Genomic DNA, 576,716 nt, shown 5'->3' on the forward strand with positions numbered 1-576,716 from the left:
TCTAAATGTGCTTTCTGTCCTCTGTTTTCCTTTTGACTTTAAATGGTAAAGTGGGAGAGAATGAGAGAGCCAGCTTCCTTCTCTACTTGCGACCCTCAAGTAGCTTTTTCTCTCTTCTTTTTTCCTCCCATATGCTTGTCTGCCTGTGAATACTCCTGTCCAGGGCAGTGTTAGGGGTATTAAATTATGGGGCAGTGGAGAGTGGTGAAGGAGCACTGACTTGACACTGAAGGCTTGGGTTCAAGTCTTAGAATTTCCACTCATTCGCTGGTAGTCAAGTACATCAATTGGCATCACTAAGCCTCAGAAAAATGTATGTAGAAGAACAGATGAAATATAACCCAGTGGTTAACAGTTTGGTTTCTAAAGACAGACAGACCTGAATTTGAATCATGGCTCACCCTTTAGTGACTTTGTGACCTTGGGCAAGTTTCTTTAATTTTCTAAGCATCAGTTTCATCTTCTATAAAATGAACAATACATATAGGTCTGGCTTGAAGACTGAGATAATACATATCAAGTGTTTAACACAGCGCTTTGGCACATTACTAAATGCCCAATAAATGTTAGCTAATAAAATAATACATGTGAAAGTGCTTTGTAAAAAGTTTCCCACAAAATTCCTGTTGGAGATGATGGGACAGAAGCCATCCACACATTCGTTCTGTGCTAAAAGCGTCCACTTTCCCTTTGCATCTGATATCACAAGGAGCAGGCCATACTGCTCTAACTCTTCAGGATAGGGTCATCAAGACCAAAATTAACATCACATTTTGATGTTTTTTTAAAAACTGTGTTCCAGGGCCTCAGACATTTTACAGAATAATCTATAAAACAAAGTAACAGTTGGATGTAGCAGCCTCTTTCATTTAATTTTAAGAGTAGCAACAGATTGACTCCAGAAATATCATGCGGAAATCAGCACAGATAAGGAGCTTTGCTAAAAGCTTGGCTGCAATATACGCTCATGAATACCTAATTAAGCCGTGCAGTGTAATCAACCAGGAAGACTACAAAAGAACAGCAAGTCACAGCAAATGATAAATCATTACTTAAGTAACACAGACAGCATTAAGTGCCTCAAGTCAACAACAACCTTAAGATCAATAGTATTGTGAGATAAATATCTATGTAGGGCAGATCCGCTATTTTAGAACACCTCTTGGTGCTTTCACTTCCCTCTGTTGGATAATGAGTATGACAATTCTTTGAGCCTATAGCACTGTCTTACTCTTTAGTGAAATATTTGTTGAGGGGGGTGTATATACATGCATGTATACACACATGTTTTTATGGGCACACATGTATAAGCATGTACACTGAGTAAATTTCCCCTTAACTGTCCCAACGAGTATCCCTCTGTCCGATTTTCCCCTTCCAGTCATCTTGCACAGTGCCACAAAAGAGCTCTTTCTGAAACATGAATATGATCATCTACTCTTCTGCTCTAATATTTTCCCATTTTTTCCAAAGTAAAATATAACTCCTTGGCTGAAATTGTCCCTTTTATGTCCTTTAAATGCACACACACACAGCCCACGTCTCCTTTTCTGCCCTAGTCACACTGTTTGCCATTCTTTAATGGGCCACCTTTCTCTCACCCTTTTACCTGTGTACAGTTGCATCCTTCGCCTGAGGCACTTTCGTTCATTTTTGAAGACCCAGTTCAAATGTTGCTTCTTGTTTGAAAACATCCCAGCACCCTCAGGTAGAACTCAACTGTTCTCACCTCTAGGCTCCTTAGCACGTCGCACCGGACCTTTGTTCTGTTTCCAACGTCTTTCTCCCACTAGGGCTGCAGGAGCCTGGAAGCAGAGAAGAGGACTTGGCTCCTTTCATGTCTCCGCACCTCGCTGGGTGCCTGTCAGAGAAAGTGCACAGGGATGTTAGTCAACTGTTACCCGTAGAACTGGGTTTAGGATGTGTGTTTATTACTGTGGGTAAAACTGATGATTAGCATGTCTCTTTCTTCTGAAGTAAAGAGAAATGGCAGATAATCTTTAAAAAATAAAGAGAAAGACTAATGTGTTTAGACATAATGTCTGTGGTTCTTTGTGTTCATTTTTTTTTTTTTTTTACCTAAAGGAGAACAAAAAGCTTATTATGGGTCTGTCAGGCTTCATTTTTCTTGTATTTTTTTAATATTAGACACATGGCTAATTTTTATATTTTCCCCAATTTTTTCGCTGTGTGCAAAATATTTGGATGTCTATGCCGTTCTCTGCAAAAAAGCTACCCACCTTCTTACATTTTATTTTGGAGTCATGCACATCCTCACATAACTTTATTCTCTTGATCTTTTTTGATCTCGAGCACCTTTCCTTGACTTTAAACCGTTTCTTTCCTCAGCAAGCGACTGGCCAGACAGTTACGCCTTTCCCAAGGTTGCACACTGTATCTGCAGGGCCATAGGCTAAACTTGGGTGTCTATCCAGTGAGTCCGGTGATCACAGCCTCAGGCACAGACACACAGAAGATGTTTCCTTTGTACCCCCCAGACCACCTCACTGCACCCCTCCCTCGTTCCCTCTGCCCCCAGGTCCCTGTGTCTTCATGATGTCTTCAGGCTTCCCAGAGTCTCTACCGTGGTATACATACCAGGATCCCTCAGCAATGTCCTGTAGTCCAAAATGATTGATTTTCCTCTTCTTCTCCACCTTATTACAACTCTTAAGTCTTTAGTGACATTGAACCTGTTTCCAAGAGAAAAGAAATTTTCTTTTTTTTAGGAAGATTAGCCCTGAGCTAACATCTGCTGCCAATCCTTCTCTTTTTGCTGAGGAAGACTGGCCCTGAGCTAACATCCATGCCCATCTTTCTGTACTTTATATGTGGGACGCATGCCACAGCATGGCTTGCCAAGCAGTGCCGTGTCCGCACCTGGGATCCGAACTGGCAAACCCCAGGGCCGCCGAAGCGGAACGTGCAAACTTAACCGCTATGCCACCAGGCTGGCCCCGAGAAAAAAATTTTGATAAACAAATGCTTACAGAGTTGTGCTAAGATCATATCATTATTATCCATTCTGGTATTTTCACATGTTAACAGTCTGCTTGATGAACTGGAAATCTCTGCTGATAGTATTTCAGGTGGTCTGGCTGACTTGTTTGGCCAAAAATGGGGCAGGGAGGTTGGAGATGGCTTTTGGGGAGGAAGAGGCGAGTCATGCCTTGGAGATTTATGTATCTATTAGAAAGTACTGACCCAGCACCTTTTATGTGCTAGGCATAGCCAGGATATGAGGTGGGAGGGTTCCAGCAACGTGTTGTACGGATGCAGATGGCATGCCTCCCCTCTAAAACTATAGACATAATGGATAAAATATTACCATCCCAACCCCAGCCCCATTGTTATTATACCTGTGCCTGAAGAAAATGGAAATCCTTTTGTGTTAGAAACAAATAGAAATCAAAGCCAGAACAGTAAGTTTGGGCTAATGCAGCCAGGCCCCCTGGGATCTCAGTCTGGATACAAGTCCTAGGAATTAGGTGCTGAATTTCCAAGATCTCAGGAAGAGATATGTGGTCTTACATGAACATAAAGCTTGGGACCTGGAATTGAACCCTTTCCCTAAAGCCTGGAGCTTCAAAGAGCTATCCTTCCATGAACAGGCAACTAGAAAATTCCAGCCATAAACAGGGAAGCAGCAAAAAACAAGTTGGGAGCTTGAGTGGAGGAAAATAAAGTCACCCATGAGAAATCAAAATCCCAGGCTCATGCTGTGTGTGGTGTGGGGGCCAGATTTATCCTACCCGAACGACTTGGGAATCCTCACACAACAGATAGACATGAAAACCAGAGGCATCGAAACCTCTGGGAATCCGGCAGAAAGACGCACGCTGGACACTTTCACAACTGCAAGCTCTTAAGACACATACAGCTTCTTTTCCTCTTCTCCACCTTAATACAGCTCTTAAGCCCTTAGTGACTGGCACTGAGCCTGTTTCCAAGAGACACATATAGCACATAAAACAAAACAACTCCAACAAGATGGGCTCATGTTCAGAAATTATAAGCCATGTATGAGGAAACTGTGATGAGGGAGAGTAAGGAAATATAAGCAGGAGACGTAGCACTGAAGTGTTAATCCAAAACAGTGATTAAGGAACTGTGTTTAAAATGGTGAGAGAAAGAAGGAACTAGAACTGTAAAAGAAAGATGGAATGAAGTGACAAATGCTTGCTTAGATTTGTGAAAGAACCGAAAAGAACCTGTAAAATTGAAAAATACAGTCATTGAAATTAAAGCTCAAGGGTAGGTGAAGAGCAGAGCAGATGAAGTACAGCTCGAGAGAATCAGAATTTGTGGAATAGAGGCTAGGTAGCTCTGAGACAAAAATACATGAAAAAATATGGAAAAGCAAGTAAGAGACAAGGTTAGAATGAGAAGATTTATAGCATATTCAGAAGGAGAGAATATGGTGGAAAACAATATTTGAAGAAAAAATGGCTGCGATTTTTCAGATTAAATAAGCACACTGACACCCATGTGGGGTGGATAGAAACAAATCCACACTTAGCTACAGGACATCAAAGACAAAGTCTCATAAGCACCTGTCCTCAAGCAGTTTGAAATTTAACAGGAAATACAAAGAAATAAGCGATAACAGTGCGGTAGAGTCTACTGCAGCGGGTGTGGAAGGACTTCCTGGAGGAAGCAACATCTGGCCTGGGAGTCAGTAGGGAGTGAAGATTCAGGGGACTGAAGATTCTTCTGGTTGATTGGGTTGATGAGCACCTTAACCTACAGGCAAGCTGGCTTTGCCACCACAGGAGGTTCCCTCTGTCCCTTCTCTTGGTAAAACTGCCGTCAGGAAAGTCTGGATGCTGAGCATTTAGTAAAAAACAGTATTCTGGATGATTTTATAGACTGAAGAAAGTGTTTAACAATGGTGAGTGATATACAGGTTTCTTTTCTCTGGATAGATGTGAGACTGAAGGGGGTTTTTTGTTTATTTTTTTTTTTAGAAACTGATCATCAGTCCACACATATCTGCAGTCCTTTGACGTGGCTCTCAGCCATCGAGAAGTGGGGTGGGTTGGCCAAGGACTATCTTAATGTTGCTTAAATCTTCAATTCCAAGGCAGTGGAGGATGTGGTTATGTAGGTGGGCCACCACCCCTAAGGAGGCGGAAGAATAAAAAAAGGGAATCTGAGGACGTTTAACCAAGAGCAAGTGCTGAGAAGGTGAACTTCACTGCATTAATCATCCCGTTTTCTTTGTCTGACTAATTAAGGCCTTACTTGAAGTTCTGTAAAGGCTAATATTATTAAGTCATGGTGCTGTACATAACAGTGAGAATCTTTTTGAAAGGTATTTTGTCACATAGCATCCTCTTATTCAAGTTCAGTTTAATAAAGTTAAAAAATTTACCAGAAGTATAGAATGATTAACAGATTTACATTCAAGTGATGCCCGAGAATCCTACGTTTTATCATCCAGAATATTTCAGAGAAAAATAAAAGATACAGGGAGATTCTTCCAGTTACCTGAATCATAAATCACCTCCCTTTGTATTTGAAACAGGGTGTCCCGTGGCTTGCCCCTAGTGGTTAAATCTGCACTATTGTAGCTAGTTGTGCAGATTTTAGAGCTGGTTATGAATACAGAAGTCTGTCTGTGCTCCTGCTGTCTATAATCCACATGCAGGCTGGACATCTTTGAGGATTAATAAGTATGGGTCAGTTTAGAGTATGTGTTGGGCATTGCCAGCAGCATAAAGATGGGGAAGTTTCTTAGCAAAGTCATAATAGAGGCAACTGTGTTTTCCCTTATTGACGTTACATTGAGACGGTCATTCACACTTCTTGCAATCTCATCTTCAGAGGGATTTCCACACTCACAAAGTTCTAGGGTTTCAAAGTAGAGGGCATAGCAAACTCATTGAGGTAAACGTTGGAAAAACTTGAATGAGTTCCTAATTCTGTTTCTAACATGCCAAGATGCTTAATAAACTCTTAAATTTTGTCCTCATTGTTCCTATCTGTAGAGCAGGACTGTGTTCCTGGCCACCCCATAAGAAAAATGGCATGATGAACTGATAAGTAGTTATAGGAAGCATATATATGAGATCGGTGTTTTCCTACTTTTAAAAATAGGTAATCACATGAAATGTTAATCATTTAAATGTGGTGCATGGAAAAGAAATATATTAACAATTGTGTGATGACTTAATAGGAACTGGGTTGAATCCCAAAATAAATCTGAATAGAGAATTTTTCAACAGAGCCAGCATGTATTAGATATTTAGCATATGCCTAGCATTCTATTATTCTCATTTCAGAGGCTACAGAAGAAAAATAAAATGTATTTTCTCTCCTTGAGTTACTTATGAGATCACTCAGTAGACAAATGGATGTGAAGTCAAGAATAGGTTAAGACAATGATGAAATGCCAAAATGTAGATAGTAAATGCTCTCAGAAGTCAAAGGAAGAATAGTAACGTAGGGAGTCTTGTTGTGAGGGTGAGGAGACAGGTAGGACATAAGCTGGGTCCTTGAAGGATTGGAAAATTTACAAGGTAGCAGGAAAGACATTCTGGGCACAGCCTAAGGTAAGAGGCAGGAGTCGTCGCTGCCTGGAGAAGGGGGCTCTTCTTACAGAGCCCTGGGAGGTAAGTATGTATAGGCGAAGGTGGGCCCAGACTGTGAAGACCTTATGGAAAAAGAAAACTTTGAACTTCAGTGTTTGGGTGATATGTGCTCGAGGGTTTTGAGTTGGTAAGGGAAATGACAATGTGGTATTTCAGGAAGTTTGAGGATTCAGTAGACATGATTAACACAGAGAGGGAGTGGTGTAAGAAAGTGAACTGAACGTACCTAATAAATGTCAGACACTGTGCTGCATGTTTCATACACATTTTTCTCACAGAAGACTTCTGTGAGTTAAACCTCACAGAAACTCTGTGAATTAAGTGCTATCACGTTTTTCAGATGTAGAAACTCAGGCCCAGATTGATGAGTTGCTAAGGTCCCACAGCTAGTAAGTGACAGAGGTAGTATTCAAGCCCAGTGCCGTCTGACTTCAGAGCCTTCGCTGTCATCTCATCATTGCCCTTTGTTGAAATAGCAGAACCACAGCTCTTCTGATTACCCAAACCATGCTGACGTATCTTGTTCCTGGAAGTTTGAGTTAAGCAGAAGTCATGTGTGTGTGAAGCAAGGCAGCATATTTTGTGTAGTCAGAGATCTGATCGAGAACCTTGAAACTGGAATGACCTAGGTATCCAACACTCCCAGGAGACAGACTCACAGATCCTTAGTGGCTATGGATTAACTAGACTTTCTCTGTTTTTGTTTTTTTTTTCCAAGATTGGCACCTGGGCTAACAACTGTTGCCAGTCTTTTTTTTTTTTCTGTTTTATCTCCCCAACACCCCCCCACCCCCCGCCCCTTACATAGTTGTATATCTTAGCTGCAGGTCCTTCTAGTTGTGGGATGTGGGATGCTGCCTCAACATGGCCTGACGAGCGGTGCCATGTCCGCGCCCAGGATCCGAACCCTGGGCCGCCGCAGCGGAGGGTGCGAACTTAACCACTCGGCCACGGAGCCAGCCCCTAGAATTACTCTGTTGATTCAACAAGATATAATAGCCAAAGAATATTCAAGAAGTCTTTAAACATCTGTAATACAAAGCATTTCATTTGTTAATTTATCTTGAGAAATCTTCACAAGAAAATCGTTTGGATGAATGAGATATTGACAAGGTAGAGCTAAATAAATGTTTGTAACTACCATGGAGTAGAGAAGGCAAAAATGATAATGGCATATTGCCCCCGCTTCCTTCCTCTGATGGAGGTTGGCCATCCACCCTAACAGTCGCCTACAGCCTTTATTGATTTCCAGTGTCCTTTCATCCTCCAGTCTCTGTCACAAGTTTCTGAGGTGCCCGATTAAGTTTCTGAGGGAGGCATGGATACTGCTGGCAGTGTCTGGAAGAGGTGGCAGGAAGGCTGTTGGGACTGTTGAGGCCAGTAGCTCTGCGGTGCCCCCTGAGTTGGAATGGGTGCTCCTGGGTGCCGGCATCCTAGAGGCCTGTGATAGGTTAGCACTTTTGGAAGTCTCAGATTATGGAGAAAGTAGAACACATGGCAGACTCATTCTGATAGAAGAATTGGACAAACTCTGTGGGCAAGAAACTTGCTTTGAAATGGATTCTCTTTAGCTTGAGAGAGAAAAGGACAATTGATGTTTTACAGTGTCCACAAGGTTTGTAAACTTTTCAACCAAACAAGCATTTTAAGTGGAAGTGACTGTTTTTAGTATTAATATTTCCTTCAGATTTTCATTGAAGACTCAAACATCAAAGGACATGTTTAATCTGAGACAATGATGTTGGGAGGAGAAGTTTTTAAAGGGTAAATATATAGTGTGACGTTTTTGTGCTGTTTTTCTAATGATATTTAGTCAAAATAACAAAGCCCCTTCTTTTTAAAAAAAGAGTTTTATCATTAGGAAGAGAAATCTTACCAAGGAATCCTACTTGCTAAACTACTAGTTATCCATATTGTCTCCCTTTTCTTGAGAACTATAGGAGGCCAAAGTCAGACTCCTTTCGTTCGTGTGTCAATGTCAGGTTGCAGCCAAGCCTCACCTGCCTATTTCTTTTTTTTTCTTGAGGAAGATTTGTCCTGAGCTAACATCTATTGCCAATCTTCTTTTTGTTTGAGGAAGATTCGCCCTGAGCTAACGTCTGTGCCCATCTTCCTCTGTTTTGTATGTGGGTCATCACCAGAGCATGGCTGATGAGTGGTATAGGTTCACACCCGGGATCCAAACCCAGGCCACCAAAGTGGAGCGCTCCAGACTTTAACCACTGTGTCACAGGCCCGGCCCCCTATTTCTTTTTTCTCTAGTCCCCATGACCAAACTGCAAGCCCTAAGAATAGCAGATGGATGGATCAGACTTTTAAATGGTGTTTGAATCATTCAATTCAGCCTTATATTTTTTAGCATTTCTTAAGTACTTAATTTCTCAAAACTGCTGCTCCATGTGTGTTATTGCTGATGATAAGTGTGTGTGTGTTTGTGTGTACCCTGGTGTGCGTGTGAACTTGAGAAAATTTGAACTTAAAAAATCTGCTTGAAGGGCTGGCCTCGTGGCTTAGTGGTTAAGTTGGGTGTGCGCCGCTTTGACAGCCTGGGTTCACGGGTTCGGATCCCGGGCATGGACCTATACCACTTGTCAGCCATGCGGTGGTGGCGTCTCACATACAAAATAGAGGAAGACTGGCACAGATGTTAGCTCAAGACACATCTTCCTCAGCAAAAAATAATAATAATAATAAATAAATATATATATACTTGACAGATTTCACTATTTAATTACTTCTACAATTAAGATATGGCTAATAAGAGAAAGTTAGTATTAAAAAAAAGCATACCTTTAGTTCAGTGTTTCCTCTGTTTATTGTGGTTCTATATATGTCTTGAAAATAGAGCCTTTCCTTAGAGGAATTTTAAATTGAATACCAGGACACAGAGTGTGTGTGGGTGTGTGTTTCTGTGATAAATCCGAACATGGTCTTCTCAATCTTAAAATTCTTCAAATTCTAAAAGCTTAGAAATTGACTGATAAACCAAATCATATTATATTTAAACTGCCCTCTCTTTAGTGGGGTTGTGTTTCCACTTGAAAGATATATATTAGAATTCTCCAGAATCTTTGGAACTTAAGCTTCAATTTCTCTGACCCTACAGAATCTTAGACCAGATCAGGAATGGGCAGCCAGTCACCCTGGTGCCCCTTACATTGTAACTATAGTAGCTGCTGCTGATACGTTATTCTCTCTCTGGCATTCGTTTCTTTTTCTTGACTCTGCATTTCCCTCTGTTTCCATTAAAAAGTGTTTATTCTTCAGTAAATAAGGGAGTAGCTACTAAACAGTGTAGTTAGATGGAGGCAGTTGGGTTGCCCTGTGGACATATTCAGGCAATTGCGTGTTAGGTATTTGGTAGCCCGAGAATGTGTAATTCTTTGACTGTGTTTTTAAAGTACTCTTCTGAAGATGTTCAGCATTTTCTGGTTCTTTACTGTTCCTGGAACCTGCGTACATAAGTCAGCAATATCATGCTGTGTTAAGGAATGCAGGATGCTCATCAACTCTGTCATTTGCTTTTGCTTAACCTGTTTCATTTTAATTTAATAACATTGTTCAAATGCTAGATCCTATGCAAGGACCTAAGAATACAGGGAGAAAAGATCTTGAAGTTGAAAAGATTGACTGCTTGGACCTAGTCGTCAGGTTTCTACCTCAGATTCTGCCTCTCTGCTCCAGCAATTTAAAAATGACTCCTGCTCATTTTTCACGTTTGATTTTTTTTGTTTTGTTTTTACATTTCTTGTGCCCTTTTAGTTCCTCCCTTTAAAATAATTGAGCCAATTTCTCAGTCCCTTTTTATTATCATATCTAGATCTATAGTCTTCTGAAGTAACTCATGCTTGGAGAATCTTCTCCCCATCACCACCCCAGTGAGTTTCATTGCCCTTATTCTAGCAGTTCACTTTTTACAATGAAGCTCTTTGTGTTCTTGGTGATGGTTCCATATAATTTATAGTCTATGTGCTTTCCTTGGATTGACATACCCTTCCTTTCCCTACACTGTGCTAGAGAGATCATTTAGGAAATTGAGTTGAATTGGGGTCTAGGGCCCAAATTATCTACTGCAAATGATAATTTTTAAAAAGCTAGATTTTACCGTGAAAGATGATTGACATTCATTCAACTCATTATATATAGGTTGGCATATGATTAGTAGTGATTATATATACTTTCAGAATGTAAGTCCCATAAAGTACAGTGTAAGTCCATAGTGTAGATCTATTCTCTGCACACTGAATTTCTGAGAGATGCAAACCATTGGAGGGACTTGAGTTCAAAATACAAATCTTGTAAATTTCCAAATTTCCATTTCCTTTGCTCATAAGAACCAGGTACATTGATGGCAAATCTTTGTCATCTTGCTGTGAATTTATGACACACTGATTGAGCAAGAACTTGCAGGAATTTGTAAAGGGAAGTCATTGAGGCCCTGTCTTTAGCAATTTTGGAGGATGTGTATATGTGTGTGTAAAAAGGGTAGGGGTGAGGGGGTCACAAAAACCTTTGGATGAGAGTGGGAATGTGTGTGAGAAAACCTTTCTACTGTTTGTTTAATAGGTCTACGAAATGAGAACCATCCTTGGGAAACTGGTCTTCATTAATTCAAGAATCTGCTTTGTCAAATTCTTTATTTCTCATGTTAAGATTATTTGAACTTCTGCTTAAATAAATGTTAGACCATTGGACTTTGCCTGATTTGCTATTCTTTTCAATGGGAAAAATATTCTAAACCCTGAAAGGTTCCCCCTTGGATAATGTGGCGAAAAAATGTTGGTACCAACAAAGTTTTCATTCAGGTCACCAGTCACTTCTTCCCCATCTGTGAGACAGAATATAAAGCTGGATAGGCTTCCCTTTTAATAAAAAGCCCAAGACTAGGGAGCCAAGTCACCTATTAAAATTACAGTATGACAGCATATATCTTAGATTTCTATTTGCAGCCTTCACACTACTTGTGTTGTCTTAAAAGTCACAGATAGCCCTTGTACAATGGAAAGATTGTATATGTTTGGATTCTTTATTATAAGCAGCAGAAACCAACTCCTCTTAAGAAGAAGGGTCTTTATTGGAAGGGTATTAGGTATTCATGGAATTGATGAGATCAAACAACTAGGCTTGGGATAGACAGGAAACAAGGCCACTCTGGAAGTCCAGGAAGCAAGAACTACCTGAAGGTGTTTGTAGGAGTTGCTGTCTGGGCAGGAAAATGGGGGCGCCAACCATTCTCAGCCGCCTATCCTCCGGCTCACAGGAAAATCACCAGAGGGAGTATCTAGTTGGCCTAGCTTGGGTCATCTTACTACACCTTCATGGAGGGTGGGTGGGGCCCTGCAGGTCTTCTCCAAGAAAGGTCGTTCTCCAAAGGGAAATTAGGGTGAACGTGTTGGGAGGATGTTATGCTAAGCCGCCAAAAGCGACAAATGACCACCACAGGGTAGTGGAGAGGATTAAATGACAGAAAGCCAGTACTAGTTTTCCTTTGTAAATGAGAGTTAGAAAAATGTGCTCAGGTATGTTGGCTACTAGGAATGGCTATCTGTCTCTGTATCTCTGTATACCTGCCACCCTTCCGTTCTCTCTTCTCTTTTAGTTTGGGCCTAGGAGGGCAGTGCTGTTCTGATGTTGATTTGAACACATGTGGGATCCTAAATATGTCCATCAAAGGGGCTGATGGTGAAGCTGTTGTACTTTGATCCATTTCGAGAAATTCCTTTTTTGTAAGGCCTTTTTTCCCTGACTGAATCAGTATTAGCCTATTTACCTTGTGGCACAATTTACTAGTTAGCCTGCCTTATCCGTAACTGCCCAGTTATGGACAATTTTGTATTTTAAGTATGTTTATCAGTAGCCATACTTTTTACCTTTTAGATTCATCTAGATAAATAAATTCATCCCCCAGTCTGATTTTAGTTGGTTGTTGGAGTTGATTTATATATGCAGCACAGAGTTACTAAGTAAATATTGCTTAATGATTGAAGCTATAACTTTAAGGGAATATTAAGATACCTTGCTAAACCTTGTTACTGGAGAAATGGCAATCGAATCCTACACCTTAGTCTGATATTCTCCATTTTAAAAGGAGAGTACAGTCTTTCAAAAGGAAATGAATTTTAATGTCCTGGAATGTAGCGAGGGCACGTATCTTTTCACTCATCTGTGAACATTTAACAATATTTATAGCATACCTCCTGGGTATAAGAAAAAAATGATCAAATGTAGTTTTTATCAAATGAATTTTTAAATGATGACTTAATGACACTTCTGTCTAGTCCCTGTAAAGCTCTAAATTTCTGTAGCTCCCACCATCAACTTCTGAACCATTAGTCTAATGCTAAACAGAAACCCTCTAGACATTTTGAGTGTCGCTTGGGGGTGTCCTGAAAAGTTGACCCACTGTGTTTCTCTTTCAGCATCCAGTGCTTGATGAGCCGATAGCTGAAGCTGTCTGTATTATCGCAGACACGGATAAGTGGAGCGTCCAGGTCGCCACCAGTCAGAGGAAAGTGACGGACAACGTGAAACTAGGCCAGGACGTCTTGGTCTCTAGTCAAGTGTCCAGTTTACTTCAATCCATTTTGCAGCTTTACAAGCTTCACCTCCCTGCTGATTTTGTAAGTATTTGTTCTCATTTTATCAAAGAAATATAGTTTAAAAAGCACTTTTAACAATATTTGGATTATAAAATCACAAATTCATATGTATTATTTTTAGTATAATTGGACATTAGCTTAAGTAAAAATAGAACATGCAACATAAAACCAGCAAACAGGATAGATTCCAGTAACAGTAGCACTTCCACGAAACAAATAACAGAGTGACACAAATCTTTTTGAACAAGGTATATGGGAAAGTAAATAAGATGGAGAGCAGGGATCAAGCACAAAAGTAAATTTAAAATCCTCCTTTGGAGAACTCATTAGTTCTCCTTTTGTTAGATGGATATCAAGCAAGCCAGCTTCTGAAGGGATTGTAGTTCCTTTTGTTCAGAGACCATCCTCACAAAGTTGTTATGGATAAAATCGAATATTGTTTGTGTAAACGCTTGAAATTTTGAAGTACCGTACCCATAGAAGAGGTATCAATTGTTCCTTTTCAAATGGGATTTTAAAATCACTTTCATAATATTGTATTAAATACAAGCGACAAACAGAGCCTGTAAACTTCTATCAACAGCTCCTCCTCAGTCACTGGCATTAGTATACAAAACAGATTCTTTTCAGTATGGATGTGTGTACAGAGAGATTGAGAGAAAATATATTTAGACAGGGGGGAGAGAGAAAGGCTTCAAAGGTAGAAGAGAGGCTTAGGGGCGGATGGAGCTAGGAAGAGCAGAGAGGGCAGCCCTCGGGCATTAGCGCGTGGATGGAAGAGCGCCTGCCTTCCCCCTGCTTCCCCCTTGTGTACACTGTTCTCTCTGTATGACGGCCCCAACCAAAACATCTGTTACCTCCCTTCTGGCCTCCACAAAAGATACAGAACTATTTATCAACAAAATAGGAAGCTGAATATAAATTACCTACGCTCATTGCTAATGGAGTGGTAAATTTCCTGAGTTCTTATGACCAAATCTTACCATTGCACCACATTCCTCAGAAATAGTCAAGACTCTTATGGCCTTGAAGGAGATGCTTTGAATACTGTCTGGTTGTCGTCCAAGTAGTGGCAGTGTGGCAGGATAGGGAGACCCCTGAATGTAACTGGGTTACAGGCTGAGTTCTGCTGTTGATGGCTTGTCTGATGGTGCACAATCCTGAGCGTCTCTGGACCTCAGCTTTCTCATTTGTGAAATGGAGATAGTACCTATTCAACGAGCATGTTGTGAGAATCCTCTGAAACTCAGGGCTAAGACGCTGCTTTTGAAACTGTCGAAGCACATGCCAATAAGAGCCACTCTAACAGCCAGTGCACAGTGGCCAGCACACAGGTTGTGGAGACCAATGGCCTGGAGTCCAGTCCAAGCTCTGCTGCATCCCAGCTGTGTGACTTCTCAAAGTCTCAATTCCTTATCTGTAAAGCTGGGGAAATAATAGAACCTATCTCATATGGTTATGAAAACGAAATTAGATAATTCATGTAGAGCGCTTGGAATACTGATAGATGTTATAAGCTCTCAGGAAACAGCTACTATTAATATGATTGTTAATAATAGTTTCATGAAAGAATCTTAATGGTTGTGAAGACTGACAACACCTTTTCACTAAAATCTTTATTTGGGCTTTAAACTGAAGCATACTCTAGCAGGACGTCCGTCCCAGGGACAGTACGAGAAGCACTTAGGGGTTGCCATGACCTTATTTTTGTTCTGCATTTGTAGGCAGTTTTTCTTTCTAGTAGCAAGTTGCGTGATGCTGATTTAGAGACCAAAGTCTCCTTTTCTGTAAGGGAAAAAAGAAATATTAGATTTTATAGTGTTTTACTGTTATATTAGTGTTTACCAAACTTTTATGTGTTATTCTATAACACATAGATGTTGTTACATTTGACTTCATAGTTATCCAAGCAATACGTTACTGTAGCTAATTCTTTTTGCTTCATTTGGATTGAAGTATATTTAGCCACGTAATACTACCAAGTGACTTATTTACCCCGACAAAACCAAGATCAGAGGAAATTCTATCTGCAGTTTAAAATTCTCCTTAAAAATCACTTGAATGAAACACTTGATTAAATGGCTCTTGGAGCCTTCAGTATGAAAGAACGTAGCTATTTAAAATTTCAGAAGTTAAAAATTGAAAAAATCCATCTCAGGAATAAAATCCCAAAAAGGGGAGGAGGGAACCCAAAACAATTCTGTTTGATAATCAAGGCTTTTAAAAAGTTTTCTAGACGCTTTGATTTCAAGTTTAGTAAACTTCCCATCTAGACCAATGTTCTCTTTATATCCACATTGCCACATGCAGTTTTCCCGAGGCCTGTGAAAATGCTGTAAATTAACTGTTTTAAAACATAAAGGATTCAATGTAATGTGAATGTTCTTTTGAATATTTTATAACACTCTTATTAAAAACTTTGTATTTACTCCATGAGGAACTGAAACTTAACAGGAGATCCTTTCACTACTTAACTCTGTTTACTTGGGGGAACATTTTTGTGAGAATTGGTGAAATCCTCACTTTGATGATTATTCTTAGTCACTTACCAGTTGTGTTTCATCCACCCAACACAATGCATTAAGGTTTTAAGCCAATGAAAAACTGAAAAAATTGCATCTCTAATAGATACTTTTTCCATGTCACTGATCAGTCCAGATGGTCAAGATCAACATTTTCAAATGCATCTGTTAATCTTTTTACCTTGAAAATAGCAGGTGTAATGGTCTAGAATAAAATTATGTATGATGGAATTAGCCTTGCCAAAGCCATCAGGTGTCTTACTGAAGATGCTTGCATAGCTCTGCCTGCCAAATGGGAAAGCATTTGCCTCTGGTGAAAGACACAGATGGTTGCTATTCTCTAAAAAATGAAGTTGGACACAATTCCAAGGGTAGAGATGTCCTGAAAATAATTGCCTTTTCTTTATTGTTATTAAAGACCTAGTTAAAATACACTCTTGAGAGAAAAAAAAAGTTCAAAATAACCTTATTTCAGTCATTTTACTTCTGGGAATGTATTGCACCAAAATAATCTGAGATATAGGAAAATAGTAATGACAGAGATATTCTTTACAAAATTATTTATAATCAAAACTGCAAATTGCTGTGTGTGATTAAGTAAATAATGGTAAATTCACATTCTCAAAAATTATTGAGCCATAAAAATTACATTGATAAAGAATTTTTAATAACATGGGGAAAGGATTATTAGAAAGTTTTTAAAAAGCAGGAAATACGTGCACTTATAGAATGATTTCAACTATGAAAAAATGCTTTTTAAAAAAGACTAGAAGATGTATATAAAAATCTTAATAGTCGTTAGGAAAAGTAAACTTTATTGTTTTACAGAAACCTATTCTCATACCTACTAGTGGTAGGATTTGAGATGGCTTGTTAAGTGTCTGTGAAAGGGGGCAGATTATAGCTGTGTACTTAGAAATGAATTAAGAGAATTTTCCAGGTCGTAGAATACTGGCAGAGATTTGAATCCCAGCCCTCATTGTGAATGTTATTGGCTTCACAGTGTATCATGCATCTTGAAGACAGACTACAAGAGATGTATCTGAAAAGTAAGATGCTGTCTGAATATCTTCGTGGACACACACGAGTCCATGTGAAAGAATTAGGTGTCGTACTGGGGTGAGTCCTCTGAAGTGCCACCATGTCTCCCTGGGATGGGCCGGTTTCTGGCACTTGTGTACCCACTGACCCTCTTAGCCTGCGCCGCCCTAAACCTGCAGGCCCTGGCGCCCCACTGAACTGTCTGGGGTCCATCAGATGTGTGCCTCTGCTCCTCCCCAGTGAACAGCACGTTCCTTGTGTTCGATGCTGGAGTTTCATACCTGGAAACAAACGCAGAACTTTAAGCTGGTGGTACTTTATGTTAGTCTTCTCCCTGGATTATTTTATGCTTGGAAGTGAAAATTTTAATCCCACTCTGCCCATTGCTACTCATTTCAGTACGATGTTGAAGTCGCAAGCAGTCAGACAAGTGGTGGCAGCTCGTGTTTATATTTCACTCCCTGGAGGAGACAGGAAAGGCCACCCTCCTGGGCTTTCAAGGGGCCTGTGTGCACGACTGCAGGGTGACTGTACTCTCCTTCCTCTCATTATCAGCCCACCAGAAGGGGAGGCGTGCTAATGTCACTCATAACGGATATCATCTTCCAGAGGTCCTTTGCTGTCACTTCTCCAGGAGAAGAAATTCTGACTTTTACTCTCTGCCTAATTTTTCAGCAGAGAGCTAACAAAAAGACATTGTGTATATGGGGAATTGTACCCCTTACTTATGATGATGATTTCCCTAATTTTGGGCAAGAAAATAATGTGTACATAACATCGACCTTGAAATTCTCTATTAAGCCTGCTAATCAGGGTTATTTCGAGACTCAGGCTTTGCATTCTTGTCAGCCTTTTCGTCTTTCACACCCAGGATATGACTTACTGTATTGTTTGGCTCTTAGCATTTCCTGTCATACATTTTTCTTACATACTTCATTTAAAAAATATTTTCCCCTTTTGAGGCATTTGCTTTTGCAGTTAACTTGCAATATATCTCTTTGTCATATTTTTTTCCCTAGTTTTTTTTTTCAACCTCTTTACCAGCCTTATACTTTAGTCCTGCCTCATTAGGTTTCCCATTGCCGGATGTGTGCCTTGTATTTCGGGGACTTCTCCCGGGTCCCTGACTCTGACAGGTGTCCATCATCAACACTGTTAGAAGGATCATAAGGACTTATTTACCCTCATCTCTAGGCCCTCCCACTTCAGTATTAGTGGGAATCATATCCAACCTCTCTTTAGCCCCTTCCTCCCATAATCAGGGCCAGCAGCACTAAAAGTACTGGAGAATGTCTTGTCTACCCTGAAATTAGATTTGTAGGGGGCATTACTGGAGAAAGCATAAAAAAACTCCATGAAGTAATGCCAGCTACCTTTTAAATATTTATTTTTAATTTTTTATTTTTGGAATTCAATAGAAAGAATCAGGACATATTCCACGGACTGAAGCAGTTCTAATTTTTTTCAGGACATTTGGCAGCATTGAGCCAGGGACCACGCTGTATCTGCCTCTGCTTTAAGAGAGGCAGCCAAAGCCACGTCCGTTGATGCCGTGATCTCTCTTGATTCAGTGTTTATTAGTGTCACTTTGCTCTCAGAATGTCGTGGCTCAAATGCCTAAAGAGGATCTAAGTTGTATAACCTGTTGAACAAATGGTTTTTGAAGAAATTCCCACCTTCCTCATTTTCCTAAGACTAACTTGAACCTAGATGCAGAGTCAGTCTGCATTCAGGAGTGTTGACGGGAGGAATGAGGAGATGCTGGAGAAGGTGTTAAAGTACAGCATAGTGATAAGAAGAGTTCCAGACTTAGAATCTGGTGGCCACCCCTGCTATGGGAAGAACAGCTCTGTGTCCACACGTGCGCAGCACCCCTCCTGCATGACCCTTGCTCCCTTGGGCAGTGTCCACTGGGAGATCGTATCAAAATAACAAGTTTATCATCTTTCCATCTATTAGTTTTAAGCAATGATCTGGTAAGCTTGGTACCTAGCAATAATACTTTCCTGTAAAATCCTGCTACTTTAAAGTAATATTCTTTTCCTTTCTCAATCTTCAGGATTGAATCGAACGACCTGCCTCTGTTGACTGCTATTGCCAGTACTCATTCTCCTTACGTCGCTCAAATACTCTTATAAGCTAAAGCTCAGGACAGTTCTTCCTTGGAAGAAAAAAATCAGATTCTCAACTGAAGAAGAATAAGCTCTCTGTGACGTCAAAAGCATAAGAAGAGCAAACAGAAACAGTCATTCCACCTCTTTGTTTTGTTTTGTTTTATTTCGTTGCTTTCAAGTGGATGCTTCATTGGAAGACTTAGGTTTACTTGACATAATGGCATGTGTGTTTTCATGGACACTTTAGGCCTTTTGTCACCGGTGAATCAACAAAGAGAGTGACCTTTTTGGTAGGAGGAAACACAAGCACTACACTGAACACTAAGCTGTTGGTACAGATTGGCTGTGTGTTTGGGCAGAATAGTGACAAGTGACTTTGGAGCAGGGGGTAAACAATGTATCTACCGTTCTAGTAGGAAAATGTGACAGAGTGTAAGCATGAGCTCTCCAAACTGGGGGAAGCATATTTTGCTGTTCTAAGAAGACAGTCAGAACAAGGACTCTGGAATCCAGGTCGGAGTTTGCTTTTTACAAAAGGTGAAATAAATAAAGCCACGTTGTGCCATCTTCAACTCTGGTGGCTATAGGAGTTACTGTCTGACGTGAAACATGAAAGAGGATTGACTATTGGGAAGAGAGTGCTTTAGGACCCACTGTTTTCGCGTCTTGGAGTTTACCTTGTTTCAGATGCAACCACAGGTCGTTTAGAGATGGATTGTTGGTGCAATAAACCCAGGGATCAATGTAGCATCTTAATCCCATCGAGATGTAGTTTGTAGCAGCAGAGTGCATAGTCTGATACCATATGTTTTATCCTGATACTTTAGAGCTTTCAGCAGCCTTTTTAAGAGAGGCCATTTACCAAAGTTATTTCTATAAGCTCGAGTGTTTCTGTTGCTAAATTCTTCCAGCCGAAGCCACTTTCTTCCTATAATAGTTAATACAAACGACTATTTACACTTTAAAAGGCACAGCTGTTGTGGTGGGAAATGAAACCTGCAACAGTTCAGGATGACTAATGAAAGTAATTAGTTTGAACATTTATAAACAATCCATGTGTGATCTAAATTTTTACATTATCATCTTTGTGCCTTCTAATCCCTACGTCCTTTTCAAAACACCTTTCCAGAAATTAAATTACCCTCTCTAAAACCTGCCAAAATGAAGAATTGTTTATTTAGTAGCATAGTTCAGCTTTTTAAAAACTTTAGTTTTCTGTTAGTTTATAAGAAACTTTACTTAATTTCCTGACCATGAACTATGACCATGTCAGACTATGTACTGACATCCAGGGCAAAGGAAAAGACTTTAAAAAATTGATCGTTAAAAGACATGAGCTAATGTGGTAAAGCAAACATTGTTAGAACCTTGCAGATCTCGACTACAGTTAATTATGACCAGGTTCTGATCTCCTTTCACTGTTTTATGAATTAATTCCAGTCCCTTCCATGTATTTGTACCTAGGAACATGAAGTAACTTCCATTTTAGGGGTTAGAATGACTCTAGATTTTCTATTTGATAAAATCCTGATCCCAAACACCAAGTTACATAAGATTGTCTCTTTATTCTTTTACAAATACAAGTTAACTATTTGTTTCAAAGAATATAGCAGCAGTACCAATGGAGAACAGGTATGTCATTTCTTAGGAACAATTCTTAGGAATAGGTCAGAACTGCTACCTTCCCTTCTCTCTCTCTCTTTTTTATGATGTGAAATGTAGATGGGTGCATTAAGGCTCTTAAGATCTTTAATTTTAATTTTATATCTTTCTTTCATAAAATTGAAGTTTTCCATTCTGTCTGTATTTTTCTCTTTCCTTTTGTCTAACATCTGAGTTCAGTGTTTTAAATTCTCTAGCTCCGTGACATCATTGCCTGTTATATTACACAAAGAGGATGAACCTCACCTGTGGCTCAGCTCACTCATCAATTGTTTTTCATTACGTGAGAATAAAGTGTAATAGCTGATGTTACATTGTTTCCATCTGCACCAGTTTAAAGCATTTCTCTCATCTCTAGTTCCCTTTTCTGTGTTTACACGTTTTGGGCACTTTCTCTCATTCACCACCTTCCAGGGTTTCATAGAAAATAACTAGATACAAAATCAGTTCCTTTCTAGTGTGTACATAGTGGCATGTTGAAAATTAGACCCATGTAGGGGGATATCGGGCTTTGAATGGCTGGTTCTAAACTCCATATGTAAAAGATTTAGCCCAGCCCCCTCAAAGCCTGAGAAGATTTGTCTCCTAATCTACTGGTCCAGAACTCTCTCTTGGAAAATGTCTGTTGGAAAACTGCAGGTGGGTCACATGTGGGGGTTGTCTCTGTGACGCTCAGGATTCCAGTCAGGACCTAATCCTCACGTCTGTTGCCTACAAAAACAGACCAAGAATGTTGCTGCTCTTTCATAATCCTCCTCTCAACAACATTCAAGTTTTGTTTGTCTTAAATTCAACCTCTTCCCAAAAGTGGAAAAGAAAAAAATCTCATGGAATTGTGTTCAGATACCCACTCACACACCAGATACCCCCGGTGGCTTCATTCTGTCTTAACCGAAGAGGCAAGAAAGGGATCCCGCCCTCTCCAATGCCCACCTCAAGAAAAACAGAAAAATTAAAAAAAAAAAAAAAGAAAACTACCTCAGTTGACAGGATTCCACCTTTAGGGTTTCTTCAACTTTTAAGTCTTACCTGTTGAGTGTAACTTTTGTAGCATCTTGCTTTTCTAAGCAAGCTAGTGAGGCATGACAGAGCAGAAGTGTGTAAATGTTACTGTGATGGACCTCTTTCTAGCATGTTGCCGTTTTATTTTTAATAGATTGACGAGTGATATGAATGTAAAGATAATTGTGTACGTTTAAACATGACAATGAAAATTTAAAATGTAGCTTCCATACTTGTGCATAATTCCAAAGTATTTTATTTTTATCAGTGTTAAATAGCTTTTTGTACAGGCTTCAATCCATTTTTCTGAAGTGTGCTGTTTTTTAATGAAAGTAACTATAACCTTTTCACATCCCATGGAACTGCCGTTTACACATCGCAACTTTTTAAACTTACCGTATTTTTCAAAATTAACTCTTTTGGAGGGAGGGAAATCCCCGCTTGCTAAACGATGCTGAACCGTTGTTCAGGCTCTTCTAATTAGGTCCTGAGATTTTATAAAGTTCAGTCTCTAGCTTTTTAGGTTCTTCACTAGAGTTGGTTGTACATAAAAATAAAGAATATAAAATGACCCCAAAAATCTTTTAAATGTCTAGATTTTCCACTAATATGTACTTTTGAAAGTATTTTGTTCATGCATACTTTCACCATGAAATTGAAAAAGTCTTTAGCTTCTTTTGGTAAATGTGAACCATTTGTTTTTTATTGTGCTTTGGGGGAGGGGATATTTTAATATAGTATTTGCCTAAATCAAGCAGCCCCTCTGAATGTTCATTTTAAATGTCAAATTTGGTGAACCATATATCTTGGAAGCAAGATTGCAACATGCTTAAGTTTAAGTGGTGTTTCAAAAAGGAGAAAATCCGGGATTTGTTATTATTGAAGCTCCATTAAGACAAATTAATAGGACTTTATATTTTTGATCAGTTTAAATAGGTATCAATGTCAATGTATGGAAAATTTTTCTTAAAACTTGTTCATGTATTATTTTGATCCATTTTTCTGTGGCATTTGGTGCAATAAACCTTTTGAATTTATCTTGAACATTTTCCTGGTACTGCATGTGATTGGTTTGTTTTATTTAATCTTGAACTTAAAAACTTGGAGGTCTCATTTTCATTAATTCATGCTGAAACAAATTCATTATATATGTCACTGGTTTTCAACAGGGGTGTTTTGGAAATGTAAGAACATTTTTGGTTAGCATAAGGATGGGTGAGAGCTAGTGGCATATCATGGCTGGGGGCTGAGGATGGTAGGAGAAATGTCTTGTACTGTGTGAGACACCCCACGGGATGAGGAATTGTCCCACTTCCTGCATGACTTTTTTTTTTTTTAAGATTTTATTTTTCTCCCCAAAGCCCTCCAGTACATGGTTGTATATTTTCAGTTGTGGGTCCTTCTAGCTGTGGCATGTGGGATGCCGCCTCAGCATGGCTTGATGAGCGGTGCCATGTCCGCGCCCAGGATCCGAACCGGGGAAACCCTGGGCCGCTAAAGCAGAGTGCGTGAACTTAACCACTTGGCCACCTAGCCGACCCCACTCTGCATGACTTTTAAATATCCTGCTGGACATTCATGTGGGTGAAAAAACTGTTTATAATTAAACTCGGAATTTAATTCTGCTTTCCGTAAAAGCACAATGTATTTTTCACATATTTTAATATATTCTGAATTTTCCAGGAATGCTACTGTTGTATAAATTGAGGAAAGATTTTACTTTGTAAGGTTCAGAGTTTTAACAAGAATTGACGTAAATCTGGAAAACAACATTACCAACAGCTATGGTACTCGTGGAATCTGAGGCATCAGTGCAGTGTGTGTGTCAGCCTTCATCAGTAGCTGTTGTGTTCATGAAGACTACATACAGATGCAAGCATCTGCCTACCTCATTCTATTTTCTGTTCTACTCTACTAGCGCCCCAATGTCTATATATTAATATATGTTAATATAAGTTACTTCTTAAATGGTACATCTAGGGATTATATTGGTCTGTTACAAATTATGTATATGAGTAGTTTATATTTATGAATTTTATTTTAGGAAGGTAAAGGGCATTATAAAATATTTGCTATGAAAGGGATGAGATCGTTGATATATATAGTCTCAGGAAAAAATATGCTGTTAAGTGTAACTTTTGTAGCAATATAATACCATACTGAATCATGTTGTTTTATATAACATTAGGCATTTCAAAGTCTTTTTTGGATTAAGTGAAAGTTTCAAGTGTTTCCATATTCCCTCAAGAAGCTTTAAAATCATGCCATTGAGAAAGAACTTAGAAACACACATACACATCGCATTGTTTTTTGGTTCCCTGGTGTCTGAACTGTTCTGTCAGATGCTTTACATGTATTACCTTATTTACTCCTCACTCCTGGATGAGATGGGTGCTGTGACAATTAATTTTATGTGTCAGCTTGGTTAGGCCATGGTACCCAGATATTTGGTCAAACACCAGTGTGGATGTTGCTGTGAAGGTATTTGGAGTAGACTATGAGTAAAGCAAATAACCCACCATAATGTGGGTGGGCCTCATCCAGTCAGTTGAAGGACTTAAGAGAAAACAGACTGAGGTCCCCAACGAAGAAGGAATGCTGCCTCCAAGCTGCTTTTGGACTTGAGCTATGACATCATTCCTGCCTGGGTCTCCAGCCTGCTGGCCTACCCTGCAGATTTGGGATTTGCCAGCCTCCACAATCACATGAGCCCATTTTTTAATTCCTTAAGATCCATCAGTCTCTCTCTCTCTCCATCCTATTGGTTCTGTTTCTGTGGAGAACCCTGACTAATACAAGTACTTAAGATATCAATCCAGTGATAATATATAATGACCCAAAAATGGAGTTAGGTAGTCAGGAAATCGTCATCCCAAATTATAGGAAGTAGACTTGGAAGCAAAGATCTTTTAAGATAAAAAATGGAGTTCACAGCTATCCCTTAAGGGTTGAGATACAAGTCACATAGTCACTGAGTATGTGCTGCTAAGGAGATGCTGGAGAACAAGGGAAGCGTAAGTTAGAAACAACCCTCTGAAATGGCAAGGAAGGAGAGGGCGCTTCATTCACAGAGGAAGAAAAAAGCCCCCTCCCTCTGAAGATTGATCCCTGCAGACGTGTGTGAGCTCCTACCGCTGTGCATCTCCATCTGCTTTCTTGGGGACCTCAGGTCTTCAGATATCATCCCTTTCCATCATCTTCAACTTCTCAATCTATTGACTTTTTCTACTCATAAAGTGTGAAAACAAAAGTCGTTTCACCTGTATTAAACTTTTCTCCCCGTCCCCCCTCTGTATCCTAAATTTCTCCTTCCTTTGACAACTAAGCATTTTCTAGAGCTCTCTACTTGGCGTTCACTTCTTTACTTCCTGTTCATTCTCTACTCACTGCCACCTGCGCCACCCACCCCCACACACAAGGTCTGCGGTTCAGCCTCCACTTCCTCCCTTCCAGGCGTCCAGTCAGCACTGAGAGTTGTTGAATCTGCTTTCTTTGTGTCTCAGATGCATCACCTTTTCTCCTTTTCCTTTGCCTTCTTTGAGTCCCTTCTCATTTCTCAATTGAGTTGCCAAAATACCTTCTGAACTCATCTCCCTTTCATATCAAACAGTTCTAATCAACCTTCTTCCAGGCTGATGCCTAATCTTTCCAAAATGAAAGTTTAATCTGGTCACTTCTGCTTAAAAGTCAGCCCAGTAAAATCCAAGTGCCTTAGCACCGTGAGCTCAAATGACGCAGCTGGTCCCTCTTTCCAGCCTCACCACCAGATACCCCTCTTTGCACGCTATTATCCAGCCATGTTGAACCACATGCACTTCCCCAAAGGTACTAGGTTATCATTTTCTCTGTCCTGTCAATCCATTCTTCCTAGTCTCCTTCTCCCCTTTGCACCATCAAGTCCTTTCTCTTCCTAGCTCAAAAAGCAATTTAGTCAAATCCTCTAGCACCTTGCTACTCAAGGTCCCTGGACTAGCAACAACTTCATTGCCTGGGACCTTGATAGAAATGCAGAATCTCATCCAGCCCCAGTGGCCTAGAGGTTAAGTTCGGCATGCTCTGCTTCAGCAGCCCAGGTTCAGTTCGCAGGCACAGACCTACACCACTCTATCTGTCAGTGGCCATGCTGGGGTGGTGGCTCATGTACAAAAAGAGGGAGATTGGCAACAGATGTTAGCTCATGGCAAATCTTCCTTAGCAAAAGAAAAAAAAAGAATCTCGAGCCCCATCCCAGACCAACTGGATCAGAATCTGTACCTTAATGCTGTCCCCAAGTAATTCATATGCACATTAAAATTTGAGAATTACTCTTCCTCACTCAGTGTGAATGAAGAGATGAGGGAAAGAACATATCAATCACTGCGATTATACCCATATATTGGTATGAAGGGGGACAATGAGAATGTTTGCAAGAAAAGAAATGAAATAGAAATCGATGATGTTAGAAGTGTCTGGCACATACACATAAATTTGACAACACTTACAGCTATTATTTATGTAAAGAAAAAAATTAAAGATCAAGAAAGGAAAATAACAAATGCACTAGAAGATAGGATGTGAGGGACATTTTGTGACTTTAAAAAAAGAGAAATTTGAGGAAATATAGTAGAAGAAACAGTTTAGAAATTTCCCAATTGATTTTAAAAAAATATTTGTGAGAGTATTTTGGGTAAATGTGTATATACGGGAATGATACATACTGTTAAGTATCATAAATTGTACTTTGGGAAACATTGTAATTACCATCCAAACCTAGGTTTATAAGTCAAAATCCAGACTGAAGAATGTGAGTGTAAAATATCCCCATTTTCAGCGATCTGTCGTAATGAGAAAGTGTGTGATAGTGTGTATAGGTTTATGCTTTCAAAATTTTCCCCAAATCCCTCAATACCATTGGCAAATTTTTACTTTTTCAAGGCTGCTTTCAGTGCATACTTCTGATTCTTGCAGCATAAGACTGGAAGATGTGCTGGCATCTCAGGTAAGTGCGGTAATGGTGGCCACTCATGGGTGGCAAGTGTGAGGCATTATGTTAGAAGCTTTACACATGTTGTGTTCATTATTTGCCTTTGAATTTATAAGAACACTTGATTCAAGTTATTTCCACTGAAGAGGATTTATATTCAAAGTGCGGGTGGGGGTTGAGTACTTATTGAAGGATCATCCACAAGAACCCTAGGGGATGGTCTGAAAAATGGGTGTGGAGAGCCCGTTTCTAATGTATCTCTGGATATTTAGAAGAAAGCCTAGTTGATGAAGAAAAAAGAGAGAGAGAGCTTATTTTGATTAATATAGGATTTTGTTTATTTCTGGAAGGGAAGTGTTGTGACCAAGAAATTGATTACCCTCACCAGTTATGAGTGAAACTGACCTCAGGTGCCTCTTTCATATGGTGCACTGACAATGACATAGAAGCACTTATCTGCAATTCCTGCCAAAAACACATAACCTGAATCTACTCGTGAGAAAACATCAGGGAAATCCAAATTGAGAGGTATTCTACAGAACTGGTCTGTACCCTTCAAAAATGTAAGCGTTATAAAAAAAGCAAGACTGAGGAACTGCTCCAAATTGAAGGAGACTAAAGAGAGATGAGGACTAAATGTAATACATGATCCTAGATTGCATCCTGGATCGGGGGGAAAAAAAGGACACCATTGGGTCAATTAATAAAATTCTATTATGAACTATAGATTAGATAATAATATATCAATGTTACATTTCCTGAATCTCACAATTGTACTGCGGTAATGTGAGAGAACATCCTTGTCCTTAGGAAATACACCTTGAAATATTTAGAGGTAAAGGAACATCATGTCCGTAACTTACCCTCAAATGGTTTGGGAGAAAACCAAACCATTGTGTGTGTGTGTGTGTGTGTGTGTATCTGTGCACACACACACATATAGAAAGTAAGCATTAAAGCAAATAAAATTAATAACTGACAATTCTGGGGGAAGAATGTATCAGGAGTTCACGTTGTACTGTTCTTGAAACTCTTCTGTAAGTTTGCAATCATTTCAAAATAAAATCTTTTAGCAGATTTTTTTCTAAATGCACAAAAATATCTCAACTGGATTTAGTGAATCATAGAAGGAGTCATTTGGGATCTTTTAATCCATAATCACTCTAATCCTACACAAAATTAGTTCAGTGATGGAAAGTAACTAATCTAAGCCTCCTCCACATACCACAATAAATCTTCTCATTTGGACCCAGGCCAAAATTCAGACCACATAGGAATGTTAGCAGCTGAACTGCTCCCTTTTTCAATGCAAAGCATCCCTGGGTCAGGACCCACCAAGAAGGACTTCTACAGCTCCCTCACAGAACGTTTCAAATAAATATAATTAATTGCCAAGGAATCAGATCTCTGGCGACAGAGGGTAAGCAATATTCTAGAGAGTTGGCAAGATTCTTCAAAGGAGTGTGGAGAGAGTTCATGTAAGGAACAGGAGTCTCAGAATGTATCTGAGCTCTTCAATTCCCTTTTCTATCATGGAAATTTATTGTCATAACCAACATTGAAATACTGGTCCAGGCATGCTGACACAGACCCCTGGGGGCGCCATTGAGGTTCATCCCTTGGCCTGTTAGCCCAGGGATCTGCCACGCCCACTAGAGCTCAGATTTAATCCAGTTCAGCCAGGGCAGGCAACCCTAGGGACTGGCCCCACCTAACAGCAAGCCCTCAGGCTACTTTTCAGCCTGCATTGACTGGATGTCTTGATCCTCTACGGGCAGGCAAGGGTGTCTGCCTCTGTGGGGCAGGGCCAGTGTGAGGACCAGGTGAATTGTAGGGGGCATTGGTGGAGAGGTGGGGGCCTCTGCAGTGCGGCGTCAGGGTACACTCCAGGGGGTTGAGAAGTTTGCATGGCCCAGGACTGTGTTGATGGTGTGTGTGGTCCTGTGGGGTGTGAGGCTTATCAGCAGCAGCAGGCCTGTGCTTCACAAATAGCCATAAAAAGGATCAGCCCCACCTTCCAAAGCCTGAAACAATTCAGTGCTCCATGCCTAGGGCCAGCCCCACTCAGCTGCACTCCTATGAGAACTGACAACAGCCTTGTAGGCCTGAGCCCATCACAACCATAAGCCCCTGAGCCTAGCAACCAGCTACACTGGGTACCAACCCAATTAAGAGGAAAACTGCAATAGGAGTGTGCTGATAGGCTTTGTAGCCAACGGTGCTGAGGCTCCCAAACCGGATTTACAAACAGCTGGCCAGGGAAGGAAAGACTAGACTCCCTGGGTACCTGCAGTGGGAGCAACCCTGCCACAGCAGAAGGACACAAGTAGCCCACAGAGGGGTCACTCCTGGTTCTTATGGTCTCCTGACGAGAGGGAAGCACACTGCTGGGCCTCATTAGGCATCTCATACATAAGGCCACTTCTCCAAGATCAGGAGACATAGCCGACTCACCTAATACATAGAAATAAGCACAGAGAAGGAGGCATAATGAGGAGACAAAGGAATGCTTTCCAAGCAAGGGAACAGGACAAAACCCCAGAAAAAGGACTAAATGAAACAGAAACAAGCGACCAACTCAACAAAGAGTTCAAACAAAATAGCATGAGGATGCTCACAGATATTGGGAGAAGACTGGATGAACACAGGGAGCTCATCAGCAAAGAACTGGAAGATATAAAAAAAAAAAAAACCCAATCAGAAATGAAGAATACAATACTGGAAGTGAAAAATTCACTAGAGGGACTCAATAGCAGGGTAGAGGATGCAGAAGAACGGATCAGCAAGCTAGACAAAAGACTAGGAAATCACCCAAGCAGAACAGAAAAAAGAATTACACAGAATGAGAACAGTCTAAGGGAATTCTGGGACAATATCAAGCGTGCTAACATTTGGATCATAGGTGTCCAAGAAGGAGAAGAGAGAGACAAAGGGGCAGAAAATTTATTTGAAGAAATAATAGATGAAAATTTTCCTAACCTGAGGAAGGAAACAGACATCCAAGTTCAGGAAACACAGAGAGCTCCAAACAAGATAAGCCCAAAGAGGCCCACACCAAGACATATTTTAATTAAAATCCAAAATTAAAGATAAAGAATCCTAAAAGCAGCAAGAGAAAGGCCACAAGTGACATACAAAGGGAAGCCCATCAGGCTATCAATGGACTTCTCAGCTGAGACTCTATAGGTGAGAAGAGAATGGCATGATGTATTTAAAGTGCTAAAAGGAAAAAACCCACAGCCAAGAATACTCTATCCATCAAGGTTGTCATTCAGAATAGAAGGAGAGATTAAGAGCTTCCCAGACAAGCAACAATTAAAGGAGTTTATCACCAAGAAACCAGTTCTACAAGAAATGCTGGAGGGACTTATTTAAGTGGGAAAGCAATGACCACAAATAAAGATAAATATATATACATATATATATATATATATATATATATATATGTATATATATCAAAAAAACAAAACAACAAAAAAAACAGGCAATAAAATCACTTGTAAAGGTAAAAATATAGTAAAGGCAGCAGATCAACTACCTGTGAAGATAATATGAAGGTTAAAAGACAAATGTACTAAAATCGCCTATTTCAATGATAAGAGCGTAATGGATAGACACACACTAAACAAGAGACTATACATGATTTGAAAAACATAAAATGTGGGAGGAAGAGAGTAAAAACATAGAGCTTTTAGAAAGAGGTCAAGCTAGAATCTATCAACTCAATAGAGACTGTTATATACATAGAATATTACATAGGATCCTCATGATAATCACAAATCAGAAACCTTTAATAAGCAAGAAAAAAAGTAAGAGAAAAGAAATCAAACATATTACTAAAGACAGCCATCAAACCATAAGGGAAGAGAGCAAGAGAAAAAGAAAGGAACAGAGAACTACTAAAACACCCAGAAAAAACAGTAACAAAATGGCAATAAATACATATTTATCAATAGCTACTTTAAATGTCAATGGACTAAATGCTTCAATCAAATGCCATAGAGTGGCTAACTGGGTAAAAAAACAAGACCCATGTATATACTGCATACAAGAGACACACTTCAGACCTAAAGACACTCACAAACTGAAAGTGAAAGGATGGAAAAAGATATTCCATGCAAATGGCAAAGAAAAGAAAGTGGGGGTAGCAATACTTATATCAGACAAAATAGACTTTAAAACAAAAACTGTAACAAGAGACAAAGATGGGCACTACATAATGATAAAGGGAACAATCCAACAAGAAAATATAACACTTGTAAATATCTATGCACCCAACATAGAAGCACCTAAATATATAAAGCAAGTATTAACAGACATAAAAGGAGAAATAGACAATAACACAGTTGTAGTAGGGGACTTTCACACTCGACTTACACCAATGGATAGATCATCCAAACAGAAGATCAATAAGGAAATACTGGCCTTAAAGGACACATTAGACCAGATGGACTTAGTAGATATACACACAGGACATTCCATCCAAAAACCACAGAATACACATTCTTTTCAAATGCACATGGAACATTCTCCAGGATTGATCACATATTAGGCCATAAAACAAGTCTCAATAAATTTAAGAAGATCGAAATAATACCATGCATCTTTTCTGACCACAAAGGTATGAAACTAGAAATCAACTACAGGAAGATAACCAGAAAAGCTACAAAGATGTGGAGACTAACCAAAATGCTACTGAACAACGATTGGGTCAATGAAGAAATCAAAGGAGAAATCAAAAAATTCCTGGAGACAAATGAAAATGAAAATACGACATGCCAAAATCTGGGATACAGCAAAAGTGGTTCTAAGACGGAAGTTTATAGCAATTCAGGCCTACCTCAACAAAGAAGAAAAATCCCAAATAGACAATCTAAAAGCGCATCTAAAGGTACTGGAAAAAGAACAACAAACAAAGCCCAAAATCAGCAGAAGGAAGGAAATAATAAAAATCAGAGCAGAAATAAATGAATAGAGACTAAAAAAACAATAGAAAAAATTAATGAAACCAAGAACTGGTTCTTTGAAAAGATAAACAAAATTGACAAACCCTTAGCTAGACTCACCAAGAGAAAAAGAGAGCAATCTATGGATTCAACACAATCCCTATCAAAGTTCCAACAACATTTTTCACAGAAATAGAACAAAGAATCCTAAAATTTATATGGAACAACACAAGACCCTGAGTAGCCAAAGGATTCCTGAGAAAAAAGAACAGCTGGAGGTATCACACTCCCTGATTTCAAAATATACTACAAAGCCATAGTAACCAAAACAACATGGTACTGGCACAAAAACAGACACACAGATAAATGCAACAGAATCGAGAGCCCAGAAGTAAACCCACACATTTACGGACACCTAATATTCGACGAGGGAGCCAAGAGCATACGATGGAGAAAAGAGAGTCTCTTCAATAAATGGTTTTGGGAAAACTGGACAGCCACATGCAAAAGAATGAAAGTAGACCATTCCCTTATATCATGCACAAAAATCAACTCAAAATGGACTAAAGACTTAAATGTAAGACCCGAAACCATGAAATTTCTAGAAGAAAACATAGGCAGTACACTCTTTGACATCGGTCTGAGCAACATATTTTCAAGTCCCATGTCTGACCGGGCAAGGGAAACAATAGAAAAAATGAACAAATGGGACTACATCAAACTAAAAAGCTTCCGCACAGCAAACGAAACCATCAACAAAACGAAAAGACAACCTAACAATTGGGAGAAGATATTTGCAAACCATATATCAGACAAGGGGTTAATATCCAAAATATACAAAGAACTCATACAGCTCAACAAAAAACCCCCCAACAACCCAATTAAAACATGGGCAAAGGATCTGAACAGAGATCTCTCCAAAGAAGATATACGGATGGCCAACAGGCCTAGATGCTCAACATCATTAGCTATCAGGGAAATGCAAATCAAAACTACAATGAGGTATCACCTCACTCCGGTCAAAATGGCTATAATTAACAAGACAGGAAACAACAAATGTTGGAGAGGTTGTGGAGAGAAGGGAACACTTGTACACTGGCTGGTGGGAGTGCAAACTGGTGCAGCCACTATGGAAAGCAGCATGGAGTATCCTCAGAAAATTAAGAATAGATCTGCCATATGATCCAGCTATCCCACTGCTGGGTATTTATCCAAAGAACTTGAAAAGGTAAAGGCATAAAGATACCTGCACCCCTATGTTCAATGCAGCATTGTAGACAATAGCCAAGACTTGGAAGCAACCTAGGTGCCCATGAAGGAACCAATGGATAAAGAAGATGTGGTATTTATACACGATGGACTACTACTCAGCCATAAGTAATGATGAAATCCGGCCATTTGTGACAACATGGATGGACCTTGAGGGTATTATGCTGAGTGAAATAAGTCAGAGGGAGAAAGGCAAATACTGTATGATCTCGCTCATAAGTGGAAGATAAAAACAACGACAAACAAACACATAGCATTGGAGACTGGATTGGTGGTTACCATAGGGGAGTGGGGGAGGGCAAAAGGGGTGATTAGGCTCACATGTGAGGGGATGGACTATAATTAGTTTTTGGGTGGTGAACATGATGTAATCTACACAGAATTCGAAATATATTATGATGTACATCCAAAAGCTTCCAAAACTGGACCAAGAAGAAGTAGAAAATTTGAATAGACCGATCACCAGTAAGGAGATCGAAACAGCAATCAAAAACCTCCCAAAAAATAAAAGTCCAGGACCAGATGGCTTCCCTGGTGAATTCTACCAAACATTCAAAGAAGATTAATATCTATCCTTCTCAAACTCTTCCAAAAAATTGAAGAGGAGGGGAGGCTTCCTAACTCATTCTATGAAGCCAACATTATCCTGATACTGAAACCAGACAAGGACAACACAAAAAAAGAAAATTACAGGCCAATATCACTGATAAACATCAATGCAAAAATCCTCAACAAAATACTAGCAAATCGAATACAACAATACATTAAAAAGATCATACATCATGATCAAGTGGGTTTCATTCCAGGGATGCAGGGATGGTTCAACATCCGCAAATCTGTCAACGTGATACATCACATTAACAAAATGAAGAATAAAAATCACATGATCATCTCAGTAGTTGCAGAGAAAGCTTTTGACAAGATACAGCATCCATTTATGACAAAAACTCTAAATAAAATGGGTATAGAAGGAAAATACCTAAACATAGTAAAGGCCATATACGACAAACCCAGTAAATATCATTCTCAATGGAGAAAAACTGAAAGCTATCCCTCTAAGAACAGGAACCAGACAAGGATGCCTACTGTCACTACTGTTATTTAACATAGTGTTGGAAGTCCTAGCCAGAGCAATCAGGCAAGAAAAAGAAATAAAAGGGATCCACATTGGAAAAGAAGAAGTGAAACTGTCACTCTTTGCAGATGACATGATTTTATATCTAGAAAACCCTAAAGATTCCACTAAAAAACTTTTAAAAATAATAAAGGAATACAGTCAAGTCGCGGGAGACAAAATCAATGTACAAAAATCGGTTGCATTTCTATACACTAACAACGAAGTAGCAGAAAGAGAAATTAAGAATACAATCCCATTTACAATTGCAACAAAAAGAATAAAATACATAGGAATAAACTTAACCAAAGAGGTGAAAGATCTGTACACCAAAAACTATAAAACATTATTGAAAGAAATCAAAGAAGACACAAAGAAATGGAAAGATATTCTGTGCTCTTGGATTGGAAGAATTAACACCGTTAAAATGTCCACATTTCCTAAAGCAAAAGCTATGTAATGTTATAATCCAACGTTACTACAATTAAAAAATAAAAAAAACATTAAAAAAAAAGAAACACTGGACTACTACAAAGTGCTTTTTGCTGTGCATTATACAGGAAAGAGTTGTTGACTTGAATACATACTTACACATTCTTTACTTGATCCTCGTGATATCTCTACAAAATATTCAGGACAGTTACTATTATTCCTATTTTAGTTATTAATAAAACCATTTAGGGAAATCACGCAACTTGCTCAAGATTTCATAGATAGTAATGGGAAAAACACCTTGAATTTGAACTGGTATATTCTTACTTTGCTCACCGGTCTATAAGGGTTTTAAGAGGGGTTGTAAATTTACCTCCATTTCACAAATTGAGAGCTTTCTCAGGTTTTGGAAATCAAGGAGAAGGCCATTCTCTCCAGGTTAAACCATATGATAAATAAGCAGTTGTAAGGACTGAACCCCACAACCTCTTGTTTTCTTTAGCTATAAGATGGCAATAACCTCCCCCTATCCACAGAATAGACATTACTGTGGAAATCCAATATAAATTACAAGATGTTTTGATTGGTTAAAAGGAGCTGTAAAGCTGATTATTAGTAGTATTACCATTAAACAGCATTCTCTAATTCATATGTTAAAACAGCTTGCTGTTTTCTATGATTATTTAGAAAAGCAAATGATCATACCTCCTTTATGGGTAGCTGTGGCAACTTAGGTGGTCTGGAAGCTCTTGGCAATGCTGCCTTACTTTGCCTAACGAGGATAGCCCATTTGGAATTTCTTTGATTAGTGTGCTCAAAATCACCCATATGCCAGGCAATAAAAGCACGACTGTATTTTCCTAGTGCGTCCATAATAGAAGGTTTTGGTTGCCTGAAAGAGAAAGAAATTAGTTGGTTTTCAAATTGGAAAGATCTAGAAACAAGGCCGCCATTTTTCCGATAGTTGAGATTTGTCTGTCTGTCTTGTATTTGAAGTGACTTCTAGCCAGGTGGCTTTGAAAGCTAAGGACCTGAGCCATGAGCCAGTGTTTGAAGTTTCTGGACATCCAGCTGCTGGAGATTCAGGGAACTCCTGATGAATTTGCCCCTGTAGCATGACTGCCCCTCATGTCCTTCAGAGCCAAGCATGCAAGATGCTGGGAAGTTGAAGATGGCATGTTCAGGCTGAGACCTCATGAGACCCACGAGTTCTGCAGGACATGGGTTGCCCATTTTGAGATCTCAGGGTAGTTCAGGAAAAGACCAGCTTCGTGTTTCCAGTCTCTGGCTTCAAAATGTGCTGGAGAAAAGATTGAGGCTTCACTCTCTTTTTCCAGTGAAATCCTTGCCTGGGTTCCAACACCCCTAAATTAGAATATTTTCTGAGTCCTGCCTTGTCATTACAAAGGGTCAGCTCTGGGGAAAAAGACAAAAAGGATCACAGGGTAAGGATTCACCATCTCATGTGGAAGGCTGTTGCTCTAGAGATCTTCTTGGGGCTTCTTACCCAACCATCCCTCTACCTGGAGGCTCAGAGTCTCTTGGCCACTGAGTTTCCCTTCCTAGAATCTGAGTTTTATGCGTTCCCAAATCTTTGGACCAAGATTTGTGGCAGGTCTGTATTGCTCTTCACTCATTCCAGAACATACACTCACTGTACGTTCAGCACAGTATGAGGCATGGAGAGACAGCAATAATAGGACAAAGTCCCTGTTAGCTAGAGCTTATCATACCAGTAAGGGAGACAGACAATAAACAGGGAAATAGGTCAAATATTTGGGAATATTTAGGAAGTACCATGGAGAAAAATAAAGCCAGATAAGAAATAGAAATGAAGGGCATGCTATTTTCGTCAGGGTAGGCAGGCGGAGAGGAGGTAATGTTAGTGCAGAGCTAAATGAAGGGAGAGAGCCGGCAATTCTCCCAGCAGTGGGCAGGGGTCAGACACTCCCTTCCCACACCCCAGAATCACAGAATCCTTGTGTTGGGAGGGAGAAGACCATGCCACTCTCCAGCAAAACCTCCACTGACACCCCATAGCTTCAGAATAAAGTCCAAATTCCTTAGCATAGAACACAGAGGTGTTTGTTATTGCTGTGTTGTTTTTTGTCGGTTTTCTTTTTTTAAATGGTCTGTCCACATGGGCCTTTCTGGTCTGCTCCGCAGCCTCTGCCTTCTCTCAGACACACACTGCGCTTCACTGTGTTCTCCCCCAACCCTCCAGGGGCTCCCAGAAGCCGTGCTTTCAGACCTTCAGCCTTCTGCTTCAACTTTTCCTTCTGCTTACAGCTCCCTTCCTCCTCCTTTCCTGACAAACTGCAGCCAAGGCTTTAAATGTCACCTCTTCTGTGAAGACTTTCCTTATTCTTGTCAGGCAGCAGTTTTTCTCCTTTGATAGCACACTGTATTTGACTTCTTTTGTAGAAACTATCAGAATACACTTAAATTTCTAGCCCAGCAGTCTGCCTCTGAACTCAGTGCTGCTTAAAGAGCCCAGAATGTGTCTCATTCATCATTGCGTCCCCAGTGCCTATTACCCTGCCTGACACATAGTTGAATCGGTGATGGATGGAGTGATGAGGACAGGAGGGAGAAGATCAGAGCTGAATTACTTTGGAGGTTATCTACTTTCCTTCCCACTCCTCTCCACTCCCCCTCTCCTGCAGCCTCCTTTTCCCCTCCCACCAGTGGCAGGTGTGCAGGAAGGGATCCCAACAGTCTGGTTTGTCTGAGTTTTGTTATTACAAGTACAGATTAATAGCAGGGAATAATCTCAAGAAAGTTTAAAGGGCAAGATAGCTAATGGTTAGAATCTATGGAACAAGTATTGTTTATAGTTCATATTAGCTTGATTAATGATTCACAGAAAACCATTTCATGCAAATGTGCCATATTTTCTTAAAAATAATGTATTATAGAAGTAATTATGCCGAATAGTTTAGAAAAGAAAAATCGTTGCATGTATTTAGTCTTCATTTAAGTGCTGAAATATTTTATAATCTTTTATTTTAAATTCAGAATATCCTATGTTGCTGAATCTTGAATCACCAGGAGCAACGGAAAGTTAAAAATTAGTTGTAATTCAAAGATTCTGAAGTTCTTATAAAAATACTAGCCACGTCAACTATGGAGATTTACACACAGCATATTGAACTTACAAATGAGCCACGAAAGTCAAAAAGGGTAAACCAAGGAGCAGAAGGTTTGGCTCCAAATGGAACACCAATGCCGGGCCATCAGTGATGGTTTAGTGTTAGTGACAAACACATATCAGTAAACACAAACCCCCAAATAAATAATGTAACCAAACATTACACTAAGAGTGTAATATTCTTACTATTAATTCTTATGTTAAGTAGGTCCCAAGGTCAGATTTGTTTCTCAATTTTTTCCCTTTTCCCCCTTTTTCTTCTCCCCAAAGCCCCGCAGTACATAGTTGTATATTCCAGCTGTGAGTGCCTCTGGTTGAGCTATGTGGGACATTGCCTCAGCATGGCATGATGAACTGTGCCATGTCCGCGCCCAGGACCCGAACTCGCAGAACTCTGAGCTGCCAAAGCAGAGTGCGCAAACATAACCACTCGGCCACAGGGCAGGCCCTCAGATTTGTTGCTTCTTGAAATGATTTTAAGCTTATAGAAAAGTGGAAGCACAGTACAAAAGCTTATTTTCCTGAATCATTTGAAAATATATTATTGACACGATACTCATGATCCCCAAATACTTGAGTGTGTAATTCCCACAAAGATATTCTACATAACCTCAATATAACCATCAAAATCAGAGGAAATCAGAAAATTAACATGTTTTTATTACCACCATCTAATCCTCAGACACCATTCAAATTTTCCAGTTGTCCCTGTAATGTCCATTTTGCAAAAGGATCCAGTTCAGAATCAGATATTGCATTCAGTTTTCTCATCTCTTTAGTTTCCTTCAATCTGGAACAGTTTCTCAATCTTCCTGTAAATTTCACACAGCCTTGATGATTTTGAAGAACACAGGCCAGTTATGTTTTAGATGTCCCTCAAATTGGCTTTGTCTTATGTTTCTTCTTGATTAGATTCAGGTTATGCATCTTTGAGTGGGAATAACACAGAAAGGCCATGGTGCGACTTGTCCCATTGCTGGTGAGGTTCACTTAGGTCACTTGATTAAGGTGATATCAGCCAGGCTTCTCCTTTGTAAAATTCCTTTGCCTTTTTATTGTTAGTATTTTGTGAGAAAATACTTTGAAATTATGTAAATATCTCATCCCATATCAAACTTTCCATTTATTCATTAATTTGTTTATATCAGTAGGGACTCATGATTTCCTACTTTATTCAATGGAATATAATCCATTAATAACACTCATTTTGATGCCCAAGTTGTCCCAGATTTGGCTAGTGGGAGCCTTTCAATCTGGCTTCTGTGTCCTTCTGAAATAGCCTTGTTATTCTTTGAACATTTCCTTGCTTTTTAACACAAAAAGATGTTCCAAATTCATCTTTCCCTTCCCCAGTTCTCGAATAATCATTTCTTGAGGGAACTCTAGTTCCTTTTAGTGGAAGGTGGTGTTAGAAGCCAAGATCTGGGTGCTAGGGATTTTTTTATCATCGGGGTGCCACTCTCACACAGCCATCTCAGACAAAATTACACAGGATTCATCAGAGGGTTCGTTTTGTTTTCTCTCTTTCCATATTTGTAACTCTTTTGTCCTATAGTGGCAAACCTGGCCCCCATTCTCTTTATTTACTTACTTGTTTGACCAGTCTTCCTGTCTGTAACCAATGTCCCATTGCTACCACCAACCCCTTCACCTTAGGCTTGCCCCTCTTACCCCATTTGGAATCCAACACCCCGCCCCAGGCTGCCCCCAGCAGATGCCTCTCACTTTGCTTTGAACCGCCACAGTTCCCCAACTCCTCATTCTGGAGCAGCAATTCCTTTGCTAGGCTGCCCCCGATAGCTCTAAGACTGAATTGTTGGGGAAAGGAAGAGGACGGCAGTCAGATATTTCTGAAACATCCCCAATTGTCAAGAAGAGTACCTGGTATATATCAGCTGCTTGAATAAATGGATTTCCTATCGCTAGATCTAGATTGTTAAACCTTCAATGCAGCAATTGTGCTTTATGTAATTTTTAACAGTGATATATAATTCACATACCATAAAATCCAATTTAAGTAAACAATTCAATGGTTTTTTATCATATTTACAAAGTTGTGCAACCATCAACACTAGTTCCAGATATTATCATCACCCTAAAGAGAAACCCTATGCCCATTAGCAGTCACCCCCCATTCCCCCCCTCTCCAGCCCCTGGCAATCACCAAGCTACTTTCTGACTCTATGCATCTGCCTATTATGGACATTTCATGTAAGTGCAGTCATACAGTATGTGGCTTTTGGTGAGTGGCTTCTTTCACTTAGCATAATGTTTTCAAGATTTATCCATGTTGTAGCTGTATCAATACCTCATTCCATTTTATCGCCAAATAATATTGCACTTTATTTATGCCATTTTGTTTCTATCTTCATCAGTTGATAGACATTTGGGTTGTTTCTCACTTTTGTCTATTATGAATGGTATTCCTATAAATATTCATGTACAAGTTTTTGTATGGACATACACTTTCAATTATCTTTGGTAGATACCTAGGAGTAGAATTGTGGGGTCATATGTTTAGTTTTTGAGAAACTACCAAAGTGTTTTCCAAAGTGGCTGTGCCATTTTACAATGCCGTTAGCAATGTATGAGAATTCCAATTTCTCCACATCCTCATCAGCACACTGTCTTTTTTATTTTTGCCATCCAAATGTGAAGTAGTATCTCATTCTCGGTGTGGTTTTCATTTGCATTTCCCTCATGACTAATTATGTTGAACATCTTTTCATGAGCTCTTTGGCCCTTTGTATGTCTTCTTTGGAAAGTGTCTGTTCATCCCCTTTGCACATATTTTAATTGGGCTATTTGTCTTTTTGTTGTTGAATTGTAAGCGTTCTTCATATATTCTGGATACAAGTCCCTTATGAGATATAAGATTTGGAAATATTTCCTCCCATTTTGTGGGCTGTCTTTTCACTTTCTTGATACTATCCTTTGAAACATAAAAAGGTTCTAATTTCAATTAAGTCTCATTTGTCAGCTTTTCTTTTGTCACTTGTTCTTTGGCGTCATATCTAACAAACAGTTGCCTATTCCAAGGTCATGAAGATTTACTTCTTTGTTTTCTTCTAAGAATTTTATAGTTTTAGCTCTTACATTTAGGTCTATAATCATGTTGAGTCTATGTTTGTTTATGGTGTGAGAAAGGGGTCGAACTTCAATCTTTTGCATGTGGATATCCCAACATCATTTTTTGAAAAATTTTTTTCCTTGTTGAATTGTCTCAGCACCCTTTTTAAAAGTCAGATGACCGTAAATGTAAGGTTTTATTTCTGCACTCTCAATTCTATTGCATTAATCTATACGTCTGTCCTTGTACCTGTATCACGCCATCTTGATTACTATAGCTTTGTAGTAAATTTTGAAATTGAAAAATGTGAGTCCTCCAACTTTGTTCTTTTTCAAGATTGTTTTGGCTATTCTTGGTCCCTTGCATTTTCATATAGATTTTAGAGTCATCCTATCAGTTCTGCAAAGAAGCCAACTGGAATTTGGAGAGAGACTTCATTGAACCTGCAGATCTATTTAGAAGGTATTGTCATCTTGACAGTATTAAGTCTTCCAATCCATGAACATAGGCTATCTTTCCATTTATTTGGGTTTCCTTTACTTTCTTTTAATGATGTTTTGTGGTTTTCAGTTTGCACTTCTTTTATTAAATTTATTCCTAGATATTTTATTCTTTTTGATTATATCGTAAATGTAATTTTTTTCTTAATTTCATTTCAGATTACTCATTGCTAGTGTATAGAAATACAATTGATTTTTGTATATTGATCTTTTATCTTGCAGCCTTACTGAACCCATTTATTGGTTCTGATAGGTTTTATGTAGATTCCTTAGAATTGTCTATATATAAGATCACGTCATCTGCAAATAAATGTAGTTTTACTTCTTCCTTTCCTGGAAGGATGCCTTTTATTCCTTTTCCTTACCTAACTGCCCTGGCTAGAACCTGTATTATAATGTTGAATAGACATGGTGAGAGAAGAGAGTCTTGTTCCTCATCATAGAGTAAAAGCATCCAGTCTCTCACCATTAGTCCATTTACATTTAATGTAATTATTGATAAGGTAGGATTTACATCTGTTATTTTGCTATTTGTTTTATATATGTCTTATGTCTATTTTGTTCCTTTATTTCTCCATTACTGTCTTCTTTTGTGGTAAATAAGTATTTTTAGCATTCTATTTTAATTCTCTTGTCAAGTCTTTTATTGTATGTTTTTGAGGGTTTTATTTTGTTTTGTTCTGTTTTTAGTGGTTGGCATGAGGATTACAAAATAATCTAGTTTGGATTGATACAACCTAATTTCAATCATATACAGAAACCTTGTTTCAAAGTAACTCCATTCTCTCCTTATTCATTTGTGTTATTCTTGTCATAACAATTATACCTCTCTAATTTATAAGCCCATCAACACAGTTTTATAAGTGTTGTTTTATGCAATTGTCTTTAAATAAATAGGCAAAAAGAGGAGTTACAAACCAAAATATGGCAATACTGACTTTTTAATTTATCTATGTAGTTACCTTTACAAGTGCTTGTTTATTTTTCATGTGGATTTGAATTACTGTTTATTGTCCTTTCATTTCAATCTGAAAGACTCCCTTTAGCATTTCATTTTGGGGCGATCTACTAGTGAGAAAAATATCTCAGTTTTTGCTTATTTGGGGACGTCTTAATTTCTGCTTCATCTTTGAAGGATAGTTTTGCTAGATATAGAATTATTGGCTAATAATCTTTTTCTTTCAGAACTTCGAAAAATATGTCATTCCACTGCCTTCTGGCTTCCATAATTTCTGCTGAGAATTTAACTTTTATCTTGAAGATCCCTTATATGCAATGATTCATATTTCTTTTACTGCTTTCAAGATTCTCTCTTTGTCTTTGCCTTTCAACAGTTTGACTATGATATGTCTAAATGTGAGTCTCTTTGAGTTTATCTTACTTAGAGTTTGTTGAGCTTCTTGAATGTGTCAATTACTTTTTCATCAAATTTGGGAAGTTCTTGACCATTATTTCTTTAAATAGTCTTTCTACCCCTTTCTCTTTCTCCTGTCCTTCTAGAATTCCCATTATGCTATATTAGTACACAACCTCAGAGGCTCTGTTCATTTTTTTCTTTGTGTTTCTTAGACTGGATAATTTCAGTTGACCCATATTCAAGTTCACTGATTCTTTTCTGACAGCTCAAATCTGCTATTAAGCTCCTGTCATGAATTTTTTACTTCAGTATTGTACTTTTCTTTTTTTAAAGATTGGCACCTGAGCTAACAACTGTTGCCAATCTTTTTTTTTTTCCTGCTTTTTCTCCTCAAATCCCCCCAGTATGTAGTTGTATATTTTAGTTGTGGGTCCTCCTAGTTGTGGCATGTGGGATGCTGCCTCAGCATGGCCTGACGAGTGGTGCCATGTCCTTGACCAAGATCCGAACCAGCAAAGACCTGGGCCACTGAAGGAGAGCATGTGAACTTAACCACTCAACCACATTGCCAGCCCCAGTATTGAACTTTTCAACTCCAGAATTTTTATTTATTTCTTTTTTGTAAGTTTTATCTCTTTATTGATATTCATTGCTTAGCAAGATATTATTGTCATAATTTCCTTTAATATTTTGACATGGTTTCTATGAGGGAAGGGTCTAAATGTAGCCCAACACCTCCCCTGTGTTCCCAATAAGAATCTTGCATTCAGTACAGGACACACTGGCATGCTCACAAATTGCATTGCATGCAAAGAACTCAGAGCACAGCCAGTATGTTCCTGTTGTCTCTGTATTGGGCACATGTAAGCTTTCTCAGATACTTTCAAATACTTGCAATATTTCAAATACTTCCTGTATTTCAGACTGTATGAGGCAGGGGTTGAGGTGCTTCTACTATGGCACAATGTGAGGTAAGTGCAGCCATGCTGAGCATGGCAGCTGCTGAATGGATCCATTAGCCATGGAGGACTAACACATTGCAAGGAGCCAGATCTTGGGTATAGTCTCTCCTCTTGCTATAAGTAACCACTGTACCACTTGAGCCTGGTGTGCTTGTTGTCTGTTCTCAGTGACCTTGAATCATGCCCTAGTCTCTTCCCTGGTAGTGCTTACCTGCCTTCTAACCTTGGTCACACTCATGTTATATTCTATCCTGTGGCACAGCATGACTAGCTAGTGAAACGGTTTTCTTTAGCATTTTGAACATATTTATAGTAGCTGACTGAAAGTCTTTGTTTGGTAAATACATCTGTTCTTTCTCAGAGACAGCACGTATTGACTGCTTTTCTTCACCTGTGTTTGGGCCATACTTTCCTGTTCCTTTGTTTGTCTCATATTTTTTGTTGAAAATGCAGCATTTCAATTAATATAAAGTGTCAATTCTGAAAATGAGATTTCCTCCTCCTTCTTAGGGCTCGTTCTTGTTCCTGCTTGTTGTTTTGGTGGTGGTGGGATGTTGCTGTTTTTTAATGACTTGCCTAGACTAATTGTTTAAAGGCTGTCTTGTGTGCCCCCTGAATTTTCTCCTTGGCTAGCTCAGTGGTCAGCTACTGATTGGACAGACATTTCCTTAAATGCCTCAAATCAATGTATCTTCTGGCCTTTGTGTGTGTCGAGGCATACTTTCAATGCTCTGGCAGGCAGCTTACAGCACCATATTAGCCTCCATCTCCTGCTTATATGGAGCTTCAAGATCAGACAAAAGTGAGAGAATAGGACATTCTCAAGTCTTTCCTGGGCATGTATGCAGTCCTGCATGTCTTCACAGCTTTCTAAATTTCTAGAAATATGTTGTAGAATTTCAAAATCCCCTATGGACATCTCATCTCCCAGTTTTTCTTTTTAAGTTTTTTGGTCAGCTCCTTGTTTGCCCCAACTAGTGATGCTCCCTCAGGCAGCTGTGATATTAAACAACTGTTGCTGATTGTTGTTGATGAATGCCCATGGGATAGAGCTGTTCCTACACAGAGTCGGGTCAAATAATGACAAGCACTGAGAATGGAGCTTTTCCAGGAATTTTCAAGGTGGATCAAATATAACACTTCTCTGAGTATGAGGCTTTTCAGGGAGCTTCAAATCTGTGTTTCTCCTCCAATGATCAGTAAACTGCTCGTTTTCACAGCTACCATGGTTGTGAGGCTACCATAGAGCTGGCAAGAGAGGACGTGAATAGGACAATTTTAATTTAAATTTGAAATGCCACAAAGATCATTGTTCTTTCCAAGATTCAGCCATTTTTCTTAAATAAATACTCCACGGATTGTGGAAGGATTTGGGTAATACCCAGTATTTTGAAAAAGGTGATTTTGACAACTTTTGCCAGGGTTCTTATTTCTTTTATGGAGGAGTGTACTTTTGGAGGTCCTTACTCCACCATTGCTAAAATGATTCCCAAATTTAATCATTTTAAAATGAAATGGAGACTCACTGTTTAAAGAAAAATTGTGCCTTATGTTTCCACTTCTTCTTTCACCCCTCCTCAGTAATGCATTCTACTTTGTTTTACCATTACTTCGTTGTGATGATTCTTAGCCCAGGCAACAGCAACCTCCTTTCTATCTGTCAGACCAGATCATCTCTTTTCAGACTTTCTAGTATGACTTCCCAGAAGTGTTTGTGATTGTTAACATTGTCCTCCTCCTGGAATTCCTTTCCACTTGGGCTTCCAAAGCTCTTCTCTTTATGTCTCTCCTCTGACTTCTCATGTTACTACAGCTACATTTCTTTTTGAAGAATCTGTCATTCTTTTTGCTCCTTTATCATTGATATTCCCCAGAATATCATCCTTGAGTCTCATCTCTTGATATACCACCACCCACCTCCAAACCATGGAATAGCATTTATATCCAAGGATTCAACCAACATCAACACACTGACAATGAAGTTTTTACTTTCAACTCTACAATCTAAATGCAAACTCTCAGCTTCTTACTGAACATATTACCAGGATAACTCATAGCTAATAATAACAATAATAATTTCTAGCATTTATTAAGATACATGAGATTCCAGACACTATGCTAGTTGCTTCATAAGAATTAACTCTAATATTCATAATAATCCCATATGAAAGGTACCATTTCCTGCTTTTTACATCTGAGGTTAGATTGATTAATTTATCCAAGATCAAACTATTGAAAAGCAGTAGTGGGGCTGGCCCTGTGGCCAAGTGGTTAAGGTTCCATGTGCTCCACTTTGGCAGCCTGGGTTCGTGGGTTCAGCTCCCAGTGTGGACCTGCTCCACTTGTCAGCCATGCTGTGGAGGCATCCCACATACAAAAGGCAGGAAGATTGACACAGATGTTAGCTCAGGGTGAATCTTCCTCACAAACAAAAAGGACTAGAGCTGGGATTTCAACTTGGAATTGTCTGATTCTAAACGTATGTAATTATCTTATCCATAAAATGGGGGTAATATTATAATACCTACTCTATATGAGAATTAAATGAGTTAATACTTATATAATACTTAAAAAAGTATCAACCCATAGTAAAAATTCAGTAAATGTTGGCTATATGTATTATTATTGTTATATAAGATGCTGCCTCTCAACTCATCTCCCCATCTCCCTATTTTCTTCCCTCACCAAATACCCTTTCTTTCCTCTCTCTTCCCTATTTTGGTCAATGATATAACCATATACTCAGCCACCCAAAAGAGACATATCAAAATTGCCTTTGACTTTCACATCTCCCGCATCCTTCGACATTTAGTTGGTTGCCAAGTCTCATTGAGTCTTTTTCTCAACTGTCTCACCATCCCCACCTCTCTAATTCAGGTTCTCATCATTGTGATTATTGCAAACTCACTTAACTTGTCTTTTTCTCTTCAGTCTCTGCTCCACCCATTCAGTAAACAGTTTTCTACAGCTATTACATACCAAGTATTCTTTCCAACACAAGTTTGATTACATGACTTCCTTACTTAAAATTTGAAAAACAACAATTCATTGCCTACAGAATTAAGCACAAAATCTTTAGTATGGAATTTAAGACACTACACAATCTGGCCCCTGTATTGCAATTCCCCTGGACCAATACCCTATGTTTTAGCCACATCAGACAACCAGCCATTTCATCAACACACCATGAAGGTTCACTCCTTCGTGGCTTTGCTTCTGTGATTCCTCACGGCTGGAATGCCTTTCCTGGCTCCACCTCCGAGCTCTCCTTTTGATTTCCCAAGCAGCCTTAAAAATGCAGCTCGTGTTATCTCTCCTCCAAAGCATTCCTGAATGGCCACCCCACCTTCAACACTGGGGCACAATCATGGGCTCCTGTGTTCCCCTGAGTACATTGTTCATCCCTCTTATACTTGGTATTGTCATGTTGACTCTCACCCCCAGTACATCTGTGAGTAAAGGGAAAGAACCATTTCTTCCTTTTTTGTATCTTCAGTGTCTAGCAGAGTTCATGAACATAGAACACATTTTCAGTCAATTTTGCTTGCCTCTATAAAGATACAAAAAAATGGTTTCATAGTAATCTGCAGCAAGATACCCTGTGACTGTACGTGACCGAGGGTTTGGGGTGAGGTGGAATTGATTTTAAATTCACAATCTCTTTTGCTATTTGAATTTTTAAAACTGTGAGCCAGTATTATTTTTATAATAAAACATGTCTAAATTTTCCTTAAAAACCATTGGTTATTTGGGAAATGACCAAAATTTTCCCAGCACCGTGAATGGCAGAGAAATGGAGTAAGAAGATAAAATAGACTTTAGCGCTAAGTTAGGAAATGACTGGCTTGTCCTTGCTTATGTAACTGTCTAAAACCGATGGGACAAACTTAACTTTTGTTTTGACACTTCTGCCACAGAAAATACTCTGGACTGCTGAAGAGGGGCCCCGCTAAGGGTGGTGATCTGCTTGGTCTTCTGGGTTCCCAACTTTTGATTACTCAAGCTGGGCCCACAGGAGACGCCAGGGCAGCCACTTCGATTCATGACCAGACAATTCAATGAACTCTCAGTATGTTGGTGAAATAACCAGCTTAAATTAATACGTTTACTTAAATTGATCAAAGTAGCCTGTTATTCTGGAGATTGACCACCCAGCATCGGTCTTGCCCAGAAGCGAAGATTTTTCTACTGTTTAGTGATCTTCTATGTTCCCTCTGGTTGACTAAAAATAGTTCTAATAAGTGGTAAAATTACCGTCTTTTAGATTCCAAAGTTAAAGAAACAAATCACTAACTGTGTAAGTTCCAGTGAGTCAATCTGGTTGCCTAATATATACCCCAGACACAGTTATTCACTTGATTTTCAAATAGAGAAATATGTGGAAAGTCCCCTTTAGGGCTGCAGCAGTTTACTTGCAGCATCACAAAGTGATGTAACCGTGTATTTCTAACCTGTGAAGAGTGGTGCTGTATCTAAATGATGACTTAAAAGCATGGCTATGTACCTGCTTTCTCAGCAAGCTCGTTCCCTTAAATGTTTGCTTTCTCAGGGTCATTGATTTCTGCTCTTTCCATTTCCAGAAGTACTCAAAAGCCATTGAGGGCACATGGAAATTTTTGAGAAACACATTTAGAAACCATTTGGCAGGATCTGCACTTTCTGGGAGAACAGGCCTTCTCTCTCTGTTATTTTCTCTTTGGAACATTTGCAGGAGAATAAGACCCCTGTTTTTTAAAGATCTTTCTGCATTTACGGTATGGTCTACATCTAAAGTCAGAATCTCCTAAGGCATTATAATTAGAGCTTTAAAGATGTTTTTAATTGTATTTTCCTTTTCTGAATTGGCCTTCTACATAGACAGAGTGGGTGTTACTGCAAACACAAACAGCCACATATGTCATATGATGTCAGAGACACCAGCTGCCGAGAAAACAGTCCTTTAAACCCTCCCTTGCTGCTTTCTTTTATTCCACAACCAGAGACCAGGCTTCCAGTGCACACAGTTGGGGGGAGGTACTATAAAGCATTGTCACCTGGTCCTTCTCAAGAGAACGTAAATTGAAGGAGTAGAACCATAAAGGAGGAAGTGAAGACATTTGGGATGCTGCAGATCAGTTTCAGCCATATCACCATTTAGTGAAGTCCAACCTTATTTCTTAAACATTGATCTTCCTTCCGTCCTTGTCCCTACAGAATCACACAGGATGATGTCATGTCTTGTTTTCAAAAGATTTAATCTTAATCTTCTGAGATAACACTTATTTGATCCTGGATCAATAACTGTCATGGAGATGATTAAAAACATGAAACTATTTTGGTATTACATATTTGAACAAACAAAATGAGTACACAACTGTATTTAGCAATTATTAATAGAGAAAAACTTTAATGTTAATGAAATTTATCCTAGGTTAGTTGTTGCCCTGGAGATTCTTGTTGAGTGGAAAGAGAAATAGGCTTATAAAAAAGGCTAATTTTTAGTAACCCCTATCCAAAGGAGCTTACAGAGATTTATTTAGAAGGCATGTGCAGTGCTTACCTAATGTTCAGTCTTCAAGATGCTCGGGAAACTGAGGTTCTACCTCTGAATTGTAACCTAACCTGCTTAAGATAAAGATCTAAAGTGATATTTGACTGAATGATTAGAACAATTTGAGGTAATTTATAGCCTCAAAGATCCAGAAGCTATCTGTATTGTGGATCCTGTCTTTAGACAGCAAGAGTCTCAGCCAGAGTTTATTGAGCAGGCACTTACTATGTGTTCAGCAGAGTACCAGGTCGCCTGGGAGACCACACAGAAGCTAATAGCTTATAGAAGTCTATATAAGACGGACACATGGCAAAAGAACCAAAACATTAGTATATGGAAAACAATTACTGATTTACTCCTCTACCTGCAAATGAGTAAAATGGCTACTAAGAGATTATTTGATTGCAATCAACCTCCAAGGTTAATTATTAATGATGAAATGGAGAGAGAAATTTTTGTGCCCGTTTGGATCTTTTATTCTTGCTCAGTGGTCTCCTCCTTTCCAAAATAGCGAAAATGTCCATGATCAGTTTCACAGCGTTAACAAATCAAAAACCAGTTTATTAAGTGGGTCTGCACATCTATGGGCACAAACTATTTTGCAAAGTTTAGGATTATTTAAATTTATAAACAAACCGTAATTCACATTAGTGTGAAATATACCGTCTCAAGGATAAAAAGGAAACCGCTTCTCAAAGAAGCGTTTGGGAAATCTCAAGAGCAATCTTCCCAAATTGCCAGTGTAGCTGTTTCAGGCATAAGAACATGGCTTGAATGCTATTTTTAAAAGACAGAAAGAGATAACCAAATGTAAGAATGTTTTCCCTGTAAGTAGAAAAAGCCTACTTTCTTGGGCTTTCTTCTAGAAGGAGAGCATTGAAGGCTTGTGCACTTCTGTAATCTTACACACACCATATGCTTCAAACCTCAGATTGCAATTATTTTGGTTTGATTTATTGCTTTTATTTCATAGGAAACACAACTACTTTATTTGAAAGGCTTGTTAAAGATTCTACCACTATGCTGAAGCAAAGAATTAATTGAAACAAAAGAGATCTCGCATTACCCTAAGTGAACACTTCATGACTTTGCCAGATTGTCTTCCCCGAGCTCCAGAATGTGAAAAATGCTGTCCTTGCCACGGTGATGTCACCAGCACGTTGCTGGTTGCCCTTATGGGCGCCAGCTGGGCTTCGTTACACAGGCTATGCAACCTAAATCAAATGTGTTGTCTTCCTGTGCAGAAGGACGTACTCCAAAAGGTTCCTGTTGCCAAGGGTTTGTCCACGATGTGGAACCACACAGAGGTGTTTATTGACTTTCATTCAGTATTTTAAAATGATTTATATGAAGTGACTATCACTCGTGCACATCGCCGCAGAGGCAGCTGTCCAAAATCTTAGCAGAAATGCAGCATATTAGAATGTCTAGAGTCACCTATTAGGAAGATTGAATATAATTCCTGATGTTGCTGGAGATATGGGAGGTTTTATATAAGACATCCAGGAAGATTGCCAATTTCCGCAGCTCAGGCAGGGCTTCTGAAATACCAAGTCCTGGGCTTCTCTTCATGCTGATGCTTCCTGGGCATCACTTGCTTACTTGTGTGAGTGTCAGAAAATAGCAAGAGAAAGAAAGGAAAGCAAATTTATTTCAGCTGCTTGGCACCAATCCAAGTAAAGGTTAGCTGGGAGACAATAACAGTATTGGCTCATTTGAGTTTTCGACAAGGTTGTTTATCCAAATAGTAATTCTTGGCCTTCATTAACTAAGGATAAAGCTGATACAATTTATTTTTAGTTACTTTGGGAATTTAAATATGCACAAAAATAGACAAAATAGTTTAAAGATCCCCAAGTACCTATTACCCAACTTCAAACATTATCAATTTATAGCCGATCTTATTTCATCTCTATCCTACTCCATAATCCTTTCCCTGTCATGACATCATATCTTTCCGGTATGACTCTCAAAAATACAAAAGCCTGGGGGCTGGCCCGGTGGTGTAGAGGTTAAGGCTCTTCTTCGGCAGTCCAGGATTTACTGGTTTGGATCCCAAGCGCAGACCTACACACAGCTCATCGAGCCATGCTGTGGCGACACCCCACATATAAAACAGAGAAAGATTGGCACAGATGTTAGCTCAGTGACAATCTTCCTCAAGCAAAAAGAAGATTGGCAACAGATGCTAGTTCAGGGCCAATCTTCCTCACCAAAAAACCCCACATATATATATATGTATATATACACACACATACACACAGGCACACACACACACACACGTATATATAAACTCTTTTTCTTAACATAATCACAATGCCACTTTTTTCTCCTAAAAATTTAATAATTTCACCATACATTCAGCCATCAAAATTCTAGTTGTGTCATAAATGTTATGATTTTTTTAGCAGTTTGTTAGAAACAGAATCCAAATAAGTTTCACAATTTGCAATTTGGTTGCTAAGTCTTTTAAGTTTCTTTTAATTCATAGGCTCTCTTTCATCTCTTTTCTCCTCCTCCTCCTCCTCCTCTTCTTCCTCCTCATCCTTCTCCTCACTATTTGTTGAAGAAACAAAGTTTGTTTCCATAAAAATTTTGTTTCCATTGTCCTATAAAATTTCCCAAAATACATTTTTTCTGGCAACAGCTCATTGTCATTTAACATTTTTTGCTGTCATCTTATTTCCTATACATTGTTAGTTGGATTTACAGGCTTAATCCAAGTCAGGTTGGGATTTTTGGCAAGACTACTGTATTATTCTGCTAGGGCTGTATCAGGCCTAATACAGACTGCGTGGCTTAAACAACAGAAATGTATTTTCTCCCAATTTTGGAGGCTAGAAGCCCAATATCAAAGTGTCAGCTGAGTTTGTTTCTTCTGAGGCCTCTCTCCGCAGCTCGTAGATGGCCATATTCTCCATGTGTCTTTACACGGTCATTTCTCCGTGCATGTCTGTGTTCAAATCTCTTAGTATAAGGACATCAGTTATATTAGAGTAGGATCTACCCTAAAGGTCCTCATTTTAATTTAATTTCCTCTTTGAAGACACTGTCTCTAAATACAGTCACATTCTCAGGCACTAGGGTTTAGATTTAAACGCTGAATTTCAGGAGGACGAAATTCAGCCCATAACAACTGCTTTCCACGTAGTGGTGTACTCTTTCATCAAGAGACGCATAACATCTGATCATTTCTTTTTTTGTGGTTTTGGCAGCCACTGATGATCAGTGCCTAGATTCATTAATTCATTAGAGTTTGTGAAGTGGTAATGTCTGATTCCATTCTTCCTTCTTTGTGTATTAGCTGGATTACTTTATTTTTTTTTAAAGTCACGTCATCTTCTATTTTGTGTGCAGTGGTAAAGTTAGTATTAGAAAGGGCAGAATTAATATTTGATTCTTTCCTTCTATTCACTCATTTTCAAAATAATAGCTTGGTTCATTGGAATCCTCCAATGTGACCAGGTCGTTGTGGTTTTTTAAGTGACATTATGGACTCATGAATGTTCATGTATATGTATATGTAGGTATCATGTATGTTAATCCATTGAAGTTATTACCCTTTTCTGCAAGTTCTCCTATTTTGGCCAGTGGGAATGTCTTCAAGTTTGGCTCCCAAGTCCTTCAGACAGGACTGTAGTCATCTTGGATGGCTTCCTTGTCTGGTAGGGCATACTATACTAGGCTTATGCTTTCCCTTTCCTTCTCCAGATCCAGAGTCAACCATTTCTCCAAGAAGCCCCAATTCCTTTGAACAGAAAAGGTGTTTGAAGAGCAGAGTCTGAGCACTAGGGGCGCGCAGCAGCTACTGAGTTGGTTCCTATGTCTAAGCCTTTATAGTGAATAGAGTCATGAAAAAAAATATGTAAACACACGCAGTCATTAAATCTATGTACATACCCATCTTCCAATCAAATTCAGTGTTTGCTTTTCAACTCTTTTTACCTTAACATCTGTATTTCCTTTCTCCCACTCCAAGAATCCTGGTACTCGACCAAATCAGGAATGATTGAATAAGAACATCACATTATTGCTCATTTGCTTTATCCCACAATACACCCACAACAGAGTCAGAGTAACACTACCAACGCCTCCACGAAGCTTTTTTCAGTTCTTTTGTTCTGATAGCATACCCCATATAGATTTATAGTCAAATTACTGTGCTTTAACTCTCTGTGGGTTAAATCACCAACTGGATACGCATTTAGTTGTTTTCTTCATTTTAAATAGAAGTTAATTTATGTTCTAAGTAAGAAGTAAGATACAAGGTATGTCTGACAGATAAGATATGTACGATTCCAAAATCAAACCAAGTGTGGAGTCAGTATTGCTTTCCTGTTTTTTTCCTTGTTGTTGCCACATGCATTTAACCCAGAGAAAGGGTTGGGTGTCCTGATAGATATGGAGGAGGCAGCGATGCCTGAATTATGTCTTACTGAACAGCTGCAAAGAGTGACTTAGATTCTAGGAGAAACTGTCTTGAAGGCCTTAGCTCTGCTCAGTGGAGAAAACATTTGTTCTGCCACCCACCATGTAATTTGTCATTGAATTTTAATGAGTTAGCCTTTAGGCTGCTAGACAGAAAATAAGCTGCAGCATTCAGTATTAACCCTGTCATCTTTATTGCTGTAGAGGCTAGGAATGAAAAGTTTTTGTCAAATATGTGGTAATTGTGCTCCAAGGTCATTCGTCTGAACGTGTGAAGTTCCATCTCTAAAATGATAGCATCTTGGAATCTAAATACAGCAATTCTAGGAACTAACTCCTACCCGTCCTGCAAGATCAAGAGACCTTGTAGAGCCTTCCTGATCCTTCCTCAAGGTTTAGATTCCCAGATATGTTTCTGCTGCATCCTCCAAGATACTCCCTATAGTAACAGGCCTTGCACTTAATTGTTACACTTTGTTAAGTTTCTAAACCCAGCTCCAGGCACAGGGCCAGATAGAAATAAGTAATCAACAAATATTGGCTGACTCAATATTTCTATCACTGCAGCCTAATATAGTTTATTAGGATGATCTGCTTATGTGTCTGTTCCCCCCACAATAGGGTAAGCTCTTTGAGGGTGGGAACTATGTCTTATTTCCTTGGTACTGCACTTGTCCATAGTTTGTATGGAATACAGAACAGAAGTGATGCTGTTGAAAACTGAATTAAAATTATAGAGGATAAACATAAGATGCTCTTGAGGATCATATTACAAACATGAGGCAACATTTAAAGATAAAGTGATGAATAACATACTCATAAACCCTCAACTGTGGCTTTAATGCTACAGTCTAACCTCTGTACCCTCAGACTATATAAACATAATATGAATGTTCCTGTAAATTTCATTCTATATTTTACTGTTTCACTTTTTAATAGTTAATTCTTTAGTCCATCAGCAATTGATTTTATTGCATGTTGTGAGGTATAGATATAATTTTATTTTTTCTAAAAGTTTAGCCAAGTTGCCCTATCTCCAATTTTTCTTGGGTCCTATATCATGGTGTATAACTCTTCTACAGAATAATTGAATAACCTTGCTGATATAAACACATGGCCTCCAACCTCAGGTGGGCCTTCTGTACGCTAACAAACAGCAATCTTGGGGCCGGCCCCATGGCTGAGTGGTTATGTTCGTGCGCTCTGCTGCAGGTGGCCCCAGTGTTTCGTCGGTTCGAATCCTGGGCGCGGACATGGCACCGCTCATTGAGCCACGCTGAGGTGGCATCCCACATGCCACAACTAGAAGGACCCACAACTAAAATATACAACTATGTACTGGGGGGCTTTGGGGAGAAAAAGGAAAAAAATAAAAAATCTAAAAAAACAAAAACCCAGAAATCTTTTTACTTCTCCTTGGTGCATATCTTTCTCAGTCCCTGCAGCAGCTGTTCCAAACCTTCCTTGTTTCCTCAAGACCCCTACTCCATCTCATTCCCATTACTTTCATCGGTCCTCTACAGTGCAGAGCCTTGTACAACACTTCATGGGCCACTGAATTGTACACTTAAAAATGGTTAAAATAGGAAATTTAATGTTGTATATGTTTTACCACCTTAAACACACACACACACACACACACACACACGCACACACAGAAGACTTCATGAGGACACTGAGGCCCTCAGGTCTAAGCTCCTTCAACACCCACTCCACACTTACATGTACAAGTACATCCCCACCTCCACAGACAAAGAAATCCTATCTCCTTCCTTTTAGTCTCTGGGAATGAAGGAGCCTTTCTTCCCATCCAGGGCCTCCACATTCACCTGTGCCCCTGAACCCACAACTCCATCACCACTTACCCTAGGATATTGCTCTGTAGCAGTCAGCCCTTCTCTAGAAAAAGTTTCTCACATCCTCAAAAAGCCTACACTTGGCCCTTCATCTTCCTCTAGTTACTGCTCATATTTTCTTCCCTTTCTCACTCACATTTTTCAAAACCATAGCTTGTACTTGTTGACTCCACTTCACCTCCCCTTCACACCTCAATCCACTGTTGAGCTTCCGTCCCTTTTTTCCTTCCCCTTCTCCCAAAGTGTCCTATTTGTTCTCTTCTCACCAAGGACTCTGATCACCAAGGTGGACATTGTTCAATTCACATCTTATTTAACTTTGAAGATCCGGTTCTCTTTTTCTGCCATGTCTTCTTTCACAGCTCTTCTCCTTTTTTCAAACAGAGTTTGAATTCCCTCCAATTCTGCTCTTATTTATCTGGCCATCTCTCTTCTCATCCACTCATATATTTTCAAGTACAACCTAAAGATGATGACAGAAAAGGCTCCTCAGCACAGTACTTCCATCTAGCTTCACATGTTTATCTATCTGAAGCCCCCCACGGGGACTTCAAATCCATCTGAACTCAGCATCTCATCACCTTCTTCCTTGATAAACAAGATGCTCCTTTTATGCTCAGTCTGAGCTGGTCCCCTATCAAATTATTCACTCAAACTAGAAATTAGAAGTTGTCACTGCCTCCATCATTGCTTTCATCCCCCATATCCAATACCTGAGTCCTGCCAGTTTTACTCCTTGATAATTCTAGAATCTGTTCCCTCCCGTCCATCTTGACTCCTATTCCCAGGAGAATGATAACCATCATTCTCATGGGCCTGGCTAACAGACTCCTGCCCGGTCTGTCTGTATGTAGTAATGCCTCCCTCATGTCTATCCTTTATCCAAAACGTAAATCTGACTTTATCACTTTGGGTACTGTGAAAAAGGGTGAGTAGATAACATTTAATTCCTTCCTGGGGTTCCCATCCTCTAAAGGTCAGAATTCAAGTGTGAACCCTTCATAGTCTAGCTTTTGATTTCACCTGTCTCTGTACCATTTGTTACACTTGGGGATCCAGCAGCATTGAAACACTTATTGCGTCAATCCATGCTATTGATCACTTCTAGACTTTCACAACTGACAGCCATTCTTCTTGAAACACTCCTTCCCCGCGTGCCTACCCATCCTTCCTTGGCTAACGTCACCTTTTCAGACTCCTCCACAGAGAGCCTCCCATGCCTCCTCTGCTCACCTCTGGGCTGGGTTACATGCATAACACCTGGGGCGTAGCTAAATCCCTGCTCTTGCCATACTGTTTCCATTTTCCCTGCTACACTATGAGCTGTTTGATGGAAAGGACAGTGCTCCAAAAGTATTTATTAACTTATTGACTCAGTAAGTGAGTAGTCTAATTAAGGACTATAAACCAAAGTAGTCAGAAAAGGGTATTTTTCTCTTCCTTGAATATTGAGGGGACTATTTAATTTGGAATTAGTTCCAAGAAAAATGCAAATGCTGAACAAAAATTTTCCTTTTGAATATTAGTAATTTCAAAGCACCCCTGCTACTGAGGCTCTTGGAATTGTTTCTCATAGGCTTCAAATAACACATCTGAGCAGTGCAGCTCTCTTCGTCACCGCTCTGCTCAGTGAACAGTTGGGGAAACACAGCAGTCATGGACCTAATGATGACATCAATGAGAAATTATGTGCCATAGATAATAAATTTTACCACTACTAAAAGCTGAAATTTTTCCAAGCTCAAATTCTTTGAAATGGTTTGAACTCTACCAGGGAGTAGGAAGGAAAAAACATGTTTAATGATCTTTTTTTTTAAAGCAGAAAGCAAATAATATACCTCAAAACAGTTCATTGTCCTTGGACAAAATTTGATGAAACCAAAAAAAATTAGAATTCACCTACTTTGAGGTGATAGTTTTCAAAAATGAATAGAAAGCCTCAAGAAAGTGGCTAACGCTATGGTCATTCTGAGACTTTCTTATAATGGAGAAGGGAGCTAACATTGTGTGTGTCAGGTCCATTCTGGGTACTTTACACATGTTGACTTTTCATTCTCAAGTGAACCCCATGATATTCATTCCCCTTTTTTCCCTTGCGACTGAGGTTCAGAGGGCATCTACATTTCATAAGAGAATGCAAGTAAGCCTAACTCTGTCCAACTTCAAAGTCTTGCTCTTCCAGTTATAGAAACCTGAAATTATGAGCAGGCTTAAAAGAAAAAGTAAAAAATAATGAAAAGCAGATGATGGTAAGTAATACATATTAAATGGAATGGATGATTATTATCTTGTCATTTCAACTAGTAATATAGATATAAGCTAAATGATATTGTTGATCTGTGTAAACCACTTATGTAGATGTTAGTAATACAAGAATGTTTGAAATTACAGGCATACCTCAGAGATATTGTAAGTTCAGTTCCAGACCACTGCAATAAAGGAAATCCCACAAATTTTTTGGTTTTCTAGTGCATTAAAAGTTATGTTTATACTATACTGTAGTCTATTTAGTGTGAATAGCATTGTGTCTTAAAAAATGTACATACTTTAATTAAAAAGTACTTTATTGCTAAAAAATGCTAACCATCATCTGAGGCTTCAGCAAGTCGTAACCTTTTTGCTGGTGGAGGGTCTTACCTCGATGTTGACGGCTGATGACTGATCAGAGTGGTGGCTGCTGAAGGATGGAATGGCTGTGGCAATTTTTTAAAATAAGACAACAAGGAAGTTTGCCTCAGCAGTCAGCTCTTCCTTTCACAAACGATTTCTCTGTAGCATGTGATGCTGTTTGATAGCATTTTACCTACAATTCTTTCAAAATTGGACTCAAACCTCTCAAAACCTGCTGCTGCTTGGCCAACTAAGTTTATGCAATGTTCTAAATCCTTTGCTGTCACTTCAACAATCTTCACAGCATCTTCACCAGGATAGATTCTATCTCAGGAAATTACTTTCTTTCCTCATCCATAAGAAGCAACTCCTCATCCATTAAAGTTTTATCATGAGGTTGCAGCAGTCTAGTCACATGTTAAAGCTCCCCTTCTAATTCCAGTTCCCTTGCTATTTCTACCACATCTGCAGTAACTTTTTCCACTAAAGTCTTGAATCCCTCAAAATCATCCATGAGGGTTGGAATTAACTTCTTCCAAACTCCTATTAATGTGATATTTTGGCCTTTTCCCATGAATCATGAATGTTCTTAATGGCATCTAGAATGGTGAATCCTTTCCAGAAGGTTTTCAATTTACCTTGCCCAGATCCATCAAAGGAATCACTATTTGTGGCAGCTATAGCCTTACAAAATGTATTTCTTAAATAACAAGAGTCGGAAGTCAAAATTACTCCTTGATCTACCGGCTGCAGCATGGATGTTGTGTCCACAGGCATAGAATCAACATTCATCTCATTGTACATCTCAATGTACACAGGCAGAGTAGATTTAGCATCATTCTTAAGGGTCCTAGGATTTTTTGGAATGGTAAATGAGCATTGGCTTCAAGTTAAAGTCACCAGCTGCAGTAGTCCCTAACAAGAGAGTCAGCCTGTCCTTTGAAGATTTGAAGCCAGACATTGACTTCTCCTCTCTAGCTATGAAAGTCTTAGATGGTGTCTTCTTCCAATAGAAGGCTGTTTCATCTACATTGAAAATCTGTTGTTTAGTGGAGCCACCTTCATGAATTATCTCAGCTAGATCTTCTGGATAACTTGCTGCAGCCTCTGCATCAGCACTTGCTGACCTTGCACTTTTATGTTATGGAGATGGCTTCTTTCCTTAAACCTCATGAACCAACCTCTGCAAGCTTCAAACTTTTCTTCTGCAGCTTCCTCACCTCTCTCAGCCTTCAGAGAATTGAAGAGAGTTAGGACCTTGCTCTGGATTAAGCTTTGACTTAAGGGGATCTTGTGGCTGGTTTGACCTTATATCTAGACCACTAAAACTTTCTTCATATCTCAGTAAGGCTGTTTTGCTTTCTTACCGTACACGTGTTCACTGGGGTAGCACTTTTAATTTCCTTCAAGAACTTTTCCTTTGCATTCACAACTTGGCTAACTGTTTGGTGCAAGAGGCCTAGCTTTCAGCCTATCTTGGCTTTCCACATGCCTTCCTCACTGAGCTTAATCATTTCTAGCTTTTGATTTAAAGTGAGAGATGTGCGACACTTCCTTTCACTTGAACATTTAGAGGCCATTGTAGGGTTATTAATTGGTCTAATTTTAATATTGCTGTGTCTCAGGGAATAGGGAGGCCTGAAGAGGGGGAGAGAAATGGGGAACAGCCGGTTGGTGGAGCAGTCAGAACACACACAACATTTATTGATTAAGTTTACCATCTTATATGGGTGCAGTTCTTGGCGCTCCAAAACAATTACAATAGTAACATCAAAGATCATGATCACAGATCACCATAACAAATATAATAATGAAAAAGTTTGCAATATTGTGAGAATTACCAAAATATGACATAGAGACACTAAATGAGCAAAAGTATGCTGTTGGAAAAATGGCACTGATAGACTTGCTCGACACAGGGTTGCCACAAACCTATGATTTGTAGAAAACACAATATCCATGGAGTGCAATAAAATGAGGTACGCCTGTACCATCATCAGGACGTGTTCATTGCTTTACAAAATTGAATAGATGATAGTGAAATAAAAACAATCCGAACAGCTGTAACACGCCTTGTCCTTGTTTTTCTGTGCTCTTGCTAGTATATAAACTCTATTTGCCTAGGCCTAAAATTTTAGCTCATCTGTTTACTGTTAGTTTGCAGTCCATGCTTGGATTTTGTTGCCATAAACCCTTTTGTTAGGTCCGGTAGCTGCTCTCTCGGTAACCCTGGTCCCCTGAAACAAGTTCTAAGAGCTACAGTTCTGACATCTGAAATGCTGAGAAATTATAGATGATAGGCCAGTGAACTGAAGGTGCCTCTTTCTTACACACTTCAGCCGTCAGTATCTTTCATAAATTACACAGAGAGTAATTCGCAGTTAAGGGCCACATTCTGAAATGAACTGAATTTTTCCCCACCTGGCCATCAAGTGATAGCCTCTTAAGTTTTCTTCTTAAGAATAACAGCGCTGTCTCCTTTAGCTAGCTTTTCTTTCAAAAGCAGTTGCATCTTATCCTTTTGCTTTAAGTGCTGCATCTTGAGATGAGGAATATTCATTCATTCAGCAAGAAACGTTTACATGCATCCTGCGTTTCTCCCTTATGGCACCCCCTACAATCAAATTATCAAGCATATGTTGGGCTGTTTCTGTCCTGTCTCTTCTGAAAGAATATAAGAAAGGCAGGAATTATGTCTTTCTTGTTCACTCCTGAATCCCCAGGCTAAGCTGTGGTGCCTGGCGTGTAGTTGGCAGTTGAATCATTACTTAATGGATAAATGAGCACCAACTATCTATGTGGCATTGCAACAGTGACAACTGCGGGAGCTCTGTACTGACCTGACTACACCTGCAGCTTCCAGAGAGCCTCCTCCCTCAACACTTAGCTGAAGAAGAGGCTGGGGGAGGAGGCTAAGGGGAAGAGAGTACAAAGACAGTTTCCAGGTAAGGCACCTAAAAGGCCAAAGTAGGAATGGATGCTGATAAGCTCAAAAATTGCAGAACTTTGCTACTTAATGCTCATGGAAATCCCTCCAATGTGCCAGACACTGACGGCCTTAAAAATAGAAAGCTGTCAAGATTTATGGATGTTTTGAAGAAAACAACTCCAAGAAAAAAAGCACGCGTTTATGTACCAATATATTTTTAAATAGTGGCTGTCATTAACTTGTGCTAGTTTAACAAATGGTTTTGGCAGCATTTCATTATGGAATAAAATAGGCAATTTTCTACACACCACCTAACTAATGCCAATTACAGGCACACCTTACACCTTTCTGAATAAACAGAAAGCCCTGTTTATTCAAGTCAGTGAATATTTCTTTGGTTCTGTAATCCTGGTTTTAGGCAGAAATTTTTTCAATTTAAGAGCCCTAACTACTAAAATTCTAGTTGACTATTGCCATTTCTGCCATTTTACAATTAATTTTGACTTTTATAAAAATAAAATGCTTGTTCATTGTACATAATTCCAGGGTTTTCTCAATTTAATGAAATGATTTAGGTACATGTACATAATCCATATACATAGTACTAAAATGCTTATAATAAATACACTCCTTCTTTCCTTCTCCCCTGCCCCAAAGTTCTGTTCTACAACAGCAATCACTTTTTAGCTCATTTGTTCCTTCTGGAACTTAACCCAATGTTTTACACAATAAACACTCTCTCTGGAGCCCCCATTTGTCCTGCTCCTATCTGAATCAAGAATTCTCTAGACCCCTGCATGGCCACATTCCCGATACTTTCCTTTAACATAGTCTTGGGAATCTCCTTTGCCTGTCACTTTTGTTGGGTTTCTTGTTTCTTGGATGGTATTCCTTTCTCTTTCCTTGATTTATCCCCTTGTCTTGCTAGATTATATTCTCCAGTTGCTTCCTAGGAAAAAGCGCTTTGAGGTTCATTTTTTATAGGACGTGCATGCCTGAAAAACATCTTTTTCCTACTTTCCAACTTGATTACTTGGCTAGGTACAGAATTCTGGGTTGAAAGTCACCTTCTGTCAGACATGGAAGTCATTGCCCCATTGTCTTCTAGAGTCTAGTACTGCTGTCGAGAAGTATGATGCCTTGTTGGTTCCTGATCCTTTGTATATAAACTAATTTTCCCCTGGAAGGCTTTGGAATTGTCTCTTCATTCCAGCCTAACGAAGTTTCACAGTGATATGCCTTGATGTAGGTTTCTTTTTAATTTGCTTTGATGGAGCCTTCAATCTGGAAATTCCCTTCTGAGAAATTTTCTTGTATAATTGATTTCCTTACTGATGTTTTCTCTGATCTCTTTTTAGATCTCTTATTAGTCAGATGTTAGTCTAATTTAATCTTGATTTCTTATTTTCAATTTTTTTTTCTTTCTTTTTTTCTATCTCTTGAACTTTTAGTTCTACTTATGGGAGATTAACTCAGCGATATCGTATGGGATTTATATCCTATAGTGAATCTCTATTATGATGATTTTTATCTAACAATATAATATGGATTTTAATAGATGTATTTTGCTACACTATTTCAATGTATTTCATTTATTTATCTAATAGATAACATTTATTAATAGAGTGATCTGATTTGCTCAAGACAGTTTTAGTTTAGTCTATTGTGCAGGTGACCCATTCAGTTAGCTTTCTGTTTCACTCTTAAAAGTGTCCTGTTTGGGGTGATCAATTATATGGTCACACTATTGACTGAGCACTTGTATTTACCAAGTGTTGTTTGAGACACTGTATATGCAATAACACATCTACACAACAACCCAGTAGAGTAGATTCTTTTACCAACGGCTTACAGATTGGGAAACTGAGGCATAGACAGTTTAAATAACTTGTCCAGGGTCACAGCTACCAGGTAGTGGGGCTGGGGCTTGAACTCAGCAAGTCTGTCTTCAGAGCCCTTGTGCTGAATCACTGTATAGATACCGCTTCATAACTGCCTATAATCCCCTATTTGAGCCATTATGTTATTTCTGACTGTATTACTGCAAACACTGTTAGACTTTCTTTTAGCTAAACCTTTGTATGTCTCCTTTATTATATCCTTGGGAAGGATACACTCCTAGAGAACCAGCTTTCTTGATTTTCAATTCAGCCCTCTTTCAAAATGCCATGCTGTCCACCTCTTGAGGATGGGTGCTGACTAACAAATCCTATGATTAGGAAAACAGAGACAACAAGAAAGCAGCTTGGGAGAGCCAACACTCGGAAAAGAGCTGTGTGTCTGTGACTCTGAAGTAAATGAAAAGTTAGGGGATGTTGGAGTTAATTCTGATCCTTTAAAACTCATGTTGCTCTTCTCTTCATGGCTGACATCCAGTTTCACTGTCCTTACCTTGGAATTTGTAGCCTCCTTGACACCAACCTTCCCTCCCCCCACCATCTGCTTACAATGGCTGTCCACAGGAACTTGAATATTCCTTAAGACATTGTTTCTAAGACAGATCTATAAATTGTCCAATAAGTGGCAAATATCAAGGGCCCTGGTTGACAGACAACTTTGTCATGACATTAGGTTAGAGGCATGTCAGTAGCTCCTTTCTTGAATGATGTTTGCCTGTAAGTAATTCTGTTGATTTCATCATCTCAGCAAGTCTCTCATTTGTATGGATAAAAAATTCACCCGAGTAGGCAGCCAGAGATTTTCCTAAAATGTTCCTTCTGAACTCAGCTTAAATTTCATCTCTCTCAGGAAGTGCTCATTTCTTGAACTCCTCCAGCTTCTCTGACCTGAACTCTACCAATTTGTGCCATTATGAGTACAAGAAGAAGTGGGATTTGTCTTTTATACCTGATTCAGCAAATATGTATCGAGTGCCCATGTATGCCAAGCACTGTGTTAAATGTGTGGAAGCAAAAAAGAAAACAAGATGCCTCCATGCCCCACAATCTTCAGTAAAGCCGTGTAGCTTCTCAGAATTCACTTGCTTAAAACAAAAATCCCTGCCAATTCACTGTTTGCAGTACATTCTCTTATGACCTCTTTTAATTTGACTGTAAACTGTTCCTCCCTTTCCTATCTCTGCTTTTTATTCTTCTTGTTGAAATTAGAAATACTGTATGTTTGTTTTGGAAAACATCCAATTGCAAACAGGAGAAACCGTATGAAAATGAGTTAGTCATTGGATCACATACCTAGAAAAGCTTATTTAAAACAAGAGAATGTTTCCTTTAATTCAGAAGAAAAAAAGAAAAGGGTTAACCCACACCCAGTTACTGCAATCATTCTCCATCCATGCCTATTGTATTGAAATCTTCTGTTTACATCTCTCTCCTGAGAGTCTGTGAGCTGCTTGAGAGTAAGGCCCCTGCTTAGTAATTTTTAAGTTCTAGCATCTGGCACAGGGCAGGTCTTCATTTCATGTTTGTTGAAGTATATCTTTATTGGTTTTAAGATGCAATAAATTGTACAACACACCATTGATTTAATATCAGCTTTTCATGGGAGGAAAAAAAGACACCACATTTGTAGACTACATTTGTAAACAACTATTATAAAACACATCCTGATTTCGAGAAAGTCAAAATTTAAAATGTATGCCTCAGAATGGAGGAAATCCTGTAATTGTCCTCTACTGGACTTCCGGTCTCAAAAACAGGGTAGACTCCTGCCTCCACTGTGTCAGCAGACAAAAATTCTTGAGCACTGGTTGTATTGATTCAAATCATTCTACTCTTCCTACAGTGCTTTTTCTGAGACCACAGACAGTTTACAAATATTTGTCTGTTATTGTTTTCTTTGATTTCCATTTCCTTATATTAAACCCTCCTCTTCAAAATTCTTCCCTGCCTTTTATAGCGGTCTGTTGTCTTAAAGGCTCTACCTCTAAGACTCCTTTGCTCCTTCAGTGGCTCTCATTCATCCTGTCCTCAGTGTGGGCATCCCCCCCAAGGCTCAGTCCCCTTCTTTTCCCAGTCTTCGTTAGTGCTTCTCCACCCTGGCTGCATGTCGGAATCACTTGGAGAGCCTTTAAAAATGTCCAAGCCCAGATCCCAACCCAGATCAATGGAATCAGTCAACTTGGACTGAAATGTTAGCTCTGTGACCCTTGGTCATGTAATTTAGCCTCTGAAATCAAATTTCTTCACCTGTAAAATTAAGATAATGTTAAAATCTCCTCCATAGATTGTTGAATACATTCATACTCCCCATCATTACAGCAAATCTCATCTTCTCTTCTCCCCATTTATTTAATGCCTATGTTTCTTTGAAAGCTCAACTCAAATCCTCCCTCCTTCTCACAGCCCTTTACAATCAAAATTTATTTTAGATTGTTTGCAAAGCACACTGAAAACTCAAGATAGACCTGCTGAAAGTGAAAGTCTCCTACCCAGCTTCCTCCAGCTGTTCTTGTCACCTTTCAATTCTTTCTCCACACAACACTGCAACATTCCAGAGTGATCATTAAAAAAAATATTCTAATCTTGTTGCTTCCTATTTTAAACCTTCCAATCAATTCTCCCTGTTCTTAAGTTAAAGTCCAAATTCTTTAACCCAGCCACAAGGTTCTACAAAATCTGACCCTCATCTTGCTTCCCTCTCATTGCTTTCTAGAGTGCAGCTGGCCTGGTCCTTACTGGATATGCTCTTCCCCTCCTCTGGGGCTTGCTCATGCCATTCCCTCTGCCAGAAAGGGTCTTATACTCGCCTTTTCAAAGTCAGCTTAATAATTACTTCTTTGGTGAACACTTCTCTGACCCTCACTCCAAGTAGATGCCCCTAGTAAAACCTTCTCTTTACATCCCATAAACACCCTTTGTAATGAAATGTTTTATCATGAACTGGATGGATTAGGGCAGGATATTAACTTTTTAATATACCTCTATGTTGTTTGATTTGTTGCTACAAGTATGAACTATATTTGTCATTTAAAAAGATTATTAACAAGCCTGAAAAACAGTATACTGTTTTTTAAAAGTTGTACAGTTGCCTAACGTCTCTCTCCTCTCCTAAAATACAAATTTCAGGAAGGGCATGTGCTTGGCCTGTCTTGTTCACCACTGTGACCCCAGAATCAACACTGCTTCGACCACAGGAGGGACTAGATTTATTGAGCCAATGCTGTTGACGGAGGAGGCCAGAACTTGAAAACAGATTGGGAGGCGAAGCACTAACCTTGCCCAAGAAGGACACGAGGCTCAGTACCACCTAGAAAAGGCAAGGGAGTGGAGCACACCTGGGCCTGTCTGAGTCAGCATCCTATTTAAGAACATCCTCTCAGCCCAAGAGTGGGGCAGGAAGGTTTTTAAGCAGTAGATGTGCTTAGAGTCTCAAGACTGAGGCAGCATTCAGGTTATTGGCATCAGATTAGTTAAAAATAGGACCTGGGCCAGAGGCTACAGGCAAATTTAGGGGGGCATCATTATACTGTAAAAAATTTTTAAACTTTTCTAGTTAAAATTTTCTAATTATAATTGTGTTCTTTATGAATTTGGCACTCAACACATGCAGATTGTTTTTGTAATTTATGTACGTATATCTCTCCAACTGAATCCACAATTCCCTAAATACAAGGTGTTTTTCATAAATGTTTGACCTCATGGCCTGGTATAATCCACATCATATTTCCTAGAAACGAATACAGCCAACATTCTTTCACCCAAGGAAAATGTTCAAAGCTTCAATATTTCTCAGATACTTTCTAACAAGTTTTTTATATTTAAATAAATGCAGCAAATTTTCACACATATCGCCAATGCTTGTTGAAGTTTCTTTGATTTTCAATGGCCTTTAATGGGTTTTTTTTTTTGCTTGGAAATATTTGATAGGGCATTTGTAAATAGATGCCTGCAATGTATCTGAACAAAGTAGAATATTTTAATGAGAACATGTGCTTTGCATGCAATATATTCTAACCATTTCTCCATGTTTTTAAACATAGGATATGCTTTATAAGTTAAAAGAACTGCCCAGTGAGAACTTTTGTTGTCCTGGCATTGTTGTAGTAACTAATAAGCTTTTAATATCGGATCTGAGGGCTTGTCTCTTTTTGGCGCAGCTTATGTTGTGGTGGTATATCAGAGAGAGACTAAAATTCGTTAATTTTGCACATGGTAATAGCTGTGTCCTTCAACAATTAAAAATGAGATGAAATAGGCTCCAGAAATCCTCACTTCCAAAAATTGAAGGATAACAAAGTCATTATTGAATCTGCAGTCTTGTAAGAGCAATGCTGATCAATCCTTTCCCTCTTAGGCATCTGAATTATGTGTTATATCTAGACGACAAGCCTAGGTTTTGCTCTTTTCCTATACTTTAACATACTTTGAGCTAGACGTATTTAATTTAGGTTAGAGGCTGCCTCATGATAGCGTGAATTCAGGTCATTGTGTGACTTCGGTAGGATTACGTTTATTAACCAAGATTGCCCATTATGATGGTTTCTAGGCCAACGGCATGAAATGAGTTTTTTTTGGACAAAAAAATTATATTGTTGTTTTTCCACAGAGAGAATTATTTACGTAGTTAAAGCTACTCTACACATCCAGTTGCTATTCTTAGTAGCTACAGGCGGTTTCTCTTTTTCTCCACTATATTCTGACAGTTGTTTACTCTATCTTTGCTTTGTCTCTTTCCTCCCTTTAATTAACACCTAAAACATAGAGAAAACTTTATGTTTTTATTAAGAATAAAAGTTCACAATTTTACAAAGAAATCTACATGAAATAAAAAGAAAGTGGTAATATACTTAAAAGTTACAAAAATTAACCGATATTAATTTAGGAAGGAAACACTAATTAATTAATTAAAAGTGTATTAGCAGGTGCTTACCATGGGTTTTGGTGTCTGTGGCTTATTTTATCAATAGCAGCTTCACTTACTTCTCCATACTGTAAAAGGAAGAAAATTAATGTACTCTAATTCCAGGGTAAATTGGCATCAAGATGTCTAACAGTCCACATTCGTAATCAAAAAGGAAGTCAGATTGGGAAATGAAACAGGAAATGCTAAATTCAGTTAAAAGAAGATAGTCTTCCAATTCTTGAACTGAGAGGAAAAAGTACAAGACTAAGATAAATGTGATCCTATGGGCTTTACTTTCCCTTTCTGTGGAAGGACGGGGATTAGGTAGCAAGAAAAGTATAGTCCGCGACCTCAGAACTCTTTTCTATCTTTATGATTCTGTGTCTAAATAAGAAGGCATTCTAAACTACCACTTATCATTTAGACTCAAACATTTTAGTTCTTCCCACTTCACCTAATCCCCACAGAATTAGAAATGTGGTGGCAATGACGTAGGAAAGAGCTGGATTGTAGACAGCCTGTGGTAAAGTGTAGCTCTGAATACTCCTTTCAGGAAGCATAATTTAGAATATTCATAAATATTTGGTAGCTTAGAACCAGTTCCCACATAAAAAAAGTAATCCCCACAGCTTCTCATGTACATTGACATAGTCTGTTATCACTGAATAAATGACCTCCATATACTGGCTCCTTTTCCCCAAGAAGTAGCCAATGGATGGTACATCTTATACATAAGCGTGGAAATAGAGGTGTCAAATTTATGTTGAATTTTTCCATACTAGGGTTGGGAAACAATGATATGGACTATCAAAAGTATTTCACTTCAGTTTTGAATGCATTTTTTACTTACATTGATGTGGGATGCTCTATATTCGTAACATCTCAAAAGGTAGCGGTCATACTACAATTTCAACATCACAGGAATTACCCACTATTTTTTTTTTCTCTTGCCTTTTTTCTTCCTTTTCCCTCAGGCTTTCATTTAGCATGACTTTCCTGATCACGTGCGTCAGAGTTACTTGTGTTGGGAAAGCAGATCTATTTACTTAAGTCATCGTCTCAGTGATGAAGACCTGAAACCTTGATCACTTCCAGCTTTTTAATGTCCATTTGTAAAATAAATAAAGGAAGGGACAGTATAAACAAGATTTAAATGCACGTATGACCCACTATTCCATAGAAAATTTGAAAAGTGAGCATCTGTATGCAGTCATGCATTGCAAACATTTCAGGCAACAATGGACTTATACCAGCATATAGCATGGTGGCCCCATAGATTAGACCATACAGCCTAGGCGTGTAGTACGCTAGACATCTAGGTTTGTGTCAGTACGCTTTATGATGTTTGCACAAGGATGAAATTGCCTAACGATGCATTTCTCACAATGCATCCCCATTGTTAAGCGACTCATGACTGTGTAATGGTAAGATTATGGTATAACTTTATTTCTCAGTTGATTTCTGACATGTGATTCCCTGAAAATTGACCTTATCAATTGACTTATAAATTATTTTATCAGCTTTTGTACAAATTTTCTAGGACTTGGGCAATCTTCTTTGATTTTCGTTCCCATTTTTAATAATCAAAAATTGCATCATCCTAACTGGAAAGATGTTTCTTTTTCTTTTCTTTTCTTTTCTTTTTTTTTTGTGAGGAAGATTGGCCCTGAGCTAACATCTGTTGCCAATCTTCCTCTATTTTATGTGGGATGCAGCCACAGTGTGGCTTGATGAGTGGTGACAGATCCATGCTTGGGATCCAAAGCCATGAACACTAGGCTGCCAAAGCAGAGCACATGAACTTAATCACTACTCCACTGGGCTGGCCCCTGAAAAGACTTTTCTTCGAAACAAAGAACAGATTCTTTTGTGCTCCTTGTTTCCCCTATAGCTGTCAGTGTATAATGCTATAAAAAATTTATCTAAAATAAGCTGGCCTTTCTCCATCTTAATCTGTTAATGAAATCCATCATGATTTATTTGGACAGATATGTTCACTGTGGTGTTAAATCTAATGAAATTCAGAATCAAAAAGATCATTTTTTTTTACTGATCAGTTGGTCAGTTTTGAATCAGATGAAAGACTGATTCAAAAACTAATTGAAGGGGCTAGCCCCATGGCCTAGTGGTTAAGTTCAGCATGCTCTGCTTTGGCTGCCTGGGTTCGGTTCTCTGATGCAGACCTACATCACTCGTTGGTGGCCATGCTGTGGTGGCGACTCGTGTGCAAAATAAAGGAAGATTGGCCCAGACATTAGCTCAGGGCCAATCTTCCTCAGCAAAAAAAACCCAAAAAACAAAAACAAATAATTCAACATCATCATGGAAACAGGTAACAACTGATTAGTATATTCTCTATTTTAAGGAAGTCAGTGAGACTCTTTTACAGTTAATTTGAATGTTTTAAACTAGCAAAAATAATCATAACCCAAAATTAGATATTTCCTGGGGCCAGCCCCGTGGCCAAGTGCTTAAGTTTGCACACTTCACTGCAGGCAGCCCAGTGTTTTGTTGGTTTGAATCCTGGGCGTGGACATGGTGCTGCTCATCAAACCACACTGAGGCAGCATCCCACATGCCACAACTAGAAGGACCCACAATGAAAAACATACAACTATGTACTGGGGGGATTTGGGGAGAAAAAGGAAAAAAATAAAATCTTTAAAAAAAAATTAGATATTTCCTATTAAGCAATCTTTAAATAAGTCTAGACATTAACAAAATGGAAATACCTGCCAACCACATTCAGATACTGTGAATTAGATACAATTTCTGAAATGAGTTAAAAACTGATGAATTTGAGTTAAATTAATCACAGATATTTGGGGTTCATTCTAGTAAACAATTAAAATGGTTGCTTAGGGGCCGACCCAGCGGCATAGCGGTTAAGTGCGCACATTCCCCTTTAGCAGCCCGGGGTTCGCGGGTTTGGATCCTGGGTGCAGACATGGCACCACTTGGCAGGCCATGTTGTGGTAGGTATCCTACATAGAAAGTAGAGGAAGACGAGCATGGATGTTAGCTCAGGGCCAGCCTTCCTCAGCAATAAAAAAGAGGAGGATTGGCAGCAGTTAGCTCAGGGCTAATCTTCCTCAAAAAAATAAAATAAAATAAAATCGTTGCTTAATATTTTCGCTTTTAATATGAAATCACTTCTGGTCTAGTCCTGACACACTTAGGAAATCTTCTTTTTGGGATTGATCACAGGAATCCTCTTTCTTTGTTGCTATACTTCACTCAAGATGCTTCTCTTACGATATCTATCCTTGAGTTTCCTTACTAGAAAGAAGCATTTTCCATCTCTATAGCTATGAGGTCTTTCTCACCAGGAGAATGCATACAATGGCAATGCATTTCAAGAATGCATGGACACCAGGGTTTCCCTTCTCTACCCTCCTCCTTGGTAATGGAGAGCTCTTAGTACCAAACATTTGAGTGGAAAATCCCCTAAGGCTACCTTTTCTTATGCTAATGAACTTTTCTTTCCATGCCTCAATTTGCAAAATATTACTGTTAACCCCTTAGGTGTCTTCCCACAGCCAGTGAGAAGCATTCCCACTGTTGTAGCTGGATCACTAAATTGCATAATGTTGCCTATTCTAGACTGGAACTATTGAAGGGAGAAAGGGGGCATAAAGGCCTTTGTGTGAATGCAGCATTTGAAGTATTCATTTTATATTCAGAGCATGAGTGGAAACAAAACAACTCTTTCTGAAAGATGTCAGTGTTTAAGGCATGGATTCTGTGATGAATTTTTCTTGTTAAAAAGCAAAAAACGAACAATGCAGAGGCACATACTTCATTTTATGCTACATTATATATGGGCTTGAATACCAACATAAATTGTATCCTGTCGTCTTTTTTTTTTAATTGCAGTGTTTTTAGATAATTTGAATTAGTACACCAACTTTCAGCAAATAGACTAAACATCGGTTTTTGTGAGTTTGTTGACTATGACCCCAGTACTTTTGTTTTCTGTGGAGTGTCCAAATAATGAGCAACGTATTCCATTATGTTTCTAATGTGCTGATAGTAATATAATTAAAAAATCCAGATAGGCAAGAAAATCTAGTATTTATAGACATTAGTAATAATAGATCCATTTATTGGGACTGAAACTAGATACTATACTAAGTTCTTTACAGGCATATCTCACTTAATCCATTTAATAACCCTCTAAGGTATTATCGTTATCTCTGTGGTAGCAGAATTCTAAGATGACCCCCAAGATTCTCACTGCTTGGTGTGCACACCTTCTCCCAGATATTTGCCCAAATACTAATCTAGGTACTGCTGTGAAGGGATTTTGCAGTTCTAATTAAGATCCCAAACCAATTGACTTTAGTAAAGGGAGATTATCCTCAGTGGACCTAACTTAACCAGGTGAGCTCTTAAAAAGATCTGGGCTCTTCCTGGCAAAGGGGATTTGAAGCATGAGAGGGATTTGACGTGAAGGAGATTCTCTGTTGCTGGCTTTAAACACGGAGAGGGCCATGTGGTGAGGAATGTGGGCACCTTCTAGATGCTGAGAATGGCCCCTGGCTAACAACCAGCAAAGAAATGGGACCTCAATCTTACAACCACAAGGAACTGAAATCTGTCACGACCACATGAACTTGGAAGAGACCCTAAGCCTGAGATGAGATCACAGCCACAGCTGACGCTTTGTTTTAAGCCTTGTGAGACCTGAACAGAGAACCCAGCCATGCCTTCCCAGGACTTCGGACCTACAGAATTGTGAGCAAATAAACGAGTGTTGCTTTAAGCTGCTAAATTTGTGGTAATTTGCTATGACCAACAGAACACTAATAGAGTCTCTTTTTATAGATGGGAAAACTGAGATGTTATAAAAAATAGTAGGCAGCCTAGCATACAAAGAGAGAAAAGGAGGAAAATGAAAATTCTTCAACTGGCTACTTTTGCTTGTAAGTCACTTTCAATTTTTCATTAAGGCCGCAAGCATAGATTTGCCCTGAAAAGCATCATGAGTACCAGTTGCCTCATTTATTCTCAGTGAGAAGGCAAATATCTGTTATTTTCTCCCTGTACTTCTCCAGGGAAATAAATGTTTTCCTTAGTCATTCTATAATTCAAGATACACTAGGATTTCTTTGAAAGCAAGACTAGAACTTATTCTGTCGGGAATTGTTAGGATGTGTGATGAGTAACCAATCATCCTGCTATCAGCCCTTTATCCAGAGTTGTTGACAATCCCTACCAGGGTCTGAAATCTGAGCAGATTCAACTATTCAAGCTACAGAAAAGCTACACAAGAGCTTCCCAAGTCTCCATTCACGCTCAGTGCACAGTTTCTGAAATATCGTCAAGCACCTGTTTTGCAACTGTTCTCACCCTTGGCGTTTTCTAATGTGTCAGCAGTGATGTTAATTCAAAGGTTAAAAAGTGTGCTGCTCTCAAGTTAATTGTCCAATTAGCTTTTCAACATAGAATTACACTAGGAGTGGTAGCTCAGGCATTGTGAACAGTAACAGTGTAACTACGTTTCAGTAAAAAAAATAAATGGTAAATAGTTTTCAAATGACTATTGAATCAGCTAGGAGTAGAATAAGTCTCCATCTAATGCACACTTAAAAATTTGTTTCTCCTCGGGGCTGGCCCCATGGCCGAGTGGTTAAGTTCGCACACTCCGCTGCAGGCGGCCCAGTGTTTCGTTGGTTCGAATCCTGGGCACGGACATGGCACTGCTCATCAAACCACGCTGAGGCAGCGTCCCACATGCCACAACTAGAAGGACCCACAAGGAAGAATATACAACTATGTACCAGGGGGCTTTGGGGAGAAAAATAAAATCTTAAAAAACAAACAAACAAACAAAAATTCGTTTCTCCTCGTCTGCAACTTGGTCTCTTAACAAAGACACTGCATGAGCAGAGAAACTATCTCTGTCCCCATCTCCCATCATTTATTGACAATCATCTAGGCAGCGCTAAGCACTAGGAGGAGTCGAGTTGATGTCAGTACAAAGTTCAATAGAACCGATCTCAGACTTCAAGTTGCTTAAAGCTCTTGGGAATGTGGCTGGGATTGTACAGTCCAACGGTTGACAATAGTCACATTAAAAACTTCAACAACAACGCAAAGAAACTTCTATGAATTCTTCCTCAGCTGAAGGAGCTTATGTGGACTCCTACAGCATTTATTTTTAGTGCCATATTTTTTTGTACCCAGAGACATGACTGGGACCATAGCACATGGGGCCCCTATATTTAATGAATTGTTTTAATTTGCTCTATTAAGATTTCTTGCTATCCTAGGTTCAATCTTGGGAAAAGAATGGATATCACCAGATTGCTACTCTCATTTGCCATGCATTCTCTACATGTTTGCTAATACACCTGAGGTACTCTAGGAGTATACGAACAGCAGGGAAAACTATAACCCTAAATTTATAATGATTTTAGAATTTCTCCCAAAGATCTTTAAAAGCCAGGATAAATGCTGGATTTAGAAAACAGATGTCCTGGTATTTTAGCCACCTGTGCTTGGGATATTAGCTCACACACAAGTTTCAGAATTCTTTGACCATAATTTAAAGGATCTGGCTATGGAGCCAAACCACAGCTTTACTAGACCTCATTCTAATTTATACAATCTTTTCTTAGCTTTGTATCTCCCTATCCTCATCAAATAACACTTGTTGATAATCTATGGCATATGCTTAATTACTAACTTTAAGAAGCATAATTAAAAAAAAACAAAAGTTGATGTTTACATTTAGACACATACTCAAGATGTCATGTCAAGTCCTACGGAATTTAGTACCCACCGTGGCATTTTTTCAGCCTTCCTTCATTAAGGAATAAAAGCACCCACCAAGCTACATTACACCGAGTTCCTTTTTCTATTTCATATTTCCGCATCCTAACAAAAATGGGAAAATTAGGATGTACTTTTTTCCAGTTTGTCAATAATGATCTATAAAGTCAGCACAACAAGAAACACAAAGCCCTGTGTTTAGCGGAGGAGCTGGGTCCCCGGGCTGGGAGGCCCAGTGACATGTGGAGTGGCAGTGCTCCTGGCTACCAGCAGAGACGCTTCCCATTCCAAACACGTTGTTCTTCACGGAACTACCTTGAGCACAGTACAGAGAGAGCAAATCAGTGAGCCACGCCTCCCTTGTTGTTTCCATGGTCTGTTAGAGGAAGGAAGCATCATACATAAAATGTATTTTCTGGAAGTTCAGATACAAGTAAGATTTTATAAGGAAATTAGTTCCTTGAATTTATTTGAGGAATCCTATGAAGATAACTTCTGTAAAATGGGGAAAATATAACATCTGTGTACAAGGAGGTGAATGGTATTAATATATTATTTTCAAGAAAAAGGAGGGTCATTTGGCCTCCTTGGCCAATGTTTCTCCTCCCTCCCAGATGGTCAGTGTGTGGCACTCCCTTCCTAAAAGCTTCCCGTGGGATCAGAAAATGCATTACTTTATACAGCACTGAAGGATGAAAGGTGCTAATGTAATTATTTTTATATTAAACCACAAACTGTTAGGATGCAAATAACTCTAAGAAGTATAAAGTGAGAACTAAACACACGCCTTTCTGGGGAAGAACAGCAATCCCAAGACGCGCCTAATTTTAGAAAAGCTATTTTCTGTTTTGCTTTTATAACTTGGTTGAAAAAGGAAGCTTTATTATCTTTAAGAAATCTTCTATATTGATGGTAACATCTGGAGAGCAGGAGCATGAGATCTCAGGAATTTTAATGCAACTGTTTGTGATTCGTCCAAATGAACCCAAAGGTAAATGAGAAATTTGGGGTGAAAAACACCCAGAAATACTGAAATACGTGACTGGTGGGCTACATGCTGATCAACTTCACGCTGGCAATACTTCTTTTTTTCAGGCGAATTTGAAAATTTTCCAGGACATTGTTGTGTAAAGGTGGACAGTTTGGAAGAACACACGGGGTCAGGTTGGGACAAGGAAAGAAGATATAGTCTGGTGGGACCCCACTGTCTTCTCTTTTTTCCCATAATGCCAAAGATTGTATTTGATGATATGTTTTGAAACACCTTAAAGTGCTTATTAAATAAAAATTCAAAGATAACTATTACTAAGCTATTTCTTATGATATCAAATATGTGGGTGTTTACTAATAATTCATTTTAATATTATAAATGAGGTGTATGGTGTGCAAATGATGTAGAATGGGAAGCTGGGAGAAAATTGAGAGAACCCTGAAGAAAGGATGCAGGCCTTATAAAAGAAGGCAATGGCAATCGACTCAGCCAGACCCTGCCTTACAGAAAAATGATAACACAGACGTGCGCTTTACACAGTGACTCCAGTCTAACGTTCTCACTTCATTTTCTATCATTTTGTCTCATATACACTGAACTCTCACTAAGTCCTTGAATTCACAGCCTGGGTTGAAATCCTGGCTCCACCGTTTACTAGCTGTGTGGCCTCAGGTAAAAAACCTCGTGTATCAAGACCTCAGTTTCTTCATCTGCAAAATGGATAGTAAAGTTTACTCACATAGTATAAAGTATAGTTTACTTATATACTAAATAGTCGATGATAGCTCTTTTTATGTTTACTTTCTCTAAATAAATTCACAGTGAGAAAAATGTCTAATGAAGCAACCAGCCGTGGATCAGTTTACTCGACAGACGTCAGAAAACTCAACGTCTCATCAGAAGTCTGTTCAAATGTCCATAAAACTGTCACAAAGAAGCCCCCTGTATTTTATAATGCTGGGATATGTGGCAAGTGAAAATGAGGAAGAAATTTCAAAGCATCAGAGATTTTACTTTTTATTATATTATGTTGTTTCACATATAAACATATTGATGGATTCCCATAGTTACCTTCTATAGATTTTTCAAGTTGTTATACCATATGATATATTGGTTCTACTATATGTTATGATTCATTGATTTAATATTGTCTTTGGGATCACACCCATGGAGAGTTAGTCATCAAGTCCAGTACAATATTGTTTCTGTGGGAAAACCAAATAACTTAAATCATTTGGTCGTGAGGTCAGAGTGTGGGAGCCCAAAATGGGCATCAGGAAGCCAGCTGACACTGTTGAAGTCTAGGTTAAAGAAAGGTCAGAGGAGAAGATGCCCAGCTAAGAAGCAGTTAGAAATGCTCCTGAGTTTAGCATGGGGTTGAAATCAAAGGAATTGTTTCAATGATCTCCATAGATTCTTGCAGAAACAACGCATATAGCTTGGTAGAGACTAGATCCATAAAGAGACAAAACAAAAAGCTGCTCTTAAATTGGAGATAATGGCAAAAGCAGTGGTCTTTACTGGTTTATATGCACAAGTATTATTATGGCATTGTAGCTCGCATAAGGACGAGGAGGAAATAACTAAACACAAAAAGATCCAGAAGAGAAACCCGATATTGTGATTTTTACTGACATCTGTGATGTGGGGAAAGTATTCAGGTGTCATTCAGCCTGGAAGCTATTATCTTTCTACCAAAATCTAGATGATCTAGAGAACCCCTCCTACTGCTCCAAATAGGAGAGACCCTTCCCAGGTAGGAAGCAACTGCCCTAGGCATTTTGCCAAGAATCTACTAGAGACGCCTGAGCTTCCTAAGCTGCCAGTCTTATGCAAACCTGGCGCAGTAAATTAGGAAGAGCAGACGTTCAGGCTATAAAAATCCACTAGATGAAGGTTTGTGCTTAAAATCAAAGTTCTGAACAATTGCAGTGAGAGACACTGAGGAGTCTCTGAAGTTAGACTGGAACAAAGTGCCGTCTTGTTTGGGACTATTCCGGGCGAGGGAGGGATGTAATGAAGATCCGCTAGAGACAGAGAGCCAGAGAAAGAACAGGACGTGGATGGAAGCATTTCCCTAAGTTATAGCACACCAAGGAAATTACCAGCTCCTCAGTGAGGAGGCACGTGAGCTAATGCCACAAACTGTCATGTATTATTTGTAATTAGGAGCTTGTTTATATGCATGGAATGTATGTGTATGTATCAGCTCAAATGTCAATTCCTGCCGAGTCTTATTGATCAGAAGAACTGCCTGAAGCACTGGGTTGATAAGGAATCCAAGTCTGAGGCTAGACTCAAAAACTAATATTGCCCTCTGCTTTGGAGATAGAGGGAGTCATGCTCTGGATGCGGAGGAGAAGATTAGCCGCCTCGATGACAACACTTAAGGCCTTAACTGGTGAGTAAATTATGTACGGTTTTTGCTAATATGTATAGTCATTCTCAGTGAACCTTTTTTTCTCATTATAAAGCTGTAAGTCCAAGGAACCCTTTAAGATATTGTTTAAGGTTGTTATCTGAGATAGGTAAATGCTTGAAAACAGTTACTGTCAAAATGCTAGGTCCAAGAAAGTGCACGGATGATAAGCAACAGCCCTTACAGCTTGTGCCAAACAAGACCAGCTTCTGAGTGTGCCACTAGTTGGGGGAGAAAATCATTGTCTGGCTCACACTGACTTCTGCAGGGGTTAAGAGGACAGTATTACCGAGCAGAGCAGCGAATTAAAGCCGTCTGTGAAATATGAACAAAAGAAATGGAATAAATACCTTCCTGGAAGGCTAAGTCGTGGCCGACATCTCTTTTGGATTCAGAGCTTGCTTCAAAAACCAAGGAATGCCTGAATGCACTTCATTTGAGCAGACAAATGAGTTCGTAAGTTAAAGATAAGAAGGAAGAGAAGTTATGCACAGCCAAGATGGGCAGACAGATTGAGGGCTGTGTACAAAAGGAGAGCATCACCCAAAGAGAAGCAACAAACCAACGAAAGCTCTGGACTCTATTCTAACCAGCTGCCTTGCTTTGGGGCTGTACCCTCCTTGCTGGGGGCCAGTTTGGAAATTTAACCAAATTTCTGATCTTCATCTTTATTTTCTAAGTGGAATAAGACACAGTTTAAGAACCTGAGCGTTCATTCTGTTTAACTGACACTGAGTAACATTAAATACACAACCACATTACTAATAGCAGAAATTGGATGTCACCAAGTGCCAGGTATCTCACTCAGGGTGTTCCCTGTGTTCTTACATAAAATACGCACAATATAAGAATAACAATATTAAACACGCAGAGTGCTTGATACATACCAGGCACTGTTTCCAGCCCTTTACATAAATTAATTTATTTAATGTTTACAGCAGCCCGATAAGGTAGATACTTAGATTCGTGATGAAGAAACTGAAGTCCAGGGGCTAGGGAACTTGCCCAAGGCCACCAACAACTAGTAGGTGGCAGAACTAGGATAGGAATCCAGATGATCTTATGAAGTGGGCACACTAAACACTGTCGTGTGGAAGAAGAGGGAGTGGAGACACAGAGAGGTGAGCTCGCCAGCTCAAGGTCACAGAGCTAGACCTGACTCAGAGTCAGGATTCGAACCAGGTCTGTCTGACTTCAAAGACTGAGCTCCCAGCTGCTTTCCTACACTGCCGTAGGTTGGGCCAGAAAAAGTGTTTTTCTTTTGTTAACATTTACTGTATGAGGCTGTACTACACTGCCTTAAGAATTTGAAGAAATCCGGTTATTACATAACTGACAAGTGTTCAACTTTCAGATAATGCCAAGGCCTGCCTGGGAAAAAAGTCTGAATTCTCAGATTTTACTTCTAAAATCAGTGGTGCTCTCTTCTGTTTCAGAAGAGATTGCATGGGCTTATGCCCATGTTCATATCACCGAGAGGAAATAAGACAGGTTTCTAAGAAACCTCTGACTACATGCCCTGGATTACCTGATTCAAAGGCATTATCAACACAGCGGATTTAAAGATCTGGGACTCGTGTCTTAGGCTTGTGGAAGCTGTCCAGCTCAGGCTTCCTCTTTCACACCACCCACTCGGAGAGCTGTGCTAAGCTGGGGGAGTGTGTGTGAATGTCGCAGCAGAAATGTGACTCTGAACGCATTCCAAAACCAAACACAAATGCTTTTGGATCACCCATGGCTTCATTTTCCTCACACCTCTCCGCTCATGCATAAAAGGGACTAAAAGGGAATGATGGTAGAAGTACATTTATTCACACGTTTATTTTTCTGAGAAACCCAAATTCCATGACATCTCAACAGCAGATCAAGAACATGACATTTCCTATGGCAGCAAACTCAGAAGAAATTCAAATCGGAAAACAGGATGCTATGAAGAACATAAATTTAAGAGCCATACCTTGAAGTGAAAGCCAGTCTCCAGCCTTGTTTTGTTGATAAAATCATATTCTGGTATTCTCCAACCAATTTCACCAACATACTCATGTTTATATCTCACTGAGAAGCTTTTGTCAGAGGCAGGCCTCCATAAATATCTGAGATCTCCAGTTTTTTCTAATGCCGGACGTTTTTCTCCTATATAGGAAGTGTCCCGGTGAACTTTAGGTAGATGATCCTTTTTATAATCTGGGCCTTAAAAAGACAGAAAAAAATACTTCAAAAAAGTCTCCACATTTTATTCTAAGATGCTTTTCTTATTTTAAACGGTGGAAATAATAATAACTAATGATTATATGGCATTTGCTATGTTCTAGGTGCTGTTATAAGCCTTTTAGATATGTTAATTCAATTAATCCTTATAATAACTAAATGAGATAGGTAGTAGTAGTCCCCCAGTTTATAAGTGGGGAAAATGAGGCAGAGAAAGATTGGTTACTTGTCTACAGTCACAGCTAACAAGCTCTTTATTCCCTGATGGGCTGCCTCACAAGGTGGGCTCTCAATTGCCCCACTACACCGCTCTCTTTATAACCAACTTAATACAGACATGTTTTATACATAAAAAATCCTCACTCATGACACATTTGCAGAATGTAGGCCTTCAGACATTGCGGTGTTTTATCTAGGTAGACAAAATCTGAAAAGAGAATTAGAAAATTCCCCAAATGTATCAGAAGCATTTGGAAAATGGAGAAGACTGTCAGAGGAAAAGGATAGCTTATAACAGATGATGACCCAAGGCAGGGGTATTTAATAAACATTGGTATTTTAAATGTAAGACAACGAACAAAAAGGGATCAGTGAATTGTGGAAGTGAGTAAAATGAGCAAAAAATAAGAGGTGGTCTGGGAAAAGATCACTTAAATAAAGGTATTGAAAGTTGCTGATGTGAAGGCATAAAGGGGAGCTAAGATTTGCAGGAATAATGGTACAGATCAAAAACAGACCATGAACTGCTGGCCCAGGAAGACTTTCAGAAATCCAAGAGCCCAAATGGGAAATGGGTGCAGGATTATACGGGCAGATTGGGGACATAAAGAAGGAGCTTCATTCCTATTACCAAAAGTTGACCAAAGACCCTGGAGGCAGAAGCTGTGCTGTGGTCATGATGTCACCTGGCCCCTCCTGGCTCTGTGGCTCCTTTCCTTTTGCTCTTGGATCAGGGAGCTCAGTATTTGCAGAGAACACAGATGACCAGGGCTTTGACCTGCTCCTCTGATGCAATGGTCAATGTGATAACAAGTCTGTGCTTAGAGGAGTAATCTAAGCTTCCCAAGGAAGTTTAAAAAGCAAGAAATCGCTCTTCAGACACATGATTTTGGCAGATGTTTTCACAGCTTCCTAATCGCCTTCGCTACCCACAATGTGTTGCGTATTCACTGCAGCTAATTTCCCTGGATGGATATATTGTAGCTTCAGTTTTATTTGCTTCAGGTTTTCACTCAGGTAGAACTACTTTGGTAAAGCCTAGAACAGCCAGAGCATGGAAAACTGTTTTTTTCTCAATATGACAGGTGTTGAGGTCTCACCTATAAAACTCCTGTCATAGAGAAATTTTTGCAATCTCCCCTAAACAGGATGAAATACAGAAGAACTGTGTTAGTCTTGCTGGAATTTCAGTATGTGTTCAGGCCAGTGTTTTCCCAAACGTTTCATCAAATGCTGCCGCCATGAGTGCACCCTGAGATGTATGTGTGTGAGGGTGGGGGTGCTCCAGAGTCAAGTACGTTTGGGAACACTGCTTGCTACATTCGTCTTCTAGATATTCATGGCGAACGAAAAGCATATTAAAAAGTGCTGAGAAATCCTATGGTAAATAAACCTGTTTACAATTATGTAACCCAGCCTTTCCCAAACTTATCTAAACATGGATCTATTTTTCCCACTGGGTCAGATAAACGCATCCTACAGACACCAACAGATGTGGGGAAATATTGATCGTCTGTGGAATGTTTCAATCGTCGTTAAAATTTTGTTGCCACTACATACTACCATAACCATCAGAGCAGATACATATCTGTAGTTAGTTTCTTAGTCGCTCTGTGGCCTGCAATAAATTTTTTAAAAAGCTATTACTTGACAGCTGAGTCAAAAGCACTTAGTTTTAGACAGTGTAGTGGAAAGTGCACGTGTTCTGCAAACCAAGAATGTGTGTTTGGTGGGGGCAGGGGGTGGTGGTGTGTGTGCTCTAACAGAGATTCTCTGTGGCTTAAGTCACTGGACTTTTCTTAACCCCCATCTCCTCATCTGCGCTTTAGAAATAGTGTGATGCAATGTGCATGGCACAGGAGATTCCTGGGGAGACCCTGCCCTGGCCACACAGCTGACGTAGGCACCTGTCTATGAAGCAGAGACAGCGGGATGTCATAGTCCAAGGTGGGCCCCACGTTCACAGCAGATCTCCTATAGCCAGCCCAGTGCTTACCTAACCAAAACGTCTCCATATCACTACCCAACCAGCAACACACAGAAATGTGGTTTCCCTAAGGAGACAGTACCATGGGTGTTTGATTTTATATAACTCATTTTTCCTCTCCCAAACCTCGTCCTCCAGAGTCCTAGACTCTATGCTGGATCTGATTCCCTGCTTAAAAGTAAAACTTCCAATCCGCATCCAATCTACAGTCTCTTTATTTTTCCTTTAACAATTAATATCTCTGTTCAACTGCTGCATCCCTCAGGGGTTTTATTTCATCCTACGAAAAGTTTTCTTTGATCATTCATCCTTCCCCAAAACTCCAGCCCTCATTTGCCGACAATGAAGTGGGCAGCTCCTGGGTTACCAAACCCTCACTTGCCCATCTCCTTTGGAGTTCTCTTTCATATCTGAAGACCAGCTCTAGTGGGACGACTCCCAGCTGTAATGCCTATTCAGAGATGCCCAGTGTTGGTCAATCAGCCCCAACTCTCCCTCTATTGTGATAGTCACCTTATGATGCAGGAAGAAGATGTACTTCCACTAAAACCTGCACAGGGGGCCGGCCCAGTGGCATAGTGGTTAAGTCCACGCATGTTGCTTCGGCAGCCCAGGGTTTGCAGGTTTGGATCCCGGGTGCAGACCTAGCACTGCTTGTGAAGCCACACTGTGGCAGCATCCCACACAAAATACAGGAAGATTGGCACAGATGTTAGCTCAGAGACAATATTCCTCAGAAAAAACAAAAACCTGTACTAGGATTCATGGTTCCACATTTTCTCCATCTTCCTGCCCTGGAGAAACTGTGATTTCAAGGATCCCACTTAGCCTCTCCCCTATATGCATGCCCAACGTTACTTGCTCATTTGTGTCTGTAATTCTAAAGTGACAGTTAAAGATGTGGTTTTGAAGCTAAACTACTATAGGTTCAAATCCTGGCTTTGTCTTGTGCTGGCTTTGTGATCCAGGGAAAGTTATTCAGCCTCTGAGTTTTAGGTGCCTCCTCTATAAAATGAGAATAGAGACGTCTGTTTTGCAACTTTGTTGGAAGGAGAGGAGATAATCAATTTTATTTAAAGAAGTGCTTAAGTGCATTATTCACAATAGCCAAGACTTGGAAAAAACCAAAGTGCCCATCAAGGGACGAATGGATAAAGAAGATGTGGTATATACACAATGGAATACCACTCAGTTATAAAAAAGATGAAATCTTGCCATTTGCGATAACGTGGGTGGAACTTGAGGGTATTATGCTAAGCAAAATAAGTCAGAGAAAGTCAAATACTGTATGATCTCACCCATGAAAAGAAGATAAATACGACGACGACGAGCGAACACACACATACAGATTGGATTGGTGGTTACCAGAGGGGAAGTGGGGAGGGAGCAGGGTGAAAGGGGTGACTGGCACATGTGTGGTGATGCATGGTGATTAGTCTTTGGGTGGTGAACATGGTGTAGTCTTCAGAGAAATCGAACTATAACGCTGTAAATCTGAAATTTATATAGTGTTATATACTAATGTTACTTCAATAAAATATTACGAAAAAGAATAAGAAACTTAGTTGAAAGAGAAAAAATAAAATTAAATAAAATTAAGTTCACCTATTTTTACATTAAAATATATATTTTTTTTTCTTTAAAAAAAGAAATGCTTAGCTGAGAATCTGGCACATAATATACAACTAATATTATTCTTAGAGTCTTTTCCTCCTTTCACTTTGTTTTTTGTTTTAATTTGATGCTTTGTCTTACCTATTATGTTTTTTAAAGTATATTTTAGAAACTTTCACTGATGAACTATTTATTCCTCGTTATGAATAAACTTCAAATCCTTTCCTGAGAGCTCTGCTATATCAGGGGTTGGTAAACTTTTCCCGTAAAGAGCCAGAGAGTAAATACTTTCGGCTTTTTGGGCCATATAATCTCTGTTTGAACTGCTCAACTCTGCCATGGTAGGGCAAAAGCAGCCATTGACAGTTTGGAAACAAACAGCCATGGCTGTGTTCCAGTGAAGCTTTATTTATGGACCTGGCCACTGAAACTATAATTTCATGTAATTTCCTTGTGTTACAAAATACTATTCTTTTGCTTTTCCCCCCAACCATTTGAAAATGTAAAAACTATTCTTTGCTCACAAGTCTGACAAAAACAGGTGGCAGGACCAAGGTGATGCAGGAGCCACAGTTTGCCAACCTCTCCTCTAAGTGGACACTGAGGAAGCAGATGCCACAGAAGCTGGAAAGGACACAGACAGGAGAGTCTGGGATGTTTCCCAACACATCTCATCTGTTGCCAACACTCAAAAAAGATCCAGCTATGGCATGTGTCCACAGAAAAAGAGAAAATTTCATCTCTGAGGCAACTGTCTGTTTCTGATCTCTTCTCTGCACTTCCATTGTTTCATTTCATTCATTCATTCATTCATTCTTTCACTGACTTATTTCTTCGTCTATTCAACAAACATTGATTGAACTATATGTCAGGCACTGTTCTGAGTGCTGGGCACGTAACAGGGAATAACGCAGAGAGCTTGCCTTCATGGAGCTTATGTTTTAGTTGAAGGGCGGGTGATACAAGTAAACGGCCCTTCATTATCCTTCATCTGGATTGTCCCCATAACCTCCTACCTAGTCTTGGCTCTAGTTTCTCTCCTTTCCAATCCATTCTCCACTGCTGCCAGGAGTGATCTAAAACTCAGATAAAATAAAATATCAGCTCTTCTAAAAACATGAGATGGTTTTCTCCAGCGCCAATAAATTTTTTCATCCAGATTTCTTAGGATTGCTGCCTAGTGTCTTCATAATCTGACTCTAGCCTCCTTATTGATTCTTAGCTCCCTTTACTTTTCCTCATTATTAAAATTCATCTTTCAAGGCTTACTGTGAGTGCTGCCTTTTCTGGAAAACATCCCCAATCCTCCCAAGTCAAAATTAGATACTCAGCATGCTGTCTTCACAGTAGTTTCTTTTAATTTTATTTTCTTTTTTATATTATACATATTGAATCTTCTCTATTTGTAAGCTCCTGGAGGGTAAATGCATATCTTATTTATTTCTGTAAACTTAAAAACATTTTTAATTGAAAAGTATTTGATATATAACTGTGTAAATTTAAGACGTACATGTTGATTTGATACATTTATATGTTGTGGTATGATTACTACTGTAGTGATAATTAGCACCTCCATCACGTCACACAATTACGATTTCCTTTTAATGGTTGGAATAATTAATATCTAGTCTCTTCGCAAGTTTGATGATTATAATACAATATTGTTGTCTATATTCACCATACTGTACATTAGATCTCCAGGACTTATTTGCTACTTATTGCAAGTTTGTGCCCTTAAACAACATCTCTCTTATCTCCCAGCCCCTGGTCACCACCATTTTGCTCTCTGTTTTTACAAGTTTGGCTTTTTGAGATTCCACTTATAAGTGATATCATACAGTATTTGTCTTTCTCTGTCTGACTCATCTCACTTAGCATAGTGCACTCAAGTTGCATCCATGTTGTCGCAAACAGCAGGATGTCCTTCTTTCTCATGGCTGAATAATATTCCATTGTATATATATTATCTCTATAAACTCTTAATTGTCAGCACAGTTCTTTGAACATAGTAGGTCCTCAAGAAATATGCGTTGAATGCTGAAGCGATGGAGTGAATTATTTGTTGAATAAGTGAATTAAGGAATTCCATCATCAGACTGAAAGTGCATAAAGTCATATTGAAAGAGAAGCAAGCACCTTATCTAATGAGCAATCTACCTTCCAGAACTGCCTTAAATCCTCCTATTCAGGACTTTATGATATGACACTTAAGCATAAGGTCAGAGGGAGAACTGCTTTTCATTACATTTATTTATTATTTTATTGGTTTATAACATTATATAAATTTCAAGTGTACTTCATTATATTTCTATTTCTGTTTCTATTTCTATTTCTGTGTAGACTACATCATGTTCACCACCCAAAGACTAATTACCATCTGTTACTGTACACATGTGCCCTATTACCCCTTTCTCGTTCCTCCCTCCCCACCTTCCCTTCTGGTAACCACCAATCTAATCTCTGTATCTACATGTTCAGAACATTTATTTATTTTTATTTTGTTTATTTATTTATTTATTTATTTATTTATTTTGAGGAAGATTAGCCCTGAGCTAACGGCTGCCCATCCTTCTCTTTTTGCTGAGGAAGACTGGCCCTGAGGTAACATCCATGCCCATCTTCCTCTACTTTCTATGTGGGACGCCTACCACAGCATGGCTTGCCAAGCAGTGCCATGTGCGCACCCGGGATCTGAACCGGTGAACCCCGGGCCGCCGAAGTGCAACATGTGCACTTAACCGCTGCGCCACCAGGCTGACCCACAACATTTACTTTTTGTAGTTAAGAGCAGAGAGAGGGATGAGAGTTCATAGTATACATTACTTCATTGTCTCGTGAGGCCAATTCTCCATTTCAGTGATCAAAATGAAACATACCAAGAAAATAAATCTACAGGAATCAAATGGAACATGAACATTTGTGTTTTAATAAATACATTTGAAAATCTGTTGACAATATGGGCATACATTGGCCATTGCAGATGCGCTGTGCATAACAGGTGGGCTCGTCAAGAGAATCAAGCCAAGACGAAGGTTACAAGGTGGTGGTGGGAGCATGACACTGTGAAATGAACTCTAATGGACACATCTCACATATGCATGTAGCGGGAAGAAGAGAGGAGACAATGTTAGAGACTGATTACTGCAACTGCTGAGGTGAATAGGATTCTCCAGTTCTGACAGTTACCACAGAACAGTCGCATGGACTGGAAAATTTTTAAACACTGCACTTCAATCTAGTGGGTGCATTTATGCAGTGGGTCTAACCACTGAAGGAACTGAAAGATTCAGTTTGTCAAATTTCTGAAAAAGCCAAATAAACATCAGGCAGAAACATCCTTGCCACATTTATTTGTTCTTCTCTCAAACAATAAGCATCCTGTGGACAATCAGAAAGCATTAGAGTAAGCCTCTAATAAACTCAAACTGCCTCCAATAAACTCATGGGGTCATTGTGTCAATAGGGTAATTTATACAATAATTACACATAGAATTATAAGTTGAAATTCGAGTTCTCAAGATTAGAGAACTCACTTGATACTTATGCGTATTCGACCAATGGTTCTACTAATACTGATGGCACCCTACTGTGTGCCTGGCACTGGGTCAGTGTGAACAAAGATTAGTATGACATGGCCTCTGTTTTTCTGGTTTCTCGAGTGCTATAGACTGAACATTTGTGTCCCTGCAAAACTCATGTGTTAACTCCTAAGGTCCAATATGATGGAATTTGGAGGTGGGGCTTTGGGAAGTGATTAAGCCATGAGAGTGGAGCCCTCATGAATGAGATTAGTGCCTTTATAAAAGCGACCCCTGTGAGCTCCCTCACCCCTTCTGTCACGTGAGGTTACAGCGAAAATACAACCATCTACAAATCAGGAAGCAGGCTCTCTCCAGACAGGGAATCTGCTCCTCACCAGATGCCTTGATTTTGAACTTCCCAGACTCCAGACGTGTCAGAAATAAATTTCTGTTGTCTAGAAGGCTCCCAGCCTATGTTATTCTATTCTAGCAGCCCCAAATGGACTAGCGCACCATACAAGCTACAAAAGACTGTGTTTTTCTCCTTTAGGAAGCATTGTCTGCAACCATGACAGACACTATTATTCATTGGAACTTTAAAGTCCAGTTTGACCTATGTCTCAAGTGCATGCTTAGACTTCCTAGGTGTCTCCTGAGTGTGTCTTTTCTCCCTGCATGTCAAGTCACCCTTTGTTAGTTCCCTTCGGAGACTTGAACTGCCTTCCATTTGCTTTGTAACTTTCATAGCATGCTGGAGCGGTGCAATACGGTAAGCAAATGCTTAGTAAGAATTGTTGAATAAATGACTACTTTATCATTAAAGTTGCTGAGGTAATTCAAAAATATAAAATTCCTTGTTTTCCCTGGTGAGTACAGAGAGAAGGCAGGATCAAAAGTTGTGTAAACATCTCTGGGCTTTTACCTGGAAAATAAACCTGACTGAGTCATTTTGACAAAACTTTGCACCCAGGTGATTCTCCACATATTCATCTCACCTGAAGGGGAAATCTAAGTAGATAATAATAAATAAGTCTCATTATTTTGGTTTTTGGCTTGGAATTTTCCTGGCGTAAATGTGCATAAAATAGTCAATTGTATTATAGAAACTCTACCATTCGTGGAGATAAGACTTTAGATGTTCCCATGAAAAAGGATATTAACAACATCTGTGTGTGTAAAACTAATAAAAACCCATCAGAGTACTGAAAGTAACAGGAAATTCATTGCAAAATGGATTAAATAATAAGAAAAATTATTGTGTCGTCTAGTAAGATCTTCTGAGTAGGAGGAATCTGGGGTTGCTTAATTCAGTAGCTCAACGATGTCTTCAGAAACACAAGTGCTTGCTGTCTACGTGCTCAGCATCCTCAGAGTACCAGGTTGCCTGCAGGCAAACTCCCCTTGAGATTCCAAAGAGGCTGTCAGTTTCCAGGTATCTGCAGAAACCATAATGACCAAGAGGAGGTATGTGTGTTTCATCAGTGGAGAAGCCTTTCCTAGAAAAATCCCAGGTGAATTCCTCTCATTTTATTGGCCAGGGCTGAGTCATTCATCTCTCCCTGAAACCAGGCCCTGACAGGAGGACTGAGATTTCAGTGACTGGCTTTGATGAATCAGAGTTTGATCTTGAGTCATGTGAGGCCAGGGTACACACCCAAACAAAATGCAGCCTCTCTAGAAAGGAAGAAGGCAGGGCCAGCCCAGTGGTGCAGTGGTTGGGTGCGCACGTTCTGCTTTGTCGGCCTGGGGTTCACCAGTTTGGATCCCAGGTGTGGACGTGGCATCACTTGGCATGCCATGCTGTGGTAGGCATCCCACATATAAAGTAGGGGAAGATGGGCACAGATGTTAGCTCAGGGCCAGTCTTCTTCAGCAAAAAGAGGAGGATTGGCAGCAGATGTTAGCTCAGGGCTAATCTTCCTCAAAGAAAAAAAAAAAAAAGGGAAGAAGGCTGTCCTGGCTTCTGGATTATCTGCTACAAACCATAGAGGGAAAAATTCCTCACAGAAAAAAAAAATCACACACACACACATAGAATCCCACTTCTCACTGCTTTACAATCTACTTTGAAGACCACATGAAATTATTTAAAAAGTCACTACTTTCCTCTCCTTTGGTTCTTGATCACGTGCTAAATTATAATTCTTTCGGCATTTATGCTATCAAACGTGAGGACACGGCTTTATACTGAAACAATACAAAGAATCAAGGCAAGCCAGGGCTCCAGCAGAACTCATCTTCACAAAATGCAACGGAGAGAGAGCAGCTGTCGGTGTTCCTCTCTAGTCAAACCCTTGGATCTGGAGCAGAGGTGAGCAAACTTTTCTGTAAAGGGCTGGAGAGCTAATGTTTTAGGCTTTCAGACTATACCATTTCTGTCACAGCTCCAGCCTTGCCATTTCAGTGCAACCGCAGCCATAGACAATATGTAAACTAGTGTGTGCCCTTATCCAATAAAACTTTATTTACGGACACTGAAATTAGAATTATACATAATTTTCACGTGTCACAAAATATAATTCTTCTTTTAATTTTTTCAGCCATTTACAAAATTAGGGACCATTTTTAACTGTACAAAACCAGATGTCAAGCCAGATCTGGCCCCCTGGGCTGTGGTTTACTAACCGCTGATCTAGAATCTCTCTCACATTTGCCTTTTATCTGCCGTCACCTCCACGCATATTTTACATAGAAACCTTTCTATCTGTTAGAGTCAAATAGTTGATTACATTACTGCAAAAATAAGTATTTCATTTAAATGCTCAATTTTGCACAAAAGGCTTTGAGTTTATTTGTACAACAGGTCCCAGTAGAGACCCTTGCTTTATTCTATTTTGCTGGTGTTAATTTGGCCCCGTCTCATTTCTGGCTTTGTGATCATTGGTTTGCTTATTATTAGAGTTTCATAAGTGACCTGTGAGGAGATGTAAATATAATTAGACTGCTAGTGCAAATAAAAAATAGAAAAGTGGAGTGGGATGCTAAATTATACAGATAGATTGGAAATAATAACATTAGGTAGGAATTATACCGGTTTTACCCACACTGGAAAGAGCTGAGAGGGTGTAATGATGGTAATTAGCTCCTAATTCATAGAGAAGAGCGTAGTTGACACTGGACTGGGTGGAAATCTCTACCCGAGTTATCGTGCTGTGGGTTGTAAAATGTACTATTGACTTAATACCAGCTTTGCTTCAAAAAGAGACAAGAAAAGAAATTTACCACTTTAAATGTAGACATTGATAGTAAGGCACATCACAATTACAGACAAGTTAAAATGTTACTTATTAAAATAACACTTGTTAGCCTAGCTGAAGGACGGCAATTTCCTACTCTATTCCCTGGATAAACAATCCATTGGGAAAGGGTTGTCTATTTCTAAATGGCAGTAAGTGACTTCAGTTTAGACCAGGGCATTTTAGACTAGTAAGTGGTATTTCTCAATCATGTAAATTATTTAATTCACAAGTAAAAATGGCTAAAAGTATGCTGCAAAAAAAAACCCCATGTGAACCTGCTATTTGGATTATTGAGAAATATTTAGTTGGAAAAAGCAATCACCAGATAGGTCCTCTTCACATTTTGTATCCTTTTCTTACACATTTTCCCTTCTCTACTTAGCCAGCCAAGGGACCGGTTGTGCTCCTAGATAGTTAAGAGGATTGAAATAAAATGACTATTTATTCCAAGAATGTATGTCACTATGCTGCAGCGCTTGGCTTTTAAAATGGATTTGTGGATGGTTGAAATATTAGACTCACAAAGCCACACAAGAGCAGAGATTTATAAATTATAAATTAATTTAAATTTCCTTGCCAGTCCTTATCTGAGTATCCTCACTCTGGGGATCTATTTTTCCAACCCTGCGAGCAAACATTTTCTTCTAGAATCGACGTGATAACAGAAGAAGCACTTAGAGGGGGAGAACAGCATTTGGGACTTTGGTCTTGGCCTTGTGGCCACCGGCTCGAAAGACTTGGGAAAATTACTTCATCTTCCTTGGTTAACCTCAATTTCTTCTTCTCTTTTTTTTTCCAACAACTTTACTGAGGTGTAACTGACATACAATAAACTGCACCTATTTAAAGTATAAAATTTGTTAAGTTTTACATACACATACACACACCAACAGGGTTACCTGATAAAATACAGGATGCTCAGTTAAATTTGAATGTCAGATAAACAAGGAATAAAATGAATAATTTTTTTTTAGTATAAGTATGTCCCAAACATTGCTTAGCACATATGTATACTGAAAAATATTCTTTATCTGAAATTCAAATTTAATTGGGCATCTTACGTTTGTACTTGCTAAATATGGCCACTCTATCCATGAAATATCACCACAATCAAGATAAAGAACGTAGCCATCCCTCCCAAAAGTTTCCTCATACCCCTTTGTAAGTCCTCCCTTTTCCCACTCTCTGCCCTTTTCCCACACCCAGGCAACAATTTGTCTGCTTTCTGTTAATATAGATTAGTTTGCACTTTCTAGAATTTTATATAAATACATCATACGGTATGCACTCTTTTGTCTGGCTTCTTACGCTAAGCATAACTATTTTGAGGTCATCTTTATTATAACATATACCAATAGTTCATTCCTTTTTATTGCTGAATAGTATTTTGTTATATGTATATACAGCAATTTGTTTATCCATTTACCTGTTGGTGGATTTTGGGTTGTTTTCAGGTTTTTCTGTTACAAATAAAGCTGCTATGAACATTTGTGTACAAATCTTTGTGTGGACGTATGCTTTCATTTCTCCTGGGTAAATACCTAGAAATGGAATGGCTGGATCACACAGCATCTTTTTAAGAAACTGTCAAATTGCTTTCCAAAGTGCTTGTATCATTTTGTAGTCCCTCCAGCAGCATATGAGGTTCCACTTTCTCCACATCCATGCCAATACTTGGTAGAGTTGGTCTTCTCAATTTTTGCTGTTCTAACAGGTGTGTAGCGGTATCTCATTGCAGTTTTATTTTGCACTTCTCTAATGACTAATAATGTTGAGCATCTTGTGCTTATTTGTTTGTATAACTTCTTTGGTGAAGTGTCCAAATCTTTTGCCCATTTTTCAATTGTGTTGTTTTCTTATTGAGACTTTTGTGTTATTTCTATATTCTGGATACAAGTCCTTCATCAATGTGTACTTTGCAAACATTGTCTTCTAGTCCGTCCTTGTATTTTCATCCTCTTAACAGTGTCTTATGGAGGGTAGAAGTTTGTAATTTTGATAAAGACCAATTTACAAATTTGTTCTTTTGTGGATCATACTTCAGGTGTTGAAAAAATCTTGGCCCGATGCAAGGTCACAAAGATTTTCTCCTATGTTTTCTTTCAGAAGTTTTATAATTTTATGTTTTTCATTTAGGTCTATGATCCATTTCAAGTCAATTTTTGTATATGATGAGAGATGTGGATTGAAGTTCAATGGTTTGTGTGTATGGATATGCAATTTTTCTAGCACCACTTGTTAAAAACACTGTCCTTTCTTTACTCAACTGCCTTTACACCTTTGCTTTAGTGATACGATATATATATCACTAACTATATATGTCACCATTTATCTATCTATCTATCCACATACATACATACATACATACACAGTGTTAGCTAACTGGGTCCCTGTGTAAAATGTAATGTATTTCTTACTGTGGGCTACAGTCAGGAAAGTTTGAAAGCCACTGGTACAATCAAGGGTCACCAGAATTACTTTTTTCTTTCTCCCTTGGTCTCTTAGTCATACTTATCACTTCTATACATTCAGTCCTTTCCACTTCTTCAACTTCCACTGCTCCTCTAAAACTTCATTTTCTGTGCAGCATATTTATGATCACCTGAGGAAACCACTGTTTTCACTGCTTCTTCAATTTTTCCCTCCTCTCTGCTGCACAGGTAAATGATGGAGAGCTTTGTTTCCTCCACCAAGTTCACATCATTCTCTCTGTGTAATTCACACTCTGCCTTGCATTCAATATTTCTTGTGGTTTGCAACTGGTTTACAGCAAACCATTTCCTTTTTCATTTGTTTTGTTTTATTGAGAGGAAAGAAAAGAGTGTGGTGTGGAGAAAAGAGAATGGACCATACTTCATCTGAATTCTATTTCATAATAGATTTGTAACCTTCTTGGAAAGATTTTCTCTTTCTCAGGCTCACATTCTTTACCTGAAAAATGAAATCACATCTAATAACCTCATACAATTGTTGTAAGAATTAAGAGAGAGATTGTATGTGGAACATGTATACCATGTCTAAACATGTACCTGGCACATAGTAGTTGCCTGATGCCTATTACCATATCATATAGCTTCTAGCCATTTCTGTTATTTCAATCACCTTCTGCCAGGCCCATAGCTTCTTCTGTGCTAATGCTATTGTGCCCTATACAAGATTAGGCCTGAGATGATTAAATGCAAAGCCCTGAACTACTGCAGTGAGAAATGCTTAATGATATTACACAAGAAATACCATGGTGCCAAACAGATGGAGAGCAGATTTAATTTGCTAAATTTTAATGCTAAAAGAGAAAGATTCCTTTTCCACCAAACAGACCTTACAATCTCCCTCCTAGTGTCAAGGTAGACAGAAAAATACTCCTCTCTAAAGAGAATGCAGCTACCATAAATACTAACCATCCAGCTAAGAGGGCTTAAACTACCATTCCTCAGAACCTAAAAGCCAAAAATAACAATGCTCTGCGATGACCTATGGGAGCAAGAATATTCCAATTTAACCAGATAAGAAAACGTTGGGCATCAAAAAGAGATTCAGACTGGATCACTAAGTTATCACCTTGTGAGTCCATTGGGAAGATGAACGGGAGACAGTCTGAACCTACTCTATATTTGTTATGTTTTCTTCATTAAATATTAAAAATAACTAAGAATCCATTCTGTGAATTCCTAGATTCCTGGCCTAGGCAGGCCCTATCTGATTATAAATAATTGAATTATAGCACTTAGCACGGTTGTGCTATTTTTGCACTATATCACAATTTTAATAAATTTACTCATTTTTATTTATACACAGTAAGTTTCTAGCTGTTCTTCACCATAAATAACTCATTATTATTCATCCTAATTATAAACGATGACCTGGCATGGAAGGTATAAGTCAAGAGTGTTTAATTGATACCTCATTCCAAAACTTAGTTAAAAACTCATCGACTGGGATGTTTGGATAGTTGGATGTTCCAAGAAAATATTAATCTGACCTGTAACAAGTCTAGAGCGGCGCTTTCCGATACAGTAGCTGGTAGCCACAGGCAGCTATCGAGGACGCGTTAAGCATCTACTCCAAATTGCAATGTACTGTAAGTTGAAAATATGTATCCAATTTCAAAGACTAGTACAAGAGAAAGAATGTAAAACATTTCATTCATTAATAACTTTCAATATTGATTTCATATTGAAATGATAACAATTTGGATATATTGGATTAAATAACGTATATTATTAAAGTTATTTCACCTGCCTTAATTTTTTAAATGTGGCTACTAGGAAATTTTGAATTATATATGTAGTTTGCATTATATTCCTATTGAACAGTGCTGGTCTACAGTTTGGAAACTTGTGAAATTCTATGATACTTAAGCTAGTGGTTAATGATAAATGTGGCTCATTAAGATTCGGAAAACTTGTTGCAATGTTTGTTAGAGAGGGTGTGGTTTTTAGTGCACATAACTTGCTGAAGAGTCAGGAAGAGGCAGTCTAGAAGGGTCTATTCAGAAGACGAAAATGAAACTAATTTGAGCAACTGTGTTTATGCAGGGGAAAAGCTAGTGGCTATAACGTGTGGCTAAGTGACCACGCCCTGTCAATGCAATGTTTAACTTGTTACTCAACCCTGAAACCTGCCCCCCAGGTTTCTATAGCTAATTGCTCACAGCTGGATCCCTTTTAAAGCGAGATTACACTCCCTACAGGATATGTTTCACACGCTGACATCTCGAGAGTTTCTAAGTTTTCACTCCACATAATACTCATTTTAGGTCATATTATGGCTTTCAACAAAGCACTGAGCGTGAAAGATGAATTGTAGGCAATACTGGGTGGTAACAAATAGAAATCCCCAGGGTCTACACTAGTTGTGATCAAAAAGAACCTTAAAGACAGAAGATTTTTAAGTCAGAGTGATCATAGACAGATAATAGCCAAATAATGATGTATAAATTTAAATATGTCAAGTATAGGTAGGTCAACCTCATGGAAGCATAGAAATTAGGGAGCCAGAATGGCAACCGATGATAGTGTCCACCCAACTTAAAAAGAGGGCCAAGGAATCTGCTTCTGAGAGGAGTAGCTCAAAAGAGGAGAGTTAGGGTGGTAGGCTATCATGGTTTGATACCATCAAGCCAATGTCTAACATGGTTTTCCCTGAAATGCCGGTGTTATTCTAGTATTGTTTTATGAAAGCATTGATGCTAGCAGTATTTTCTTCTAATATGTATTAAAAATATATTTAAGAATATAGTGATTATATAATAATAAGGTGGTTGTTGTCACTAAACTGTCTTTAACAAATGCTGTATTTGAGGTTTCCAGGACCTTACCTGTGAGATCACCTGATATATGGCTGCCTGATATACCATACACACTTTGATACCAAGTATCATATACCTGTTACTGTGACTCAGTTTTTTATCTGTAAAACGGGGATAACAATATCTTTGTGACACATTTTTATAAGAATTAAATGAGATAATCCATGTAAAGAATTTAGAACAGTGCCTGATATATTTTAAACAGTCAGTGAATGTTAGATGATGATGAACTGATATGTACATTTATTTAATGACCACTGGTCTAAGTGCATTTTCATGTTATAATTTTAATACACATTTATGAAATGGATCAAATGTTGACTTTTTCTTACAGTAAATAATTAATATATGAAACCATCTTTCATTGTCTGCTTTAATCCAAGAGTACATTTATTTCATGTACACCATTCTTATGAAATCTTTTCAACACATTTTAATTGAAGAACTATTGCTGTGGTTACTTGGCTAGGACTCAAGAAATATTCATTAAATCCATGAAGGAAGTGAATTTGAGCAATGTTGCATTAGACATTAGATCATCCAATACTTTCTTTCAGCTCTCAGTCTACCGCAGTGGTTTACTGGTAAACAGTCAACAACTGTCTCTCAGTTTTCAAAGCTGTGGTTTTCCCACTTACTAATTTCTGTGGTGTAAACATTTCCACCATGCCCAATTTCAAACTACCAATCTGCTTTCATTGAATGCAGAGGTGGAAAGAGCATAAGCATCACCTGAGAACTTATTAAAAATGCCAAATCTCAGCCCCCACCTCATATCGCCTGAAACAGAAACTCTGAAGGTGGGTCCTAGCATTCTGTGTCTTAACAATCCCTCCAAGTGATTGTGATGCATGCTAACGTTTGAGAACCACTGCCTTAGACCATTGCTGTTGTTTCAGAAGAAGCAGAAGTGCCAAGTAGCTTCTAACATATATTAGTGTACCAAGACTAATGACGGTGACGTTTTGATTCCTGAAAGCATCTGATTATGGCCTCTGAAATTGTAACTCATATATTCTTAGACTCCAGAAAGAATACTAAGCTGCCACTCTTATGGGAAGGTAGGAAGGTAATTTCATCTTCAAATATTTCCGTTTCAGCTGCTACTCAGAGGCTCTGAGAATGGGTCATTAAGTGCTACTGGTTGTGATTTCTGATGGCTTCTGCAGTAAGAGACCATGGGCAAAATTCCTGTGCTAAAATAAATCCATGCCCTGTTGCATTGGTGTATATATTAATCCACTTGTGTTGCCAGTTAGCTTTGGAAATCACATTAATACAGCCCTAAATCCAGTTATTGCATGCAGAGTATTGGCAGAGAGGTGCACGTTTCCAGTGTGTTCTGGGGGGCTTTAGATTGGCGCAGCCTCTAGAGGTCAGCAGGTACAACCTTGTATCCTAGGTAGAGTTCCCTCCCACAGCTGGTGTTCATCCAATGGCCAAAATAGTTCCAGCAACAGAAGGACATTCTATTTTTGGACATGTCTAATTATTCTTCCTTATATTGAACTGTAATCTGCCTTCCTGTGCCAGTCACACTTTGGTCTGAATTCTGAATCCTGGTTAATAATCCCTCTCTCATTGGGCAGCCTGTCAGGTACCGGGAAAGCCTCACATTAGGCTCTTCTGCAAATTCGGCTGCCCCGCTTTTTTAGGTGTTTTCATGTACCATGATTCTCAGACTCTTCACCATCTTGCCTCTGGATGCTCCTCAATTTATTAACATCTCCCTTAAAATGTGGCACTCATAACCAAAAATAGTGCTACAGTGTGGTCCAATTAGGGCAGCATCTGATTCTTTGCTGAACACAGAATCTGTGATTGTGTCAGCTTTGTGGGCAACCACACTAACCTCCAGGCTCATCTTGCGTTTACAGTCGGCTACAACCTCCACACCAACCAATCACACGATGTATTGTTGATTTTTAAATCCTAAGTACAAGGTTCGTATTTATTCCTGTTAAATTATAATCTTGTTAGTTTCAGCCCCTAATTCTAAAATATTACCTTTTACAACCCAAATTGTCATCTCATTTTTACTCTCTTTCTCCTAGATTTATGCCTTCTGATAACCTGACAGCCTGCTTTCTCTTGATTCAAATCACTGAGAAAACTGTTGAACAAAACGGAGCTAATTTTTACTCCTCTCCCTCAATCAATTATTAAACATCAAAGCTTGAAATTAGAATACAAAGTCCAAGTGAAGTATCAGTTAAATATTGACTTTAACTTGGAATTCTCCCTCAGTCTGCCTTTCGGCTGATGTAGCCTGAAAAAGGAAGATGCTGCGATCACTGTAAATGACTCCTAGTGAGCATTTAGAATACCTAACAGATACTAAATACTTGAAATATATATCCCTATCCTTTAATGTGTGCAGAAGGAGATACTTTAAGAATAGTACAGAATAGTTAAAAGCTGTAATCATGATCCTGGAGTAGTTGAAGTATGTGGAGGGTATTGCTACTATACTGAAAAGCGTACTACAAAATTTGGGGTTTTTGCAATTTTCTTTAATTTTTTTATGTTTATGAAAATTATTCCTCAAATGGCTCCTTAAATCTATAAAAATTGAAAATAATTGTAAAGAAAGATTTTTAAAAGATATCCTACTTAGCAGAGAGTATTAACAGAGTTTACAGGCTATGTGGAGAAACAAATTCCTAATCTCTATTTATGAGCTACGTGATTTTATAAAACTTGGAGCTGAAAGCAAATAACATCACGATCACAAACACCATAATTCAATTCAGGGCGTGGGCTCTGAGATGACGTCTAATCTGATAGCTTTAGACTACCCAGAGAGGAAAGATTTGAAAGGATGTTGTAGTTGAATGGGCGCAAGCACTGTGGGAGGAAGGGTGACTTTTTCATTTTTAACATGAATAACCATGGCTAGCCTAGCACCACAGAATTTTGAAATAACTTTTGATGAAGTAAGGCTGATACAAAATGGCACCAAATGCTCCCATTCATTTTGAATCCCCTGTCAAAAGCAGTATTGTGTACTGTTACCTTACTGCTTATGGGAAAGCAAATTAACTTGATACGTTTGAATGGGTAGTCAATAGTCCCAAGTCTACAGTTATTACTGAGTGGTCACAGGTTCCTCACGGGAACCAAAATATCATATTTAAGTGTTTTTATAATGAGAGATACAAAGAAATTGGAGCACCTGTGCGTTGCTGGTGGGAATGTAAAATGGTGCAGCTGCTGTAGAAAATACTGTGATGATTCCTCAAAAAAATGAAACATAGAATTACCATATGATCTAGCAATTCCACTTCTGGGTATATACCCAAAGGAAGTGAAATCAGGGACTGGAACAGATATTTGTACACCCAAGTTCATAGCAGCGTTATTCACAACAGCCCAAAGGTAAAGCAACACAAGCATCCATCAACGGATGAACGTGTAAACAAAATGTGGTGTGTACATATGTTAGTCCGCTGGGGCTGCAGTAACAAGATACCATAGACTGGGTGGCTTAAACAACAGATATTTGTTTTCTTACAGTTCTGGAGGCTTGGAAGTCCAGGATCAAGATGCCTTCAGGGTCAGTTTCTGGTGAGACCTCACTCCCTGATTTACAGATGGCCCTCCTGTCTGTGTCCTCACATGGCCTTTCCTCTGCACACACAGACAGAGAAAGAGCTCTGGTGCTCCTTCCTCTTCTTATAAGGACCTCAGTTTTATGGGATTAGGGTCCCACACTATGACCTTATTTAACCTTAATTCTCTCTTTAAAGGAACTGTGTCGAAATACAGCCACTTTGGGGGTTGGGGAACAAGTCAGTCCATAACAACATTCTAACACAAGCTACAACATGGATGAACCTTGAGAACATTATGCCAAGTGAAATAAGCCAATCACAAAAAGACAGATACTGTATGATTCCACTTATATGAGACTACTAAAGTAGTCAAATTCGTCAAGATAGAGAGTAGAATGGCGGTTGTCAGGGCCTGGGAGGGGGGAAATGGAGAGTTAGTGTTTAACTGGAACAGAGTTTCGATTTTGCAAGATGAAAAAGTTCTGAAGATAGATGGTGGTGATGGTTGCACAATGGGGTAAATGTACTTAATGCTACAGAATTGTATAGGTTTTTCTGTGGGTTTTTTTTTTTTGAGGAAGACTGGCCCTGAGCTAACATCTGTGCCCATCTTCCTCTACTTTATATGTGGGACGCCTCCCACAGCACGGCTTGATGAGCAACACCACGTCCACACCCGGGATCTGAACCGGTGAACCCCAGGGTGCTGAATCGGAATATGCTCACTTAACCACTGCGCCACTGGGCCGGCCCCCAGAACTGTATGTTTTTAAGTATTCACCATTTTATGTTTTTTAAATTTTAAATTTACAATTTTATGTTATGTTTATCTTACTATATTTTTAAAAGAAAAAATGAAAAAAGCAATCAGATTACGCCATTCATGCTTTAGTATGTGACCCCAAATGGCACTCACTCTCAGTGGATCTTTTTCTCCTGACATACATTTAAACACACATACTTACTACGTTGCCATGATGTGCCATCAGTCTGTCAACCAGTAGTCTCATTCTTTGTTTTATGCTTTTTTTTCTACATTGCCTTTACAAATTTATAAGATTTATATTTCATCATCTACAGCTACCTTTTCATAGAATCTCCTAAATTTTTAGTATGAACTGGAACTTAATTTTTCTCATTTGTTGCCATCACAGTGATGGTAATAAAATCACGTATTTACTGAATGATGGAAAAATCAGTCTGGGGACTTCCAAGCCCTACAGGAATGTAAATAATTTAACAATATTGTTAGATGTTAATTGATGCTAAACTAGCGGAATTGGAAAGTCCCAGGTTTTTTTTGCTTTTGGTCTCTTTCCCTTCCTCAACCAATATGCAAACACAGGGTATGCCTGTGCCCTGATGCACAATAAATATTTGTGGAATAAAGAACTAAATGTGTGGGGGCTGGCCCAGTGGCATAGCAGTTAAGTTTGCATGCTCTGCTTTGGTGGCTTGGAGTTCACTGGTCCGGATCCCAGGCTCAAACCTATGCACCGCTTATCAAGCCATGCTGTGGCAGGCGTCCCACATATAAAGTAGAGGAAGATGGACATCAATGTTAGCTCAGGGCCAATCTTCCTCAGCAAAAAGAGGAGAAATGTCAGCAGATGTTAGCTCAGGGCTAATCTTCCTCAAAAAAAAGAAGGGAAGAAAAAGCAAGAAAGAAAGAAAGAAGGGAGGGAAGGATAGAAGGAAGGAAGGAAAGAAGGGAGGAAGGAAGGAAGAAAAAGAGAGAGAGAGAAAGCAAGAAAGCAAGAAAGAAAGCGAAACGTGTGATGTGTATGCTACAGAAAGAATTCTCTTACTAAAAGAAGGGAGAAATCCAATGTCATGTGCAAACTAGTCAGGTGCAGACCTCTCAGCAACACATTCTGAAAGAGTATTATGCTATTGCAGAAGAATTCAGTTTTTAAAATACAGCTAATAATTTGCCATTTAGAAAGAATTATTTTTCAAGTGTGGCAAACCATTTAGAAATGAAATTTAATTCAATATTACTGAGACTGTTTTGTAAAGCAAAGGCCAGCAACACTGGTGTGACTTCTGGGTATCTATCTTCACGCCCTTACAAATACTGTAAAATACAGAAGTTTCAAGTTTTGCTGGACCAAGGAAAGAGAAGTAGTCTATCTTACTAGAAAGAAGAGAGTCAGAGCAAATAAAGAAATCAGCTTTATGTGTTGCTTTGCACTGTAATTTATATATAAATATAAATAAAATATATTAAAATACTAACAAAAAAACCCCTAGATTTTTGTGCAATTAGAATGATTAAGATTATGGCTGTTTAAAAATTATATTGCTTACTACATGTGCGATGTTATGTTGATGGACGAGGATGAGGCAGAGGATAAGGCTTGGCCCATCCCTCAGAGCTTCTACTCTAGCTAAGAAAGTCATCTTACACATGGAGCACTTGGAGCAAAGCTAGGGATGCTGCTTCTTTCATTGAAAAAGAAACGCAAGGAAGGGCATGATGAGTGAGAAGTAGTCATGGAAAATGTGGGTCTTGAGCAGGACTTGGACAGATCAATGAAGCCAACACACAAGTTTGAAAAATTAGAATTTGTAATTTCTAAAAATATAAGTATACAATCGAATAATTGTGAACTGTGAGGACGGGAATCTGTTAAATTTTCCTACCATCTGTGTAAGAGAAATGGACTGTAACGCAGATTTCCAAAATCACTGCCAGCGTCCATTAATCAGACCATTACGACATGTATAGGTTCATATAGAAAACCTCATGGTTTTCGCCCTCTTAAAGCGCTGACTCTTCCTTACAGCAGATGAAGGAGGGAGAACAATAAACGTGGATGGATAGCTGGACTCTCTTAACCCACTTACCATGGCAGTGTTCACAAATTACAAACTAACAGTACCTTTGCTCCCTCAGGTATTACTTTTTCATGTTAATTACTAGCGGGGAAAAGGCAACAACTGCAAAATAACAGATCTTTTTTTCTAGTTTCTCATCCTCTAGTTAACGAAAAAGGGAGAGGATTAATTCTATCTTTTTTCTTTTCTCTTAAAGGGGCTTTGTAGATTGTCATCTTTCCTGTTTTATCTTCCTACTTTTTCTTCGGTAACCCCTTGCGGTTGCAGCCTGGCGACTTTGAGCTTGTCTGCCAGTTCAAAAGTCTGAAGTAGGAGGTCTTACCGTGCTCTCAATTTCCTTTCTTACAGTAGCCTGCCCCCCACAAGGAGACACTGAGTGAGCAGCAGCTGAGCCCCTGAAAGAGGAGGGGGTTAAATGCATTCCCTTTGAAGCTACGTGATTCCCTCCCATTGCTTCCCACAATGCATCTGCAATACCTTTACTTTTCCATTTCTGCTAAAAAGCCAATTTCTATCTCCTCCAAAGGAGCATGAACAGAAGTATCCACTACCCCGGAAAGCTCTGTAGGGCATAATGAGAGAGGGAGGCCTGGGTGAATACAGCATAGATTGGTGGGAGTCTCAGCAGTCTGTATTAGTGAACAAATCCTGTAAGTCACTGAGAAAGTAGTGCTAGAGAAATTTTGGATGAGAGAGGAAGACGACGCTGTGGAGGACTCCTCTCCTTTCCACCAACACACATCTCTTCCAGGCAAAGAAGTAAGCAGAAAAAGTGAAAAATGTGTTTCTTCTGCAGTGGTCTTTTTTGCTGAGATAATTATTGACCCAGTTTAGGGATAAAAAGATATCCAGAAGGACTCTCTGGATAGAAGAACAATCAGTCAAATGTGTAAGTTAGTGCCTATGAACAGAATGATAAAGGAAAATGCCTACATTGTGCACTTCCCAAGGATTTGTAAATCAGTTCGTTCACCCCTTCTTTCTACAAACTTTTTTTAATTTATTTTTTTAATTGGGTTCATAATAGTTTACAGCAATGTGAAATTTCAGTTGTATATTATTTCTTGTCTGTCACCACATAAGTGCTCCTCTTCAACCCCTGTGCCCCACCCCCACCCCCTTCCCCTGGTAACCACTGAATGGTCTCTTTGTCCATGTTTGTTCATATTCCACATATGATTGAAATCATCTGGTGTTTGTCTTTCTTAGTCTGGCTTATTTCACTTAACATAATTCCCTCTAGGTCCATCTGTGTTATTGGAAATGGGATGATTTTGTCTTTTTTATGGCTGAGTAGTATTCCATTGTATATATATATATATATATATATATATATATATATATATATACACCACATCTTCTTTATCCAATCATCAGTTGATGGGACCTGGATTGTTTCCATGTCTTGGCTATTGGGAATAGTGGGACAATGAACATAGGGGTGTATATGTTACTTTAGATTGCTGATTTCAAGTTATGTTACTTTGGATTCAAGATATGTTACTTTGGATTGCTGATTTCAAGTTGTTTGGGTAGATACCCAGTAGCATACTCTGTGTTAGGCTGCCCTTGATGCTAAGACGATGTCCTGTCTCCTTATCCTTTGAAAGTGGAATCAGAAAGAAGGTGAGTCCCAGATGTCCTGGTCCCCTAGCTGGAGCTGCCCAAATAGGCAGCTTCACAAGAAAGACTCTGCCTGTGATATCACCACCATGCATCGTCAGTCCATCACCACTAGTTCAGGAAAGAGATTCAGATGCTGGGAAACAAGCATAGATCAGAGACAATGGGTCAAGCCAATGTGGGTCTGAAAATGGTAAAGAAGGAGTCTTGGGGCAATAAGACGTTCAGCAAGGCAAGACGGAGGAAGGTGTGGGGCTAGAATAAGAATAAATTATGAAAATCCAGGGTCCTGGCTACTGAGTTCCATGTGTAGCTTGGGAATGCTCTTGACAGACTGAAAGTGGGCTTTACAGTTGTAGGATAAACTGGAACCCACAAGGTTAGCTGGGCTCGAGTAAGTCTCTCATTGCCTCCAAGCCTCCAAATTTGATGATTCAGATGACTAGCATGCAGCAGGTGCTGAACATCACCTGGCCCAGAAGTCAATGCAGTTGAAGAAGGAGATATGGAAGACCCTGGAAGAGCTGCCCCACACCAACAAGGTGGGCCAACATGTCAGCAATGGCCGGCATGAACAGCAACAGCACCTGGTGGCCCGTACCAACATAAGTAATATGTCCGCTGCTTCACTTCCCCCTTCCAAATCTCAAAGGAAACGTCTCCTGTGGCCCAGGCTAACCCAAAACTATGCAGAGAAGGGAATTCTGGGAAATGTAGTTCCAGTTTAGCTAAGCTGACACAGTACAAACCCATCACATTTAGGTTGTGGCCAAGAGTTCTTTTATGTTGTTCCTCTTATTTGCACTTTACATGATTTATTTGACTCTAATGTTAGATAATACATATCAACTAATGATAGAAACTGGACAAATACATGGACAGCTGATCATTAAACAAGGAAAAAAGAAGTTCAAAACACAAAAGGGGAAAGAAGATTTTATATATTCTTTGCCCTCTGAGCCAGTATGATGGCACGAAATGCCGGTCTTGCTCCCCCTGCAAAATTTGAGGCCATCTTGAATTACTAGAAACAATTTGGGATAGATTTGGGGTCTTCTGCTTGGGTTTACAATGAACTCAATAGATGGTCTGATACAAGTCATCTTTAGTCAAGAGGAACAGCAGTCCCAAATTAGACAGAGATAAATAGGCCAGTGAATGTCACCTGTTTATAACTGTGCGAGATTTCCTTGAAGTAGAGGTGGACATCTATCTAATCATATCTGTGGAACAGCCTGAACCTTTTCATCTTACTCTGATTGCCTGCAAGGGAGGAAGTTAGTAATGGCCTTTATATGAGGGAACTCTTGCCTGGTGCCCTGATGTCATGAACACTTCCCCATCCTGCTTTGTGCAGAATTCAGATAATGAATTCTATCCGCAACTTGAAGTAGATGTGTTGGGGTTGAGGATGCTGGCCTGGCTACGGCAGCAACTAAGGGTCAGAGTTAGGGTGACCAACTCATCCCAATTTTAGCACTGAAAAGTCAGTGTCTCCGGGAAAGTCCTTATTCTGGGTAAACTGGGACAGTGGGTCATCCTAAGACAGAATGTGGGTGTGACTGAAACAAGACGGTCTCAATCTGGAGAACAAGAGAAACGAAAGCCAGAAAGAGGCAAAATAAATGTACAAGGATTGGGACACCAGTCATCTGGCCTGTTGGATTTACTTGTTGGGCGTTGGCAGTACCGCAAATCAGCTCTGTATTGGAGCTGAATTTCAAAGCTCTAATCAAGATTCCCTAATCTCCTTTGGTAGCAGTTTTAGAAAATGTAAACACAGAGCAACTAGGATTTGTGATTATGTATGTGCGGCTTTTTTGCTCCTCATTCTTCTTCAGTTTCTTTGTAGAAGAGAAGAAAATAGGGAGAGATTGGAGGTGGGGGGGTGGGGAGTAGACAGAGATTAAGAGTATATCAGTCATTTGGTGAAGGGAGGAGGTAGAAGACCCAAATGCTTGTGATCCCTTTTGATGAACAGACGGCAGGAATAACCATTATGGTAGAAGTTGTCTTTGAAGGTGACTTATGTTGGAGTCACTTGCTCAAAATTTTATCTACTCAATTGTGTCCAGTTGAGATGTGAGAAGGTGAGTGCAAGCAAATTGAAGTAGCCCTGACCTTGGATCTCTGCCTCCAGGCCAGGTGGGTCGGGTGTCATTTCCTTTCCACTTGTCTGTGGGGCTACCCTACCCCACCTTTTGTGAACTCTGTGCTTTAATAGGTGGCCCTAACTTTTGTACAATACATAATTTTCTTTTGGGCACAATCTCAATCCCAAATGTATCTTTCAACTTCAAAACATTTTAAGTCAAGGCACTCTGTCTTTATTTTCGGTGATTCACAGTGGTGAAGTGAACATGTACATGTATACCTTTTGTCTACCTTTGTTACATCATCACGCTAAAATGGCTGGACAAACTCCCACCCAACTTTGAAGATAAGGCTTGAGACAGTTTGACTTGAAATAAAAGCTGGATGTTGTGAATAAATATTGCAATCTTCCAAAGTCATCTGCCACGGCCATTAAAACTGTGATTGCCAATTGGAGGAAACCATAAAAAAATGCTATGCACCAGGATGACCATGGGCCTCAGACCCAAAATCGCAAAGGCAGAGGCTTTCGATCTCCCACATTGATTGTGAATGACCTGCCTCTCCATGCTGCCAATCGTGCCTCAGAGCGTTCCGGGTGAGTAGCAGCAGGGTGCCATTTATTTAGCAATGACTAATGGAGTTCTTGGCCAATACATAGACTGACGTAAATAGCTTCCTACTTTTAGCGCTCACATAAAACAATCCATACATATAGACAGTATTTCCACAGCATCTCTCCTCCCTGGAAAGCACAGGGAGAGTTATCACAGTATTGGGGATTTACTGAAAACTCTCATTTCAATCTTTATCTTCTGAGTAATTATATGCCAAGGTCAATGATAAGCTATCATTTATTTTTCTTTATTTTTTTTCTTTATTTTTTTTTTAAAGATTTTATTTTTTTCCTTTTTCTCCCCAAAGCCCCCCGGTACATAGTTGTATATTCTTCGTTGTGGGTCCTTCTAGTTGTGGCATGTGGGACGCTGCCTCAGCGTGGTTTGATGAGCAGTGCCATGTCCGCGCCCAGGATTCGAACCAACGAAACACCGGGCCACCTGCAGTGGAGCGCTCGAGCTTAACCACTCGGCCATGGGGCCAGCCCCTATTTTTCTTTATTTTTTAAAGATTGGCACCTGAGCTAACAACTGTTGCCAATCTTTTTTTTTCCCCTTTCTGCTTTTTCTCCCCAAACCCCCCTGTTACATAGTTGTATATTTTAGGTGTGGGTCCTTCTAGTTGTGGCACATGGGATACCACCTCAGCATGGCCTGATGGGTGGTGCCATGTCTGCACCCAGGATCTGAACCAGCGAAACCTTGGACTACCATAGTGGAGCATGGGATCTTAACCACTGGGGCAGGGGGCTGGCCTCCTATCTTTTATTTTTTTGGTCCATTTCTAGGGAGTCTAAGACGCTCGGTTTGAGGAAAAAAAAGAAATCCCTGATATCTAGAACTGATAGTCTTCTGGGTTTTGCATTGTGGGTTTCTTTTTTTATCCCTGCAGACAAGAGGAGGTGACACTCCTCAGGGCATTTCCACACGTCAAAGGGTGTGTGTGAAAGCTTGTGTGCACACAGGCACACGCACACCCTGTGTGGGTGGTGACGGGTAGCGAAGTGCAGTTCAGCACTGAATCCTGTGTTCTGAGTGGATACACAATTCTCAGAAAAGAGAATGTGATTTACCATGTCAGTTCCTAGGATTATAGAATCATCGGTTTTGTGGGTTTTTTTTTAAACTTCTTTATTTAGCCCACATGACTAGCATGTCTACTTTGTTCTGCTTCCATTTTGTGAAAATAGGGTGGTGATAGCTACTTAGTCTTTAAATTAAAGTTTAAAAGAGTCTGGAAATCCCTAAAAGAAAGAGATGTGGGAGGTATTATTTCTTTCCTGTGAACAAAGATTTTATCTCACCTGACCGCTACCAGCGTTTATCCACTAATCTCCCTTCACTTCAGATAGCTTTATTTGCATGAGTTTTGACTACTTAGATTCCTAATTATCCTGTCATCAGTGTCATAATTCATTGGGCTGAAAAACATATTTTGTTTTTATATAATCATTTACAGAATGATATAATGCACACTAATTTGAATCGTACAAATGTTCTCATCTTTTTTTCTAATTGTGACCTTTTAAATTACTTTTAAAAATCAATGGCTGTGGGGCCGGCACTGTGGCCGAGTGGTTAAGTTCACGCGCTCTGCTTCGGCAGCCCAGGGTTTCGCTGGTTTGGATCCTGGGTGCGGACCTAGCACTGCTCATCAAGCCATGCTGAGGCGGCGTCCCACATGCCACAACTAGATGGGCTCACAACTAAAAATATACAACTATGTACCAGGGGCTTTGGGGAGAAGAAGGAAAAGCAAAATCTTAAAAAAAAAAAAAAATCAATGGCTGTGAGGCAAGACTTGATCTTCTTCTGACTAGAGGTAAGTCAGACCTGACAGAGCAATAGAATTGGAGCATATGTGAGCTTCTAGGAACAGTATGTGAACAGTTTCTATTGCCCTAGGGTCTACTGTTCCTACCATGTGTCACATGGACTATCTGTATCACAGTCTCTTGGTGTGTTTGTTTAATAGCAGGTTCAAGGGCTCCAGAAAAACTAACTCAGAATTTGGGGCATCCTGCATTCTTAAAAGTCTCCATAAGTGGTTCTTACACATATTACATTTCAAGAATCAGTACCCTAGATTTGGGATTATGGCAAGCTCAGAATCCCTTTCAGGGAGATCTTACTATTACTAGCAGTAGAATGTCATTTCTGGGTATTTATCCAAAGAACATGAGAATAGTAATTTGAAAAGTTATGTGCACCTCTATGTTCATTGCGATATTTGTCATAATAACAAGGACTTGGAAGCAACCTAGGTTCCCATCAATGGGAGAATGAGTAACGAAGATATGGTATATATATACAATGGAATACTACTCTGCCATTAAAAAGGACAAAATCATGCCATTTGTGACAACGTGAATGGACCTTGAAGGTACTATGCTAAACGAAATAAGTCAGACAAAGCCAAATACCATATGATTGCACTTATATGTGGAAGATAAAAAAACGAACACATAAATACAGAGAACAGACTGGTGGTTATCAGAGGGGAAGGAGGTCGGGGATGGTGAAAGGGATAAAGGGGCACATATGTATGGTGATGGCTGGAAACTAGACTTTTGGTGGTGAATATGATGCCATCTATACAGAAAACGAAATATAATGATGTACACTTGAAATTGGCAATGTTATGGACCAATGAGACCTCAATTAAAAAAATATCTCACAAAGGACCCAGAAACTGAATTTGGCTATTTCATGGCACATCATGTCTCTTTTTTCCTCGGTAGCCACCTCCCTCCCCCAACTCTGCGGTGGTGAGTTTTCATCATTGTTTAGTAAACTTGGGAGCTGCTGCTACTCCAAGTGCTATTCCAGCCACTTAGGGCTCCCAGGTCTTCCCTCAGGTCCCTCCACTTCCATTCCTAGGGCAATTCACTTGATTGCCAGGAATGAGGCTTAGATATTTATCAAATCTCCCCCTTTCTTCCACCAGAAGATTTCCTAAGGCTGTCCTAGGTCCTTGTCAGAGAAACTCAGTCCTGCTTAAACTCTGCTTGGAAATGGGGTGGTAGGACTCCTTGTGATGTTTGTCTAGTTCAACCCTAAAACAGAACAGGAGCAATCAGTCTGCTCATTCTTTCTCCTCAAATGATGCCTCTCTGCAGTTCTGTAAAATTTCCAGAAATTATTACCTTTATTTAGAAAGTGCTGCCCCAGATAAATGATTTGATCAGGTAAATAATTTGAGGTCTCTTTCAGTGCTGTTATTCTTTTTTTTTTTAAGATTTTATTTTTTTCCTTTTTTCTCCCCAAAGCCCCCCGGTACATAGTTGCATATTCTTAGTTGTGGGTCCCTCCAGTTGTGGCATGTGGGACGCTGCCTCAGCGTGGTTTGATGAGCAGTGCCATGTCCGCGCTCAGGATTCGAACTGACGAAACACTGGGCCACCTGCAGCGGAACGCGCGAACTTAACCACTCGGCCACGGGGCCAACCCCAGTGCTGTTATTCTTAAAGGCACGGATAATCTTCTGTCTCGGACTTTTCCCTGGAGTGTATTTTTCTAAAAGATGATATTTGCCGTCAAAGGGGCCTTTTAATAGGGGCTGTGAAAAGTTTTCCCTTTTCTGAGATAATTGCTGGCAACCGGGGTTAGCAAGACAGTGAGGCACCTCATCCTTTATCACTTGCTGGGAATGAAATTGACTAGGGTCATACGCAGCAGGTGTCAAGAGTAAAGTGCTTCCTTGTGCTCTCTCTCCTCTTGCAGGAGAGTGAGGAAAGGCAAGGGAAAGAGACTCAGAGTGAACAGACAAAGATGGTGCCTGTGATGAAAGACTCCCCACCCAGAGCACCCTGAGGAGATCTTTCTCTTCAGCCTGACTAGAGAATGCCATATAGTTCTCATCAACCAAGATTATGTAAATTATGAGGTTTATAGGTAGTATTCCAAAATCTGCCATTCTTTTCAAATGGAAAGCTACATCTTTTCAATGGAACTTGTTTTCTTTAGCATTATTTAGATCAGGTTTATAGGAAAATCCAAAAGACCAATAGTTATCACGTTAAAAAAATATATTTTGTGTGGGCTCTATTTATTAGCATCACAAATAACTTCATCTTCTGGGCCCAGTAGCCGGCAGTTTACTTATATTGCTAGTGATCTATGTCGGATGACAATAGTTGACACATATGTGGAGCCTAGCACGTACCAGGTGCTGTTCTAAGTATTCTGCATGTATCAACTCACTTAAAACTCCCAGCAACCCTACGAAGTACCTACTATTATTGCCACTTTACAGATTGTATAACTGAGGCGCACAGAGGTAAATATCTTCTCTGAGGTCACGATAGTAAGTAAATGGTGGAGCTAGAAGAAATTAGATCCTTGCTACTGAAAGCATGGTCCCTGGTCCAGCAACATGGGCATCACCTGGGAGCTTCATAGAAAGGCAAACCCTCAAGCATCTCCCAACCAGCTTAACAAGACTCCCCAGGTGATTAACGTGCACATTAAAGTTTAAAAACCACTGGTTTCGGCAATCTTAGATTATTTCTCTCTGTACCCTTTAAAAAACCTGCTCATGGCTTCTGACTTTGTGAAATCAAGTGTACTTGGTTGTTTCTTAAGAAAAAATAGGATTTTAGGATGATTTTTGTGTCCTCTCCCAGCAACTGCCTCCTCCAGAAAGTCAGCTTCTCCAGAAAAAAAAAAAACAGTATAGCTCCTTAACGAAAAAAAAGTGCAAAAAAGTTATTGAATTCATATTATATGTAGGCACTTTCATTTCGTTAACTCATCATAGAAAACCTTATGAAATAGGAACTATTATCCCCAAATTACAGATGAGAAAACTGAGGTCGGAAGGGTTAAGAGGAAAAGCGAAGACTGATGTCTAAGTTTACAGTCCTTGTTTCTTGAAGCAGGATCTTCATGTTCATCTCTATTTTCTAGAAGGGTGCACAGTGCCCAGCCCACAGTAAACCATCAACTAATCTTTGACAAAAGGATTAATTTTTTCAAACCCTGTTTCAACAACAAAAAACTTTTTTTTGCTTAATCTTGAGCATTTCTGATTACATTAAGTGATATTAATGTAAGCTACAAGGTATCAAGTTTGGACAATTTAATCAAGACCCAGAAAGGCAAATAAACCCTTCTCCTTCCCATCTTAGTTCATGTAATAAAGGTGTTTATTGTTCTAAAAAAAGCAAAAACTGGAATATGAGGCAAGCCTTGCCCTTCGCAGTCCTCTTTAGATGCTCCTCAAAGTGATGGCAGGAACTAATTTTTTTTCCTGAAAATCATATTGTTGATGATTTAGATGGCCAGCAATGTAAGGTAGGATAGATTTGGAGCTGCCGTCACTTGTAGATAAGTTTTGATTCAGGCAAGTCATATTCTAGGACTACAGAATAAAATACACACTAGCCAACCACATGTGTCAGTACCATTAAAACATGTAAGCTTTTGTCATGACAGTTTTTAAAAATCTGAAATATTTGCTTTATGAATTATAGTTCTGAGACTTCAGCTGAATTTTCAGTAGGACTGTTTTATTTGTTCTTCGAATAGAAAACCACTGGCAGTTCAGTGTGAAGTCATTTTCTATTTTTAAAATAATTGAATTTGAGACATAACTATTAGCGTGACAGTTTCACAGGGAAAAAAACGAGATGAATAAATGGATCTGAAACCCAGGCTAATGGAGCAATGCTTTTCAAAATTACATACACATTTATGTACTTCTCCTACCACTTATGGTTTCATTCATCATGTTGGTTTTTGGCCATTTCCTAGAGAATATTTCCAATTCTAATATATTTCTAACAGAAATCTCATATTGTGATTACTCCTTTATAAGATGGAATTCTGCAATTTTCCTGGTTTACACAAGCAGATTTTCTAGTAGATATATGATGGCTAACTGAATACATTAATATTTTTATTTAGTCAGTAATCTGGATATAATGCACGTAAATACATCATAAAAACAAGGGGCAGGCAGAGACCGCCATCCTTCTAATCAAGGCTGTGTGACCTTGAGCAAGTTGCTTAGCTCTCTGAACCTCAGTATTCCCATCTGAAAAATGATAGGTATAAATTAGATTATCTATTATGCTGCCTTTTAAACTTAACATCCCATGTTATTTATTCCATAAATCTCTTTAATTTGGAGCAAGTGGGAATTCATGAAAAAATATCAATAAAAAAAGTGTCATTTAAATGTAATTTTGTAGTTTTAAAACAGAATCTGGAACTGGATAAACCAACTATATCATTTGTATGTAAACAGATATTTTAAAAATACATAGCTGTGCTTTGAATACTCAAACTCTCTTCATAATTTTGCTTATGGTATTAGTTTTCATAGTAAGATCTTTGTAATGCAAAAAAACCTATCTATAAAATCTCCTTAATATGTAATAAAACAGCAAATTAACAGTAAAATTTATGCGGAAGAATAAGTCAGCAAATAAGATGTTTTAAAAATACAGATGATAATTCACCTTTTCAGATTAGACTCAGAGTTATCAAAAACATGGATTACAGAAATCAAAACAGTGTTTGACTTTGGGGAGATTGACTGGGAAAGGGCATAAAGGAACTTTTTAGGGTAATGAAAATGTTCACTATCTTGATATAAAAAGTAGATGCGTAGATGTGTTCACTTTGTGAAATGTTATCAAGCTGAACACTAGATTAATGTACTTGATAGAGTATATGTTACATATCACTTTTTAAAACGTTTTAAAAGTTGGACTCACTGACAGTTTTTTCAAAAAGAATCTCTACCCCTTTATGAATTGCAAACTAAATAAATTCTAAGATCCATCTGTAATGTAGGAGGTAATTTATGCTTTAATTACGATATTCAAAAGAAAAATGAGTAGAAAAACAAAACAAAACAAAACATATGGCTGAGTTGTGTGGAGTCCCGTATAAAGTAATTTTCTTCCTTTTCCACTTCTTTTACATTATTTCTCAAGGTCTTTGGAATTGGATTTGTGTGTCTTTCAATGCCACAGTATGGTGTGATGGATATTTAAATAAAACAGATAGGATAACAGGATAACCTATAATGTTCTAACCAGAAGAATAAATCATAAGCTTGTAGAAAAAAGAGAACATCTTATGCATGTTCATTTTTGTATTGTTCAAAGCTTAGGGCCAAGTTTTTAGTATTCAATAGGGATTTGATCTGTATTTGTTAAACTGGATTTCAAATCTATAAGATAAAAGTTTAGTTTTAAAAATATATTTTAAAAGGAAAAATATTAAAATTTAATAGACAAATAAAACTTGATGAGTGGTCAAATTAGTTAAGTAGTCAAGATACACTAAGTAAATACACACTTTGAATCATCTCATAGAATAATGGAGTCCCACTAGGAATAAAAGAAATCAAAAAACAACCATAGCTATCAATGATAAGTATAAGACTAGTGTTACACTTACAGCAAAAGAAGAAAAAGTTGATTTTAAAACAAGATTAGACATCAATAAAAATCCTATGAAACTCTTAAAAGTGCTCCAAAATCATCCTCAGAATTGCCACAAAATTTCTCGGCTATTTTCTTATCCTTCTATAATCTGGTTAGTTTTTCCTTACATCTGAGCATTCAAGATAATTTTTAAAAATTCTTTTCATGACATTTTCTTGTTTTTGCATTAATTATTAATGGTGACAAGACATTTCCTATGTTTTTACTGCACCTATACAATATTTGACGTATGGTATGGATTAAATCAACTTTTTGTTTGCCTAACCAGGGTACATAACGACTTATGCCAACATTTTTATGAGAACATGAGCTTTCCATTAAAAACGCTTGCAAGTATAGAGGAAAGAGGTCTGAGTCCCAATAAGTTAGAAAGGTACTAAGTAACGGGCTTTATTGGAATTGAAATTGTTGTTTGAACTGCTTAAAAGTTTGAGTGTTGTGTGTGCACAGCTGCATCCAAGAGACGAGCTTTCCTAAAGAGTTGCATCTGACTGTAATCAAGCTTCTAGAGTCAAATTCAATTTACAGAAAATACACAGGATAGAGGAACAAGTTAAATGACGTGACAAGGAAGCAAGAGACAAACCCAAAACATTGGACCTTTCTGCTGGATAGCTGACCCAATTTCTGCAACAAGTAAATGGCAAGAAAAAAAGAAGGAAGGTTGCACCAGTTTAAAAGATACTATAAGAATCAATACAACCAAATGCAATGTGTGGACCTCATTTTGGTCTTTATTCTCATAATCAACCGTAAAAATACATTTTAGAGACAATCAGGGAAATTTTATTATGGACTAGTTATTACATGATGCCAAAGGATAATTGTTAATTTTATTAGGTGTGATAATGGTAATGTGGTTATATAAGAAAATGTTCATATTTTTTAGAGATGTACAATGAAATATACAGGGATGAGATAGTACAGTATCCGCGATTCACTTTAAAATATTTCAGCAAAAGAAAAAGAAAAAAGATACATGAATCAAATGTGGAAAATTTTGATGATTGTTGAATATGAGTGACAAGTAAGTGGGAGTTTATTGGTATACAGTTAAAAACATTCATATTAAAATTTTTAAAAGTTACGTTCAAAAAAAGATTTATATAGGGGCTGACCCAGTGGCGCAGCAGTTAAGTTTGCATGTTCTGCTTTGGTGGCCCTGGGTTTGCCAGTTCAGATCCTGGGTGCAGACCTATACATTGTTTGTTAGGCCATGCTGTGGCAGGTGTCCCACATATAAAGTAGAGGAAGATGGGCACGGATGTTAGCTCAGGACTAATCTTCCTCAAAAAAAAAAAAAACAAGATTGATATATACCTTTCCATTTTTTCTTTTTTTTTTTTTTGCTGAAGAAGCTTCACCCTAAGCTAACATCTGTGCCAATCTTCCTCTATTTTCTATGTGGGTTGCTGCTACAGCTTGGTCACCAATGAGTGGTGTAGGTCCATGCCTGGAAACTGAACCTGGATCACCAGGTGCAAGATGTACCACACTTAACCATTAGGCCACTGGGCTGGCCCTTATACCTCTCCAATTATTAAAGATAAATAAAAGTGGTCTTAAAAAGTATTTGCAAGCTTTAAAACAAATACATTGTTCATAGTATTTCACGCAATTCTCCAAAGTTCGTGGCTTGAACAATCTGTATCTTTCACCTGCTGATTCCACTCTTTGTAAATATATCTCAAGAAAATAACAGAAAGGGACAAATAATTTATGCAAAATTATTCATGTATCTTCATTATAACAGCAAAAATTTGGAAATTAAATATAAAGTATGGGAGAACGTGAAGTTAATTATTACGTATCAATATAATAAAAGACCATAAGTCTATCAAAGGTGACAAGAATTTGAATTATATGGATATATATACACTGACATAAAGTAGAAGAAATTTTAAGCATCAATGAAGAATCACAGTTGCAAGTGACAGAAAACCCAACCCAAACTGGCTTTAGGCAGAGAGAAAATTTATTGGATGATAGAAATAAAAAGTTTGACACAAAAATCACCTCAAAATGATCATAGATCTAAATGAAAACACAACAGTGTAAAACTTCTAGAAGAAAATATAGGAGAAAAATCTAGGTGACCCTAGATTTGGCGATGAATTTCTAGATACAACAAAAACACAATCCATGAAAGAAAAAATGGATTACTTGCACTTTTATTAAAACTAAAAACTTCTGCTCTATGAAAGATTACATTAGAATGAAAAGACAAGTACAGACTAGGATAAAATATTTGCAAAATACTTATCTGATAAAAGACTTGTATCCAAAATATACATAGAAACCTTAAAACTCAACAGTAAGAAAACAAAAAACCCAATTACGAAACAGGCAAACATTATGAACAGACATCTCATCAAAGAAGATATACAGATGACAAATAAGTATATGAACACTGGTGATTAGGGAATTGTGAATTTAAAAAAACAATGAGATGTAACAACATACCTGTTAGAATAGCTAAAAGTAATAAAACAGAGAATGCCAAATGCTAACAAGGGTGCAAAGCAACAGGAACTTTCACTCATTGCTGGGGGAAATACCAAATAGTACAACTGTTTCAAAGACAGTTTGGTGGTTTCTTACAAAATTGAACATAGTCTTACCATATGATCAAACAGTCACTTTCCTAAGTATTTACCAAATTGATTTGAAAACATATTCATGTAAAAGCCAGCATACAAATATTTATAGAAGCTTTTATCAGAACTGCAAAAATTGCAAGTAACCAAGATGTCCTTCAACAAGTGACCAGATAAATTATGGTACACCCATACAATGGAAAATTATTCAGTGATGGAAAAATATGAGCTATCAAGCTGTGAAAAGACACGGAGGAAACTTCATGCATATTGGCAATTGAAAAAAGCCAATCTGAAAAGGCTACATGCTGTATGATTCCAGCTGTATGACATTCAGGAAAAGGCAAAACTATAGAGACAGTGAAAAGATCAGTGGTTGCTATGAGCTTGGGGAGACAGAAGGAGGAATGAACAGCTGGAGCACGGCGGATTTTTGGAGTGGCGGAACTATTCCATATGATACTATAATAGTGGATACATGGACTTATGAATTTGTCAAAACTTATAGACTTTACAGCACAAAGAGCAAAGCTTGATGTCTGCAGCATTTCAAAAAATCATTTAGCAGGCTGGGGGATTCCAAGAAGGAACTTAGACGGGTGGGAGGAAAAGGTGCTGACCTAAGTAACTTTGGAAATGAGTAGAGTCTGTAAGTCTAGACGCAAAAGGAATTGCAAGGAAGCACCGTACTCTCATTGATAAAGTTTTTTCCATGGAGTACAGGTTAACAATTCTGATACTTGTATATGTATACACTGGAATTAAACAAATAAATGAATGGCAGATAGTCTAAGCCAGGTTTCTCAGGACTTAAGTGAAAATTTACAGGTAAGCAAGGGAGTATAGCTTATAAAATATGCTCATGATTTAAAAATATAAAGGAAATAAGATGAAGTTTAGTTTATTTCTTATAGACTTACTCAATTAGTCATATTCTATTTAATTACATTTTATTGTAATTCCACACACATATACCACCCAAATCATTTAAAGCAAGTTGAAGGAACAAAATGCAAGCTAACAGTCACACTAGTTTTAATGTACATCTTGCTCAAATTTTTATCAACCTAATCCAGCAAGTTTATAAAAATACAAGAAGCTTAAATCACTAATAATTAAAATTTGATCAAAAGTATACTTTTTATTAACTTCAGAGTAGTTCTTAAACAAACAGAAACTTTATGACATAAAAATGTCCCTTTGTGAAAGTTAGCTCAGATACAGTGAGAACTGTGATGCCAGTTTATGGCAGCATGGTGTTGATGCCCAGACTGAGTGTGCATGATTAGAGTAGCAGTGTTGTATAAGATAAACACATGTGACTATTTCATTTTCATACCCATTCTGTATCATATGTGAGCATCATACAAGTGAGGGATAAAGACAGTTTAGATCTCCTTGTGAAAACATACACAAAAACTCTTTACCTGTAACAATCATCCGTTTTCCCACTGTGGTAGATATTGGCTCTCGATAAGATACAGATGCCATGGCTAAGGTCTCAACTGTGTCACTGGACTATCTTCTTCGGCTTCCTCAAACCAGTTTGTCTGCACCAGAAAGAGTCAAAGACTGTACAGTCTCTACTTTCTCTGTCTGTGACCTGAACTAGGTAGATGGTTGCTAAGGACGGTTTATGACAGGGAGATGGAGTGTTCCTTCCTTCTAACAGAGTTCCGTATTCTAGTCTCCAAGGATGGACAGATACAGCTGTAGCCTTCCCAGGAAGTGCATCCAATAATACCTCTCCCTTATGTGTCAATAGGAAGACAGAACAGACCTGTTCAGGTACTGGGTCTGAAACAAGCTTATGTAACAGATGACCTGGCTGGCTCCATCAACACTGTCTTTCAACATTTCCCAAAGAATGTTCTGCAGAGGGGTGTTTGAAAAAACAAACAAAAAAGAAAAGAATTGCTAATTGCATTTGAGAAACATTGGCTAGATAAAGTACAATTAACAAATGAATAAGATAAATATATATATGTATATATTTTTTCCCCAGCCCCAAATATAACCACTTGCAATCTATGCGTCGGTCCTATCAATCAATCTATTCATAGTTCCCATGATGTGCAATGCTCTTTCATTCTTCTGAGACCTTACTCACATAATTTGCTCTTCCTATAATGTTCCCGTGCAAATGTTTCTTGTTTAGTCAGAGACAGAGCCCACATCTCCTCTTCCAGGAGGATGCCTGGAGACACAGCTAAGTATTTTCTCCTTCACGCCCCTTTAACTTCTATAGTATCTTGTTTATGCCTGTATTTTTTTAACTCTTACCACATTGCTTTGTTTGTCTATTTTGTCTGCCTCCCCACTAGAATCTAACTCCCAGGAGTCCACGGGAAAAGCATCTTTATTCATATTTCAATTCCCAGAGACTGTCATGCAATAGATATTTAATAAATGTTTGTGGGATGAATAAATGAATAAATAGCTAATTCCAGCCTGCTCAGAAATACAGTATCGACGACCTGATAATCCATGGAATATAAACTCTAAGAGTAATTTCGAATTCAACACTAAATATATGGGGTTCTTTATTGAAAATGTAATAGCTTTTGTTGGTTGAGAGAGATTAAAATAAAAACACTCTCTATTAACCATGGAGAGTTTTGCTAGTATGGTAGGCAGAGAAACCTGCCACCCAGGTCCCCCTTCAAGGAAGGGCTTGTATCTCAGCTGCGGGAAATGTCAGGAGGCAGCGCCCGGCTGCCGGCTCCTTCAGGGTCTGCTTTAGCTGCAGAGAGCTGCGTCTCCTGCCTGAGGTCAAGGCTTTCTGGGGCAGCCTGTGTCAGATGACTAAGCGTGGTGAGGGTGTAATGGCCAGTCATTTCTGCCTGCTACAGGACAATTTCTCAGCTGGTGGACTGCTTTGTTGAGCCCTCATCACAGTTCAGCTTCTTCCTCCGCCCAATCCTGCTTCTGCCACTTTCTGTTCACAGGTGTAGATCCCAAATAACCATCTTGCCCGCAACTTCCAGAGAACCCGACCTGCGACAGCCAGGCCGGATAGATGCATATGCACAAATGTATTGTACAGAAACACTTCTCATTTTAACTGCTCAACCCTTCTAACCAGAAATGGATTATTTCTCCCCAGGGTGTCCAACTACAGTCAGTCTTTAGGGTCATTTTCTTTGACCCTGACCTGCACTGCACTCTTCTTTACCTCTATATTGGCCCCTGCAGTCTGAGAAGCTTTTCTACTCTTTCTGAGATTACCTGGTTCTCGTTAGTATAGTCAAGTGTTCTCCATCCCTCGCTGAAATCTTTTCTCTGAAAATTCCCTATTTGTGTCCTTGGAACCACCATTTCCCAAGTCATCCCAGTTTGAAACCTCCTAGTGGAAGATGACAATATGCCCATTGGGTATGTCACTTGTGGTTTTCATGATGCTGAGAAGAGAAAGGAAGGAGGAACCTGAATGAGGAAAAGTAATTCTTTAGTAAAATAAGCAGAAAATAAAGGAGATCTTGGCTTTTGGCCCAGGACCTCCCATTAATCCATCATGGGAAATGAAAGCTTCTGCTTTGCTTTAGAGACTGTTATAAACTTTACAATCTGTTGTGGGCTCAGGGTCAGCAAGTCTGATGGCAAAAACTGGAGGGGAGGGAAAATAGAGGAGAAAAATCAGAGTTACTTCTTCTCTGGAAGATTATTCCACCAAACTCAATACTGATTTCATCTGTTTTGTTTTGTTTCATTTTTTTAGAGATTTTTAAAATTATTTTATAATTAAATAAAATAGTTACATAGTTCCAAAATAAAATCCTTAAAATAAGGGATATTTAGAGAAGTCTAGCTTTTATCCTTGTCATCTCCATCTTGTTACTTCCTTTTTATTACAGAAAAACTTGTTACAACTATAAGTAAACATATATTTATAATCATATTCTCCTCTTTCTCAGAAAAACAGTAGCAAACTGAACACATGTTTTTCTACCCCACTATTTTCACTTAACACATCTGGTAATCGTTCTATGGCATTGTATAAAGATATTTCTCTTTTTTTATACAGCTTCAATATAGCCTATTGTACAGACTAATGTATGGATTTACCATAAATTATTCAACCAGTCCTACTAATGGTTATATGGGCTGTTCCAATATTTTGCTTTTATAAAAAGTGCTACAAGGTAGAGCTTTCTTCACACATCCTCTCATGTATTTTGCAGCTTATTTTTGGGATAGATTCTTAGAAGGGCAATTCCCAGACCAAAGGATAAAAGCATATATAAATTTGCTTGATATTGCCAAATTTTCCCCCATAATGGTTGTACCATTTTGTATTCCAACCAGCCATGTCTGATAATGCCTATTTCCACACAGCCTCACCCACAGAGCATGTTGCCAAACTTCTGGATTTATGAGGGGTACGAAAAACGATAGCATAGTAATTTACATTTCTCTTATTAGCAGGACTGAACATCTTCTCGTACATTTAAGGGCCATTTGCCTTATTTTCTCTGACCCTTCTGGTCATATCTCTTGTGTGTTTTACTAACAGGCCATTGACCTTTTTTTATCCTACTTTTAAAAGAATGAACTGACATTCTAAAGAAGGACAACAGACACATCAACAGAAAATGACAATAAAATGTAGTAAGGGCAATGATGGTTACAGTAATACACTTAATAAATACCTAATTTGTTTCCAGAGACATGGGGACAGAGAGGAGGATCACCTGCCATGGTCTGGGACAGAGGGTGAGGGCTCACAACGTAGTGAGGCAGGGTTTCCTGGAGGAAGTGACATCTGGACCGTGTTTCAAAGAATAACGAGAATCTAGGCAAAGAATGGGGTGCTGAAGGATGGAGAGGGCAGAGAGGGCATTTTGGACAAATGAGACAGCTTGAGCAAAAGGCTCAGAGGGAGAAACAGCCAACAGAACTGTGCATAGCAAAAATACAAGAAGTTCAGCATTGCAGGAGGTCATGGCTAAGAGAGTGAGATGTGAGATGAGGCCGGGGAGGCTCTGCAAGCCACCCTAGGAGCTTGGACTTCATTTTTTGGGCAATGAGGACCCCTGGAGGGTTTTAAACAGGCAGAGACTGGTCAGTCTTGGGTTAAGTAGAAGATGCTTGGCTACGTGGAAAAGAGGCTTGAGGAGAAAAGTCCGGAGACAGGGGGCTCCAGCAGGCAGCTGTTGAAGTGGTCCAGGAAGTGAAGATGCAGGCATGAACTAAGCAGAGGTGATGGGAATGGAGAAGAGACACATTTGGGAAATGTGTTGAATAGAGGTTGTAAGGAGTGGGGATGGCCCCATTTCTCCAGCTTGGGTGACTAGTGATAGCAGTACCACAAAACAAAACAGAGAAAAAAAAAAGAAAGAAAAAAACCAAGGCCAATAGACAAAGTGATTGTACTAACAAGGTATGCATTTGTCTATGCTACACAACAGACTGATAGAGCAATTAAAATTAAGCCCAAATTGTCATAAAATGTTGTGACGGCTATTGAACTCATTATAGGGGATTAAAGATGTTCTCCTCTGGCCACCAGATGAATTTCTATTGGAGAAAAATCCCTATTGTTTGTGACTCAATAGCAGCCTCCTCTGATGAGGCAAAAATGATACAAACCAGAAACTCTTATAATACGGGAGTATGTATCTCCAGGTAAATATAGGTCAGAATTTGTTAAAATTACATAATAATGTTCAAACATCCCATTACCAAGCACACTTTGCAAACTGGGGAGTTTTTCCACCCCTGTACCAGTAGCTCTTTCCTTAAACCTTTAAGCACCAAATACTTTTATGTCTTTTCCCTACATTCCTGTTTTCAGGCGACAATCTAGAAAACGCATGGAATGGAGTCACAGACTTGGCTTTGAATCCCAACGACTCTTCTGTGTAACATTGGCAAGTTGGTTTTCTGTACAATGAGAATTATTGTGCTTACCTAAAGACAAAGCGGGTAACATATGTAAAATGCTTGTCATGCTACCTGACACATAGTATGTACTCAGTCAATGTTCGCTGTATGTTAGTCTCTGCACCCTTCGCCTTCATCCTGGCCACTCCGCATTCTTCCGTTAGAAAATACACAGAGGAATACAAATTTAAAGTATGACTATCATAATCTTACTTTTTATATTTGGGTTTGCAAGGACAGCTCCCAAGAGGGTCTGTAGTCTCCCTCCTGCTCATTTAGCTAGAATTCAGGTAAGTTGGGATCAGGAATAGAGAGTGCTTTTTCCCTGTGCATCCAGTCAAACCAATTTCCCACAGTTGTAGTTGATTTAATTGGGGATTATAGCACACTTATGCTTTTTCTGTAAAACCACAGTTTAAAAAATTAAAACCACAAAACATAATAATTGCTATCCCCTAACTGCTATCCTATACATTAAGAAACAATAAATAATTAAAGCAAGTGTTTTAGCGACACAAATGATCATATCTTACAAATGTGTGAATTGTTATTGTTAAAAGGGACCTTAGCTCTTACTGAGACTGAGCCCCTCATTTTTCCCTGGAGCAATCTGATACTGGGAGAGATTAGCTAAGTAGCTAACCAGAGACACAGGGGAGCTGGGAGCAGAGCCAGGATGAAAACCCTCCCTCATGGTCTTCAGTTCAGGGTGCTTTTCTCCCTACCCCACCTTGTGGAAGAATCTGTCCTCTCTTTTCCTCATGCATGGTGCTGTAGATTTTGCTCTAATGTTGTATGTTGTCTTTCTTTGCCACCAGTTTAATTTTCTGGTGAAACCTTCTTCATTGAGCAATGAATGCAAAGAATTGGATACTATGTGCCCGACAATGTGCTAGACACTTTCCCCAAAGTTTTCTCATTATCTGCACAATACTACTGTGACACAGAATTATTAGCCCCGATTTATTGACGAAGTCAGTGTGTTCCAGAGAGTTTGTGTCAAAGTTTTGTCTTATTGTACACCCATGACAGAGAATGTGGATTCTCAAACTTAGCTAATTATTTCTGAGTTGTTATAATTGAAATCTAAGTCTGATCTTCAACAATCATATTTGTCAAAATGGTACCTTTAATATGAGTGAAATTCTCCCGTATGAAAAAGTGATCATAGGTAGAAACTATTCTTTCTGCGTGTTATTATAATCTACCAGCTTGTGAATGCAAGTGGGGTGACAGTGACATTCAATCCTAAATCTTCCGAGCTTAATGCCCTTCCCACCTTTGTAATCACAGAAAATCAATCCACTTCCAAATTTCTCCCTTTCCCCCTCCAACAGCATGAATCTCTGGAGGTCTCCAAATGCCTGTACTTTCTTCTCTGCTCTCTTTTTGGCTGTTGCTCTTCAAGTTCGAATTCAGCTGTTACTCAAACATATTTTGCTTAAGCTGGTGGAGTGCCTATCCATGCTGGCCACCAGCAAAATGGAAATGCTGCTAATCTCTGTTCCCCAGCTGACTCAACTGTCACTGGGCTATGGACTACCATTCCATCCTCTGTAGCGCCATTCTGACTCAGACTCCTTGACGCAGTGGGAAGGGAAACAAGTCCCTTCATCTAGGAGATGATCTCTTAGGGAGCCACCAATAGATTTTCTTAGGCCCCATAGGGCATCCCAACTTTGGATGACAGCTCTTCCCATTATTTCACCAGCATACTCCTGACCGGTGGGGTCAGGGCAGGTACTTGTGATCTGGAAACTCCTCTGCTCCAACCCTCATGTCTTTAGTTGAATCCAATGCACTATGCTATCCTTAATCTTTGCTCCTGCTGAGTTCTTTCTCTTGCCTGGAAAAATCTACCTGTGGAAAATTTCTTCCATCAGCACCCTTCCTCCACCCAACTCCCTTTTTCCTATCCTTCATCCAGTTCACCAGACATGCTTCAAGTTATTTTCCCTAGAAACTCCCAGCTGCCTTTGAAAACACTACAGGCAGGTAGCTACCAGGAGGGGAAGCAGAGATGGAAGTTTTCCCCAGCGCACAGCCGGGAGCCAGTCTTCCTTACCTTTCTGAGGAAATGTATTTTCATAATGGAATATAAATATTTACACTTATTGGGGGAAAAAGCAATTAAGTGTCATCTAGAATGATATGTATTCTTCCATAATTCTTCTAAAGTTCCTTCTTAGAACCAAGGAAGCTCAGAACTTATTTTCATCTAGTTTCCTGAGACGAAGCATAATTTACAGCAGTTCTACGATCCAGGATTTGATTCAGTGTCAGACCTTTGGTACTGGAAAAGAAGACATAGCTTCTTAATATTTGCCAATCATTTGCCATGCCATAGAATAAGCATTCAAATATATAGAAATTGATCCTCAAAGAGGGTCTTATAATTACAAATAATCATAAAAAGAGCTGTTACCTTTTACTTGAAGTGGACTATACACTGCTTTATAGAATAGGTGTTCAGTCTAGTCTTAAGGAAAAAACTCCACTTCTTTAAAAAATTTTGTTAGTAAATTCAGGAGGATTTCAATGGGAAAATGATTTGTCTTCTTGAATATTTTATTAGGATTTTTAAACTTAATCTTTATATCTAAACCCTAATATGATGGCCCGGTGGTGTAGTGGTTAAGTTTGCACACTCCATTTCGGCAGCCCAAGGTTCGCAGGTTCGGATCCCCGGCACAGACTTAACATCCTTCATCAAGCCACACTGTGGCGGCATCCCATATGAAATAGAGGAAGATTGGCACAGATGTTCGTTCAGCAAAAATTTTCCTTAAGCAAAAAGAGGAAGATTGGCAACAGATGTTACCTCAGGGCCAGTCTTCCTCACACACACACACACACACACACACAAAATGTTATTTTAAGTGGCTAGGAACAATTTGAGCTGAGGAGGACGACAATATCTAGAAAAGAACACACAAATGAGTCTGGGACGTCCTTGGTGGTGGAAGTTAAGACTCCCTTCCCCTCAGTCCCCACTATCACACAACCTAGATGTGAGAAGTTTAAACAAAACCTAGTTAAAATGCCCTTATTAAGGTTGTGGTAGGGAATGGATCCAGGGGGCTCTTGGACTAGAGGAAAAATAGCAAGATTCAAGAGAAGGGTTTAGCAGTATGGGAGGCCGGTGAGGGAGGGGCACACAGGGCCCTGAGGAGGACAATCTGATGACCTGCGTATGCTGTGGTTATCCAAGAAACTGGAAGAGAAGTCTGGTTTCAGCAAATGTCTAATTTCAATTTTATAAGTTCTTTGTTATCTTGTGCTTTGCAGTAAGCAATGGAAATCCAGCAGTCTTGTGTGATTGGCATTTGGGGGAAGCTGAAGGTAGTGGAGAAATTCCAAAGAGAAAGATGACAAATGAGAATGTAGGTCTTCAGGGTATCCTCCAAAATCTTGGAAGAGAGCAATTTCTACAAGCTGATGGTAATAGGTGGCACAAGGCATTTTATTGGGGGTATTGAAGTAACAACTGAGCCCAGAAGAAGGCTGAAAAACTTGAGGATTTCAGGTATGGATGTCTCACATTAACGTATAGCAATAATCCAAATCAAATGTTACCAAAAATAACTAAAAGATTTGAAAATAATTTATGTTATTACTATAGGAAGTTTAAGTAATCAGGGAATTGATTATTTAATCATCAGGGGTTTTAATCTCAACTTTATGAAACATGCCAAAGCTAGAGTGTTTTTAAGTTGATGAAATCATAGATACATTATTTATTTTGGATGACTCACAGTTTCTTAATATAAAACTGGAAAAATTGTTCTTATGGTAGCTAGTACTAGAGTTTCTCTTAGGTTGAAAACCTGCTTTATTATTTTTAGGCCATTTAAGGTGAAGAAGGAGAAGCCCTGAGGGCATTGGCCTAAAGGAACCTGTGAAGCAGAGATAGTTTTAAACTGTCCCACAAAAGAAGTAAAAGGACGTGGGGTGGGGAATGACAATGGGAGAGAAAAGGCAGGAATTGGCAAATGAGAAGGTGGACTAAAAAAGATGGAAACTGGAACTGGACAAAAAAGTGTATTAGTTACCTATGGCTGCATAACAAATTACCTCAAAACTTAGTGGCTTAAAACAACAAATACTTAGTATCTCATGGTTTCTGTCATGAATCTGGGTGCTGCTTAGCTTGGTGCCTCTGGCTCAAGAGATTGAGTTCAGATGTCATGGGGCTGAGGTCTTATGTGAAGACTCAGTGGGGGAGGATCTGACTCCAAGCTCACTCATTGGTTGGCAGGTTGTTGGGCTGTGTTGTGTGCCTCTCCAGAGGACAGCTCACAACATGGCAGCTGGCTTCCCTCAGACAGAGTAAGAGAGAGAGAGAGCACCCCAGACAGAAGCCACAGCCATTTTGTAAGCTAATCTTGTAAGTGACATCCCTGCAACTCTGCCACATTCTATTTGCTAGAAATGAGTCACTAAATCCAGTGCACAATGAAGGCTACAGCATTACACAAGAGCATGAATGCCAGGAGGTAGGGATCATTGGGGGCCATTTAGAGACTGTCTGTCACAGGCAGCTAATGGGAAATCCTCAGGGAGAGTGTGGCTGGGGGTATTTTAAGAGAAGTGATATGATTAGGGAAGTTTCAATTGTTTGTGGAGCTCCTTCAGCCTCTTAAACATCAAAACTGACTCTTGTATGGCAAAAATAACCAAAACAAAAAGTGACAAATGTTGGAGAGGTTGTGGAGAAAAAGGAACCCTCATATACTGTTAGTGGGAATGCAAACTGGTGCAGCTACTATGGAAAACAGTTTGGAGATTTCCCAAAAAATTAAAAATAGAAATACCTTATGACCCAGCCATCCCACTACTGGGTATCTAGCCAAAGAACTTGAAATCAGCAATTCCAAAAGTCCCATGCACCCCTATGTTCATTGCAGCATTATTTACAATATGCTTAGACGTGGATATTTACAATAGCCAAGATGTGGAAGCAACCTAAACGCCCATCAACTGATGATTGGAAAAAGAAGATATGGTATATATATATACAATGGAATACTACTCAGCCATAAACAGAGACAAAATCATCCCATTCACAACAACGTGGATAGACCTTGAAGGTATTATGTTAAGTGAAATATGCCAGACAGAGAAAGAGGAACTCTGTATGACTCCACTCATAGGTGGAAGTTAAACATAGAGACAAAGAGAATTGATTGGTGGTTACCAGGGGAAAGGGGGGGTAGGGGGAGGGCACAAAGGGTGAAGTGGTGCACCTACAACATGACTAACAATAATGTATGGCTGAAATTTCACAAGGTTGTAAACTATCATAATCTTAAAAAAAAGTTAAAAAAAACAAAAACAAAAACAAAAAACTGACTCTTGTACCATCAGTCAAATGCTAGGAGACTGACTTATCCCTAAAGAGATGGGGTGGGGTGAGGTGGGCATTGGGGGGGTGGGTTGCTGGATAGAGAGTTGGAAGTTATCCAGAAGTTAATATTTGGTTGTCTCATTCTTTCAATCCTGTACTTTCTGAGGCTTTTTGGACCATTCCACTTTTAGTGACCATGACTCTTATCAGTTCTCTTAGACCACTAGTATTCTGGAACCTAGAATTTAGAAAAGTGAAAAATATTATTCCTGATTTTCTGAAACAGATCTATTTTTGTACATTTTTTAAGTTATTTTTTAAAGAGCTATAAAAAGTCGATTTTCATTATTGACAAACTAAATAATCAACTCCTAAATAAATTTATTTAAACAGTTACTTAATCCTAACAGGAAAGGAAAAACCCAAAACACACGTACGTACATATCAACATACAAACATACATTTATTTATGTCTGAAACCCTTCACTCATCTATTTAAGCAAAGTTTTTCTTCCTTTATTCTGTATTTTAACAATTCCCTCTGATTCTTTATATTTTCTCTGACTTTGTTAAGGACAAAATTTACACTAGATTTTAAATGGAAAAACATTCTCCCTATTCCTGCCTTGTTCCATTCTTGATTGATTACATTTTTTATCTGCTAATGCTTATCACTCCTTCTTAGAAAACACAGTCTCCATCAGCAATTTATCTTGATCTCTTTATCTGTTGTGTCATGAAGTCACTTTACAACAGATTCTTAGTAATCTGAAAAATACCGAGATGCTCCTAGATAACCAAAAAACCCAGTAAGTAGAATTTCCTACACTCCGCTAAACAAGCTCTGTGAGAAAATAACTAGGCTGGAAAGCGAGAAGTTTATAGAAAGGTTGCTCAAAGCACAGTACGACCTGCCTTGGTATCTGGTGTTCTGTGATTTTGTCCTCAATTTTCTGAGGTTCTGTATGATCTGAAATAAATTAAAAGGTATAAGAAAAGAGGCTTTCAAATGTGAGAACCATGATACGCTAGTGCATAACAAAATAACACTTAATAGAGAAAAGCACAGACAGGCAAACTAAAATGGCTCCAACTCAACATTCAGCGAAGATGATACTTACTGTGTTGGTGTGCTTACCTTCCCCCGGAGACGTTTGTTCTTTGTTAAAGTGATTTTTCTAGTCTGTAAAGGAACCATTTTGCCCTTCTCTAAGCCACCTGAACTAGCTCAAGTAACCATCGGATATTCCTATACCTCCTCCAGAGCGTGGTTTTTGAGAACAGACCTGGCCTCTGTTTCAGACGGAAGTAATTGACTGTTTTGTGTGACCACAAAGAGGGCGGGAGGAAAGCTTTCCCGAGCCTGTGACCATCTCCTGTTTAAGCGGTTTGTTAGCCTCGTATGCAGAGTGCCCTGGAATGCTTGGCAAGTGGAAGTACAGTGAAATGCGTCATTGTGCTGCTCTCCCAGCGCATGTTTTCCCACGTAGAACATTCAAAATGTTCAGTTCCCTGGAAAATGTTCTAAAGAAGTTTCACTGTATTAGGCTTTGTCTTCTCATCTTTCACAAAGGCAGCAGCCTTCAGTTCAGAACAGGCTTTCCTTTCCATAGGCATTTCTGTTGGCATAGAGCCATGTAGACGTGAGTTACAGCCACTGGGCCACAGTGGAGACAAGCCGGGGAGAGGACCCTGCACAGATTTTTCCCCACATTCAACCTAGGACTCTGATTGAAAATGCCTATCCGTTTGCTAATGAAGATATTGTCAAATAAATTTGCTAACAATGACAATTATTTTTAAAAACTGAGATAATTTGCCAAATGATGAAGAGTTCAAAAACTATTTAACATCTGAATAGAAAACATAAAATTTTAGGTTGAAATATGTAATTTCAATTACTTAAAATATAGATGTCAAAAGTTTAAGGTTATGTCAGATATGTTCACTATACTTATAAAAAAATTACCAATCATTGATTTTTCACAAAGAGAAAATAAGAGTTTTCCAACTATTGAAATTTATAAAAATGACAGGGATTTCTGAAAAATTGCTGTCAAGAAGGATAAAGTAACATCAATTTATCACAATTCAATGGATTCTGTGTTCAACACAGATTAGCTCATTTTTTTAATTTAAATAAACAAGAAGGCACAGCTGGAGCAATTAAGCTTTTTGTTTTTCTGTTCTTTCACTACGCATAATAGAGTAAGACGTTTTTATTAATTTCCTGAAAGCACCAAAATAAATAGCTTTGAAAACTGTTGAGAAGATTTAGGAAGAAGCTTGAAATGTACAGATGATATCAAGATTCATCGAGATTGATTAAAGGATGGAATGCAAACCAAGTGATTTGAAACACAGTCACTTGTGTCATCTCAACTTAGGATTTTCAGTCAACTTTTCTTGAAGATATTTATTCTTTAGAATGTTCCGAATTTTTACGATTCTTTGTGAATATTGGTCATCTGTTCTCAATTTTTTATATTAAGTCAGGATCTACTTAAAAATGAGTTAAAAGCCATGTGAATTTTGTGTCTGTCTGGAAAATAAGATTCGACTTCCACAGATGTCGTAGAGACCCCAAATATACACTGCATTACATCACTGATATTTCTGCTGTCACAGAAGAGACAAAAGTAAATTTGATATTAGAGAAATTTGGGTAGGAAATGGGCATTGAGGGAAAGGCTACTTTTAACTCCTATAATTAAAGCTTCTTGATAGATACAAGGTGATCTTTTGATAACACATCAAGTACCTTAGACATTATTTGAAAAATTGTGCCTTGCTAAGAGATGCCCCTCAGTGTCAGTATATCACTCGCCCTGAACTGCTTTTTTTTAACCCTGCTGGGGAAGCAGTGAAAATAAAGTTAATGGTGGCATTAATCAAATCTCTCTTAATTTTGACAGCATCTGGATTTCATTCTTCTTACTGGGTGGCACTACCACTGTTCTGCTTTGCTTTTTGACTGATTGTGCTTACTGATAACCCCGTCAGGCTTGAGAAGTGGGAAGACAGGTGTGACAACCTAACTTTGGTATTGGCCTGTTTTATTGAATGGGAGGGAGAAGTGATAGCATTTTTAATAAATATGTATGCAATTCATGATACTATGGGTATAACAATCAAAAGGCAGGGAGGTGGGAAAAAAGGGGGGAGAGTCAGGAGAAAGGATCACTGTATACACTGTAATTGAAGTCTCCAGCTTAGACTCAGGTAGCCTTAAGGTTAGATAAATGTAGACACTGTTTTATTGTTTAAAATCTTAAAGACGCTTCCAAGAAAATGGTAGTCTTCGTATTTTCTTTCAGAAAAGTAAAAACAAAGTGGCTGTATAACAGGGTCTCAGAGACTTTTAGTAAACGTGGTTTGAATTATGTTCAAATGAATGCAAAGAGATACGTTTTCTGGGAGAGGTATCTAGTACATAGATTTTTTTTTTTATTCTTTAGGATTTGATATGGGCGTTTCGTGGGGAGCTTCATCCTTCTTGCAAATTTAATACCACTAGACTGCAAGCTGTTCAGTAGAAAAGATTACATCCACTGTTTCCAGTGCCTCCCCTCACAGTGCCTGCTACTTTGTACACAATAGGAGCTGAGAAATATTGTTGCCTGAATTACTAAAGCGTCACATTCAAAAAAGCACTTTCATTACCAAATGCAGAGCGGAGACCACTCACAGTATGATTGTTTCCAAAATCTCTTGCTGCTAATTAATGAAAGCTTATCTGCCACAAGATGTAACATCTATTTCAAATGATGGAAATAGTTTCTTTCTTTTATTCTGTCATTCTCAGTCTACCATTTATTTGTCTCTGTAATAGCAAAAGCATTTGCCTTGTATTCATTACTCAGGTTTTTCTCCCAGCACAGTAAAACTGTCTGTAACATCAGAAGAGATGTGTTAAGCTCTAATACCAGCTGTGTGCCAAAATATAGTAAACTACTGGCATGCTTATCGCAGTTTCTTTGTGGCCTGTTACTCTCTATTTCATTACTATTTAATATTTACTAAGATTGCTGTCAGCTCCGTCCTTTCATTTCCTCTCCTTCACAGGCAGCGCCTGTGTGTGCCTTTTCCTCAGCCTTCCTTGCTCCTCCATCCCTGCCCCCACTCCCTCTAGCTGTCTATTATCTAGCTCACCCTAGTTTAGGATGCTAAAAAAAACAAACAAAGCAAGTTTCTCTTGACACCGCTTGATTTCCAAGGGTCCCAAAAGAAAAATGAAAACGACTCAGATGGGGAGAAATAGACAAGAGAGATGAGGAATCCAGGAGCAGATATTCAGATGAGGTGAGAGTCTGTTGGAGAGAAAGGAGCAGGAAGGGAGGGCAGACATTAGCAGCATCACCTTTATACTCCCTCTGGGAACAGCGCTGAGAGGGAGCCAAGCACACAGATTTAAGGCAGAAGTCTCACAGCGGCGGCCAGGATGCTTAGTTTGCACAATGTGTTTATTTCTTTTCATTTTCGAATGTGCCAACATTAAAATATCAGACTTCATATACAAATATAAATGTCCAGCTTCTTTTGAAGAATTGGAAGACTTGGGCCTACATTCCTGCATGTCAAGAACCAGCTAGGGCTGAGCAGAGTTTCCCATGTCCCATGATTTAAGGAGACCCTGAAGCACACACACGAACAACTCTTGCACACAGTAAAAGAGTTATCTACCCGGATGCTACAGATCGCAACTACCCAGGTATGTGGGGTAAAGCAGCCTGAAAATGGTGAAAGGTTTTGAGTTTAGAACGCCACTCTTCCACTGGCTAAATGCATAACCTTCTCCGTGTAAGCCTCAATCTCTTCTGGAGATGAGGTAGTGGTGCTTCTGTCTGTCCTCACAGGGTTATCATGAAAATCAAATTTTTTAAAAGACAATTTGAATGAAAGTACCCAGGACACACAAAATTGCATGCAGCTAGTTTTTTGTTGGTCACTCTTTTGAGTTTGAGTCTTATCTATTGTATGGGAAATCTTCTGAAATACAAATATACATGCATGGGTAAGGTATTGATTTCTGGATGCATAGTAACACCTGGGAGAACAGAAGGACGGTTGTGGGCCAGTTAGGGGCCCATAGGCATGGAACTGAGCACCTCCTGTTCTTGGGTTCCCCTAGCCCACCTCTACCTCTTTCAGGTCACCTCCAAGGATCTAGCATGGTTTCTGAAAGCTCAAAAGTGTATTTTGTTTCTGTGTTCCTCTCTCTTCCCCATCACTTAAAGCTGTCCCTGGAAGACACGGACCGCACTACCCATTCTAAGAAGATTGAAGCCATGAGTGGCCTGGGATAGGTCAGCAGAGATTTCCTTCGTTCCTTCCTTATTTTCTTTTCTTGAATTAGACATGACTTTATCCTGTAGCAGTCTTTATTCCAGTTTATCCTCATTCCAGCTCAATTGTTTCTTTCTTTTTTTTTTTTTTAAGGAAGATTAGCCATGAGCTGACATCTGACGCCAATTCTCTTTTTTATGCTGAGGAAGACTGGTCCTGAGCTAACATCTGTGCCCATCTTCCTCTACTTTACATGTGGGACGCCTACCACAGCATGGCTTGACAAGTGGTGCATAGGTCTGCACCCAGAATCCGAACCGGTGACCCCGGGCCACTGAAGCAGAACGTGTGAACTTAACTGCATCACTGGGCTGGCCCCTCAACTGTTACTTTAAAGGTCATGTAATAATGATCTTCCCTCCCATTCCCATCCCTCCCCCACATTACATGGGTGCAGGAAATACAGCCCAACTCCTAACAATTCTGAGAAGCTGAGGATCATGTGTCCATGTTCTACAAGCCCATTCTGGCCCACTGTCCCCCTTCTCTCCACACCACACTCAGCCTTTCCCTCACTCACCTCATGCTAACATTTCTTTCCAACTCACTTCCCTCCCCAAACAGAGACACATGCTTCCCACATATTCCTCAACGTGCCGCTAACAGAAAGCTCTTGTGTTTATAATTCTTCACTGATGGGTGGGCAGTTACAGAGGGATATTACACACATAATGAAAAACACTTGAGATTTAAGTTTTAAAAAACCTTGTTGTGGAGGACAGCAGCCATCCCCTTCTCAGCGCCCATCCTGCCTGCCTCTGTCCTCCAGCTGAGCTGCTGAATCACTGAGACCCTCTTACCTCCTCCCTGTAGGAGCTGACGCCTTTCATGGTCTCACTCCCTAGCCCCTCCCACCCTGCCCTCACCACTCATACAGAAAATGCTTCAAACCATAATAATCTCTATAGCATGAGCTCTGCTCCCACTGGAGTCAACATTTTTAATCATTAAAGAGAATATTGAACACCCCAGTCTGAGGCATCTCTATTTAGCTTATTCCCCTGGTCCCAGGCTTCAACAAGAAAATCTGCTTGAGTAAAAAAGCTTATCAAAGCTCCCCCCAACATAAAGTTTGAGTTTGCCTAAAGACCACATGTAAAGCCATCAGAAATGCTGGAGTCTGGTGTCAAAGCATTTGGATGCTTTTCTATTTTGGGAGAGACCCAGAGGCTTCCTTAGACCTCCTTAATAAAGGGCACATTATCAGGAAATACCTGAAGAATTCAGTTAGAAGAAAGCACTTATTGACCCCCTAATGTATGTGTATCTGTGGTGTTGCCTGCAGAACAAATGACAGAACCTGGGCTGCTCCACAGTGCTCTGATGACACCGCTTGACTCTCCTTTTCTTCTCCCTTTGAGAATTTTCAAATGCCATAGGAAACTGAACCAAATGAATAAAACTCAGCATCCAGCAGCTTTAGCAGTTGTAGTCTCTGCTGCCACAAGGAATAAAAAAAAATTATCTTGAAGGGTGAAGTTGATATGGTGAGCATCAGTATTAATTATGCTCCAATCAGGTTTTGAATTTCAGGGTGGATACCAGAGAAGGAAGGGGTCCTTTCCCCTCAGGATCATGAGATTTTTGAGCAAAGGATAAAGAAAGCCTTTTCTGCACAGGTTGGCTTCCAACTCCCAGTGGAAATTTATGCCACTGACATTGAACAATGTGTTATTCACACCTGTGTCAGACAGAGGAGGAGCTGCTTGTCTCAGCTTAGACCTCACCAAGCTCACAATGATAACCAATGTTCCAACACACCCCCCTTCCCCGTTCCTCATTTCCTTTTTCGCTCCCAGAGGTATGTTGTATTTCATTTTAAAGTGCTTAGAGACTACAGCAATATGCACTATATAAATAATAAATGGAATGCAATAGAATTGGAATAGTCTTGGACCCCTGACTTTGGCTTACATCCCAAAACAGACAGATTTAGACATGCAAAAGCTGCTTCTTTGGCAGGCTACTTCCCCCCCTCTCTTTCTTAAAACTGTCATTTCATTTGCTTATTGGGATTTTTGTGTGCCTGTTTGGAGGTTAGGGGAAGTTCACAGCCTTCTATTTCTATTTTTCGTGGCGGATGTGTTCAATGTGGAATGTCACTTCATATGAAAGACAAAGAATAAAGGCAGAAGAGAGAGCAGGAGAAAAAAGCATGGAGTGTAATATGATAGAATTAAATAAAAGCAACAATAGACAGGTGCTTATTTTGTGCTAAGCACTATGCTAGGGTGATGGAGGGATACAAAGAGAATTGAGACATGGGCTCCATTTCTGAAGGACATGTGACACCCCATATATGGCATCACATACAGCAAACTGTGATAAATGCTGATGGTGGCACAGGAGAAGGCCATTTCCATTGGGGAGATCAAGCTGGAAAGTCTTCCTACTTGAGTGTTAGATAGGATTTTGGAGATGTGAAGGACAAGCATTTGATGGAGACAATATAATAAGCAGAGGTATCGAAACAGAAAAGCAACAGGTGGGTGTGGGGACCCATGCTGTAAAGAAGGTTGAGCCCAGAAAGAAGAGGAATGAAAGAAAGCAATTCAGTTTAACGAGGCCCTTCATTCTGGGCCATTTCAAATGAATTCTCATCCAATCTTCTAAACAGCCTTGTAAAATATACACTATTATTCTTGCTGTGCAGATAAGCACATTGGAAGGTTAAGTATTAGCACAGGGATGAGACTTGAACCTGGGTCCTCTGAGTCTGTGAAATGTGCTCCTTCCAGGGTACTGCTGTCCATGTGTCCTTTCTATTGCCTCAGAGGCAGGACTTGGGATTTGGAATTTATCTATGGACAATTGCAGTCACTGAAGATTTTTTTCAGCAAGGGAGAAATACAATCAGATCAGAAAAGAGAGAACCATCTTTAGGATGTTCAGTTCTCACACTTCAGAAAGGGCTTCTAGAGCAAGTGGTCCAGATGGGGCAGTTAGCACGCAAGGGGCAGTAGTTCTCGTTTCCTGACTGTCCTTTTAATACATCTGAAAACTGATAATCTGATATAAGATTTTTAGATCAGTCTCTAATAATCTGAAATTAATCTGAGTATCTTTATGATCTGATATGTGCAGCTGCTAAGGTGACTTCTTTCCTTTTATTTTGTTCCCCAAAGATTAATTACATCAAAGACACCTATTCCAAACTTAGCAAATTACAATCACTGAAACATTGAGTGCTAGAGCACTCATGCCATGGCTGATGGTAGAAAAATTAGGAGAATCTTTTGGGAAAGTAATTTGAAATTATGGATCAAGTCCCGCAAATCTAAATTTTTGGAAATTTAGATTAAGACACTGCTTCAAGTGGAGAAAACTGTGTAACCAAACATACTTATTGTCTCATTATATAGTAATAGCAAATAAACAATGATAGTTCATTCACCTAATGAAATATTATGAATTTATTAAAATGAAAGATATCAGCATTGTGTCAGAACTTGGAAATATGATGTCATGTTACATAAAAAAACTGAGTATGTGATTATAATTTTAAAAAAATCAGTTATGTATTAATAACCATAGGAGAATAATATGGAAAGTGGTCTTTGTATTGGCTTGGGCTTTTTTTTTCTTTAAAATTCTTGTCTTGTTGTTGTGAACCTTTTCTAATGGTGTGATTTTCTAAATGTCCTGGTTGCAGACAATAGCAGTGAGGGTGAACGGAAAAAGAAAACCCATCACAAAGAACAGTAATATCAAAACACAATGGATGCTTTTTATGCTAAATACTAGCAAAAGAAATATAGTTTTTGTTTGTTTTGTTTTGCCCTTGATCACTGAGTATTTATATTGTTAAACCAGGAGTATTTGATATTGAATGAAGGAAAGATATAGAACTTCTTTTAAAAAATGTGTCTTGCATTTATAATCAGAAAAACATTCACTTTATATTTTTGTCAATGGTGTATGCCTTCACCTGTCTGAATAGGTTGAAGGGCAGCTCTGCCTAATGGCATAGGAATGGGGAACGGCTCTAACACCCCTTGTAAGTGTACAATTCTATGACTATCATTCTAGAAATTCATGGCTATTACAGCATAAAGAAAATAAATAGCTATAAAGGAAACAATGGAAGCATGTCTAAGAGTGGCTTATTTCTAGTTAAAGGCATAATTATAATATAGAGGACAATATACCTTTTCTATTTTAACTGGCACATTTATGAAAGTGCAATAATATAGGAATAATAAATTGAAGAGTATATTACAAAGCACTTTCATACTCATTATCTTTACAGCTTTACATAAAGCAACATGCTGATCCATAAATGGCTAATAATACCTTTCAATTGCCTTCCTGCTTTAATTTTAGGATAATCGTTACAACAAAGATACAGTAGTTAAAAAAAAAATCTAAGTGCAAATGTCATTGTGATAGGTGCTTTACAGAATAATACATCTTGAACATAGAGCTAATTTGTGAGCGTTTACGTTCTAAAATGGATAGCACGAATGTAGACATTTATCACAGGACAGCTCAATAAAATGAAGAAGAAAGAGAGAACCAGAAAAAACAGAAAAAAGCCGGGGGCTCTGAAGTTTGGCCTCTGCTGGGAGAATCTCACCACTCCACATGCCCTCAGAACCTGTGGGAGCTGGCCCCTGGCCTGTGTTTCTCTCCTCTGTCCCCTCATAACCCCCAGGCCTGATGCCCAGAGGCCTCAGCCTTCCTCTCCCAAAATACAGACACTTGCCTCACCCTGAGAGCAGGGACACTGCTGGCCCTTGGTGGTAACCTGGGATGCTTGTTCACAGTGGGCAGGGAGAGACGTGGTACAGGGTCCTCCGCTAATCCTTTGAACCAAAATGACAGGCTTGTAAGAGAACTAAGCACTTAAAAGATAGACCTGAAACAGCAGGAGCACCTTGGAAACTGAGGGCATCCCTCTGGGAAAATAGCAAATGTCTTATTGCTGCTGATGGGAGCCTGGCAGTATTGAGAGTGAGGGGTCAACATTAGCAACTAGAAATAGCGGTGGTGCAGAGGCTGGCAGTGACCCCAGGGACAGCGGGGAAGGTACAGCCCACATCTGCAGGAGCAACGGCAGAGGCCAGGTGTGTGTGGCGAGGGCTGGACCTCGGAGGAACTTCACTGGCTGCCAAGAGGAGACAGGACCATCCAGGGGCATGACAGGAGGAGAGAAAGAGGCTCAGTTATTCCACTTTGAGCACTAAAAACCAGAGGCTATTTTTATTATCTTTGAAGTTATCCCTTGATTGTCCCCTGCCAGGCTGCTATGGCCTAGAAAGCAAGTGTTACACAGTTTGCAACTAAGACAATTGACTTTAGTTGCAATATTAAAGCAGTTTAAGTTGTTTACTAGTTTTCCTTGTTAGCAATATGAGGCACTATTTTAAAACACTTATTACATGCTAGTCAACACGATAGGATAGGGTATTTATACATTTATGAAAGATTTAACTATCCCCTTTTTTCAGATAAGGAAATTGATGCTCAGAAAGATTAACTGAGACTCAGACTTGGGTTTGATGCCTAGTTCCCAAACCCAGGTTTTCCTCACCATTCTCTCCCTCTTTCCTTTTACTTTGAGCGTGTAAAGTTTGGTGTCTCACGTGACTGTCTCAACTCGTCTTGCAAACTGCTCCTGATTCACTGTCTAGATTGCTGAGCCGTGCGTCTTTAGTTCATTCAGGCTGATTGTATTTTTAAATGGTCTGTACCCCCAAAAAGTTGATAAAAATGTATCAAGGCATTACCGTTTGGTTTATCTATTTATGACTCAACCCCATAAAGATAATTGTAGCATATCATGTTAGGATGGCTTTGCAAAGCAAAGCTTCAATGCTTTCATTTTAAAGATCAACAAAAGGGAAGATACTGAGCAAAAATAGAAGGTTTACAACATGTACTGAGAGCTGGACTGACTCAGTAAGTTACTTAGCTTCATTGTGTCCTAAAAATAAATAAACTTGCCTTTAAGAAGGTGGTATTTTTCTTGTTTTTTTCCACTGAACTTTATTCCTTAACCTCTAGTTTTTATCTGTTTACTTAGGAACTTGCACGGATAATGTTAAAAGACAGTCATAAGAGTGTTAACTTTGATATTTGTAATTTATGACTATGTATTATTAATGAGCGTTGATGAATAAATGATGAATAGCGAGATGAACAATGAATATTTTTGAATCAACAAAATTGGATTGAGCAGTGGTTAGAATAGAGTGATTGATGCTTGGTGTGTCATGGGTTTGCATTCTTCAAATTTTACCAGGCAAAAAGGATCATGTGGAACCAGAAAAATGTATTAGGAAATTCTAAAACATTTCAAAATGAACTGTTATTCTCTCTCATTGCTCAATTTAGTGTTTAATAGAAATCTCTCCATTATGTCTTCTGTTTTAATTTGAAAAGTGACCAGTCAAGTAAACTAGAAAAGAATTACTAAGGAAAATCACATTTCTGATACCAATGATCTTCCTGGAATTCTTCATTGTTTCTTGTTTGAAAGAAATACAGATGAATAATATTTTTCCTCTTACCTTATTCCAAAATGGTGACTGGCAGAATTGTTTTAAAAAAGCATCATTGGATTTTTTTTTTAATTAATTATTTTTTTTATTGAGTTAATGATAGGTTACAATCTTGTGAAATTTCAGTTGTACATTAATGTTTGTCATTCGTGTTGTAGGTGCATCACTTCACCCTTTGTGCCCACCCCCCACCCCACCTTTCCCCTGGTATCCACTAAACTGTTCTTAGTCCATAATTTTAAATTCCTCATATGAGTGGAGTCATACACAGATTATCCTTCTCTCGCTGGCTTATTTCACTTAACATAATTCCCTCAAGGTCCATCCATGTTATTGCAAATGGGATGATTTTGTTCTGTTTTGCAGCTGAGTAGTATTCCATTGTATATATGTACCACATCTTCTTTATCCATTCGTCTGTTGATGGGCACTTAGGTTGCTTCCATGTCTTGGCTATTGTAAATAATGCTGCAATGAACATTGGGGCGCATAGGACTTTTGGGATTGCTGACTTCAAGCTCTTTGGATAGATACCCAGTAGTGGGATGGCTGGATCGTATGGTAGTTCTATTTTTAATTTTTTGAGGAATCTCCATACTGTTTTCCATAGTGGCGGCACCAGTTTGCATTCCCACCAGCAGTGTATGAGGGTTCCTTTTTCTCCACAACCTCTCCAACATTTGTTACTATTAGTTTTAGATATTTTTGTCATTCTAACAGGTGTAAGGTGATATCTTAGCGTAGTTTTGATTTGCATTTCCCTGATGATCAGTGATGATGAGCATCTTTTCATGTGCCTATTGGCCATCCATATATCTTCTTTGGAGAAATGTCTGTTCATGTCTCCAGCCCATTTTTTGATTGGGTTGTTTGATTTTTTGTTGTTGAGTTGTGAGAGTTCTTTATATATTATGGATATTAAGCCTTTGTCAGATATATGACTGGTAAATATTTTTTCCCAATTAGTGGGTTGTTTTTTTTTGCTTCAATCCTGTTTTCATTTGCCTTGAAGAAGCTCTTTAGTCTGATGAAGTCCCATTTGTTTATTCTTTCTATTGTTTCCTTTCTCTGAGAAGGCATGGTGTCTGAAAATATCCTTAAAAAAGCATCATTGGATTTTGCGTCAACTTTTTCTCTAACATTTATATGTTTAGGGATTCCTCCCTCAAATGCTGGGTTTTTAAAATCATATTGAAAAATACTAAATACTCTCAAATTTTTGAAAACTACATTAAATGCTAAATGTTAAAAGTTCTGAATATATGCATATATTCAGAATATATATACTTACATATAAAATGTTTTAAAGCCCTTTTCATTAAAATGTCTTAGTCTAATTCTGTTGAAACTACTGTCTCTCTCTCTGTTTTTTTCCTGAGGAAGATTGGCCCTGAGAGAACATCTGTTGCCAATCTTCCTCTTTTTTTTTCTCCCCAAAGCCCCAGTACATAGTTATGTATCCTAGGTGTAAGTCATTCTAGTTCTCCTATGTGGGATGCCGTTACAGCATGGCTTGATGAACGGTGAGTAGGTCTGTGCCCGGGATCCAAACCAGTGAACTATGGGCCGCTGAAGCAGAGGGCACAAACTTAACCACTCGGCCATGGGGCTGACCCCAAAACTACTCTCTTTAACCTGTGAAATCGTATAGAGTTTTCAAATCAAGTTCCACATATGGAAGGGATACACATGTGTACTGAGGGGATAAAAGGAAGCGTTGATTAGCTCTCAAATTATATTAATGTAACACAACATTGGGTTTTGTTTGGTTCTGTACCTTTGCATTAATAGCGCATGCAGTTATTTGCAAATAGAATTTCACCTTCCTGGGAAGGTGCACTAGATCAGGGGATCTTTTAGAGTGTTTCAAATCATACCTATTCCCATAAACTTAAGGCTACCCTGTACTGATATGCTAGAACATAGTGATGAGCAATTTACACTTTTGTTCTGGAAGGTCCCAAGCAAAGAGGTCTTGCTAGTTCCTCTGTAAGCAGATTTTCGTTTGGACCTGTCTTAGTCCTTTCAGACTACTATAACAAAATGCCATAGATTGCACGGCTTATAAACGACAGACGTTTATTTCTCACAGTTCTGGAGGCTGGGAATTCCAAGATGAAGGCACAGGTAGACTGGATGTCTGGTGAGAGCCCATCTCCTAGTTCACGGACGGCCATGTTCTCACTGCATCGGCTCTTAGTGGAAGGGGCCAGAGATGTCTCCAGGGCCTCTTTTATGAGAGCCCCATTCATGAGGGCTTCACCTCATGACCTAAATAATCCCAACGGCTCCACTTCCAAACACACTCACATTGGGCATTAGGTTTTAATACATGAATGGGGGAGGGGGGCCGCAAATATTCAGTCTGTAACAAACTGATAGCTGATTTTGAATACTTCACAAAGAATAGAGACCCAATAGCAGCACCTATTTTGAAGAAAGAGGGGTAGGGCAGAGTGGAATCTACTCTCCACCTTCTAAGTAAATACCCTGGATATCTCTAGACAAATTCATCATAATCTATGTTTCCTACTGTGAGGAAGAATGTCTTTTCATCAGCTTTTCATAGTAAATAAAATTACGATTTTTTGAAGTATTTATTAATCTAGTCAGTTTTTTACAAGCTATTTTTCTCTGTAGAACATAAGCTTCATAATGATTGAGGATATTTGTATTTTAGAGACTGAAAGTATTCAAGCACTATGTAACTTCCCTTTTTCTTTTGGCATGGCTAGAAGTGAAATTACATCATGTTCATTATGTGTTTAGAAATCATTTAAAATATATAAGCAAAGGGAATTTGCATCCCTATATTCACTATAATTGAACAGGTTCTGTTCTAATTGAAGACAAGTCTAAGATTTGAAGAAACAAAACTGTTGACTGATGAAAACACCATAAGATATAGAAAACTCACTCGGGAATTGATTTGTGTTGTCTTCTGTGAGTTTCTGAAAAGTCATATCAGGAAAGATTGCTTGAAAATACTGGATTTGGAAACAAACTTGGTCCAAAGAATTTCTTGGAGAAATGAGTTACTGCTTTCTTTAGTGGGGAAAAAAATGTTACGTCTGAATAAATAAGATGCAAACACAGCCTTCACACTGGTTGTGTACCACTCATACAATGGGAATAGCATTGAACTGCACTATGCCTATGACAGTAGTTTCCTCTCCACCTCTCCCCTCACTTCTGTTGTTACTGAGGCTGTGCACATCTCTTACCCCCACAATTAGAGACAATATCCTGCCTTCCTTTCCCAAACCTGAACATCGCCTTTTTCCTCACATCATATTTTCTGGCTAATTTTTCCCTTCTTAATGTCTACCTAATGAGTATACTCTGACAAATTACTTATACCAATCTGATAACCTTCTAGGACAGTTGTGTAGAAATGGTTAAAAAATGAGACCAGATTATTAAACAATTAAAAATTATTAAATAGTTTCCCAAGGGAAACAGTTGGTAACTGCTTTTTTAGGACCACATGTTTGGGATAACTCCTTCCCTCATAACTCCGAGAGTTATGAAGATCATCCCAAACAAGTGACTATAAATCTTTTTTAGCATCTTTATGTGTTTTGGCCCTCTTCTCAGAGTAAGGTAGTTGCCATGGAAACAATGACAATGGCTAAATTCAGCTAGAAATATTTGCTGTTATATATGCCACATGTTAAATATGGTTCTTTCCTTCCCTTGAAGCAGGAGAGAGGCAATTTGCAGAGTGAATAACATTCTAAAGACATTGCAATACATCCACATTAATTGCAAGGGTCATGTCTTGAGATTTTGCTATAGGTTGGACCTTATTACGCTCATTTTACAGATAAGGAAAATGAGGTTATGAGAAGTTAAATAACTTTTCCAAGTGTCACATAGGTAAGATTCAAATTGGGGCAAGTCTGATATCAGAGTCCTCTCTGCTACATGGCCTCCAATCATTGGTGGCCATGATGTGTCTTTACTTCCTTCATTGCCCACTTCTTTCTCAATTTTCCTAAATAGCTTCTACCTTTTTGATTCCACATAGATAGTTTTATTCAAAATCCTAAAATTGTTTCAGCAAAATTTAAAATTTTTCAGTCCTTCAAGATTTCGGTCACATTTTATACATCTTTCAAGTCCCAGAAATATGACATATTACATAACTTGAGAAATATTTTGCTATAAAACACCTATAATCGCTGAAAACAAACTAATACCTAGCTTATTTGTAAGTGATAACCGAGGAGACAAAAATGAGGAGTTAGTATAGGAGTTATGGGTGCACCCCTATGCAGCACTATGCGGGGGGCTGCTGGTGTGGCAAGAAAATGTGCTTTCCTAGATCGAGGAGTTTGAATTTAAATGCTCTCAGGAGATGAGGCCTTAGTCTCTGGGTTCATGCAAGTAGAGGGTTAGAATCAATAAATCTGCATGAATTCAAGACCCTCAAAAAGCTATGTCTTTAGTGAAAGCATGGACTACTAACAGAAAAAAAAGCAACTTACCCACTAGCACATGGAGTCAACAAGGAAATTCGTCAGCTTGGACTGTGAGTGGAAGGAAATAGTCTCTCCCCTGAGAATCTGGAACCTTATACCAGCTCTTACTCGGGTTTAGGGTTTGAATTTATACCAAGGTTTGGCAAACATTTTCTTTAAAGGGCCAGATAGCAAATATCATTAGCTTTATGGGCCATAAAGTCTCTGTTGCAGCTCTTCAGCTCTGCCACTGCAGAATGAAAACTGCTGTAGACAGTATATAAACAAATGAACATATTTTGTGCTTCAATAAAACTTTATTTACAAAAGAAGATGATGTTTTGCTAAATGCTGATTTATGGTATCTGCCTGGAGCGAGAATCTGTGAGTCAAAAAATTGATGTAAAAATTGATCCTGTCCAGTGATAAGGCTCCTGGAAGACGCAAAACTGTTCTGAAGGGACACATTGTTAGCTCAGGATCTGAGGGATTCCCTTGTTGAAGGTGAACACACGTTCCTAAATACAAAGCACACAAGGGAACAGTTCACCATGTGTGAGAATCAGCAGACACAACAGGTAGGGGGATTAGGTTTCCTCAGACGTTCAGATAATAGAACTCTTGGATAAGGACTATAAAATAATGTGTTTAAGAGCACATACAATTCTGAAATATGAGAAAATAATGTCTATGATAAATCAACACATAGATTTGAAAAAATAATTAAATAGAACTTCTATAAATAAAAAACAGGGCCAGACCTGTGGCCGAGTGGTAAAGTTCACACGCTCCCCTTTGGCAGCCTGGGGTTTCGCTGGTTTAGATTGTGGGAGCAGACCTAGCACCACTCATCAGGTCACGCTGAGGCGGGGTCCCACACAGCACAACTAGAAGGACCTGCAACTAGAACATACAACTGTGTACTGGGGGGCTTTGGAGAGAAGAAACAAAAAACAAAGAAAAACCATTGTTACACCTTGATGCAATATCACATTTTTCTCATACTCTTTAGAAGTTCTTTTTTATCAGTGTAAATGTGATGTGCATATTTTTTCTTCAATTGCTTCTTTTTTCCCCTATGAGGCAGACATCTGAGATGCTTAATACAAATTGGAAAATTCTTGACTAACAATTTAAATTTTGTCTCCATTTCGTTACTCTGACGTTAACAAGAGTGGCTTCCACCTGTCTGTCACAGTCTACCGGAAGGCTTCAAAGCCACAGTGACAGAGACGGTGTGTTTAGTGCCGCAGAGAACAAATCATGTAATATTTTAAGCACCGTTACTCTAAAAGAAGGCAATAACTGCTAACCTCTTGCAAAGCACCAGCAAACAGATGGTACACATTTCTTTTTTTTGTAACAGAAATTAATCATGACAGAAGGACTCAGATGGGGGGAAAGGACAGAGGGTTCCTGTTATGACCTGCCCCTAACCTGAATTACCATGCCCTACCATAAATAGAATGTTTGTACCAAAACTGTGAAAGAAAAAAAATCATCAGAGATAAAAATCTACAATAGTTTGTGCTATCAAATTATTTAAAACCACAATGTAACAATTGGGTACATATATAACAGTGAATACAGTGGAGTTAGAAAAACTTCTGGCATAATGAATATGAATAGTCAAGTATTTAATTAATAGAATGTAAATATACTTTGTTATTTTTTAAGGTACAATATTACTATCATATTGTCTGGTATAATCTTGACAATTCCACTTCAAGCTTATATTGCTTTAATAGTTCACTAAGCTTCAACCTACATGGAGAAAACTTTTCTGAATGGTGATTGTTTTAATGTCAGATGATCCCTGGACATTTTCAAATGTAAAGATACACATATGGTTTGGAAGAACCTTAAATTATTAATATCAACCAAATGATAGATATGCAAATATTTTGCTAACTCTGTAGATATTTCTTAGCTTCTTCATATAGAAGACCTATCAGATTGTCCTCAGTATGGAAATATGCAATGTAATACAGTGCATAAGGAAGGGTGTTCTAAAATGGAGACAGGCTTTTTACCATTTAAATGTGTACATACCCATATAGTCAGAATTTCCAGTATTCTGAAAGATAAGAGTGATAACTCGGGGGGCCAGTCTGGTGGCATAGTGATTAAGTTCGAGTGCTCCACTTTGGTGGCCCAAGGTTTGTGGGTTCCAATCCCGCGAGCAGACCTACATACCACTCATCAAGCCATGCTGTGGTGGCATCCCACATCCAAAATAGAGGAAGATTGGAAGAGATATTAGCTCAGGGACAATCTTTTCTCACTAAAAAAATAAACAAATAAATAAAAGTGAGAACTCTGTGCCACGTTTATATGGCAATTATTCGTTTTCATGAATCTTTTAGAAGGGAGAGTTGCGAAGTGAGGACTCATCTCTTAAGAACTCTTGATGGCGTGCTGTAACCATTCTTGATGGATTCATACCAAGCCTCAGTGGTCAGCAATGATGATGAGCACTACTGGCAATATGGTTTTCAGAAAGAACAATCCAAACCGACTCCGTTTGTTGTCCAATGGATTGGTTCCAAGAGACATTTCTGTCTCTGGATGATCAAAGCATAGTCTGATAGGCTAAGAATGCAATAATTGGTATAATTAGCCAATAATTTTGTGGCAAAAAAAATGATTTATGACTACTAGCTAACTCATTTGTATGCTAATGTTTTTTAAGGAAAAAAGAAAGGCTTTTAAGGCTTAATTTTTTTCTAATGTATGTCAGAGTTATTTCTGGCTTTAGCTGTTAAAACAATGTAAAGGAGATTGTGCTTCTGTTATGTCATCAGAGAATCCTGTGAGGTGGCTGGTAGAATCTGTGTGTGGTTTCTGACACCTCAGTTCAAGTTGCACCTCAGGTCAAGAGTGACCTTCCCTTTGAGGCTCTATGGAGGTCAAAGGGCAAAGGGAGGAGAGTAGCCTTGGATTTATAGGTTCCATTATTTGCCCACAAGGAAGAAGATTCAAAACACCTGCCACCTCTCATGATTGAAAAGTAACACAGCTATTTCTATTAAACTAAACCAAACATAGGGCATCAATGACAATCTCATTGTGAAAGAAAATGAAGCAAGTACCCGGACATGGGCCCTTCCCAAGCCTTGAAAACTAACTTATGAACATTCCTCAAATGAGAGTCACTGCCCCCTTCCTGTTAACATTGGCTACCTGAGAATTCTTTTTTCTTTAGTCGCCATGAGGGAAGGAATTCTTTTTCTCTCTTGGCCCAGAAGGAAAGGACACTGGAGGATTCCACTCCTACTTTCCAAACTGTGGGTTTGTGGTGGATGGCGGTTTGGGAAATAGGAAGATTTTTCAGCATCCTGGATTGCAGGTCGGAATATCGCTATTTTCTCTCAGGAACAACAGGGAGCTAGAGTTCTTCGGTTCAGCTAATGGGGGTTAGTAGGCTTGCAAGTCCTGCCAGAAACCTAACCACCATTCCTAACATTGTTTCTATAGGAATATTTTCTTCTAAGTTCCAAATGAATTCACAAATATCCATTCTGAGAGTAAAAACAGCAGTTGGTAGATGGGAAACAACTTGGATTTGGGGAATCCAAGTTGCTCTTCTTGGGGAATATTTTTTCAATGTTCTCCAACCCTCCTTTGTGGTTGTTTCTTGTTCTTTTCTGTTATAGTGTTTTAATGATGTTCATTGTTAATCTTATAAACTCTTATTTCAGTGTTCCAAGTCTTTGAGAGATCCAATACATCAGTCACTATATAAATGCTCTAAAACTAAACTTAGAATTTTAGTGAAAGCATGTGCTTTGATAAGTACAACAGAAAGTGGTGAGTTGTGTTGGCTTATTACTTTGGAATGCAGGAAAGTAAACTATTATTAATATTTATTAGGACCATTTCCTATTTTTCCAAGGGCTTTGTTAACCTCACAATGGTACTGTCAGAGAAGTGGGTGACAAGTATTGTTAGTACATAGCAAGCTATTGTAATGGAGTATACACCCCATTTGTCTTTTGTGCTGCATTTGTACATTTCTTGAATCCACACAATGTCACACTTACAGAGGAAAAGTGCTCTGTTTAGGAAAAATAAATTTTCTTCTGTTCTCCTACCTAATATTCATTTAGACACTCACTCTTTAACCAAAAAAATAAATAAGTAAAATTCCACAATGACTGGTCAAACAAAAACACCACTATTAATCATTGATACCTAACCACACTCGCTAATTTAAAATGAGAGAAATGAAAGCTCTCTCCTCTTTGCACACTCCATTGGTATCCTTCTTCTCCCAGTCAAGCCATTTTTCCCTCTGGGAAATAATCTGGAATAGGAATACGACCAAAATATGTCCTAAAGAAAACTGAATTTCAGTAGAGGCTTTCTGAAGTCTCCTGGTAATAAAAAGTCCCACAGATTTTGATGTCTATATGGATCAGGATTTTTCTAGTGCATTTCTTGCCAGTATCATTGAATTCTTCAAAACAATTGAATTCAAAATATTAGAAACATATCAGTCTGCAAAGTTTTTGCCACTGTTTTAATCAGTCCTTTTTTTTTAAAGTTGCATGTGACAGAAACTCCAAATAGTTCAAGCAAGAAGAAAATACAGTATATGTTCACACAGTGCCGAAGGCAATTGTAGAAGAGAGCTGCAGGGACTGGGGGCTCAGAGTTTGGAAGTTTGCATAATGACTCCAGGAACCTCTTCTTGGTGTCATCTGTCTGTCATTCATTTCTAGTTGTCTCTGCTGAGCTCTGTTGTAGAGAATGCCCTACTGGAAAATAGGGAAGATGGCCACATAAAGCCCCAAGGTTGCATTCAACAATTCTTAGCTCAAGAAGAAAAGGGCAACCTTTATCTCAATTTGGGAAGTTCTGGGTGAAGAATCCCTATCCCAGCTTGGATTGCAGCTTCACCACATGAACTAATCACTACTCCGGGAGGAGTAGTAATACAATTGGCCCACCGTGGTCCTGGCATGGTTGTTGCAGTGAGGCAGTGTGGAATGGGCACATATCTTACAATCCCAACAGAAGAAGAAAGTTGACTAGAAGAAGGAGGTTATTAAAGCTGGGAGGCAGACCAATCAGAGGGTCAGGACAGGTAACAGGGGATACTCATATTGAGTAATTTGAAGAGATCTTAAATAAAGGGACTGCTAACAAAGGTGTGAGGAGCATGCTGGGAAACCATAGAGATGCAATTCCCTGGGGCTAGTGAGAACAAGGGCCTTACCCATCTTAAGTCTGGTCACCGGATGCAGCACACTTCCTCTCAAGTGACCACTTTAGGGAAGGATATGGAGAATAAATATTCCCAAGTTTTGCTGTCCCCTCTCTTCCATCTTCTGCTGATGTACCTCATTGACTGAACCTATCTAGGACCCAGTGGACAAGGGAGTCCATTGATGTAGCTCTTACAGATCAGCCTACCAGTGCAAAGACCAGAGTGGAAAAGGGTGAAGATCTGGAGGGACAAACAGAAAATTTCCAGCACAGTCTTATATACAGACAGACACACACATACACATTTAATACGATAGAAACAACCATGCAATTGAATATCTAATCAACATTGTTATATATTTATAATATATAATAATAATTAAATATTATTATGTATTATACTCTCTCTATATATTGCCTGGAAGAAAATCAAAGAGATAGCACGGCATAACAAAAGTTTTTGGAGCAGAGCTAACTTGGATTTGAATCCTGTCCTCTAATCTTGGTCACTTTAACTTCGTATTGCCAACACTGGGTAGGCCAAAGCAATTATATCTGCAGACAGGATGGGTGACAGACCAATATTCTGCAACTTCCATCGTATATAAATCACCAACACTTAAATGATTAGATCCAATTAAAATAGCGAGATCAATAAGCAGCATATAATTTGACTTTTTTTTTAAGTTCTGAAAGCTCTTTGGTATTTTGTAATGAGTGCTTTGGGTTTGCAGTTATGAAAAAATTGACGAGCATTGGATAATGCTAAAAATTCTGCTTAACTATGGATAGCAGGAAAAAGCCCTGGTTAATGGGACTAATTTTTTTCATGTAGTCAAGAAATTTTTGCCACTAACTAGGCCTTTAAATCAATAGTTGGCTTCTAGTGTCTTGAATGGCAAGGATGATGATGACGGTGATGCCAGTAAGTATGGAAGACTACGTACTGTGTGCTTCACACATATTAATTCTTCCAACAACTATGACTCAGGTGCTACGATTTCCACTTTACAGATGAATAACGTGCAGCTCAGAGAGGGTTATTAAAACAAAGTCACATTTCTAATAAGTGTTAAAACTGATTTTCAAATTCTGGTCTGTCTGGTTCAATCCTCATCGTGAGGGCTATAGAATATTGACTCCCAAAGGATTGTTCCTCTGACCTATTGTTTTAATTCTGGGTGAATATGTTTATATTATTTGTATATAGCATCTAGCAAGCTATAATTGATTTCACAGTTATTTCTGATTATTTTTGTAATTATTCTTATTTCTATTAGTTGAAATATATATAATGTCTCATTACTAGAATATTAATGAAACAACCAGTATATCGAGAAAAAAGTTCCTTTTAAAATAAACATTACTTTCATCCACAAATTGAATACATCGTACTACTTAAAACATAAAAGAAGTATGGGTGAAATCTAGATGTCCACAAAAAAATTGTCATATAAACAGTAATAAATACTTCTTTTAAAAGTCTTTTTTTCTAAATTAATTTTTCTCTTAGGAGAATGTTTCTGGGGGAGTGGGGTGTTTGCTTCTTTGCTTTTTAACCCAAAGTTTGAGTTTTGTAAAAGTTTCTATAAATTATTTTCATTATTTAATAAGCATAAATGTTATTTAAATCCAGCTATATTAGGAATGTATAATCAAATTTTTCTTTTACAGTTTTAAGATTTCTCAAAAAACAATTTCCTCCATTATACTCAGAGGACCAAAGTTCACTGCATGACGGATTTAGGACTTTATATTCAAGCATGATATGAAGAGATCTTTAATTACCCAGACGAAACTCTTCAGTAGCCGAGTGACAGTGATTAACATTTGGGGGAAAAAAACCCAGAGGCTCCAATTTGATGGAACAAAGCATCATCCTCCCAGATAAACTACTGAAACTTAGATATGCAAGACAGTGCTATTGTGGTAGCAACCAGGTGGCAGTTTCATTTTCTTGTTCATTTACTAAAGAGGGGATGTAAGCAGGAGTCTCAAGTCCATATGTAAATGACAAAGAAAAATAGTCAAGGTATCTCTGCAAATAGTATTTGAAATGTGAAAGAAAACAGAGGCCTGGGGAGACAGCTCTTTCCAAGATAAATCTAACCTTTTTTATTTTTATTTTTGATTTTCTTCAAAACATTAAACAGAAAGTAGAGGGGGAAAAAACTAGAATGAACAGCACATGAATAATTTTTGTTAAAGTTTTCAGTGTGTTATATGATTTATTTCATGATTTCTGTGCAACCATGATCACCAAAGTTTGCTCTGAAATCCCAGAACAGTGCCTTGCCTGTAGCTGATCCCCAATAAATATCCATAAATACATGAATTCCAGAGCCATCAGCAGGAGTCCAGAATAGGACACAATGATACTGGTTCTACGTCAACTTTTTGATTTTCAGGGTGACGGGGGTGACGAGTTCCTGCTGGTGTTGGAATCGCCCTGCCCCAAATGCAAATAGCGTTCCAGTTGAGAAACACTGTGGGCTTCACGGCTTATTCCCTGCTAAAATTCAAATACCTGCGGTGGAAGTGCTTCATGATGCTGGCTTGCACTTTTTATCTTAGGCCGAATGAAATTTTGGAAGCTTTCCTAAGTCTGGTGTTATTTAGCAGAGAATGGATGAGGTTGAGGAGGTGAAGAAAGTTTGAGGAATATACGAGTTGGACACCAAAGGAAAGACTGGAAGTAAAAAGACAAACTTCTCATTTTCCCTGTGGGGATAGAGCTGGTCAAAACACAACTCAAACATGACCTACTTACTGCATCAGTGTTTCCAACTGATAAACCAATTTGCCACCTGAAAACCAACTGGACACATTAAAACATACCGATTGCCAGTCAAGAAGACTTGGTATTTTTGTGGTTGCTGTTTGGTTGGTAAATTGGTTGGTTTTACCAGCCAGAGCTCAACTACGTATTTAAAGTACAATATTTGGAAAACTGAATTTCATTTTAGGTTCTGCTTTAATCTGGTGTTCTGTATAAGTAAATGCATGAAAATTACTCCTATCTATTTCTATTTCTATTTCTATATCTATCAATACATACTTTTTTAAAAATAAAATTGGGATATCATTGTAAATTCAGATTTAGAGTCTACTTTTTTATTCTTACTCAATATAATGTGAGCATATACTCATGTTACTAAATAATCTTGAAAATGTGATCTTAATAGTTGCATAGTATTCTATTCTATTGGTTTGGAATAATTTAATAAGCCCTTTATTGTTGAATATTTAGATTGTTATCACTTTTTATTATTGTAAACAGTGCTGCAAATAACTCTTGATATTTATTTATAATCAGTTTCTGGAAATGAAATGGTGAGTTAAGAAGGACCTAGAGGGCTAGCCTTGATGGCCTAGTGGTCAAAGTTCTGTGGAGGACCTGGAATTCTAAGTATATGCAGTGTTACAATCTTGATTTTCCCTTCTTCTCTTGTCCAGTCCCTATTGAGACTCAACACTTAGTCATTTCATAGATCTGATTCACATTTAATGCACTTGGTTTAAAAATCATGTTCCTACTCTGAGAAAAAAACCATTAAGAAAAAAAATCAAGAAGAAGAAAGCATAATCTAAATCTAGCAATTCACCTTTCCTCTGTGTGTGCGTGTGCTTTGTTTTGCTTTCGGACCTGAGAGGTAGGAGGGTGGACCAAATATGAGCTTGAAAAAGAAGAAGGGACTCAAGATTGGGAAATTGAGAACAGTATTGGGTGACAAGCTGGGAGTCCTGAACCATCATCTTCAAATAAATAACATACAATTTTAGTAAAAAATTTTTCAATTACATTTTCATAAATGTAATTAATCTGATCATAATCAGAAAATGAGGTTGCAGGAACAATTCTGTCTGTAAATTGATAGGTAAATAATCGATTCAGTTCAACAGTATAAGTGCTTACTGTGTATGAAATTAAACTTGTGGGTCTCTCTGCCCCTCACCAGCTTCAGTTTGTCTTAGTACCTAACAGCATAATAAGAGCTGCATTTCTTGGCTCTTGGCATTTTAAGTTAGATTTATATTTCTATTTAAATGTAGTTTTTTTGGTGTTTACTAATCATCTGGGAGATAAATTCAAAATGGTGCAATTTTCTCCTTTAAATTGTGTGCTTAACTCTTGTCAATGTTAATACATACTATGTGTGCACATCAAAGTAAAACTATGAATAGGCCATGCCTTGGGAGATAAAATGGTACAGATTTCTCCGACACTGTCAGAAATTGCCTTATTTCTTTCATATTTCATTAATTCAGCTGAGTCCCTCATGTATCCCGAGTATAAATTACTGTGTAATTCTTGAGATAAAAATGTTATGTTCTACCGGAAATCATCTTTTCTGAAGATTCATTAGACTTTGTTTAAAACCATAGCTTTGAGGAGCAGTCATATTTTGGAAATATGTCAGTTTGCCATACTCATCATCCTTCTCCATTCTTGAAAAACTATGAAAACTAGGACAAGTTATTTTAATTAATATTCTCATAAATCTCTCCAGAGTGCATTGTAATTTCCATTACTTTTAAAGTGCTTCTGGAACCACACGGGACAACATTCCCCAGTTTAACTCTATAGTTACATACAAGTGAGTGTGGTAAATGTTAGTATGGTATTCTTGTTTTGCTCTTTTTTTTTGAGGAAGATTAGCCCTGAGCTAACATCCGTGCCCATCTTCCTCTACTTTATATGTGGGATACCTGCCACAGCATGGCTTGACAAGTGGTGCATAGGTCTGCACCCAGGATCTGAACCGGCAAACCTCGGTTCACTGAAGCGGAATGTGCAAACTTAACTGCTGCGCCACTGGGCTGGCCCCTTAATAAGGTATTTTGATTTAAGAAAATGGTCGAAGTTACTCAAAGCTGCTTGGGTGAAAAACTAGGACTAGGTCCTGTGTACGTGTTGTGTTTTATGAATTAGTCAGCTATCTATACATTTAAGAATACAAATGGGGATAAATTATCTTTTTTGTGTGGAATAAGGAGGTACATTAGAGGAGAGGTACAATTACAAAAGTTAATGGGCTATATACAGTGTAGAGCAATCACACAGTTTGGATATATGTAGGGCAAAGCTATCAAATGTATTTTGTGTTACACACTTTCTCATAGAAACCAGAACAATGCTTGACACCTGAGTTTTAAACAGGGTTGAGATCACCCTGCATATACTAGGAAACAAACCAGCACCCATTCTATTATATAAAAATTATATTTAGTTTTTTTTAAAAGTATTCATTTTAACTCGGATACCTTTTTGGCTGATATCACCCTCCTATTGTGGTCCTTGAAGAAGAAAAGATGACTCACATCATAGTCACAGGACATAGTTGTTTCTGGTTAGGTGAGGTGCCTCCAGATCATGCTGGACTGTCTTTCCATAGTTCCCTGTCACAGCCAATCAGGCCTGGATACAGACTCATAGAAATCCTAAACACTGAAAAAATCATGGTGCCCCACTCCCACATGCAGTTCTAAACAAAAACAATACCCATATGTAAGATAGAGTACAACAAATTCTGATTTTCTTTTTGACACTTTTTCTATTTTTCTTTCTTTCTTCTCTCCTTTCTCTCTCCCTTTCTGCCATTTTTCCTTTTTTTCCTCCTTTTTTTTTTGAATCCTTTCAAAATCTTAAAAAAAAAAAAAATACCCGTGCTATGCTGGTACCCTAAATACTTGTTTAGTCTGTCTATTTGGTTACTCAGCACTCCCTACTAATGGACACCTCTCTACGTGTCCCCAGTTTGCTGGATCCTCTACAAACCACCCCTAGTATGAATCTCAACGAGATAATATGTCTACATTTCTCTGCTCACTCACTTCATGAAGATGAGTTCACTGCTGCTCCTGTCTCCTTCCTTCAAAAGTGAAAAGAAATCATAATTCTGATTGAAATCACTGACAATAATAAAAAGGTATTTTAGGAAAAATTGAGTGACTTTGAACATTGACTGAATTTTAGACATTATTGAATTAAATTTCTTAGGAATTATACTGGTCTTGTGCTCACAGGAAATGTTCTCCTCAGTAGGAAGTGCATGCTGAAATATTTAGGGGTTTAGTGTCATGATGTTTATAACTTGTAAATTGTTCAGCAAAAAAAAAAAATGTATGTGTTACGTGTGTACATATAGAGAGAGACAGAGAAAGAGACAGAATGCAAAAGTGACCAAATGTGGCGAAATATGTGCATGTTTTTCAACTTTTCTGTAGAAGAAAAACCACATAATCACTAAAACTAGAATGCCAAGTATCAAAAGAAACAGTTGATACTACTTGGAGCTAATATTTGGGTTTTCTTCATGGTCTGTGAGGGATTTGGGGGACTACAGCTCTGATTCACTAGATTCATCAAAAAAAATCTAAATTTTTAAAGAGCATTTTTAGTCAGATATTTTAGATAAGCGAATTTAGGCAAAAACACAAAAACACACAAAGACCTGAGTTTAATCATCCCTAGAAGTCATTGGCCAAACGCAGATTGCTTTCTGAGGAAGTCCAGCCCTTTGAAAGCCAACTAACTGGCTTCTTTTGGTGAATTTCTTCTACAACATCAGCCTTCTAGCAGCTCAGAACCTGTTAGGAATCAATAAAGCAATATTTCTTATACTCTCCTAATCAATAAGATGTATTTTCTTACTTTATTCATCCAATTACCAAAAATTTAGTGACTCTACTCTGTGCCAGGGCCGGTGATAGGCTCGGAATGCACACACACACAAATAAATGGGCCCCGTCCTGAAGGAGTTCAGAGTCCATTGGAGAGGCAGACATTTGACACATGATTAGAGTATAATGTCAAATATTATAAAATGGGATGTATAAGCTGCTGTGGGGACATGAGGTAAGAAGCCCTAATTTACCTGGTAGGGGAAGAAGGAGGTGAAGAATCAGGGACTAATGATACAATAATCAATAATAATGGTAACAACAACAACAATAATAGTGGTCATATACCAGGCAAGTCCTAAATAGAACAGCTGTACTTAAGGAGGTGGCCTGTTGGCTGAAGCCAATCCAAATTACCAGCAGGGAAGGTGCGTGGACACATCTATACAAATCTTGGGTAATAAATTTTAACAATCTACCCAGTTAGAACATTTTTGCCATTGCCACAGACTCCCTTCCCAGGTGCTTCCCATATGTTATCTAGATAATGTAACCTCCATTTTAAATAGGCCTTGAGGCTCACAGGAGGCATGCGAGTTGCCTCCGGACAGGCAGCTGGTATGCAGCAAGACAGAATCTAGGTTAGAACTCAGGTGTCTCAGACTCTTGCCCCATCGAGTGTGTAACGCCACCTGCCCGCAGACCTTTGCTTAGGAAGGTCTTGAAGGAGGAGTAGGAATTTCACGGGTGAACATCAGACAGAAGAGAATTCTAGGCGGGAGGGGCATATGCAAGGCTTAAAGGAATCAGAGAGTTTGGCAAATCTCATAGTCTCGATTGTTAGGAATGATTGGAGTAGAAGTTATGTGGGAAAGTGGTGGGAGAGAAAACTAGATAGGTGTTCCTGGGCCAGAATACTTAGGGCTCTTGAACATTGTGCAAAGGGGCTTGTACTTTATGGAGTAAGTGTTGGAAAGCCACTGAAGGGCTTTAAGCTCTGGAATTACATGATAGATTTGCTTTTTCAAAAGATCATCTGTGCAAAGGCCCAGGCAATTTCTAATGGGAGGGGAGGCAGCCAGGGGCAAGGCCGGGGGCCTGGCCAAGTACCCCCAGGGAGTGGAACTGCACATTGGCTGGAGGGCCCTGGCAGCATAAAGAGGTTTCACGCTTCGCCGGCATTCTCTACACAACTTATGGTCCTCTTTCAATATGACTAAATGTAACATCTTTCCACTGTAATCCTAAAAACCATCATATCAATATGATCTTTTTAAAAATGTTGGAAATGTACCACTTGTTCAAATGGAGCTCAGGGAAGCAATGGTTCCCTCTGCTACTTCGAGCCATGCTTCTCCTTAGGAGGGCTTTTGGGGGAGTTGGAGACAGGAAATAAGGTTCACGGGAAAGAGGGCCTGAACTAGGTCAATGGCTGTAGATGGGGTGGGGAGGATTGGACATGCGATTCAACATAATTTAATGAGTCATTGAACTCAGGGACTGAAAGTGAGAAAATGAGTCAAAGATGACTCTTGTTTTTTTGCCTGGGCAATTGGGTGGATGGTGGTACCACTCTCCAAGATATGGAAATATTTGCAGAGAAGATTTTGGAAGAATGATATTGAGTTCAAATCAGAACACGTTGATTTTGCATTTGGATGTCAAATTGTTCCAACACCATTTATTGAAAGACTCCCTCCTCCACTGAATTACCTTTACCCCTTTGTCAAAAATCAGTTGGCCCTATTTTTGTGGGTCTAGTTCTAGTCTTTCCATTCGTCTATGTGTTTATCCTTTGCCAATACCACACTGTCTTGATGAATGTAGCTTGGTAGTAAGTCTTCAAATTGGGTAACATGTGTCCTTCAGCTTTGTTTGTTTGTTTGTTTGTTTGTTTGTTTGTTTTTTAATCAGAAGTGTTTTGCCTTTCCCTATGAAGTTTAGAATCATACTGTCAATATCTACAAAAAAGGCTGCTGGAGTTTTGATTGGGATTGCATTTATTCAATACATCAAACTGAGGAAAATTGACATCTTAATACTGAATTTCCCAATTTGTTAACATGGTATACTTCCCTATTTTACTTAAACACTTTCGATTTCTTGAATCAGTTTTGTCGTTTTCTGCATACAGCTCTTGTAAGTGGCTTGTTAGATTTATCCCTAAGTACTTCATTTGTTTTTTTTGGGACACGTTGATTTTGAGGTGTCTGTGTACATCTATGTGAAGATACCCTGTGGGGAAGCCTGGAGGTCTGGGATGTTGTCTAGGCTGAAATTCAGGTTTAGTGTAGTCACGTTTCTCAGGAAATGTCACATTTATCAGGGACAGAAGATAGAAAAGAAAATAGAGCTGAAGATCACTTTAATGACCAAAAATGGTTGATTCTGGCACTTGATGTTCTAAGTTTAAGAAATAAGTCAAGGAAGACCTGAGAACTCCCATGATGAGGGCTTAGCACATGTACTTTGGCACGAGAGGACATGCGTTTAGATTCTGGCTCTGGGACCTCATTAAGTCTCAGTTCCCCCTATTTGTAAAACACGTATAGGAATAGTTCCCACCTCACAGAGTTGTTGCAAGATTAATTAAGACAGTGCACCTGGAGGATTTAAAACAATACTTGGCACATAGTGAGCACTCCATACCGGCGAGCTACTATTATTAGTTACATGAATGAATTGCCAGGAGCCTCTTGTGGGAATGCCTTGGAAAAAACTATGGTGTTTAAGAGTCCTGGCATTGTTTGGTAATGATGATTGATTTTCATAAGAAAAGATGAGATCCCTGACTGTGCTAACTTTTCTTGCACATTACATGCCCAGGTCTTGATGTCCCCTTTCAAAGATAAACTGCGTATAAGAAAGAATATGTAACGTCTGAAATTCCCTGCTCGAAGGTCTTTGATAGAAACCACGTCTGCTTGCAGTTTTTGACGTGTTTCAAAGATTTCCCAAAGTAAGAGAGCTGTGACTAGATATCACCATGGACTCACAATTTCTTCCCAAAGGGAAGCAAGAAAAGTAGTCAGAACTCATATCCTTCCTTCCCATCCCTCTCTACCACCAATGGTTGCCTGACCTACCACCTTGGTTTAGTCTGTCTCTGGCTTTGCATGAGCTGGACCAACCCGGGACCCAGACCCCTTCAAAAGAATCCCATTTCAGGTCAAGGACAGAAATTGTGCAGTAACAACTGGATGGTCTGGACATTACTTGGTGCTTCATTTGATGAGGGGAAAGGGAGAATTAAAACTCTTTCAGAAAGTCTTTATTTCCCTTCAATTCTCATACCATTGTCTTTAAAAGAAGAGTCAAAGGAATGTCTTGGCCAAAAAGAGGACTACTCTCTAATATTGGCAGGTATCAGGAAAGAGATCCACAGCTAACTTTGCCTCTGACATAGTAGAGCACAGATGGCAGATGCTTCAACCAGGCAAAGGAACTATATAGGTGCTCCTTTGAGATCTCTTGTAGTATATTGTCAAGAGAGAGCCAATGGGTCTGGGACCCAATTGCCAATGCTGCCACAACTATTGGTTCTGGAAATTCTGTAGTGCTTTTGTGTTCACAAGTTTCCATAGCTCCTGATGGAAGTTGTGTTAGACTGCAGAAAGCATGTCCTGAAAGTGTGTTTTTTAATCACCATAAAGATAAATGGGTAGAAGAAATGCTTCAGGTAACTTTGCACAGATTCCGCTTGGTCACTTGTATTGTAGCACTGCAGCTAACCTTGGTGGAGGGCACTGAGAGGCTCTGGAGCATCATTCTTTGGCTTATGGCAGGCCGGGGTAGGCACACATTGATTAGGTTTTAAAATCTGTTAAAAATCTAGGAGTTGGAAATGTCACAAACATATCACTGTGAATATTATTTTTGTATGCAATTAAATTAGATCTCTCTGTTCACTGAATCTCATTTTATATTTTTTAGATTTAGTCTTTTGAGCGCTATGTGTAGATTTACACATATTGATACTTGGGAATCAATAATTCTGACACATAAAAAATTGGGACAATAACACACAAATTAGTAGATGGTAAGTATCCCTTGCTTTTTGAAATGGACATAAACCTGGCAATAGATTCAATATTCCTAAGAGTAAATTCTAGTTTTTCATTTATTTGATACAGGCGGAGATGCCGTCAGACCCAGGTTCGACACATCTCATAAGCAGCTTCTATTTTGCCCCGTGGAACACTAGAAGCTTTCTGGAGACTGCCAGCTCTGGCCAGCTGTTCTAGCACTCTCAGCACTGTGAAGATGCTGATCATCCATAGCTAGGAACCACTGGCCAGATGGAAAATTATTTACCTTTGAGGCTCTGGGCTATTTACAATAAAGTAATTACAGCTTACTCTGGTACTCTAAGTTCAAAAGTCTATATATTAATTAGATGGGTCAATATATTTTTAACCTAAAATTTTCCTTTCCTAGAAACGTGAAGGGCCACACAAATATTCTTTGACTAATGCTATTCTTTTTAGGGAGAAGAGAGAGATGAGAAAGAGTTTTTACTTTTATAAATCCTATTTTGAGTCATTGTCATGTTAATCTAGCAAGGAAGATATTACTAACTACATTTTACAAAGGTAGAAACTAGGGCTCAGAGAGGTTAAGTTCTTTCCTCAAGGTCACAAAGCTCATGTGTATCAGAATAGACTTTCAAATTCAGGACTGTCTGATATTAGATTCCAAGGTTTTCCCACTATATCACTTATATCATATATTCCACTATGCCATTTAAAGCTGTGCTTACTGACTCCACTGAAAATACAGATTACGTTTTTTTCCCTGCAGCAATGTGATGAAGTTCTGTTAATCCAATCACTTCTATGCTGTTTCTTTTGTGTCAATAGACCTGTCTGTGAGGCACCCGGCCAGGTCAGGGTGGAGTATGTGGGTTTATGTTGGTCTTTAACTTGATTTAATTGTCTCTGGATTCTTACAGCTATGATGCCACAGACTCATTCCTTGTAGGTGAGATAAGCAAAAGGTGAAACACCTCTGCTTTAAATGTCTTACCAGCACTTATCACTGGTCATATTTATGTTATGTGATAAGTAAAATGTTAGTAAAAGGAAAGCACTGAAGATGGCCAGGACCAGTTGTGATACGCCTCTCAAAGGCTTGGGCATTCTGTTTTCTTCTGAGCCATATCTCAAGTACTATCTTTATCCGGTCATACCCCCTCCAGGGTTCAGAGTTTCTCTCTTCTTACCATTTCCTTGTGCTTCCCTCCGTTAGGTCTCTAACTTGATACATTTTGCCATTTCATATTTAAGGATTCCTCCTTCAACTCCTGTAAAGCAATGTGCTTTTCTCCTTTGACTCCTCTCCTTTACATTTTTGTGTTGCAACATAATGAGCCTTCTGATAGTTACAACCAAAATAACAATACAATAAAACAGCCCCATTTTCTTAATAGGCCCTCAGTGCGCATTTCCCACCCCCTTGCTTGCCCTTCACTTCCTTTGCCTAATTTAGATTTGTAAGCTCAACACATAGGCACTTTGCCTTTGTTTATGTACATAGGGTGCTTAGCACTAGTCTTGGATTTAACAAATATTAAATAATCATGACTTCAGAAAGATTATTAGTACTGGAGCTTAAAAAAATCACAGCTGGTCAAGAATACTGCTTTTTTTTTTTTCCCTCAAATGACCTTGTCTGATTTTGACACTCCTAGAGTAGACAGCTGTATTACAGCACACTTGCATTTACCCTTGAATAACACTTGGAGACCAGAGGTGGCAATAATTGTGGCTGCTCTTCTTCAGAACTCATTTACAAATTCTGCACTGCATACCAGTTTGCTTGTGGATGTAATTTCAGTTGTGTGTAATCACCTTCATATAGCTGAAGAAACCCTGATACAGTTTTATACCAGGCTCGTTATGACAGACTGCTTTAACTTTGCATGTTTGAAATCGAAGGGTTTTTTTTTTTTCTCTTTGAATGATTAACTTGAGCATTCATGACATACAGTATGGGCTTTTAAAATCTATGCATTAAGTACTCATTGATTGTGTAGTGGCATTTACATTGTTAGGCTTTAAAGTGAAGTCCTTAATTTTACCTATTTTCAAGCTTAAAAAAAAAGGCTTAATCTGTATCTCTTACCTAAACTCCTTTAACTTGGTAGACTGATTCTGGACTACAGTTCCATAGAGCAATTCATAAAAATAAATGCCAAAGACTAGGCAACAGTAGAAGGAATGGATGGTGGATCAAAAGTTTAACAATGCATTTCCTTTTAGAAATGTCAGCATCGGTCTTCTCACAAGAAGAAAATAAAGAAGGTTGGTCTCTCCCACTAGCCCAATATTTCAAATGCAAACAAATCAGTGGAAGAAAGTCATTATGTCAGTGTGAGGGATACAATAGTATAACTGGATAGAACAGTTTTATTTGCTAGCTTGAATATTTTTTATTTATATATTTATTTAATTTTATGACCATGGCAGAATCAGGGAACAATATTGATAAATTAGGAAAAAATGAGTTTCTTTTCTTAGAATCAAATACCTAAACAGCTACATGATATCTACATTAGTGTCGTTCCTATGTGGCAGCATCCTCAAAACTGAATTTATTCCGATTCCTGTAAAATGAAACCTAAGAGTCTGATTCTAAGTGTGCTTTTGAGACACTTCATCTAACTTATTTCATGAGCTCTATCCCAAGAACACACTGTATCTTTCCCTGGATGTCTGTAACTGTACTCTCCACCAGGGACTCTCTGGAATGCTCTTTGCAGGTGAATACAATATTTCCTAGAGGAGTGTGCTCACTGAGAGTGATACAGCGTCTAAACCACAGCCTTCCACTCTCCTGAGATTGTTACTTACAGGGGTAGAAGTAACTGCAAAACAATGCAAAAAAAATTGGGGCGGTGGGGGGAGGGAGAAGTATGTGAGGAATGTCTTTAAGAGAATTCAACCTCTCTCTGCTCTAAACTTTGCCTTCAGAGGGCTGTGACAACCGGAGAAAATGGTAACCAGAGGAAGCTCTCGTCTTAGCAGAGCAGGGCAGCTTCCTGGATTCTTTCTATTACCCTGGCCATGCTCCTAGTGAGGTGTGTAAATTAAGGCAGGGCCTGGCACATGGAACAAGTTCCTGCAAGGCCAGAGAAGGGACCATGCTTGTCTTGTTTACTATTGGTATGCCAACCATCATGATCAGTACCTAGCACATAGCACATAATAAATACTTATTGACTGATTGAACAGTAGACATTCAAAGTGTTTCTTTGAACAAATGACTCTCTCTCTCTCTCTCTCGATAGACATAGATATAGATAAAGATATATCAACCCCTAATCTTGTGTCATAGCTAGACTTACAGGAATTTTTAAAAAAATTATTTTAACTCACTTTTAAAGACAACTCTAAACATCTAACCTTCATGATGTATTTAGGGATATATTAGACTTTACAGTTGGAAAGATCAAGGCTTGTTAAGTTATAAGTAAATGGTATTAAGGCCAGAACTTAAAATATATTTCTAGAGTTAAAATACAGGGCTCTATCTATCCTGTAATGATTTTCTAGATAATATGATGGTTGCAGGGACAGAACAAAGACACTCTCATTTTTAATCTTGCCTTTATGAGGCAGCATAATAGATGGCTTACTTTGATTATGGTTGGTTTGTTGATACAGTTTGGTTTAGACATTTCGGCAGATTGGAGATCTGTGTCTACCTCTGTTGCCCATGTTAGACCTAGAACACTGCTGGGGCTCAAATATTAATAAAACAGCAATGCATGCTAAGTATCAGATGTCCTAGATACTGAATGACGACAAGCATTATTGACATATGTAGATAAGCAGATTATAGTGGGAAAATTAGCTTTAACTAAAGTTAAATGATAGCTTAGAAGTTGACAGTGAGTTAGTCATTTTATTGGTGGATAAGACATACTATTATGCCTTACCTGAGGTCATGGGTGCAATTCAATATCACAGCAGAGCACACCGAAAAGAGAGAGTTGGGTTTGCATCCGGAATTCACAACATTCTGGCTGTGAGATCTGGGTGAGAGGGGTTCCTGCCTCCTGCTTTGAAGGGCCCTGCTCTACCTTCACCCTTCCCCGTGGGGCAGGGAGTTCCATACTCTCTGAGCATCTGGGATCCTGGTACTTACTGCCCTGCCACTTCCAAGGCTGGACCATGGCTGGAAGAATTGGCAAGGGGTGGCTTTTGTGATGGGTACATTGTAGTTTGGATGTGCACGCTGGGGTGTCCTCATGTGTGAGAGCCTTTTTGTGGTATGGGATAAGGCTGAGATGGGAAGAAAACGAGGTACGAGTTTCAGGCCTGAAGCCAGTACTCCCTGCAGCACCATGTTCTAGTTAATTTATAGCTTTAAGTATTTCTGATAGGGTATATAGGTCTCCATTTGCTAGCTTGCCCCAGACCCTTCCAAAGATAAAGGCAGGGCTGGAACTAGGGCAAGTCACATGGCCTATTTTAGTCTCAGTTTTCTCATCTGTAAACAGGATGATGATAACTGTTCCACTAACCTCAAAGGGTTAGGATGAAAAGAACAATCTTGAAAATAACTACCATTTGCTGGGTACGTACTATGGTTCAAGCACTATGCAAGGCACTTTGCACACATTGTATTGCAACCTTACAAATCTTCAGGGAATGCAATTATTTTTAAAGATTGGCACCTGAGCTAACAACAGTTGCCAATCATTTTTTTGTTATTATTATTGATTTTTCTCCCCAAATCCACCCACTACACAGTTGTATATTTCAGTTGTGGGTACTTCTAGTTGTGGCATGTGGGATGCCACCTCAACATAGCCTGATGAGCAGTGCCATGTCCACACCCAGGATATGAACCTGCGAAACCCTTGGCCACTGAAGTGGAGCGTGCGAACTTAAACCCTTGGCCACAGGGAAGCCCAGGGCACGCAATTTTTATCATCTTTTTATAGAACAGAAAACAGCCTCAAAGAGGTTGTTTCCCTCCTAGCCTCCCCTCCCCCATCTGTGACACAAGTGAGAGAGTGTATGTAACAATCTCATACACATACAAGGTAACACTAGTTAGTAAATCATTTACATTGTGTTAGTGGACATAGCAGCAAACAAAAGGAAGAGAAATCATTGACTTCAGAAGCTCATATTATAGTGGTGGGAGACAAAATTAGTATGTAAAATATATAGTATGTTAGATGGTGGGAAAGAAAGCAAGGAAGAGAACTAGGGCATGTGAAATTACAGAGGAAATGACATTTGAATAAAGATATGAAGGAGGTGAGGGAACAACATTCTAGGTTTCAGTTTTTGGCAGGCTGCAGGAGTAGGGATATAACACAGGAGGCAGAGGGAACAGCAAATGGAAAGGCCCTGAGACTAGAGCTTACTCACTGTGTTCCAGAAACAGCATAAAGGCCAATGTGGCTGGGAAAACCAGTAGGGGTTAGAGTAGTAGGAGGTGAGATCAGAGAGATAAAGCGGGGCGTGGTGGTGGTGGTGGGGAAGACCAGAACCAGATCCATAGGTTACTTAGGCCCTGGTTGGGACTTTAGCTTTTACTTTAAATGAGATAGGGAGCCAATGGACCTTTTTTTCTTTTGGTGAGGAAGATTGTCCCTGAGCTAACATCTGTGCCAATCTTCCTCTATTTTGTATGTGGGACACCACCACAGCATGGCTTGATGAGTGGTGTATATTGTTCACACCAGGGATCTGAGCCTGCAAACTTGGGCACTGAAGAGGAGCACAAACTTAACCACTACACCACCTGGCTGGCCCCCAATGGCCTTTTTTTTTTTTTTAGCAGAGGACTGACTTGAGCTGGAATGAAAAGACTCACCCTGGCTGCTGTGTTTAAAGTAGACTTCTGGAGTCATGAGCAGAAAGGAGACCAGGCAGGTGGTTACTGCGAAGTGTAGGCAAAAGATGATGCTGGCTTGGACCAGGGTCATGGCAGTAGAGGTGGTAGATAGAGGTTAGATTCCAGAAATGGTACTTTGAAGGTTGAGCTGACAAGTTTACTGATCCTTGTGGGTTCTAAGAGAAAGGAAGGAGTCGAGAAAAACTCCAAGGTTTTTCACCTGGGCAATGGGAACGGTGTAGATGGCACTAACAGGAATGGGGAAAGCTGTGGGTGGGGCACATTTGGGGCAGGAGACCTGGAGCCTGGTTTGCACATGTGAATTCTGAGATGTCTATCAGACACCAGATGGAGTTGTCAGGTATATTTTTTCACTTCATTGGATTTGATTTTTTCTTCTTCTCTCTTTATAGAACTATAATGGCACTTATTCATGTTCCTTTGCTTTCAAGGTGGTGGTCTACGTCATAGAAAATTTGCTGCTGGAGCTCAGCTATGGGGTGAAAGAGAAATATCAGGAAGCAGTTTCAGCAAGATTAATATAACAGGATCTAGAGATACAAATTATAACTCAGATCCAGTTTCACAAGGTTGTACAGTCCCTTCTCTAGAAAGCCACACCATCTGTTTAATGCCACAGGTGACTTAAGGACCCCACAATGTTTGCTCACAACCTATTCCCAGTATTTAAAATAAACTAGATGTTAACAAAGTATGTTTGAAAATTTGAAAAAAGTTCAATATAGGCCACAGTATTCAATATCACATTCAATATTCAATATCACAATATAGGTAACAACGCTCCTCTAAGTATAGCCTCCATACAGACATCAAAACATTATCTTGTTGAGGGTAGGGAGTGGGGTGGAGAGAAGAGACAGATGACAATAAAACCCTAGGACCAGAACACCAGAGCTGTCCCAGGTCCTTGGTTGACCTTACACAACTTGACCTGGCTCAGAACCGGAGCGGGAGGGGGAAATGAAGCAGGAGCAACGGTAACATATTAAAGGGCTATGTTATGGTGTTTCCTGCACCAAGTGAGTCCAGCTTGGAACTCTGGGATCTGGAGAAGGACGTTTGCTCTGCCTAATGGAAAGTCAGATTATGTCACAAAACTTGTCGTCGGAGTCTCTCGCTAACGACTGATCACCTTTTTTCTTTTTTTGAGGAAGATTAGCCCTGAGCTAACATCTGCTGCTAATCCTCCTCCTTTTGCTGAGGAAGACTGGCCCTGAGCTAACATCCGTGCCCATCTTCCTCTGTGACTGATCACCTTTAAATGTGGCGTGTTTGCAATGTCTCGACGGTATTGGGTCTAGTGTTGAAACTGGGACGCTTCCATCTCCTTAATTTCGTGGTCATTTCAGGCGCCAGGCAGGAGAGGAACGCTTTCCCTGCAGCAAGTCACAAACAGGCAAAATAAATCCTTAGAGGATTTCTCGCCTCTGAAGCAACTCCAAGTCCACTCCCGGGTTCAAAATCAATGCCCAGTACGGCCCGAGCACGCCGGCCGGACTTTTGCTCCGGGTCAACTTTCAGTCTCCTTGGCCGCTGCGTGGCGCCAGGGGGAGTCTGAGAGAGGCGACCCGACGCGGCTGGGTCTCCCAGGAACCGGCGGGGGGTGTGGGTACGGGCACGGCGAGAGACAGGGAAGGGCTGCAGGCAGTTGGGAGACAGAGCCCTGCGCTTCTCGCCCGGGCACCAGCCCTTGCGCAGCCCCCTCGGGAGCAGGTCTGGCGGGCTTCTGGCCCGCTCAGCCGAGGGCGCCGCGACCCGCTGCGGCCCGAGCCCCCGGCTCACCTGGGCGCGACCGAAGGTGCCGCGGCGGAGCGAGGGCGCGGCCGGCGGGCGGGGGCGGGCCGCGCGGGAAGGCGGGACCCAGCGCGCCGGGACGCCCCGCCCCCCGGTGATGCGGCGCCCGCCGACTGGCCCGCGCCTTGTCACTCACTCCTCACCATGGTTGCAGCACAAAGCAACAAGCCCCGGAGGCCGCTTCCTCCCTGAGGAGCGGCACGGGCGGCCGGAGAAGGCGCAGGAGGAGGAAGAGGCGGAGGAAGAGGAGGGGAATCGCCGCTTCCCAAACAGTCTCTCCGAGGGGGCTGTGCGCGGCTCGCGGCCCTCGGACGCCCGCCGTCGGGAGTCCGGACCTGGGCGGCCCGCGGCCCCCCTTCCCCCTCTCCCGCCCCGCGCAGACCAGGAACAAAGTTGCCGAGAGCGACTGGGCCGGAGGGTTGCAGCCCCGGCTGGGTGCTCTGGCCGCGGCGGCGCCGGCGCCGGGGCAGCTCCGCTCCGGGCGCGCTGATGGGGGGAGGCGGCGGCGGCGGAGCCCACGGCGGCGGCCGGAGCAGCAGAGGCGGCGGCGGTGGCGGCGGGGCGACCCGAGGGGATGCAGCAGCAGTCGGGAGGGACGGCCGAGCCCAGTAGACGGAGACCAGGAGCAGCAGGGACGTCAGCCGAGGCGATCAGGTTTTGCAGCGCCCGGACCTGAGCCAGTCGTCCCGACGGCGGCCGCGGCGCCCCAGTGCCCGAGGATTGGGGACGCGGGAGATCCGAGTGCTTCCCGGAGACCCCCAGGCGCGAGCCCCTGAGAGGAGGGGGCGACCCCGGCGCGGGAGGGGAGAGGAGGCCCCGCCTGCCCGCAGCCCTCCCCCTCCTCACTGTAGCTGTACCTTCCTAAAAATAACTCAGGCCCGCCGGGGCCAGGAGGAGCCGCCACTGTCCCCGGAGTGGAGCCGGGAGGAGGCGTGTCGAGCCAGGGCCCGGAGGGAGCCGGGCGCGCCAGGAAGCCTTCCCGGGCCGAGAGGCGAGGAAGCCGCGGAGGAGGAAGGGGAGTTGCCGGCCGCCCAGCGCGCCGCCGGGCTCCTCCGGGCCGCGGGGCTCGGGGCTGCGCGCCGCCGGCGCTCTCCGCGCGGCCGCGCTCTCCCGCCGGCTCTCCTGCGCGCCTGTCCCGCGCTCCGGGCCGCCGGGCCCAGCCGAGCCGCCCCCCGCGGGCCCCGCCGCCGCCGCCGCCGCGGTTTGGCTTGTTAGCCGCAGGCAGGCGGGCGGAGCGCGCAGGGCGGAGGCAGCGGCTGCGCTGGGCCGGGAGGAGGCTGACGAGGGCGCGGAGCGGCCCCGGCCCGGCCCGCGGGGGGAGATGGCGTCCTACGTGGATAACAGCTTCCGCCAGGCGGTGATGAAGAACCCGGCCGAGAGGACCCCCCAGGTGAGAGCCGCAGGCCGCCCTCGGCCAGATCTGTGCCTCTTAGGCTGCGCCCTCCCCGGCCCCCCCTCCCCTTCCTGACACAGTTTGCCCCGCGCACCCCTGTGCTCTCATCAGGACCCCTAACTTCCAATGGCACCTCATCTTCCAGTCTTTTTCCCTGGCCATCGCGGGTTTACTTTTCTCTCTTCTCGATAGTCTCCTTTTCGCTTTCCTCCGCATGCCTGACCTTTCCCCTCCGTTTGCCCGGCGGAGGAGGGAATTCTCCGATTAGCTTTCCTTGTCCCCAGCCGCACAGGGGGCCTCTGAATCTCGGGGTGGGGGTGAGGGGCTGACCTCCCTGGGCCACCAGCTCCTCCTGCCGCCCTGGCTGCAGGCTCCTTTCCTCCTCCTGCATGTGGCCCCTTCTACCTTTGGAGTTCTGTGATGTTTGAAAAGGTATGGGAGGAAACTTGTGTGGCTCTGAGAAAGACAAATCCGTGTTCGCCTTCTAAAGTCACACATTGAGATGTTTGTATCTCTCCTATTTTGCTTTTTTTGAAAAAGGGATGCTGCTTTCCCATGGAGGGGAAAAGAGTTGAATAGCTAGATTAGTGCTTTTAGTTTAAATTGCAGACATAACTGCAAAGCAGGCATATTCAAATACACCCTCGGAAAGGGCGCCCTGCGGATTCTTTTGGGGTTGCACAACCTTGTCAAAATTAGCTAAGTTTGTTAACCTTTATAGGTTCGTTTACCGTCAGGCGGCTTTTCTCCTTACTTTAAGTGGAGAGGAATCGCAGATGATGTTGGATTTGGTCGTCTCAAGTTGGACTAGAGAGGGGGAAATTTTATAAAAATGTGGCGGTTTGATTTTTTTGCTCTTAGTTGCTGACTGGATAATGACGCATATTCCTAAGCGTTGGAACGGTGACTACAGGGGATCCTGCTGCCAACCGTCTTAAGACAAATAAGCCCTCTTGATCCTTGGGACCGTCAGACATTTAGGATCTAATGCCTGAAAGAGTTGCTTCGCTTGTTAGGTGTTGGGTACCATCTGTTCAAATCCAAATGCTCTCCTTCTCTGACGTTGATTATTATTGTTTAATGTGGGGAGAACAGAATAAAATAGACTCTTCCACTGACTGCCTTTGGACAAGACCCAAGAATGGCACCTGGTACCGTTTTTGATTTTTCATTTTTCCTGATGGAGCCATCACATCTGGGGGATCATAGATAGATTGCACGCATTTACCAAACGTGTGGAAGATGGGTGATAATTTTACAAGAAATTCATTTCATTGTCCCCAGAAAGTTCCTATTCTAAAGGATTATTTTATCAAAAACAAGGAATATGCTGCTTTGATCTTGTCCCTGGGCCTTGCACTGTCTCATGTACCTGCCTTACCAACTGTTTGTTTTTAAATTATCAATTGAATCAGTCTTCTGCATCTGAAGATGCATGTTCTCAGTCACAGTGTGATGGAAAAGCAAATTTCAGTGAAATATTTCAGTTTCTTTCAGTGTTTGAAGTGCCAGTGAAATCACACATGCTGAGAATATTAGAACCTAGCAAGGGGAGTCAGAAAATGATGTCAGAGGCCTTTAGTGGAAAGTAGAGAGGGTGGGGAGTGGTGCCTTTGGCTGATTAATTAGAATAGGAATGACTGGAAAGCTATCAGGTGGGGGGGGGAGTGGGGGCTGTCACCAAACAGGACTGGCGGAGACAAAACCTTCACTGTGACAACGTGTGGATTGTGCCAAATAAATGAACTGTTAAACTTTCCAGTTCCCATGCCAGTTGTGTAGAATAAAAACTGACCCAACATAGAACTTGGCCTGAGTCAGAAGTGGGCCAGTTACTACTAACACCATGACGTGAAAGCTTCATTGACAGTCTGAAAGCAGCACGTTTACCCCCCATTAAACCTTCATAGAAAACGTAAATATAGAGGAAGCTACCAAACATTTTGAACCTTCTTTAAGTATCAGCCCTATTAAGTTTGACGTTCATTTGGTTATTACTAATACAAACCTCCATGTTTATTTATTGTTGTTTTAAAGAGAAAGTAGTTTGAAATGTGAATGTTCTCCATCTTTACCTGGCTTGTCAAAAGTAATTAATCTTCTAAAAGTTTGAAATTTACTCAAAGAAAACTAAAAAATGTTTTGATAGAAGGTGATTTTTTCTATGGAGTGCTTTGTTAACAAACAAGGGCTGGAAGTTTTTCTGTAGTATCTTTTCTCGTGGATGGTTAAAAGTTAGAATTTTGTGATATAAGAAAAACAGACAGTAAATAAACTTGATATTATGAACAGGAGTATATGAATTAGGAACGTTTTACTGTCCTGCTTCCTTCTGTTTCTCAGCATAGACTCAATAAAGGAGTTTGTAGGATTCACATTACAGGTGAAAAGGAAGGTCCTTTAAAAGAAAAGAAAGGAAAATATATAAATATTTTTTGTTAAATTAATTTTCTTTTTTTAAAAACCCCCCAGCCCAGTTTCTCTCCCAAATTCTGTGAAGATACAGTTTTATATTTAGGTCAATCAATTGCATGGAAGAAATCTCGATGTCACTAGTGTAACCTAAGAAGTTAGCTAGGCAAGAATTTGGGGGTGGGGAGAGCACCACTGTAAACAGAGGGACTTTGAAAATTGGGAATCCATTTTCCCATTCATTTAGGCATGTCATTAGAGAGGGGGAATGGTAAGGAGAAAAAAAAATTGTCACCTAAATCATGCAGATTTAAGGGGCTGTCAGTTTCACCTGATATTCTCTGGTCTTTAATCCAATGTGTGTCTGGAAACCTGGCTAAGTTCTATTCAATGAGGCACTGTATTCTAAATAAACCCGCTTGAAAATAACACTAAATGTTCTATTGATATTTTTCAGGGCACTTCTGTTGAAAAACAGGACTCTTAAGTAATTACTTTATTAAACTATTTGGGTTTATGCCTTTAATCACTTAAATGGGAAGCTTGGTCACCAAAGCAATTTAGTGAAGTAAAAGAGGTAAATAAATTACAAACAGCTTTATCCCCCAAGGCTTTAGACAATAAAGTGATTTTTCCAAATCATTTTATTAACTTGTTGAGTTCAGACCCTTTGAAATTGCTTCTGTAGAATGTTTTAATGCATAGAGTTTTTAGTTTTTCAGGTGAAACATCTATTGCAGAATTGTTTCCTTTACTTTAAAGACCTAATTTAATGTGTTTTTAGCTAGTTGTAAAAGTTACTTTTTAAAATCATTTGTGTAAAGCAGTCCCCACCTCATCCCCTCCTAGTTAATAATATTACTTTTTCCTTCACTATTGAAAATTTTTTTGGCTATTGCACCTTTTGATTTAGTTGCTAACTCATGAATTTGTCAGCTGGGAGTTCATAACAGTACAAGACTTGATTCTTTGCAAAGTCACTCAGTGGAATACATTTTGAGTCATAATGGGAGGGCTGAAAAAATACCTTTACCCCAGAGAACTTTAAATTACGAGAATCTGCACAAAAGAGTGTTTCTGGTAAATATTTAACTTTCAAATCTAGTGGAAGAGTTGTGTCTCTTATAGTTAAATTTTCCGTTTGAGTTTCTTTTTATCATTGTTTATGAGCAGTCTCATGTTTTCATTTGACAACTTATACTTTGATTATATTTTAGCTCATTTTTGGGATCTAGTAATAAATATTTGTTTCTTAAGTAGTTTTTGTTCATAAAACCCGACCAAATGATGTGTGTGCAGTTTTGAAAAGGATGTCTCGCAAAGTAATGCCTGTTTGGCCACAAGCACTTAGCTTTCACAACAGATATTTGAATTTGTAGTTTAAAAAATATACATTTATAACTGAAATACTAATTTCAAACTGTATTAGCATGTAACTTTGAACAAGTGAGAGCTTAAATTTATGGTAAGAATTGCTAACGTTCTTTTGTAATATTGGTGGAGACTTAGTCGCTTTCAAATAACCTTTTAAACATGTAGTAATTAACAGTTCCATAATTAGCTTTGCATATCTTGGCCGGGGTTCAAAATGAGTCTCTCCGACTGCAGTGCAATATGTAGAGACTGGTTTAACGCCATCCTTTCTGGACCCTGGGCGTTCACAGAACAGTTTAAAAAAAAACCCCAAAAAATAACAAAAAGGAAGAGGACTACCTGGTTGCCATTTTATTGCCTTTTTTTCCTCCTCAAGGAAAGATATAAAATAAAATCAAAGCCAGCTATAACCTCCTATCACTATCATTTTATTAATGGTCTTGCCATTTAACAAGAAAGGGAGGCTACCCTGTCACTCCGAAGCTTGGTTCTTGGAATCAAATGTTCTTTGCATCATAAGAAAACTACTATGTCTTTTTCTTTAAAAAAATTTTTTGCTGTGGGCCTGAAAAAAACTTCATCCAGGTGGATTTTGGGGGGAGTCAAATGATCACAATAAGGTCTACCTTTGGTGATATTTGAAATTCAAGTCACATTAAGTACTAGGGGGATATGCCTCAGATATAAATTAACTATCTGAAATAAAGATATAATAACCTTTTAAAAACACAGAAAGATTATGATGCTTCTTGACTCATTTGAAAACTTACCCCCCCTTTTATTTATTACTTATTTAGTAAGTTTCATAGGTAGTGAAAAAGAATTGTAGTTACCTGAAGTAACTTTGATCTGGACTAAAGAGATACGGACATGTGGACTCTGGTGATGGTCCCTTGATATCTGTCTTTTATGTGCTATCTCTGCTTCATTTTTGGTAACAGTCCATTTCCTTGTCTGTAAAATAAAGATAATAGCTTCCTGAGGTTGTTTTGTGGATTAAATGAAAGAAAGTACATTTACTATTTAGTGTAGTATCTAATGATAGTTCTTACTGCAGCACATTTTAATGAAATACCTATTATTTACTAGGCTTTGGGAATTGAAAGATGAAATGAGACGTCTGTCCGTCAACTAACCCACCAACCTATTGTATCTTATAAGTGGGATGTGACTCATTAGTGCCATAGCAGCTGTCCTATGCCAACACTGAAGAGGCTGTGGACTTCCTAGTTGAGTGTGTTTTGAGTCTTTGGGGAGTAGGAATTTGCATACCAGTGGACTAGGGGACTTGAAGGGTATTCCAGACTGACCCACTGTCAGAGAAGTGTTGACCTTTATTCGATGTGCTTGGAGCCAAGGGAGTGAGTAGGAGATGGGGAGTGACTCCACCCGAGTGTAGAAGCTTGTGATTTGGAGGAGAGTGAGAGGAGACCAAGCGTTCTGTTAAAGGCAGATGTCTGTTCTTCAGGCTTGAGTTGGTTGGGAGCCTGAGTTATGCAGTGGAGATGCTCTAGAAATTCCGTAGGAGTGGAATCTGCGGGACAGTCTGGCTAAATGTGTGAACATTCATATCAGCTACTCACGCTATGTGTGCCTTATGCCGGTTTAGCCTAATCATGGCAAATGACAATGGTAGCCATCTCCTAGTTCATAGGAAAAAAATCCAAGCTGAATATAATTTTATTGATTTTTAAGGTTTCTTTTACTTACAATATATTTCCTTAAACTTTGATATCTTCTACATGTACATTCTGGAATCTAATATGAAATATCTGATTTATCATATCATTATGCTAAATATATTAGTATTTCTTAATCTGAAATGATAATATGATTTCCAAGCATTCCATCCTTTGGAAGAGTTGAGGAATGACTGAATTTAAGCAGACAAGAATGGATTTATTAATATAAAAACTCACAATGACTTTTGATGGCACAGTGTAGTGATTGCAGTGAGTCTTTGAGAACAGTTCTCTATTCCCCTACACCAGTTTTTTGTTTAGATAAATTAATTTTGGTAAATTAGGAGGGGGATGCAATTTGTAGTACATATAATTGGTCTTTTGTAGCTGTGTCAGAGCTCGGACATATATATTTAGTAAAAATATGTTCAGTGGTTATAATGATGGCCTTTGTGGGGAGAAAAATAAGTTGATTGCCACATTATTTTGACTGTTAGGATTTTATCTTTTCAGGAAAAAAAACACCTGTAGTCTCACTTGCTAATTAAACTACTACTTATCGAACTGTATGAATGGAGCTGTATTCAGGTGTTTCCTTTTCTTCAGTCTGTGAAAAGATTTACCTTTGGTGTGGAAGTGGTGGGGTTAGTTTTTGTGAAGTGGCAAGTTTAGTTCTTGTATTTTAAATTCTCTTAGTTCCACCATTTCTGTGCTTTCACATCCATTAAGCATAAGAAGTATTTTGGAAGAGTTGGAAGAGTTGGTGTCAGTGACTTGAAGGGGGACTTGGTTTTGTCATTGGAACTAACACTCTCTTCCCTCTTGCTGTAGTTTCTCATTGCTTGCCTCCTACAAGTTGAAAATCATAGACTGTGGATGTTTAGAATTTCTCAGATATTTAATATGAGCTAAATGAATTGAAATAAAAATTTATGTTTTGATCCTGTTAACTGTTGGTGGTTTAGTTGACAAACCAACACTCACCATAATATTTGACCCTCGGCACCTTTCTGTTCTTTTCTAGCTTATGGTATTTGTTCCTACCCAACATAAAAACTAATAAGAAAGGAAGAGACCCTAAAGAAGAATTAGCTATTAGCTGGTTATTCCGGGGAGGCCTGATACTAACTTTCCTAGAAGCTAGATAGCAATCAGTGGATCTAAAGGGTTGGGGCATAGTTGTGATTATCTGATTTCTCCTGAGTATTAATTCTACAGTCAAAACTCATTATCCCTTTTTTTTAAATAAACTTTTTAGTTTGAGATAATTGTAGATTTACATGCAATTGTAAGAAATAATGCAGAGATCCTGTGTACGCTTTACCCAGTTTTCCCCATTACTAATATCATACAGAACTATAGTGTAATATCGCAACCAGTATATTGGCATTGATGCAGTCTAGATACAGAACAATTCTACCACCACAAGAATTCCTCTCATTGCCCTTTTATAGACACAGTCGTCCCCCCACCCTACCTCTGGCAAGGACTGATCTGTTCTCCATTGCTATACTTTTGTCATTTCAAGAATGTTATATAAATGGAATTATACAGTATTTGACCTTTTGGGATTGGCTTTTTTCACTCAGCATACTTAAGGCTCATTACCTTTTGGCTAAAATGAATTTCTGCTATTGACACTGAGTGGTTTGAGCTGTGTTCCTGAAATACCAATAATGTCTGGGAATTGGTGAGAGGTGCAAGGTGAGGTTGATTTGAATAATGACCATGATGAGAAAATTGTATAATAGTATGTGTAAAATAAAGACCAAAGATCATAAGGTCTTGGATGACCAAGAATTGTGATAGTACAACACATTTGGGGTTTTCGAAATATATGAGTTCCTTTCTATAAGAAATTCTTTTTGGTCATAATGGAAGTGATAATGCTAGCCTCAGCCATCAGTGATCTCTCATTCAAAGAAATTACTTGATTTTCCCCAACTGAAGTGGCATTTCTACAATTCAGAAGGAAATCTAATGAATGTATTTACAGAGGAGTCCCAGTGGCCAAATCAGGGACAATTTGCACAACAAAATAAATATGGATTATAACCTCCATGGGGGAAAACATATCCATGAGGTAATACCAATATAAAATAAATAATTGAATAAATAAATGGGAGAGAAGACAGCTCTTTGTTACAGAAGAATTCCAATAAAAAATGTAGACAGAATGTTGGAAATAGAAAATCACCAGTAGGCAAACATCAGAGTAATAATTGTTGCAAGCAGCAATCATCAGTGGATGCCAAAATTAGTAGAGGAAAATATGATGAGAAATGTCATATATCAGATATCGTCAGATGATGTGCATAGTCTCAAATTGTCTCCCCCACAAGGTGATTAATTAATTATGAAGGGGAAATCAGTACCTTTATAGTGAAGAAAATTGGCAGACACCAAATGAACCCGATGATCAAAGGTATATCACTAGTAATAAGACATATCAACATCTTGATGCACCAAGAAGGGCACATCTGCAATAGTATTCTTACTAAACAATTTTCAATCTAAGTGTCAGAAAACAGTAGACAAACTCAAATTTTAGGACGTTGTTCAAAATAAGTCTCCAGTACTTAAAAGTGTCCAGGTTATGAAAGGATGAAATGTTGAAGAACCATCATAGATTGGAGGAGACTAAGGAAACATGATAACCAAATGAGATGTGGGATTCTGGATTATATTCTGGACTAAAAAACATTATTAGGATAACTGGTGAAATTTGAATAGTTAGATAATTTTATTATGGTTATCTGAGATGTTAAATTATAGGAAGCAGAATGAAGAGTATATAGGATATCTGAACTATTTTTTTTAATAACTTTTTTTAGTCTAGAGTAATTTCAAAATTAAAAGTGAAGTGAAAAAAAGCATAGCTTTTGGAGTTTTATTGTGACTCTTTTTTTTTTTTGAGAAAGGTTAGCCCTGAGCTAACATCTTCCGCCAATCCTCCTCTTTTTGCTGAGGAAGACTGGCCATGAGCTAAGATCCGTGCCCATCTTCCTCTACTTTATATGTAGGGCGACTGCCACAGCATGGCTTGCCAAGTGGTGCCATGTCTGCACCCAGGATCTGAAGAGGCAAACCCCGGGCTGCTGAAGCAGAACATGTGAACTTTTACTGCCGCGCCACTGGGCCAGCCCTATTGTGACTGACAAGGGGCTACCAAATTAAGAAATTTTTAAAGATAATCTTTTTCTGACTAATGATTTAATCTTAAAGAAGAGCTCAGTACCTTTCAGCTGAATATTTTGTATGCATTTGGACTGTTAGTGATATGATTAAAGCAATTTATTAGTTGAAAAAAATTTAAAATACGAATACACACACTAGCCAATAAATAAATGGACAAGAAGAGCTAAAATAATAACTTTAACTATTTATTCACCTGCATTTTGTAGATATTCGCAAAATAGAGTGTATTTTTTCGGTTTTGAATGTTTCATGATCCTGAATTTAAGTAAATTAGAATACTTGGTATAAGAAAAAATTTGTAGAAAATAAAACATTCAATGTATATTAAGCACAATAGAAAAGAACTTATGATAGTAGCTCAAGGAAGTCAAGCAAGGTCAAATTAAGGTTGTAGGTTTCCACCTCCCCCTTTTCCCTTCCTGTGAACTTAAAAATTCTTTAAATTGTTACTTTTGGTAGGAGTGCATGAGTGGAAGAGAGGGAAGGGAATGGCAAGGGTGTGTTTAAGAAATCTGGTCAGAGCTACTATTGTAGCTATAGATGATAATACTATTTAAGCTGAGTGTGTTCAGTACTTTCATTTAGACTTTTTAGGACCTTTTTCTATTAGGATTCAAAAAGAAAAACAAAGGGAAATTTCTTTGAAAGTGAGTTCAAGGTAGAAATATCTCTACAAGTCTTTTTTTCCATAATGTATATGCCTTTGTGTTTCTTATAAAGTGCCCCCCCCCCCACCCCCGCATTAGGTACCTACCTTTCCTTTCTTTGTGGTAAATACTGGAGAATGCATGCTGTTTTTGTATGCTGTGTACTTTTTATTTATAACTGAAATTGGTATGGAAGATAGTATTAAAAAATATGAGACCTAACATTTGAGATAACTACAAATAAAATACAAGCTGGAAGGTATTTACGATTTTCAGGTGTAATACAGATATAAGCATTTCTTTTCTACATTTTAAGATAATTTTTTTCTGTTTGATGTTTTCAAGTATAATTGCGTTTGACGGTACAAGTGAAAAAGAAAAGAGATACCCAGGCTGTGAAGTAACTAAAATCTTATAACATAAAAAATGTGAAAATGTGTACATGTAGACTAAACCAATTTATTTTAACATTCATCCAGTTTTTCCATATATATAAGTAACTATTAGAATTCCTCAAGGCAATCAGTTTCTGATTTCTTCCCTAAGCTACATTATGCAGTTTTGCAAACTCCCTTTCTTTTAAGCACACTCAAATTTACTTGAAAATACTTGGTCCAATTGTCAGAAATATTTGGCTAAATTACTTTATTTAGTTATTGTATTAAGAAAGTGCTTGATCAAATTTATACATTTTCAAACAACTAGGGATGTTTTAAAAACTCATGAGTTTACAAAATTGAAATACAGTAGCATAAAATGCCAAGAATTGAGTTAAGGAGGACTTCGACTGCATTTCAGTTTTGTTTCTAATCTTCATTTATGCCTGATCCCCCTACTTTTGTAGAGCTGGAAGAAATTGAGGAGAAAGCTTTAGGGGCAAACGTTATCTGCTTGCCTGTGATTTGGGAAACCGCAAACTTCTTTTAGACGTAGATAATGTACGCAGAGACCCAAAAGTTCTTTATTCGTAACTGTGAATCTCCAAACCTAATCATCATCTGAGACTTAAGTTGGAATGGGTGGGAATTCCTATCTTGATTCCATTTTCTCTGGTATGGTTTAAATCTGCATCACAGCTAGAGAAAACTCTGTGGGAGACAACACGGTAAAACCATTTCACTTTAAAAGTCCTTGTTCCCACTTTATATCTTCTGGGATAGCTGTTTTCCTTTGTAGTTATACATTTACATCTTTAATTCTGTTCACAGAATAGTTGTTTTGAATTTAATCTATTTCCTTCATCTAGCCTGGTGGTTATGATCCTGGACTTTGGTGACAAACAGACTGCTTTGTGGTCGTGGGCAGGTTACTTAACTTCAGTGGGTCTCAGGCTTTTGGATTTCATGGACTTAAAATTTCGTAAAACACTGGGGCACTGATACTGATTTGTCACCTGCTTATTTTGCCAAGTAAGCATGTTAAAGTGAGTGTAAACTTGCTCTCCACTATTCTCATTTTGTAAAAGAAAGGACATTTTAATATCATAAAAATGGAAAGGTCATAAACTTTGAATAAATAAATTTAGCTTTGTTTTACCATATTATTCTGTTTTTGTCAAAGATTGGTGAAGATTTTACCATGGGTGGATACGGTAATATTACCAACCTCATATGGTTGTGAAGATTAAATACGTTCATGTATATTACAGTTCTTTAACAGTCTCTGGTATGGAGTGTTTAACAAATATTTGTTATTATTAATATTACTATTTTTCAATAGTTGGCATTTATTTACTCTCTGATCTTACTTTTTCCCCTAGATAATTTTTCATCATTAGTATATCTTATGACTAATTCACCAAAATGATTTATAATATAAGTTGCTTTGATAGACTTGATCATAACATAGATTATGATAGGATTGCATTAGTCTGCAGGATACCAAAAGCTGCACACATAGAGGCTTAATTATGGGCTTATTTTTCTCACAATAAGAAATCTGAAGGTAGGCACTGTAGGGTTGGTGCAGATGCTCAAGGATGTTGTGAAGGGAACTGGCCCAATCTTCTACTTAGCAAGTGATTTTAGTTTTCAAAGTCACAGATGGCACCTGCATCACCAAACAGGAGAGAAGAAGGGAGGATGTTGAAAATCCTTTTCTTGTAAGAGTTTGTCTTTTATCTGAAGGAAAGCCCTCTCCAGGTACTTGTCATTGGCCAAAGCTCTGTCACATGGCTACTCCTAGTTGCAAAGGAGGCTGGAAATTTGAGTATTTTGCTTTTAAACCTCTATATTACAAAAAAGCAGGAAAGAAAGAGATTAAGATGAATGAGTGCTGTGAACTGATAGTATTTGTCCAACATACTTTCCATAGGAAACAGATGATTGTACTAAGTTTATGCAGTGATTCTCAGGAGACCTCTGAAATTCTTACTGGATTATAGAGCTACATTACTGTAGCTACAGTTATGGAATCATATAGATATATTAAACTTTTTGGTTCACTTATTAGGTGTATGATTATTAATTTTCCAAACTGCATAGAGATAAAAATAACAATGGGCGAGCATTTTATATAAATATAATTAAAGCACTGCATGTAACCTTTACATATAATTATTTTAAATGTTAGCTATTGATTTAAATATTGATCAAAAAGAATATGTAGGCTGTTTTCTTTCTTTTTTTTTAAGATTGGCACCTGAGCTAACAACTGTTGCCAATCTTTTTTCTTTAAATTCTTCTCACCAAAGTCCCCTAGTTGTAGATTCTACTTGTGAGTGCCTCTGGTTGTGCTGTATGGGATGCTGCGTCAGCATAGCCTGATGAGGGATGCCATGTCTGTGCCCAGGATCCAAACTGGTGAAACCCTGGGCTGCCGAAGCAGAGCACATGAACTTAACTACTCAGCTACCGGCCCAGCCCACATTTTTTTTTTTTTTTTTTGAGAAGGATTAGTCCTGAGCTAACATCTGCCACCAATCCTCCTCTTTTTGCAGAGGAAGATTGGCCCTGAGCTAACATGGCTGCCTGTCTCCCTGTACTTCATATGTAGGACGCCTGCCACAGAATAGCTTGACAAGCAGTGCATAGGTCCGCAGTCAGGGTTCAAACCAGCGAACCCTGGGCCTCTGAAGCGGAACTTGAGAACTTAACCACTGTGCCACTGGGCCAGCTCCTTGTAGGCTATTTTCTAAATCAATTCCTTTTGCTTCAAATTTACTCTACTTTTAAATCCCAGAAATTTTATTTCATTTTTTTGTGCCCCATTTGTGTAATCTGATATTTCTACTTGTAATACTTTGTCATTTTTCTGGGACTTTAAGGTTTCAATTTGTCATTCCTCCCCAAAGCTGAATCATCACTTTTTGTAAAAAAAAATATATGTTTGTATATAAAATATTTGTAAAAGATAGCTGTTTAAATAGAATTTTCTGTAATTTGTTGAATTCATACTTACATCATAAACATGTCTTTAAGAAAAATGGTTTTATGTTGAATGTTATACAAGAGTAGCTCTGATACTAAAACTTTAAGTCCGCACTGTATGCTGCCTTGAGCAATTGTGTTTGGTTATGAGTTTTTATGATAGCATTCAAGATTTATATAGATAAACTGCTCTTAATGTGTAGTAAAGTCAGTTAAACAATTTGCTATCAGAAGCTATGGCTAGAAATGTTATTGGAAAGAGTTGAGGGTATTTGTCATTTTAAAATATTCTATGTCTTCGTAAGCAATTTGTTTTGGTGGTGTTGGGGTGTGTGTGTAATATTTGCCTGAATTTCTAGCCTTAGTTAGGACCCTGACTTCATTTAAAATGGATTAACTTGCACTGTGTGTATCAGCCTCACTAGAGAGCTTACTGGACTGGGACTTACTATTCGTCTTTAAAGCTCAGGACTTGGTACACCTCTTAGCACAGAATTGGAGTTAATATTGTTTAATGACTTGATCTTTCTTTCCCGAGAGTTTGAGATACAGAGGAAAAAGTAATTATATACTTCTTTATTAATGGCAAATTGAATAAAAGCTGAAAAGGAGCAGAAATTTTTGGTTCAGTTTCTGTAACACGTTGTCTTCCTTTATAGAAACATGTACCTGTGTGGGACAAATTTATTTTTATTGAGTGAGCAGTTGCCTCCCTGTAAGTTTAATCACTTTGGTACTGGTATTTTGAACTGTCATTTATGTGATATTTTCACTGGCATTTAACAGAGTGCATAAATTCTCCCTCTGGGCTCCTGTGACACTTTTGTTCTATTCAGATTTTTTATTACTTTGAGTTTTTGAATAGGAACAGTAATTTAAATTAATGACAGACCTAAATTATAAAATTATAAAATTCAATTCACTTATAGTATTTAGAACTAATTTGCTGATTAACTGTTACTAGGTAGAGATCCTGGCCTTGATCCATTTAAATAGATTAGATATGACTGTTTTTTAATTGTAGAATGATTTACATGCAGATATATTAACTTCTTAAGGGATGGTATCAGAAATAGATTAAATTTGATCCAATGAAATCTTACTTAACTTATTGATTATATACAAAACTGTAGAAAAACGTAAGCTGTAATAAAACTTATTCTAGATAAATTTTTTTTTTTTTACAGATTTTTAGCTCAAGACATCTTAATTAAATACACATATAGAGCAGCATTTAACTTTCACTTCATTATCTTCTACTTTTCACCTGTACTTTATTTTTTTTTTATTTTTCCTTTTTCTCCCCAAAGCCCCCCAGTACATAGTTGTATATTCTTCATTGTGGGTCCTTCTAGTTGTGGCATGTGGGATGCTGCCTCAATGTGGTTTGATGAGCAGTGCCATGTGCACGCCCAGGATTCGAACCAACGAAACACTGGGCCACCTGCAGCAGAGCACTCAAACTTAACCACTTGGCCACAGGGCCAGCCCCTCCTGTACTTTATTTTTAATTTTGACATGGAACTGCTGCTCTTCATGGAAGGAGATAGTGTGGTTTCTGGAGTATCTGAAAGGCCCCTAATCCAGAGAATGCTTCCTTCACCTTCTGGTGATGCTTGAAGTGACATTGAGGAAAACAGATGATAGGTCAGTATTGGTTCTTGGTATTGACTGGAGCCTTAGAGATCAGCTGGACAGTGGTTTTCTCATTATCTCACAGACCTGCCTAGCCTCCACACTTAATTTTTATTAGGAAAAGGAGATTTCCCACTAAAAAACTGTTGAAAACCCCTCATCTAGTTTTGACTCCTGAGTAGAAGATATAAATACCAAGAGTAGTTGAGTGTATTTTTCTCTATGTCACAGGGGCAGAGCCAGCAAACCTGAAAATTTAATCCCCTAGATCAGGGGTGAGCAAACTATAGCCCTTGGGCCACATTCAGCCCATAGCCTGTTTTTGTGCATAAAGTTTTATTGGAATACAGCCAAGCTCATTCATCACATATTGTCGGTGGCTGCTTTCATGCTGCAGAATTTGTCTTTGTTTTTAATTACATTCCTTAAATTTAAGCGTGCCTGTTCTCTCAGTCAAGTATTCGATAACTGTGGGGTTCCTTTGGAGTTGTTTATAATGTAGTTCTGAACAAATCTGATTAAATAGTTAACCTTGATTGGTATGCTGTACAATTTAGAAAACTTCAAAGACAGAAGGAGATAGGTTGGGAAATAGATATTGAATTCGTCAAAACATTAACACACCTGATTATTGTTTTTCTTTCTCATTCAGTATTATTCTAACTCAGATTTTATTTGGGTGTAAAATGATTTTTAGGAAATGTCAGAAAGTCACTTGACCTCGAGTGATGACCGTTAGGGATGTTACAGTTGCTATTCCCTAGTCTATTACTAGCCAATTTACAAATGAAAACCTTAGGAGTTTTTTGAGGAGTACATCCCCATATTGTAAGATTAATTTTCTTGGCACATGCCGCATATTTTCATTTCTTGCTTATTTCAAGGCAAGATAGCTTGATGGAAGTTTTGTTTAGTTTTTTTTGCTTCCACAGAAAACAAATTTGTTACCTTAGAAGGAAGCACTGTGCTCTTTGTGAATGAAATTGATGTACTTTATAATACAGGAAATGACAACGTTGATTTTCAACTCTATTAATCAATCCATGAGCTTTGTATTATATTTCTTAAATACTTTCTTAAGTAGATAAATTATGATAATCCTCCATTTTGCCAGTAATGACAGCAAAAGCTTAGGAAACATTCCAACTGAATATTTAGAAAGTTAGTTGCTTGGTAAGGTAAGTTTACTCTTTGAATCTTAGCAAGACTTTTCCACCTTTGTGATGGAATGTTTAATTACATATTTTTCTTTTGTTGTACTGAAAGTGTTAGTTCCCTCATATTTTGCATATATTCAATAAGTATCTTGCTGATTGTCCTAATGGTTACAAAAAATGGTTTCACTGCCTTCTGGTTGGCTTGCCAGCTTGAGAAATTTAACAATGCTGGGCTAAGACTTTCTAGTCTATCTGATGTACAGTGAGGAATCGTTGGAGGCTTTTGAATCCAAGTCATGAGTTGAGAAAGTGCTTGAAGACAAATAATTTAGTAGTGTTGGGATGAATGGGAAGTTGTGGAGGACAGCTCAGGCTTTTAGAATGCTTAAGGCATACCCTTCAACTTGACTGGGTACACTGGACTAGAAACTACGTAGAGATGGGTAGGAAACAGGTCTGCCTCAGTTTGAATTGAAACTGACAAACTTGGGAGGAAGGGGAACCAGCAATGGCTCAGGACTGTACTTTTTAATGACTTTGTAATACTGTTGTTTTTTGGTGACTATGCTGAATGATCAGTTATGGTGTGAGAGCCAGATACACGACTGTTTTTGTATTTTATATTAGGAGTGTGTTGAGAATAACATCTTCTAGTAGGTTTCCATTGGTGTAGACGGTGAGGATAAAGTGAATGAGGAAACCTGCTTTGAGGAAAACCAAAGGGCGTTTGAAGGGGGGAGGGGAGGTGACACATGGGCTCTTATTATTTTACCCCCTTTTTGGAAGTTATTAAACACATTAAGTTTTTCTTTCTTGGATTGTCTCTTGGGCTTTCAGTGAGAAATTTCAGCTGATTTCAGGATTCAAGGATCTAGTAAGTCTTCTATAATTGCAAGCCTGTAATCTTTTTGCTGGAGAGGTATCTTTAGGTGAAGAAGAATGAAGAGGAGGAGACTCACCCCAGCCTAGTTTCACTGTCATTTTAAAAGAGCAAAAACAAAGCTCTTTTGTCAATCTCAATTAGGTTTTTCTTTCTAGGTATAGCCATACAAGGACTAGGACTTTTAGTTATTCTAAAGTATCTCTTGATGATCTTTACAAGTACACTATGGAAGGAAAATTTTTTTTTTACCCACAATAGCATTATTAACATAACTGTTCATAAAATATTTTAAGGACACTGAGTATAATATGTATTATATATTATTGCTCTCTGTTAATGTTCATCCAATATAGTTTTTCTGAGTCATACAGTTTTGCTCCTAGGAAAGACATATTTTTGTCTAGGTTGTTGTCTTTAGTTTTCTAGCCTAACCTTGAAACTGCACCTGTGGTTTTTGACGAGGTTTTCAAGAAATCTAGTGTTAGACGAGCCAGCCAGCCTATCAGTTGTCATACTGTGATGGCTGTGTGTTGCTGTGATGCTGAAAACTATGCAACCAGTATTTCAGATACCTACCAGCAGGGTCACCCATGGTGGACAGGTTTCAGTGGAGCTTCCAGACCAAGACAGACTAGGAAGAAGTACCTGGCCACCCACTTCCGAAAAAAAAATTGGCTATAAAAACTCTATGAATAGCAGTGGAGCATTGTCTGATATAGCCCCAGAAGTGAAAGGATGGTGCAAAAAGACCAAGCAGGTGCTGTACACAGCATCGCTAGGAGTCAGAATCAACTCGGCACTAACTAAAGAATTAGATGATAAGTTTTAATAAAATTTTCTTTCCAAATTAGGCTTTCATTATTAAATTGGTTGGTTCTTTAAGCCCATGGGATGTGCCAGGCCCTAGTACCTCGCGCATGCTGGGTACTCTGCTCAATTAACATAGTGTTGGTCTGAAATATACCCTAATTTCCATTTAGTTTGCAATCAAGAATTATTTTTCTGCTTTGTCTTCTTTAATATGATTGTAGGCATATTATCTAAACCTCCAAATTGGGTTCAGAGATAAAACTGTTCACCTTTTATTAAGCTGTTAACCCTTAGCTGTCTTGCATCCACACAGAAACTTGCGTGACTTTATACTCTTTCCTCTTTGTAGTGTGCTATGGAGTTGTCTTCAGTAGCTGTTACTTCTTGGCAATCAGAAAAATAATTTTTAAATAATTAGTGAACATGTTATAACTTGTATGTCTGTGGTACTTAATAATATCAATATGTGTAAAGAAAAGAGACTATTCCAATAGGATTTTTGGGGTTAGAAGTGAAATAACTTAGATGAGAGCGTTTGCTCTCATCATGGTAGGAGAGAGACACTAACAACTCCAAATCTGCAACAATGTCTTGCCAGTGTTAAGTGAAACTTTGTAGAAAATGCTAATGAAACCTTATTACAATGTATATAGTGTCAGACCTACTCACCCCGAAATGAAATGCCTAGTGTTTACTCTCCTTTGGCCGCTTATCCTTAGAAGATAATCAGTTTTTATACTTTCAGACATCACCTCAGTTATTTATGAAAGCAGTTAATTAATGTAGTCTTCTGGAAAGGATAAAAAACTAATTTAAAACTTCAAGCATATCATACAGTATTTTGTGCATTTCTATTTGTGGATTTTTTTTTTTTAAAGGAAGGAGTAGATCCTAACAGTGAATCAATTTTCAGGAAAACAATACTTACCTTAAAATTGCTTGAAACAAAATACAAAGTAGCATGGAGGAAAGAGAAAAAAAACTAGTATCTCCTGTAAATCTTTGAAAGTCTGGTGTAAAGCCATCCATAATTTTCATCAAGCTTGGTGAAATTTTTCAGGAGAAATAAGAAAGAGCTCACCCATAACTTAAAATCTGGGCTTTTGTATATTTTACAATTTTCTTTATATATGAAATGGGTTAAATGACTTTTATTGTAAAATGTCATTTACTCTCTCTCTTGTCCAAAGCTTTAAAAAAAAAAAAACTAATTCCTCTCTATCAGAAGATTATAAGATTATAAGAATTTTCTTCTTATTGGATAAACACTCTGCTGATTGTGAAAATGACTACATTACAAATGTTTACAGGAACCCATGCTTATCCTTCCTCTCTGCTTTTAGGATAGGTCCTAATTTCAATTTCCCTTCATTTTACTTTTCTCAGTTGATTATAAGATCAAAGGTACAAGAAGAGAAATGCTGTTGTGGGCCTATTTATTTAGGATGGTATTTTAGAGGAAAAAAACCTAAGGCCTCATTTCTCATTGTCAAGTAGGACCCATTCATGTGGATGGTAATTGTCAGGAATGATACTTGTAACCACAAAGAACAATCATCCTGCATTATCTTCCGGGTAAACTGCTCCTATGATGAAGTGATTTTGTAAAAAGCCAACTGTGGAGTTTGGGAAAGAAAGCATTAGTTTATTTTCCTTTGGAGTTCTTCTTCCCATTCTAACTGCCATTGTTCTCAGGCTTCATCAGTGTCCCACAAATGAAGCTTTTGGCTTCCTCTGCTTTCACCCATGCTGCTAACTCTTCATTTGATGCAGCTCTCCCTCCCTCACACCTATCCTGGTCATTCTTAAAGGACTAACTTGAATGTGTCCTCCTTCAGGAAGCTTTTTCTGGTAACTTGGGCTAGAGGTTGAACTTTTCTTTATGGGATTTTTTTTTTTTTTTAACCGTTTTTGGCTTGTGCTTCTTTAAGGCATTTATCCTCTGGTAATTATCTCATAGTTTTTAGGTGGACATATCTTATCTCCTGTTTTAAACTGCAAAATTCCTTGAAGGTGACACTATCTTACTGATGTTTCTGTTCATGGTGTTTCATAATACCGTAGCATTCTATACATATTTTAATGTATGAAGTATGCGTCAGACATCCTCATAGTAATTCAACAAGCAATACTGATGGGGCACCACCCTATTTGGTACAAACTTAAAATTTAACTCTTAGAAAATTATTTTTATTATTTGAATGTAACATAATTAAGGCTTGTGATTATTTTAAGACTGAGCCAAGATTGATTCTTAGAATTGCCTGGTTAGGCGAGAAGGATTCAAATTTTACTTAGTCACCATGACTTGTGTAAGTCACAGAAGCAAGTCAGAAGTAAAAACCTGAATTCGAGGCATGGCATGAATTCCTCAGCCCTGGACTTTAATTTTGTTGCCTTAGATTATATTGGGATATGTATTTGCTTTCACTGGATTCTGAGCTTTTTGTTTTGTACATCTACCTTGTAACCTTTCTTAACTTAGATCAACAATATTTTAAATTGCATATTCAGTCTCTTGTAAGATCCAAGAAGGAAAAAAAAGGAGACTAATAATGCCTTAACTTCTTTTCCATCGATGACACTCTAATGGTGTCACTCATTTTGGGGTCTGTAATTCTAATGACGAAGAGTAGCTGGAAGGGAGGGACTGGTGGTGTACCCCTTACTCTCTGTGATCTTGGCTTCTTTCTTTGGCCTTGTTTTTCTGGTCTGTAAAATAGGGTGCACTGTCTGCCTTAACTATGGTGGTTGTAAAGCTGAAATGAGTGTAGTATGTGAGAAAGTACTTTGCAAATGGAAAAGTCTACACTAATGTAAGGCATTACTATCCCTGACACAACAAAAGTATTAGTGCCAGTAGAAATTGTGAACCATTTGTAAGGGTAATAGGCTAAGATCCTTTCAATAGTTGGCTGGTAGCATTTATAGAACTATGTCTCATTTTGGTGTGTGTAAGGCAGTAAAACCATGTTTTCAAATAATTGTTTTTATTTAGTTGTCCAGGTTAATACTTCATCGGGATCGTTTTAGAAGCATAGGCTTCATGTGGAGTTATATAAAGAGCTTTTCTTTGTTAAAGCATTTTCAGACTTCAAAGAACCATTGTGTAAAAACTCATCTGCACCAATGTATCTCAAATAGTTTTGATCATTTTGAGTAAAAAAGCTGAACCAAAAAATCACTTTCAAAAGTGCTCGGAAGGGGCAAAGTCATTCCACGTGTGTAACACGTATATATATTATATTCTAAATGTGTTTATCAGAATACATATTTTTAGAATAAAAGCTTTGTAATTCTGTGCTATGAATGGATAAAATTTTATTTTCCTTTTTCATTATTGAAATCTGTCATCATACTGTAATTAAATTTGAATGCAGTGTGAACTTAGATGTATAGCTAGAAACTTGCACAATAGTGTTAATAGAAATAAGAATCAAATAGAAATCTCATGACTTTTTGAAGAATTTGAAGAGAAATTTGAATTATTTTAATAATATAAATGTTCAACATTGAAAGGTGCAACAGTAAATGAATCTTTATATCATGCTTCTATCCATAAATAAGAGTTATTTTTATAATGCAGCCTTTCTGCAAGTACTACATTAGCTGTTTCAGGTTGCCTGTCAGTGTAATAACATATAATACTTTGAGTTGTGATATTTGTTCTTCATTTTGTATTTAGGGAAAACATAGAAAGAAGAGCTGAGGAAAGATATGGAGAAGCAGTTGACATTTGTTAAGTGTGTATTATGTGCCATAAAGTCAACTAGGTGTTTTCTCATTTTTTAGTTAGTTTTTACACCAACCCGATTAAGCAGGAGGTGCTGCCTTCAATTTACCAGTTAAGAAACTGAGATAACAAGAGGTTAAGTGTTTTGCTTGAGGACACATAACTGTCTGATTTCAAAGTCCATATTTTTTCCACTATGGTGTACTGTCTGTACAATAAGATTGGGTATAAATGTATTGTTGTTAATAAGAACTTTTACAAAATGAAGTTTTGATTTGCTTAGGATGTTTTTCTTTATTCAAAATGCTTCATTAAGTTACTTATATTTTAGAGATGAGCTTCAGCTCTAAAGTGTAATTCTATTAAAATTTTAACTTTTAAAATGATTAGAGTTAAAGTGGTGCTGGAAGGTCTACTTTTAAATTAGATACAGTACTTACAGCAAATAGCTCACTCTCAATAAGTGTTAGATATTGATATTTTAACTATACCTCTCAATAGCCTGTCTTAATCTTGAGGTTTATCTGAAAATAATACAGAGTCTCACGTGATTTTTTTTTTTTTTTAAAGATTTTATTTTTTCCCTTTTCTCCCCAAAGCCCCCCGGTACATAGTTGTGCACTCTTCGTTGTGGGTTCTTCTAGTTGTGGCACGTGGGACGCTGCCTCAGCGTGGTCCGATGAGCAGTGCCACGTCCGCTCCCGGGATCCGAACCAACGAAACACTGGGCCGCCTGCAGCGGAGCGTGCAAACAACCACTCAGCCACGGGGCCAGCCCCCACGTGATGTTTTTAATAACATCTAATATTTATTGATTGTTTATTTTGTGACCAGACATTGCTGTTAAGGATGTAAATGTATGATCTCGATATCTTCTTCTGGTTAGTTGAAATTGGTTTTTGGAATGGGCTAGCTTGATGTCTTTCAAATTGATCTATGTTGGGGAAATTAACCAGTTTTTCTCAGCGGTAGCACAGCCAGGCATCTGCTGGTTTGTCATAAACATAGAATTGGTATTCCTCTTATTTCCATTGCTTATGAAGTTTAAACATGGAATTACTTTAGTGCTTAGCCTTTCAGTATAGGAACATAGCTGAGAACCTTGGTTTTCCATGCTGACAGAAAAAGCCACGGGAAAGGTTTGGGAGATTGCTACCAGGGTCCAGATTTGAGTGGGTTATATAGACTTTGAAACTAGCAAGTTAGAGGGTAAAGCATTCCTGGCACTTCTGCTTTTCTAACTGTTGCAATGAGGATAATGGCTCAGCTTGTAAGTGAAATTTGTTGTCTGGCCACACTATTCAGAAAGGGCTAATCAGACTAGAGTTTGGCCAGAATTGAGAAACATTTATTCAGATATGCTAAGAATTAATTCATAAGGCTATATCTTGCACAGAGATACCATTTAAGTTATCTGAAGTTATCTAGCTCCAACACCATTTTATGATTGTACTTCACGGTCTCAACTACAGAATGAAAGGCAGATTGCTGGATTTTGGAATGTGAGACCTTAAGGAATCTTAAGTGCTTCTGAAATCCTAAAATAATCCATCCGGATGCTCTGGTTGTGCCAGTTGTGTAGCTGTGTTTAAATGATATCTTTGAGTCGTTCAGTTGCAGAGAACTTGTGTCACTTTGTGTCTGTGACAAGAAGTCCTATTTGTTTCTCTTTGGCCCTTACAAGACATAGAAAATATCATCCTTACTTTAGGGACAGAAGAGCACAGCACTCCAGGACAGAAAGATAGAGAGTTTGCAAAGGTGTAACAAGTTCTTGGCTTTTTTTTATCCAAGTTTTCTCATTTATGCCTCCTTTAAAAAAAATTATACCTTTTCCTTCCAAAACCTTCTTTGTTCTCTATTTCTTATACTCCATATTTTCTTCTATTTTTGTGGGGTACTGGGATCAGAAAGAAAGCTTAAGTACATAGTCTCCTATGTGGATTGCTCATTTTCTTCTGGTAATTGAAAGTTAACTTGCATTGTAAGTGGACATGATAATGTTTTCTGTCTCAGGAATGTTTTCAGTGTTCCAAAAATGTTTGTTAGTTGTACTTTATATATTTTTTAAATTAGTGCTTTAAATATTATTTAGTTTTTTCTTGATTGAGTCACACATTAAAAAGTATAAAAAGGTATACAGTGGCGAGTCTTACTTCATCCTCTGTTCCACATCTGCCTGATTCCCAATCCTCTAATGTCAGTCGGTGATTTTAGTTGCTTGTTTATTCTTCCAAAGATATTTTTGAAAATCTGTATATAGACCCATACAAAATATATTCCCCACACCCTCAAAATTATACTTACATAGCTGTCCTGAGTTTGTTTACTTAACTCAAAATATAATTTGGGGATCTCTCTAGAACAGTACGTAAAGAGCTCCCTTGTGGGTGGGGTGTGTATGTGTGTTTAACTATTACAGAGTATTCACAGTGACAATGAATATCCCTTACGTCTGTGATCTGTTATATTTCTGCTGGGCCAAAGAGTGCTTACATTTCTAGTTTTGGTGATTATTGTAGTAGCAGTTTACACTACTACTATCATTGTACATATTAGGAATTAAAAAAATCAAGTTGCAATTAAATTGGACGCAACTTTTTTAAAAAGTCATGTATAATTCATATATACTAAGATTTAACCTTTTTAAGTGTAAAATTCTATGAGTTTTAACATGTGTACAGTCACATAACCACAACCACTATCAAAATAAAGACATTTTCTTCACCCTCAAAAGTTCCCTTGTCCCTCTTTTGTAGTCAGTTTGCTCTGACTAGCCCTGCCTCTGGCAACCATTGATCTGATTTCTGTTCCTATAGTTTTGCGTTTTCCAGAGTGTCATATATGTGGCATCATATAGTGTGCAATCTTTTTTTTATGGCGTCTTTCATTAAGCATAACACTTTTGAGATTCAGCCATGCTGTGGCATGTATCTGTAGTTTTTTTTTCTTTTTTATTGCTGAGTACTATTTCATTGTGTGGATGTACTAAAATTTGTTTATCCATTCCCCAATTGATGGATATTTGAGTTGCTTCCAGTTTTGGCAGTTATGAATAAAGCTACTACAAACATTAGTATATAAGTATTTATGTTGATATATATTTTCATTTTTCTTGGCAAATACCTAAGTGTAGGATGGCTGGGATATATGGTAAGTGTATGTTTAACTTTGTGAGAAACTGACAAACTCTTTTCCAAAGTGGCTGTCTCATGTTGTATTTCTATTAGCAATGTATGAAAGTTCCAGTTGTTCTGCATTCTAGTCAGCACTTGCATGTGTCAGTTTTATTTTTTAAGCCATGTTAATAGGTATGTAATGGTATCGTTATGTTTTTTAAAAGAGCTTTATTGAGATATACATACCTTACAATTCATTACATTTAAAGTATATAGTTTTTCACACTGACTGTATGTTCACAGATATGTGCAATGGTCACCACAGTCAATTTTAGAACATTTTCATTACCTTAGAAAGAAAATCCCTGCACCCTTTAGCTATTACTACTTGTCCTCTATCTGTCCTAAGCAACCATGAATCTACTTTCTGTCTCTGTAGGTTTTCCTATTCTGGACATTTCACATGAATGGAATAATATGTTTAAAAAATTTTTTTTGTGACTGACTCCTTTCATTTAGCACAGTATTTTCAAAGTTCATCCATGTCATATTATGTATCGGCACTTCGTTCTTTTTTATGGTCAAATAATATTCATCATATGGATAATACTACAATTTGTTAACCCATTTTGGTCAATGGATGTTTGGGTTGTTTCTGCCTTTTGGCTATTATGAATAATGCTGCTGTAAACATTCATGTACAAGTTTACCTTTCTGTAATGATTAATGATGAGAATCTTTTCATATACTTATTTGCCATCCATGTCTCTTTGGTGAAGTTCTTTGCAAATATTTTTCTCCTCCCCTTAACTTTTTATTTTGAAATAGTTTTAGATTTACATAAAAGTTGCCAAAATAATAGAATTCCTGTAAACCTGTCACTCAGTTTCTTCTACTATTAACACCTTACAGAACCGTGGTATATTAATCAAAACTAAGAAATTAATGTTGGAACAATACTGTTTACTAAACTATAGGCTTTATTTGCATTTCACCAGTTTTTCCACTAATATCTTTCTGTTCAGGATCCATTTCAGGATACCACATTACTTTTAGCATTTTGAACAATTAGGGGTTTTCCCTTGGGTTGTGATAGTTCTTTATATATTCTGGATATAAGTCCTTTATCAGATTGAATGCCACTTTGTAACTTTGCAAAATTCTTCAAAATAATTTTTGTTTGTAGCAGAATCATTACTCATTCTGAAGTTTTGGCTAAATGCACATAATGTATTTTTTAATGCTGATTTAATTTACCTGACATCAGAGGTCTGTAGTTTCCCCTCATATAACAAATGAATATGTTTTAAAAATTGTGAAAAAATATTTTTCCCAGATTTTACCATAGTTTTATAGGCATGTTCTCAGAAAAATATTTTCCTATAGCTGAAATATTCCCTGTCTGAGGTGGGTAATTTTTCTGACAAACACAGAGAATGACTCTTTGCAAACATGAGGATGTCGGGGGTGGGCCTAGGAACATTTAAATTGGGTAGTTTTTTATTTTAATTTTTTCCTTTTACAGTGAATCTCACTGCAGAAATATTTGTACCTTAGCAGATATCAGTAAACATTCACTACTCCTGTGAGTCTTTGTAATACAAATTAAGTAATATAACAAATGTTTATTGAGGGTCTGCTGTGTCCCACTCATTGTTCTAGGCATTGAGGATACAGCTATGAACAACATAAAGCCCCTGCTTAGTACATGGGGCTTACATTCTAGTGAGGGGAGGCACACTAACAAGATAATATATAGCATGTCAGAAGGTGCCAAGAACACACAATGGAGAAAAGGCAGTCTCTTCAGTAAATGGTGCTGGGGAAACTGGACAGCCACATGCAAAAGAATGAAAGTAGACCATTATCTCACACCATATACAAAAGTAAACTCAAAATGGATCAAAGACTTGAAGATAAGTCCTGAAACCATAAAACTCCTGGAAGATAGTATAGGTAGTACACTCTTTGACATTGAACTTAAAAGGATCTTTTCCAATACTTCTCAGACAAGGGAAACAGTAAACAAGTGGGAGTTCATCAGACTAAAGAGCTTCTGAAAGGCAAAAGAAACTAGGATCAAAATCAAAAGACAACCCACCGATTGGGAGAAAATATTTGCAAATCATATATCCGATAAGAGGTTAATCTTCATAATATATAAGGAACTCACACAACTGAACAACAACAAAACAAAACAGCCCGATCAAAAAATGGGCAGAGGATATGAACAGACGTTTTCCAAAGAAGATATATGGATGGCCAGCGAACACATGAAAAGATGCTCAACGTCACTAATCATCAGGGAAATGCAAATCAAAACTACACTAAGATACTGTAACCTTATACGCCTGTTAAAATGGCTATAATCACTAAGACTAAAAGTCACGAATGTTGGAGAGGGTGTGGAGAGAAGGGAACCCTTGTACACTGCTGGTGGGAATGCAAACTGGTTCAGCCATTATGGAAAACTGTATGGAGATTCCTCAAAAAACTAAAAATAGAATTACCTTATGACTCAGCTATCCCACTACTGGGTATCTACCCAAACAACTTGAAATCAACAATCCAAAGTAACACACGTATCCTTATGTTCATCAGAGCACTATGCACAATAGTCAAGACATGGAAACTATCTGAGTGCCCATAGACTGATGATTGGATAAAGAAGATGTGGTGTATACACACACACACACACACACACACACACACACACACACACAATGGAATACTACTCAGCCAGAAAAAAAGACACATTCATCCCATTTGCAAAAACATGAAAAGACCTAGAGGGAATTATGCTTAGCAAAATAAGCCAGACTGAAAAAGACAAACACCAGATGATTTCACTCATATGTGGAATATAAACAAGCATATGGACAAAGAAAACAGTTCAGTGCTTACCAGGGGAAGAAGGGTGGGGGAGTGGGCACAGGGGGCGAGGGGGAGCACCTATGTGGTGACAGACAAGAAATAATGTACAACTGAAATTTCACAATGATGTAAACTATTATGAACTCAAATAAATTAATAATAATAAAAAAAGATGAACTTAGGCCCTGTCTCTAAAAGGCAAATTTACAGACAGAAAGTAGATGAGTTAGCTGCCCGGGGCTGGGGGTGGGGACTGCAAAAGGGCCCAGGGGATCTTAACTGGGATGATGGAAATGTTCTAAAACTGATTTATGGGGATGTTTGCACAACTTGGTAAATTTACTAAAAAATCATTGAGTTGTACACTTGATATAGCATGTCAGATGTTGATAAGTGTTATAGAAAACAATTAAGTTGATTATATAAGGCCACATTTAGAAGGCTTCACTGATGATGAAGTGGTATTTGAAGAAGGTCTGGAAGAAGCAATGGAGTCAGCTTTGTGGGGAACAGAGGAGGAAACATCAAAGGCTTTCTAGGTGAGATCTTGTCTTGGCATGGTGAAGAATGGAAGCTTCAGGGCTGGGGCAGTTAGGCAGTGGCAAATGGAAGGTGGTGATATCAGAGAGTTAGCAGAGGAGGCTTGATTATGCAGGGACTTTGGCATTTATTCTGCGTATGTTGGGGAATAGTCGGAGGGATTTGAGTAGCAGTGTGGTAAGGTCATTCTGAATGCTGGGTTGAGAATCATCAGTAGAGGAGAGAGGGCAGAAACAGGGAGACTAGTCAGGGAGCTAATGCAGTCAGCTTGCTGTGATAGCAGCTGGTGGATGGGAGAAATGGTCACATGTTGGATATATTGTGAAAATAGAACAGATAATATATTAGATTTGGGTGTGAAAGAAAGAAGACTCAAGGATGATCACTTAAGGCTTTCTGGAATGATAGGGATGACATTTATTAGAGAAGGGACCTTCAGTAAGATCAGGTTTAATTAAAAAGAGGGATGTGATGGTGATGTGGGTCGTGATAGCCATCAGGAATTCAGTTTTAGAACAAGTGGAATTTTGGATGCCTATTTGTGATCCAAAGAGTTGTTGTCAAGTAACTAGTTTGGAGTTCGCTGGGCTAGAGATTTGAGGCTATGACGCTTTTTAACTCACACCTGACATATCTTCAGCATTAGAAGTCTCTATCTTTTCTTAGTGAAATGAGTGCCTAGCACAGTGCTTGACTTGCAGGAGATGTTTAATAAATATTTGTTGAATAGACTTGAAGTGTAAATCTCAATATTGTTTTCTGTTATGCTATATTTTACTCCAATAGTTTCTGGTATTTGAAGTGTATATTATTTTCTTTCAAATGAACTTTAATAAAATGTAACTGTATTAAGTCGTGAGAAAGTTTGGTAACCCTTCTTAATCAATAATTTCTGGAAATATGTAGACATGAAAAAGTAGAGCATGCAGCTGAGCTGGATCTCTTCACACTACCCCCTTATGACCTCTATTCCTTACTACAATTGGAAGCGCTGTCCTTGGGGCTGGCCTTGTGGCCGAGTGGATAAGTTTGCGCGCTCCACTTTGGCGGCCCAGGGTTTCACCGGTTCGGATCCTGGGTGCGCACATGGCACCGCGTGTGAGGTCACGTTGAGGCGGCATCCCACATGCCACAACTAGAAGGACTCACAACTAGGATATGCAACTATGTACTGGGGGGATATGGGGAGAAAAAGCAGAGAAAAAAAAAAGATTAGCAACAGTGCTGTCCTTGATCCTAGGCTTCTTGTCCCTAATGGCCATTGATTTCTAATGTTTAGACTCTGTAAGAAGTTAAATTTATATGCATCATAGGTTGTTTGTAATCAAAGTGAGAGTTTTCATAGTAACTGTATTTTGCCTTTGTTCAGTGGGCTTAGAGATACATTTGAGTATGTTATTTAATGCGTTTTTTAAAACTGGCTTAACTCTTTAGTGGGTTTAAGAAACTTACTGTGTTAGTCTGCGCAGGCTGCTGTAACTGGATAATGTAGACTGAATGGCTTAAACAACAGGAATTTATTTTCTCACAGTTCTGCAGGCTAGAAGTTCAAAATCAGGGTTCTGACCAGTTCTGTTTCTGGTGAGGGATGTCTTCCTGGCTTGCCTGGGGCTGCCTTCTTGCTATGTTCTCACAGGGACTTTCGTCTGTGCAAATGCAGAGAAAGAAAGCTCTGATCTCTCTCCCTTATTTATGAGGATAACTATCCCATTAGACCAAGGCTCTTACCCTCATGACCCATCTGACCCTAATTACCTCCAAAAAAGCCCTTTCTTCACATATCATCACAATGAGGATTGGGGCTTCATCACATGAATTTTGGGGGGACACTATTCGATTCATAACACTTACCATGGTAACATCTTTAAATATTGGGGTTATTTTGCATTTCTCTTGTGTGTGGGGGAAAAAACACAAAGAACACATCTTTTTAGGTATTTATACCTGAGGCACCATTCTAGGAAATGAGAGTGAGGTTTTTTTTTGAGGAAGATTAGCCCTGAGCTAACATCTGCCGCCAATCCTCCTCTTTGTGCTGAGGAAGACTGGCCCTGAGCTAACATCCATGCCCATCTTCCTCTACTTTATATGTGGGATGCCTACCACGGCATGGCTTGCCAAGTGGTGCCATGTCTGTACCCGGGATCTGAACCAGTGAACCTGGGGCCGCCAAAGCGGAATGTGCGCAGTTAACCGCTGCGCCACTGGGCCGGCCCCGAGAGTGAGTTTTAAGTGCAAAAATAATGCAAGATTTAAGTTTACTGGGAAGGGTAGTTTAAATTTCTGAGATTGTAGAATGCTACATTGTGGAACATTTAAATACATGCAACTCATTACCTATAAGCATAAAGAGTAACAGTAATACTTTAAAAACTTTATCTTGATAGAATTGATTTAGTGAATTAAGAAATTGTTCATTTGTAATTAGCATTCAACTAATGTGTTAATGTGTTAGGATTTTTTTTTTTGGGGGGGGAAGCTTAGCCCTGAGCTAACGGCTGCTAATCCTCCTATTTTTGCTGAGGAAAGCTGGCCCTGAGCTAACATCTGTGCCCATCCTCCTCTACTTTATATGTGGGATGCCTACCACAGCATGGTGTGCCAAGCTGTGCCATGTCTGCACCCGGGATCCGAACCGGCGAACCCCGGGCCGCCAAGTGGAACGTGCACACTTAACTGCTGCACCACCGGGCCAGCCCCAGGATTCTTAAATTCTTTTCCTAAGTTGGGTAAATGTGCCCCTATACAGATTTAATTGCATTATTAATTTGCTTAGCATTTTCATGGTATAATCGGCTTTTGCACGGACTGAATTACTAATTAGTGGAAACTTAATGAATATGATTTAATTTTACCACATAATGTAACCTGATATATCAACCACAAGCTTTCTCTAGGGAGAGATTGGAATAACAGGTGTCTTCCTGGAGATTTTATGTTGGTATCTGTTTCATTCCACCCCTATGCAGCTGAAAGGACCTGTGATTTGGGGTAGATGGAGATACACACACACACACACACACACACACAAAATGGGTCTCTATACACAAAACATCTAAAAGCATTGATATAGAATACTCCCTTCTTTTTGATAAAAAGTAGAAAAGTATAGGGTTCATATTTTCATATCTCCATGTTATCTAGCTAATGTTATAAAGACTGTGATACAACTAGTTTGGTTATTAGTTTTCACTGCCACATTGAATAAAATTTTGTCTCTTTTCAGCTTTTGAAATTTAGGAAGTTGTGGGGAGAAGTAAGGATAGGTTCATACCTTAGTATATTGGCCAAGACTTGTCAAAATTCTGCTCTGTTCAAATCTCATTGAGTTGCATAAATAGACTTGAGTACACCAGTAAGAGTAAAGTGACACCTTGTGTGGTGAGTTAGTTAACTTAATATTTGGGAAATTATAAACTTTGTATGAAGGAATAGGATTTATGTGTTGGGGGGAAAAGCTATATTGTTTTTTTAAATGATGAAGGCAAGAGAATTTTGAATTTATATTTTGAATTTGGTTGATTGAAAAGATTTGGAAATACAGTGTAAATATCTTATACTGTATCTTTATCTTTTTGCTACTTCAGTGTTTGGAGCATAAAACTCATCTCTGAGACCATTTGAAGCAAAAATAAAAGGACCAGGATACCAATTATGTAGTCCTAGATTAGGGTCAGTCCATGTGAATTGAAAGGATACGCAGTATAACTGCAACCTGAAGGGGATTTCCACACAATAATGAACTGCAAAGGCAGAGCAGAAGAATTACGGTAAATTTTCCGTGAAATAGTCTCAAGCAGTTTTGTACACCTGGCTAAGTAACATTTTCAGTGAATGCAGTAGCATAAGTCATAACTGCAAAGTTCTAGGACGTGCACACTTACGTACCGGAGGCACTCTGACACATGCAAATATTTTTGAACACATCTGTTTGGTCTGTGGCACTGTACTGCCAGATATAGTGGGATACACCGTTGAGTAAGACATAATGCAGGGAACTCACAGTCCAAGGAGGGCAATTCCCATAGGAGAAGAAAGAGCAGTGATGAGGTGATGGAAGAGTGAAAGGAACTTTAATATGCAGTTGTCAAATGATAGACTCCATCACTGTTTCTATTGAAAGGATTGTTGGTTCCCCAGCAGCCTCTTCTATATACTTCCTTCAGTCTCATTTCCGATTACAATTCTGTAATACTTAGGGTTTTGAGAAGAGTGAAAAGCACACATTTAGAGCATAGAATGACAAAAGAAGATTCTAAGGCATTTTGAGCAATGTCTCCTCTACTGTCATATCTACTCCAAATATATACTCCATAAATACTTCACTAATACAAATAAATATACTTTTATTTTTTTCCTTAAAGGTTATTTTGTAGTTTTAAATCCTGAAACATAGTTATTGGAGAGATATTAAGCTCAATATTATTCTAAAGTTATATTTGTTAAATAAACTTTGTTAAAAGATTTTCCTTTGTTCAGTATTAGCAAGTGGACAGCGAACAAAGCAGGCAGATTTCTGTCAAGTGTAAACAACTTTGCATCCTGTTGATTAAATAGAAAATACCTAAGTAAATGTCTGTGCTAAAAATAGATTCCTCAGATTTTTGGTTTTGTCACACCAGGGGTGGAGGAGTCATTAAACAGGAAGAATGAAATCCGGTAAACAGGAATTGCATGCTGAGAGACACGTTTTTTGAAAGGGAAATGAAGGCTCATGCTCTGAGAATGTCAGTGGAATACTTCATTGTTCCGTGTACCTTTTTAAGAATGTTAGATTTAATGGACTGCCAAGTGGTCTTTTCTATCATCACTACTAGGGATTGTAAATTATCTTTGTTAAGGTTGCATATTGCAGATTGAAGGTCTGAAAGTTAATTCAGTTGTATTTTCACAGGTTAATCCATTGTGGTGTTTAGTCTCGGTTTTAGTCTGTCAACGTTTTACACTGTAAGGAGATAATTTTGCATTTTAGGTAGAGATGGATTTAGTGTGCTTCAGGATGGTTAGCATGGCTTCTTATAGTTTAGTCTAGCCACGTGATTTTACTTTTACATATATGTGTATTCAAGAAAGTTGGGAAAATTCCAGCTATAATGTTTAAAAAACACTCTCTTCTCCTGGAAATCCAGCAGGTAAACAGCAAACAAACCTGCAGTTACCTTTCTCTTTTAAAGCAGTTGCTTTGGGAGCTGTATATTCATTCCAGTGATATTACTATTTCTTAGAAAATATTTTTGGGTTGTTTCTTTTGTAACTGCCAAATGTTAGGTTGTGCGGTGGCAGCTTTCAGTGTTAAAAATATCAGAGAATTCAGGTGGCCCACCTGGTGGCATAAGTGGTTAAGTTCTTGTGCTCTGCTTCAGTGGCCCAGGGTGCAGTTTTGGATCCCGGATGTGGACCTACACACCGTTCATCAAGCCATGCTGTGGTGGCATCCCACATACAAAATAGAGGAAGATTGGCATGGATGTTCAGGGACAGTTTTCCTCAAGCAGTATTCCTCAAAAAGAGGAGGATTGGGGGGCCAGTCTGGTGGCACAGCAGTTTAGTTCGCACGTTCTGCTTCGGCAGCCCGGGGTTTGCTGGTTCACATTCCAGCTGTGGACATGGCACCACTTGGCAAGCCATGCTGTGGCAGGCGTCCCACATATAAAGTAGAAGAAGATGGGCATGGATGTTAGCTCAGGGCCAGGCTTCCTCAGCAAAAAAAAGGAGGATTGGCGGCAGATGTTAGCTCAGGGCTGATCTTCCTCAAAAAAAAAAAAGAGGAGGATTGACTACAGATGTTAGCTCGGGGCGAATCTTCCTCATTCAAAATAAAAAGAAAGAAAAAAATCAGAGAATTCAGAATTTGCCATAGGCTGGGAAAATGGGGAACTGGATAACCAAGGTAGTGTTGCGGAAGATTCTTCTAATTATGGGGGATCGATATGAAGAAAGAGTCTCAGTGATAGTTCTCTAGCACACAAATAAGTAGAAAATGAAATTAAGACGAGCATTTATTTAGCAGATGGGGGCTTGGAGGAGAATTTAACATTGATAATGCCAATTTAATGTCTTATGGAAGATCTTATAAGCAGTGATGTTGAATCTATTTTGTAGCTCATATTTTTTTCTAGAAATACATTTTTCATAAAAAATTGCAAACACTCTAGAACCTAATATAAAACAACATAAGTAAAAGTAAGTCTCCCTTCTGTATACCACCATCCGAAAGTCTCTAGTAAGTTTTTATATACTTGGAAAAAAGGTTTTATGATCCTACAGCACAGTTAGATTTTTTTTCCTAAGGAATATTGGCCCTGAGTTAGCATCTGTTGCCAATCTTCCTCTGTTTTATGTGGGATGCTGCTGCAGCGTGGCTTGACAAGCAGTGCTAGGTCCACACCTGGGATCGGAACCTGCAAACCCCGGGCTGCTGAAGCAGAGTGTCCAAACTTAACCAGTATGCCGTCAGGCTGTCCCCTAAGCATAGTTAGATTTTTAAAAATTAATTTAAGCAGGTGTAGTCATTCTGTATACACGCTTCTTACCTTTTCTTTTAAGTAACATTTTTGTGAGTTGATCCCAAGGTCAGCCTCATTCCGTTCAGAGGTGTACAGCATTCCCCTGGATGCATTGTTATTTATCTCAGTAGTCCCCCAACAGTGGTATTTAGAATGCTTCCAGATTCCATGACCCGTTACACATGGTGCAAGGTGTATATCATTATGTATGTGTGTATATGTGTTTGTGGGTGCTTTTTGTGAATAAATATGTAGATTAGATTCCTGGTAGTAAAATTACCAAGTCTAAGTATATATATAGTTAACATTTTGATAGACATTGCCAAATGGCTCATTGAAAAAGTTGTACCAATTTATATTTCCACCAACAGTGTATAAAAACCCATGCCAGGAATGAATTTTCATTAAACTTTTCAAATTTTGCCAATCTGAGAAGTGAAAAATTGTGTTGCAGTGTTTAGATAGCATTTCTTTGATTCTGAGTGAGGTTGAACATATTTTCGTATGTTGACTGGCTGGTATCGAAGGTAATTTTAACCAGTTTTTACCTATATGTCAATAAGAAATGCTTAATATTAAGTGGAGACAAGTTTAACAAACAGTGGGATCCTGAAAACCTAGCAACTCTGTAACGTAACAGAAATGCCCCTCTCAGGGTGTCAGTGTTGTCTGGGGCACTTGTGCAGCACGGAAGACAGAGAATTCCCTTTACCTTCCGAGTATGTGTGGCCAAACGCCTTTTCCATGTTTTTTGCATCTAAGATTATAGGAATAGCAATTTTATTCTTTATGGCAAAGAATGTTATCTAAAGCAATTTAAAAAATATTTTTCTGTTTTGACTTTGAAAGCAAAATGAGATACCTTAATGCCATTCAGAACATTAAAAATCATGGTAATATCTTGTTTTATTCCCTTTCCTTTTTCTTATAATCAGAAGTTAATGCATTTATAGCTTTGACAAAATGAAGAACATTTTTCTCATGTATAATGAGTTCAGATTGATTTCTGACAAAACCAATAAGCAATTTATTTGCAGTATTTGAAAATAAATTATAGGATGGAAAAATCCTACTGGTACATTGGCAAGTGGATGGGACCAGATGATCAAATATTTCATTTCTATGTCTACATTTCATGAGTCAGTTTCACACAACAGCTGCTGTGGAGGAAGGGTTGATTTACCAGAAGACTTCATGCTTTATAGAAAAAAACAGAAAAACCAGAAAAATAATATGAAATGCATTTGTGCATTAAAGGGTAGACTGAGCAAGTTTATTGCTAATAAATAAAAAAGATCTCTTAAAACATATAGTAGTTCTAAAAAGAGTCCCCCCCTCCCCCGCCCCCTCCCCCCAGGTTTTCGGTGTTTCAGTGTTTTAAATTACAAGAAAGCCGTGGTTAATTAAAAAAAGTCTTCTAGCTTTTAAGTAGTAATAACTAATAGCAAACATTTATTGAATACTCACTGCGTAAAACATTTCACGTACATTATGTAAAGGACGTATTTTCCTATTTTTCGGAGAAGGCTTTGGAAGTGCAGTGACTGGTCAGGGCTCATACAGGTGGTAAGTGGTTGAGCTGGTGTTGGAATTCAGGGACTCAGTTCTAGAACCCGTGCTCTTAAGCACTGTGTTAGTTTGGATCCAAGTAATCAAGAGGAGCAAATGTAATTCATGAATTGGGCTTTTAGTATTAAAATAAGTACTTGTTTATTTTAAAACATTAAAAAATTTTCCTTGAGTGCTTTTCAAGGATTAAGTAGAAATTCATTCTTTCTACGATAAATACCTATTTCCTCTAATTCTGTTAATGAAAAATGTTGGTATTGTGCCACTCTTGGTTCAGATCTTAATCTTCTCTTGCTTGGGTCCCAAAGAGTCTATGGGGACTCCCACACTAAGTGGAAACCCATAAAAAAGAGAGAGACATAAAAATATATGTTTGGAATGGCATTTTCTCTATCATATGGTACACTCATGGAGAATATATTTTCTGGCACAAAATATTCCACTGGGCCCATAACTAGTTGATTAATAAAAGAAGGATTTGTAGAAACCATATGATATAATAGTTTATCTTGACTGAGGGCTTGGATCAAATTTTATAAATTTTTTACAGCTGCAGGGATATACATAGAATGCTCTGAATAAGAGCTCAATCAGATGTTACATGGTTGCTTTAAAGTTGATATTTGTTGGGGAGTGAGTTGTATGGAGTAGGTGTTTCTAGTGGGTTTTTTTTTTTTTTTTGAGATAGGGCGCTTTTGGAAAAAGTGTTTTCTCTGACTCTGAACAAATGCTTCCCTTTTTGACAGACCATATTGTTGCCATGGAGACCTTTAGATTCTATAAATGTAGCCTCCAGTAATAGACAGGAATATGGCATTGGGTTGTGTGTGGGGCCTGTGAGAGCAGAGTGCAGTCCAGACATGTATAGTCACTTGGTTCAATGAAGTTATTTTACAGTAGCCAGAAGCCCATTGGTCTTTCATAATTTCTTTTTTTTCATATTCTTTTTTCCTCTGTGTGTGTGTGTCTGACATAGAAACAATGCAACATTATAGAGGAAGACCCTTTTTTCCCCTTCTCTAGTCTCATACTCCTTCCTCTCACCCAGAACTAACCACTGTTGAGAGTTTAGTGGATGTCCTTGCAAGCCATGTGTTTATTCTTTTGTTCCATGCATGTCTCCATAAACCATACCTTTGTGTTTTTAAAGTTCATCTAAAGACTTCATATATCATTCTGCAACTTGCCTTTTTCTCTATGTATTTTTTGAGGTTTCCTCATGTTGACATATACCTGGTTCATTTACTTTAGTTTGTGCATAGTATTCCATTGTATCACAGTTAATCTAGTCTCTTAGTAATGGATGTTTAGAATGTTCTCCTGTTGTATTTCTTACTCCTTAGTTCCATTTGTCCCTATCCTTACTCAATACTTGATTTAATTTTGATTTGGCTAAAGCTAGGTCATAAGCTATCATTAATCTGTTCTCCCATTCTTTCCAGTAGTCTCTGTTCATTTTATTATTTAAAAAAATGCTGTTTTGGGTATTCTCCATTTATTCCTTCTCTTCACATATTCAACCTAGTGAAATTGAACTGTGATACATATTACCTAGATACTTCTAGCCTGGCCTGGTTCTAGAATGTTCTTGATTATTTTCTGAAATTATGCATTTTTCAGAAGATTATAAGTAACAGCATTGCTATTGCAAAAAACTGTAACATCTTGGTGGGTCTAGGATATATAGAGAAAGAAAAGCTATAACCTTTTAAATTCTTTTGATCAAGTTCTGTTGATGGTTTGCTTATTAAACAACTTGCTTTCTTACTTTTTATTTCCTTGTTATCATAATACCATTCAGAAAGTACTGCAGAAGACTCAGTGTTTGCCTAATACAATTGTCAAAATACAGGCTATATATAGATCAGTGCTGTCTGGTAAAAATATAACACAAGCTACACATGTAATTTTAAACTTTTTAGTAGCCACATTAAAAATGTAAAGTGAAACAGGTGCAGTAAGTTTTATTTAACCAGAATATCCAAAAATATTGTCATTTAGACGTGTAAGCTGTGTAAAAACTTACTGATATTTCTCATTTTTTTTTTCATACCAAGTCTTTGAAATTCAGTGTCGGTTTTACACTTACAGCATATCTCCATAGAATCAGCTACATTTGAAGCATTCCATAGCCACATGTGACTAACGGTTACCATATTGGATAGCCCAGGTATAGAAAATACAAGTTTAAGAGGTATCTGTCACCAAAGAAGATACACAATTGGCAAATAAGCATACGAGAAGAACATGACGAATGTTATCAGGGTAATGCAAATTAAAACAACAATGAGATACCACTACATACCTATTAGAATACCCAAAATCCAGAACACTGATGATACCAAATGCTGGCAAGGATGTGGAGCAGCAGGAATGCTCATCCACTGCTGGTAGGAATGAAAATGGTACATCCACTTTGGAGACAATTTGATGGTTTCTTACAAAACTAAGTATGCTCGTACCATATGATCCAGCAATCGTGCTCCTTGGTATTTACCTAAAGGAGTGGAAAACGTCCACAAAAAAGCCTGCACACCAGTGTTTATAGCAGCATTTCCAAAAACTGCTAAAACTGTTCTAAAATAAGATTTTTTTTAAAAGACTCACCATTTACAACATCAATCCAATAATTCTTCTTTTTTATTTTCCACATTACTGTTCTATTAACCAGGCTTTTCTTTTTATCTGAAACTAAACATTAGTGACTAAATATCTTTGGGGAAAATTATTTGCAACATGAAGGATACTACCCTTTAAAAACCCAATAAGAAATGCAAACACGTCAATAGTAGACAAAAGAAAAGGAAAAATAGGAAAGGAAGAAATACAAATGGCCTAAAATATATGAAAAAATTTTTTTCACTAGAAATTAAAGATGCAGTTTGCACAAAATACTGGCTTTTTTGTTCTTGAAATTGGAAAAATGTTGGTAAAAGAAGGATAATACCCAATTTTTCTAGGCATATAAGGAATAGGTCCTTTCATCCAGGGATGGTGGGCATGTAAATTTTATACCATTTTTGGAGAGTTCTTTGGTAATATGCACTAAAAGCATTGAACATGTACATGCCCTTTGACTCAGCAAGTTTTTCTTCTGGAAATTTATTGTAAGAAAGCAATTAAAGATATTTGAACAAGCTACCATTTGGAGCTTAATTTATATGCCAGCAACTGCTTTTTAATTTACATAATTTTCAGAGCCCCCGTAAGAGGCTCAGAGAGGTCAGCTGACTTGCCCAAGGTCACACATTATCAAGTGGCAGATATATTTTGCAGCATTGCTTAAAGTTGTCAAAAAAAAAAAAAAATAGCAAGAACTTCAATATCTAAAATGAATGGCTTGATGGAGCAAGTGAAGAGTTTGGAGTGAAAGACAATCTTGTAGTCTTTTGCCTCCTAAAGATATTTATGATCTTTAGGATATTTATAAATGTCTAAAGATACTTATGATGAAAGCTGATTACAAAACAGAATGCATACTGTACTCACATACTCTCATAGTGCATATGAGTAGAAATCAACTCAACAGACTTGGGTTCAAATTTTTGCTTTGCTCCTTACCAGGTGTGTGACTTTAGTCAAGATACCTAACCTCTTATTGCCTTAGTTTTCTTTTCTTTTTTTCTCTTCCAGTTTTATTAAGAAATAATTGACATGTATCACTGTATAGGTTTAAGGCATACAGCATGATGGTTTCATATACGTATATTGTGAAATGATCATTGAATAGGTTCAGCTGATGTTCATCATCTCATATTGATACAATATAAAGAAAAGAGAGAAGAAAAAAATTTCTCTTTGTGATGAGAACTTTTAAAATTTACTCTCTTAACAACTTTCCTATGTATCGTATAGCAGTGTTAACTGTAGTCATCGTGTTGTACATTACATCGCTAGTACTTATTTACCTTATAACTGTAACTGGAAATTTGTACGTTTGACCACTTTCCTCCAATTTCCCCTTCCCCCACCCTCCATCTCTGGTAACCACATGTCTGATCTCTTCTATGAGTTTGGGTTGTTTTTTCTTTTAGATTCCACAGATAAGTGAGATCATACAGTATCTGCCTTTCTCTTTCTGACTTATTTCACTTAGCGTAATGTGTTCAAAGTACATCATTGTACAAAGTACAAAGTCATTGAAAATGGTAGGATTTCCTCATTTTTTTATGGCAGAATCATATTCCATTGTATATATATATATACCACAACTTCCTAATCCATTGATGGACGCTTAGATTGTTTCCATGTCTTGGCTATTGTAAATAATGCTGCTATGAACATGAGAGTGCAGATATCTTTTCAAGTTAGTATTTTTGTTTCCTTTTTTTTTTTTAAGATTTTATTTTTCCTTTTTTCTCCCCAAAGCCCCCCAGTGCAAAGTTGTGTATTTTTACTTGTGGGTCCTTCTAGTTGTGGCATGTGGGATGCCGCCTCAGCATGGCTTGATGAGTGGTGCCATGTCCATGCCCAGGATTTGAACAAGCAAAACCTTGGGCCGCCAAAGCATAGTGCACAAACTTAACCACTTGGCCATGGAGCCGGCTCATGTTTCCTTTGGCTCTATTCCCAGAAGTGGAATTGTTGGATCTTATGGTAGTTCTATTTTTAAGTTTTTGAGGATCTCTCATGCTATTTTCTTTCTTTCTTTCTTTTTTTCAGGAAGATTGGCCCTGAGCTAACACCTGTGTCCATCTTCCTCTATTTTATATGTGGGATGCCTGCTACAGCATGGCTTGATAAGTGGTAGGTAGGTCCATGCCTGGGATCTGAACTGACGAACCCTGGGCCACCGAAGTGGAGCATGCAAACTTAACCGCTATGCCACTGGGCCAGTCCCTCCATAATATTTTCAATAGTGGCTATAACAATTTACAGTCCCACCAGCAGTGCGCAAGGGTTCCCTTTTCTCCACATTGATACCAGCATTTGTTATCTCTTGCCTTTTTTGTGATGGCCATTCTAACAGGTATGAGGTGATATGTCATTGTGGTTTTAATTTGCATTTTCCTGGGGATTAGTGATGTTGAGCATCTTTTCATGTACCTGTTGGTCTTTCATATATCCTCTTTGGAAAAATGTCGATTCAGGTCCTTTGCCCATTTTTTAATTGGGTTATTTGTGTTTTTTGCTATTGAGTTTGCCTTAGTTTTCTTTGTAGATGTTGTTACCAATTTACAGGTAGTTGGAATGATTAAACTAAATGAAAAGCAAAAAGAGTTCTCTGCAGTGCCTGGCATAGTGTCTAATAAATGGCCCTCAAAAGTTTAAAAAAAAAAAAATCTTGTTTCTGGGTGAAGGGATTGCAGATAATTTAAAATTTCTTATTTTCTATCTTTATTTACATTTTTCTCCAATAGACATGGTTTGTGAATTTCAAAAAAGGTTAGAAAAAGCTTAATTTGCTTTTATGTTAAATAGAGAAAGCTAGATTAGATGTTAAATGAGATGTATATCAGAAATTGTTATATTGCTTACTGAATTGGAAAAGTTAGACAATCACTTATTTGATGTTGTAAAACCAGCCCTTCAACCACATTTCCATTTAATAGTATTTATAAAGATAGTAGAGTTTATTGACTCTTAGAGCTTATTCTTTAAAGTAGGTGTTTTGGTGAGATTCAATAAAGAATAGATCTCAAAATACCATGGCTGAGTGGTTGAGTTTGCATGCTCCGCTGTAGCAGCCCAGGGTTTTGCCAGTTTGGATCCTGGGCACCGACATGGCACTGCTCATCAAGCCATGCTGAGGTGGCATCCCACATACCACAACTAGAAGGACCCACAACTAAAAATATACAACTGTGTACCGGGGGGCTTTGGGGAGAAAAAGGAAAAATAAAATCTTTTTTAAAAAAAAGGAAATTGTAAATGCTAGTTCCTTATATTTTCAGCAAAGTTTTTATTTTTTTAATCCTTTTTTATATCTTGAATTGGGAAGTGTTGTGATTCTTAATAAAGAGAAAGTCGAACTGTCAGATGATTTACTAATATTTGAGGTTGCATATAATGCTGTTTCCAGTTATTTTTCCTGATTTTATTTCCATTTTGCCCCTAAATACTTTGAAGCATCTATATCACACATGGTGGTCCACGTTTAATAACTACCTATTGAATGCCTAGTCTTCCATTTAAAATGGAATTTCCCTGCTTGGATTTTTGATTTTTTCTATTTTCTTGTAAACCACTCTCAAGTTTGATCGTACTTAGGCACTGGAGACAGGAGTGAATCTGGATTTCATGTTACCTTCTCCCCACAGTAGAATGTATGTTTTTCTCTTTATTGGTTGTATTCTGGTGGGACTGTAAAGAACAAGTCCAGAAGAACCAAAAGTAAACCTAATTCTTGTGAACACATTGTTTCTATTTTATGCGGTTTCTCTCTCTCTCATCTATTTTGTCAAATGTTGACATTTTATAAAATGTTTGTTACTGTGTTTCTTGAAAAGAGGGTGCTGTGGTTAAATTATCTTTTGGATCCAAATTAAACTTGGATTAAGCAAATTTATTTACTGTAGCGTATTTTGGAGCCCTTGATTTTGAAATCTGCATCGTGCCTCTCTAATTCGGGAGAGAGTAGAGTATGTGTTCCCAAACTTATTTGACCAGGCACCCCTTTTGCAAAAGCATCATGAAACACACTCATAATACGGTTTTAAATAACAATATAGAGAACAGAATAAGAAAAAAAGAACTGAAATGTCTGCTTATTGAATAAGAAGTAAAATTGGTTCTTAAAACTGTATTGTGGACACTTTAAAAAATAGCAAATTTAAATTTCAAAAATAAAATTTTGGTTTTAGTTTTCCTTTTTCTTCTTCCTTCTCCTGCCCCCTCCTCCTTTTCTTCCCCCCAAATAAGAGACTATTTTATGTAAATGATGAAAAAGAACTAGAGAATTTTTCTGCATGTTTATTTCCCTAAATAGATCATTTCTATGTGTATTGGTAATACCTGAACGAAACTTGTCTAATGCATGTATTTTCTCCCTAAGCCACATCACAGCTTTCTTATGCTTAGAAACACTAGATGGTACTTCAGCATTGTGCTTGGGGGCCCTCGTACACAGGTGAAATCACCAGCAGAAAGTACAAAAATTCAAAAAACGTGACACAAAATACACTGTGAAAAGCACCGTTGTTTACAGTACGAGAGCTGAATCTAGAAGGCAGGGCATTCCCTTGTTCCCCCTTGTCTAGGACCATGCATGTGGGATGACTCAGAATCTTCATCCCTCTGTGCGTGTCCCTGAATGGCCGTGAAAGTGCCTCAAGTAATGAATTTTTGGGTTACAAAAAAATTTTAGCAAGTTAGCAAATTCACGAATGTGGGTTCCACAAATAATGTCGATCAACTGTTTATAGATTGTTTTGGAATCAGGTGTCGACCCAGAAGATCAGGTTTTAGGTAACTCAGGCTCTTGTTTAGTTGACTGACTGCCTTTTCTCCTTTGTACTGTTGTTCTCCTTTGTAGCTTCAGTGTGAGGGGTGTGTAGCTGGCTGCCAATCTAGTAAGCAAGAAAAATAGGATGTGATCAAGTAATGAAATCTGAGTAGTGAATAGAACTAGGGCTTGGCTATAGAAGTTTTGCTTCTGATTTTACCCCAAATTGTTCGATAAATCAGAGATCTATATTGTGCTTCCCAAGTCCCTGTACTTTGGGTGTTAGTGTACTTTATGGGGGAGATCATAAATACTGCTTTCAAAGGTAGACCATACCATAGCAACATGTCTATAACATACAGATTGTACTTCTTTAAAGTACTTTTAGTTCTACCATCCAGTTGTTTGGCTTCTTTTTTTTTCCCATGTGGGCTTACTGTCGTTCACAGCTGCAGTGAAAGATAATGGCTTATCTAAGGAGTCTAGTTCAGTTTGGTGCTGGTCATCTGACTTGGTATGAAATTGAAAAGATTTCAATGCAGTCAAATGACCAATTTTGAGCAAAGCTTGTTAACTGATTATTGAGGGTTTTTTTTTTTTGAGATTTTTAAATTGATTTTATGTGAAACTTTAATTCTATTAGTTTTTAAGAGGATTAAAAAACATATATTAAGCACCTTTTCTGTATAAACTCCTATGCTAGACTGTGGAGAATGAATCTGAGTAAATAAGGCCTGTTGTTCCCTGTCTTTAGGAGCTCACAATCTGATAGAGGATGAAAAATACTAAAAACAAGGAAACAAAAAGCAAAAGTACTGTGGGCTTTTGGAAGCAAATTATTTTGGTAGAGAATAGGATGCTTGAAGAAGATGTAGTAAGAGGTAGGTAAAGGCCAATATCAGTTATTACTTTGTGGCTTTTAATACATAATTTTGTGTGTGTGTGTCTGAAGTGTCTGTTTAAAGTATGGTGTCATGAAAGGTTTTTAAGCTTTGCATTTCAGAAATGTAACAGTTGTGTGGAACTGACAGGATGGGAAAAGACTGATATAGCAGGGAGACAAATTACTGCCTCTAAAGAGATGAAAGCCTTAAAGTAGATGCTTGACAGTGGCAGTGGAGAGGAGATGTTGAGGAGTGAGAATCAGTAGGTCTTGATCACTGGATGTGATTAAGAAGAAAGGAGAAAGTAAGTGGTTTAAGCTTTTAAGCCTTTGAAATGATGACTGTTTCTTCTCTCTAGTCTGTAAATCATTCCCAAACTTGAATCCAAAATTGAAGAATCAGTGGCAGAATGCCCATGGCCTGAGCCTATGAACTTATTTTGTGTTATATTTTTTAGCTGTGACACAAATTTTTTTAGATTCATCTCTCCATATGTATATAATTTTTTCAAAAATAAATTTCTTATTCTGAAATAATTTTAGATTACAGAAAAGTTGCAAAGATAGTATAGAGAGCCCTTGTCTATCCCTCTCTGGGTTTCTCCTGTTGTTAAACATCTTACATTACCATGATTCATTTGTAAACACTGAGAAATCAACATTGGTACATTAAACTCTTGACTCATTCATATCCTACTAGTTTTTCCATGAATGTGTCTTACTCTTCCAGGATCCCATCCAGGATACCACATTGCATCCAGTCATCATATCTCCTCAGTCTCTTCTGACCTACGTTTCTCAGTCTTTCCTTGTTTTCCATGACTTTGAAAGTTTTGAGGACTACTGGTCAGGTATTTGTAGAATGTGCCTCAATTGGGGTTTAGTCTGATGTTTTTCTCATGATTAGACTGTGGATATGGTTTTTTGGGAGGACGACCATGGAGGTAAAGTGCTATTTCATCACATAATATCAAGGGTGCATACAGTCAACATGACTTAATCACACTTGATGTTGACCTTGATCACCTGGCTGAGGTAGTGTTTGTCAGGTTTCTGTACTGTAAAGTTACTTTCCCCACTGTTCTATTCTTTGGAAGTAAGTCATTAAATTCAACCCACCTACAAGGGGTGGGATGGGGAGGATCTAAGCGCCACTTGTTGGTTGGAGGGAGGAACATCTATATAAATTATTTGGAATTCTTCTGTAAGGAAGATTACTCTTCCCCCTCATTTATTTATTCAATTAATTATACCAGTATGGACTCCAGTATATTTATTTTATACTTTGGCTTATAATTTAGTAATACATTATTTTACTGCTCAGATTTTTTCCATCTTTTGGCCTTGGAGCGCTTTCAAGTTTGTTCCTGTGTCCATTTGACTTGCTCCCATCCTTTTTGTTTTTTCTTGAGCATTTTTTTACTTTCTGGACTGCTAAATGCTCCAGGTTCATCTTGTGTTTTTCCCACCCTAGTCCTAGAATCAGTCATTTCTCTGAGGACTCTTAGTTTCTTTTCTTGGAAAATGGTATTAGAAACCAAGGTTTGGGTGCGGAATGTGCTTGTTGCTACTGGGAAATTACCCTTTTAGGCCCGCTTACTGGACAGAGCTAGGATAGAAGTATAAATGTACTGATTCACATAGGAATAATTTTGCTTATATCAAGGGATTTATATGTTCTTATATGTGAAGCTTAAAATTTTGATATTAAAATTAAACTCCTGAGGCAAATTGTCATATCTTTAGGCACAAGTATGAGTGTATAAATCTTGTAAGTAGATTAGACAATACTGTTAAGCAATTATCTCTTCCAAAGTCTTCCTTTTCTTTTCTAGTTGTAAAGTATTATATTTTTATTACTGTTAACTCTTTTGACATGAAAATTTGGGCCGACCTTTTTTGTTGCCTGAAAAGAAGAGTTATGTCTGTCTTAGATGAAGAGGTGTTTGAATATCTGTCATTTTTGGGTTTGATAAGTTAACAAGCTCAGGTAATTTTCTCTTGATCTTTAGTTTATTATGAAAAGAGGATTCACATGTGTGGATTTCCACATTGTCCTTTGCACTCACAATATTGATGATTTTTCAGATGATTAGATATTTAAACAGAACAGTTAATCAGTAAGATATCCTGTTAATGTTTTTCTAAGTAAGAATAGAGAATTTTAATTTCTAGAGTAAGGCAGTTTCCTAACAATGTGGTAGTATTTGATATAAACTTTCAAAAAACTAGTTTTAAAAGTTATTTATTGTGTTATTAGAATTACTTTTATCACCTTGTGACAATTGAGGGGAAACCACAAGCAAGTTTGGTGTAAACTGCTGTAAAGTACTTGGTAGGGTTTTTTTTTCCCCTTTTAAATAAAATTACTATTAGTGTAAGTAACAATATTTATATGATGTTTTTACATAGGGACATAATCCCAAGATTATTGCTGTCTTTCTGTTTCTGGTCTTAATTACCAATTGATCATAAACCCAAGCAGTAAAGCACCATTCCTGGTACCCGTAGATCTAATAGAAATATTTTCAGAGTTGTGATATGCAGTAGTAAAGGCAGAATGCAGTGGAAGAGTTAGAACAGTTTAGGTGCTAATTTACTTTATGTTGCCTCCCTTTAGCTTTTCTTCCTCATGGTGACCATTTAAGTAAAACCGGTTAGACTTTCTAACATAATGTATAAATTGCTTAAATTTTCTGCATTAAAAAGGAACTAAGAAGCTATATTATTCTATTTCCTTTCATTTTTCAGGTAAGAAAACTTAGCTCAATTATATATTATATTAAATCTGTTGTCCCTATTTCCCCTAACAGTTAACAGTAGAATTGGGACCACAATCCACATATCCTATCTGTTATTCCAGTTATTTTTTTCCATACTGTTACGGTGCAGTCACCTGATTTTGTTTAAATTTCACTGAACATTTGATTTGAACCTGATAACCCCTTTCTCATTTATTGTCAAACTAAAAGTTTGACATTTTATTGAACAACTTTTTAGGGACTATTTGATATGGGCTAGGCACTGTGCTACAAAATCTTACATAGACTCCTGAAGATTTGTCAGAATATTGTAAAGAATCAGGTTAGGAAGCAGAGTTTAAAAGCATTTTGTTTTTCTTGGGGAATTTGGAATCATATTGGCCTATCCAACTTCAGTTATCCATGGAATGGAGTGAAGTGATGGGCCCAGATAATCTTAAGGTGAGTTAATGTATCATTTGTGTTTATTGAGTGATCTAGGGTTCACATCGTGCTATGCAAAATGTGTATGTGCTTACTGTGCGTAAACACTGTCCATGTATATACATTTTGCAGTATGTTTATCTTACTAATTTTGTAGTTACTTAATATTAAAATACATTTTTATTTTCTGAGAGCCACTAGTTGGGAAGAAATTGTTTTTCAGGTGCCTGCTGGCTGAAAGTTTATGTGCATTGCCATTTTTAGATAATTTACTTACTGAGTGTAATGTGTCTCATTTTGCAAAAAAAGTATTAATGCTTATGATTACTATAAAATACATTTTATATTTTTTCTGACCTGGTGTTCAAGATAAAATCAGCCAGAATAAGACATATAAACCACACATCATGGTTTTAATTTTTTTGTTGCTGTTTTTATTATTTTTTTTGTGCAAGTGTAGCGGGCAAACTACAGAGTAGCATGAATTTACAATGAAAGCCCATAAAGAAGATAAGAAAAGTCAAGTCCAAAACTAGGGTGTTCTTGTATAGCTTTCATATTTGTAGAAAGGTAGAGAATTTCATCTTGACACCCTTTATTTTTAACATCAACTCTGGTAGGAGAGATTATTTAGATGAAGATTCTTTGGCGTGTGATTTTAAGATAGTAGTCTTATGAGAGTATTAATTGATAAGAAAAAAGGAAACTCAGAAATCACCATGTAGACTCATATATTTATAATTATTTTTATGTGTTATATATCTTAAATGTGTTCTTTGCTCAAATTGTCTATTTTTTTTAGCTTTCTAGTTTTAGGTTTTGCTATCTTATGTCTAGCTGGTCAGTGAATATTTGAATGCTTGCTATATGCCATTCACTTCGATTGTTCACACTTTCATATTAGTGTATATCCTTTCAATAATCTTTTATGTCTTTAGCAGACAATTTAATTACATTACTAGCCTTCATTACCATTAAAATTACCTGGTTCAGTGGACATGAGTTGACTTAGATGTAGAATTTTGGAATTAGATTGACCCTTGAGATTGTCTGGTTCAGTGGTTCTTTTGACTGTATGTTGGAAACATATGGGGAGATTTAAAAACAACTCATGCTGGAGTCCCACCCCTTATTGTTAGTGCTGTCGAGTCACTTCTGGCTTCTAGGGACCTTGTGTACAGACGGAAGCCTGCTGGGTCTTTTGGCACCATCCTCTCACCTTTCAGCACTATATCTGACAGTACTCCACTGCTATTGAGAGGGTTTTCATGGACAATTTTTTCAGAAGTGGGTGGCCAGGTCCTTCTTCCTAGTCTATCTTGACCAGGAAGCTCTGCTGAAATGCATCCTCCGTGGGTGACCCTGCTGGTATTTGAAATACCGGTGGCATAGCTTTCAGCAACATGCAGCTGCCACAGTGTGACAACCGACAGATGGGTGGTGTGGTTCCCTGACCGGGAAATGAACCAGGTTCAGGGTGCTGAGAGGACCAAATCGCAGCCACTAGGACAACCCCTGGTCCTCCCTGCCAGATTCTGATTTAATTGACTTGGGTGTGGCCTAGGCACTGGACCTATAAAAAGTTTCTTCAAGTGATTCTAATGTGCAGTCAAGTTTGGGAACCACCGTTATAGTTTCTCATTCTGTGGACGAGATAAGATAAGACCCAGACTTACCAAGTAGTTTCTACTTTGAAGATCCAAAATCATTAATAAAATTGGTATATTTAGCATGACTCTTAAAGTAGATGTCCATGTTGGTGGTTTTAATAATGTAGAAGTGTGACTAAAGATGGAGAGCCTCTTCTTTCAACTGGACTATCGATGGTTTTCTAAGGTGAGGACTTTGAAGAGCAGGTGTAGCTAGGTTTTCTGTGGCATCTGTAGCATTTTCTTTTCTACTCTTCCCCTTGTTTTCCCTAACAACTTTTCGAAATTGGGTCTTTGCTGTTTCTTTGAGAAAGTGTCCACTCCTTGGAAGTTACTTATATAATTCTTGTAGGCTGTTCAAGGAAAGGTACTATGCAAATTTGTGAGTAATGGATGTTTTAAATGAAACTGTGAATTAGCTAACCTTACACTAGAAGGAAGCCCACAAATCTCAGTGCTTGGCGTGGTATATGGTAGGTGCTCACTTAGTATTTGAATGCATAAGTGAAAAGACTGTGTTTTAATTTTTAAACATGTTTCTACCTCTTGCTCCATAAATACTGTAGCCAGCAAGGATCTTTGCTTTGATTAAGTGACTGGTTGGATAAGGAATCTGACCTTCTATAAGTTGATTAATTTCTTTAGGCTTTATAGTTATAAAATGGATGGATGCTTTCTAAGGACTTTTCTAGCTCTAGCATTCTATAACCATAAATATGTGGCAGTATAACTTTAAGTCAATGATGGTTTCTCTACTAGAAGTCCGTAGAAGAGCATGTTCTTAGCAGGCTTATTGTCGATCCAGAGTTAGAACTAGAGAAGCCAGTGAGATTCAGTACCTTGGTGAGATGGCAAGAAAACTTACCAGGTAGATAGGATTTGGAGAGGACAAAAATAGAGGTTCATTCTTTCCCAACACAACTCTTGAGTACTCCTAAGGAGTAAAGGAGGCACATTACATTATTGCTTATTGTTGTCTTATGTGTGTTTCCATCTTTTGAAATCCTTTCATTCATAAAGTTGTCTTTGGAGAATGCATACTTCTAGTATCATTAAACTCAGGTTGCAGTCACATTCTTATGTAATCTCTCATTCCATTCACATTATCTTTGTTTCTTGGTTTTTATTTGTTTTTAATTCCTATTGCCTGGGAAAGCATGACTGCATTTAGCATTTAAGAAAGATCAAGCGATTAGTGATTGATGTTTGTCTGTGTTAATGTACTTGATGATTTGTACTATAAACTGTTCCTTGAGATAGATAGGAGGCTGAGTTAGTGATTGACTAAAAAGGTTTTAGAATTTAGAGACCCTTGATTTAACCATTTTTAAAAAACACATTTGGAATCAAAGACGCAGAGGAAATCAGTGACTTGTTCAGGATCTCAGATAGGATTTGATTCCAGATCTCAGTCAGATTCCTTTCTGTGTTAGTGCACCGCTTTGTAAGAATTCTACATTAGACTGAGTGGGTGGAGACAGATGTTCTGTTTTGATCGTAATTGATGTGAAGATAATCCATGTGCCATAGGTACAGTTCTGTTGACCTGGGAAGCCAGTCATTTGTATAACCTATTATAAACATATAGTGCACACTGCTTTTTAGTAGCTTACATATTTATTTAAACCAATAACTTTAAGGGGTGAAATACTCAATATTATAAAAAAAAATGATACTTGGAATTCAGAAAATACTATAACTTCCATAACATAAACCACAGAAGTTAACACAGGGAAGCATTTAGCTGGCGTTGCCGCAGTGATTCTCAAATCAGGATTAGGAGGCAATGCGATTTGTAAGTTTTGCGGAAGTGTAGATAGAGGGGAAAAATTGGAAAACTTCACACTTGGAGCCAGTATGAAATTCCAGTTGAGCAGTTTTAATTTTCCATTTTGATTGACAGTCAACTTCTTGCACATTTTTTATTTCCTCTTCCTTGTTTTGACATGATCTAAGTGGATTAGAAAATTGAATGTTTAGGCATTTCTTCTTCCCTTTGGCCTTGAACAAGGGTGGGAATGTTCAATGATATAATTGTATCTTGAGAAGAAATGTATTTAATGGAAGGAGATAATGGGCTTCTTTGTGAGAAGTTTCCAGGTAGTGGAACATGTGTGATGTTATCTGTTTCTCTAGTAGGGCCATTACTGGGCATTATTTGATTGTTCTCCATCTGAATTGACTCTCTATTTAGAACAGGAGAAACTCCTGGAATTAGTTTGAGCGATATTGCAGAAGATATGATGATTCTCAAGTGTGTCTTTTGATTCCTTCTCAAGGAATAAAACAGCACTCTTTTGTCTCTTGGCAGATCTGTGCCATTTAATTAGTAAATGCATCCTTATGCTTCAAAGTAGATTCATTTTTAAAAGTAAGAGCAATATGATTGATCCTGAAAAACAGTGTATTTTACTTGTCGTGTATATTGTTACAAAGTGTAGATGAAGTAAATAATTACTTTGAAAATGGTCATTTGCTAACTTCCTTGCCCTGAAACCTTTGAGAGAAGTCTCCTTAATTAAAATAAAAAGATTCACATTTTTCAAGCAATCAAAAATTTATATTATCAAGTTGAATTATTTTTTGTTCATAATTTCTCCTTTCCAGCTCTACTCAACTCTTCCCAAGATTCTAACCCAAAATGAAGCCATCATCCAAATTCAATTATTGGATTAAATAGCATCAAACTCATCAAAAACCACCTGTTGGGAATTGCTGTCTTCTAAAGTGCTATAAAAATGCAAAAATATGGGGCTGGCCCCGTGGTGCAGCGGTTAAGTGCGCACATTCCCCTTCGGCGGCCTGGGGTTCGCAGGTTCGGATTCCGGGTGCGGACATGGCGCCGCTTGGCAAGCTATGCTGTCATAGGCATCCCACATGTAAAGTAGAGGAAGATGGGCATGGATGTTAGCTCAGGGCCAGTCTTCCTCAGCAAAAAGAGGAGGATTGGCAGTAGTTAGCTCAGGGCTAATCTTCCTCAAAAAAAAAAAAAAAGCAAAAGTAAGCAGAATAATTGTACTGCTTTCTTTGGATAAAGTTAGTGGAGCACTAGTCCAGCTGAAATGGTGATTGTATTTATTATAAATATAAATTATAATTATTAATAATAAAGGTAACACAGGCAAGCACTCTTAAGTTTGAAATTTAGGCTTACATTGAATTAAAAATAATGTACATTGGCAAGAATATCCATGACCAACCAGATGAGGTGGAGAAATGGTTTACAGAGACAATTCCATTTAATATTCTTGGGAAGGAATATGTGTGAGCCTAACTGGAAGCATGGGTCTGTTTTTACAGCCCAGGATCCTGAATTACAGAGGTTGGGAGGGAAGGACTACAATTTATTCTGAGTGTTTTTTGCTGGAGCGATTTAGTTTATCATAGTGGTTAAGAATGCTAGATTATCTCCTTCATTTACAAGCTGTGAGATGTTGGGCAAGTTACTTAACCTATCTGAACTTTCTCCTCTGTAAAATAGGAGATAATGAAAGAATCTACCTCATAGCACTCTTCTGAGGGTTGAAACTGATCCTTTTCAGTATGTCGTTACCAGATTGATCCTTGGATCCTTTGGATCCTTTTGGTGTTTTTTTTTTTTTTTACAATATTTTTCAGTAGCACTTTATATTCCAAAAACTCCACTGTTTTATCAAAATAGGTAATTTTTGTATGAAGGGAAGCTTGCATACCTGAAGCACTGTGAGACAGGCACACTCTTACACACTGTGTATATCCTTTGTTCTCAGGAACATAAACCAGAGTTAAGGGCGGTTTTAGTAAGATCAGCTAGCTGCAGAGCTATAATTTCACAGAGTTCTAAAATTTCTTATAACTTACTTTTATTTTTTTAACTTCTCGAAACAAAAGGGTTATTCAGTCCAATCATTCTAAGTATTTAATTTTATAAAGGCTGTTCCCGTTCATATTGAACAATGAAATAGAAAGGGTATATTAGCATGTACAAGTATATACTTTATCAGAGGAAAACATGTTTCACCTTACTGTTCTTATATTTGCCTTGATATGCTTTTATGTTTGTCTTTATGATGTCTCAGATAACAGAACTTAAAAGAAATAAATTATTTGGGCAATTGAAACAAGAAAAAGAAAATGATCCTTTTCAGACAAGTGGCTTTTATGAGTTTGATGCTACTGAATCCAGTAATCTAATTTGGACAATGGCAGCATTTTAGGTGAGAATCTTGGGAGGAGTTAGATGGGTTGGGAAGGAAAAATTATAGACAGAAAAATAATTCAAATTGATGATATAAATTTTTGATTGATAAAAAAGGTAGGGGGCCATCCCTGTAGCCTAGTGGTTAAGTTCAGCATGCTCCACTTCAGCGGCCTGGGTTTGGTTCCCACGTGTGGACCTACACCACTCGTCAGTGGCCATGCTGTGGCGGCAACCCACATAGAAAATAGGGAAAGATTGGCCCAGATGTTAGCTCAGGGCAAATCTTCTGCAGGGGGAAAAAAAAAAGTTAGACTAGCTTAGAATAGTGTCTAGTACACAGTAAGTGCTCGAATATGTTAGTTATTTTTATTAATGGCACACCTGTTGTAATGGTAAAACTATGAAATCATTATTACCTTTTTTATAAATGAGACTTGGAGAAATTTGGTAATTTGCTTCTTTTTTAGGAAAACTGAGAATGAAATCTAGGCGTTCAAATTCCTAAGTCAGGCTACTATTACCATACTCCAATATGTTATGTATCTGTTTTCCTAGAAGGACTAATAAATACTTATATATATTTATTCCAGAAATTTAAGTAGGAGCTTGCTGTAATCGTTAAGATGGCTTAAGGTGACATTTTCCATTTGACTGATTTATGGCTTCCTTGGTTAGTGTTAATGTTCCTATAGTATAGCTATAAAGCTGTACCATAAACAAAAACTATGATTTTTATACCCTATCTGGATAATTAAAATTCTGGCATCACAATGCCATCTAACACCATAAGATTAGCAAGTACAGTGGTAATTAGTTGCTTTTGACATGGAACCCAATTGCACATGACAGGAAGCCAATGATTCCTGCGAGTGTTTCCTTATTTCTATTTTTTACAAACTCATCTGATTATGAGAATTACTTGGGGGGGTCAGGTACAAATTCTACTTATGAAAAATATAGGTTCCTGGGTCTCCAGTGTTAATGATTTAGTACAGCTGGAGAAGGGCTCAGGAATACATATTATTGAAGAAACTCACCCTGTGACTCCGATGCTCAGTTAATTTAGGAACCATTTTCCCACTTGGCATGTAGCTTGGTTCATTGGCTCTTCCCTTTATTTGCTGGTCAAGATTCTTGCATTGCCCATTTAAGGTGAAGAAAAGGTATTACTCAATTGTACCTTCTTCACAAGGAATTTCATGATCTATATATGTCAATAAACATATGCAGACTCCATTAACCATGAGGTTAGACGGCAGCTTTGCCCTTTGGTGTAAGGATCTCAGATGGTGTAGTTGAGCGAATGAAACTGTGATGTAATAGCCATAAAAAAGCTGGCCTGGAGGGTGTAAAGTTCAGTGGCAGTTAAAAAAAGAAGTCAAAAGGGTTGTTACTAAGCATTTGGGAAAGATAGAGGTCTAAATGTTTTCATCCATTGTTGCTGATACTCCTAAATTATGCGTTTATCGTATTCATCTGTTATTGCTGATACTCCTAAATTTTATTGCTGAATTATGTGTTCATTGTGTTCTTTACTTTCCAGTTTGGGAATCATAAGCCTATGACCTTTTGAAGTGGTTTCTAGGGTTCCAGAATCATGCCTTTGCCTCAACTTGTCTATACCTGTTAGTCAAGATGAATGAATGGCTTTTAGAAGAACAGGTTTTACAAGACTACAAGTTTTGTTACACTTGCTATCTGTAATCTATTTGTGAAAAGGAATTCTTCATCTAGTCCGTTCTTTAGGGTGGAGGGAAACTTACAAGATAACAACTTTAATTTTTGTGTTGCAGTGGCTTTCCCTGTGTATTCAAATGTCAACTTTCTTACTGGGAATTTTAAAAAGACCGCCAACATTTATTTGCTGCTGAAGTTTCATTCCCTAAGAAAGGAATGACCTTTCTCCTCTGACAATCCCTTAAGCAATTGAAGCCATTCCACCTCCCTTTTCTTTTCCTCTTGTATCAATGACAATGGCAAGAAGGTTGGGGTGGGGAGCCTGGGGTTTGGAGGAATTGAGGTAGAGTGAGGCAGGTGGCAGTTAATGGCAAAACATAATGCCAAGTCTGTGGTAGTACCAACAAATGTCACCTGTGGTCGCATCATTTAAAAAGTTCATTCTCCCAATTGATTGCTTCCCTAATTTGTTTAATTCAGCATTTCAGAATTATGCTGAAAGTTGATAACATTTTCTTCTTAAAGGAGATAAATATAAACTAGAGGTTTTAATAATTTTTATTCTTAAGAGTGTCTGCATCGCATTTTTGCCAAAAACAATAAGAGGGAAAGTTACTGCTTATTCCCTGCCCCCTTCACTCCCCACACAACAACACATTCTAGGAACTGCAGTTCAGTGGTCTTTTGTCTTTTGTTGTTCTCCTTATTTGGGAAAGCATTATTACTTAGGTGTAAATATAGATACAGATAGAGGCTATATATGAACAAAAAGCAAAGAAAGGCATGTAACTGTCCTTTCATTCTCTTTCTTGTGTCCTGGGTCTGGCAGGACTTTAAGATTATCTGGTTAATCTCCATCCTTCCATGGGGCCAGTACCTAAACCATCTTTATTGAAAGCAGTTAAAAGGTTATCAGAGGTCATTCAACAATTTCCTACTTAAATCTCTCTACTTTTAAGTAATGAACACTTGTCGTTTACAGAGTTCCTTATTGAACATTCTGTGCAAATGTTCTCTTCTTTCTGGGGAGGGAAAAGTAGATAATTACCAATAGCAACCCTTGGTGATTGCAAAAAAAGAAAAAATGCAGAGATTACAAGTCACTCAGGAGAGCATCCAAAGTATCTTGAAAAGCACACAAAACTAATTCTTTTCAATTTGCTCCTTTTTTTTTTTTTTTTGTGATGAAGATTGGCCCTGAGCTAACATCTTTGCCAGTCTTCCTCTATTTTAGTATGTGGGACACCACCACAGCATAGCTTGATGAGCAGTGTGCAGGTCCATGCCCAGGATCCAAACCTGAGAACCCTGGGCCACTTAAGTGGAGTGCACGAACCCAGCCACCATGCCACTGCGGCAGCCCCTCAATTTGCTCATTTTGTGCAATTTTAATTCAATCTTATTGACAAGGATCAAATTTTACTTGGAGTATTTGCTAAATTGGACCTGAGAACTTGAAGGAACCAGAAATTGTCATTGACCACCTTGCTGGAATCCCTTACTCAAGTTTCCTTCCGTCTTATTTGGCATTGTGGAATCTGGCTAATCCTTTTTTTCCTTAATTTTGAAACATAGGAGATAGCTAAATAATAGCCAGTGTGTAAGTGCTTTATATATCTTACCTTATTTGATTTTCACAGCAGCATTATAAAGGGTATGTATTCTCCTCAATTTACGTATAGTGAAAGTTGTGCTTAGAGATGGTAAGTAACTCTCCCAGTGTCTCTCAGCAGTAAATAGCAAAGTCAGGGTTGCAACTAGGTTCTGGTGCCAGAATACTTCTCTTAATTGTTATCCTCTTCCATGTCTGTCATTTGCAGTGTCTATTGGCAGTATCTCCTTCAGACTTTTCCCTTCTGGGTCATGCAGCTGTTTATATTTTGCACCATCTTCTTTCCTTTTTACAAACAAGAATTCATAACTTCAGATTTCACTGTATGGCAAAAGTGACAGGGCATCATTATTATTCTCTTGGGAAAAATGTGTTGCCTGAATCTGTGTGGAGAAAATTCTTTCTTTTCTTTTGATTTTAGGACTTGTAATGGGGTCAACCTATTGTGTTACCAAGAAAACTGAGCATAGTGTTGTTCTTGTTCAAGAGGTCCATCAAAAAAATAGTTCAGAATCACTGAAAAATTATTCATGTATATATTGTAGCAAATTAAATTTGAGGCATTATATTTTCCAGTCTTCAAAATTCCAGTGATTTGTTATTTAAAAGGTATGTGTACATTGGCTAGGCCATAGTGGAACTGCACGTTGATTTATCAAACCATTCATTGCTTTCTGTGGTTTAATTTGCTCTCTTGTTAGGTACTTTCTCATGACTTAAATAATTTTACTCCTTTTTTTTTAATTAGCAGAATATGAAAGTTCTACAACTTGAGCTCTTCATTATAAATGTGGAAGTAATTTTAATTGACGGTGTGAAAAATAGTTTTCTCAACTTGTGTAGCAGCATCCTATTTATAGATGGAAACAGCTGCATCCTTTTTCTTAAGTTAGGAAGAATGAACACTATTGTTCTCAGATTATCAGGTGAATGCTCCTGTGGGAAAATTTGAGTCAATTATAACACAGGTATTAATCTCCCTCTAACCAAGCTTTTATTAATTTGTAAGAAAGGAGAATCCATTTTAACTTTAATACCAAAGTATGAAATATGGCACTGGATTCATGTTAATTTGACAGTTACGTAATTTTTTTTAGTTGAACAGGAATTTTTCATCAAGAAACTATCTTTGTTCAACATTACTTTAGTATTCTAGTTGTACAAAGACTTTTAAAAGTCTTGTTATGTTCAGTATACTTCAGGTGGACACATGTCTATCTATCCTCATTCTTTGTTCAACATTACTTTAGTATTCTAGTTGTACAAAGACTTTTAAAAGTCTTGTTACGTTCAGTATACTTCAGGTGGACACATGTATATCTATCCTCATTTTAAATTGTTATTTATTTTATGAAATGTATCTTTTAGCAGTTGATTCTTCCCTGTTATTCTCTGTCGGTAACTGATAGTCATGCTTCTATGTGAAATGTTAACAATAGCTGACATTCCATGAAGAACATACTTTTACCATCATTTTACACATGAGGAAAGTTGAGGAGCTTGCCCAGGGTCACATGGCTAGTAAATGGTAGAACCAAACCTCAAACCCATTTCTTTGTGATTTTAAAGCCCCACTTATAACACAGGAGTATCCTTGGTAGTGTTGGTGCTGTGGCTGGAAGGTGTTTATTTCATTTGTTTCACTAGCACACATATGAAGAAAGCCTACTTCAAATTGACTGCATTGCAGCCCACAGAACTCAGACTAGAGTCAGGTGTATGTCCTTAATATGGTATCTAATTTATCTTTGTCTGTATGTAACAAGGTGTATGGATGAACATATACTACTTTATGCTTTAGAGTAATGACTGCAAAAGGAAGTAGACTTGATTTGGGTGAATTTGTCATGCATGCTCTATCTATGTAATCCTGGAAATCATCTTTTTCTCTTTCATAATCAAACTTTTTGACTACAAGGCAGGAATTTATATTTAAGTGGAGTTTACATATCCATTTTGACGTTTAAAAGGAAAAAATACTACAACAATTTCTTCTATAGTTTGTCCTTATGCTACATTTTTAGTCTTCTAGTAATTCCTTCTGGTCATATATTTGAAACTAATTAGAAATTAAAGTTCTTTAAAACTATAGATTTTGTATACGTCAGTGCTTTTGATCAAAGATATATGAACTTACATTGGAAAAAAGACCATGAGGAGAGGAAAAAAGATAGCAACTTGAATGAAAACATTCTTTCATGTATATGATTAAAAAAATCTTGGATATAATCATAAAAAAATGGATTGCTGTGTAGCATTCTGAACATTTTGAGATAGATGTGTTAATTTGTTTTCAGGAATTGATTACTCAAAATGAATTAAAAATTCTGTTAGTAAAATGGGATTTTGTGGTGAATTTCTCTGTGATAATTGGGTTCAGAAAGCTGTGGTTAGAAGAGATCTTAACTAGTTTTTAGAGGTAGTTTTCTTTTAAAATAGTTAACATATTTTCAGAAGTTTGCATCATGTGTAACTTGTAGTTCCCTTGTAGTTTTTCTTTCTGTGAAAGTGTTCTTTGAATTAAGTAATTTAGATGGTGATGGCAATTGTGATAGTATGTTAATCATAGCCATTCATAATTGCTTATCTTCATACATATTAAATTTGATTCCTGGTTTGTTGGTCAGTTTAATGAATAAATCAAAATTGGTGATACCTTCTGGGAATCTAACGGTTGCTTAATAGAGGCAGTTAAGGCGTATTTTTTGAGAGCCATAGTAATTTAGATTATCCCCAGGTATGTTCTAAGCTTTCATAATCTTTTAAAGCCTGCACTACAAAATTCTGGAGAGAAGAGTCTTCAGAATGCAGCATGCAAACAACTGTAAACCTTCCATACTGCTCATTTATATGCTGTCTCTAACACATTTTTAAGTGTTTATTAAAAATCCAGGAATCATTATGTATATTGAAAAAATTCATCTTTGATAACTGTCACAATTGTTACTAGAAAACAATTTTCAACCGCTAGGGAAGCAAGCTCTTAAATCTTTACACTTAAAATTTGAGTTTGTTTTGTGTATATTAATGAACCTGGACTAGAGAACCTACATGAATCCCGCTCACATCTGCACATTACGCCTCCTAGCTATCAAAATAGCTCCTAAGGATTATGCGGTTATTATCTCATGTAATCCTCACAACTCTGTGGATTGAGCATTAGTTTTGTCATCATTTTTCAAATGAAACTGCTTCTCAGGTTAAGAAACTTTGTCCAGTCAAAAACATGCAGGTGGCAGAGCTGTGGATTGTAACTCAGCCTGGCACGTGAGCTCAGTGTCTTACCCACTGTGCTAGCCTGCAAGGTTTATTAAAAGACACACTTCAGTAGTCTCTTCTGTTTATCTTTGTAATATTTTTTTTCCTGTCATATTACTCAGGGACGGAAGAAATAGGTGAAGTGTCAGTGTAGGCAGTGGACTGTAACTAGTCTTCTTTTCTTTACCTGCTACCTTCTTACTCCCAAACACCTCTTCAAATAGGAAGCGTTTTGAGTGACTTGTGCACCACTTGCTGAGCTGTGTAAAGTGGTTAATTTTTGCTTTTGTTTTTCACTTTGTACCATATTTATTCCAGAAAAGATAGTTAATTACTACATGTTTATTTCTACTACAAGATAGGAGTACTTGAAGTAAATGGCACAGTTATTTATAGTGAAATTTTTTTTCTACTCAATTTGTGTGTTATCATTGTACCTATTTTACAGATTTATAAAATTGTGGTGGAATTTTTTTCTCCCCAAAAGCCCCAATAACATCCTGTTATCCTTTATATAGTGAGATTTAATCATGGGAACATTATTTTATTGTGAGCTGTAAACTTTGAGTGTTGAATAAGCACTTGGTCTTGAAGTGAATTAGCTGTGGTTGCTTGTGGATGCTTAACTTTAGTTTTGGGGGGTAAAATTGGTTATTTATGTTGATAGAATAGAGTGAATAAGAAATATTGTACAAGTTCATTGAAAATGCAAGAGAGCATTCAAAATATAAGTTCTTATTTTTTTTCAGTTTCTGGAACTCTTTTTCTACCTTAAAAATTTTTTTCAGCTTTGTTGAGGTATAATTGACTTACACAAGTATAAGATATTTAAAGTGTACATTTGATAGACGTACACATTGTGAAAGGCTTCCTCCCTGTCAAATTAATTAATACATCCATCATCTCATGTATTTCTCTTTTTTGTTGTTTAGAACATTTAAGTTCTACTCTCTTAACAAATTTCAGTTATACAGTACAGTGTTATCAACTGTGGTCACCATGTTATACATTACACCCTCAAACTTCAGTCATCTTATAACTTAAAGTTTGTACCTACCAGCCTCTTGCTATTTCTCCCATCCCCCAGCCCCTGGCAATCACTTGTCTATTCTGTGTTTCTATTGGCTCTATTTTTTTTTTTTAGATTCCACATATAAATGATACCATACCATACTGTATTTATCTTTCTCTGTCTGGCTTATTTCACTTAGTATTATGCCCTTCAGGTTCATCCATCTTGTTGCAAATGATGGGATTTCCTTCTTTTTAAAGGCTGGATAATATTCCATGGTGTATATATATATACCCCACATTTTCTCGATTCACTCATTTGTCCACAGACACTTAGGTTGTTTCCATATCTTGGCTATTGTAAATAAATGCTGCATAAGTCCATATTTTTACATTACATATTACCAAAAATAATTTGGTTTCACATGCAAAAATAAAAGATTTAGTTAAAAAATAATGTTTATCCTTCTTAAAAATCCATAAATTAAGTCAATCCAGTGGAACTAAGGTAGTTCAAGAAAACTTGGTGTTAATCTGTTTAAATAACTTGGTGGGCATAAAGATGAAAATTACCTTTTTCAATGCATTGGAAGAAAAATTTTATTCATTGACTCACATTTTAATTGAGGGTATACTAGATATGCTAGATGCTGTATAGTTTAAAAGACACCAAGATGGATATATTGACGGGTCAAAGAGGATCTGAAAAACAAGTGAACAAAGCACAACAGTGGAAACCACGTCAGATATCTAGATGAGCGTGAAGAAATAGCACACAGATAAGATGACCAAAGTTAGACTCTTAGGCTCCGAAGGTTGCCAATTGCTTTTAGTATAATTGGTATTATGTTTGTTTCTATGAAGGTATATTGTAGTTTAGAAATGACAAACTATTTTTTTTTAAAGTGATATGTTATGATTGGACTTCTGTATTTCTGAATTGCTGCTGAGCATACATTTAATTTTAGCTTTCTGGAAAGGTGATTGCTGAAAGTTGCATCATAAATCAAACACCAGGACTATTGTAAGGTTGTAGAGTGTATGACTTTAGTTTTAAGTTTGCTAGTTAGATAACCATAACATGTATCACTACTACTAATTTTTATTCTTTCTTTCTTAAAGGGAAGGGAAAGGGAGGGGGGAGGGAGAGAGAATATGAATGAATATGAGAATGAATTTGAATGAATGAGAGGAAAGAAAATGAGTATATCTATTTGGTTTTTATAAATTCTACTGTAGCAGATATATAATAATCTTGCTTATGATAGGGTCTGATTTTGTGCGTATATGTGTGGGTGGGTCTAGCAGTTTAAAAGCTATCTGATTTTTTTCCCCTTTGGTAATTATTAGATACAAAATATCTACATGTGGGATTGTTATTGAAATTAAAGATAATAGATGTAGAGTGTCCAGCATAAGGCCTGGAATATAATGGGTAGTTGTTATTGTTTATAAATGTTACCCTTCATATAACGTAGTGGTACAATACAGTAAAATGGTTAAATAATGTCTTCAAACCATACGTTTGAAACCAACATTCTTGTTTGATAGTTTGTTACTGAGCTGTTGCGGCATGACATCTCTATAAAAATAATAGAGTCCAATATCAAAACAGTAAACTGAATGCCAGATCATGAAAATACAGATGTCCATTGTGTTTTTTGACTTAGTCTAGTTTTCTATTTTTATATTGGTCTTAAGGAAAACAAAGCTCCCAGGCTCTGAAATATTACAAGCACACAGAATGGTACCAAAAACAACAATGTACTCTGCTGAAAATCTTTTAAGATTATGTGCTCCTGCTGAAAATCTTTAATATTGAAATATATTCTACAAACTTAAAAAAAGATTTAACAAAGAGCCTTCTATGTTTCTTAAAGGACTTTTTTTCCCGTTGCGGGGGAGGGGAAAAGGTCTGTGGGATAAGTTTATTTAATATGACATCAGTTGAGTGAAGCCAGCTGTGAGTAATTATATCTGATATTTGATTTCCAGCTGTTTTGTTGAACTATTATTGGCTCTCAAGGTATTTGGATATTAATTAAATGATGACTTACAATAAAGGAGTCTTGTTCAAAGTACTGTTGCTTCAAGTAGAACATTTAAAATGGACCACCTGGTACAAAGTTTTAATTCTGGTGCAACTGTTACTTAAAGTCAGTACATTTTTATCTTAGAAGAAAACATACAGTTTAGATATGTTTTGGCAATGATTTTCTATATATTATATATGTTTACCTGAACAGAATTAAATGTACCCTCTCATTGCCTAAAGATTTTCGAACTCAGGTTATCATTAGTGAAGAATTCCTATCAGATTGAGCATAGAAGCAGGCATTTTTATTTTAGTATGTTGATATTGAACAAATTGTATAAACAATGGATATTGTGGAAGTGAAAAAAAAATCATGGGATAAAAGAAAGAAATCAAAAACAAAAGAATTGAAGAAAGAGAAATAAGATATTAGAAAGGAGGAACTGGCTAGATGTAGATTAGTGCTCTAAGGATGTAAGGAAAAGAGCAGAGCTATAAATTAAAACCAGCCGCCAAACCCTTTGGAGCTCTGGCAGGGTGGAGTGAGGCAGGGTGGAGGAGGAGGGCTGCTGAGTGAGAGGGGCGAGTGCTTCTGCTAGAGGAAAGATGTGTTTAATGGCAGATAATAAATATTGACAAGACACGCATTCTCATTATCTTCTGTGTTGGGATCTTAGTGTGATCACTACTTTGTTAATCTCTCTGGGTCTCTGGACCAGTCAAACTACAGAAGTTAGCATAACTACTTGCTATAGAGCCCCCTGCCAACCAAATTCTGTAATTCAGCAATTCTAGATATTTCCTAGAGATTATGGGGAATAAAAAGAGGTATAAAATGTGGTCTCTCTTTGGGAGCGTATGGTCTTTATTGAGTATTGCCCATATTGACTTGTCGTCACAGATATTTCACATGTCTGTTAAAAAATACCAACAATGGGATTGCCTGGTGGCATAGTGGTTAAGTTTGCGTGCTCTGCTTTGGTGGCCAGGTTTCGCAGGTTCAGATCCAGGGCCGGGGACCTGTACACCACTCACCAAGCCATGCTGTGGCAGCATCCCATATACAAAGTAAGGAAGATTGGCGTGGGTGTTAGCTCAGGGACCATCTTCCTCAAGCGAAAAAGAGGAAGATTGGCAACAGATGTTAGCTCAGGGCAAATCTTCCTCACAAAAACAAAACAAAACAAAAAGCCAACAGTAAAAATGAACATATGATAAGTTCCTTCTGAATGATGTTTTAATAGATGTTTAGGAGATTAGAGGAGAGGAGAGCATGGTAGAGTGGCCTGAAAAGGCTTCTTGGAGGATGTGAGTTGAGATGCCCAGCAGGATGGATTGGGCAGGGGGTATCTGCAAGGCTAGAGGACGTGTGCTTCTTGCACGGCATGATGGGAGGCAGAAAAACCATCCGAGTAGAGACTGGAGCAGAGGCAGGGTGGGAGAAGGCTGGGAAAGGACCTTAGGTGCAGGGTGCAGAAAGTGCTGAGTGCTTGTGTGATGCAATTGAAATTTGATGACCAGTGAAAGTATTTCACTAGTGGAGGGGAAAGGTCTAGAAACTGTTTTGGGTCTCTGATTTTGTTTGTACTATGCAAGATAAAAGGGGAGAAGGCCCCGAAATGGTCCATGCCATTGAAAATAGAATTTAAAAAAGTGTGATAGGAGGCTCACAGGATTTTTAAAAACCTAATTAAATGCGTGAAAAAAGAAAAAAGAGGTGCTACAAGTAGCAACTACAAGTTGAAGGTAACTCTTAGGGTTTTCACTGGAATAGCTGGGGCACTTGTACCAGCAGCAGAAGAGAAATCTAAAGGCATAGCTAGTCTTTTGGGGGAAAGTTAGTGTGAATTTTAGCTGCTATTTGAAGATATGTACCAGCAACTTCATATAGTAACCAATCAGGTGGTGACTGTGGTTTGTAAGAAAAGTCCCTGACTTTTTGCAGCCTGTAGAGCCCCTTCAGGGGCCCTAGGAAGACCCAAGGGGAGGGAATGGGCAGCACTGGCCGCCTCTCCTGATATTTCATGCTTTCCTTGCCTTTGTTATTTTTTCTTCTTGTTGCTTATCACTAACTTTTTTATGCTTTGCTTATTCAGTCTCTTCTGTCCCACTAGACTATAATATCCACAGGGACAGTTTTGTATACAAGTGTATCCTTAGCATCTAGAATACTGCTTGTCACAGGGGGGAAAAAGGCAATATTAATTTGTTTTGAAGAGATCGTTAGTGATCTTGGAGAAAAGAGTTTCAGTAAATTTAAGGGCAAAGATCAGATTCCAAAAGGTTATACAATAACTGGATAGTTGAGAAAAATGGACAAAAGGGATGCACCTCGCATTCCAGAATCTCAGCCAAGAAATAGAGCTGTTGCTATAGAGGGTTTAGGAAGGGTCAGGTGAAGATTTTCCGAGGTGGGACGCTTGTTCATTTCTGAGAAGAGAATTGAAAATAATACAGAGAACACAATGTTAATAGTTTAAAAATCTGGGTGTGTGCTATTATTTCATGTGTAATTCTGTATGCTTGAATGACTTACTAATTTCAGAAAAGACACCAAAAAGGTGATAGAGAAGAAAAAGTACTCATTCTGGGTTTTTTCCTGTTCTTTTTTAACTTAGAAAAATTTAATTTGTGCTCAGGGTACTAATACTAGAGGCTGGGTCAACATGAGTGTTTTGAGGGGTTTGTGAGGAGAAGTCTACCAGACGTTTTTCTGCCTTTCAGACTTTTGCACTGAATCTTCTGCTCACAAGGTGATTGGTCTCCCCTGGCAGTACCTGTATCTTTGGTAGAATCCTCAGTGGCGTGACGAAGCAAGGGCTTCTAAAGGTTACATGTGGATCATTTCAATGGCACCTACTATTTACTTTCATGAATAAAACAATGCCTTGGTTCCAGAAGAATAAGAAATCTAACAGGTAGTATTTATCTGCCGTATATTTGAGGGTGAAGGAGGGTTAAATGACACATAAGGACAAGTAGTGTAATGTAGTAGATTTAGCCCCAGAATTATCTACTGTTTGATTTTGATTTACTAGCATTTTCTACTAAAAATGAGGAGCAGCTATCAGGAAGTGAAATTTAAAATAAGACAGGGCTTATATATCTTAAATAAGTATGATCCTTAAAATTTGTCACGCTTCCAAATAATACAGTTTTTATAAAAACTCTGGTGCTGTCGCTCAGAACATTTTGAGACTGTATCTTAGTGTTTTGTTAGAGCTGCTTAGTGAATCCCGCGAGGAAGTTACCTCTTTATTTCTTATTCTTGGATGTTATTTTTGAGCCTGTTTGAGCTTAAATAACCAACTCGTTCACTAGACTTTGTTCTGGGTGAGTGTTGGATGTTTTCAAAAGCCGGATCTCCCAGAATTACTACCAATGAGAATATTCAAAAGAACGTGCTTGCAAATATTCTTAGCGCACACGTAGCTTGTGCATACATTCAACAGAGGCCATTACTGTGAATAATGGTGAATGACCTGTGAATAGAGGGGAAGCGATTATGTCCTCTGCCTTCCTTTTTCTCCCCAGTTCGTTGCAGTGTTGGCGCTGGGCTTTGACCCTAGACTAGGTGCAAGGCAGTGGAAGGCCGGGCCCCACACGTCTTCAGTATCACCGGTGGTTCTGCTAAGTTGGATTTCATCCCCAGAGGCATGCAAATTTATTTGTAGTTTTGGTCAGAAGACATTGCTGTATATTTTATTATTGAGCTGTAATACATTTAAATAACCCAATAAAAATACACTTTGGAAATGATACCACTTCTTTAATGGTAAAAGGACTTGGTGCTAAATATAGGGTCTAATCACATTTTCTTATGCATGGTGGGTACTCAATAACAATTTGTCAAGTGAAAGAGTGAGGGTATCGGTATTTATGATTTCTGGTATAATTAATTTGCCTAATATGTAGTTTGAGGATCAAGAGCCTACAGGAGAACAATATATGTGATGTGATTTAGAAGTTCTGGTAACAGCTGGCAGCAATGGTGGAGTGGCAGAAAGCATTTGTTGAGTTTGGGAGTAAGAAAACTTCTGACATCCATGACTTACAATTGAATTTCTTTCTTGCATTGTAGTCATTTGTGAGGATGTTTTATCTATCCTAACAGACTGACTTTCTTTGAGGACCAGAATTGTGCTGTTCCAATGTCTTTATCTTTAAGACAACATCCTATCACTGTGCTTTGCACAGAGCAAGTATTCAGTACGTTGAATTTACCTGTGAACTGTGAGTGAAAGCAAGCGATAACATCTAAACAGATTTGGATTCTCTCTACCCCCAATCTCTATTGAAATTTGGGACTAAAAGAAGTCGTCATTTCTATTAGGAACACTGTGAGTTGTGTTTAAGATTCCTTATTACTTTTCAAATCCACCCATTCTCTACTTCTTAAACTATCTACTGTTAGAGCATTGCAGCATTGTATTTTACTTTAAAACCAGAAATTATCTAAGTAAGAAAACAAAACAAGAAAACTGAAATGCTATTCTGAGTACGTTGCCAAGAGGTTTTTGCAGCCTGACACACTTTGGCCGGAAAATTACTGATGTCTTTCACCCTGTGGCACCCCTCTCTCTGCCTTAGATTTCCATAATTGTCATTAAAAATTGAGTAATAGTAATGGTAGCTGATGCTCAAAAAAAGTGCCTACCACTATGTGCCAAGGCACTGTTCTAAGTACTCTGCAAATCTTAACTTAGAAACTGTTATTATCTCCATTTTACAGGTAAACACACAGCTGCAGAGAGGTTGAGTGACTTGTTCAAGGACACAGAGCCAGTAAATGGCAGAGTCAGGTTTTGAACTTGGGCAGTGTGGTTCAGATGACTCATACTCTTAGCCCAGCGGCCTGGCAAGCAGAAAGTACATAGGAGGGTTGCCTGGCAGGGCTCACTCTGATTACCTACTGTTCCCAAAACATCTTGCCACATTTCTGCAAATTTTCCATTTTGTTCTAACGCCCAGAATTCTACCAGAAATTTTTAACGTTAGAGATTTCTTTAATAAAAGTTTACTGAAAAATCTCTTTTGAGGAGGGTCAAAATACCTGGAATGTTTTTCTCTGGAAAGTTTCCAGCCTAAGAGCTGGAAGTAAGAGGTGAATAATTTTGGAAATTTGCAGTCACTTCCCACTCCTGCATTAGTAGGACTGCTTAAGTGGGTGTCCCAAGTTTTTGGATTTCATTGAGTAAGACCATTGACCTCCCTGACCACCATTCAAGAATTAGGATACCAACCCACTGTGGGCAATTAAGAAAATTTCTTCTACTAATGATATTAGACAAAACGATGAGCTACTATCATCTAGTATCAACATAATTTTAAAGAATGACATTATAAAAGCAAAAAGATAAAAATGGTTATGATCCCAAAATAAAGGAGAGCTCTTTAAATGGAATACATTTAGCTCATGAAGAATCTCACCAGACTGTCCTTGTTTTCTCATTTTGCTACATGCTGGTGAAAATTTTCCTGTGGACCTACGTTTGGGGAACCCCTTCACTAGTCGTCTTTGAAATTTGTCTTTTACCAGGAAAAGGAAATTTCACAGCTTCCTTTTCCTTCTTCCTATATGGATCTTCTAGTTCAAGGATGCAGTGGCTGAATCTCCCCTTTATAACACTGGCTCAGAAGTAACACACATTTTAAGTTATGAACATGTATTTTAGGAAATGTGGAGTTGGCAACCATCTTCCCACCTTTCCTTCTCATCTCTCTTTCTGGCTGTGGTGGCTTCTCTACAGTAACTGACTTCACAGAATGATCACTGTCGCCACACCAAAGGCTCTTTGCATCCTTCTGATTTCTGGAGAATCTTGGTAATGATGCTCTGAGGGCCTGAGGGGTGGGGGTGTGTGTGTGTTGGCATCAAAGTATTGATGTTATGAGGCCAAAGGTCTATTTATTTATGAACGTAATGGAATCCATCATATAAATCCAGTGTACACATGCACAAATGTAAGCTGTCAGGTATATATGGTACATCGTGCACAATTGGGGGAGGTAAAACGATTATAGTCGGGTCAGTAAACATGTTAGATTTTAGCTTCAAAGGAGAGTTCAAAACATGATTGAAAGGTGGGATGCCTCAGAAACTCTGACCCTGCTATCCTTTCTAGAGGAACACTTGATTAGAATTATATATATAATATATGTATATTTTAAAAGTCCCTGATTCTTCTCTACAATCTAATAATATGCTGCTTTTTCTATAACTACCCCCCACCCTCCGCCCCGCCCCAAGTGTTTATCTGGTTGGATGGTTAAACTTCCCCTCCTCTCTGTCACCTCACCTTTTATGGGCAGATCTGAAAGAGATCAATTTTGAATGTACCTAAAATTTCTGTAACGTTTAGTTCACTTCTGACTAACAAAGTTGGAAGCCTTTAATTACATATTTAGAATATTCTCATTTGCTTCTCCTGTCCTCTTGAGAAATAGAAAAGTTTGAGAATAAGTAATACCATTGGTGATTGACTCTTCTGTAAAACATTCAAGATGGGAAAAACAGATGTCAAATTATTTTTGTCTTTTGTCCTAGAAAAATGGCAGCAATGAAGTTTTCTATATTTAAAACCAGCTTCCATTCAGAAGCGCTTCCTTTTTGCTAAGAGGCAATAAAGAGCCTGTGTCCTCAGTGACCTGTTCTGCTTTGCTTTTATTATGTTAGGACTGTCTAAACTTTACCACTGTAGCAATATTGACATTTGCACAGTGAATGGTTCAAAGTGAGTACCGTTAATTGAGCCTCTGGAATTAGGTTGGTATTTGAAATTTGAGGCATCCTGAGGGTGATTTTTGTAGCTTCCAGGGCCCCTTGTTGCAGAGATTGAGTTCAGTGGAGTGTTGTATGGCAGTCCCCTTCTGCCCATCTCAACTCAGCAAGGTTTCTATAGGGTTTAACCGGAGCCAGACCATCTATGGGAAATGAGTTGAAGACCAAGCCAAAGGTTTTAGCTGTATTGTTAGAAGAGAAATGGGGGGAAGGGAGTTTGGTTGATTTTTTTTTTTTTTTAAATTGAAATGGAAGACCTCAAATCATTTTATTAAAGAAGTGTGTGTGTGTACAGCTGATTGACCTTTTGGTTGTTGTACTTAAATGTTTGAATGTTAACTTAAAATGTAGCCATTCACTGCCAGCTAGCTTAATCATAGAGAGCAAAAACCAGGCTAGAATTAAATTTACTGAAAATAATTTTCTAGTATGTTAATCTATACATGTGAAATTAAAACTTGACTACAGATTTTGCAATCTGAGAGATTAAAATAAGATAGTTACTTTAAAATGAAGATATATTTTGATAAGTGTTCTTCTTGCTGCCTAGGAGATGTGAATTCTGGGAAGCTGCAGGCTTGGTGGTCATGCATTGTTCTGAAGGGGAAATACTTAAACTGACTCTTGAAAACAGGAATTGTAGGCTGATTTAGACACTTGATATTTTTCTTATTTGTGCACAGATGAGTTTTTGGTCATAACTTAATTGTTGGTTTCTCTAATGAGAAATTTTAATCTTCAAAAATGGAACTTATTTGCTTAGATGGTTAGACAGTGAACACAGGGCATAAGATGTATTCTAAGTTGCTAAGCATAACACTGCTCATTTAGGAGTCATAAAAACTGCCTTGACATCTGTTGTTGCTCTATCATTTAATGCTTGCATTTTCTTCAATAAGAGATAAACTCTTTGAGAATGAGGATTATATGTGACACTTCATCTGAAGTATTTTTCTACCACCTTCCACTCATCTCGCCTGAAACATGACTGTTCTTGGGGCTCCCTGACACGAACTTGAATCAGAAGAAGCGTGGGAATGTTCTGTTTAACTCAGATGTCCATTCTGTCATTTTCATGGTTAATTCAAGAGGTTGAACCTTATAATTATTTTTGTCTCAAGTTTATAACTGTTCAAAAACTCACTTTTTTTGTTTTAATATATAAAGAATGCTTTTTTCAGTGGGAGACACTCAAGGACGTTTTAGACAAACAGAATGGCTTGAATTTGTACGTTTTACTTCTGGAATTCCTTATTCACATGTCTTGTAAAGATACAATGCTTAAGAACCTGAGGCTGAAGACGTGTCTCCAGGCTGTATCATAAATGACCAGTACTGTAATTATCAGGTTTTCCTGGGTTTTAACATGTGAATTTGAATGAAATCACAACTCTGGGGGATTGTTTTCCTTTTGGGTATAAATTAGCAAGCTCAGAAACAGCCTTCCTATGATTTAGGGTTGAAATTGCTGTTTAAGAATGTATTTAAGAATTTTACTGAAAATCACTCTACTGTGGATTTTTTTCTTAAGTATGCGGTGATGTAACTCTCTGCGGTATGAGGGACTGGGATGGCACCAGACACCTCAGCAGTGTAGTGATCTGACATTTCTGTTTTAATTGCTCTGGTGCTTTACAAAGACATGTGGGCGAGGAGGCTGGTTTAAAATCATATTTTTACCTGCTAGAGATGACAGAATTTAAGCAATTTTAATAGGAGTGTTGATGGACTTGTCTCCCCTTCCCTGCCCCCTTTCATTAGAGGCATGAGCAGAAAGGACTCGTCATATTCTGGGATGGTCTTGAGAAATGCTTCAAAGACTGAAATCTATGTTTGTGTAATGGAAGCGTGCTTGGGAGACCAGTGACCGAGTTTTCAAGTCCTAGGAAAGGATTGTCAGTCTGTTCTGCCACCTTGTGGCCATTTACAGAATTGTCTCAGCCCAGGCAAGTGTGTTTCCTCACAGCTCTGAATACAATTGAAAACACATTTCTTCCCTTTCCTTCTTTCAGGAAGGAAAGTTATTCTCAGGAGTATTCACTTTAAGGCTGTGCATACCACACCCCTGCAGGAATGTTGCCCTTTTCTTTCTTTGCTCCCAGAGCATCCACAGTCTGTTGCTAGATGCAGAAATCAGAAAGAGGTGTCAAAGAAAACGCAGTGACTTTGTTCCAGGTGTTTATTCTCTGATTGAAGAGATAAAATGTAAACTCCTGAAACTAATGGACCACACAGAGCACCTGTGAAGGGCCAAAAGTGAGTGGTAGAGACAGGAAGAACTGTCGTGGCTCAGAAAGGAAGAGTCACTGCCAGCCGTAAATGGGGACTTGGAGAAGTGCTTTTCACCAGGGTGATAGGAAGGGGAGAGTGTTTTAAGGGCCTTTGTGTTAGGCTGGGCCCAATGATTGCTGGACATTGTATGGAAAGGGTGCAATGCAAAAGATTGTTGTTTGGGCTCTATTGGGAAGGCAGCCTGGTGAGCTTTGGAAGGAGTGGGTTTCAATGGGATGTGCTTGAACCAGTGCTACCGGCTGTGTGCTCCGGAGGCCATAGGCAGCCTCTGCCCACCAGACCTGATACAAAAATCAGGATTCCTAAAGCAGACAGTTAGGGGCCCTTTATATATAAATCACTTGACTTGCTTTTTCTTGGATAGAAATGCATATGAAGAGGATGCATTAATTTCTAAAAATTCTGATGTATATAAATTTCAGGAATATTTTTAATTTTATATTCTTGGCATTACTGTGCTTGTATTCAGATCTCATAGGTAATAAAATCAGCTACCACGCTTTTTGAATGTCTGTATGTGCTATGTGTTATTACGAAAGTATATATAGTTTTAGCCACACAGCCTAGCCAAGTAGATATTATTCACCTTGTTTTGCAAATTTAGTCTCTGTAACAATACCCATGGTAATGCATCTTGGCCTGGATGGGGACTAGGATTTGAACTCTACTCCATTTGACTCCAAAGCCCATATGCTGTCCATTATCCTTCTTAGAGAGTTTTAGTGTAGAAAATTTTGGGCTCTCCCAAGTAATAAAACTTTTAAGCTTAACCACTGTGTCAACAGACACAGTGAAACTTGCAGACCTCCTACCCTTTCCACCCCCTCCTCCATTTGGCTGTACGCATGAGTTTGAGCCTTGGGTATTCTAGCTTTTTACCTCTTTATAAATAATGTTCAAGATATAATTCTCTAATTCATTGCTAGTGATCTTTGGCCAAGAAAGGTAAATTACCTTTTTGTCTCTGCAAGGGAGAATAAATTGACATCAGGACAATTCCTGATGTCACCTTGCCACTTAAGCAAGATACTCCTCTCTCTTCCTCCTTAAGTTTAAATCCACAGGCATTTGCCACTTAGGTCTCCTTAAGCCTACTGATTTTAGCATAAATGATTGGGATACAATCTTTTTAAAGGAATCAACCTTTTTAAAAAAAATTTATCTTGTAACTGGAAGTTTGTACCTTTTGACCACCTTCTGATTTTAGTTTAAATACGTAGATTCGTATATAAAACAAAACTCATTTTAAATGAAAAAGATATGTATTTTTTCTTTTAGTGCAGTGCAAAATATAGCCACCCGCATTGTTTATAAAAGTCCATAAAGGGAAGGAGGAGGGAGCGTGCCCCAGGCTGCGAGTGGGACAGGAGGTGGAGAAGTGGTTCTCTCAGTCTCCAGAGATCATATTAAAATATATTGCAAGTTGTTAGTGAATCCCCGATGCTGGTAAACAAGTGAAATTGAAAGCTAGTTTTAAGTGAATTGTAAGTTTGCTATGAGTCCTATTACGTTCTGAATGAGTCTTAAGGAAGAATTAGACAAAGAGCCCAAGATGTGGAGACTTTCCCTCTGTCTGCTTTCCTATTGGGCGTGTGTTGTGTCTACAGACTGAGCACGAGTGTCGGTTAGGTTGTGAAAAGTCATTCTCCTAAATAGAGGATGCTTTTGGGGTTTGATACGTGGTTTACATTTGGGACAAAAAAGTCTTTTTCATGGGAAACTGCATTCCAGTTGGCCTGTCAATATCTTGTCTACTGGGTTACAGTGGTTTTATAGCTTTAATCTGCTTTCAAATAGCATCTATTTTTGAAAAAAGGATATCCTTCCTAAGGTAGAAGGAAAGGCTTATTGTTCTTTCCTGCTTCCTGGTTAAAGCAAAGCGTTCCTGTTTGTGTTTGAGACTAGAGAAGTTTTTTTGGAAAAATAGCTCACACTTTTTAAGAGTCCTTCAAAATAGCAATAGTCATGTGAATTATTTGTCTTGCAAGGTGCAGTTGGGGAGGTTAGAAAGTTCTGTTTGCAAATCACAGTTTCTTGACAGAAATGAAAACTGGAACACTTTAGGTGATTTAACTTGCCAGCATTTTTTTTATAGTCAGGTTTGTTGCAATATAATTTCACGCTGTGAATATCTTCTGTTTGTGAAGAGAGAAAAAAAGAATCCAAGAATATAGCTCCCTGAAGGCCATGCATTTCCTTGTTCCTCTTAAGAGAAAGCTCTTGCTCTGTGATGTGGCATATCTGGTTTTCACCAAGTGTTGCAAGTTTCAAGTTGGTTTGAGGAGCAAGAATTCTTCAGCACCTCACCCTTTTGCCTGTTAGTTTCCTTGCTGGGTAAAGGCAATTCCATACTACTCATAGACTATTTTAACCAGGGCCAATCATTAAGGGAAAAAGAGGGTTGAAAGTTCTATGTCAAGAGTGAAGGAAGAGCAGCAGTTAGGGCGACTTGTAGGGAAACGATGGGGTGGAGGTAGTTCCTGGGCAGAGCTGGGTTGCTTTGAATGGCCTCTTACGCCCCAAATCTCCTTCCTTACACTGCTGATATATTTCATTTCTCTTGGCTGTGCTGCCTGAAATCTCTGACCACTTAGAGATTTGTTTGAACTATGATAATGCAAATGCTGACAGAAGATTCAAAGGCTCTCGACCACTAACATCCACATTTGTGTTCAGGTTGCTTTCCTTTAATTTTTAGATAAAAGCATAGTGCCCCCAAATGGGGTTTGGGGTAATGTGAGGTTGCTGGACACCTGGGGAGAGCATAGAAAAAATTGCTGGAAAAATTTGAAAGACCATGTTTGTTGTCTTCAAAATATTGCCCAGTCCACCTTGCTCCTATGAAAGGAGAAGAAAACTTTTCTTTCTTTTTACCTTTTAGTGTTATTTACCTTACTGATTATCCCTAGTCATTGGTAAACCTAATAGGTGGCTACTGAGCTCTTTATTGAAGAAAAGCTTAGCCACAGATTTCTCTTTCCTTTAGTTTGCATTTCTTTTGTTCATCTCTAGTCAATTTCCTTTCATTCCTCAGGGTCAGAGAGCAGAGATTTCCTAATGCCTTTTCCGTGGCTTCTCTGCTTTTCCTACTTGCCCAAATCTGGTTGGTCGTGTTCATATTACACAGTGAAGCATTGCATTTACTTGATACCTGCTGTCTAGACTTCAATTTTGTACCGTTTCTTCTGTTAGTTACAATTAAGAGATCTCAAGATTAGATAGAATCTATCTGTAAAGTCACCTGATTCAAGCTACATAATATTGCCTACCATTTAACAGTTTCATGTAGAATAATGTTGTCTGCTTCCCTGGTTTAAGTTCTTTGTGGCACAGAATGTTTAGAACAAGTTTCTTTTGAGAAGAGCAATAGGAGAAATTCTGGACATAATTGTTGAATTCATTTAAGAAGTTTATAATCTAGTTAAATATCTAAAATACTCACATGAAACAGTTGCACAGGATTCCTTGGTTGTGTATTGCTTCCGTGACATATGTTTAAACTTACTTCCTAAAAAAATCACGATTATGTGAGGTGTGAATGTTTCATTTATGCAGCTACATCCATACAGAAGGAAATACTATGTTTTTTATTTGGTCCTGCAGTAATGGTATAATGCAGTCCCTTTCCTTCACACTCTCAGTTTTATAATTCAGGCTCAGTAACAGCTTCTGATCCATTCTCTTATGTCAGTGACTTATAGGTGAGAATACATCATTGTTCTCCACATTTTGATTAAGCAATAAGCAATCTTATTTGATTTGCCAGTTATAATTATACATATTGTCTTAAGTTAAAAAAATAATGGTGGTAGTTAGTGTTAATAGATATATTCTGTATAATTGTGCAGGTTATACATTCGAATTCAAAGTTGTAAAGTTCACATTTATAGTACTGACACATGTAATGGGTGTGACTCACTTATTTAAGAAGGTGACCCTTTTACAACTGTGAAATTCCATAATGTTAAAAAGCAACAGATTAATAAAGTGCCATTTCATCAAGGAACATGCCGCTTTACTTTGATTTTGCTTGGTCTGTTTGAAGGAGAAGAGACTTAGTTATTTGAGGGCCTGTTGTCTTTTAAGGGTTAAGGCCCTTCTTTCCTCTGTTCTGTTCCTAAGCTTGCAAATCCTTGATTCTGTCATGTTTCTTTTAGACTTCTCCCTTCTCCAGTTTTTAAAAATTGTATTTCTTTCTACTCCTTTCTGAAATATGCTTTTTTGGTCACTGTAAATTTATTTGCTTGATGAGTGTTAAATGAATGTAAATAGTTGTGTCTATTTGCTTAGATAAAAGCATTGTAGGCCTTGGGCAGGTTATAATGGGTTGATAAGTACTTCAGTGGAAGAAAATGTAAGACTTTAGTATTAGATTCAAAATATAACCTTTTCAGAAATGGGAGGGCAGGCTTTCTATACTATTGAATGACTGCAAGTAGCACACGTATTTGTAATATCTAAAATAGAGTATGAACTTCAGGATTGTTTAGAAGGACTTTTATTATGAATATTAAAGAAAATTCATTAATTAGGACATTTTTATTGGCTTTCATATAGAATATAGAAGGGATTTATTAGCTTTAGGAATGTACACTTTGTTAACTAGATAGTGGGAAAGATTTTTGTCTCAGCTTTCTTATTCATATTGAATTTATAGGGTCTAGTTTTACATTTTAATCTTTAAATAGCTTTTAAAAAACTTCTGGGAAATAAAGACTATAGATGAATAAAATTAGACCATCAGTTTATTTGAATGTTAACCACCAGAGGGCTACACTCTAAATGTCCAACACTGGTAACTTTTAAATTGGGACAATTTAGAATTATAAAAGAGGTCTTTTTCACCCTTAACACATCAAAATATTGTTTTGAGGACTACAATAAAATATTTTAGGCTGAAAACCTTAGTCTCCTCTTAAAAAGTTTTCAAATTTCTTATCTAGTTATTCTATGAATCATTGTCCCTCATCTGTACTCTTAATATATGAAATTTAATTTCACATATAATTTGAATTGTTCTAAAAGGTATTCCTAAGGCTACACAAGTGTTTTTCTTAATTAAAAGAGGGGATTAAATTTAACAAAAGTAGTGCAAGACTGGTACATTGAAAAGAACAAAACAACAATGTTTTGTTGAAAGAAATTAAAGAAGACCTAAGTAAATGGAAAAAATCCCACATCCTGGACTGGGAGACATACTCTTGTTAAGATGGCAAGACTACCTGAACTAATCTGCTGATTCAGTGCAATCCTTATTAAAACCTCAGCTGGCTTTTTTGCAGAGATTGACAAGCTGTTTCTAAAATTCACAGGGAAATGCAAGGCACCCCAAAGAGCCAAAACAATCTTGAAAAAGTAAAACAAGGTTGGGACACTCACACTTCCTGATTTCAAAACTTACTACAAAGCTGCATAAACAGGACAGTGTGGTAGTGGCATAAGGATAGACACAAAGATCACAACAATAGAATTGAGAATCTAGAAATAAACACTTACATTTATGGTCAATTGATTTTCAACAAGGGTGCCAGTACAATTCAATGGGGAAAGAGTAGTCTTTTCAACCAAGGGTGCTGGGACAACAGGATATCCACATGCATAAGAATGAAGTTGAGCCTTACCTCACTATATACAAAAAACCCCCCTCAAAATGGATCATAGATGTAAATGTAACAGCTAAAAATATAGAACTCTTAGAAGAAAATATATTAATAAATCTTTGTGACATTGGATTAGGTAATTATTTCTTAAATATGACTCTAAAGGAACACACGACAAAAGAAAAAATAAATTGGACTTCATCAAAATTAAAAACTTTGTACTTCAAAGGGCACCATCCAAGAAAATGTAAAGACAGCCCACAGAATGGGAGAAATTATTTGTAAATTATATATCTGATAAGGGTCTTCTATCTAGAATACATAAAGAATTTTCAAGATTCAATAATAAAAAGACAACCCAATTAAAAAATGAACAAAGAAATTAGATAGATATTTATCCAGAGAAGTTTTATAAATGGCCAATAAGCACATGAAAAATGCTCAACAGCCTTAGTCATTAGGGAAATGCAAATCAACACTACAATTAGATACCACTACATACCCAATTAGGGTGGTTAACATAAAAAAGGCAGACAATAACAAGTGTTGACAAGGATGTTTGTAGAGAAATTGGAGTCCTCATATATTGCTGATGGGATTATAAATGATACAGCTGTTTAGGAAAACAATTTGGCAGTTTAAAAAGTTAAGTGGAGTTACCAGGTGAACCAGCAATTCCCCTCGTACGTAGATGCCCATGAGAACTGAAAACAAGTGTTCAAACAAAAACTTACACGTGACAGTCTTGCACAGCATTATTCATAATAGCTGTGAAGTAGAAAAAATGCAAATGTGCATCATTTGATGAACAGATAAACACAACGTGGTACAGCACTGCAATGGAATGTTGTTTGGCAGTACAAAGGAAAGTATCGACACATGCAACAATATATGTGAACCTTGAAAATATTATGTTAAGTGAAAGAAGCCAGTCATAAAATGTATATTCCATTGTGAGATTCTGTTTACACGAAATGTCCAGAATAGGCAAATCCATAGAAACAAAGTAGATTAGTGGTTGCCAGGATTTGCGAGATGAGGGGGAATGGGGAATGACTGCTAATGGGGGTGGAGTTGTTTTTTTAGGTGCTGAAAATGTTCTTAATTGAATTGATGATGATTGTACAAAAACAAACCACTGAATTATTCACTTTAAAATGATAAATTTTATAGTATGTGAATTATATCTTAATAGAACTGTTATTTTTCCAAAAAGAGGATTATTTTACAAATTTCTTAAAATACTTTTGTTTTAGATTTTGACTAAGATTTAGGGGACAAGTAAATATCCATTCTGATTCTTGATATCACAAACTGCGTAATCTTAGATAGTCATTGGAGTCCTAAAATACTGATTCCTTGCTGGCTTGTTGTGTACATGAATATAAACAGGATCTTGAATTTTTACCTGTTCTAAACTTGCATGACTAACTTTGAATCTTTTTTCAATATATTGCAATATGAAAAGGAAAAGCAAAGCAAGCCTCTTTTTTAAAGAGAAAATATTTAAACTTAAATATTTCTATATATAAGAAATGTGGTAAGAATTGAAAAAAATTGAGTTCGTGCTCATTTTTAAGTGTAATCGTGAAATAATATGAATTAATTTTATATTAGCTAAAAATAAAATGATTTAATCAGAGAATTGGCAAATATCTGTACTTTAAAACTTTACATTTGATATTTTGCTGTGAAAGGCAGAAAATAGGTGATGAATAAAGAACCACTTATGAGAAATTTATTTTCACAAGTTTTAGTCAATTTATTTTAATAGCTTTTGTGTGTATCCCAAAGGCAGTTGTAATGGATAGCATTTGTGCAATTCAACTTTTCTCTTAATAATGTTTATTTTAATATCTATGAAAATTTGCAATAAAAAACTGTCTTTAATTTGGTATGTAAATGTAATAACTTATTTCAGAAATCTCTTTTCCTGACAAGTCTAATAATTTCTATCCTTTTTTTCAAACAGGATCTGGAAATAGTGTATTCCTATTTACATGGTATGGAAGCCTTATCAAACTTGAGGGAGCATCAACTTAGGTAAGTCATTTTCTGATTGATAATAGGTTGCTAGAATTTTTTGTAATTGTTTATTACAGTTAAGAAATAAGATTAAAGATAACTTACTTATGAAAATTCTACCTCATCTAGCCCCTATACTTGGCTTTATAAATTTCACAAAATTGAATTCAGTTTTATCTATATAATCATTTTTTGACATTTCTGCTATAGTGATATCCTCTCTCCCTCTCTATCCCTCACCCCGACCGACCCTCTCACCTAAAGTGATAAATAGCACTTGGTGAATATACCAAAAGGAGTGTCAGTTGCCATCCTGGCAAATGAAAATCGACTTCTTAGCACTCAGATACATAAGAAACCAGAATGTTTTAAACTAGTTAAAGAATGATTAGGTTCATTATTTTAGTATGTTTTAGGTCTTTGTAATATATTTATTGCATAACGTGGACTGCTCCTTTCTGGGAAATGCAGTTTATACATAATTATTTTAATGTAGGCCACTCATATAAAAATCTTATCACTTCTGTTGTACAGTGATACAGTAACCTTCTTCATGGTTATCTGGGCTTCATATTAGTAGATCAAAACATCTTATATAATCTAGTGATTTTTTACCTTAACTGGAACAGAAAATAGAGGACCATGGGAAGATTGATTACGTATAAACACCAGCTAGAACGTAATGGGACAGTTTTGTTTCCTCTAGGTCTAGCTAGTTGTGAAACCAGCAGTGTTTAATTATGAAAGGAATACTTTTTCTGTATATTTCCCTTTACTCTTTAAACACTAATTAATTTGTGAGCATGTCAATTTCATATTTAGTTGTTAATTGAAAAAAGTGTCAAGAGGATTGAGTACTTCTAAAATTAAATTTTTAATGTAAATCATTTAAATGAAAGCAGATTGCAGATTAAGTGTTTAAAAATTCAGTCAAGTTTTATTAGAAAGGGCAAAACCATTGGGAATTTAGAAGATGGCTTAAATCATAGCAAGAATAATTTTTAAAAGTAACTTTCGTTTTATGTTTTGAATGACAACTGTACTAAGAAAAAATTGTACCACCAATTATCTATTTAATTGAATGCAGTTAATCCTCCAATGCAAATGAAATTAATTAATATGGAAATAGAAATGTCATCTTCCCATTGACATCTAAAACCACACATATGGATAATATTTAGATATATTGATTATATAATGTGTCCATAGTATATGTGGTTATAAAATTATTTAGATAGTAGGAATTCTGTGCAATAGAAAAAGGAAAATTTTAATAGTTTTTATAGAAATTTTCAAAATTACAAAAGTAGAGATAATAACATAATGAAGTACCATACACCCATCAACCAGCTTTAGAACTCTCAATTTTCTGCCATTTCAAAGGTAAATTTTGGTTAAAGATAACTGATTAATTCAAGGATATAGTTTAGTCTATTTCCACCTTAGAAAGTCTATTTTGGAGACTATATACAGCTTTGTTTGTTGGCATGAATTTACAGGGAACGGGTCTTTAAGATGTTTATCTTCTTCTGTTAAAAAGTGTTTTGTTTCTCATATTTATGGAAACCATAAGCTGAAATTAACTGAAGTCCTTTTTTGGAACAACATCAGAATACCCAAATGAATAACAACAAAAAAAAAGACGTCCAGATAGACTCGATGATTTGGATAAAATGCTTTATAATACTACCATTTCTGGGAAAAAATACATCTTATTTAGATGAGTTATTTTCTTTGAATTTTATAAATAAACTTCTACCCCTCGGATTAATAGAGAACAGTTAAGGCTTCCACATAAGACAGTTTTCCATTTTTAGGGGAAAAAAAAGCAGCTCTTAATCAGGATTTTCAAAGTCTGTTTATTCAGTGTTAGGCAGTAGGACATTAGTCTTCTACTCTGAGGGAGGGAAGAGGCTTTATTTGAAAGCTTCAGTTTTGTGCATTATTGTCGCCCATCCATATGTAGGCAATAAATTGATTCTGAGCAGTTAATAAACATACATGTAATTGTGTTGATATAAGATCATGTAGTCTATGCAACTTAAAGGTTTTTAGGTCTTCACTTAAAACTACACATTTTTTCAACACAACTTAGTTTTTCTAATGTTGACTCCCTTAATCCCTCTAGATTAAAAGCAGCATATTTGCCAAAGGGGAAGAAGATGATGTAGTTAGGAGAGGAGGCCAAAAATCTCTAAAAGGCAGAGTAGCTGCCTGGGGCCATTCAGTGATGGAAACAAGAGCCTGCTGAACTATATATATATCCTTCAGCATTATGGAAGAGTGTAATTATTATATAGGCACTTTTAGACAATTAAGAAACAACAAATTATGGTTAGTAGATTCTTTAGGAATTCAGGAAAGATCAATATGCTTTTGATAAAATATTTCCTACCAATTTGGCACGTTTTTCATTTATTTAGAATATTGTCATATAGAAGATTTTATCATGATCTTTTGATGGCACTGGTTAAATTTATTTATTCATTCAGCAGTTATTGATTGTGTGCCTACAATGTGCTGTACATTGATGTAGGCCATGGAGATACAGCATTGAGCAGACCACGCCCGTGCCATCATGGAGCTTATGTTCCTAGTCAGGCAGACAAGAGTTAGGTAAATAGATCAGTGTTGTTTTATTCAGATGTTAGTGTGTTGGGCATGGTAAGAATGGGTGCTGGCTGCTTTGACTTTGTAGTCAAAAGGAGGTAACATTTGAGTCAGGGCAGCTAGTGCAAAGATCTCTGCAGTGTGGAGGTGTCCCAGGTGTTCTGTCATGGGAACAGGCGTGGTGCGTGGGAAGACAGGGGCGGTGGTATAGAGAGGTAGAGTAAGTCAGTTATAGTAAGGTAAGTATAGTAAATAGTTTAGTGTATTCAAGGATAAGGTGTTTGGATTTTCTTCTAAAGATAATGGAGATTAAGAGCAGAGTATGAGATGATCTGACTTAACATTTGGAAAGATCTCTCTGGAAACTGTGTGGAGAATGGACAATAGGCATGCAAAAGTAGAAGCAGAAGTCTACATTTGTAGTCCTGATAAGAGATAATAGTGGGATACTGATGGCTCATACCAGGTTTTCACAGCGGAGATGATAAACTTGGTCAGTTTTCGATGATATATTTTGGAAACAGGTGCTAGCAGAACGATGGGATGTGAAGAAAAAAGGGGTGTCAAGGATGATGGCTCCAAGATTTTTGGCCTAAACAATTGGGAACCGATTGTGAGAAAGCAGCTTTTGGGGGAAGAAATTCAAGATCTGTTTTGGACATTTTGAATGTGAAATGCTTATTACACAGCTAGTGGCTATGTTGACTAGGCATGTAGATGAGTGGATATTATGGTGAGAGATTAGATCTGGGGCATTGCTGTGGAAGTCATCAGTTTATAGATTAAATTTAAAATCACAGACTGAATGAGATTATATGTGCAGAGGAGAAGAGGGCTGACGACCATCTAGAGTTGATAAATAACATTTAGAAGTCGGGTAGAGGAATGGATGGGGGAGAATCCAAAGGAGACAGAAAAATGACTAATAAGAGGAAAAAGTCTGGAGAGTGGGGACAGGAAGCCTAGAGAAGATAATGCTATAAGGAAAAGGGTGTCATCAAATGCCGCTAAGAAGTAGAATTAAGATGATGATGGAAAAGAGTTAGCTAGATAACACAGAGGATACAGATAGCTTTTAGAGCCTTTTCTTTGGAGTTTCAGGGACCAAATGACAGGGGAGTGGAAAGAGGCTGAGAAAATGGAGATGGAGTATATAGCCAACTCTAAAAGGAGAATTTCTATCATGGGGAAAGGAAAATGTGGATAATAGGTGGGGGAGGATGTGGGATCAAGACAGGTGTCCTCCTTCTCCACACGGTAGGTGGTACTAAGATGTGTTAAAGGAAGTGATTCAGGACAGAGGGAAAAGTAGATGGCCATGTAGGAGGTGGAGGTAAGCTTGCAGGAATGCAGGGTCTTATGTAGGAGAAGGAATGAAGTCCACTGAAGAGGTTGGGGCAAAGACCCTTCTTTCGTTCTAACAGGAAACAAGGCAGAGCCTATCACTATCATCCTTTTCTATGAAGAATTGGTATGATTCAATCCACTAAAGAAAACTGTATGTTTACTGATGTGTATTCAAGATTTAACGCTGCCTCCTGGAGTTGAATGGCTTTCAGTTGGAATGTTTCGAGTTAGGGATTGAGAGGATGAGGAGGACCTCTCAAGTAGGATAAGGAAAAAGAGTACCCAAGTGAAAAATCAAGAGTATGTAGTGTTTATTGGATTTAGCAAACTGAGGAAAGATGGATGTGGGTTGATTCCAGTGTTTCACAGATTGGAGACCACTAGCCCCATTCACCAAAATGGAGGTGCTGTTGACATAATTACTTTTATAACTAGCTTTTTCAATTTACTAGTTCCTTCGAGAAGAAGGAATAGTTATTCTCTTTTTTGCATTTCTGTATTTTTGGGAAATTTTACTTGGGCTTAATATAATAGGATGCTTCTTAAAGATGCTGATTTAGAGGTAATTTTGAATATTTAAACATTTATTCATGTTTTCCATAATTTCCATAATTTTTTCCTTGGGGATGAATCAGCTAAAATAAATCTTTAAGTTGTAAAGCCTCTATTTAGTCATTAGTCATAAAAATACTGAGTTAATAAAAGCCTGCTTTTGTCTGAAATTCCATACTTTTTTTTTTTTGGTTGGGGGAGATTAGCCCTGAGCTAACTGTTGCCAATCCTCCTCTTTTTGTTGAGGAAGCCTGGCCCTGAGCTAACATCCATGTCCATCTTCCTCTACTTTATACGTGGGATGCCTACCACAGCATGGCTTGCCAAGCAGTGCCATGTCTGCACCTGGGATCCGAACCAGCGAACCCCAGGCTGCCAAAGCGGAACATGTACACTTAACGGCTGGGCCACCGGGCCAGCCCCTTAAATTCCATACTTTTAAGTAATGTTGATGTTGAGCAGTGAAAGACGTTATCACTTTTTAAATTAATAGGTATTTCTAACTTTTAGGTTTCTTCTCCTTTTCTGTTTACCTTGGAGAACATTAATTTGTCCACATGTCATTTACCAAGTATAAAAGATACAATTTTGTTCCCTATAAAATAAAAATGATGAAGTTGACACCTAACAAAAGTTTTCTTTTCTAGCATTTCTTTACCAGATTTTATTTTATTTTGTTAATCTAGGGACCAAAAATATTCATCTTGAGGCTAATAAATGATTGTGACAAGCTATATAAAGTAATCTTAACTTTCTAGACTATTATGTTTCTAAGCTATTAGTGTGTTTGTTCATGACAAATGTTGAATTTGTCTTTGTTTCTTTTGCAGGCTAATGTGTGAAACTGTGAGATATGAAAGACATGAAGCAAACGAAGTTTTGTACTAGTAGGTGTTTCCTTTCTCTTCGTACAATGTGTGTAAATGCAGTGGCTAAATACTTTCTTTAGTATCGAAGAAGTATTGGTAACAGCTTGCTAAGTCAGCATTAACTTATTTTTGCGTTAACTTATTTTTCATAGTTTAGAAATGTGAAACATTTCAACTATTTCCTGTTATAAAGTAAAAGTTTACAGTCCTTTGCTGATAAGTTCACATCTGTATCTATATATTTCTCACATGTGGCTCAGAAATATTATTTCACATTATGGAGTATTTTGATTTTTTTTGTCATTATGAAATAAGAAATAGTGCATAATCTTTCCACTGGAGAGAAATATACCCACAGCCACACCAGAAGAGATACAAAGATAGCATATATGTCATATTTTAGCTTATAATTCTTTCAGAAACAGGAAAATAAGCTGTCCACATCTCTTTGGGCATAGTTCCGTCTTTAAATAATATTGATATAGTTTTCTAAGTATGTAACATTCCTTGAAAAAATGACAATTTTTTCAAGAATGTGATAAACATACAGTAGATAAATATTGGTATATTAAGGATATATAAACTATGATTTACTAGACATATTATTTTGTTAATAATGTTTGTCATGACTGACGTTCTGTTGACTTTCTTTCCTGGTTTTCAAAGCACTTATTAAATAATTACAACTTGCCATGAATATTATAGGGAATATTTATTGAAATAAATAAAATACAGCTTCTGCCCTTAATGAAGCTGTAATCTCTTGAGGGAGGTGGATGGATAATAAAGGAAAACAACAACAACAAAAACTAACCAACCAAAAGAACTGAGACTATGGATATATGCTAAGGGCTAAAGAACTGCCGGGGAAGGCTGGAGGGGAATGGGGAGAGTCTCGGAGAAGTGGCCCTTTGACCCAGGTCTCAGAAGTATGTCCAGTGATCTAGAGAGACTTTCTTGGGAGAAGGAACAGTATGTACAGGGACACAGAGAGGCAAAGGGGCCTGGCCTGATGTTTTGAACATCGTGGCAAGTTTAGTGCGACTGGCTTGCAGTGTGGATCAGGGTAATGAATAGAGAAGAGGCATGCTGCAGTCACACTTGTTTGTGAATGTGTTGTTAAAAAAAGTCGGTCTTGATTCTTTAGGCAACTGGAAATGAGTTTTTTTTGTAAATAACATTTTATTATGGAAAATTACAAACGCTCACAGTATTAGAGACAATAGTATAACAAACCCCCACGTATTCATTATCCAGCATTGTCAACTGATGGCCAATTATGTTTCATCTCCTACTCCCCTCTCCTACCTCTCAGTGGATTACTTTGGAGTAAATCCAGACATATCAGTTCATCCATAATTATTTTGATATGGATCTTTATCTTTAAGAGTAAAGACTAAAAAAACTTAACCATGTTATCATTAAAGTTAAAAAATAATTTTTTAATATCACTAAAATATTCAGATTTCTTTGTCCCAAACTTTTTTTTTTTTTTACAGTTTCTTTGAATTAAGATCTGAATAAGGTCCATCCATTTTGACTGGTTGATATCTTTTTTTTTTTAAAGATTGGCACTTGAACTAACATCTGTTGCCAATCTTTTTTTTCCTTATTCTTCTTTCCCAAAGCCGCCCAGTACATAGTTGTACATTTTCGTTGTACTTCCTTCTGGTTGTGCTATGTGGGACATGGCCTCAGCATGGCCTGATGAGTGGTGCCATGTTTGCGCCCAGGATCCAAACGGGCAAAACCCTGGGCTGCCAAAGTGGAGCATGTGAACTTAACCACTTGGCTCTGGGGCCAGCCCTGATATCCTTCTTAAGTCTCTTTTAATCTGTAGCTTGATGGCCACTTTTCAAGCAGCAAAATGACGTGACCAACCCCACTCATCCCCTCAAAATAATCTGTGCCTGTATGAAAATATGAAGGGTAGATTAGATTGAATGGATAGGCAAGTGGATAGCTAGGAGACAATTGCAGTAATCTGAGGTGCTAATACTTGAATAGAGGTGAAGACAGAAGGATTCGGGGAGTCAAGGATGGATTTTACAAGAAGATACAGGTGGATATGATCTAGGATGATTCCTAGGTTGTAGCTGTGAAACTATGACACCTAGGAGCGGTTTGGCAGGCAACTGTAAATATCCATCTAACCTTAAAAGAACATGTATGAAATACAGAATAACAGTAAATAACCAAGTCATAATTGATAATAAGAAAACTAACACCAGGGGCAAATGCCCTTAACATATTTATTCTTGAAGACATTAAGATGTAAATAACTTAGAATATTTGTTTCTTTTAGGAGCAATTAAAAGCTATCAGTGGAATGGCTGTACAAATATCAGAGTTGGAAATCTCTGATGAATATTACTGACATTTATTGAAGCAGTCTAGTGTCAGTAAGCGTCAACTTTCTATTATTTTGTCCTTCACCCTCAAAACAGGTTTTGGTAGTGTTGATGATGAAGTAATAGCAAACATTTGACAAGTGTTTCCTATGTCCCACATACTCTAATAAGTGCTTAAGATGCATTAATTACTCCTAATAGCTGTCTTGCAAGGTAGATACTATTATCACCCCAATTTTACACATGAGGGAACGGAGGCTTTGAGAGGAAAAAGAACTTGCCCAAGGTCTCACTGCTCAAAGTGGGATGTGGATTTGAGCCCAGACATTGTGATTCTGCAGCCTTAGCTCTTACCCTCCTCCCCAGCCTCGTTCATGCCACCATAACAAATGATAACGTGGGGCTGGCCCCAAAGCCAAGTTCACGTGCTCCGCTTCAGGGGCCCTGATCCTGGTTCAGATCCTGGGCGTGGACATTGCACCGCTTGTCAGGCCGTGCTGAGGCAGCGTCCCACATAGCACAACCAGAGGTGCTCACAACTAGTATATACAACTATGTACCCTGGGGCTTTGGGAAGGAGAAGAAGAGAGAGAGGCAAAAAAAAAAGAAGATTGGCAACAGATGTTAGCTCAGGTGCCAATCTTAAAAAAAAAAAAAGAAAAAAAAAGATAATGCTTGTGCACAGGTTGGGATCTGCTGCTGGCCTCCACCAGGGTGGCAACTGAAACCCATCAACAGTTCTGCCTACATTATCCTGACTCCCTAACTATTATTTATTGTTCATTTAAATTGAGGTAGAATACAATGTCTTTAAATTTGCTTTTTTTTTTTTTAAGTCAGTTTAGGCAGTGAATGTGAGCTATGCTGATAATGCAAAGCCATATCTTACGTAACCCTAAATTGAATGCATTTAGGCTAGAGTTTGTAGCTATAGTTGATTGTAGCAATTGCTCATTTTTGACCAGTTAGAATTAGGTGACAGTGCTAGTAAGCAATGAAAAATCTGTGGATATTCAGTAGATCATGATTTCATAAGACCCAAAATTCAGATACTAATTGTAGTTTCACTTAATCAGATTCTTAGTATTTGGTCAATCTTGCGGTGAAGGGTAATTAAAGCATTGTCTTCTGTGATCCTTGAACAGACATGCTTCTGCTCTTACCAATTTGTGTAAGCGCAATTTTGAAGAACACTTGTATTTGTGGTGTATATAAATCTGCGATAACTTAATAACACCACCCCTCTTTTTGGGTCCTGTTGTTATTACCTCATGAGGGAGATGACTTGTTTATTCTTGCTCTCCCTTGAGCTTAAAGAACATAGTATAGTCAGAATATCAAAGACTTTCACACTTTGGTTTTATGACTAAGAAATGAGTATTTTCCTTATTACGTTTGTGTGTTGGTGACTTCTGAGTCTATGGTTCTAATAATTTCACCAGGTAAATATAATACTCTTTTGATCCACATCTGTACCTCATTTTTCTCATCTATAAAATGAAAAGAATAATAATAGTACTTACTCTGTAGCGTTGGTATGAGGATAAGATGTACTATTATGTATAAAGTACTTAGTGCGGTGCATACATAATAAGTGCACAGAAATGTTAGCTGCTGCCGTCATGGTCATTGTCATTGTTGTTTTGGTAATTTGCATTGTGGTCTCCCCGTTTCTTCAGCTGCTTTAAACTTTTGTTAGGAAGGAATTAGATAGCGGTGCTCTAACTCCCACGGTGGTGTTGTCTCAACGTAAACCAACAGAATAATAAAATGCCATTTTAAATTGTATTGAGATTAGGGAGAAAGTTGTGGTCCTGATAAAATCGAATTTTAAAAAAATTTAGAATTGCTCATTTAGAATCTAAGTTGTATTTGCATTAGAAAGTTAGATAAAATGAGTTGAACTTTACACAGTTCACAAGAATGTCAGGTAATTTCTGCCTTCCTTTCATTTGTTATCTACTATAGGCTAGGTAGTTTGCTGGCTTGGGAATACTAAGGTGGATGATATAAATTTCTAACCCGAGGGACTTAATTTAGAGATAACTTTAAGAATTTAATCTGAAATGACATAAACAAGTATGTCTATGCAGTTTAGTATTTTTTTAATAGCCAGCCATATATAGTTGTATTTAAAGTGCTAAAAACCTTTGGATCAGAAATTCAACCATTAAAAGAATTTTTTAAGTGTGCATACACACACATACCCACACTGTAAATGCATGTAACTCTGTCCCCTCGATGCCTGTTTTCCACATATATGTTTGACTGAATGCTTTGGTTTCCAAGAGAGTTTTCATAGCAGTTTGTTAAGGGGTTTATCTCTCCTTGTTGCAGGAAAGGAAATTGTTCCTCCGTAAACAGAGCTGCATTGAGGCTTATTGAGTCTTTTAAAGCATTTTCATTTAAATCTGTAAATGTGCAATTTAGACCTTCAAGCCTCAGCTGTGCGCTCATTGCTTTTAGTAGTCTCTTCACTTGTTGATTTGGTTTCCTGTTTTCACTGCAGCTGTCCCAACCGTCACTTCTCTGCAAGGCGACCAGCCCACTGCTGTCCCTTTATGCTCTCCCCTTCCTCCTCTAACCAGCTTTGCCTCAAGCTTGACTTTTCTTCTCAGATTCCACAGTTTGTCTGTAGCTGTCTTTGCGTCTGGTCTCACTCTCCCCTCCAGGAGGAAGAGGTGTCCTTTGTCCTGCACAATGTGGTTATTCCTGTTCTCACCTGTGTTATGGACCGCTCCGCCTGCCTCCTGTCCTGCAGACTGTCTTCCATCCTTAAGAACGTTCTCCTTTCACACTTTGGCCCATATCCAGTTATTGTACTACCTTTTCCTTCCGATGTGGCCGAGCTCTTATTTTATTTTATGCTACAGTCTTGTTTTTAAATTATTACAAAAGAACTCATCTAATACCTGGGTTGCAATTTAGTTCTTTTTTTTTTTTTTACCCTGAAAAACAAAATACTTCAAATCTGCTTTCCTTTGTTCCCCAGCAAGATGTAACCACAGATGTATCCTCCTTGTCCATGTTTCCATAATTTTACTATACTTGTATGTGTGTGTAAAGAAAACAGTGAAACCGAGGGTTTTCACTTACTTGAAAGAATGATATCTTTAAGGAGTTAGCCTTTGCATAGAACTGTAGTACCAGAATGTTCAACCACCAAGCCTGGCATGTTATGATGTACTCATCTGCTGTGTGTAAGTATGAAAATTCCAATACACCCCCTCCCATACTTAAGAAGATTGTGCATATGGTGATACTTTAAAGCTGTTTTGCAATGTTGTTATTTTTATATTTACTATTAGTCTTTAAATGAAAATGTCTTATTTTTGTGGTGAATAGAAGTTAAATAAAAACATTAAAAAATTTATTTAGTCTGTAAACTCCATCAGGGCAGGGACTCCATGTTTCAAGTTTATATTTGCCATGCCTAGCACAGAAATTTGCATTTAGTCTCTTCTCTGTTGTTATTTTTTGAATTTATTTCAAAGGAAGAGGCTCCTTTGATAGATTGGCAGATAATGGTCTAATTTCATAATAAAACAGCTGACTGCACATTAGGTGTTAGATTCTTGGTATCAATTTTCTATAAAACTACTTAGTGAATAAAAACCTCTGAACTCCTCTTAGATATAGCTGTTTAAAGTAATGTGTAAGTCAATAAATAAGGCTTACTGCATCTGCTTTCTGCTAAGTGCAGGTTTGGGGTGCTGTCCACTGACAGTGTGGTTGCAGTCACTCGAGACCCCTGCTTAGTGAGGATGGGCACATGTGGCTTTGAATTGGACTCTGGACGTCTACAAGTTACTGTAACATTTCTGAGCACCAATTTTCTCTAGAAGAGGAACAGGTTTGTTGTGAAAATGAAATTGTAGTACGTAACTCTAAAAGACACAGATTTGTAAATTAATTTCATGACCCGTTGGTGGTTTTCAAAAGAGTCAATTTTTTGGATTTGGCCACTCTTTTTAAATTTGATGAATTGTTCCTTGAGCCCTTGGATAAATCCCTCCACCCTCAGTATAGCTGAATCATTGGCTGATGTAGTGTAACAAATACATAATCTGCATTGACATTTTTTCTTTCATTCAAAAAAAAATTTATTGAATAACTTCATAGCTCCCAAGGCATCCCTGTTTCATTTCATTTTTAAAATGAATTTTATAAATTTAAGAATGACTGCATGAATGAGGCTGCAGAATTTTTTACTTTACTGGTTCTTTAGCAGTTTATGTTGTTCACTCTGCTAGTTAAGTGAACTATCATGATTTAAAAAAATGAATGTCCACTATATCCTCTATATTTTCAAATAGTAATATTTGTCCAAAATAAAAATATTTTCAAAATAAATATTTCAATATATTTCAAAATAAAATATTTTTAAAATAAAGCCGAAATATCCTTAATGTTTTCATCAGTTTTCAGAGTTCTTATTGATGTTACTGACTTATCCTATTTGTTGGTTCCAGGCCCTTGTAATGGAGTTGCTGTTGATTGGAGAATAAGGATTTTCTGAAAAACATAATGTTAAAATGGTGCTTTTTTTTCTTCAGGATTTTTAACTATAGAAGTGAAGTAACTTCCTTATAATTTAGAGCTTTTAGGAAATAGAAAAACGTTATCCCCTACTTTTTAAATGTGTTGTTTTCATAAGTGTGAGAATTTATATATAATTTATATATTTATATGTAATTGAATATTATGAAGTATATTTTTATAATAAAATATTGCTGTTCTGTAAGTCAAAAGTATAAATACCAAAACCTTTAACTCTTGGTAGAGCTCTTTCTAAAATATGTTCTGTACTTTATGTCTTAGTAAAAATGGTGCGCACAGTGTACTTTTCTTTTGACTAGGTATTGTTAGGGTTGCTTACGAGGCTGTGTTGCATTAATTTATCTAGTGAGCTTACTTTGTGCCATTGGCCATACAAAACGAAATAATACATATTTTGTCTTTGAGCTTATAGCTTAGAGCCCCAGCAGAGGAGCAAACAAGTTCAAATAATTATTAAACTTTATGATAAAACCAGTAACAGAAGTAATGTATTTGTGAAAAAGATTAAAATCATTGTGTATCTGAAAAGCCATCTGCATATTGGAAGGTGGCCATTGTTAGAACTTTTTTAAAGCCGTGGAACAATTTCATAGGACATCCTACTCAGCTCAGTGGGAGTGGCTGTTATGGTTGAAACAGGGCTGGGTAGCGTGCAGTCCCAAGGGGCTCACCAGTATGTGTTGAAAACCTCTGGGGGCCGGCCCAGTGGCGTTGTGGTTACATTTGCGTGCTCCACTTTGGTGGCTCTGGGTTTGCGGGTTTGGATCCTGGTCGCAAACTTACATACCACTCATTAAGCCATGCCATGGGTGGCGTCCCACATACAAAATAGAGGAAGATTGGCACAGATGTTAGCTCAGGGACAATCTTCCTCACCAAAAAAAAAAGAAAAAGAAAAAAAGAAAACCTCTGATCTGAACTGCTGGACTCCAGTGAAAGGATAAAGCATAACTTGTTGTAAATAAGGTTATTTTCACTTTGGTTTTTGGCATAATCATATATTTGAGAGTACAAGTCTAAGCTGGTCAGAAGAGTGGAAGAACAGTAGAGGGGAGCAAAAACGAGGCCCTGAACTTCAGCAAAGGGCTTGGATTAAGAGAGTCTTCTGAGAGGAACCAACAGAGTGTGCTAGTAGGTTGTGGAGAGGGAGAAACGGGAAGACTTCTCTTTTCTGGTTTTAGCCTTTGGTTGGATGATGTTGCTGAGACAGTGGATACAGGAAAAGCTACAGGTGTTTTCTAGTTTTAATCGCTGGTGGCTGGCCCTCTGGGATTCCTTGCTAGTTGTCTCTGCTTTTGTTTTATTTACCTTTCTGGTTTTTTAGCTCAAGATGTGAAGCCATTAGCCCTAGGTTGTAAGAGTCCTGTTTCCATTTCTCCTCGATGCCAACAGCTTTGTTGTTTGAATATGGGATAATGTCCTGGGTAGTCTAATGCAATCTTTCTTTCTAAACTACCCTCAAAATTGTTGTTGGTGGTGCATGTGGTCTCAGTTGTACCTCACCCCTCTCTGATTGCTGTGTCACCACCTCTTCCTTGAATGGGTTTCCTAACCACTGTTTCTGGACGTTTCACCAGTGCTCCTATCACCCATTCTTATTTGCCATGCAATTGCCATCCATTTGCTTCTCTGTGTTCAATAGCCTTGTTAATGCTGCCCGTATAAAGCATTGTAGAGGTGCTTCTTTACTCCTCTGGGTCACTTCTGGCTTGTGCTAATGCCGTATTTCACTTGAGCTGCTCAGGTGGGAGGAATCCCTTCTTGTAGCCCTGATGCCCTCCTTGTGCCATATTTTATCAGGATCATCTTGGAAAGCACTAACTTCTTCTCCCAAATTGTTTGGATTTTGCATGGGTACCATTCTTTCAGTTCTGTTTGTCCTCCGCTCTCCCCCTAACACACATACACATGAAGACTTAGACGTCTGTGTTTACGGCTTGTGGCTGGCAGGAGGCCTGGTTTGAGCTGAATGTTATGCTAGCTCAGTACTCTGCCCACAGGCGTCTCCCCGACCCCTGCCACTCCTGGTTTGTTAACAAGTCTTTCCTCAGTCCTCCTTGCTTTCATTACCATAAGCAATCTTTTTGGCTGATTGCAATCCACATCGAATTAGCAGCTGAGTAAAGTAGCTTTTTCACGTTACTTTTTTGCCCCCTAATAATCGTGTTTGCTGATTTAATCAGTTTTCTTTTGATTTATTAGGTTATTATTCTTTCAGCACACTTTGTCAAGTGCAACTTGATCATTGTATTAGCTTCCTGCTTTATTAATAGGGACTGTGGAGCTGTGCACACAGCTCTTTCATGTGGGGACATCGCCACCTTGTGGATTTCTAGGATATTCCTATGGAAGTTCTTTAAGTCTCGCTTCATTTTTCCAGTTACTGGTAAATTGAAACTTATATCTTTGACTTTCAGACACTTTATTACCTTAATCTGAGTTAGTGTCTATTCAGTTATTAATTCATTCATTAAGAAAATATCTGAGTGCCAATCAAGCATTATGTAGTGTATATATTGGGGGTACTGATGAGTTAGAGGAGTTTAAAAGCTAATGGGGAAGACTCCTAAAATAAATAATTATGACCCTCCCACAGCTGCTTAATGGGAGCATGTACAAAGTGTTCTGGGAACCCAGGAGGAAAATGACTCACTTTGTTTGGAAGACACTAAAACACTTCTCAGAGGAACTGGTAGCTAACCTAGATTTCAAAGGATGAGTAGTAAATGTACTAGGTAAAAGGTACTATTCAGAACCTAGAATAGCAGGTTTGTTTGAAGGCCCTGAGGCATAGGTAGGAAAAAACTGTAGTATGGCTGAATAGGGTGAAGTTTGCAGTATAGGATATGTTGGGGTTAGGAAAGAAAGGAAAGTTGTAGGTTGACCCTTCCAGAGATGGTTATAATAGAAGGAAAGAGATGAAGAAAACTAGTGTTTTTAAATGTGGCTGTTATGCAAGGTACTGCATATATACTGTTTTATTAAATCAAAGTATTGCTGTGAAGAAGGTATTGATATCCTCATTTTACTGTTGAGGAACTAGAATCTCAGAATTTGATTCCACCAGGATCACATGGCTAGTATGAAAGAAAGTATGTTCCAAGACCTTTGCTCTTTGCATGGCAACATAGTGCTTCCTTCATGTGCTACGCCAAGGGGTTTGGGCTTTCTGCTGTTAAGGAACCATGGGTTCTAAGCAGAGCATGTCAAGATCTGATTTGCCTGAGCAAATGATAACTGAAATATTGCCCAGTTTCTACTAGGTGCAGCACACAGTTCCTGCCTAAAAGGAGGGTCAGTGTAGTTGGAGGAAGATAGCTAGATACTTTAGGAATAAGAAATCAAAAGAGAAAAACATAAGATAGAGTAAAATTAGATGAGATAAGTATTTTGGAGTTTGGAAAACAGTGAGTGAGAAGATTTATTAAAGAAGTAGGGTTTGAGCCATTCCTTTAAGGTCCCATGTGATTTAGAAGGTGGAGAGAGGGAGACATCTTGGACAGATGGGCAGAGTTGGGAAGGAACAGACAGGAGAAGCAGCCTGTCAGCAGTGGTGGGTTTGTGTTGAGGAGCAGAAGGAAATAAGATGGGAAAAGAGTGGGACCAGATTTTATTTTTGCCTCTTTCCCTTTATTCGAAGTCTAAACTTGCCATTCTGGCTTGGACTTGGAATAATGTGCAACAGGGACCATAATTTTGATGGCTTCAGAGGTCTCCTATCTGATTATACTGGAAGGTGAATTGATCGCTTTGTGATGGTCTATTTATATTTTCTTTGTTTGCTTTGTTTTGTGTGGCTTTATTCGTTTCCTCCCTGTTGATGAAAACCAAAAATGGGAGCCTTTCAGAGTACCTTGTCTTACACCTGGCTTTTGTGGCTTTCATTGTGTCGATTGTAGAATGGGATGTATTAGAATCAAATCAATTGTCCATTGCAGTTCTTAGCTCAGTATAAAAATTGTAGATCTTTTCTAAATGTCCGTTTTGGCTGATCAGAGAGACTTGCAAAGTACCACTTTGCTATATGTCCCTCTTTAATCTTTGGGTTTCTCTTTTGCACCCATTACTTGTGGTATAAGACTAAGGATGTTTGGAAATGCTCTGTCAGATTTATTCCAAGATTCAGCTTTTGCCATTAGCTCATAATTTTAACCCTTACTCATAAAATTAAAATAAAACTGGTGAATACACCACATGCAACTTAATTGCGTGGATGTTGATAGAATTGTAGGGTTTTTCTCTTGCCATTTCTTCCTGTTGGGGTTTGACATTGAGGCAGATTTTCTCAAAATTTTTCAAAGTTGACAAACCCCATGCATAAGAATTACCTGGGATATTTGTCTAAAAGGCCCTGTGATGGACCTCCCACCTAATGATCAGACTGGGGGATTGGGTGAAATAGATAGAGCCTGGAAACATGCATTTTTAATGAGTATCCCAGGTGATTCATATGCATATTCAAGCTTGGGAACCACTGGACAGAATAAAATCTCAGTATTATTAGTCCTAGGTAATAGTAGTAGTGGTAGTAATAATAATAATAATAGTCAAACTCCTGTTAGCCAGCTTCATTGCCAGTGTTGTCTGCAAGCAAGATCTTGGATTCAGTTTGCTAACCCCTTAAATGTAGAAGAGTTTGATGCTGCTACTGCCAAGTACTGTTCTTAGAATTTCTTCATCTTTTCTTCTGAGGTGACAGTCATCACTCGGTTCATGTAAAAGTGCTGTGAAGCCTCATGGGTAACGTCTGCACTGTGAGAAGGGAGTGTTTGCAGAACTTGAAGGGAAGCAGGTTGTACCCCACGCTGAAACACTGCCTTCGTGAGGCATAGCCATAAGTGAAAAAAGTAAGCACGGGTAGTCCAGTGATTTCTAATAAAGTCTGGAGAATTTTCTGGATGATTAAGACTAAGTAACAGATTTTGTGGTGGCATCTCACAGCAAGGAATTTTCAGAACAGAAACCAAACATGAGGTCCAGGGCCAGGGGGCGGGGGGCAGGGTTGGTGGGCAGAAGGAGGAGAGGAGGGTCTTTCTAGTTTATAGCTATTTCTAGAACGTCTTTAAGATTTACTGTTTTTGTATTCTTAGTTCTAATGTGCTTACTTTTATAAAACCTGAATCTTTAAAAGAGATAACTCAGTAATAAAGAAATTATGATGATCTTATTTGGTTTGGCAGGTAGTAAATGTTCACTAAATTCAATGTGATTGTTGATTGAATGATCATTCTCTGCAAATGCCAACTCAAGCAAATGTAGCTCTTGAGAGTTAACATTTGCATTTTTTGGAGAAGGTAGAGAAATAGCCCATCTGTCAGGTAAACGAAATTATAAGTGGGAGATATTGAGAGGACCAGTTTCTTATTGTCACCTCCTTCATCTTTTCCAAGCCTTGGCTGACATGTAGAGGTAAGCTAATTATGGGCTAATCAGTGGGTATTCAGGGTACCAGAATATTTGCTGTCACAGTATTTTATCATTGGTCGCCTACTACTTCATGTATGTTTTATGATCAGTGCCAGGAAAGCTGAGTTTACAAACTTTGTATTTATGTTTTCCAGAGTAATTTTGCTTTCAGAATGGACAGTTATGGAATAACTGAGAAGTCAATGAACATTACATTTCTTTTTTCTTCTTTTTTTTTTGAGGAAGATTATCCCTGAGCTAACTGCTGCCAATCCTCCTCTTTTTGCTGAGGAAGACTGGCCCTGAGCTAACATCCATGCCCATCTTCCTCTACTTTATATGTGGGATGCCTACCACAGCATGGCTTTGCCAAGCGGTGCCATGTCTGTACCCAGGATCCAAACCAGTGAACCCTGGGCCACCAAAGTGCAACATGCGAACTTAACTGCTGTGCCACTGGGCCAGCCCCTGAATATTACATTTCTTTATGTCACAGTTAAGCTAAACCATGGTGACATTGATTGCACATTTCTTTTCCCCCTGAGGAAGATTCACCTTGAGCTAACATCCATTGCCAATCTTCCTCCTTTTTTCTTTTTTTCATGTGGGTCACCACCACAGCATGGCTGCTAACAGACGAGTGGTGTGGGTCCATGCCCGAGAACTGAACCTGGGCTGCTGAAGCAGAGCGCTCTGAACTTAACCACTAGGCCACAGGGGCTGGCCCCTGATTGGACTTTTTAACATGATAAAAAACTATAGAATAATTATTATTTGCATTTAATGAGCATCATTCATTTAATTCTCGCAGCAGTTCTACTAACTTGCCCAAGGCCATGGCAATCTACCTTAATTTCCTATTTTTCTAGCTTTTATTTCCTTGACCAACCTTTTGGTGGTAAAGGGAACATTTTAAAAGCAGATTAAGTTTCCAAAATAATTTCTTTGTTTCATCTTTATTTTCAATGTTTTATTTCTTGTTATTACAAAAGCTTTAAACTATTCTTATCTCTGGCAGAACAAATTTTTGCTTGATATAAGTCAGAATTTAGTAATAATGCTGTCACCTTATGTTAAAAAAAAGACAAGTGAGCTTTCTTCCCTAAATGGTAAATGATTGTTGATTATAAAAGCTAATGATTAAAAACTGGGGAGAAAAGGGTAGAAATTATTTTTGGAGATATTTTGCATTTTCATTTGAGAAATCATTTTACTTTTATGGTTTCATTGGAACTAAACTCTTATTTGACAATATTTCCCTTTGTTTTCTTGAGGCATTGCTGTTGAGGACTACGTAGTTTTGAAATTGGTAAAGAATGGACTTGGGGAAAACAGTGATCAGCTGCTGATTTACTTTGGAAGCAAGTAGCAAAAGGAGAATGATTAGGTGATAGTGATTGGCATTTTAAGTAACTAAATTATTCAGAATTGCAAGTAGAATTTAGTGTCCTTTAAAAACGTTTGGAATCCATTTACCAAGGGGAAAAAAAATGACTTGGCAGAGATTCCCAAAGACTTCCTTGCAACACACTTGTGATTCATTGGGATATGAGGAAAAGGTAGCAGGCAGCTTCCATGCTGAACTGTTAAAAGAAATGGGTGTGCTCTGTACTTCCTCTCTGCCCCTCCCACTGGCTAGAATGTGGATATGGTGCTGAGATTTGGAGCTGCTGCCTCAGAACATGAGATGGAAGCTGCCAGTGGAGGATGACTGAGCCACACAATAGAAAGAGCCTGGGTGTGGATACCATTGAGCCACCATATCAGCCTTGGGGTCCTGGTGCTAAGACTGTTATTATGTGTGTGAGAAAGAAGTGAACTTCCTCCTTGGTTAAGCCGTTGCTGTGTTTTGCATTTTGTTTTAATAGTAACTGAGCCTGTATCCTCACTAATATATTTGGTAAACTTGGCTCTATAAAATAAAATTACTTACACGTGGCAAGAAGCACAGTAAACAAAGGCAAAGCATAAGCAACAAACTGAGGAAAAAGGTATTCGTAGCCCATGTTTTCAAAAGGCTAATTTTTAATAAAGTGCTTCTAGGTAAGAAAAAGTCCCAAGTAGAAAATTGGCTAAAAATTATGAACTGATTTCACAGAAAAAGAAATAGATATGGGTCATGAACATAAGAAAAAAGATGCTTTTATGATAATAACAAAAAGAAATGAAAAATAAAATTACACTAAATACCACTTTCATCAAAGCAGATTGGCGAAAACCCAAAGGATTGATAAAAAGCCTCAATGATAGATGCCTTGTGCTCACCTATGGCTTGCCCCTCACCCATGCTGCATCAGCCACTGGCCTGTTGCAAGACAGTGTCAGCCTGTGCTCTTTGCACTTGTGCTTGGATCCTCCCTGCCTTTTGCCTGGAATGCTGATCCCTTAGGGATCCCTTTCGCTAACTCATCTCCTTTAATCAAATGTGCTCTTCTCAGTGAGACTTGTCCTGATCACCCATTTAAAACTGTAACACACTACTCATTTTCTATCCTACAGTAATTTTTTCTCCAGAGCACTGACTTATAGTTTACCAATTTATTGTTTTTATTGTTTATTATCTGTATTGTCCAACTGGAATATAAGCTCCATGAAGGCAGGGAGCTGTTTTTGCCCCATTGAGTATGACGTTGGCTGGTCATATATGGCCTTTATTATGTTGTAATTTCCTTCTATCCCCATTTTGTTAAGAGTTTTTTTTTTTTTTTTAATCATAAATGGCTGTTGGATCTTGTCAAATGCTTGCTCTGCATCTATTGAGATGATCATGTAGTTTTTATTCCTCATTTTGTTACTGTGGTGTATTACATTGATTTGCAGATATTGAACCATCCCTGTGTCTCTGTTTTAAATTCCACTTGATCATGGTGTAAGATCTTTTTGATATATTGCTGTATTTGGGTTGCCAATATTTTGTGGAGGATTTTTGCATCTATGTTCATCAGCAATATTGGCCTGCAGTTTTCCTTTTTTATGCTGTCCTTGTCAGGCTTTGGTATCAGAGTGATGTTAGCCTCGTAGAATGTGTTAGGAAGTATTCTGTCTTCCCTAATTTTTTGGAATAGCTTAAGAATTGGTGTTAAATACTATTTGAACGTTTGGTAGAATTCACCAGGGAAGCCATTTGGTCCTGAACTTTTATTTTTTTGGATGTTTTTGATTAGTGTTTCAATCTCTTTACTTGTGATGGGTCTAATTGAGATGGTCTGTTTCTTCTTGATTCAGCTTTGGGAGGTTGTAAGAGTCTAAGAATTTATCCATTTCCTATAGATTGTCCAATTTGTTGACATATAGCTTTTCATAGTGTTCTGTTATAATCATTTGTGTTTCTGTGGCATCCATTGTAATTTCTCCTCTTTTATTTCTAACTTTATCTGAGCGTTCTCTCTTTTTTCCTTTGTAAGTCTGGCCAGGGGTTTGCCAATTTTGTTTATCTTCTCAAAGAGCCAGCTCTTTGTTTCATTGATCCTTCCTATTGCATTTTTGTTTCTACTGTCTTTTTTGCATTTATTTCTACTCTGATTTTTATTATTTCCCTCCTCTGCTGACTTTGGGCTTTGTTCTTCTTTTTCTAATTCAGTTAGGTGTAGTTTGAGTTAGCTTATTTGGGATTTTTCTTGTTTGTTATGGTGAGCCTGTATTGCATTGCAATGAATTTCCTTCTTAGTACTGCTTTTGCTGCATCCCATGTGAATTGGTATGGTACATTTTCATTTGTCTCCAGATATTTTTTTATTTCTCCTTTAATTTCTTCAGTGATCCTTTGTTTGTTCAGTAGCATGCTGTTTAGTGTCCACATCTTTGTCCCTTTCTCAGGTTTTTTTCTTGTAGTTAATTTCTAGTTCCATAGCAATGTGGTCAGAAAAGGTGCTTGTTATTATTTCAATCTTCTTAAAGTTATTGAGGCTTTCCTTATTTCTCAACATATGGTCTATCCTTGAGAGTGTTCCAGGCATGCTTGAGAAGAATGTGTATTTTGCTGTTTTGGGATGAAGTGTTCTCTATATGTCTCTTAAGTCCAACTGGTCTATCTTTTCATTTAATTCCACTGTTTGCTTGTTCACTTTCTGTCTGGATGATCTATCCATTGATGTGAGTGGAGTGTTTAGGTCCCCTTCTATTATTGTGTTGTTAATGTCTCCTTTCAGGTTTGTTAATGTTTACTTTGTGTACTTGGTGCTCCTGTGTTGGGTGCATAGATATTTATAAGTGTTATGTCTTTTTGGAGGAGTGTCCCTTTGATGATTATACACTGCCCCTCTTTGTCTCTCTTTACCTGTCTTATCTTGAAGTTTACTTTGTCTGCTCTAAGTATTGCAACACCTGCTTTCTTTTGTTTGCCATTAGCTTAGAGTATCGTTTTCTATCCTTACACTCTGAGCCTGTGTTTGTCATTGGAGTTGAGAATGTGTTTCCCGGAGCCAGCATGTTGTTGGGTCTTCTTCTTTAATCCATCTCACCACTCTGTGTCTTTTTCTTGGAGAATTCAATCCATTTACATTTAGAGTGATTATTGATGTAGGAGGGCTTATTGCTGCCATTTTATTGCTCGTTTTCCATTTCTCCTGCGTTTCCTTTGTCTCTCATCACGTGTATTTCAAACTACCAATTCGATTAGGTAGTTTTTTATGCTGTATTTCTTAGTTTTCTTATTTATTATTTGTGTCTCTGTTAGTGATTATGCTGAGGTTTCTATGCAAAATCTTGTAGATGAGATAGTCCATTTTCTGATGATGTCTTAGTTCCTTAGACTATGCTGATTCAATCTCTTTCCTCTTCTCCTCCTAAGTTGTTTCTGTCACATCTTATTCCATTTTGGATTGTGAGTTGGTGGTTAAAATGACAAGATTATCTTTGTTTTTGGTGTTTTCCTTCCCTTTATCTTTAATGTTATACTTGAGTATTTGCTAACCTGTTCTGATGGATAGCTATAATTTTCTGTTTTTGTCTACCTATTTATCCTCTTACTCAGGGCTTTGTAGCCTCTCTCTTCTGTTTTTTCTGGTACGAAGGCCTTCTTGAAGATTTCTTGTAGGGGGCTCTTGTGGCGATGAACTCCCTTAGCTTTTGTTTATATGGGAAAGTTTTTATTTCTCTGTCATATCTGAAGGATATTTTTGTAGGCTAGAGTATTCTTGGCTGAATGTTTTTGTCTTTCAAGCATTTGAATATATCATTACACTCTCTCCTAGCCTGTAAGGTTTCTGCTGAGAAATCTGCTGAAAGGCTAATAGGGGTTCCCTTGTAAGTTATTTTCTTCTGCCTTGCTGCCCTTAGTATGTTTTCTTTGTCATTGACTTTTGCCAGCTTCACTACTATATGTCTTGCAGTAGACCTTTTTACATTGACATCTTTAGGATATCTGGTGGCCTCTTTCACATGAATTTCCAGCTTCTTCCCCAAATTTGGAAGTTCTCTGCTATTATTTGTTTGAACAAGCTCTCTGCTCCATTCTCCTTCTCTTCTCCCTCTGGAATAGCTATAATCCTTATGTTGCATTTCCTAATTGAGTTGGATATTTCTTAGAGACTTCCTTCATTTCTTTTTAGTCTTAGTTCTTCCTCCTCCTCCATCTGAAGCATTTCTATATTTCTATCCTCAATGTTGCTGATTTGTTCCTCCATGCTATCAGCTCTGCTATTCAGGGAATCTATATTCTGCTTTATCTCTTCCATTGTGTTTTTCATATCCAATATTTCTTTTTTTCTGTCTTCTTTTTTAAAGATTGGCACCTGAGCTAACAACTGTGGCCAATCTTTTTTTTTTTTTTCCTGCTTTATCTCTCCAAATCCCCCCTAGTACATAGTTGTATATCTTAGTTGCAGGTCCTTCTAGTTGTGGCATATGGGATGCCGCCTCAGTGTGGCCTGATGAGCGGTGCCATGTCTGCGCCCAGGATCCGAACCAGCGAAACCCTGGGCTGCTGCAGCGGAGCATGTGAACTTAACCACTTGGCCCCTATCCAATACTTCTGATTGGTTCTTCTTTATGATTTCAATCTCTTTTGTGAAGTAGCTCCTGAAATCATTGAACTATCTATCTACATTCTCTTTTAACTCCTTGAGTTTTTTAATGATAGCTATTTTGAATTCTCTGTCATTTAGGTTATACATTTCTATTTTCATGATTGATTTCTGGATACTTGTCATTTTCCTTCTGGTCCAGAGATTTCATATATTTTTTCATACTGCTAGACGGTGTGGATTTGTGCTTCTGCATTGTGGTAGTATTTGATTGCTTCTTCCACCTGTTGCCACTGGGTGGGACTCAAGAGCTGCATGTTCTGAGCCTGCTGCAATCCACGGGACAGCTCCCAGGTGCTTGGCTGGCGTGCTGGGTGGGGAGGGGAGGGATGCTTTATTTTTCTTGCATGATCTCAGGGCATTCTCACTCTGCCTTTGCTGTCTGCTCTCCTGGGATGTTGGCTTGATGAAGACACCCCCATGATAGCTAGTCACCCCTGTGAGGGGCTTTTCCCTCAGCTGTGAGGAATCTCAGAGATCTATGGCGTTACTGTAGAGGACTGCCACTCTCTTCCTGCTTTCCCCCCTGTAGGACATTCACAATCCCTGGGTTGCTGTCCGTCAGGCAGAAAAGAATCATTCTCTTACCTCATTCCAGTTTCTTGTGAGTGTGGGGGGTGGCTTCAGCTCCTCCACTTTCCGACATATGGCTGCGTGGGTCTCTCAGACGTCTTTTGTGTTGTGCAGATGTCCTCTGTTGGAATATGAATGGCCTTTTGATTGTATCTTTGAGAGGAGAACCCACTCCACCATGATGCTGATGTCACTCCCTCACAGGACAGTTGAAGTGATAGAAAATGATTCGTAAACTGTAAAGCACTAAATTGATACCAGTTGTCCCCTTACTGTATCGGTTCTTGTTTAATTTAATTCTAGGGATTTTTTTTGTTATTGTTGTTTCCTGAAGTATCCTAAACACCTGGAAGGCCTTGTCATAAAATTGTTACACATTTGTTAAGTAGATATAACAAACTATCTTAGTAAGGCTGTGGGGAAGCAGGTAAGCAAAGAAGTTGCTAACCACCTGTGGAGAACAATTTTAGAATATTTATCAAAATTAGGTATATGTACCGTTTGACTCAACAGTTGCACTTCTAGTTACTAGTTACAGTTATTATTGTACATACAGATTACTCTGCCGTTTTTATTTTTTTTAAGTAATTGCATATTATTACAAACAATTGAAATGAGTGGCTGTAGGGAGTTGCTCAAGTCAAATATGGCACGTCTAGAAGATGTCTTCCAATGAAAAGATCTCTAAGAGTTGTTTCAAAGGAAAGAACACTGTAGAGTGTGCTGTCTTTTCTGTAAAAAGAAAAAAAGATGGTGGAGGGAATAAGAATATATGTCTATTTCTGTGTGCATGAAGAAATTTTGAAAGAATATCCAACAAGTGTGGTACAGAAATGTGAGAGCTTGGTAGACAGGGGAATAGGTTGGGAAGACTGAGTTTCACTATTTAGCTCTTTATGTTTTTTTGTTTTATGAAGCAAGGAAAAATGTTTTAGTTCAAAAAAATTAAACTAAAAAAGAAACTTGGAATGCTAAGTGCTATAGCTTTAAAGAACATTTAAAACAAATATACTGATAAATAGCTTTAGCTTATTTGAGGGGTAAAAAGTAATTTAAAAAAGAATTACAATAGTCAAATAATGGTATTTTATGTACATGTTTTGTGCTATTTCATTGTTCTTCATGATTCTAAAAATAACATGGGTATTGTACTTTGTGCTATATTATGTTTTGATTTCTTTTTGGTTGTAGATAATCATCTGGTTCTATTGTTTTTTCTTTTCAGTCCTGATGATATTGGGACCTGCTGGTATATCCTCCTCTCTGGTTCCGTGTTCATTAAGGAATCCATGTTTCTTCCAAGAAGCAGGTATTGTATAGACATTCTGTAGGAGATTAGCCATGAACCTTGAAATTCTTTTTCAGAATTCTTTTCTCTTCCTGTTTCCTCCTCCACTGACACAAAGCAAGGCAGTACCTTGGGATGTTGATACATAAATCTTTAAGGAAGGACTGTTTTATATTGTAAACATTGTTCAATCTTCTTAACAAACAGCAAGAACAAAAGATATGCCAGTGACATGTTTATTTGTTACATGAACATGTCAGCTTATTTAGGGCACTTTTGTCCCTAGGGAGTAGAATCTGCCTCTTTAACAGGCGATCTCATAAACATCTAAAGAGATGCAAAGAAAGTTCATTGAGACCACATGGAATTAGAAATGGAAAGCCAGGAACCACTGTTAACTTTTCTGCCTCTCAGGACCATATGGTCTCTCATCTTTGCATCTGTCTGTGGACTGGCTTCCCACTCTCTAATGCTATTAATTTCTTTCTCCCTGTGATTTTGGCTTGTATATGCCGACTGTTGAGTTATGACCTTATATCCCTCATGTTTACACAATTTGACTGCAGTGCCTGTGTCTTTTTTTTGGATTCTTCAGGCTACGGTCTGATTGTCTATGCTAGGGGCAGATGTGTACCTAGGTCCAATCAGCTGTGGCCAAAGAGGGTTAGGGCCCATCTGTTACATACATGGCTGCCTATGTTCGGGTTCCCGGAGGGTGTCAGCTACTAAGTTGCAGTAGTTATTTGTTCCCCGAATTGTGTATTTTTCACAATTAAGTATTTTTATTTTGACTAAAGATTTTTTAAAAATTTTAACTAATTCAATATCTTTATTTAAAATTACTAAATAAATATTTTATGTAAATGGACTAAGTTTATTAAAATGTAGTGATCTTCTCCCCCCCACCTTTTATAACCTGTCTCATAAAAATATTAAAATATATTCTTAATAAATAATTCTGAATGGGTCAGGGACATATGAAGAATCTATTTTAAAGATGTGAATACATTTTTATAAAAAGTCAGTCAGTGAGACAGGAGAGGTAATTTATACTGTAGAGACTGATTGACCTGGGTGTGGGAAAAAAGGTTTTGGGATGGGCCTTTGGCAGCCAGAATGGGTAGTGAAAGAGTGCCAGAGCACATTGCATCTAGTGAAAAACAATCTCTGGTGCCATTCTCATGCCTCTTTGCCCTTCTGCTTCCCTGAGATCAGACTGGCAGGCAGTATTTTCTTAGGCAAATGGCCCCATGAGGGAGGGAAGCTCTATTGTCTATTTGTTGTTCTTATAGTAGCAAGAGTCATAGTAATGGTAATAGTGTTGGTGGTGGTAGTAGTAGTAATAGAAGTGGTAATAGTTATAGTAGTAAATATAATGATAGAAAAATAGCGAAGGCTTTGACAGTGATTTCTATTTGCCAGGCACCATTCTAAAATCTTTATATATGTTGAATCATTTAGTTTCATAACCATCATTTGAGACAGGTGCAATTATTACCTGCATTTTGTGACTGAGAAAACTCTGGCAGTGTGAGATGGTGGATGGTTGTACTTCCTAGAATTCTGCCGAGGAAGTATGGAGTGACCCTGTGAACCAACTCCTATAATTCTAGAATTCTGTTTCCAGGAGGAATGGAGAATTGAATAGCAACACTTTCCTACTCCTTCAAACACAGGACCTACTATTTGGTCCCTTTTTGGAAACTCTAGCTCTTTTTGAACTTGGAAGAAAGTGTAGGCAAACAATATTTAAGCATTAGCATATTTTTAAAATTACATATAATTTTAATGTAAAAAGTGCTAATTACTATATAAATTATCAAAGATAAGGAGAAGGAAAAACATCAACTAAAATCTCTCCTCCAAGATAATTATTCTTTAATAGTATTCTAGTGTTTTTCTGTCTAGTCTCATGTGTGTGTTCCACATACTTAAGAGCATACTTTGTAAATAATTTAATATCTTGCTTATTTCAATTAAAGAACATATGTGTGCATTGCCTCATAACATTAAAAACTCTTTATAAAGGCTTACTCTTTATAAATTTTAATGTCTGTTTAATATTCAGTCATTTGAACTTTCCACAATTTAGTTAGTGATTGTAAAGGGTAAATTTTTGATACTTTTTATTATAAATAATGCTATAATGAATGTGATTTGAAATTTATGCATCTTAAAACAGAGGTTAGTGATTTGATCATCATCTTGATACAAGGTCTGTTGTACAAACTAAATCTATAGACCGAGGTCCTAGAACAGTGAAGGAGCCTGTGATGGTCTTTCTTGACTACCAGCCATCATCAACTCGTCAAGTAACAGCTTGTTCTAACTTCTGGAAAGGGAAACTAATGTTTAGAAGATTGCTGTTCTAAAGAAAGATGACTTGCAGTTCAGACCTATTTCACGAACACATTGAACTCTGCGTCTTTATTTTAAAAGATGACATAAGTTGCTCTTTCTCTGGCTGGATGTCAAATGCATGCAAGTCAGTACTTTAATAGGATGAAGGAAGGAATGGTGTTTCAGACTGAATGACAAGCTAGTACTATATATAGCTTATTCCTTCACGTTGCACCTGGTGACATTTGCTCTGTCCAAGTTGTTTGTTCCCTTTGGAGATGTTGCCTTAGGAATAGTACTGAGATTGTTTTAACAAGAGTCTTCACTGGTACTATGCTAAAGGCTGACATTTGTGATTCATATATATTTCTCTCTCTAGAAAATACTGAGGCTTGATTTCATGTGGATTAGGTGTTAGAAACAGTCTGGTTTTATAAAACAACTAGTTCACAGATGATTCTCTACATTTACCATGTTTTTATCATGTTAGCCTGGAAATCGGTTATCAGTATATATAATAAGTAACCTGATCATTCTCTTGAAAGTTTTAACTCATTTTGATAGGTAATTCATCCTTAAAAGTTAGTTTTGAATCAAAGTAGTTGGAGCAAAATTTTAATATTTTTAACTAATTCTCATGAAATTGCTTTGACATCTGATATTATCATGTAAGAAGGGTGTTATATACATTGCAGAAAATCTGTCATATGGCTTCCAGATTTCATTAGCTTTATTGAATTCCTCAAGTTCCTAAGTTGAATTCCTAAGTTGACACTTAGGCCAGCATTTTATGTTTTATTTTACTTTTAGACAGATAAGGGTTGTTTTGGTTGCATAGCTTTACTTTGGTTGTTCAAACGTGAATATTGTTCGTTGATAAGATTGATAACATTTATGGAATCTATGAATTCCTTCGTGACTGTCAGTGACGGCTTACTCACTTTTCCCCATTCCAAGCAATTTCAGTGATGTAAATGTTATTTTTGTGAGTTTTATTTTAGATTTATTAGAAATTTATCAAGTTTTGAAACATTGAGATTTGTACAATGGATGTAATGTCACTTATAATGTTGTTACATATAACGTTGCCCTAAGATAGGGCTAAACTCTTATTTGGAATACAATTTGTATTCTTGAAGCAATGTACAATTTATGGTTTTGTTTTTCTTAAAGTCTTATTTAAAATAAACTCAATTTTTTTGTATGATCAGAAAGATGGTGAGCAAAGGTAATCGTGAAATGCAGCAAAGGTTGTTCTCGTTCTCATTTAGGAAAATGTCAGCTAGGACATTTGTCATAGATGAATATAGAAGCAGTGTAAACTCCATGTGTGTCTCCAAACCTGTAAGCAAAGCATTGTGGTCACGGAGTAGTACAGGTCGTGTGCTGTATATCTCACTCCATGACGTACTGTTTACATCCATAGTCATGGTAGTTGATATGTTAAGACAATGACAGGCAGAGGCTAGTGAAATATCTTGAAGAAGGAGTTTTTTCACTCTAATTTTTCCAAAGGCTTCATTTACAACAGCAGTGGGGCTAGAAAGCAATAGATGAAAATTGTTTTATATAAAGTTGCAGGTTTAGGGGCCAGCCCTGTGGCCAAGTGGTTAAGTTTGTGTGCTCCACTCGGCAGCCCATGGTTTCGCCAGTTCGGATCCTGGGCGTAGACATGGTATCACTCATCAGGCCACGCTGAGGCGGCATCCCACATAGCACAACTAGATGAGCCCACAACTAAAAATATACAACTGTGTACCAGGGGGCTTTGAGGAGAAAAAGGAAAAATAAAAATCTTTAAAGTTGCAGGTTTAGAAATTTTTTTTGTTTTTATTGAGTTCATAATAGTTTATGTCATGGTGAAGTTTCAGTTCTTCATTATTTCTTGTCTGTCGCCATATAAATGCTCCCCTTCACTCCCCACCCACCTTCCCCTGGTAACCACTGAACTGTTCTCTTTGTCTGTGTGTTTATCTTCCACATATGAGTGAAGTCATACGGTCTTTGTCTTTCTCAGCCTGGCTTATTTCACTTAACATAATACCCTCCAGGTCCATCCATGTTGTTGCAAATGGGGTGATTTTATCTTTTTTTTATGGCTGAGTAGTATTCCATTGTGTATTTATACCAGATCTTCTTTATCCAATCATTGGTCGATGGGCCCTTGGATTACTTCCATGTCTTGGCTATTGTGAATAGTGCTGCAGTGATAGAGATGCACAGATCACTTTGGATTGTTGATTTCAAGTTGTTTGGGTAGATACTCAGTAGTGGGATAGCTGGGTCATATGGTGTTCCTACTTTTAGTTTTTTGAGGTATCTCCATACTGTTTTCCAGAGTGCCTGTACCAATTTGCATTCCCACCAGCAGTGTATAAGGGTTCCCTTTTCTCCACACCCTGTCCAATATTTGTTATTTTTAGTCTTAGTGATTATAGCCATTTTAACAAGTGTAAAATGGTATCTTAGTGTGGTTTTGATTTGTATTTCCCTGATGATTAGTGATGTTGAACATCTTTTCATGTGCTTATTGGCCATCTGTATCTCTTATTTGGAAAAATGTCTGTTCATAGCCTCTGCCCATTTTTTGATTGGTCTGTTTTTTTGTTGTTCAGTTGTGTGAGTTCTTTATATATTGTGGAGATTGGCTCCTTGTCAGTTGTATGATTTGCAAATATTTTCCCCCAGTTGGTGGGTTGTCTTTTTGTTTTGATCCTACTTTCTTTTGCCTTGCAGAAGCTCTTTAGTCTGATCAAGTCCCACTTGTTTATTTTTTCTTTTGTTTCCCTTGTCTGAGAAGACATGGTATTCGAAAAGATCATTTTAAGTTTGACAGCACAGAGTATATTACGTATATTTTCCTCCAGAAGTTTTATCGTTTCAGGACTTATCTTCAAGTCTTTTATCCATTTTGAGTTTACTTTTGCGTATGGCGTGAGATAATGGTCTACTTTCATTCTTTTGCAAGTGGTTGTCCAGATTTCCCAACACCATTTATTGAAGAGACTATCTTTTCTCCATTGTATGTTCTTGCCACCTTTGTGGAAGATAAGCTGTCTATAGATGTGCGGTTTTATTTCTGGGCTTTCAGTTCTGTTCCATTGATCTGTGTGCCTGTTTTTTTACCAGTACCATGCTGTTTTGATTACTATGGCTTTGTAGTACATTTTGAAGTCAGGGATTGTGATGCCTCCAGTTTTGTTCTTTTTTCTCAAGATTGCTTTAGCAATTCAGGGTCTTTGGTTGCCCTATATGAATTTTAGTATTCTTTATTCTATTTCTGTAAAGAATGCCATTGGGATTCTGGTTGGGATTGCATCGAGTCTATAGATTGCTTTGAATAGTATGGACATTTTAGCTATGTTTATTCTTCTGATCCATGTGCATGGAATCTCCTTTCATCTCTTTATGTCATCATCTATATCTTTCAATAATGTCTTTTAGTTTTCATTGTATAAGTCTTTTGCCTCCTTGGTTAAATTTATTCCTAGATATTTTATTCTTTTTGTTGGGATTGTAAATGGAATTGTATTCTTGAGTTCTCTTTCTGCAAGTTTGTGTAGAAATGCAACTGATTTTTGTCAGTTGATTTTGTACCTGGCAAATTTACTGTAGCTGTTGATTATTTCTAACAGTTTTCCAGTGGATTCTTTAGGATTTTCTATATGTAAGATCATTTGTCTGAGAACAGTGAGAGTTTCACTTCTTCGTTTCCTATTTGGATTCCTTTTCTTCCTTCCTTCCTTCCTTCCTTTCTCCCTCCCTCCCTCCCTCCCTCCCTCCCTCCCTCTCTCTCTCTCTCTCTCTCTCTCTCTCTCTCTCTCTCTCTCTCTCGCCTAATTGCTCCCGCCAAAACATCCAGTCCTATGTTGAATGACACTGCTGATAGTGAGCACCCTTGTCTTGCGCCTGTTCTCAGGGGGATGGCGTTCAGTTTTTCCCTATTGAGTATGATGTTGGCTGTGGGTTTGTCATATATGGCCTTTATTATGTAGAGGTAATTTCCTTCTATCCCCATGTTGTTAAAGTTTTTATCCTAAATGGCTCTCAGATCTTATCAAATGCTTTCTCTGCATCTATTGAGATGATCATGTGGGTTTTAGTCCTCATTTTGTTAATGTGGTGTATCACACTGATTGATTTGCAGATGTTGAACCATCCCCATTTCCCTGGTATAAATCCCACTGGATCGTGATGTATGATTTTTTTGGATGTATTGCTGTTTTTGGGTTGCCAATATTTTGTTGAGGATTTTTGCCTCTATATTTGTCAACAGTTTTGGCCTGGAGTTTTCCTTTTTTGTGTTGTCCTTTTCAGGCTTTGGTATCAGAGTGATGTTGGCCTCGTAAAATGTGTTAGGAAGTGTTCCATCTTCCCTAATTTTTTGGAATAGCTTGAGAAGGATAGGTATTAAATTCTCTCTGAAAGTTTGGTAGAATTCTCCAGAGAAGCTGTCTTGTCCTGGGCTTTTAATTCTTGGGATGCTTTTAATTACTGTTTCAATCACTTTACTTGTGATTGGTCTAATTCATATTAGATTTCTTCTTGATTCAGCTTTGGGAGGTTGTAAGAGTCTAAGAATTTATCCATTTCCTATAGATTGTTCAATTTGTTGACATATAGCTTTTCGTAGTATTTTCTTATAATCCATTGTATTTCTCTGGTATCTGTTGTAATTTCTCCCCTTTTATTTCTAATTTTATTTATCTGAGCTTTCTCTCTTTTTTTCTTTGTAAGTCTGGCCAGGGGTTTGTCAATTTTCTTTATCTTCTCAAAGACCCAGCTCTTTGTTTCATTGATCCTTTCTACTGTCTTTTTGTTTCTACTGTCTTTTTTGCATTTATTTCTGCTTTGATTTTTATTATTTCCCTCCTTCTGCTGACTTTGGGCTTTGTTCTTCTTTTTCTAATTCGGTTAGGTGTAGTTTGAGTTAGCTTATTTGGGATTTTTCTTGTTTGTTAAGGTGAGCCTGTATTGCAATGAATTTCTTTCTTAGTACTGCTTTTGCTGCATCCCATGTGAGTTGGTATGGTACATTTCATTTGTCTCCAGATATATTTTGATTTCTCCTTTAATTTCTTCAATGATCCCTTGGTTGTTCAGTAGCATGCTGTTTAGTGTCCACATCTTTGTCCCTTTCTCAGGTTTTTTCTTGTAGTTAATTTCTAGTTCCATAGCAGTGTGGTCAGAAAAGGTGCTTGTTGTTATTTCAATCTTCTTAAAGTTGTTGAGGCATGCCTTGTTTCTCACTGTATCATCTATCCTTGAGAGTGTTCCAGGCGCACTTGAGAAGAATGTGTATTCTGCTGTTTTTGGATGGAGTGTTCTCTATATATCTATTAAGTCCAGCTGGTCTATCTTTTCATTTAATTCCACTGTTTGCTTGTTCACTTTCTGTCTGGATGATCTATCCATTGATGTGAGTGGAGTGTTTAGGTCCCCTTCTGTTATTGTGTTGTTAATGTCTCCTTTCAGGTTTGTTAATGTTTACTTTGTGTACTTGGTGCTCCTGTGTTGGGTGCATAGATATTTATAAGTGTTATGTCTTCTTGGAGGAGTGTCCCTTTGATGATTATATACTGCCCCTCTTTGTCTCTCTTTACCTATCTTGTCTTGAAGTTTACTTTGTCTGCTCTAAGTATTGCAACACCTGCTTTCTTTTGTTTGCTATCAGCTTGGGAGTATTGTCTTCTATCCTTACACTCGGAGCCTGTGTTTGTTGGAGCTGAGATATGTTTCCTGGAGGCAGCATGTTGTTCTTTAATCCATCTCATCACTCTGTGTCTTTTTATTGGAGAATTCAATCCATTTATATTAGAGTGACTCTTGATAAATGAGGGCTTAATGCTGTCATTCCATTGCTTGTTTTCTGGTTCTCCTGCATTTCCTTTGTTTCTAGTCCCATTTATTTTGGTCTACCAGTGAGTTACATATATTTTTACCTGGGGTTTCTTAATGTTCTCCTTATTTATTATTTCTGTCTCTGTTCCACTTTTTTGTTTAGTGATTATGCTGAGGTTTGTATCCCAAATCTTGTAGATACGTTAATCCATTTTCTGATGGCCTCTTATTTCCTTAGACTAAACTGATGCTGTCCCCTTCCTCTTCCCTTCCTATTTTGTTTTTGTCACATCTTGTTCTGTCTTGTGTTGTGAGTTTGTGGTTAAAATGACAAGATTACAAGATTATGATTGGTTTTGGTGTTTTCCTCCCCTTTATCTTTAATGCTATACTGGAGTATTTGCTAACCTGTTCTGATGTATAGCTACAATTTTCTGAGTTTTTCTATGTATTTATCTCCGTACTTCAGGCCTTGTATTCTCTTTCTCCCTTTCTTTTTTTTTTTAATTATGATGGCCTTCTTGTGGTGGGGGGGGGGGGTCTTGTGGCTATGAACTCCCTTAGTTTTTGTTTATCTGGGAAAGTTTATATTTCTCCATTATATCTGAATAATATTTTCACAGGATAGCGTATTCTTGACTAAAAGTTTTTCTCCGTGAAAGATTTGAATATGTCATTCCAATCTCTCCTAGCCTGTAAGGTTTCTGCAGAGAAATTTGCTGAAAGCCTGATAGGAATTCCTTTGTAGGTTATTTTGTTCTACCTTGCTGCTGTTAGTATTTTTTGTTTGTCATTAACTTTTGCCAGTTTCACTACTATATACCTTGCAGTAAGCCTTTTTATATTGACATATTTAGAAGATCTCACTACTATATGCCTTGCAGTAGGCCTTTTTACATTGACATACTTAGGATTTCTGGTAGCCTCTTTCATATGGATTTCCATCTCCCTCTCCAGGTTTAGGAAGTTCTCTGCTGTTATTTCTTTGAACAAACTTTCTGCTCTGTTCTTCTCTTCTCCTTCTTGAATACGTATAATTCTTATGTTGCATTTCCTAATTGAGTTGGATATTTCTTGGAGACTTTCTTCATTTCTTTTTAGTCTTAGTTCTCTCTCCTTGTCTATCTGGAGCATTTCAGTATGTCTATCCTTGATTATGCCGATTTGCTCCTCTGTGATATCTGTTTGAGTGTTCAGGGAATCCATAGTTTGTTTTATCTCATCTATTATGTCTTTCATCTCCAATATTTCTGATTGCTTCTTTATAGTTTCCATCTCTTTTGTGAAGTAGCTCTTGAACTTGTTGAATTGTTTCTCTGCATTCTCTTTTAACTTGTTCAGTTTTTTGATGATAGATATTTTTAATTCTCTGTCTATTTAGATTACATATTTCTGTGTCCTCATGACTGATTTCTGGGCATTTGTCATTTTCTCTATGGTCTGGAGATTTAATATGATTTTTGATACTGCTAGAGACTGTGGCTCTGTTCTTTCACATTGTCATATTATTTGGTCACTGTTAACCACCTGTCAGCACTGGATTGGGGTTGAGTGCTGTGTATTCTGAGCCCTCTGTGATCCTCTGGGATCCCAGGTTTTGCAGCTGGTGTGAGCAGGTGGCGGCAAAGGGATTTCTTCTGCGTGTTCTTAGGGTTTTCTCGCTCTGCCCTCGCTCTCTGCTCTCCTGCAGTGTTGGCTTGATGAAGTCAGTCCCGTGATAGCTCATCACCTTGGTAGGAGGCTTGCCCCTAGGCTGCGAGGGACCTTGGGGATCTTTGACGTTCCTGCAAAGGGGTGCCCCATCCCCCATTCCTTCCCTCTCAGAGGCCATGCACAATCCTCGGTTTGCAGTCTTTTAGGGAGGGAGCAACGCTTTCTCTTACACTGTTCCACCTCCTTCCTGCATGGCTCCAGCCTCTACCAACCAACATATGGCTGGGTGGGTCTCTCAGATGTCTTTTGTGTTGTGTGGATGGTCTCTGTTGAAATATGAATGTCTTTTTCATTGTATTATGGAGAGGAGAGTTCACCGGGAGAGCTCACTCTGCCATGATGCTGATGTCACTTCCAAAATAGGTAGTGTCACCACTCTAGCTTCCATTGCACCCTGTAGGCAGAGATCCAGAGACTAACGTGGTAATAGAAATGGTTTTTTTAAATGTACTTTTGGTTTATTTTATGTAATGGGCAGGAAGATATTAATAACATTTATTGCCCTAATGTGCTCTGTGTCAGTGTATTTATGGAATTTTAATAAATTGTTATACACTTTATATTTTTTCACTTTTAAAATTGCCCCGTTCTATAAATGCTGAAGCCTATTTTATCATAAAGTCACAGTATAATAACTTGGATTAATATGTTATTTTTTGTCTACTAGCTTCTTTGAAAGGCTGAAAATTCTAATTTAGTTATTAAAGATAGGCTTAGACTGTGTTTCTAAACTTTCACCTTGCTATTTGGATTATTTGTTGGTGAAGGAGACAGTTTACCAAGACTGTACATTAACTCATAGAATTGAAATCTTTTTCTACTAATTTATCAATCATTTTTGCATTATTTGCACAAACAGTATTCTAGATATTTAAGACATGAAGCATTATTGTTATGCAGACTCTTCTTTGAATTTACATTGGTCTGAATCCTGGAGAAAGACCACTCCTGTTAAAATGTTGAACTTGATTTTCTCAACAGAATCAATTTTATCATAGAGGCCTCCAAGGAAGGGCCTTTTTTTTTTAAGATTTTATTTTTTCCTTTTTCTCCCCAAAGCCCCCTAGTACATAGTTGTATATTCTTCATTGTGGGTTCTTCTAGTTGTGGCATATGGGACGCTGCCTCAGCGTGGTTTGATGAGCAGTGCCATGTCTGCGCCCAGGATTCGAACTAACGAAACACTGGGCCTCCTGCAGCGGAGCGCGCGAACTTAACCACTTGGCCATGAAGCCAGCCCCAGGAAGGGCCTTTTAATAGAAATGATCATGCACACCATATTTAATCATAAAAAAAAATACTGTCTTTATTGCTTTGATAGTTAAGAACTTTCTATAGTTTTCATATACATAGCAATTGGTAAACAATCTCTTTACTTCATCTCAATGTGGTGGCAGGGTAGGGGCTGTAAACTTGAAGGAAAAGATAAGCCCAGGCTGGCTGTAAGCCTAGGAACTTGGAAGATGCCAAGAGAAGGGTTGTAATTAAAGCTGGAGCCAGGGGAATTGGGGACAAAGACCTATACAGAAGGGTGAAGGCTTCTAATGGACGGACGTTAAGGTCTAGCTTCCACATTATGTCAGACATCAGACCTAGTAGACAGGGTAATCTGTACACTACATGTCATAAAAAATTATGCCTGTAACTGGCAAAGCACTGCCAATGAGAACTGTTGAACATTGAAATGCCATCAAAATTTAGGATTGTTTCATGGGCCGTTTTCATATTTATGGGTTATTCTGTCTCATTCTTGAATAGGTTTGGTAGAGTTGAAATCTTGTGGCATGTTTCCATGTTATTTCAAACATTAGTTGAAACTTGCATTAGGTCCTATTGTATGGTTTCTACATTAAGTTCTGGACTCTACCAAGGAAGCAAGATGATCTGTTCCCTGCTGTCATGTAATTTAATATGTGGTTGAGGAGATGAGGCAGTCATATGTGAAACATGAAAAAAATTGCCAGGTCATTAAATAGTACAATGTAAATTGATATAGCAAAGACCACATGGAATGCAAAATTCCTTCAAAGACGGGGGATTTTAATGTATGTGGATGGTAACGAAGGGTGACTCTTAAGGAAGTGAATTTTGAGTTGGATTTATGATTTAGATTGTTGGACAATGGTTGGAAAGCAAATCTGGACAGAGTAGAGAGCATGAGTGATGGCACAGAAATAGGATTGAGGGAGGGCAGTCCAAACGTAAGCAGTGGCTTGAGTGAAGGCACAAGAATAGGATCATTTATCTAGAATAGAACTGCACTTCAGGGTGTGAAGTAGTTGCGAAAGCATTGGTGATGGTGCCATTAATGAGAGGTCTAGTTTACAAAGCATAACTTGGTTGGAAAAGCTAGCTTGTTGGTAAGTTAGGTCTCAAGTAACATTAGCAGGAGATTGAGAGAAATGCATGAATCATTTATTTGTACCACATTGCCTGTGTCCATTTACAATTAATGTTTCTCTTTCATTGATACCAAATATATCCACAGTTTAAAAATTAAAATTATACTATGGTACTCTCAATAATCACATTTTAAATTAGAGCTGGCAGCTATAATGAGGATAAGTGGGGAAACAAGACATTTAACTAATCAGTTCTGAGAGGCTGAAATACTATTCTCATTATGATTCACATGACAAACAATGAGCTACTTGAGTTTAAAAATCACAGGCCTACTTTCTGCTTGCCAGTGCTACATGATAAGTTAATTGATTGCTCTGAGAAGTTGCTAGTTTTTTTCAGTAATAAAAGAGGGTGAAACAAAGGAAGAATGATTCTGTATGTGGTAGGGACTTGAAGACACAATTAAATATTCCTTATTTCTTGTAAAGAGCTGTGTAGGATTAGAAAATCATATTCTTGAAAGAGTGCACATCTGTTACGTCATGTGATGCCTTATTGAAGATGGAGTATGGCATTGTAAAAACAACTCACTGTCATGTTATAGAAGGGTAACTTTATTGGACATTAAATGTAACCAAAAGGTATGAAGAAAAGTGAGGATCAGAATTCTGGAAATTGCACATTACAGGTAAGATTTACCTTCAGGTATTGGCAAAATCCTGACCACGGATAGCACAGATTAAGCATGGAATGAAAAGAGTGGTTATTGAAGAAGGAATGGGAAAAATAAAAGAAAAACTAGAAATCATCTTAAAACAGTCCTCACTGAGTTTTAAAAATAATGTATTGGTCTTACATTCCTTTCCACTCACCATGGGAAGATATCAGTAACTTATAACAGGATTAAATGAGGTGATACATAAGCTTTTCAGAAGTTTTCTTTATAGCCAGCAGTATTAGAAGTTGTTTATTTCTTTAAAAGAAAAAACTCTCTCCCTCCCTTCCTCCACCTGTCCCTTCCTCCCTCCCTTCCTTTCTTACATTCAAGAGAAACCATAAGACTTTGTTTAATTCATATTTGGAATGACCCTAAAGTTAGTGAATGATAGCAGAATTAGTAAGAGCTAATAAGTTATAAGAACTACTTATCTCAGCCATTGTCGTATACAACCATTATCACATTATTTTGCAGAAGCAGATGATTGGGGCCTCCAGTTGGCCCGTTAATGAAAACAGTGGGTTAGGCAGGGAATCATAGAAATGTACTTCTATTTTAACTTTAAAATATTCAATTTGACCTATGCATATAAACCTGTACGTATAAAGTGAATATATAGTTAGATTAGTATGTGCACATATATGCATGGATATGTATTGATGTGTATGTGTGTGTCAATCAGGCTTCTTGGACTTGACTGCTTTCCCCTCAGTTCTTCTATAGATATTTTCCCCACACCTAATCAGCAGCAGTTTAAAAAAATTGGCGTGTCTGTACCAAGATTGCCAAAGCATTCTACTTCATTGGTTAAGTAATGGTTACGTTAAACAGATAATTATGAAGAATGGATGGTAAATGTATTGTTATTTTAAAATATTAATCTTTTAAACCTAATCAGTGCAAGGGATAGTGTCTAACAACTTAATATCTTAGGAGGATTGTTTACCAAAAAGATTATCGAAAGTGATGAGTGGGCCACCCCTGATGGCCTAGTGATTAAAGTTCAGCATGTTCCACTCCAGGGGCCCAGGTTCAGTTCCTGGGTGCAGAACAATGCTGCTCGTCTGTCAGTAGCCATGCTGTGGCGATGGCTCACATAAAAAAGAAAAAGAGGAAGATTGGCAACAGATGTTAGCTCAGGGCAAATCTTTCCCAGCAATAAATAAATAAATAAATAGATACATACATAAAGTGATGAGCAAAATGACTGGAACTGATTTCTAGAATCAAACATTACCTTGGGCTATTAGTTATGTCTTCTTAAGAAAGTCCTCAACTGGATGATGCTCAATTAGTATTAATGAGCCCTTTTGACCTGTCTCCCAAATTGCTCCCCTGAAATTTTTATATGCATATGCTTCTGTCTTACTCATTTATCCTGCAAATATTATTGAGGACCTCTTCTGTGCCTGCCTAGAATATGGTGCTGAAACACAGAGATCCTGTTTGTGTGTCATCCAAGCCAAGAGATAAAACATATTTTGAGAAGGTAGAGGGGTCAGTTTGTCCCGTGCTGCAAAGAGGTTTAATAAGGTGAGATTAGGGACATGATCTTTGGATGTAGCAACATGGAGTTCATAGGTGACCTGAGCAAACCAGTCTCAGTGAAGCAGTGGAGCTGGTTGAGGAGACAATGGGAAGGGAAGAACTAACAGAAGAGAAATTTCATCATTTCAAGAAATTTTATTGAGAAGAGGAGTGGGGAAACAGGATGGTGGCTGGGAGTTGTGAAATCAAGAGAGATTTGCTTCTTTAAAATTAGAAGATGCTAGTGTGTGTTTGTATGTTGGTGGAATGATCAGTAGAGAGGGGTAAAAGGATAATGCAGGAAAGGGGATGGAATTGCAGAAGTGGACGAAACCCACGAAGGGGGAAGTGTTAGCTTTGGAAATAGTGAAAGAGCTTCACCCTTTTTACAGGCTTGTGGTAAGAGCTGTAGATCAGTGGGTAGATTGGGGAGTTCAATGGTGGGTATTTAGCAGTTTTGATGAGGGAGAAAAGTGGTGAAACAAAGGGGATGTTGAGTGCGCATTTGATATTTGTGGTCATAGATTTATGTTTGTTTTTTGTCCTAGCAACTTTCAGCTGTTTAGAGGCAACCATGGAGAAAGTGGGTAGTTGGGTGTTGCTCGGGTATGAGCTTTGCCATTGCATAAAGGAAACAAAAAGAAGGGTGCAGGAGTTGAGAATGTGTCTGGAACACTCATAACTTATGTGGATTTGCTCCAGGTCCCTTGAGCTCTAGATAGCATGTCTGAAATGCAACAAGCACCTACAAGTCTGCTTGGCCTTTTTCTACCGCTAATGGCTTTAATAAACAGCTAGTCACCTAATCTAGAAATTTCTATGAGTCTCAATTCTGACCTCTTTTCTCCCCTGACAATTGGCTTTTTAGAAAATAACACTTCAGAGTTAGGAATGACAGTATCTGTCAAATCAAATGCCTCTATCACTACTGCCGGTGCCCTTGTTCAGATGTCACCTGCTCTATTGAAGTAGGTTCCTGTATCGCCTTCAATACTTCTATAGTGTCACCATATCATTGTTTAAAAGCACAGATTTTTTTCCTGTTGATCCCTTGCATAATGAGCTTAAGTGACTTCCAACTGCCAAACAGATAAAATCCAGACTCCTTAGTGAGACTTATAGGGCAGCTTAAAATATTTCCAACCTACAATATTCCTTACACTCTCTCCAGACACCTGAGCTGATCCACTGTGGTCTGATCCTACCTGTGCCAGGTTGTTCTCTCAGCCTGGGACATCCACGTCATTGTTGCTGCCTTCACTCCCACCCTTCCTTACCCACCTGTGAAAACCACATGTTTTATTCTCTGGGAATCCTACCTTTGTATTCCTGTCAGGATTAACTATTTCATATCTGTTCTAAACTGTTAGATTTTTCAAGGGCATGGGCTGTATTATTCATCTTTGCTTCCCCATTGCCTAGCACATAGCAGACATTTGATAAATATTTGTTGAATTAAAGTGGCTCAGGACTATATTTTTAACTTTCCCTTTTTAAAAAAGTCACTTTTAAAAAGAGTTTAACAATATTATGCTAGAAATAACTTTTCAGTAACCTATGATTTTTTGAAAGTCAAGTTAATACAGAGGAGAAGAGTTGGGAAAAGAATGAGGCTGAGCCATAATGGAAGAAGGAGTCTGGGGAAGCTCCTGAGAAGGTGGTATTGGTCAGTCTGTGCAGGGGTCCAGAAGAGGGGGGAAAAGGCAAACGGTATCTTCTTGGATATTGTTTTGCTTACTGTATTAATTACAATTAGTTTTGGTTTCATAAACACAGCAGGAACTACTTTTTCTCTTGTGTAAAAGAACCCTGAAGGTAGATGGTCCAGGATGGTTTAGTGGCTCCAACAGTGTTGAAAAAGTTCTAGGCTTCCACCTTTTCCTCTACTCACGCTAGCACATAGCTTCCATTTTCAGCATCAGTTCACAGCACAGGGTGGCTGCCGAAATCCAGCTATCCTGTCTGCAATGGAAGCTGGAAGCAGGAGGAAAGGCAGAACAGCAAAAAAGTTAACTCCCATCCAAATCAGATTCCTTGAAACAACGTTTCTTTTTGTATCGCATTGTCCAGATGTAGTCAGATGGCCACTTAGGGTCACCCAGGAGGCTGAGACATGCAGTCTTTTATTCTGAGGTGCAAACGTGCTTGCTAAAAATAATAATGTAAAAATATCTTTCTAAGGAGAAAGAGGAAAAGAGATATTGGAGTAGACAACCAGCAGTCTTTGTTACACTTGCTCTTTGGTTTAGCCTCACATTCTCTTAGTTGTTAATTATCTTCCTTTGCTACTTCATTCTTCTCCTCAGACCTGTGTACATACTCTTCATCTACTTAGCCACACTCCTTCAGGTGTTACATCATCTATAATTTGTACTTGTCCTACCTAAAGTTGACTCAAGTCCAGGTATTCCCATGACACACAGGTATAAGGTAAAGGTATTTATTAAAGATTTTAAGGAAATCCTGGGAAAGAGTTCCAAATAAGGAAATAAAATAATGAAACAACTGTTAACTTGGTTTGACTAGAGTTGATGATATTGAAGGGAGAGGTTAGTTACACTTGATGTAAATACATTCCATGTTAAATTTGAAATAAGGTTGATCTCTAAATTAAAGGAATAGAATAAAATATGTAAAAGATACAATGGGATATACTAAAATTCCCCTTTCGGTTATTAAGTGTACTTTCTGCTTCAGTATGAAACGTCTTCATCCTGGAAAGCTAACATGATTTTTAGAATTATTTAGATCACCCCTGCCCCTTTTAAATCATATTCTGATGAGATGCCTGATGCACAGAGCAAAGTGGTTCTCTAGAGAGAGAGTTCAATTGCTGGATCAATTTGGGAATTTGGTTGCTATAACTACAACTTTGCAGGTGTGCTGTACATATAATGCAGGCTTTCGTAGTCCTTGGAAGAGTCGCATTGGTAGTGTCTGACAAAGTAAGTAGCCTTAAAGAGAAGGACTGATGTTTTTGTGTGTATGGTTGATGTGATAGCACAAGTCATCTGATACTTGAAGTCTTCAGTCAGGGAGTTTGTCATTTGTGATCCTTGGTATAAATGAGCGTGTGAGAGTTCACCCTGGAAGTCCTTATTTGCAGTGATGTTTGGATTTCTCTTGCAAAAGTAAACGTTATATTTCATAAAGGTTTTAAAGTCTGACATCGGCGTGTCAGTGAAATACAATTGTTTTTCCCTGTAAAATGTTGGAATTGTTTATCTGCTGCTAAGTGTAAAGGAACTCACAACCTTTATTTGTGCCACACTTATTTTGGAGGAGGGTTAGTTTGGAGGGATGTGTGAATTACTGTTTCACCTGTATGAATTCCAGGTGTCCTAAAATATATTGCAACTAATTTTGTTTTTGTTTAAAGAATCATTCTTTCAATATGGGAAACGCTAATAGAAAAATAAGAGTAAGAATATTAAGAGAGAGATTGATATATGAAGCAAATTATACTTGGTGATATTGGAATGTCTTTATTAAAGTAAAAATTTTCAAGAATTAAATAGTTGAAATAAAGTGAAGTAATATCTGACATGTGTATCACTGCCTTCTTTATGTTAGAATTTAAATAAATATAATGTGGATTTAAAAGCTATGTGCTTAGTATTTATCACTGATGAGAATATTGAACTGTGAGTTCGAAATACTAAAAAATATTTCCTTAGATGTTTCTTACTTCTGCCGCACATTTCTGGCTTTTTGGGCCCTGCATATTTTTGCAATTAAATATAAAATATAAATTCTGGTATTGGGTGTTCACGTGTTACAGATCTACATAAACATTAAATAACTATTTTCCTAGTTATACCTTTATCTAAGTAGTTTTTTGAGTCAGATATTTCAGGACAGTTTTTACTTTCTATTTTTTATTGACGGCTTACTTTATGTTTATTAGATATAAACTGCTTAGTGTATCAGTTTCATTTAGATAGTTATTTCTTAATTAAAAGTAATTTGAAAAATTAGAGCAATGGTCAAAATCTGTTGAGTTCTTTCTTGTGTTTTATTTTTATTATTGTTTTTGGTTCATTAAGGTGAATTTAGAAAGCCATCATTAAATATTCATACTTAATTCAGTTTTACAAATAGGAAAACTTAAATTTAGAGTATTCTATTCATCAGTCTAAATCATATGTATTTCAGGGTGTATATATCAGAGGTTTTCTGCTTCCATGATGGTTTAAGTTGTCCAAAATAATAATTAATTAATTGTTATTCAGAATCTCGAGACGATTTCAGTTTACCACTTTGTCACCTGATTTTGAATTTTAACTTATGATATAATCTTGGAAACGTAGAATGAAGAGTTGTCTGTGAATAGGGTCTTCCAGGTTTTATAATCATTATCCCATTTAAGTGAACTTTTTTTTTAGTTGTTGTATAATTGGCATATATTAGGTAAACTTTACAAACCTTTATATATAGTTTGTTTTGTGTATGGAAGCATCGTTGTGGTGAAAGCAGAGATTTTTTTCATTGATTATGCACGTCAGAGTATAAGTAATTGTAGTCCTTGAAATATGGTAGAAAAGAGCTGTCTGTTTGGTAACTTTAGTTAGTAGTAGTTTGGTAACTACTCAAGCCCAAGAAGTATGAGTTTTAATTTTTCTAAGAGTGTGCTTGTGGAATAATAAGTAGAAAAGACACTGGATTAGAGTCATTGTGTTTGGTAATAAAGATGGTTAGAAGATGAAGACTATGAAAGGTAATCGACCAAGGTAGAGGTTTCCAAACCTGGCTAGGTGTTAGATTCACCTGGCTTAGGGTGGGTGAAATACTGAGGCCCAGTCCCTAGAGATTTTCATTCACTACAATCTGGATTGGATCTTAGACTCTCATTTTCAAAGCTTACAAGCAGGTGGTCAATCAAATTTGAACTGAGAGGCTGGGCTATGGACTATGAAACCAGTGTGGAACTATTGAAGTGTTAAGATCAGTAGAATGAGAGGATCCTGGAAGATTCGGTAAAGCTGGGACCAGAGACAGGAACTCTGACTCAGTGGTCTTGGTGTGCCAAGGCTAAGGGCCTGAATAGTGTTTTCACAGAAATAGAAGTTGACGGGTCACAAGTAAGAGTAATTTAGAAGGACTAATTGATGAAATTTAGTGACTAAAGCTATATAGACAAGGGAAAAGATGGAGTAGAAGACAGTTTCAATGCTTTGAAGTTGCATGTCTGGCAGCATGATGACTTTGACAGCAATAACCAAATCTGGAGGGGATAAGGTGGGTGGATGTCAGAGTTGACATGAATATATTTGATTTTAGGCATGTTGTGGTACAAGGTTTGACAGACAAGTGGAGCTATGGGAGGTATGAAGAAATAACCAGCATTGAGTCACTTGAAAAGCTTTGGGGATGGCGCAGGGTAGGGTGAAGGGGTAGGTAAACAGGAAGAATACAGAAGCAAAACAGAGATGCTCATGAGTTCAGGAGGCTACAGAGACAGACTTTGACAAGTAAAATTTTGCTTTACTGTCCATCTCAGTGCAGAATTATCTCATGGCCTTTTTTTTTGTTGTTAGATTTTATGTTTTTTTCCTTTTTCTTCCCAAAGCCCCCCAGTACATAGTTGTATATTTTCCGTTGTGGGTCCTTCTAGTTGTGGCATGTGGGACGCTGCCTCAGCGTGGTTTGATGAGCAGTGCCATGTCCGCGCCAAGGATTTGAACCAACGAAACACTGGGCCACCTGCAGCGGAGTGTGCGAACTTAACCACTCGGCCATGGAGCCAGCCCCTCATAGCCTATTTTAAGCAAACTATGAAATATGTTGCCAATTCTTATATAAAGTGGATGCCAGGTTTCATAAATCCTATTGAATGTTGTAAATGAGGAAGTATTAATCTTTTACAAAACATAATTTGAAAATGATGGTTTGGATTGCTTCTAATTTTTGGCTTCTGTCAACATTTGCGAATATCTGTTTTTGTGGACATATGTTTTCATTACTTCTTGAATAAATATGCAGGAGTGGAATTGCTGGGTTATATGGTAAATGTATGTTTAACTTTATGAGGAACTGCCACAGTGTTTTCCAAAGTGGCTGTAACATTTTGCTTTCCCACTAGCAGTTTATGAGAGTTCTAGTTGTTCCATATGTTCTCCAACACTTGGTATTGCCAGTGTTTTGAATTTTAGCCATGCTAGTGGATATGTGGTGGTCATCTCACTTTGGTTTTATTATGCATTCCTCTGAAAACTAGTATTGTTGAGAATTTTTTCATGTGTTTAATTGGCCATTCATATGTCTTCACCTGTTGAAAACAGTTATTTTAAAAATTGGATTTTGTCAATTAAAAAAAATTGGATTGACTGTCTTTTTTTAAGTTGTAAGTGTTCTTTATGTATTCTGGATACAATTCCTTTGTTGGATATATTTTGCAAAAATTTTCTCCCAATGTGTGGCTTGCCTTTTTCTTGACTATGTCTTTTAAGAGCAAAACCTTTCCATCTTAGTGAAGTCCATTATGTCAATGTTTTCTTTTATAGTTTGTACTTTCAGTGTCCTGCTTAAGAAATCTTTTTTTAACTTATGTCGTAAAGGTTTTCTCATGTTTTTCTTCTAGAAATTTAATAGTTTTAGCTCTTCCATTTAGGTCGGAGATCCATTTTGATTTAATTTTTGTGTATAGTGTAAGGTAAGGGTTGAGGTTTATGTTTTTCCATACAGATACCAGGACCATTTATTGAAAAGAATGTTTTTTTATCCATTAAATTGCCTTGGCACATTTGTTAAAAATCAATAAGGTTTGGGTCTATTTGTGGAATCTCTTTTCTGTTCTATTGATCTACATGTCAATTCTTATACCAATACCACATTGTCTTCATTTGTATAGCTTTATAGTAACTTCTGAAATCACATACTATAAATTCCTATCTTTATTCCTTATCAAAATTGTTTTAGCTCTTCTTTGTCTTTGCCTTTCCTTATAAATTTTCAAATCATCTTGTCAGTGTCAAACACTTGTTAGGATTTGATTGGAATTGCACTGAATCTATAGATCGATTTGGGAAGGATTACTGTCTTAACAATATTGAGCCTTCTAACCATGAACATGATATATCTCATAATTTATTTAAGTCTTCCATTATTTCCCTTTGCAAGATTAAGTACCTTTTTGTAGTTTTCAGCATACAGATCATACGCATCCTTCATTAATTTATTTCTAAGTGTTTTATCTTTTGATGATAAGTAGTAGGTTTTTACCACCTCGATCTATAAGGGAATTTTCGATTTTCAGTGTTATTCAAGTGACCTAAATTATTGTTTAGGTCCTATCTTACAAAGAAATGTCTGCTATTTTAACTGCTTTTATGGTATATGACAGATTTTTGAGAGGCTGCTGGCTGGGTTTTGGTGCTTTTCATATCAGCCTTTAAAGAATATCAGATGTTTGGTTGCCATTATTTGAGATCTTGTTTGATTCTTGAGATTAAGTCAGGTTACTTGTTAAGTGCCAATCTGAACCATTCATTTGAATTCATCTACCATTTTTCTCATTAACAAGTTACATAGCTCTGTTTGGTTATTTCTTAATATAATTCTTTATTTTACTTCTTTAATGAATTTTATAAAATTTAGGTCATTTTTAGATAAGATAGAACTAATGTTCCCTGTCTCTTCAACTCATCCATGGCAAGATTTCTTCAATGAAATGGTGAACATTTAACAAAGGCATTTTGGATAAGGCATGTGTCTACATGCTGAAGGGAAAAGCTGTTATGGGCCATAACTTTTATACAAACTGATCAGCTGCCATCTGTGTACAAAGCACTGTGATCAGCAGAGACCTGTTTGTGCCACTGTGTAGACTGATAGCAGCAGATCAATTTAGCTGAGCTGTTCTCTAGCAGTTTGGTCACGAGGACATAGACACTACCAAAGTGTAGTCATCATCACACCACTGTCCTTCGCTGGTTTAGATTGTGGCAAGAGGGAAAAACTGCTTGTTCTCTTCACCCCAATACAGCTGAGGTAAGATCCACCTTTTTTGTCTTGAAGGGAAGAACAAGAGCAAATGCAGCCTCTTTCAACTTTTCCCATGTTGTTTTGATTTCAATTTTTGCTAGTCTTTTCCATGATAATCCCTCAAGCCAGGGATACAGTCAGCATCCCTTTGGTGGAGAGCAACGTGTGTAATACAGCTTGGGTAAATTTTAATAACAAATTGCATTGCTGAGCACATCTAAGCATTTGACCTTGAAGACTCATAGGAGAGCAGACATTGCAGATTTCCCTACTAGCCCTTGACTTGTAAGAGAGTAGATAATGAATTAATAGAAATTGATAAAGAGAGTCTGTCAGGCAGCCGCTGAGGTCATGAGGCTGGTATGCGGAAACAGTGCCCATGCAACATGCGTAACACATAACTGCAGCCAGGAGGGGTGGGTGGGTCATCGAAGCAGGAAATTAGCCTTCAGAAGGAATGTTGGCTCTCTGCACAAGCTATAGCCGCATGGACTCCCTGAGAGCAAACACAGGGAAATGGGGAGTGCTCATTGCTGCAGAGAAAAGAGCTAGAGAAGGTGGCAGTGCTATTGCTGTTACTGGTGCTTCAAAGATATTGAAGACAGTGCAGGTTAGATTTTTTTTAAAGGAATTAAAATGTAAATAGCATAAATATCAAATATTTAGTACTTCTGTGGTTAAATAGACAACAGGCTACTGAGGAATGAACAGAGACGGGAAAACACAGCTATCAGGCCTTTGCTTATAATTTTTTTCTTTTGCTCTATTTTTATAAGCAAAGGTTAAATATTGAGATTCACTGTGCAGAGGAGCAAACTTCTGTTAATTTGTGCAAAGTGATGATTGTTAAAATATTTCTAAATGTCTTGAAAGAAATTTAGAGACACTTAAGTGTATGTTTAGTTTTCAGAAATAGTTCCTTCTCAAATATGAGCCTGTTAAAGTCCATATGGTTTGTAATTTACACTCATGTAACTTATATATGTACTTGTTGTGTGTATATTTTTGTTTTAAATAGCTGTTATGGTTAAGCTAATGAGTGAGGATAAAATATTAAAAAAGATTAAATGCATTCTTATGTCTTTCAAACCACTTTCTTTTTCGCTTCTATTAAAATTTATTCTTTTATTTTTGAGAATGGAATTGATGGCATCAGCAGTTACTTGTTAGATTTTTTTTTTCCTTAAAGTTAATTGCTATTCTGCTATCTAAAGACAATGTCATCTGAATATTTTTTTAAGTCCTAAATAAGTAAATTGATTTTGGTTTAGGAGCATCAGTCCAGTCATTTACTTAGATTTTTAAAGGGGAAAGTAAAATTTCATAACTGCTTCCCATTTTCTAGTAATGAAGGTATGAAAAAAAATTGATATCTTGGAGTATTACGTGTTTCATCATTTTGTAAATTAGGATTGCCCACCAGTATAATCTCAGTTTGATTGCTGTGTATTTCCTCGCTGGGTATAGCCTGACATGAATAAGTTTACATTCCAACACTGAGGAATTGCATTCCACTGGACAGTTCTGACGTACAACAAGAATGTGGAGGCCCATACAAAGGGCAAGTTTAGGGACACTGATAGAAGAGGCTTCTGTGCTCAGCGACTGCCTTTCGTGGAAACTCACACTGGTAGACAGTGCTCTTGACTCAACTGGGTGGGGAAAATGTGGTCACAGAAACTTAGGACAGGATGGCCTTACCGGAGTAAGAGCCTGCAACACCCTGCCCGGTGTATCATTACCTGTGGATATTTATGAAAACTAGGTAAGACTTTATATTCTCAAACATTTTTACTTTCTTGTTGTGAGTCTTGAACTTGAAAGAAAGTTTATTAAGCTATTAAAATTTTTCTCTATTTTACCTTATGTAGAAGGCTAATTACTTTTAGTAATTTTTTTGTCTGCATGTTTTTGATTGTATAAAGTCATTCCCTTTTACACCTGTAAAAATGTTGAACATAGTTTATTTCAATTTTAGGAACAGTTTGTAATTCTTAATTTTTAATTTATTCCATACAAAAACTTACCGGGAATGAAAATCTGGATTGCTAAACTGTTTCTGGAACAACCATTCCTAAATTAGTTGTACTGAGAGAATACGAGTATTTAGGAATAATCTGCTTGTTATACTGCAAGTGGTCTTTTCATTAATCTTTTTCTGTGGGTTTAATTTTGTTTTTTTTTGATTGTAAATAGCACAGAGAACCAATAGATTGACCCAAAGTGAAACTGCATGATTTAAGTTGCCATCTTTGGTTGTTTAATGTAAGATTATAAGGACACTCTGAAATTACATTGAGGTTAATAGTTGAAAGCCAAGCTGTAAAGTGGGTTTACACAGAACAACTTAGAAGGATTTAAAATAGACTGTAGCAATTAAATTTTCATACTGTTTAGAACCAGAAGACTATCAGCATTCTTAAAACACATACACCGTGCTTCTCCGTCTCTCCTTGTCTCTTTCCCTCTGACTTTATGGCCTCTTGTGAAAGGCTGGTATCTAGTATGGAAAGGGCTAACAGGTTTTTAAATATTCAAGCCTAATCTCATTGATACTGTTACCTACATCTTTCTTGCTTTTGAAAGACAGTTATTATACATATGTATTAATATTTGTGTCTTATACACACACAAATATGTATATATAGAAAGACTGAAATTACCAGAAGACAGGGGTTAATTTTTAAAAATATTTTAATTTAAAGTTAAAAAATACACTATGTCACTTTAAAAATCAAGGAGTTTAAACTTTAAAAATATCTTTATCTTGGTGTGTGATATTATGAGTGCCATTTCAAAGAAGCAGATGTTCTAGTAGTTGAAGTTCTGGCAGCAGCTGCCTGAAGAGGCTTGATTTTTATGGATTTGACATTCACATCTTTGACTATTCCAGGGCAACCCTCAAGCTCTTGATGGTCATTTGTAATTTTGCTGAATTTGAATTGCCTTCTGAATTACAAAAGCTGATTTGTCTTTTTCACTCAACTAGCTAGTGAGTGAGCCTAGCCAACCTCTGAGAATCTACCTTTCAGCAAAGCTCTGTTTTCCACTTGCCATTGGGTGTGTGCTTTATGCGTGAATGTAATGCATTATGGCAATATTCCTGAGGAGGTCTGGGAATTATTCCTCATAAATGTCAAGCTTACCAAAGACTAGACTTTATGTTATTGAACGTGGAAAAGGGCTATAGAGGAAAGCAAGTGAAAGGGTAAGGTCAGTGTGATGTAACAGAATCCTGCATCACGGAGTCTGATTGTGATTTTGGGCATCTCATTTAACCTTACCCTTAGGGAGCTTAGCTTAGTTTCTCCAATTGTGAAATGAAAATTGAACTGGAGGGTCAGTTCTCATGGGGAGAGTGGGATGGCATGGGTCACACATATTATAATCACTCAGGACCTTTTTCTAAATCTAGATTAAAAAAATTTTTTTTTAAACATATGTTTTTTGGTGAGGAAGATTGGTCCTGAGCTAACATCTGTTGCCAATCTTCCTCTTTTTTTCTCCCTGAAACCCCTGTAAATAGTTGTATATCCTAGTTGTAAGTCATTCTAGTTCTTTTATGTGGGATGCCACCACAGCATGGTCTGATGAGTGGTGCTAGGTCCACACCCAGGATCTGAACTGGTGAACCCCCGGCCACTGAAGCAGAGCACGTGAACTTAACCACTTGGCCACAGGGCCAATCCCAAAATTTGAGGACCTTTCATGTATACATTGGATTATGGCATACTTTCAGAAGTGAAACTAAAGAAAAAAGTGCTGAGAGACTCTGTTCTATATGATTTCTAAGTTTTTTGCTCAACTCTGAAATTGTATAAATCCATTTTGGTTTTGAGGGGCAGCTGAAGGAAGCAAATAGGACATTCTTTTTATTAAACTCATGTTCAGTATTCTGCCTATTATCACAACTTCTTGCGTACTCATCTTCTAAAGGATACAGACTATTTAAGAATGGGGGTATATTTAGTGAGTTTCTTGTAAGCTCTGTATTGACTACAGAGTTTATATTGATTCTGTAGTATGTGTCCAATGAGTATTTGGAAGAGGAATAGGAAGCAAAATTGTGCGTGTGTGCCTCCCTCCCCCTGCCCCCTAGTTATCTGTGGAGATGAGGTGGGGCAGGGGTGAGGATCCTCTAATTTATGGCCAAGGGTAAAATAAAAATGGGATTAATCCTAGGTGAAAGAAAAATGTAGGTATAATTGACTCTTCCAAACTGATTTAAAATATTTTAGTAATATTTGTTTACCTTCTCCCATATCTTCTAATTTCTCCTTTTACTCACAACTTCTATCACTTCATTGCAAAATTAATGTAGAAAAGAGATTTTTCCAGATTTATTGGTGGTATAGTTCAGTCATCAAACTTAACTCTTCCTTTGTCCCTAAGATTTGTTGTTTTTTGGTCAAAGTGGAGTTCTTATTTTTTTCTTATCCGAGTCCTGAATTTTTGCCAAGAAACTCAAAGCCACTAAAACAAACAAAAATTATCTTGATAAGTTTCTCTTGTAAGATTTTTTAAAAAATTGTGGTTAAATATATATATATTTAAAACAATATGCCATTTTAACCATTTAAAGTGTATGATTCAGTGGAATTACAGTCACACTGTTGTGCATCACCATTATCTGTTTCCAAAACTTACATTCCATAGCTCCAAACAGAAACTCTGTAACCATTAAGCATTTTCCCAAACCCTGGTAACCTCTGATCTACTTTCTGTCTTTACGAATTTGTCTATTATAGATATTTCATCTAAGTGGAATCTTACAATATTTGCCATTTTGGACAGGCTTGTTGAAATTAGCATAATGCTTTCAAGGCTTGTCCATGTTGTAGTGTGTGTCAGAACTTCAGTCCTTTTTTATGGCTGAATAATATTCTATTGTATGTGTATGTCACATTTTGTTTATCCATTCATCTGTTGATGAGCACTTGTGTTGTTGCCACCTTTTGGCTGTTTTGAATAATGCTGCAGTGAACAATGGTATAAATATCTGTTTGAGTCCCTGTTTTCAATACTTTTGGGTATTTATGTAGAAGTGGAATTGCTGGGTCATATGGCAATTCTGTTTAGCTTTTTGAGGATGTGCCAAAATGTTTTCCACAGTGACTGCACCATTTTGCATTCCCACCAGCAAATACAAGGGTTCCAAGTTCTCTGTATCCTTTTCAATGCCTGTCGTTTTTTTTAATTATAGCTGTCCTAGTATCTCATTAACATCAAGTATCATGTGTAAAAAGGTATCTCATTGTGGTTTTAATTTGTTTATCCCTAATGACTAAGGATGTTGAGTGACTTTCCATGTGCTAATTGGCCATTTGTATATCTTCTTTGGAGAAAGGTCTATTCAAATCTTTTGCCCACTTTTAAATTTTTTTTTTTAATTGTTGTTAAGTTGTAGGAGTTTTTTTATATATTTCCGATATTAAACCTGTCTTAGCTATATGATTTGCAAATATATTCTCCCATTCTGTAGATTCTTTTCAGTTTCATGATAATGTCCTTTGATGCACAGAAGTTTTTAATTTTGATGAGGCATAATTTATCTCTTTTAAACTTTTCTTTTGCTGCTTATACTTTTGGTGTTATATCTAAAAATCCATTGCCAAATCCATGTTCATGAAAATTTATCCCTCTTTTTTTTTTTGTTTTCCCTAAGACTTTTCTGGTTTTGATTTTTAAATTTAGGTCAGTGATCCATTTTCAGTAATTTTTGTATGTGGTGAGAGGAAAGGTCCAACTTCGTTCTTTATCGTGTGGAAGTATGGTTGTTCCGGCGCATTGTTGAAAAGACTGTTCTTCCCCCATTGGGTGAACTCGGCACCCTTGTCAGAATTCAGTTAGCCACAGATATGTGGGTTTATTTCTGGACTCTCAGTTTTATTTCGTGGGTCTGGATGTCTGTCCTTATGCCAGTACCACACTGTTTTGGTTGCTGCAGCTTTGTAGTAAGTTTTGAGATCAGAAGTGTGAGCTCTTTGACTGTTCTTTTTCAAGATTGTTTTGGCTAATTAGGGCCCCTTGCAATTCTACATGAATTTGAAGATTCGCTTTTCCATTTCTGCAAAAGAAGCTGTTGGGATTTTGACAGAGATTGCTATGAACCTGTAGCTCACTTTGTGTAGTCTCTTATAAGACTTAGTAACAAAAAAGAGTGCATTTGATAGAACTAATTGTCCATGTCTTGACAGTGGCACCGAGGAACATTTGGAGCAGAATATAGTCACACGACCCTGGAGCAATCCTCACCTATTTCTGGCTTTTCCTAAAACTCTCAAGGATGTAGGTGTACTTTTTAAGTTACACATGTTTTTATTTACTTTGCATCATTTCTAAATTTTCTTAAATCATGATTTTAGAAACTTAAATGATACCAAGTTTCAACACTATTTATAAGACTGAAGTTTCTTTTGATTTGTGCCTCTGGTCTTATAGAAAGCCCTTTGGATTCCCCAATTTTTTTTGTTGGAAACTTTTTAGTTCTGTGTTTTTCCCCCTAGAAACTTTTCTAGGGCAATACTCTGTCATAGGTTTATGTGGTTTTCTATAAGGGTATGTATCATAATGTTCATTTTTTTATTCCTCCCTAGTGTGTCCATCATTTTAAGGTGTGTCTTTATTATTTGTTATTTATTATTTTAGCAACTTACTATTCTAATGCTTTTAAAGACTTCTAATTTTCATTTATGGCTTTTAACTAAAACATGAGAACCCTTCCTTTATTGTTTAATATCATATTAAATGCTGTGTGCATTTGATCACTTTCACACAGACTATTTCAGTGTACAAATTGGATCCTCTACTGCTTTCTTGTACTCACATAAAACTTTATACAGTGTCTGGTACTTTGTTCTTACTGGCTTTGTTTTTTGCTTTACTATCTAAATATCTATGTGTCGTTTGCAAACCAGAAGATTTCTTTCCATTTCTTTCTACTAAGTCATCTGAAATATTTAAAAGAATTGTTCTTAATATAGTCTTTTGAGGATCTTATCCCCTATACATCTCTATCTGGTTTCCTTTTTTATCTCTATAGGTATTTTCCAGATCTAAATTTTTAAAACAGCTTATTTGCATAGAACTTGGTCAAAGAGTTTAAAAAAAAAAACTTCATAGATAATGATATTACTTAGTTTTGTTTATATAGGTATTATTTCAAAGAATCAGATAGTAGAAGCAAAAGAATTTTGTGGACTTAGTGAATTTCTAGCTGACATTTTTCATTACTCTCTCTATTCATTCCTATCTTATAGCTTCTGTTTTGCAAGCTAAGAGTAAGTCATCTCTGGGAAAGAGCCAAAACGCAGTGTCATTAGGCCTAGCATGTGTATTCATGACCTACGCTTTGGCTCTTTTGAGGCTGTTCTTTCCTTCTGGGTTCTTGGCTATGTTTGAAATAATAGATTTTTGGATAGGTGACATAATTTATTCTCCCTTGCTAGAGTGTTTTCTTTGTGCATTTGCCTTTTCTGCTCAGCATATTCAAGGTATTAATTTGATAGGGAGTCCATTTCTCCTATGGTTCACATCAGTAGAACTTGAGTCTTTTGTGGCTGCAAAGAGAGTTTTGTCAGATTCTCATGCAGCTTACTTCCCAAAAGACTCTTATGGAGATATTTTTTATAATACATTTTAGAGGATGCAAACTTGTTATTCCCAAAGTAATAGTGTTAGTACAAGTAAATATGTGAATACCTTCCTACCCATAAAGTCTGTTTAATTAATGGCTGATTGGTAAGAGGATTTACAGCTTTAATTCTGAAGTAGGGAGGTGGTGCAAGAATTATGCATAAAATGAAAGACTACCATATATAGTTTACTTCTGTGGACGTTACTCTTTTTGTTGCTAAAATTTGTAAGCAACTCAATTCTAGCAGGTTTTTATTTTTTTATTGTGTTATATGAACATTGTATGCATTACAGATATTTGACTTTTTTACTAACATGAAATTTTTGAAAAGGAAAACCATTTGATCATTATGTTTATAAAACTTGTTTAGTTCCATAATTTAATAGAATAGGATAAAACTTAGAGTCACATACTTGAGATTTTCTTTAGATTTTAATGTTATTTAGTAATAAAGCTTAAACATGCAATATGTATTTTTACTTAGTCATAACAGAATTAAATGGGCGATGATGGCATGAAACTTGCTACATATTTTGCTAACACATTGAGATTACTTCCTAATTTGTAGTGTAGCATTAAGTTATAAGCTTCAGGGCCAGCTCCAGTAGCCTAGTGGTTAAGTTCGGTGCTCTCCACTTTGGTGGCCTGGGAAGATAGATTTATATTTTTCTTGGCAAACTTTGTCCACTGTAAAAAAGCACTCTAATATGTATGCTTGTGTGAGTATGTATCTATGAATGTATGTATGAATATTTTTGAAATATTTTAAAATTTAAAAAATTTTCAAATATGCTAAATATGGATTTCATAGAAATTGATTTTTGGAGTAGGAGAGGACTTAAGGAATGGCCTAGTCTAACGTGATAACCTACAAATGAGTAAAATTTAGACTATGAGAGTGGTCACGTTGGTTTGCTAGAGATCACAAATGATAGAGTGAGAGTGTTGACTTTCCTATATTCCTCTTACATAGATTTTTTTTTTTTAGTTTGGTTTCTAATATGTGAAACATTGTGTACTACCATGTCAAGAGGGTTATAAAAGGAACAAGAATTTCCATTTCACTCAAAATGTCTAACTTGGGAAAAAAATTGCTTGATAAAATAGTTATTTGGAAGAACTTTTTTCACATAGTTTTTCAAAGATAGTTTATTAAAACTGGTTACTAAAATTGTTGCCCGCAGAGAAGGGAGGATTTGGGGAGCAGTGGTTGGGCAGGGATGGGCGGTACATTACTAAAGCAAGTCAGGACTCACTAGCTTCGCCGGGATTTTTTCTTCATGGTGGTAGTTGGCACATAGCTATGTCAGAGAGAGTAAAGCTGCTCCAGTGTTAAGGTGGACGTTATCAAGATAGGGCAGTGGTGCTTTCGGAATTCACTAGTTCAAAGTTTTCAGGAGGAATGGACTTTTAGTGTGCATATCCAATTAAATCACTGCATAACTAAGGAAGAAGGCTTAAGTTGAATATCTTTTCCTTAAACTTATTCAGTATGAGTTGATTTGAAAATTTAGAAAAATAAATATACTTTTAGGTGAAAGAAATGTTTAACCTAAGCATGTTAAGTTATAGAAGAAAATTATATGCATTTTATACCTGCTTTGGATATTTTTAAAATTTACCATTGATTCAATTCCCATCCCTATTAGAATATTCTAAATCTTCACCTAACTGGGAATGATTTAAAACAGCCTAATGCAAAGAACATTCATACTGATTCTCTGTTACATTATTAATTTGAAAACATTTTATTGGAATTTTCCAGAAAAATATGTCTCTGAAATTTAAGAATTTGAATGATTCCTTGTCGTTTTGTGTAAATAATGATTAAAGATAGTTTCTCTTTCTCCAATGTGTATTTTCTGTAGTTGTTTTTGTTTTCATTTTTACTTATCTGGAGGGTTGGCTTAAATTCACAATTTATATATCTTAAATATTTTTTTCTTTCTAGTTTTGGCAAGCGTTCTGCAGGAAGCTTTAGGCGTGGCTGTGAATGCATTGTTTTAGAGCCTTCTGAAATGATCGTGGTAAGAATACTTCTGTGAAGACTTTTTCCTAAAAAAAGTTATGAAATAAAAGCACTTTCACAAACTACTTAAATAGTGTATTATATATTTTATAACTTTAGGTATATTTATTTCATAACTTTATTATTATGAATTTGAATTCATAACGTAGTATCACAATTATTTACAGGATTCAATTAAATGGAAAAGATAGAAAGTTTAAAAGGGGCAAGTACCTAAATGTTTGGTGCTTGATCTTTGTAAATCAATCTATGATAAAGCCATTTAGTTGAAATTTGGGGAGAATCTTTGAATTGCAGGCGTTTAGTTCTCCAAATATTGATTAGAACGAGTGAGATACTTCAAATGAGTCACAGTGATAAGTATTCAGGCCACAATTAATGTAAGGAGAACACTTCAATTCCTTTCTCTAACTGCAAGAACACTGGGGGACTAGTATGCTGGTTAAATACTCTGTGGAGATCTTTCTCTCTCGTTAATTGAATTTTGTTTAAAAGTATTTTGAGATAAGACATTCGAAAAACAGAATGTTAAAATAGATACTAACAACATAATTATTTTTATTGATGCTTTCAAAAAAGCCTGTCACATCCTTCTTTACTATATAAAGGTGATTTTAATATAGGACAATATATACCCTTTTTAAAAAATCAGCAACAAAAGTAAGATAAGATTGGAGGGTGATCCCAATATAGACATTTAGTTGACATTGATATGCATATTATTTCCCATCCATAATCCCATCTGGGAAGGAAAACCTTGTGACTAAGTGATGGCCTAATACAGATGATGATGGAAGCTTTTTACTCACATTTAATAAAGTATTTGGTAGGTGACTGTAAGTCTATTTTCAGAGAAGATTTAGGGTTTGTCTGTATGATGTAAGAGGAATTCTGTCAGAAATGAGAACTTCCTCCTCGAAGCTAGTGAAAACTTTTGGTAAAATTTCACAAAATTTACTCCTAAGTGAGTAAGTAAAAATTTAGGATTGGAAAAATGTGGGCATATACATGGGACTTTCTAGCAATTAGTCTTGAAAAGCCTTCTAGATATTTCCTAGAGATTTTGGCCTCTGTTAGTGCTATTTTGTGTTTGTCTGAAGGATTTTTGATCTTCCAAATTCCTTGAGGATTTTATACTTGCTGATATCATACAAACTCCTGGGTTTGCCAGTAGTCTTAAAATCTAAATATGCCTCTTTTGTGAGCAATCATATTTTCATTAGGTAAATATGATAAAGATTAACCTAATGTAACTTTTATTCTCTGTTAGTCCATTCATCAGAACTTCTCTCCTTAAAATGAGGAATTATTTTTTTAAAACAACTCTATTTTATAAAAAAAGAAACTGAATCTACAGAATGAAAGTCGGAAGAGAAACCCTTAGGTAATCTACTAAAGCCATTCTGCTAGCAGTCCTGTTTGAGTCATTTGGGAGTTAGGGGTTTTTACAGATTTACTTATATACATGAGAATTTTTGTGCTTTAGTTAAGACAATGGGGCAGTTGCTTTCATAATGCATGGTAATGTATCCTGTGAGATCTTTCACTAATAAATCAGTACAAAGACTACTGAAAATATCCTTCCCTTTGAAACTACAGGAAATTCAAGACTTACCCATATTGTCCTAAGTGGAACTGAAAATGCCTCTTCATAAAAGAAAAGTTACTCAAAACCAATTAGTTCCAGAGAAGTTCAAAAACACTTAAAGTCTGTCAAGATAGTTTGTCTACAAATGTCTTTGCAAAATGAATGAATATGGACTGTCTGTAAGTTTTATTCGGCATCTGATGTTAATATGGAATGTTGTATTGGAAGAAATGAAATTTTTTGACGTTTTATTTCAGGTGGACTATATGGATGAAAATGAGGAATATTTTCAGCGTCAAGCTTCTCATCGACAGTCTCGAAGGAGATTTAGAAAAATCAACCAGAAAGGTGAAAGACAAACAATTATTGACACTGTGGATCCTTATCCTGTGGGCAAACCACCTTTGCCTAGAGGCTATCATACGGTAAGTTATAAAAGTATAATATTTTTATTTATCTTTAGTTTTTTTTGGGGAGTTTTGTGAAAAAACACTTAAATTTTCTCTATTTGATGAATGATTCCTTTCTATGGTATACTTATGCAACATGCAGATTTTGCTGGAAACACACATAATATGAGTGGTTTTAAAGAGCACTGAAATAAGAAAGACATTGTTTAGCTTTTGTATTTCTTAAATTATTCTCTGAGGATCAGCTTTGTGATCATGTAAAAATCGTAACTGGGATATTTTAAGTTTTTACCTTAATCTAAAATGTTAGCCTCCCCTCAACCCCAGTGACTGGTATCACACATGTTTTTTATTCAAAAAGTAGATACATAAAAATTACATATTATTTTCATAGCTTTTCATACCATTGTGAGAATATTATCTGTGAATATTTTTGTTTTTAATACAATGAAGTGAGAGCACAATTTAAAATGATACTTTTTAAAATCCCAATGTAAAGATGATCTAAAGTATTTCTAACAGGTTCAAAGATCCTCTTAAATGCTATAGCCCACTTAATTGTAATTTATTTCATAAATATTCGATAAGCTACTTTTTATGTTTGGGGAAACCAAGGCACAGATAATGAGTGATTTGTACAAGACCTCACTATAGTCTGTGTTAGAGCCTTACTTTTCTTATTCCCTTCTTTCTTCTTAGCTGCACTATGTATATTTCCCCCAATGGCCAATCCAAAATAGTTGCAAATGTATTTGAGAATTTCTGTTTTTAAAAAGGAAGTAACTTGAATTCTTATGTATGTCATCTTAAGGTCAAAGATGGTTTATCTATACATATAATACCATTGAATGAGTAGTCATTATATGTGAAATTAATTTTAAAATAAAAATATGATAAAAAAATAGGTAATTGACAACTATTTTACGTTTCTCATTTGTTTTTCTTACCTATTCTTTTCTTTCTTTTTGCAAATAAGTATAAATGCAAAATGCATGGGAAAACTTATATAGACTTAAAACTATGTACTCAATTTTTAGTAACTTTAAGTGATATGATATATTTTATACCCACACTTCATATGTTCTATTTCTGAGAGCTCTTTGTATTTGAATATTTAAGCAGTTTTGACCACCAGTTACCCGCCTACTCCTTTCACTACCCATGCATTATTTTAATTTATCATGAATTTCATAGTTGAATCATTTCATTGAGCTCTTTTGGAAAGGGTTGCTTTTTGCTCATCATAAAGACAGCTTTGTTTGTCTGTTGGAGAGACTTGGTATTAAAAAAAAACCTATGAAAGGTTTTTTTGTTACCGTTGTCTACAAAAGAAGGTAGTATTTTTAGTGTAGATGTAGCATTTTGGAAGAAGGAAATATGGATTAAAAATAGTTGTACATATTAATAGTATAATATATTATAATATTTTAGTCTAGTACTAATGTTATTAATATTCTTTCTGCTTTGGAATCATTTTTCCAAATCAGATTCCATACAAGGACAGTTGGCAGGAGTGTGGGTCACTTAAAATTTAGTGTTAAAGCTGATTGGCTTAATTTTATAGTCATATTTGTCACACTTATGTTGGGGGGGGGGTGTCATTTTATAACTGTTTCTCTCTCCCATCTCCATGCTTTCCCCTTTTATGAAATATTTCATTTGCTTTTCTTACATGACTCCCCTTTTTTAAAAACATGTGTAGTTTTTATTATTACAAGATTGCTTTTTTTTTTAGTGGTTTTAAAAAATGTCTTACCTGGTCAACAGATACTTTTATTAGCAAAAATTCAGTACTAAGATGAAAAATTTAACTTTATTACTAGTGGATCATGTGCTAGTTTACTAAATTTGACACGTTGATATTAATTTTAGTAAGTTCAGATTGGCAACAACTTTGTCATAATTGGAAATATTGGATCCTGTTCTTTTTGCATATTGTGTTTTAATTATATTTATCTAATATTTATTATTTCACCTAAATACATGATTTTAACATTTGAAAACAATAAAATTTTGTTTTGTATATATGGTACCACAGAATAAAAAGAATTAAATGAAAATTATTATTCTTTGTTAGCCCAAGTCATATTTACTCATTCTTAAAAGAAATACTTTTCTTCGAAAGAACCCTAGTAAGGTGGGACAGAGGAAAGTTTATTTAAAAGATGCATGATCATACTTCACAGGTGATTTTAAATGATTACCGGTGCATTTCAAGTGCATGGCCAAGAACATAGAGAACATTATATGTATAGGCAATTCTATATGGTCATTCTTAACCTAATTTTAACATTATCTTCATTTTGGCAGATATACTATATAGCATGTCTGATAATGTTCATCTTTTCCTTTCCTCCTTTATGGCATTCATTTCATTTTGGCTCAAAGGAATGCACTAAATCTCAGGTATTGTAATTTGTGTGTGGTCTCCTAATACTAACCTAAGTTTATTTGTGAATTTGCCTTGTAACTAATGAGTTTATAATATTGATGTGTTTTGCTTGGTCCTATTCTTTTGTATTTTGCCCTGATTTAGTAAAATCTCTTAAAACTTTGAAACTATCAGTGGTTTAGGTGATGGTACTGGCTGCTTTATTTGTGCAAATGTAGGGATGAATTGCCCGCCTTCTTTGAAGAAAGAATAAAAGTGCAACCTACTCATTTTTAAAAACGAGTGGATGTTCTTAACTAAACTGCTTTGCAAGTCGAGAAACAAAGATAGACAGATAGATATAATGGAAGTTTAATTGCTTTTTGTGTGAAAGGTTATGGCAAATCCATTAGATATTTACATTTTAAATGCTATAGGCAAAAGCTTTAAATTTCAGGAATCTAGTATGAGAACATTTTGGGAGACCACTGGGAAAATTTTAGTCAGATAGAATAAATGCTTAGTCAAAAAGGAAATAAGAATTTAAAATTGCTTGTATTTTCTTATTTGTCCTTTATTTATAACTGGATTTCATACTTTTATTTCATTCTGTATTTTAATCAAGGCCTATCATAGTATCTGTGCTCATTTCTTTCATGCCAATACATGACTAATTTATGATTTTCAGTGTTACTCTTTTGAAATTATGGGTCAAATTTGGGGTTATCAGGGAATTGGGAGTCAAGGAAGAAAATCTGATTTATCTCTGGAAATTAATTGGTTAAGTAACTAGTAAAATTTTATAGTTGTGTTTTCTTATTGCAAGGAGAAAGATCATGAGTAATTTAATTCATATTAGAAGAAGTCTACCATCAATATAATACCTTTGACTATTACAGTAACTTTGCCTGAAAGCATAAAATATTTATATATTCTTTCAAATTAAAAAGAGGCAGTTACTTTATGCTCTATACAAGAGAATACGTATTAAAATGCCACAGGTGGCATGATTGCTATATTGTATTTTAGAGGCACTGCTAATTTTTAAATGATGTGATAAAGCTAAAAAATTTTGATACAATTTTTAAATTTGATAAAATTGTATCAGAATTTTTTAATTGCATCAATGTTTTGAGCTTTTATCTGGTAAAAGTATACTTTAAAAACATATAACTTTAATATTTTAAAAGATACATCAGTATGTAATTAATCATCTTCTTTTTTAGTATGAAAATTACCAGTTAGTCTAATTCCCACTTAGAGCTAGGAATTAAATTTCAAATGTGCACTGAGTTATGATGTATACCTTATGTACACTTTTTAAAATTAGATGTGTTGCAGTAGTTTAAAACAGATTATAATAATTTTCTTCAGAAACACGAATACTCATATAGTCCATGTAGAGTGTTTTTAGGACATTTTTTCAAGACAAGTGTGTGAGGTTTGCAGAGAGAAGAAGCATTTTAAAATGCAGTGAGAAGGGAAGATTGGAGATGACTTCATTAGCATTTTCTTATATTTTGATGAGTGGAGGTTGAGGCTGTATTTAAGACTGCCAGAAAATAGGATGTGGCATGAATTTTCAGTCTTATTGTTGGTAAAGGTTATAGAGGCAGGTAGTAGATAAGGTTCCTGGCAAAGGGTGGAAGATTTGGGGTCAGTCTCTAAGGGGACTGACTTGGGGCTTTTGAAAGGTTTACCTTGTCTCCAGGTTCAGAATAGGGTAGGGGAAAAAAGGCTTTGTTTATTTTACTCATAATTACAGGCCCTCTCTGCATTCATGGGTAATTTATTCTAGAAGTTTGTGTGGGCAGGGAAATCTGAGTTCCATAATAAAAATGGAGAGGAGAGGTAGTAGGACTTAAGGGGCAGAAAGAGGACCTTCTTAACTTGTGCCTAACTGGAGTGATGGCGAAACTGGTACTAATGAAAAAATGGCTCGACTCTCTTCTCAGTTTGAAAGAGCAAAAGTTGTACAGAGATACTAGATTGAAAACTGTCCACACTATGGAGGTTATGTGTACCAATGGACTTTTCAAAAGTTTCCAGCCTTTCTTGGCTGGTTGCATAATTAAAATCCTTTCCACACTTTGAAGTTCTGATTGACTTTCCATTCCCACTCCTACTCCCCCAAAAGAATGTGGCTCTGTTTTATACAAATTTGAACTAGGAGGATTTGAACACAGTATAACAGAAAACATATTCATCAAGTTTCAATCAATGCAAAATTTTTGAAATAATGAAAACTATTGATTGTATAAAAAGATTCTCCCACATTTTATCAGTAGTCCTTTTCTACAATGTGAATATACACTTCAGAGCACTGTTTAATGATTATGTATTGAATTTTTTCAGTAGATTAGGCTTAAAGTTCTTGGGGAAGATGTACAAAAGTAATGAAAAATATTGCGTAAAATTAAGTTAATATAATGTAAGTTGAATGCAGTGTATAATACAATATGGGAATAATTATTTTTCCTGTTTTTTTCCTCCCCAAATCCCCCCAGTATATAGTTGTATATTTTAGTTGTGGCTCCTTCAGTTGTGGCATGTAGGACGCCGCCTCAACATGGCCTAATGAGTGATGCTATGTCTGCCCCCAGGATCCGAACCCTGGGCCACTGAAATGGAGCACGCGAACTTAACCACTCAGCCATGGGGCCGGCCCAATATGGGAATAGTTTTTAATTATAGTCAGTGATAATACAATATCTATAAAATGTGGCACCAATAAAAGATTGGTTCATTTATGAGGCTTATGTAAATAAGTCCCATTTTTATCAGGTTATGCTTTATAATAATATAAATCCTATTTTTTATAATGGTTATCTAATTATTCTTAGGTTACATATTATATATCTCTGAAGTAGATTTTTTTTTAGAGATAGATCTGATTTAGATTGGTTTCATCTTCAGTTAAGGACTTCTTGGTAGGTTTGATTAGTTTCAAAAATTGTTTAGATATTGAAACATGAAAAAATTACATTGTTTCTGTCACTACACACATTTATTTGGCATTAGACTTTTTGACTTGAGCTATTGTACTTGAATTAGAAGTAGGCAATATTTTCACTTACGTTATAGCTTTTCTTTGTCACTTATTATTTCAGTTATTTATTTAATTTTTTTACTGAGTTCTCCTTCATTTAATCCAATATTTGCTACATAAAAGTAAGAGAATACGTTTTGAGTAATATATCAATGACTTGTGTATCTATTAAATTTCCTAAAATATTAAGATCTTAGAATTTTAACTTATAACAATCAGTTTATATCATATCCCACATGACTACAGGTTATTCATATGATATGTTAAAATCTCTTTGTATACTTATATAGAAATTATTCAAATATAGGGGAGATTTCTTAATTATTTCAGTATTTTCATTCTTCTTTAATTTAAATTCATCAAGCATATGTTTGCTCAATTGAACTTAAAGACTTTGTCTTCAATATTGCCATCCGTGCTTCTTTGTGAATTATAATAGGATAGAGTTTCAAAAATGTTCGTATTCTATTTCTTGTATCATAGAGAGGAAAAGCTCAGTATTTTCATTTACATACTTTTATTCTTTTAACAGACATGTACTGAGTGCCCACCTTGTTTCAGGTCTGTGCCAGACTCTAGGGCTATAAAGGTCTACAGGACAGACAGAATCTTGCCCTCAAGACCTTATATCTTGCCCTTATAGTCTCACAGGGAATATAGATAAATAAATGGGCAACTAAAATGTAGGGAATTCCAGGTACTATGGAGGCACATAGACAGGGCACCCTGAGTAATAAGGCATGGCTTCTTGAATGGTCTTAATGCCTTGGCTCAAAAGAAAATATTCTTTAATCCAGGAAAGCCCAATAGAAATGTGAAAACTGAATCAGGTAATAAAGAATGGAAAACAGAGTTGTGGCAAGAGTGTTAGAGAGGAGTGATATATATAAAAAAAAACCCCACAAATTTTGCTAGACATTATTTATTATTGCGTGCCTGATGTTTTATATTTGCATCAAAGAGTCTTTTAAAGAGAAGTGTCAAAAGTATCCTTTGCTTTTCACACTCATTATCAGGAGGTTAACTGGTTCCTCTTCACCCAGATCATGTTGCATTTAAACATCTTGCAGACAGATCCCTGTGGAAGGGTCTTTGAACAATAGGTGGACGTAACAATACTGTGCCATATGTGCTGCAATTTCTGGCAAAACGCAGCATGTTAAAACTGCTGCGGTGGTCTCAATCTCCTTGCCTTAGGGGGACTATTTCTCTTTGTTGCAGTTATAATCAGGTATTTATGTTGATTTAATTTATATAGATTGACAAATTACACTGTTGAGTATGTATAGAAATTGAAATGTAAATCAGGAAATAGTTTAAAACATGAAATGATTTCTCTCGTGCTATTAACAGTACGCATTGCAAATTCATGCAAGGCAGTTGAGAGTAGTATGCAGTGTGCTGTTTACACAAGTTTCAGCTTCTGTTAGAGGATGTCTATTTTTATATATTACATCATCTCTGCTGCAGAACTCCCGTGTCCACTGGGATTTACTGTTCTTTCATTCCCTCTTGAAAGAAAGCTTGTATTGATGTCATAATTGGACCCATCTTTTGGTTGCACTTGGAAATTGAAAGTAATAAGGGTGTTGTGTAGCAAGTCATGCAATATTTCAAGTAATTTATTTGTCAGAAAGATCACTGCTACTTTGTCCTGCCCCTAATTGTGAACACTGGTGGCTTTCTGTGCCTGTTCATGTTTTAAATATACTTGGCTAAAATTTAGCTTTTAGTCTCCACAGCAAAGATCCTTTTCATCTTTGACTGTTTCATTTCTTATCATGTGATCTTTTTTTATTTTTTATTTTCTGTCATGAGGTTTTGCAGTGCCACATGCTGATTTGAAAAATGTCTCTTTTCTTTGGAAGAATCTACTTTGATATTTAGACCTATTTCCTACCAGTGCTGAATTGATCTTTTTACAATTAAGTTATCAGTCGTAAGTTGTCTGTTTTCACTATTTGAAATATCGGGTGACTAGAAATGTTTTCTTTTGATTTTGAATCCAGTGTTAAAACATTATTAACCTGAACTGCCTTTTTATTAGCTAGAAGATATTATTGACTTCTGGAAGAAACTCTAGCATAGGTGTTAGGTTTAAATCACTCGTGAAAAGAAATATGTTAATTATTTATATTAAAATAATTTTTAAATGCCTACTATATTTTGTACATATTTATGTAAATTTTCTCTCTTATTTTGTCAAAAAATTAGTCTTTATATCTCAGCAGTAAACCTTTTTTTTCCTTTTAAAAATGAATTAGGAGCAAACTTATACTTTTTAAAAAATAACAGCTTTATTGAGTTATAATTCAGATACCATGCAATTCACCCATTCAAATTGCATCATTCAATGGTTTTTCTTTTTTCTTTTCTTTCTTTGGTAAAAAAACACATACGTAAAATTTACCATCTTAGCTATTTTTAAAGTGTACGGTTCAGTACTGCTAAGAATATCAGTAGTAAACGTTTGACTAACTTGAATATATCTAATTCACAGATGGACCTAGCATCCTTTCTGATTGTTTAAATTACAAATGGGCAAAAAAAATAACTTTAAAATGTTTTGGAAAACAATAATTATAGAATATATTGGGGGAAAAAAGCCTTACCGAGTAATTGTTTGTATTAGAGCAATTTCTAATGAACTTAGTATGGGATCAAGTAGCCTTATCTTTTTTTCTTGAGGCTTCCTTTCTCTAAGTGGAACGTAGGCGCTAGTTGGATGGAATTTGGAATTTGGAATTGCTACCCTAGGGGAGAAATGTGACAGCAGAGACAGCCAATTCTGAAATACTAATTGCTGATTGGGCTAAATGGTGGAGTGATTCAGAAGGGAAGGATTTGAGGATGATAAAAGAAAATATTCAGGTTGTCTTGATTTTTACTCAGATGTCTGTGAGGTTACAATGATAATTGCTCGCCTGTGGTTTTGGTACAATCCAGAAGGCATTTGGGAGTGTTAGAAAATAAAGTTAAAATCTCATTATAAGTTATAACATTTCTCTTTCACTGATTATTAGAACACTTCTACTTTCTGTCCATTTCTTTATACAACTTTTTAAAACTGAACCTTAAAAGAGCTATTTGAATCATCAGGAATTTTGGAATATCAGGCGAGTTTTTAGAAAAAAGATCATTTACCATTTGTTAATTGGTGGAATAAGCATATCCCCAACCAATTGGGGTGTAGAGAATCCTTTGGCATTGTTGATATTCTTGATGATATTGATGCGCTTCACAATGAGTGTCATTGATGAGCACATGATAGCTCTCATCTTTTCTTTCTTTTTTTTTTGGTGAGGAAGATTGGCCCTGAGCTAATGTCTGTTGCCAATCTCCCTCTATTTTGCTTGAGGAAGATTGTCACTGAGCTAACATCTGTGACAATCTTCCTCTATTTTGTATGTGGGACACCTCCTCAGCATGGCTTGATGAGTAGTGTGTAGGTCCACACCCAGGATCTGAACTCTCAAACCCTCGGCTGCCAATGCAGGGTGTGTGAACTTAACCACTATGCCACAGAGCCGGTCTCACCAGATGTTTCATTTCTCCTTGTTACAAATGTTTGCCTAAATTTTGGTACTAACTCTAGTTAGCCTGGAGGACTATGAGTAGCTAACTATCCTGCTTGTGGATTAAGTTGTTAGAGGGTTCAGCTGAAGTGGTATTTTATGGAAACACAGAGTTTTGATTAAAGGAATCTAAAGAGAGTTGATAACTGTGCATTCTTTAAAAGAGCTAAGAGGCTGATTATTTTCTAGTTCATTTCCTAGAGCAGCAGTTGTCAAATTTTTTTTAATCTCAGGACTCCTCTACACTCTTAAAACTTTTTGAGGGCTCCAACAACCTTTTGTTTATGTGAGTTATCTATATCATTATTTGCCATATTAGAAATTGAAACAGAAATTTAAAAATATTTATTCATTCATTAATTTAAAAATAGTAAACCCGTTATACATTAGCTAAGGGTTTTTTATTAGTGAAAAATAACTATATTTTACAAAACAAGAAAAATTATAAGAAGAGTAGTGTTGTTTTATACTTTTGCCAATATGTTTAATATTTGGCCTAATAGAAAACAGTTGGATTTTCATATCTACTCCTGGATTCAATCTGTTGTGATGCTCTTCTGGTTGAAGTGTATAAAATATAGGTAGAAAATCTGGCTTCACAGGTAGTTGGAAAAGGGAGGAGTATTTTAACAGCTTTTTCAAATAATCTTATTGATATACTACACCAAAATTTGACAGGTGGTAGTTTCTTAAAGGTTTAGTTGCAATGAGGAATGTGAAACTATGTCAGTCAACTTGTCTTACTCTCTTTTATTAAAACCCATTGGTCTTACTTACACAGCGAATGGATCCTTTTACTCATGCATGGTTTGTAATATCATGCGTGATTTTGTAATATGCATTGGTCACTGAGTTAAGCAGTCCTCCAAATTTTGGCACCTTATGCAATATCAAAAAAAATGACATTTGTTAATATCACTGCCAGTCTCATTCGAAAAGGCCTCAATTATTGGGAAGCTGTAAAACTAATGATGTTGGATATAAATTTTTCAAAAGTCCGATTTTTACTTAAAAGCTAAAGTTTTGTCATTGGCAAACAAAGTCCTATCAGCTGTTTTCCTTGAAGTGACAAGCTCAGTTTGTTCATTTTCAAGAAAATGTCTGCCAAATGCCCAAGTCTGAATAACCTTAGTTTGTCCATTATGTGTTTTTTTCAAATAAAAATAGTGTTCCTTGGAAAAACCAAGTGTAGGGGCCCTTTTGAGCACCGGGCCCTGTGTGACACACCTGTGAAGCTGGCCCGGACTTTGTTTGCTGTATGACTTTTCTCCTTACTTCCTTTTCCTTCTTGCTGCTTAATTCCCTGATGGGTACTAGGAGAAAATGGAAAGATCCTATGCTAAACTTGGGGTGGAACCAGAAGTATTTTTAAATGCTTTACATTAAATAATTGTGTTTTAAATATATTAATTGTATTGGATGGTTATCAACAATACATTTTGTTGTTACTGCAGTGATCTTTAAAGATAGATATTTTTACCTAATTTATTTAGCATTTCTCATTTAAAGTTTTTTTTTTTTCTTTAGGAATTTTATTTTAGCAGTCTCTTTTCTCCCAAAAAAGTTCTCTGACTCCCCTTCTGTATTAAGATAATTATGAGCTGTTATGTGGAATTATAAAATAATTTAAAATCTTTTATGCAAAAATTTGTGTGGTATGAAAGTATGGTATAATCATAAATGTAAAGTGTCTGTTAGATAACCTTTAAAATGGGTTTTTCGTCTGACACCAATACAATAAGACTAGTTTAAGGTGCTTCCCCCCAAAAACCCTCAAAAAAAGATTACCGTGGATAGTTTTAACAGCATAGTGTGGGTGATTAATAGTTAATGTTCAGGATAATCTGATCTAATTTATTACAAATTGTTTTTGTTTCATAGTACAAAATAAATACAAATAACCTAGCTATGTATTTAAAACTCTATCTTCGTTATCCTCTACTTTGAGTATCCATTTTCTTTTTTTTTTTAACTGGCTCCATTTTTTGTTTTGTGTCTAAATAAAGATGCTGCCTTCAATCTTTTCTATCCACTTGTTCTGCTTATGTTAAGACTACTACTCTTGATCGTGCTCTGAGGTTCAATGTGATTCAGTAATCAGCTACTAACGCAAAATATCTGAAAGATAGAGCTGCCTTTGGAAAGGGACTGGAACTACCCCCTCCTCAAATGTGAAATGGTGGGTTTCCCTTGGTGGAAGCTAAAATGTCCACGTGAATATTCTGTGGGGTTAATGGTCACTATACAGTCATGCATCATTTCTCACTTAGAGAAATTTCTCCTTTAAATAATTATCTCTTTTTCGTCCCTACTGTATCTTTACCTTTATTGTAAATACCATGCTTCCTAGTAATGTGAGTATAATATTAATATCTTATTAGTTTTGGTTTTTGTTTTTAATCTTAAAAACCCACTGGATTGTGTGATATATATTCTTAAATCTTGGTCTGATAAATTTTTATTTTGCTTTATGTCCTTGAAAATACATTTATTTATTTCCTATAAAATACCAGCCATCAAGAAAAATAGATTTTGTTATACATTTGCTCTAAGATGATCTTTTAGTAGGCATTTCCTGTGATGAACATTTCACTTATGTCTCCCAATGTGTAAACTGACCAAGATGTTTTCTGAAGTTCATCCCTGATTTCTTGTTTCTTCTCGTAGCCCAGTTAGTCTTGGGGTCAAATGTAGAATGGATGAGTGAATACCTTATTCTGTTTAGTATTTCATTATAGATTTATGGTTATGGTTAGTACTGTGAACTGTTACTTTATGGTACAACAAGGAGATATAATCTTCCATGAATATGATCCATCTGGCCAGTTGTGAGCAATTCTAACAATTTTAATTGTATGATATATTCAATTAAATATTCTTATATTATCCTCTTAAAATATCAGCATGGTAGTAATTGAAAATTTCAAAATACAACTAAAATATGAATAGGTAAAATACTCTGCCTTTTAAGAGCTTTTAAGGAGAGGGAGAAATTACATGTGTGGTTTGGGCTTTGTTTATTCATTTATTTATGAGAAGGAAGATTGAATGTTGTCATCTTAAGTTCATGTGGTCATATCAGTAGGCTAACTTCTTTTTCAAGAGAACATTTAAAATATTTCTGTGGCATCTAAAATATTTTCTATGTTGAGACAATCTTCTATATTTAATTATTTTCCAGGCAAATTTACTTGGAAGCATTTCCTGTCTGGAATATATTTAATTACAACAGAGAGGCAGTCACAATTTTATTCCTGGTAGTGAAGTCCATTGATTAATACTCCCATTTATAAATATTGTCATTTTCTTTTAGAATGAAGATTATTGAACCATTATGAGAACTTAGACATTTTGATGTTTATTTGAAGACATTAGATTTTAAAAATGAAAATATATTTGTTAAAAGTTAAATTCCTGAAGAGTCAATAGAGTCTTTGAAAGCAGATATCATCTTGTATGCCATTGTATACCTTTTGTGCTGCATGTAATCGGTGCTCAGCAGTATCTTGGTTATATGCTGATGTCTTTGTATCAAACTCCCAGAATTAGTATTAGTTAATATTTCTAGGAGTGGCGTTGTAGATCCACCTGCATTAACAATTCCACACAGGGTTATCTGCACAAGGATAATAATCCCAGCTATCTATACAACATTGATCAATGGGTTGCCCAAACCTTGAGTGCAACCGACTTTTTAGACTATCTTGGAAGGAATAAAATTGACCCTTATTGAATGCTTATGATATATACTAGTTGGCTAGGTGTTTTCTCATATATTTTGTCAATTAAACCTCTTGCAGTTCTAAATGCTGGGCAATGGTGTCTCCACTCTTAGGAGACAAACATGCTAAAGTCAAAGAGGTTAAGTAACATGTTCAATGTTCATGGTCACTGAGATAGAGTCAAACATAGACATGGGTCCTTTCCATTCCCAATACGTAAACTTATTTATTTTTAAAAAAGAATTTAACGTATATTGCTTTTATGTTACTTATACTTTAAATTTGATCCCAAAGAGATATATATCAAATAATTCAACCACTTTAGATGCCTACTATTTAAGTACCTTTAAAAGAAATAGGCTGGAGTATAGAATATCCAATGTGAAGAACAATTACTGAGTTATATTTGCAGTGATGATAGCCTTTGGTTGATTCATCAGTCTTTTTTTGTTGTAATTAAGTGCTTTCCCTTTTCAAACCATGTTATCGCTCATCAGTAAAGCATGGCATGTTTTCTTCCTCTTTAACCTTTCTAGTTTCATTCCAATATAGACATGGATTTTCACTGATAAGTAGTACCACATCGTAACAAAGGATGACCATGTAATTAATTAGTGTATTTTAAAAGTTAGGTCTGCTAATATGATAAGTAACAAAAGCCAAATCCTGCTGAAAGATCTTTTGTAAGTATTACTTTTTAATGAATCAAAACAACTTAAAGTTGTCTGAAAGTAGTCCTAGTTTTTAGAAGTGAAAAAACACTGTCTTAAAATTGCTTACTTCTGCACCAGAAAATATTGGACATATTTTGGTAATATTTAAGAATATTAAAGACATACAGTAGGTAATTTCAAGGGGTTTTAAAACTTTCTTTAAAACCAATTATCTAGGTATGTACAATTTTTAATAGTTCAAATTATTTCTAACATTAAGAAAATCACCTTTCACTTACCTATTTTTAAGTTTGGGAACTTTTAATTAGCAAAGTAATGATGTTAAAAGGAAAACCTATAAACTATTGTCTAATTATCAGTATAAGTATATCTTAAAACAAATTATTTTTTTCTATATAATCACTGGCATTCAGCCTCTGCTTTAGGATTTTTAATTACACTTAGAGCTGATATTTGCAAGATAGTCCTTACATAATATGTGTCAAAATTGTACCCTACTGCCTGATAACAAAGTAAAGTTTTAGTAAATCATAGCAGCTACTGTGTATTGTAGGAAGAGTGTAATTATTAAGAAACTTTTCCTTATGTTTAGCTAAAATCTCTCTCTCTATAATTTTAATTCATGGTTCTAAGTATCCTCTAAAGCAACATAAATGAATATTCATATTCCACTTTCATATAACTGTGTTTCAGATATTTAAAGAGATCCTACTCCACTAAGCCTCTTCTCTGGGTTAAACATTCCTAACTTCTTGTAGTTTTCCTAGACACCTTATCACCTAGGTTTCTGCTCTTGAACACTACAGTTACTCATTATCTCTCCTAAGTCATGATGTCTAGAACTGGTTGCTATAACTTAGATGATAAGGTCCTACATTACCCTACAAATACAGATTACAGCAGAACTTCCTGTCTTCCTTGCTTGGGACATTACATGTCTGATAATGTGACCTGAGATTGTATTAGGATTTTAAGGCATTGTACATTGGCTCATATGGAGCCTTTGGCCAGCTCAATTTTACAGATAACTCTTCCCATCTCCCACCCTCATATGCATTGTTCCTCCAGCCTAATCTCCCCTATCCTCTATTTGTACAAGTGACATTTTGATGGTACACATGTAGGTCTTTATATTTATTCCTGTTATATTTAAATTTGCTGGTTTTAGCCTACTCTTTTCACCTGGCGAGTTATTTAAAACACTTAATTTTGTCAGTAAACAAATTGGACATCTTTTGTGGCTACAGACTATCCTATGTCTGTTTTCTCATCTTAAAGCCAGTGTAACAGTACTTCACAGGTTAGTTTTGAAAAAGTTTAAGTGGAATCATTTATGCATTCATCCTTTGTCTGAGCAATTACTGTGTGTTAGGTATTAGAGATAAAGCATAATTTATCATTGACAATATCAAATAAATAAAATGTTGTATGGTCTCTGCCTTCAACTAATTTGTATTCCAGTTTATGATCAATATTTCTCTTTTTGTTAAATAAAAATAGAGGGATAATTAACAATTCATTGTGCTCATGCAAACATATTAATCATAAGAGAAAATGTTACATGCCAAATTAATAATAAAGATAATTGCTATTTACATTGGAGTGTAGCTTTGTGAAATACTATAGTAGAGAGCCCACTTTCAGGCCCTTTCCCCTAGAAAAAGCAGTGAAATGCTTTTCTTGTGACCTGTGTATAAGGACTCTACCTTTGAAACCTTGAGCATTTCAAGATGAAGTCTGGTCATTTCTTAAAATAGGTCCTAGGAAATGAAGTAAGCTTTGTTAAATCAGCTAATAAAGTTTGTTCACTTTTCAAATAAGTGCATTTTTAAAAGCACCACTCTTTATGTTGGAATTTCTCACTGACTTACAGGCTTCTTTATTTTACTTGTTTTACATGCCATCTTTTTTTTTTGGTGAGGAAGATTGGTCCTGAGCTAACATCTGTTGCCGATCTTCCTCTTTTTGCTTCAGGAATATTGTCCCTGAGCTAACAGGTGTGCCAATCCTCCTCTATTTTTGCATGTGGGATGCCACCACAGCATGGCCCGATGAGCAGTGTGTAGGTCTGTGCCTGAGATCTGAATCCATGAACCCCAGGCTGCGAAGCAGATTGTGTGAATCCAACCACTGCACCACCGGGCTGGCCCCTCATGCCATCTTTTAATCTTTCTCTTCTAACATGTTCCATGTAAATATTGAGCATCTTTATTATGGATAGGTTACTACATTAATTTTCCAATTATGATTCAGATGCAACGTAAACAGTTTGTTGTCAGAAACTTTTTATTAAAGAAATAGCCTAAAGATTTCTTTGGAACATGTCTTTGGAGTATATCTGGGTGATCTTTTTGGACTTTCAGTTAGATCTTTCTGATACTAAGTCCTAATTTAAGTAATAGGTTCCCAGTATTTCTAAAGCCTGTATTTAAATTTAACTCAGATATTTATTCTACAATTATTATGTCAGACATTGTATTGGTATCTTTCATTTTATTTCATAATTAAATTATTTTTAATAATGAACCTGGAGTATCATTTTATTTGGTCAAAATAAAAACATAAAATTCTAGCCCGTATTTCCTCTATGATTGCTTTGGGAGAGTCTGTGTGAAGGACCTGTCTGAGGTATACCCAAAGATGGAAGAGATTATGGGAAATGTAGGACTGAGTTATGGTATAAAGAATTTGTCAGATAATCAACTTTTCTTTTGGAAAGAAATCATAGTACTAATGGGGGAATGCGTATTGGGTTTAGGAAAAGAGAAGAAAAACTTCTGACCATACCTAGTACAATAGCTTTATTTTTCATTGACCTAGTACTTAATTGGTTTGTATATTTATATAGAAAATAGCATTTTTAAATATCATTTCTTTGGTGAACAATAAAACATTAGGAATCAAATTTATAAAATTTCTCGTTTCCAGATATCAAAGAATAAGTTCTTCCTGCTGCTCCCACAAATTTTCATCACCCTCTATAGTTTTTCTCTGGGGCAGGGGGAAGAGGGAAGAAATCAATAATATATAGTGGATAGTGAAGTAAATGATACTAGAAACCTGGAGTTCTATTTTGTATTCTTCTAAACTACTAACTCTATAATCTAATACACTTTATTTTTCTATGAAAGATGAATACATTGTTTTATTGCTTCCCTTGGGTTTTGACCAAGCTTAATTATGTTCATAAAGCACATGGAGATCTGTGGATAAACACCATAGATATTATAAATAAATAAACACATATTAATCCTAAATGTGATTAATAATTACTGAGAAGAGCAGATCATTTTTCTCAATTTCGTAGTAATTAGAAAGCAAATACTTTAAGTGGAAAAAATATAAATGAATACCGTGGTATTAAATTTAGCATGGAAGGGCTTTACATTAAGTAGTTTTCTGAACTATGTATGTAATCGCTATCTTTTGGATCATTGTTACTGATAATTTAGAAGTTAGTAGATGTTCTTGACACAGGGCAGAAAATTGTTACATGCTCCTTTTTCTAGCTGGAGCTATTTAATGCCACTTGCTAAATCTAGATGGTTAAGGAATGGGATGAATATAATCTAAGTTACAGTACTTCAAGGTTAGTGTGATTTACTCTTATTTGTGTCAAATCTGTAGTATGGGATTCTCTTAAATCTTCAGTTTGTATTTTATTTCTTAAGCAGTGTTTGGCATATTATAAACTGGCACAATTGTGTTTCAATGTACAAGATAGTATGAATAGTAAAATTTCAGTATTAACAATCATGAGTTTAGAGATATGTAGGTTGTGAGAAAGAAGCCAGGTTGTGAGAAAAATCACACCAAGTCTCAGCATAGAAAAGCATCAGTGCCTGAGGATGTGTGATTTTCTGACTTCATCTATCAGGTTCCCTGATTAAGTTAGTTTCCTTCTTGAGAGAAGTGACACGTTTTTCCAGAGAGAAGCAAGCAATGGGAAATCTTCACATATAAGGTCAGACACCATCAGCACAGGGGTAATTTGACTTAAAGTTGGAGAAGATTTTTGTCACATGGATGTGTGGGATATGGCTAGATGGATGAAAGTTGTAGACTTTGATTATTTAGTTCTTGAATTGCCATTTACTTTTAAAAAATCTGTTGTGGTAAACTATATATAACTTGTAAATTGACCATTTTAAGCATTTTTAAGTGTATATCTGGGTGAAGCACACTTACATTGTTAGGCAACCATTACCATCATCTATCTCCAGAATTTTTCGTATCTTCCCAAACTGAAACTCCATACCCATTAAACAATAACTCCTCATTACCCTTTTCCCTCAGCCCTTGACAACCACCATTCTCCTTTCTGTCTATGAATTTGACTATTCTAGGTGCTTCATGTAAGTGGAATCATACAGTGTTTTTCTTTTTGTGACTGGATTATTTCACTTAGAGTAGTGCCTTCAAGGTTTATCCTTGTTCTAGCTTGAAACAGAATTGTGTTCCTTTTTGAAACTGAATAATATCCCTTTGTATGTATATACCACATTTTGTTTATACATTCATTCACAGATGGACACTTGGGCTGCTTCTACCTGTTGATGCCATTTACTTAATTTTTTTTAAGACTTTAAGTTTTTAGAGCAGTTTTAGGTTTACAACAAAATTGAGAGAAAGGTATAGAGGTTTCTCATATACCCCTGCCCCCACGTATGCATAGCTGTCCCCATTATCAACATCACTCACCAGAATGGTACATTTTTTTTTTTTTAACCAAGGAGGAACCTATATTGACATATCATATTCATCCAAAGTCCATAGGATTCTTGGTGTTGTACATTCTATGGGTTTGGACAAATGTATAATGACATATATCTATCATTATAATATCATACAGAGTATTTTCTATGCCCTAAAAATTCTCTGTGCTCTGCCTGTTCATCTCCCTACAACCGCTGGCAACCACTGATCTTTTTATTGTGTCCACAGTTTTGCCTTATCCAGAATGTCATATAGTTGGAATCATACAGTGTGTAGTCTTTTCTGATTGACTTTACTTAGTATTATATGGTTAAGGTTCCTCCATGTCATTTATGGCTTGATAGCTCATTTCTTTTTAACACCAAATAATATTCCATTGTCTTGATGTACCACAGTTTGTTTATCCATTCACCTGCTGAAAGACATCTTTGTTGCTTCCAAGTTTTGGCAATTATGAATAAAGCTACTATAAACACATGTGTGCGGCTTTTTGTGTGGACATAAGTTTTTAACTCCTTTGGGTAAATACCAGGTAGCCCAATTGCTGGATTTTATGATGAGTATGTTTAGTTTTGTAAGAAACCACCACACTATCTACCAAAGTGGCCACACCATTTTGCATCTTCACCAGCAATGAATGAGAGTTCCTGTTGCTCTACCATCCTCACCAGCATTTGGTGTTGTCAGAGTTTTGGACTTTGACCATTCTAATAACTATGTAGTGGTATGTCATTGTTGTTTTAATTAGCATTTCCCTGATGACATATGTTGTGGAATGTCTTTTCATATGCTTAGTTACTATCTGTATATCTTCTTTGGTGAGGTACGTCTGTTAAGGTCTTTGGTCTGTTTTTCTTTTTTTTTTGGTGAGGAAGTTTGGCCCTGACCTAACATCTGTGCCAATCTTCCTCTATTTTGTATGTGGGTTGCCGCAACAGCATGGCTTGATGAGCAGCATGTAGGTCCACGCCTGGTATCCAAACTGGTGAACCCTGGTGGAGTGTGTGAACTTAACCACTACGCTTCTGGGCCGGCCCCTTGGTCTGTTTTTTGATCAAGTTCATCTTATTGTTGAGTTTTAAGAGTCCTTTGTATATCTTGGATGAGTCCTTTATCAGATGTGTCTTTTGCAAATATTTTCTCCCAGTCTGTGGATTGTCTTCTAAGTCTCTTAATATTGTCTTTCATAGAGCACAAGCTTTTTATTTTAATGAATTCCACCTTATCAATTATTTGTTTCGTGCATTGTGTCTTTAGTGCTGTATCTAAAAAGGCATCACCAGGGGCTGGCCTAGTGGTGCAACACAGTTAAGTTTGCATGTTCTGCTTCAGCAGCCCGGGGTTCGCTGGTTCAGATCCTGGGTGTTGACCTACGCACCACTTGTCAAGCCATGCTGTGGTAGGCATCCCACATATAAAGTAGAGGAAGATGGTCACAGATGTTAGCTCAGGGCCAGTCTTCCTCAGAAAAAAAAAAAAGAGCATTGGTGGCAGATGTTATCTCAGGGCTAGTCTCCCTCAAAAAAAAAAAAGGCATCACCATAACCAAGATCATCTAGGTTTTCTCCTGTTATCTTTAGATGTTTTATCCTTAGCTCCTAAAGTTTCACGTTTTACATTTAGGTCTGTGATCCATTTTGAGTTAATTTTTGTGAAGAGTGTAAGGTCTGTGTCTAGATTCATTTTTTTTTTGCATGTAATTATCCAGTTGTTTCAGCGTTATGAAGAGACTATCTTTGCTCTATGATATTGCCTTTGCTCCTTTTTCAAAGATCAGCGCCATTTACTGTTAAATCATTCGTCTATTATTGAAAGTATTTGGGATTCTGATAGGAACCAGTTTACAGGATCAAATATAGTCTTGCTAATGTCCATTCCCAGTTACTAGAGATTTCATTCATTCAAAAAATGTGAGTGCCTACGATGTGTACCATGCTAGGTGCTGCTGCAAGTACAGTGGCACACAGACAAACATGGTGCCGGCTGTCATGGAGATTAGAGTGTAGTGGGGGGAGCAGACACTAACTGCTTAAATAATTTCATGAGTAAATGTAAAGTCATAACTGTAATAAGCACTACAGGGAAGTGATACACAATATCATGATAACTTTGAGGGCATTTCTCCAATATTTTCAGGGAGGGGGTGGGGCTCAATCAGCAAAGGGAGGGTGAGGGAGAGTTCCAGGCAGAGTAAATAACGTGTGAAAAAGGCCTCTTGCCCTATTCAAGGAACCAAGAGCAGCCCAGGTGACCTGGAGGGCTTGGGCGTGAAAGGTCTTGAAAACGTATAAATCATGCAGACTATAATAAGAGTTTTAGTGTGTATGCCAGAGCAATGGGAAGCCATTGATGTGTTTTAATTTGAAAAAGGGGCTCAGTGGATTAGGTGAAAATGACCAGATTTTAGTTTTTAAAAGATCTCAGGAGGCAGTATGGTAAATGGATTGGCTGGATGGGGTTAGAATTGAATCCAGACAGGTTAATAAGGAGACTTTTACAATTTTCAAGGCAAAAAATAGTATTTGGAGTGGAAAGATAGCAGAAGAGATAAGAGAAATCTGAATTTAAGAAAAGGTGGAGAATTTAATCAATGGAGTATTGTGATGGATTGGACATGGAGAGAGGTGTATAAGTTATATAACAGGACCACGATGGTCCTTCATTTTAGAAGTGCAAGGGATGAAGAAATGGTGGAAGCCAAAGTAGGAAATTCTGGAGAGATTTGATTGTGAAGTGACTGTGGCCATAGGAGAATGTAGGATCTAGGGAAGGTTTCTGGTTTTTGTTTTGTTTTTGAAATGGGAGAGACCCGAACATATTTAAAAGCCAGTGTGGAGAACCTCTAGTTGTTGGGGAGAGGTTGAATAAATTGGGAGAAAAGGGATAATGGATAATATAAGAAGTCTATGGAAGAGGTATGTTGAGGATGGGTAGGAAATAGTGATGTGGTGGGAGTGGTTGCCTTTGGATATGAGAGGAAAAAAGGAAAGAGAATAGTATGGGTGCAGCATCAGGTAGGTAGACAAGACACACAATTAGCAAGCACTGACAATTTTAAAGTCAATTATTAAAGTTGCTAGGTTTTCTGTATCTATTTTCTATTATATTTAACATTTATAGATAGATTTCACTGTGAGAAACTGACCAGTGCTTCAGAGTTAAAATGTTCTTATTCCTTGTCAACTATAATGACATCTTTCAAATAACCTACTAACCTAGGTGAAATTAAGGGTTGATGGTAGAATAACATATCCTCATTAAATTTCAACTCACTACTCCTAAAAGAAGTTTGATTTGGTTTCTAAAAAAACCTGAGTGGATGTATTTTGACATTATTTGCAAGGTGCTGTGTGTGTGTATGGATGTGTGTGAAAATCACATCATCTTTATATAAAGCTTGTTAAATGTACATTTTGTAAATTTTTGATAGGTACTTGTTCCCTATAGCACAGTGATATTTGAGGGTGGGGAAGAGGTCACATCCATTCTTTTATCTTCACCGTGGTGAAAAATCGTATTTTAGTTCAAAGCTGTTCAAGTAAGTCCTTGCTCCGTTTTCCCACCCTGTCTTCAGTGATATTATTTGGAGTCAGCAATCAATGGATTCCATCCCTCTGAGACTTGCTTAACCTACAGCCGCTGATATAATACAGGCAAGAGCTTGTTACTTTATCTGAATTGTCCATCGCTACCTTAATGAGTGAAATGGTTAAGTAGAGGAGGGGGCGAGCCTTAAGGAATGTGTGTACCATTTGAGCTGAATATTTCAGTGTATAGAAGGAGAGGGAGGGTGAGAGAGAAATCCACTTACATCACTAGAACTGCATTGAGTGTGAGCCTTGCAGGTTAAGAGACAGACTACAGTGTCTTGCTTTCTGCGGGAAGCAGCAATGCCGTTTGTTTCCTAAGAGGAATTTTTTATTTAGAAAAGGAAGCTTTCTCTCTACCCAGGAAATGGCTTTCCTTGTGCGTTGCTATGCCAACTGCCTGCAGCCATGGTCCTCCAAAGTAAGCACAATAATGTAATTATATTGGTGTATTGCATTCAGACTCATGATTCTCGAGATTGTGTGTGTGCATGTGCTGTGTTTCTGTTAGTGACTCTCTTGCTAGCAGTCATGCTTGTGTTGAGTGTGAGGGACAGACATCATTAAATTAAATGTCCATCAGTGTCATGCTGCTAAGATTAATTGTGCAAACTTGGTGAGTGGAGTGGGACAGAGATCACTGGTCACCACTCTGTCAGCATCATTAGCAGCTAGGGAGGAGGTCCCGATTCACACGCTCTGCCCTGATTTTTTCTTTCTTTTTCTTTTTTCTTGGTTGGAGGGGTCCGTATATGTGATTGCAAATGAAACAAGAGTATTAACAATGCTTGGCTGAATGCTAGAGACTGGTTCTTATACCACCCTGACTAATATAATTCTGTATTAAGCCTTTTTGAGGGGAGTCTGTGTGCAGTCAGCCATTTTAGCTTTTTTTTTTTCCTCCTTTTCTTTTGCCTCTTGTTCTTCAATCTCAGAAATGATCTTGTTCTCTTGGAAGACTGAGAGCTGTAAAAGGTTTCCTCGGTCTTGTCATAGCCTAAGATGGTTAGAGTTTCAATGTTATAAAAATGGAGACGAACACCGTTGTTCGGATTCCTTTTCTGGTCTACAAGTGTGAGGGGTTTTTTAAGCTTACCAGTAGTGACACTTTAAGCTGCAGCTTGGTTTCCTCCTCCCTCTTTTTTTTTTCTTTTTCTTTTTTAATTTAATGCTGTAGAGGGTGACTTGCCATCCATGAGAGATTGGTACATGATGTGTAAATTCAGTTCAGCATATGTTTCTTCATTATGAAACCACTAGCAATCCCAGCTAACCATGGAGTTATGGGCCAGCAGGAGAAGCATTCAGTAAGTATTGCAAATGCTGCTTGTGCTTCAACAGCACGTCATAGAGAACTGCTTTAAAATGGGAATTATTGCTGTTTCTCTTCAGGAAAAACAGGTTTTTTAGAGGGTATAATGGTCTGCTTGGAGGAGGGAGGGTAAGTTAAAACTGGCTTGTTCTTCTAATTTTGTTGTGATTTTAAAAAAATTTTAAACAAGACCAACAATTCATTTAAAGCAAAATCACGAACATTGAGAAATATTGGACAGCTGATTTTTATCATCAGAAATTAAAGCTTGACAATTCAGCTTTAACTTAATACTCAAATAGTTTTTAAAAAATGTTTTTATAGTTGAATTTAATGAAAGCTCATGAAAAAGGTTACTGGGAACGGGCATCTGTAGTAAGGAATTCACACATAGGTTCGAGGGAGGCAGGGAGAGCTTTGGTTATTGATTTGGTAATAAAACAATCAGTGGGGCTCATCTGACTTCTTAACCTATATTAATAGGTGATGAAAACACAGAATATATTTTTTAATGCCACAAGTCTTACTTCTTTATAATTGATCCCATGAGTCAGCTATGCATTTGTCATGCTGAAATCCCACAGGCAGCTACTGCAGTTTGTGAGAAATACTTTTCTATGGTTAACACCAAATCTGAGCCTCCTGTTACAGGAATTCGAGTTCTCACAGTGCTACTTTTATAGCAACCACCACGTTAGAAGTTTTCTGTCATCACACTAATTCATGTTTTATATATATATATATATATACATATTTTACCACACTAATTCATGTTTTATATATATATATATATATATATATATATATATATACATATTTTACATCCCCAAAATGAAAACGCATAAATTTAGGCAGCTTATATAGTAGTCTAAGTATTTTTGAAATGTCTCTTTTTACATCCTAGCATCTAGCAGGTATTATATTAGGGTAGAGGAATTATCTTTTATGTATTCTAAAAGGATAAGATGTTAAACTTAAAAAATGGAGATAAATTGCCAAGGCTTTGAAAATTTATAGACAGAAGGCCATGAATTTAGAATATTAGATGCTTAGATTTATCGTTATAATTTGGTTTTGTTCTTCATTATGAACAAAATTATTAACTAAATCCAAGAGACTTTCTTAGATGAAGTGACTCTTAAGGCATTATCTCACTTTGCTAGTGAACCTTGGGATGTCCTTAAGGCAGGAAGTGTGTTGGAAGCGTGATATGGTGCTGTGCTTAGAGCCCAGCCTCCTCATAATGAGATCCTTGTGGTACCTCACTAATGAAATCTCTTCGGATCAGATCCAGAAAAAGACCAACCTTATACTTAATTTTACTAATAAGAAAGGTTGTTATAGAGAAGTTCCACTATAGTTTGATTTTGTTAACAGGACCTTTGAAGTGAAGCTCCTCTGTAGTCATGATTTTGTCAGGTAAAAGTGAGGGTGTTACTTAAACTGACTTGTGGAACCTTAGAAGCAAAGTTTAAACCACAGGCTTCTTGTTTACCTTTTTCATATATCCTTTCTCAAAATGAAGGGAGGAGGGTGTTTAAATTAATAATAATATAATTTTAATGAACAGAGAAAATTGCTAAAACTATTTACTGGTGGAGGGGGAAACAATATTACGAGAGTTGTGAAAACAAGAGCAGTTGGGACAGATAATACCAAATAGTACGTATAGAGTGCCCAGTATCCTATTCTGTAAGCTTGTTTCCTGACAAGTGCTTTATATTTTACTGAAATTTAGGGTAAAGCTATGACAAAAGTAACACTAGCTGTAAGATAGCTTTGAATCAAGCAATTTCTAGAAAACATGTGAGTGGCATTTCCTGATACTTTTGTTACAAATTGGAATACTAGAATTTGCCATCCCCGAGCATCATACGCAGTAGAGTTGGCAGCTTATGATATCAAGATCTTGCTATATACTTGTTGATGAGTCCTTTGGTTATCTAGACTTTGCTGTTTAATGAGCAAACCTTTAAAATTTTAATTATATGCAAGGAGTTGAATAGGAGAATAATTACTCTGGCTCTCACATAATAGATGACTCAGTAAACAGTTGTTGAGCAAAAATGAGTAAGAATGCCCCTCTTTTGACCTATGAGGCTTTTTGGAATAATGTCAGAGCTAATTTTAAAAGAGTAAAATTTAGGTAAATTCACAAGTACTTCCGTTTTTGCTTCTTCAAAAACTTTGTGACTTTTTAAATGGCTTTGCTTCTTTGACTGCAGAAGGGAGTGAGATACTAAAAAGCAAAAACTAAATTAGGGGCATTTGTTTAAGCTATGGTTGGGCACAAGCAGTAAACTCAGTTATTCTGCTTTGTCAGACTCTTTCAGATCTTACGGGTTTTTATTCTTTGTTCATTTTCTGTCTAGCTCAGTGCATATCTCAGTTGCTGTCACATAAGTGTACAATAAATACTGTTGAACTGCTCATTTAACTGAATTTTGGGTTAATGAAGTCTCATTTAAGCCTTTAAACTAGTAAATGTTCTATGTTTTATCACATTGCCTCCCCTCCCCATTATATATGGTCAGTTGATGACACTGAGATGAAAATCCATGTGTCAGCAAAAATGCACCCAGCGCTGGCCTGTGTTCTCATAGTCATCTAGTGGTTTCAGTTACCCTTCAGAGGAACCTTGTGATTTTGTAAATTTTGAAAATAAAAGGAGATTATTAACATGTTAAAAATGTATTATAAAACTGCATTATTCAAAAGACTACTGTGGAAAACTTGTTGTATGGATGGTTAATAGATGTTAACTGAAAACAATTCTATAGGCTCAGTAAGTTGGGGAAAACCTTGGGATAACATTAAAGGTTTCATTACTCTATTTACCACCTGTTTTGTTTTTCACCTGCCTCTCCCTTTTTTGCCTAGCTCAGATTGTCTCATGGGAATAGTATCCCTTAAGTGTGCTTTTGGAAGTTCTGCAATATAGGATGACTTTGAAACTTGGTAAATTCTTAAAATGAACCATTTAAAACAAATCAACTTGATACTATCAAACTGATAATCTATTTTCCAGTTGTACATTTTTATGGAAAGTATTGATATATGTAGGGTGCTGTACTTATAATAAATGAAACTTTAGTCAAGATTAAATAATTTTAAAAAGTGGTATATGTAAGAAGTGCCTTACTTAAATGTAGGGAATAAATAGCAATTGAGCACTTATTGTATGACAGGCACTATATTCCGTATTGTCTGACTTAATTATTACAACAACCCTCTAAAGGAAGCTGTATTATCACCTCTTAAGAGATGATTGATGAAACTAAGGCTTTAGCAAGGTTAAAAAATAGTTTCTTCTGGGGCTGGCCCCATGGCTGAGTGGTTAAGTTTGCATTTTCCGCTTCAGTGGCTCAGGGTGTTGCCGGTTCAGATCCTGGGCATGGACCTACACGCTGCTCATCAATCCATGCTGAGGTGGTGTCCCACATAGCAGAGCCAGAAGGACCTACAACTAGAATATATGACTATGTACTGAGGGCTTTGGGAAGAAGAATAAAAAAAGAGGAAGATTGGCAACAGATGTTAGCTCAGGTGCCAATCTTTAAAAAAAAAATCAGTTTTTTCCAAGGACTAGTAAGTGGTGGAGTCATCACTGGAACTCAGGTTCATCTGATTTCGTAGCCCTGCTTTAACCACAAACCTATACTACTACTCCTTACCCGGCCAAATTTAATCTAAATTACGTGTGTAGATTGTATAATTATGAGAGCTGGTATTAGCTAGTGGAATACATGACTTGAAAAAAAAGCTTGATTTTTCTCTTGCTACTCTGTTTTTCCTGGTATGGGTGACATTCCAAGCACTGTTAATGTAAAGGAATAACAATATCATGATCAGAACTATTTTATAAAAATAGTTTTTTTCTTTTGTAAGTAATTTTATTGAGATTATAATGGTTTATAACTGTAATTTCAGGCGTACATTATTATCAATTTCTGAATTATAAAAATAGTTGTATAAGGTTATTTAGTGAAAAATGCAATCAATAATGAGTCTATCTTTTTTGATGTAATCTTGAGACTTGGGTTGGGTTGATCAAGAACAGACGCCATTAGCCCAATCCCTTTCTCCTTCTGCTTTTCTGTGTTTGGCCCTACCAAGTACTTTCTCATTTTGAAGCTTAGCTTTTTAAACACAAACTTGATGCCTCAACTTCTTCTGTCTGTTCCCTTTGTAACTTCTGGTAGCCTGACCTTGGCCACTTGTGCTCCATTGGAAGCACTTAGTCTTGCTGTTTTGTCTCCCGTTTCTGCTTTGGTGAAGTCTGCATCTATCATAGAGCCCAACTTCAGTTAATGATCACCTCTCTGAAGTGCATGCTGGTCATCTCTCGTTTGTAGCCATAAATATCAATTTCATCATTTCATAAGCCTCTTAACCAAGAAGGATGTAATATATCTTAACTATATGTCTAAATTCCTACTGGTCACCAAGACCCTCTATAATCTGCATTATCTCCCTAAGGAACATATTTTTTCCTCAACTATGATTTTTAAAATTTAGGACAAGATGGTCTGATTACAGACACTTCAGGCTCATTTTCTTTTCTCATTTCTCAGCTTGCACTGCTCCTTGCTTGACTTTCATTTGCTCCTTGTCTCTTCGTATTCATCTCTGCTTTCTCTGATTAATGATTTAGTGCCACTTAATAGGTGATTGTTAATTTTATTAATTCTTCTAATTGGTGCTTGTAAATTGGTTTGGTCTTTACCCTTAGATGAGAGATCATATCTTGAGTGAATTCTCCTCCTTCTTCATACCATAAGGATATGGTTGCAATTCAAAACTATGTATGAACTATTGAGAGTGCCGTATAGAGAAGGCTTTTCTAGGACGTAAGAATAACATGTGAGGGTCCAAGGCAGGAAGATGTAGAAGGATATGAGGAATCAGAAGGTTATGAGGAAATTTAATGAGATCATCACTATTGGAATGGATTGTGTTAGGGAGAATAAATAGTTCAATACAGGTGACAGAGAAGAAGATGTTAGGATACCTGACAAATTAATGACTATAATTTGAAGATACAGCAAGGAAGTGTAACTACCTCCTCCTCCCCCACCCCCACCTCCACTTCCTGTCTTTAACTAGAACAGATTTAAGAAAACTCAGTTTTTTAAAAATTGCTTTTATCCTACCATGACAATTTGACCTTGTCTGTAAACATTGGGTAGAGTGTCTTTTTTAACATAATTTGATTGATAGATTTTCCTTGGCGATGTAGAAAATAAAACCAAGATTAATTATAGCTGTTAGGTGATGCCTCTTTTGGGATAAGACTCCACCTTTTCTTTATCTGATCTTTATTTTGTCTATTATGACAGCTATATCTCCTGAGATGAAATAAACTTACCTCTTGGGGAGGTTGGGGAGGTTTTCCACCATGCTAGCTAGCAGAGAGGCCTGAGAGGAAGCAATATCCTATTGTTTTACTCAAGGACAAGGTTGTCTTGCCTTGGATTTGGGCCAAGAAACTCTGACAACAAATAATAGATCTTTTTACCCTGTTAGAATTGAAAAAATGTATTTTAGAAACTTGCCAATGCATTACATACACTACTTATATGTATGAGATTGAAAAAAGCTTTATCTCATAGGACATTAAAGAAAAATCCTTACTTTTAGTCAAAAGAAGAAGCATACTTCACATCCGTGCTTTTAAATATTGTTTAGTAATGATCCATTTAAAAACAGACTACATAAAAATAAAATCAATTAAGATTAGTGAAAAAGAGAATGATCAACTTAAAAAAAAAAGAGAATGCTCGAAATGCATCATTAGAAGCTCAATTATTTCTTCTCCTTTAACTATTTAATCATGGAAAGATCACCAATCATAGTTTTTCATTTAAAACATATTTTATATGTTTGAAACACTGAAATATGCACCAAATAAGTGCTCTATCAGTTTGGTCATATAGGTATAATTATCCCTGAAATATAACTTGAAATTTCTTTAGTCCATTTCCTTGATTTTAGGCCTGACCACATTCTTAAATATTTTATTCAGGTAATCTGTTAAGAATCCTTCCAGAGTGATGTTTCAGTTTTCTTCATTTTCCTATGCTTAATAATAATCATGTAGAAATTATTTTTAAATCCTTAATGAACTACTTTTTTATTGCTTCCTTTATGTGCATAGTAAAAAGAAAAAAAGGGATAACATTACTGTCATGTCTATAGCAATCTTTTCTAAACTTTTGAAAACTTGTCCTGATTAGATCAAATAACCACTTTTGTCATTATCTATATATTTTACTTGGATTATGGTTTGGTTATGAGCTTTTTTTTTTTTAAAAAGAAAAAGGATTTTAAAAGCAAGAATTAATGTCAGGATCTACATAGATGTAGATTAGATATAGCCGTGCAAGTGTGTGTGTACATGTGTGTAATTTAAATGAAAGTTTGTAAATGTGTCCTCAAGATCTCTGTTAATTTCCTTGTCTAAGATCTTTGCTCTCTCTGACCTCTTTATTTTTCTTCATCATTAAGAAGTGCTTTTTATTTTTGGAGACCTGACACATGCTTGCGATTATGTCCATTTACAGTATTAAAATTCTAGTGCTGTTAGTCCTGTCTTAGGTATTACACAGAAGGGGTTAAATAGAATAGTACCTATTTTTTAGAACATAGATAAGATAAGAAGCTTGTACAAAGACATATAAGAGAACGTAAATACACATTTATACTCTAAAACACGCAAAGAGATGATATAACAAAGCACACTCACAGAAGCAACATGTCCCTCTACATATTATATCACACAGGTAGTCCCCTTAAGCTCTTGGTCTCTGCCCCACCTTTCCTGTTGGGATAGAAACACCTTTGCCACATAGAACTAGTCAATTGTGAACCTCTGCCATTTCTTCTTATTAATTGAACCTCTAGCTTAGGCCTTTTATATTAGTTATGTTGTATTCTCTCTCTCTCTCTCTATATATATAGTGTGTGTATGATATGTAATGATTAGTCTTATTTAATTCCATAGTCTATGATATGTGTTGTATCTGCATAACTTATCAATCTCTAACCTGTGTTGCCTTTGTACTTTGTCACTGTATAGATATTCCTCATATGATTCAAATCTCCTCATTCCATATCAACACACCAGATCCTCTTTTATAACTTATACTGCATGTTCATTATAAAGGCTGTTCTCAGAGACATCTTAGACATGGATTACCTTAGATTTGTTGATAGATAAAGTGACAGTCTGAAAAACTCCTTTCAATTAAGGTTCATATTCTTCTTTAGGGAGTTCTAGAGAAATACATTGGATGTTTATAATATTGACTTGGTTTGATTATTAAATGGAACATACCTGTCTCTTTCTCTGTCAACATAGATATACATGCACATATTTCATGCATATATGTGTGTTTGTATAAATATAATTAATCCATAATTGCATTTCTAATTTAGGCATATGGAAAAAGCTAGAACTTAAGATTCTGCCTAGTTTACTTTATCAGTAAAGGCTAATTTTCAGGAATATATGCCCTATCTCTTGTGATAAATGTTTTCTTACCACCCTATATAAGATCTCAAAAATAAAGATTACAATGCAGGCACCTTATTATGGATTATTTCCAATAGGTCAACATTTCACTAATTTTAAGTGCCAGTACACAACTTCACACCTTTCATAATAAAAGAAGACAATGAAACAGTAAAAAACCTATAGAATTTTAATCTTTTGATTGCTTCTGTTCTCCTAGAAAAAAAGAATGTATTCAACTAGATATTTTTTACTCTTTGAAGTATGTTTAGCAAGTGAAAGTACTCTTTCTAAAATTTTTCTCAGTAAATCAAGAAAGATTTGGAGTTAAGCGGGAGTATTGTGGCAGATAGTTTTTCTAGGTTTTATGAAACTGAGAAGTTTATAGTACCCTTAATATGAGTGAAAAATAAGATTGCTTAGAGTTGTCAATAAGGATTTAGAAGGATTCTATGGTCACTGGGCCTATAGTGGCTGGGTTGGTGGGGGTGGGGGAAGATTGGCAGAAGGTGAGTGATGAGTAGAGTTTGTACCCTGGGTTTCCAGTGATTGAAAATGTGAAAGATGAAATTAACTTTTTCTTTGCCCTGACTTGTTTCCTTAAAAATACACTTTTCAGGGCCAGCCCAGTGGCATAGTAGTTAAGTTTGCATGCTCTGCTTCAGTGGCCAGGGTTTGCAGGTTCAGATCCTGGGTGTGGACCTACACACAGCTCATCAAGCCATGCTGTGGTGGCATCCCACATACAAAATAGAGGAAGATTGGCACGGATGTTAGCTCAGGGTCAGTCTTCCTCACCAAAAACCCAAAAATACACTTTTCTTCATTTTAAATGGCAATTAAAAATATGAATGTGTTTTATAATACATTCATATTATATGAATGTATCAGGCTTCCTATGTCTTGTTGAAATTAATTCCATTTGTGGAAACAATTGAATGTGAAAATTACACTATTTGAGGGATAACATTTACCTAAACATAAAAATATTTTAAAACTGTTTTATTGAGAAGAGATACCCTTGCAATAGTTAATTTTCACTGTTTTGTGTTATAGTTATTCAGGTGGCTGTTTAGTCTGTGGCTTGTCTGTGTTGGTAATTTTTGTGCATCATAATTTATAACTAAAAAAATACATAGCTATATGTTCATTGAGGAAAAAATAGAAAATAGAGACAAGGACAGAAAGAGAATCACAATTTTACTACCCAGATAAAACCATTGGTAACATTTTGATACATATCCTCTTATGGAAATGTTTATAATATACCATAGTATAAAATCTAGTAATGTAATTTGTCCTAGATTCCCCCTCCCAAAAAATAATATGCAGGCTAAGGACATCTGATTTAAGAGACACACTCTAACTATTATGAAGCTTCTATCGTAAGCTGTTTTGTCTACTTTATAGTTTTAAAGTTTGTCGTGTATTATAATATATATTAATATATATGTATTATATATAATATTTTAAATTTTGAAGGAAAAGTTATTTACTTAAGAGCTTCTTCAGCTAGTGTTGGAATTCCATCTCAAATGTGGGAGAGAAAGAATGCAGCGTGATTTTAATAAAGCTTTCTATATTCATAACATTGTGCTTTTCTTGAAGTTTATACAAAATTTTTAGATAGGGGAAGTCAATATTAAAGTGTCAAAAGACAAAGAGTTAACTTTTAAATAGCTTAGCTAGAGAAAATATAAACACCTGTGACAACATTTCTTTCTTCTTCCCTTTCCACTGTATTTTCATGTCTTTTATCATTGAAATCTTTTCATTGCACTCCTTTTAGTTGGTCATATTCCCAGATTTCTTTACCCTTCCTTATCCTGTTTTCTTTTTGCCCCCCCCCCCGAAAAAAATCAACAACCTGATATAAATAAGACTTAAAGAATGTCTCTTGAAGAACAAATGTCACAGAAGTTGATTCTAGATGATATTAAATGAAAAGTTTGTTTTGCTCTAGAAAAAGAAATGTGGATAACTTAAATGTCTCAGTTTTTTCTTAGAGCAAGACTACTTAAGTGCTATCTTTGAATAGGAGAGGAGACTATAGATTGTAGTTCTCATTTAATAAAAGTGTCTTCAGTGTTCACTGAATTAAAATGTCAAATAAATTGAGTATTAAATTTGTGACTAAGCAGAAAAGAAGTAAATCTATATTGATATTAAAAGCATATAGATGAAAAGAAATATGTTTTTACATAAGAACAGCCACTGACTAGTGCAGCAGCAATCTCAAATCATTGTAAAAAATGAACCATACCTGGGAATAAAAAAATTACAAAACATTATTTGGATTACCATTGTGCTTTTTTCATCTGAGAAGTTTCATTTTGTTTTGAAGCTATATGTTCTGCTTATTTGCCTTTTGAGAAGAGAGAATTAATAATGAAACAATATATCTTGAATGTTTTCTTGTGGATCTTCTTCAGATTTCTGTAACAGAGATTTAAAAATATGGCTTGAAAATTTCACATCTGGTTGGAGTAGCATATATTTAAATGCTGGGTGAGCAGTATGGACAAAAAATACGCAACAGTGCACAGGCATGAGTGTCACGTGTAATTTGACTATTCTGAAAAGAAGGAAATAAGACTTGAGCTATGCCACAAGTAAGGGTAGGACATAAACAAGATGTGAAGAAAAAAGGAAATGGGAGGAATTTTTGCAAGGCAAACGGAATGAGCTAAAGCATTGAATCAAAAGCATTCATTTGCAATCAAGGGACAATGAGTAGATCAGTTTAGCTGAGATGGAGGGGCAACTGGAGGAACATAGGTTGATGAGAAGAGAGGGGTGAGGCTATAGAAGCCTTTGAATGTCAGGTCAAAGAGTTTTGACCTAATGCTGAGATTCATGTAATAATTAGAAAGCCATTAACGGTAGAATATAGTGAAATCAAAGTATGATGTGGCCAGGGTATCTCTGTGGGATTATAAAGTTCATGAGTTAAGTTTCTGAAGTACGGGCTTTATTTTCGGTCTTCATTTAGGGTAGCCAGGAGTCAGACCATCTCTATTGATCTAGACATAGCTGACTAAATCATTTCTCACTTCTAACTACACTGTGTTAGAAGGTGGGAAGGATCAAGAATTCCCTGGGGTTATTTTCCTTAAAAATTTGATTGTATATATTTTAATGAAAATATCATTTCTCATCGAATCTAAGACATCATTGATTGATTGACCTTACTTTAAATGACCCAGTTTTTTCTTTTCGTTTTTTGTAAGATGGATCCCGATTTCAAAGATGTTAAAATAAAACAGAAATTGTGCATCTTAGAATCAACACTATGTGGTATTAGCCACATTAGTATAATTGTGTGTTTAGTACAACATTTGTATATTACAGTAGTAGCAGTGTGCAAATAGTTGTGGAACTAGATATACTATTAGTCTTGCTAGTTTCCTTGTTTGAGGACAATATGCTCTGTGTTTGATCTTGGTTATTTGGTTGTGAATAAGACTTGGCCTCTGTCTTCGAGTTGCTCACAGAGTAGTAGCAGGAGAGACCTGCTGACAGCTGCACTAAGTGTTATGTATGGGGCTTAACAGAGGAATGTTCACGGGGCAGCTGTGGCCCACCAGGTGGATATGGGTAGACATAGGGAATAAGGTATATCAGGTAGATGGATTTTGGAGATTTTAAGCAGCATAGCAGAGTCGTCCAAAAGAGCTAGATTACAGGATTTGAGAAGCCCAGGGTAAAACAGGGTTGAAGATGCTCTGCTCTCATATTGGTTTCAATACCATACTCTTGTAATTTATGTGATGCTACTGTTCCTACCACCAAAGGAACCTGAATACTGAAATATATTGAAATAACTGCCTGGGGATCCTCAGGAACTCTCAGAACTCACCAGTGTATAGGAGGGGGGTGGATTTCACTTAGAAAGTGAAACTGCTTCCTGTAACCTATCTAGAAAAATAACCCAATTTAGGAAATAGTTTATACATGTGATAATGAAAACTGTAATCTGACCAGTTGTAAGCTTTGTGAAGAAAGTTACATGAAAAGAAGGGATCAGTAAGAGCTGTAGCCTGTTGGTCAGAGGAGGGCTCTGGAGCCAGGAACTTGGATTAATATTCTGGCTTCACTACTCACTCTTTGTGTCACCCTGGTTAAGTCATTTAGCTTCCCTATTACTTGGAATCCTCACTTGTAAAATGGAGATAATAGGGTTGTGTGAAGATTAAATGAGGTAAAACCTATAAAGTGCTTAGAGTAATGCATGGCTCATAATAAACACAATTCTTATGTTTTTTAAAGATATTGTTTACACTCCATTATCCAAGAGGTAAGGATAATTGAATCTGTCAAGCAAGAGGGTCAGAGACTGTCAGGTTTTCCCTTTGCCTGGATGACATGTCCTTAAGTTAATTCACTTTTTTCATCTATAGGTTCATCTCAGCAAGCAGCCATCTGTTAACTAATTTGTGTTAGAGTAAAAGAAAGCAACAGTAATAGTGTCATTAGCTAGAATTGAAGGCTTCCTATGTTCTAGGTAATGTTCTAAACTCTTTTCCTATAGTATCTCATTTAATCCTCACAATATAAGTATATTGTCCTTTTTATACACAAAGAAATCAGACATGAGAGGTAAAGTAACTTTCCCAAAGTCACACAGCTCATACAAGGTGGAGCCAGTGGCAGTCTTTTCTTGTCCTGCATGGGTGCGCGTACACACACGCGCGCGCCCTGACGTGCACATGCAGATTTATTTTTGGAAGGTGCATGAAATACTTTAACTTTGCTCCTAATACACTGTGGCAAGGATGGACCAATTCCTTGTTTTCTGTGTGTCCTGTGGATTGTAATTCTCATCAGAAAGTTTGAGAACAGATTATTCCTCCCCCTACATTCAGAGTTGATTTTCTTTAGTGTAAGTTTCAAAGGGATTTCGTATGTGTGATGTAGTAACTACCATCCCTACCTTGATCTTGACGGAAATAAAAGCATTATATTTTATTTCCCTTCAAGCTTGACCAGAATTGCAAGGATACAATTTTGTATTGAAGAATTACTCTTTAACTCTTTACATGAAAGTTTTATCTAGTTAATTTAACCTTTAACGAGAAGGTCGCCATGCTCATCTGAGATTTCTCATCTGTATGGTTCTCCAGAGGTCTTTCATGTTACTCTGTTTTTAGACTTGAATATAGAAAAGAATCCAGTTTTTGACTTATTGTTTGGGTGATCTGATTGATCTCTTAATTTGTTTCCAGTTAGATAAGTAATTTACAAGGAGCTAATTTTAGCATATAGCCAGATGAAACAGTTTTCTCAGCCAGACTTAGCAACATTGTCTTAGCCATTTAAAATACAGAAAAATGAATGATAATTAGGTCCATCTTAATTACAATTTTGGCATTTCGTTAACCTACATCACTATAACACATATTCTTGGGACTGTTGAATATAATTATACCTTTTAGAAAGCTGTATTAAAATATACTTTAACCTGGCCACAGTAGAGTGACCTGAAATCCATTTGATTATGGTCCTCCTTGCATTAAGAATGGCCTTTTCTTGGCGGTGCTAATGACCCTGGGTTCAGTCTTCATTCTCTGTAGTAAGACGATGGGCGGCGCATTGTAGTAGGCAGGATTAGAGAACATCCTTCAAGGTCGTGTGTCAAGTATTGGCTTTGTTAGCAATGGATGTATACATTACTTCTTTTTCTATTTTGTTCGCTCCCTTAAGGGTTATCCAAAGATGCTATGGGAAAAGATGTTGCCTTCAATTGGTTTATAATAAAGTTAATGAGTGGCTTTGAAATGTTACCCTGAGCCTCAGAGCAAAAGGGGTGCATATTGAAATGTCATAGTGTAGCAAAACTCACTTATTAACAGTACTCATTGCACATCATCTTCAAGCATGCTAATAGAGATATTTAAAAGCAAAATCCTTCTTATTCCAACTGTGAACTTGTCCCCATAGTAATAGGAACGAACTATTCCAACTAGGTTTTTTGTGTAGTAAAACAATAAAATGCTTTATGTACGAAGACCTTGCTTTGAGTCCTAGTTGTGATGTTGACTCGCTGTGCAACTGTTAGGCAAGTCATTTAACTTCTTAAAGTTTCTGTTTTCTCACTTCAAAACGGAGATCATGATTATAATACTGTTCTTCCTCACAACATTGTTTTGAAGATTATTAATGATTACAGAAATAGTTATAATTATTTTAACTAAGTACTTTACATATGTTGTTTTCTTTAATCATGAACAAAATACTAGGAGTGAAGAGAGATTCTCCCCATTTTACAGATGGAAAACTTGAGGTTCAAGTAAGGAAAATATAAAAAGTTAATATTTTCAGAATCTTTTTGCAAACTGTAGAGTCTATGTGAATGTCAGTTATTGATGATATGTCAGTTAGATTTTAATGCTCTAGAGTCATTACTATGTGGTTGGAATCCTACCTCTTCTTTGTAGCTGTGTGACATTGAGCAGATTACTTAAATGTTCTGAACCATGTTTCTAGTCTATGAAGTGCTGTTAATGGTGCATACTTTGTAGGTTATTTGTAGGGATTACATATCTGACACAGGGTTTGGCACACAGTGGCATCTATAAATTCGATTCCTGCTTTTCCAGCCAGAAAATTTCCCTTTTCTTGGTTTTTAAATAGAATAGTTTTTAAATAGAGTGATTCAGAGATTTATTTTTCTTTATTTAATTTTAGGTTCATAGAACATGATCCTCTATTGGATATCTTAGATCAGTTATGATTTGCTTTAAGATCCTTCATTAACTACTTCTTATAAATTGGTACTGGTTTTCAAAATAGCTTATAAAAGATCATAGTTGCTATGAAAAATTCCTGTTAAATTTTCCCTAAGTACTTTAAAATTTTTCCCCACTTATTAAGTGATTTTGTGCAAGTAGAGCTGCTTAGTAAGACCTGTCTTTGTAGTCATTTCGTGTGTGTGTGTGTTTGCAAGGAGGTATTTTTAGATAGTTTAGCTGAACAGCAATCTGACGTCTTTAGAGGAGACATCAGTTCATTATGTGGATACAAATTCTATGCTTTCAGCTGTTATACACCAAGTCTTAATCTAAATCTGTTCTTCTTGCCTTTTCTAACGAAAGAGACTATATCATGGTATGTATTCTATTTCTTCCTAAGGCTGGCCTTTTTAGTTAACCTTTGCTTAGAGAAATGATCAAGGTAGAAATGCTTTGATTTGCTCACAACTTAATATCGATTATAGAAGCATGGAATTTGGGTTCGTATTTAAATATGCTGTTATATATTATGCTACACAGTATTTTTCTATTGCGATGTGATTCCAGGGATTTAAAATAGTCATTATGGGGCTCATAAATGCTGCTTTCTTATAAGAAGAACAATTTAAGGCCAGGATGTGGGAGTTCTATGCCTCTTAACTGTACATATTGCTTTATCGGTCAGAAAAATGCCTTTTGCTTTGTGAAAGATAATTTAATGCTGAGCATGTAAGAGGGACATGGCTATTTGCTTTCTTGCTGCTCTGAACATAGTGTTATGTGTTAAGTTACGATAATATCTTCTGTTATCTGGTTCTTTTCATCTCTTTTGAAATTCTGAGGAAAGAAGCTCTTACAGCTTAAGCAAATTAGTGTTAGTTGTTTGTGACACTTGTTCTCACAAAAGGGTAACTTTCCTTAATAATAAACATAGAACATACATATTTGTTTTTCTAATTTTTGGAAACTATTCATATGGAAGTTCAAAAGATTTTTTAAATTAAGTAAACATATGTTCTTTATTCATTTTCCAAAATTTGAAATTTATATCTGTGTCTTGTCAAAATGTCGAAGCTTGAGTGAAAACTTTTGTTATTCATTCAAATGTGTTACCTGTGTGGTGTGAAGCATCCCGATTTCAAGCATGGTTTTTAATTTTTAGTTCAGTTATTTGATAATGTGTGAACCAACTGGGATTTTAGTGATATTTTAGTTATCTCAGTGGAATTCCTCATATTTTACCTTATTTTGTAAACATGAAGCATTGTCACAGAGTGATGAGTTACTTGACCTGAAGAAAGACGTGATCTTGGAGAGTCAGGTTAATAATGGGCATCTATCAGAAGATGTGAGGATCTTTCATTCTTCAAGAAAACAGCAATAAGGAATACATATATATATATGCAAGGGTCAGACAAGACATTTTTGTAGTATGAAAAACAGTAAGAGGAATCCTAAAGCCCTGACATTTAAAAAAAATACCCTTTCTTGTTCTTAAAAATTAGTGGTGTTATGTAACCATTTAAGAATTTAGCTGAAGCCTGATATTAAGTGACTCAGATTCCTAGCTTCTTAATGATGCTTCTTTACAGTGAAATTCAAGCAGTTGCCAGATTCTTAAGCCATGAGTTCATTCTCCCTTCCCCCCAAATTTGCATGCAATAAAAATTGAGAATCTGTGCCAAAAGAGGTGTTAGCACTGAAATTCTTATATGCTAAGTGTAACATATTTTATTTAGGCTGTTTCTCAGTGAAATCATCTATATTTCAGTCTTAAAAAAGTGACCAACTTCAGGCTAAAGTTTCTAAAGTGGCATAAAGGCTCCTAAATCTGGCTTTATTGTCTCCTCCTCTTACTTCCCATAGTACCTCCCCCCTTGTTCTTTCAGAATTGTTTTCCCCAAATCAAGTGAGGAAGGCACTTATCTTCTTCTAACACAGTAATATACTAACCGTATCAACTAAACATGCTGTGTTGTAGGCCAAGTGCTTTCTTGTCTTATCACTGACTTAGAGGGAGACACTGAGACAAACTTCTTGCACACAAAACCGTGAGGAGCCCTTTAGGAACTGTGTGATTGGAAACTTCAAGATTTTTTCCTAAGCTACCTGGTGACTCTAACCACCCTGGGGAGGATTTAGGTTGGTAATATTAAGAATGTAGTTGATCCTTGCTTTCCCCTCTTTCCCCCTCCCCCTCCACTGGCACACCTGTGCACACACTTACAAACACAGCCAGCCATTTGCACTCTGTCCTCAGGCCTGACTTTTCAGGTGTTTGTTCAAATTGACACCTGTCCCCCTTTTTCTGATTTAAAGGTGATTAAATCTTTTTTTTTTTTCTTTTCACTTCAAAATATCTCATAGATTTGAACCATCATTAACTGGAATATATAGAATTCTTGGCAATTGTGTAATTTATCCCCTTTCCCCTCCTTTCACCATGTAAAGCCCTTATTCACTTTGGAGTTAGAGATGCCTTCATTTACTCTCTCTGCATTGACTAGAGATTATTTTCCACCTCCATTACTTTTAATTTTTTATTCTCCAGTTTTTCATAATTGGAATATATTTCTCATTGTCCAATTTTCCATAGTTGGTAGAATACCTTGGAATAAGCCTTGTTCAGTCGTATATGAAGATATGTAGTTTATAAGTATCAGAGAATAATAGATGTCAGACCACGGCCTTCAAGGGAAGAGGACATGCAAGAAATCAGAGTTTATGTCTTATTTGCTTGATGTGTTTTCTTATTAGTGTCTTGGATACTATTTATTTTTTCTTGGTTTTAATCTTTGAGTTCTATGAGTTAAGATGTAAAAGGAGGACGATTTCAATCTCAGGAGATTCGTTAATCCTATTGATAAAATTGAAAGTATTAAAGAACAGACTTTATTTACAAAGGTGCATTAAGTCCAGTGACAAACATCTAGCAAAGTTCATAACACACCTGAACTCTTATTAGGTTTATACATTTGGAGGAGGCACTAGGTATTTCTCAAATTCCTTAAAAGATTCTATGAGGGAAATTCCAGATGTTTAAGCCAACTTTACTTTACAATGTCAATGAATTCATATTTTACATTCCTGTGGGGCTCCTTTTTTTTTTTTGCTATATATATCTAACACTTTTATATTAATAGTTTAGCTCAAAATGGACAGAAAACTTGAGACCTCTTATCTCTCAGTACTCCATCCGTTTACTGATTTCAGGAATCCTTACTCTATCACAGTATGGATCAAAATATCCTCTTCCTCATCATCATAATTATCTTGATCGCCATTTTTTATTTTTGTATGTATCAACATGTGAGTACTTAATGAAAAGGTGAAAAGTTTTACGAAGTTTGTCCCCCCAAATCAGACATCCCTTGGCTGATTATAATAAAATTCAAGGCCGTATATTCAGTTGCTCACTAGATATCTTTTTTTTTTTTTTAAAGATTTTTTATTATTTCCTTTTTCTCCCCAAAGCCCCCCGGTACATAGCTGTGTATTCTCCGTTGCGGGTTCCTCTAGTTGTGGCATGCGGGACGCCGCCTCATCGTGGTCTGACAAGCAGTGCCATGTCCGCGCCCAGGATTCGAACCGACGAAACACTGGGCCGCCTGCAGCGGAGCGCGCGAACTTAACCACTCGGCCACGGGGCCAGCCCCGCTCACTAGATATCTTGATGTGGATGTTGTCATCTCAGATTTGACATGGCCAAAACATAACTCCTGAGTGTTCTTCCAGCCACCACCAAGAAAATAAACCCAAACAACCAACTGACCAGTCAACCAAATAGGCAACAAACTCTTACGGTCCTCCAGGTTTCCTCATCTCACTATCATTGGCATTACCATCTATTAAGATTTTGAAGCCCCAGACCTGTGAATTATCTTTGGTTCTTCAGGTTGCCCAAAACTTCATATTCTTCAGCAAGTCTTGTTTATTCTGCCCTACTTGTCATGAATTCATGCTCTTGTCTCCATCTCCATTATTATCATCCTGGTTGAAGCTACCGTCATCTTCTTACTTGGACTGTTCCAGTTGACTCCTAGTGTTCCCCTTATTTTTAATCTTGCCCTTCTCCACACCATTCTTTACATAGCAGCCCAATTTATCTTATAAAATATAAATCAGACCATGTCATTTCTTTTAACACTCTTCAGTAGCTGCCTATTGCATTTGGAATAAAATCTACACTCCCTACAAAGCCACGCATGAACTAGCTCAGGCTTGCTCTTCTTACCTCATCTTGTACTACTCTCCTTCCTGTCCTCTCCAGAATTCAATCTCTTGTGATCTTGATCCAGCTGACTCCTTGACTCTCAGATCTCAGGTATAGGAAGGTCTCCTGGCAGGTCCAGCCAAAGTAGCCACTCAGGCATTTCTATTACATCATAGTATTTTAATTCTCTGCCAAGAATTTATTATTATGTTTTTCTTGTTCTTGTTGTTATGTTTTTACTTTTTGTTGTTGTTTATGTTATGTCTTTCCCCATTGAAATGTAAGCCTCATGAGAGTAGGGACCTCATCTGTTAGATTCAGCAGTTTATCTGGACTGCCTAGGATATCCTTAACATGAAAGAGCCATTTAATAAATACTTACTAAATGTGTGAGAGATAAATTAATAAAAAGTACAAAAATTCAGATATAGGCAAATGTCATTAAGTTTAGAATTAGTAGTTAATTATTTCACCTTGGGAAGATTTTTTTTCCTGTGGTTAGACAAACTTAGATGAAACTGAATAGGCTATAAAGACTGAAGGCAATAAGGAGCCAGCAAACATCAACCACTGAATATTTACATTAGCAATCCTAATGAAAAATTAAGATTAACATTGTTTAGATCAGAATTTTGTTATAATAAGTCATGTGATTTTTTAGCATTTGCATAGAATATGGAAATAAATATTATTCACCTAAGCAGCAAAAAGTTTCTGATATAAGCTGCTTAGGAATTTTGGATGATATGAAGTTTTGGACACTCATACATTTTACTTAGAAAGAATATTACTTTGGATTATATTGAAGATCAAGCTATCTTTGAAGGCTTTTAATATAATTCAGCGCCAAAAAGCAGGTAAAGGTACTTGCTTGTAGCTTTAACTGATGGACCCTTGATCATGTACCATTATGAAAGTTATATGCTTCTCTAAGAGCAGTCAATGTTTTAATATATATATATCATAGAATTGAGGTTAAAATTAATCCTATGTTAATTTTGGTTTATATAATATAATAAATCATTAATAATGAATTCCAAATTACTTTTCCCTTTTAGTATTTTTGTTTTCTTCAGAATACTTATTTAAAGTATTAGTGCTACAATAATGTTGTAGGAAACTTGTAAATTATTCAAATTAATTTTTTTCTGTTACATAAAAGTAAGATCTGGATTCTCGTTTTAGCAGTGCCATAGCTAGTTCACCTTTCTTGACATCAGATCCCACAATTGTGAAATAAGGATATTTTGCTAAATGAATCCCTAAAAATCCTTCCAGATCTATCATTGTACTTTTATACAAAAACTTGCATTTGCATAATGTTTTGTATTACTAGAATTCTTTCACATCTGTCCTCCATTCATTCTCACAACTCTCTTGTGAGGTGGGTAGGACAGACTTTGTTATATCTGTTCTACACTAGTGAGGAAATTGAACTGCAAGGAATTAAAATGATTTTCTTGAGTCATACAGACAGTTTGGAACTAGCCATATATTCTTTCTAGAATTTCATATTATCCTAATGCTAATCTCTGGTTAGGGACGTGGTCAAAATAAGTATATATTTTGATTAGGATATTTAATAAATTGTTATTCTATAATAATGTGAGTATTTTTATAATCTGACCCCTTGTTCCTTGGAAATTTGGTTAGGCACCCATATAACTTCTAAGAGGCCAGAACTAATTACTAAAGTATTATAGCAATCAGTGACACATAACTAATCACCTTTATGGTACTTTAAGTAGATAGAATTTTTATCTTTTGAATAAGTTGAACAGTTAATTATAGAAGCCCCTCTAAGTATCATCAGGTTAGGTTTTGAAATGACATTTTTAAGTTTGTTTGCTGTAGTCCAGATGGGACGCCTCACTCCATCCTAACTTCTCTTCCCACTTCCATTCTAATCCTTTAGAATCCATTCTCCCTCCCCAATGCCTCTGAAAGAATGATCTAACACATAACTGGATCTTGTTAATTGCCTGTTTAAAAAGGCCTGTGGCTTCCTATTGCACTTAAAAAGCCTACTTTTTAGTAGGATTAGTTTGTATTACTCTGACCTCATTTGTACCACTTTCTCCCTCAACCATTCTCACTCTCTACCCTCCAGTCACCTTGAGCTCCTTTCTGTTTCTTGAATATTCCTAGGTTCTTCCCACCTAGGGCCTTTGCCCTTGATATTCCTTCCGTCTGTAAAGCTCTCCCCCAGATCTTTGCTTTGCTGGATCCTTTGTATTTATTCCTCTCTCATCTCAAATGCTATTTTCTCAGAGCAGCCTTCCGAGGTTGCCCCATCTAAAATAGCCTCTCCATTCCCAACCATCACTGTCCATTACATTACCCTTGTTTTTTAGTATTGTCTTTATGGTACTTACTGATATCTATATTTATTTTATTTCTTGTTAGTTATCTCTTCTTTCCCCTTCCACTCTCAAGCCCCTCTTGCCTCCAGAAGTGTAAATTCCAGGGAGCAGGGACTTTGCCAATGCCAAGCATTGCCATATAACTAGCTCCTGTAACAATGCCTGGCTCATTGAAGTAGGTGAATAAATACTTGTTAAATAATTGAGTAGATGAATGAATCTTAGAATTCTGAGTAGCATTCAAAGACTCTTCATTTTCTAGGCTTCTCTGTTGGAATCTATAGATAGGAAGTCAAAAAATTTTGAATCTAGAAGTTTTGTCCTTAACTTTTTGTCCTGATTTCTAGGAAATCCAAACTAAATATATTGCTAAGTATAGTTACTGTTAGCCTAGGTTTAGTATAATTTCATCCTTCTCCTATGTCTTTTCATTTTATTCTGGCAATCCTACCTGTAAACGCTGGTGGAAAAGGGGTGAATATAGAATTGGAAAGGGAGAGAACATTGAGATCAGACAGCCTTTGTTCAATTTCTCTCAACCTCAGCATCCTCAACTCTAAACGAGGGTTTGTAGTTCAATGATTTGTGTTTGTATTAAGTACGGACTATATTTTAGGCACTTTGTTTGAAGCAAGGGAAAGAGTGATGAAAAAGGCTGATATTTCCTTTTGAACTCATCTAGACAAAGCTGTGGACTGTTAAATCAGCAACTACTGTAAAGTCTGGTTAAGTTCTGTGACAGGCAACATTCTAGGTGCCACAGGAACATCTTACGAGCACTTCTAACTCCAGGAGAAGAGTTCAGAGAATTACCTAGCCCTGGGGTGAAAGTGTTGTTCTAGGAGGAGGGCATAACAAAGATCCAGGAGAGAGATACAGAGTGTGACATTTTAAATAATCATGAATAGTTTGTGTATCTAGTACAGAGAATGAGAGGCAGAAAGGTTGTGAAAAGATCAAAAGGAGAAGATAATGGGTGCAGTGGTTAGGAGTGTAAACTTTTTCCTGAAGGTAAAGAGAGTCCACTAAAAGATTTTTGGCAGGGGATTGACATGATCAGGTGTGTACTTTTCTATTATCTTTTAAAAGTTTTACTCTGGCTGCAACATGGAGAAGAGATTGAAAGGGAAATAGATTGTTGCAAGAAGCAAGATAGGACAATGGCAGTGTATTGGAGTGAAGTGGGATGATGTTTATAAATCCCGTATCAGAGTGTTTCCAACACAGAGTGGGAGTTTGGTTAATTTTGTAAGTTCTTGTTTTTGCTGATCATGAATTAAGGCTATGTAACTTCTAGGTTATGGAAGTTAAACTGTTTATATCTAAAGATACTTTCAAGTTATTAGTATTTGCATGTGTGTGTGTGCACATGCACACACTAATGACACCACTGATTATATTAAACCTGTCATAAGGTTCCCTAAGTGTATTTTGATTAATGCTATTCTATTTCCCTGATTTAAACTTGGGATAATAAATTAATATGTATACACGTACACACATAACAGAAAAGTTCAGAGAAAGTAGTTGAAGTTTAAGGAAAGTAAAAGCTTAATAGAGTGATAGAATACTAAATGTTGGTATTAATTTAGGAAGGATGTCCTTTCTAAGAGAGTTGCTCAATTGATTATGTAAATAAATCTTTGCAGATGACTGAGAAGGTCATGAAAAATGCTGGAGCATTGGCAGAAGTGAGGGTATTAGGAAGGAGTCTTCTTATGAGGTAATGTGTGCTTGACTGTGTCTTAGTAATTCACACTATTCATTTGATGATATGGTGTCTAAAGTCTACCAGTCTAAACAAAAAAAAAAAAGGCAAGATGAAGGCAAAAGGAAAAGAAAAATCTATTAGACGTCTTGCAGTTTATGCAGTAAATATTTCTGCTGGCCCTGGGCAATGAGTAACGCACCCCAAATATTCAGTCAGTTCTCCCATAATGCCATTCAGACAGAGCTAAAGTGATAAAGTTATCTGGTGTGCCAGAGTTGACACATAAAGCCCTTGAAAATAAATGTTAAATGTCTTATCTTTGAAGTCCTTGGAAATAAATGCTAAAATGAGTATCTTTATCATTGAAGTAAAAGTAAAAACTGATGTACTAGACACATAAAATTAATACCTACTATTACTACTATTTTTGTTAGTAACTTAAGAGGGATAACATATAATTATTTTTTGATTTAAAGAGTATTGTTTAGCTAAGGTGTAATACTTAGAAAAAGCAGCAGTTGTAGTAGCATTTCAAGGAAATCTAGAAATGACCTATTAGAGGTAAGATCTGAGATGTCATTTAAAAATAAGGTAGTTTCCTTTATGTGTGTGTTTCACACATATATAAGAGGAATGGGATGGGATTTCTCAGTAAATAACATTATATAGCCAATATACTCATAAACAATAACAGACACGGCTTCACAGTTGAGTCGCTACCCATGGTACATCCATCAAAATAAGCTATGATGCCCTTTTTTGTTGATGATCTCTTAATACAAGTTGTAATAAACATCTTTTTCTATTTGAGTTATGTGGAATTACTATTAAATTTTTGTTATAACAAAAATAATACATATTCACATTAAAAACTTTAGAAAAAGTTTTAATTTCATGATGCAAACCATTGTGAGTGTTCAAAACCCCCACTGGCTTCCCAGCTCACTCAGAGTAAAATCCAAAATCATTACCACAGCTTTCCTTCATGATTTCACCATAGAATATCTCTGTCCTGATTCCCTCTGATCTTGTCAGAGCATGTACTCACCTGTCTATGCCTGAAACATGCCAAGGCCACCCCTGCCTTTTGCTTTTGTTCTTGATGTCCTTGTACCTGAAAAGCCTTTCCACAGTGTGTATCTGCAGGGTTCAGGCATTCACTCCATCAAGGTCTTTATTCAAATATTACCTTAGCAGTGAGACATTTCACCCTCTGTATCCTGTGTCCTACTTTATTAATTTTCAAATTACTTACCTCTATGTGACATATTCTTGTTTGTTTAATGGTCTTCTTCCCTCTTACCCCCACATACAAATGCTAGGATATAAAGTCTGTAGGATCAAGAATCCACGCTTCTTTCTAGGGAAATAAAGTTTCATTACTTCCTGTTTTTTAAAAGCCCATAGCATAAATTTCAATAGAAGTATTTTTTTCTCAAGCAGTCCATTCAGTGAATTTTTGAGTACTCAAAATCAATTGACTAATGGGGCTGGCCCCGTGGCCGAGTGGTTAAGTTCGCGCGCTCTACTACAGGCAGCCCAGTGTTTCGTTGGTTCGAATCCTGGGCACGGACATGGCACTGCTCATCAGACCACGCTGAGGCAGCGTCCCACATGCCACAACTAGAAGAACCCACAACGAAGAATATACAACTATGTACCGGGGGGCTTTGGGGAGAAAAAGGAAATAATAAAATCTTTAAAAAAAAAAAAAAAAAAAAAAATCAATTGACTAAGTAGGTAGCTTCTAGACTTAATTTTCCATTTAACCTATTAAACAGTACATTTTGAGGACAAATTATTAGTTGAAAGCCTTATATTCCCATCATATAATATTTGCGTCTTGAAATCTGACTGAGTAGAGATTAGTGCTCTCCAACTCCTAGGGCACCAAACAACTCTAAATATATTTTATACTGTCTTTGCTTCATAAGGAACTATGATACTTAGTTGATTTTGTTTTTAACTTGTATAAATAGCACAAGAATTTTTCATAAAATTTTTAGTAATTATATTCCTTTGGCTTAGTTATGTACTAAAGTGAATTTTACACAAAAACAAATATAAAGTTTACTTTATAACATATACTTTATACATATATGAAATGTGATATATGTTATATGTAAAAATATGTGTGTATATATACATATATGTATGTGTGTATATGTATGTGTGTGTGTTTATACATAATATATATATTTATCTACTAAAATAGTATGATTAGAATGATTTCTTTAGGCACTAAGTGAGAGATAATAAAAAATTTTCTCACCTCAGTATCACATCTTAGATCTTCCCTGGCTATCCAGTCAATATCACATCAGTCTCTCTTAATCTTTGCTGGATATAGTATTTGTCACTACTTGACAATTTTCTTCATTATCCTTTTATTATTTTTCTCCACTTACTAGTGTAAGATCCATGACAGCAGGGAGTTTATCTTAGTGCTATATTTAGAAAACCTGGAACAGTGCCTTGCATACTGGTAAAGTGGATTTTTAATAAATGTGTCTGAGTGAATAAGTAAAGGAAATCTAATATTTATTTTATCCAAATTGCACACAATATTCTGAGGTCAGAATGTCATCAGAGCCCAAACTACTTCACCTTAAGGAATTTAGAATTTCATTGTGGAGGATTTTTCACAAATAGGTCACAAAAATGATCATAGTGTTTGTATGAGTTAAGATAATGCTGGCCGTTGTACCAAACCAGACAAAACATAATGGTTGAAACACAGTTTATTTTTCCTTTGCGTAAAATCCAAAGCAAGTACTCTTGATGGGTGGACAGTTCTTCTCTAAGCAGTGATTCAGGGATCCAGGCCCCTCCATTTTGTGGCTTGGTTGGCTAAGCTTCAACACAAAGCTTCTATTGTCTTCTGACAGAGACTCTCTTGATGCAAGGGGAAAGATCATGGTGGGTTTGTGGAAGATTTTTACAAGTAGGGTGTAAAACTGGCATGTATCACTTCTGTTTGTTCATTCTCCAAAGGCTTGAACTCCATTATATTGTCACACATGTAACTGTAAGGGAGATTGGGAAATGTGATCCAGCTGTGTTCACTGGAAGAGGAGGACATTGGTCAATAACTAGCCAGTCTTGGCCATTTTATGGTATTTTATTGTAGAGACCTAAGTACATTTGTGTTTGGATGTAAGGTCTTTTACAGCTTTTAAAGACTTAAAAATTACTTGCAGGTTAATGTTTTTAATTCTGTGTGAGGCTTTCTCCCCAAACCAACTGTTTATTTTTGTTCAAAAAGAAGGCAGCTTAGGATCCTCCATGGATCCCATAGGAATATTTTTTTCCTTGACTTTAAACATGCTTTTCCCTAGCTCCATACTCCCTTGAGCATTTGTACAGTGGGGATAACGAAGGGCAGTCCCTTTAGAGCTCATCAGAGGTGTTGTCTAATTGGTCATAGAAACTGTCTTCTGATATTGCCAGCAGCTCCCACCCTCTCCAGGGACTGTTACTTCCATAGCACAAATCCCACTTGGTCCTGGAAAACAAGAGACTGACAACTCAAGTTTTAGTAACTGTAGAATATTATCAGTATTACCATATAGGTAGTCATAAATTTTGCTAAAAAATATATTTATTGAATTGTTTTTCCCATTAGAAAATGAAGCTATGGTTATTTTAGTGTAAGATTTCCTTAAGGCATTTACTGTTTAAATGAGACAGAAGACAGGTGCAAAGATTAGGTGAGAATATGGCCCCAAATAATAAATAAAGTCAGGGTCCAAAGTAAGAAGGGTATAAATTTTGGAGCTTGTAACTGGTGGACAAAGCACTGGAGCTGTTTGAGCTTCTCTTACTTCAGCAATTAAATGCCACATCTGGGCTCTTTGTAAGTATTAGAACAAACAGACATCGAATATTCAGCACATTGCTCATTACATAGTACATGTCCCTGGAATAACGGCGGTAATTATTACTAACATGAAGAGAAAACATACAAAGGAGTTCGGATTTAAATAGGTGAAATGCTACCTAGAAGATGATTTTTAAATTACTTGACTCAGTGCCAACAGTTACCATGTATTTTATTGAAAATTTCTTGGACTGAGTGATCTAAGAATTATTTTGGTATCCCTCATAGAAATGTGTGCTTTTCAGGTCAGTGGTTATTGACAGTTGCAAACAACAAATTGAAAAGGAAAAGGGATTATATGCTCTGTGTGTGTGTTTGAAGTGAGAATGGAGTGGCTGTCACTTGAAAACCATCATAAAATTGTGTTTCTTCATAGGCATGAGTACATTTCATTTGGCTATACATATATTAATCAACAACCTCAATATTTCTGTGGAAAATTATATAAATAGTTTGGATTGTTTTGTTTTAGGTCCCAGATAAACATTTTCATTTTGAAAAAATACAACCTTCTTTCAGACGACAAACTTTCAGTTGTTCTGATATTAATTATAGAACTGCTCTCAGTATGCTGGGTGTCTTTCTTTAAGGTGATGAAATTAGTTGACAGGCTTATATCATTAACTAACTGTGTATGTGTGTGCATAAATTTTTTTCTGATTGTCAAATGTTAGGGAAATGATAAATAAGGCAAGGTTTTATTTCTGCAAAATTTAACTACTAGAAAAGGAGTTGCTTTCATCTGTTATAAGATTCTCTCAATTTATTTTACCTTTTTTTTGTAATACAAAAAAGTTCTTTTCAATAAGGAACATAAAGCTGAAATGACCTGAAGCAGTGCTAACTTGGAATGCTTATAAGGTCACATGATAAAATTGATATAAAGGAGTAAATGAAGTTTTACATTTTACACAGATTTAATAATGATTCCTGGATACACATATCTCAAAATTATAAGTACTGGATATTACCATAAACATTTTAAAGATTAGTTTAAAGTGAGAGTGAAGAATTATTTTAGATGAATATTTTCTGTGTAATTTTGAAATTGGTATGAGAAACTACATTAGTAAATTGATATGAGCAGCCATTTGGCCATTTCATCAAAATCCATGAATGTTTCAAGTCAACTCATAAATTAAGAAATACACTGAAGTTTAATGCTTAAATGTGTGTGCTCCAGAGGTGGACCTCCAGGGCTGGGATCTCTGTCAGCCACCTTTTCGCTGTATGATCTTGGTGCAAATCACTTAACTTTTCAGTGTCTTAGTTTCCCTCTATCTAAAATGGTCGTAATGATACCTACTTCATAAGATTGTTGTCAGAATTAAATGAGCTAATATGTATGCAAGTGCTTAGAACAGGGCCTGGCACATAGTAATGGTATATACATAATCTTCTTATTGCCTTTTCTTTGAGAAAAATAGGGCATAGCCTTACATTTTGGAATATATGGTACTTAGATCATACTTTCTCACTTTGCTAGATTCCACTCTTATGTTTTGAAGTGAAGTTCATGTGGGTTTCCTTCTATTCAGTGCTTTATTTCAATATTCCAATAGTAAAACCTTTCTAAAAGTATTTGATTGAAAACATCAGTCATGTAACCGACAGCCTTTCAATCAATTTACTAGTTTTGATTGTTTATTTTCCTCATCAGGGCTCCTAAAGTGTTTTATTTGTGTTCAAGTTTGAACACAAATAAACCCTATTTACGAACCCCGGTTCATAAACGTAGGAATTAAATTTAGTTAGATTGTAATTTTCCCAGCTATAGCCAATGAAGTTTATGATTCATTTATGTGTTACTAACCCTAAAAAACATCTGGGTGGCCCTTCTGCCCTGGGCAGAGGGCTAGGTCACTACCACATTTCAGTAGCTATTTCTAACACATAAAAGTATATGTTTGACGGAAAGCCATGTGAAATATTCATGTATATAAGCTATATCTTAATCTCAAGTCCTCTCTGTTACAGCTCCCTCTAACACATTATTTTAATGTAGGAAAGTAGCTGGGAATTTTTTAAATAAAGCGTGAGCACACTTGCACTTTCCTTCCTGCACAGTGTTGCTTCTGTTCAGACTGTCATCTAGAGTCAGTGTGCTCAGGATGGCAAGAAAAATGTTTTATGGTTAAACCACACCTAGTTGACAGCATGTGTCTAGGCCAAATACACAACTGTTTGGAGGTTTTTGCAGTCAAACAGAGTAAGACTGTACACACAAAAGCACAAACTCCCAAGGTGTTATCATTTTGAGAGAATTCTTAGCTATGAAAATTTGAGTGATTATAAAAGAGAGTAATCAGACTATAAGCATATCATGACAATGAGGTTATTATTTACTTTGCAAAATTTAGTACAGTATTCTGAGCAGTATAAATATACTGCTGTATAAATATACTGAACAGTATAAATATAATTTATTTAAAATGTAATATATGGACTTTTTGGGCAATATATATAAGTAAACTACTATAATGGTAGTGTTAGGTATGACAATGTCAAAAATAAGTTAGTTTTTTTGTTTGTTTGTTTTTCATTGAATTTGAAAAATATCTGACCTAAGATGCTGGAGGACCTTGGCTGGAAAAATGACAGAGAGAATGAAAAGGAAGAGCGAGGCATCTGTAAGGTAGATTCTATAGGTCACAATGATTATTTCGTTTAGTCATTGTATTACATTGTACTTATTTTATGGAAGAAACTAAGGTGCACAGAAGTTAATTAACTTGCTCAATGTTACCTGACTTATGAGGAAGTTGAACAGAAGATAACTCCGTGTATGTCTCACTTGAAGCTTATGTCTTTTGAGCCTGGCAGGAAGCTGGGAGAATGTAAACAATTCTTACACATTGTTAATTTTTTGGCAATTTTCTCCAGTGGATGTAAAGCAAATTTATGTAGAACCGTTACTATAAAACATAGATCAGTGTTTTTAACATCTACTTTATTTTAATGAGCAATATTATTATATTTATCGGTTTATTAAACTATTGTCTCATGACACTTTTGAGAAAACTTTGTTTCTTGCCTTAATATATATATTTATGAACAAGAGAAATTGTATATTGTGCAAAAATCTTTCTCTTTGCTTTGTGGAATACTGATGGATGAAATATTCAAGGATGACTGTTGGATCTAGAGCATATCTTAAGAGGGTATGAGGGAAGCAAAAGTTACTTCTAATGAATAATATTTAAGAGTCCAAATGTTTACTTTTTCTGGTGTTCTTAAAGAAATATGATTTAGAGAAATAAAAGTTGATCATATTGTAAAGTGTTCTTTAAAATGAGCTGTTAAATAATATTCCTGCCCATTCAAGCTGTACATAGAAACGGGTCAGATAGTGTCAGGAAGAGTAGTATCTGAAAAGATCAGTAGTAAAAGAAAATCAATGTATGTGTTTGTGTACATGCAGAGAGAAAATATGAACTGTTTTTAAAACACAACTTGAGTTCTAAAGTGAGTAAGGGAATAGTGTCTGCAGATCGATGACTTTGGTCACTAAAGCCCTTTCTGGGAGTAGCTCACTAACCTGCTGGTATCTAATCTTAGATTCCAGCTACAGGAATTCTAGAGCTGGAAAGGACCTGTGTCTTACACAGAGTCCGGCAGGTGGTAATCTATAGCTAACACACTTCCGTAGTGATTTCTGTGTGCCAGGCCCCTCTTAAGTGCTTTATGCCCAGTCATTCCTTTAATCCTCACAACACAGTTTTTTCAATAAATGATGAATGAATAGAAAATATAGGAGACTGCATTTTCACTGACACCTCAGAGAAAAATAGGAAATGTGTTCAGTAATAAACCAACTCTTCCTTGCAGAGCTTGAAAACATGAGCATAAAGAACACTCACAAAACTCCAGTGATAATATAGGGAAAAGAATATTCATTTGGATAAATTGTTAGTGATACATCTTAATATGAAGTTAGTTTTTAGTCACTAAGTGTGATATTTCACTTACCTTAGGTAGTGTTACTCAAGATAAGTTGCCAGGGAAGATTCCGTAGATTTCAACAATCACCCCAAACCTTGTGTATTCTGTTGTAACTATTTCTTGAAATAAAGTGATTCTAAGGTTACTTGGGGAAATTTTCAGTTAAATAAATTTCAACTGACGGTGGCAGTATTTTTTTGTTTTTTATTTTGTTTTTTTAACTATTTCTCAGTGACCTTAAGTTCATAATAATACATTGTGGAACATGAATCTCTATTACATTTCCAGTAATATACCAACTCTTCCTTGTAGAGCTTGAAAACATGAACATAAAGCAGTCGTTTGGGGGGAGAGAAAGAAAGGGAAGAAGGGCAGCCACCCTAGTCTCTACTATGGTCATTATCACCACGTTGAAGAATTTTACCAATTCAACAAAGTATTTTCTTAGTGCTGTCAGAGACTTCAAGGCATTCCATACTCATTGCATTTATGGTCAAAATGAGTTCATTTATTAGCTAGTAATTTTATAAATGCCAGTCATTAGATTAATTAATAAATCAAAGACTATCAAATGCCTGTTCATATATGAGACTTCAGTATCTTTTGCACGACTTCTTGTTTAAAGCTAATTGGTGTAGCATCCCTGTTTCTCCCAGAAAAGGAAACAAAACAAGTTATTATACAATTTATACCCAGATTTTACAAAACTATGATTAATTTTAAATTTATGCTTACTTAATGCATTTAAGAATCCGATTTAAATATTACCCATGTTATTTCTTATGTAGTTAGTAGTGTTTATGGTTAAACTATGATTCAATCATTTGCCTAATAGTAGTTTATTACAATTGTGATTCACAAGTACTATCTTTTTAGGAAAATTGGTTGCTTGATCCAGGAAAAATTTGAGTAGTATTACGTTCATATAATCAAATATTAAAATAAAAATATTTAAATGATAAGAAAAATGTAAGAGGTTCCTTTGAATAGCGTTCTTAATGCACTGCTGTGAAATATATTACTAAGATCAAAAGGTATAAAGTGTGTTATTCTCCTTTAATTTATTTATTATTTAATTTCATTCATATAATTACTCTTATAGTCTCAGCTTCAAAAAATTTTCTTATTCTTTGAACAGAATTTCTGTTATAAATGGTGGCTAGAGTCACAAGATAATTCACAGCCCCATTTTAATCTGAAATTTAATTGAATAGCATACTGATAGTAATTTAGATAGACATTGGCTCAAGCCTAGAAAAGTTTAGAATAAGTGAATCCTGTTGTCTGTGGCATATGTGCTCCTTTTTTGTATATTTTACTGAGACCATGAATTACTGTCTCCCTAGGGATTCTGTGTTATCCTATTGCCCTCTGGTTTAAACATGAGTGCCTGTACCAGTGTTTGCCCCTTGAATTCCAATCCCTATATAGTTCATTTGCCTCTTAAAGACCCATTTTCCCTAAGTATGGGCTCAGGTCTCTATTCTCTTAGAGTGTTATGGCTGGGCCAAATGTATTTCAGACTCTTTTCCCTTATGGGAACAACTTCCACAACTTTTCCCATTCTATAACCTAGGCTGATGTGTACTGTCAATAAAGTTTAATCATGGTACTGTTATCCCAATCTATGGGGAAAAATTTCAAACTTTCTTAAACATGGCATCTATTCTAATATAAAGAAGTATTTAGTTAATACTAAATTGTGTGTGCATTTATTCTAAGTTTAATATAACATTATTTCATGTTGTTATGCAAAGAACATAGGTGGTGGTGGGGAGATAAAAACCATACTTAAAAAGCTATGTTTGATTTATTTTTCTATTATGCATAACACTTATTTCAGTGACTTTTTGGGTAGTAGATGTTACATTTGGAATTGGGAATGTCTTATTCATCTTGATATTCCATGCCCCTAACAGAGTGTCTGATATTGCAGATACTCAATAAGTATTTATAGAATAGAATTGAATTCTTAAGAGTGAAAGTATTTCTCCTTTTCTCTTTAGGCAGTCTTTATAATTCTTAGACTAATATAGCCATGTAATTCTGTATTTGTGGCTCTAAGTAGGAATAGATGAAGATTGTGGTATATAAAGGCTGAATCCATCTCTCTTCTGTTAGATATGGAGCTCTATGGCTCCTAGTACTTTCCACACAGGGAATTCTCTGGCTGATGAATACTGAAGTGGAGAGAGTCCTATGAGACTTGAATAAATAATTGTTTAGTGAGTAAAAATTCATTAGATAGTTATATCTTCATTTGACATATTTAAGTTAATTTTTTAAAAAAATCACACTGTGGCACATGTCAACATGAGTCATGTCTATGAAAGATAATCAATAGGAATCAGTTTATTTTTCTGTAATTACATGTATTGATTGATGCCTTTTAAAATCGCTGAGCCGTTGAGTAACATTTCCCCACTTGCTGTCTGTGGCGAATAACTGAATTAAATGGAAATGTGGCTAGGATGATGAAGGATGTTTAAGCTGGCTTTGAACATATTATTTAATATCTGATATCTGTCGCTTAACTACATGTAAAATCATTGTCATTAACACATCTCTGTAAACTTCTGTCTTCAAATTGTTTCTGAAGAAATCTCGCGAATATTCCACTATTCTACATTATGAATAAAATACATAAAAATTCTCAGTTTAGAGATATTTGCCTATATATTCCTTACAGGGAAACTGCTATTCTCCTAAATTTTATCTAATATTTCACATCTGCAATTATCAGTTTTTTAAAAACACTCTTAGTGAGATATGTCATATTTGCAATGATTTCACACATTTCAATAAACATCTCACTTCTCTGAGCTCCTCCCTCATATGTTTATCCATTTACTTGGCATCTGATAATATGCTCCCCCTAATGAATTTGTGTTTGAATCTTTTCATTGTATACTTTATCTCCCATGAAGTTAAAAAGTCTTATTTCTGTACAAATTGTATTAAATATTAAATATCATAATCTGTCAAATCAGGTCTGAATGACTGTGGGATATAAATACATTTTGCCTCTTTGTTTGGAACTTTGAGGTAGCAAAACCCATTGGTCATTGTCATAAACCTGAATCGGCTCCCTGTAAAGCTTATTCTAAACTATGGAATGGCATCTTCTTTTTCAAAGGGGAGAAGGGATGAGGGTCAAAGGAGAGAAGGGAATGTTGCTAAGGTAAACTCTTATTTAAGTTTTATTTTAACAGTTAGTCTTTATTATTATTCAACAGCTAAATAAGATCAATATGCAGGCAGGAAAGAAAGAATGTTATCAGTATTGCATGATGTCAGTTAGCATATGTTTTGAAATGTCCTGTATGTTATTGGCCAGTGTATAATGTGATATTATAGATAAATAGTGCCCTTTTCTTAATTCAAAAGAATTGGTAATAACATATGAGTGTAAGATTCTTAAGGGCAATTTTTCTTAGTGTCTCATTCACTGACTAGCACGTAGTAAGAGGAAAAGGGCTCAGTAAATATTTGTATGAATGTGTCCTTTTTCAATGCGTTTTCTCTGCTATATGGGGGAGTGGTAGAAGCACTTCAGGGATGTGTAGTGAGTGAATCTGATCAGTAGAGGCTATTTTTATTTAAGACTTTAAACACAAGTAAGTAGAAAATTGATATTTAGGTGTATGTGTATAGACAGGTAAATGTTGTCTATAACTTTCTCAATTCTAAGTTGCTTGAGGGCATTCTTTCCTCTGTTTTCTCCATAGAGCCTAGCACAGTTTCTTGAATAACAATACACTTCGTCAATTCTAAGATGCACCTTTTTTTTCCCCTTTAAACATCATTTAGGCATATAAGAACCTCAAATCTGTTTTCTTATTTAAGCTGTTTCTTGCTACAAAGTTGCATTTGTGATGGCTAACAAATAGTAGTAGACTAATTTGCTCATTGGTGTGTAATTTGAAAATTGTAGCTCATTGAGTTAAATGCTCACCCAAGTTCATCTTAACCACCCAACCCACCTATTTAAGCATTGAATTTAGTATTATTTAAGGTTCATTGAATGCCCATAAACTTAAAAAAAATTATTTTATGATTTGGGATAATAGGACAGTATTTAGTAATTTGTGAACTTGAAAAATAAGGATCTTTCCTAATAATATTTTTTGCTAAATGGTGTGGGGTAGAGCATAATATAATTTTTAAATGTCTTATTGGAGTTCTTGATTCAAATTGTAATCCTAGTTTTTCCTGCTCCTTCCATAGCTTCCTGCAGATTTCACAAAGCTACACCTTACTGATAGTCTCCACCCACAGGTGACCCACGTTTCTTCTAGCCATTCAGGATGTAGTATCACTAGTGATTCTGGAAGCAGCAGTCTTTCTGATATCTACCAGGTAAGAAGGTGTTTTCCTTGTCATTTGCTTCATTTTCCTGTATTCCAAGGAGTTTTATGATTCTTAATTGATAGCATCTATAAAGTAAATATATGTGTATATTATATGTGCATATACATGTACATAAAATGTTAATGTTTATGCTTCATACAGACGTATAGTACCTTATATGTTTGTTTTAGGAAGTAGAACTACTGTCTAATTGTATTTGCCTCTGCTATTACCGGTTGTCAGAAATTTAAATAGAGTCATTACAATGGAAATATTTCTCTTGACTTGAAATATTTTATTAATTTTACTAAAGATATATTAGGCTTATGACTCTTTCTTGACTAAAACTCTAGGGGAAACTGCAGCATTATCTGTTTATAGTAAGTTTTTCTTATTAAAGTCTTGAGTATGACAAAAGAGAAGAGATTATTAAGATTGGATCATTCAATTGTTTTTCTTGTATTTTTAAAATTACCTATAGATTAGTTATGTGTTTAAATTCTTATTATACTGATGAATAGAAAAAACTAAACTACTGGGGCTGGCCTCGTGGCCGAGTGGTTAAGTTTGCGCTCTGCTGCAGGCGGCCCAGTGTTTCGTTGGTTCGAATCCTGGGTGCGGACGTGGCACTGCTCATCAAACCATGCTGAGGCAGCATCCCACATGCCACAACTAGAAGGACCCACAACGAAGAATATACAACTATGTACCGGGGGGCTTTGGGGAGAAAAAGGAAAAAATAAAATCTTTAAAAAAAATTTTAAAAAAAGGAAAAGAAAAAGCTAAACTATGGAATTCCAGAAATGTTTTAAAAGCAAAGTAATTTTAATTAAGGAATAGTTCATTGGCTTAGAAATGCAAATTTAGGCAAATTGACTAAAATATGCAATAAAAGGTCCTTTTTTGGGATCTTTAAATATATAATACTTCTATGGGATTTTGGATGGTTTCAAACAAAAAGAACATAATACTCACTTTACAAAGTATAATTCTTGGCTTCTCAGGAATTGTGATATGAGGTGACCATAAAAGTACCTTTGTTTAGAAACATTACAGTGTTTCAGGATCATTGATGTATTCAGGCAGTGCTAAGTTTCTGTTTTTTAAAACAATTACTAAAAGTAACTAAACAGTTAGAATACCATCAGGGCAAAACATATTTGTTTAAGTCCTAAATTTAGTATATCTTAGAAAATTAATTTTATTTTAAGGAAATAATAGGTACATACTTTTCGATAATTCAGGGATGTTGTTGAGAGCTTATAGACTAATAATTGATAGCCACAAATGCAATTATTTGCAGATTCTTGGCTGATTAAAAATTTCTTTATTATTTTGGAATAAGAAATATAATTATCTGGCTCCTTAAAGTAACTTTTCAAATTTCTACTTTGATGCATTGTGTTAACTAAGTCTTTAGAAAGTAATCCTATTTTCAAATGTTAGAGGAGGAGAAGGTGGTGGATCAGAGGAAATTTACTCTCCTCTCCCATACCCCCTGCCTGTTTTCAGAAGTTGATTTTTTAATGTTTATTCGAGTACCCCTTATAATAGAACAATGAACAGTATAAATAAAAGCTGTACTTTATCTTAACTGAAACATCATGATAGAGCCCTCGTCTTCTAAACTTTGAGATGATTATACATTTTAAAGATCTGTATTGGGAACACAGCTTGAGGTTGTTGCAGTTATCACTGCTTTCTTCAAGTATCTACAACCTGAATGGAACTTCTAGAAGGCAAATTTATAAGAATGAAGTAAGTTGTTTATGTAATTTATTGAGACATATTCTGAGAATTCTAGCCTTATTTGTTATTACCTTGAGTAGGCTGGGGTAAGTTCATGAGGAAATCCTTGATGGTCCTTCTGCTGTCCCCAGCTACCATCAGAATGTCTGAGAATCCATAATGTGGGTGAGAACTCCAATTGCTCTGACTTGGCTGGAGCTTGCAGCCTGCAGCCTGACTTTATCTGGGGGTGTAGACTGAAAAGAAGATCCATCTTGTGTATTTTGATTCATTTTAGTTGAGTTTCAAGGCTATTCACTTCAAACTTGATGACAGGCATATAACCTGTTAAATTTCTATCCTTCATAAGGAAAAATCCATAGGTATATCTAAGGATTTAATTATTGTCTATACAAAACTTAACTTTTAATAGGGAGATCCCCAATAGATCATTTATATTATCTTTAAATCAGAAATTCTTGAGAAGAAATCTGACACATGCACCTGGTTCAGTACCCAATCTTGTATTTGAATCCTCTACTACTCTCCTATCAGTCGAGCATCCAGTTTATTCTTGAACAATTCCAAGTCTGGGCACCTATCTCCCCTGGCAGCCCATCTAATCTTTGTACAATTCTGACTTAGGAGAAAGATGTCACAGTGAAGCGAGTATAAATGCTCATTAGATGGTCACTGAAGTTGAAGCTGAATGCTGTGTACAAGAGAGAAAAGAGTAGAGTAATTTTCTTGAGAGAATAAGAGGAGAGGAATTCAAGAGCAAAGTGGAATAACCAGCTTTAAGAAAAGAAACCCTCCTCTGTTTTAACAGGGACAGGTCATGGCAGGTTTGGAGTAGGGAATTTGGGAGTTGAGGGTGTTTCTGTGTGTTAGCTTCAATTTTCCTCTCTGAAGAGTTCATTTGCTGAGAGTGAGAGAGTTGGTGGATAGAGAGCTTTAAGAAGAGAGAAGTTTTGAAATAGTTTCAGAGAGTAGGACTAGAGCAAATTGACCAGAGCAATGGAGGCTCAGTTGAGTTGGTGCTCTCACATACAGACTGATTTCCCTCTGCCCTGTTAAGCAATTTTCTCCACAGTAAGCACGAAGAAAGCAAAGATTTGGCATCACACAGGACTGACGTTTTGTTCAGTGAGTGTAACACAAAGACGAATGGAGCAACGTGCCAGGTTCTTTCTAACCGCAGAGCTTTGTTTTTGCATGCCTTCTGCCTGGAATGTTTTCTCCCAGCTTGATCCTTTTCTGCCTTCATTTTCAAATACTATCTTGTGTGAGAGTTCTTTCCTTATTATTCTCTGAAAAGTGGGTCCTACATTTTGGTTCCTTTCCTGACTAGTTCTTTTATTTAGACTTTAACTGAAACAATTATTACTTTCTTTGTTGTTCCATCTGCCTACTAGAATGACAGCTTCAGGAAGGCAGGGAACTTCTCTGTCTTGTCTCCATTTTCTCTCTAGAGCCTAATATAGAGCCTGGAAGTCGTAGGCATTCAGTAAAGATGTGTTGAATGAATGTGACTGAAATATTAGACTAGGGAATATAAGCTGGAGGTGTGAGAGCTAGACATAGAAGGTAGTAGAGTCTTGAAGACTGAAGATTATGCTTGAGTTGAAAAAGGCATACCTTTGAAGCAGAAGGAAGCAATCTGAAGAGTAGGTGGTTGTTGGTGATAGAAAGCGAAATGCCTAAGTTGGTGATATGAGACAATGCAATTTCCAGCCATGAGTAGGTCCTAGTTAAATGGTATGATTATCAGAGCAGTGGCTTAGGTGGACTGGAAATAGTTGTATAAAAATAGATCGATCGATAGAACAGAAAGTTCAAGCAAAATGCAATTGATGTGTAAGGATGTAATATGTCATAGAGAAAAATTCACAAATCAATGAAGAAAGTGATGGATTCTTCAATAAATGACCTTTGGGGTGGGGGAGTCATTTTATAGTCTCACTGTATATCATAATTAAGATTAAATTCCAGATAAACTAAAGAGTTAGCAAACTCTTAATGGTATAATGAATGATCAAAAAATTTAATAATTAAAAGATCAATTGAGACAGATTTAAAGTCATCATGTAACTCACTTATGCAAATTAACAAGAAAAATATTCAGCTCACAATGTAACAATATTCAAAGGACAAAAGTAGGTAATTGCAGAAGAGAACATGCAAATGTCTGTACCTGAAATAAAATATTTAAAATGTATTAGTAATTGAATATATGAGGATTTAAATATGAAACTATTTTTCCTATCAAATTAGCACAGACTTTCTTACTTAGAACAAATATTTGTAGACAGACATTCTACACCTATTAGGATTATAATTTTTGGAAAGAAACCTAGCAATTTACATTAAGAGCTTAAAAGAACTGTTCCTTTCTGTTAGGCATATGTGTATATATTTTTAAAGCCTATATTGAAATAAAGAACATTGATAGTGTAGAATTAGTAACAGCATAAATTATGATACACAAGCTAGACTTAATGCAGGCATCAGATTATTTTCAAATGTATTTTCATACTTTCTACATATATATGGTGTTGTCTGCAGTTCCTACTCACTTTGTTGTCTCAGTAAATTAATATCAGCATTAGCATTCAGTATAACTTTCTAGTGTAAATTTAGTTGGAGTCTGACTTAGGAGTTATTTGGGTTAAATATGTATGTTTGAAATTCTGCACAAAATGTATTTACATGAAGAATACTTGTTAGGCAACCCTCTTAAACATAGGGATATGTGTAGGATATTTAGTAAGCAAAAAGGTTTTTTGTAAATGCTTTTGAAGTACTTAATGATAAAACGTCTAGTAGTAATTTTATTTTTGTTTTTGTTAAATTAACACTTCACTAGAGCTTTATGGCATTTAATATTTCCTGAGTTTGTTCATTTTTTGATATCCTTTAAAAAATTCAAAATAAACTGATTTAAGAACTGTATTTATAACAAGACAATATATCTAGTCCCTCGTGATTTAAATAAATCATAGAGCTTTCAGCATCGATCTGAGAATATGACTAGTTTTTTGGAGAATATTACTATTTAACTATAATGTGCACTTAAATCTATGTTAGGTTGTACATGTGGAAGGTGAATTAATTTAGGACAGGATTATTAGCCTAACTGAAACATATAAGCCTTTCTTCTTGCTCCTGAGACAAATATAATCAAAAACCTTTTAAATATAAAGTGTCTATGTACGTATCTTTATTTAGAATAAAAGGATTTAAAGATTAGCGTTAATCTTAGTAATATTGTAGTTTGGAGGAAGCCAAAAAATAGCAAGTGTTTTGTTTATGTTTATATGCAAATATGTTTTTAAACATTTGATGTTTTCTGACTTAGAAAGCAGAAAACATTTTATTACTTTATTATATTTTAACTGTTTTCTTTATGAAGACAGTTTATTGAGAAAACTGGGCAAAGTGTTTAGTAGTTTGTGTTGGTCAGACCTGATTTTGAGTCCTGGCACAATTACTAGGTTTTGTCTTGTTTTGTTTACACTGAAGAATTTTTTTAATTTCCCCTAGTGTTTTCTCATCTGAAAAACAGGGGTGATAATCTTAATTTGCTGAATTGATATGAAAATTGATTATTATATATTAAAAGCATCAAATAAGTAGTCATTTAATGTAAGGATCACTGTTTTTATAATTATTGTATGAGCCATTTAGCCAGAATTTAATGGGTGCAGTTCGCCTGAGAAAAATCTTTTACAGTATGTAAGAGGTTGGAGTGTTTAACAGAATTTTGGGTTTTTTGACAAATTCTGCCACTGTAAATTATGTGCAAGCTTATTGCTGGAATGGGGAGAGGTAAATATATGCAAGTCCTGAGATGAAAAATGTGTCCTCTTGAGGAAGGGACTTTTGATGTAGCCTATAACTGGCTTTCTTTTCTCTTATTTGATCCATAAACAGTCTTATGAATGGCAAGATGTAACTCCAGTTTATTGATGATAAAACTGCTTTCATAGAGGTAAAGTGGCTTTATGCTAAAGTCTCTTAATGGTAAAGCTGAGATTTGAACTACTAACCTCTGGGTTTGTCTGTTCATTCAGCGAATATAAATTCAGTAACACTAGGTTCCAGGCACTCCTTACAAGTTTAGTGTGCTTCTCCTACAGACCAGGTGGTGTTCATTAAACTTAACTCCACTGAGTCTGTACACATCTCATTATTCATGAGAAAGTGGTATTATGAATTTAGTAGATTCCTAAAAAATTGTTTATCAAGTTCTATTGAAAGTGTATTATTAAAAGATATTCTGTAGTATTTTAAAATAAAGTGGATATTTATTTTGAATAAAAATAATCTTCTAAGTAATTTGTTTAGTGAATGTTATTTTATGAATAGTTGCTTTCTTAAAGATGGAATTCATGTAACAGATGGAAAACAACTAATGATCGTTTACACAAATAAGGTTTAGGGTTCAGTTTTGGAGAGATTAATCCACTTCACATTTGGAAGTCTTTTCGTTCTTCTTAAGACTTAAATATAGTTTATATAAATGATAGTAGTGAATCTTTGGGTTGGTATAAAATATCTTTTTCATCTCTTACCATATGTTAGAAGTTTAAAAATTAAAAACATTAAGTTCTATGACTATATTATTTAAAGAGTTTTTGGTTTTTGATTTTATTTCTGTCTTCAGTAGTGCTCCTTCTTCACTCTAGGCTAATATTAAAGAATGTGTGTATAGAGGACTGATTACATGTATATTTGAAAATATAAGGTGATGAATAATAATCTGCAATGTTAAGATGAAACTGAGGTGAAAATGTAATCATAGCAAGCATTAGCAAATTGTCACATTTCTAGACTTCAGAACTAAGGTGATGATAGCAATGTTGGCCTAGTTTCTCTGATCATAGCCTTGGCACACTACATCACATCGAGTTCTACTTCAGTTTCATTCTGGAATCTAGAGACAATTCTGTCAATTCTGAATTTAAGTTGGAGATGTGTTTCTGAGCATGCCACAATTAATTCTCTCTGCCTCAGCCGTGAGGCCTTATTGCTCTCCCACCTGGAGCACCTTTACTCATAATTGCTCATAATAAATGCTAAGCAATAGCATTTACTAAGGCCATTGTTTAAAGAGCTTTTGTAGACATTAGGTTTTTCATTTTCAATTATTCTGTCTTCTTTAAATATTTTGACTTCACTTATTTTCCCCTTAGTTTTTTCTTATAATGTTATGTACTTTAGTTCAGGAAATGGTATCTGAAGAACTGAAAATGTGATTAAAATTCTTTTTGTTAAACTTTAGAAAATATTAACATGTGCTTATATTGCTTCAAAATGTGGGATTAAATCTTGTGTTCTATAATATAAACCAAGACTTTAGAAAGGTGATATTTTGTTGATAAAAAAATAATGCAATTTATTTTTTAAAAATATTGACAAACTAAATTATAGAAAAAGTATAGATCCTTATATAGGTCACATTCGTATGTAAGTATCTATCACAGACAGATTAGGATGTGGTTAAGACTCTGGAGCCAGAATTGCTGGTTCTAATCTTGATTCCACAATTCATCATTAGCATAACCTTTGAAAAATATTTTCTCTTTACTTAAATGTTTGGAGAATAATAAAAGTTAATAATGGCACTTACTTCATAGGATTGTTTTAAGGATCAAATGGGTTAATATATAGAAAGCACTTAGAGCAGTTCCCCAGCACATTGTAAGCATTCAGTGTTAACTTATTATTATTATTATCAGGTTCAACATTTTATGTTTTAATCTCCCATATTTTTCATCTATATTTGCCTATTATTAAAAATACGATGTCCTTATTGTCTTTGAAAATCATGTGGGTTATGAGTTATTTGAAGTTGGTAAATTTATAATATATGTCTTCTACAAAGGTAACAGTTTTATAATAAAATGCTTTCAAGAGTTTATTTTATCTGGAAAAACACAGTTGTGGTGTTCAAGATTGATGTAGTTAATATTTAATTGAATTCATTTTTACTATGATTAAGCGGTTAGTGAATTCTGTGTATATAATGTCAAACAAGGCCAATATGATTATACATATTGTTGAGATGAAAATCACAAAAGGCAATAGAATGACCTAAAAAGGATAACTGTTCTAGGCTTGAGATAAAGAAAAGAGACCATTTTGAAATTTGTGACTCTAATCAATAATCAAACTAATTGTTAATGTTTTGTTTGCGTATTGATCATGTTACCTTTAATTTGTGATTCACTTTTCCATAAAGACTGTCTAATAGGGGAGAAGTGGTTCAGTCTTCTTGGCATTAATAAATCCACACCTCATTTAGGGAAGGAATTGCTTAGAACCAGTTGTCACCCTTATGGTCTTAGCTTAAGCCATTCTCTTTGAAAAATGGAGTGAAAACAAATACTGCCTTTTTCTTCTTTATTCTACTGTTTCAAATGCCATATGACAGCTCAGATAAGAAGTTAAAGTTATTGAGATAAAATCATTAATCCTAACTAAAAATTTAATAGGAGATAAAATCACTCATGGTTTGTTGAAGTAATTCTTTTACATAATGCCTGGTGCATAAATATTTGTTGATATTGAATACATGTAACTTAGTTACAGAAAAATTAATATAACACAAATTTACTATTTCAAACGACTTATTTCTTTTTGATACAAAAGATTTACTTAAAACAGTTAAAAAATGTTTTTTTGGTTCATTTTAAGGCCACAGAAAGTGAGGCTGGTGATATGGACCTGAGTGGGTTGCCAGAAACAGCAGTCGATTCTGAGGACGATGATGATGAAGAAGACATTGAGAGGGCATCAGATCCTCTGATGAGCAGGGACATTGTGAGAGACTGCCTGGAGAAGGACCCAATTGACAGGACAGATGATGACATTGGTGAGTTTAGTTGAGAAAATGAATTAAAGAACAATTTAAAATATTTAGAGGTAAAATTGTGTGATATAATATGGCCCAAGAATAGTGGGCTTTAAAAAGCCATTAATACGTAAATTTCCTTTATATGAACAGTAACATTTGTTGAAAAAAAATTTGAAAAAATCAATTTTACTACATCAATACCTTCAAGAGTCTACAAATAATAAAACTTCCTAATAAAATCCTTCCACATGAGCTCTTTCTTTGCTTACTTTATGACAAAGAAAAATTAAAATAGTCTTCCTAACAATATTACTTCCATTATTTTTCTTGTGAGCATCATCCCTATTAAGCTCGTGTTTTCTGTATGTAAACATTAGTCAAGGGGCAGTTGGCCAAAACTGTCTTGTAAATGAATTTGCTCCTATTCTGGCTCCATATGAAGATGTGACTGAGTGGAAGAAGATAGCAAAATGTCAAGTTAGCAGCATATGAGCTGTGGGGGGTTGAGACTTTCTTTAGGTGCACCCTGAGGTTAAAAATCTAAGTGGCTTAGTATCCATTTCCCCATCCTTGAGATTCCCTTTGCTTAACATTGCCATCAGAGCAAGAGTTGATTGTGTGTAGTAATGGTTTAGTGCTTGAGTATGTCTTCTACACTCTGGCTTCTTCCTTAGAATACTGGCAGTGAGAGCAATTTCTGTTGAGAGTCACCCCCCTACCACAGGTTGAGAATCTCTAACCCTTGCTTGAGCCTGGATTATCTGTTCTACTGCTCCTCTAGCTCTGTTTGAGTCAATACGTATTTGAAGAGAAATTCAAGGAACTGAATCTATTTGCATTTGATATAGGGCAGTATGGACATAATTATGAGCGGCTTGTTGCATGTGTTTTGAGGGAGACAAACATTATATATAAGGAAAAATTCATACCACTTAAGCTACATACATTGGCTAGAAAATCAAGGATGAAAAACCAAAACCTTGGATTAGATATTTAAAATATAATTAAAGTCATTTATAGGAATTGCTGACTATTTATGGATGACTATCATGTGGTGGTAACCATTCATTCATTCAGCTAATGTGACTGAGCATTTTTCTGGGTCCTGGCAACTCAGTGGGGAACAAGGTAGATGAGGTCCTTGCTCTACTGCAATCTGAAGAATTAAGTGGGGATTAAGGATGATGGAGGTCGGGGAGTGGACTGAGCAGGAGCCTATTTTAAGAAGGAAGGGCTGGAAATGCCCCTTTAAGAGGCTCAGACCTGAATGAAGTGAAAAAGGGGAGTCAGCTGTCCCTATGGCCACCAGTACAGAAATTTGTTCTGTATTAACCCTTTCTGGATAATTAACTTCTAGATTTCTGCTAGAGTTAGGGATTTAACTGTTTCTCAAATTCCCATCTCTGATTCCTCATTATTTTAGCCCATTTCCTACTTCATCACCTCCATTCCCCATTCTAAGGGTACTGGTAGTTCATAAGTCTTTTAGGAGTTCTACAGCATTAATTGGAGTGGTTCCGTTTCACCCTCTGAAAACGTGGGGTTTCACTTTCTTATGTCTGATACCACATGTTCATTTGATTTCCAGTGTCCAAAATTGTATTTCACTCTCCCATTTTCTTTGTCCTTGCCAACTTCTTTTTAAAAATATATTTATTGTAGGGGCCGGCCCCATGGCCGAGTGGTTAAGCTCGCACACTCCGCTTTGGTGGACCAGTGTTTCGCTGGTTCGAATCCTGGGCGTGGACATGGCACTGCTCATCAGGCCATGCTGAGGCAGCATCCCACATGCCACAACTAGAAGGACCCACAACTGCAAATACACAACTATGTACCAGGGGCTTTGGGGAGAAAAAGGAAAAATAAAATCTTTAAAAAAATTAAAAATATATATGTATATAATTATTGTAGGTCTTTTTTTTTTGGTTAGGGAGATTTGGCCCTGAGCTAGCATCTGTTGCCAATCTTCCTCCTTTTGCTTGAGGAAGATTGTCACTGAGCTGACATCTGTGCCAAAATTCCTCTATTTTGTATGTGGGATGCTGCCACAGCATGGCTTGATGAGCAATGTGGAGGTCTGCACCTGGGATCCAAAACTGTGAACCGTGGGCTGCCGAAGCTGAACGCATGAACCTAACCACTATGCAACCAGGCCAGCCCCATCTTTGTTGTAGTTTTAAAGGGAAAATGAAATTCAAAGTGTGTTCAATTTGACATCTTAATCCAGAATCTTTCCTCATAGGTTTATTTTTTTTAAACTAGATTGAACAATACTTATAAACAGATTAATGTGGAAGTTATCATTTTGTAAGCTAATGTATTTTCTCTTTTGAATATGTTCATTTTCGTATGGTTATGGAAGAAGATGATTACTAAAATATGTGTAGCATGACATTCCTGAAAACTTAAGACTTTTACTTCATATCTGAGAAGCTTTCTCTCCCAGAATTTCTGGAAAGCAAGAGCTATGATGATTCCTACAAATGAATACACAGAACTCTTTAGCTCTTCTGCTGTCACTCTTGTTAAATCTAACTCATCCTCCTGTATTTACTTAAAACCAGACACCTTTCATATGAACTATATAAACATCTGTATAATTGATGCTTTCTCCAGATGCCTCTCTTGCTGACCACCTTCCTCCACCTCTAGAAAAAAAGAAAGGGATGGTGTTGTGTGTTTATGGTTTAAGTTAGATCAAATGAAATTGCTAATATTTTATTATATTTTAAAACCTGCAGTAATTAAAAAATTTGGCCTTTGGGTTCCCTTGGATTCTTCGATGTACCTTTGTTTTGATACTTTGAAGCAAGAGACTTTATTCATTTTTGCTGTCCAACTCATAACTTTGTAGGCACAACCATTGAACTGTTGTGAATTTAATTTTTTATTTTGAGGCCCTGACACATTAAGGTAGAGAATTACTTTGATCCCTTTCAAAGAATTCCTTTTTTCCCCCTTTCATGTACCACCAAACAGGCCCCACAGATTCTTTTTTGAAAAACATCTTAATATTAATCATTTCTTGTATAAAATTAAACCAAAGCAAATAAGATAAGCTAATTTTCTTTTTTTTTTCTTAAGGATTGGCACCTGGGCTAACAACTGTTGCCAATCTCTTTTTTTTTTTTTTCCTGCTTTATCTCCCCAACCCTGCCTGTACACAGTTGTATATCTTAGTTGCATGTCCTTCTAGTTGTGGGATTAAGCTAATTTTCTAAATTGACCTTAGCTTCTGGTGTCTCTAAGTTGATTGTTTGGCTTTTCTTTGTGTTACATTGACTAGAAAAGAAGTTTTTAAAAATGTCTAATATCTTTTATAAACAAGAATATTCTTTTCCTAACAAAATAAAATAGGTCACATTAATGTATTATTCTAATAGATTCTTCCAAGAAATATAGAAGAAAGTAGTCTTGCTTCCCCCATCCACAGCTTCTTCTTTCCTGATGTCCTAGGAACTATCTTATTACTCATTCCAAGCTCTGAATTCTTGGCTGCCCTAACCCCTTTAGCCCTCTGTGATCCCCGTGTCACTATCGGAGTCTGTGTTGAGCCGTGATAGCCAAATGCTTCCATTTTATATTTACTATATTTTTTAAAGATTGGTGATAGAAATTCCTTATTTTTAAATTTTTTCTAATCCTCCAGTGTAATAAATAGTAGAATAGACGTCATCACAAAGCCAGTGATACCATTATTGAGTCTTTGAGAGTCTTAAAAGCTCTTAGATGCCATTGATTAAGCGTTTACTTATTTTTAGTTTTTTAACTGAGCCTAGAAAATTATGTACATTTACTGTTTATTAGATCTTTTCTTTCTCCTTTATTTATCCTTATTATATGTAATACATGGATATTTTCTATCCTGTTCTATCATGACCCACTAATGGAGTAGGAATCTGCCAAAAAGCAAGAAAAATGTCTACGCAAACCACTTAAAATCATTACACCAAGTATTAATGAATATATTTTATATACTTCATATTCTCCAGTCATATATGTGGTGATAAGTTGACTTTTATTATTGGCTAAACATATTATGTTAAATTTAAAACACTTCTGATGGGGCCAGCCTGGTGGCATAGTGGTTAAGTTTGCGTGTTCCACTTCAGCAACCCAGGGTTCCGAGGTTTGGATCCCGGCTGTGGACCTACACACTGCTCATCAAGCCATGCTGTGGCAGCATCCCAGATACAAAATAGAGCAAGATTGGAACATATGTTAGCTCAGGGACAATCTTCCTCACCAAAAAATAAAATAAAAATAAATCTGACAATTTCTAGTCTTATATTTTTCTTAAGACCATGCTTGTCCAAGGAAATTTAGCTATTACTAGGGGAGGAAAAAGAGTAAAATGTGTGGTCTGTAGGTAATATTTTAATACCTTATGGTGAGGGGTGGGAGATGATAACTGAAGAAAACAGAGGCTGGAAACAGCAGAAGTAACTGTGATGTGCTACTCAGAGGACCTCAACTTGTTCATTTGCCTTTATGTTTCAAATCAAAAGGTCAGTGGATTTGTAAAACAATGATTGCTACCTCCCATATGTAGTAGATATGGGTCATCTCTTGCAATAGTATTCAAAATTGCTTTACTGCTGTCCCCAGGAATAAATATATTTTATGGCATGATACAAACACACCTACTCATTTCAGAAATGTTTCATTAAACAGAACTTTGTTCTTTCTGTAAGTGATGTGCTTTGGTACTCTTTCTTCTTCTTCTTTTAAAACGCTAGTTGCAACAGTAAATTATTTCCTGACACATCAGTTCTAGGTCAGGTTGAAGAACGCTGTCCTATGGACAGAGTTCCAGGGTACCACTTATCATTCTTCTTCTGATTACCGAAGCCACCCTGTATAATGAAGTCTTATACCAGGAGGGATGACGTAGGGTCTAATCAGAACAGATGTTACCCAGCTGAGCCAGAGAAAACCACCCTGTCTGACCTTCTGGAAATCTAATGTTTTCGTGGAACATATCTTTCTATTCTGTGTTGTTTTTGCAATTAACAAACTATATCCAATAACGTAAAATTTGTTACTAAATCCTAATGGATAGAAGGAATGTGTGTAGGGACAGTTTCATTATAAGGGGACGTGAAAAATGTAGTAGAATGTTTAGTTAGCCAGAAGTTTGAATAATACAAATATAATAATAATAACAATAATAGCAATTCTCATTTATTGTTTACTCTGTGCTAAGATTTGATCCTCACAGCTGTCCAGTGAAGGTAGGCATTATATCATTCTTTTACAAATGAGAAAAACATGCCTTAAGGAAATTAATTAACCTACCAAAGTAATATAACTAGTAAGTATTCAAATGCTGTCTGACACACACCCTGTGCTCTTTATCACTACCTATAATGTCCAGCATGGGCTTTGGAGACAGACAGTCCTGAATCAGGTCACTGCCACCTCCTAATTATATGACTTTGAGCCTCAGTTTCCTTGCTGTGAAATTAAAAAGAAAACATGCACCTCATAGAGCCATGTTAAGGAGTAAGGAAAGAACTTAGTGAATAATTAGAAAAGCTAACTAATAATAGAGAAAATAAAAAATAGAGCCCAAAGGACTTGAAAAGACTGTGAAGTCACCTATCTTGTCAACAGCTAGAATTATACCAAAATCTAAGCTGTTTCTCCACAGCATAGTCAATATGAAGAGTGATTAAACTTCTCTTCTACCAATCTGTGGGATAAGAAATAATATATCAGTTTTCATTTGCATTTATCATAAAATGTTGTAATTTTTTAGTTGATTAATTTTTATGGATTTATCTGATCCATACAAAATATCCCTTTGTTTCTAAATCCTGGAATATCTTTAGGTTGAAGGTAGTTATTTTTGCTGACTGTTTCGGGCATCCACTTGCCCAAAAGCCACGGGAATGGACCTGCTGACTTTCTGGAGAATTCTCAGAGCTCTATTTCATTTCAGTTATCATTTCACCCCTTAATAAGCCTTAATAAGATCAGGATTCCTTTTCAATAGGAATTCCCCATTTGAAGTTTATTAATTTTTTCATTCCCATCAGAATTTGAATTACAATGTATATTATGCTCCTGAATCAACAAGGAAATGTCAGTTTCCGCAGTGACAGAATTCTTTGTATACCTGCAAGAAATTCAGCTTTGCTAAGATACTTAAAGTAATTGTATTTTTCAGTGGGCAGAATTGTAGGGCATTTAAAAAGAAAGAACCCTAGAGCACTCTTTTTGAATTTTTTTTTTTTTTAAAGTTGTAATTTTTACTGAATGTCTTTTACTTTTCAGAACAACTCTTGGAATTTATGCACCAGTTGCCTGCTTTTGCCAATATGACAATGTCAGTGAGACGAGAACTCTGTGCTGTGATGGTGTTTGCAGTAGTGGAAAGAGCTGGGACCATAGTGTTAAATGATGGTGAAGAGGTTAGTAAATATTTCTACCACTTAAAAAGTTTGTTTGAGGATCTCTCAAAACAGCAAATGAACAAAACATCAGTTCTTACTTTTTCCTCTTAGAAAACGATAGGCAACAATAAGTTTGAATAACTTAAGAATTATGATATTCTCATTGTTATGTCAAAGTATTCCAAATCCATTATTTTCTTTTATTTACAGTATTTCATATGATATTACTAGAGATATTTTGATGTATTAACTTTTCAGATTTTGTAACAAGTGTTTATAATATAATGCCTTTTGTCAGAACAAAATGATATTCTTACTGAGGCAATGTGATTATTTTATTTTTTTTACCTGTGTTTTGGGGAACAGAAGAAAGTTTCTTCCCTGTGTCATTTTAGAGAAGAATATCCAAAGTCAAATTAAAAGAGTAAAATGATCTGAACCCTGTGCTAGGCATATGGAAATCTATAGATTTATGGCTGTGCTTTACTCCTTGCTCTGTGAATTTGTAAGCAGTTAACTTTATTTGAGTGATTTGTCCCATCTTTAAAATGAAAGATCTGCTAAATCATTTGTAGGGACTATTCTAGAGTTTACAGCTGCATGATCATGATGGGTTTTTTTTTCCATTGTCTTCATTTTTTTGAATTAGCTGGACTCCTGGTCTGTGATTCTGAATGGTTCTGTGGAAGTGACTTATCCAGATGGAAAAGCAGAAATATTATGTATGGGAAATAGTTTTGGTGTCTCTCCTACCATGGACAAAGAATATATGAAAGGAGTAATGAGAACAAAGGTGGATGACTGCCAGGTATAAAATATCATTAAAAATGTATGTTTTATGCTCAATAAAGAACACTTATGTATGCAGTTGTGGTAAGATTTTTCTGCCTATATAAATAGGTCATGTTTTAGATTTATAAATAAGATTTTAAAGTAGCGCTATTACTTTTAGTGTTATTACGCCTCAGGAAATTAAAAATAAATCTCTCTTAAAGTTATTTGAACTCTACAGAGCTAAGTGTTCTATTAAAAAAAGTGTTCTATAAATATGGTATTTTAAAATTTGCATCAATAATAACTGATAATCTATTTGTCAAATAATATGAAAGTAAAATGCTTATTATGAAAAGAAATTATAAGTAGATTAATAAAGTTGATGTTATACAGTTATGCAGTATTTTATTTAAATTCATACAAGATAAGGAATTGTTTTTAGAAGTCGTGAAAATCATAGTATGAATCAGTAGAAAGACTTGCTAGTAAAAAAAAATTGCTAATAAAAAGAACATACTTGATGGCAAAAGAAAAATGTCAATGTCAATATTATATTAATTATTTAAAAGCATTTAACAAAACTAGAGAAAATATTGAGACCAAATGTGAAATTTAATTAGATAGATATAACCAGTAATCTCTATATTAGTGAGAAAGAAATTTAAGATGCTTCTGTTATCAAGTGTTTATAGTTTGTCTTGTATTAAAAAATTCGTCTTTGAAAGGTAAAATATTTTAATATAAATAAACTAAAAGATTTGACCTAGACTAATTAAAACGTTACGTGCTGCTCATTGTATTTATTAGACTGCAGTCTGAAATACATCTGAAAATACTTTATTCTAAAAGAACATCATTGGGGCCGGCCCTGTGGCCGAGTGGTTAAGTTCACTGCTCTGCTTCGGTGGCCCAGGGTTTCGCCGGTTTGAATCCTGGGCGCGGACATGGCACCGCTCGTCAAGCCCTGCTGAGGCGGCATCCCACATGCCACAACTAGAAGGACCCACAACTAAAAATACACAGCTATGTACTGGGGGGCGTTGGGAGAAAAGGAAAAATAAAAATCTTAAAAGAACATCATTGAATTTTTATATTATCTGATAAATGTAAAACAGTACTCATTTAAATTTTCATTTTAAGCATTTTACTTACTAAAAGGAAAATGACTATGGCTATAAATATAATCATCTTCCCTGGAGAATCAAAATAGTGTTGCCAAATAATCCTTCAGTGAAAACCGTAGAGAAAAAACAATGGCTATGAATCAATGTTTTGAAAATGTAATGCCAGAAGAGCATTCTAAATATAATTGACTCTCAATTATTTGGCATAATAGAGGGAAATAAAATGGTAGGTAAATCTCAAAGTCTTTATTTGGCCTGGAAATGTGCATTTAAAAGAGATCGTATGTGATATTTCAGCTCTGGAACTGTACTCCAAAAAATAATAAGGCCAAACTGAGTCAAAACAAACCAGAAAATTGTTGAAGATTTCTGTTTCCTGTTATCTCTTATCAGTTCCTCCCTGAACCCTTCTGCATGTTGGCATTGCTAGAGCATTAAAGGGCAGTAAAAGTTACTTTATTTCTGAGAATTCAGCTATTGCATTAACACCTCTTAATTGGCCAATGCTTTTTGTTAGAAATTTTGTAATCATGGGACTGAAGTCATATAAGAGGCATAGAAGTGTTTCAGAATAATTGATAAAAATGTTCCATGACTGAATATTAGTGTGCTTAAATAATGTCAGATGTACCAGATAGCATTAAATATTTATCTAGGAGTTCTGGGAAAGAAAGAGGAGGTAGATGTTAGCAAAGAAAGTCTAATCTATTTACTGGATGAGGAATTGGTGGGAAACTCAGAGTGACAGTCAGCAAGGTAGACTCCAAAAGAAAACTGATTAAAAAAGAAACCTCTGATTAAGATTCCTAGACTCCTATAGCTCCTTTTATGATATACAAAGAGGATCAGGAGTAAGGTATCTGCTAGAGAAAGTCTCTTTCTTCCTTTCCCCTCCACTCCAAGCCACTATAAAAGGAACATGTTAAATCAGGAGTTTCAAGCATCATTCCTATACTTCCATGGACCCATCTGCTCAGGCCTGACATTCAATCCCTTAATAGGAGAATGGAGAATGAAGTTAGAGCATTTAATGTAAATGTTTGTTTGGGATAGTGTTTTAGTGTATTTCTGTTAAAATGTCATATATTTATCAGAAAGTACAAATGTTAGACCATCCTCTTGTTAGAGGAAGTAAAGGAAACAATGAGAATCGTATTTTCATGCATCTTGAAAATGGCCTCCATAAGTTTCTATCATTCCACTGAGTACATTATAGGGAATCAGCAATTATTGAATGAAATGAACAAAAATGGTGTTCTTTCTACCAAGAAGCAGCAACTTTGCCTAGTATTGGCTCTCATTTTCTTACATTCCAGTGGATTCCAAAAATAAAAATTGGGTAATGTGATCTAGTTGAGCTCATGTTAAGCCTAAGGACACAACAGTGAGTGGGTAAATTTAACATTGATTTCTGTTTGTTTGGATCCCATGATATGCTCAAGGTTGTATTTTGCTCTGGGTCCCTTCTTTGTGTGCTCCTCTTCCAGTTTTCTCCTTTCACTGTCTATCCTTGTTCCCGTTTGGTTTGAAGGACTAAGGCAGGACCAGATGTAGACATCCTATGGTATAGGCAATTGGTAGTGGTTTTGCATTCCCCCTATATACCTCTTTCTTTTCTTTTTCCCTCTTCCTATCCCTCTTTTCCTTTCCTCCTCTTCTACTCTCCTAGTCCCCTTTCCCTTCTCCACTGCCTACGTCTTAGGCCTGCCAGTGATCCCCAGGCATTGCTTAGCCCTGCCCTACACCCTTCAGTGGGGAATGAACACTTGGCTACCTGTGTGAACAACTAGGTATGAATTTCCCTTACAGGCCACAAAGTACCAGTTTAAATAGATCTAACCTCATCAGGTTAACTTGTTAGACTCACCTTTCCTTGAGACCCTGGGAGCTAATGACACTTTGAATTTAAGAAGTAGTTTTGGAGGAGAAAGCAGTTGCATGGATAAATTGAAAGTTGACTGCACTGTGTTATGATTGAAGTTTAATTTTACTTCATTCTTTTATCATCTGTAATTTTTCCACTACATATCAATTGTGATGTCATGTACCCAAAAGAAAATAATGCTGTGAGATAAACTGCCTTTGGCCTTTTATAAGCAAAATCTTGTTTGAATTTTTATATCAGGGTGCCAAGATCATACAGTACTTTCATGTGTTAACAGCTGCCTGAAAGTATAAAACTTCACCAAAACAATTATGTATATAATTCACAAATTTTCAACTGGCTTCATCATACTAGCTAAAATTATATTTCTACTTATGAATTTTTTCTTAGGTCCACAGACTTCTTAAAGCAAAAATCTGCTAATAAAATTGTAGATAAATGTTTTCATCTTAAGTTTATTTCTTTTAGATATGGCTATATTAGAAATTCAGTTTGGGATTTTTTTTTTTTTCTTTTTGGATGGTATTTCAATTTGCTACAGAAGAAATGCCAAAAATGTCTGTCTAGACATCAGGAATTTTAAATCAAACTTATTCTAATTTCCTTAAGACCTTAGTCAAGAAGATTAATTTTAGTACATTTCTCTTCAAAAAGCATCTTCTTTTCTCTATCTACTTACTTGTTTTAACTCAGGGATATATTCTTCTTTAGGTGACGAAGAAGAAAATGATATAATTATGTTCTCTGAATATAAGAAAGAACACCTAAAATTATTTGGAGACATGAGGAACAATTTTACTGCCCTGTAAAAATAAAAAATAAAAATATTTTTGAGACGAGAGACTAAGGACCACATATTTCAAAACATACGCACACACACACACGCACACACCTGTGATTAATTAAAAAATTAAACTATGTAATTACTTACAAGAAAAGCCTATGTATCTTGAATTTTACCTTTTTGATTCTGAACTCTTAATAGAAAAATTAGTGAGATTGTATCAGCGAACTCAGTAGAAGAAACAATATTATAATATTGTGATTATGAGACATTGGGAAAATTAGCACGCTGTTGGTACAGCTGTTTCCTCATCTATACAATAGGGGTAGCAGTAGTACCTTCTTTATGGGGTGATTGGGAGGATAAATTGAGAAAGTTCCTATAAGGCTACTGTAGTATGATGTGATGATGATGATGATGATGATGATGATTACAATGATGTCATCGTCATTATAATTGTTATTACAATATTTGATTTTGCACCTTTAAAAAAAATTTAATGTAGTATCATGAACGTTAAGCCAGAACTCTAAATGTCCTATAAGAATATGATTTTGGATGGCTGTATCATATTTTATCTTATATATGCTTTAATTTAACCATTCTCTTTTTTTCCATCTTTTCACATTAAAGGAGAAAAAGAAATGTCCATGCTTTTTTCATTCCCAGTGATTTCTTAAATAAAAATGTAATTATTCAAAATTCAGATAAGACAATGATTTTTATTTACTTAAGAATCTACTCTTGTCTCCTCACTGGCCTCTGGTTAAACTGTGTAATAAGTGATTTCTGTAATTCATTCTTAACCTTCTTTAAAACTACTAAGAAATGTAGTTGAGTGGTTTGCTCTAAGTCCTGAAATATTTTATATTTGGGGTCATGGAGGAGTAATGGCTTAACGTGCATATTACTGTTAACTTTTTCTTTAAGAGCAAAGATTACCTTTAATACCAGTTATAAGAAATAAGGATTTGAGCTTAGCAAGACTGTGGCTTGTTTGGTGGACCTTTTTTGAACAGACCCTCTAATATGGTTTCTTATCAATATAATTAGCAAATTTATAATATCGACTTCATGGGTATCTCTGAATTTCAATGTCTTTTACTGAAACCATCTTTATTTTTAAATTGTTACTTTTAAAATCTTTTCAAGCTTTTAAAACCCACTAAATGGAAATAATGTCTTTACATTTGTCCTTCTAAAACTCCACTCCCCTCACCCAGTGTTTTTAAGTTGTCAAAGAAGCAGCGTGAAAAAGGCTCTTCTAATTTTATCTTCTGATTTTTAAAATGGTTAGGATTTTTAATATAAGCTACGTATAAATAGTCTAAAAATGAAACTTTTTTTGATTGAGTAAGAAATGCATTAAAAAGTAGAGAAGTCTGATTAAGGTTATTACTGCACTCATTTAGAACGTATGGGAAAGACATGGAAAAATGTCAATGTTAAATAATTAAAATATTGAATTATTAGTACTGCTAGGTCTCTCACAAGCACTTTATCATTAACATGTGACTTTTATTTTATTTCAGTTTGTCTGCATAGCCCAGCAGGATTACTGCCGTATTCTCAACCAAGTAGAAAAGAACATGCAAAAAGTTGAGGAGGAAGGAGAAATTGTTATGGTGAAAGAACACCGAGAACTTGATAGAACTGGAACAAGAAAGGGACACATCGTCATCAAGGTAAGACGAACACGCCCCCGTCACATGGGAAGCACTTTTTTGGTACTTTCAGTTGTGAGAACTTAAGATGCCCCCTACCCCATTTTCATGTGTAACTTCCGTTAAAAGTTATCAGTTGTAAAAGTTCTTTATATTTGCTGATGAACAGTAGTTTTATTAATTATTATATATAATATAATACTACCCAGTTCTTATGTTGGAGTTTGAAATCAAGGTACTATATAGATGGTGTTTATGCAGGATAGTGATTAAACCTTTTGTTTGTTGCAGGGCACCTCAGAAAGATTAACAATGCATTTGGTGGAAGAGCATTCGGTGGTGGATCCAACGTTCATAGAAGACTTCCTGTTGACCTATAGGACTTTTCTTTCTAGCCCAATGGAAGTGGGCAAAAAGTTATTGGAGTGGTTTAATGACCCGAGCCTCAGGGATAAGGTCGGAAAATATATTCTAGTTTGGTTTTAAATATGAAATATTCAGATAGAAACTTAAAGATACTTTACTATATATTTGTCATGCCAGTTATGTGTAAATTATTTTAATAGAATAAGAGAATGTACTTTTTAAGCAAAAAAAAAAGTGATACAAATGTTACTGCTATTGATTTCTAAATTCAGCCCTAGAAATGTCTTTTTTTTTTTTTTAATGCAAGGGCCAGTAAATTGGCCAAGAAATGTTTAAACTTTAGTTCTGTTGGGAATGTGTTAAAATGCAACCCCCAAACATCTGGGTTCCATAAGAATCTGCATTCTGCAGTTTGGTAGATGGTCAGTCTACGCCAGATGAAAGTTATCCTTTTTTTTTTTTCTTTTTGGTGAGGAAGATTGGCCCTGAGCTAACATCTGTTGCCAATCTTCCTCTTTTTGCTTGAGGAAGATTGTCACTGAGACAACATCTGTGCCAGTGTCTCTCTATTTTGTATGTGGGATGCTGCCACAGCATGGCTTGATGAGCGGTGTATAGGTTCGTGCCTGAGATCCAAACCCATAAACCCTAGGCCACTGAAGCAGAGTGCACGAACTTAACCAGTATGCCACTGGGCTGGCCCCTAAAAGTTATAATTTTTATTTTATATTTATTTATTTATTTTTGAGGAAGACTGGCCCTGAGCTAACATCCATGCCCATCTTCCTCTATTTTATATGTGGGACACCTACCACAGCATGGCTTGCCAAGCGGTGCCGTGTCTGCACCCGGGACTCGAACCAGTGAACCCTGGGCTGCCAAAGCAGAATGTGCACACTTAACTGCTGAGCCATCAGGCCGGCCCCAAAAGTTATAATTTTTAAATGGGTGCCAGAGCAGCATTTCATTACAACCATTGCTGGCTGGTAGGCCCCAGTAATATAACATTATACAGACCATCTTTAGTAGCTCTTGAGAAATCTGTCAAAGCCAGATTGCATGATAAACTACATAGTCTTAGGAGGTTTGAGAGTTAAGCATAGTCTGTACTTATTTCTCCTATCCTTGTGGCAGTCTGATTTACATGAGACAGACTTGGGAGAGGTGAGCTAGGAAAATCCAGAACAGGAGACTGACAGTGAAAAACCCCAAGTTCTAGTGCTGGTCCTGTCACTAACTAGCTCTGTGGCCTTAGAGAAATCATTTGGACAGCAATGCTTTTCTTTTCATATTCTGAGAGTCGCAGGCCTAGAACACCTCAGCAAAGTTCTTTAGCCATAAAAACTTGGTTTGAATATTGCCTCCGCCTTTCACCTTATGCATCCCCTAACCCTCCTGACACTCATTTATTTACTTATAAAAATCCTTTTGGGGTTATTGTGAAGATGAATAATAGAAGTTCTTTCTGTTGTACCTCCGTCACAGCAAGCACTTAATATATCTTAAAGGTTTATTGGTGGTGGTAGTTGGTAGTATTCAATTTATTAATTTATGAATCTTGTTCTTCTAACTGATAATATGACTTTAAGTTGGCTTCTCAGCTACAAAATTTTAATTTTATGAAAAGGTCAGGTGTTAGCTATAGCTTCAAAGGAGATGATCTTCTGGGTTTCCTAACTTTGAAAAATGGGCAATAGCTAGTAAGTGACATACAATAGATAGTAAGGGACAAAAATTAATGTAACTATCAAGACTTGACTCCTTAGTGATTAGTCAGATTATATACTGTGACTTGTCACAGTATATGAACTAAAAACAGTATTTTAACTATAGTTAACAATTAACTATATAATGTCACCTCTGTTTCTCTATTGCTAGAATAGTCTACTTAATTTTCTTACTTTAAGAAGTTCATCACTGTTTGAAAACAATTCTACAGAAATTTCTTTTATCTTGTTATTCAAAATTTAGAAAATTAAACTCATATAAAATAAAGCCAGTACTTCATATTTAAAGTTGCAATTATACTAACTTCATTTAGTAAAATTTTATTGAGAATTTACTCTGTGCCCGGTGTTGTTATAAGTAGTGTTAAGTATGCCTTTAGAACGTGGTAGGCAAAGTTGTTGGAACTTAGAGTCTAATGAACATCACATAGTTCATGCTGGGTACAAAACAAATATTCCATAACTGTGAGTGTGTGTATTGGTTGTATAAAGGTGTAGGGCTCTGAAAACACGTGTGCAGGGTAAAAAAAGGTTACTCATTTTTCCTGAAAAACTCTAAGTGTTAATATCCTACTGAAGCTTAAAGTTAGCAAATAATGTATAACTCCCCACACTCCCAGCTAGCTCCTTCCTTTTACAACTTGTTCCCTTGCGTTAGATCTTTCTAGGCTTAATACTATTCATTTCTTTTGTCTATTCTGTCCTGTACCTTTCTTATTAGCTTCTGTCTTCTTTTGTCTTGTATTAATTTATTTTGATTTTATTATAGCTTTGTTTTTATTGTGATCTGTTTCAAATATATTTTGAGGGTAAACAAGATGTAAGTTAATTACCATCCTTCATAGATTGAAAATCCTTCTTGGCAAAACAATGTAAAGTCTACATTCAAAGTATAAATATATATTTTAGAGGGTCATTTTCTTATGCATAAAATCTTCACTAATAAAAAAGTCCTTGATGAGAGTTTTTGTTGTTCTTAGTTTATTTTCTTGTTTATTGTTATTAGGAAAATTGGTGGTTAGATATCTTTTTTGAGATGAGTTTAATTGCAAATTTTTAACAGTTAAAAGAAGAAAACCCATTGAAAATAATTGATTTTTCAGGTTACACGGGTAGTATTATTGTGGGTGAATAATCACTTCAATGACTTTGAAGGAGATCCTGCAATGACTCGATTTCTAGAAGAATTTGAAAATAATCTGGAAAGAGAGGTAATATTTGTGATTCTTAAAAAACCAACAGCTTTAAGTTCATTGCATTTAGCCCACTTTTGAAACGACTCTTTATGAACTCTTACAGAAAATGGGTGGACATCTAAGGCTGTTAAATATTGCATGTGCAGCTAAAGCGAAAAGAAGATTGATGACGTTAACAAAACCGTCCCGAGAAGCTCCTTTGCCTTTTATCTTACTCGGAGGTTCAGAGAAGGGATTTGGAATCTTTGTTGACAGTGTAGATTCAGGTAGCAAAGCAACTGAAGCAGGCTTGAAACGAGGGGATCAGGTATGACATGTCTAAATCCAAACTTAAGGGTGAATATTGGTGTCTTTTTTCTTCAGTCAGTTGGGATACTGAAATTAATTTTATAATTTTATTTTTAGATATTAGAAGTAAATGGTCAAAACTTTGAAAATATTCAGCTGTCAAAAGCCATGGAAATTCTTAGAAATAACACACACTTATCTATCACTGTGAAAACCAATTTATTTGGTAAGTATTTTTGCATACTTTCATTTTTCTCCTTTCGGTCCTTTTTTTTTTTTACATTTAGGTGTTAAGTATGAAAAAAGTCATTCTTGTAAGTAATATTTCAAACATCATAAGAATCAAAATATTTATAGTAGAGTGCATAGATATAGAATTATGTGTCTTTGATCTAAATCAAAATCTGATTTGAAGACCATAAAAATAATTTTTTATCAATGTTTTTATTGATAAATGTTTTAAATATCTATAGATTTAAAGAGTGTACTACTGTTTTACCTTATTCTGAGTGGAAGTGACAGAGCAATATACAAAGCAGATTCCTGGTGCCGTTCATTCATTGGAGTAGTGTTTTTCTACATGATTATAGTTTTGATAGCCGAAGCCTATTCTTGTCATCTATCGCCAAGTTCTACAGTTGCCTGTGAATTGTTCAGATTTCTTGTAATGGCCAATTTGTGCTGTTTATTTCCATTTTAGTATTTAAAGAACTTCTAACAAGATTGTCAGAAGAGAAAAGAAATGGTGCTCCTCACCTTCCTAAAATTGGAGATATCAAAAAGGCCAGTCGCTACTCCATTCCAGATCTTGCTGTAGATGTAGAACAGGTGATAGGACTTGAAAAAGTAAATAAAAAAAGTAAAGCCAACACTGTTGGAGGAAGGAACAAGCTAAAAAAGATACTCGACAAGACTCGGATCAGTATCTTGCCACAGAAACCATATAAGTAAGTGTCTGTATAAATTATCTGTGCATTATTTTATTTTGTTAAAATGATTTGCCTAGGTAGTGATGTAAAGTTTGCATACGAGTCTAAAAAATGTTTTAAGCTTTTATAGCTGCGTTATCTTAGAAGCAACATTAAACAATCAAGTTTGTTTGAACCCCATTTTGCCACTTACTTGTCCATCTCAATCTTCATTAGAGATAGGTTAGCACCTCCTCGTTTGAACTATTTTTTTTCTCATTTGAACTTTAAAAAATAAGAGTATGTGTTTCCTCCTGTCTTCCCCATGACTTGGAGTTGTTTTTGCTACTGTTTCTTTCTTTCTGTATATCTTCTCTACCATCAGCATCTGCTCTTTACCAACCAAATCATTGCTTCTTTCAGTTGCTGCTATTCATCCTTGCCATTCTCTTTTCTCTCTCTCTTCTGTTTTCAGTTATTTAACTGTTGCCAAGATACCACCAACCAAGCACAGAACTTCTTTCCTTCCTCCCAGTGGGCTCTACAGTCAGAATGTCAGGTGTTTTCTTGAATCTCTTCTTGGCTGTTTTATTTATGCCAGGAGCTCAGACTAGACAAAGTCGTAGGTGTCACACTTTTTTAGCTTTGCTTGTTGGCTTGTTTGCTTGCTTATTTCTTCATTTTAGCTCCCTCTGAGTAAAGGAATAAACTGAATAAAATTTAATTACCATCAGCCAAAATTCTTTTAACGTTAACATGGGTGTGCCAAATTAATTTATTATATATTCCTCAAACTACAATGGTATAAGAGAGAACTTAAAAACATGTAGGTTATTTTCTTTCTTTGGTAATTCAATGAGTCTTACGGAGGAGCAGTAGATATAGATATTCAGGACTGTATCATGCATTTCTGTTTTTTTAGTTCCACTTCAGATAAAATTTTCATCCCCAGATTAGAGAGATATGGCCTAGAATAGACTATTGATGGGTGAGTGTCAAACTTGTGTCTTCCCCATTGAACTCTAATGATTGGTGGTTTTGTATCAGCCAAAAAAGAAGTCTACAGAAGAGTCCTAAGGATAAGCGTTGAGTATGATGGTTTTATTTATAGACGTGAGAGTATGTTTATACTGAGTAAGTTTCTAGGAGACAATGGATTAGGTCTGCTGGCATTACAGAAAATAGGAATTGATTTTTAAAGTGACCCTTCTTGATGAAAAACTTATTTTTAAAAGGATAAAAAATAAATCATTTAAATGTAGAATTGTTAGCAGCACAATAACAAGAAAGATCTTAAGAGTCATATTTGACCATGAGTTAAATATGAACCTTAAAAAAAATCAAACAAAAGTCAGCGTGACCCTGGCAAGTATTAATAGAAATATGACATGTAAGAACTGAGATGTAATCCATCCACAGTACAGGATGTTGGCAAGGAACACAGTATGAGAAGACTATGTATAATTTTGTTCTATGTGTATTTAGAAAGATATTCAAAAGCTAGAGAAGGGAAAAGAAAAAAGATAATAATTAGATGCGTTGATTCTAAAACACTAAGGAAACATCTTAATTTGTATTTGAGAAAATATATGACTCATTTAAGTATTGTATTATGAAAATTATTTGAAGTAATTCAAATATATAATGCAGTTGAAATGAAAGAAATATATATTTAAAAGAAGGCTCAGTAAACTGTAGGACCTATTATATTGGTATGATAGACTTGATTTAATGCTAGTTATTACTTAAACTTTTCTCTCCTAGAAATCAGCATGTGTTTATGAACATTTTTTTTTGACAAAGCCACTAAACTAGTCGGTCAGATAAATCTTCTAGATATACTATTTTTTTCTGTCTCTCAAACATCATCAGTATTACACAAGCTAAGAGGCTGGATGATGAAATTGTCAAGGATAGGCACAGTAGAGTGATGTGAATGGGGGGAAGAAAAAGGGATTATAGATTTCAGATCTGGTTGTCAGGTAAGTAAAGAGAGAAAGATTGTTGAACCCAGAGAAAAGAGGGAATAAGTCAACAGCCTATAAAATAACAAAGGCCAAAAAACAATTTGATAACAGTGAGGATTAGAGAGGTCGAACAATAAGAGGATGTACTTAGAGACGGACATTTCTGAATTGTCTGGAATATAAAGTACTTTCAGTCCAAGAGTATCCCATGTCCCCACAGAGATATAGGTGAAAGTAGAATCAGATCATGTTAGGTGTTAAAATGTTGCCAGGAAACATTCCTTAAGAAGGCAGCTCTTTTTGGGTGTGCCTGGAGTATACTAGTATCTAGAGCCATTTGTGTCAGGAGTGGCCCAGTGAGCTTATATCTTTAGCCTGAGCCCATAGCAGTTGTCCTGTGTCATGTATTACATCTAATCTTTTTGGCATTAAAGACTGGTTTATGTGATTGAAAAATAAAATTCCACTAATAATGTGAAGATTTTAATGTTTCTCAGAACTTTTAGTCTTTATATGTGCATGCCTATTCTAAAACACTGAGGAAACATCTTAATTTGTATTTGAGAAAATATGTGACTCATTTAAGTATTGTATTATGAAAATTATATGTGCTTATGAAAAGTATATGTGCTTAAATGGAAATTTAAATTTGTCATGGATTTACCTGTGAATTTAGGAGAATTTACTATAAAATCATCTTTAATTTTTATCTTGACTTTAAAAGAAAGCTCTTGCCCTTGCTTATTTACCTCTTTAATTTCCATTTCCCCCTAAAATAAAGAGAAAGAATGCTGCTGGCTTTCTTTTGAGCACAGCCATTAAAAAATAGTTGGTATATGATCAAGCTCTAATGTCTGAAAACCTAATCAATGATAAATGTCTCCATTTATTTATGACACCTTGGTTTACATCCCAAACTTAGTATAATTTTCTTTGTCCTTGTTTCAAGGTATTTATAGAAACTAGACAGAACTATAACCATTTGCTTATGATCTAGTTATTTTTTGCATGTGATGCTTATTTATTTATTTATTTTGGTGAGGAAAGTTGGCCCTGAGCTAACATCTGTGCCAGTCCTCCTCTATTTTTTTTTCCCTATAGATTGATACCTGAGCTAACATCTGTTGCCAATCTTTTTTTTTTCCTTCTTTTCCCCAAAACCCCCCAGTATATAGTGTATCTTCTAGTTGTGAGTGCCTCTAGTTGTGGCATGTGGGATGCCGCCTCACCATGGCCTGATGAGCAGTGCCATGTCCGTGCCCGGGATCTGAACTGGCAAAACCCCAGGCCACCCAAGTGGAACGCGTGAACTTAATCACTTGGCCACAGGGCCGGCCCCAAAATGCATTCTTTTTAATGTGCTTTTTTCTTAAATCTATTTCCATCAGTAACTAGAGCTTATCTTTTCTTTAATATATTTCTATACTGAGAAACTACTAATATTTATTATGATTTGTCTAGTTAAAAAGACAGGTTTTAGAGAAACATACTATACACTTAAGAAACAGCAAAATGAGTTGGATACACTTAAGCAGTAGTTGCTTTTGCAATTTTCAACTAAATTTATTAATGATATTTTTACATTAACTGTAAGTTTTATGAAATATGGTTTATTTATGGTCTGTGTCTATTATATATTGAGGAGTTATAGCTTTCTAACTTGCTGATTATTTATTTTCTAATTTTCTTCTTTGTTCAGTGATATTGGGATTGGTCAGTCTCAAGATGACAGCATAGTAGGATTAAGGCAAACGAAGCATATCCCAACTGCACTGCCCGTCAGTGGCACCTTATCATCCAGTAATCCTGATTTATTGCAGTCACATCATCGCATTTTAGACTTCAGTACTACTCCTGGTGAGCATCTCCCATATTTCCTTTTTTTTATTGTAGTAATCTTTTTCCTTCTAACATAATGGTAATGCTGTATGTATCACTCTTGGTTTACCATAGATTATATCAGATGCTAAGAGTCAGGGTGAACCTTAAATTTCAAACAGTTGGAACCAGCTCTTTTTTATTCTTCAGACTATTGTGATACGGTCATGGGCAAATTAATCTCTCTAAACTTTTCTCTTTCATAAAATGAAGATCACACATATGATAGAGGTAATACTACATCATATTAAATAGAGTAAAAGGCATATTTTAGGCCAGCTTGATGGGCTTTTCAATATAATAAAGATGAACTCTAGATTTAAATTTTTCATTTTTTGCTACTAACTTGACAGTCTTGTAGGCTGTTGTTGTGTATTGATGTGTTTGCGTTTGTCTGTAGATCATTCAGTTATCTATAGGGAAAAATGTGTCCTTGCAGCATATCAGTATGTTGACTGATTGAATCTTTGAAGAAGAGCTGTAGGAAGGGAGAGGTGAAAGTTTAGTATTATCTTTTCTAAGGAGGTTTTTTCAGATTACTTCGCTTAATTGTATTGCCATGTATTAAAATCCTTTCTACTTACGTATGGCTTTTCTTTCCCCTAGACTTGCCAGATCAAGTGTTAAGGGTTTTTAAGGCTGATCAGCAAAGTCGATACATCATGATCAGTAAGGACACCACAGCGAAGGAAGTGGTTATTCAGGCCATCAGGGAGTTTGCTGTGACTGCCACCCCAGATCAATATTCGCTCTGTGAGGTCTCTGTCACACCTGAGGGAGTAATCAAACAAAGAAGACTTCCAGATCAGCTTTCCAAACTTGCTGATAGAATACAACTGAGTGGAAGGTATACAATATCTATCCTATTGGATTTCTTTACCCCCTCTTCAAACCCATGTCAAAGTCTAAAAGATGAACATTGTCAAAGGGTTTTTAAAATGAGTAAGTACCCTTGCAGATTAAAAAGAAGTTTTTCCCCGTTCACCAAGAATTGCTATATCAAAGTAAATGCACAGAGTAGATTGTTAACCCTCAACAAGGATCTCTTAGAAACTTGTTCAAAACATGGGCGCTATGACCTGAACTTCTCTTGTTCACCTTCAGGACACTGGTCTGGCAGAATGGCAGAATTTACATCACTCACAGAGTAAACCCTAATGCTCTCTTCTCCTTGCATATGTGCGTTCACAAACATGATTTTTAATAATATTCTAGTGTCATTTGCTCCTGCCTACCTAACTTTTCTAGGAGCTTCGTTTATTTAGGTGGAGGCATCTTGACAATATAGTTGGCTGATGCTGCCTATTATTGTATATTACACTATGAAAAATACTTCTTACCTCTGGAACCAAACTTTAGTTGCTGCAAAGATTGGTCCCCTGCTGCCTAAGTGCTTATATCACATATGTAACTTCCAAGAAAACGTTGTATCTGGTTTTGTCAGTCTCTCAAATGGTTATTTCCATTTATAGATATATGTAATTTGTATCCTCAGGGCACAAATTAGTGAAAGTTGAAAAAGTTAAGTTTTGACTCTCATTTAATGACTAGATTCTGCACTGACTGAAAATTAAGTAGTGCCATAAATCATTTTTCCTATTTTTCTCACCACATGGAGTGTTTCATTGTACTTTTTCATATTATACAGCTAAACCATGATATGATTCATTCAAAACTTCTGTTTTCCTGCTGTCAACTATAACCTTCTTACTCTTCTTCACTTTTACTTTATTTCCAACCCTGACACTAGTAGGTAGTATTGTTTTAGGAAGTTGATTTTTCTCATTATCATTTGAATGTACGTTGATATATCTGTAACCATGATGGAGCTCTACAGATCTCCACTGAGGTGCAGATTCATGATTCCCCTTCATTATTCAAGAAAATTATAGATGGATACATGTCATGGGCTTCATAAGCAATTAAGATTGAGAATCTGAAATCTGTGAATGTCAACGGCCCAAGGTATGTGTTCCTGTCAATTTGCCTAGGTGAAATTTGCAAAAGACCAGTTTGGCAGGACCCCCATTGTGATTTGTTTCTTCGTTTATGGAATTTGGCCTAGGGAAAGCATCTGTCTACAACATTGAAAAAAAAAATCATAGGACAAACATCTGGATTCTATTTTCAACAAGTTGCTTACAAAGGGAAAGGAGCACTAATTCTTGAGTCTCTGCAACTGGTATTAACTAGTCATTATTCTTTGGGAGCCTCTGTTTCCTCATCTGACAAATAGGAATAAGACCTGACCCACTTACTTGTGGGGTTTTCATGAAAATCAGATATTTAAAAGTTAAAGTCTGTTCTACTCATAGTATTAAGTAGAGGAAAACAGCTTGTAGGTTTCCTTGGTATTTGAATAAATAAGTAAACTTGGATTGATCTACTTTGAACCCATCAATAGCAGAGATTCTCTCTGGGAAAATAGAATGATAACCTGTGTCTCATCTCTCCTGCTTCATTCCTTAGAGTCTATTTCCTTACTTAAACTGAAAATTTAAATTTAGCTATTTTCTGTCATTTTTAGCAAAAACAGAGATAAAATCTAGAAAGCAGGAAAGGACAGGAGAAAAAGGAATTACAATCGGCACAAATGAAATTCCATGTGATCGTTAGTTTCCATCAACGACTTTGGAGAAGTAGTTTTATGATCTGGTGACTGAGGCAGCAGCTGCACTCTGTCTTAGTCAAAAAGAATTCTTCCATCATTCAATTCAGCGTTCTCTCAAACGTTCTACAAAAAGTAGCGTTATTCTTTCAAGGAATATCATGTGACCGTTGCTTAGGCTTTGAATTCTGTGTTTTCGTAGGTATTACTTGAAGAACAACATGGAGACAGAAACCCTTTGTTCAGACGAAGATGCTCAGGAGCTGCTGAGAGAGAGTCAGATTTCCCTGCTGCAGCTCAGTACCGTTGAAGTTGCCACACAGCTCTCGATGAGAAATTTTGAACTCTTCCGTAACATTGAACCTACTGAATATATAGACGATTTATTTAAACTCAAATCAAAAACCAGCTGTGTCAACTTGAAGAAATTTGAAGAAGTCATTAACCAGGAAACATTTTGGGTAGCATCTGAAATTCTGAGAGAGACAAACCAGCTGAAAAGGATGAAGATCATTAAGCATTTCATCAAGATAGCGCTGCACTGTAGGGAATGCAAGAATTTTAACTCAATGTTTGCAATCATCAGGTAAGAGACGACATTTGTCTTAAGATTCAACTTAGTTTGCAGATTAAAAATATATATCAATCCAGGAACACTAAATAATTTGTGTAAGTTTGGTAGTTTTTAATTGAATCATATTTAACAATTCTTTTTCTCTGAATCCTAATCTTAATCCTTAATTTAAAAATCTCTTGTATGCTGATTTGGAGCCCAAAAAATATCTATATTCACCACTTTTTTTTTTTTTTTTAGCTTTGTGACCATGGGTAAATTATTTGAACTTCTCTGAATATTAGTTTATTTCTCCATAAAATGACAGTACGCCAAAGAGTTATCAAGTAGATTAAATGATATGATGTATGTGGAGTTCCATCAGCCAGCACAAGGCAGATGCCCAGTAAATGTTAATTTTCTTCCCTTTTAAGTATTTAGATTGAGGCCGAAAGAAAATACAGACTGAAACAATTAGCAATATTGATATTGATGGTGATTATTAAATTAGTCATTTTCTCTGTCTAGGAGTTTGATCATGTTCTCATTACTATTACAGCTTTTGTTTTATTTTATTACTGTAAGATATTTGGCGAGTCTGCTATGTGCTAAGCACCTCTGTATGTATGGAGACAAAACAACGAAACAAAATCCTACTCTCATGAAAGTTACATTCTGTCATAAAACTAAAACCCCTTGACCCTGACCCTGCTCCCATCTTCCATTCTCATTAGCTAGAATTACTGCTAACAGTTTCTTAGGAATCTTTCTGTAAATTGCTATGTATATACAGAAGTGGTGTTATATGTTAATAAATCAACAATACACTATTTTACTTCCTTCATTTCATAAGTCATTTAATTTTATACCTATTTTCTTTTTTCCTCTCAGTGGCCTAAACCTGGCACCAGTGGCAAGACTGCGAACCACCTGGGAAAAACTTCCCAATAAATATGAAAAGCTATTTCAAGATCTCCAAGACCTGTTTGATCCTTCCAGAAACATGGCAAAATATCGCACTGTCCTCAATAGTCAAAATCTACAACCTCCCATAATCCCTCTATTCCCAGTTATCAAGAAGGATCTCACGTTCCTTCATGAAGGTAAATAGAAAGGAAGGGATTTCTGTCTTCACTTGTGGAAGCACAGAATAAATGCCACGTGATACTCTTTTTCTTCTTTGCTAATTATAGGAAATGACTCAAAAGTCGATGGGCTGGTCAATTTTGAGAAGCTAAGGATGATTGCAAAAGAAATTCGTCATGTTGGCCGAATGGCTTCAGTTAACATGGACCCTGCCCTCATGTTCAGGACTCGGTGAGTGTGTCATCTTCAGTAGCACATGTGGGATAAGAGAAGGTTGAGTTTAGAGCTTCCTAATAAATGAGAAAAATTTGAGTTTTATATTTGTAGCATGGCAGAAATTTTATTAGGTCGTGCTGAGAATCTCCATTGAGCTCTAATTTAGAGTAAATGTCTTATACTGCATCGAGTATATTTTTGACTGCCAGTAAAAACAGTTTGTCCTTCAGACATTTTTCATTTAACATGAGGCACAATTATTTCTTATTTTTCAGAACACTGCCTTATAGAGCTAAAATTCATAATTGGTAGTATGAACTAAAATATGTAAAAAACCCAAACAATATTATCTCAATGTCCACACAATGGACTTAGCTTTCAGTGTAGGACAAACTGATTAATCCAGTGAAGGAGAGAACAGGAGTCAGTCTTCTTTTAAAATAAAAAAATTAAATATATTTGTCTCTTGAACCAGAAAAATAGTTCTGGTCAAATTGTGTGTGAGGTAATTATACAGTTTAATGTTCGTGGGCTTCTAGTACTGCTTATCCAGAAGTCTAGTCCTTTCTTTCTGAGCTTGTGATCTTTCTGTCTCTCTTTCTACACCCATGCTTCAATCTCCATGGCTCTCACTTACAGGAAGAAGAAATGGAGGAGTTTGGGGTAAGTGGTGGAGATCTTGCATACCCACACACAGTTCTTATTCCGCTCATTGCATTGTTTTCTTACCTGCTATATTTTCTGATGCTTTGCATTTTTGCATTTTTTCTTAACCCTCTTGCTCTAGCATAATTTCAGTTGGCAAACTGACTTCAAGTTTAATCTGTTGGGGCTTTTGCTTTTGAGGTCATGATCCATGAGAGCTGTGAAATGATTAATGATTGTTTGGGGGAACAGTAGGCCAGGCATACTTCTGAGCTTTCAGAAAGATTTTATTTTAATATAATTTGTGTGTTTTGTAATAGGTAGAACCTAAGGTGGGATGAGAGAAGGAAGGATGTTAGAAAGAAAAATTGTGCAATTTAAATACTATTGCACAGATATTTGAGAAGTAAATACATATAATTTATTATAAGAGGTGCCCCCAGGTGTTAAAACTAAATTGTTTACAGCTCAACTAACTACTATTTTCATTCTGTAAACCAATTCTTTTAAAAAATAATTCTTAACAATTCATATGCTAGTTTCTATATATATGTGTTTACATTTGCATGACCATTTTATTAACAGATTGACCATATTACTTTAAAAACTGACTACATTTAACCCAAGGAATAAGAAAATAATTGTTAACATTGCAGCTAATTTTATTTAAATCTATGTGAAACATCCTCTGTAGGAGAAGTAAATTTAATGTAAATCTTAATTGTAACTGTGTATTCTTGCATGAGCTTTTACATATAATCGTTATTATTTGCTGGCTTCTGTGAGAGAACTGCCTTGAATTCTCTACAGATGTGAAAAGTAGAAAATTTCCTAGTTGGAACAGAACAGGTGCCAAACATATGTATGTATGTATATATGATTCTTTAACTTTAAAAAAGTTTGATTTTTATTTGATTTATTCTATAGTCCTTTGTAACGGTTTATTTACCAGAATGAGGCATGTGACCTTTGGAACATAGAATATTTATGTAAGTCTTGGCACGTTTCAAATAGATAAAGAAATCCCATGCTAGAGTGAGCTGCATATCTGCCTTTTCATCTTCCAGGTCTCTCAGCCAGGGTAGTACAAATGCAACAGTGCTAGATGTTGCTCAGACAGGTGGTCATAAAAAGCGGGTACGTCGTAGTTCCTTTCTCAATGCCAAAAAGCTTTATGAAGATGCCCAAATGGCTCGAAAAGTGAAGCAATACCTGTCCAATTTGGAACTAGAAATGGATGAGGAGAGTCTTCAGACATTATCACTGCAGTGTGAGCCAGCAACCAACACATGTGAGTTTTTCCTTAAAGTGGCTGCGGAATCTGACTAGAATGCAGATTTGTTTCATGTGGAATGGTATGGGTGGTGGCAAAACAGGGCTTAATGCAGAGGGGGAAATAGCATCCTGAGACATACCAGCCTTTACCTGGAATGCTACTCTTGAAAACCATGCAGCTAGGTCTCATGTCCAACTGGGTTAGAGTGGGGGGGATGACACTCTAGACTTGATTAGGGTGACTGTTGTTTTGGTTTCATCCCGACACAGCCAGTGTGCAGGCACAGGACACATGGGTGGATGCATCTCCCATTTGCATCCCTTGTTTTCTCACACAGATACTTCTGAAGTAATGGGCAACCTGAGAAGGGTTAGGGGCCCAGCAGGTCAGAAGAGCATAGAACTAGGTGTGCTGGCTGCATTTTATACCCTCAGCCGAGACAGCACCCAGCAATAAGTTCAGCAACCATGTAAAGTGGTAATTCTGCTACACAACGAGTCACAACTCAGCCTAACGTGTAGCTTCCCAGCCTTTAAAAATCTGGCTAGGCTAGAAATGGGGTGTGTGTTGGGGGAGGAGCAGTTTTCTCTTTATTTGCATCTGTATTTGTAATAGAGAGGCATTTTCCACTTAGGACACATTTAGGTCTTTTATGGGTTGGTTTGAAGATATCTACTATAGAATTTAAATGTAGATAGATGATTTGAGAAGATTCAAGTTATTAGATTTACCCAGGATACCATAAAAGCACAGCATTTTTTGTCCTCTGAAGTCAGATTGGTCTGCGTTCAAATCCTGTTTGTTCCTCATGCTAGGAATGTCACCTTAGGCAAGTTACTTGAGTTCCCTAATCTTTAGCTTCTTTGTGTGTAAGGTGGAAGAAGTATACGTGTGTCACTGAGTTGTTTTCAATATTAATATACTATACATACAGCATTCAGTTGCCCTATTAAATTAGTTTCCATTCTGTCTGCCATGGAATTATATACTCAGTATAATATTCAAGCAGTATTGGCTGCTATTAGCTAACAGATAATTCTACCCCACTGGAGAGAGAATTTGATAGTAAAAAGAATTTGTTAATACCATTTATTAAATAAAAATAAGCTCCTATACATCAAGGAATTTTGGACACTATTTTAGAAAAGTAATTCCTAATAATTTTTCTGTTGAAACTTTTACCATATATTTCTGTTTTATATATATATATACACATAACATCCTGAAATATCCACATTATTCATAATGTATTTAATAATATAATCATCTTTTGTGATAACTAGTTTCATAAAGTAAATATCTTGGTCCTGTCATATTTTAATATTTTCTGTACCTCGAGTTCTCCTCCAACCCCATTTCTGTCCTTTTTCTAGGCAACAGGAAAAAAGATACACATTTTAGTATTCTAACTGCAGAAAATGCTCATGCAGTTCTAAAATTATCTTGTATGTAGCTACTAACATCTTTAATTTCTTGTTGTATTTTCAAACCAAACAATTATCAGTGCCTAAGAACCCTGGTGACAAAAAGCCTGTCAAGTCCGAGACCTCCCCAGTGGCTCCAAGGGCAGGGTCGCAACAGAAAGCACAGCCGCAGCCGCCACCCCAGCAGCCGCAGCCAGCACATAAACTCAACCAAGGACTGCAGGTTCCTGCTGTGTCCCTTTATCCCTCACGGAAGAAAGTACCAGTAAAGGATCTCCCACCTTTTGGTAGGTGACTAAATTCATATCCTCTTTTGGTGCCTTTGACTGCCATGTTTTTCAGATTAAGAAAAAATGTTTATCTTGGATATAACATCATCTAATATACTTGAGTCTCCTCCTGATTACCACTCTGAGTAAAATATTAATGTCAGTAAGTTAGACAGTGGAAAGGACTGTTTTTATAGAGTATCTCATTTAATCATTCTCATTTGTCATGGTGTAAGGGGAATGTGTGAAATGGAGACATAAGGCTTTTTCTACTTTAATTTTTAATGAGTACAGAACTTGCTTTGTTCATATACATTATTTAAACTAGTTTTGCCTTATGATCAATGAACTGCTGGAATTTAGGCAGAATATTAAGTCAAATGATTTGTCTGGAGGTGAATTATTTGTTGAATCACTGATTCTGTAACTTGCAGGGGAAAATATAATTAATTCTTAAATGTTAAGGAGCCAAATCATGCTTCATCTTTCATATCAAAAATAACATATCTGGGGCTGGCCCAGTGGTGCCGCGGTTGTATGTGCATGTTCTGCTTCAGGGGCCTGGGGTTCGCCAGTTCAGATCCCGGGTGCCGACTTGGCACCACTTGGCAAGCCATGCTGTGGTAGGCAACCCACGTATAAAGTAGAGGAAGATGGGCATGGATGTTAGCTCAGGGCCAGTCTTCCTCAGCAAAAAGAGGAGGATTGGCAGTAGTTAGCTCAGGGCTAATCTTCCTCAAAAAAAAAAAAGTAACATATCTACTAGTGTAGTCCCTTTATGTAAATGTTACAACAAAATTATTGTTCATAAAATGTACTGGTTATTTTTTCTAAGTATTGTGAAAGGAAACAATGCTAATAAAAAGAACAAAATTTAAAAAAATAAACTGATAGCAAAGAGTTTACTTATATAAAATAGGATATGGGTAACTAAGCTAGTTATAAGAACAACCTGTCCTTATGAGTTAGGCAAGAGTCTTATGGTGGATCCTTCATTTACTCTGTCTTTGCTTCATTCCTCCTGGTCAATAAATGTCCCATTTGTTGAGTTTGGGGAATAGCGAGAAAAGAATACCTTTGCTTGTCATTTCCCTTTCAGATATTTGTATTGCCCCCCCCATCACAAACAAACAGAATTACATGTCTCTATGTCAACTATCTTCTTAATATTCAAATATTCCTAAATGCCCTGCAATCTGACTTCTATTTCCTCTTTTACACTGAACTTGTTATATGGAAGATTATCAGTCTTCCCTTTAGCTAAATAAAGCCTATTAGCCCAAATGTAGGTGTGTCTGACTAAAGCTATCCCCCACTTTCCCAGAGAGGATCTCTCTCAGAATGTGTTTAGGCCTATCTGAATTTATGAACTTTAGCAATATGGATGCACTAGTTGTATGTCTTCTTAGGATAATTATTTAGTTTAACATAAATATTTAAAGTCATATAATATAAACTATTAATTTAGAGATGCTGAGTCCCCCTACTCTAATTCATGAAATAATTTTCTCCTAAACACTTTCTGCATTTTTTATATCACTGTCTTTTTCATCACTAGAACCACTTTTGAAGAACACAGTTTTCTAAGGCTTAGGATCTTCACACACATCTGTGTTGTTGACAGCATTGAAAGACAGCACTTTTTGAATCTGTGTATGATGCTGGCCTTGAAAATTTTTTCCAAATCAATCAAAACTATACCTTCATAAAGCTTTAATGTAACTGGTATTCTCATGCATCGTGTGTATATTAGTATCTATAGATGTAATTAAAGTAGTACTTTAAAAATTATTTTTAGAAAATTATATTAAAACAACATCAAACACATGAGGTGAAGTGAAGGATTAGATCTTTGTGAAATTTCATTGCGTCCTTTTTAATGGATTCTGTTAAGTCTAAGAATATTAAAACTAGCATCGATGGAGGTAGTTTTAGGCTATAATGCCTTCCCAAATATCTCTCTTTGTAGTTCAAAATAATGTAATTGAGAGTGCCTTATAATAATACTAAAGGATTTATAAGATATTTTAATGGGACTCCTTCATTTCTGAAAAATAATTTTTTGGGGAAAAAAAATCACCTTATATTGGCATATATAATCCTTTTTCTTCTACTCTCATCCTCCTTGATCTTACACCTTGCACTGGATTGCTCCCTTCTTCTGAAAACCTTCTGTGGTTTCTTGGGTCTTTCATGAGTCACAGCACTTTCATGGGTCTCCTCCTGACTTCTCTTTCATTTATTTATTTGATCAAATATTAACTGCATGGAATTCCTTAGAGCTCCTTATTCACTTTTCTTGTTACTTCCTTTTAGCTCTTGGCTCTACTTTTCTCCCATCATTCCCACTTCCCCTGAGCTAACATATCCAACCACACCAAACTACCTGTTTCCAACTCAAACCCAAGTTCTAATAATAAATATTCTTAGCTGCGTCACTTTCATCCTAAATTCAAACATTCCCAAATTCTTTATTTTTTCTTCGTTGTTGTCAAAGATATTGCTGGATAAAAGTGGTGGTTAAGATTCAGAATCTAAAGTAAAATATCAGAAGCAGTCTATTTCTAGTATTCTGGTAGATATGTCAGAAACCAAACTACAGGTACCTTGTGCCTTCTATAAGCTTACTGTTTACACCGTGAAGAGTACCAAGACCATGAAGATTGTAAGTAGGTTGAAAACTAAATGTATTATTAAGTCTCAACACACGAAGGTTTTTTACTCATTAATATTATTTTCCATCTTAAGAATACATATTTTCTTTCTCTTATAGGCATAAACTCTCCACAAGCTTTAAAGAAAATTCTTTCTTTATCTGAAGAAGGAAGTTTGGAGCGTCACAAGAAACAAGCAGAAGATACGATATCAAATGCGTCTTCACAGCTTTCTTCTCCTCCCACTTCTCCACAAAGTTCTCCAAGGAAAGGTAGAACTGAATTACTAAATTACTCATTGTTTCCCTTTATAGAAATCTGTATGTTTCAGCTATACAAAATTCCAGAGTTATATATTACATCATTTTTGATATTATAGAGTCATTTAAAATGATCTAATATATAATGCCCAATGGATTTTTTCTCCCTAAGTTTATAAATTTGGGAGGATTTTGGTATTTTTTAATATTATACTTTTATAACTATATAAGGCCTTTTAGAAAATACATTGAAGTTTTTTATTGATTCTAAGTGTGGAAATAATTCTTTTTATACTAAAGTTGGTCTAACTAAATATGATTATATAACATTAATTACAGAGTTGAGGGCTTTAAAAACATAAGAAAAACTATCTTCCTGATTTATTTTTCATTGTATTAACATGGGTCTTGATTACCTTTTTTGTTGCTGTCTTGTTTTATTTTTAAAGAGATTAAATTTTAGACAATCAAACTCTCTTCCTTACGTTGATGCCTTCTTTTATTAAAATAATAGATAATTTTCTGCTGCATAACCCTCCAGGTTACTTTCTCCTCCTACCCTTTAATTGAATGGGTGTGTGTGAGCCAGTATTAAATGGCTAAGACAGTTTTCCCTAAAGGAAAGCCAAAAGGATTAATAAATTGTTAGATTTCACTGGCACAACAACTACTTCTTCTGCTTTACTTTTTAGATATTTCAAAGAATCTGTGCATTTTATGTGGGTATCAGTCTCTACTGACCTTGTTAAATGGATATATCTGAATTCTTTTCTCATCCTGTTGTTAGGTGGCAGTGGCAATCAGCTGAGATCTTTTGGCTCCGGGCAGTTGGACTTAACCAGTTCCTCCTCTTCTCTTGGAAGTGAGAACAGTAACAAGAATAACAATGCACCACGGACCTATGGGATAGGTGGGGTTATAGAACCAAAAACGGGGTGGGAAAGCGAGGAATCATCTCATTAGTTAAGGAAAATGGGAGAATTCCTCCAAATATCAAGTGCTCCATCTGAGTGATTATTTTTATAGAGATTTTTTTTGAGCAGACTCTTCATGAAAGGATTTAAATCTTATCTGTTAGAACTTGCAGTATGGTTTATAAAAAGCCATTTCATAGACGAACACATTAAATCTTATCAAGACCTGTGCAACCTTTAAAAAATAAATCAGGAATTAACAATTTACTGAAAGGATGGGGAAGTACTATTTAGAGAGCAAATTAGCAACATTTAGGCGCTCTAGATTTAATTTTTTATTAGGTAAGGGCATTGAAAAATCTGCATTGCATACATATAATATAAAATTAGTATTTTAAGTAACATGAGATCCTTAGTAATGTAAAAAAATGAGTAGAGAGAAAGAAGATTCGGATGTTTTCATTAAAAATATCAAGACAAGCCTGTCTCTCTTTGTGACTTTCAACATTATTTGTAGCAACAAAGAAGAATTAAGGGTCCTTCAGGTCAAAAAACAGACATCTGTTTAGACACAGTGATGATCCAGGGAGAAAATGGAGATTTTGCACTTATGTCCTTGAAAACAATTGGCTTTGATGTGATTTACCCAATATATTATTAATATTGAAAAATGGCAAAAATCTGAAGATCTTATATCTTATTCTTATATATCCACTTACTGTTATAATATTTCCAGTTGAATTATTCTATGCCATGTTTTAAAAACTGAAAACTCTGTTGAAAACAAGATTACTGACTTTGCAGTTTGGAAAAAACTCATGCTTTTAAATCTGATCAGAGTTATTCTTAACAGTTTCTTTTATATAAACTAATAGTTGTGTGATTTATATTTAAGGGAGCTAAGACTAGTCGAGTAATGCCATGATACTGCATCACTTCCTGGCTCATATAACAATGTTTTCTTTTTTCCTCTCTAAACTTTCATTAAGCAAATTAAGCTTCATTTGAGTAAAAATTCACCTTATCTCAGTTATCTGGTCTCCACAAGTAAAACGTTTTTTTCCCCACTCCAGTGGTGATCTCTTTGGCCTCCATTTTGTTTTTGCTTCTATTTGGTAGACTTTGGTTTTATGTTATAAACCTACAGTGTCTAATTAATATGCTTGTATTTCCTATGCAGGCTATACTTTGGCTCCCAGTGGTACTGTGGATAATTTTTCAGATTCTGGTCACAGTGAAATTTCTTCACGATCTAGTATTGTCAGCAATTCTTCCTTTGACTCAGTGCCAGTCTCACTGCATGATGAGAGGCGCCAGAGGCATTCTGTCAGCATTGTGGAAACAAACCTAGGCGTGGGCAGGATGGAAAGGCGGACCATGATTGAACCCGATCAGTACAGCTTAGGGTAGGCGGTTTTTCTGTAGTGTTCTTTTACATTCCTTCTTCCATCTTTTAAAAATGAGTCCTTTCTTTTAGATGTATATTTCTATTTATTTTACATAATGCCTAAGAAATTTTCTCCCATCTCGGGTCTAATTTTCACAATTTCTAGATTATTAAGTACCATGCTGTTTTTGTTGTGCAGACAGCTTTTCAAGTTGGGTTTATTCTTTATTAAATCACAGTTCTCTGTTGATGGCAGAGGGTGACTTGAGGATATATCCCAGTTCTTTTATATGAGCTGTCTTCCTGAAATAATCAGATTATATTGAGCCTTGTAAGGAAAATTTTCCTTTATTATAAGCAAGTAATTGTTCTTTTCCCTCTATATTTATTTTATGGTAATGATAAGGTGAGAAAACTGGACATGTTAGAACTGGCTGCTACAGTGTAATTCAGTGATCCTTTCATCCTCTTCCTGGGATGAAGGAAAGCCACCTTTAAGGAAAAAGTACTTTGGCTTTATCATAGGTTTATTAATTAACAATGTTCCTTTTTCTTTTTTTAATTTTTAAATTTCTTTTGACCACGTAGGTCCTATGCACCAATGTCTGAGAGTCGGGGCTTATATGCTACAGCTACGGTAATTTCTTCTCCAAGCACAGAAGAACTTTCCCAAGACCAGGGGGATCGCGCTTCACTCGATGCTGCCGACAGTGGCCGTGGGAGCTGGACATCGTGCTCAAGTGGTTCCCATGACAATATACAGACCATCCAGCACCAGAGAAGCTGGGAAACACTTCCATTCGGGCACACTCACTTTGATTATTCAGGGGATCCTGCAGGTTTATGGGCCTCAAGTGGCCATATGGACCAAATTATGTTTTCTGATCATAGCACAAAGTATAACAGGCAAAATCAAAGTAGAGAGAGTCTTGAACAAGCCCAATCCCGGGCAAGCTGGGCATCTTCCACAGGATACTGGGGAGAAGACTCGGAAGGCGACACCGGCACAATAAAGCGAAGGGGTGGGAAAGATGTTTCCATTGAGGCCGAAAGCAGCAGCATAACATCTGTGACCACAGAGGAAAGCAAACCTGTTCCCATGCCTGCCCACATAGCTGTGACGGCAAGTACTGCAAAGGGACTTATTGGTAAGCTTATTGGAGAGCTTTGTCATGTCTGGATCATGGCTCTAATCTAACTTATTTCAAAATCAAAGTTATGTGTTTGTAGGTCTTTGTCTCCTTTTGTCCCAGCCATTGCTGTGTAGTTAGCAGTGTGTTCAGGAGTTTGAAATGAAGAGTGGTTGAGAGCCCAGGTTCTGTGGTCAGGTGCATGTTGCTATCTCCCAACACAGTAAGCATTCAGCACGTCTTAGCTATCAGGATCAGTAGGTTGCCATTATGGATATTATGTGGTCTAATATTGCTCTTTTCAGATGAAAATTAGCAGGAAGGATGGCCATTCTCTCTAGAGGGAGAATTTTTGTTTAATTGGAACGGTTTTAAATGTTTTATTCTGTTTTGTTTCCTTGAAGTGTATTTAGAACTGTGTACTTGGCATATTTAAAAATCTTCTATTGATTTTTGTTATACAGACGAATTGCTTCTGTGCTAAACACATCCTCTCTGCACATGACAGATAGAACGAGGGAGAGGCGCTCAGAGATGATGTGATGAGGCAGAGCTTAGGAGTCAGGCAGACTGGAGCTTGAATCTCTGTTTTGCCACTTGCCTAGCTTTGTGACATCGGGCAACATGCTAAACTGTCTGTTTCCTCGTCTGTAAAATGAGCTGGTAATTTCTACTAATGTAGTTGGTGTGAGGATTAAAGGAAACCTGTGCAAAGCACTTAGAACAGTGCCTAAATAGTAATTCCTAAGTACTTGAAAGATGCTGTTGCTTTGCTGCTGCTGTTTCTTTTGTGAAATCTCTCGTGTTCCCTCAGTCCCATCAGGTTTTATTTTCTATGGCATATTCAACATCTGTGTAATTGAAGTGTAGGAATACGTTATAGGACATAAGAGTCAGAAATTCCGGAATATAAGCATTACAAACATCACTTTTATTAGTAGGGAAATTGTAGTTATTTTACGATGTACATAGCCATGGGTAGATGTCAAATTTCATATCCTTTCAAGATGAATAAGGAGATAACAGTTAATACCTATTCTTAGGCTGCAATTTTTAAAGCACTTTCTTTTAACTAGTACTCAGAATTTTTATTGTAAATGAAAGAAAAATGATTTTTAGCTCCTAACAGATGAGTCTAGAAAGTTCAAGAAAATAAAACTTTGATTTTACTTTCCTTTACAGATTTCGTGTTCTAGGTCATGAACATTAATAAAAGAATTGTAAGAAAAATATATACCTTACATATAGTTAGAATTTTTCAATTTGCATCACTTTTTGTACTATTTTTCCAAATTTATTTGAATTCACTATTTTCCAAAGTGAGGCTCAAGACCTGAAAGTAATGTGGAATTAATTCTCTGCCTGATAAGGGTAAATGCCCGGCAAGGATGGAATAGCCGACCTTGCCCCTGGGGCCGGGAGGGAGGAAGGAACTTGTACCGGGCACCACTAACATGTTCCAGGCATCGTACTGGGGACCTTTTACATTCTCTCTTTGCTTAATCTTTCAATAAACCCAAAGGTTAAGTGTTAACCTTATTACTAGTTTATAGCTAAAGACAAGTTTTGAAGTAGTCCATTTAAGGTTAAAGGTACTTAGATTGCTTAGTAGCTTCTCTCACCAATTATTTCGCCACACAGAGATAGCCATTGTGAATATTTGGTTTAGTTAACATCCATTCACCCACCTACCATATCCCCCACCTCTATCCCATACCACACAAAATCATGTTTGCTATTACACTATGTATGCTCTTTTAATAATTATTTTTATAAACATTTATGGCATGAAATATTCTTCCACAAAATTTTTAATGGCTGGTACACTTTCTTTATTGTAGCACGAAAGGAAGGCAGGTATCGAGAGCCCCCGCCCACCCCTCCAGGCTACATTGGAATCCCCATCACTGACTTTCCAGAAGGACATTCCCATCCAGCCAGGAAACCTCCAGACTACAACGTGGCGCTTCAGAGATCTCGGATGATCCCCCGACCCACTGACACAGCTGGGCCTTCACCGCCACAGCAGCCACACGGGCATCCAGCGAGTGGCAGGCCGGTGAACAAACCACAGTGGCATAAACCTAACGAGTGTGACCCGCGCCTCGCCCCCTATCAGCCTCAAGGGTTTTCCACTGAGGAGGATGGTATATATGCATTCTTAAAACCATAAAGTTAGATGTGCTCACTCATGCTATCTGTAAGCTTTCCAAGGCATTTGTGTTTTCTTAACATTGATCAGCTTTATCTTTAGCCATATATTACACAAAGAACATTTTATAGGTAGAGTTGCAAACTGAGGGTTAAGAAATGCCAAAGATTGCAGAGGGGGTCACTTGTAATAAAGTGTGTACATGGCTGGATTTCTTTCCTAATTCTCAAAGTTTTCTGTGGAAATATCATATTTGGACTTTTAGTAAATTCCAAATGAAAGTTTGTTAAAAAAAAATACACTACTCTATAGCTTTTTCACCTTCTTTCTACAAATCTACCTAGCCATGCTGGAATGAGGATGCGGAGGGAGATCATGCCCCCCACCTTTTTTTTAAGTTTTGAGTTTAACATGTTTTATTACACAGATAATGATTATAGAAAAAAGCAAAACACAATAATTGAAAGTTACTTATAATCCTGCCACTTGCAGATTACCACTATTAACATTTTGTTATATATTCTTCTAGACTTTTTTATGTGTGAGTGTAGATTATAAAAAAGTCACGTGCTCTTTTATAACTTTTTTCGATGAATTTATTATCTTTTCAATCAATAAATATCCAATGTATATATTTTTATATTGTGTATATATTTAAAGATATGCATCATATATAAACTTTTTCATTAATCATTAATTAGAAAAAAGACAAGGATTTTAAGTGAACTAATACTAAAAGATAGCTATGGTATTTTTATTGAGCACATCAGTGAATGTATTCTCTCTAAGCACAAGAAACTACTTGCTTGCTCATTAAATTTTTTTTTCTTTCCTGGTTGTGTTTTCAGAGGATGAACAAGTGTCTGCTGTTTGAGGCACAGGTGTTTCTGGATCCAGAGTTAGCCACCTAAAAGGAGAGCACAAGAAGACGTCCCTAGCATTGGAGCCTTGGAACTCACATTCTGAGGATGGTGGACCAGTTTGCCTCCTTCCCTGCCTTAAAAGCAGCATGGGGCTTCTTCTCCCCTTCTTCCTGTCCCCTTTGCATGTGAAATACTGTGAAGAAATTGCCCTGGCACTTTTCAGACTTTGTTGCTTGAAATGCACAGTGCAGCAATCTTCAAGCTCCCACTGTTGCTGCCTGCCACATCACACAGTATCATTCCAAATTCCAAGATCATCACAACAAGATGATTCACTCTGGCTGCACTTCTCAATGCCTGGAAGGATTTTTTAAAATCTTCCTTTTAGATTTCAATCCAGTCCTAGCACTTGGTCTCATTGGGATAATGAGAAAAGCTAGCCATTGAACTACTTGGGGCCTTTAACCCACCAAGAAAGACAAAGAAAAACAATGAAATCCTTTGAGTACAGTGCTTGTCCACTTGTTTACAATGTCCTCCTTTTTTTTTTTTTTAATGAGTTTAAAGATTATGTTCAGAGAGTAAATGTTATATCCATTTAATGATTACAGTATTATTTTGAACCTTTAACTAGGGTTGCCAGCCTGGGATTCTAAAAAACCAAATATGCCGGACAGGGTGTGGCCACACCAAGAAGAGGGGAAGACCTGGCTTGCGACCCTGTCTTTCCATATCCTTCTGGCCTCACCCGTGAAGTGCCCTAATCTGGAAGTATAAAATGTTAGCCAATTAGTTAGATACCAAGACACCTTATCCACTCCTTCCCCAGTGGGTGGGGTTCTTCTGTAAAACTGTTTGCACATGGCCAGGGGAGGGAAATAGGACTTTTGTGTCCTGTGTCTGAGCCTTATGGAGTGCAGGACAGTGTCATTTGAGGGCGTGTTCTGCTCCATTAAGATGGATGGCAAACCCCATTTTTAAGTTATGTTTCTTTGATTTTTGTTAATTTAGTTTTAGGGATTTTTGTTTGTTTTTAAAGAGAAACATTTATAACTGGATAGCATTGCAGTGAAAGCAGCTTGGGATGTTGGAGCTAATGCCAGCTGTTAATACTGCTCTTTCAAGACAGCCTCCCTTTAGTGAATTGGCATTAGGGAATAAACAAGCCGTTAACGTGATAAAAGATCAAAAACCTGGTTAAATACGCCAGCCTTTGCAAGGAGGGTTAGTCACCAAAGACTAACCTGTAGGTGGCTTTATGGACGCTATGGATAGAGAAGGCCTAAGTGTAGCAACCACCTGCTCACAGCTGCTATTAACCCTATAATGACTGAAATGACCCCTCCACTCTATTTTTGTGTTGTTTTTGCACAGACTCCGGAAAAGTGAAGGCTGCCAATCCGAGTAGTACTCAAATGTGAGGAACTGCTGGTCTTGGATTTTTTTTCCATTAAATTCAGCTGATCATATTGATCAGTAGATAAACGTAAATAGCTTCAAATTTTAAAAGTCAGATTGCAGTGTTTTTTCACTGTATCAAACAATGTCAGTGCTTTATTTAATAATTCTCCTCTGTATCATGGCATTTGTCTACTTGCTTATATATTACATTGTCAATTATGCATTTGTAATTTTACATGTAATATGCATTATTTGCCAGTTTTATTATATAGGCTATGGACCTCATGTGCATATAGAAAGACAGAAATCTAGCTCTACCACAAGTTGCACAAATGTTATCTAAGCATTAAGTAATTGTAGAACATAGGACTGCTAATCTCAGTTCGCTCTGTGATGTCAAGTGCAGAATGTACAGTTAACTGGTGATTTCCTCATACTTTTGATACTACTTGTACCTGTATGTCTTTTAGAAAGACATTGGTGGAGTCTGTATCCCTTTTGTATTTTTAATACAATAATTGTACATATTGGTTATATTTTTGTTGAAAATGGTAGAAATGTACTATGTTTATGCTTCTACATCCAGTTTGTACAAGCTGGAAAATAAATAAATATAACATAAAGCCTTGTCTATATTCTTAATGAATCGTGCATGCTTTTTATTACTGAAGTGTAACAGAGCCCTTTGGTCTCACTGCAGGAGCAAGTCCTCAGGAGGCTGAGGAGATTTAGCTTATTCAGCCTAAAAACTGCCAATAGCCTATTCTTTTAGGTAGCTTTCTGTTGATTCAGAGAAAAGAAATTAATATTAATAATGTTAACACCAACCAAACCATGTTCAGAAGTCAGTGTTTCTTGAGATTCAGTGAAAAATGAAGATGATATCACTGTATATTACACAGTATTTGTAACCCTTTTCCAATAAAAATCTCTGTGGGACATAATATTTTGATTCCCAATATACATACTGGCAAACAGGATCTCAGAGAACTTAACCTGACATTCAAGATCATGACCGCTAAGTTGAGTACAATTTAGCTAATGATTCGAGACTTCTAATGAGCATATAAAATATCATTGTTATGTCTGTGAGTTCTAATGTGTGGGAAATCTGAATAATATTGTCAGAAGGGCACTTATATTTAAAAAGGTAAAAATCAGTTAAGCAGCAACCTATTTAAGCACCATTTGAAATCAAGGATTCATTTCCTATCCTCAGGCAGGTATAAATAAAAGTACTATCCATCACTCACTGGGAGGCCTCAGAAGTTGGAGTGGAAGTATATGGAAGCACATATACAAAAAATGAGAAAATGTGAGGAAGTCTAAAAGAAGTCAGGAGTTTAGTCCTGATACTAAAGGGAAACTGGCCACTGGCCAAACTTAAAAATCTTTCTGAGGCATTTGTTCTAGCTATCTTGGTGAGTAAATTTTGAAAGTGTGGCCAACAAAACAATTTGGAGAATTAAAATCATTCCAGTAGCTTCAACTGTACCATTTTAAAAATGACGGTTCTGTGTGTATATGTGTTGTTATGTGTTCTGCTCTATCATCTGTTCATTATAAAACCCATTACTCAGGGACACTGCTATCAAAACGACAACCTGTGCTCTATTTAATGCAATGCTCTATTTAAGTTTCTGGCCTTCAAAAAGCTTACTTTTCTCAAATGTGTTTTAAAAAATGTTAAGGAGCTGATGTTTTGAATAATAACCTCTTCATCATCACTTTTTGTATTCTGCTAAAAACAGGAAAATGATCCATCAGCCACGATGGCTACCATTACCCTTTTACGTTTAGGTTACCTTTAAGTAGCGAAAGACTTGTCTCAGCTTCAGGGTTTTCAGAAATATGTATTCATCAAATGTAATCAATAGCAGTGACAGAGTTAAAACTGTCATGGTAAGAATAGAATTTTGCCAAGTATTAGGAATGTTGTAGAAAGTGCTGGTGAACATCTGATGCTCTCCTCCCTAGTCACAAAGGCCAGACAGACCTAGTCCGTTTTCATACATACAGGTGAAAGCCCTCCCAATATTTTCCTCAGCTTCAATCCATTTTCTTACTATTGGGAGGTAGAGTTTATGCTCATCTATGCTTTAATGTATTTTATCTCCAGTCCACTGATAATATCTTTCAAAATGTTCTTGAGTGATGCAAGCTGCTAGAATGTGTGTATCAACACACTTGTTAGGACTGTGTATTAATGTATTTCTCAATGCATTATCACACTGATATTCGTGCCAAAGAAAAATAGGAAGCTCTCTTAGTCCTTGATTCCATGATACTGTTCCCCTTTAAAAATAGCTTACTCGGGGCCTGGCCCGGTGGCGCAGCGGTTAAGTTTGCATGTTCCGCTTCTCGGCAGCCCGGGATTCGCCGGTTCGGATCCCGGTTGTGGACATGGCACCACTTGGCACACCATGCTGTGGTAGGCATCCCACGTATAAAGTAGAGGAAGATGGGCATGATGTTAGCTCAGGGCCAGGCTTCCTCAGCAAAAAAGAGGATGACTGGCGGTAGTTAGCTCAGGGCTAATCTTCCTCAAAAAAAAAAGAAAAAAACTTTAAATAAATAAAAATAGCTTACTCAAAGAATAACGGAAGTGCGGCAACTGAGGAGTCAAGTTCTTGATTGGAGAGGCAAATGATTTTGTGAATATTCACATTCTTAATGAAAGGAGCACTCAGTAATGGAAATGAGTAGGGCAGACTGCTGCCCGGACTGCCATGACACCTTTAGAAAGACTGTAAGGTGACTGAGAATTTACCCACTTAGGAGCGAGACAAAAGCATTGATTGGAACTGAAAAATGATGTGTGAATGACACTTCTTTCAACATTCACGTTTTAGGCTAGCACAATAAAATTCCTGCCTGTGTTTGAAATTATACTTTTTGCCCATTAGTTTTTACAATGCTATGGCTATATAACAGGAAAATTTACAGACGTGATCAAAACATTGCAAGCAAGGATAAAGAACCTTAGAAAAGGCTTTATTTCATGGGCAATCAATAAGATCATAACAATTTTCATTATGGGAAAAATTGTCTAAGCCTAGAATAAAATATCTGAAGTAAATTTAGAATCAAATGACCAATTTTAAAGAGGAGAGAAAATAATGAATAGATTCAGTCCAGGTTATTCAACACATCAAAAATAAAAGCTAGTTCCATTTTTGTGTGTAAATAGTTTAATATAGTTTAAGGAACTTTTAGTATTAACTATTTGACCTAACACTGAGTAGTTGACATGCAGTGTGGTCTGATGGGAACCAATGAAGTAACAGTATATCGGAATATTTAAGGTTTTCCTTAATTTATATAGACTGGAACTTTTTCAAATAAGACTATAAAATTGATTTAGGATCAAGTCAGTGTCACATGTTGGATTAAGATGAAAATATGTACAGTGCTTCCAGATGTAGTTTAATGAGCTAATTTCATTCATATCGTGCACTTACTATAGTCTAGGCACTTTTCTATATGCTGGATATTTCCAGATTTTACTAAAGGGAACTGAAGTGCCTTCACATTGCACTGTCTTTTGGCAGTGTCTCCCATTTCTCAGGCCTTAGTAGAATGAGCACTGTGACTAGTAGGAAAAGTAATAACCAACTTGAATTCAACACATTCTCCTTGGGGAATTTCCGTGCAAAGGCAAGAAAAAGCAAAAGTTGTACTCAGAGAAATCAGTATGCAGAAGCCAAGAGACAGGTAACGAGTACGCAGAAATCATGAATAAGGAGGGGTCTATGAGGTCAAAAAAGTGATTAATCAAGGGCAGTAGTGCTAAAAGCTTAGCACAACAGACACCTGCTTTTTAGGGAGCAACCAAATGGTATGTTGTCATTGTACGTGAATAAATTTCTAGTCTCAGAACAACTCCCGGCAACTTGGCTCTGTGAACTGTTCTTCCTGAAACCAGGAAGGAGAGACATTCCTGGTCTTTGTGTATCCTCTCTTGATAACCACTCTGTTCCCAGAACCTAGAACAATGCCTAGGATATTGTAAAGGTTTTTAATAAATGAATATCTTATTTGCAAATCATTTATCTGACAAGGGGTTGATCTCCAAAACATACAAAGAACTCATACAACTGAATAAAAAAAAAAAATCTGATCAAAAAATGGTCAGAGGATACGAACAGACATTTTTCCAAAGAAGAGAAACAGATGGCTAACAGACACATGAAATGATCTTCAACATCACTAATCATCATGGAAATGCAAATCAAAACTACAATGAGATGTCACCTTATACCAGTCAGAATGACTATAATTACCAAGACAAAAAACAACAAATGTTGGAGAGGATGTGGAGAAAAGGGAACACTCATACACTGCTGGTGGGAATGCAAACTGGCACAGCCACTATGGAAAACAGTAGAGATTTCTCAAAAAATTAAAAATAGAAATACCATACAATTCAGCTATCCCACTACTGGGTATTTATCCAAAGAACTTGAAATCAATGATCCAAAGAGATTTATGCACTCCTATGTTCACTGCAGCATTAGTCACAATAGCCAAGATGTGGAAACAACCCAAATGTCCTTCCACAGATGAATGGATAAAGAGGATGTGGTATGTATATACAATGGAATACTACTCAGATATTTAAAAAAAAGACAAAATTGTCCCATTTGCAACAAGATGGATGGACCTTGAGGGTATGATGTTAAGCGAAATAAGCCAGACAGAGAAAGACAAGTCGTCCGTGATTTCGCTCATATGTGCAAGATAAACAAACACATGGATAAAGAGAACAGATTAGTGGTTACCATAGGGGAAGGGGGTTGAGGGGTGGTGAAAAGGATAAAGGAGCACATATGTATGGTGATGAATAAAAATCAGACTACTGGGGGTGAGCACAATGTAGCATATTCAGAAATTGATAAATAATAACGTACACCTGAAATTACACAATGTTATAAACCATTACCTCAATAAAATTACTTGAAAAAAAAATGAATATCTTATCAAGCACCCTAAAGGGCCCAAATTACACAGATAAATTGGACACTCATTCAGCCAACATACATTTATTGAGGGGCATGTGTAACTTTGTGCCCAGTACTGGTGAATATTCAGAAGTGAAATAAATCACTTTTTAAAATTAATTCATTTATTCTTTTTTCCTTTTTCTCCCCAAAGCCCCCCAGTACATAGTTGTATATTTCTAATTGTGGGTCCTTCCAGTTGCGGAACGTGGGACATCGCCCCAGTGTGGCCCGATGAGCAGTGCCATGTCCATGCCCAGGACTCGAACATGCGAAACCCTGGGCCACTAAAGCAGAGGGCGTGAACTCAACCACTTGGCCATGGGCCAGCCCCTAATTTATTCTTCATTGAGGTATGATTGACAAATAAATGACTCTTAACAAGGCTAGCAAGGATTTAAGATTAACCAAAAGAGCAAAGAATAAAATACTTTGAGTTAAATTTTGTGTGGCTACAGAAGTTCAGATGGGGGAAAGATCAATAAAGACTGAAGTATCCTTAAGAAGAATCTTCAGCTCTGCCTTGAAGTATCACAGGAAGACATGACGAATGAAGGCAACACCCGTGGAACAAGGAGGAGACACGCTTAATCGCAGGGGACATGAGGATTAGGAGATACTGAAGAATTAGTTGGAATCAGTAGGAAAATGTGAGACTACAGGGGACAAAATTTTTTGCAGAAGTTGTATTCATTTTAGGGAAGCAATAAATGCTTATAAAAAGAAAAAAGGAAGGAAGAGAAAGAGCAGAAGAAAGAATCTTTGATGAGATAATGGTGTGAAAGGAGGTTTTGGTTTGGCAGTCTACGCAGGATGGAAGGGGAAGCAAGGGGAAGGTAGTTAGCTAGGAAACTGATGCCATAATCCAGGCCTGGACTGGTAAAGTCCTGGAAAGAGCGGTGTCAGGAGAGTAGAGAAGCACAAAGGCAGTTCAAAGGAAAAAAAGAAAAATCAATACAGTTTTGTGTCCCACAGGATATGAGAACTTAAAGAAACAATTAAGCCTCTACCCTAAAAAAAGACTTAAAAGTCCTAGTCTGAAGGCTTAAGAAAAAGGAAGTAACAGTGACAAAAACAGAGAATTGCAGAAAATGATATTGATATTTAAAAATCAAGTCAAAAAAGATTCTTGTCGATGGGACTCAAAGTTCCACATCATTCCCATTACACCTACTGCGCCCACAAGGAGAGGCTCTGGACGTGGTGGAGAACAGGGGCACTCTATCCTATTTAGGCACAATTACTGGTGGCTTATTGGCTGCACTTTTCACGTGCCTTATTCACTGCATTTTCCAGAACATGTTTAATTCATTCTTTTACATCATTGCTTAGGTTTCAAATCATTGAGCAGAGGCACTATATCTAACCAAGCTATTTCTAGCACAGTGTTCTCTACGCTTACTCTTAAATGATAGAATTTGTGTGATCTTGGGTCAGCTGGTTAGTTTTTTTTCTAGCTCTTCAAAAGACCAAAAGTGTAGAAGAAATGAAATAGTCAAACAGAACGTGAATCAACACAAGGGAAAGAGCCAAACGGGGAATGTGAGTGGGGAAGGGGTTAGGCCACAGCCTTGCAAAATTATATTATTTTCTCACATGCAAAACTAGGCCCAGGGAAGGACATTTACAATGTGGAATTTCAAAGATTCACCTCCGAAAGGCAGTCCCCAGAGGACCAATAAAATGAAAACTTCTCAGCCTGCTATGGGAGAATCCTGACTCTCGTGTCTCTTCTCCCATGGACCTTCCTGACAAGGGAAGAGATTGGGGACCTGACATTCCACTGTACACAGTATCAAGCGCTCACTACCCATGAGAGGGGAGAAAAAGTCCTTTGCTAAGATTCTCACTTTATCAAGAGACCTGGAACATGACTAAGTCTGTAGGCTGCAGGTTTCTGAAAAAGTAGCTTCAAAATGAATAGATGCCAAGGTTTCTCTGACAATCCTCCTAACAATCTTCTTTGGTCTAAACATTTGAAACCTGGAATTGAATTGCCTGGTTTTGATTTCTTACCTGTGAGTCTCTGGGAAAGAACCTGAATTTCTATATCTCAGTTTCCCATGTGTAAAATGGACAAAATGGTAGTATCTGTCTCAAGGGTAACAGCAAACAAAAAGTAAGATATCACATATTAAACATTTTACACAGTGTGTGACACATGGTAGGTAATCAAAAAACGTTCGGTTAGATTTTCTAAACTATAAAATATTTTCCCAAATAGTATGTACGTATTAACAACCTAAATATTTACTTGTAATTAAAGTATGTTGTTAAGCAAGCAACAATGCAATTAAGCAAAATGTTTATCATTTTAAAGGAATGCCAATCAAAACCACAATGAGATACCACTTCACGCTCATTAGCATCGCTACTATCAAAAGAACAGGAAATAACAAGCATTGGTGAGAGTGTGGAGAAATTGGAACGCTTGTGCACTGTTGATGGGAATGTCAAATGGTGCAGCCACTGTGGAAAGTAATATAGTAGTTCCTCGGAGAATTATAAATAGAATTACCATATGATCCACAATTTCACTTCTGGGTATATACCCAAAAGAATTGAAAACAGGAACCCAAAGAGACATTTGTTCTCCCATGTTCACAGCCACATTATTCACAATAACCAAAAGATGGAAGCAACCTTAGTGTCTACTGACAGATGAATGGATAAACAAAATATGGTATATACATACAATGGAATATTACTCAGCCTTAAAAAGGAAGGAAATTCTGACACATGCTACAAAAAGGATGAACATTGAGGACATTATGCTAAGTTAAATAAACCAGTCACAAAAGGACATATTCCATATGAGTCCACTTATATGAGGTACATAGGGTAGTCAGACTCACAGAGACAGAAAGTGGAATGGTGGGTGCCAGGAGCTGGGGGAAGGGGGAGTTGTTGTTTAATAGGTACAGAGTTCTAGTTTTGCAAGATGAGAAGCCTTCTGTGGATGGATGGCGACGGTGGGAGCACAGCAAAGTGAATGTACTTAATATCACTGAACAGCACACTGAAAAACGGCTAAGATGGTAAATTTTGTTACGTGTAGTTTATCACTATACATTTTTTAAGCTTATCATTATCCCACAGTAGTTTGAAACACATGTGCTTCTACACTGCTTGTTGCTCGTATCCATCTCTCAGAGGTAGAAACAAAATTGTACAAGATCTCTCTGAGAATGAAAATATGAAATCAGGAATAAGTTTCCCTCTAAAAGGCAAATCAGTTTTAATTAATTTACACTGTGAATCAAAACATTTGAACCTAAACTAACCTTGCTTGTTTACATCTTGTGTCCAGTACATTATATTGATGTTTTAAGAAAACAGAATGATATACATGTTTATGACACAGGAAATTAAGCAGAAAATCTATTTGCTAACTAATCAGGTTGGAGGCACAGCATCAAGTAGGATTAAATTCCACTTCTGCTCTGTTCTTTAACATTAGAAGTAGGGGTTCCAATTCTGGTAATGGAAGAATAGCTTGTATTGGACTAACCCTCTGCTGATAATCATAAATGCTGGAAAAAATATAAAAAACAAACAAACAACAGTTTGAATGCACTGGAGAGCAACTAAAAGCAGAATTGGTAGGGACACAATCCTTGAAGGAAGGGAAGCAAACTAAGTGAGCTCTACACTGAACAGACTTCCCTTGAGGCATCTCCCAGTCACTGTGGCCCATGGGGGATAGAGCTCAGGCACAAAGGCGGTCATACTGGATAGAGGAAGATCAGAGTTCTGTCCTGAGAGGTTGAGAGGAGAGAGTCACAGAGGAGAGAGTGCCAAATCTGCACAACAATTCCCTTCAAGTCACTGGCTGACTCCAGAACTGTGCATGTGCGAAGTGATAGTCCAAAGAACCCAGCAGAAAGCAGCTGCTGGAGCCTAAAGGGCTGAGCAGAGATTTCAGCTACTGTCTGGTTCTGGGGAGATGGAGATTGGACTTAGAATTCTGCCAAGTTAGAAGAGCTTGATAAACACCTTGGGCTTTCTGCTGAAAGTCCAAAAGGACCATTACTAGAGCAAAGATCATGCTCCCAAACTGAGGGCTATGTCCTCTGACTAAGGCAAAACTGAAAGAGAGTCAACCTAACAAAGCCTACAGCTGAGCCCCACAGGACCAAGGTAATCTGTTTGTAATTTAACTGTATGCAGAACGAAATTCCATACTCTTCAGAGGAAGGTAACATGATCCAGATTCGCTACAATGTTATCATCGATTATATGATGTCAAGAATATAAGCCAATTTTACTAGGTATGGAAAGAAGCAGGAAAATAATCAACAGTGGTGAAGGAGGTGGGAGAGCGAAAAGGAAGAACAATCATATGGTAGAAATAAGTTCATAACATTGTCAAAAGAGAAAAAACACCACAATGGTTCATATTCATTCAGTTAATTCTATATTCATATGTTAACCATAATATATGAAAAATATCACCACTTTATTGATAATGTGATAAGTATCACCATAATAAAAAGAAAAAAATTAATAAAACAGACACGGTTTTCTTTGGTTGTATTTCCTGGCCTCCAACAGAAAGAATGACAAGGACTCCATTATATTCAGCTTTATTTCATGAAAGGATAACTATGGTTATTCAGACGTGGGTATATCACAAACATTTTCCTTTTTTGTTCAAAATTAAAATGCTGACATATATGGCGCAGAGCGGAGCCCTTGTGAAAGAGGAAAGCCTCACTCCTTTGAAACTGTAGTAATAGCATTGAGATTTTCCCATTAATAATAGTTAACGTGGCTCATATATTGGATACTTCTGATAACAGCAAAAGATTGTCTTTTTTAATTCTCAGATTTTGATAGTTACCAGATATGCTTATTTAATTAGATGAAGATTAAAGTACATAATTTTGCACATGATAGCTGAACCCAGAGTTTACTTGGTTTGAGCGTAGAGTGGTTTACTTCTTTGATTTCAAGTGTCTTCTAAGGTCAGTCAAGTATGACTGCACCGAAGAAGTTGAAATAGTCGTGTTCCCATTTACTCCCACAGAGTACGTGATCCTCACGGCTCCCCAAAACGAGAAAATCTTTACTGGGAGTGTATAGGAGGCTACACATGCTCACTGTATTTGAAATTTCATTTGACCTGGTCAGCTCAGGAAGGGAGCAAATTTTCTGTATTTATATAAATATCGTTAAGAGAAAAAAATATTTATAAATGCTTTAAATTCTTTTCTCCTTCTCCAGATCCAGAAAGGAATCCAGAATTTATCAGCTTTTACACTCTACAAGCCTTGAACTGAGTTAATTTTTGACCAGTGACTAGAAGTGAGACTCTTCTTCCCTCCTGCAGCTCTCCCAGAAGCTGCCCCTTTGCATGCTTTTCGTCAGTCAAGGAATTCCCACAGGAGGTCACGTTAGGGCAGCAGATTTTTTGAGGAACTAATTCTCATGACGGTGGAACGCCTCCGCCCTCCTGCATCCAAATGCTGGGGAGCCTTCGCTGTGTCTTGAAATGGAGCTTTGTCCACCACACAGGAAGTCTCCGCCCTGTGGTGACAGCCACATTGAGGGATTTGTGCTTTAGTGAGCTTTAAGTGATTTTCAAACCAGCACCTTAAATGTGTGTTTGGAACCAAGTGGGATAGAAAGCACTGTGGTGCTTTTTTTCTCCTTTGAATATTTTATTAATTTATTTCTACCATAAAATAGTTCCTTCTTCTCAGCCCTCCCCTTCGCTCGTTCTTTCCACGTCCTTCACCACCACCGCCCACCCTACCCTAGCAAAATAGTTTCATTTTTTTAGTGTTCTTTTATTATGACCCACACCTTCTTGAAGAGTGGTTCTCATAAGAGAAATTTTAAAATACATTAATTCCCATCCTCAGACTCATTATGAATCCTCTATCACCAAAGCTTGAGGCTCTTTTAAACCAACCCTTACAACTGATGTCAAGTGCATGGGTATAGCCTCTTGCTCAAGTCCTCCTCTCATCCTCTGAGCAAAAGCCTGGAGAAGGTTCATTTCTACCCCAATAACAAAATAATCTTGTCCCTTTCCCTTAAAAAAATTACTCAAAGGTAATAAGCATCACCATTTACTAAATTAAGTGATTAATTTTTTACATGAAACATCTTTTGAGAAGCTCTCAGCAGTGCAAAAAGAGCAGTAAATTTGTTTGCTGTGACATAAAAATCGTGAAGGGAGATGATGAAGTTATGTTTCTGCGTGTGAGCACATGCAAGGAAATATGTGTGTAAATACAGCAGGGAGGGAATAAGAAGACAGATTAGAGGAAAAAAGGAAACAGTAAATACACAGTGAGTACAGTTTATAGCTTAAAATTTTTTTTTTTAATGTAGCCTAGCTATTTAAGCTGAGATGTCAAGAAACCAGAAGGCACTTGGAAAACATTCTCTCTGGAAAATATGTCTCTTTAAGACATTGCAAACCACTTTTCCTGGCTTATTTCTACATGACAACAAACCTTTATCTTTGAAAATTAAATAAACTGTCTGTAGGCATCCTGAAAAGAAATTATTTCTCTTCTGAGAACTCGTTTGGATATAAGAATGTGAATGATTCAGATTTTTCAGTTGTGCTTACTTTTCCTGTGATGTGTGTCTGTGTGTGTGTATATAAAGCTGTATATGAATGCCTTCCAGAAGCTCTCCTCCAAGAGGGTAGATTGACTTTTATGCTATATATATTTTTAACGTGACAAGAAGTCTGCGTATGTCTTGGGTTTTTTCCCCTGGTGAAGACAAAGCTTGTTCTCAGCTGCCAGAATAGCGCTCTGAGCCAAGTTCCCTTCCACCCGAGCGTGGCCCCTGGCATCCCCTGCTGTGGTCCATGGACCCGATCAATTCCCCTAGATGTTCAATTAGCGCACCCTGGTCCTGGCCAGGCTGGCATGGTCAGAAGAGCTTCCTTCGATCACTGAAGCAAGGTTTCCAAATCAGCTCTTTGGAATGTGTGAGCCCTAGGGGAAGGATCTAAATACAAATGTGGTTGCAAAATCCCGTTCCTCGTTTTATTCTTAAAAAGCATTATTGATTATGACAAACCAAAGCATCACCAGGAATACAGAGCACACACTGCACGCTTATCTGCCACAAGGAGATATTTGTGTCCATCGACCAGGGAGCTCTGTGAAGGAACAGGGTGTCATGTGGACAGGGAGTCCAGCAGGTACCCGAAGGAGACATGGGACCATGTTTACTAGTGTGCATGCCGAACCTCTGGTGCCTTGGGGGCTGGCATGGGGCAGAAGACAGGCAGTGTTTGGGATTAGAAAGCAAAGGCCCCATGAGTTTATCCTGGATTGCTCTCTTTCCTTTATGCTCCCAGAATTAGTCTGCTAGGGCTGTCATAACAAAATACCACAGACTGGGGGGCTTAAACAACAGAAAGGTATTTTCTTATCGTTTTGGAGGCTGGAAGTCCAAGATCAAGGAGCTGGCAGGTGTGGTTTCTCCTGAGGCCTCTCTCCTTGGCTTGTAGAGGCCGCCTTCTCTCTAGGGCCTTTTCACTGTGAGTGTACGTCCTTGGTGTCTCTTCGCTCGTTATAAGGACACCAGTCCTACTGCTTTAGGGCCCCACTCTCATGACCTCATGTAACCTTAATTACTCCTTTAAAGGCCCTGTCTCCAAATATAATCACATTGGGTGCTAGGGCTTCAATATATGAATTTGGGGGAAAACAACTCAATCTATACCAGGTGGTCACTGAGCCACCAGGTAGCTAAGAGCAAGATCTCAAGTTCTTGAAAGCCACAGCCCCCACGCAGCTCAAAGGGACACGCATGAGAAACTTCACTGATGCCAATCTCCCAGGTGCTGTTTCCTTATGCATATGATGGGTAAGATCATTTAAAGCTGACTTGTGGTCCTGTAGCTCTCTCATAATGAGCCTCAGTACTTGTTTCTTCCCAGGAAACACTCTGCCGAGTCCCAGGTCTCAAAACCAATCAGCCTTGTAGTTGGTTTTTAGTATTGGGCAACTTTTCCTAAGAAGCAAACATTTTGTGTATTTTTCTGAGGAATTTTTTCTAAAAGGTGGAGGGAGGCATACATGTGCACACATTGTTACAAGGTAAATCTGAAAGTGATAGCTAAGTAGGAAGCATTATAATCCTCAGGCAGTAGATTGACTCATGGCTCAAAACCAGAGGCATAGTGGCCGTGTTGTTCGAGCCATGATGGAAACACACAGCCTTTCCTCTAGGAAATGGTGACAATGCAGAGTAGACCCCTTGTGGAGGTCCGCTGTGGACTAGAAAAGTGGCTGCTTCGGCCAGTTCCCTGACCCTTGGACTGGACATGTGGTGAACTGGCATGGTCTGCCTGGCACCTGCATGGGATGTGGCCGGAGTATTATCATGGCAGGGTGTGGGGGTGTAGCCTAGGTCAACGGCTCAGGCATCAGGATTAAAGAAAATCTCTCAGAAGGCCTCAAAAAGTCAAGTGAAAGTTTTTAAATTATCAGAGTCCAATGATTGTAACAATTTAAAAGCAGTTGTTCCCAAGACACTTTTAAGAAGGCCTGCATGGTCCAAACTTCCATAAATTTCATGATTATGAAAATAGTAATACTAACAGATCATTTGCTTTTTTTCTCTGTGTTGGCCTTTGCACTCATGGTACAAAAGCAATGGTGGATACACTGCTGGTACCTTAACATGAATGGAAGCAGGGACACCAAACTAAACTAGTAGTCGTCGTGTTTTTCACCATCATGTACTTGCAGTAAAACAAACAAACAAAAACACACCAATCCTTGAGGAGGTAGTAAAACTTTTTAAATTTCATTAACGCTCGTCCCTTGAGTACTTGTCTTTTTAATATTCTTGATGAGGAAATGAAAATATAAATAAAGCACTTCTGCTGTTACCAAAGTACGATGATTGTCCCAAGAAAAAGCACTTTTTTGTTTGTATGTTAATCGTACTTCGATAAAGTGGTTTCAGGAAAAAGAAAATGCACTTTTTTGATTGTTTGAGTGCAAACTTAACTAGCTGCTTTTTTCAGGGAACATCATTTTTTCTAGAAGAGTGACTATGGTTACTCAGATTTGGATATTTGGTGTTACGAATGTTGTGTCTCCCCAAAATTCGTATGTTGAAACCCTACTCCACTATGTGATAGTATTAGGAAGTGGGGCCTTTGAGAGGTAATGAGGATTATGCGAGGCCATGAGGGTGGAGCCCTCATGAATGGTATTAGCGTTCTTACAAGAGTCAAAGAGAGCTTGCTTCCTTTCTCTGCTCTCCACCAGGTGAGGATACAACAAAGGTGGAAGTCTACAACCCAGAAGGGGTCTCTTTCCAGAACCCCACCATGCTGTCACCCTGATCTCAGACTTCCAGTCTCCAGAGCTGTGAGAAATAAATTTCTGTTGTTTATAAGCACCCAGTCTATGGTAATTTGTTATAGCAGCCCAAACTATGACATTTGGTAAATTTTTCCTTTCAAAAATGAAAAAAGTGAGCCCACCACTTCAAGGAAAACAATTGGTAGTATTTCTTGCCAATAATAAAATTCAAGCTTTCAAGTGAAAATTAGAATGTTGGAAAATGTGTATCTGCCATTGTGAACTTGATAGCGTCCAACAGTTAAAGACTCGTCTGATGAAATCAGTAGTGATCTATTAAAGAATGTGATTTTTAAAATATTATATAATGAAATGTGTCAACCAAAAAGTTGAGAATCACTACCTTCAAATCTAGGTTGGGCTCCTGTTATCCAGACCATTTTTATTCTTCCTTACTAAAAACAAATACACACAAATCACCTCCATGAAAATTATAAGTTTCTCTACTTGAGGATGATGAGCAGCTAAGCTGCTAGGCGGAACTTTGAAAGCGTTTGTAGACATCCAGGGTCACTTGAGAATAAGGGGTCAACCTACAAAAACAGAAACCAGTTTAAGAGGAAAACTTAAACTGTGTATTTAGGATCAAAGAATTTCAGTTTGGGGAGCAGAGATTCAGGTAGAAACACAGATAGTGTCCCGCTAGAGAGTAAAATTCAGGGGCTTTTAAAGGCAAAGAAGGAAGGTTGTATTACAAAAAATTTTTTTTTGTAATAAATTAATAAATAATTTTTTTGTAATAAATTAATAAAAAAATAAATTTTTTTTTGTGGGGAAGTTCTTGCACTTGAAATTCAGTTTGGCTAATCCTACAAAATCCTTAGCTTATATTTTCTTTTCTTGAGCATCTTAAAAATGGTATGCCACTGTCTTCTCGCATAAAGTAGTACTAAGTCAAAATTTGATGACAAACTTAGTTTCTTTTCCTTTCAATTACCGTGGCATTTTTGCATTGATGCCTAAAGGACACTTTTTTGCCCTGTGAGTTGTCAACTACTATTTCATGCAAGCAGGGGGCACAGTGAATAAGTAGTTTCACATCTTCCCTAAAGAAATTTTTATTGAATTTTATATTTCAGCATTTGTTCATTTCAATTATTTTGGTTCTCCTCTTCAGAGATCCCCTATAATACACATGTTAGATCTTCTTTTACTGTCTTCTATAGCTACTAGTTTCTATCAAATCCTTTTCATCTCTTTCTTCATTTCCTTTTGATGTTTAAAAGTTTCCTCCTTTGCCATCTTCCACTTCCCTTAAAGTATTTTGTGCTGTGTTTTTTATTGTGTTTCATTTGGTTTACCTTTCTTTCTCAAATGACTTTTTTTCTAAATATTTTCTGAGTCCTTTTGCTTCGCATTTAACATTTTCTTTACTCATTTTATGAAATTTTTTAAAATTCTGATTTTGGTGTTTTATTAAAGCTTATAATAGTTTTCCTTGTATTATTTTTACATATTTTGAAATATTAGGTTATAGTTTTCATCCATTTTGTGAACTTGAATTTCTGGCACTATTTCATAGTATCTAAGGATTTAATATACTTCTAATTTTCTTTTTTTTCCTAATAATAACAGCTTGGTTTGAGATTTGATAAATCCTTTTCTGAAGCTCATTTTTAAGTGAAATGTGTATTTCTGTCTTTCTAAGAGGGATGGATGAGCCAGGATAGCTTTTATAACTCCATGACTCTAGACCTCTCTCTTTTGTTGTTTTCACAAAGTGATAAAAAATAAGGCAGTGAACTTCCTGAGACTTTCCTCTTCTGTTCCTCTCCCCTCATTTTATCTGGACATTCCCTTTCATTTGCCCCTATTGTCTCTGTCCTACTCAATTAGGATTCTACTCTTACCATTTTCTCAGTGTAAGGCTTTGTAATGGAAAGTTGGTTTGTTATTTTCAAGAATTCATAGGCACAAACCCCTGCCCTCTGAATCCAGCATCCTCAAACTTCCTGCAACCCTACTGCAGTCATCTGCACAATGAAGCCTGAAAAGTGCCCTCCCAAGTTTCTGCAGCCATTCTCAGAATAGCCCACCATGTTTTTCAGGGAGTAACTGATAGTAATTCAGGAGCGTCCTGTCTTTGGTTTTGCTCTCTTGGTTGTTCTGGTTGCTTTTATTGGGGAATTCAGAGAGATTCAAAAACTGTACTGTCATGACTACTTAATTCCAGAATGGTATTCTCTTGCTTTTTCTTTTGAACAAAATTTCCTAAGAAATGTTTTTTTTCAAATTTGTGCATCTATTTAATTTGCTTTTTAGTTAGTTTAAAAAAGTAAATGTTTACTATGTAAATTTTAAAGCATACACAGAGGTAGACAGGATAGTATACTGCCACTCCTCGTTGCACCCATTTTCAACAGTTATTAACATACGGCCAATCTTATTTCATTTTTGGCCCTATATACTCCTGCCCCCTCATTGGATTCTTTTGAAGAAAATCCAAGACATCATGTCATTTCGGCATAAAATGCTTTCACTTTTCAATTATCTTTGAATTTTGAATTATATATATAATATATATAACATCAGGCTGAGACGATTTACAACTTCACAAAAGGCACAAGTGCATAATGGAGCCTTGGCTTAATGTATCTTAGGAAAACTGTGTGTATGGATAGACCACAGAAATCAAAATTAGAAAGAAGTCTATTCTTAGAGATTTATGAAAATACAATACTAAACAACAACAACAACACTTAAAACCATCTATAAAGTTTTCTACATCAGAAAATATAAAGTCATCTTTAATTTCCCTTTCTTTTCCCCCAACACAACCAGCAACTCAAAGTTCTATCTATTCAACATCTTCAATCTCTCTCTTTCCGCTGTCATTGCCTTAGTTCAGGACTTCATTATTTCTCTCCTGGACTATGGCAAGAGGCTTCTAACTCATCTCTTGACCTCTAGTCTCACCCGCTTCAGTTGCTCCTCTAAGAACCATTAGCAAGATCTTTTCTAAATATACATTGATTCATCTGACTCTTCTGTTTAGAAGCACTTAGTGGCCTCCTATCATTTAAGGACAAAAAACCCCATTCCTTTTGAAACAGATGAGGCTCCTCAGTGACAAATAAAAATGGCAAGCAATGGGATATATTGGAGAATATGATGAAGCCATTTGGTGTAAACCTAATTCGGCCTGACCTTGTCTTTCCAAAAGGGCTTGATGGCTCCGTTGAGCATGCATTGTATATCTGCTTTAGATATTCCCTATGGCAAGAACAAAGGCCCTTGAGATAAAGGTGAAACTTCCCTCCCCCTCCCAATGTTGGCATTCCCTTAAGGATTAAGCCTCTTTCCTTAGGCTAGGAACTGATTGCTGCGTTCACCTGTGACCACCCAGCTCAAGACAATAGGCTTGCCTCCTGCTCCGCCCTCTGAGATAGCAGACCCACTACCTGCTGTGTCCATCAAGCTCTGTGCTGACAGCGCAATCTTGTGACTATTGTGGGAGGGACATTTCAATCATATGTGAAACTCCTGTGTCGGGGTATATAACCACTCTGTATACCTCACTTCTTTGGTGCCCTTTCTTCCTTTGGGAAGAAAGGCCCCTGGCTGTGGTCCTCAGATTTCAGCTCAGAAGAAACTCACCCAAGTTTTCATTTATAGATTGCTTATGGATTATTTTCGTCGGCATCAGGATCAGAATCCTGTTTATTTCTTCAATCTCTCCTCTTACTCTGTCTATACAAACACTCCTTGTGTTTCCTTCAATGCTCTGAATTATTTTAGACTACTGTATTTTCTTATATGTTGTTCTATTTTTTTCTAAAATCTTTCCTCTAGGCAGCCAGTAAACTCTGACTTACTGCCAAACTTCAGCAATATCTCTTCCAGACTTGAAAAAACAACAGCTTATAGAGTTAAATGATTACATTTTGCTCACAAAGCAAACAAACATTATTTTGGACTTGCAGTATACTGCCCTTGTTTCTTATCTCATTTGTCCCTCAAAAATCTTCATCAAGTATAGAAGGCAGATATTAGTTTCAATGGATGAGTAAACTGAGTAGAGGCAGCAGTCAGTAGGTGGGAGAAGTAGGGAGGGCATTGGAAAACGCCAGCAGGCAGATTCATGCTATATTCTACAGAAATGATGCCCTGGAGCTCCGCAGCAGGCAAATTTGCCTTTGTTTCATATCTATCACTTTCAGAGCTCACAGCAGGGAATGTCTTTCATTATGCAGATTTTTGACCTCTTTTCTCTTTTATTTTAAGCTGTCATGATCACTAATTTTGAGTAACAGGCAACTAAAAAGCTTTCTATTGGAAGAAAGTTTTTTCTTCACCTTCACTCACAAATCATCCAGGTCAAAAGTTGAGGGAAGCTGGGTTTGAAATGGTATCCATGTTTTGTTAGGGTAATTTTGCAATTCTAAATACAGAAGTGATTTAATAGTAAAATCCTGCTGGTCCAGTTAGAGGTCATGGGAATGCCTCTATCTGAATGTAAAGAATTGGTGTTAAATTATTAGATGGCCAAAGGCTTGTAGAGAGCAGGATTAGAGAAGCAGTTTATGACCTTTACCTACACTTGAACTGGAATGGTAATCTACATTTCCAAAGGCACTAAGAGTTCCAATTTGAATTTCTGTGGTGACTCTTGGAAAGACTGATCACCATTCTGAAAGAAGATGAAAGAATTTGGGTGAGAGGTTATGAGCAGGCAACACTGCCACTGGGAGCTGACAATCAACTAGAATAGCCCCAAGAATTTCCAATTTTTCCAGATGCAACATTTAATTCTCTTTTTGTTTACATTTGGTAAACAAAAAATTAGAAATTTGAGTGTTATAACATCTGCTGTCCCACTCCAGCTACCAAGATTGGTTACAATGGGAAAGATTTTTATTGTAAATTGCTTTTCTTCAGGTTGTGGGAACAATTTAGATTTTCAATGAATGCTTTTTGATAAAAGATATGTGAATAATAAAACTAATTTCAAAATTCTGCAACCTTATTTTGTTTTACTTTGTAGTTTTAGATTGTAATGTCTTTGAAGGTAGTGATGTGTTTCCTTCAAAGACTTTAAGGAATATAACGTCAAAAATAAGCTGACTAATGTGGATGAACAATAGCAATACCATAGTTCACTCAAGTGTATAGCCTCTCTCAACTGACTAATGTAATCTTGAGAAGATAATTAGATAAGGATGATTTTTTTCAAGATGAAATTTAGGGGCTGGCTCAGTGGCACAGCAGTTAAGTGCACATGTTCCACTTCAGCAGCCCGGGGTTCGCCGGTTTGGATCCCAGGTGAGGACATGGCACCACTTGGCAAGCCATGCTGTGGTAGGCGTCCCACATATAAAGTAGAGGAAGGTGGGCACGGATGTTAGCTCAGGGCCAGTCTTCCTCAGCAAAAAGAGGAGGATTGGCGGATGTTAGCTCAGGGCTAATCTTCCTCGAAAAAAAAAAAAAAGATGAAATTTAAGAAAATTTGGATATTTAGGAATTGATAATAAACTAAAACAGCAATTTAATCCTTCAGACTTATGTTTGAGAATGCTGAAAATTAGCCTTTCTTCAGTAAAAAAAAGTAAAAATTGATGCGGGGTCGGTGAGCCGAGGAGTCGAAAGAAAGATTTCTTAGACTCTCAAGATCTGGCAGTAGTGCTCTTTTATTTAGAGAATAGTATAGAATAGCATGGGGACAGAGCCCATGGGCAGGCAGAGCCGCTGCTGCTGCCCCCACTGGCATGGGGACAGGACCCATGGGCAGGCAGAGCTGGTGTGTGGGGACAGGACCCACGGGCAGTCAGAGCTCCTGCTGCTGCCCCGAGTTGAGGGTTAGGGCTAAATTTAAGGCATGGGTATGTGAGTCATCTCTTTACAAGACAAAGGAAAAAAAGTTAAAATGGTACCAGTGCCGGTAGGGTCCGGCCATTGGGCGGTCCCACAACTTTTAGATAAGAATCAAACCGGATTGAGTAAATGGCAGAAGTCACCGCTCAAATATTATCTTCAACTAAAGACAAAGGAGGATTTTGGGGTGGGGGGTCAGTTACATGAGGTTGCCAGACAGTAAACAACTTAAGTTCTTGCCTTCCCCATTAAGAGTTTCCAGAGATAAGGCCATCCCCCCCTCCTCCTGGCGCAGAGAGGGAGGCATGGAGATTTCCTTCACAAATGCAACTGTCTCTGATCAAAGGGCAAACAAATTCCACTCCTCGGAGCCTGCTTCTTATCTGTAGTTTTAAAAGTAACCAGCCTAAAAATCCTCGTCATAAACTGTTTTAAAATTAAGCAGCCTAAAAATCCTCATCAAAAATTATGTTAGAAGAGACCTGTAGTGTTTATATAGCTTACTACAGTTTCATTTTTAAGTGTGTTTTTTTTTTTTTTGGTGAGGAAAATTGGCCCTGAGCTAACATTTGTTGCCAGTCTTCCTCTTTTTGCTGAGGAAGATTGGCCTTGAGCTAACATCTGTGTACATCTTCCTCTATTTTATATGCCAGACGCCTCTCACAGCATGGCTTGATGAGCAATGCGTAGGTCCATGCCCAGGATCTGAACTCACAAACCCCAGGCCACCAAAGTGGAGCATGTGAACTTAATCACTGTGCCACCAGGCTGGTCCCCACAGTTTCATTTTTTAAAAATCTGCCTCTGGAAGATGGAATAAATGTACTTTTCCCTATTCCTTCCACTAAGCACAACTAAAAACTCTGCAATTATATATAAAACGAAATAAGATGAGTCTGAAAGGTGGAGAGAAGAAGGCAGGCTGGCTAGAGACCTCAGGACCAGAGGTCATGTGTTCTCTGGGTTTTCTTTTTGCCTCATATATCCCAGATGTGGAGGTAAAGAAGCTGACAACCCAGAAATGCCAGTGAATGCAGACCAAACAAAACAAGCCTGCTCTCTAACCAAAGAACTAAGAGAAGGGCAGCTAAAAAGACAGAAAACTGTTAGACAACAACTGTTCTGCTCCTGAGAAACACTACAGAAAAAAGTGTAGCCCACCCTACTCATGCCAGCAAATGCTGAGTTGGAAAGCCTAGATTTCCACTGTCCTCAGGCTGTAATGGCAGTGGCACCAATCTCCCTTAAAACCCCTACTAGGCTATTGTCAGAGAAAGCTGAGCAGGGAGTTGGGACTTTCATCTCTCCTAGGCAGTATCAGTGGAGACCACGTAGACTTCCACATCTATCCAGCAGTAATCAGATGCCTCTGCCCCTCCTTGTTGAGGTGGTTTCAGAGGAGACCTATTGGGAATCAAGACTTTTATCCCCATTCAGTAGTAATGAGGCCAACCCTCCCTCACCATGTCAGTGAAGGCCGTGAAGGGAGCAGTAAAAAGGCCCCTCAGCCCTTCAGAGCCAGGGAGGTGGCACTGGAGGATGAGTGTAGAGCAGAAACTCCCACTCTCATACAACAGTAATGAGTAGCCCCTCCCCTCAGATGTCAATGAATGTCAATGGGAAACTGAAATTCTACCCCATCCAGCAGTAATGAAACAGAACACTCCCCACTTCTGCTTTCCTTAAAACAGAAGATTTAAATAAAATCCAAAATCTCATTGCATAATGTCTAGGTTTCAATAGAAAATTACTCATCCCAAAAGCCAGGAAGTTCTCAAACTGAATGAAAAAAGACAATGAATAGATGCCAACACAAAGATGACAAAAATGTTAGAATTATCTGATAAAGTTCTTAAAGAATTAATCATAAAAATGCTCCAACAAGCATTATAAATGTTCTTGAAACAAGTAAACAGTAGAAAGTATCAACAAAGAAATAAAAGATTCAAAAAGAGAGAAATAGAAAGGTTAGAACTGAAAAATATGATAACCAAAATAAAAACTCAATGGATGAGCTCAACAGCAGAATAGAGGGGATGGAGGAAAGAAACAGTGAACTTGAAGATATGGCAAGAGAAATTACCCAATCTGAACAACAGAGAGAAATAGATTGAAAAAAGTGAACAGGCCTTCAGGGACCTGTGGGATTATAACAAAATATTTAACATTCTTGACATAAGAGTCCAAGAAGGAATGGAGAAAGAAGACAAAGCTGAAAAAGCATTTGAAGACATAATGGTTGAAAAATAATGGCTGAAAAGTGACAGAGAAATGACACCTTAACTATATAGGACAAACAACTTAAATAACAGTAGATTTATCATGAGAAACTATGGAAGCCAGACAGAAGTGACATAACATTTCCGAAGTGCTGAAGGAAAAGAACTGTCAACACGAAATCCTATACTCAGCTACATATCCTTCGTGAATGAAGAGAAAATCAAGGCACTTTCTGATGAAGGAACTAAAAAGATTTCTCACCAGTAGACCCATCCTAAAAGAATGGGTAAAAGAAGTTCTGAAAACAAAAAGGAAATGATGAAAGAAGGAAATTTGCAACATCTGAAAGGAAGAAAGGATAATGGAAAGAGTATGTTGTAAATGTGAAACATTTTCCTTCTTTTCTTGTGTTTCCTAAATTATGTTTCACAGTTGAAGCAAAAGTTATAACACTGATAGATATGGTTCTTAATGTATATAGAAGAAATACTTAGGCCAATTATATTAAAATAGGGAAGAGAAAAGGGACATAAAGGAAGATAAGGTTTCTATACTTCTCTCAAACTAGTAAAATGTTGACATCAGGAGATGGTGACAAGTTATGCATATATAATGTAATACCTAACAATCACTAAAAAAACTATACAAAAAGATATATTTAAAAACCCTATAGATAAATCAAAATGGAATAATAAAATATGTTCAAGTAACCTATAGGCAGGCAGGAAAAAGAGAATGAAAAACAAAGAGAACAAACAGAAAATAAATGGCAGACAAAGTCTAACATATCAATAATTACATTAAATGTAAATGGACTAAATACACCAATTAAAAGATAAAGATCGGTGGCTGGACTGGTGGTGTAGTGGTTAAGGTTGCACACTCTGCTTCAGTGGCCCAGGGTTGACCAGTTTGGATCCTGGACATGGACCTACACACCACTTGTCAAGCCATGCTGTGGTGGCATCCTACATACAAAGTAGGGGAAGATTGGCACAGATGTTAGCTCAGTGACAATCTTCTTCATGCAAAAAAGAGGAAGACTGGGAAAAGATGTTAGCTCAGGACCAATCTTCTCCCCCAACCCCCAAAAAGATAAAGATCGGCAGAGTGTGCTAAAAAACTTGACCTACCTATATTCTGTCTGCAAGAAACTCACTTCAAATATAACAATATAGGCAGGTTGAAAGAAAAAGGATGGAAAAAGTTATATTGTGCAAACATCAATTAAAAGAAAGCAGGAGTAGCTATATTAATATCAGATAAGCAGACTTCAGAACAAAGAAAATTGCCAGAGACAGAGAAAGATATTACACAATGATAAAAAGATCAGTCCACTAAGAAGACATAGCACCCCTGATTAGGTTTCTACCACACAACTGACCTTCAAAATACATGAAGCAAAAACTGACAAAAAAGAAAGGAAAAATAGACAAACCTAAAATTATAGTTGGAGACTCCAACACCTCTCTCTCAACAACTGATAGAATAATTAGGCTGAAATTCAGTAAGGATGTAAAAGAACTGAATACTCTCACATCCTCACTTAGAAAGATATGCTTTCAGAGTTGGATCAAACTTTAGATAAGAAAACTATAATTTCAAAGTGTGAACTGACCTACCCATAATTAGTGATAGAGCTGGGACCTATACAAGACTTTTACATTTACCTTTTCTCATTGAAATTAAAAAACTAAATCATCACATTACAGTCACCTGTTGCATAACGATATTTTAGTCAAAGACTGATCACATATACTATGGTGGTCCCATAGATAGTACCACATAGCCTAGGCATATAGTGGGCTATACCATCTAGGTTTGTGTAAGTACACTCTATGATGTTTGCACAATGACAAAATTGCCTAACGACACATTTCTCAGAACACATCCCCATTGTTAAGTGAGGCATGACTGTATCTGTTACTTTCTATTGGAGATAAGAGATAACCATGAGGCTATAATCTGGGATGGAAGGCTTGGAGCAGAGAGAAAAAGCTAACTCCAAATTTGGAGCAGAAAACAAGGGAAGAGACTAAAGATGATTCCAAGAGCAATAAGAGCATTAAAGTCCAAAAGTAGAGCCGGCTTTAGAACCAGTAAATTGAAGTTGACCAAATGCATCTAAAGCTGTGGCAAAAATTGCATGAGATTCTAAGCCTGGTAATGTCAAGCAGTCTAAGGAGACAATGTGGACCAGCATGACCATTCTTGACCCAACACAGCTCTGGAGTGATCCAGGACAGGCTGAAATGTAAGCACCAAATCCCATTTGCCCAGATCCCAGAACTGTAACAGTTTCTATTTTGGGAATAGCAGACCATTTGCCAACAATGTCTGTCAAATGGTAAATTCAATCAAAAAGTTCACTCTGGGTATTCATGGACACATCTATATACATTAGCCTTTCTCTTAGGAGAGGCAGTCTTTTGCTTGTAGGAGACTCTGAGAGTTATTATGATTTTCTGGTCTAACTAAATAACACTTTTTGTGAACCTAGAACCGCACAGCATTATGTGTATTACAGCCTAGAGAAATCTTGCTACATTATGAATGTACTAAAGGTACTCCAGTAGACAATGTTTTAATATCCCAAATCAATGTATCTGTGTAACCTACATGACAGTGGACGTGAATGGTCATAACTGATATATATTGAGCCTTTTCTGCGTGCTGGGCACTGTTCTAAGCATGCCACATTTATTGACAGGTTGACTTGTCACAATCCTATAAGGTAGATAATATTATTCTTGTCATTTTTCAGATGAAGAAACTGAGGCAGAGGGAGGTGAGCAATTTGCTGAAGTTGCAATGAGCAAGTTGTAGAGCTAGAATGTGAACCTAGCCAGGCTGGCTCCAGAGTCTGTGCTCCTAATCATTGCTCTGTGAATAATTAAACAGTAAACATTTAAATCACTTGTCCAAAAAAGTTGCCCAAATTGTTTTCCTTGCAATTGGCTTGGCATCCATGATTTCTGGGCAATAGGGAAAACTTTTTAGTTCAGTTTGCAAGTTATGTTTTCTTCATACAAAGCAGATGGCTTTAGTAAAGCCCCTTCTAACCTTGTCTTATCTGATGTGAGTCACACAGGCTTGAACAAGAGGCAACAGCCAGAGAGTGCTGAAACCCAAGTGCCCAAAGTTGTAGAAACATGAGTAGGTACTGTGTAATATTCCTTGTCCTTTTCCCCCATTTACCTCTCTCTGACTTCAGAAAGTTTTATTTTTCTTTGCAAAGAATCTACTATTCCTTGTCCTTTTTGGATTGTTTTAACTTGTCTGGCTGTGTTTTCCAGTCTCCAGTGTTGCACTTGGTGGAACTGGACTGTTGAGCAGTAGGAGAAAAGAGTAATGACTTACTGAGAGGGACTAAATCTCTACATATAATACAGACCCTGGGGAGAGGAAAGAGCTAGAGAGGATCAGAAGATGCATAGGTAGGGGCTCAAGTGAGAGCTTTAGGTTTAGCACATGAGGGGATCCTGAGTGGTTACAAAGACGGAGAGAAGTGAGTAGAAAGAGAGAGACATTTGAGAAGTGTCCCTGTGAATTTAAAATGAGATCTCTTTCAGGGCTGGCCCTGTGGCCTAGTGGTTAAGTTCGGTGCCCTCTGCCTCAGTGGCCCGGGTTTGGTTCCCAGGTGTGGACCTACAGCACTCATTGGCAGCCAAGTTGTGATGGCAACTCACATACAGAATAGAGGAAGATTAGCACAGATGCTAGCTCAGGGCAAATCTTCCTCAAGCAAAAAAAGGAATATTTGCAACAGATGTTAGCTCAGGGCAAATCTTTCTCAGCAAAATAAATAAATAAACAAAATGGGATCTCTTTCAATATTCTTCAATATATGCATGAGAAGATTGAATCTCTTTTTAAATTATTTTGCTTCCTGATAGGATGTCTATGAATGCAACTCTGAGTAGAAACCTGGCTACAAGGGGCCCCTTGTTTTATTAGGGTTTCACATGCTTTGATAGAGAAGGACCACTCCCAGAAGCAGACAGGTCATTGCAGGAATTTTACAGAATGTTTTAAAGGAAAAAACTTTTATTAATAATTTATATGATAGAGAATAAAGACTTTGTATTTAAAATTCCAACTTGATGCAACTGCAAGCTAAAAAATGGAAAGTTCTTCTAAAATGAGAAAGAACCAGAACTAAAAAACAAAAAAGAGAACATATTCAATCAGAAAAGAATAAAATACTTTTAACCATGATGTAAGTTTACCTGCACCTAGGAGAAAATGGAATATCAAAATCTCAGAGTTTATAATTTATTGTTTATCCTGCGTGGTCAAGTTAATTACAATAATGTATGTAATTTTCATTTTGTAATGCAGGTTTAATTATTTTTGTTAACTTTTCAGTTGTTTACATAATGTTCTGATTTAAACAACCCCTTTCATTATTCCCACAGTTATTCCCACTGGGCAAAGTGCATCCCCACTAAAAATTGTAATAAAATTCTGTCACTCAAAATAGGAAAATCAGGTAGGCAGTGCCATCTGCAGGCCAGTTCCTTAATTCAGCATATACTTATCTGATTATACTTCCTGTTACAATCATTTAACAAAGAAACTGTGAGAAACTAAGATTATAATTTTATAATAGAAATAACAAATATCAATATTAAAAGTGTATAAACTGTGATTTTGCAGATCCTTTTATCCATGTAACAATTTTCTATTTTTTTAGGTCATCTTTTCCAAATAAGAGAAAAATTAAAATAGGACTAAGAAAATCTACTACTATCTATTTACTCTTGAATGAAGAGAGAATATCCCACCTAGAAAAAGATTTTTGACTTCAAGAATCCAAAGAATAGTCTGTAAAAATAAACTTTAAAAGCCCTTAAAGGCCATGAAATTGAAAGTTTTTTGGTCCCTTCTTACTTCTTCTAGTCAGGAGAGTTTTGAAAATCAAGAACCTCTGGTTCAGTTACTCTGATTATTCTGTGTCTTACTGGAAATCAAAGTATAGTGCTCTAAACACTACGTTTTAATTGTTTTGGACATTTAATCTTTTGGACAATTGAATTACTTATTTTCTTTTAAATTTCCCCAGGGTTAACAGATCTGACTATGGGTTCAGATTTTTGTGATGCCGTTTTGCAATACTAAAGAATTTGGTCATTTTAGTAAGAAAATAGTCCTTTCCTGATTCAGCCCTAGGCATGAGAAAAGATAGCTTCTCCCCTGACTCCACTGTTATCTGAGACTCCACAAACAACCCACTAACACTGCAGCCCAGGACAGAGGTAAGGATCTGGTTGTAAGAAAGCAACAATACTTTTGCCTGCAGAGACTTTATCTAAATACACTATAAAGATGCTCCATGTAAAAGGTGCCAATTGGGTCTGCCACAGATGTAGTGGACATGTTAATTCTGTCTGGTCATTATCCATTTCTCCTTCTTCTATTAACAGTACCTTTATTTGAGTGGATCACATGCTCACCCTAGGCTTCAAGAAGCACCACTCAGAGCATCATGTCCCATTAGTGATAGCAGTTGGGTCAAGGATGTGCTCATGACATTAGCTGGTTCAAGGAGACTCCTCTCTGAAACTTTTGGGAAAAAAGCTGAGTCTTCTTCTGCTAGGGTTGCCAAGTTCATAGATTGGAAGCCTGGCACTTTTGGTAGCCATTTTTTGCAAATACTTGGAAGCATTAGCCTTTGCCTGAGAAGAAGCCAGCCCAGAAGAAAGCAAATCAGAGATGAAGCAAGTAAAGAAATTCCTGAAGATGTAATTGAGTATTTGCTTCTCTTTGTGCCTGAGCTCATCCATACCCCTGCACTTGATGGTTTTCTGAGCCAATACTCTATTATTATTTTAATTTAAGCCAGTTTAAGCTGAGTTACACTGGCAACCGAAAGAGATCTGATTAACACAATTAGTTTTCTGTGAATTGAAACTATTGGCCATGACAAAGAATGCAATATTGTTAGGAGGTCTTATGATCCTAAAGGAGAGTGATTGAGGAAAATCAGAGAAAAGGACAGAATTTCAAATTAGCTATTAAAATAGTGTGGGCTGCAAGATAGAGAAAACTTGAGTTTATTAATTGACCTATATTGTAATGTATAAAACAAGATATTGTTTTTAAAAAATAGTACAGGCTAGTTCACATTGTTCAAAATGAGTGAAAGTCATATGTATTAATTAGGCTGAATAACAGCCCCCTAAAGATATCTACTTCCTAATCCCCTGTGAATGTTTCTTTATATGGCAAAAGGGACTTTACAGAAGCGATTAAGTTAAAGATCTTGAGATAGGGAGATTATACTGGATTATCTGGGTGGGCTCTAAATGTAATCACAAGAGTACTTATAAGAGGATGCAAGAAAGTCAAGGAGGAAAAATATGGATGTGAAGGCAGAAGCAGAGTTTGGAGCGATGTGGCTATGAGCCAATGACTGCGAAGGCAGCCTCTAGAAGCTGGAAAAGACAAGGAACAAATTCTCCCCTGGACCCTCCAGAAGAAACCAGCCCTGCCAATGTAAAATGGATTTTAGACTTCTGATCTCAGAACTGCAATAGAATAAATTTGTGTTGTTTAAGCCACTAAATTTGTGGTAATTTGTTACAGCAGCAGTAGGAAACTAATACATATATTGTTAAATGGATGTTTTTGAAATGCACCACCTTATACTGAAAAATATTTTGCCTCTGGAACTACCAGCAGCTATAAGAGGGAAAAAGATCTCCAAATATACCTGGGCTTATTCTCCGAGCTAATTAAAAGAACATTTCTAATTAGGAATAAAGATGGGGATTTCCCAGTAAGCTGGACTACTTAAAAGGATCAGATTACTTCATGGTGCTCATGACTTGAACACCTAATTACCGAGAGAGAGCATGTTAGGAGGCCTTCAAAGGAAGCTGGGATGATTCTCTGGCTGACTTGAAACGTGGAGAGACAAGAAGTTAAACTTCCCCTCAGGAGACAGTGTGTCAGTCAGGAAACTATTTCCTGTCCGTTGAAATATCTTTTTATAGCTGGGAAAAACTTGGGAAAATCAACTTATGAGCCATGGAGAAAGGTTTCTTTTGTTTATTTACTTTGGCTTTTTGAAATGTTCTTGGACATGAGCAGATGTTGGACTCTGGGGAAAACAGACGTAAGGACAATTAAAGAGGAACCAAAGTGACTGCCGGGAGCTAGCGCTGCCTATTGCTGTGCTTGAGAGAAGCTCCAAGAGGGAGCAAAAGGAGTAAAAGACTGATGAGCGCCTCAGGCCTGTTATTCCCACAAAGGCAGGCGATGTTTCTTTGTGTAGCGGGTGGGTTTACCTGACACCTTTCCAAAAAAGAGGGCAAAGAGTGCTTTCATCTCTACTTTAACTTAGATACCAGGTTCTATCTTGGTTAAGTGCCATTTTACTTAAAGGAACATATCCTCAATATATATAGCTGGGGACACAGAAGAGGCCCACCATGAGAATTTAGGCCTGTCAGTGACCTTTATGAAGGCTTCTCTCTGCTTTAAGCTCTTCTGGAGAGTCAAGGACTGCCACATTGATCCTTAGAGCTAGGCTTAGCACAATACCTCTTGGACAGATTTAGGGACAAGATTCTTTCCTTAAACTCCCAAGCTGTGGATCAGCAGCAGCAGATACTGACCCTGAGGCCAGAAGTCCAAGTGAACCAATCTTGTTCATGAACTAAATATTGGAGGGGAGGAATAATGGCTTTAGGTATTTAATTTTCTGGTGTCACTGGAGGATTTTCTTCCTTTCTGACTTAGACTCTTCAAGGGTTGGCGATGGTGGTAGGCGTAGAAGTGAGGAATGTGTTTGTGTGTCTGGGGTGGGTGGTAAGGGAGGACCACATTACACTGAAAGATGAACTTATATTTAAAACTAGCAGCTGCAAGGAACAGACCAGGAGTAGACTGAGGCTCCCAGTTGGCAGATAACAAAGATTTCTCCATAGAAATAGTTAATATTTCCTGGGTGCTTACTCTAAATGAGAGAGAGTCTTTTATTTGCTTTACAGATTTTAACCCACACAGTAATGTGGGTTGATGAAAGAGCTATTGCTATTTCCATCTAACAGGTGGGAAATGGGAGGCACAGGGAGTCCAAACAGACCCAGCCAGTAAATGGGGGAGCTAGGACTGCCCTCAGGCCGTCTAGATCTGGAGCCGTAAGGAGGAAAATGGGAGAGGAAGAAAAGGCGCCACTCAAAAATAGATAATGATGCCTTCAAGCAAAAGGGAGTCTGCTTGCAGAGACATTTTCACTTCTATGGGCATGTGCTTCCTTGAATGGGAGGTGGAGGGAGGCCAGGGTGATGCAGACCGTGCCTGGGCATCCTACTCCCTGGATGCCAAAAGGGTCCATCCTGGCAACATGGGGTGCGGGTGCGCTGGGGAGGGAACGCTGAGGTGGGAGATGGTGGCGATGGGGGACGTCCCGGAGGCTAAAGCTCAGGACAGACTCTCACAACTCTTTCTGCCTGAGATGGGGTCGTTTGACTTCCCTGGGGAATGTGATTCTGTTTGCAGTCAAACCAACCTGAATCAATTTAGCAAGTGTCAATTGTTTCCCTCTGAACTGTGTAAAACGCTATTCTAAAATTAGACTAACTAGTGAAACTCTCTCACAGGCTTTTTTTACAAGATTGAGATAACGTTTCATGCAAAGATGCGACTGGATGAGGCAGCCCTTTTTAATCACAGGGAAATTTCCCCTGAGGATCTTTTTAAAAAATTTTTTCTTTTCTTTTTTTTTTTTGAGGAAGATTAGCCCGAGCTAACTGCTGCCTATCCTCCTCTTTTTTTCTGAGAAAGACTGGCCCTGAGCTAACATCCATGCCCATCTTCCTCTACTTTATATGTGGGACGGCTATCACAGCATGGCTTGCCAAGCGGTGCCATGTCCTCACCCGGGATCCAGACCGGCGAACCCTGGGCCACCAAAGCAGAATGTGTGCATTTAACCTGTGTGCCACCGGGCCAGCCCCTCCCCTGAGGATTTGGATGCCTCTCCCACAGCATGGAGACCTGCTGGTGGGATGTGTGCTCTGGAGAGGTTTCCTGTGAAGCCGGCTGTCCTACAGCTCACCCTCTCAGCCTCTCTTCAGAACTCGTGCTGGACGCTGGTTTCACCTTCTCTTTGAGAACAGCTGCTGGATACCTCCATACTTCCAAACTTCCAAACTTTTGAGAAATAGCTTGGAGTAAAATGAAGACTTTGGAGATGTCACCATTACTGTAATGAGCTTGGATGTGAATTTATGAGGCAGGCAAGTCATCACTTAGAAGACAACTTAGCTTAGCACTACACCAAGTGCTGACTGGGGGCTGGGGAGCAGCCCCACTCCTTTGGAAGAACATGGATAAGAAGACAGATGCTGAGGAGGGATTTATTTCAAGGACATATGAGATAAGTCATTTATACACATGATTCTGTGGGGTAAGCAAGGGAGACCCAAATGGGAGACCTACTTACGGCCTGGAGTGTCAGCATGAGAAAAGGTCATTCGGTCTGGATGGGTGTGCACAGAGCAGGGTGCTGCGCTGGGGGAAGGCAGAGCACTTGGGGAGAATTCAGCACTTCAACACTGACAGTCACTGTGAAAGAGCCTGTGGGCTACCAGTTCACAGAGCTGGTCTTTTTAGGGTCTCTGAAAACAAGGGGGGACAGGGAGCATCACAAACCTTCCTGTATCACCCATCCCTCTGACTTCTCTCTTCCTTTCCTACTCCACTATCTCTTCTTCCTTTTCCTGCCTTCTCCCCATTCCTTTTGTCTGCTCTGTTGATTTTGTTTCCCTTTTTGTCTATGCTGTCAGTATCCTTTAGTTAAGGGGCATTGATTTCACTATTCTGTAATATTTTTCTCAAGTAAAATATTGTTTTTTGTTTGTTTGTTTTTGGTGAGGAAGATTGTCCTTGAGCTTACATCTGTGGCTTTCTTCCTCTACTTTGTATGTGGGACACCGCCACATCATGATTTGATGAGCAGCATGTGGGTCCACATCCAGGATCTAAACTCACGGAGCTTGGGTAACCAAAGCAGAGTGTGCAAACTTAACCACTACACCACTGGGCTGGCCCAAAATACTGTTTTGTTCAAAGTAACAAATCCTGCTCAGTACCCTGCCACTTCCTATATGTCCTCTATTCTTACTCTTCACAGCTGGCAACAAGGCTAGGGCAGGAATGTGGAAGGGCTCTGACCCCTCTCCCAGCCGGAACCCCACCCCTGACAGTGGTGAAGCGAGTGCCATGATGATCCAACGGCTCTGATAATCCATCACACCCCCCACCACCCCTCTTTATTTTCACTATGAATTGCCTGAGAGACCAGTCTCCCAAAGGAGGCTATAATGAGAACTGACTATCCACATCCCCACAGGAGACCACAGGGACAAATCCCTCTAGCGCTTCCATCCCTGCTCGCCTCCGTCACCTCCCGAAGTCCAAGTCTTCAAAGTCATCCTTTCTACTCTGACTCTTATTCCCATAAAGATCAGGACACTCTCTCATCTGACACATACTCCTATCCCTTCCTGACCACCAGCCACTCCACTGGCCCTCTGGAACTCAGAGTCTGTCATCATAAAATTGCCTGTCTTCAATCTCATCTGTGAACATTTCCTTCACCTTCTTGCTCTCTGAGCTGTCCAATATAGTAGCTATTACCCACATGTGGCTATTGAGTACTTGAATGTGGCTAGCCCAAACCGAGATGTGCTGTCAGTGTAAAATACATACTAGATCTTGAAAACTGTGTGTGAAAACAAGAATTTAAAATATCTTGAAGGATATTTAGGTGGGTATAGGATTTTGTGTTGACAGTTCTTTTCTTTTAGCACTTAAAAAATGTATCGCTTCCTTCTAGCTTCCATGGTTTCTCATGATAATATTTTGACTATATTTGTTTAAATAAAATAGATTATTAAAATTAAATTTATCCATTTCTTTTTACCATTTAAACAAATACAACTAGTAGAAAATTTAAATGGCATATGTGGCTCACATTGTATTGCTCTAGCATAGTGCTGCTCTGACTGAGACCTGGCTGCCCCTTGAAGGCCCGGCTTCTTCAGAGCCCTCTCAAATGGTGGTCCGTTTCTCATGCTCTCTGCTCAGACTAGGCCTAGAGGTGGTGCAGGTAGTTCCAGGCTCCCCACTGCTCTTTCCAAACCATTGTTCATCCTATTTCCTAAAACATTCCAGATCTTTTGAAGCACATACCATCGGATTAGATCTACATCTACCCCTTGACATTGCAATTACCCACCATTCTCCTGGTTACCCCTTCCTCTCTTATTGAAGATCTTAGCAGCTGGCTCACTGTCATTCTCCCCATTATGACTATGGTCATCATTCTGGCCATCAGTATCCTCATAGATATCCATCCATACCCTAACCTCTCCATTCCCTGACCTCCTCATTTGCAACGATTTACCCTCCATTCCATCTCAGCTGCCTACTTTAATGCTCGTATAGTTGTCACTGCCTATAGTTTTATAATCGCCACAATCTTAATTTCAAGCATCCTATTCTTTGAATGCTCTCTCTTATATTTATAGCTTATTTCCTTTAGGACCACTGTTTCAATAAATCTTTGACTCTACTGATACTTCCAATTAATTGACTCTATCACCTTTTCAGTTACCCAGCTTAGAGTCTATGGTTCATCACTGTAATTACTCCCTTGCATATACCTTTAAATTCCTTATATCTCTCCATTATTCTTATGCTTTCTGGTAAACCTCTGAACCTGGTTAAAGTCAGCTTTCCCCTAATGTCTACAGCCAAGACAAGTGAACTACTCTTACTCTAAATTTGTGACACCAAACCTCAAGTGGTCCTCAGCACTGCCTGTCAGCCTTGCAATATATCCCCTGTCAGTTCACTCTCTCACTTTCCTCAAACTCCTTCATTGAAATGATATTTCAGCTGAGACCTTGCTTTCTATTGCAACTGAGAAAAGAGAAGCAATCAGAAGAAAATCTCTACTTCCTCTCATCAGCCAAATCAATCCACCTTATATGCAACTGTCTATATTCTCTGCTTTCCTTTCACATATGATGGGGGAATGGCCCCTGCTGTTATCTGAAGCCAATTTCTTTACTGTGGCCCCATATCCCATCCTTTGTTACCTACTGAAGGACTAAATTCCTACAACTCTCCTTTCTCTGTCTATTATTTTTTTCTCCTCTCTACTGGATCATTGTCATCATCATATAAATATGATATACTATCTTTCATCTTTAAATAAACAAAAGCAACAAAAAAAATCCTTTCTTGACTTTATACTACCTCTTAATTCCTGCTTGAATTTTCTGTTTCCCTTAAAGCAGAACTCTTGGAAAGAGGTGCCCCATACTGTCTGCCTCTACTTCTCCACTGCATAGGCTCTTGAACAACTTCTGTCAGACGTTCGAGTGCATGAGTCCACAGTTGTTGTCAACATCAGCAACAATGTCACATGGCTCTTCTATGCTTTTTTTTTAAGATTGGCCCTCAGCTAACATCTGTTGTCAATCTTCCATTTTTTTATTTTATTTTTTTTCTTTTCCCCAAAGCCCCCCAGTACATAGTTGTATATATTCCAGTTGTGGGTCCTTGTAGTTGAGCTATGTGGGATGCCACCTCAGCATGGCCTGATGAGCGGTGTTAGGTCCACACCCAGGATCCGAAGTGGTGAAACCCTGGGCCACTGAAGTGGAGCGCGCAAACTTAACCACTCAGCCATGGGGCCAGCCCCAATTCTATTTTTTCTTTTTTTTTGAGGAGATTAGCCCCGAGCTAATATCTGTTGCCAATCCTCCTCTTTTTGCTGAGGAAGAAGGCCCTGAGCTAACATCTGTGCCCATCTTCCTCTATTTTATATGTGGGACGCCTGCCACAACATGGCTTGATAAGTGGTGTGCAGGTCCATGCCCAGGATCTGAACCGGTGAACCTGGGGCCACCGAAGTGGAACACACAAACTTAACTGCTATACCACTGGGCCAGCCCTACATTGCTCTTCTAATGGTCACTGCTCAGTCATCTTACTTGAATGTTTAGTGGCATTTGATCTGGCTGCTTATTCTTTCTTGGAACACTGCTCACTTGGCTCCCAGGGCTGCCTCTCCTACTTTTCTTCTTCCCACCCTGGTTGCTCCTTCTCAGCATCCTATGCTGACCCCTCCTCCTCTTTCTCACCTTTGAATGTTGGAGTGCCACAGGCTCAGTCCTTAGACTCTTCTTTTCTTTTCCACAATTATTTTCTCCTAAGCAATTTCATACAGTTTTGTAGTTTAAAAGACGTATATTCATGCTGAAAACTCCCAACTTTACCCCCAGCAAGTCTTTCTGGATCTCTAAACTCATAAATCCAACTACCCATTCTATACCTCTACTTGATTTCTAATGGGAATCTTGATTATTACATATCCAATACCAAACTCTTCATTTTCCTTCCCAAATCTCTTTCTTCATCAGTGGTCCATATGTTAGTAAATACCATCATCATTCACCAGTTAGTTCCATAATTCCAAAAACTTCGAATGGTCTCCCTTCTTTCTCCCATGACTCACATACAACCCAGCATCATATCTGATAGACTCTGGCTTCAAAATATATCCTTGCCATCTCCCCACCACCATCTAGTCCAAGCTATCATCTCTTTCCTGCAGTAAATCTTCCTTGATTTTATTTTTACTTCCATCTAGTCTATTCTGTACCCAACTGCCAAACTGATCCTTCTGAAATATAACTAGATCATGTAATGATCTGCTCAGAACCTATCATAACTTATCATATAGCTTATTGTGATCACTACTTTTATCCATTTGTCAACTTGACTGGTCCATGGGATGCTCAGACATTTGGTCAAACAGCATGTGGTACAACATTGTTTCTGATCAAAGAACTCACTTAAAGCAAATAAAGTGCAGCAATGGGCTCATGTTCATGAAATTCACTGGTCTTGCCATGTTCCCCACTATTCTGAAGAAACTGAAGTAATGACTTTTTGAAGACTCAGTTACAGTGCCAGCTAGGTGGCAGTACCTTGCAAGGTTGGGGCAAAGTTCTCCAGAAGGCTATATAGGCTCTAAGTCAGCATCCAATATACAGTGTTGTTTCTCCCATTGCCAAGATCCACAGGTCCAGGAATCAAGGGGTGGAAATGAGAGTGGCATTACTCACTATTACTCCTAGTGATCCACTAGCAAAATTTTTGTTTCTTCGTCTCATGACCTTATATTCTCCTGACCTAGAGATCTTAGTTGCAAAGGAAGAATGCTTCCACCAGGAGACACAACAATGATTTCACTGAACTGGAAGTTAAAATTGCACCCTGGCCACTTTGGGTTCCTCATGCCTCTGAATCAACAGGCAACAAAGAGAGTTACTGTGCTAGCCGGGTGATTTCTCCTGACTACCAAGGGGAAATTGGACTACCACTCCACAACAGTGTTTGCAAGGAAGAGTATTTCTGCAATACAGGAGATCCCTTAGGACATCTCTTAGTATTACCATGCCTTGTGATTAAGGTCAATGGAAAACTACCACAACCCAATCTAGGTGGGACTATTAATGGCCCAGACCATGCAGGAATGAAGGTTTGCATCACCCCACCAGGTAAAGAATCGTGACGAGCTGAGGGGCCTGCTGAAGGCAAAGCGAACACAGAATGGGTAGTGGAAGAAGGTAGCTATAAATACCAGCTACAACCATGTGACCAGTTACAGAAACGAAGACTCTAATTATCATGAATATTTCCTCCTTATTTTGTTATAAATATGTTTTGAGGTATGTGTGTATGTGTATAAAGTATCAATGTTTTCTTCTCTCTCTTATTCCCTTATCATGTAACCTAAGAAGTATTGACTTTATATCATAGAATTTAAGAATTTTTAACTTTATATCATAGTATTTAAGTTACAGGAGGTTAAGGAGAAAAGTAAACTCCCTCAATGACTTTACCCCTTCTTCTGGGGAAGTGGGTAATGCAGTTTCAGTTGTATGCAAGATGCTTATATCCTGTTAGGCAGAATTCTGATCTAACTTGTTAGTGTCTTTATTTTGAGTTAAGTAAAGTTTAAGGAGATGAATATGGGTGCCATTTAACAAAGGTTGGCCTTGTGATGGTTAATTTTACGTGTAACTTAAAGGTGCCATGGGGTACCTAGACATTTGGTCAAATTTTCTGGGTGTATCTGTGTGGGTGTTTCTAGATGAGATTAACATTTGAATCAGTAGACTGAGTGAAGCAGATTGTCCTCCCTAATGTTGGTGGGCCCCATTTAATTAGTTGAAGGTCTGAACAGAACAAAAAGGCTGACCCTCTTGCAAGTAGGAGGAAATTCCTCCTGCTTGAGTGGCTCTGAGCTGAGACACTGGTTTTTTCCTACCTTTGGACTTGATCTGAAACATCAGCTCTTCCTGGATGTCAATCCCACTGGCCTTTGAACTAAAACTACACCATTAGCTCTTCTGGTTCTCAGGCCTTCAAATTTGGACTGTAACAACACCACTGGCTCTGATGGGTCTCTAGCTTGTTGACTGCAGATCTTGGGACTTGTCAGTCCCATAATTGCATGAGCCATTTTCTATAATCCCTTTCTCTCTTTATATATATATATGCATACATATATTTATTTATTTATTTTCTCCTATTGGTTCCGTTTCTTTGAAGAGCTTTGACTAATACATTTAGAGTGAAATAAAGTTCCACTCCATGAGCTAAAAGGCTCTCCATGATCAGGCTTCTGCACTCTTCAACTTCTATCTTCTTCTGCTTGCTCACTTCTTCTCCCAACACACTGGCCTTCTTATTTCTTGGAAATGGCAAAGACTTTCCCACTTTAGGGTCTTTGTACTTGCTCTTACCTCAGCTTGGAACGCACTTCCCTCACATATTTTTAGTGCTTTGTTTTTCTGATTTTCTTGTGGTCTTTACTGAACAGTTCCTTCCTCGGCGGCATTTCCTAACCACCCTATCCACAACAGCACCCTGTATCATTCTGTCTCCTCACTCTGCTATTTCTCTTCTTCTTAGCACTTATCACTCCCTTACATGATATTATTTTTTCATATTTGTTTATTTTCTACTAGCATGTTATTCCCACAGAAGAAAAACTTTGTCTTCCTGTTCTCCTTGACCAAAATGACCCCTTTCACAGGAGCTTTGAGCTATTTAACCATTCCTTATTTCTTAGCAACAGATGTTGCTCATAAAAGTTACAGAAGGACCAGATCACTTTTACTTATTTCAAATGATAATTTTTACAGTAAATCCAATTTAAGCATTTTAAAGACAATCCTTGCTTCCTAGCAACACATTTTTGAAAAGCTAATTAAACACTGTTAGATATTATATAATTTCCTGGTGCTTATTACCCCCACCCTATCTCCTTTTTAATGTAAAAAACTGATTTTATTCAATTTTTGAACAATTTCCCTAATACACAACTTAATTGTTACCACCAACCCAATTCTTTATAATTATCAGGCCAACAGCCAAAGAAGCATGTAATAAAGGTTACCATTCCTAGAACAAAATTGCTCAAAGACGACTTCCCAGTGTTTTCCTCATGACAATTTATTCATTTATTTTTACTTTGAATCTCGGATCATCCACTTGTATTGTGGCAGACCCATGGGCTCTGCCATTAGTGACCACAGACCTGAGTCTCGGATCTGCCATTCAAATGCCATGTGACCTTAGTGATCAACATCTCTGAGATTCAATTTCCTCATCTCTAAAAATGGAATACAGTAATATCTTCTTCACAAATATGTTAGGACGATTGCCTGATATCACATGTAGAGAAAATTGTTTGAGAAAGTTTAAAGCAGTATAGAAATGTTTGCTGTTACTAACATGGGTCTGGGACAGAGTAGAAGCTTAACATATTTTCTTTTTTTTTCCATAAGTTTTTGTGGTTTTTTGAGGAAGATCAGCCCTGACCTAACATCTGCCAATCCTCCTCTTTTTGCTGAGGAAGACTGGCCCTGAGCTAACATCCATGCCCATCTTCCTCTACTTTATATGTGGGATGCCTGCTACAGCATGGCGTGCCAAGCAATGCCATGTCCACACCCGGGATCCAAACTGGTGGAATGTGCGAACTTGACTGCTGCGCCACCAGGCCGGCCCCAACATATTTTCTTAATGACGAATGAAGTCGTATTGGTTTGGTTCCCTGTGAGGATATGTAGGTGATGGCTATGCTGATGTAAGGTGGGATTAACCAAAGATAGATATTGGATTATTTTATTGAAGACCTTTTATCCTTTGTCTATTTTCACTGCTGTTCAATCCCACAGTGCCATTTTAAATTATCCAGAACTAAACGTGAGGTGAAGGGAAACATTTATTTTGCAGAAGACCTGTAAGTTATCTAGGTAACAAAGAAAGGACAAAATAAGATTTATATATATGTATGTATATATACACATATATACATGTATATATTTTTATAGATGCACATATATACACACAGCTGTTTCCACATTAATTTTTAATCTCAATTTTCATGATTTAAAATATATATACACGGGCCAGCCCAGTGGCACAGCGGTTAAGTTCGCATGTTCTACTTCTCAGCGGCCCGGGGTTCCCTGGTTTGGATCCCAGGTGCAGACATGGCACCACTTGGCAAAAGCCATGCTGTGGTAGGCGTCCCATGTATAAAGTAGAGGAAGATGGGCATGGATGTTAGCTCAGGGCCAGTCTTCCTCAGCAAAAAAAACCGAGGAGGATTGGCAGTAGTTAGCTCAGGGCTAATCTTTCTCAAAAAAACAAACAAACAAATATATATATATACATTAAAGCTATCTATCCATCCATCTTATACCCATAGATAGTTTAACAGAGACAGTAACTGAAAAACAAAATAGAGAAAAGGACAAAAAGTTAAGCTGACCAGAATGGACAATTCTTAATGTGTTTGTGTTGGAATTTCAATTTCACTACAGGGGCTAAAGAAACGGGCTATATTATTGTATTTAATTTGCTTTTACTGTCAGTGAGGGTCTCATACTTCATCCTGATTTTCTCCCACCCTTCACTGTTTATTTTATGGCTCTTTTCTTTGACTTGCCGTTATTTTCTAAGCTCGCTGTGATCTATCACTGTGACAGAGAGTATAAGCCTACATTTGTGAAAAGTCTACCTGCTGAACTTCCTTAAATACACACACACTTAGTCTCCAAAAGAACCTCAAATATATATTTGGTTCAAAGTAGCTGGGACCCCAAATCACTAAGTCATAGTCTTTCGTGATTCACTCTGAAGCAGATATAAAACTGCTTTTAAATTTTACCTGCAAGTCACAGCAGTTTCCAGCATTGTGGCCAAAACCCCAAGGAGCTGAAGGTGGACAGCCACTGGACAGAGATGCAAACTATCTGAAGACCTGAAGGCCCCACACAGCCTCCCCACAAATCACACCGAGAGGCCAGACAGGGCCTGTTAGTGATGCAAACTAATGATCAGTTCATCACAATTTCTAGACAGATATGGTGAAATACTGAAATCACATTCTGTCTCCAGTCTTGAAATTGACCTGAAAGATGATTGGGGATTCTGAACTGACCAGTAATAGGATTTGAACTGCCTCTTCCCAAACAGATTTTCCACGTTCACAGATGAGATACATTGCTATGCAGTGAGATGAGGCAGATGGCGTGCACATACTTGAAAGCCTTGGTTGCATTTCACTCATTTCCCTTTGCAGCTGGGCATATGAATACTGTTTGTCGAGTGGAAAAATACAGCCTACCTCTGTTATTCTAGCCTTTAAATAAGGCAAGATCTGAAGCTTCCTTTCTTGGTGGGCATGGGGTGCCCTAGAGTAGAAAAATGGATACTTAACTGTGTGTCAGCACTGATAGCCCTCTGGAAATATCTTAAAACACCACTGGGAAACTTGGGGAATTTTCTCAGCCTCAAAAGTCTCCTGATTATATAACCGTTCACCTTATGGGGAGGCTCCAAAAAGTTTAAAATGAACGGAAGGCCTTCATTTCAGAATTATGAAGAACTTATATCAAATACTGCCAGTTTCACATTCTGTCATGCTGTCCCTCCTTGGGAGGCAAGTGTTTTAGAGGAGGTAGCCATCTGGTCCCTGTGATCATGACAGATGAAAACTGAGTACTATGTAAACAGATATGTTGTATTTCTAAACTACAAAGGAAAGAACTTGGTCTTTCTGCTGCTTGATTAGAAAGATCTAGGCGGAGATTGAAGTGAAGGCAAAACCTCTGAGAATACAAGGGCTGATATTCTAAGACATTATTTATTCATCAAATCCACAAATACTCACTGAGTGCCTGCCCTGTGCCAGGGCAATAAACTCTGCGGACAAGGACACAGTTTTTCTGCTCTCATAAAGCTTGCAAAGTACTACTTCAAATCAGAGATATCAAAGGCGATATTCTTGCTTCCTTGCTATCATTAGTCTTTCAAACATAATACAAATTTAGAGATCATAATGATGAGCTGCCTGTTGGAATGGGGTGGAAGTCTACGGTTGTTGATTAAAAAAAAGTGTAATTTTAGTGAACCACTGTTACGGGGTATATAGCTATTAATATAATTTACTGACTATCCTTAGTTAAACAGAAGCTTGTAATATTTAATTTCTTCGTAGAAAATTCAGTTTTGGTTTAAAATCTGTTAAAAAATGATATAGGGTACAAATTAATAGACAAGAATAACATGAATACATCTGCCCTTTCTGTTCCTTTTATCCTTTCTAGTCTGCTGATTCTTTAGATTTCTAATGTGATTTCTGTCTCATTCATTCTTTACAACAAAATTTTGTAATTGCTGTGCCAATTCCATATTCATATCCCATCTTTTAAGCTAATGTTAGTCTTCTTTCATTTACTCAGTTTCCAGAACTGAATTTGTGCAGACGGACTGGAGTAAGTAGCTCAGGTGGCTCAGAGAGTTCGATGCGAAGGGGATTATGAGTGTCTGATGCCTGTATCAACCAGAAAGCTTTGCATAGGGACATAATTAGTAATCACTAGTTTGGCAGGAATTAAGAAAATGGATTCAGAATTTAAAATAAGACTTTATCATTTACTAAGAAGAGTACTGCAGGGAGGAAGGAAAGGACTGCTCATCGGCCAGTAACTGTGCGAACATCACATCCCAGTTCCTTCACACATCAAAATGACAGACGCTCCTCCAGGTACAGGTGCAATCTAAGATGCATTCTGAGAGTTGCCTTTTCACCAGGAGGAGAGGAAGGGCTTCATAATGCACAGGTAGAAGGAGAGAAACCTTGTGAAATTCAGCATACCAGGAGAAAGTGAATTTATAAACCCAAGTTAGGAGATTTCAAAAAGTCTATTTGAGAGAAGTATTGATATTGCTTATTTGAAAGAGATTACAGCATTTTTTTGAATAGCAAAACTGTAACGATATATCACTGTGCTGAGATTTCAACTTTCTCTATCTACTGCATGTGGTGTCTATTATGAAGGGCTAATTCTTCCATCACTAGGCTTTTGGGAAAAAAATCATCCAGTTGTGCTTGATATTTGGTGAAACCCAAATATAAGCATCCCATGCATCTTCTGTCCTCCAAATTTCTATGAAGGACTTTCTCTCCTAGCACTTAAATAAAAAGATCTTGAGCCTTCCTTCAGAGACAAAGTCCACAAGTGAACTCGCTAGGGGACACATAGCCAAGAAACATACCCACTTCAGCTGGTGGAGCAGTATGCACTGGGTAAGACTCAAGGAGACAGGAGCAGTAGCAGGTGTGCATGTCCATCATTGCACACTGTATCCTAGGGCAGTGCAAAGAGATCTAGCAAGACAGGATGGCAGCGGGACCTCAACCTTTGGACTCAGGCTAGTTAAGTTGCATGATTGGGGAAGCACCAGCCCCTGCCCTGTTGTGACCAGGGCACTCATATAACAACAACATGATCAGGCAGAATCTTAAGTCCAACCTTATCTTGAGAATTCAATGTTTATGATCAGAGAAGCCATAGACTTTTCTTTGATACAGTCAAGGGCCTGGTGTTCAAGACCTATAATTACAGCTGTATAATGTGACAAGACAACAGAAGGATTTGCCACACTGGTTTTTATGGTTGGAGAAACATCTGCTCTCTGCTGGCATGGTTGAGGGGGTGAGGTCCAAGCATGTCATTGATGAGAATTGATTACCTTCAACACAAGGCCATAGCTAGATTCCATGAGCTTTGCAGAAAGCCAACTCCTTCTCTGAGAGGCCAGCTGTAGGAATCAATTTGGACAACTCTTATGAGTAAAAGGGGTTTGGTCTGCAACTTGGGAAAAGCAATGTGCAGTGAATGAGAATTTTCCATTTGTTCACTACCTCTTGTTCCACCTACATATGACAAAAGTTTTGTCAGTGGAATACGAGGGGTTCCAGATTTTGGAACCAGGTTATGGCTGTCTCAGCTTTGATTGGTGACAACAAAGCCCTAGGTGGAGCAACAAGATTAAAGGAATCTGGGTCCGTGAATAACCACGTAGAGGAGGATGCCCTGCTCAACTGGCACTATTACCTAGCAGGGAAATAATCTTCATTGTTCTACAACCTACTGTATTTTAGGGTCTCTGTTAAAGCAACTTAGCCTTCATGCCAATTAATTATAAATTGTTTGACAATAGTGAAACAGCGAGAAACAAGATAGTGCAGGCTGGAAATATGATATTTGTTTAGACCTTGGCAAAATATTTGTTAAAACTTTTACCTAGAAGACACACTATCTGCTTTAAGGGAAGTGGTTGGAAGGAACAGAATATGAGTATGTTTTGGATTCTCTTGGAAAATTTTAGCAAGGAATTCAATAAAGAGTCAAGCTCAGGCAAGAATTAGCCAGTTTGTAATCAGAGATGTAAGGGAATGGAAAGAGTCCATACCTTTGGAGCCTCATAAGGTTAGAAAGGCCAAGCACTTTTGAACTCCTATAAGTTTTTCTGAAAGACTCATTAAAATTTTTCTGCAAAACAAAGAGAGCAAGGTCACTGGGTGTGGCTTTCCTACCCAAACCTATTGTTTTGGATGGCCTCAAGGTAACCTTCATTAAAATGAAGAAGAGAGGCCAGGCTTGAGTTCAGAGAATAAGAAATATAGCAGGTTAAAGAAATATGGCTGGAAAAGAATGTTGGGTGTGGATACTGGCACATGAAACTGACTATAATAAATACACCAGAAGCCTACTAAGACTTGAAGGAATTGCACTGCCAAAGAAACGACAAGCCTAGCTTGTAAAAGCTTGTTGTTCAACCCCAAACCAGTTCCTCAGTAGAGCATACTTTCTAATATCTACTTTAGATTTGACTATGGTAGTAAAGGACAAGAAAGAACCTCCTATTAGGCAAAGTTGGGTTCAAAGAGGACATGGGACTCATTTCCAGAAAGCAAACTGGGCTAACCAGACAACTTATTTCACTGTCAGGGTAAAGTTCTATGATTTTCTGCCTAACAGGATTTGATAATTCCTATTCATTAGTTACCTTTGTGTGTTTCCTATTCTTCCCTTCTCCAAGTGGGAGTTTTATCATGGTTATCTTGTTTCTACTTCATCATTGCATATTGGGTGTGGCAGTAGGGTGAGGTAGGGAAATTGGGTAAATTAAAAAAGTCTTTTAGGGGGCCAACCCCATGGCTGAGTGGTTAAGTTCACATGTTCTTCTTCGGTGGCCCAGGCTTCACTGGTTCAGATCCTGGGCACGAACCTACACATTGCTCATCAAGGCATGCTGTGGTGGCATCCCACATAGAAGAATTAGAATGACCTACAACTAGGATACGCAACTAGGTACCAGGGTTTTTGGGGAGGAAAAAAAATCTTTTAGTTTATAGGCACCTGAACTACAAAAGTTCCATAAGAACACTACCTATAGTTTGTGGACTTTGAGCTGGATTCAGTAACGGGATGGGACTTTGGGTTTCTCCTTTGATGAAAGAGTATGTTCTACTTGTGGGAAGTAAGATGCACATGGATATGTAGATGTTCAGAGATGTGGGCTCTGGCAGAGACTACCAGCTATCTGCCAATACCCAGTATCCATTTCTCCACAGTAATACAAGTATGATTGAGGTCATGGCTGACCTGTTAGATCACATTTCCCAGACTTCCTTGCAGTTAATAATGACTATGTAACCAAAAGAATATGAATCATTTTTGGTCATGGCCTCCTCTATGCTCTGTTTCTCCTTCCCATTTGCTGGAATCTAGTCTGAAGTTCAGTTTAACTTTGTGCAGATGATGACAATGGCTTAAGGGATGATAGAACAACAAGACTGAAGAAAACCACGTCACTAAATGATTCTCCTCACACTGGACTGCTTACATTGGGGCTATTACATGATAACAAAAAGAACTTCTCACTCTTTAAGCCAAAGTACTATTGGATTCTTCATTATACCAGCTTAACCCTCAGTCTAACACATACAGCCTCTTTATTTCCCCTGAAAAGTAGCAGAATATGCTATCCCCAAACGTGCTACTTTGGTGTAAGGATTACTTTGAGTTGAGGGCAACTGAAAAGCAGATACAAGAAAAGCTCTCTGCCCTCCCCCTTTTTGGCTAAAAGTAGAACATAAATTTGTAAAGGTGTCCCCTCCCCCATTCCCCACCAGAAAGGACAGAAGTTAATCACTGGTAACAATGCTAGACCCTTATCAGCCCAGAGATGGCACCAGAGGAATCTATATAACAAACTTTGCTAAAACTAGCCTTCATCTTCTATTTTTTTCCCCATATATTTACCTTTCTACAACTTGCCACTCTAGAATCTCAAAGTCATTTTCCTTTGTCTTATCATTTCTCTAAAAATTTATTTTTCTTTTGTTAAGATGCTATATAAGCCGAAGTTCTAACCACCCATTTCTGAGCGCTCCCATGTGTATGCTTGATGCACATGTTAACAAACTTCTGTTTATCTCTCTCTTGTTAATCTGTCTTTTGTCATTCTAATTTACAAGGCCCCAGATGGAGAACCTAAGAGGGTGGAGGGAAAAAGATTTTTTTCCTCCCCGATACCCCCATATGTCACTTATACAAGAAACTTGTTATTAACATTTTGCTGAAGAAGATATGGGAACAACAGCAGAGTTTAACTTTATAGCAAAGGATTAGCATAGCATACAGCTTTAAACAGAATGTTAGATTTTTTTGTTTTTTGGTCAATGTCCTTTGCCTAGGACTCTCACGAGGACTTCTCATTGGCATTCTTTACTTCGTTCCCAGCCTCCTATAATAAACAACAATCTCCTAATTTCCTAGTCTAACACCTTAGCACTCATACATTCTGTGCTTCTTCACAGTGTTTGACCCTCCTGACTACCCTTTCTTTCCTAAAACTTTTCATTTCCCTCTTGTGCTATTTTGCCCTCGTGTCTCTTTGCTGGCTTTTATGTCCACCCTTCAGTGAAAATATTTCTCAAAGGTCAGTTCTTGACTTTATTCCATCCTTATTCCACACATTCCCTGGGGGATCATGTTCATTTCCTCTTTCTTAGATATCAGGTCTGTGGGGACCTGAAATTGGCCACCCCAAGATGTCTTTGGCATCAGGATTATTTGAGGCTCATTGCTTTTGATAAACTGGGACAGGCAAGGAGGCTCTGAGGAATGGAACTTGCCCTTTGTTAGGACACGTTTACATTTGTAAGGTAAATCTATCTGTAAAAGGTGCCTCCCTCTCTGTACCAGGAAGAAGAAAGGTGATGACCTACTCTCCAAAAACTCTTAATCAATACCAAAGGCAAGGACTTAAAATCTGCATTTTATTGTGCTAGTCTGGTAACCTCCTGTAACTGACTTCCCTCCCCCTCCCAACATTGGCATCTCCTTAAAGATTAAGCATCTTTCTTTAGGCTGGGAACCGATTGCAGCGCTCATCTGTGACCCGCCACCCCCCCAGCCCGAGGCAACACACCTGCCACCCTGCGGCGCTCACTGAGACAGCAGACCTATCTGCCGTTTCCATCAAGCGCTGTGCTGACAGAGCAGCCTCGTGACTATTGTAAAAGGGACTTTTCAATCACATGTGAAACACCCCGTTTGGGGGCTATATAACCACTCTGTGCACCCCACTTCTTCGGTGCCCTTTCTTCCTTCGGGAAGAAAGGCCCCGGGCCATGGTTCCTCATAAAGCTTTGTTTAATTTTCTCTTGCTATTCTGTCTCATGTGAATTTAATTCATTCTCCAGCCAGACGAACCCCCATTTGGGGAGAGGAAATGTCCTCCTCCCCTACAGGTCTATGAGGCTGATCACCAAATCTATTTCTCCTGCTCTGACTTCTCCCTTGGGCATTATCTTGCATTTCAGACTGCCTAGTGTTTTGCCTGTGATCAAACATGCATATTTATACATCTAACAGATATTTTTTAGGCATCTATTGAATACCAGGGACTATGCTAGGTATTAGTAGTATAATGACAAGTAAAATGGATAAGGTTCCTGCCAATTAGCGCATATATTTTATTAAGTAGGGATTAACTAGACGGTGTGGGTTTGAAGAAAAGTTGAAGAGTGTTCTGTGCAGATGGTGTAAATCTGAATAAAGGCCTGTGATAATAAGGGACAGAAAGTTCAAGGAACTAAACATCAGAATGGTTTTAGTAGAAGAGAGAAAGTAACATTAAGGTTTAACAAGCAGATACAGGATAGACCATACAGGGCTTGCAAACCATGTTAAGATTTTGCTCTTTCTATTATGAGATATTGAAAACCAACTGAAGTGTTTTATACAGACTTCATCATATTTACATTGAAAAAATCACTCTGGCTCTGGGGAACAGATCAGGCGCTTGGGGAGGAGCAGTGGTTGATTAAAAAGGCGGGCTATGAGGAAAATTTAGTAGGTAAAATAGATAGGATCTAGTGAGAAACTGAATATGGGGTAGGGAAGGGAGGTATTATGGATAACTGCTGGATTTCTGGGTTTGGATAACTGAGCAGATGATGGTACTATTCACTGAGACAGGGAGAGTTGGAAAAGGACCAGGTTTAAGAGGGAAAATAGGTGTTAACTAGGTAGTTGGATATATGGGTTTATACCTTACAGTCGAAGACTGGGCTGGAGATGTGAATGTATAATTTTATATGGTAATTAAACTAAAGATGTGGATAAGATTTCCTAGGAAAAGAGTATATATTGAGGAGAAAAGAACTCCAAAATTTAATGGCTAAGTAGAAGAGACTGAGCCAGCAAATATGACTGAGAAGGAGTGGTCAGAGTAGTAGGAGGAAAACCAGGAGTAGAAAATAATGTTTCAAGCAGGGGAGTGTTAAGGACTGAATGTTTGTGTCCCCCCAAATTCATACATTGAAATCCTAACTTCCAATGTGATAGTATTAGGAGGTGGGTCCTTGGGAGCCGATTAGGTCATGAGGGTGGAGCCCTCATGAATGAGATTAGTGCCCTTATAAAAGAGACCCCAGACATTTACATGTCTGACAGTTGATACTGGCTTTTGGCTGAGACCTCATCTGCATCTATAAACTGAAACATCTACATGGGCCCGTTCCATGTGCCTGGACTTCCTCACAGTATGGTGGCTGGGTTCTAAGAGTGAGTGACCCAAGATACAGGAAGTGAAACTGCGAGTTTCTAAGGCCTGGCTCTGGAAGCTGGCACAGCATCACTCCTACTGTATTCTATTGGTCAAGAAGTCCATATTCAAGGAGAGGAAACATAGACCTCATCTCTCATTGGGAGAAGTATCAAAGAATTTTCCATTTAAAAAATGGAAATAGGAAAGTTTGGAATATGTGTTTTGGGAGAGTAGGAGATTACGTACAAGCTAGAAATGAAGGATTCTGAATAGCTTTATTTTTCATAGCCTTTTCTTATTTTCCAAACTCATATAGAACCCCTTGGTGTTCCTTGAACTTACTGTGCCTTCTAGGTGACTGCTTTTGTTGATACTGTTTATATGCTGACAGGTATCATAACGTCAGACTTACATGCTCATTCACAGAAACCGTATTGAATACTTAAGGTTGGCATATTTGCTTTTCTTCTCTTAATTCCATTCTTCTCCCTTTTTTCCTATTTTGTCACTATTTTATTTAGTTTTTTATTGTAGGGCACTGCCAATTTGTTTTAAGGGACAGAGGTATAAACAAATACATAACATACAATTTCTCTTCATTCTAGAATTGCCTTATCTCCATCCACGCCTTGTTAAAGTCTTCAAATCCCAGTTCAAATACCATCATTCTCTGAAGCTTTAACTGATTTTATTCTTTGTTGGTGCTCCCAAAGCACTTGGTTTCTGTTTTTAAGTACCTGGACCAGTTGTCCCCAAATTTGTGCAGTATAATCAGCCATGAGTCATTCAAGAAATTCATATTTCAGGGGTGTACTCCAATCCTACTGAATCATGTCTTTTGGGCATACAGTCACCAATAATTATTTAAGCATTAATCGACTGATTGGCATCTGTATATATGTCTTTAGACCCACTAGACTCTCAAGTCCTCAAGGTCAGAGACCATGTTTTATTTTAGATCCTCTACTGTGTTTAGCACAGAGCCTGGCAAATGGGAGACATTCAATACATTTTTGGAGTTAGTCTCTACCTTCTCTTGGTATTATTGTTATCTAGAGACTTCCTGTGTGATGTTCTTTTTCTCTGGATTTCCATCAGATGCCACCTGATACTGTTCCATTTTTTGTACCTAGTCATTTGGGGCCTGATGATCACAAACCATAACAACAACAACAGACAATCTGTGTAGATGGGGTGTGTACATTCAAGTTCGTAAAACTGTGAAATGTGTTGATACTTTGCTTGCATTTATGTGAACTCTTTTATATAGTTAGAAGATCAAAGGGATTTCATATTTCTAAAAGGTTAAAGGTAATAGTTTTTATGTCTTCAAGGTGAGAGTAGTGTATATCCTGGGAATAAATGTAATCTCAGTGATTATGCTCGTAAGTGTTCTTTTGCTTTCTTTTACTTTTATGGCAAGGTGGGAAAAGGGACAGAAGGGTCTTGCACTCCCAGGAAGCCAGCCCAAGCATCTAGTCCCCTGAGACTTGGCTCAATCTGCTTTGTGGAGGTAGCGTAAAACTGGCTCTACCAACAAGGGCTGACAAATGGACAGTACAGAACTGAACATTTTTTTCACTTGTAATCCTGGCTACTCAATAAACAACTGGATTCTGACCTCAATGTGGTGGTTAAAAACAGTTGATTTAATAGGGTAGTAGTTGACTATCTTGCTGAGTATGTGTGTGATGTGTGGGAAGCAGTCATTTTCTCACTGCATAGCTGTCTAACATGGCTGACAGTTGTACCCACAGTCCTTTTTTTTTTTTTTTTTTTTTGGTTAAGGCTTTGTTTGCAGCTTCTTTAAATGCCAGGCGCTTGAGCTAAAAATAGCTGTTCCATTTTCTTGTGACTCCACCCAGGTTGGTCTGCCTGCTTCCTGTGCTTCCCAGGAGGCCACATCCACATTAAGGTTTTGTTAGCAAGTCTTTTGTATTATTTCTTCTCCCCTTCAATTGCAGATGACCCACATGCACTTCCTCTCCACGGCTGCATGCAGCGTTCCTAAATAGCTCTGGAAGAGCGGATGCTGGCGGCATTCAGCTGCAGTGGTGGGGACTCTTTCAGGGAGTGGGCAACAGAATAAACATTTCAAGTGGAAAAAGGTCACTGCTGAGGGAAGTAATCTCTTTTAATCTTTTTAAAAGATTGAGAGACCTTGCTAGAGAGATCAGTGTGCAACATCAGGTGAAAGGGAAGCTGAAACAATGGCAGGTCACCAGACAAAGAAACAGGAAGAGGTTTGGGAGGAATTTGTGGTTCTGATTCTAAGATGTACATTTTTTTTTCATATTTCAATACTGCAGATGTTGAGACTTAACTTACAATTCCTAGGTCCATTTAATATGGGGGTGGTGTTTCTTCTCTCATCTTCTTATTCTTCCAGCCCCTACTCTACCCTATGAAGTGAAGCCATTATTAAAATACGGGAGTGAATCTTGCAATGAATGTTGTCTAGATTTGAGGAAACAATATATTCACCAATGTATATTTACCATAGTCCAGGCTTTACCCCTAGCCCTGTGAACTAAGAATACTAATTTGCAAGGGCACAGAAGGACACTGACTAAGGAAAAGTAATATTTACTTGGCTTACAAAGACTGAAGTATAAATTTAGACTGTCCATTAAATGAACATAACAGACACAGAAAGAGGAAAGGAGAAATGTTCATGTCAGTACGACCAACCCAGAGATGGACTCTTACTCAGAAGCCTTATTTTAAACAGAAGAGTGCATGCTGGGTCTCCAGGTAGCTTGAAGAGTTCATCTCTACAACAGAGATATCCTTGCCAAGAGGCCCCTAACATTCATTGATTTCTGAGATTTTCCTTTTTGTAATTTTCCTTTGAAGGCACCTCCACTATCCCTTTCTGATGACTCTGTTTTATTCTCTCTCTTTTTTTGGGGGGGAATCCAGGCAGACAGTATTTTTTAAAAAACTTTTTTTAAAGGAGAGTTTTAAAAATCTCTGGGTAGAATTATTCTACCCTTAGGTGTTAATCCTTTTAAAGCACTCTCTCTTAAAAAGGAATTCGGAAGCTGAAGCACATATATATCTGTATATCTGTATCTATACAGGAAAACAATTTTACTTTAGCTACACTTAGAATTACAGGCTTGAGAGATATGTCTCTTTGGCATGAGGAATATTTTGGGCTGTTTACTTTTCAAAAACTGCAGACAGGAAAGAAACTCTGAAAAGTAGAATTTACTTACCCTTTGTTAAGAGACATTTACATTGTAAAGGAAATCTCCATCTGTAAAGGTGTCTCCCTCTCTGCACCAGGAAGAAGGGGGGATGACCTTATCTCTAGAAACTCTCATCAATGTGGAAGGCAAGGACTCAAGTCTGCATAATAACCTGACTCTTGTTTACTGTACTTGTCTGGTAATCTCCCAGAACTGACTCCCCCCACCCCCAACATCCTCTGTCTTTACCTGAGGGTGGTATTTAAGATGAGAACTTCCACCATTTTGGTGAGTTCCTCAGTTTGCCTGAGCCTCTCCCATGTATACATGTTATAAGGCTTTGTTTGATTTTCTCCTGTTATTCTGTCTTATGTGAATTTAATTCATATTCTGGCCAGAAGGACCCAGAGCGAGTAGAGGAGATATCTTCCTCCCCCACAGCTTCAAGTGACCTGTCCACTGCCTTCTTCTCGCCCCTTTTCTCAAGTGAAGAGTTATTTTTGTATATTATATGACCAGAACCATATAGTGTTACTCTTTTATGCCTAATTTCTTTCATTTAACCTAACTTTTGTAAGATTCATCAATTGATGTTGTTGCATGTGGTTGTAGATTGTCAAATCTCAACGTGGTATAGGACTCCATTATATGAATATACCACAGTTTATGAATCCATTCTGCTCTTGGTGGGTATTTGTATAGTTTCCAGTTTCTGGCTATTCTGAATGCTGTTATGAATATTCTAGTACAAGCTCTTTGGAAATCATATATCGTTTCTGCTAGGTATACACCTAGGAGTGAAACCAATGGTCATAGGGTATGCCTATATTCAGGCTAAGTGTATATAGGGTATTTTCTTTAAATGAACATCAGACTACATGACTCATCTGTTGAAACCCTCACTGGCTTTCTTTCACAGTTTGAATAAACTATGCTCCAAACTATAGGGCCCCATAGGACCACCCATATCTAATTCTCCAGCTTCATCTCATGCCATTCTTTCTCTCAACTCAGCCAGGTTTGCTCCCATTCACTTATTTTTCTGGATGTAGGTCTCCTGCTTTTCTCTCTGTTTGCAATATTCTTATTGCCCAACACCCTCTGCCTTGCACCTCCACACGCCCAAACAGCTCAGCTCTTAATAGGGAGCTCCTTCACATTCTTCAAATATCACCTTCTTGGAGAAGCCTTCTCTACTCATGGGTTATCTAAGTAAGTACATCCAATTTACCTAAATACCTCCATCTTATTTAAATATCTCCATCTTATTTTTTCTAATTCTATCACACTTCTTCACAGCACTTATGACAAATTTGAAAGTAAATACTAATTTTTATTTCTTACTCATCTGTGTCTTCTTCTAGCCTTGGAATACTTTTAAACATCCACATGTATGCCACATTCCTAGATATCTTGTTTGGTGGGGATCCTAGCCTTGGTATTTTTTAAAAGCCTCCCAAGCTAATTATTACTTTATAGTGTATATAATAAATATGTAGCATGCACATCATTATAAATAAATACTGGAGGTATGATATAACAATTTTTATCAATGGATATATGCAATCCAAAATGTTTGGAGACCATTGGACCAATCCATACACCACCTCATTTTACATGTTAGGGAACTATGTTACAGAGAATCTCTGAATTATGTTTACTGTTATATAACTGCTTCCTGCTGGGACTACTCCATTTTCCAATTCCATTCTCTTCTACCACAATGCGAACTCTGGGTATTTCATATTCTAATTATTTGTGCATGTCTGCCTCCTTCACTGGATTGTAACAACTGGGACTGTGTCCTCTTCATCATTTCATTCTCCAAAGTACCAGTTACATATAATTTTTTGTTTATAGCAGATTGTCAATAATTGTGTTGAGAGCAAATAATATAACCATTTAATTCATTTATATGATAACTATATAATATGTTTCACTAAGCTATTTCTGACATGTTATACCTTGAGCATTGACATTTCACCATTTCAGAATCTTTTTTCTTTCCACAATAAAGAGTTGAATCAATTTTAGAGCCTTAAAGTCAAGGAGGTTTGAGGATCCTTGAAAGCACAGTACCCTTTCTGGAGTATTAAATAATAACAGGGATTATCTTGGTCTATGGTTGAACATATTATTGGCCAGTGTCAGACAATAAAGAGTGTCCTGAATCAGGAAGAATTTCTGGTTATTTCAATAACTGTATGTTACTATGTACTTTGAGGCATCACTTGATTCACAGTATTTGACTTGAATTTAAATGAAAAAATTAATTGTACAGTGAAGTCTTTTTCTGAGGATTTGTGTTTTATAAAAAAGAGAAAAAAGACAAAACAAATATAAACATTCAAAATGCTGTCTTAAATTAATGAGATAGTTCTGGCTCTAGGAGTTTTTGGTCTAGGCTCTTTTCAAAGAGAGTAAAAATATAATTGTCAATAAAACCTCAGAAAATTTGAGGTTGGGAATATATGGTAAGGAGATTGGCAGCAGATGTTAGCCCAGGGCCAATCTTCCTCACCAAAAAGAAAAATAATGATAATATTAAAAAATTTTTAAAAATAAAATCTAATTTTAAGAATTCACAATAAATAAAAAATTAAAGAAGCAATGTGTTTCATCAGTACAACAATCTGCTCCAAAATGATCCTCTTTAATTGATCAGGAAACATTGCTGCTTGCTTGATGATCTGCTGAGGCCATAGGTTTTGTTTTACATAAAATGTGTTTCTTCTAAAATTTTCCAAGTCAGCCCTTGCTGGCTTGAAAGGTAATGTCTTGTGCTCCTGCATTCTTGTTTTGTTCTTGCAAGTCTTGGTAAAATACAAAACTCCTCACAAATTCTTGTGGTGCTCAAAGGCATGCTTTCTGGGCTTGATCTTCTGGCCATACATCAAGAGATTTAAGAATAAACAAATCTCCCCACACTACTACTCAGACTTGCCCTCCTGAGAAGCAGGGATCGGGGGCTGAGGAACAGTGTAGACTGAAGAGGAACTTTAACCTTGTGGAGTGACAATATAAAACCAACAGCCTCCAAACCACTGTTGGAAAGAGCTTAGGATATTTACGTGTTTCCATTTCAGGGCCTTGAGGGCAGTATTTTTTCATCTTTATGTTCCTGGCTTTTGTCAGAGTAAGTGACTAGTTGATGCTTATTATGCAATTATTGAACAAATTATGAATGTGACATTGTAGGATTTATTATATATTAATAGCTCCTTACTTGCCTTTTGTCCTTTTACAAATCACCTTTTCTCAGTAACTTTTATAGCCTTCTTGGAGGTAAAATTAGAAAGCAAATTTATTTTTGTTCCTCATTGTTAGTTGGCATTTACTCAGTGGAAGTAGTTCATCCACCGAATGAAATTTAGGGCAAGTTTCACAACTTCTCTGCTCAGATAAAGGTAAATGTTCTTTGGTCAGTAATTAAAATGCCCAGTTGCATTAACAGTCAAAACTTCAGTTCTAATTATGTACACCAAACAAGTCCTTCCTGTTGAGGGAAGGGGATGTGGTCAGGAGAGAGGGAGAGAGGAAGGGTCTAGATTCTGATCTAGTGTTAGTTTCCTCTGGTTTTGGTCCAAGTTTAATGCTGATTCTTTTTCTCATGGCCCCTTTTCTGGGATCTTCAGATACCCGCCTCGACAACATCTCTTGATATTTCTTAACAGGAATTCCCCTGACCCAGATTAATGCCTCTCTGCTTCCGCCAATCACTTCATGATAACTAATTTCAAATTCTTTGCCCCAATGTCTTCTTGTAGGGCAAGCTATGCAATGCAGCCACTCCTTCTTCGTTTTATTAATGTCTACTCTGTATTTTCCAAGGTCGACATTAAATCACTGAGTATCCTTAATGACATCAATCTTCTTTTAAATCCCTCTTGACTTGAGGTGAAAGGGGGAGTTTGGAGGGTAACAAACCATCCTAGTTTACCTGTGATTGTTCTGCTTATGGCATGGAAACTCCTAATTCCATGGAAGCCCCTCGCAGGAATGTGAAAAGTCCTGGTTTTGGGCAATGGGTATGGAAGGTTGGGGGAAAGCACAAAACCCATATGGCAGCTCCCTAAATAGGGACTGAAAACTATATTGTTTTCAGTGTTAAACAGATATGACATAGACTACCCATGTTCCATAATGGCTGTCACAATCACGATTTGTGGTGCACAATAATGCATCATCCATTATTGCCTCACTCCAAGTGACGCCACTTAAATGTTGACAAAGATTCTCTCCTTGACCCAACTTTAATTAGGCTCCTCTGAGTCCTCTTCTTGACTAGGCCTTGACTTTTGCCTTTGAGAACTACAGACTCTCATCACAAATGATTTCATCCACTCCCCATACTAAGAGATTTGAACAAATACTAGCATAGCTTCCAACAGTTCAAGACTGTGTCCCTAAGATGATCACTCCAGCCCCCTTAAGAATTTGTCTGAGAAAGATCAACACTGAAAAAAGAATTTACTGTTTGTCCCAGTCAATATCTGACTATAGGCCCTTGACCTCCCTTTTCTTAGAAGCATTTACTGAAAAAAAAAAAAAAAAAAAACACTTGCAATTGTAAATCCTTTCTCTGTTCCCTTGAAATGTATTTTTTACAACCCAGGAATATCTTTTTCAAGGACCTTGGAGTCATCCTTTTGAAACGTAATCATCAAGAAAGATAGGGCCCCTGTCTCTGGTATCTGTAACTTTGATAAGTACACAGGTGGCCTAAAGACATTGGCCACTCCCTTTAACAACCTTCAAAACTCTTCCTCTAGCAGACTCCAGCATTTAAAAAGCCTCCTGCCTTTTGTTTCAGTGAAGCTGAGCTTAGTTTACACCGCAGTCTCTCCTCTACTGTAGCAGTACTAAATAAAATCTCTCTTACCGCCTTTAACTAGTGTCCCACTTTGTTTCTTTGCCACTGTGCAGCTTAAGTGTATTGTAAATGTGAGTGTTAACAGTCAATCTTTGACTTTGAATTAACTGTGCTTTGTAGTGAGATAGACCTAGTTTAGTTTTTAAAATGTGAATGTAGTGACCATGTTTTCTAAGGGTTCAGTTAATAGAAATGAGAACAGTTTCTGTACTAATGCCAGCATAACCCAGACATCACTGAAAAAGAATAACTGTGTTATTCTGATGACAGATTAAAGGACATATACAACTGGATTTAGGAGGTAAATAACCAAAACACAGCATACTGCACAATATGCAGAAAAAAATGGGATAGGGCATGGTGAAGAAGGCAAAGTGAGAGCACATATGGAGACTGAATCTCACAAATCTGGGATTAACTGTGTGAGTACTTCTAAATCAATCAAAAGTTTTTTTCAGGGCTGGCCCAGTGGCATAGTGGTTAAATTCACGCTCTCTGCTTTGGCAGCCCTGGGTTCATGGGTTTGGATTCCAGGTACAGACCTACACACCACTCATCAAGCCATGCTATGGCAGTGTCCCATATACAAAATAGAGGAAGATTGGTACAGATGCTAACTCAGAGACAATCTTGCTCAGCAAAAAGAGGAAGATTGGCAACAGAAATTAGCTCATGGCCAATCTTCTTCACCAAAAAAAAGAGAGAGAGAGAGAAGTTGTTTTATCATTCCCCAAAAGACACCAATCCTCATTAGAAAACAGCTGCCACTGAATTAGCTTAGGCATACCACAGGAGCAAACACTTACAGTATTGTTCCCTTGAGTGTTCTATGAAACCAACTAAAGCCACATTTTCAGAGTTTGCAACTAACGTGTCCTATGGTTGAACAGAAAGGGAAATTTTGATAACAGATGTTTTGATTTCTTACAGTATAAAGCTGAGAGTCAGATCTTACCAAAAGTCATGCTTTCTACAGTGTATCAAGTGATATATTGAATCATGGCAACAAAAAATGTTCCTGCTAGCTTTTAGACACTTTGATTTGAAAAAGAGAGTTTCAAGTCATCATCTTCATTGCTTTAAATATTTTAATGAAACCACAGAAGATATGAAATAAAAGACTACTGATATCTCATCCAAACACAAACTAGACTTTGCTCATTTATCTGCATATTCTGCACTGCAAATGTAAATTTTGGCAAATTATTTTCAGTCTATAAACTTACCCAATAAGATGAAAAGATCTTCCCTGCTAAATGTCCAGCATACCTTGTATACGACACTGATAAGAAAGGGTGTGTGCTTTGTTTTCCTCTGCTCTTGAGGTCTTTGTCATGAAAGTCTTTGGTCACTTTTCAGTTTCCTCAAAATGGGCAGAAGCAATTGAGATTTTTGAGTGTCTAGAAGTGGAAGGAGATCGTCCCCTAAGACGTGTGCCTGCACGTAGCTATTAGTCTTGCCAGCCACAGAGAAGACGTGAAAATGTTGGTCTGAAGTAAAATTAGATTTTGAAAGTGTGGGACAAGAAGATTGTCTTCCTCTAATTTGGAAATACATTGAGAATAGGAAAGGAGAAAAGGGTTACAAACAGAAATGTATATGCTGTTTTTCTAAAACTGCTTGATAATCATTGAAGGGACATAAAAAGCTTTGGAAAAAAAACTAAACAATGCAATGTTTAGGGTGCAACAAAAATTCATACAGAAAAAAACCCAAAAAAGGCTGATTTTAAAAAAAAATAATATTGCTTCAAAACTCAAAATGAAGTCACCAGAAGAAGACAGCCAAGTTAAACAGGACTTTCTTGATTTTGATTTCTTTACTAAAGCTGTAACGTATTTGGAATTCAACTTTGATATGAAAAGTTCAAGTTACCTCTGTGCTTTGAAATCATTTCCCTTCAGAAATAGAGATTTAATTAATAATGACATCCAATGTGCTTACGAGTGTTTAAAATGAAGGGCTTTGGACATGGATAGCCTATATGATAAGTTTATAGAAGCAAACGACCCAACTGATAAACTCCTGGTCTACCAAAACAAGCCTGTAGATACAAAGTGGATGAACAGTTTTGGAGAGCTGGAAATGACTTCATACAAGTCTAAAATCCTGCTGCTGCTGGTAAATAAAATCCTAAGTATTCCATGCCCAAATGCTTTTGTCAAGAGGATATTCAGCTTGATGTCCTCACATTAGACTGACGCCAGGAATCGTGGAATGTAGGCTTGATAAGAGGGGAGCTGCAAGTCAAAGTGAATTGTACATTTGCCACTATGTATTTTTATTACTACACAAAAGAGAAAGAACAATGTCCTAAAAGCCACAGGCAGCTCAGAAAAGCATTATTGGGAAAAGAAACAGAGAGTAAAAATTCCTATGGTATCATGGGACAGAAAGAAACATGTCATTGTTATTTTTTATTAAATATGGGTAATATCTGTTTAAATAGCTCTATTGTATTTATTTTCTCCTTTTAAAAAGTCTTACATGAAAGTATCTAAAAAACACAATAATTTGGCCTATAAAATGAAACATCCAAAAAGAGTGAAAAAGTAGAGTTAAAGTAAATTCCTGTTTCCAAGAACAGAAAGAAACCCAAAATTAATATGGTTTTCTCATGAATACTATTTCTTTAACTAGTCCTACTATTAATTTCTACTAATTGCCACTATTAACCAATCTTACTGTTGTTTTAATAGTTTAACATTTATGTAGCACAAAAGTAAAGGAATATATAATTTCAAAAAACCGACTTCCATATTTTTATGTTAAAGCAATAACATACGTGTATAATTGTTTATTATGTATTCTAGTATGATGTGGGGTTTTTAGTTCTACTAGGGCTGTGCATGATTGCTCTCTTAAAAGAGTTGGTCATCCTAAGTGCTATCAACCCCTCTCCATCGGGATAGAATTCTAGTTTACCAACAGCTCTCTTTCTAAAACCATCTCTCTTCCACGAAACAAACTCCTCTCTAGCCTCCCAACGCTGTCATACTGTACCCTTGATTTCGGTGAGCACTTCCACTGAAAATCCTGCATTGAGGTCTTATCCTTCACCCTGGAACGTGGCAGCTTGGTGCCTCAGGCTCCATCTTCTGCATTTAACAAACATTTTTTGATTTATTTTTTCAATTTCTAGTGAGCTTTCTCTCACTCTATGCTGCCCTCTGGTCCTTTCTCTGAAAACCAGTTCAGTAAAGCTTATGAATTCTCTATCTTTGTATTATCAAGAACAAACACACTTTGACCCGCACCTTAGGGCAGAGACTATCAGGACTGTGGATCCTCCTGTTCATCAGAGATGCTCGGGAGGCTTGTGCTTCAGATGGCGAAAAAAAGCAACTCCAGTATATGCTCATCTGCTTCAGCAGATCTAATGGAGTTTTAATTATTCACTATGACTTATAGTTGAAAAGCTGCCCATTTCCTTATCCATTTTAATGCATAACTTGCTTACAGCTTTTAATATTTAATGTTTAGAAGAAAAACACATTGGATTCATTAATAGAGACTTTGTGTTGGTTAACTATTTGTAGACTGCATTCTCTTGGGGATGTCTTGACTCTCTAGGTATGTGGTATTCTTCTCCAAGGGATGAGTGAACAATTACTGAGAGAGGGACAGCCTGCATATTGCTTTTTCACGTTTATTTATATTTTCATAGATAATACATTCACATGGTTCAAAACCCAGAGTGTACAAAAAAGTGAACAGCAAAACTTCATTCCACTCCTGCAGCAATGACCCCCCCCCCCCGCCCCATCACTTGCCTTCCTTGGAGAAAACCAATGTCACCAGTCTCTTGAAAACTTTCCAGAGATATTTTAGTTATATGCAAGCAAATATATTCTGCCCTCTCCTTTTTGGCCTCTACAAAAATGGTAACTTATTTTACACCCTATATTAAACATAGCCTTTTTTCTCTTTCAAAATACTCTTTCAATATTCTCTCTTGAATATCTTCGATATCAGTACTTCAAGAACTTTTTCATTCTTTTTAATGGCTTCAGAATATTTTATGGATATACCCCAAATTATCTAATCCGGTGCTTACTGATGAATATATAGGGTGATTATAATCTTTTTTATTCTTACAAATAATACTGCAGTAAAGAAGCTTGTTTCTTGACCTTTTCCCATGTTTGTGAATATATTCTATGATAAATTATAAGTAGACTTGATTAATGAGAGGGATGTATTTTTAAATCTTGCTAAATATTTTTAAATCACCCTGTACAGAAATCATACTAATTTAACTGCTGCTAGTAATTTATGAGAATGCCTATTTCCTATACTCTTGCCCACATAGCATATTTTTAATTTTTTCTCTTTGCCAAGCTGACAAGTGAAGAATTAATATCTTGATAGAGTTTTAATATACACTTTTTATGAGAGAGGCTGAACATTTTATTATCTTCTATTGTATAACAAATTACCACAAATTTAGTGGTTTTAACAACACATACATTTATTATCTTAGTTACCGTGGATCAGAAGTCCAGGCACAGGTTAGCTGTGTCCTCTGTTCAGATTCTGACCAAGCTGAAACGAGGTGTCTACTGGGCTATGTTCTCATCTGATAGTTCAACTGGGAAGGGCCTGCTTCCAAGCTCACTTAGGTTGCAGAATTCAGGTCTATGCAGTTGTAGGACTGAAGTCACCATTTTCTTCCTGCCTGTGAGCTGGGAGCCTCTCTCAAGTCTTAGAAGCCAATGCCATTCCATGCCATGTGGTCCATAACATGGCAGCTTACTTTTTCAAAGTCAGCAGGAGAATCTCTCGCTTCAGTCTGCTAAGACAGAAGTTCTACGTAACATAATGCAATCAAGGGAGTGGTTGTCCCACCACCTGTGCTTTACAATGTAACCTACTTAAAGGGGTGGCTATCTCAACAAATTTATAGTTCCTACTTACACTCACTTACAGGGAAGGGATTATTAAGGTTGTATATACCAGAGAACAGGAATATAGGGTCATTCTAGAATTCTGGCTAATACAGCATTTTTTTCATAAGTTTAAAAGTCATTTATATTTCCTTTCTATGAACTGTCTTTTGATATTCTTTGCCTATTTTTTTCACATATTCTGAAAACAGCAAGATGGCATAAATGAGTATATGAGAGCTGAAGTAAATGGATAAATCCAGTGGGCAAGCTCTGACCCTTCAGAGAAAGGCAAGGTGGATGGCAAAAAATGTAGTTCTCTGAGAACCCACCTTGGAGGAGTGCTGTTATGTCAAACTGAGACCAATCCTCTGTCTCTGAATACCCCGTCTCTCTGAGGATGGGCTCTTTGACTCCTAGTTCCTGCTTCTTCCAATCAAGCTCTTATTGGTGGGAGATGTTAAGAAGATCCATGTCATCACTAATTTAACATCAAAACTATTATTGCTCATCTGGATCAAACCTTACATCCTACTTCTTGTAGGACTGAGTTCTGTAACCTTGTGATTACTTTAGGCCCACCTGGATAGTCCAGGATAATCTTCCTATTTTAAGGTCACCTGATTAGCAACCTTAATTCTATCTGTTGCCTTAATTCCCCTTTGCCATGTAATGTAATATATTCTCAGGTTCCTGGCATTAGGACATGTACATCTTTGGGGGACCATTATTTTGCCTGCTACTGAGTACTATGATTAGCTTAGTTTGGTTAACATGCACAATAATTAATGGGAGTAGGTATATGACTGGCAACCCCCAACAGCATTCCTATAATTTAATTAAGATGAAAATTTCCTTAAAAGAACTGCTCTGGGCAGACAAAATATTTTTCTACCATAATTTCATCTGGATTCAAATTCTTACTCATAAATTATTCTTTGATAAATAAAAACCATATTGTTTATTAGTGCACTTAGGTGGTAATTGGTGATCCATATGTTACCATACTTTTTATTACATTGCATTTAATAAATGCAATCACATATATGTTTATTGTACTGCTAATTTTGATAGCATTTTTGCTGATTACGCTCCTCAGATGGTCAACAGATCACAAATTATTTGATACATGAATTATATTGGCATGGCCTACATCTGGACTTTGCTCATCAAAGAATTTAGATATAATTTCTGTATGAATGTCTGTTTATCTCATGCTTCTTATCATAACTTTTAACTATAAGGTGAAGTTTTAAAATTATGCTTTCAAGTGAGGGTATTGATAATGCCCTCCCTATTATCATGGGGTATATTAGTTTGCTAGGACTGTGTATTAGTCAAGATTCTACAGAGAGGTAGAACAACAGAAAGAGATTTATTGTAAGGAATTGGCTCACATGATTATGGAGGCCAACATGTCCAAAAATCTGTAGGGTGAGTTGGCAAGTTAGAGACCCAGGAAGAGCTGATGTTTCAGTTGGAGTCTGAAGGCAGGAAAAGCCAGTGTCCCACTTTGAAGGCCATCCGGCAGGAGGAATTCCTTCTTACTTGGAGGAGGGTCAGCCTTTTAGTTCTATTCAGGCCTTCGAATGATTGGATGAGGCCCACCCACATTAGAGAAAGCAATCTGCTTTATGCAGTCTAGCAGTGTAAATTTTAATCTCATCCAAAGACACCCTCAAAAAACACCCAGAATAATGTTTGACCAAATATCTGGGCACCCTGTCGCCCAGCCAAGTTGACACATAAAAATAACCATCACAGGGGCTGGCCCCGTGGCCGAGTGGTTAAGTTCGCGCGCTCCGCTGCAGGCGGCCCAGTGTTTCGTTGGTTCGAATCCTGGGCGCGGACATGGCACTGCTCATCAGGCCACGCTGGGGCAGCGTCCCACATGCCGCAGCTAGAAGAACCCACAACGAAGAATACACAACTATGTACCGGGGGGCTTTGTGGAGAAAAAGGAAAAAATAAAATCTTTAAAAAAAAAAAAAAAAATAACCATCACAGGCTGCCATAACAAAGCATAGCAGAGTGGGTGGCTTAAGCAACAGAAATTTATTTCCTCGCAATTCTGGTAGCTTTAAGTCTGAGATGAAGGTGTTGGCAGAGTTGGTTTCTTCTGAGTCTTCTCTCCTTGGCTTGTAAATGGGGGTCTTCTCTCGTTGTCTTCATATCATCTTCCTTCTGTACATGTCTGTGTCCTGATCTCCTCTTCTTATGACATTGGGCATACTGGATTAGGGCCCATCCATATGAACTCATTTTACCTTAATTAACTCTTTAAAGACCTCATCTCCAAACACAGTCACGCTCTGAGGTACTGGGGGTTAGGACTTCAATATATGAATTTGGCGGGGAGGCACACAATTCAGCCCATAATACAGGGTAAGTGTCATATTTGTTGATAAAGATGTATAAGATATGAAAGCAGGAACAATGGGAGTTTAGCACCTGGATTTCACTGAAGAGCAGTTAAGGGACTAGACTGATGGGCAAATGTCTAACTTGATTGGTCAAAGAGAGTATTACATAAAATCTACAACAAATGATAGTCTAAGAGCACAGCTATCATCATCAAGAAGTCCAAAGTTCAAAAGAGAATGTAGGCACCTCCTAGGGGTCCTTCAAGAATACAGAACCAAGGACAGTAAGATTTGTCTGAAATAATTAAATATAAAAATTATTTATGAATCATCAGAACATATATGCAAAATAATGTTAAAGATACAGATATGAGACCAGATCAAGGCTTGACTAAAGTTATTAGCATATTTCCTTTCTTCCCCTAAAAATACTGTCAATTAATGAGGTGGGAAAAGTTGGTCATCCATGGAAACATTAAAGAACAAACAGCCTGTTTTATGGGCAAATCTTGACGTTAACCATATAAGAGCACTCTGGGTAGAGGACACCTTGACCTAAGGACTTGACTTGTCAGTTGTTTTGGCAGGTAAATATCCCTTTTGTTGAGATGGATATATTAGGTTTTGAGAGCCTGATTGGTTGACATTAGATATTTTAACTAACTCATATGAACACTGATAAGACTTTTGATTGCCATTGGCTTCCTGACCAGTTTGCCTACAGAGGCAAAATATGTTGGCCAGATAATGTGAAGTGCTAAGCCGGTCATTGAATATATTTCTTGTTGGAAGTTAATACATAGATACACTTGTTTATAGGGGACGATCTTGACAGTCTTGTTATTGTCAGATGGTGTCCTCGAATTTGCCAATCTTAGGACCTGGAAAAGACAAACTTCTGGGTCTTCATAAGGGCAACTGTGTATCTTTGTTAATTCACCAAAGTAATGTTGCTCTTTGTGGCTCTGCTTGAGGAAGCGAGGGGGGCTTTAATGGCATACTCCAATCTCATTGTGGCATTTGTTGTTGAATTTCTACAATAATAATGGGTTATCCTGGTTTTAATATAAAATATTACAATTGGGAATCTCAATATTACACTTGGGAACCATCAGCAACTTAAGGGCCCAGACACTGGGACCATGTGTGTGTGTATTTGAGTGAGGTTAGTGCACAAGAGGAGAATTTGGATGAGAATGTTAGGTGAGCCCACAGGCAGAAAAGAATCAAAAAGGCAATACTGGCTATTATTTACACAGTATTTACTATGTGCCAGGCATTTTCCAAGCATGTTTACATTTATTAACTGATTTAATTCTTATAAAAGTCCACAAGGTAGATACTATTAGTATACTTACTTTAAAGATAAAACTGAGGCACTAAGAGGTTAAGTAAATTACCGAAGGTAGAGCAGGAATTGAACTCAGGAAGTCTGGTTCTAAAGTCTGTGCTCTTAACCATTAAATAACCATATCACAGGACCACATAAGACTTCCAGTTACTAAGAAGAAATCACAGAGCTAGTATCTGGAAAGACTGGGAGGTGGAGATTTTATACCCCTCCTCCACTGGGGCAAGGCAACTAGCAGCTGGGGCATATATTGCCACCGCTATGGTTTGAATGTTTGTGTTCCCCCAAAATTCATTTGTTGAAACCTAATGCCCAATAAGATGGTATTAGGAAGAGGGGCCTTTGGGAGGTGATTAGGTCACGAGGGCCAAGCCCTCATGAATGGGATTAGTGTCCTTGGAAAAGAGGCCTGAGAGCTCTCTTGCCTGTTTCTGCCATGTGGGGACACAATGAGAAGCCAGCAGTGTGCGCCCTGGAAAAGGACTCTTACCAGAAGCCCACCATGCTGGCACCCTGATCCTGGACTTCCAACTCCCAGAACTGTGAGAAATAAATGTTTGTTCTTTATAAGCCAGCCGTCTGTGGTATTTTGGGATAGCAGCCCAAATGGACTAAGACATCCACTCTACATTAGCTATGGAGCTAGAAAGATGCTTTATATTATCTCCTAACAATTTAGGGTTAGTTCTAGAAGGCTCATAACGGGACTGAACCCCTCATAATGATACTACTACTGCTGCTGCTACTACTACTGCTAAAGATTATGATACTATCAAAAAATCGCAACAACAATGGTAATGATAAAAATAGTAGCTAATATTTATTGAGGACCTTCTATGTGCCAGGTATTATGCTAAGCCCTTTTTACACATTCTCTTGTTAAATCCTCCTAACAATCTGAGGTAAGGACTGTTATCAGGAATTTTGCCTTTTCCAGTTTTTTCATTTAAGCTACAGAGAGGTTAAGTAATTTGCTCTGGTTGAGAGCACAGAGAAATATAAGGATTGGAAATCAGAATGGTTTTGAAAATTGTGGAGATTGTATAAATATTTGAACAGGTGGTTTATATTACAAACTGCTATACAAATGAAAGTCTGTACGTATCATCTACCCTGATTTTGTTCTATACTGAAAGTACTCAGAGACCAGCAGGCAGGGAACAAAGTCTGCCCTATCCCACTGGATGATGCTGGCAGCAAATGTCTCAGCCATCTGGTTTGGCAATGCCAGGCTGATACCTAGCCCAGAGACCTGTGCAGATAAGATGGTGGGAGGGAAATCAGAACCTCAAAATATATAATCCACAAGTCCCTAAAGGAGACCAAAATGTTACCCTTCTGCTTTTTCCTGGAAGCAATAACTCTGCCCTCCCCGCAAGAGAAATGAGAGTTATCTCAATGTGAATGAAACTTCCCAGTCCAGTTTCATGCAGTGGGCAAGTTCTGCCACTTCAATCTTACTATCTTTCATGGGTCCTGGTTGATGCTGACTCTTCTGGAAATGGGAATGGTGATTTATCCTTACCAAGTCTATTTCCCAAGGGATGCAGAGAGGTTGATGAAGTCATGGACGGGCAAGCACTTTGGAAACTCTAAAGCACAGTGCTTACGAGAGGTGAATTTGTACAACCACAACTATTTGTCAAGGGCTGCTTGGGAACTTCCACAGATATTTCACTTCAGCAGATGATGAAGATTTTATAAGGAAATCATACAACTAGGGAAGGCCCCCTCTGACTATGACACTTTCTTTTTAACAATACCCCTGTAGTTGTCCAGTGTTTACAGAATTAAGCCCAAAATCCATGAGCTACCATTTGAAGCCCATGAAAATCAAACTCTAACCATCCTTGTCAGTCACTGCAGTCTCCTGAAGATGCATGCGCAACTGGGAAGTGGTGGTGGAAGTCACATTCTGGAGGTGAACCTTTGAGTAGTCGGAGACCAGAACCCCCCCTTTTTTTTTCTGCTATCTCCCCAAACCCTCCCTGTACACAGTTGTATATCTTAGTTGCACATCCTTCTAGTTGTGGGATGTGGGACGCCGCCTCAACGTGGCCTGACGAGCAGTGCCATGTCCGCACCCAGGATCCGAACCCTGGGTCGCCGCAGTGGAGTGCGCGAACTTAACCACTTGGCCACAGAAGCTGGCCCCCAGAACCCCCTTTCTAATTGCACAAAATAAGCTACTCAGCTAAGATGCAGTTTGTTCCACAGATCCAGCAATGAGTCACTCTTAGCAGTGGCCAGCTCAAAAATATTCTTGTACTGACTTTCCTTTCTTCTCTGTTTCCCTCCTCTTGTCCCTCACTTCCGCTCCCAAATAAAGCAATAAACAGTGCACAATGACTTTTCTGCCTCAGGCTCTGTTTTCTGGAGAACCCAGTTAAGACATCCTTACTTCCACCTGATAAAATCTTATCATTAATTCAATCATCTTATAACATCATTTGTTTGAGACCACATAAGGTTATTGAGTAAGAAAGGGGCTCAGAATCCAAACTGGTTTTGATTCCTGGCTCCACCACTTACTGGCTGCGTCATCTTGAGTAAGCTGCTATGGTGGATACCATGGAGTAACTTGTTCAAATGTCATTCTACCCTCCTTCTAGTTGGATATTGGAAGTCTAACCTATATTCTCTAAACAGGATGCAGCTGCTGCAATGATGCAGCTAGTTTTCTGGATGTGAATTAGATGTGCATGTGTGAGATCTGAAAGGCAGAACTGAACTGGAGACCATCTTCCTCCTCCTTCTTGGCTTCTCCTATTGGTCAGCAAGGTTGCAACAGTGTTCCCATAACTATGCTCCATTATCCTGAGTGTTGAGAGGCAGTTGCAACGACAAAATGGTCTGAATGTTTGTTCTCTAAGCCTCGTCAGAATAAAATGAAGGAGATATTTTCAATTGCTGAAAAACTACTGGTTAAATAATCAGTGAATCTGAAGGTAAAACTTTCAGAACAACAGCTTTCAAGAAACAATAGTTAAATTGGCTCTGAGACTACAGTAACTGCAAAAGTAAAAATGAACAGCAACCTATCTGTTTTTGAAATAATCCTTCTCCCTACTGGAGGACTTACTCAGAGCCCAATCTTACTCTACCATCTGTCACTATGTGACTGTGGGTAGAACACTTGGATTCTCTCAGCCTCAGTTCCCCATCTATAATATGTAAATGATGATCCCAATCCAGTGTGAGATCATGGGTGTGAAAGTGTTTTTAGACTTCCTGTGTGTCTTTGGCTCTGTGTATATCTGTCCTTCTCTGTGTTTCTGTGTAAATGGATCTGTGTGGGTAATACGTGTGTATCTGAAGGTATCTTTTGTGTCTATGCATATGTTCATTAGTGTGTCTGTGTGGGTTTTTATGGACACATGACTGTGTTTATGAGTATTTCTGTGTGCACATGTGCTGGTGGGTACATGCATATCTATCTAGGTCATGGAGGTGTTATGTACATGATGATAGGTGGGTGTTTGTCCGTGAATCTGAATACATGCATGTGCATGTGTACGTCTCTGCCTGTATTTCTCTACTTGAGTGATTTCACGTGCCTACACTAAAATTTCTAGGCTCAGCACCTCCTATACATATGTACAGAGCACCCTCTAGTGCTTAACAGGAGAAAGTACCTTGTCCACTACAACATAGCAGGGCCTGAATGGCCTTTAAAAAGCTGGTTTGCGGTTTGGGCCTCACACCTACATGGTCAAGTTTCCAGGACTGTCCTTGAGAGGCAAAGGAGGATCTTGCCTTCTAGAGTTGGGAACCCATAACAGGAGAACTCTGCACAGGCTCCAACCCACAGGAAGTTGCTTAATGGTGTGAGGTGAAAATATGCATCCACTGGTGGTGGGAACAGAATCACCAGGGAGCGGATGGGACATGGGGGTGGGGGCTCATTACACTGCATTTCTATTTGGTGAGTCAGCAGGCCAAGAGGAAGGTTGCTGGCACATAATCAGACTGTGGTGGGAAGGAATCTTCCTTCTGGTCTCTACATTTGCGGATCTCTGCACCTGAGAAGCTGACCCTAGAATACACTATCTTCCCATACAGCTCTGTACAGAGAACGCTGGGACTGACAGCACCTAGAACACACAGGGGTTGTTTACGGAATGTTTCCTCTGTGCCACACAATGCACTAAATTCTTTATATACTATCACATTTGATTCTCTAAACAACTATATGAGGTGGGCACTATTACTATATCCATTTTAAAGATGAGAAACCTGAGGCCTAGTAAAGCTAAATAACTTGCCCAAGACCACACAGTTGAGAAGCAGTAAAGTCAGATTTTGAATCTAATCTGTCCCATTCAAAAAACTATTCTAATCATTATAGGGCATTCTGTGGTCCAAACATCCAGTTTACAGAAGACAACATGAAAATAAGAGGTAGGGCACTTGCTAAAAATTTGGCATAAGATAAATGGAAGAAAAATATTTATGGCCTAAGAAAATATGTTAAATTTGCAGCAAAGGTGCCTAGTCCATTCAGTAGGGAAAGAATAGTATCTTCATCAAATGACCCTGAGACAACTGCAAAATGATTTCTAACCTCGGAGTCCCTATCCTGACAAACTACTCATCGAGTGTGAGGGTGGGATACAAACATTTTCAGACATGCAAGATCTCAAAAATTTTACTTCCTTTCTTTGTGGATCCTTTCTCAGGAAACCACTGGAGGTTGTGTTCCCATCAAAACTGTGTGGGAAAAAAATAAGAAAAAAGGACAACACAGCACCCAGGAAACGAGGTTTCACTATAAGAGAGCAGCAAACGAAAGATTCTGGAAGACAGCTGTACAAGAAGTCTGAAGACAGCCAATTCATGTTAGAATACAAAGACTTCAAATTTCAGGATGCAGATCTTCAGGACAAAAAAATGCAAATAGTAATTTGATGATTTGGACCATATAATAAACACGTCTGAGAGAAAATATTTATAGGAAATGGAGTAAATGAAAAAAGTGAGGAAATACTTGACTCTAGGAAAAACAAAACGTTGTATACAAAGTAAACATAATTGGAGTCTACTACTTCATACAACAGTGAATATATTTAAAGCTATAGTAAGGTAGACATTAGACACTGATTTAATAAAAATTGTGATATAGCAGTATAGGAAGATACAAGAAGCAAACCTCATGTTTCATTCTAAGTCATGAATACGTAATGTGTAAAATTACTGAATCAAGATATATTGATAAAAATATTTTATTGAGGTCATAATAATTTATAACATTGTGAAATTTCAGTTGTACATTGGTTTTTGTCCGTCACCATATATATGTGCCTCTTTACCACTTACGCCCACCCCCTCACCCCCCTTCCCCTCTGGTAACCACTAATCTGTTCTCTTTGTCCATATATTTGTTTATCTTCCACATATGAGTGAAATCATGCAGTGTTTGTCTTTTCTGTCTGGCTTATCTCACTTAACATAATACCCTCAAGTTCCATCCATGTTGCTGCAAATGGGATGATTTTGTCTTTTGTTATGGCTGAGTAGTATTCCATTGTATTTATATACCACATATTCTTTATTCATTCATCAGTCGATGTGCAGTTGGGTTGCTTCCACGTTTTGGCTATTGTGAATAACGCTGCAATGAACGTAGGGGTGCATAAGTCTCTTCGAATTGTTGATTTGAAGATCTTTAGATAAATACCCAGTAGTGGAATAGCTGGGTCATATGGTATTTCTATTTTTAATTCTTTGAGAAATCTCTATACTGTTTTCCATAGTGGCTGCACCAGCCTGCATTCCTACCTGCAGAGGATGAGGGTTCCCTTTTCTCCACATCCTCTCCAACATTTCTTATTTTGTGTCTTGGTGATTATAGCCGTTCTAACAGGTGTAAAGTGATTTCTCAATGTAGTTTTGATTTGCATTTCCCTGATGATTAGTGACGTTGAACATCTTTTCATGTGCCTGTTGGCCATCTGTATATCTTCTTTGGAAAAATATCTGTTCGTGTCCTCTGCTCATTTTTTGATAAGGTTGTTTGTTTTTTTGTTGTTGAGTTGTGTGAGTTTTTTAATATATTTTGGAGATTAACCCTGTTTGATTTGCAAATATTTTCTTCCAATTGGTGGACTGTCTTTTTGTTTTGATCCTAGTTTCTTTTGCCTTGCAGAAGCTCTTTAGTCTGATGAAGTCCCACTTGTTTATTTTTTCTTTTGTTTCCCTTGTCTGAGAAGACACGGCATTCAAAAATATCCTTTTAAGTTTGATATCAAAGGGTGTATTACCTATGTTATCTTCCAGGAGTTTTATGGTTTCAGGACTTATCTTCAAGTCTTTGATCCATTTTGAGTTTATTTTTGCATATGGCATGAGATAATGGTCTACGTTCATTCTTTTGCATGTGGCTGTCCAGTTTTCCCAACACCATTTATTGAAGAGACTATCTTTTCTCCACTGTATGTTCTTGGCAATTTTGTTGAAGATTAGCTGCCTGTAGATGTGCAGTTTTATTTCTGGGCTTTCAGTTCTGTTCCCTTGATCTGCGTGCCAGTTTTTGTACCAATACCATGCAGTTTTGATCATTATGGCTTTGTAGTACCTTTTGAAGTCAGGGATTATGATGCCTCCAGCTTTGTTCTTTTTCCTCAGTATTGCTTTAACAATTCATGGTCTTTGGTTGCCCCATACGAATTTCAGGATTCTATGTGCCATTTCCATGAAGAATGTTATTGGGATTCTGATTGGGATTGCATTGAATCTGTAGATTGCTTTGGGTACAATGGACATTTTAACTATGTTTATTCTTCCAATCCACGTGCATGGAATCTCTTTCCAACTCTTTACATCATTATCTATTTCTTTCAATAATGTCTTATAGTTTTCATTGTATAAGTCCTTCATCTCCTTGGTTAAATTTATTCCTAGGTACTTTATTCTTTTTGTTGCGATTGTAAATGGAATTGTATTCCTGAGTTCACTTTCTGTAAATTTGTTATTAGGGTACAGAAACGCAACTGATTTATGTAGGTTGATTTTGTACCCCCAACTTTACTGTAGCTGCTAATTCTTTCTAATAGTTTTCCAGTGGATTCTTTAGGGTTTTCTATATATAAGATCATGTCATCTGCAAAGAGCAAGAGTTTCACTTCTTCACTCCCTACTTGGGTTCCTTTTATTCATTTCTTTTGCCTAACTGCTCTGGCTAAAACCTCCAGTACTATGTTGAATAAAAGTGGTGATAGTGGGCATCCTTGTCTTGTTCCTGTTCCCAGAGGGATGGCATTCAGTTTTTCCCCACTGAGTACGATGTCACTTGTGGCTTTGTCACACATGCTTTTATTATGTTGAGGTAATTTCCTTCTGTGTCCATTTTGTTAAGAGTTTTTATCATAAATGGCTGTTGGATCTTGTCAAATGCTTTCTCTGCATCTACTGAGATGATCATGTGGATTTTATTCCTCACTTTGTTAATGTGGTGTATCACATTGATTGATATGCAGATGTTGAACCATCCCTGTGTCCCTGGTATTAATCCCACTTGGTCATAATGTATGATCTTTTTGATGTATTACTGCATTCGGTTTGCCAATATTTTGTTGATGATATTTGCATCTATGTTCATCAGCGATATTGGCCTGTAGTTTTCCTTTTTTGTGTTGTCCTTGTCAGACTTTAGTATCAGGGTGATGTGGGCCTCATAGAATGTGTTAGGAAGTGTCCCACCTTCCCTAATTTTTTGGAATATCTTAAGGATTGGTATTAAATCCTCTCTGAAAACTTGGTAGAATCTCCCAGGGAAGCAATCTGGTCCCGGGCTTTTATTCTTTGGAATGGTTTTGATTAATGTTTCAATGTCTTTACTTGTGATTGGCCTATTCAGATTATCTGTTTCTTCTTGATGCAGCTTTGGGAGGTTGTAAGAGTCTAAGAATTTATCCATTTCCTCTAGATTGTCCACTTTGTTGGCATAGAGTTTTCCACAATATTCTCTGAAAACCCATTTTATTTCTGTGGTATCCATTGCTATTTTTCCTCTTCATTTCTAATTTTATTTATCTGAGCTTTCCCTCCTTTTTACTTTGTAAGTCTGGCTAGGGGTTTGTCAATTTTATTTATCATCTCAAATAACCAGCTCTTTGTTTCATTGATCCTTTCTACTGACTTTCTTGTTTCAACAGCATTTATTTCTGTTCTGATTTTTATTATTTCTCTCCTTCTGTTGACTTTGGGCTTTGTTGTTCTTCTTTTTCTAATTCAATTAGGTGTAGTTTGAGATTTTTCTTATTTGTTAAGGTGAGCCTGTATTGCGATGAATTTCCCTCCTAATGTGGTTTTTGCTGCATCCCATATGAGATGGTATGGTATGTTTTCATTTTCATTTGTCTCCAGATATTTTTTGATTTCTCCTTTAACTTCTTCAATGATCCATTGCTTGTTCAACAGCATGTTGTTTAGTCTCCTCATATTTGTCCCTTTCTCAGCTTTTTCCTTGCAATCACTTTCTAGCTTTATAGCATTGTCATTGGAAAAGATGCTTGTTATTATTTCAATCTTCTTAAATTTATTGAGGCCTTGTTTTCCAACATATGGTCTATCCTTGAGAATGTTCCATGCATATTGAGAAGAATGTGTATTCTGCTGTTTTTGGATGGGGTGTTCTATATATGTCTATTAAGTCCCACTGGTCTAGCTTTTCATTTAATTCCACTGTTTCATTGTTGATTTTCTGTCTGGATGATCTATCCATTGACGTGAGCAGATTGTTGAAGTCCCCTATTACTGTGTTATTATTAATATCTTCTTTTAGGTTTGTTAGTAGTTGCTTTATGTACTTTGGTGCTCCTGTGTTGAGTGCATAGACATTTATAAGTGTTATTTCTTTTTGATGGAGTGTCCCTTTGATCATTATATACTGCCCCTCTTTGTCTCTCTTTACCTGCCTTATCTTGAAGTCTACTTTGTCTGATATAAGTATTGCAGCACATTTCTTCTGTTTGCCATTAGCTTGGAGTATTGTCTTCCATCCCTTCACTCTGAGCCTGTGTTTGTCATTGGAGCTAAGATTTCTTTCCTGGAGGCAGCATATTGTTGGGTCTTGTTCTTTAATCAATCTTGCCATTCTGTGTCTATTTATTGGAGAATTCAATTCATTTATGTTTATGGTGATTATTGATATATAGGGGCTTAGTCCTGCTATTTTAACACTAATTTTCCAGTTCTCCTGCATTTACTTTGTTTCTCCTCCTGTGTATTTTGGCCTACGAGTGGAATTACATAGTTTTTTATGATGTGTTTCTTTGTTTTCTCCTTATTTACTATTTGTGTCTCTGTTCTGCTTTTTTGTTTAGTGGTTACCATGAAGTTTGTATTCAAAATCTCACGGATAAGATAGTTCATTTTCTGATGGCCTCTTATTTCCTTGGACTAAACTGTTTCAGTCCCTTTCCTCTTCCCCTCCCAAATTGTTTTTCTCACATCTTATTCCATCTTGGGTTGTGAGTTTGTGGTTAAAATGACAAGATTATCTTTGTGTTTGGTGTTTTCCTTCCCTTTATCTTTAATGCTATACTTGACTATTTGCTAACCTGTTCTGATTCTGTCTACCTATTTGTCTCCTTACTCTGAGCTTTGTAACCCCTTTCTCCCCCCTTTTTTTTTTCGGGTATGAGGGCCTTCTTGAGGATTTCTTGTAGGGGTGGTCTCGTGGCTAAGAACTCCCTTAGTGTTAAGTTTGTCTGGGAAAATTTTTATTTCTCTATCATATCTAAAGGATATTTTCACTGGATAGAGTATTCTTGGCTGAAAGTTTTTGTCCTTCAAAGATTTGAATATGTTATTTCAGTCTCTCCTAGCCTGCAAGGTTTCTGCAGAGAAATCTACTGAAAGCCTGATAGCGGTTCCTTTGTAGGTTATTTTCTTCTGCCTTGCTGCCCTTAGTATTCTTTCTTTGTCATTCACTTTTGCCAGTTTCACTACTATATGCCTTGCCGTAGGTCTTTTTACATTGATATACTTAGGAGATCTGATAGCCTCTTGCCCATGGATTTCCCTCTCTTTCCCTAGGTTTGGGAAGTTTTCTGCTGTTATTTCTTTGAACAAGCGTTCTGCTCCATTCCCTTCTCTTCTCCTTCTGGAATACCTATAACTCTTATGTTGCATTTCCTAATTGAGTCAGATATTTCTCGGAGACTTTCTTCATTTCTTTTTAGATTCAGTTCTCTCTCCTCCTCTGTCTGGAGCATTTCAACACATCTATCTTCAATTATGCTGATATGCTCCTCTACGAAGTCCACTTGAGCATTCAGGGAATCCATATTTTGTTTTCTTTCTTCCACTGTGTCTTTCCTCTCTACTATTTCTGACGGATTCTTCTTTACAGTTTCAGTCTCTTTTGTGAAGTACCTCCTGAACTCATTGAATTGTTTCTCTACATTCTCTTTTAACTCAATGAATTTTTTGATGATAGCTATTTTGAATTCTTTGTCACTTAGATTACATATTTCTGTGTCATCCGGACTGATTTCTGGGTACTCGCCATTTTCTCTCAGGTCTGGAGATTTAATATAACATTTGATATTGCTAGAGGGCGTGGTTCTGTTTTTATGCATCCTGGTATTATTTTGTCACAGTTACCACCTATTGCCACTCAGTGGAGGTCAAGAGCTGTGTATTTTGAGCCCTCTGCCTTCCACTGGAGCCAGCACTGGGCGGGTGGGTGGAGAGGCACTTTCTCCTGTGTGCTCTTGCAGTTTTCTCTCTCTGCTTTCACTATTTGCTCTCCTGAGGTGTTGGCTTGATAAGGCAACCCCCTGTGAAAGCTTTAGCCCTGGTAGAGGGCTTCCCTCTAGGCTGAAAGGGCCCTCAAGGATCTTTGATGTTCCTGCAAATGAACGTCCCCTCCCCCATTCCTGCCCTCTGGGAGGCTTCCCACAGTGCTGGATCACAGTCTTTAGAGGAAGAAGCAAAGTTTCCTCTTACCCTGTTCCACTTCCTCCGAGGGGGGCTCCAGCCTCTCCGTCCTCCGTCATGTGGCTGTGTGGGTCTCTCAGATGTTTTTTGTGTTGTGTGTGCATATCCTCTGTTGGAGTATGAACGTCTTTTTTGTTGTATGGTGGAGGGGAGAGATTACCAGGAAAGCTCTCTCTGCCATGATGCTGACGTCACTCAACCTCAACTGACCTTTTAAGAAAATAGTGAATGAACGTTCCTGTTGCTTCACAACCTTTTGAACACTAGTATTGTCAGTTTTTTGAATTTTGACCATTCTAATAGGTGTGTAGTGCTATTTCATTGTTGTTCTAATTAGCAATTTACTAATACCTGGTGCTGCAGAGCATCTTTTCATATGTTTATTTGTCATCTGTATATCTTCTTTCATCAGGTGTCCAGATCTTTTCCCCATTTTTAATATCAGTTGCTTGTTTTCTCATTTTTGCGTTTTAAGAGTTCTTGGTGGGGCCGGCCTGGTGGCAGAGCAGTTAAGTGCGCACCTTCTGCTTCAGCAGCCTGGGGTTCATCGGTTCAGATCCTGGATGCGGACATGGCACAGCTTGACAAAAGCCATGCTGTGGTAGGCATCCCATGTATAAAGTAGAGGAAGATGGGCATGGATGTTAGCTCAGGGCCAGTCTTCCTTAGCAAAAGGAGAAGGATTGGTGGCAGATGTTAGCTTAGGGCTAGTCTTCCTAAAAAAAAAAAACAGAGAGTTCTTGGTATATTTTGATACCAATCCTTTACCAGATATGTTTTGCAAATATTTTCTCTAAGTCTGTTGCCTGTCTTTTCATTTTCTAAACAGTGTCTTTTGCAGAGCCTAAGGTTTTAATTTTAATGAAGTCTAACTCACCTATTTTTTCCTTCATGGGTTGTGCTTTGGTGTTTTATCTAAAAAGTCATTGTCAAACCCAAGGTTACCTAGATATTCTTCTAAATTATCTTCTGGAAATTTTATAGTTTTGCACTTTACATTTAAGCTTATGAGTTAATTTTGCAAAAGCTGCAAGATCTCTGTCTAGATTCATTTTTTTGCATGTGGATATCCAGTTGTTTCAGCATTATTTGTTGAAAAGACTATCCTTTCTCCATTGAATTGCTTTTGCTCCTTTGTCAAAGATCAGTTGATTATATTTGTGTGGGTCTATTTCTGAGCTGTAGTCTGTTCCACTGATCTGTTTCTCCATTCTTTCACCAATACCTATTGTTTTCATTATTGTAGCTTTATAAAGAGCCTTGAAGTAAGGAAGTATCAGTCCTCCAACTTTGTTTTTCTTCTTCAATACTGTGTTGGCTATTCTGGGTCATTTGTTTTTTCATATAAACTTTAAAATCAATTTGTTGATATACACAAAACAGCTTGCTGGGATTTTGATTGGGATTGTATTGAATCTATAATTCAACTTGGGACAAACTAACATCTTAATAATATTGAGTTTTCCTATGCACAAACATGGAATATCTTTCCATTTGTTTGGATTGTTGATTTCTTTCATCAGAATTTTGTAGCTTTCCTAATATAAATTCCGTATGCATTTTGTTAGATTTCTATCTAAGTATTTCACTTTTTGGATGCAATGTAAACAGTATTGTGTTCTTCTCTTTTGTTGTAAAAAACACATAACATAAAACTTATCATCTTGATCATTTTTTTCTTTTTATTAAGATTATGATAGTTTACAACCTCGTGAAATTTCAGTTGTACATTATTGTTAGTCATGTTGTAGGTGCACCCCTTCACCCTTTGTGCCCTCCCCCCATCCTCCCTTTCCCCTGGTAATCACCAATCAGTTCTCTTTGTCTAAATGTTAACTTCCACCTATGAGTGGAGTCATACAGAGTTTGTCTTTCTCTATCTGGCTTATTTCACTTAACATAATACCCTCACGGTCCATCCATGTTGTTGTGAATGAGACGATTTTGTCTTTTTTTATGGCTGAGTAGTATTCCATTGTATATATATACCATATCTTCTTTATCCAATCATCAGTTGATGGGCACTTAGGTTGTTTCCATGTCTTGGCTATTGTAAACAATGCTGCGATGAACATAGGGGTGGATGGGACTTTTGGAATTGCTGATTTCAAGTTCTTTGGATAGATACCCAGTAGTGGGATGGCTGGGTCAAAAGGTATTTCTATTTTTAATTTTTTGAGAAATCTCCATACTGTTTTCCATACCGGCTGCACCAGTTTGCATTCCCACCAATAGCGTATGAGGGTTCCTTTTTCTCCACAACCTCTCCAACATTTGTCACTTTTTGTTTTGGATATTTTTGCCATTCTAACAGGTGTAAGGTGACATCTTAGTGTAGTTTTGATTTGCATTTCCCTGATGATTAGTGATGATGAGCATCTTTTCATGTGTCTATTGGCCATCCATATTTCTCCTTTGGAGAAATGTCTGTTCATGTCCCTTGCCCATTTTTTGATTGGGTTGTTTGATTTTTTGTTATTGAGCTGTGTGAGTTCTTTATATATTATGGAGATTAATCCGTTGTCAGATAAATAACTTGTAAATATTTTTTCCCAATTAGTGGATTGTTTTTTTGTTTCAATCCTGTTTTCCCTTGCCTTGAAGAAGCTCTTTAGTCTGCTGAAGTCCCATTTGTTTATTCTTTCTATTGTTTCCCTTGTCTGAGGAGGTATGGTGTCTGAAATGATTCTTTTGAAACTGACGTCAAAGAGTGTACTGCCTATATTTTCTTCTAGAAGACATATTGTTTCAGGCCTAATCTTTAGGTCTTTGATCCATTTTGAGTTTATTTTTGTGAATGGTGAAAAAGAATGGTCAATTTTCATTCTTTTTACATGTGGCTGTCCAGTTTTCCCAGCACCATTTGTTGAAGAGACTTTCTTTTCTCCATTGTAGGTCCTCAGCTCCTTTGTCGAAGATTAACTGTCGATAGATGTGTGGTTTTATTTCTGGGCTTTCAATTCTGTTCCATTGATCTGTGCACCTGTTTTTGTACCAGTACCATGCTGTTTTGATTACTGTAGCTTTGTAGTATGCTTTGAAGTCAGGGATTGTGATGCCTCCAGCTTTGTTCTTCTTTCTCAGGATTGCTTTAGCATTTGGGGTCTTTTGTTGCCCCATAGGAATTTTAGGATTCTTTGTTCAATTTCTGTAAAGAATGTCACTGGGGTTCTGATTGGGATATGTTGAATCTGTAGATTGCTTTAGGTAGTATGGACATTTTAACTATGTTTATTCTTCCAATCCATGTGCATGGAATGTCTTTCCATCTCTTTATGTCATCATCAATTTCTTTCAGGAAAGTCTTGTAGTTTTCATTGTATAGATCTTTCACTTCCTTGGTTAAATTTATCCCAAGGTATTTTATTCTTTTTGTTGTGATTGTGAATGGGATTGAGTTCTTGAGTTCTCTTTCTGTTAGTTCATTGTTAGCATATAGAAATGCTACTGGTTTATGTACGTTGATTGTATACCCTGAAACTTTGCTGTAGCTGTTTATTATTTCTAATAGTTTGCCTATGGATTCTTTGGGGTTTTCTATATATAAGATCATGTTGTCTGCAAACAGTGAGAGTTTTACTTCTTCATTGCCTATTTGGATTCCTTTTATTTCTTTTTCCTGCCAAATTGCTCTGGCCAACACCTCCACTACTATGTTGAATAAGAGTGGTGAAAGTGGGCACCCTTGTCTTGTTCCTGTTCTCAGAGGGATGGCTTTCAGTTTTTGTCCATTGAGTATGATGTTGGCTGTGGGTTTGTTATATATGGCCTTTATTGTGTTGAGGTACTTTCCTTCTATACCCATTTTATTAAGGGTTTTTATCATAAATGGATGTTGGGTCTCATCTTGATCATTTTTAAAGTGTACAGTTCAGTAGTGTTAAGTATATTCACATTATTGTAAAACATATCTCCATAACTTTTTTGTCTTGCAGAACTGAATTCTATACCCACTAAACAACAATTCTCCTTCTCCTCCCCCTAGCCTCTGGTAACTAGCATTTTACTTTCTATTTCTATCACTGACTACTTTAGATACCTCATATAAATGGAATCATGTTATTGTGTTTTCAATTTCAAATTCCAAATTGTTCATTGATGGGATATAGGAAGGAAATTGACTTATATATTAACTTTATGTCTTGTAACCTTGCTACAATTGCTTATTAGTTCAGGAAGATTTTTAAAAAAAATTCTTTGAGTTTTCTATATAAACAATCATGTCATCTGCAACCAAGCAGTTTTATTTTTTCATTCCCAATCTGTACACTTTTTATTTCACTTTTCTGTCATACTGTATTAGCTAGGACTTCCAGTATGATGTTGAACAGAAGTGATGAGAAGGGACATCCTTGCCTTGTTCCAGATCTTAGTATACAGTGTCTCATCATTAAGTATGATGTTAGCTGTGGGTTTTTTGTAGATTTTTAAAACCAAATTGAGGAAGTTCCCTTCTATTCCTAGTTTACTGAGAGTTTTTATTATGAACATTTCTTGATCAAAAGTTTTTTTCGGCATCTACTGACATAATCATGTGATTTTTCTTGTTTAGCCTGTTGATGTGATGGATGATTGTTATATAAATGAGTCAGAACTGGTCTCTGAATATTGGCCTTTAGGTTATTTATTTCTTTACAGCAGGCTGAGACCTATTAGCTCAAAAGCTGTCTGTACTAAACTCAAATTTTCCCACACTCAATTGTTTTAAACATAGCCTAAGTAGGCAGATTTTAAGCTATTTAGAGCCTTCCGGCTTTGCATAACCTGTGAAACCACATCCAACATCTGCTAGCCATAGACAAAATAAAAACCCAGAGCAATAAAATATCCAAGCCACTGCTGCCCTTTGAGCTCTGAACTTGAGATTCCACGCTGTGCTGCTGAGCAACATCATCTAGACATGTAAGCCTCTTCTCGAGTTCTCCTCTCCTTAACAAATTCCTGTGCTCTCATTCCCTTCTGGGTGATTGTTTCCTGCAGCCTCTGGATGGTCTTATGTTATTAGGGACTTCTCCCACAAGCAAACCTGTCAAAGAATCACCCAAATAAACTTGTGTGTACTATTGCCACTTCACGGGCATATCTTTTTCTTCATCAGTTCCAAAATCCTTGAACTCAGTCCCTACAAGTGGAGATGAACATGGGGTTTTGGAGATGATCAGGAAATCAATATGAGGTCCACCAAGTCAGCAGGACAATCAATTGGCAAAACAATCCTGGATGTCCTCAAGTGGACAGACTCAAGATTTAAAATGTCTCCATGTCAGTTTGGTGTGGCATTGCTCTGTGTTGTATTATACTCTATATTTTTCATGGTCTCCCCTATGTTTCACTAGCTTGGTCAAGCAGTAGTGAACATATTTGAGTGAATACACATCACTGGAACTGACTTTTGGGGTGTAAGGTGCTGAGCTGCCTAGGAAAAGAGGTTAACCTGGGTCCCCCACTTGGCAGGTGGTAAACACTGTGGCCTTGCATAGAAAAAGAAGAGTACATGCCTCTGGATCAAGGGTGGGTATCCCCTAACCCTATAATAGGATAGAGAAGAAGGAGTTCCCCGTGGCTGGGCTGGTGATTTGGGATACTTTTGAGATAAGAGGATGTCCTCATCCCAGGGGATGGCTATGGCAGCAAAAGAGCCAATAAGGCAGAAACATCAGGCTAAGGCCAGTCTCTTAAATGTAGTTGGAGGAGACACCTTTGCAAACAGCTAGCATGCCTCCTATTGCACATAGACCTGTTGCAGACAGCATCATTCTAGCCCCTCTGTGGAGGGATATTGAGCCCAATCCTGAGGCTGAGCAGTTTAAAGCACTAAAATAACTCAAGGTAAGGAAATTTATATTCCCACCTCTCCCAAGACTCCCAAGGAGTTGTCTATCTTACTGAGGGGTGCTCCAAGCCACAAGACACATGTTGGGCCCTACTCAAGGCAGCTTCTCAACAGGATGTCACCCAGAGAAGAGGTAGTAGCCTAAAGATGGAGGGGAGGATCCTAGGGTAGAGAACTAGTGCCATCTAGAGGAAAAAGCAGCACAGTGTCGCCACAATAGGGACTGGGATCATTTACCTTCTGCTTTGCCAGGAGATAGTTTATATTTTTCCTTCACTTTCAAAAGATAATTTCATTGAAAACAAATTTCTACATTGGTAGATTTTTTCCCCCAACACATTAAATATTTCACTCTGCTCTCTCCTTGCTTGCATGGTTTCTGATGAGAATTCTGATGCAATTCTTACCTTTGTTCCTCTATAGGTAAGCTGTTTGTTCCCTCTGGCTTCTTTCAGGATTTCTTCTTTATCCTCGATTTTCTGTAATCTGAAAATGATATTCCTAAGTGTAGTTTTTCTGTTTTGGGTTTTTTTTTGGTGATGAAGATTCTCTTGAGCTAACATCTGTGCCAATCTTCCTCTATTTCATAGCATGGCTTGATGAGTGTTGTATGTCCACCCCTGGGATCCAAACCTGTGAACCCAGGTCACTAAAGCAGAGCATGCCAGACTTAACCAATAGGCAATGGGACCGGTCCCTAGGTGTAGTTTTTTTTTTTTCATTTATTATACTTGGTGTTCTCTGAGCTTCTTGGATCTGTGGTTTGGTATCTGACACTAATTTATGGAAATTCTCAGTCATTATTGTTTCAGATATTTCTTCTGTTCCTTTATCTCTTTCTCCTCCTTCTGGTGTTCCTATAATGCATATGTCACATCTTTTGTAGTTGTCTCACACTCCTTGGATATTCTGGTCTGTTTCTTTCGTCTTTAATCTCTTTGCTTTTCACTTTTGGAGGTTTCTATTGAGAGATCCCCAAGCTCAGAGATTCTTTCTTCAGCCATGTCCAGTCTACTAATAAACCCATCAAAGGCATTACTCATTTCTGTTACAGTGTTTTTATCTCTAGCATTTCTTCTTGGTTCTTTTTAAAGATTTCTGTTTCTCTGCTTACATGCCCATCTGTTCTTGAATACTGACTAATAAATCCCTCAGCCTCTTAGTCATAGTTGCTTTAAATTCCTGGTCTAATGATTCCAACATCTCTGCCATATCTAGATCTGATGCTTGCTCTGTCTCTTTAAATTGTGTTTTTTGCCTTGGGGTATGCCTTGTACTTTTTTCTTGATAGTCGGACATGATGTGCTAAGTAAAAGGAATTGCTGCAAATAGGCCTGTAGTGATATGGTTGGGAGATGTGGAGGAAGGGAAGCATTCTGTAGTCCTATGATTAGTTCTCAATCTTTTAGTGAGCCTATGCTTCTGCAGTGTGAAATCCACAAGTGTTTCACATTCTTTTTCTCCTCTCCTTAGGTGGGTGAGGATGCCTAGAGTGGGCTAGAGTTGGGTATCTCCCTACCCTCAGGTCAGTTAGGCTGTGATAATACCCCAACAAGTTAGGCTATGGTTAGCTACTTTCCCCTGAGGGCAGGCCTTGTCAGGAAGAACACAGGGCTCTGATATACTTCCAAATGGTTTCTTTTCCCCTCCCACTGCTAGAAGCATGAGGGGATTTTTCTCTGACATTTAGTATTAGAGGTCAAGAGTCAGGCTCTTGGAGGTAAATTTCACAAAATTGTAGGGGTACACCTATGACCGAGTCCTTCTGGAGTTTTAACTCTCAGAATTGTCCACACTGAGCTTCCAGCAATTTATCAATCACAGTTCAGGTTTTCCTACCCTAGCACTGGTTCCCATGTGGTTTCCACTTGTGAGTCTCTGCTCTGGTAAGCTGTGACTTCCTGTATTCACCTCTCTGTCTCTCTAATCTTGGGGGCTGTGGTTTGCCCAGTGTCCTCACCTCTCTTATGGATCCTCAAAGGGTTGTTGATTTTTCAGTATGTTCAGTTTTTTAGTTGTTATTAGGACAGGGCAGCAACTTCTAAGCTTCTTACATGTGGAGTTGGAAACCTGAAGTCCCAGGTCCACATCACAGAGTTACAGAACATTCTTGCGGGTGGAGGAGAGGACTAAAAGGGAAAGGTTAACCTTCTGTCCTTCATCCCACCATCCAGCCCAGCTGATCCCTCCTTATCCTTCCTGTGCCTTTTAAATTCTTCCACATTTCTCTGGGCCTTCCTATGTCCCTACTGAGCCTTTAATTATCACATACATAGACATTGTCCCATTTCCTTTTTTATTCTACCTAAAATTCCAATATTTGCTTGGTTTCCCTTTACCCACTGGAAATCTCAGCTTGGACTCCATCAATTCCATAGCCTTTGAAAGTCTTATGTTCCCCTAGATAATTTTGCTAAAGATTTCCAGGGATCTACATCAAATATCCTCTGTCCTCAACTCCAGTTTCTCCCTACAATCTGTTTTTAACCTGTATCCATCTAGGCATAGAAATCAATACCTCCTCCTTCAATTTCCCCCAAAAGACACTACCTCTACAAAAATGAAATAGTAATTTAGTCTTTACCAAACATACCATTAAGAGTGACAAAGAGCAAGAGAGATACATTAGCACATCACCAGGCAACAACTTAAAAATCTCTTTTCAGTTTTTCTTTTTCTCATGTACTCCCTTTTTGGGCTCCTCTGCCCATTAACAGTCTCAACTCTGTCTCACTCTGCTAATCCCTCTCTTCTCTTTCTCTCCCAAGTTACTACCCTGTTGCCAACACTTAAAAATCTTCTCCTTTTATTATAAACAATATACTTACATTAACCTACATATCCATCCTGATTTGTGGAGTGGGATAGGCCTTCTCTTTTAACACAATTCGGGCTTTTGGGAGGGCAGTTTAAGTTATACATAGCAATATCTTTTGTTCATTTTGAATCATAGCTATGGATACTTGCTCTGTGAAGAGTTTCCTGATTTCTCCCATCTACTTTCTAACATTTCACCAAAATCTGTATTTGCCTCTAATTCTTTTTTTCCTTTTAAGATCATATATTTCATGGAACATTCTAATTTTGCTCATAAAAAATAAGTCTAATCAAAAAGTTTAACTGATGTATTAAAAGATATAGTCTCATGCAATTAAATTCACATGTGAGAGAGATCAATGTGCCATGTAGCCAGGTTGCTTTTTTTAAAAAAAATAGAAAAGATATAATTTGCCTACAGTGAAGATCACCCTATGAGTTTTCACCCTTCACCCTACTGTTTGAATTTTACAAATGCATACAGTCATATAAATAACACAAAAATCAATATATAGAAGATTTAACTACTCCCAAAAGTTTCCTCATATCCCTTAGTATCAGACCCCTCCTTTGCATCCTAGGCTGGGATAAATACTGATCTATTTTCTAATACAGCAGTTTTGCCAGTCCCAGAATGTTATATAAACTGAAACATATAGTTTGTAACATTTGAGTCTGGCTACTTTCACTTAGCATAATGGTTTTGAGATTTGTCTTTGTAAGTATCAGTATTTACTGACATTTATTGCTGAGTAGTATGCGTTGTATAGATGTATCATAACTGGTTTATTCCTTCACAAGCGGATGGTCATTTAAAGTGGAGAGCGTAAAAGGATCTAAGTAGAAGTAAGGTTTCCACACTTCACTTGAAGCAGTAAAATCTAACACCAGCAGGCTGTGATAAGTTACACATGTATACGGTCATGCCTAGAGCAACCACTAAGAAAACTATACAAAGCAATATACTGAGAAACATTATAAATAAATTAAAATAGAACTCTAAAAAAAGTTCAGGTAATCCACAAGAAGGCAAGAAAAAAGAAACAGAAGAACAGGAAAGAGAGGGAACAAAGAGAAAACAAATGATAAAATGGCAGACTTAAGCCCTAACGTATCAATAATAGCTTTAAATATAAATAGTCTAAATATGCCAATTAAAAGGCAGAAATTGGCAGAGTGGACCAAAAAACACAACTCAACTACATAGTGTCTATAAGAAACTCACTTCAAACATAGTGACATAGGTTGAAAATGAAAGGATAGAAAAATATATATTATGCAAATATTAAGTTAAAAAAAGCTAGAGTGCCTATATTAATATCCAATAACGTAGACTTCACAGCAAAGAAAATTACTAGGGATAAAGAGGGACATTACATATTGCTAAAGGGACAGATCCACAAAGAAAATATAAAACGTTAAATGTGTATGTACGAACAATAGAGCTTCGAAATACATGAAGCAAACATTGATAAATCTAAAAGGAGAAATAGACTTCAACACCCCATCAAACAACAGCAGAATACACCTTCTTTTCAAGCACCCACGGAACATTCCCCAGGATATACTGTTATTCTGGGTCATAAAACAAACCTTAACAAATTTGAAAGAACTGAAATCATATAGTGCATGTTCTCTGATCATAATAAAATCAAGTCAGAAATAAACAAAAGAAAGACAACAGGAAGATCTCCAAACATTTGGAAATTAAACAACACACTTCTAAATAATCCATGAGTCAGAGGTAGTCTCAAAGGAAATTTTAAAAAATACACAGAAATGAATGAAAATGAAAATAACGTATCAATATTTGTGGGACACACCTAAAATGGTGCTGAGAGGAAAATTTATAGCACTGAATGCTTATATTAGAACAGAGGAATGATCTCAAATCAATCATCTAAGCCTCCACCTCAACAACCTAGAGAAAGAACAGTAAAATAAACCTAAAGGAAGCAGGAGAAAATAATAAAGAGCAGAAATCATTGTAATTGAAAACATCAAAACAACAGAGAAAATCAATAAAACAAAGAGCTGGTTCTTGGGAAAAAATAAATAAAACTGACAAACCTCTAGCAAGATTGACAAAGATAAAAAGAGAGAAGATATACAACATCAATATCAGGAATGAAACAGAGTGTATCACAATAGATTCTGCAGCCATTAAAAGGATAATAAGGGAATACTATAAACATATTTACACTCATAAAGTCAACAACTTTAAAGAAATGAATTAATTCCCCCAAAACCATAAATTTCCAAAACTTAGCCAAGATGAAACAGATGACCTGAATAGTCCTATAGCTGCTTTGTTTTAGGGAGATTTCTCTGGCAGTAGCGAGAGGAAAGAATTTAAGAGGGGCAAATTTGTAATGAAATCAGTTAGGTAGCTACTGCACAGTTTGAGAACTGATGACGGTTTGAAATATCATGTGTAATAAAAAATGAGAGGAGAGAGAGATTTGGGAAGTATTGTGAAGATAAAATCAGCAAATCTTAGGGACTGAACAGTCATGCAAATTATAAAGGGAGAGGAATATAGGATGGTTCATTGGTCTCTTGCTTGAATGAAAGGGCTCTACTAATCGACTTTCCTACAAAAGTCAGAGCAGATTGGTAGCAGAAGATGATAAGGGACTGTTATGAAAATGTTAGGTTTGGGGTCCCTGTGGCAAATTGAGGCTGGGGGTATTTAGCAATCAATTTGTTTTTGATGAGTTTGAGGCTCAGCGAAGACAGCACTGAAACAAGCCACACAAGTGGATTACTGTAATATGGTGATACAATAAGTATATATTTGGTCTTTGTCCCTGGTTCCTGGCACAGAGCTCCTAAAACCCTTCTAACTTCCTGAGTGATAGGGCTGATAGGAGAATCTTTTCTTATGATATTTGTTCTTAGTCCTCGGTTCATGACACAAGAACTTCTAAGACTCTTGGAATCTCTGGAGTGCTCAGAGTATCTTTTCGTACGCTGATGAGATGACTGGTGGCTGGGGGTCCCTAGACAGCTTCAGGATGGGAACTAGTCTCCAGCAAGACCAAGGCATGATTAAGGATTAGAACTTCGGCACCCCCCTCCCCCCGTCCCCACCCCCCTCCCGCCCCCACAACCTCTGGGGAGGAAAGAGGGGCTGGAGATTGAGTTTAATTACTAATTGCCAATGATTTAATTGGTCATGCCTACACAATGGAACCTCCAGAAAAACCAATGATGGGTTCAGAGAGCTTCTTGGTTGGTGAACCACCAAGGTCCTGGGAGGATAGTGTACCCAGAAAGGGCATGGAAGCACCGTGTGCTCTTTTCTCATAGCTGCCCTATGCATCTCTTCCATTTGGCTGCTCCTGATTTGTATCCTTTATAATAAACCAGTAATACTGAGTAATCGTTTTCTTGGGTTCTATGAGTTATTCTAGCAAATTATCAAACCTGAGAAGGGAGTCATGGGAACCCCTGATTTAGAACTGGTAGGTCAGAAGTATTGGAGGCCCAGGACTTGTGATTGGCATCTGAGATGATGGCAGTCTCGTGGGACTGCGCCCTTGATCTGTGGGGTCTGCAGATAACTCTGGGTAGTTAATATGAGAATTAAATTGAGTTGAAATTTGGACACCCACTTCATGTCTGGAAAGTTGGAGAACTGGTTGTTGGTGTGGAAAAACTCACACACTAGTCCTCAGAGGTGTGAGAATAAGAAATGGATCATAGTATTATTCACATCAAAAGAGAATAGACAGAGAAGATCAGTGGCTAAAACGCAGAACACTGGTTAAGACATAATCTGAAAGTCAGGAAAAGCTTTCCAATTTTTGGAATAAAATACTTTATAAATATAGTCACTATGCACAAAGATGTAAAGCAAAGCATTATAATATCAAAAAGTTGGAAACCACAAAAATGTCAAAGATAAAGAATGGTTTGGTTGGCATGGTATATCCACTTGATAAAATAACATAGTCATTAAAAATGTTTAAGAAGAGTATGCAATAAAGACAAAAACATTTATGACATACAAGAATTTTCCTAACCTTTAAAACATCTATATATTATTTAAACAATTAAAAATTATAGCAAAGCCAGGAAGTAAATACATCAATATGTTAACAGTCATTGTTTTAATATTGTCAAGTTGGGAGTCTATGTAGAGCTCTTCCCTTTACTTTTCTAAATGTTCCAAATTAAAGTATATACTACTTTAATAAAATGGAGAAAAATTTGTTAAAAAAAACCTGTTCCTTCTACCTCTAGTGAAGAAAAACGTGGCAATAGGTCCTCTCTCGTGTATCAAGATTTGAGTTTGCGAAGGCAGTCGCCTTAGATTTTTTCTGCCCTGCCACAAAAGCCTGCGGTCCAAACCCCAGGGTACTGGGGCTCTCAGGAGGCTCAATGGACAGCCACTCTAAGGCCATGTGGCACCTGCCGCAGAGGCCCAAGCGCAGCCTTTACCTGTGAGCGTGTAAATGCACGTTTCTTGTTCATGCCACTCCTCACAGCAGCCCTTTCAGGTCGGTATCAATATAGCCCCTTGGAGCGGAGAGCTGAGACTCACGCGCCCTGACTTACCCGGGGCCCGGCAGCCAGCGCCCGGTGAAGCCTCAGCCAACAGGAGCAGCGTCGGAGGCGATGACGGTGATCTCCGTCCACTGCCGACTGAGAAGGCGGCTCCCAGCCCTGGCAGGAGGAGCTTTGAGTGAGACCTCGAGGACCTTCCTTGTCTGGGGCCAGACCCGGGCCTGGGGGATCCAGGGCCTTCCCATGAGCGGCTCTCAGTGGCCTCGTCGGCACGAGCCCTGCATGCCCCGCAGAAATGATGGCTAAAGGGTTCCTCAAGGTGTCCAGGAAAGTCCTTCGGAACCTCCTCTGTGAGAGTGAGCCAACAATTTTTGTTTCACAGAAGTAATGGAGATAAGTTCACGGTCTCAGATTTTAGCGCGGCAACAGCCATTCAAAGCCTGAGGTCTTTGCCCAGGTCCCGCCCCTGGACGCAGCCGTGCCCTTGCACGTGACTTTGCCTTAGAGCGCTCTGGAAGAGGTCCAGTCGCCTGGATTCCCGATTCATAGCTCATCCGTTTAGCCAAAGGGTTATGAGTGCACGTTGGAGGCTAAGCAACAGATCCTGGAAACAGACCAGTATGATGAAGGGATAGGCACGGTTCCCGTCATAAGGGAAGAGAGATAATTAAGCCAAAAGTTATAACACAGCGTGAAAACTGCTGTGATGGGGGAAGTAAAGGCATTTGTCCTGGCTCAGGAGCTTAAAGGAAGGCACTTAAAAAAAAAAAAAAAAAAAAAAAGGAGTTCCTATAAGGGTTTCTAGTTCCCCTGTGAAATGGGGCCCATTACATCTGCTGAGGTGGTGGGTGCAGAAGTTCGAGGAAAGTGGAGAAGGCTTGAAATAGTTTTGAGGGGGATGTGCGAGTGTTGGCTGAGGACCCAAGGATGTAAGCTCCACAATGTAAGTAAGCTCCACATAGTAGGCGCTTTGGAAACACAGGTGGCATGAAGGAAGGAAGGAAGGAATAAGTTTCAGGCTGTATTGAAGTTGACCATTAGTTGTAGACCATGAGTTTTTAGGGGCACTCGTATACTTATGTGAATGATCTTTCTAGGGGGTAGCCTGGAAAAGGCAGAGAACTCAGATTTTGCTAGGCTGGAATAACGGAAGAAGAATGGGAAGGTGAGCGGGGGTCCTGTTTTGGATGCTGCTTGAAGTGACGGATCCTAAAGTCTGTGGTGGAGAGGGAACAACTGAAGACAAGAGGTTGCTGATGGACAAAGTGGAAGGCTCACTGGATAGGAGGTACTGACAATGTTGAGGAATTGGCATGTGGATACAAGCTAGACGGACTGGAGTTCAGACGGTGAGATATAGTTGTATTATTTGGGCAGGCAGAGCTGTTCCTGATGAGTAAGGCCTGGGTGTGGCCATAGCTTTATTCGAATGGAGGCAAAGAACTCTTAGATTGAAGGTCTAGATGTGAGAATTGAAGTGCCAGCTTGTTGGATGATCCATCGCAGGGATGTCTAGGTCTCCCAGATACCTTCCTCCTCTTTGAGATCCCTGCCCTCAACCTTGTGCTGAGCCTCCTCCTACCTCCTAGGGCCTCTGCGAGTATCTACATTCAGACTTGACAGCAAGCTTCGGAGCTTAATGGGCCAGTGGTATGGCTGTGAGCCCCAAGCCAGGAGTTGAGCCATGAGAAAGGACTGTATTAGACATCTATTTTGTTCTCATTTTATTTTGTCATTCATCATTCATTCATTTCTGTCGACTGTACCTCTGTAACCTTCTGGAGAAACTAACCCCGTTTTTCAATCACAGTCCCTGTGCTGGTAGAATTGTCTTCTCCTATATCTCTATTCAGGCTTGGCCAAAAAAGGATTTCACTCAACTGGCCACAATGACTGTTTTGGGGACAGGTACATGATCCAATTGGTGCCACCTGTAGAGATTATTGTGATAAAGGTACATTTTCTATGCATTTGAACCTGGAGGATTAGCTCTTAGCTTGCTACAGCCATCAAGCCACCGCAGAAAGCCTGAGAATGAAGCCAGCACAGAGGGTGAGAGCCAAACTATGGAAATAAGCTAAATGCTGATGATCTCCGTTGAGGCCGTGCATCAACACTGCTCCCAGAAGCTAGCCTCGCTCTCAGACGTTTCAGCTACAGGATCGCTCACCATACAAGAAAGTTCTCTAATGTTGGCTCCATCTTCTGGGCTAACCAAAAACATATATATTTAACCTCTCTTTGCCTCACTTTGTCTTTCTGTTAAAAATATAAACCATTCCAACTTCAGAGAGTAGTGAAGATTAAATGGGATAGTGTAAAATTGTATATTTGTTTCACAACATTGAAGTATAAATAAAATCGTATTAATTTTCCCAACTTAAATTATATCTGTCTCTTAGCCACCTTTTACCAGGGTGAGAAGAAAGCAATTTGGACATCATGGCAGCTCATCTCCCTACTAAGAAGGGATATACTACTAAAAAAAAATTACTTATAATACTTAGGAAAGAGCCTGTGGTGTTCAGTCCATTATGGCTGCCATTAGGATGCTCATTGTCCAACCTTACATGGTCCATTCAGAGACAAGTGGCTCCACAGCCAGGCCAGGGATCAGTTTTAATCTCTCTGTCTTTGAATTTAAGTTCACTTTTCATTAACTCCTGAGTGACCTGAGTGAGTTAAACAACCAGATAGCCAAGATTAGTACACAGATACTCAGGCACGTGCACCACTTACACAGCCATTTGCACGCTCTTTCTGGTTGAGATAGGAAGCACAGCTAAGTAACCCGTGAGAAAGACTATTGAACATGAGATACTTTTAATTTGGAGCAGGGAGGTGAATGAGGGTGGCGGCATCCTCCCTGACAGCAACTCCACCTCCATCACAGAGCTAGAAGTTCTGCCTCTTATTGTCCCAGAATATGAACAAGTGTAGTGGGATGGGAAGATGGAGCCTCCAGTACATTTTCATTGAGGCTAAGGTAAGAGTCGGAGAGCAGTGCTCATATACTCAGCCTTCATTAGGAAAGTTAAAGGCCTCTTGTGGGCAGGTAGCAGTGATTCTCTACCAAGAGATTCACGGACACAGATTTTTTCCTATGCATCCGAATTCAGAACCTAACCAGTCCAAAACTTTGTTTCCACATCTTCATATGCAAAGCTGCTTGTCTCTTACCCTTTGTAGAGACTGAGTGAGGAATATCTGGTCCTGTTCTAATTGTGTAACCACCCCTTCCTCCTCCCACAAACTGTTTATAGTTCAAGTTAGTGGGAAAAGAAGAAGAAAGACTGGTTGAGCGGGATTATAGGGTGGAGTCTTTATTGGTTTTTCTCAGTTTGACAAGCCCCAGGATGGTTTTGTTTGTTTTTGGGTTTTTTTTGCTGAGGAAGAGTCACCCTGAGCTAACATCTGTGCCAGGCTTCCTCTCTTTTGTATGTGGGTTGCTGCCACAGGATGGCTGCTGACAAGTGGTATAGGTCCACACCCAAGAGCTGAACCCAGGCCACTGAAGCAGAGTGTGCCAAACTTAACCACTAGGCTGTGGGGCTGGCCTCCCCAGGATGTTTTTAATAGTAGTTTTAACTTTTTTTCTTTGCAGTGATAGTATTATATAAACAAGAAATTATTTTTAAAACTGCAACTCTGAACATGTACAAAAGAAAGAACCTGGCTTGGATGTGGGTGTGCAGTGCTACTGTCAACCTTCTTCTGTGCCCCTAGTCACCTTTTAGCAGTCAAAGCAAGCACTCAGTAAGAGCTGAAGCCTACCCCTTTCTTTCTCTAAGCCCAACCTCTGGGATACCTTAAATCTATACTCCAAAACCAGTACAGACAGAAGGTAACACTCCTATTAGGGTAAACCAACATATTTAGAAAAATATTCTTTGTCATGAAAAACAAAGACCATCCCCTCCAGAGGATGTGGTGACATGGAAAGTATAGATTTTTTTATATCTAGATTGAACTTTTTTGCTGAGAAAGATTCAGCCTGAGCTAACATCTATTGCCAATCTTCTTCTTTTTGTATGTGAGTCACCGCGACAACATGGCCACTGACCAGTAGAGTAGGTCCGCACCCAGGAACTGAACCTGGGCCACTGGAGTAGAGCATGCTGAACTTAACCACTAGGCCACTGGGGCTGGCCCTAGATTGAACTTTTTGACTGAGAGAATTTTCTCTCTTAGGAGGAGCCAGAGAAACATTTTCTGACTAAATCAAAGACTCATCCCCAAAGATGGAGCCAAGGGAGTGGTGGGGTGTTCTGAAGTACCTGACATCCCTGTGATAGCAGACCTTGCTGGTGATACACACTCCCTGGGAGGACACAAGGTCAAGAAACATAAGTCACTTATATTTCCATATGCTAGTATTGAAAACTTAAAATTTTTAAAAAGTAGTATTTACAATGGAATCAAAAAACATGGAATACTTAGGAGTGAATTTAACACAATATGTCTAAGATTTATATTCTCAACTTAAACAATGCCAATTTATTTTTTCACCATTTCAGTGAGGCAGGAGCAAGCATATGAATTAGCTGGGCCCTCTATTCGGGGTCTCACCGAACCGAAATCAGGGTGTTGGCCAGGGCTGTGGTTCTTATCTGGAGCTCAGAATCCTCTTCTAAGCTTATTCAGGTTGTTGGCAGAATTCAGCCCCTTGCAGTTGTAGAATTGAGGTTTCTGCTTTCTTGCTGGCTGTCAACCAAGCTGTTTTCAGGTCCTGGAGGCCACTTGCTGTCCCCCGAAACGTGGAAGTTTGCTCCTTCAAGGACCACAGGTGAACTGTCACTTATGCTATGAAGCTCTTCCTTTTTAAGTTCTCTCATCTGATTAAATCGGAGTAACCCATATTCTCCCTTTGGACTAACTCAAAATCAGTCACTTTGGGTTCTTAATTATGTCTGCAAAGTTACTTTTTAAGGTAATGTAATATTGTAGGAGTTAAATCTGTAATATTCACAGTGCTGCCCATATTCGAGGGAAGGGGACTGATTATAACATAGCGGGGTGGGGAGGGTCTTAGGGACCACTTTAGAAGTCTTCCTAATGTACTGTTTATTTATTGAAAGACTCAATATTTTTGAGATGTTAATTTCCCCAAATTAATTTATAGATTCAATGCAATCTCAATCAAAATTCCTAGAAGCTCGTTTGTAGAAATTGACAAGCTGGCTTAAAAATATATACACAATTCCATTTGACCTAGAATAGGCAAAGCAACCTTAATAATACAGAAAGACTTAGGAGGACTTAAACTACTTTATCTCAGGACTTACTCTAAAGGCTACAGTAGTTTGGTACTGGTAGAAATAATAGCTAGAATTAAAGTGACCAACTATACGAAGTGTTGGGTAGGATGTGGAGCAACTGGAGCTCTCAGATACTGTTGGTAGAATGAAAAAATGGTACAATCACTTTGGAAAAACATTGGCAGTTCATAAACAAGAAAATATATCCCTAGCATATAACCTTGCCATTACACTTCTGGGATTAACCCAGGAAAATGAAAATATATATCCACACAAAGTCTTGTACATGAATGCTTATAGCAGTTTTATTTGTAAGAGTCATAAACTCTAGACAAGGCAAATGTCCACTAGCGAATGAACGTATAGATAAAATGTGTTGTGTATGATATATAGAATGTATAGATAAGATGTGTATGACAGTAAAAAAAGGAATGAATTACTGACATGCAAAGTTATGGGTGAATCTCAAGATAATTACACTGAGTGAAAGAAAGTTTTGTAAAAGAGTACACCCTATATGATTTCATTTATAGAAAATTCTATGAAAGCAAATTAATCCATAGGAACAGAAACCAGATCAGTGGTTACCTGACAACATGGACGGAGAGTGAGATGGATTGCAAAGGCACACAAAAAGACTTTTGGGGGTGATGGAATTGTTCTCATCTTGATTGTTATTGATTATGTACCTCTGTTAAAACATATTAAATTGTACATTTTAAATTTGGACAGTTTATTCTATAGAAATTATACCATGATAAAATTGTAAAAAATGGAATTCCTGTAAACTAGCAACAAAATCAGAAAATGTAATTTTTTTCAAATGATGTAATGAGCAATAAGAGAAAATAAGGTACTTAGGAATACGTGTATTATAACATTTAAAAATGCATAGGGAAAATTTAAAAACTTTACTAGAAGATTGTAAAGAAGTTGCAAGTAATGGAAGTATATCGTGTTCATGGATATAAAGATTCAATATCATTAGGAGATTGAGTCTTTTCAAATTAATCCGCAAATCAAATGCCATGCCAGTAAAAAATTGGAAGTTTTCACGGCATCTGATAAGTTTGTTGTAACACTTATACAGAAGTTATTAGCTGAAAATAGACAAACAAAGTTGAAGAAGAATGAAGTGGATGACTTAGTATAAATATGTTGTGTATGAGACAGCATGGTATCAGGATAGGCACAGACTAACAGAACAGAATAGAGAGTCTATAAACAGATCATGTTATATGGAACCCTGACATGCAAGACAGTTAGATTGCATATTTACAGATTATTCATGAATGGTCCTCAGGTAATTGTTTATCTATGTGGAAAACAATTAGCCCTCTATCTCACACCATACACAAACATAAATTTCATATGGATTAAAAATAAATATGAAAAACAAAACTTTCAAATTTAAAAAAAGAAAATGAAGGAGACTACATCCTTAGGATATGGAGGAATTTTTAAAAACAATATAATAAAAGGAAAAACTCATAAAGAAAAGATTGATAACTAGAAAAAATTAAAACAAAATCAAAACTTTGCAAAAATCATTATAAAAGTGAGAGTTAATTCATAGACTAGGATAAGTTATCACAGTGTATATAACAAAGAGTGAGTAAAGGATCGATATAGGACTCATAAAAATGATAAATTTCCCAACAGAAAAAGCAGACAGAAAATATGAACAAATAATAAACAGAAAGTGATTCACGAGTAGCTAATAGATAGATGGCATTATTCTTAACTTTACTAGTATTGATGAGAATGAGAATTAAAACCAAGATGAGAAACCATTTTGAATCCATCAGACTGGAAAAATTTAAAAACATCTGAGAATGTCAAGTGTCTGTGAGGTTGTGGAATAGGAACTCTTCTATGCTGCTGTGAGAATTTGTATTAGTATAATCACTCCTAGATATATATCCTAGAGAAATCCTTACATGTGTACAATGGGATATATGTAGGATTTTTTGGTAGCATTATTTGCACTAGGAATAAAATGGTAATATCCTAAATATATTTCTAAACCTGCTTCTTTCCCATCTTTCTTTTAGCTTATCTTTTTCTTATTAAATTTAAGAGTCCTTTCAAAAAACAACAAATGTTGGAGAGGATGTGGAGAAAAAGGAACCCTCATGCACTGCTGATGAGAATGCAAACTGGTGCAGCCACTATGGAAAACAGTATGCATATTTCTCAAAAAATTAAAAATAGAAATACCATAGAATCCAGCTCTCCCACTACTGGGTATTTATCCAGGAAACTTGAAATCAATGATCCAAGGAGAGTTATGCACCCCTATGTTCACTGCAGCATTATTCACAATAGCCAAGATGTGGAAGTAACCCAAGTGCCCTTCTACAGATGATTAGATAAAAAAGATGCGGCATATATACACAATGGAACACTACTCAGCCATAAAAAAGGACAAAATCATCCCATTTGAAACAAAATGGATGGATCTTGAGGGTATGATGTTAAGCGAAATTAGCCAGACAGAGAAAAACAAGTACTGCATGATTTCACTCATATGTGAAAGATAACACATGGATAAAGAGAACAGATTAGTGGTTAACAGAAGGGAAGTGGGTAGGGAGGTGGGAGAAAGGGATAAAGGGGCACATGTGCACTGTGACAGATGAAGATTAGACTACTGGTGGTGAGCACAATGAAGTCTGTTTCGAAAGTGATAAATAATAATGTACACCCCAAATTACATAATATTATAAACCATTACAATCTCAAGAAAACTACTGGAAACAAACAAATATTTAGGAGTCCTTTATTCTGGATACAGGTAATGGATATAGAAATTGTAGTATATCAATGCAGAGGAACATCATAAATGCATTAAAAAGGAATTAACTAACACTACATCTATCAATATGAATAAATCTCACAAATAAACTATATAAAAATATATATTCAGTATGATATGATATGAAGTGTAAAACGTGCAAAGCAATAACATATTTTAGAGATTCATATGTTTATATTGAAAGTATGAAAAAACACTGGGAATGAGAAATACCAGATTTGTTCTTTATCCTGGGGTGGAGGGAGGTTGATGTGACAGGAAAGAGTACCCAGCAGGTTTGTGCCATTCTGTACTGGTCACGTCTTATTTCCTAAGCTAGGTGGGGTACATAGGTGTTTCCTTTTATTATTTACAGGTTATTTGTATATATTAAATTTTGAATTGTAAATAAAACATCTATACCTCAAAAAGACATAAATAAGGTGAACGTTGTTTCTCTTTCCGATTGTTCTTTTAGAAACCGAGGAGTTTACTCTGGCTCTGCTCCTTCCTTATGGCTCACACTCTCCCTCTGGTGGTAGCTCCCTGCAATCGCAACTTATTTCCTTGTTATGGTTTCCCTGCAGTGATGAACAGAAATACTGCAGACTTTCAACTTCACCCTTGTGTTGATCGTAATGTAAACTTTCCATTCAAAGACCTACTATTCTCAAAGTAAAATGAAAAATATATCACAAAAAACATTTAAGAGGTTCCATCTTCCTGAGGAACTGAACAATTAAAGTGGCTTAGCTTGGTTACTGTGACAAGTGATCATGTGGGATGGTCGAGGCTGCGGTACAGTTTAGTTTTATTTCAGACAATGAGAATTCAAGAGGAGAGTAATTTGGAGGAATGTTTGAAAGAGCATGTAAAACACTGTGCACTTATATGCTTATTTGCTTTAAAATTAATCTGACAATAAGCAATTTACTTTGCTTGAGTTCTTAACCTAATTTCTTTCCAGTGACTTTTAAGCCTGTTCTTCTGTCTCATTTTTCCTCTGTGATAATAGACAGTATGTACCCATCACTATTTGCATATTGTTCTTTCGCATGCTGTTATTGCTTATTAAATTTTTCCTATTTCTTGCATCTTTGAATTAAAGAGTTCTTATTTAACATACTGGTTGTAGGATCTATTTCCAGTGCTTTTATCTCACTCATTCATTGCACTTAACTCTTATGTTACGTGAGCTTTGTTATGAAGCAAAGGCTATATACTCAGCCATTAATTACACAAAAATATTCTTAATTTCTGTTTCTTTTCCAAACAAATTACCATAATATACCACTTGTTGCCTTTTAAAATTTAAACTCTGCAATCCTGAATACAATTTGGGGTGTAAATATTATACATATATGGCAATGACAGTTAATCCCAGAAGAAATTGGTCTGTCCCAGATGTCTGGCTGCTGGTCTCCTTGCTGCTCCTCAGTAACCAGTCAATCCAAGTAAGTCTTCTTTCATCAGTTTAGAATCTGTTGAGAGTTTTTTTTAATTCTAAAGCCCTTGTGAAGAAAACACTGGGCTGACAACAGAACATTTAAAAAATTTTTGCTGGCTTTTCTCCCTTTCTGACAATAGGTAATACTATATACACATCTTGGGAATGTACCTATTGGGAATTTTGACATTTGCAATGTGATATGAAAAGTCATTTAAAAAAAAAAACAATGAAGTCTAAGTAAACAAGAAAAAATTGAGAAGGAAATGCTCGCTGTGTTAACAGGAGTAAGAAGGTTGTGCAAATAGTATTGAATGTCATGGAAAAGGTTGTAGAAAAGAGAGACTTCCACTATTGACATAATGTAATAGTTAAACAGTTGATCCACAAATATTTTGGGTAGTTTTTACTTTTGGCATCTTTTACTTTTGTTTTGTTTTTTTTTTTAAAGATTGGCACCTGAGCTAACAACTGTTGCCAATCTTCTTCTTTTTTTTTTCCTGCTTTTTCTCCCCACATCCCCCAAATACGTAGTTGTATATTTTAGTTGTGGGTCCTTCTAGTTGTGGAACGTGGCCTCAATGTGGCCTGATGATCGGTGCCATGTCCGCACCCAGGATTCGAATCTGCAAAACCCTGGGCAGCCGAAGTGCAGCGCGAGAGCTTAACCACTTGGCTACGGGGCCGGCCCCTATCTTTTACTTTTTAATCATTTTTAAACGGATGTTTAAGAAAAGAAATGAATAAAAAAAAATATTCCAAGGTCCAGGTACCTCCCCTGTTAACACTGGAGGGAAGAGGTAAAGGGACAGGTATATGAGGAACATCAGATCTAGAAGAGATGGGGGTGGTATTAGAGGACGTCATCGAGAGCACATGACTGCTGCTTGACCTGCTAGCTGGACCTGGGCAACTGGAGGCTCCTCACCCCCTCCCTTGTTGTTGGAATGTGTGTTCTGCTTGCATTTTCTGTGCTAGAAGCTTCCTCAAGACAGTAATGTGTTGTTTGAGGTCTTCTGGATGGTATACATGACTGAACCTAGTTAAGACCTCTATATAAACTTTTAAGATTCTTGTGGGTGCTCATGGTGACTTACTCATCTTGCAGCCACCCAAGACAAGCCTCATAAGTTCCTTTGTTTATTAAAACTGCCACCTACCAATCTGGAGTGACCTGCCTCTTTCTTCAGTCTCTCCTTGCCATCCGTGTACAGGGGCCAGTTTTTGAACCAACAATTTTGGGGAGCCAGTTAGGAGATCATAGGAATGTGCCCTAAGAAAGAGGCATCTGCAAGGGAAATACCAAGTTGGCAGTCAACTGCTATGTGGGGAGAGGTGGCCCATATAATAGATGCTTGTGGACCGCCATGTGAGTATGGGGACGCCCTGAAAATGCCAGCTGATCTAATGTGCTTGTTTGAGGACTACACACTGAGGCAAAGAAGGGAAACAAATGGCTGCTGCAGTGGCATGGCCTCTACCGTGGGGAGTTCAACTGGCCACTGATGCCCAGCTAGAGGCTGAAGTTTGTTAGAAAATTGGAAGAAGAGCTGAGGTTAGAGAAGGGTGTGCGGTGTCCACTACTCTGCTAGCTTTTGGGGCTAACGGATAAAGTGAGAGAGCAGGGTAATGAGTTGGAGACCTTAGTGTATCATTTTGCAAAGCTAGGAGGGCTCAAGCTGCTGCAGATTAAGGTCTGAGCACTTATGACAAAGCCTGATTGGGACACTAAGAGAAGAAATCCCTGGGAAAGTGAGAAGAAAGAATTAGAAGATATTATGGTGACTGACAATGAAATGGACAGATGGAGTGCCCATGCCTTCTCATCCTTAATACAGAGAAAAGCAAAAACACAGCAACAGCAATCTCAGCCAGCAGGACAGCCCCAATTCAGGAAATGTTCACGATGAGAGAATACACTCTCACTGAGCTTGTTGATATAGCTGCCAAGTTCCAGCAAAAGACCAGGGGAAGTGTCCAGGCATGGTTGATGCAGCTCAGGGATACACAGGGATGCCATTTCCATGACTGGGCAGGAGGCAAAGAAAAAGAATATCACCGCACACCCTGCCCTCTGGCAGCACCTACATGGCACTAGGGGGACTCTAGGTACTCACTCCCTTATAGACTGGATTATTCTAGCCTGCAGAGAGGCTTGACCCAATGAGGGGGATCTCCCTGGGCATGTGGACCCCGGAAATCTACAGAGGAAGAACAACAAACTTTTTGGGAGTTGGAGATAAAATGGGCAATCTATGCCCCTGTCTTTGAAGGCCCCATTTGGGCCACATTCACTGCAGGAAGGAAAGCCATGATATTCCAGTCTGCCCCCAGCACCTGGTATGGGACAACACATTTATGACATTGAGCAATCCATTGCTGATCTGGGGGAGACTGATAAATCCTGGGAATGGGTATGGGCTGTGAGAAGGACCCGAGACAGAGAAGGGACTAGAAAAACCAAAAGGCTATCACAATTGGCTGTAGTGGGTCCAGTGAAAATGACCCAGAAGCAAATGTGGTTTGACCTCATTGCTGCCAGGACTCATCTCAACAGATAGACCAGCAACCCAAGGCTGTGATGGTTGGCCTATGGAAAGCCTTGAAACCTGAACAGACCTGGCCCACCTGCCCCTACCATGCCTGATGCTCTGCCTGTTTCAGCAGAGGCCTCAGGGATACAGTCCTATTCAGGATCAGTGCCTCCTACACCCCAGATATAAGATGCGGGGCAAGATGGCCTCCAGGGGAGGATCATTAGAGGTGCTTGGAGGCCTCATGTTGAGCTCACTATTCACTAGTCTTCCAGAAATAAACGAAAGGTGACAAAAGGTGGTTGATGCTGGAGCTGAATGTCCTCTAATACTTGACAGCCCTCAGAAGTTTTCTGGCCCCTGCAAAGCCATTGACAGTTACGAAGGGCAAAGAGTTATGGTCAGGAAAGTCTCTTTGATACTGAAACTGGGCATTCTCCCCCACAGGAATATGAGGTTTCATGTCTCTTTAATACCACAGAACATATTGGGCCTTGATATCCTACAAGGTCAAACTGCAAACCTTTATTGGTGAATGCCGCCTCCTGGTTAGAGTAATCAAAGCAGTGCTGAGGGGAATTGCCAACCGGGAACCGGTAAGCCTGCCACCCCCATGAAGAATGGTAACTGTCAAAAAATATAAATTGCTTGGAGGACATAAGGAAATAGGAGAAACTAAAGAAGACCTGCACCAAGTGGGTATTGTGCTCCCTGCTCGTAGTGCTTTCAACAGACCAGTATGGCCAATAAAAAAGCCAGTTGGCTCATGGCAGATGACCATGGACTACCAAGAACTGAACAAGGTGGCTGTGCCCAGCACCACCACCGTCTTAGATCCCTCGGCTACAGTCCTAGAAATGTACCCTGCTGTACTGGACTTAGCAAATGCTTTGTTCAATATGTTCTTGGCCACTGAACCATAAGATCAGTTTGCCTTCACATGAGAGAAACAACAGTGGACCTTTCAAGTGCTTCCCCAAGGTTACCTGCAATATGTGGTGGGATGATAGCCCGAGATCTGTCCCTGTTTTCCTTCCCCACATAAGTAAAGGGGCACATTACATTGATGATATAATGTTAACGTGTGAAGACTTGCTTCTGCCGCAGGACACTCTGCAGACTTTGCTGGAACATCTGTGAGAGAGAAGATAAACAGTAAATCCACAGAAAGTTCAAGGCCCAGGCACCACTTTAAAGTTTCTGGGAGTCATTTGGTCAGGTAAGGTGTGTATTGTCCCAAAAGCTGTGATTGAGAAAATGCAAGCTTATCTAACCCCTAAGGACATGAAAGACATGCAAGCCTTTGTAGGGATTTTGGGATTTTGGAGGACTTCTATTCCCCACCTGGCACAGAGCTTCCATCCCTGATACTGCCTGGTAAAGGAAGGGCATATATGGGACTAGGGATTTTGCCTTTGAGAAGGCAAAATACTAATGAATCTGATTAAAGCTCTGGGCATCTCTCAAGCAGGGCTACTATTTAAGTTAGATGTATCTGTGACTCCAGAAGGTTTGGGTTGGGCACAGAGGCAGAGACGATAAAAAGAGAGAACTCCCAGGATTTTGGTCCCAGCTCTATGGGTCCCCCCATAGAGCGAAAGCTCCTAGCAGTGTACACAGAGATCCTCCAGATAGAGTCTCACATGAAGGAGCAGCAAATCATGGTAAGAACTTCCCTTCCTATCAAGGGGTAGGTTGAGACTACATCCCATTGACCCACCTTTGCCATGGCTCAAACTCCCACTTTGACTATGTGGTGTGCCTAATTGCATCAGAGGAACACCCTGTCCACCAGCCTACTGTCTGTAGAAATGCGGGTGCTACTAGGCCCTGTAGAGTATGCAGATCCTCCATATACCACAGCCTCTATTCCTATGGTGGCCCCTGCAGCCTGTAGAGAAGAAAGGGGGAAATTCCCGCTGATACTTGGTGTGTGGGTGGATCTAGTCTAGGCAATCTGTCCACGTGGACTACTGTCACTATTCAACCCAACACTGACACCATCTGAATGGAAACAGGAACACAATGGCAGCAGCCAGTGGGCTGGACTCAGAGCTGTTTGACTGGTGATCACTCATGAGCCCTGGCCATTAACCCTTTGGACTGATAGTTGGGCTGTTCTAAAGGGATTAACCCTATAAGTTGGAAAATGGAAAACCGAGGGGTGAATGATTATGAATAATGATTCATAATGAATAATGATTATGAATAAGCCCTTGTGGAAAGACATTGGGTTCACCTGCAAGATCCTGAGGAAGTCCTCACTGTCTTCCACATCCTAGCTTGTAAGGCACTGACACCCTCTGGCAATCAGGAAGCTGATGCACCAGCTCAGGTACAAACCCTAGCAGCTGACCCTTCAGTAGATACAGTAAATTAGATCCATAGACAGACAAAACACCATAGCACCTAGGTGGGATGGCATATGGCCAAGATGCCAGATTGCCCTTGAAATACAGCGACTTGATTAATGCAGTAACAGCATGTCTTACATGTTCTAAACTGGTGTCCAAGGCAACTGCCAAAAAAGTCTGGGGTCATCTGCTGGAGTTCCCAACCTGTGAGGAATTGGCAAATCTATTATATTGGCCCCCTCCCTCTGAGTGAGGGTTCTAAATACACCCTGGTTTGTGTGGACTCTGTGTCTGGCCTAACTCAAGCTTTCCCCATCACCACGCAAACCAGGCTGCCGCTATTAGGGCATTAAAGAAGTTGATAACTATGTATGGATACCCTTGTCAAATAGACAATGATTGGAGGTCACATTTCAAAGGTCATGATATGCAAGTCTGGGCAAAAGAACATCACACTGAATGAAGATTCCATCTCCCCTATAACCTACAAGCAGCAAGGTTAACGGAAAGGAAAAATGGAATATTAAAGCAACAGATTAAATTACTAACAAGTAAAACCACCTTGGCTGGGTGGACTAAAGTGCTTTCCCAGGCTTTAATACATTTAAATGATCAATCAATAGGGCCAGTTATCCCAGATGTCAGACTGGGGACCCTGCTGTACCACCCAATACCATAAAGGTATGGAAGTCTCAAGAAATACCCATCTCCCTGACTCTCCCAGTGGATCAAGGTATCATGCTGCTGAGAACACCAAGTCCCATCATGCCAAGGAAAGAAACTATCTACTGGAATTTGCAACAGGGTCCTAAAAATACCACCATTAGAGCCATGGGTGGCCATGCTCAGATTTGGGATGGGTTATGTCGCTTACCCTGGGTTATGGACATTTGAACACCTGGGCACCCCTATGTTGGGAACAAGAAAGTCACTCTAAACAGAACAACCCGGTTCTACCAGGAAGATGGAATGGATATCACGGGAACCGTGTAGTCATCCTGTCACACTAAAGGATAGCAACTGGTTTGGCACTAACTGCTTTCGGTGCCCAGTTATTTATTGGGTAACCCCAAATGGGACCCAGTGGTTGTGTGGCACAAATCTTTTGCTTCCACCTAGGTGGTTGGCTGCTGCACCCTAAGTTTTCCCTGTGCACAGGGGAGAGTCCACCCCATAGTAACAACAATTGCCAACCTCCCTCTCTTTAAGACCAGATGGGCAGATTCTGTTTTCCATTGGAAGATCATTTGGCTGCTGTCTTTGTTTCCTCCAGTGGCCTGGAGGACATTATAGCACATATAGAAGTCCTTACTAAATTCACCCAGCAAGCCTTAAATGATAGCCAACAAAGCTTGTTCTTACTGAACACTGAAATATTTGTAATGAGAAAAGCTGTCCTCCAAAATAGGATGGCCTTGGACATTATCACTGCCCCACAAGTTGGCACCTATGCCTTTATCAAAACAGATGTTATGTGTTCACACCTGATGAGTCTGCTAATGTATCATCTTTATTAAATTCACATAAAGACACAAATGATGGGCTGGCCTGGTGGTGTGGTGGTTAAGATCGTGCACGCTGCTTTGGTGGCCCAAGGTTCGCGGGTTTGGATCCCAGATGTGGACTTACACACCACTCATCAAACCATGCTGTGGCAGTGTCCCACATACAAAATAGAGGAAGATTGGCACAGATATTAGCTCAGTGACAATCTTCCTCACCAAAAAAAAGAAGAAAAAAGAAGAAGACACAAATGAATGGCCTGCATGATCCAACCCTCAACCTAGGGGACTTAATAAGTCAGTTCTTCAGATCATGGGGCCCTTGATGGAAAAAACTGTTACTTATTTTGCAAATCTTTATCTTAGTTTATGTTTTCTCTTGCATATGTCTATACTGTTGCTGTGGCATATGCCTCCAATCCAGCCACATAGCCACCAAACAAGCCACCTCCATGCTAGTGAAAACCCTTGCTGAGTACTCAGGGTACATTATGAAAGAGGGGGTCGTGCTAGATTGTAAGAGATAGTCGCAAGATGTGAAGTGTTAGAGGAGATCATCAAGAGGACATGACTGCTGGTTGACCCTTGAGCTGGACCCAGGCAATCAGAGGCTCCTCACTCCCTCCCCTGTCCTTGGAATGTGTGTTCCACTTGCCTTCCTCACACTAGAAGCTGCCCCAAGGACACAACCTTGAGAGAGTAATGTCTTACTGAGACCATCCGGACAGTATATGGGACTGAAGCCAGTTAAGTCCTCTATGCAAACATTTAAGATTCTGGTGGGCGGACACAGAGATCTACTCATCTTGTGGCTGCCCAAGACCAGCCTCATATGTAAGTTCACTTGCTTATTAAACCTGCCACCTGGGGCCAGCCCTGTGGCTGAGTGGTTAAGTTCGTGCGCTACGCATCAGCGGCCCAGGGTTTTGCTGGTTCGTGATCCTGGGCATAGACATGGCACTGCTTGTCAGGCCACGCTGAGGTGGCGTCCCACATGCCACAACTAGAAGGACCGACAACTAAAAATATACAACTGTGTACCAGGGGGCTTTGGGGAGAAAACAGGAAAAATAAAATTTAAAAAAAAATATCAAAAAAGAAACCCCCTGCCACCTATCAATCTGGAGTGGTGTGTCTCTTTCTTCAGTCTCTCCTTGCCCTCTGTGTATAGGGGCCAATTCATGAACCAACAAGTAGGATGTGAATACCTGAAGCCAAGCATGTTGGCGGTGTCGATGAATTAGGGACCACATTCCCTCTACTGACTCTTATAGGGGGATAGCTGTCAATTTCAAAGGATTGGGGCAACTGGACAATGAGTCATCTTTCCCATTCAGCCATGATCTGCTGCTACCATATGCCTCATAAACTCCTGTCAGTCTTCACTGTACTCTTACAGGAAGTAAAAGGAAATATGACCCCCCCACCCTCCACTTCCAAATATCCTCCCTAATTTTGGCCTAGCTGACTTCTCATCCTTCAGGTCTCAGCTTAAATATTTCTCTCTCACAAAAGACTTGCCAATTCTTCCTACCTCTCAGTCTAAATCAGGTCCATACAGTGTTCATCATCCCAGTATTTTTTTTTCCCATAGTACTGCTGGCAGTTTGAATATGTATGTTTATTTGTCTCTCCTAGATTGTGGGCTCAGTGAAGGAAGAGCCCACAGCCATTTGATTTATCACTGTATTCCTCATCTAGCACTATGCCTGGCATGTAGCAGTGCTCAACAATACATTGACTAAATGAAGAGTAGCTGTATCTATGAGATTGCTGAGCACTCGTGAGAGTAGTCACATATTTCACCACCTTAAGTGCCTCTTTTGAAACTCTTATCTGAATCCATTTTGCAATTATATCATTATACTTTCTAAAAGAGAAACATACTGCCTGTCTTCAGCAGCGATATGTGCTTCATGGTCGATATATATCAAAGGCTTTCCTACGAATCTAAAATATGACATCAGGATAGAAGGCATTGTGTTGACAGTGTTATCAACGCAGTAATTCCTTCAATAGATATTTGCCGACAGGCTTATCTTTTTAAACCATCCCTTTCATCTTATTTGTTTTCCTGCTCAAGAATATGCAATGGCTTCCTCTTGGGCAGTCATACTAAATCATAAGGTTGCAAAATGGGAGACTGGGTAAACTTCCCAGCTGCCTCACTTCCCTCTTTTAACAAGGAGGGGTCCAAGATTCAGAGAGATCCAGTGGTTTATCTAAAGCCAGAGCTGGGTAGTGGAGGGGCTGGGGGAACCTTGTCTTCTCTGGTTGGCTTCCCAGGTTGTCCATACTCTGACCGTTCTCTTCTGCCTAATTTTATTTTTCAACATATCCTCTATGCACTGGCCAGTCTGGTTTCTTGACTGAAATATTTACTCCCTCATGCATGTTACTGACCATGAGTTAGGCCTTTGTTATACCTGCAGTAACCTCCTATTTGGGCTCCCTTTCCAGTCCTTCTTTGCTGCCATTATAACCTTCTTGAAACAGAGCTCTGGCCATGTAACTTCCAGGCTGGAAAATGTGGACATTACCTAATGCTCAGACTCCTTAGCCAGGTACATTTGCTCTTCGTGATCTGATCTTACAACTTTTCTCTTTTTATTTTTCTGTTATTCCCTTTTTAACAGTCTTTGCAGTAGTGTAGCCAAGCAAAAAAGATTCTCTGTCATGCATGCCCTGTGTCACATTATTCTAAAATATGGACTCCCTTTCTTATTGATTCCCTGTGTTAGGAATTCCTAGTCATCCCCACTCTATCTACTCTTTAATGTCGTTTTCATGTCCAAATCCTACTCCTCCATGATGATCAGCTCATTTAGGGGTTTTAGAGAGTTGGTCCTTTAGCAGATTGGCTTTTTGGTGAACTGGTCTGTTTCCTTCTATCCTCCACCAAGCCTGAACTTATCATCTCTCTGTCTAGATGTAGTTTCTCTGATCTGAATTCTCATTGCATTTTCTCTAAACTTCTCTTATGCTGTATCTTGTGTAATAGTTATACATTTGTCTTATGTTCTGTATGAGAATGTAAACTTCTTTAAGGATCAGTATTTAATTCATATTTTTATCCCTTCACATCAAATGTCCTCTAGTACTTTGTACGTAGCTGATATTCAATAAATGCTTATTCAATAAAGCTCTTGAATGAGTAATAGGTATGCAAATATTTTAGTTTGTCACTTACCTTGGTCATTTGCTTAAAGAGATAGGTCTGATATTAAATGTAATAATGTTTTTGAAATTCTGTATGAGGTATAAAGTTCTATATAGTTATCTGTTTTTACTATTAGAATAGAATCAATAACCTAGAATATTTGTGTCATTCTTAGGCTGGCCAACAGTAGCTTTTGGTGTGAGCCAAACCAGGTGGAACTTGGGGTGGGAGGAAGAGGGAGAGAATTAGGTGAAATTTGTGTCCCCACTCCACTACTTTACAATAGAAATGCACTTTTATTTTTGTATATTATCACTATTGGGACAAATCCCTTGTATGCTACTAAACCTATCAAGTAACTCACTCTATGACATGGAATATTTAAATGTCTTTCCAAATTTATCACATACACAGGAGTGCTTTCTCCTATAAGGAAATGTTTGCTATGTAATGAGAACTGAGTTTACCCTGAAGCGGTAGTTCTCAGCTTTCACTGAATGTTAGAATCACCTGGGGAGCTTTGAAAAAAACTCCCAATGCCCATATTTCATCCTGTGCCAACTAAACTGTACCAATTATTAGAATCGTTAGTAATTCCAATAAGCAGCCAATATTGAGCATCATTGTAAAAGAATTACCTTGGTCGTGAGATTTTTGGGTGTTTCTTCACAGTGAGCGTTCTTATTGGTGATGGTTACTTGCTTTAAAATTTTTGATTTCTTTGCTTCATGTGTAACCAGAAGTCACACTCCAGGGAGCATTGCACATATTTAATACATATAGTTTGATGAATTTTGATATATGCAAACACCTGTGAAACGATCACCAAAATCAAGGTAATAAACATAACCATCACCTCCAAAAGTTTCCTCCTTTTGTTTCATTTTGTTTTTGGTGTTAAGAATGCTTAACATGAGATTTACCCTCTTAGCAAAATTTTTAAGCGCTTATTTTAGATTCTGATCTATTCTTATCTCTGAAACTTATTCTTTTTGTGTAACTGAAGCTTGATACTCATTGAAAACAACTCTCCATTTTCACCTTCCCCTAGTCCCTGGCAACCACCATTCCACTCTCTGATTTATGAGTTTGACTATTTTAAACCCTCATATAAGTGGAATCTTGCAGTGTTTGTCCTTTTGTGACTGGCTTATTCCTCAAGGTTCATTCATGTTGTCACATATGACAGAATTGCCTCATTTTTTAAGGCTGAATAATATTCCATTGTATGTACATATGTGTATATACATATATACACACACAAATATATATATATCTACATACATATATATGTCAGAGATGAATCCCACTTGGTTGTGGCGTATGACCCTTTTAATGTGCTGTTTGGTTTTATTTACTAGTATTTTGCTGAGGATTGTTACATCTATATTCATCAGGGATTTTGGCCTGTAGTTGACTTTTTGTATGGTTTCTTTATCTTGCTTTGGTATCAGGGTAATGCTCACCTCATATAAATGAGTTTTACAGTGTTCTCTCTTCTTCCATTTTTTGAAAGAGTTTGAAAAGGATTGGCATTAGTTCTTCTTTAAATGTTTGGTGGAATTCACCAGTGAAGCTATCTGGTCCTTGGTTTTCCTTGTTGGAATGTTTTTGATACCTGATTCAATCTCACTACTTCTTATTGGTCTTTTCAGGTTTTCTGTTCCTTTATGTTTCAGTCTTGGTAGGTTGTATATTTCCAGTAATTTGCGCATTTCTTCTAGGTTATCCAGTTTGTTGGCATATAAAGAAAATGTTACTTACCATCCTTTGTATTTCTGTAGTATCAGCTGCAATGTCTCCTAGGCTTTGTGCCGAGTGTTCCCCAATACAATTATAACTTACTTCAAAGATCTTATTTTGCTATTATAATATTAAATGCGATAACATTTTCCTTAAAGTGGTTGGGAACATGACACAGTAGAAGACTGGGAGTCAGAACATCTCAGATCAAGGCGTGCTTGCTCGCTACCAAAGGGGCAACCTGGAGCCGCCCTCTGTAGCTAAAGCTAAAGTTTCCACACTTGTAAAATTAAATTATTTCTAAGGTCTCATGTTCAAGTGCTTGGCCACTAATTTATAAGCCCAAGTAGGGGACAAATTATAGGGAGCACAATAAATTGCTGGGAGCCTAAGGCTTAGAGTCTGTCTGCCTGGATTTGGATCCTGGCTCCACCAATTACTGGCCTCTAACTTTCAGTCACCTACTCTTGTAAAATGGGTTTTCCAGATGCGGACACTGAGAAGTTCGGCATGTGGACTATTTAAGGGTCAACACATGTGAAAGGAAGGGGAAGAAAGCAAGATTGGTCAGAGGGAGAAATTGAGCTGTGATGTAGGCCCGGCAAAGGCTCGGCCAACCCCATGGGGAACTCTGGAGCATATACGCATGTCAGAGCTGTCCCATGATAGGTCAGGCTTTTAAACCCTTTTGTGATTCATTACTTGATATGGGCTTCCTTGGAAAGGATATATCTTTGGGCATGTGGCTCTCTGTAGCTGAGGAAAACCCTGAAGTTACTGATAGCTGGAAGAACAAGTCCTTCCTTGAAGAAGGATCTTGGTAGTGCATTTTCACCATAGCTACTGGACCCTTTCATGGCTCATTTGCCAAGTGGTGATGATAATAGAATTTACCTCCCAGGGTGTTGTGGTTATTAGATGTATTATTATATCTAAAGTGCCTAGAACAGGGGCAGGAGACACAGAGTAAGCTCTTGATATATATATAACGGATGATGAGGATATTGATGACAATGCGACAGAATTTTTGAGCTGTCGAGAAAGTTGGGAGTTCATCTAATTCAGTACTTTTCAACTTTCAGCATATATCAGAATCACCTGGAGGGCTTGTTAAAGCACAGACTGCTAGGCCCCAGAGTTGATAACTCAGTAGGAATTGGATGGAGCTTGGGAATTTGCATTTCTATTAAGTTCCCAAGTGATGTTGATGTTGCTGGGTTTGAAATCACACCTTGAGAACCACTGGTCTAAACACTTCCTTTCTCAGTTGAGATCACATAGGTAATGATTGGCCAATGTCCTGTAGTTAGGTTGTAGCAGAAGTGAAATTATATCCAGAATCAGTATTCCCAGTCTGTTGGTCTTTCTACTGTTGTAGCATCTGCATTATCATTTCAGCGTTGAAATGACTTCCTCTTCAGAGCTGATATCCTCCTCAGAGGATAAAAATGTTTTGTTTGTATTAAGATTTTTTGAATGTGACTAATAGCATGTGTAACATCCGAATCAGTACATTTGTTTCATGAATTCCTCCAGGTAATTACTTTTATGGAATAATTCCTGGTGGTGCACTTCCCTTTTCCAGCACTCCTGGGGATATTGGAAATAAAAGACAAGTGTTTTTGCTGTAAAGTTTAATTAAGAAGTTTAATTAAGAGAAAATACTATATAGCATATATCAAAATTTAATGTAGTTTGCCAATGGAAGTCATCAGAGTTCCTGGATCAGCTGAGACCGTGGTGCTCGCTCACATCACCTGCAGATATCGGAGTACTGTTCCGCTCCCAGCACTGAGACACTGGGGCCTGCTTGCTTCTGTATTTATCCTCCCAACGTTCTCAATCCTCCCTGGCAGATGTGACTTCTATTTGCCCTCACCACCCCTCACATATACCCAACATACACTCTGAATACTCTTTCCAGGGGTCAATAGCTCTCTCTTGCTCTCTTGTAGGCTCACCCTTGCATGTGGCAAGTGCGAAGTCTTAGAAAAAAACAGAACTGCATTTGCTAAATTGCTATCTCTGCTTTCTGTTGATCAAAGACAAATCTCTTATTTATTCAGGCTGTAATCTTGACTGTCTTCTGAGATGCCAGGTGGGCCTTGCAAGCTAGTATCCCTTTGTCATGATTCTGTATCATGGAATTGGGCTGATTCTGCCAGTAGGAGGGGAACTGGATCATTTTCTGGAGACGTCATCCTATTTTTGCTTTTACATCTTCCTGAGTGTCGATGATCTCTTTTCATTTCTTCCTAGAGAGTCACGTTCACTTCTTTAAGAGTCACTCTTTCCCAACCTGCCCGTGAGGACCTCATGCTATAGTGTATTCCTCCCCTGCAGCTCCATTACACAAAATGAATCTTTCCAGGGAGCACGAAAAAAATGCATGTATATATTTTACCATTTTTCTGCTTCGTATTTGAAATCAGAGCAGATGGTAACTGAGGAGTTAGAGGGCATCACTTTCAAATGTGCTGAGTGGCTTAGGCTGGCAAAGGAGGCTGAAGATGGAGAGAAGAGTCTTAGAGTCCCCACAGCCATAACTGAATATCAGCCACTTTGGCTTAAACTGACTCTTCTTTTTCTTTTTTCCTGTCTTGTGATACATGCAAAGGAGAAATGACAACAGGACTGGCTGAATAATTCACATGGCCCAGTGCAGAATGAAAATGCAGACCCCTTATTCAAAGATTATTAAGAATTTAAGACAGTGACTGCAGAGCAATAAACTAAGGGCGGGCACTTCTGACCTTGGGGTCTTGTGCTGCTGCACAGGTTACACACCCATGGAGCTTGCCCTGGGTAAGAATCATGACCTGTGACCTTGTATGTTATTGGCTTCTGGACTCAAGACTTCAGGTAAAATTTCGTTTTCTAATTTGTGTGTGACATCCAGCCAGACCTTTCTGCTTCTCCATCTCACTTGCCTTGACTTAGGTAAACTAGAAGTCTCCATGCTGCTTTGGCCACTGTCCTTAAATTGCAGCCTAAGGGAACTTTAGGGCAGAATATTCATCTGTGATATCACAACTATTCTCGAAATTTAACACTATCAACTGGAAACAGATCCCCAGGAAGTAACAGTGAGAAAGACAGAACAGTCTTAAGACAAAGATCTGCTCAAACTCTTACCTACCTAAAGCATGTGAGGAGACTTTTAAGTTCACTTTTGAGCTGAGTTCACGGGGGAGAAAGTCAAGATTGGGAATGAAGAACTGATCGTTATAAATGCAGCCTGTGACCTAGGTGTGCCTCTGAGCTGCTGTCTTGGGGTAGCACACAATGTGCTCTGCAAGTCAACACGATTGAACAAGATTCTTCTCTCAACATTTTAAAGCAATTAATGCATAGGCTTTATGTTCTTTCCCTAACAAAGCGTCTTAGAAATGCCCAAAGTCAAGGGAAAGGGAGAAACCATGAAGGTGATGTGAGTGGTGGATGGTGAGCATCCTCTTGCTCTCATAGAGTCCAGGAGAGAGGCTGGACCCAGTCTTTCTCAGACGGTTCCTGAAGTTGAGCAGAGAAAAATTAAATACAGAAACTGCTGATACATAGGCTGACTCAATGATTAAGTGCTGCTAGTGCACTGCCCTAGGAATTTGAGGTGATGTAGGTGGGAAGCAATGTCTTACTATGTTTTATAAAATTAACTTCCAAAGGCACCTGAAGTAGCATATCTTGATTGCCTTATCCCACCCACCAGTCATGTTTGTCATTAACTAGTGTTTTTCTGATGTAAGAACCAGTCCACACAAGGTGTGGATGCTCCTTAACCCCTTAATTTTAAAATAATTTCAAAAACAGTTTTATACAAAGAAAACAAGGTGCATAGAACTGAGTCAACTGTTTTGTGAGCTGCTTACTGAAACAGAGCTTCAATTTTACTGTTTTTATAATTGCACAAATTGGAAGGAAGAAATAAAAGGGATGGTATGATGTTTAGTGTGGTCAGGAGCAGAAAGGCCAGGTGCCCATCTGAAATATTGATTCTGCTGAGTTATTCCAATATTCCTGAATCAGAAATGTGGAAAAGATGACCCAGGACATCCACGGAGGAGATGGATGGAGGGGCTCGGAATGGAAAGTTCTTGACAATCAAAGACAGCTCTCAGAAACCAAGCTTCTTCAGAGCAAAAAATTCCTCCACTCTTTTTCTTTTTACCTCTAATATGGTTTCTTTCCTCAGTGGGACCTCAATATAATTGGTTGAATGAAAGAAAATGAACTTTGGAGTATTTTAATTGAATTACAACATATTGCAGCTCCAAATGCTTCAATAGCTAAAATATGTAGCAGGCGCCCTGGTGCGGATTGCGAGGGCTGAAGCACTCCATAACCAAGTACTCTCGCCAACTTTGGCAGTTTATTTGCAATTTCAATTCATAGGTCAGATTTTAATCTCTGCAGTTTAGAGACTGTCCCCACCGTCTCAGCAAATTCCGCAACCATAAGTAACTTGTAAAAACAGAGCTGAGACAGCAGAGTGAGTATGCAGGAAGAAGGGGAGTGTAAAAAGCTGGAGTTTTTCTTAAAAATGATGTGTGGCATTATCATTACACATATTTTAGTCTTAAAAATATGCAATGGGTTGTACTATATCATAGTGGCTATTATATGCTAGTACTTATATTCTCTTTATTTGAATCTAGATCTAATCCAAATTTTGCTTTAAAGAGTGAAATAGGGACCCAGCATTATTTTATAGTAGTTGCTTTGTTGTGCTTGCACTACTTTGCTTTATTCAGTGAACAGAGTTTAATTGTTTTGACCTTCAAACCACAGTTCCTTCTGTAATTAATGCCTGGGTCCACTGGTGCTCCTGGTTCAGCTGTTTTGATTACGGTAATTGTCAATTAATCAAGGTAGACATCTCTTAGTTCCCTGAACCCACTATTTTAAAGGTTTTTATTTCCTCGTCAATCTTAACCTCTTTCTTCAAGTCCCAGGAGATAAGATGTCCTTTCTAATGTTTAAGGCCAGTCTGTCCTCTGACACCATCTTCTCCCACCTTCTCTAGCAACTGGCTCCAATAAACATTCTTTCTTTTGTTTATATCTTCAGCTTTATCCCCTCTAATGGCTCTTTCCTTAAAGGGCTATTAACTGGGTAGTGGAGTTGGGTTTCACTACTTTATCCACGGAAAGAAGAGAGTTTGTTCTTTTCACTTTAACTCCGGTTCAAGAGCAGGGTGGCTTTCTCTTCCACACAACCAATGCCTCTTCAGGGTACCCAGGGAAATTCCGTTTAGAGTTGAGATTTAAAGAGAATCTTGGGCAGTTGAAGAAGGGATTGACTACACAATGTAGACTGGATATGCCCCAGCCTTGCAAGGTTTTCATGACTATTTTCTCTTAAGTGGGTTTCAGGATTTTATCCCGAATTTGCTAGAATTCTAGAACAGGGAAAACTAATCAGCAAAACTAATTGATGGTGGGAAAACCCCAGGACCTTAATTTCCTCCTGGGAGGGAGAGTTCACAAAGAAGGGACATGATGGAACTTTCTGAGGATAATGATAATAGTCTACATCTTGATGGAAGTTCGGATTACACAGGTATATGCAACTATATTTACCCAGATAGTTGTCATCTCTGATGCTCTTTAGTCCTCTCTGAAGATTTAGGTTTCAGTCTGATATCATTTCCCTCAGTCTGAATAAAATTTTAAAGTGTATCTTGTAGAGGAGTTCTACTGGCAATGAATTCTCTTAGTATTTTTAAAAAATATAAAAATGTCCTTATTTCATCTTCATATTTGAAGATTTTCGCTAGATGTACAATTCTTGGTTGACTGTTTTTCTTTCAGCAATTAAAAGACAATGTTTCACAACTTCTGTTTGTCATAGTTTCTGATAAGTTTTGAATTATTGTCTTCCTGTATGTAATATGTCATTTTCCTCTGGCTACTTTTGAGATTTTCCTTTAACCCTAGTTATCAGCAGTTTGACCGTGATATGCCTAGACATGATTTTCTCTGTATATGTCCTGATTGGGTTTTATTGAACTTCTTGAATATGAAAATTTATGTCTTTCATCAAATTTGAGAAGTTTTGGGCATTGTTTTTTTCAAATAAATTGTATTCCTCATATTCTCTCGCCTCTCCTTCTGGAATTTTATTCACAACTATTAGACATTTGTTATTGCCCCCAGATCCTTGATGGTCAGTTCATTTTTTTCCCAATATTTTTTCTCTGTATTCTATGTATCTACATTGATCTATCTTCAGCTTACTGACTCTTTTCTCCATTATTTCCATTCTGTTGTTAAGCCAATGTAGAAAACTTATAATTTCAGAAATTGTATTTTTCAGTTTTAGAATTTCCATTTGGTTCTTTTTTATTGTTTATATTTATCTACTACAATTTCCCATCTTTTCATTCATTGCAAGCATATTTTCCTTTACTTCCTTGAGCATAGTTGTAACAGCTGTTTTAAAAGTCTTGTCTGTGAATTGCAATATCTGGGTCAACTCACCAATGGTCTTTGTTGCTTGTTTTTTCTTTCAAGAATAGGTCAGATATTCCTTTTTGTTTGTTGGGTAATTTTGGATTTTAACCTAGGCATTTTGAAAATTATTTTGTGGAAACTCATGATTCTGCTATATTCCTACCATGAGAGTTTTATCAGACAATTCACTTGCTTGATTCAAACTTGAAACTCTCTTTTTGGTGGAAATTCAAATTGTATTTCAATTCTTTTGACTTAGCTGCACTGCTTTAATTCTGTTTTATGCATGCATTCATGGGGCAGCCAAAGACTTTGGCGGAAATTGTGTACATAATGTGATGCTCATGCTCCCTAGTTCTCTTTTTCTGGTACTTATCCCCTTACCTATGGTTGTTATGACCTCTATCTTCTTTTTCTCTGGCTAGAAATATATAGGTTTTTATCTCAAAGTTTTAGTCATTTTACCTAGTGCCACCTTTATCCTGCTCACAAATTAAAACCCATTAAAAAATGTAAACATGTCCTGTGCTGGTTTCTTTCTCAAATTTTTATCTTCCCTTCAGAATTTGCCTGCTTTTTTTTTCACTTTCCAGTGCCTTCAGGTAATTATTTTGTTTTATTTTGCCCATAGTTCATAACTTATACCTAGAAGATCAGGTCCAGTAGGAGCATACCTAGTTACAATGAAAGTGAGTACTAGTTTTATTTTGAAAAAAGTATGGTAACCATCATCCTTTCAGTGTTTAGGGCATTTAAAGTCTCAATTCAGCTATGGGTGCAGATATACAATAAAGGTTTGTTCAATGAATAAATGAATTAAACATCTGTTCTGATTACTTCTTCACTGAAAAGGAAGGTTGTTTGAGCTAATTAGATACCTTGACTCTTTGACTTTTGTTGTTCTGTTAACCTAATTTGTGGATTTGGAGAGAGGAAGTGGTGATTTCTGTCTATCTGCATGGTGTTTTCTTGGTGGACTCTTGCTTTACTTAAACTAACATTTTCTGAGAACACCTGCCATTGTTTCTTAGAAGCAGAAATCAATCAATTGGAAAAGAAATGTATCTTCAGTTTTGGAACAATAAGATAAACACTTCTTGTTTGTCATTGTTCTTAAGAAACAGACTTTAATTGTGATGCAGTTCACGTGGGTAAATAAGATTGCTTTAGCTTCTCGTAAAATAATGGAACAAATTCTTCACAGAAAAAACAACCGCTCTTACTTAAGTGTTATAAAGGACATGAAATATGAACAATCAACAGTCTCTAATTACGAGAAGCTAATTTGATTGCTTTTTCCAAAAATAATTCAAGTAGTGAAGTAACAGTCAAAAGAAATAGAACAGATGTTTGATCTAATACCTCATAAAATATTTTACTTAGCCACATATGAATGAATTAAAATTGATTTTATGGATGTCAATTCAGGAGTAGCAATGCTGTATAATTGAACCCCAAATTACACAGGAGATTTATTTTTGAACAACACAATGTAACTTGGAATGGAGAAAGTTTATGAAAATTGGAGAAATGGATTAGCAACAAAAATTTGAAAACTATATATTGCTTATGGGAATATTTAAGATCTAGGAAACTAATGTTTAAAAAATATTTGCTTAATAGAATATTTACTCAATAGACTCCATTACTAAATAGACAGGAATAGAAAGAGACTGAAGAAGTGGGTATGGGAGCTGAGATGGTTTAAAACTATGTCCACAAATTCTTTAATAGTCCTCCTTGTCAAAAGGTAAAGTCTGACCCTTCCATCCCCTATCTTGAATATGAATGGATTTAATGACTTACTTCCCAACAAGAAAATGTAGCAGAAATTATGATGAGTGACTTCTGAGGCCATGTCATAAAAGACATTACTGCCTCTGCCTTACTTTTGGATCACTCGCCCAAAGAAGCCAGACACTGTGGCATTAGGATATTCAAGAGACCCTCCTGAGAGGTCCAGGGTGAGGAAATGAAGCCTCCTGTGAATGGCTAGCAAAAAGTTACTAGCCATATAAGTGACTCTCAGTCAAGTCTAGCTTTAGTCAAGCTTTCAGATAATTACAGATGACTGCAGCCCCTGCTGACAATGTGACTAAAACCTCGTGAGAAATCCGGAGCCAGAAGCACTCAGCTAAGGTACTCTTGAATTCCTGGTCCATAGAAACTGTGAGATGATCAATGTTTATTGTTGTTTTAAAAAACTAAGTTTTGAGGTAATTTGTTATAGAGAAACAGGAGATCACAAAAGTCTAGTTATGTTTAATTTCCATTTTTATTTAGAAATGGCATGGGAGTTTACCTTACATTAGTTATTTTAATTAGATTTGTTACTACCTCTTTGTAGGATTGGAGGCCAGTTTCCTCAAATGAGGGTAAAGATTCTCCTGTATCTCTCTGACACAGAGATTGCGTGTGTGTGTGTGTGTGTGTGTGGAGGTGTTGCTGTTGTGGGTGTTGTTAAAATGGGAGAACTGAAGTAAGGTCAGAAATAGGGTATAATTTTGAAGGCCCATGTTTAAAATATCAACTCTATCAGTTTAAAAATTTTTGACTTCAGTGAGTTACCATTAAAAAACCAAAAACCCTTGGTAATCATTCCACAATGTATATCAACTCATCACATTGCACACTTTGAATATATACAATTATATTTGTCAATAATTCCTCGATAAAGTTAGAAAAACTTAAAAATATACCCTTGGGAGGGTAAAGTCCATCAGTCATTCGTAATTCACTGTAGAACATTTACATAGAAAATTACGTTGCCCAACACATGGCTAAAATATGATGGAACAGGACGCTCGGGAAAGGCAGACTTGGAGCATAGGCAAGGTAGGATGGGCAGGCTGGAAAAGGCCCTGCAGTAGATTTGGGATCCAACAAGCAAGTTGAAAGTGAAGGGAACTGAGAACTGAGGCACTTTTATTTCAAAAGACTTATAAAAGAAGAATCGAATAGGCCAAAAAAAAAACAAAAAAAAAATGATTGGGACCAAAGATCATTATTTCCTATTCGGAAATTTGCCCTTGGGCTCTGTCGTGATTATTTTTAGAACAATACTGAAAATCTTGGCGCCCTCTTTGGCATATTCTCAAAAATAGAGAATCCAATGCCTGCCTTCATACCATATGACAAAGGGTCCGCTTCAGATGTGATACATGGGTTACATTATATGAAGCATGTGCACGCGCATTGCTGGAATTGTGGCATGCTGACACAGCTGAAGTCCTGGCTGAACCTTGTTCCCTTCTGTGCCTCCCTCACCATAGCAGTGCAGCCATGTTCTGTCTGGTGTGATTGCTGTTTCTATATATGTGCTTTCTTCCTCTCAGATTGCAAGCCAACTAGTGCTTGGGGTTCTGTCTTCTCCATTTTGGTGCTCCCTATTGAACCTACTGATACATATTGGTATTATGTTTGTGGAATTGTGTTGAACATGGAAAACCAAATTTAGCACTTTGTTGAATAGCATTGAGCCAATATGGCTTTATTTAAAGAATCAGATTTCGTAAATGTCCAATACTTGCCTAAACTATCCATTTATTGAATCTTAAGCCCTAGTGAGAGTGCTCTCCTCAAGTGTACATGAGGTGAGGATGGAGTGTTGAGTTTGGGAGGCCTGGCCAGGAAAATTGGATGCAATCGGAAGAAGAAGGAAAAATAGAAGAGGAGGAATAGGTCTGGCCATGACATTGTCCCTGGAAAGTAGAATTGTAAGAGGTATAAAAGAAAGCAGAGAGAGAGAGAATTGAGAGAGAGAGAAGAAAGGATATGCAAGAGGTAGAGAAGGGGTAAATGAAGAAAAAAATATGAAATTGAGTGGAATGTGATGAAAGATGAAACGTGTAAATGCGGGGCAGAGTAGAGATGTTATCAGAACAGACAGGTCATAAATCACAGGACTGTTCCAATTAATGAATATGTCACTGATTTTATTTTATGTTGAGCTCAGTGAGGTGTTTGATTTCAGGGAGCTGAGATGTGGATTAGATCTTTAAATATAAAGCTCATTTTAAGCATACACATGTATTGGAACAAAGAAAGGAAAGCCAAGGAACCAAGGGTGTTCCAATGGTCAGTGACCCCCTCCCTTGGCTTGCAAGGTCTGACCCACAGGCCGGACCACTCAGGTTCTCTAGTCTGCAACCTGAAGGGAGCCAGTCTGATGGCTTTGCTAATCGCCATCCTCTGACTGGACAGAGAGTCCTATGCGCTGGGACAGTTGGTATGTGCTTGTGCCGGTCATCCACTCTGTGCCTATCCCTGTCAAGAGAAGAACCTGGGGCAGCTTCCTTGAATAAGCATAATTCCCACAGTGGATGGAGGTGGCTCCATGATTAAAATGCCAAATTTAAATATAAATGATAATTTGAAAAGAAAATCCTGAATCATATTTACAGAAAACCCACAATGTTTAACACAAAGATTCAAATGTATAATATGATAATAACAAGGAAGGCATTTGATATATGTGTCTAAAAAAGAAATTTTACTCCTATTACTTTTCTGAGACCCCTCCGCTATCTTATAAATCCATCTTTCACTTGTTTCAGATTTTCCCCAGTACTCGAAACCCTACACCTTATGCTCTGGGTGACTTTTCAGCTTTTAAACCTGCCCTCTTCTCTTGAAAACAAATGGGACTATGCGCAGGTCCTTGGAGATAAAACATCGGCAGCTTTTTCTGACTCCGGGGATGGTTGTGCAGAGACAGACAATTCCATATCTGACACCTGCTTCCTTTAATACCAGAAGACCTTAGGGTCTTTGCCCTGTCTCTCTCAAAAATTCTTCAAAGTCACTTCAAACCACTTCAGACTTTTCAGGGCCAGCAAATGCTTCCACACCATAAGTAGTTGTTCCTGTCAAATTGTGGGACTGTGTCTTAGGAGAAGACAATATTAATGTCTTTTTCCTGACACCTTACAAGCAAAAATTCACTAAGGCAACAGGTAAGTCCCAGAAACTTATTTCTCTGGTGTGCTTTTGTTGTTGTATTACTCGGAGTAAATGTCTCTGACACTGTAGTTGCTGGTATAATAAAAATCTAAGTAGATGATGGTGTTTGTATCCTGGGTGCTAAGAGATTCTTAGCAGCACCTCTCCTGGCACTGTGAACTTATTGAGTTTTCTTGTGTTCTCACCAGCTGATAATAGGGTCATTCTTCTCGCGGTCCCAGTGGCCACTGAGAGCTGTCTGTGGGAAGCCACTGTGTGACAGGCTTAAGAAGATCCAGACAAGGGCAGGCCCTGAATGATAGAGGACCACAATTTACATTTGTTGTGCGCCTTGCCTCAGGTGTCTGGCATGATGTCTCAATCCCAGAGGCTCTTGAAAAGTAAAAGGCAGCCACAGGCAAACAGGGGAAACAGAACACATCTGTTAAATGCAAAGGTGTTTACTCTGCATCCTAGCCTTAGAAATGCTCAAATCCCACTAGAGGGACAGAAGGGAGCTTATAGAAACATATTGCAAGTGGAGCAGACAGAGCGTAGTGATTTTCAAAAATCTGCAGTAACCTTCTGGTTCAGTTTTTGTTTCCCTAAGGGCAAGGGAGTAAGATTTTATATTTTTCCTTATGTAGGAGTTCACATCTGGATAAAGCATACCTTGGCTTTATGGTGAATATCTGGAGAGATTGTGTGAGGATAATTTTAGAAACCAAGATGTGTGGATTGATGATAGAGAGCTATGCTTAGGTAGTATGGAGGTAATTATTTATGCATCTGCTAGAACAGGCTTACTTCTTAATGACATGTAACTGACTGTGTGACCTTCGTGAAAGAGAGTACATACTGATTAAGAGCACGGACTTGGGAGCCAGACCGCCTCGGTTTCAATCCCTCCTCTGCCCCCTACAAGGTATGTGACATTGAAAAAGTTATGTAATCTTTTTGTAACTCAGTTTCCTCATCTTTGAAATGGAATAGTAATAGTATCTACTTCATAAGGTTGTTCTAAGGATTAAAAGAGTCAAGCCTGGAAAGGGCTCAGATTCTCTGGTCTATAGTAAGCTCTACATAAGCATTTGTTACACACATACATGTAAATACACAAAGACTTGATGTTATTCTAGCTATGTCATGAGCCAACTTTTGTGACCTTGGACAAGTCCCTTGACTTGTGTAGCTATACTTCAGTCCTTCATCTATAAAGTAAAGGGAGTGGACCAAGCTCCATCCTAGTTGTACAAGTCTGTGACTCTATGTCACAAGGTTTGGAACTGATAGTGAAGATATGAAGAATACTATGGAAATAATAATCAGGGTCCATAATGAGTCAGCTGTAGAAATGAGTGGAGATGATCCAAATGTCTTTCCATTTTTCTGGTATTTGAAAGCATGGGATGGTATGTGGGTAATCTTGGATTCAGAAGCTTATCTATACAGGCATCTGCCAGATAAAAAGGAACAGAGAAGCTGCTATCAACCATGAGATACTTTTCCATTAAAAATGAAAACTTTATGATCCAGACTGTGTAAAGTCTGGCTAAAGCTAAGGTTAGGAAACAGCTATACCTAATCAGAAGAAAGAAAAAGCCAAAGATTTAAAAACAGCAGGGAAGCTTAGCCATTATCCAGGCTGAGTCGAGTGTGTAGGTGAGATACGGGTTGTTCAGTAAACTTTCACTGATGTCCTCAGGGAAGGAGCTGTAAAATGAAGCAACTAAGCCAGGTTTTAAAATCTTTTTATTAAGACAAATTCCACAACATTTGGAGAATTCACTTCTTCTGAAATTGGAGACAATTACAATTCTCAAGTTGAGTGGAAAAAGAGATGAAGCCAAAAGACCACACTATTTCATTGTGATGTACCCTACTATGTATAACTTAAATCAGATCTGAGTATCTTTAGGATTCTTAAAATATTTTTCAATGCTTCATTCTCCTTTTATTCTCCAGTTGTAATCAGAGGTGTGTCTTGAGTTTGACCTTAGCTCTTGTGAGTGGCTTTGAACTCTTTGCAAAGAAAAGAACATTGCTGAAAAGAGTCATGAATAAATAAGAAGTCAGTGTAGATTTGCAAATATTTTCTCAAAGGTCTCAGGGTCACTGAAGTACTGGAAAATGGAAAAAAAGAACAGTTAAGAGAAAGAGCATCAACAAAAAATGAAAAGTTCAAGAGAAAATACACAGAGAAGCAGAAATATTTAATTAAATTAGTGTTTACTGAAAGGGACAAGATGTTAAAGAACCACGTAAAGTAGAAAAACCTTTGAGAAAGGAAAAGGCATGCCCATGAATAAAAAGGTGAGTTGTGATAAGACTTTACACAGATAAAAGCTGTGCATTTACTGTTTTCTAAACAGGCTGATTTTCAAAACCTAGGGAAAGTCTTTACTATTAGAAAGTCATGAAGACCTTTTAAAAAAGCCTGGGATATTGTATTCAGTTTGAGGCATTTCACTGCCGGGAAGATGAAGGCAAACAGAGATGGGAATTCAGAAAAAAAAAATACACAACATAAGTGTTTCAGAATCTATGGAGGATTGACTTTTCAAGAGAAAATATGAATAAACAGAATAAATAATAGCTTGGTTTGCAAAGTCTAAAGAGAGGGAGGTGATATGTCGTATGTGCCTAAAATTTAACAGAGCAAAGTCACAAGGCACCAGGGAGTGTCTCATTTAAATTCATGAACTTATTTAGTTATTAGTGTGATTCTATAATTCTCATTACGGTCTGGACATTTATTCAACAGTATTTGTTGTATAATGGGACATTTGTAAACACACACATACACGCCCACACATCCGTATAGCCAATAAGAGCCCAATCTTCCCTTCATTTTTCATGCATTTTCTTCTTGAGTTGATGACCTGAGAGACTACTGAAAATGATGCTCCCTATATTTTCTCTGAAGAGATTTAAGGAACCATATACAATTAGCTAAACTGAAGCTTGCCCATCTTGGCTCTGGCTAGAGTGAGTTGCTGTTATTATCCATAGGAGTATACAAAACAGTCTTTTTAAAGGGGGAGTTTCGTTTGCAGTGAATTATTGTGGGAGGGGGATTGCTAGTCATTACAGTATTAAGGGAATTAGATATATGCTATCATTTTACTCTTACTGTATGATAGATGAGAAACTCAGTAAAAGACACTGAGATCCACTGAAATCAATTATTTAACAGATACGAACAGGTAAGAGGCTCAAAATATGTAGATTCAACATTGCCGCAGCTGAGAGATGACTGTATTCTCCTATTTTCTATTTATTATCCGTCATTCTCTTTCCTACTCTATTTCAAGTCTTTTACATAGCAGGCACACTAAACAAAACTTTATTCAATAGATGAATGCTGATGGTTTTATAGATAGAGAGGTCCAGGGAGAATAGGCTGTTGATTTCTAAAATGGTAGGATGTCTTTAACCTTATTTAAAGTCCTTTCTAGCTGTGTAAGCCATAGATTACCTTGTGCTATGGGTGGGTAACTTTGTATGTTCAATCAATGAGAGCACTGGGCCAAGGAGTTAAGCATATGTTGTTTTGTGCTGTCAGCTGGGCTTCGAAAAGTGGCAGTCCCTGTGTTTGTGGCCAGCTAGTATTTTTCAAGAAAATATAAAAATTGTCATCTTCTTTGTCAGCATGAGATCACTGAATCATTAAGACTACCAGCACAGATTATAGCAAAAAGATGTTTTCCTTTGCTATGGATTTAATCATTTTATGGGGAGAGGTTTTCAAAAACTCTGAGTTTAATGCAATAAAGATGATATTTAATGCACAACAGGTACTAATAGAGGCTGTCACAACTAAGTAAAGGTGAATTGAATCTTGGAAAGTGGCAGTTACAGTCTGATAACTGGAATTAAATGGCCAAGACAAAATTAGAAGAGGCAGTAGCATCTCCTAGTGACCAGCAGGGGTCACCCAATAACCAGAAAACAAATAAGAGGCTTGCATGTTCTTGGTGCTGAAACGCAGAACCAAAAATGCTCCCAGGTGATATATCAGGATGCTTTACGGAGACACACACAGAGTTTACTCATAATCCTAGCTCAAAACCGAAAAATAGCAATTCGCTTCTCAGAAATGGTGTTTCCTGCTGGGTAAAAGGGAAAAACCTCAGGGCCAGCTCTGGGGCTCTGCTGTAGGTGAGTAAAGAAGGAGGAGTCAGTTGGAGCTGGAATCGAAAAGCACAGAAGATAGGGAAACTCCCTGTTGGGTTCAGATGCTACTGATCTAACTTCAGAGATCCAGAACAGAGAGCCCAGCCTCCAGTCAGGCTGCCTTTGCCATGTTCAAGCACAGAACATTAAAAATTCTTCCTGACCTGTTATGTTTCAAAGGTTTTTGTAAAATGCATTTTTAAACCTTAAAAAAGTTCAGATACCAGGGTTTTCCCAATGATTCTTCCATTCTTCTTGTAGCTACTCTATACTTCTCTTTCTCTTCAGTGTCTGCTGTTGAAAAGGTGTGTCCTATCAATTCTTTGACTTTGGATTCTTGAATCATTTTCTGAAAGGATCTTCAAGAAGATGGATTAGTAGTAAAGGTAGCAGCTAACATAATTGAGAGAATACCGTGTTATGCTCCACCCTGAGCTCTCACTGCATATGTGTGTGTCTGATGACTCTCAGAGGGGCCCTATGATGTAGATGCCATTTTAAGGACAGTGAAACTGAGCTTCACAGAGAGCTAAAGCAGCGCTCAGATTTGCCTGATGCACATTCTTTTTGTAAAGATTTTATTTTTTCCTTTTTCTCCCCAAAGCCCCCTGGTACATAGCTGTATATTCTTAGTTGTGTTGTGGGTCCTTCCAGTCGTGGGACGTGGGACGCTGCTCCAGCGTGGCTCCATGAGCAATGCCATGTCAGTGCCCAGGACTCGAACGAACGAAACACTGGCCCGCCTGCAGTGCAGCACACGAACTTAACCACTCCACCACGGAGCCACCCTGTGATGCACATTTTTAACACCTATACTGTTTGACTGTAAATCTCAGGCCAGAGGAGACAAAGGAACATTAAAATTCAACCATTTCAGCTACCTGCCTGATGCTCAAATTCTTTTGATGTTCTATGGCATCTCTATCAGCTGGCTTCTTGCTGTGGTTAAACATTACTCTGATGGGGACCCCTGAGTCCATTCTATCTTCTGACATCTCTGACTGTAAGAGGGTTCTGCCTTACAGTTACCTGCAAAAAAACTCTGCTCCTAGAGGCTCAATAAAAGAAGACTCATTTCTCTTCTCATGACAGTACTTCACACATTTGAAGGGAGTTATTGTGAATTTCCAGTGTATTAGTCAGGGTTCTCCAGAGAAACAGAAACAATGAGAGATGGAGATTTGATATAAGAATTGGGTCGTGTGATTATGGAGGCTGAGCAGTTTTATGACTTGCCATCTGCAAGCTGTAGAACCAAGAAAACTTGTGGTGTAAGTCAATCTGAGTCTGAAGGCCTGAGAACCAGAGGAGCTAATGGTATAAGTCCCAGTCTGAGTTGAAAGGCTCAAGAATCGGGGGTTGATGATGTAAGTCCTGGAGTCTGAAGGCAGACATCGGAGCGCGGGAGAAGATGGATGTCTGAGAGAGAGCAAATTGGCTCTTCCTCCTCCTTTTTGTTCTTTTCATGCCCTCAGTAGATTAGACATGTCCACCTGCATTATTGAGGGTGATCTTCTTTTCTCAGTCTAGTCATTCAAATGCTGATCTCTTTTGGAAACACTTTCACAGACACACCCAGCAATAATGTTTTACCAGCTATCTGGGCATCCCTTAGCCCGGTCAAGTTGACACATAAAATTAACCATCATACCCCAAGTTTTCTCTTTGTTAAATGCATTCAGATCTCTCAGAGATCTTTATTTTATTTTTTAAACATAGTATCATTTTAAATCCTTCATCTATCTGAATGAACCACATTTGTCCACGTTCTTCCTAACATGTGGTGCCCAGAGTGGAATGCAGCTAGCATGCAACAGGTCTATCATCTCTGTTTTTAAGATATTGTGTTTCTATTGATGCCTGTTTTCTAAGAAACATTCAAATTGCTATTTTTTTCTCCTGCTTCGTGTGTATTTTCTCTTCACTTCCCAGAAATAACGTTTTCCATTGGGTCATTTTTACCAGATAAAAAAAGTACACAAATATACGATGAAAAATAACTGAGTAGTGGCATGTAACAAAAGGAAAAAAATGTTTTAGTAAACATTAGGCTCAATAGTAGACAATGGCAGGATTCAACATCCAAAATATTAATTGAATTTTCTTATAGCATCATGTGCTAATGGTGCTTTACAGATTATGGTGAACACATTAGGTTAGATTGAATTAATAAAGTTGTTGTTACTCATCCACAGTTTAGGGATTTAGCACTAAATTCCTGGCCAGTTATCTTTATACTTTCATAAAAACTCATATTTAAATAACTTTAGATGTATAGATTAGAAAATAACACGCTGAAGTCATTGCCTGCTTATGAACAATTAACAAGTATAATTTTAAAAACTACTCAGTTATCCCAAGAGAGTGTTTTGAACAAGTTGGAAAACAGAATTAAAAAGCATGTCATGCAAAGTGGTTAATGAGTTAATGTTTCTTTTTTCTTTCTAAGGGACTTTGAGTATTATATGCAAACAATCTGAACTAAGGCTGCATAAGATGTCGATTCAAAGTTATTAAAGTCATTTTATAGGCATTAAAAAAACATCTTGAGTTATCTTATTATTCTCAAATTTCCTAAGTGGACAAAATCTATTTGCACATGGTTGTGCCCAGATGACATTAATTTTTAATGTGGTTAAGCTCCACTTGAATGTATGCCAAGATAGAAGCAATGATTAGCTTATTTTGAAAATTACCACTTCATGTTTTCCATTATTGGATGCTTCTATTGAAGAGAGAGCCCGCGTGAGGCTATCCTATCTGACCTATGGAATAGTCATAAATTGAAGCTCTAAGCTTGACTTTTAGACCTCATGCTGACAGTATTAAGAAGCATACTGTCCCTGTTCTTAGTTATCCACACCTAAGAAATGACCAGTTGGTTGGTCCCCAATTCAGACCCTCTTCAGGACTTGAAATGAAAGATACTGAGCTGATGCTTGGAGGACTGATTGTAGAGTCTAACTCATAGAGCAGAAGAAGATAGAGAATATGATTAAAAAAAACATTTCCTGCTGATAAAGGAAAGAATCTTCCTGCCATGAGAAGTTGAAAAGAGAAGGATCAGAAGGATTGGAATGAGGTGAAGCCTGACTATCTCATAGGGATCCAGTGCCACAGCTTTTTGAGTCTCAAAAAGACTCTCTATGAGATGGTCAAAACCCAAGTTGAGAGGGCATTCAAACAAAACAGAGATCTGTGCCCACCTGAAATCCAGAGACGAGATACCAAGCGCCTCATACCACATGAGCAGCTTTAAAAGAAAAAAAAAAAAATGAGGAAGTGCTGTTCTTAAGCAGCGATGATCTTACAAATTGTGCACTTCCTAAGGTGGTACAGGGAGGCCGGCCATTCTTGCTATGGGCAAGCCTGGGGAGTGGGGGCAGATTGGTGGGGTAGAGATAGAAGAAGTCCAAGGTTCAGGCCAATAGGACATTATCAAACATAACATAATCAGAGACTTAGAAAGAACTTGGAGTAGGTCAGAAGTTACAAATTTAAATACTTACAATGGGCTGAGTGTGTAACATGGATGAGTCAATTGGCTTGCCTTCTCTTTCTCCTTTTGGAACCCTGAGACTACTGTATGAAGAAGCATGGATGAGCCTACTGAAGGATGAGAGAACACATGGAGCAGAGGCAAGTCCTCTATCCGAGGCTCTTAAACCAAACAGCCTGCCCACACAAGGCATGAGAGTAAGGCCATCTTGGACCATTCAGCCTCAGCCAAGCTACCAGCTGACCAGAGATTAGCCACACGGGCCTAGACTAGAAATATTACCCAGAGAATGGTGAGAAATAATAAATGATTGGTACTTAAAAAAAGAAAACAAACCTTTCATTATTATTCTCAAGTTTTATAACTAGAAAAAATCTATTTGCAAGTTGTTTTAATATAAAATTACCCTGATGACATTAATTTTAATATGGCTAAACTCCATTTAAATTTGGGTCAAGAAAAAAGCCATGAATTGTTTATTCTGAGAAATTACTACTTCTATCTTTTACCACACTGGACAGCTTCAAACCTTACTATGTTATAAGGTCTACAAAAATGAGGTTAATCATATATACTGATGAAGTATTGATTTGATGAAATTTGAAGAACAATGTGAACAACCTATCAGTACAAACTTATGTTTACCTCTGGTCTGCTGTATAGTCTAGAATTCCACAATTTTAGAGATTAAGTCCCAAGGTCATGGCATCTTAGATTTTTCCCACAATTAAAGAGCTGAAAAAAGCCTCAGAGATTGTCTAATGCAGAGGGTGCCAACTGGTAGTTCGAGTGACAAATCTGGCCAGTAGATGTGTTTTGTTTGGCCTACACAGTGATGGCTCACAAATTTTAAAAATTCAAATTAGCTACATTGCCAAACTTTTGAAATTGGATAATTACATTAAAAATCTGCATTTCCAAATTCTCTGGAAAAAATTTGGAAGTTCTGGCAGTTGAGCCTGCAGAACAACAATTTATTGAAGCTGAATATAGGCTGCTCCTTTCACATGGGGAGGAACTCACTAAGTTCCCAAGGAACCCCCACCCCCACCCCACTATCTAATACTTTAGTTTGCTTCACTCATCCATGTTACACACTCAGCCTCTGGAAGTATTTGAATTTATGACCTCTGATCTACTCCAATCTCTTAATTTTACAGATAAGCAAACAGAGGTTGAGATAAAAGCGACTGTGTCATCAGTCAGTGATGGACATAAAATATGGTATAAGTATAAAGCATCATCAGCGGTGGAACTGAGGTTCGCTCTCCTTCCCACCTGGCAGTTTGCTGAGGGGAGAGTTAACTTTGAATGGGTGCGATCAGAACAAATGAGTCTGGGATTTTCCAAGACAGGAAGGCTGGAGAGCAGCTTGGGGACACCAGGATCTAAGTGGTTAGAGTGTGGGAGGCCCCAGAAGGTAAAGGAGGCACTCAAAGACATAGAGGGCAAGGAAAACAAGCATTTCTTGCTTCATTATTTTGTTTCTCATCTGCCATGTTGGGCTTATTATCTTTGCTGGAAAAACATTGTGCTACTGATGATGTTGATAGATTTCAGAATGTGTGAAAGTCTCTCAAAAACACAAAAGAGACTGAGATTCCAGCTATAGTGATGGCCAAGTCTTGACTGAAAAGTATGTTTCTTAGAAGTTCTTCAAGACGATCTCTAAAGTTCTCATCACAAGAAAAAAGAAATTTATAACTGTGTGTGGTGATGATTGTTACCTAGACTTAGTGTGGTGATCATTTCTCAATATATACATGTATTGAATCATCATGTTGTACACCTGAAACTAATATAGTGTTATATGTCAGTTGTATCTCAATTAAAAAAATACTTCCTAGAAATCTGTCTTCTCCTATATTCAGTCGTTAGCCAAGTTCTATCTCACAAATGTCTCTTGAATCTGTCAGCTTTCTCCAATTTCATTCCTACTGTCACCTCCTCAGTTGAGACCACCCTCATTTCACCAGCCTCCTGATTGGTCTCCGTGTATGTGCTGGGCTCTCATCAAACCTGTCCTGCTCAGACCCTCCTCTACGTTATAAAGCAGGGGAGGAATTATTGCCCAGGTCCACGGATCGGGCATTACTTCAGAGGTGTAATGTGATTACACTTGTGGTGGTTATTGTATAATTTGAGGGCAATTGATCAGGATGTGCTGGTGGCTTTTTCAGGAATTACACTTGTAATTCAGATGCTAAATCCAGGTAACAGAGTTTGCTAATGGTGGTTTTTGTAACCATAGAAGTTAACTCTGCTAGAATGTAAGGTGGTTGTGGTTGGGGAATATGAAGTTTGGTAAACCCCTGCTTGGTATGTCCCAAGGCCTGGCAGGAACTTGCTGTGGACAGATTGATGACAACTATTGCCACCAACCAGAGACATTTCCAATGAGAAATGAGAGACTCATTGAACATTCCACAGCCTCACCTCCTCAGATATCCTCTGTTGAAAGTGTATCCTTTGAGCTCATTATGGCAAAAAGTAATCTGTATGTGTCAGTTTCACCAATTCTCAAGCTTGGTCTTTGTGTATACTAATTCACAGCTTTCAGCTTGCTCCCATCCAATTTCTTCTCCACATAGCTAACAGAATAATGTTTCAGCTACCAAAGTCTAATTATGGCATTTCTCTACTTTAAAAATGCAGACTTTCGATCTTAGAATAAATTCCATGCTCCTTACCCCTTTCTTACTACTCAAGTTTCTTTCCTACTTCCTTCTCCCTCAAATTTTATTATTCAGCTAAACAAAATTGCTTTTAATTCCTAGAATGAGCCTTGATTTCTCCAGCCTCTTGAATTTTGTGCGTACTATTTTCCCTGCCTCGAATAAGTATTTCCCAACTGTTGTGGATTGAATGTTTGTGTCCCCCCTGAAATTAATATGTTGAAATCCTATCCCCTAACGTGATGGTATTTGGAGGTGGGGCTTTTAGGAGGTAATTATGGTTAGATTAGGTCAGGGAGTGGGATCCTCATGAAAGAATTACTGCACTTACAAAAAGAGGAAGAGACTTGGGGCTGGCCTGGTGGCACAGAGGTTAAGTTCTCACATTCCACTTCGGTGGCCTGGGGTTTGCCAGTTTGGATCCTGGGTGTGGACCTACACACCGCTTGTGTAGCCATGCTATGGCAGGCGTCCCACGTGTAAGGTAGAGGAAGATGGGCACGGATGTTAGCTCAGGGCCGGTCTTCCTCAGCAGAAAGAGGAGGATTGGGGGCAGATGTTAGCTCAGGGCTAATCTTCCTCAAAAAAAAAAAGGAGGAAGAAACTTGAGATCTCTCTCTGTCTGCATGCACCCACCAAGGAAGGCCATGTGAGGACACAACCAAGAAGAGGGCCCTCACCAAGAACTGGACCCTGCTAGCACCCTGATCTTGGACTTCTAGCCTCCAGAACTGTGGGAAATGTTTGTTGTTTAAGCCACCCGGTCTATGGCACCTGTATTCTGTCATAGCAGGCTGAACAGACTAACACACCAGCCATGCCTATCTGCTTAATTGCTCTCCATCCTTCAGGTTTTATCTGATATGCTGTTTCCCTGAGATATTCTTATAAAACTTCCCATGTCTAGGTTGGCTGCTCTTCCTGAATTGTCTTTATAACAGCTTGGACTTCATTTTCATATGGTTACTACGTTGTATCACAAAATCTTATTTTCTGTTCTGTATTTTCTCTTAACCATAAGCTCTGTGAGGGCAGGGATTGCATCTGGCTTGTTCACAGTTTTATCCTTAGCTTTCAGCAGGTAGGAATAAATATTAATAAATTAATAGGAATTGGCTGGATGAATGAATAAATTAGGCAGTAAGAAGAAGCAGAGATATTTAAGAAATCAGTCAATCAAACAAAAACAACAGAAGAAAACTTTTTTACATATGACTTTCTTTATCTTAAAGGTAGCTGCATTCTTACATCTTTAAAGACAACTTTAACTTGGCCGTGGTCAGATGAAGTAATTGGCTGTTGAATATGTCATGACTAGTCTAATTCATTTAAATTTCCTGTCTTTATTTTCTGCAACCTTTAAAATCCCACTGTTTAAAATCTCAGTAATGGAAGGCCTTAATAGGCAGCTCTTCCAACAACTATATTTCTATATACATTTAGGCACTTGCCCTTTGCAAGCTTGGGGATTCCTGGGGCCTGCAAGTGATTATATTAACCCAAACTATAATCATTTCCTTTGGCGTAAATAAAGTCAAGCAGTTAGGAAGAGGCCAAAGGCCCTAGCAGCCATTTCAGTACAATTTGGATGGATGCAGATGAAATTACAGAGTCACATTTTATTTGTTGGATGCTGTCCCAATTACGAGCTTAGTCACATCAGAGAGTTCAGAAAGATCAGAAAGGGGGAGTGGGAAGGGGACAGAGTTCTAAGTGATTATTCCATGAGAGGATGAGCTTTCATTTGCTCTAACCAACAGAGAGATTAACTCCGGACCTCTGACTGTCTGATCCTCTGTGGATTAAAAAATTCTCCAATCTTCCAAAAACATTAATTATATTCTCTTTACAAAGTTTTATACTTACGCAGCTGGTGGTGGGGGGAGGGTGGGGAGAGGTGGGACTGGGGGAATGGCTGATTCAGATGCTGCAATTATTTCGGGACTGGAAACAGAATTGAAATGACCCAGATGGTGAGCCTAATGAAGCTGAACCAAAATTTATGCCAAGCGGAGTCAGAACTGTGTTTTGTCTCTATATGAGAGAGAGAGTGAGAAAGCGAGCGTGAGTGTGCATGCATGATTGATTTTTGGCTGTAAAGGGCTTGGGGTTATATGAATAAAAGTGTGGCAGGCCAAGATGGATGTGCATAGGAAAGAAATCACAATGAAACACAGAGCCTTTTCCTGCCACGGTCTGGCCTCAGGCAGGCCCGTTCCCTCTCAATTGCACCAGTATGGAAAATCCTTTTCTTCTGGCTTTTAAAATAGACCATATTCCCTGGGAGTGTATGCACCTTTTGGATAAGGTGCTTGAAGTAGATCAAGCAGAGCAGGGGACATCCATGCTGCTGACCTGTGCCAGGGCATTTGTCCAAAACTCCATTGCTAGCAAAAAACACATATTGTGTTACGTGCTGCAGTGACTGCTACAATCACCTTGTTTGTGGACTTCGATTTACCGGCACGAACTGACATACCTGCTGCGATGCCATGAGGAAGGGGTGAAGGCAGAGCCCAAGACCAATTCCATATCTACCTGGGTTTTAAAACCATAAAAGGATTTTTCGTTTTAATTGAAGTAGTTAATATAGGTAAATCTTTAGAACACTGCCTGGTACATAATATACTAATTATGTTTCAGCTATTATTCTTATGATTTTATTATTTATTTAATATCTTAGCAATGGGCCTTACTGTGATTATCATTCAAAGGTATTTCTTTTCTTTCTTTCTTTCTTTCTTTTTTTTTGGTGAGGAAGATTGGCCCTGAGCTAACATCTTTTGCCAACTTTCCTCTTTTTGCTTGAGGAAGATTGTTGCTGAGCCAACATCTGTGTCGATCTTCCTCTATTTTGTATGTGGGATGCCGCCACAGCATGGCTTGATGAGTGGTGTGTAGGTCTGCTCCCAGGATCTGAACCCTGTGAACCCTGGGCTCCCAAAGTAGAGCATGAGAACTTAACCACTACTCCATTGGGCTGGCCCCTCAAAGGTATTTCTTCAATAAACATAAAGAGCCATGAGCTTTCTGTAGGATAAGAAAGGAGACTAACTTAAGAACTGATATGGTAATGATGCACCTTAGATAATTGAGAATAAGTCTTAGTTTCCTTAGGTATAAAATAACTTTATGGTGGTGCAGAGTATCTCTAGAATGCTTCCCTCATTAGAGGAAAATAACATTTATTGCCTACTATGTGTTATGACCATGTGGGGTACTTTACATGCATTGGTTCATTTAATCCTCACAATGTACTTTTGAATTTGGCTTTATTAAGAGAACAAAATTCATAGAACCTGAGAAATTTATTAAAAGTAGCGATTATTTTCATTTATCAAGTGCCTCATATGTGTCAGGCTCTCTACATACCTATAATAATAATAATATGTTATTGTTTTCTCATGGCCACCCTGCCTTATACTATTACTGTTATTCTCCAGATCTATAAATGAGGCATCTGTGGCTCAGAGAGATTCAGTGATTCATCAAGGTCCCACAGCCAGTTGGAGCTGGAGCAAAGATTTGAACTCATGTCTCTTCAATGCTTAAATTGATGTTCTTACTATTAAAATAGAGCTGCATTGTGAGATTGCCTTCCTATTAACTCACATTGGTTCTAATCCTACTTGAATGAATCCAAGATGCACTTGCTTGGTAATAAATTCTGTTGACACTATTCAAGAGCTGAGGGAATAAAAAGCGTCCTCGAAGAAAGCATGCTTCAAAAAGCACAGCTTGCCATATGTACCCAGGAGAAGAAATTAAGTGAGAAGAAACCTAATTGATGAGGGTTTCCAAAGACACAGTGATATAAACAATTTCTACACTAGAGATGTGATGTAGTCTTGGCCACAGCGTGAATGTGCATTTGCAGGAAGGAAGGAGGTGTAAGTAGTGCCGATCTGGAGCTCTTGTGTGATAAGAGGAAAGAACAGAGATTGCTGCTCACACTGGCTTTCTCTGATGATTACAGGGATAAGATTGAAGATAGGCAGTGGGAATGGGGGAATGACCATGCCATACACCTCCTCTGGCTCAGTGGGTACCATCATTGCCTTGTATTTGGGAAGGGATTGCTTTGGGAGATACATTGGGAGAGGGAGGGTGGCAGGATTTTCACGTTTAGTTTGCGTCTGGACTCCCTGACTCCTGCTGATAAATTGCTCGTAATGACAGTAGATGTCTCCCAGGCTAGACAGCACACTGAAGCTCCGATTCAGCCTCTTTTCTTGTTGGGTAGCCCCAAGCAAGTCGTTCCACCTCACTGAACTCTGAAGATAACAGTGATCACCTACCTCCCAGGGATCCTGTTAGGAATGGACAATAAACATGAATATAAGTGCTACATAAATGCTACGTAATGCCATTAATCCTTCTGTGGACAGTGGTGTGTTTATCCAGTCTGCTAAATCTCTCTCGAGTGACATGAACACAGGGCCACAGGATAGGATGTTCTTGCAGAAACACAGTTTAAACCACAAAGCAGATCATGTTAGGGGTCTGGTTCCAAGAAGGGTAGACAAATGGAAAGAGATAATGCTGGGCAGTCATCATTAACTCAGTCTATTGGGCTCCGGAGTCTCTAGCACATATTACAAGCTGTTTCAGTGCCTTTCTGTTTAAAAGTCACTTCCTTAGAGTGCAAATCTTTATTTTGCTTTTATCTTTCTAAACAAAACTTATATTCTAATGTCTAGTTGCATATTTCCATAAGAAAAATTGTGCTGAAAGTGCAGAACAGACATAGTGGATGTTTTTGCCAATCTTCCTGTGTGCTTGGTTCAAACAGAATGGCTCAACTGTTGGCAGTGATCTATGAAGCTGCTGGCTACCCTGGGTTCCTAAATGGTTTTGAAAGCTGCTGGAAGCCGTTGAAATACACAGCAGAAGGGAAACAGCCGTGTTTGCTGCAGGGGAATTTGGGGTTCAAGCTGCTGGCTCTTCCTCATACCAGTCACACTCCCAGAGGCTCTGGGCAACAAGGCTTGCGTTTCTGAATTTCTAGGTTACGTGTTGATGGTGAAAAATGCCTCCTCTAGTGGGATTCTGTTACATGAATCTTTAACACACAAATGGCGAACTGGTTTCAACCAAACTATTCTTTCATTCGTTCCTTCCTTTGACAACACGTATTAAGTTTTAAGTTATAGTTAACTGGTTCCATGACACCACGCTCTCCTGGTTTGTTTTGTCTACTTCCTTGGCTGTTTCTCGTCAGTTTCTTTTTGCTGGCTCCTCTACTGGACCTCTAAATTTTAGATCGATTCAGTCTGTGCCTAGTCCTTGATCCTCTTCTCCTTTGGACCTTCTCCTACTAAATACTTGGAGATCATTAAATATTGATAACTCTTAAATTTATATGTTGACCTCTGACTTCCGCCTTGATTTTCAGGTTCATATATCCTACTCTCTGCCTGATTCTCCACTTGGTTATTGAATTGCAACTTTCAAATTAGCATGTCCAGAGCTAACTTTTGATTTCTCTTTCCCCAAAGCTGCTTCTCTCCCAGTCTCTCCTATCTTCCTTAATGGCAACATCATCCATCTGGTTGTTCAGGGCAAACAGTTGAGTATCCTGGATTGCTCTCTTTTCTTCATGTTTCTTGTCTCGCTCATTGACAAATCCGCCAGATTTGAATCCCAACACTTCTCACCATCTAAACTGCTACTAGCATGGTTCAGACCATGTTTGTTTCTCATTTGGGCTATCTTGAAATGGCCTCCTAAGTGACAGAACTGTCCCAGTCTCATCTCTTACAGTTTATTCTCCATATAGCATTAGGTAGAATTTATTATTTATGTTTTATAGATAAAGAGACTTCAAGGAAGTGACTGACTTGTTTCAGATCATATAAGTATGGAAGAAAGACTTGAACGCAGTTCTCCATAGTCTTAAAACAGTAAACCTTTGAATGGTTTTAATCCCATCACTTAATCATTTAAATTAAAAAGTTTAATTTTAAGATTCTGCTGACAATGACTAATAATTATATAACACTATCTGCTAGGCATGGTTCCAAGGGCTTTTGCACAATTTAGAATAATTAATATTACAATAACCAAATGAACCATATACTATTATTATTGCTATTTAATATGAGGAAACTGAGGCACAGAGCTGTTAAGTGACTTGCCCAATGTTATACAGCTATTAAGCAGCAGAGGGGGGATTCAAACCCAGGCATCTGGCTCTAGAGTTGCACCCTAAATGCTGTGCTATAACGACCCTCACTGGAACCCATGAGTTTGATCCAACGTGATCGATTAGTCTGTTTGGGAGCATTTTCTTTCTTTACGGACATGGTTATCTTGTCTGTTATACGAATTTACTGTGATAACAAAATTTATGCATTACTTTATCAATTGTTTCTCAGGTACAGCTATGAGGAGAATTGTAGTAGCTTTTAGATTTTTTTCTACATGCATGTAATTTGGAGCCCACATTTTTGAGCTTTAGGTGATATTTACCCTAGGGGCAGGCTCAAAATGAACTCCCAAATTGCCTCAAATATTTTCTCTTTGGTAACATTTCCAAAAGGCTCTGCCATGAAAGCTGCTATGTGAAAGAGCAAATCCTATTATGTCCCAAAGGGGCCAATTGTAGTTTAAAAAATAGTTGGTCTTTCTCTCTTGCACCTGTGCTGTGCTTGGTAGATTTATATAATCAGGGAAAACTTCAAAAGGGTTGGCGATTTGAACCGAGCCCTGACGAGCTGAAAGGATTTTGAATATTGAAAATAGGAAATTTCACTCATGGCAGCTCCACACTGTAGAATGCATAGAAACAATAATCCTGCTTGCCATTTAATTTAACTATTGTGGTGCTAATCTTTTTATGTTCCAAGGGTAGCCCACTGTATAGTTCACCTGGGTAATCTCTAATGTAACATCCCCAGGAACAGAATTTTGCTTCTTTTCACTCCCTGACTGGCTCCCCCACTCTCCATCTTTGTGAATAATTCTTTGTTGATAAGGGACTCATTATCATTATTGATTAAACTTTGCCATCTCAGTTTGATGTCGGTGAATACCTTGCTCATTTTAATCTGTCTCAAGGCCATGTTTTATGTCTTAATTTGTCCCTAGATTGTGTTTGCCTGATGCTGATGTAAAAATTGAGGACTCTCTCGGGGTTTTATTTGGAGATATATGATGGTCCTGGAGGATAAGCTTGGAGACTTGCAAACAGAACTTCTTGGCGACAACCTCCTGGTGCCTGTTGCCTTGAAACTAGACTCATAAACTAGAATAGGGAATAAATTTCTATAATAAAACCTTTAATCCACTTACATCTTTAACCCAGTGGGGATTTTTTTTCTCAGCTCAATCCTGAACATTTTTCTCTTCGTGTAGGGCTCTCTTGTTCTATTGACCTCCACGAATGCCAACTCTGTTAGATTTTTGGTGAGTTCAAAGCTTTATCATATGGTATGAAGAGATGCTATTTTTGGTAATATTTTATTTTGAAATAATTTCACATTTACAGAAAAGTTGCAAGAATAGAAGAACTCCTGTGTACTCATTGCCCCAATTCCTAAATTGTTATCATTTTACTGAATTTGCTTTAGATGATGCTAATGTGAAATGATCGTTTTTTAATTTTCTGAATTCTAGCTACTTTACTACCTGTGTGGAGCATAGAAATCAAAACATGAAGGGTCTGTTTGCATGCTAGTGACAGGAAAATGAGGGAGGGGATGGGGTTATTACTGTTAGGAGGGGATGAAGGGAGGGGATTATTATTAGAGGAAATGGAGTTTTGTAGTAATGCTGTTTGAGGTGTGCTACGGTCCTCCAATGGCATTCCAGAAACAGTGGGCCAATGACATGAGTTTTTTCTGAGGTGTTCAGAATGTCTTACTTTCCGAATAAGCTCTAATGTCCATTTTCCCTTATAAATTGGTGACAAATAACAGTATTTCTAATTAGGTAGCTGACAGTGATGCAGAAAATACAATGGAAAAAGTTACCCCTTTGGGACACTGCATGGAAATATGTCGGGCTCTGCCTGATGCTGCCAGTTGAAGACTCCTCTGAGTGTTTCTGACGTCTCCCCATCAACCCACAGGTCACACAGTCAGGGAGACTTTCGGTGAAGTGGCAGATTGCCAGCCCTCTCAACAGTGTGCACGAATCCTGATGGGTGCAGCCCCTGGCTTTCCTGCCTGGCCTGGGAGGGAAATGAGTAATGTGATTTGAATTGGCAAAAATCATGATTTTCACTTTAAAAGGGATCTTTTATTCTTAAGCCGAAGCCAATTGAAATGCCCCAAGCCTGGGCCTTTTTATTCAGACAAGAACAATGAGATCAATTTTCAACAAAAAATGAGGAAAAGGGAGAGAGGTGGCAGCTGAGGTAATAGGCTGTAAAGGACAAAGTTTGAAATTAAATATTATGGTTTAAATAGTCCTGTAATTCAAGCCACCCCACTTCCCCTACCCCCCAATCTTGTATTAAAGAAGTAAAAACTCTTCACTGCAAAAATGGAAGACAATCTTTTTCTAATAGAAGAAAATTCTTTCTGCAACATGAATTTGAGCTACAGCAATTCGATTTCTATGGAGATAAAGCAGAAAAGTTAGTGCTGTTTGGAAGGGAATGTAAATGTGGTGTTAAGGAGCGAGGAGGAAAACTTCACGCATGCTGGCTTATTAGAATTTGCTGTATTTTATCCTGTTTTCACTGAGCAGCAGAAGGGATGTAGGGAGCTTTATATTTAATTTTTTAGGGCAATTAGAGAAAGGAAACCCAGGCTGAGTGACTTTAGACTGCTCTTTACCTTCTGGCGGGCAGAAGGAGAGTGCATATTTTAAATGTTAAGATCAGATTATTTATAAGTTTCACTTTGAAATTCAAGGGCACGGAAGGAGCAATAACTCGATTAAGAGAGGAAACAGCCTTATGTACACAGCTGGTTTCATCTCTGTAATAGGTCAGAGTCTGAAGAGCAGCTTTTCTTAGTCTTTTCCTGGAAATGACAGATTCTGGGGAACCAATGAAGTTTTAAAGAAGAAAACAACTCTAAGACATTTTTCCCCCCGAATCTTTTAATTAATTGTTATGCTAGGGGTAGGCACTCTAGAAGATCTTGTTTTGCTATACTGGAACGACAATTTTAATTCTGTACCTTTCCTGGAATGAATTGCTGACTTCCCTAGAAGTAGCTGGAAGCCTCTGATATTAGTAATTTCAGTATCATATATAACAAGATGTCTTGGATTGTTCTGTAAAATGAATGCATCAAGATGTAAGAGAATTCATGGTCATTTCATTTTCTGGCGATAAAGGGTGACTATCTCCTTGATCAGAGGACACAGACTGACCTGAATTTTCTTAAAAAATTGCTGAATGTTCTGCCCTGAGGATTTGTTTGGTTTTCTTTGTAGAGTTGTCTGAAGATTTTTCTTCATTAAAGGTCATTTAGGTAAAGGTAATAAAAATTAACACTATCTAGTTTAAGCAACAAAAGGACTTTGGAGTATCCACGGAATACAGAAAAGAGCAGACCAAACCAGCCCTGAAGAGGCAGGCACCAGGGCTCTCAGGGATCTCCGTAGCAGGGGTACACTGCCCAGAACTCTGAGTGCCGGCATTCACGTGACTTTCTCTGACTTCAGGCCCTGTGTCTAATTCCTGACCCAAATTCCTCCACCTTTGATCAGGTGTTCCCTTGGGGATCTATCAGCTGTGGACGGTGGCGGGGAAGAATCACAGAGGACAGAAATGGTGGCTGCCTATTGCTCCCATGTGTGTGGAGGTTCTTCTAGAAAGTGGAAGCCTTGTGAGATAGGAAGCCCCTTAAGAGTTGTCTTTTATACCTGACTAGTCTTTGTGTGTAGGAGAAACAATTTGTTATTTAAAATCCCAGCAGACTGTAGCTGCTTCTGAATCCTAAGGAAGTGGCAGAATTTCTCTTTGGAGTAGATGAGCCATTTAGCTGTGAAAAAAAGATAACCTTTAGGGAATGGCTTGGAAAGCATAGGAATGAGACAGAGAACTAAACTGCCTTTATCAATAAAACAAGAATTTGGAGGTTTCCAGAAACTGGACAAGAGAAGAGGAGCCCAGTTATGAGGAAGCTAAGAATTTACATGGAGTATACAGTGAGCATGGCCAGTGGGCATGGTTAAAGGGTATTTACAATATGGATATTTTAAATATATATTTTCATTTAGTTTGCTGGGCAGTGCTGCAACATAGCTCTCTTGTCTCTCTCCAAAACTTAGTAGACATCTGGCCTATACCTACTCTTCAGTTTGTTGGTAGTTTAGGCGGGGAATGAGTTGGTGGTTGAAGCAATGTGAAGGATATAGTGAAATGATCTCTTTAACTCAACTAATGCAGCTTGCAAGGAACTCTAAGCCAGAGCCAAGTAGGAGCAAGATAAATGCCTCCCTCCCCTTTTCTGAGGAATCTCAGTAGAGGTTGGGAGGGACAGCAAATTTTTCTCTATGGGTGGGATAGAAGTTTAGGCTACATTTACTTGCATTTCAAAAGAGAGGCTAACTCCTGCTGAGTTTTGGGATAGAAGAGTAGGAACCATATATATGTTGAAACCATATGAATGTGGTAATGTGGAGGAATTTTTAGATTGTCCTTTAAAGGTTTCACTTGAACCTTAAACCGTTTATAGCTTCATTTTCTCAAAGGGAACATGGCATGCAGGCTGTATGTATTATCATAGTGGGGGTTGGAGACCGGTAAAACTTCAAAATGTGTACTTCTACCAGGAAAATAGTTCATTGAAAGGAATCTTAACTGTATATTTCTAGGGCTGCTCTATTTTAAGGCTGTCACCGTCTTTGCAGTAGGAGGGAACAGAGGCATGGTTCCACTGGTCCCCTGGCTGCCATCCTTGTGCTGGATGTAAACTCAGAGCCGAGGTAAAACAGTCTTGTAGAAAATTCCAGTTAGTAAGTGGTTCTGAAAAAACATTTTGCATTGTCAGTTTTCAATTTTTTATTTTATGGAAGACTTTGAATTTCTAGTTGCCATTTTTAAAGGTGCCAAGACAACCAGGGTAGTTCCACCAGGGTATTGAGTTCCTGTTACTGATGTCTTCATTTTTTCATCCATTCTTTTATTAAGCACATATTTCATGCATATACTGCTTTTGAAACATGTCGAATACTGAATGCATAAAACGGCAGATATTTAAATAAGGCATTAAAATACTGAGATAAATGTCAATAGAGAGCCATATAAAGTGCTAAAGGGAACACAGAGTACAGCCACATAAAACAGATAGGCCTAAAATTGGCGACAGGATAAGATGGAGGAAGGGGAGAGAATTTTATCTGTACTTCACCTACCTTTCTGTCTTACTACTTATAGAAAAGGTATCCCTATTTCTTACTCCTTCCAGGCCCTATGTCACTTATTCTAAGACACTCTTTTTGTTACAGTAATCGTATTACAGATGGTAGTTTGTCTTTTCTAATTATTTTTTCCAGTATTAGGCTTTTGTGGACTAGCCTTAAGGCCCTGACCACCAGGCATAGCATTGCCTTAATAGGACATTATTTTTTTGAGTCTCAAATGAAACTTTGAAATAGAATATTTTAAGTTGGAATTGTCTGTATTGGTAATGACATATTGTGTATAAATTCCTAGCCATTACGATAAAATTTCAAGAATAAGCCAGTAGAAGTATAACTATAGCTATGAAAAAAATATTGCTTCTACCCCTAACTTGAAAAGCCCACAAAATCACATTTGGATTATTTTACTACTGGTGACTTCAAGTCCTTGTGTGTACCTTAGGCTGGAGAAATTCAACATTATTGAATTTGACATTAAACATTGGTTTTAAGAATCTACCTATTTTCCAAACAACAAAAAAACCCAAACAGCCTGGGGGGCCGGCCCAGTGGTGTAGCGATTAATGTTGCATGCGCTGCTTCCATGGGTGGGGAGTCGTCAGTTTGGATCCTAGGTGCAGACCTACGCACGGCTTATTAACCATGCTGTGGCAGGCGTCCCACATGTAAAATAGAGGAAGATGGGCACAGATGTTAGCTCAGGGCCAATCTTCCTCAGCAAAAAAAGAGGAGGATTGGTAGTGGATGTTACCTCAGGGTTAATCTTCCTCAAAACAACAACAAAAAACCAACTTGACTCAAAATGGGCAAAGGACTTGAATAGACATTTCTTTCAAGAAGATATACAAATGGCCAATAAGCACATGAAAAGACGCTCAATGTTACCAAACACCACGGAAATTTAAGTAAAAACTGCAGTGAGATACTATTGCCTCACACCCGTTAGAATGGCTACTATAAAAAATCCCAGAAAATAACAAGCATTGCTGAGGATGTGGAGAAATTGAAACCCTTGTGTGCTGTTGGTGGGAATGTAAAATAGTACAGCTGCTGTGGAAAACAGTATGGTAGCTCCTCAAAAAATTAAAAATAGAATTACCATATGATCCAGCAATTCCACTTCTGTGTGCATACCCAAAAGAATTGAAAGCAGAGTCTGGAGGAGATTTGTACCCCTGTGTTTACAGTGGCATTATTCACAATAGCTAAAATGTGGAAGCAACCCAGGTGTCCATTGCTACATGAACGGATAAGCAAAATATATGTATATCCCTAGTGGAGGCTATAGTGTACCACACATCTGCTGTAAGACTATGAGTCACATTGCCCCAGCTGCTGGGAGGATTGGCTGCCTGTGGCTCACAGCTGAGTCCCTCCCCAGGAATTGCCCTCAGCAGAAGGGAGCTTTTTTGTATCTATTAACTGGTTGACATGGAGGTAAAGATGCCTGGCTACTTTGCCTCAATTTGGGACAACTCTGAAAGGCTAGCTGCAGCAGGGAACAATGTACCATTAAAAAAGAGCTCCTGGCATGCTATTGGCCTTGCTAGACATGGTGTGTCTGAACCTGGGATCAGAATTGTCAATTATGGGCTAGGTTTGGTCAGACCCACTAAATCATTGCTGGGCAGGATTAGCAAAAATTTATCAAAAGATAGAAGTGACACATTCAAGGTCAGGTATGAGCAGGGCCAGAAGTCACAAGTAAGCCTAGAAACCCATGTCAACCAACACTCTTACACAGGCATTAATCCCTTAGCTCACTCCTATGGCCTGGTGCAGGATGTTCTATGACCAGTTAATTGAGGGAGAAAAAGGTCTAGCTTGGTTTATGGATAAATTGGCTTAGTTACATGGATGCAAGTTGAAAATAGACTATTGCTTCATTTCAACAGCATTCAGATGTCGGCTTAAAAGAGCAGTGAAGAGAAATCCCCACGATGGTCAAAGCTTTGTGACAAGAGAAATGGGCTTTAGTAAAGATATTCATAGACTCCTGAGTAGTGGTGGATGGCTTGCTATTAAGGCAGGGGCTGCAAAGGAGAAAGATTTGAAAATCAGAGGCAGGGAGATCTGAGCATGTGCAAAGGGGCACAAAGTAGAAAGCTCACTGTAGCTATGTTAATTTCCACCAGAGAACATCTACTACAGGAAAGATACGAACAGCCAAAGAGACTTAACAGCCTACCAGTCAACATCAACCGGGCTCCATCATGTGCTGCTCGAGTACTGGCAAAACAGAGTAGTCATTGTGACAGGGGTAGAGTCTATGCATGGGCCCCAAAGCATGGATTGCCACTCACAAGGGTTGATCTAGCTGCAGTTGCTGCTGAACCTCCCAAATGCCAGCCACAGAGATCAACATTGAGCCCATCCTTTTAGATGGGCTTAAAGGGATAGCACCATCCCTTTAAGAGACCAATAAGTTACTTGGTGGCAAGTTGATTACACTGAACTCTCCACCATGGAAAAGACAGCTATTCATCCTGACTAGAGATGACACATATTCTAAGTACGGATTTGCTTTTCTCATTTGCATGACCTCACTGTCTGAGGGCTTATATAATGTTTGATACACTAACATGGTAACCCGTGTCATATCACCACAGACCAAAGAACCCACTGTATAGCAAAGGAGATGGATAGTGGGCACATGACCATGGGATCCAATTGTCCTTTAATGTACCACACCACCCAGAATATCCTGGCCGGAGAGAGTGAAGGAATGGACCCTTGAAGGTTCAATTCAGGTGCCAGTTTAAGCGGAAACTCTTTGACAATAGGGCACTATTTTCCAGGATTTGCTATATATCATAGACCAATGACGGATCTCAGAAGTAGAAGGCCCTGTTACTATAACTCTTAGTGATCTACTTGGATAATTAGTGCTTCTTTTTCCTGTCATTTTAGATACCAAACGCTTCCATCAGGGGACACAGAAAGAGCTCCTTTAAATGTCCAGCCATAGTTGCCAACTGGTTATTTTGGATTTGTGTAAAGAGACCAGTAGACAAGGAGGGGAATCATTGTATTTGCAGGGAAGTTGACTTTGATCATCAAGAGGAGGTAGAGTGGTTGTTAAATGACAGCATCAGGAAAAACATATGTAACACTCAGATGATACACTGACACATCTCTTGACACTCCCCTACGCAATTTTAATGATAAATAGACAAGTGCAGCAACCATGGACTGAAAAGGGGCCTGGTGTTCAGGGGCTCTCATCCCTCAGGGATAAGGGTCTGGTTTGCCTCAAGAGGTATGATATTTGGACCATAGACATAGTTGTGAGATGAGCAGTGGATGAGGAATAAGATGAGTACCAGTTACGGTCTCAGGACTCGTGGCAGTGGTTGCTATAATTTGTTCTTTTGTAAGCTTCCACAGGAAAACAGATAATTAAAATTCTGGAGTTCTTTCCAGGTGGAGTGAACTTATGTACGATGTAAATAGGTCTAAGTGGTACAAAGGTGGCCATTAGTGGATGCTCTGGTGAGCCTCCAAGCTGTCCCTTTCAAGACTGAGACACTCATTCCGTAGCTAGGAGGAGTTTTGGCTGCTGATGGTACACAGCTGAACCCATCTCTGGGAATTTTTTTCTTGCCAATGGGAGCTATATATCCCATGGTTCTTCCCCTCTCTGGGGAAACCTTCACCTAAAGACTGGTCCATGTAGAAGATATAAAGTCCCAGACCCCTTTGCTTCAATTCAGGCCAACTCTGAAGGGCCGACCCAGCTCCAGAGCTACTCACAGGATTAGCGGATGCCTCTGATACAAGTGTACCACAGTTCAATTTCCTTCTGTCCTCAATCTTGCTATCTCATTTCGTTAGGGGTGCTGTTTCCTTGAAGATTCTCTGTTAAATGTCCCGCACACAAATTTCTGCTACATAACATGTTTCCCTAGGAACCTGACGCAAGTCTGAAGTAATTTCAAGGGTGCACGGAGCCCAATCCCTGGGAAAGCTGAACGCTCCAGATTCAAGAAGCCAAGGAATCATAGTAGAGCTGGGCCATGTGGAACCATAGTTCCCAGAAATAGAGGATCTGATCTTCGTTTCAGGGATTTGCTGTTCAGGTGAATTAGCTAGGCTATTTGAGTCTGCTTCTATCTGCATCTGTTTGCTTCCAACCACCAAATTATTTCCATAATCCCAGCTCAAATGGTGTAAAGAGAGAAGCTGTATCTCCTTCCAAATAGTAATTAAATACAAAAGGGGAAATAATGACTTTACAGTGGAGAAATCTGGCAGATATCAACTTGACCATGTGATCAAGGTGAATATCACCTTGGGACAAGTCAAACTAATGTACCTCCAAATGCGAGGCACCGATAAGACCACAGTGTCATTTCTCTGGCATTCCTGCCATGGATGCATGGCTTGATTCTGGTCGTGTGGAAACAGTGATACAACTAGGTTTAGGGTCACCTTATAGAATAGAAGACCTGTAATCTTTAAGGATGAGAGACATTTAAAAATGAAAGAGCCATTCCAGATTGAAGGACACTAAGGAGACTTGATAAGTAAAAGCAATGTGTGTTTGCAGGTCAGGTCCTAGACTAGAAAGGAAAAAGAACCTTTATTAAGGCAGATGGCAAATCTGATGCCAGTAGATGGCACCATTTGAATGGTGTCTGTGAATTGGATGGTAGTGTTGCATCAATGTTTATTTCCTGACTGGAAGGAGGATGTGATAGTAATATAAGAGAGTATCCTTGTTTTGGAAGAAGGGGGCACACACTACAGTATTTAAGGGTAATGGGTCCACACATCTCTCTTTCTCTCTCTCTAAAGAGAGAGAAATGGGGCAAATGTGGTAAAATTTAACGATTAGCAAATCTGTGAGAAGGGAGTGGAAGAGTTCTTTGCACTATTCTTATAACTTTTCTGTAGGTTTGAAGCTATTTCAAAATAAGATAATTTAAATTAAAAAAAAGAAAATCTGATTGGCTCAGCTAATAACCATCCTTTGTGTTTAGACTGATCCTTCCACTTTCCTCATTGGACAATGCCAGCCTATGGATGGCTAGTTTCAGGATGCATGGTTGCTCTTGGTCCTGTCAGGGTGGCCAGGTGGAGTGCCATCATCTGAATGAAACGTTTGCGTAAGTTCCCTGAGTAGAGTCCAGGCATGGGGGATGCTATGAAAGGTGTTTAGTGTATTTCTCAACAAAGAATTTGAAATCTTCTTTCTTTTCATTAAAACCGCAAACATGTTTTCAGGGCATTTATATTCCCAGTGCTGTGCTTTCTTGCTTAGTAGATTTTCCATTCAGGCAGATCCTTGTTTGGATATCAGCTCAACTACTTACTGTGTGACCTATTTATTATTAAATTTCCTTTTATAAAATAAGTATAAGTCTATCCAACTAGTAGGAGCATTGTGATGAATAAATAAATAACGGGAGTGGAGAGCTCAGTACAAGCCTGGCACATAGTAAGCCCTCAATAAATCATAAGGGCGGTGAGTTATTGTAGTTTTCATTTTCATTACTTGCCATCCTTCAGTCTGGGGTATATTTTTCATTTTAATTATATTTGAGTGGTAAACCTTTGACACTTCCTTCAGGAAGAAAGATTTGCTTTGGAAACTGTCAGCTAGTTTTTTCCATCTCTTTGCTCTTAGGTCTGTAGTCAATGTTCTTCCATTTCTAGGGGTTAAATGAGGACAACAAAATATTGTAGTGTAGCCCTTTGGTTCTATTTGGTTAAGTGCTTTATGATCCGTTTTATTTGTTAGTCCCAATACAGCCTTATGAAGTACATGATTATTTTTATTTTTACTCCATAGATGGTTTTTAATTAGCCTAAATGAGTTCATGCAACCTCAAGAAAGTCAGTGGTGGTTCTTTAATTCAGTTCTTTCAAATCCTAGAATTTTACCTGGTCCTCTGGGCCCTGCTGTTTCTCTTGATTTCTGTGTTTTTGACACGGTTATAGATGTAAGCTATTGTTCAAAAGGAAAAAGCAAAGAAAGCCATATGACTTTTTAATGAAAGAAGTTAAATCAAGCAAGACCCTATCAACTCAGCATTAAATTATATTGATTTATTTTTTTTGTTTTAGTTTATGAATACTGCTTTCTGGGGATTTTCACACATGCTCTATATTCTTTCCTTTGCAAATTCATTGAGCATCAAACCACTTACATAATTTTAATGTTTAATATTTGACATCTTGTGAATTGACTGCTCTGCTCACCTAACAGTTACGGACTCTTTTTCTTGGCAAGTCCTTTTCTTATGCTTTCAGGACAAAGTCAAAATCTGCACTATTCTCACCTTCTATTGAGGGAAATGAGAGAATTACAGAGGTAGTGCATTTGGAAATGCTGCTAATGCTATATAAGGCTATGCCATTTTTAGATCTTAAAATGAAGCGTTGGCTCTTCAGAAGCTCTGGACAAGGGATTTTCTGGAAGAGGTTTTCAGAAGTGCAAGGTTAACTTTTGAAAGTCAAAGAGTTTAATGAAAATGCAGTAATCTTTGCCCAGCCCTTCCTATTCTCTAGTCCTGAGACACAGAGGTAACCACTTTCAACTCTTTTACCCACATATTTCTAGATAATAAGGGAATAATGTTATTTCTTGATTATTTAAAATTTTAAACATTATCTAATAAAATATACTATCAGCTTTTTAGAGATGCATATTAGTTAAATTTTAATATATTTATTAAATATATTTTATTTATTAAATTTGCTATGTAGAAAATTACCTCAAAACTTGGAGGCTTAAAGCAGTAATCATTTATTTTCTCACAGTTCCTCTGAGTCAGGAATGTGACTGCAACTTAGGTGGGTACCTCTAGACAAGGTCTTTCCTGAAGTTGCAGCCAAACTATTGGCTGGGGCTGTGGTTTCATCTGAAGGCTCATCTGGGAGAGGAACCTATTTTAAGCTCACTCAGGAGCTTCTTGGAAAAACTCAGTTCTGCAGGCTGTTGGAGGCTCTTATTTCCTTTCTGGATGTTGGCTGGAGATCTCCTTCTATTTCTCACTATGTGACTCTCTCCATAAGGCGGTTCAAGACATGATAGCTGGCTTCCTTCAGAATGGGAAAGGGAGAAAACAAGCAAGAGCGTGAAATCTAGAAGTCCCTATTCTCAGTCTTTCTATATTCTAATATTATCACATACTTTCTCTCAGAGTCAGTAAGTCCAGCCCACGCTCAAGTGGAGGGGTTTAAACTAGGGCTTGAATACCAGAAGATAAGGACTAATAGAGCCATCTAAGAAACTGCCTTCTGTAATTTATTCTCTGGAGCCCAATAATTCATGTCCACCCCACATGAAAATACTTTCACTCCCAACCAATATCACCCAAAATTTCATCTTGTTGTAGCATCAAAGTCCAGAATCTTATTAAATCAGGTGCAGGTATGGATGGGATTCATCAGCTATAGTTCCTTAAGCACAGCTTCTCAAGTGCATATCCTTTCAATGTGTAGACCTACGAAACTGAAGAGACACATTGTCTGTCCCCCACTCTCCACACCCAATGTACAATAGTAGGATGGACATAGGCTATCTGTTGTAAAATTTTCTGTTAAAAAAAGGAGAGAAACTTGGATGCATAAGGGAGTCATTGCTTGATGAGAATTCTGAAATCCAGCCAGGAAAATCTTTAAGATTAAATAAGTCTCAAAATCTGGAATAATTCTTCATGGCTTGTGTCTCTGTTCTCTGACTTTTTAGTTTCACCTCTTAGCCATCTTTCCTTTTATATCTGAGTAGTTTTCTCTTCCTGTCAAGGATTTTGACCTTGTTTCAATTGCATTCTATGTCATAGATTCTTCCTTTATCTCCTAATTCCTTGTGTCACCAGGAAAAATTCTATTGAAAAAAATCTATTCAGATTATTCAAAATCTAAGCTATTGAGTCTCTTTGGTAAAGCCCAGACCACATTGACCTACTTACAAGGGAGTTTGGGGAAGTACTTAAAATCTTAAGTTTCTTGAGTGAAATGCCTAGAGTCTTCTCAGACTCAAAAGATTGAGAATTCCTCCATTCAGGGGAGGGATTTAGATGCTAATCAGTCAAAAGAATGACAAAAGTTCCTTACAGCCACCTTTTGTGCTTAAGAAAGACATTTGCTTACATGTTTATCTTTGAAGTATACCGATTTTTACACTGATACTTTACAATAATTATTTTTATTTTATTTCAAGTCTATAATGATGAAACTCAGAATCATGCACCATAATAAAGTAAAAAGGAAATTACTGATCAATTTCATTCTGTAATTCTAGTCCTTAGATCCTTGTCTGTCTGTCCATCTGCCTCAAACTATCTTTCCTACTCTTTCGTCTAACTTTCTCCAGCTCCTACTAGGTCTAGCAGAGCTAGCTGAAACATTACCTCTTCCATAGCTTTCCGATGTATTCTTATTTAGAGACACTATTTTTTGCGCGTCTCACAGCATCCTCTTGAAGAGTGGTCACAAAACAATATTTTGAACAAATGAATGTTCTGAAGAACAAAACGTTGCACATACAGATTTATTCAGCATAAAAATGAAATGGCACCATTATGAAAACTATGGCTTGTTACCTTAAAGATGTTAAAACTAAAATAGAATAAGTACAGCAAAGACAGCAAAACAGTCACGACAAGTAACATGTACTATTTCTCAAGCACTGGGCTAAGTGTTTTACATGGATTGCTTAATTCTCAAAATACTCTAGCAGGTTTTACTATTATTTTTTTCAATTTTTGATTCTGGTAAAACAAAACACATAACATAAAATTTACCTGATGACACAAGGAATGTTTAAATGTTTAAATTTTTATTTTCCTGGTGGACACAGGGAATGTTTAAATGTGCAGTTCAGTAATATTAAGTACATTCATGTTGTTGTGCAACCATCACCACCACCTGCCTTTAGAACTCTTTATCTTGCAAAACTCAAACTCTTTGCATGTTAAACAATAATTTCCCATTCCCAGTTTCCCCAGCCCCTGGACACTGCTATTCTATTTTCTCTGTCTCTCTGATTTTGACTACTCAAGGTACCTCATATTAATGAAATCACACAGTATTTGTCTTTTTATGATTGGCTTATTTCACTTAGCATAATGTTCTCAAGCTTCATTCACGTAGTAGCATATGTCAGAATTTCCCTCCTTTTCAAGGCTGAAAAATATTCCATTGTGTGTATATAGCACATTTTGCTTATCCCTTCACCTGTCAAAGGACACTTGTGTTGCTTCTACTTTTTAGCTATTGTGAATAATGCTGCTATGAATGTGAGTGTACCAAAAGCTCTTTGAGAGACAGGTGGTTTTTGTTTCATTCTTTTAGGATGATTGTTTGGCAGTAGCTTCCCCTGGAGTGACACTTGTAATTTATGTAATAACTAAGTAAATTGATTATATCAGCTAGGTCTCAATGGAAAACAAAATTTAGCTCAAGTGATGCAAGGTATTTTAGTGGAGAGAGTCCTTACAGAGATGTGTGTATTTGGGTGTAGGGGGCTTAAGGGAACTTATTGATAAGGAATGTTGATATCCAGACATTAGCAACAGCAGGAAGCAGCTAGCATCTTCAGTCCTGAATGGGCAAGGAGACAAAATAGTGTTAACAGAGCCCAGTGAGAGCTGGAGCTAAGGAAAGGGAACCACAGAGAGAAGCCATGAAAGGATGAAGACACTGCCAAAAAAGTGGTGAGAGTGGGTAGGTATGGGGACAAAATACTTCAGCCTCTTTTTCCTTCTGCCTTCCAATAGTTTGCCAATAAATTCCATTGGTTGAGCCCAATCAGAAGTCACTAGCAAGAGCCAACTGTCCAGGGTGATGCAACTCTGTATTGATCATGGGGAAGGGACAGGGCAGAGAAGGACAAAGAATAGATGAGGAAAGATTCTCCCTTTGATAAACAATTTCAAATCTTAGAATTCTTGGGCAGGGATAGCTAGCTTTCTCTTTTCTTCAATTAAAGCAGTTTCATTCAATCTTTTTTTCTCTCTGCTAAAGGCAAGAAAATGAGGCACATCATTTGTGATCTTCCTTTGTTTTTCACAGCAATGTGCCTTTAGAAACTGGATCAGAAAGTAGAATGACCAGAAATGGATTATTTAACACTATGTGCTAATAGACATGAACATTTTAAAATTACTTATATCAAACCACTCCCAAGAAAGAATTGAAAGCTACTCTGTATAGGCCGTAGTTGCTGTTTCTGTCCCTAGACTGCATTCATGCATGAGTGAGGAGAAATGCTGGCTGTGGAGAAAAAAGTCAGTTGAAACTGAAGAGAATCTGTCAAAGTGGTGAAAAATGAGCTGTATGGGCTTTTAGACACACTGCATGACCACATGGGTAAAATTAGAGATTGTTTGAAGAAGCTTTTATACAGGAGATGTGACTGAATGAAATTATTTTGTGATGTGCAAAATGCAAAAAGGGGGGTATATATCTGTATGTTTCTGGGGGAGGGGTGTGAAGGGAAAGATGACAAATAATACTGAAGGCAACAGACAGAAAGAGTGTAAGACTACCTAACGGTTTTCCATTATCTATGAGGGTGAGTGATACTCTTAAGAAATCCATGGTGAAAGCATTTCTATATTCACAGAAACTTTCACCATTTTTTTTTCATCTTGCAGAACCTCCATCAACATCTCATCAATTCTCCAATTCTCCAGAAAGGCAATAGCAGAGTAGAGGCAATTATAGGGCTGGATTTGCACATAAGAGAAATAGGGATAAATTTAGATTCTGATCCGAGTTTAGATTTCAACAAAACTTTCTGCCTCTAAGTTCAGTGCTGAGTAAGTAGATCTTGCTGCCTTTCATTGCACTTATTCCACGTCCGCCCTTTGGATGTAAACATGCATGTCTATTACATCTTCCCAGCACAATTTGCCATGGGTGATCCCATCTCAAAGCAATGTTTGTTTTGCAAAGGTAGTTTACCCTAGCAAAGTTTTCTAAATAATTCATTGATAATTCCTATCAACTGAAGAAGAAATATCGGTTTCTATGTATAAAAAAATGAGTAGTAGTCAATGTCTATCTTTAATTAGACAAAAATACTTTCACAAAGGGTATAATATGTAACTAAGAATTGGAAATCAATTTGTGCAATTCTCATAATGCCATTACCTGTCACATAAGGTGACAAATAATCGCAAAATCCTTTTATAATGGGAATTGTTCTACAGCTTGTAACTCCAAGCCTACTGGTGATGGGGTATTGAGAAATTGGGCCCAGCACTATTTATATGACCAGTGAACATTTTACCAATTTGTGAATCTGTCCTTAAACTAATATGTTATCAAGTTACTCCTGCTTACTTACAGATTAAAATAAAAATAAAAAGTAGAATGCGAAAGGGGCAAGAAATGCTGGGAATGAGAAGATCTTGTTGTTGACCCTCTGCCTCTAACAACCTGCGTGACTGCCTAGAACTAGTCGGACTCGAGAATTTTGCTGCGATTTTGTGACAGAATTAAACCCCCAGCACTTACCTTAATAAAATTAAGGATCCTTTGACATCTCTAAATATATAAACTAATAAATAATTTGGTTCTCTTTATTTACCAGGACTTTTAAAAATGGATTGTAGAAAAATATCAATCCTAAAACAGATAAATTTTATGGCAACAATTATGCACTTTATGGCTTTATCCTAATGTGAATATCTTTAGTCCTCTCAACCACTTAAAATTCTTGAAAGCTTCATGTTTTTTTGCTTTCACACCTTTGCTTATAGTTTTTCTCTCCCTGTGTCTTGCCTTCACGTGAATAAATCATGATCTTCCCGAATCCTGTCTAAAGCTGGATTAAGTGGGCATAAATGAAGCCTCATAATCTGTAGGCAGTATGTCTGTGTCAGGATGGGCTGGGTTTGTAGTAGTAATAAATAATCCTAAATTCTCAGTAGGTTTAACACAATAAATCTTTAATTCTCACCTATACTACACATCCAGTGCTGGGTCACAAGAGTCTTCTGCTCATGGTGACGACTCAGGAACCCTGGCAATGGAAGCCTTATTTCGTATATACTTCCATGATCACTTCAGTGATGAACTGTGCCCTGACTCCTGAAGTTTCCAATAGAAATGACACATCACTGCTACTCATTTATCATTGGCCAAAGCGAGCACATGGCCACTCCTTTCCAACTTCAAAATTTGTTCAAAAGCACTGGTGACTACCAACTGTCAACTGGGGTAAAGAGTAAGACTTTGGCATCCAACAAAAACTTGGGCTCAAATTCTATTTCTGACGCTTGCTGGCTGTAATTTTTGGTAAGTTATCTAATCTTTCTTTTGTCTCAGTTTCTCATCTGAAAAACAGTATTTATAAAAGTATATTCTCACTGGGTTTTGAAAATTGAATGAGTTAATACATGTAAAACACATAACAGTGTTTGACATTACATTAAATCAATATTAGCTATCAATTTATCCCACATTTAGTTTTAACTGCATTATAATACAACTTTTTGTTTACAAGATCGTCTCCCCTACAGGAGAGTTCTCCTCATCAGAGGGAATCTCCTTGTTGAGAGTTGTAACTTTAGAGCTTGCAGAGTGAGAACACAACAGAGATTTTCTACTCTTTGAGTTTTTAGTTGCCTGTACTCTTTCAGATCATTGGGATACTGCTTATGAAATCATTGCCTCTGTGCAGCAAATCGCACTTGGTGACATGCAGAAATTAATTTAGCTTTCTTACATACTCAACCAACTGCAGAATACCTTATCCACTGAGGCAATTTGGTTTACTCAGGAAACTTGAAGAAGTAAATGACTACTTTCTGTTTATCTTTTATTTTTAGACCATTGCAGGGACTTGTGAAAGAAGAAAAAGACTCCTAATACTCATTACTTCATTAAAAATAGAATAGTTCCATAGTCCAAAAAATGGGAGATGTTTTCTTCTTCCAAATGTTTTCAGTCAACTTTTATGAACAATATGTGAATTGCATAGAGTAGAGTTTAAATGACATGTGGGTAACAAGAATATATCAAACTTCAATACAATTTCACTCCCAATTTGATTCAGCAAGGCAGGAGAAAAAAGTTACTTTAAAACTGTCAGAATTGTAGTACTGAGTTGTTGACAGCTGTGAAGAAAAGTTGAATAATGCTGTGCTGAAAAGGTCAACGTTTCTTGTTGACATTGGTTGGCGGGATGGGAAGGGCCTTTGGGATTGTCAAGTGCTCCCCTCTGGGGACATATATTGCAGCGGAGGTTTAAGAGGTCAGATTTCCTGAGATAAGGAGCAGGACTTGTTTTCTCACAATAGTTCTGAACTCAGAGGTCATTCGTGAACTCTTTTGAATCACTTTTTCCCCAAAGGCTCAAGTATAGAATGTAGGTTAATAAAACTGGGTAGTAGTAAGGTTTGCAGGAGACACGGGAATCATTATCCTCTGCCTTTTAACTCAGGTTATTATCGTGTTTGGAGAGAAAGTAAAAATACAAGAAAACTAGTGAAGACCGTTTTGTACAATAAATAAATAAATAAATAGATTAGGGTTCAAAAAAATTTTCTTTTTCATCACAAACTCCATCATGTGGATCACTTTCCTTTAAATGCCTTCCTCCTTTCTAAGTCTCATGATTTTTGAGGGTGGATCTATATTCTAAATAAAATGATTGGTTATTGTCAAATAATTTCAGTGTTGTTGTAAAGTTAAATAGTGCTAATATTAAGATGAAAACGAGTTATTGAGGAAATATATCTTTGGCCAATAATTTTTTCTATTTATTTATTTATTTATTTTTGAGAAAGATTAGCTCTGAGCTAACATCTAGCACCAATCCTCCTTTTTTTTTTTTTTGCTGAGGAAGACTGGCTCTGAGCTAACATCCATGCTTATTTTCCTCTACTTCATGTATGGGACGCCTGCCACAGCATGGCTTGACAAGCGGTGCGTAGGTCTACACCCAGAATATAAACTGGTGAACCCTGGGCCACTGAAGCAGAATGTGCGAACTTAACCACTGCGCCACTGGGCTGGCCCCAATAACTTTTTCTAATATGTGCCAGTCCACAGTGCTTTGCACCCCAGGAGTTGAGAATACTTATGGGCTAAGTCATTATCCCTAGCAAAGTACCCATCCACACAGTGTTCCTTTTACTTAATAGATATGAATATTTATACCATAAAACTACAGGACAATAAACATTGGAATGGATAAAAAATCATCTATATTTTCCATTAAAAAAATGGACCTAGAGATTTTCAGTTTTATGGCTCAAATCAATTTTTTAAAAATCTTTTATCCACACATCAGTACTACGCAGAATTGGAGTAGAAAATTATTTCCACATTGTGGATCCATGGCAAACCCAGGCTACTCTAAAACCTAGCTTAATATGGCGGTAGCAGGAAGATTAACCAGGGAGTTGAGTCACCAGCTCTCTTGCAGGTTGTGCCCCCGGCTTTCTTGACATTTTCAGAGCCGTGTAAGTTGGCTGCAGACTGCAGTGAATCGGAACTGCTGAATCCCTAAGTTGTCAATTTTGCTACACTAATAAATAATATTAACTGATAATTACCAACCACTTACTGTGTTCTTGGCACTTTTCTAATCACTTTATACGTGTTACCTCATGGAACACTCAGGTCAACGTTATGAGGTACTTTTGTCCCTGTTTTGCAGGGGCACAGAGAGGTTTTCCTGAACTTGCCCAAATCACTGTGCTAGTAAAGGGTGGAGCAAGATTGAAATCCAAGCAGTCTTGTTCTAAAGCCTTTGGTTCTTAGGTTCTAACCTATGTTGTCAGGCTTGGCTTCCTGATTCACAACCATGTGAACGGACTACTATAAACCTTCTTTTGAGTTCTAAAATTGTGTTTATTTCCAACACCTATTAATATAGTAACTAACTTTAACTAACTATATATATTTAAGCAGGAAGCCTCACTAGCTTGAAGAAGAATATGATAGCAGGAATATAACATGGCTTTAGTCCAATGGAAGGAAAGCCTGACATTCCACAGAGGATATAATGGTGATTGCCAGGGGCTGGGGTGTGAGGGAAATGGGGAGATATAAATCAAAGGGTACAAACTTTCAGTTGTAAGAAGAACAAGTTGTGAGGATCTAATGTACAACATGGTGACAATAGTTAACAATATGGTATTGTGTACTTGAAAGATGCTGACAGCAGATCTTAAATGTTCTCACAACACACACACACACACACACACACACACACAAAACAGTCACTATGTGAGATGATGAATGTGTTAATTGTCTTGATCTTGGTAATCATTCCACAATGTATATGTATATCAAATCGTCACATTGTACACTTCAAATATATACAATTATATTTGTCAAGGATTCCTCAATAAAGTTAGAAAAAAAGAAAATCTGCTATTTCAGTCTGCTGTCTCCCCACCTTACCTCAAGTCTGTTCCCTATTAAAATGTTTTGATACATTAGATATTTTTCTTTAATGTTTTTTAGGAGGGTTATATAAGTAAATTTAACAAATTAAAACCCTTTAATTCTTAGCATTGAAATAATGACAAAGTTGAAGTTTGTTTATATTTATCTATATCAGGTAACTAATTTGTTGCATCACTGACTTCTCAGAGACTGCATAGGAATATGCTATCAATTAGCTTGATTTACTTTTTATGAAGTGAGAATAAGGATGGAGGTCAGGAGCAAGAAAGTCAGATTCAAGTTTCTCTATCAGTGGCCTTCTATCACATTTGGAATATGGAAAATATAAAATGACATTTAAAATTCTCTTTTGTTTTCAAATAAAATATCCAAAAATAAAGAAAAATTTAAATGTACACATTAATGGAAAAAAGTTACCTACTTAATTTTGCTAGTTACAAATTAATAGTAGACATGTCTGATTCTCTGTATTTCCAAAATGGACGAGCATTATTAGAGACATGAGTGAAAGGAATAAGAATCTACACAAAAAGGCTAAACAATTATTTTTCTCAAAATAGGAATTTAAAAAAACCCCTAAAAGTAAAAATCTGCATTAATCCAGCTCTCACATGGTGCAGTCAAATGTCTAATTGCATCTCTTTGCCTTTCCATTTGTAACATTCTAGGCAGGTGGCATGCTAGCTGATGTTTATCATAATTACACTGTATCTTACCACCTGAATAGAAAGCTACTGAAATGTTGCACATAAATCTTTCAATGTAATAAAATTGCATATCAGGACATACATATAAAGGTAGAGAAGATGTGAACAGAGCATTATCTGTATTACTAACAGCTGCTATATAATTTCTTGAAAGATTGACAGTATCGTTCCTTTCTCTTACCCACTCTCTGGACAAGAGTAGAGTAGATGCTCAAGGTCACTGTCATTCATTTTTCACAGTCGCAGGGACCTTTGAATGATTCAACATAACCAAGTAGCCATACTGTTTTAAAGGACATTAACATTCCTATTAAGCTCTTGAGAATTTTGACCTTTCTTAAATGTCAGAAAAGGAGTATTTTGCAGATAAATTGTGATCAACTAGATGCATAATATACCAAGTGTTTGGGCTCTTCTGTCCACCTCAGACCCCATGGGAGGTGACGGATTTAATAAAATACTGTTTTCTATTATGTGTGAGTATTTGATAAGTTGCTTAGTGGCTCTCTTGACATAGAAAGCGCTGCAAGATCTGATATTGGTGATCATAGAATTGTGCTAATCTGAACCATTCCCTCATTTTACAAATGAGAGTGAAACTGAGGCTCATAGAAATGAAATAATTTGCCCAAAATCAGGTGGCCAGTTAGTAGCAGAGCTGGGAATAGAATCCATGTCTTCTGACTCCCAGGCTGATATTCTTTCTACTTTATCCCGCTGAACAGCTCTTTTTCTCCCCTGTACTTTTCTGTCCTTTTATGCAATTCATTATATGCTGAGGTTCCAAGCAGAGGAATTGAATTTTTCACTATAATTTTAATAAGGTGCCACAAAACATGAAATTCATCTTTGAATCCCAGTTTTCTTTCTTAGACCATAAAGAGTGCTGAAGAGTAAAGACAAACCTAACCACGTAAATTGCCGTTGTGTCTGGACTTCCCCATTTTGAGGGTTATGTGCGTGTCACGATAAATCCAAACACCTCTCTTCCTGTGCCTTTTTGCAGGTTTACAATTCTGTATATATCTAATTATCAGGCCTGCCAGCTCTTTGACTAATTTTATTTTCTTCTGGTTCAAATACTCATGGCTTAGGCCCTAGAAATCTCTTTAGATTCCTTGAAGAATAGTAAAACATCTGTCAAGAAGACAATGTGGGGTGTGTCTGTGCATGCATGTTTGTGCCTTTTCCCTTCACAAAACCCAAGGAATTTATTTTTCCCTCCACAGAACTCCCAAGGTATTACCATTTTCTTAACGTTGATTCTCCCATGCTTAAATTGCTGATTTCCTACACATGAAAGGCTGGGTAGAGTTGTCTTGGGCTGTTGCTGATATGGTTGGCATTCACTGGGATTAAGTGAAATTTCCATTGTGTAAAAGATGACATTTAAAAAAAGCGTGTCCTAAACCAAATAGGAAACTACATGAAGTCAGACTTATTCTTTCTTAAAATTAGCTGGAACCCCTGTAAGCTGCACTTGAATCTCAAAGAACACACTTGTAGTGTTATCTGTGGAGCTAACTTTAACATATATATGATATTTTAGAGTTCCACGACAGTGCTTTTATCTGATTTGAATTTATGATATGGGATGAAATACCATTGTTTGGACAGTGTGCCAGTTTTCATGTTATCAATATAAATTTTGCTTTAAAATGGCAGTTCTCTTGCCTTCTTGCTGGCTGGCATCCTCCCACTTTTTATTGCCAGTTCTGAAACCCACTTTTCCTTTTTCCCAAATCCCCTACTGGGTATGATTGTCTTACCAACTGAGGTAAGCTCTGTTTCTTTCTTTTATTTATGATGGGCCCCCTTTTGTAGGTTGCTTAGAGAACCATATATTATTACTAAAATAAATGGCTACAACTCAAAAGATCCTTGACAACCGCTCAACCCAGCCCTCTTCTGTGATAAATGAGGACCAGGGAGTGTAAATGCCTTGCCCAAGTTCAGAACTTTTAGTGGCATTGGTGAAAACAACCCATTTCTCCCAACATTAACTTCCTGCTGCCTCTGCCTTTCCTATTTCTCTCTCTTTGACAGGCTAGAAAAATTCAGTCAGATTTGGTATGGTAAACTCTTGATAGATCTGATTAGTTATCATAAAGCAACATGACTTTATAGTCCTCAGAAAGCCCCAAAGTACTCAGAATTGCAATCTTCACACATTTCTTTGAATTTGATCTATTGCATCTTTTTGTCTTAACAGATTCTGTGGCTCACGTACCCGAATCATGTTTCACTGAGGGCCCAGTTTGAATCTGACCCTCACACATTGCTGGGGGGGACTGGAGGTCTGATGGGGGGGCCCTGCTGTGGGGATATTCAATGAGAGATTAAGGAGCATTCTGGAAAGGAAGTAAACCTCCGCTGCTGGATGAAGAGAGGGTAACACATAGAAGCTGGCTGGATAAGAATGTCTCAGTGGGGACTAGGGGGTGAAAACGGGACAGACAATGATAAGAACAGCCTGGGTCCTCCGACTAATACTTGTACCCTAGCCACGCCACATGAACCAATGAATAAAGCAAGGGAGAGAAGGGCTAAAAAAAGTTAATCAAAAGAAATCAAATCAGACAAAACTATTTAAGTGTTTTTTTTCTTTTTTTGGAAGATTAGCCCTGAGCTAACATCTGCTGCCAATCCTCCTCTTTTTGCTGAGGAAGATTGGCCCTGAGCTAACATCCGTGCCCATCTTCCTCTACTTTATATGTGGGACGCCTGCCATAGCATGGCTTGGCCAGGAGTGTGTAGGTCTGCACCCGGCATCCGAACTGGGGAACCCCTGGCTGCAGAAGCGGAACGTATGAACTTAATAGCTGCACCTCCAGGCCAGCCCCCAGAAAAAATCTCTATGAGACATTTGATGCGTAAAGCAGCATGTTTTTGGAACTTATATTAATACTGGAACCGCACAGAGAAGCACAAGAGTCTTTTAGCTTCCACATGGAATCTGGCATTGCTTAAATTTATTTGAAACTGCTTTCAGATAAACTAATGTTCTGATATGAGTGTGGTCTATATTTCTTGAGTTTTTCCCTGAAGCAGCCTCCAAACTCTTAACCACATTCTTGTGTGAGAAAGATTAGAGACAGCTTGGAGAATGTAGGGTCTATCTGAATAAGCAACTAAAGAACTTTTGGGCTAAAGACTTTTCTGGAAGGTCTGGGCAAAAACAGTCATGCTTTGGTATCCATCTTGGAGAATGTGCCACAAAAAGAGAGTGAAGACATCCCCTCCTCTTTACCACCC

General features: G+C 37.7%; 3 protein-coding genes across 18 annotated transcripts in view; 2 read left to right on the top strand and 1 right to left on the bottom strand.

The window, feature by feature from the left end:
* FNIP2 (folliculin interacting protein 2) overlaps nucleotides 1-22,577 on the top strand; it is a 135,844-nt gene extending 113,267 nt beyond the window's left edge. For all 5 annotated transcript variants that reach the window (XM_046656037.1, XM_046656034.1, XM_046656035.1 and 2 more), the window contains 3 exons: nucleotides 13,013-13,213; nucleotides 16,718-16,833; nucleotides 18,815-22,577. In XM_046656037.1, the coding sequence (XP_046511993.1) occupies nucleotides 13,013-13,213; nucleotides 16,718-16,833; nucleotides 18,815-18,893 (396 nt within the window). In that variant the 3' untranslated portion in view covers nucleotides 18,894-22,577. The remainder of the gene's footprint in view (nucleotides 1-13,012; nucleotides 13,214-16,717; nucleotides 16,834-18,814) is intronic.
* Nucleotides 22,578-34,956: 12,379 nt separating this feature from the next.
* Nucleotides 34,957-97,598, bottom strand: C3H4orf45 (chromosome 3 C4orf45 homolog). Its single transcript, XM_046655718.1, has 4 exons — nucleotides 97,502-97,598; nucleotides 79,596-79,828; nucleotides 67,479-67,537; nucleotides 34,957-35,149 (listed from the first exon to the last, which is right to left on the bottom strand). The coding sequence occupies exons 1-4, from the start codon at nucleotides 97,596-97,598 to the stop codon at nucleotides 34,957-34,959; spliced, it is 582 nt and encodes a 193-aa protein (XP_046511674.1).
* Nucleotides 97,599-168,829: 71,231 nt separating this feature from the next.
* On the top strand, nucleotides 168,830-414,456 carry RAPGEF2 (Rap guanine nucleotide exchange factor 2). 12 transcript variants are annotated; one of them, XM_046656205.1, is made up of 32 exons: nucleotides 168,830-168,957; nucleotides 247,987-248,057; nucleotides 253,379-253,435; nucleotides 273,556-273,639; nucleotides 305,671-305,746; nucleotides 307,594-307,761; nucleotides 310,135-310,152; nucleotides 359,733-359,798; nucleotides 365,333-365,464; nucleotides 373,883-374,060; nucleotides 380,322-380,458; nucleotides 381,090-381,248; nucleotides 386,540-386,692; nucleotides 386,963-387,127; nucleotides 389,868-389,975; nucleotides 390,064-390,267; nucleotides 390,366-390,474; nucleotides 390,949-391,195; nucleotides 394,823-394,980; nucleotides 395,608-395,848; nucleotides 397,812-398,195; nucleotides 399,054-399,265; nucleotides 399,356-399,479; nucleotides 400,104-400,127; nucleotides 401,177-401,400; nucleotides 402,890-403,096; nucleotides 405,852-406,004; nucleotides 406,780-406,902; nucleotides 408,087-408,312; nucleotides 408,882-409,441; nucleotides 411,265-411,570; nucleotides 412,424-414,456. In XM_046656205.1, the coding sequence occupies exons 1-32, from the start codon at nucleotides 168,889-168,891 to the stop codon at nucleotides 412,447-412,449; spliced, it is 5,169 nt and encodes a 1,722-aa protein (XP_046512161.1). In that variant the 5' UTR covers nucleotides 168,830-168,888; the 3' UTR covers nucleotides 412,450-414,456. The 12 variants fall into 12 exon arrangements, with proteins under 12 accessions (XP_046512161.1, XP_046512164.1, XP_046512169.1 ...); XM_046656208.1 differs by having other exon boundaries at nucleotides 406,780-406,854; XM_046656213.1 differs by lacking the exon at nucleotides 406,780-406,902.
* The last annotated feature ends 162,260 nt before the right edge of the window (nucleotides 414,457-576,716 follow it).

This window comes from Equus quagga, chromosome 3 (genome assembly GCF_021613505.1).
Source record: "Equus quagga isolate Etosha38 chromosome 3, UCLA_HA_Equagga_1.0, whole genome shotgun sequence".
NCBI lineage: Eukaryota > Metazoa > Chordata > Mammalia > Perissodactyla > Equidae > Equus > Equus quagga.

What these genes read in the sequence shown, in the direction of transcription:
- RAPGEF2 (XM_046656205.1), top strand. Translation starts at nt 168,889, where the DNA reads ATGGCGTCCTACGTGGATAACAGCTTCCGCCAGGCGGTGATGAAGAAC. An exon ending in TTGAGGGAGCATCAACTTAG is followed by an intron (nt 248,058 to 253,378) that starts GTAAGTCATTTT and finishes TTTCTTTTGCAG; the next exon opens with GCTAATGTGTGAAACTGTGA. An exon ending in AAAATAATCTGGAAAGAGAG is followed by an intron (nt 389,976 to 390,063) that starts GTAATATTTGTG and finishes GAACTCTTACAG; the next exon opens with AAAATGGGTGGACATCTAAG.
- C3H4orf45 (XM_046655718.1), bottom strand. Translation starts at nt 97,598, where the DNA reads ATGAGCCTGGAGGTTAGTGTGGTTGCCCACAAAGCTGACACAATCACA. An exon ending in TGCCCTAATTGGACCACACT is followed by an intron (nt 79,829 to 97,501) that starts GTAGCACTATTT and finishes TGTCTTTTTAAG; the next exon opens with GCCCAGATTATAAAAAGGAT. An exon ending in CACAGACACCAAAACCCATG is followed by an intron (nt 35,150 to 67,478) that starts GTAAGCACCTGC and finishes TTTCTCTTTCAG; the next exon opens with GCAACCAAAACCTTCTATTA.